The 473,302-nt window shown below is 57.6% G+C and overlaps 14 protein-coding genes, 1 long non-coding RNA gene and 1 other non-coding gene across 42 annotated transcripts in view; 9 read left to right on the top strand and 7 right to left on the bottom strand.

Moving 5' to 3' along the window:
• The first annotated feature begins 39,641 nt into the window (after nucleotides 1–39,641).
• MED9 (mediator complex subunit 9) lies at nucleotides 39,642–45,247 on the top strand. The gene is made up of 2 exons (XM_020914203.2): nucleotides 39,642–39,920; nucleotides 43,637–45,247. Exons 1-2 carry the CDS (start codon nucleotides 39,700–39,702, stop codon nucleotides 43,851–43,853), a joined length of 438 nt encoding a protein of 145 aa, XP_020769862.1. The 5' UTR covers nucleotides 39,642–39,699; the 3' UTR covers nucleotides 43,854–45,247.
• A 1,038-nt stretch (nucleotides 45,248–46,285) lies between these two features.
• Nucleotides 46,286–50,651, bottom strand: RASD1 (ras related dexamethasone induced 1). 2 transcript variants are annotated; one of them, XM_070479241.1, is made up of 2 exons: nucleotides 47,602–50,651; nucleotides 46,286–47,300 (listed from the first exon to the last, which is right to left on the bottom strand). In XM_070479241.1, exons 1-2 carry the CDS (start codon nucleotides 47,885–47,887, stop codon nucleotides 46,657–46,659), a joined length of 930 nt encoding a protein of 309 aa, XP_070335342.1. In that variant the 5' UTR covers nucleotides 47,888–50,651; the 3' UTR covers nucleotides 46,286–46,656. The 2 variants fall into 2 exon arrangements, with proteins under 2 accessions (XP_070335342.1, XP_070335341.1); XM_070479240.1 differs by having other exon boundaries at nucleotides 46,744–47,374; nucleotides 47,602–48,555.
• Nucleotides 50,652–51,299: 648 nt separating this feature from the next.
• On the bottom strand, nucleotides 51,300–87,400 carry PEMT (phosphatidylethanolamine N-methyltransferase). 8 transcript variants are annotated; one of them, XM_020914173.2, is made up of 7 exons: nucleotides 87,316–87,400; nucleotides 75,819–75,926; nucleotides 58,472–58,587; nucleotides 55,842–55,987; nucleotides 54,379–54,490; nucleotides 51,850–51,924; nucleotides 51,300–51,558 (listed from the first exon to the last, which is right to left on the bottom strand). In XM_020914173.2, exons 1-7 carry the CDS (start codon nucleotides 87,352–87,354, stop codon nucleotides 51,501–51,503), a joined length of 654 nt encoding a protein of 217 aa, XP_020769832.2. In that variant the 5' UTR covers nucleotides 87,355–87,400; the 3' UTR covers nucleotides 51,300–51,500. The 8 variants fall into 8 exon arrangements, with proteins under 8 accessions (XP_020769832.2, XP_020769838.2, XP_020769845.2 ...); XM_020914179.2 differs by lacking the exon at nucleotides 87,316–87,400 and adding an exon at nucleotides 86,268–86,286; XM_020914186.2 differs by lacking the exon at nucleotides 87,316–87,400 and adding an exon at nucleotides 86,108–86,191.
• A 26,833-nt stretch (nucleotides 87,401–114,233) lies between these two features.
• On the top strand, nucleotides 114,234–217,978 carry RAI1 (retinoic acid induced 1). Of its 6 annotated transcripts, none has more exons than XM_070479233.1 (6): nucleotides 114,234–114,694; nucleotides 148,980–149,113; nucleotides 204,346–209,872; nucleotides 213,596–213,689; nucleotides 215,111–215,160; nucleotides 215,463–217,978. In XM_070479233.1, the coding sequence occupies exons 3-6, from the start codon at nucleotides 204,362–204,364 to the stop codon at nucleotides 215,475–215,477; spliced, it is 5,670 nt and encodes a 1,889-aa protein (XP_070335334.1). In that variant the 5' UTR covers nucleotides 114,234–114,694; nucleotides 148,980–149,113; nucleotides 204,346–204,361; the 3' UTR covers nucleotides 215,478–217,978. The 6 variants fall into 6 exon arrangements, with proteins under 6 accessions (XP_070335334.1, XP_070335338.1, XP_070335337.1 ...); XM_070479237.1 differs by lacking the exon at nucleotides 114,234–114,694 and adding an exon at nucleotides 114,869–114,970; XM_070479236.1 differs by lacking the exon at nucleotides 114,234–114,694 and adding an exon at nucleotides 148,237–148,402.
• On the top strand, nucleotides 196,109–196,181 carry TRNAE-CUC (transfer RNA glutamic acid (anticodon CUC)). Its single transcript has one exon. It is a non-coding gene; the product is annotated as a tRNA-Glu (tRNA).
• SREBF1 (sterol regulatory element binding transcription factor 1) lies at nucleotides 217,277–233,458 on the bottom strand. Of its 3 annotated transcripts, XM_020914259.2 has the most exons (20): nucleotides 233,167–233,458; nucleotides 226,437–226,476; nucleotides 224,719–225,150; nucleotides 224,172–224,359; nucleotides 223,950–224,087; nucleotides 223,629–223,847; nucleotides 222,904–223,018; nucleotides 222,510–222,730; nucleotides 222,083–222,284; nucleotides 221,792–221,970; nucleotides 221,288–221,549; nucleotides 221,043–221,209; nucleotides 220,737–220,905; nucleotides 220,149–220,257; nucleotides 219,775–219,884; nucleotides 219,535–219,667; nucleotides 219,220–219,385; nucleotides 218,576–218,776; nucleotides 218,367–218,475; nucleotides 217,277–218,043 (listed from the first exon to the last, which is right to left on the bottom strand). In XM_020914259.2, exons 1-20 carry the CDS (start codon nucleotides 233,314–233,316, stop codon nucleotides 217,814–217,816), a joined length of 3,540 nt encoding a protein of 1,179 aa, XP_020769918.2. In that variant the 5' UTR covers nucleotides 233,317–233,458; the 3' UTR covers nucleotides 217,277–217,813. The 3 variants fall into 3 exon arrangements, with proteins under 3 accessions (XP_020769918.2, XP_020769915.2, XP_020769917.2); XM_020914256.2 differs by lacking the exon at nucleotides 226,437–226,476 and having other exon boundaries at nucleotides 233,226–233,457; XM_020914258.2 differs by lacking the exon at nucleotides 233,167–233,458 and having other exon boundaries at nucleotides 226,437–226,580.
• Nucleotides 233,459–238,239: 4,781 nt separating this feature from the next.
• Nucleotides 238,240–311,410, bottom strand: TOM1L2 (target of myb1 like 2 membrane trafficking protein). Of its 4 annotated transcripts, none has more exons than XM_020914055.2 (16): nucleotides 311,250–311,410; nucleotides 271,461–271,545; nucleotides 267,443–267,521; nucleotides 263,881–264,030; nucleotides 262,066–262,200; nucleotides 261,040–261,174; nucleotides 260,192–260,308; nucleotides 253,873–254,006; nucleotides 252,020–252,068; nucleotides 251,684–251,807; nucleotides 250,962–251,079; nucleotides 250,036–250,111; nucleotides 247,927–247,992; nucleotides 243,636–243,695; nucleotides 242,137–242,173; nucleotides 238,240–241,566 (listed from the first exon to the last, which is right to left on the bottom strand). In XM_020914055.2, exons 1-16 carry the CDS (start codon nucleotides 311,299–311,301, stop codon nucleotides 241,418–241,420), a joined length of 1,566 nt encoding a protein of 521 aa, XP_020769714.1. In that variant the 5' UTR covers nucleotides 311,302–311,410; the 3' UTR covers nucleotides 238,240–241,417. The 4 variants fall into 4 exon arrangements, with proteins under 4 accessions (XP_020769714.1, XP_070335339.1, XP_020769715.1 ...); XM_070479238.1 differs by having other exon boundaries at nucleotides 247,927–247,989; XM_020914056.2 differs by lacking the exon at nucleotides 247,927–247,992.
• Nucleotides 311,411–311,515: 105 nt separating this feature from the next.
• On the top strand, nucleotides 311,516–330,973 carry DRC3 (dynein regulatory complex subunit 3). Of its 3 annotated transcripts, XM_020913995.2 has the most exons (15): nucleotides 311,518–311,636; nucleotides 311,763–312,118; nucleotides 312,412–312,522; nucleotides 315,242–315,403; nucleotides 316,147–316,263; nucleotides 317,553–317,719; nucleotides 320,604–320,750; nucleotides 322,135–322,254; nucleotides 322,806–322,918; nucleotides 323,614–323,788; nucleotides 326,027–326,158; nucleotides 328,349–328,419; nucleotides 329,582–329,705; nucleotides 330,553–330,684; nucleotides 330,804–330,973. In XM_020913995.2, the coding sequence occupies exons 4-15, from the start codon at nucleotides 315,247–315,249 to the stop codon at nucleotides 330,915–330,917; spliced, it is 1,569 nt and encodes a 522-aa protein (XP_020769654.1). In that variant the 5' UTR covers nucleotides 311,518–311,636; nucleotides 311,763–312,118; nucleotides 312,412–312,522; nucleotides 315,242–315,246; the 3' UTR covers nucleotides 330,918–330,973. The 3 variants fall into 3 exon arrangements, with proteins under 3 accessions (XP_070335340.1, XP_020769654.1, XP_020769658.2); XM_070479239.1 differs by lacking the exons at nucleotides 329,582–329,705; nucleotides 330,553–330,684; nucleotides 330,804–330,973 and having other exon boundaries at nucleotides 311,516–311,636; nucleotides 312,412–312,526; nucleotides 315,246–315,403; nucleotides 328,349–328,585; XM_020913999.2 differs by lacking the exons at nucleotides 329,582–329,705; nucleotides 330,553–330,684; nucleotides 330,804–330,973 and having other exon boundaries at nucleotides 311,763–312,059; nucleotides 328,349–328,585.
• Nucleotides 330,974–331,375: 402 nt separating this feature from the next.
• On the bottom strand, nucleotides 331,376–342,263 carry ATPAF2 (ATP synthase mitochondrial F1 complex assembly factor 2). Its single transcript, XM_020914001.2, has 8 exons — nucleotides 341,965–342,263; nucleotides 337,392–337,436; nucleotides 337,004–337,149; nucleotides 336,194–336,291; nucleotides 334,813–334,893; nucleotides 333,096–333,208; nucleotides 332,602–332,717; nucleotides 331,376–331,881 (listed from the first exon to the last, which is right to left on the bottom strand). The coding sequence occupies exons 1-8, from the start codon at nucleotides 342,095–342,097 to the stop codon at nucleotides 331,744–331,746; spliced, it is 870 nt and encodes a 289-aa protein (XP_020769660.1). The 5' UTR covers nucleotides 342,098–342,263; the 3' UTR covers nucleotides 331,376–331,743.
• Nucleotides 342,264–342,464: 201 nt separating this feature from the next.
• Nucleotides 342,465–357,844, top strand: GID4 (GID complex subunit 4 homolog). The gene is made up of 6 exons (XM_020914003.2): nucleotides 342,465–342,882; nucleotides 347,380–347,439; nucleotides 351,135–351,242; nucleotides 351,318–351,419; nucleotides 353,085–353,215; nucleotides 355,139–357,844. The coding sequence occupies exons 1-6, from the start codon at nucleotides 342,694–342,696 to the stop codon at nucleotides 355,200–355,202; spliced, it is 654 nt and encodes a 217-aa protein (XP_020769662.1). The 5' UTR covers nucleotides 342,465–342,693; the 3' UTR covers nucleotides 355,203–357,844.
• Nucleotides 357,845–361,493: 3,649 nt separating this feature from the next.
• Nucleotides 361,494–370,306, top strand: DRG2 (developmentally regulated GTP binding protein 2). Its single transcript, XM_020914210.2, has 13 exons — nucleotides 361,494–361,678; nucleotides 362,400–362,560; nucleotides 364,120–364,209; nucleotides 364,716–364,776; nucleotides 365,054–365,144; nucleotides 365,654–365,726; nucleotides 365,840–365,930; nucleotides 366,065–366,162; nucleotides 366,414–366,490; nucleotides 367,410–367,498; nucleotides 368,085–368,143; nucleotides 369,194–369,247; nucleotides 369,546–370,306. Exons 1-13 carry the CDS (start codon nucleotides 361,615–361,617, stop codon nucleotides 369,630–369,632), a joined length of 1,095 nt encoding a protein of 364 aa, XP_020769869.1. The 5' UTR covers nucleotides 361,494–361,614; the 3' UTR covers nucleotides 369,633–370,306.
• A 1,828-nt stretch (nucleotides 370,307–372,134) lies between these two features.
• On the bottom strand, nucleotides 372,135–377,437 carry LOC110151009 (uncharacterized). The gene is made up of 5 exons (XR_002317923.2): nucleotides 377,336–377,437; nucleotides 375,635–375,862; nucleotides 375,137–375,280; nucleotides 373,751–373,858; nucleotides 372,135–372,657 (listed from the first exon to the last, which is right to left on the bottom strand). It is a non-coding gene; the product is annotated as an uncharacterized lncRNA (long non-coding RNA).
• Nucleotides 375,824–423,112, top strand: MYO15A (myosin XVA). The gene is made up of 65 exons (XM_020914190.2): nucleotides 375,824–379,744; nucleotides 381,665–381,747; nucleotides 382,283–382,346; nucleotides 382,946–383,055; nucleotides 383,376–383,450; nucleotides 383,582–383,672; nucleotides 385,815–385,820; nucleotides 385,991–386,094; nucleotides 386,181–386,244; nucleotides 387,143–387,256; nucleotides 387,753–387,914; nucleotides 388,891–389,004; nucleotides 389,542–389,600; nucleotides 389,675–389,798; nucleotides 390,707–390,802; nucleotides 391,227–391,358; nucleotides 391,868–391,993; nucleotides 392,688–392,765; nucleotides 393,242–393,390; nucleotides 393,488–393,533; nucleotides 393,701–393,825; nucleotides 394,300–394,417; nucleotides 394,716–394,891; nucleotides 395,352–395,436; nucleotides 396,268–396,321; nucleotides 396,419–396,500; nucleotides 396,576–396,706; nucleotides 397,128–397,223; nucleotides 398,326–398,561; nucleotides 399,834–399,997; nucleotides 400,237–400,309; nucleotides 400,499–400,687; nucleotides 400,853–400,965; nucleotides 401,123–401,217; nucleotides 401,402–401,522; nucleotides 401,712–401,779; nucleotides 401,866–401,943; nucleotides 402,099–402,279; nucleotides 402,364–402,496; nucleotides 402,800–402,905; nucleotides 403,007–403,079; nucleotides 404,116–404,237; nucleotides 404,349–404,408; nucleotides 404,837–404,912; nucleotides 405,193–405,308; nucleotides 405,409–405,527; nucleotides 406,900–407,041; nucleotides 407,504–407,615; nucleotides 407,704–407,778; nucleotides 408,180–408,358; nucleotides 408,880–408,995; nucleotides 409,231–409,303; nucleotides 409,598–409,670; nucleotides 409,891–409,964; nucleotides 410,168–410,250; nucleotides 411,927–412,057; nucleotides 413,037–413,131; nucleotides 413,273–413,350; nucleotides 413,661–413,757; nucleotides 415,372–415,532; nucleotides 416,519–416,652; nucleotides 418,647–418,780; nucleotides 419,065–419,198; nucleotides 420,343–420,483; nucleotides 422,538–423,112. Exons 1-65 carry the CDS (start codon nucleotides 376,199–376,201, stop codon nucleotides 422,637–422,639), a joined length of 10,467 nt encoding a protein of 3,488 aa, XP_020769849.2. The 5' UTR covers nucleotides 375,824–376,198; the 3' UTR covers nucleotides 422,640–423,112.
• Nucleotides 423,113–427,793: 4,681 nt separating this feature from the next.
• On the top strand, nucleotides 427,794–445,898 carry ALKBH5 (alkB homolog 5, RNA demethylase). Its single transcript, XM_020914100.2, has 4 exons — nucleotides 427,794–429,316; nucleotides 436,646–436,726; nucleotides 443,364–443,519; nucleotides 444,265–445,898. The coding sequence occupies exons 1-4, from the start codon at nucleotides 428,547–428,549 to the stop codon at nucleotides 444,440–444,442; spliced, it is 1,185 nt and encodes a 394-aa protein (XP_020769759.1). The 5' UTR covers nucleotides 427,794–428,546; the 3' UTR covers nucleotides 444,443–445,898.
• Nucleotides 445,899–454,365: 8,467 nt separating this feature from the next.
• LLGL1 (LLGL scribble cell polarity complex component 1) lies at nucleotides 454,366–469,297 on the top strand. Of its 6 annotated transcripts, none has more exons than XM_020914096.2 (22): nucleotides 454,366–454,525; nucleotides 457,683–457,780; nucleotides 459,589–459,670; nucleotides 459,762–459,892; nucleotides 460,926–461,084; nucleotides 461,180–461,342; nucleotides 461,420–461,555; nucleotides 461,845–461,899; nucleotides 461,990–462,144; nucleotides 462,226–462,449; nucleotides 462,609–462,676; nucleotides 463,623–463,776; nucleotides 463,859–463,963; nucleotides 464,339–464,631; nucleotides 464,769–464,913; nucleotides 464,989–465,142; nucleotides 466,476–466,771; nucleotides 467,175–467,439; nucleotides 467,521–467,635; nucleotides 467,845–467,948; nucleotides 468,140–468,260; nucleotides 468,406–469,297. In XM_020914096.2, the coding sequence occupies exons 1-22, from the start codon at nucleotides 454,445–454,447 to the stop codon at nucleotides 468,482–468,484; spliced, it is 3,183 nt and encodes a 1,060-aa protein (XP_020769755.2). In that variant the 5' UTR covers nucleotides 454,366–454,444; the 3' UTR covers nucleotides 468,485–469,297. The 6 variants fall into 6 exon arrangements, with proteins under 6 accessions (XP_020769755.2, XP_020769749.2, XP_070335331.1 ...); XM_020914090.2 differs by having other exon boundaries at nucleotides 467,175–467,635; nucleotides 467,839–467,948; nucleotides 468,406–468,492; nucleotides 468,728–469,297; XM_070479230.1 differs by having other exon boundaries at nucleotides 467,175–467,635; nucleotides 467,839–467,948; nucleotides 468,406–468,514; nucleotides 468,728–469,297.
• The window catches only part of FLII (FLII actin remodeling protein), an 11,930-nt gene continuing 7,885 nt past the window's right edge, over nucleotides 469,258–473,302 (bottom strand). For both annotated transcript variants that reach the window (XM_020914084.2, XM_070479229.1), the window contains exons 17-30: nucleotides 473,039–473,122; nucleotides 472,763–472,934; nucleotides 472,165–472,269; nucleotides 471,885–472,076; nucleotides 471,430–471,618; nucleotides 471,214–471,353; nucleotides 470,899–471,130; nucleotides 470,625–470,779; nucleotides 470,471–470,531; nucleotides 470,264–470,392; nucleotides 470,042–470,148; nucleotides 469,844–469,949; nucleotides 469,684–469,749; nucleotides 469,258–469,600 (exon numbers count right to left, since the gene is read on the bottom strand). In XM_020914084.2, the coding sequence (XP_020769743.1) occupies nucleotides 469,466–469,600; nucleotides 469,684–469,749; nucleotides 469,844–469,949; nucleotides 470,042–470,148; nucleotides 470,264–470,392; nucleotides 470,471–470,531; nucleotides 470,625–470,779; nucleotides 470,899–471,130; nucleotides 471,214–471,353; nucleotides 471,430–471,618; nucleotides 471,885–472,076; nucleotides 472,165–472,269; nucleotides 472,763–472,934; nucleotides 473,039–473,122 (1,873 nt within the window). In that variant the 3' untranslated portion in view covers nucleotides 469,258–469,465. The remainder of the gene's footprint in view (nucleotides 469,601–469,683; nucleotides 469,750–469,843; nucleotides 469,950–470,041; nucleotides 470,149–470,263; nucleotides 470,393–470,470; nucleotides 470,532–470,624; nucleotides 470,780–470,898; nucleotides 471,131–471,213; nucleotides 471,354–471,429; nucleotides 471,619–471,884; nucleotides 472,077–472,164; nucleotides 472,270–472,762; nucleotides 472,935–473,038; nucleotides 473,123–473,302) is intronic.

Genomic DNA, 473,302 nt, shown 5'->3' with positions numbered 1-473,302 from the left:
GTTGCAGAAAACAGGGACATTTATTCCACAACGTTGCTGCTTGATGGAAGAATGGACTTGCTTAGTGACACAAGGTGGGGGGAGGTTCGGTGACCAGAGCCCCAGTGGCTGGAGCCCTTGTGGCCAGAGCCCTGGCATCCAGAACAGTGGACTTGGAAGGCTCTGACAGGAACCCAGGGCACTGGTCCTGACTTGGCCACCTGGTGGCAGCACAGCCTGTTGAAATGGACGCAGGTGTGTGTGCGCTTGTGCGTGTGCACGTGATGATGGGAAGCCAGTGATGACTGGGGGCACAGGCAACCTCGGGGAAGAAAGAGAAGGAAGGACTCCTAAGCCCACTTCTGGGCTCCTGGAGTAGCGGCCCCCACCCGTCCCCCTGGCCACCGTGGACAAGCTTGGACCCTGGGTGTCCACTGAGCTGAGGGCTGTGTCCTGGCCAGCAGAAAACCTATCTCAGCCACAAGCCTCAAACACCCATCATGCTCATGACCCCCAAGTAGCTGAGACATCACCCTGCTTCTGCATCAGGCATGTGTGCAGGTCCCTGGCACCTTGGCCTGTGCCTGACACACACACCCCCGATGCCCTGCACCCCCCAGACGCTCCACACCCCCAGACTCCCCGCACCCCCAGACGCCCCTCACACCCCAGATGCCCTGCGCCCCCCAGTTCCTGGGGTGTATCACTCCTGTGTCTCATGTCCATTTTCCATTTAGAAGGTTTTCTGCACACAGCTGCCCCCTGACCTTGTGGGGAGTCAGGTCACTGTCTCCCCAGCGCTGTGCCCTAGGGAACAAGGGGCCCCAGCAGCCGCATTTGCAGACTTTTGTTCAAAGCTGCCTTGTCCTGGGGGCCGGGCCTCAGAGGGGAGGGGGCAGGCCTACAGGCTCACACACCTGCTTGCCTCAAAGGACTGGGCCATGCTGGGACGAATGATAGAAATGCTTAAGGATAGAAATTCGTAGAAATGGGAACCAGTCACCTCCCCAGCCAACACCTTGGCCTTGTTGGCAATTTTGGTGAAATAAAAAAATCATTGATTTGGTTGTGCAGTGCTGGGTTGGACCCACAGGTTGGGGCCTAAAGAGGCTGGAAGTGATGAAAGTTCTTATTGTGAGAGACGTGGGTCCAAAGGATCGCTGCTCGTGAGGCTGCCTCCCTACCCGACCCTCCTTCTGGAAGGACAGTTCGCAGGTGGTGTCCTCCGGTGCGGGAGCTGCAGTTCATACATATGGACACCGGATGCCGCCAGAGAACCAGCACTGGCTGCTCTCACCTCAGGCCGGAGGGAGCCAGGCGCTCAGATCAGACCTTCCTGGACCCATCGTCCTGGTTCTGAAAACTTCTGTGGGCAGGGCCTAGGCTGTGCACAGAGGGGACTCCGGCTGCTGACGGCTGAGTGGACAGTACCTGAAAGCAGAGGGCTTGGAGCGGTTTGAACCCCAGGGATAGACCAGGAGGTAGACTGAGGTCCAGGTGGGTCCAGCTGGGAGACCTCAAGTGTCCCTCCCTGTTCTCCTGGAGGCCTCTGTGGTAGCAGCCTCACCTCCTGGCTCCCCTCCTTCACGGGCTCCATGCGAACCAGAGGTGCAAGCAGGAGCCCTCAGATGCGTTTACAGGTGGACATATTCCTTCCAGGGTGAGGCACCCAGGGGTCTGGCCCAGGGGCCAAGTGGGGGGCATGACTGCTCTGATTGGAGCTGAGGGTTCTTCCCTGCCCCACGACCCAGGAGTCCTGGACCCTGGTGGCATCGGAGCCCCTGACCTCAGACTTAAACAAGGGCTGCTGGGCCATGGCTCTGTCCTCCTCGGACCTCCTCGGCACTAACTGCCTGGACTCAGATGCTGGGGGATGGGAGTACCCGCTAAGCGAGTGGAAAGAGTTGGGAGCAGGGGGAGGGCTGGGTGCAAACCAAGTTGTCCATCTTAACCACAAGGTTGAGTAAGATAAGTTCATTTTAATTTTGTGAAATGTGGAGCCTGAGTTTGGTCCAAATGCCAAAGGCTGTGCCCTTCCCACCACCCACAGCTGCTGCTTGAGGCCGGGATGGGAGAAAGGAGCCCCAAGTGTGGATGACTCGCACTGAAACCCCACCGCTTGCCATGGTTCCAGGCCCCAGCCATGTGGGACAAATTTCCCTTCCAGGAGGTGGACCTGAGACTGTGGGGAACACCTTAAATGTGGGCGGCAGTGGGGCCTGGGGAAGGAGGGAGCCTGGGGGGGCGGGGTCTGAGGCTCCAGGGGCCCGGCTTCTCACAGGACACCTGTTTAGGGCACCTTAGTGGGAGCCACCGGGTAAGCTGAGCCCTCTTCCTCATCACCCCCAACCCCCACACACACCTGGGCCAAGCAGAGAAGACAGGCATCTGTGTTTGGGGGGTTGAGTGTGGGAGCCAGGCTAAAGGGCTGGGCAGGGCCCCAGGGGGGTGGGGAGCCCCCAGCCCAGCACATTGGGCATTGTTTAGGGGTGACTGCTCTTGCACATGTGGGAGGGCTATGTGGCTGGGGTGAACCTCAGGTACCAACAGTTGTCGGACGCCTGAACAAGGGAACGATACCCAAGGAACAGGTATGATGAAAACTAGAACTTGGAGCAGGAATACTCAATAGCCTTAGACAGAGAGCCTTAGTCTTACACTGCGACCTCAAAAAGGCCAACTAGAGTGTTTGGAAAATTAAATCTGGTCATTGGAGAAACTTGATAAATGGGCTGGATGGGTTAGTGGACGCAGTTGAAGAGCAAGTAGATGCATTGGATGATTAAGCCGAGGACTCACAGCATGAAAGGACGAGGGACGAAGGTGTAGGTGCAAAGGACAGAGTTCATTTTTTGGTCCAAAAGGAGACAAAGATGCGGGAGGGAACTTCCCAAAGCTGAGAATGTCCTGGAACTCAGATTGAAAGAGGCCACAAGGGCCAGGCAGGATGAATCTACCACTGGACAGGGGTTGATGTTTTACTAGAGCCTAAATATTTCCAAACAGAAACCAGACAACTTGTAAGAGAATGTAACAAATACTAGAAACAAGAAAAAAAGGTAGTAATTATCTCCAAATCCTGAGGGAAAATAATTGCACACTCAGAGTTCTATACCCAGCTGAATTTAAGAATAAAAACACTTCCTAATGACATAGGAGGTCTCAGATCATATGGCATCAGAAACAATTCCTTTTTGAAAGAATACTAATTAATGTTCTCTGGCAAGAAGAAAAACTAATCCAGGAAATGGAATATAAGAAACAATGATGAGTCAAAAATGATAAAAATTTGCTAAGTCTAAAAACGTGTTGGCTGCTTAAGGATTAGTAACGATTTGGGACTAAAATTATAGATGTTATGAAAAAAGGAGGTAGTTTATGGGACAGAGGAAAGCATGCCAAAGCTCTTGTCGAGGTACAGATTCAGAATAAGTACAGTACTGGTACAGTAAGGTTAAATATGTGAGTGAAAGTGTTAAGGGAGATCTACATAAAATAGAGTGTATAACTTATAAACTATTAGAAGGAAACATTGAAATGGGAAAAATGAAATAAATCCAACAATACTAGAATGCATGAAAGACAAAGCACAGGAAATAGAAAACAAAAGTGACACCAGGAATAAGATCAAATATTTCAGCAATTGCAATAAATGTGTATGTGTCTTGTGTATGCTCAGTTGTGTCTGACTCTGTGCGACCCCATGGACTGGAGCCCGCCAGGCTCCTCTGTCCATGGAATTTTCCAGGCAAGAATACTGGGGTTGCCGTTTGCTTCTCCACGGGATCTTCCGGACTCAGGGATGAAACCCACATTTCATTATGTCTCCTGCATGCAGGTGGATTCTTTACCGATGGGTTAAATATGCCTATTCAGGAAAAAAATCTCCAGAGATAAAAAACAAAATCCCGTCTTCAAGAAACATGCATAAATGACAATGACCCAAGACAGTTTCATGGCAGAAGGGAAAATACCTTCTTTAAAAAGTCCTAACCAAAGGAAATAGATGAGTGCACATCAGAATCAGACAAAACAGAAACCAAAGGAAGAATACTTTAAAAGGGACGAAATTAGATTCATTCATTCAAGGCTGCAAGAAGCAATCTGCCAGCAAAATAAAGGTTATGGAATGTTGTTCCCCTAACAGCATAATTTCAATATGTTTAAAATAAAAACTCACAGAACTATAAAGAGAAATGGTCAGTTGCAGTTAGGGATAGGTTTTAGTACTTTTCCCACAGAAACTGACAGGTCAGAGAGGCATGACTAGGAATATACGTACACAAGCAGTCCAAAGAGATATTGCATTGTTTTCAAATGTACGTGGATGGACTGGTCATAAAAACAAAATGTTGCCAAAGGAAGGATGAAGCTGTGGAACCCTGTTATAAGGTCACATACCAAAAACCTCTGGCAAAAACCTCACTACCAAGCCCCATAGCAACTGTTGCCATGAGTCTCCGGATCTAAACCGGCCAGTTCCCATGTATTAGGTAAAATACCCACTGTGTTACCCACCCTATCAGTTGAGTTCACTCAGTCGTGTCCAACTCTTTGCGACCCCATGGACTGCAGCATGCCAGGCTTACCTGTCCATCACCAGTTCCTGGAGCTTGCTCAAACTCATGTCCATCGAATCAGTGATGTTATCCAACAATTTCATCCTCTGCCTTCCCCTTCTCTTCCTGCCTCAGCCTTTCCCAGCTTCAGGGACTTTTCCAATGAGTCAGTTCTTCGCATCAGGTGGACAAAGTATTGGACCTTCAGCTTCAACTTCAGTCCTTCCAATGAATATTCAGGACTGATTTCCTTTAGGATTGACTGGTTGGATCTCCTTATGGTCCAAGGGACCCACCCAATAGCATCCTAATAATCACCTAATGCCACCCCTCCAGCAGGAATTTACTCTGTCTTGAGGCTATAAAAATTGGCTGCTAGCCTGCAGAAGAGTTTGGCTCTCCCTTGAGCCAGACAGCTATTCTAACAGTGCCTCCCACCTGGGCTTCCAGGTGGCTCAGTGGTAAAGAATCTGCCTGCTGATACTAGAGACACAGGTCCAATCCCTGGCTCAGGAAGATCCCCTGGAGAAGGGAATGGCAATCCATTCCAATATTCTTGCCTGGAGAATGCCTGGTGGGCTACAGTGCATGGGGTCGCAGTGAGTCGGACACAACTGAGCGAACACACACACACATGCTCTCATTCTGGAAATTCTTTTCCAGCCCAGGCATGAACCACAGCAGGAGCTAGTTATTCTGGAGACAATAAACCATCTCCTTAGAAAAGGGAGAGAAACCTGTGGCCGAGCTCAGCAGACCAGTCAGATCGCATCCTCCTGTGCAGAAACCACAGCGGGGGCAGTGGGACCAGTAAGAGGGGACAAAGGGCAGAGGGAGGCAGCATCAGGGAGGGGAGGGAGCAGGGCTTGCCTGTGAGTCCAGACTTGCCAACCTCCGGCAAGCAACCCCTGAGCTTTCCGTGAGCCACTCCCTACACCCACTTTGCAGATGCGAAGTCTGAGGTGCACACAGGTCCAGAGGGTCACAGCAGGGCCAGGGTTGGGACCTGGACCCATCAGCTGCCCACACAGCCAGGAATTGCAAAGCCCCAGGGGGAGCATGAACCACCGTGAGAGCTGCTCTGACGCTGCTCCAGTCCCTCTGGGGAGAGAGCTGGCCGTCTCAGCTGACCCTCTAAGAAGTTTGTGACCTAGAAAACTTTAAGAACCCCTGACTCACACATTGGGATGCTTCCCAGAACTGGAAATGAGGGACTCCAAGAGCCAGGCATGGGGGTGGATGGGGGTGGGCCCAGATTCCCCAGGGCCAAGAGGCCCTGGATTGACTGCCCGGGCCCTTCTGGCACACCATAGGTCGGGACAGGACTTTCGGAGCGAAAAGATACTCTCCAGAGATCCTATCTCTAGTCTAACGCTGATGTTTCACAAATAAGTTCTGAGTCACCTGTGGTCCTTCAGCTGGTGGGCAGCTGCCCTCACCTCGGGAGTCCAACCTCTCCTATGTGACTTCCGGGTGGAAGATGGAGCTCAGTCCCCGCACGGAGCCTCCAAGGCAACAGAGCCACCAGAAGCTGTCAGCCAGGGGCCAGATGATATGGCTTGGGTTGTATTTCTTTTTTTAAGTTGTGTATGTGTTAATTGCTCAGCTGTGTCTGACCCGTTGCGACCCTATGGACTGTAGCCCACCAGGCTCCTCTCTCCATGGAAGAATACTAGAGTGGGTTGCCAGGCCCTCCTCCAGGGGATCTACCCCAGCTAAGGATGCAACCTGGGTCTCATTATGTCTCCTACATTGGAGGGGGTTCTTTACCACTAGTGCCACCAGGAAAGCCTGAAGACCCAGGGCAGGAGGGCTGAAAGAAGACCCGGGTGGCTGTGAGTGTAGACAGGGTTGCAAACAGGTGGGGCAGGAGACAGAGGTGAGCACAGACAGCCTCCACCTGCCCCAACCTCAGCTTATTACTGTCCTCAGACCACTAGCCCAAGGTCCTTCTATGACAGTGACCCCTGCACCTGGCTCCCCTGGGTGACTGTACACATCTCCTGGGTAACTGGCCGCCTTCCTCAGCCTCATCAGTGCCCTGTGCAGGTCCCGGTCAGTGCCTGGGGAAATCTGCCAGGAGGATGAATAGGTGTTCAGATCAAGCAACCGAGCTGTCAAGGATTAGGTAAGGCTGAAGGATCTGCGTTCCTGCTTTAACCCCGAACTCCTGGGATGGGTAGGGCAGCCCCCCAGGGGGTGCCTTCCAGATGGCAAGGGTTGTACTTTCAGGAGCCAAACACCAACAATAAGAAAATAGGTCTTCCAGGCTCTCCTGAGAGGTGAAGCAACTTCTTGAAAACTTGGAGGGCTTCCTGGAGGAGGCAAGCCCACTCTGCTTGGAACCCAGAAACCAAGTGTATTTCCTTTCCATCAGGGGCTCCCCTCCCCTGGCTCCCAGGCCATAGGAAGTGGAAACGGGCAGCCAGCCCAGCTTAGGGACACTGCTTAATTCATCAGGTTTCACTGCTTTCCTGAGCACTGCGCCCTCCAGCTGAATATTCAGGCTGGCTCCCAGCTTAGCTGCGTCTGCGTCTGTGCAGCTCTATTTTTACAGCCGTGGGGATGACTGACGAAAACATTTTAAAAGACACACAAAAAAATTAAAAATGTAAAAGCCGGGTGCCAGCTGTTTTGTTCAGAAAGCAGGATAACACCTGCATTCTGTCTCACTGAACGGCACCCTATATTTTGCCCCCCAGCTCCACCCAAGGGCCCAACCCACTTCACCCCTCACCCCTTTGTGTCCCCACCAAGCCCCTTCCCATCTGTGCCTTGGTTTCTGCCTTGTGAAAAAGAGATGTTTGGGTGAGAGGATTCCCACTCCACTTGGGTGATTCAAGAACTATTCCCTGCATGGGTGGAGGGAGGCAGGTCAAGACCCTGGTTCCAGTCCTGCAACCACTGATCCTGCTCCCTCACCGTGGCCCAGAGTCCATGTCTCCCCCCGTGGGGCCGACACCAGCCACTCTGGCTGACTGGCACTTCTGAGCATCCTTCCCAGGTCAGGGGACTTTCCCATGGGGAAGACGGAAGTGTGCTTCCCTGAGTCCCTGGCTGCTAGGCTCCTGCACCTGGTCTGAGTTTGGCCAGACAGACAACCCACAGGACATGCTGCGGGAGCTGTGGGCATGGCCACCAGGGTCCAGGGGGACCAGTGCTTATGTCAATTGTAAGCCTTCATGTCTTTTTTGTTTCTTCATTTCCAAAATGAGGTTAACAGTGTTTGTCCCTCTAGATTCAGCATCCACCTGGTCCACTGTTGAAATCCTGGACATGGGCCCTCCCTGGGCCTCTGGCTTCCGTGGGAGGATCTGTCAGAGAGCAAGGGAGGGAGGGAGCAGCTGGGGGTCTCTTCCTAGCCCCCTCCTCTCCTCAAGCCATGAGCCTCGCCGAGGGGCAGCCCTGGGGGCTCTGAGAGGCAGTGTAATAGCAACTGTCCTTGGAGCCCAGGAGAGCACTGTTTGTAAATCCTGGCTGCAGAGGATGAAACCAGAGCACTGCTGACGATGCCCTTGGCGCACTCTTGGCCGGCCTTGCTTTCACTCCCGTTGTTTTCCTCTGGTATCACACTGTCATCTTGTTCCTCAAGTGATGATTTTCTTGTCCACTTCTGCCAACAGAGTGGGTCTGAAATGTACAGGCCGTTCTCAGCTGTCTCCCCAGCACACAGTCAGCGAGAGCACTTGATGAGTTCATGGTCCCTAATGGGCCCCAGCCCTGCCAGGCGCCAGGAAGCGTGGCAGGAGTGCCTACAGGCCTCCTTGTGCAGTCGTTCAGGTTGCGCATTGCAAGACTTGCCTGGCCGGTGAAACAGGGGGAGCTGAGATCAGCCTGAGTGTTCCCACCAAGCTGCACTTGGGAGAAAGAGGTGTCTTCTCTGAAGCACCCAAAGGGGCTGCATGAATGAGTGTGTCTCTACCCCAAAGCCTGATTTTTATTTATTTACACAGAAGACTCCATCCTCCCGCCTGTGTTCCGCCTCCCAGGCCCAGGCACCTCCCTTTCCATTATGTCCTCTTTGCCTTCCAGGAAGCCAGCGGCTCCCCTACGGAGTGTTGTGGCCTGAGAGAGGCCTGCAGGGACCAGTGGGGATCTGAGCTCAGAGACGCTGACCTTCCAGATAAAGGCGGGGTCGGGCCACTGGGAGCAAGTGGTCAGGCCTGGAGAAACCAGTCATGGACGGCTGCAAGAATAATGACCTTGGCCACAAAGTGGACTCAGAGTGGCCTGAGAGGCAATTAGCACAGACCCCCTCCCCCACAGCCCATTAAACTTAGGGCGGCTTAAACCAAACCCCATCCTAAAGAGCTCTATTCAGAGTCTGCTTAATATAAATTGTTCTATAAAGAGGAAAAACTCCCAACAATCCAGGCAAGAGAGCAACTTCTGGTGGGAGCTGTTAACCGGTGGGCTGGAGAGGCGTCCTGAGGGTCATTGAGCTGCTGGGCAGGTGGAGCCCAGAGGTGTCAGGCCCAGCTCAGCCCATTCTGGCTCTCTCTGTCCCAGGGCCCCCGCTGCCCCCACTCCCTTAATGTCTGGAACCCAGAGGGGCTGCATGTGGGGGGAACTGCCTGTCCACCTCTGCCCAGGGCCATCAGACCTGGGCAGGACTGGACCCCGCAGTGTGAGGCCCTGGTGGTGTCCCAGCACGAGGGGCATTGCACTCGGCTCTCCCCCTCCCCGAGGAGGAGAAAGTCCTGAAGACAGGGCTCCCTCTGGGCAGCACCCAAGTGTCTCCTGGCTGCACGCAAAAAGCCCAGCTGGGACTCCAGGCAGCTGGTGGGGAGAGGGGCCCCGTGTGGGAAATGGTGAAGGTCCCACCTCCATATGTAGCCGGGCTGAGACCACTGGTGCCCAAGGCCTCAGGTGCTCAGCCTCCCCTTCCTGGGGCAGGGTCTCAGAGCCCAGAGCGGCAGCTGGGTCTGAGTGCTCCAGGTGGGGCCCCTGGAGCAGCAGCAGCAGCATCACCTGGAAAGGTGTCAGGAATGCTCACGCTTCCCTGATGGCTCAGCTGGTAAAGAATCCACCTGCGATGAGAGAGACCTGGGTTCAATCCCTGGGCTGGGAAGAGCCCCTGGAGAAGGGAGAGGCTACCCACTCCAGTATTCTGGCCTGGAGAATTCCATGGACTGTGTAGTCTATGGGGTCACAAAGAGTCAGACACGACTGAGCGACTTTCACTTTTCTTTTCGGGCTTAGCCGCAGACCCTGGAAACAGAAACTGTGGCATCAGACCTAGCCCTCCAGGGGTTTCTGGTGAGCTCTCACATTTGAGATTCCTGTAGAATTGTCGCTGCTGTCCATGATTTTCGAACTTGAACCTGACCAGGACTCACCTGTGGAGCCACTGAAATGTAGCTGCTGATGCAGCCCAGGGAGGCCCAAGACTCTGCATTTCCAGCGAGGCCCTGATGCCGCTGGCCGCTGACCTGCGCTGAGCAGTGGGGGTGCAGGCACGTTGATCAGGTGCTTGCTGTTTGCCGGCAAGGCTCTGTGTCAAGACTGTGCCCAGATCGCCTCACTTCATCTTCCTGGAAATGCTGAGAGACAGATATTATTCTTAGCATTTCCACTTTGTGACAGCTTTATAAAGAAATAGTTCACAAGCCATACAATTCACCCATTTAAAGTGTGCAGATCAACAGCTTTTGGTCCATTCATAGAGTCGCACAGTCATCAGCATGATCAATTTTAGAACATGTTCACTGCCCTCAAAGGGAACCAGCTCCTCTTCACCACCCCTCTCCTGGCCCTTGTCTGGAAGCACACTTACCTTTTCTGGACACTTCACGTAGATGGAATTGTACACGTGTGGCCCGTGGTGACTGGCTTCTTCCTGAGTATAATCCAGTCTCATCCACTTTGCAGCATGGTCAGTGCTCCATTCCTTCCGTGGTTGAGTAACATCCCATTGTTGTATGGACCATGGTTTGTTTGTCCATCACCTGCTGATGGACACATGGGTTGCTTCCATTTTTTGGATATTGTGACTAGCACTGCACTGAACATCCGTGAACAAGTGCTTCCATTTTACAGATGAGGACACTGAGGCTGAGGGCCAGGCAACCTGGGCGAGGTCACTGCCCCGTCCAGGGTGCCCTTCGTTTCCTGGCCACCCATCCCAGAGGCCAGCAGAGCTTGTTTCTGGAGGAGGAGCAGGGCCTTGAGATGGGAGCTCCTGAGTCTTCATCTTGACCCAGCTCCTCCCTGGGGAACCTTGGGCTCTCACTTAAGTCTGAGCCTTGGGAGACAGAAGATGAGTCTGTTAAGAGCTGTGTATCTGGGAAGGAAGCTGGGAAAGTATTCTCGGTGGGGACAGTGGATGAGGTCTCAGCAAGTGTCTGCTAGACAGAGTGCCCAGATCAGGGGTCAGAGGGGCCAAGGGCACTGACTGGGGCCCTTGTTGGTAGGGTATGGCGTGGGAAGTGGGGAGGGCAGGATGCTTCGGGCAGTGCACAATCCATACAGCTGTCCGTGGCAGCCCTGGGGGTGGGCGGCTCTAAGGAACACAGACTGAGATCAGCTCTGGTGTGACTGTGGGGCTGGGGGCATCGTGGAAAGGCCCAGAGACTGGCAGTGGCTCCTCGCCGCGTTCACGGGTGCCCGGCAAAACCACAGTCAACATCCCCGCCTCTGAGGGTGGAGCCCACATGCTCAGTCCGTGGGGCCACCGAGATGGGGAGCCTTTGGTCTGTGCCCTGGGCTAGGACCAGACACGGTGGAGGAGACCAAAGTCAGGAGCAAGCCCGGTCCTCGATGAACCAACATGGAACACGTGGGCTCTTTTTTAAATTGGAGGATAATTGCTTTACAGTGTTGTGCTGTCTTCTGCTGTACTGCAGCATGAATCAGCCATGAGCATACGTGTGTCCCCTCCCTCCTGAACCCCACACCTCCCACCCCATCCCACCCCTCTAGGTTGTCACAGAGCACCGAGTTGAGCTCCCTGACACACAGGCGTGAGAGCGACTGATGACCGGGTCTAGCTGGTCTGCCCACCTTTGACGACGCCTCTGAAGCAGCTGGGAAAGTGGCCCGAGTGGCCAGAATAGGAACAAACCATCCAAACCGAGGTTCTAAAAATATGCCGGGGAAAATGGACTTCCGGTGTCCACACACAGCCGCAGGTGGACAGGGCAGCCCGGGGGTTGTCTGCAGCCCCTGACCTGCTCTGCCTGCCGCTGAGTGGCTGGTACGAGCCTTCGTCAGCACACCCACCACCGCCTCCTCCCACTCTCTGTGCCCAGAGGGCAATGTGCCTGCTGCTGCCTTCCAGTTACCATCGCGCAGCCAGTGTAGGGGGGAGGTGGGTGGGCAGAGGAGAAGGTCAGCCAGCACGCTGACTGCGGGAGAAGCCACCTGCTCCGTGGGCAGGGAAGTTAAAGGACCCCCAGAGCCAGGAGGGGTGAGGGCAGGTGCCTCCCCCACTCACCCCTGCGGCCCAGGCTCTGCCCCTGCCCTGCCCTCTGCCTGCTCAGACGACCACCCTCCACCACCATGCTCCAGCTGCCTGTGGGTCAGACCAGCAGGAGGAAGGAGCATGGGGGCCCCTTGGCAGGCCAAGGTCTGATGGCTCTTTTCAGGCTCCAGGGTTTGCCCCCCTCCCTGCCCTGCAACCTTGGGTGGTGACAGCCTCCACTCTGCCAGCCCTGGGCACTGGTTTCCTCCGACAGTGCTCAGACCACATCATACCCCACCCCAGCAGTTAGTTACCTGCTGCTCATGAGCTCCATCTCCTGCCAGACCCCGGCCATGGTCCCAGATGAGTGCGAGGCTTTAAGGCCAGCTACCCAAGGAGAGTGGCCACCTCCGGGTGGCTGGGCTCTGTTAGGCCAGCCCGCATCAGGCCCATGGTCTTCCAGAGGGTGACCATGACCCCAGATGAGAGTACAACTCAGGCTGGGCTGCAGGGTGTCTGGCATAGCCCGTGCCTGGGACTGACTCTCCTGATGACCTGGGCAGTCGGCACCATCCTCGTTTTATAGACAAAGGGACTGATGGCCCAGGAGGTGTGAACTGGCTCAGGCCTGAACACCCAACAGGCTCGGAGCCCACCTCCCCTTCCTAGCCCTAAACACCCTGGCTGTAACCCCAGATGTTGCCCCTGGGAAGCCCAGGGTGAGAGGGAGCCCCTAGCACATGTCCATGAATGGTGTGGGGGTTTGGGGGCCTCAGTCTCCTGTCCAGAAAAGGGGCAGAACCCCTCCTGGGGTTGTGGCGAAGCTGAAATGGACATGACAGACATGGACATGACAGCCTTCATAGGACGCTTCCCGTCCTCCCACCTCCCTCCTGCTCCTGCTTGTGTTAAGGACGCCCAAGGCTGTGGAAAGGAGCCTGGTAACCACTATGTCCAAGTCACTCAGAGATGCTGGAAGCTACAATGCTGGAGGCCAGGCGGGTGTGGCCAGGTCACCCCTCTACCTGTATGACAGCCGAGGCAGCAGGACTGGGGTGTTTGTTATGTTCTGAACATTTCTCCAGCATGGGAGGGGGGGTGTGGATTAGAAACCAGGAGTCCTGGGTTCTGGAAAGACAAAAGAGGGCAATGCAGGGGACAGGTGGGGGCCCCTGAAGACACTAGACACCTGTCTGGCCCTCCCCCAACTGGGGTTCTCCCAGGAAGATGCTCCCGAGGCTTCCTGGAGTCAGACAGGAGGATGACCATGCAGGGTGCCCCCTCTTGGGTCTTCAAGGGACAACCCGCTTCCCAGTGACCTTGGACGATGCTGTCCCCTCTCTGGGCTGCTTTCTACCCTGTCTGGGGGGGTGAATGGGTGGAGACTGGATGGTGTACACCCTCCCCCCTCTGGACTGCCTCTTCACACAGAATTTTCCAGGGAACTTCACAGACAGGAGGGAAGTGGAGGGGCCGCTGGAGGCGCAGAAGGTGGTAGGAGCCACGACTGAGGAAATGTCCCCAGCCCCTCCCGGACTGGGCTGGTGTGGAGCACCTGCCCGTCCCAGTGATGTAACTCTGGCCATGTCAGGGGAGGTTTCGCGTCCAGCTGGCTCAGAGCTCGCCTCATCCCACGCTTGTCTGCTGATCTTTGGCGTCCATCCGCAGGGACAAGCTGTGCTGAGGTAGGGGCTGGAGGAGGGATGATGGGGCTCAGGCACTGTTGCCAAACGCATCTTGGGGAAGGAGAGAAGAAGCAAGACACTCAGACCTGAGTCCACTCCCCATGGTGGAGGGCTGTTACTGAGACCTACTGGGCTTGGGTTCTGATGGAAAAATGCCCCGGTGCAGGACACACCCACCTGCCCTCCCCCACCCATCTCTGCAGGCGTGAAGGGAAGTAACCATGCCAGGGAAACTAGGATCCTCTGAGGACCGGAGGGCCTGTGTGCAGAGGACACGGAGTTGAGTAATTCAGACACACTGTCAAGAAAGTGCAGGGATGTGGGAGAAGACAAGGGTGGGATGTTCTGAGAGAATAGCACTGAAACAAGTATACTATCAAGGGTGAAACAGATCACCAGCCCAGGTTGGATGCACGAGACAAGTGCTCAGGGCTGGTGCACTGGGAAGACCCAGAGGAATCTGATGGGGAGGGAGGCGGGAGGGGGGATCGGGATGGGGAACACATGTAAATCCATGGCTGATTCTTGTCAATGTATGGCAAAAACCACTACAATATTGTAAAGTAATTAGCTTCCAACTAATAAAAATAAATGAAAAAAAAAAAAAAAAGAAAGTGCAGGGACACTGACTCAGCTCCACCCCGACCCCCTGCCAAACTTTGTGCAAATCCACCTCCCAAGACTCAGTCTCCTCGTCTGTAAAATGGGCTCATTCACCTGACTCACAGGGTCCAGCAAGGCTGAAGAGTTGTCTGCGCATCTCCAGGTGCATGTCTGCCGCGTGAAAAGTGTACACAGGTCTCCTGGGGGTCATTTCATGACCAGGGCTGAGCAGGCCTTGGGTTCCCCATCCGTGCCCTGGAAGGCAGGCCTTCCTGACCCCAGCGTGAGCCCGTCAGAGTTTCTGGGACCAAGAATATGTGATTGAACCTGGCAAAGGGGATTTTGCAGGTGTGACCAAGGCGAGGCCCTTGGGATGGGATGAGTAGCCCGGCGATTCAGGAGGGCCCAGCGCCGTCACAAAGACCCCGTAACAGAGAGGCAGGAGGGTCAGGGTGGCAGGAGGGGTGAGGACAGGAGCAGAGGTCAGAGGGCTCTGAGGATGAAGGAGGGGCCGAGAGTCAAGGAATGCTGAGAAAAGGCAGGAAACAGATCCCCCCACTACCCAGGGCTGCGGTGGGCTCTGGCAAGAGCACAGATCTGCCCTCATGTTGGGCTCTGAGCCCCAGAACTGAGTGGAGACGCTTTGTTGTCTTAAGCCAGTTAAGCACCAGGTCCGCTGAGCCCTGTGTGTGTGTGTTCTGCCCCATCTTGGTGGCCTTGGCTGCATGTCTCCTCCGGCTCTTCCGACCTGGAAAGCCTCCTCAGTCCTTCTCTCTCATGAACTTTACTTTTCAAAGAGCACTCGCCAGGTGTTTTGTAAACCGTTGCTCAACTTGGGTTTGTCTGATGCTAAGGATTGGATGGGGACTGTGTATTATTGAAAAAATGGCAAAAAAATGTCAGGAGGGACAGGACACTGCATGCCATTGCTGGGGATCCCAACCTCGTCCACATAGACCCTGGTGTCCTCCAGGTCTCTGTTATAGCATTATTGTTTTTTCCTCTGTAACTAATAAATATTTGGGGAGAAATAACTTGCGACCATGCGGATCTTGCTTCTCCTTAAACATTCTCCCACTAATTTTAGCGTACAGGGTGGCCCTTGCCTGTAGCAGCAAAGTCTGCTGTTCTGTGACCTGCTGTCTCCCTCATGCCTCCATGTTTCTTTTTTTAATTTTATTTATTTGTTTTATTTACTTTGGGCTGTGCTGGGTCTTTGTTGCTGCAAGGACTTTTCTATAGTTGTAGCAAGTGGGGGCTACTCTCTATTTGTGTTGCTTGGGCTTCTCATTTCTGTGGCTGCTCTTGCCGCAGAGCACAGGCTCTGGGCTTTGGGCTCAGAGCCCAGACTGTGGGCTCAGTAATTGTAGGATGTGAGCTCGGTAGTTGTGGCTCCCGGGCTCTGTGGTGCAGGGGCTTAGTTGCTCCATAGCATGTGGGATCTTCCTGGACCAGGGATTGAACCCATGGCTCTTGCGTTGGCAGGTGGATTCTTTACCACTGAGCCACCAGGGAAGCCCCAAATCCAGTACTACTCTTCATCTTGATTTGTTCCTCAGATCTCAAAGCCAGTGTGGCTGGAGGCTCTGTGTTGATGTCTGTTTGCAAGAAGGTAGACCAATCAAGCCCCAGTCTGTCCGTTCATTCATTGGTTCATTCATTCATTGGTTCATTCCTTGGCTCACTCATTCAGTCATTCGTTCATTTGATAAGAATCACTGGGCCTCTGCCCTATGCCGGCACTGCTGGAGGCCCAGCAGCAAAGGAAACAGGGGAGATTGGGGCCTGTTCTAATGAGGGCTGGGAGAGTGAGGGCTTGCATTTATTCCAGGCAGCTGCTGAGGGTCTAGGGTTGTTTTGTTTTGTTTTTGAAACCAAAGTAGGCTAAGTGAGTCTTCCACACAAAAGCTCTCCATGGGGGCCATGGTTCAGGATAATTGAGGGCAGTCTTATTTAAAGCAAGATGACCCCTCACCTGTTTACATGACCCCTTCGTCCCTTTCAGCAGAAGCAGTATTGCTAGAACCCTGGCCTTCAGAGTCACCTCGCTGGGCAACTTGCAGGCTAGGGTCCTGGGATCCCCTGGGTGCTGGGGTGCCGTAGGGGCAGAGGTTCAAGAGCCAGAGGCTCTCAGCCTCACTTCTGCACAAGAGCGGCCCCTCTGCTACCCATTTTATGAACTGGGCTTCCAGCCAGCGTTTTATTGGAAGAACAGTTTCTGGTGCTAAAAACCAGAGTCGGTTGCCTCTTGTCTGAGGAAAGGAAGTGGCGTGGCTAAGAATCCAGACCTGGTGGATGCCAGCCCTGCACCTTGTGACTTAAGGGTCCTCTGTAGCTCAGTTCCATCATCTGTAAAATGGGTGACAGGTGCAACTTCCCCTTCAGTGGGGCTTTCGTGAGGACCAGATTGCAAATTCCATGACAAGCAGGAGCACACTCCTGATTTAAATTTCTAAGTTAAAAAAATGACAAGGGACCGATCTTCTTAAAAACACTCAAATACTACAAAAGGACCCAAACGTATCTAGAAAATTCCCAGTCTCACTTCCAAGGGGAACTACAGTTAACACAGCTTAGTGTATGTTCTTCCAGACTGTGTTCTATGCCATTGCAAACTTACACAGTCAGGCTTAGAAATGCTTTGTACAAGTGTGGAATTTCACTGTACTTCCTGCCTTGCAATTTGCCACCTACAAGGGGCGAGTTTCCTCGCCAGGAACTCTGCAGATTTCCCAGAGGAGGTGGCATTTGAGCAAAGGTGACGTGCACAGAGTAGGGGTGCCACCCATCTGGGGGAATGACATTCCAGGAAGGGGAATAGTAAGTGCGAAGGTCCTGAGGCAGCGAGCCTGGCTTGTTCTAGAAAAGAGCCAGGGGGCCAGTGTGGATTGCCACATAGCCCTTAGAAAGGTGCATCATCAAATGAGGAAACTGGCCCCGAGAGGGGACCCAGAGTGCCCCAAGGCTTGTGTGGCGGCTCAAATGTGACAGACAGCTAGTTCCTCCTCCTCCTGCCCTGTCCAGTGAAAGTCAGGGCTACTTGGAGGGGACATGCTGGGAGCCTGAGGACAGGTGTGGTCCCGGTCACAGTCCCTGCTCCAGAGCCTCGGTCTCCTAGAAACTCAGGGCTCCTGCTCTTCCCATCGCTCAGCCTGACGTGGCTGAAGCGTGACAAACATTTCCAAGGGCAAGCATGAAGCAGGCTCCTCCACTCCTGGGGCTGCAGGGGCACGGGGGTCTCACAGTCCGTTATGCAGAGACTTGCACCCCCTCCCCTCTGGGTGGGGCCAGGAGTGCCCCGCGTGGGATGTGAAGAAGCCTGTCAGACTAGTTGGGCTGCAGGGGGTGACCTGGGCCGAAGGGGTGGAGGCCTGAGGATGGGGTAGGGGCTCGTCTCAGATTTGTTCTCGCAGAGTTGGACACGGGCAGGGGGTGTCCTCATGCTGCCAGCACCCCTATACAGACATCAGCCCTCTCCCGTGGGCACCACCCTCTGACCTCTGACTCTGCAGGTCTGGACGTGTCAGTTCTTTCTCCATGCTCTTCCCCAGGCCCAAGCAGTAGAGAAGCACAGTCTTCTGCCCACCCCAGCAGCTGCTGTGGGCAGCGTCCCCCTGTGGGCCTGCTATGAACACAGTTGCCGGGCCCCTGGTGCCCTGGGCATGTTGGGCATGTCCTGCGGAGACTGAGGCCTGCTTCATTTCTGTGAGCGGTGGCATCGGGCCCAGGAAGGGTCTTCTCAGGTGCACGGTCAGAAAGCACAGGCCTCCTCATCCACATGACCCCATGAGCCCACCTCCCAGAGGTACTGGGGCATCGGACCAGGCGCAGACCCGTGCCCAGAGATCTGACTCCTGCAGCTCTGCTCAGGAGGTGCGGGGCTCCTGCTCCCTCTCTGGAGGTCAGCTTTGGCCAGTTGCCCCCTCACCCACATCTCCACTTCTCAGATTCCACGTGTCCAAAGCGAAACTCGCTGCCTGCCTCCCAGTCCACGTCCTCCTCTGTTTTCCATCTCAGTGACCTTGAGGAGGGGCTGATGTCAATTGCCTCCTTAACATGGCAAAGACGCCCCATGGCCACCCCCACCCCCAGTCCTGAGGATGAGGTCATACCTGAGTCTTCCACCCGCAGCCAGAGGGCTCCTTCCAAAACCCCAGTCTGTGTGCGCATGGTTCTCCTCTGCCTGAGATTCTGTGCTAAAGGCCTGGCTCACCTCAGCCTGTGAAAACAGACAGATGGCCATGTGCAGATGGGATGCAGGACCGGTGCCCCGTACCATCTCCAAAGTCGGCTGAAGAAAGAAGAGTGAACCTGGATGCAGCCACAGCACAGGACCCCAGTTTATGGAGAGCACAAGGGACCCAACACACGCATGGGCCTGGCAAAACTCAGGCCATGCCACCTGGCGGGCTATTTGCTCCATCTCCATCTGTGGGAGCTCCGTTAAGTGATGTACAATCTAATCACCATGGGAATCCCAGTAACTGATGTACAGTCTAATGTGATGGATATACAGTACAATGTAACTGATGTATAGTCCAATGTAGCTGATGTACAGTCCAATGTGGCTGATATATGGTCTAATGTGACTGATGTACAGTCTAATGTGACTGATGTACAGTCCAATGTATCTGATATACAGTTCAACATGACTGATATACAGTCTAATGTAATTGACGTACAGTCTAATCACCATGGGAGTCCCAATAACTGATGTACAGTCTAACATTAGACTGTACCATATAGACTATATATGGTCTAATGTGTCTGATGTACAGTCTAATGTAACTGATGTAGCTGATGTACAGTCCAATGTGACTGATGCACAGTCCAATGTGACTGATGCACAGACCAATGTAGCTGATGTACAGTCCACTGTGACTGATGCACAGTCCACTGTGACTGATGTACAGTCCACTGTGACTGATGTACAGTCCAATGTGACTGATGCACAGTCCAATATGACTGATATACAGTCTAATGTAACTGATGCACAGTCCAATCTGACTGATGCACAGTCCACTGTGACTGATGCACAGTCTAATGTAACTGATGCACAGACCAATGTAGCTGATGCACAGTCTAATCACCTCAAGCAGTGTTTGGCATACAGTGGTCATGCCTGTGCTCAGTTGCTCAGTCACGCCCAACTCTTTGGGACCCCATGGACTGTAGCCCACCAGGCTCTTCTGTCTACGGGGATTCTCCAAGCAAGAGTACTGGAGTGGGTTGCCTTGCCCTCCTCCAGGGAATATGACACAAAAATATAATTAGAAAAGAAGATTGATCTTGCTGACATTTAATTGGGCTCAAGGAGAAGCCTAGGTCCTCCTGCTGGCAAGAGGACTACCTAACACTGAGGTGGCCCTGATGGGACTTTGGCAGGAATGGGCAAGACCTCATGGCAGATGCCTGGCTCAGGGCTGCTGGTGCTTTGACTGGCATCACCACTCGGGCCTGAGAGGTGATGAATTCTTAGCTTTCGCCTCAAAGCCCTGCAGAAAGGGACTAGCCCGGCTTGCTCTGCCTCTGGAAGGACCAGGACAATCTGCTCCCAGCGCCCACTAGTAGCCATGTATACTCTCTGGCTTTCATCTGTAGAGGCAAAATAAACAAGTTTGGGGAAAACAAACAGGGAAGCCCGGGGCGGGGCTAGTGCTGACGCTTGATTCACTGCTTGGCAGGAGGCCACTTGGAACCAAAACCCTCACCCAGCACTTTCCTTGCCCGGCCCTGAAACCACAAACAACCCCTTGGCCAGAGTCCTACCAGGCTTCTGATGAGCACAGCCTGCTCTTCTGACACAGAATACACGATTAGACATGCACAGGTGCCTGGGAAGTGCCCGGCTGGGTGCTGGACACTTGGCTCCCCAAGAATCCCAACCAGGCTTTCTCAGGACAACGAGTCTTGGGCGGTGAGGGTGATGGTGGCCAAGAGCACCGAGAGAACACTGTGTTTCAGTGTCGAGCCCTTTGCCAGGGCCAGACCACCAGGCAGAGAGAGAGAAGAAGAATGTGCAAGGATGTTTCAGGCCAAGGAACTGAGGTGAAACACCACAGTGGTGGTGCTGAATCACTCCAGAAGCTGGTGACTTTGGGAAAGTGACTAACACTGGCGCTTGGGTCTGGTCACCTGTAACACTAGGCTAATAATAGAAACAGCCTCCCCTGGCTTGACGACTGAATGAGATATTGGAGGTAAAGCATTTGGCCTGATGCCCAGCGTGAAGTTCAGGACTCATTCAATTCTCATTGTCATTAAAAGAACAAGCTTTGCGTGTTTTAGACCATCTGAGGAGCCAATTTTAAATGTTGGTTGGTAACGTCTGTGTAGAAGCTGGCCATGAAAACAGGAAGCACAGGCTCTGAGGGCAGCTGGGACTGGAGACCTATTCCGGGCGGGACCAGCTTGCTGCAGAGCATTTGGCACAAACTGTAGTCTGTCCGCCCCTTCTCATTTCTGTCCGCTTCTTCCCTTGGGTAGTGGAGGAAGGGCTGTTTTAGAGGCTGCAGAGAGGAACGTGGGAATCCTTGGTCCTTGTCAGGCTGTAATAAAGACATGAAATCTGTTGCATTTGCTCGTTTTTGCTGAAAACCCCATTATTTTCTAATTGTGATGATGGAATATCACCTCATGTGAACTTAAGCAGAAGTAAACGTTGGAGATCCTCAGGTGGTGATGGTGGTAAAGAACCCCCCTGCCAGTGCAGGAGATGTAAGAGTTGCAAGAGATGTGGGTTTGAGCCTTGGGTTGGGAAGATCCCCTGGGGGAGGAACTGGTAACCCGCTCCAGTGTTTCTTGCCTGGGAAATGCCACGGACAGAGGAACCCGATGGGCTACAGTCCATAGGGTCACAGAGTCGGACACAACTCAAGTGACTTAGCACAAACAATCTTCTCAAAAAGGGATTTACTGCCCCACATCATAGGAGAGGACAAAGATGGACCTCAACAGCTTCAGGCACAGCTAGATCCAGGTGCTCAAGTCTCCATGTGCTCTGGCTCTCCAAGCCTCCTGGTCACAGCTCAACTTGCATTTTCTAATAAGTCTCCCTCACCCTCCTACACCCCTGCCATCACTGGGGAGCCCACACTGGCCTTGCAAAAAGCCCCAAGAGGACACATCCCCCATCCTGTGGCAGCACCTATGTGTCCTTCTCTTCCTGGATGGTCCAAATGTTCTCACCCACTACAAGCACTGCCGGGAAACTCTAAAGTGCTCCATCTCCCTTCTCTCTCATTGCTGAACCGCAATCTTCAAAAGAAATGCCACACAATTTAGTATTTGCTCAGGGTACTAGCCAGGACCCTGCAAGACAGAAACCTCAGCTCACACTGGTCTCGTGGCCGCTGGCTTTAGACTCCACAGTGTCCATAGGACTCCCTTCGTCTCTGGTTCCTTCCTGGAGCTTGGCTGTGAGCAGGGCAGCTCCCAAGCCTGGTAGGTGGTGGGCAAGGAGAGGAAACAGAGCTGTGAGGAGACTCATTTGAAAACAGTAATAGTCCATTTCCATCCCCACACTCGCATCCGTCTCTGCTTGCCTACCTTCTCTGATGGGGAGCTTACCACTTTCAGGCATGACTCCCTCTATGGACTTGGTCTCCTGTCGGTCTGTGTCCCCCACTGGGCCAGTCTGACTTCATACCAGGATAACTAACCACCACCCCCCGTCCTCTCCCCTCTTCCCTCCTTCTGCATGGAACTCACCGGAGGATGGGCTGGACGCATGGGACCATTGTCCAGGGAGCCACAAAATGCTGAGTTGATCTCAAAGGGACAGTCCTGCCATCTCACTTCCCAGCCCCAAATAGCTACTTCCTCGCTGGAGGAGACAGGGTACTGGGGAGCAGGAAAGGGCCGGGGTAAGCTATCCACAGATGCCTGGTTTCCAGGCCTTCCTGGAAGGTTGCTATTGACATCAGCCAAGCAGTAGGCAGGCCCTTCTGGGGCCCAATGTAAACAGAGAGACGGGGAAGGTCAATGCTGGGGCGGCGAACCATGAATAAGCATCTCGTCCACTGAGCATGACCTTCTCCCAGAGGAATTCGCCTTGTTTGCAGATCATATCGATGCCCAGCCCTCCCATCTCACGTCAGATTGAGGGGAGAGACAGCCACACACAGTGGGGGTCAAGTTAAAATGTGTCCAAGGTTTTTTAATTGTTTCCCTCTTGTGCTTGTGTGAGCGACTTTGAGCTCAAAAACACATGGGGCATCGTTATGAGGTGTCTCAGGGCCTGGTCAGTCCAGGAGGAACACATCTGCACTGGCTATGGGGCTGCCATTTGCTGAACGAGGGGAGAGTGGTGTCATCACTGAGCCTGGTTCAGCTCACCCTCCTCCTGGCTCCTCCTGGGCCCAGGGGGTGTATGGAAGCAGGAGCCTCCTTCCCGGGACCCCCGCACCACTGGCCCCCATGCCGCCCGCCGGGAAGGACACATGCACTGGCCACAGGCCAAGATGCTCACCTCGCACAGTGGAGGAAGCACGTGGTTTTCTGGGGCCACGTCCGATCTCCAGCCTCTTCCCGTTCTCCTTGCTGTCCCTGTGTCTGTCACCTTGCTGCACTCAGGCTGGCGGGAGGGAGGGGCACCCTGTGGGCCCCACAGGTGGGCGAGGGGGCAGTGGGCAGGGTGGGTCTGGCCTGAGTAGAGGACTGTGAACTCGTCAGAGGGCAGGAAAGGGGGGACGAGTGGGAAGAGCACAGATTTTCCGGGGGAGCTGTGGCTCCGCTGGAATTCCTGATGGTGGCACCATAGCCTTGCTCCTGGGCCTGGGGTGGGGGCTTCTGGACCAGGTTCTTGGAAGGTGACAGAGGCTGCCGGCATGCACCGTCCTGGATGAGGGCTAGGTGGGTGGTAGGGTGGAGGGACCTGCTGTTTCTCATGCTCACCAGAGGCTTGCTTCTCATTGTGGACCTTGGACCAGCAGAGGCCTGGGAGCTCCTTAGAAGTGCAGACGGGTCAGGCCCTACCCCAGGCCCACTAGTTGGAATCTGCATTTTACATAACTTTAAATGACCACTCCCCCACCCCAAACTGTTGTATTATATCTGTGGAGAAGGAGAAGCAGGGATTAAGAATCAGGTCCCCTGCTCAGCCGAGGCCATTTGGAGCTGATGTTTTTACCCAAATCTGGAATCCAGAGCTGGGTCAAAGCATGCTTTTGGGTTCAGAACACTGAAACAGTGCGGGCTCCACGTAGAAACACACTTTGAACAAATGTGGCAGCGGGTCCCCAAGGTGTGTCTCATCACCGAGCCTGGGATGGCAACTTTACTTGGAAATGAGGTTTTTGCAGATGACAAGGGATCTCGAGGTGTGAGCCCACGGATTCCCCGGGTGGCTCCTAAACACACTGATGTGTGCAGGTCAGAAACAGCAGAGGCACAGACGCACACACCAGGCCGAGGGCAGCGGCCACAGCTGCCAGGGGCTCTCAGAGGGCACGCTGCTCTGGGGCCACCTTGATTTCAGACGGGGAATAAATCTGGGTCCTTGGAAGCCCCCAGTGTGTAGTCATTTGTTGTGGCAACCGCAGGAAGCTGTGGCCACGCAAGCACCTTCCCAGACAGAGAAGGAAAAACAGCCAAGAGTGACCCAAGAAGAAGCAGTAACCTGGCTTGTCCCCAGTTTCAGTGATCTCAGCTCTGTTCCTCTCGTTTCCTTGTTTCCTTTCCTAAAATTTTTTTAATATTTATTTTTTATTTATTTATCCAGCTGTACCTGGTCTTGGTTGTGGCACGTGGGAACTAGTTCCCTGACCAGGGATAGAATCTGGACCCCCTGAACTGAGAACACAGAGTCCCAGCCACTGGACCACCAGGGCAGCCCCCTCCTTGTTTCTTTTTAATGCTCCTTGAAGCCAAAATACAGTCCAGACTGCAGGCACTGGTCCTGTGTGGTCGGCTGGTCACCAGACCGTCGGAACCAGCTGGGCATTCAAACGCACTATGTGGTTTGCTCCTCTCCATCTTGTTTGGAGATTGTTTACAGCGATCATGATGCAGTGGACTGAGTCAGATTTTAACTGCTTACATGCCCCTCAAAAGCGAACTGTTTAAACAAGGCCTTTGGCCGAGTCTGCTCAGCCTCAAGGACTGTATTTCAGTTGCTCTAAAGCCAGGGTGGTAGCCCTGAGTTTGGACAGAAACTTTGCAGGCTCTGGGGCTGTTAGAGCATTTCAACACTTCCCTCTAAAAAGTTTCCAGGATTCAAATACAAAGATTCAGAGAGCTCCAGTGGCACAATCAGTTAGCGCGGTACTTATACAAAGATTCAGGGCAGTAGTTTTCAACCTCGACTCACCTTGGAGACACTTGGGAAGCTTAAAAAGTAACAGCGGCAGTGTTTGGGCCTCCCACCAGATCAGACTCTCTAGAGGAACCTGGGCAACAACCTGCCTTGTAGAGAAGAGCACCTCACGGGGCTCCACGGAAGTCTCCTGTGTCGACATCCTTTCCATGTGTATTTATTTTACGGTGCAGCCATGTTGGCTGCACTGGGTCTTAGTTGTGGCATTCAGGATCAAGTTCCCTGACCAGGGGTTGAACCTGGGTCCCTGCATTGGGAGAGTAAAGTCTTAGCCACTGGACCATGAGAGAGTCCCTCAGTATCCTCTTTGGAAATGACTTTCTGCTTAAATTAGCAGCTAATCAACTCTCTGTTGCCCACAGTAAGCACCTGGATCTATGCAGGGTATAGACCATGGTAACCCCCATTTCATAGAGTAGGAACCTCAGGCTCAGAGAGGTGTGTCCCCTTGCCCAAGGTCATACCTCTTGGTAAGGCCTTTGGCAGTGAACACTCGCTCCCTTGATGATGCTGGAGCATCTGGGGAGGGAAGGGGTTCGTGGTGTCAGCTGGTGCCCAGAACCCCTCACACAACTGGCGGGCTCTGCCGGCTAGTGGAGAGGGGGCAACCTGACCTCAAAAGGACTCCTGGGCACGGGAGACTTTCCAAGTACAGGGGTGTGTGTCCAGAGTGCGCCTCTACCCTGCTCACTGTCGAGGAGCCCTGGGTCAGGGCCAGCCCTCCTTTGGCCATTGCAGGCAGTAGGACAACACATGTCAGCACTATTCACGTGGGTGGTCCCCACCCCCAGGTTGAGTTTTGGCTTTTGGGGCTTTTGGGGGGCTTTGGGGGCATGTTACATCCACATCTGTATTTGTGTCAGGCAGAAGGGGGGCCTGGAAGGTGGTGCTCACTGCCAAGCAACCTGAGCCACCCCATGACTCATCAGAGTGGGGACCACTTCCCCACAGGTGAGGAGTGGGCAGAGGTCACCCTAGGGATGGTCCTCAAGCCTCCCATTGCAGCCCTCTGCTGGGCATCTAAATTAGGCTCACTCCTCCAGAAATCAGGGGTTGGGGCCCCAGAGGCCCAGGAGAGGCACAGAGGTGAGAGGTCACAGGATGCTGCCCCTGGGGGTGCAGTCTGGACCTCTCTTGTGTCCCTTCTGGGAGGCTGCATGGCATTGGTGCTTTCATGGGCTATAGTTATAGCACAGTCTCTGACCAGCAGCAGTGTCTGAGGGTTTGGACAAATGAACATTTCTGAGTTCCTGCTGAATCAGAAGTTCTGCCTGCGGGGCTCCGTGCTCTGGGCTTTAATGACCTCCGGGTAACTCTGCTGCACCGCAGGCCACTGGCTGAGGTGAAAGCCACTGGCTTGTGCAGCCTTGTGAAGTAGGTACTACAATGTATTCTGCTTTATTGCTGAGGTAAAGGAACCTCAGAAGGCTTGAGCCAGTTGCTCAAAATTACAGTTATTAAGAGGGAATGAATTAGAAAAGGTGACTAAATTAGTTCAGATTAAGTTCAGCTGTGAATAACAGAAATAAAACCCCCAAAGACTCATAAATACTTTATCAAACTAGTTTATTTTTTTCTTCATGGTCCAAACCACATGCTGGAACTCCAACCACAATCCAGGAAGCCAAAAGGAGGAAAGGGAGGAAGGTCATGCCCTTTGCCTTTGCGTATGACTTCAGCTTACATCCCATTGGCCGCAAATCAGTCAGTTGCTTCACCAGCAGAAAGAGAGGCCCTGGGAAATGAAGTCTGTGTTTCAAGTTACCACGCACACAGGGGAAACCTGGGGTTCTACTGCTGTGGGAGAACATAGATGTTGGGGACAACCCAAGGGTGCAGATGGAAATCAAAGCTGATAGTTTCACCATCTGATGCTATTTTGTTACACGATGCCTCTCTCCTCCCCTTTCGGAAATCATGTAAAGACCAAGACTTCTTGAGCATCTTCCTGCTGCTTGCTGCACCCCTCGCACCTAGAACAATGCATGACTAGAAGCAGATTTGTCACTGAGTGTAGATTTTTTCAGGGGGTCGCCATGCCGGGTCTTAATTGTGGCATGTGAGATCTATTTCCCTGACTAGGGATCAGACCTGGGCCCCTTGCAATGGGAGCGTGGCGTCTTAGCCACTAGACCACCAGAGAAGTTCCCTGAATGTAAATTTTTACGAAGATTAAATTAAAGATCATGTATTTAGAAGATCTGTCTGCCTAGAGGTTTAGAATGTGGCTACTTGTTTAGCACAAGCATCTTGGTCAAGCCCAGAGGCCCTGCCAAGTGTTATCTCAGACCTGAGTTCTGGCTGTGTCCCCTCCCTCCACGCTAGGACTTGCAGCATCAGGGTTCCTGACTCCGCCATCAGTGCTGTTGATCAGGCCTGGAGAACGCTCCAGCCACAGCCTGGGGCGGGGGGTGAGGACTAGATAGGTGGAGACCCGCCCATGCCTGAAACCCTGGGAACGAAGGCTGTGGCGGGGGTGTGTCCCTGTGGGGGGGGGTGGGGGTGGCAGCGGGTCACCCGTCCCCTTTCCCATTTGGCTTTCCTTTGCAGGCGCAGGTTCCAGGGACCCCGGCAACCCTCCTTTGGCCCACGGGGTGCCCCAAGTTTCCTGTGGGGTCATTCCTGGTCCTGTGCTGCTAACTGGGTCAGGATGGGGCACCGAGGGCTGTCAGCATGGCCGCCTTCCCCATCGCACTCACGCAGCCTCGGAAACCCAATTTCCCCTGAATCCCGGGAGCCAAACGGACGGGCCTCATTCAAACGCAAGCTGGGAGCAGAGGGCAGGCAGTGCTGTGCTGTTCCATTGTGACTGCCCCAATTACAGAAAAACACTAATTTCATGGGGTTTTTCAGAGCAAAGCAAATCTTTAGAAGGAATTGTCCTCATTTTTTCTCCACAGACAGGAAGCCTACAAGGGCTCATTTTATTTATTAGTCATGTAGATTCAGGTCAATTCCTGAATCTCTTTTGTCCAGCTGCCTCCTCCCATATGTGCTGTGGGAGAGACAAAGGCGAGGTGTTTGTGGGGTGTCTGGAAGGTCCCCTGTGAGCAGAAAGTGACCCAGTTCCAAAGGGTCCCTGTGTGGCCTGCACTCACTCCCCAAAGAGTCACTGCTGCACACCCAAGCCTGGTGGAGGCGGGGAGGGTGGGCTCCAGGAGCCAGAACCCCATCTTTGCTCAGTGCCCTCCCCGCATCTACAGCCACGTTGGGCACTTAGTGCAGATAGTTATATGTTTGGGAGCTTGGGAGAAAGCGACTGCCTACCATATCAACTCATGCGTTCAGCATCTCTGAAGTGCCTGGAGCAGGTGTTGTGGAGGAGCCCCTGGAGCCCCTAGAGGGCCAGGGACCTTTGGCAAGAGGTGCCATAGCTCGGAAAGCTTGCAGGCCAGCAGGAGGAGTGGCCAGTTTGCAGCAGCCTGACAGTGGCCCTGACATGCGGGATCCAGCTGGAGTCACTGGTGTTAGAAACACAGGGGAGGGTCCGAGGGGTGAGCGTAGGTGGGCTGCCTGGGGACACAGCTCCACCCAGCTTTCTACCTCTGTCAGGTCCACTCTTGGGCCTTTAGCAGGGCCTCTGCCTGGGCCTCAGAGTGGACTGGGCCTGTCTCCCTGGCCAACTCCATGCTCTGCTCGGGTGGTGGCTTGACTGCCAGGACGATGCCTTCATTTCAGGAGCCTTAAAACACTCCTGACAGTTTCCCGGAGATTTTCTCTATCTCACCCTCAACAATGTAATTCTCATCACAGCTCCTCATGAAACTGGCTCCCAGGTGTCACCTAGCTCAAGAAGCCTTGGGTATTTGTCTCAAGGAAGCTCTGAAAAGCAAATGGGAAAACCTGCCCAGCTGAAGCCAACAGGTGCCTATTAAATCTATTTACATTGAGACTTTTTTTCCCCAAACCTCCTTTATTAGAAAAAAATATTTGGATTTAGAGAAGGAAGAAAATGTCTTGCAGGAGGGGTGCCAACTGCACTATGTCTACAATGTTCTGCTCATTCCTGGCAGGCAGACTCCAGCTCAGTCTGAGGAGGGTCCAAACAGGAATTGGGATGCTTTGGGGGGCTTTTAAAAACTCCCTCCAGAGACATCCCTGGTGGTCCAGTGAGACTCTGTGCTTCCAATACAGAGAGCGTGAGTTCCATCCCTGGTCAGGGAACTAAGATTCCACATTAAGGCATGGCCAAAAAATATAAATAAAACTAATAAAATGAGCAAATGGCTTAAAACTATTAAAAAGACACACACACACACACACACACACACACACACACAAACCTCTCTCCAAAAGCAGAAATCGACTCTCTCTCTCTCAGGGAAACACCCTGGGCCTGACCCCGTCATCAGGATGATCCCTGAGGAGCAGATGGAGAAGAAAAGGAATTTTTAAATGACAGCAGCAACAACCTCCCCATGAGTGTCCTCACAAGGCTGGACGTCAGAAGCCAGAGCACATTCCAATGTGGCCGGAAACGGAGAAAGAAGACTGAGGGACCGTAAGGGCCATCACGGGGCTGTGGCCATGGCCTCTGGCCCTTGGCCCCATCCTCAGCCAAGGTAACAAAACCACCCTAGTTTTGCAGAGTCCCCGTGAGAACCAAGGATAGAGAGCCGACCAGGGCCATCACCCAAGGTTCCAGGAGACACCTTGCTAGTGAGGAGGGAGGGTGCGGAAGGTCTGCCGTGTGACGGGAACCTGTGAAGTGCTTGGCCGTGAAGCAGATGGGGTGGGGCCTTCTGGGAGTCAGCCTGCTAGTTCACCAGGTGTCTGGGGAGTTGGTGCTTTGTCCACAAAGATAAAAACAAGGCGTGCTCTCCAGAGAGACGCGGGGGCCTGTGGGTCACTGTTCTGTATGTCCGTAGCCCAGAGTACAGGTGGCCAGGCCCAACCAGGACATCGCAGCTAAGTTTAACTTCTGCAAGGCCACAAGCCATCCCAGAAAGCAGGTCTGGCTGTCACTGTGTAGCCTGAGTGAGCCACAAAAGCTAACCTCGGGCTGGCAGAGGGGAGCCCAGAGCCCTGCTGACATGTGGTCCTGCTGCTGATACCCTGGGTTGATTCTATGGGTAATAAAAGATTTCACAGAAGACCCCCAGGAATAGGCCTTAGAGACTGATTAGAAATAGGCCCCCAGGTGTTAATAGCAGCCACCATCCTTGCTGTAAAGAGGGTGCCTGGACAATAAGCTTTTGATTGCCAATTCAGAGACATCCTTCTCGAATAAACATACTGCCAGCTGTGTGACACAGTTACCAGCTACACAAGCAGATGAAGAGCCAGGCCACCTCACCCATCAAGTTCTCCCGTCAGAAAGTCTTGAGTGACCCAGATAACTGCCTGTTTGAGGGACCCCGTTTTTCCTTTCTGACACACCAACTCTTTTTTTTTTTTGACACACCAACTCTTGTTCTTATGTTCTAAATTCATCAACAACCAATAAACCTACAAAATTCTAGGTACCCCACTCTTGACCCCAGTAAAGGTAGAACCCCAGATATGTGCCCTCTCTCTGTCTCTGTCCTATATTGCTGGGTGGCCCTGGGTGTGCCATGTATCTTCCAGGACTTTTTAGTAATAAACCTTGGTTTTACAAAGTTCCCTGATGGTTATTGCTGAGGTGTGTCTTATACTCATTATAAGAACCACTTGCCGGAGGAATAGCGAGATCGGGAGCCCCCAGGGCCTTCAGGTTGGGAGGGAATGAAGCATCAGGGTCTTTTCCAATAAGTTGGCTCTCACATCAGGTGGCCAAACTATTGGGGCTTCAGCTTCAGCATCAGTCCTTCAGTGAATATTTAGGACTGATTTCCTTTACGATTGACTGGTTTGATCTCCTTGCAGTCCAAGGGACTCTTAACAGTCTTTTCCAGCACCACAGTTTGAAAGCATCAATTCTTCAGCGCTCAGCTATCATTATGGTCCAACTCTCACATCCAAACATAAAAGTGAAAGTGAAGTCGCTCAGTCGTGTCTGACTCTTTGTGACCTCATAGACTGTAGCCTACCAGGCTCCTCAGTACATGAGATTTTCCAGACATGAATACTGGAGTGGGTTGCCATTTCCTTCTCCATACATGACTACTGGAAAAACCATAGCTTTGACTATACAGACTTTTGTTGGCTGAGTAATATCAACTGCTTTTTAATACAGCAATGTATACAATGTAATACAATGTATACAATGTAATATAATGCCTCTGCTTTTTAATATCGGAGAAGGCACTGGCAACCCACTCCAGTACTCTTGCCTGGAAAATCCCAAGGACGGAGGAGCCTGGTGGACTGCAGTCCATGGGGGTCGCTAAGAGTCGGATACAACTGACATGACTTAGCAGCAGCAGCTTTTTAATATGCTATTTAGGTTTGTCATAACTTTCCTTCCAAGGAGCTAGCTTCTCTTAATTTCATTGCTGCAGTCACCGTCTGCAGTGATTTTGGAGTCCAAGAAAATAGTCTGTCATGGTTTCCACTTTTTCCCCTTCTATTTGCCATGATGTGATAGGACCAGATGCCATGACCTTAGTTTTTTGAATGCTGAGTTTCTAGTTTTTTTTTCCCTAGGTTTTTTTTTTTTAAATAGTAGCTATCCTAGTGGGTGTTTTGATTTGATTTCTCTGATAATTACTGATGGTGAGCATCTTTTCATGTACTTGTTGGTCATTTGTATATCATTGCTATACAAATGTCTATTCAAGCCCTTTACCTATTTTTAAATCAGGTTATTTTATTTTTTTGTTGTTGTTGAGTTTACTGCTATGTCTCAGCACCTGGACACACGGGAACAGCTTGTCACTTCACACTGAACCATGTGCAAGTCAGCTCGCTGCTCACATGAACTCTGTCTGCCTGCTGGACCACATTCTCACACTTCAAAACTTAGTTTTATCTGGTAACCCTGGTAACTGACCTCTTGATGGCCTATTCGGGAATCCCAACGTCCTGTTCTCTAATTCCCAAATGAAAACAAAACAAAATAACTCTGTCCTTGAGCGTAATTTCTAATCTTTTCTTTCTGATGTGGGCGTGTGTTTAGATGATAAACTCACCTGGTAGAGCTGAGTTATGTTTCTGTTTTGTAAAACAAACGAAGGTGTGACGCGATGTCCTTCAAAGCCCTTCTAGGTCTCCCTGAGCCCATGGAGGGAGGCTGTGGGTTGCTGCTTAAAAGCCGGAGCTTCACAGGGGTGCCCTTTGGGGTGAAGTCGGAGCAGGTGTAGCTCTAGCCAGGCAGGGGATGGGGGGCCTGTGTCCCTCTCCAGTGACTTTTTAAGGCAACAGTGTGTTGCCTCCTGGTTGTTGAGACATTGATGAACCATGTATGGAGGGAAGAGCATTAAAGCAAGGACATGTCTACTCAGGACTCAGTTGAAACAGCCATCGTCAGGCAGAGGCCACAGGTCAGACCAGCACAGAGCACCCTTGCTGGGCACCTGCTCCCAGCTGTGAGCAGCATGGCTCTGATGGAAAGCCATAGGTGAGTGCACAGATACATGTCGCTTTTAAGATCCAGTGCCTAGGCCCTTTGGCAGAAAGAAATGACAGGAAACTGATAAAAACCAGTTTTCCTTTTAAAAATGTTTAAGAGACTGAAATTAGATTCCAAGATAACTTAAAGAAAAGGAATCTCAGAAGAAGTGAAAATTGCTTCATTTCAATAAAAATGGTCCCCAGAGCTTCCCTGCCATCGCTATGATTCCCCAAAACTCTGCAAGGCTTCTCAGGGAGCCCAGTTCCTCATATTGGCAATTATTGCCCCTTTTAAGGAATTCGTGTTTTTTTCTCCTTGGTTTAGTTTAGGGTTTTTTTTTTTTTTTTTTGCATGTATCCTTGTATTGAAAACCAAGTTGTAGGTAAATATTAGCTTCTATGGGAAGCCATTCACAGCAAATTGTTGAGGGACAAAACAGGTTATAAAACAACATGATGTCAAATTTTCTTTTAAAAAAATGTATATATTTAAAATGTAGGCGAAGACAGACAACAGAATGTTAAGCATGGATATCTAGGTGTTGAAAGACAGCATTTTTCTTCTTTTGTGTGCTTTTTTGCACTTCCCCAAAATTCTTTCATCGAATATTTTTTGTTACCAGACTTTAAAATAGGGAATATTATTTTTAGAATTAAAAAAAAAAATCCTTAAAAGTCCTCTTTTTCCCACCTAATAAGCCTGGAGGTTTGCCTGTGCAGCTGTGAAATGAGGCCACCAGAGACCCAAGAAGAGACCTCAACTACTCACCCTTCCCCTGCCACCCGGGAGCAGCGACCACATCTCATTCGCCCAGAGCACACCTGGCAGGTTCTGGGGGTGATTGCTGCACAGGAGCTGGGTGTGTGAAGGCCAGCCAGCCATGCCACCCCTCTCCCATCTTCCCACCAAGGCCACTTGAAGAGAGCTTGTCATTCCCGTCTCCCTGCCCCCTCCGAGCTGTTCAGACCAGACACAGTGGCATCTGCCCCTGGTACGTGGGGATGGAGGGTCAGCAAGTATTGCCTCTGGGGAACTCAATTATGGGTCAATGCCAGACGGCCCTGTGCCTTGGGTCATGCTCTGTGCCCCGCCCCCCCCCCCCCCCACAAGACAAATCACTTCCTGAGTCACACCCAGTGCTCTCAGGCTCCATCAGTGCTGACTAACCCCTCACCTCCCGCCCCCAGCGCCGCATCACACGATGATGAGATTGTGAGCCTGGCTGCACATGACGCTGAAACCAGAGCTGAAATGCAGAAAGAGCAGGAAAGAAGACGCAGTGACGATTCTATTTGCTCTGATGTCTGCCTTGCTTTTCCTGCACCGCTGGCTAATTGGACACCATGTGTGGATAGCTTCCCAGATGTGTAGTCACAGATCAGGAAGAACAAACAGGAAATTGTCTTTTAACCCCATTCCCTGGACCTGAGCCCCGGGCACTATGCCTCACCCTGGACGGGATGGTCTCTTACCGCCCCCATGCCTGGGTGGGCAGGGAAGGGTACCCGAGACACCCGTGTACTGGTGGTAGAATCACTCGCCTGAGGGCACAGAGCTGGTGGTACCTGGCACATGTGGGGTTGGAGCCTTTTCTCCGGGCCTGTCCCCAGGGTACACTGTCCCCTATAGCCTGAGGTCACATGAGGAGGGGCTCCTGTCACTGCCTCAGGTTAACTCTGTACCTTGGCTCCTTCCCCCCGCCCTGATTCTCACTGCACGAAAACCCAGCTGTCACCCAGGAAACCCGCTGGCATCCACCACGGTCCTCCTGGAGGGTAGCACTGGCCCCCGGAGCCCTCCATCCAAGCCTGGTTTTTGTGTAACTTGGCCGCCCAGGACTTTTCAAAAGTGGGCAGGGAGCTCCTGGGACCTCCAGTTAGGGGAAAAGTCTTCCACGCTGTCTCTTCTCCTTGCATCCACAGTGGCCGCTGGTCAGACTGTGACAAAAGCCAGCCCTCTGGTCAACTGTCACTGAGGCCACCAGAAAAATCACGACTCAGGTAAGCCAGCGATGCTCCCAGAGGTATAACACCCACTCCCCATTTGCTCTGGGCCCCTAAGCACTCTCCTCACCACCAGCCCTGAGTTCTTCCAACAACAGTGAGCACTTCCTGCGGGTTTCTACCGAGTGAAGATGCCGTGGAGGAAGTACATGTAGACCAGAAACGCCATCATCCCTGAATATCCCCTCCAGATTTTGATTTTGTCCTTGAGTCAGCGTTGCAGGCTTCTCCCAATTCCCCCACCAACAGGCGACTCCGTCCACCTCCCCGGATCCTGCTTCCTAGTCTACGAGATGAGGGTGCCACGGGGACAAGCTGGGACCCGCAGGCCTGTTCTCTGCAGCTGGGCCTGGGGTCTCCCTCCTCACTGTCCGGCAGGTCTTGGTACAGACCAGGGGCCAGGACATGGTGTGTGGACTGGAAGGCGGGCCTTCTGATGACTCTTCAGACCACACCTTGTGGCTGAGCCAAAGACTGGCAGGACATGTTCAGCACTCACAGGGCCACCTTTCCAGAGATGTGGTGAGCAGAGATGGACAGAGGCTGCTGGTCCATCTCGATGCCACTTCCAGGGTTCAGTTTGGAGCCTGTCGTCCTTATAGCCTGGGGACATTCTAAGTGTCTGCTGTTACAGGCACCTCTTCCCATCCCAAGAGGTCAGAAACCCAGCCATGGGACCAGGGCCACCGGACTAGCTCACAGGCAGCGTCCCTGGTCTCTAGCAGCACCGCCAGCTACATAATTTTTAACTGTAGTTTTGCAACTGCAGTTAGTAATCGAAAGTCAAAAGTCTTACAGTAAATCCGGTAAGAAAAACAAAGTAACTACCAGAAAAGGGAGGAATTCAAGTGAGGAAAAGGGTTAATAGGACTGGCTCAGGCTGAGCCCATTGAGACAGAAAAGCTTGGCTCACATATCCTCTGAGTGAAAATGACTGAGTGAGGAGGTCAGCCAGTGTAAGGCATTAGGACGTAACAAACCATTTTAGACCAAACCACTTCCTGGAAGGGATTGCCTCTCATTTTTATTACATCCAAAGTGGATGGAGGTCTGGCAAAAAAAAAAAAAAGAAGAAGAAGAAGGAATAAAGACTTAAGGTTTTATGGAGAAAATTCTGAGTCTGAAAGAAACTTAGTCAAATTTGTGTGCTGAAATGAGTGCTTCTGAGAAATGAAACACTAAGATAAGTAAATGGAGAAACTGGTCATCACAGAGGAGCTTAGAATAAGAAGAAGGTGCTTGAAAGGAATAAAAAGAAGATGAAATAGTATTTGGAGAGGAGAAAGACCATCCTCAGGGTGGGTTGAGGTAAGGCCTGATCGGTGAGTCGTGGCTGTGATTAGCTGATTCCAGGTATCTTTAGCACTGTGCTGGCCTGAACTGTGATCACTGCTTTTTTTTTTTTACTTGCAAAAATCAAAGTAACATGTAGTTTTCCAATTCGCCTGAGGCTCCAGTTAATGAAAGAAAAGGATGAATCAGATGTAAGATAGAGCTTTGAAGACAAAGCCCGATCATTCAACGACAAGATCAGTTTAACAGTCCCCACGATGTTTGTCTGACAGAGGAATTACTATTTTTGGACTTGACGTAGCAAAGATATATCACGAGCCTATTTACAGCTATTCGTGGTGTAGGTGTGCTGAGAGAATCAGAGAGCTCAGGGCTTTGATGTAGCCTGGTTCTCAAGTGTGTTCTTGTAGTAACAGTTTGTTTCAGGAGTAATCATGAGGGGTTTTTGAGACATTTATCAGAACAGTAGCAGTAGTAGCTAAAGCTTCAGTGGCGGCTCCTACGTGTCAGGGACAATTAGGGGTCCTCTCCACAGGGTAACTCCTGTAATCCATTCGGGAGTAACCGCCTGGGTAACCTCCCGTTAGGAGCCGTTATGATTCCATTTTTCAGATGAGGAATCTGAGGCACAGGAAGGCTTGTCCAAGGTTACACAGCCAGAAAGAGCAGAGTCTGGGTTCCTCAGTACCCACACTCCCACACTTGGCCCTTGTTCACAGTTTTCCTTATAATATATAAAAGCAATTTGACACCACACAGAAAGGTGCAGGGCCTGTTATACAACTTCACCTGCCCTGTGACCATGAGGTGCACCCTTCAGTTCTTTAAAAACATTTTGACATGTATGCTTTGTATCTATGGATCATACACATTGTTATTTTTCATGTTGCAAATGTATGTATAAGTAGCAATATACTCTATTTGCTTTGTATGACTTGCTAATTTTTTTCCTCTCACGGTTAGGATTGAGATCTGTCCAGACAGATATGTGTCACCCAGGTCAATGGACACTGGCCTCACCTGGCTCCTGGGCATCCAGCTGACATGTGCTATGCATGTAAAGTGCAGAGTAGATTTCAAAGAGTGCTTAGTCTCTCAGTTGTCCAACTCTGCGACTCCATGGACTGTAGCCCACCAGGCTCCTCTGTCCATGGGATTTTTCAGGCAAGAATACTGGAGTGGGTCGCTATTTCCTTCTTCAGGGGATCTTTCCAACCCATGGATAAAATCTGTGTCTCCTGCATTGGCAGGTGGATTCTTTACCTGATGAGCCAACGAGGAAGCCCAGATTTCAAATACCTCTTTGATAATTTTTAGTACTGATCACATGTGGAAATGATAATGTTTTGAATACATGAGTTAAGTAAAATACATTACCAAAATCAATTTTACCGTTTCTTTTGATTCTTTGTGTGTGGCTACCAGAAAACTGAAAACAACACAAGTGGCTTGCCTTCTGTCTCTGTTAAGGGCACTCCTCTTAAATGCCCTAAGTCTGGGAGAAAGTCTGAATAGTCAGAAGTGATTGTTACTGTTCCCAGGGACTTTTCTAGGTGATGGATGTGGAATAACCCATTCAGTCTTCCTGGGAGGTTATGCAGAGTCTGAAGCTATGAGCCTCAGATGGGCTGAGCAGGGCCTGGCCTGGCCACCAGCAGCCTACAGGGGCCTGAGAAGCAGGGAGAGCTTCCCAAAGACTCAGCAAGCTTTACTCCGGGCATCAATGCCCCATGGTTGTTTCTGTGGGGTTTCTGCCTTTATTTCTTTCTTTCTTTCTTTTTTTTTTTTTTTACTTTCAACAGAGAAGTTCTGAGCAGACACACACTTGTGTTAATTTCAGCTTTAATGAAGCCAGCACAGGCAGTGTTTCCCTGACATCTGCCTGAAATATTATGAGGTCAGCTCCACTCTTTGCTACTAATTATATTAACTATTTTTAGGGCAAACTGTCAAGGCACCTACTCCATTCCTGCTTTCTACGTTTTCAATTCATTTTCTTTACCCATATCTATTTATACCTGAAATTTTTTTTTTTTTAAAGAGATACCCTCATCATTCTACCAATGATAAAGTTGGGGCAGGTAATGAAGTTATAAACACGCCAGAAGGGAAAGATGACGTGTGATTTCTACAGGGAGATTATTGATGAATGTGGGATTCTTTTCTGATTCTGAATAAAAACCTCACATTAACATTTTGAACCACAAAGTCACAGGGCTGGTAGGGACCTGAGGTCTCCTCTGTGTTGGTTAAGACCAGAGTCTTGCTGTCTGACAGCTGTGTGACCTGGGTCAGATTCTTCATCATCTATAAAACAGAGATGCTAACATCTACCTTCCAGAGTTTTTTGTGGATTACGTGAGATTATTGTGCTCTGTCCCTTGTACCCACTTTCAATCCACAGTAGTTGTGGTAATTACTATTATTAATATCACACTGCTCTTATGTCCCCAGGCAAATTCCAAGGATGTACAGCCTCTTCAAGCCCGTCTGGTCCTGTCCCAGGAGGACCTTCTTCCTCCTTCTCCACCAGAACCCTAAACTTTCTCCCAGGGGGAGAGGCCCACAGTCAGCAGCGCCCCCCCCCACCGCCCCTGTGCTCACTTGTGGGGTGCAGTTTTTATAAGAAAACTGTGCTGAGGCTATTACCAAAGTGCCCTCTGACATACCGTCCACCCTCCCCACTTCCTTCCACAGTCTCCTCCCCTGGGACTTGCCTCCACAGACTCCTCAAAGATGCCTCTGAAATACCAGCGCTGATGCTTCCTTGTCACTGGCCACCTTGTTCTTCAGTGTTGCTGCTCATCTTGCCACTTACTGTGGACTCCTCAGCTCTCTAAAGCCTATGGGGGGGTTGGGGGGGACTTTTCAGCCAGGCTAGGATGCCAGTCCTCATCACACAGCCCCCACATAGTGGCTCGAGAGGGCTTGTTTTGAGTAACATACCCACAAACCCACCAGGAGTCCTCTACTTTGACCTAAGATCCCAGGGCTCATGCAAAGGGCACCTTCAAAGGTCAGCCATGTATCTAAAGTTGGAAAGTGGTTTGGGCTCTACCATGACCCTGAACTAAAGATTTCAGAGGTAAGCATACTGAGACCAGGGGCTTCAGGAGCTAGTCCACAGGTACAGAGAGTACCTGACATTGACTTCTCCCTCAGATATGGTATTTATTCCTGACATGATCCCCAGCACCTCATGGGGAATAGATGGGGAGACAGTGGAAACAGTGTCAGACTTTTATTTTGGGGGGCTCCAAAATCACTGCAGATGGTGACTGCAGCCATGAAATTAAAAGACACTTGCTCCTTGGAAGGAAAGTTATGACCAACCTAGATAGCATATTAAAAAGCAGAGACATTACTTTGCCAACAAAGATACATCTAGTCAAAGCTATGGTTTTTCCAGTGGTCATGTATGGATGTGAGAGTTGGACTGTGAAGAAAGCTGAGTGCCGAAAAATCGATGCTTTTGACCTGTGGTGTTGGAGAAGACTCTTGAGAGTCCCTTGGACTGCAAGGAGATCCAACCAGTCCATCCTAAAGGAGATCAGTCCTGGATGTTCATTGGAAGGACTGATGCTGAAGCTGAAACTCCAGTACTTTGGCCACCTCATGCGAAGAGTTGACTCATTGGAAAAGACCCTGATGCTGGGAGGGATTGGGGGCAGGAGGAGGAGGGGACGACAGAGGATGAGATGGCTGGATGGTATCACCGACTCGATGGGCATGAGTTTGAGTAAACTCCGGGAGTTGGTGATGGACGGGGAGGCCTAGCGTGCTGCGATTCATGGGGTCGCAAAGAGTCAGACACGACTGAGCGACTGAACTGAACTGAACTGAATCCCCTTCAGCCATCTCTGCTCGGAGGAAGTTGAGACAGCCTCCCCACCCTTTCCCAACAGTTAGCACAGCGTGTCACCCAGAAGATGCATATTAACTGTTCGGTTTTTTCTGGGTCCATAGGGTAGGCGCAAGGCCTCCTCCCTGGAGGCTTATGCGCGGGTGGGAGCCGTGGGTCCTTCCCCTCGGATCCTCCACGTTCGCGGGCCCAGGGCCTGACACCCGCAGGTGCGGGAGGTGCTGTCCACTCTTCCTGAGGCCTCATTTATCTTCCCGTACTGGTTGCTTTTGGACTCTCTTTGTAACGTGAATAGGAATAAGATGTTATTCCTGAAGTATACCTTCTATTTCTGACTATAGAAAAATTTAGCTGTCTGCGAACCACCAAATCCAGGCCACCCAGGACCAGCCGCCCGTTGCCTAGTAACGACCGCCAGGCCCGGCCCCGCCTCCGCGGCGCACGGTGGTGACATCATAATCCGCAACACTTCCGGCGCGCGCAGCCGCCTGTCTGGCTGATCGGCTGTTGGGGTCCCGGGCACCATGGCTTCTGTGGGTATTGCTGCCGGCCGGCAGGCTGAGGACACGCTGCCGCCGCCCGCCGAGCCTCCGCTGCCGGAGATGAAGCCGCTGCCGCCGCCGCAGCCGCCGCCGTCTGTCTCAGCGCAACAGCCGCAGCCCGCGCCGAAGCCTCCATCCCCTGCCAGTGTGAAGGCGGAGGAGAACTGCTCCTTCCTTCCCTTGGTTCACAGCATCATCAAATGGTAAGGGCCCGGGGGGATCAGCCCGCACGCCCCCCGCTGCCCGTCACGTGTCCGAACTCCAGGGGCGCCCCGCGGTACCAAGGTACATACCCGGAGGGGAGCGGCCACGCCGAGACCACCGCGAGCAGTCCCAAGTGTTCAACAGTCAATCCTGGGAGTTGCCAGGCCCCGTGCTGGCAGGCAGCGTTCTTAAAACGAAGCCAGGGTAGACAGCAAATGCACGGACCCTGCGGGCAGACTACTCGGATGCAGCCTGTGAGCCTGTTTTCCCACAGGTCCGACAGATTGTGTCATCTTTCATGTGTGGCACACTACTAAGTGCTGTGGCGTGTACACGTGGAGGGGCCAACTTTTCATCCCCACCTTGCTCACCAGTTAGAAGGGGAAACTCATGAGCGAAATAACCCATAATGCAAAGAGGTTATAGGGGTGATGATGGGAACTTTACAGGAGTAGGGCGCTGACCTCCAGAGAGCACTCGGGTGCCCTGTCATGGCAACACAGGGGTGATTGTCTTCTTTTGGCCAGTCTTCAGATCACCTGAGTTTTCAAACTGATCCTTAGAAGGAAAACACACACACACACACACACACAGACACACACACACAGCCAAAATCTCCCCAGTCCCCACATTTGCCCAAATTATTTTTTACTGTTATTTATGTCCACATGATAGCAAAGTTTAAACCCCTGGGCTTGAATTTTTTATTCAGCCATTAAAAAATCAAAGCAAAGTGGATTACAACAAAGTTACTTTTACAGTAATAGTCAAGTGAACATCAACATGCTCTTGGATGTTTTGCTGAAATGGAATCAATACTCACAACACGAAAGTATTGCTGATGGCCCAGCCGGTTTAGAGTTGAGGTGGATTAGATTCACTTGCCCTGGGATGACCTGACGCTTCCACTGCTTTTCAGATGACTGTGAAAACTTTGTTCTCACAGTAGTCACAGTAGACCTTGACTTCATCTGGCTTCACTTGGTGTGAACATAGTGTTTATCCGGCAAGGCAGACTGTTCTGTTCCCAGGAGCCTGTAATCAGGTAGCACTTCTAGGCAGAGTGACCAAGCAAACACAGAAGCAGACCTGAAGTCCCAGGCATTATCCAGGATCAACCCAAATATGCTTATTCAGGTTTTAGAAAAAATAAAGAAAAATGAAAACACAGAGTGTACACATTCTCAGAGTCTATTTTTGACCCTGATAGAACAGTTGGGTTGGGCTGGCCTTAAAGATGGAGCTGTATCGTCCACGAGAGAGAGCATTGGCTTTGAAGTCAGAGCTTCTTGAGTTCAGATCTGCATGTTGATACTTGCTTGTGTTGGAATCTTAGTTAAGTGTGTAGCCTTTCTAGGCCTCGATTGTCTTATCTCTAATATACGAGTAATAATTGTTGTTCGTTGTTCAGTCACTCAGTCGTATCTGACTCTTTTCAACCCCATGGACTGCAGCACACCAGACTTCCCTGTCCTTCACTATCTCCCAGAGTCTACTCAATCTCATGTCCATTGAATAGGTGTTGCCATCCAAAAATGAACCGCAAATGATAGCTCTATAAGGTACCGGCTGAATGACCTTGGTCAGACAGCTTAAAGGCTTGTACTTTCCCAAGATTTGTTTTTAGGAGTCGGCCACGGAGTGTCTGGACTGGGGAACACTAGGCACATTGTGGGAGCTGGGGGAGGGGAGCCGTGCTGAGAATAGGAGCTTGAGAGCAAGTCCACAGACTGGACATTGAGACCCAGCCCCACCCTTCACCCATACCTCTCCTTTCCTGTCCCCAACTTCTCAACCGGCAGCCAAAGAATATAGACTCTTGGGTGTCTGACCCCAGAGACACTGAACCTGGGAGTCGAGGAGTCGTCTTAAGTTTTTGAACTAGTGCTTGGGTTTTGTGAAAGTAGATGGGACAGAGTCTTTAGGAGGAGGAGAGGACTGGGGCCCACAGGGAGCTGGGGAGTAGGAGGAGGAGCAGGGATGAACCGAGGGTGGTGGCAGGCAGAGCCGCAGCCTGACTGAGGGGATGGTGGCTGCCCAGCACACACAGGTGCAGGTGTGGGATGGTCATCCCCATTCAGACTGCAGGTGATCAGTTAGAAACATCCACATACCCATAACAGCCAGGTCATCTAGCCGTCCGAGGTGCATTTCAGGTGAGAAAAGCAAGAATCAGAACCATGTGTGTAGTGTGGTTACATTTTTGTCAAAACAAAAACAAAAAGTGATTCAGTTACACATATATGGACATTCTTTTTTAAAAAATATTCTTTTCCATTATGGTTTATCATAGGCTATTAAGTATAGTTTTCTGTGCTATATGGTAAGACCTTATTGTTTAGAAATTTTTTGTTTGTTTGTTTTTACCTTGTCCTTTCAGACGTATGTGTTGTGAATCAGTTTTCTTAAAACTATAATTTAATTTCAAAATTGCCTTGGGACTTAAATTTGTAACAATGTGTTAGCACATATGCCATCCAAGTGGAATGATTTCAGAAGTCCAGATGGTGTCTGTCAAGAGTTGTAGATCAGAGCTGAGACATGAAGGAAACAGAATATAAAACGCTTTCTTGAAGCTGGGGTGAGGTGCACCAGAGTTGGTGTGTGTGAATCGAGGGCCTCAGAAGACAACAGGAAGTGTCTTTATTCATTTCCCAGAATATTGATTCTCCAGATCTTGCTTCTGAGTTTGAGTTATTGATAAATAGTGAGCAGGCCCCAGTGCATCTCATCTGTCAGAAATGAGCTTTAACTAGCGGATCACCAGGAAAGATGGCTATTCTGTCTGCGTAAGCAGAGAAATGATTAATAATAAACATGAATTAGCACCATCTGGGTTGAAATTGCCCAATAGGGATGAACGTTTATTGAAAGAAATAAATGATCCTTGACAGCTTTCCCCTCTTATGCCTCAGTGGGTGACTTTTAAAACAGCCTTTGCATCAGCTTTTAGATTTTAGTCTCAACCGCCTGTTTTCAAAGGCTCATCCATCCATTTCCTAACTTAAAAATTGTACAGGAGCAACTAGGCTGTTTCTTTGTTCTCAGGTGAAGAGTTTTGTTCTTGCTTCCTTTTAGTTATGCTGTGACAGGGAACATGGGTCTCTGGGCAGCCGACAGTAGCTACGAGTGAAGATATGATCCCACCTTTAAAGTGAGCGGGACCAGAAGGCCAAGTTTACCCGAGTTGTTGGGAGAGGTGGGAGATAGCGAGTACCTGCTGAAAGTTTTCCAGTAGCTGTGACTAATGTAAAATTTATGAATAGCTCTGTGGAAATCAGACTGTGTGTTAACAGGTTCAGGCATCAGAACATCAGCTAAAATTAGCTCTTGCTCATTGATCGTCTCCTGAATGGTCTTCAGTGTCTCACATAAGAAGGGATGTGGTGCTTCATTAGGTTTTACTTGCCACTTGTTGCCTGATGCTGGTGATGGTTTTTCATTCATTCAGCAGATACCTAGGAGCTTATCTATGTTCACTCTTTGAGCAAATGTTACTTTGGTGCATGCAGGCTGGGCTCAGGAGGCAGCCCTGGAGGAAGGCTCTGCTTCCCATGTGCACCTGCTCTGGGGAGGGGGGTGGGGGTGCCTGCCCATCCCCCAGTGCACAGCTCAATGGGGGACACAGGCGACACGCATTCTAATGCGGGGTTGGGGGTAGTAAGGAGGGAGCTCTCAGGTTGCTGGTGCTAACGCCTGCCCTCTGCCCCTGCAGCATGGACAAGGACAGTCCCGACGTCCACCAGGACCTGAACACCCTGAAGACCAAGTTCCAGGAGATGCGCAAGGTGGTCAGCACCATGCCTGGCATCCACCTGAGCCCCGAGCAGCAGCAGCAGCAGCTGCAGCGCCTCCGAGAGCAGGTCCGGACCAAGAACGAGCTGCTGCAGAAGTACAAGAGCCTGTGCATGTTTGAGATCCCCAAGGAGTGACGAGCCGACCCCAGGAGGAGTGCTGGGGCCCCGGCTTCCTGTCTCCAAGCCCTGTGGAACGGCTCTGGTACTGCCTGCTTAGCTGAACTTTACCCCTGACTGCAGAGCCAGTGCCTGAGCTGGTTCCCTGGGCATCCTCGTGCACTGTCCCCCCGTCCAGATGCGCAGTAACTGCCTACTGAAGGAGGAAGGCTTCCTGAGGCTGGGAGGTGGGGCCTCCTCTTCCTCTGGGGAGGGACACAGCAGGAAGGGAGGCAGCTTCCCTCTGCCCCTCCCCACCCACCACAGACGGTGGGGGTACCAGGAACCTAGTGTCCAGTAAGCAGCAGTGTGTGTGGACAGTTAGGCCTGCACACGCATGGAGAAAGGCCTTGAGAGAAATACATGGTTTCAGAGACTGTGGGGTGGCCTTTTGTGCTGGAATAGTTTTTTCTTTCTGTTTGAGGCATGGGTGTTACTGTTCATGAGGTATCAACCAGGAGCCCACCAGGTGCCCCCGCCCAGGTTCTCTGCTGCCCATGTCTTTGTTACTTGTCGCTCCTGCTCCTTTGTCCCCTGTCGCCTTCTGTCAGCTTAGCCATTTACTGCCCAAGAACGGCCAGACCACCTCAGACCATGTGGTCTCATCAGCCATGGTCTGATGAGATGAACAGACGCCCTCTTCAGCTTTCCCAAGTCCTGTCCCTGGTTCACTGATGACCTCCCCTCTGGCCTTCTTACTCCGTGCACTCGGGGATCACATGGAAAAGGACAGCTCTGGGCCATGATTCTGATGGCCCCTTGGAGTGGGGGAAGCTGGCCCTGGCAATCGTGCAGCCCAGGCGTGGTTCATAGATGTTTATAAACACCCTTGTTTCTCCAGACAGACATTGCATTTCTGTGACCTGCCTGAGGTAAAAGCCTCTGAAACATGTGGGGACAAGTGGCGAGTATCGCTCAGATCTAGAGTGGGCTCATCCCTGTGCCAGCCGCGTCAGGGCTGACGGGCGCCCGCCAGTTGGCAGGAATGTAGGCTAAGGGTGTTCTGAGCAGGGGTTCTGAGTCTGCTGGCAGCCACCTGTCAGGTGTCCAGGGGAAGGGTGAGGTTTCAGCAGCCTCACCCAGAGGAGCAGGCTCTGAATTTAAGTGGGTGTCACCTGAGGCCAGCTCTGCCGCGGGGCTGTTATAAACTGAATCAGTTATTTTTTTGAAGTTTCAAGAGTACATTACTGTGTGAGCCGATTTTAAGGCTCCAACCAAATAACCATGGAATGTGCAGCTCAGAAATACCCGGCGGCCGGGCCTTGCTGTGAGACTGCAGTGGACATGGGCTCCTCGTGGGTCTCCTTTGTGCTCCAGTGTTGTGACCTGTGACGCTTTTCAGGAGAGTGATTAAAGGAACCTGTGCTCTGCTATTAGGACATCTTGGGTCTGTACTGAGACATTTCATGTTAGGACATCCCCGTGATAGTTGAGAGATAGTCTCCCCTTTACGCAGAGGAGACTGAGCAACTGGGAGCACCTCCATTCTGTGCCCCGCCCCCAGCCCCAGGACATGGCCACACCAGCTACACCAGCATGAACGTGGGGTGACCCTTCGGGGAGTGGCATCCGACACCAGGGTACAGGTGGCCCGGAGGGTTGTCCTGCCTGTGGTCAGCTCCTGGGCCGTCATCCCTCCTTGTGGATGTAGGTTGCGTCCTGGCCGGGAGCAGTCCACCAAAGCAGAGTTACAGTCCTCCCCTGGGACACCTGGACTCCTCACTTGGATTCCTGGGCAGCGGGCGCCATGCAGAGACGTTGCCCATGGCCCTCAGAGCAGCCTGCAACAGAAGCACCTGCTCTCTGTTTCACAGGTGGAAAATCGGGCTTGCCAGAGGTCCCTTGCCCTGGGCTTCTGCAGTCTCATGTGGTGGAGCGAGCCGGGTCCCCTGGTGGGAGCCAGTGACCTCACCTGCAGAGGGGGTGCTGGACCCCCCTGAGGAGGGAGGGGGACCGGAGGAGCCAGGGCCACAAATCGTGAGTAGGCCCAGGTGGCTCGATGGCGGAGCCTGCGGCTGACTCAGGACTCAGGTCCTACACAAAGGAGGACTTGCGTGACCCCTCAAACCGTTGATGGTTCCAGGTTTGGTGGTGTTTTGTTGCCCTGGGCCTGTGCTGAGCATAGGACCTGGTCAGTCCCGGAGGCCCTTGGGGGGGGGGCCGGGGGTGGGGGGGCAAGTAGGTAGTGCATGGCTGAACCCTGAAGCCCTTTATTTGTGTCCTGACTTTCTCAGGAATGGCTCCCAAACAGAAGGGCTTCCAGCTGTTGGGAGCTTTTCTGGGGCCTTCTCTCCAGGGAGCCGTTTTCAGGCCAGGGTTAATCTCCAACTCTGGGAAAAGCGAGTCCAGTTCCACAGAAATAGAGACTTGCCCTCCCTCCTCCCCCATTTCTAAAGCCAGAGGAAGCATGGTTTTCCATTTTAAATTATTTTATAATAAAAAACCAGTAGCAATAACTTTAAAGACTCAACACGCAGTGCAAACACCTAGGTAAGATCTTGTTCATGTCCAGGGTGACACCAGAACTCTATTATAATAAAGTGCAAGTTTTATGTTTTGCTTTGTGCAATTGCACACACATGTAAACAAGTCACTCCTTATGATCTGACCCCACCCTCGGTTTCTGGCCAGCTGTCATGGCAACCCCCAATCACACAGATAACGCCCCTCTCCTCCTGCCGGCAGGACAAGCTTAACTTCCACCCCCGCCCCCATTTTTAGGGCTTTGTGAGAAGCGGAGTAGTGGGCGCCAATGGGCGTCGGAAGTAGGGGGAGTCGGGCCTCAGCCAGTTCTCGTTCCTTCCCGAGCAGACGACGGTCCCTTCTCTGCTCGCTGAGTCTCTCCGGTGCATGGGCTGGGGCGCCGGGAAGGAAGACGCCCGCGGTTTGGGGCACGTGGCCCCGACACTTGAACTACAGGGCCTCCTGAGGCTCTGCGGCCGCGTGGGGCGCGGGCTCCTAGCTGATGACGCAGCGCTCCTTGTCCTTGGCCTGGCCGCCGCTGGCCTTCTCCCGTATGTACATGAGGTCGCTGTGCACGCTCGGCCTGCGCGCCCAGGGCGCCAGGATGCCCAAGGCGTCGTCGCGGTCGCCGCCCGCTCGCCGCAGCCTCTTGCCCTGCAGCGCCTTCTGGTGCAGCGCCTCGCAGTGCTGCGCCGACACGCGGCGGTGCAGGTCCGGGCTCATCTCGCGCGGCAGGTTGGCCATGGTAAAGAGCGCGTGGAACATCTGGTCCAGGCTGCTGTTCCTCTTGGCCGAGATCTCGAAGTAGGCGCAGCGCAGGGGGTCGGCGCCCACCAGCTGATGGATCTCGCGCGGCTCGACCTGGCGGTGGAAGTCGCGGTCCCCCTTGTTGCCACAGATGACCAGGGGCACGTCCACGTCCTCCTTGGTCTTGTTCTTGAGGCACGACTTGGTGTCGAGAATCTGCCGCTTGAGCCTCCGCACCTCCTCGAAGGAGTCGCGGTTGTCCAGGCTGAACACCAGGATGAACACGTCTCCTGCGGGGGACAGAGCGGAAGAGGAGAGGGTGAGGGGGGCTAGCAGGGGACAGCTGAAGCGGGCTGACTTCTGGGCCTCCGGCCGCCGCGAGGGGCACGCTGACCTCTCCAGCGCCCATCGTGGCGCGCGGACCGCGCCTCCAGCCCGCGCGCCCCGGGACGAGGGGTCCCGGGCACCGCGGCGGCGCGCTCCCTCCCCACGCCCGCTGCTGGCCGCCCCGGCTTACCGGTAAGGATGGAGAGGCGCCGCATGGCGGGGAACGGGTGGTTGCCGGACGTATCGAGGATGTCCAGCTGGTAGATCTCGCCGCGGATGCAGTAGAACTTGCGGTGGAAGTCCTCGATGGTGGGCGTGTAGGCGTCCTCGAAGCGGCCCGTCAGGAAGCGAGACACGATGGCCGTCTTGCCCACCTTGGACGAGCCGAGGACCACCATGCGGTAGCAGTTCTTGGCCGGGATCCTCAGCTCCGAGTCACTCGGGCACATCTTCTTGATCATCGCGGACAGTTTCATTGAGCAGAGGGACCGAGGGGGCTGGGCGCGGGGCCGGGAGACGATCAGACGGTGGTTGGGGGCGCAGGGCAGAGCTCGGCTCGGCCGGCTCGGGCTTGGGCTCAGCGGGGTTCTGGATCTCGGACAAAAGCTCTGGCTCTGCGCGTCCAGCACCGCCCTTATATGCAGCCCGCGTTGCCGCCCCGCCCCGCCCCGCCTTGCGCGTCACCGTGCGCACGCCTGCGGGCCCACTGCGCCCTCCGTCCACCTCCGCTGGCCGCTGCCCTCTCCAGCTGGCGGGACTTGGGAAGGGCAGCCCAGGGTCTGCCTCCGGCTTGCGGGCGCACGGACCCTGCGCTTCTCCGCTGCTTCAGCGGCCGCAAGGGCATGGGGGACCCAGTTCGGGCTGGGCTTCCGACCCCATGCAAGGACCCCGCCCCTCCCCCACCCCTTCCCCACCGCAGGACTTACACGCGCACACTTTCTTTGGAACGCATTTTCCTCGGAGAATAAGAACATTGGGCAGCATGACGGCAGGTGTGTGCCAGGTGCCAGACACCGCGCCCGGGTCCTTGCGCACCCTCTCACCACCTCTGAGAACGGAGCCGGCCCAGCCCTCTGGTGTCCCGGGCGGCGGTGTCAGCGGGAGGTGGGCGCCGCCCGCTCCCGCCGCCAGAGGGCAGCTGAGGGCCCGCCGGCGGAGTCGGGATCCCGGAGCTCGGCGCTGGCTCTCGGGGCTGGAATCCGCGAAGCAGGAGCTTCCGGACCCCGCGCCCCACCGCAGGCTTCAGCTCCTTTCTCCAAACCAGAGAGGCGCTGGTTCCTGGCAGGAGTTTCAGCCAGAGGTTGCCCCTGCCGTCTTCCTGTTGGAGCCTGGAAGGACCAGAGGCTTGCCTTTCGGTAGTCAGGCCGACGTCCCCTCCCTCCTTCCCCCATAGCATCTTGTGCCTTTGGAGTCCCATGGGCCAGCATTCCCATTTTCTAGTTGGGGTAGATGGTCTGGAAGCCAGGATGAGCCTGAATGCTGCGTGGGCATCACAGCAGTCGCTGGCCTTCTCTGGACTTGGTATTCCTCTCCTGGAAGATGGAGCTTTGGCTCTGATTGATTGGGAACTTGCAAACAGTGTAGGGCCGTGGTAATAACAACAATAGTAAATGACCCACGAGGCCGCAGAACAAACCAGGGGGCAGCAGGTTGATCAGTAACCAGGAGTGGGCTGCTGCTGAGAGGCCTAGGAAGAGGCTGCCGGAGCTGGCCGGCTCCAGCCTGGAACTGGTGGAAAGGCCATTGCTCCCCATGGTGACAGGCGAGGCTGGACTGTGCTCAGCTTCTGATTTGGGAAAGAGCCAGGGCTATCACCTGGTGCCACCCACCCATCCACACAGGCCACGCTCTGGGCAGTGCCAGCGTACCAGTCTGAACACAGGTTTGCACAGGGCCTCTGGACTCTCATGGGCTTCTCAGGCAGCCCTGTGTGAACGGGATTCCAGCAGAATCTCCTGCCCTTTGCAGGGGAGCCAGGAAAATGTTGGTTCCCATTTATCCCATCCCAGGCACAGTCTTTGGGCTTCCCTAAATAGCTCAGTTGGTAAAGAATCCGCCGGCAATGCAGGAGACCCCGCTTTGATTCCTGGATCAGGAAGATCTACTAGAGAAGGGTTAGGCTACCCACCCCAGAGAATTCCATGGACTGTATAGTCCATGGGTTCGCAAAGAGTCAGACACGACTGAGTGACTTTCACTTTCAGGCACAGTCCTTAAGTCTTTCTTTGTGGCAGCCTTGAGGGGTGGAAACTATTACTATCTCCATTTTACAGACAGAGAAACTGAGGCAGGGGAATGACTTGCCCAGGGCCCACAGCTGCAGGGTCCAGCTCTCCCTGGGGAGGCCAGTGGGCCAGGACCCAGCCCAGAGTCAGAGCCTTCCTCTCCCCCGCCCCGACCCCAGGTCAGATGACAGGACTGGGATAACCTCACTCGCCTGGCACCTTCCAACTGGTGACAGTGGCAGGTACTGAGCCCAGCCTGGGTTCTCAACCTCAATTCCCGGCACCTGGGCATGACTCCACCCACAGATGTCAGGTTCTAGGACTTGTCCCTCAAGTCAGCTAAGTTCATTAGGCCCTGAGCCCACCTGCCATTCTTTCCCCTGAGTGTGCCCCCACCCTCCAGCCGTTGCATTAATTCTAGGTTGCCCAGGTTTATGATGATACCGATGGTCTTGCTTTCTGGGTCTGGGCACCTGCCTGTATGATTTCTTTGCAATGCAAGCAAATTTCAGGCTCAGAGTGGAATGGGAAACTTTTAAACCATTTGGTAAAATATTGGGGGTGGGCTGGAAGCAGACAGCTGGCCCCCAAGGCAGGAAGTGTTCACCATGGCCTGGTCTGCTGGTAAAGAGTGGTTTAGAAGGTTCCTGAAAGTTGTGTTGAGGCATGCTGAGTGCTGGCCTGCCGCCCAAGACTGCCCCCAGCAGCTCTTTGCACAGAGGGTCCTGTGTCACCCCAGCCCACAGCCATGGCCTGACAAAGAGAACATAGCTAATCAGAGCTGCTTTCCCCTCTGACCTTGCCTCCACAGCTGAGGTCACAGCTGTCCAGCAGTTTCCTCCTCAGCTGTGGGCTGTTCCCATCACAGCAGACCCTCCTTGCCCCAGGCCTGACTCCCACAGCTGCATGACCCAGGAGTCACACAGTCCTGCCTTGACAGACAGCTCAGGCCATGGGGGCCAGGACATCAGAGGTGCCCACAGGGGGTGAGCTTCCTGTCCTTGAAGGTATGCAAGCAGAGGCACTGCTAAGACCTGCCTCCGTGCCTCCTTCAGCTCCTCGAACCTGAGACCTCTGAATCCCAGACACCAGAGGGCAGCCTTGAGGAGCTCCATGGCAGGGCCAGCTGGCACTGCCCACAGCGCCCAGGGGCCCAGGGTGAGCATGGCTACAGGGGCTACTTCACAGGTGAGGATGCTGAGGCTAGGGGGCCAGGTGCACAGGTGGAGCCCCCCGTCTCCCATCCCAAAGGGATTAAAATAGGTTCTGTGCCCTTGGAGGGCTAGGGGCTGTGCAGGTGAGGCTGGGCCTGGACAAGGGCCCCACCCTGTGCCCACAGCTCTGCAGTCAGGCCTGACCACGGGCCCAGTGGCCCCATGGCTGCTCCTTGTGGCCACGTGAGGACCATGGGTCATTAGGAGAAAAATGTCAGGGTAACCAGAGATGCCGGGGGAGGGGCTCAGTGCTTCCCTCCCAGGAAGCTAAGGATGGGATGTCCCCCGGAAGGGCAGCAGTGGGGTCAGGTGGGGGGCAGAGGAGGCCCAAAGGCCTGGACAGTCCCCCCATGGCCCAGTGTGGATGATGGCACCCCTCCCAGCTTAGGGACCCTCTCCCAGACCCCAACCTGCCCCTCCCTGACCTGGACAGATGGAGACCAAAGGGGGATGGGTCAGGCGCCTTTTATTAGTCAGGACAAGGTGGGCAGCTGGGCAGGGGGCTCTGGGGCCACAAGGCGCCTGTCCAGAGCCCTCAAGCCGTGTTCTCAAGGCACTGGACAGTCCTCACCAAGCACCGCTCTCCCCCTCAAGGGGCCTGTGCTCGGGGCAGGCCTGAGGTGGGAACTCTCACGGAGTGGCCGCAGCCGTCAGCTCCTCTTACAGGCCTGGGAGGCTTTCTGCTGATAGATTTCAGCGGTGAAGGGCCTGCAGGGGTGAGAGAGGCTTGGTCAGTTGGTGTTAAGCTTGACACTGCCACCCATGCTTCCCACCCAGGGTGGACAGGGTTGGGGGTCCATGTGTGACCAGAAAAGGCCAGCACTGCCAGCCCGGCTCCCAGGCCTGTCCTGTACCCGCTCAGCTGCTCATCTGCCGCTCTGACAGCGACCTGGCCATGGCCAGCTGCCAGGGTCACAGGGAGGCCCTGGAGGGAGAGGAAGGCCCAGTGCGGGTCCCATGGGCACACGGCATCCCCAGCCCATGACAGCGCCTACTCACTCCTCATATAGGATGGCGACCATGTAGATGAGTGCCACCACCGCGGTCAGCAGCAGGCCGGTGGGGCTGGCGTGCCTGCGGGGAAACGCTGGGTCAGGGGCAGGCCCGGGGCCAGCCTTCTTTCAGACGAGGGTCCACCTCACCATTGCCCATCCAGGCCCGGGCTGACACAGGGAGAAACAAACGACTGGCCTCCCCAAATCACCCGAGCAGTCAGCGTGTTCTTTTCCGCACAGGAGGTCGTGGGGCCTCTGCCCACCAGAAGCCGTGTTCTCGGGCTGTTTTCTAGAAATCGGGCCAGGGCACCCAAAGCCAGGTGGTGTCCAGTGAGCCCCTTCACAGGCTCTCTGCTGGTGACTGCTGCCGGGGCTGGGCCCCCACATTCAGACAGTTGAGGAGGAGATGAAGGGAGCTGGCTCATGGAGCCCAGGAGCTGGAGGGGAGCCTGAGGCCCAGGCAGGGGGGCTTGAGGCAGATGGGTGCCCCCCCGGGGACCCTCTGCCTTCCCACCCCCACTCCCCAGAACCTCACACTGTCTCTCTGGGGGCTTCAGGGACAGTGAAGGCCAAGTGTCCCCTATGACACCCCCACCTTCCATTCTGTGGACTCCATTCAAATCGACCTTGAGGGTGAGTGGGGCCACCTGGTCCTCAGCACTGCCACGTGGACATGCCAAGAGCACAGATGCTTAGGGGCTGAAACAAGATCTGTCCTCCTGAGGCCCTGCTCACGGTCCTGGTGCTGCTTCCTGGAGTGGGCAGAGCCTCCCCCTGCCCCCACCCCCACCCGCTGGGGGACCTCAGGGCCAGGGCTCCATGGCCACAGTATCCCTAAGGCGGCCAGCTCCCGGCCTGGGAAGCCAGCCCCTTGTCAGCCGGGCACAGATGCTGAACGGGAGCCAAATGCCCTTCCCTGTTCTATGTGAACTTTCCCACTTGAAAGCACTGTCACCGAACAACCGTGTGCAGGTGGTCGTCCCACACTGCAGATGAGGAAACTGAGGCCCACAGGGACCCACCTGCCAGAGCCCGGAGCCTGGGGTGGGGTAGGGGGGGTTCCCAGGGACACAGCTGTGCACCTTGGGGAGGGGGCGTCTCACTCAGGCTGACAGGCTGGTGCCCCGGGAATCCCAGCACCTCGGACCTTCTGGGGCTCCCACACACCTGGTTGCTTGGGCCAACAGGAAGCCCTGTCTGTGGGGCCCCAGGCTGGGGACAGATGGGCTGGGAAGGCCTGGGAGCAGCCCTGCTGGGTCAGCGTCTGGCAGCCGCAGGTAATGGAGTATGTCTAATGAGCTCTCGGACGAAGGGCTCCCTCCCCTGCACATCGGAGGCCCCTCCTCATCACCAAATGGCTGGTGCCCTCCTGAGGGGTCTGTGGGAGTCTGGGCCCCTAGGGTTCCTCATATGTTCTTGAGAACCTTGGCCTAACAGCCCTGTAGAGGGGGCAACCTCTCACTCCTGGAGACAGAGAAGACCCACTCTGTGATTTTGCCCTGAGAGGCCCCATCTAAGCACAGAGGAAGAACCTGTGTGTGTGTGTATTGCGGGAGGTCAGGGAGGACTTCCTGGAGGAGGGGACACCTCAAGTTGGGTTTGGAAAGATTGACTGGGAGTGGAAGTGAGAGGGAACTGTGGGTGTGCTGGCAGGGAAGTTTGCAGGAGGATTTGTGTGGGGCTCCCCCTGCCAGTCTCAGGTCGGAGACACTATGGGGAGTGGGTAAGCCTGTGGGGGGAGCCTGCTTCCTTGGATCCCACTGCCCCAGTCCAGGAGAGAGGGGCCAGGCTGAAGGCAGGTGGATGGGGGGTTGCCTGAAGTGGGGCACAGGCAGGGGGTCCCAGCAGACCCACATGTGCCCCTCCAGCTCCTTGTCACTCAAAGCCCAGAGGTTGGATCCCACGTATCTGACCCCCCGAAGGTGGGGCTGGTTGGGGAACGTCCGTTCCAGACGGTCCACCATTGAGGTTTGTTCCTTTAGGTCCTGTCATCCTTCTGGACTGTGGGGGCACCTGTGACCTTCCTGGAAAGTTGTTTTATAGCATTCGGTAAAAGCAGAATTCTTTCTACAAAGAAAACCTTTCTATGGAAGAAGTCCTAATCGAGGAAATGGACAGACGGGAGCTGCCCTGGAGGGTGTGTGTGCCAGGCTCCTGGACTGCGGGTTGCTGGCCGGAGGGGCCCTAGTGTGTGGAATGCAGATCCTGCAGGCTGGCTGCGGGCAGGGGGCCTCCCTGCCCAGTTCCAGCACTAGGTTGGCAGCCTGTGGTCCCCAGGCAAAGAACAGCTTTTATATTTGTAATTGTTTAAGAAAATCAAAAGAATATTTTGTGACTTGTGAAAATGATGTGAAATTCAAATTTCGCAACCACGGCCACTCCGTCACCTGCTGCCCAGGAGCCTCCCGCTCTTTTATGAGGAAGTCTGCCAACCTCGTTCTAGGTTGTTCTCTACTCCCACTGGTGAGGGACTCCCCAGGAAAGGAGCCCTGACCAGTGCCCTGGGCTCCACGAGGCACAAGGGCTGACTCACACGATGGCCCAGCCCAGGTAGATGGCCGTGCTGCCCCAGTACATGGGGTTGTCCAGGACGCTGAACGGGAACATGGTCACTCTGGCCTCCTTGAGGATCCCGAAGTAGTCACCTGCAAACAGGGCGGGCAGGAAGGAGGGTCACAGTCTGGCTGCCCCGTCCAGAGGGAGGTGTGCAGGCACTGGGGGGGGGGTCCCCAGAGGCTGTACCCCCACCTGCTCTTGTCTCTGGGCCTTTGCATGTGTTGTCCCCTCTGCTTGGGGACTTTCCCCGCTCTCCAGACACCTCTCCTCCTTTGCTATCTCCTCGGCTCGTGGAGCTTCCTGTAGACCTTCCCTTCACCTGCCCCCCACTGTCTAAAGCAGGCCTACCCCTACTCACTATCTCTGCTCCACCTCCCCCTCCTCCCTCAGCTGGGCCACCCTGACCTGGGCTGCCAGCCTGGAGATCAGCTCTCCCACCGCAGCCAGCCCAGAGCTTTTCCCAGGGGAGGGTGTGGCGGTCCGAGAGGCAGGGGACAGAGGCCTGGTGTCCAGCGCGGTCCAGCCCGGCCCGGGCATGGCCCGCAGGGAGCAGCGCTGCTCACCAGGGCCTCCTGATTCCAGTGTCCCTTGCGCTCCAGGCACACGTGGGCCTGGAGGAGTAGCAGTGCATCTCCATCACCGCCGTCTGGGGACAGAGGACTCACAGCTGGGGAGCCTTTCTTCCCGGTGACACAGAAGTCTGCTTCAGGGTGGCTCACGGGTGGGGCGGGGCAGGGACTCAGCCACTCTGACCTACATCTCTGAGCCTGAGGGCCCCACGTTCCAGGCCATTTCTCCTGGGGGCCCCGAGGCAGCTGGTGTTCCAGGCCCTTCCCCCTCCCTCCTCCAGACTCTGGCTGCCCTCCCCCTACCCCTGCTGTGGGGCTGCTCACCCCTGGTCTCCTGAGGTTGGCTGGACAGGACCACCCCTCCCTCCCCTCCCTCACCCCACCCCTGTGAGGCCCACACCACGATCCCCAGCTGCTCCTAGGCCCCCAGAGGACCTCCCCTGCGGGACTCTCCTCCTGGGAGGATGCCCCAGTCCCCTGCATGGCCCTCAGGGACTCAGGCAATATGATCCCTGGCTGGCCTTCTGCTCTGGCCCCACTGCCCCCGGCACATCAGCTGCCCTGCTCCCGCCCCCCGGAGTCCCAACTGGGAGTTGGATGTCTAGGACATCCAGCCCTGCCAGCACTGGACTCTCAGCCCCAAAGTTCCGGAGCCACAGGCAAGCAGAGGGGTCAGCACCCCAAACTGTCACCAGCGCCAGACTTGCACCAGCCCTGATCGGACCTGAACACAGCAAAAGAAGCTCGGCCCATCCTGGAGGCCAAGCAGCTGGCTGGGGCTTGAGAGCCTGGCCCCCCATGCTGAGCAGGGCAGGCTGAAGCCTGGAGTTGTGGGGAGCAGGGCCCCAGCCCCCCACACTGAGGGTCTTACCTAGGAAGGTTCCGGTGAAGCCCAGCGCCAAGAAACTGGAAAAGACGAACACACCGCCCACTCCCAAGAGTGCCAGGCCCACGTGGTAGGCTGCGGGGTTGTCCAGGCTCTGCATCCGGGGCTGGCTCAGCATGGCCTGTGTGAAGCTGCGGGCAGGGCGGGGAGGTCACCGCCGTGCAGAGGGGCTGCCCACCCTGCCCCCAGGCCCCCAGAGTAGCCTGTCCAGGGGTCTTTGGCGGGTGCCGAGGATGAATCAAGTGGCCTGCTGAGGGGCCGCCACGGAAGAAGTGACTGGACTAGGGGGCTGGTGCCTGCTTCCAGAGAAGCCAGAAATCCTGACTTGTCTGTAACACATAGTGGTTTTTAGAAACAGATCATGAATGACAACATTTTAGACTCTGCAGGACAGCAGGGTGTTCAGTCTGAGGGTGACTGGCACTGCAGAGGGAAGGAGACTCCGAACTCACACCTCCACCCAACTCTCCCTTTGTCATGAGGAAGCCCACTGGCCCTCCATCCTCCCTTCCTCCCTCTCTTTCCTTCTTTTGGCCACACCCCACAGCTTGTGGGATCTTAGTTCCCTGACCATGGATTGAACTCGTGCCCTCGGCAGTGGAAGCAGGAGTCCTAATCGCTGGACCACCCTGCCAGGCTCTTTCTAGCAGAGCAAGTTCCATCCCCATTTGTCCACTCCATTAGCCAGATGTCGTCAAAGTCTCCTTAGGTTGGGCTAAAGCCCTGGCGCCGGCCCACACCAGGCAGAAGGGGTCACAGTCTGTGTTCATCAGCCAGGAAAAGCAGCCCCCTTCCCCTCCCCTCAACGTGAAGGAAGGGGAACAGGGAGGCAGGAGAAGCATCTGTTTGAACAGCAAACAGGACACCACGGGCAGAGGCCTGCACGGTGACCTGTCAAACGGCGGCACATGTGTCAGGGCACACCTGGCCCCCGGTCACACTGCCCACGCCCCCTGCTCTCCACCCACCTCTCCTGCTGCTGGGCTCAGGGTCACCCCGCAGCTCCAGGCTGAGCCGCTGGGATTGGCTCAGAGCCGCACACCCTGAGCGGTGCCAGGTGGCCACGCCCATGCCCCACCCCTGCACCCTCCCTGGGCTCTGATAAACCCGCAGTTCTGAGAGCTGGCAGCTCGGGTCACAGCTCAGCCCCCTCCCACCCCTCCACCTCTCCTGTCTATAGAGCAGGTGGGCTGGACGCAGCCCTGTGAGCTGACTGACAGACATCACTCCCAGGGAGAGGTCCTAAAGGTCACAAAACTATACCTCAAGGTGGCTGAAATGGTCAATTTTAGTAACGTGTCTTTTACCACCCACACCTGCACAAAGGCACAGAAAACCCACCTGCAGGAACCACATAAAGCAACAGGTAAAGGGTGCTGGGGAGCCGGAGAGCAGGACTCCCACAAGCCCTGCCCCTGACCACCCCCCCCCCCAGACCTGTCAGCAGGGGGCAAACAGGAGGAGGACCACAGAGGAGAGAAGGGAAAACAGCCTACTTGGGGTGGCGGGGTCCTTTCTCTGCCCCCAAACTCCCTGAGTGGTTAGTTCATCCGGGAGGAAAGCCATAGCCAAAAGGTAGACATAGGCTAGGCTGACAGTGACACTGGGAGAGGGGCTGGGCCTGGGGTCACCCCCCCGCCAGGCCTCTCAAGGGCCCAGGATGCGACACGTCCTGCCAGCGCCAGCCTTGCAGTAGGATGGGAGGGACAGCAGCTTGTCTATAGGCCCGCCTCCGCTGGCCAAAGGGGTTCGAGTCGGGGCCACATGGAGGACCCCGTCAGCCCCTCCGCTCCCCCCACACCCACCTGGCCGCTCACCTTGGTGCAGCCCACCTGCAGGGTAGGATGGACCACCAGGCTCCGCCCCATAGGAACAGTGGCGGGGCTGGGCCTGGGGTTTTTTTCCCCTACATGGTGGACTCAGGAGGCCAAGAATACACAAGAACTAGAAACAGCACATTATTGAAGGGAAACAGGCAGCATGTCCCATCTCCTGAGACGCTGATGTTTCAGGAGCTTTAAATGCCCCCTCGGTGACAGCCAGGGAGAAGGGGCCATGGGGGATGCTCTGTGCTCACTCATTCATTCATTCACTCGCTCACTCGTTCAGAAGGGCCAGAGTGCCTGCAAAGGCTCCTTAGGGAAGAATGCAGGAAAGCAGCCAGTCGAGTGGAAGGGTAGCTCTTGCACTGGGCAGCCCACCAGGTGGGGCTGTTTGGGTCTATCCCCCCCCCCCCCCCCGCCCCGCCACACCCCCCCTCACCCGCAAGCTGAGTTTTCAGGGTAACTGGGGGAGGAAGGGGGTGTGCAGCACTAACCCCATTGTGGAGGGGTTCCACCGAGCTGGCCTGGCTGCCCTCCCCCCCCACCCAGGTCACTGCTCGCTGTGTGGGGCCACCTCTCCAGGTGGAGCCCAAGTGGGGGTTTCTCTGAGCCAGCAGAGCCAGTGGGGGAGGTGGGCTCAGAGCAGCCCCAGCCTAGTCCCCCCGCCCCACCTCTCACCCCTCACCCCAGGCACCTCCCACCTCTTCCCTGGTGGGGATGGGGTGGAAGAGGGGGCTCCCCCAGGGGCCTGGGGTGAGGTGGGGGGTAGCGGGGGAGGGGAGGGGTCCTTACCAGTGGGAGCGCAGGATGTTCAGCAGCAGGATGGCCCCACCCAGGGTGTAGCAGGCCAGGCGGGGGGACCCAAAGGCCTTGCTCAGCTTTCGGGTCTTGTGTTCCCATCTCGCGACCTACAACGTGCAGAGAGAGCAGCTGAGACCCAAGGGGCCCTTGCCGGTGGGGGACAGGTCACATGGGGGGGTCATGCAGGGGCAGGTACGGGGAGGGGTCGCGGCCCACCTCCGCGGTGGGGGACGACCTGTGCAAACAGCACAAAGTCCTTCTGGAAGCAGCTGAACACTGAAGCAGGAGGAGGCCAGGAGACCAGGGGGCAGCTGAGCCACTCAGCCCTGAGCAGCTCGGCTCCCCCACCCAGGGTCCAGAACACACTCACAATTACACACTCCATGGACATGGGGTCAGGACCGTGAAGGGGAGGGAGACTGGGATGAACCCAGAGTCACCCTCTCCCACTGGACACGCCCACTGTCCCAGACCCTTGGCCCTACCCGCCCAGAGCTTTCACTTTTTAGCCACAGAAACCTTCTTTTATTTTTCCAAACTCATCAGGCCCAGACTCTCAACCTTCAGCAGCTAATGGTGGGGCAAAGTGGGAGGGGGCTCCCCAGGGCCCCTTCTGCCTCTGCTATCCCCAATCACCTTGCCTGTTGCTCTGGCATGAAAACCAGCTGGCCAACTCACTCTCAGTCGGGAGGGCATCTGAATGGTCAGTTTTCAGGACAGGAACCTGCACATGGTTCCTTCTGGGGGCCTGGGGGACCCTCCCCCTCCAGAGTAGCTGGATCAAGGCGGGGTCCACCGAGGGGTGAAGAGAGGTCTTCGCAGGGTAAACTGTCCTCGGTCAGAGGAAGCAGCCTGTGTTCACACATGGACCCCAGGCTCAAGCCACAAGGATGGATAGGACGTCCACACTGTTCCAAGAATCGAGGGATGTCAAGATTCCAACAGTAAAAATCACACCAACATCAACTCAGCACCTAACAATTTTAAGTGTTTTCACCTGAGCTCACTTAACACTCAAAACCAGCCTGGGCTGGGTGGGGTGAGATCCATTTATATGTGGGGAAGCCAGGGCTCCTCAGGAGTGACCAGAAGGGCCATCCAGCCGTAAGAGGGGAATCTGAGTGACTCCTCAGCTCCTATCCTAGACTAGCACCCTTTCTGTCTAAAGGGCTCAGCTGTTCTTCAAAAACGCTATCTTTGGCACAAAACCTTGTTTCTGGTGTGGGATGTCAAGACGCAGATTTAAAGGCCATTGATTTTTTTCCTCTCTGCTGATGAGGTAATGCTTTCAAAATCAGCCACGGAATCACGTCCTCACCCCTCCTGCAGGCCAGTGGGAGGAGCACAGACCCAGGCCACCACTTGTCCCCCACACTCGGGGACCACCAGGTGTGGTGGAGCAGGCATGTTCCTCACTCTGCTTCTCAGAGCTCTGCCTCCCACCACCACTGAACAGGACCCTTGGACAGAGTGGGGCACATCATCACAAAGATGTAATCACCCAAACCCAGACACCCTACTAGACAAGTGACTCACTCTCCTCCCAGAGTCGATGACATGGAAGAAAGTGAGGGGCTCAGGAGTCACGTCTACCAAGTGCAATGCCCACCGAGTGCAACGTGCAAACCTCATTTGGATCCTGATGCATACACACCAACTGGAACAAGATAGTTTTGACACAATCGACAAGAACTGAACACGGACTGAATACTGAATGACATTTATTACTGCTGTCCTTTCTACTCCTAGCCAAGAAGGATGGCATTTACCCACTCACCTGAAACACACACACACACACACACAAACAGACAAATATGCAAGGGCTTTCCAAACACTGGACATGAAGGAGTGAAGGATGCTGATTTAAGCCTCACCCCGTCAATAATAACATTAAATGCTTATGGCCAAACATCTCAATTAAAAGGCAGAGATTGTCAGACTGGATAAAAAATGATCCACTTGTATGCTGGCTACAAGAAATACACTTTACTTATAAAGATACAAACCAGCTAACCACAACAGGCTGGCACAACAGTCACTCTAACACTGGTGGAAAGGAGGATGAGTGGTTGTATAAATTTTAGACAAAGTAGATTTCAGAGCAAACATTATTACCAAGATAGAGAAGATTGTTTCACAATTAACCAAGAAGACATAACATCCTAAACATTCAAGCACTTGATGCCAGAGCTTACAGTCCATGAAGTAAAACCAATAAATCTGCAAAACAGAAATAGTTACTTCAATACTCCTCTCTCAGTACTGTTACAACAGGTAAGGATAAAGATTTGAATACTATCAACCAACTCAGTATACTGGTTTGTAAAAGACCTCACTCAACAACAACAGGAAAGAACTTAGTTTCAAGTGCACACAGGACATTTACCAAGACAGACCACATTCTGGGAAGTAAAACAAGTCATGGTAAGAGTTACACATCATACAATGTGTGTTTTCTGACCACAGTGGAGTTAATCGGAAATTAATAACAGAAAAAGCTCTCTGAAAACAATCCCTAAACATCTAGAAACTAAGTAACACATTTCCCAAAAAAACAACTCCTGGGGGAAAGAAAAAATGGAAAAGGAAACAAGAAGGATCTTGAATTGAGTGAAAATGAAAGCACAACATACCAACATCTGTGGGATGCTGCAGCTTGGGAGGGTTTATGGCACTGAACACCCACAGGAGAGAGAAGGAAGGTCTCATTCACTGGTCTCAGCTCCCACAAGAAACTAGAGAAAGGAGAGAAAATGAAACCCATGTAAGTAGGAGAAAGTGTGGAGTGGAAATCGATGATAGAAAATAGAAAAACACTAGAGAAAAATCAATGAAACCAAGAGGTGGTTCTCGAAAACCTCTACTCAGACTGAGCAAGAAAAAAAAAAGACACAGATTCTCAACATCAAGACTAGAGTCTACAGACATTAAAAGGGCAAAAAAGGATACGCGAAAAACTACACCAGTGAATTTGACCAAAACTTGTGCAGGAAAAGCAGCAGAGGGTTCGACCAGCATACACTACGTCCATCCATATATTTTGACACAGAGTCAAAAATCTTCACAAAAGAAAGTTCCAGGTCCAGAGGGCTTCACTGGTGAATCCTACCAAACATTTAAGGAAGAAATAATCCCAATTATGTACAAACTGTTCCCAAAAATTGAAAAGGAAGGAACACTCCCCGACTCACTCCGTGAAGCCAGCGTTACCTGATACCAAAACATCACAAGAAATCTAGAGAAAAAGACCCTTCCTGAGCAAAATGCAAAAATTCTAGACAAAACATTAACAAATCAGCCAATGGAATCAACAATATACTAAAAAAATAATACATCAGCACAATCAAGTGAGGTTTATACCAGGAGTGAAAAGTTGGTTTAACATTTGAAAACCAATCAATGTAATTCACCATATAAACAAACTACACAAGAAGAAAACACTATGATTGCCTTAAGAGACACAAAAGAACATTTGACAAAAATCCAACATACCTTCCTGACAGAAAGTCAGTGCAGGAGGTGTAACAGGGAACACCCTTGTCCTAACGCAAGGCACCTGTGAAGACCCTGCTGCTGACATCACCCCAGATGCTCCCATAGACCAGAAGAAGACCTCATGTCCACTAAAACACACATGACACGCAGTCACCTACACAAACTGATGAAATTGACAGTGCAGGATGCGCACCCCAAAAACTAAAGCTATAGAGAGGGACTTCACTGGTGGCCCAGCAGTTAAAACTTCTTTCAACGCAAGGGATGTGGGTTTGATCCCCAGTCAGGGAGCTAAGATCACACAAGCCTCGAGACCAAAAAAACAAAACGTAAAACAGAAGCAAGACTGTAACAAATTCAATAGACTTTATAAATGGTCCACATTAAAAAAAATAATAAACAGAGTGTCGGTGGGTCTGGAAGCTTAACATTAGTAAGAGGTCTATTCTCCTTGATTGGTCTATAGATTCAACTTGACCCCAGTCAAAATCCTAACAGACTTTTTTGCTGCAAATTGACAGGCTGGTTCTAAAATTCTCACAGAAATGCAAAGCACTCAGAATAGCCAAAACAAATGAGAAAGAAGAACAGAGAGGGGCCAACTCGGCAGATTTTGAGCCATGTTATAAAGGGACCAGGATCAGGACTGTGGTGCTGGTGCAAAGGCAGACACATGGACCATCTGAACAGAACAGGGAGTCCTGAAGTAGGACCACGTGTGTTGGGTTGCCTGATGTGTGACCAAGTGAGAGGGCGATTCGTTCAGAGGACAGAGGGTAACGGTGCTGGGTGTCACACGCAGAACCCGTAACTCAGACCACATACAAAAATGAACACAAGCAGGTTAAAAGTCTGAATATGAAACCTGAAACTACAAAACTTCCAGAGGAAAACGTACTAGAAAATCCGTAGACCCTGAGTTATGTAGTGATGTCTCAGACACACATGACTTGCAGAGGAGATGTGATGAACCAGCCGGAGGGAGGGAGGGGCCGGGGCTGTCATCACGCTATCCCTCCCCAGGGGGCAGTGAGCTGCCCTCCACCTCCTACTGCAGGGTCTGGGGTGGGGTGGTCTGGAGGCTCTCAACTGGCAAATTCCTCAGAGGACAACTCGGCTGTGAGGCCCCATCGGTAGCCCACCCTGTCTGACCCACCCTTCCTGGATCCACGACGGGGCCAGTGCTGGAGACACCCCACCTATGCCCACCTGGAGGCAGCAGGAAAGACCCCCAACACCTCTACAAGAAAGCTAGTCACACCCTCAAAAAAAAAAAAGAAAGCTAGTCACACCCTCAGTAGGCCACGTGGTGGCTGCATGGCCCAAGAGCCCCAGGCCTGGCAAGGCCAGGCATCCCAACAACATGGTCTTTGCTTAAGCAACCCAAGTGCCCGTTTTTAAGTTTCACATAGTCAATACACTAAACAGACAGGGAGACTTCTTACTGAGAGAGGTCCTTGGAGATTCACCTAAATGTGCAGGTTTTCCTCCTGCACTTACGGTGTTTGAATGACACAGCATTGTAGAATCTTGAAGGCCCACCGGTATGAAGCCATTGGGAAAACAGCCTAGGAGCGAGTGGCTCTTCAACTATTAACCAAGCACAGCAAAACCCAGGCTTCCTTCTCTGATCAATATTTACATGGACTTCAGCCCCGGCAAGGAAATTTGGCTGTGTTGGCGACAGCTGAGTGGCTGTGTGGGTACGTGGGTTCGATAAGCGGCTGGCTGGGCCTCCCTCGGCATCAACAGGCCGGGGGGGACACACCACGGACACCATCACTAACACCAACATCAATGTCAGCATGACCTAGCATGAGCACCTACGGCCAGGAGGCTTCTTTCTTCTTTTTTTTCTGAGATAAGAGTAGTTTATTTTAGAAGAAGAGACTCTTTCAGGGCAGATTTAGAGGTAAAGCAAAATTCACTGAGACAGAGAAACACTTCCATTGCCCTGGAAAATTCCCCTCAACCTCCCCCCGCCCCTGCCCACCAGCCTCTGCTCTGGTTTCTGCCCCGTCCAGCCTTCTCCAGAGCTTGTCCACATGGAAGCCCGCCTTCTGCAGCCACGCTCCCTCAGGCACCAGACCATCCAGGGTGCTGGGCGTGGATGGACCTCAGCTGGCTCCACACCCCCGCACATGTGGCTGTGGGGCTGGAGGGAAGCCAGTCTTCAGTGCCCTGGGCACCTGTGCCCACCCACCCCCTGCTGGGAGACCCCCAGGAGGGTGGGCAGGAGACCCTCGGGGGGCGCTTCCCACAGTCCACAGCCCAAGGCTCAGAGCAGGTGGGGGCAGGGCTCCTGCAGACAGACGGCGAGGAGCCGAGGCCTGGGGCATGGAGATCCCCTCCGAGACTGGACAGCGACACAGAAGGGAAAGGGGTGAGGGGTCCAGGGCAGAGGTGGCCAGTGAGGCCACAGGCAGGGTGCAGGAGGGTTCCGGGGAGGGTGCGGGGAAGCGGGGAGAAGGCCCCAGAGATCAACAGTTGCGTGTCCATGTTCCAGGGGAAACGTCAGTGTTCAGAGATAGGAGCGACAGAGTGGGGCTGTGCCCAGGGCTACAGAGAGGCCTGCTTGTGAGCCCCCTGCCCAGAGAGGATGGGCCTGGGCCCAGCACCACCTAGGAGAAGGTGCTGTGGGGCCAGCGAAGCCCCCCGGGGAATATCAGAACATCAGTGCTGAGCCCGAGGGTGCAGCTAATCCTCTTATCCCCCGGGGCGAGCGCTGCACTGAGCAAAGTGCTTTGCCTAATTGTGCTTCACAGTTAATCCAGGAGAGAGGCAGGTCTCCATGGACCGAGGTGACACAGCCTGAGGAGGCCCGGCTCGGAGGGAGGCGGCCAGTTCAGGCCACCAAGGGTGCTCACCCCGCCGGGGCCCTCATCCCGGCTCACTTCCAGGATGCACCTGGCCAGGCATCGGGTTGGGAGGGGCCTGTCTCTTGGCCACCACCAGCCTCCCTGAGTGAGCTGGCCAAGGCAGGGCCTCGCGCTTGATGGGACTGTCTTTCGAGGAAGACAGGCAGGAGCATGGCCTGAACCTTCCAGCTAGGATGGCACCCCCTCTGGCACTGGGTGTGAGTGGGATGAGCCCGGCCTGGAGCCCTCACTTCCCTGAGGTCATCGGGGGCACAGGTCGAGGCCTCTGGGCTGGACTGGTGGTGCTGTCCGTCAGGGACGCAGCCCCGTCTGGGGGTCCTGACGCCAGGAGGGCTTGGGGACAGGGTATTGCTCCTCCTGGCTGTCTCCCCTCTGAGGCTGACCTCCCACTGCCTCTAAGTGGTTCCTCAAACCCAGCGTGGTCCCCAGAACAAACAGGGTGGCCGCCGATGCACTTCCACCAGATGCCTGGGGTTGTGAAGGAGTGTTGTGCTGTTTCAGGACAGGTGGGGGCCCAGAAATTGTTGGCCCCTGCCTCAACTCCTCCATAGCCAGCCCTGGGCCCCTTGGGGCACACTCACTGCCTTGCTGACACTTGACTCCTTGGGACCTAGCTGGTGTGTGAGCTCTCTCCATCCACGGGATGACCCCAAAGGTTGCTGTCCTAGAAGCAGTCATGGCAGCGCACACCCCTGGGGCCGGCTGGGGTCAGAGAATGGCTGGAGGCAGACAGCAAAACCAAGCTCCTGCTTTCCTCGACCCCTGAGCTTGACCACGCACGGCAGTCTCCAGGAGACCCTAGTAGCGGTCAGGCACTTGTATCAACAAGCTCGCAGATGGAGCTCCCCCTTTGATGGGTCCCAGGAATGCCTTTCCGGGAGAAGTCAGCGCCTCTCACAGAACACAGCATCAGCTGTGACCAGCACCCGCTGGGGACCATCTCGGTCCCTGCCACCGCCCACCAGAAAAGCGCTTCAGTCAACATACAAGGGAGCAGAGGCACAGAGAGGTTAAGTGACCCACCCAAAGGCACACAGCTGGGATGTGGGAAAGCCCACCCTTGAACCCAGAGCCTGTTTCTAACCACTAAGCCCCTGGGCCTCCTGGCTATCCCTTCCCCAGGCATCCCCCACCCCTGATTTGCTGGTTCTGAGCCCCACTTCCTGGGGGGCAGGCTGGGGGCCCAACAGCCTTCTCCCATCAGACCAGGAATTTGCCCATATGAATCCAGGGAAGGGGGAGGGGTGGGGACGCAGGCTCTCTGTACCCCCCCACTCCACTGCTCCGCGGAAGCCTTCAGTGTTTCCATCATGGGAGCTAGAAATGCTGGTGGGAGCGAGGACAGGCGCACTGGTGGTGGAGGTGACAACCCTGAGCTCCTTCCTGAGCCATCCTGGCCCCAGGGCCTCAACCCCAACAGGCATTTCCCAGTCATGAGGGCCATGGCACCCCAGCTTCCCGAGGGCGGCGGGTCGCTGGGCCCCCAAACAGCCCCACCCTGCGGAGCTGGACTGGTCCTGGGTACTTCAAGCAGGCCGGCCAGAACCACCAAGAACAGAGCCCAGCCACGTGGGTCAACTCCAGGCTCCTCAGCCCATGCAAGAGGCCACAGGCCCTGTGTCCCTGATGTCCATCTGCCTAGACACCACGGCTTCCTGACCATTTCTGCCACCTGGAGGGGCTGCCCCAGCCCTTTGCATGCTGTCGGCCACAAGAGAGGCTCTCCTCGAGTGGCCTCTCTGCCTCGTCCTGCGACCTGGGTCCCGGCCTCGCCGTGTGCAGACTCCCCACTGCAGGGTCTGGACAGCCTCTCCTGTCCCCTGTCTCCGGGGTGAGCTGTGACTCAGCTACTCGTTCCAGAACACAGAACAAGCCCTGCTTTTGCTTCCAAACTTTGCTCACGATGTTCCCTCTCCTGATAATGAGGCCGTGCTGAGGCAGGAGACATCCTCAGCTTTGGAGACATGGGGACAGCAACTGTGCAAGGTGTCCTGGGACCCGGGTGACGTGCGCTGCTCTCTGTTCCGAGGATGTAAATTTTGCCAATTAAAAGCAATGTTCCTTCTGCCTTCCATCCTCAGGCATCTCTGCCCTGTCCCCTCTGTCCCTGGGCCCACATTCTGTACCTTGCCCACCCCCGTGGCATCTTCTGAACCCCGGAGTCTTTCCAGAGGCAACCCCCATCCCCCACAAGCAGCCTGGGAGCCACGAGGAGCCACTTTGGCTTCCCTGAGCCTCCTGGGCATCCTGGGTGTGGACTCAGGCTGAATCCCCAACCTGCTAAGAGCCCACATCCTTGGTCGCCTCTGCGTGTGCGGGCGCCCAGTCGGAGCCACGAGGGGGACAGAGGGCAGTGACAGTGTTGGTGAGAGTGTGTCACTCAGCCCGGTCACGGCAGGAGCCCAAGGGCCGGTGCCGCCCAGCAGTCTGGAACCCACCAACTCACAGAGCACTCATTCAAATGAGCTGGGGCCCTGGCAGGTGCAGCAGGACTTTTTGAGAAGCAGGTGAGGCTGTGTGCACATGGCCAGGCTGGAGATGGCCACCAGCCTCTGGCCGGGGACCAACACGAAGATGCTGGGAACCAAGTGAGCCCAGGGAGGGGGACCCCACTGTTCACCCTGGGCGGGGTGGGAATCAACGCCACCGTGGTCACCCCTGGGGTTCAGCTGGGTAACAGGGGAAGAGGGGCTGCCATCCCAGGGGAGGGCTGTAGCTCGTGGCTTATGACTCGGGGCCTCCGCCAAGTCCCAGAGCTCCCGAAAACTGCCAGGCTCCTGCACTGACAGGTGTGCCTGGGCTCTCACAGCCGCTGCAGCACTGAGCTGGGGTCGTGCCCTCTGCTGCATGCCTAACCCAGCCCTGACCACTGGGCGCCGTGTTCTCCTTTTAAAGGACAGAAATGAGGTGGCTGGGGGCTGGGACTCTGCACAAGTCTATGTGATCTTGAGGGCTGAGCCTGGTGACCCCCTGAAGGCTGGGGGAGCCCGTGGTTCCTCAAGGGCCGGAGCTGAGCACCCCTCCTGTTGCAGGTGCTGACAGTGGGGCCTGACCTCCTCGGGGCAGAGACTCAGGACAGTTAATCCAGCACCCAGGGGCACCAGAGAGAAGTGTTTACAGAGCAGCCCAGGTCAGGCCTGGCTCCCCTCACTGCAGCCCAGGCTCCCAGCAGCTGCTGGGCACTGAGGAGACCAGGGCAGTGTGGTCTCTGCCCTTGGGGCCTCCAGTGTGGGCAGGCATGCCAAGGATGTGATCACCAGAGAACAGGTGCTGTGAGGAAAAATAATTTGGCCTGGGGGGCAAGGGGAGGCCTCCCTGGCAGGTGACCCTCACTGGAGGCCTAAGGGCTGAAAAGGAGGCCCACACAGTGCAGAGAAAAGGGTCCTGCAGCAGGAGCAGGTAGCTGGCCACATTCCGGGGCGCTGTCCTGCCCAGACCAGCAAGCCCCATCCAGCTGGCCAGGCCGTGTGCCGGCCTCCGTGCAGGGTGGACAGAGTGGGCCGGGGTTCTGCTCTACACCTCGGACATGGTATTTGGCAGGTAAGGTGTCTTAATCAGGAAGAGCCAGAGGTGCTAGGAGGGCCAGGCAGTCTCAGCAACAAGGGACATCACACATCCAGGAGAGACAGCAGAGCAGAGAGCCAGAGACAGAGGGAAATTCCTACCCCAGACCCAGCAGGTCTGAAGGGCAAACACGGGGGCCAAGCTGGGGAACCCACGACGGCCAGGCTCATCGGCGCCACCCCACCAGCACCACCCGACCTCACAGGGACCGCAGCTAATCAGGACCTGCCGTCCGCAGACCAGACTTGGGAGCTGCCTGTGTCCAGTGGAGAGCAGGTACGAGGCCGGGAGCTTCAGCGGGAGGGGGACCCATGGTGGAAGATTCAAGAGGCATTGAGAAGGACAAGGAGTCATCATGCCCGTGGTCCACAGAGGCCCAGAGGCCCCACGGTCAGTGGCCAAAGGTGTGGACACAGGCCTCGAATACAAGCAGGAGGCCCATCAGGCAGTGGATGTAGAGGTGGCACTGGCCACCCACGTGCCCAGTCTATGACGTGTCCAGAGGTATCCCTGACCCAGCGCTGGGTCCAGCTCTGCAGGGACCGCAGCCTGGTCTTTTACTTTGGACCTGCGTAAGTTTCTGTTAGAGTGGCAGAGACAGAATGGGGGGTCCCTGTGTCCGGCTACTGTCCCCCTCCCCATGAGGCTGTCGCCCCCTGACCCCCTGCCCACTTGGTAAAACCACAGCTGAGAAAATCCACCCCTTCCTTGGGCAGAAGCTGTGCTTTCCCACTGGGTCTGAGCGCTGTGAGACGGCACGTCCTGGTCACGGCCATGGACCACCCGGGGCCTGAGTCCTCCCAGAGGCTGTGGAGATGCAGCAGTGGCTCCCGCCGCCCACCCCACCCCCAGCAGAGAAGCACAGAGAGGCTTCATCCTGACGGAAACCCGATCCCCTTCACAAAGCTGTGCGACTGGGGACAGTCTCTCCTCGCTGGGTACAGCCTGGGTCAAAATACCGTGTTCTGGGCTAATCTTCCCCCTCCAGCAGGGCAGAAACATGCCTGGGACCTGGGAAGGGGGCAGTGATCACGGCTCTGTGTCCCCAAGGATAGACAAGACAGAATACGGAACAGCGTGGTCCCACCCGCAGCGCGCTCTCTCCAGGAAGAGCCTGCATGGCCTTCCGAGGGGCTCAGGGACTCCTGCCGCACCTGGGGGTCAAGGATCAGGTATGAGCCACCTGGCCGGTCGGCCTCCACTCAGCCTCGGGACACAGGGCCTGGGCCTCCCAGCCATCTCCCCCGTCGCCGCCCCGGGACCTGGAGCTGCCAGGTCCCGAAGTGGATCTTGAACATAAGCAGATAAGCACGTTTGCTCTAGGGTTGTTTATGGGCCAAGTCTGAGACCAGGCACTCATCTGCTGGTAGACCCCAGTGAGCTGAGGACAGCACATCCCCACGAGGGGCTGAGAGAGCAAAGAGGCCTCTGGAGGTGAAAGTCCCCACCAAGGGGTCATTGGGAACAGGGCCCAACACTTAGGAAACCCCAACACAGTCCAGTTCCCACGACTGCTCTGAGGTCAGCGTCCCCTGATTTTCTGAAGGAAAGGATGCGGGGCCTACTGGGCCTGCCATGGGAGCAGGAGGTGTCTCTGCACCCAGTCTCAACGCAGAGCACACCCAGGGCTGGGGGCAGGGGACAGATGGCCATTCTCACCGTCCACCATCTGCAGACCATGGGCCGTGGGCCATGCACGTGCATGGCTAACATTTAAACTCTCAACATTTAAATTCACAGAGACCAAAAAAAGAGACCCTCCTCTCCCTGGGGGAAGGGCAGATAGCAGGGACCCCAGGGAGCCGGAGCTGATAGATCCTACACCTTCAAGGCAAAGGAGACGTGGGTCATGTGCTTTTCCAGGATGACCCCCCCACCCCACCCCAGGGAACGATGACTACAGCTTCCAGTGGACATGGCTGCACTTCACACACAATTCTAAGGAGCCCCAGACAGCAGGTGAGAGGCAGGCCAGGAGGGAGATGCGGGTAGCAGACATGTCAGCAGGTGAGGGATCAGAACCACTGGATGAACCCAGGGCCCGCTTCCCAGCCTGTCCCCCCACTCCCCTATGCCCCAGCCTCTTGAGCCCTTGCGCTCCCAAGAAGAGCAGGGCCAGAGAGACCTAAGTGCTTCTCTAACCAGTTCGGGCAAGTATTGCCCAAAGCAGGTTCCTCCCAGAAGGTGCTGGCCAAACCTGCCTCATCTACCTAGTAACTTGCCCTCCAGCAATGGAGGCCATGGCCCACCCGCTGGCCAGTCCCTCTCTGTGTCTCCATTGCGCTCCGCCCAGGAGGGGCCCCGAGAGAGAAGCTCTGCTCCTGTCCACTCCCCCACCACAGGGAACGTGCTGGCTTCACAGCTAACGGTGGGGGGGGGGGGGGGGGTGAGGCCAGGCTGTCCTTGTTCCCTCTCTAATTCTCCTGCTGTTCTGACACGCACACCCAAGGTCTAAAATTAGGCCATTGGATCTCACACCTGACTTTCCAAGCTCCTGGGGAAGGGGGGGTCAGCGGTGACCCACGAAGGTGTCAAATCTGCATCAGGAACAACGTCTTCTGGACACACTGCTCCACCCGCCAGGTGGTGGGCTGCTTGCCCGTGTGCCACAGCCTTCAGGGTCCCAGCCCCCCAATCACCACTTGCACAATTTCAGACATGAGGGTGCCTGGCAGGAAGGGGGATAAAAAGGCTTTGAGGTCCCTGCCATGTCCTCGAATCGAGTGCTGAGACGCCCTGCAGCCACACTCAGACCCGGGCCAGAAAACCAGGGTCAGAGCTCCAACTCCCTCCAGATGGGAAGAGCCAGCCAGTGCGCTCTGCCCGAAACCTGGCCTCCAGGCTGCTGTCAGGGCTCAGCTGCGGGAGGGCTGAGCCCTCGCTAGAATGCCCTCCCACTGCCATGGGGGGGTTCATTTTGGAGGGACCCCGAGGTGCTCCCAGCAAGGCCCTTCCCCTGCCTGTCGCATCCATGGGGCCGCCTCAGGGAGGTCACGGTCCTGCCAGCTGAGCAACCTGGTGCTTTCGACCACACCTCCCCTCTCCCCACGCCTGCTTCTCAGGAAGCAGTTCGTGCAGGTGTCTGGCTGTCGGTACAAGGAGACAGCTTCAGGCAGTCAGGACCCTTCACCTCCACCACCAGCTGACCTGTGAGACCTGGCCGCTCCCTTGGCAGCAGCCTCACAGTCAGGGCCGACCTTTTCATGCTTCCCACCCTGTCTCCAAGCCGCCTGCTACGGGCTCCAGAGGCACTGATGAGGCATCCAGGTGTGGCTGACAATGGAGAGAGCTGAGCCGCAAGTGGAGCCCTGTCACTGCAGGATGGCACCATCACCCGGGCAGCCCGGCCACAAAGAGTGACCAGGAGAGGCCAGGTGGCCAGACAGGAGGAGGGGTGGCAGCTGCCAGCCAGCTGCAAGCGAACTTCTAGTCCAACCTTGAGACCCTGATGATTGTGCCTGTTTTACAGATGAGAAAACCAAAATCTGGCTCAGAGAAGCCAAAATTCCCACCAGGTCCAGGCCAGGAGGCCTCAGCAGCAGGACAGGCCACTGTGCTCAGAGGCCCACGCCTCTCCCCGGGCAGGCGAGATAGGCAGGGAGGACTTAGGGGGCAGGGGCACAGCTGCACTTGGCTTCTGGGGCCAAGCAGCCAAGGATGGGCCCAAGGTCACCTGAGCCTTCCCCCCCCGGCACCCCTCCCAGGTGGCTGCCTCTCAAGGCCGCCCCACAGAGAGCCCACACACTGTCAGGGTGGGGTACACACCAGCCTGGCAGGCGCACCCTAGGCTGCAGGGGGTGGGGCTGCAAGGCTGGACCCCTGACAGGGACCAGGAGGGCCTTTCCTGCCAGCAGGGCCCCTGGTCCTGCCCCAGCTGGGCCAGCCAGCCTGCCACTCAGGGCTGTGTCTACACCAGGCAGGCCCTCCTGGAGGGGGGCCTGGGGAGGAGGGGGGCCCGGTGAGGAGGGGGCCCAGGGAGGAGGTGGCCAGGGAGGAGCGGGTAACGCACAGGGGCAGGAACCCCGGCTGTCAGGCTCGGCTCTGCTCTCACAGCTGTGTGACCTAGGCAGGTCAAGCGACCTCTCTGGTCCTTAGCTGCCACTTCTGAAAAAACCTGGGGTGGACCTGCCCATCGCCCCCCACCCGGAGTCTGCACATCAAATCCATCTGGGAGGTGGTGACAACAATGCTTAGTCCAGGATGGCCATCAGTGAGTACACCTGCCCCCAGCACCCCCAGTCTCTGTCCTGCCCCCCTCGCTGCAGTGCAGTCCCCTGGTCCCCCACCCAAAGCTGGTGGGGACATTGAGAGCAGCTGGCTGACCCCCACCCGCCACCTCGCCCAAGATCTGCAGGACAAGGCTGGACTCTACAGACCCGAGAGCAGAGGGACTGGGTAGGGGAACTCTGCCTGCACCCCTTCCTCCCATGCTCCCCAATGCTAAGCAGTGCTCATGCATGACACCCCAAGAGAGGGCAGGGAGAGCTGAGGGCGGGCAGATTCACCTCCGTCCCCACCGGGCACAGGGTGGGTCTGCCCCGAGCGGGGCGGGTCCCAGAGGCAGCGAGGACAGGCCCAGCCCCAAGGTGACCCCCCCAGCTCATCTCCCAAGGCATCTCCCTAACCCTAACCCTAACCCTTCCCTGAGGCGCCCTGGGCATCGAGTCCCAGGGTCTTCGGGCTGGTGTTTGACCGCCTCCCACCCTAGCCCCCCTGAGGCTCAGGGCCAGGAGGCAGGATCAGAGGAAACGCAGCAGGAACGGGCTCCCACAGCTGCTCCTCCTGGCCGAGTGTGGCCTGGGCTTCCAGACCCTTCACACCCATTCCGCTCACCACACTGCCTGGCGGCCACCCCTAGAGGCAAACTGGACAAAGGCCACCCCTTGCCCCAACACCCTCCAGACCTCAGATGAGACAGCTGAGGCCCAGGCAAGTGGCAGCAAGTGAGCAGTAAATAGAGACAAATTCCACCCCTTGGACATTTTTCCTGAATCTCAGATGGCCTCAGAGGAGGACCAGGGAATGGGACAAAGCCAACGACACAGCCAGGCTGGCGCTGTAGGTCAGTGGGAGGACCTACTACTCGCCCCCAATGGAGAAACTGCCTGGCCTCTGGCCCCCAGGCCACTCAGGGCTCACCCACAATAACTTACTGGGTCAGGCCCTGCCCTCAGCTCCCAGGAGCCCTCAGTCTAAGGGAGGGGGTGAAATACAGACTCACGAGGATCAGGGCCCACAGACGTCTGGCGGGGCCAGGGCTCAGGGAGGGCTGGTGGGAAAGGCGAGGCCCTTCTCGGAGGAAGCAGACCCTGCAAAGGCGGGGGGGTGGGGGCCACACGAGGAGACCCAGGGTGTGTGTGTCATCAAACCGCCCCTCCATGCAGCAAGGACTCCAGAGATAACCCACCAACCCACCACACCTGTCCTGCCAAATCAACACAAGCTCGAATGCAAATGCCGCCCACTGCCCGCCACCACCTCCAGTGGTGAAGCACCCCAGGGGAGGGGCTTCGTCTACCCCCACACCCCGGCAGGACTGAGAGGAGCTCGGGCTGCACCCCTGGAGTATAAGGACCCGGGAGGAAGAGCAGCCCAATCAGGTGGGGTCTCGCTGGGACTCCCTCCTCGCTCCCTTGCCCACCACACGGTCTGGGCTCCTGGCAAGCCAACTGGTACCATATGTACCAGTCACCATGTATGCTTTACCACCGCCCCACTCAGACCCCTAGACTCTAAAGTTAGCCCGGCCGCTGCCCGCAGCCCCACACAGCTCTCCCTTCAGGGCTTGGGCCATGGGGCAGGCAGGGCTGCTTGCATCTGAGGACACATGTCCACGTCCTAAGAAGCACATGCACATACATGCTATGGCACATCCAGGCCAGAGGAGCGAGCGCGGGTCCTGGTGACACTGGGCTGACCGTCCCCACTGGGAGCTGAGGCCAGACAACCCATAGCTCTGCAAAAATCCAGCTCGGCGTCGAGCCCAGTGGGTGCACAGCCATGCCCTCGGAGTCAGACTCCGAGCCAGACGGGAGCAAGGGTGTCAGACAGCCTGTCCACGTCCAGCCCAGCTCCCCGTGCTCACATGTGCACATGCGTGTACAGTCACGTGTGCACCTCTCACACACATCTCGCTGTTGCCTGAGACACAACTAGGGTGCAGGCCAGCACTAAGGGTTCTTCCTCGGGACCGCTGGCCTGTCCACCTCCGCACCCACCCCCGCCTGGCTCCTCCCAAAGCTCAGTCCAGCCAAGGAGCCCCGACCCCGCTGGCTGCCTGCCTCTGGGACAACTCCGGATGCCAGCTTCTGTGTAACTGCTCACTGGTTTCAGGCTTTTGGCCCCTAGAGCTGGGGGAGAGTGTCCCTGATGCTCTGGACTACCCAGCCAGTGGTCATGTGTCACGGAAACCAGCAGGGCCTGTGGAAAAGGACACAAGTCCTTCCCCTCAAGGAGACCAGTCTGTCAGGACGGAGGGACAGCACGTTGCTCAGGGCGCGTGTCCCTCCCCTCAAGGAGACCACTCTGTCTGTCGGGAGGGACGGCGCGTTGACTGTGGCCTCTTTGTGATGAGCAGCCCCACCCCCACCCTGCTCCCACCAGATGAAGAGAAGATCTAACTCGTCAACCAAATGCAAATATGTCCTGTTCTGCCCCAGGGACCGAGCGGCCACCTGAGATGAAGAAAGCTTGGAACAGTGTGTGCCGACGTCCTGGAGGTGAGCATAAGGTGTCCACAGCTCTGCCAGCCGACACCTCGGGGGTGGCCTCTCCCCCACCCCCAAGATGCTGCTGCAGACAGCAGACCAGAGGCCCCAGAAAGCTTCCCCTCATCCTGCCGGGGAGGGCTGTCTCCCAGAAGGGCTGGCAGAGGGAGGGCCCAGAGCCCACTGCCCTCCGTCCACCTCCCACCCAGCCCCTGCAAGGCCCCACACCCACAGATGACCTGGCACAGGTCTGCCACCAGGTTCACTTGCTGTGGGTTCCTTCCTGCTCCCCAGTGCCCTTCAGCCCAGGGGCTGCAGACCACTCTGAGGGAAACCTCATGTGGGAAAAGTGACCATGGCTACGGAGCACATCTGGTGCTGGGGTGGGAGATTCACAAGAAGATGGCTTTGTTGTGCAGGTAGCAGGAGGGGAGCAAACTCCAGCCAAGACCTTCCAACTCATCCACCGGAAGAGCAGGGCCCCACCAGGCACACAGGGCAGCCTTGGGCTGTCTGCTAAAGCCAAGATGTGGCAGGACCCCAAGGGGAGGGGTGTCTTCCCCAGGTGCCGACCTTGGCAGGGAAACAGAAGGATGCTCCCACGCTGACCAGAGACAGACGGGGAGGGAAGAGCCGCCAGTCTGTCCATCCATCCACCTGTCCATCCACGCAGCCCACCCTGGGTGCACTTACCACATTCCAGAAGAGAGGATTGAAGACAATGGCAAGGACGGCAGCCACAAAGTGGGGTTCCGAGAGGTCCACGTAGCCGAGCAGCCGGGTCATAATGCAGAGGTCTGCCTGAAGGGACAGAGTGGCGTCAGTGGGAGACGGGCCTGCCCCACCTGGCCCCGCCTGGCCAACACGAGAGAGAAGACAAGCCCAGAGCTCAGAAACAAAGTTACCCTCCGGGAACAGGCCGGCAGGCTCGGGTGCGTCCAAGTCCGGCAAAAGTTACTACAGTGCAATCTCATAAATCTGAAGATAAAAAGCAAAACCCAGCCAGCCGTGTTGTGCCTGGTGGAGGGCGGTCGAGCCACAGCGGAAGCCAAGGAGGAAATCAGTGACTCTGAAGGTGAGCGTCCAGCACCTGGTGGAGCAGCAACCCCACTGGGGTAACCAGGACCCTGTGGGGGTGTTTAGAGCCAACCCGAGGGGCCAACACCTATGTGAGGATGCTCAGCATCTGAGAACCAGATGAAAAGAGCAGCAGTGGCTTTTCCCACCTGCTGGACTGCGCTCCTAAGTGTTGGTGGGGGGGGGTCCCCAACTCCAGGCACCGGCCCGGGAACATACACTTGTGCGCATGGCTGCTCCTATTGGCACGAATGGAACATGTATGCATCACAGGAGTTTGGGGAAACCAGATGCACCATTCCCAAAGCAACTAGGGAATTTAAACAGACCAGGTCTGTGCCAACTTGCCTTGTTTTCAAACACACGTCAAATGGATAAGGAAGCTGCAGCACCCCAGAGCCCTTGTGCATTTTCAGGAACTACCACCACACAGCTGAGCACCCCTCCTGTGCCTGGGCCGGGTCTCCCCCACCTTCTCCCTGTCCACCCTCTGGCCACTCACTCTTTGTGGCCCCCACCCACTCCACGCTGGTAGCCCTCTGCAGCTATGACAACCAAAATCAGCTCCAGGCATGGCCCAGACATCCCTGGGGACAGAACTGAGATCCGCCCCCCACCCACCTCTGGGGACAAGCAGGAGACAGCCAGATGCTTCAAGCACTGAGTTCTTTCTTTAAAAAGGATGAGACACCACGACATTCTGAGTGCTAAGTCACTGCATCACTCTCTGTTTTTTCTTTTTAGAGATCCATGGTACCTCTCCACATGCAGTTCAGTTCAGTTCAGTTACTCAGTCATGTCTGACTCTTTGTGACCACATGGACTACAGCACACCAGGCTTCCCTGTCCATCACCAACTCCTGGAGCTTACTCAAACTCATGTCCATCACGTCAGTGATGCCACATCTCATCCTCTGTTGTCCCCTTCTCCTCCCGTCTTCAATCTTTCCCAGCATCAGGGTCTTTTCCAATGAGTCAGTTCTTTGCATCAGGTGGCCAAAGTATTGGAGTTTCAGCTTCAGCATCAGTCCTTGCAATGAATATTCAGGACTGATTTCCTTTAGGATGGACTGGTTGGATCTCCTTGCAGTCCAAGGGGCTCTCAAGAGTCTTCTCCAACACCACAGTTCAAAAGCATCAATTCTTTGGTACTCAGCTTTCTTTATAGTCCAACTCTCAGTCTGTACATGATTACTGGAAAAACAACAGCCTTGACGAGATGGATTTTTGTTGGCAAAGTAATGTCTGTGCTTTTTAATATGCTGTCTAGGTTGGTGATAGCTTTCCTTCAGGGAGCAAGTGTCTTTTAATATCATGGCTGCAGTCACCATCTGCAGCGATTTTGGAACCCAAGAAAATAAAGTCTCTCACTGTTTCCATTGTTTCACCATCTATTTGCCATGAAGCGATGGGACCAGATGCCATGATCTTAGTTTTTTGAATGTTGAGATTTAAGCCAACTTTTTCCCTCTCCTCTTTCACGCTCATCAAGAGGCTCTTTAGTTCACATGCAATTCACTATAAATATAAGCCTCAACTGGGAAGAAAGTCAGGACCATGGGGGTTCTGGTCTTTCCCATAATATCACCTGCAATGGTGTCTGCACTTCATTTCTCTCAGAGACACAGTTCATTCTTTCGGAAAGAGTTTGTCTCAGGCCACCCAGCCCTGCAGACACTCCACAGGTGACCACTCCCAGCACTGCTCAGCTCCCCATGCCGCTGAGCATGGCTGCGAGAGATTAGAGAACGTCTCGGAGCTCAGATGCTGGCATGTCCCTCCCATGTGGCCTCCTCTCTCTGTCAATTGGCAGGGCCCAGGGAAAAGCCAGACTCAGTTGACCACCCAAGACAGGAGAAAGGCTGAGCCAAGAACCAGAGGTGCAGAGTTATGGGACTGTTCGGCACACTGGCCCAGGCCAGGGCCATGGAAGCACAGGTGCAGGATAGACAGAGGATGGCCAAGACCCCTCAGCAACCATGGGGAGCAAGGCTGGACACAGGACCCTGCCTGGATGGGCCACAGCAGGGCACCCTGTAGGCTGCCACCCTTTTGGCTAGCTTCCCCCCAACCAGGTGGCACCTGCCAAGGTGTGGAAGCCCCTAGGAAGGACAGGCTGCAGCCTGAGGGAGACCCCACCAGTCCCAAAGCCTTGAGGAGTGGCTGGACCAGAGGACGTTTCTTAAGCACATCTGACTGTGAGGCTCTGTCCACTGAAATGCTGTCTGTGTATGTGTGGATTGGAGGGCAGGATGGACCAGAGTCCTGCTTGGGTCCTGCTCAGCAGCCAATGGAGTGGGCTGAGGTCCGGCACCAGCCCCCTCCATAAAAGCAGACCCTCACAGCTGGAGGGGCCTCACTGGCCCCAGTGCTCCTCCTGCTCACACTGCCTCACTTCCAGGTCCCTTCTCTCATAGCAAGTCCACTCTGGTGGTGCCCCTATCATCCCCCTGCTCAAAACTCTGCCAAGTGTCCCAGTGCCCCCAGGAAGGGGCTGGCTCCCAAGCCTCACTTCCTGCCACACCAGTACCCATGCCTCCCCACCCAGCCCAACATCCCTGATGGATTCCCCTCCACCAGTCTTACCTGCCATTCTTCCTGCCACCCCCACCCACAAATAGCGTGTTCTGAACCTTTTCAAATGCCTTTTGAAATACCCTCTGTCCCTCAAACTCCTATTCATCCCTCAAGATCTAGTGAGAGCATGTCCTCGCCATGGCCCCTGCCTGTGTCTTCAGTATGTACCCCATCACAAGCATTTGGCCATCTGTCCCTGTTTGGTGATGGTTCCTCCGGATGAGGGGCCATTTCTTCCCCATCTCTGTATCATCTGCCTGGCACAGAGTGTTTGTTGGGTGAATGGTGGCCCTTGTTTCACCATCAGTAAAACACAGGGTGGTTAAGGAACATCTCGGCTGCCTGTGCTCCTGGGACTTCAACCCCCTCCCTCTGACTTCAGAGCGAGACAGAAAGAAGCCCAGGTAGCATGAGTGGGCCCTGCAGGGAGCGGCCCTGAGCCTGCAGACCCCTCTGCTTCTGAGGCCAGAGATTCACCAGCTGCCCAGATGCTGTGCTTCCTAAGTACGTATTTTACTGGCAACTCTTAAGCTGAGAAATCAAGCAAGGTTCTTAAGCCTTGACCAGGGGTGTGGATGCAGTCCTCAGTTCCTTAGAAACCCAGGGGTGGAACCCACTCAAGGCGGGTCAGTGTCCCGTCCCCGGGGGCGGAGCTGGGGGGGGGGCAGCCATGTGCAATGAAGAGCCCAGGGACGTGCTGGGAGTTGAGCTCTGACCTGTGCCATATTCGATCACATTCATCAACTCCGTGAACTATACTTCCCGCTAATGGCCCCCAGCCCCAGCCTGTCCTCTGAATCACCACGTCCAGCTTAGGGCCAGCACACAAAACGTGCTTCTCAACATGTTTATGACAGCAACAACTCCCACGGGAGCTTCTGTGGCATTTCTGCAGATGATAAGAGTGTCACTGTCAGCAGATGCTGTTTTAAGGAGTTCCTCTGAACAGGAAGAAACCAAAGCCTCCAGCTTGGCGACTATGTCCATGGGGAGACCAACGCCCCTAACTGCCAGGGCCCAGAGGTGGCAGCGGACTGTTCCCACTCAGCAGAGGAGAGTCAAAAACCCTTCCTTGCAGCCATGCCAGCAACCCTGGGACTCAATGTGTCCACCCTGACACCCATCACATTTTATGGAGAAGCGCACAGAGGTTGCTGGTGGGTCAGATCCTCCAGGCCCCGCTGCTCACACAGTCCCATCCCCTGTCACTTTTCACTACCAGCCAGCAGACACCTGAACAAGGATGGGAAACCCCACAGTCCCACAGAAGCCCTGTGTCCTCAGGCTGTGCCTCCTGCCCCACAAGTGACCCTGGGCTGGCAAGGCCAGAAGGAGAGAGGGCAAAGGGTCAAGCGTGAGGCCTGCCCACGTGGAGAGCAGGTGCATATGGTGGCCAGGGGCTCGAGGTCACCCAGGCTCTGACCGGTGAGCAGGAGGGAGCAGGCACGCAGTCCAGTGGCTGCCTGGAGGGCGCAGAGGGGTCTTTTGGGGTGATGGAGCCTGGGTAATCTGGGGTACATGAGAACTCTCCATCTGGGCAGATATCACTACATGAATTACACCTCAGGAAAGAAAGTCAGCAGGGGAACTGGGAACTGTCTCCCTTTCCCCAAAGGGCCCAGGGAGAGATGAGGTCCTCCTGCCAGGCTTCAGGTATCTACATTCAGCAGACACGGAGCACCCCCAGGAGGCACCACTCTGGTGGGACTCTGCCAGCTAAGCCCCTGCAGCAAGATGGACATGCATCTACTGACGCGTAAGTGCCCACGCCTCACCTCGGGCAGGCACTCAGCAGCACCAGCCCTGTTGTCATGCCTGCTCGGAGACAAGCGAGCCAGAGGCTCGCGGAGGCCAGGTCAACCAGCCCTTCCAGATTCCAGATTCCAGATTCCAGGTTCAGGCACTGGGGCAAAGATAAGTCCTGAACATTCCCTAGGGGGCCAGACAAGTGAGCAGAAGAAAGACACTGGCTGAGGCCACTGGAAGCCGACATCCCGCCGGGTCCCCCCCAACCCCCAGTTAGGACCGTGGCCCCTACCCAGGTCCCAGGGCCCTTGTCACCCGGGAAGCAGCTGGTCACCTTGAAGGGGGATTTGCGTTGCCCAGAGAGGGGCGTGCAGAGCAGAGAAGAATGACGAACAGGCCAGGTGGCAGCAGAGGGGCCCCTCCCGGCTTCAGGCTCTGAGGCCGGCAGGTCCCTTTCGGGCTGCTGTCATCCCTGTGACCAAAGGAGGCCCTCCCTCCAAAACCCCATCAGAAAGGAGCAGAGCAGGCTGGTCCCCAGTGCCGCCCCCAGAACCCTGCACCCCACCCCCGGGCCACCTCAGCTATGGGAAGGGTCCCCCCACCTTATTAAAGCCGCAGAAGTCCTGGCCCTCTGCTCTTGGTAACTCTAACGATGCAGCCCCTGTGGCTCCAAGGTCATGGGCTGCAGGGTCCCGGCGCTGGAACGGAGAAGAGATGCTCTGCCTACTGCACCCCGGCACCACTCCGTGAGGGGCTCAGAGGCTGGACCATACCACTTGCCATGCGAGGGGTACACAGACGTGGCAAGTCAACAGCACCTGGGTCACATTGTGACATCCAAACAAACAGCAGGGGCCCAGGAGTCAAAGTCACATCGACCGCAGGTGGGACCCACATACCACTCAGCACAGAGGGCGGGGGATAGGCTGGGGGCAGTGTGTCGGCCTCCAGCAGGACCCTCCATTTCAGGGTCTCCCAGCAACCAAGGAGACATTTACCAGGAAACCAGTGCTGTGAGCCCCGCACCAGCACAGACACACGAAGGAGGGCCACGAAGTTCTGTACTAAGGCAGCCATGACCTCTATCGGGGCACCAGGCACAGAAGGTCTCCAGGCAGCAGACCTGGCTCCCTCCCACCCTCCAGAAGGACCACAGGGGATCCCTCCCCTCAGGGATAAGTGGGGGAAACAGGTGCAACATGTCTTTTCTAATGAGTCAGTTCTTCGCAACAGGTGGCCAAAGTATTGGAGCTTCAGCTTCAGCATCAGTCCTTGCAATGAATATTCAGGACTGATTTCCTTTACGATTGACTGGTTTGATCTCATTGCAGTCCAAGGGACTCTCAAGAGTCTTCTCCAACACCAGTTTAAAAGCATCAATTCTTTAGCACTCAGCTTTCTTTATGGTTCAACTCTCACATCCATGCATGTCTACTGGAAAAACCATAGCTTTGACTAGATGGACCTTTGTCGGCCAAGTGATGAATTTTACCAAACATTTAAGGAACAAAGAACCACAATTCCGCACAGTCTCTTCCAGAACACTTCCCAGCTCCTACTAAAAGGCCTGCATTCCTTTAATGCTATAACCAGACAAAGACACTACAAGAAACTAGAAACCAGAAACCATACTCCTCACGAACACAGCCCTCCAAAACCCTGAACAAAATGATGGAAACTCAAAGCCAGCAATGTATACAAGGAGAACAAATCAGGACCAAGTTGGGGGTCACCCCAGGAATGCGGGGCTGGTGCGACAACCAACATCTGCATGGACAGACAAAGGAGGAAAAGTCATATGGCCATCTCAACAGAGGCAGGAGAAACCAATGCTCTGTACATTGACATGACTTGCCAAAGGTCTGGACTCTTACCCCAAAATACTGAAGACAAAAATTACATCCTTGAGAACTTCACAGAATAAGTTGTCCAAAGAAATGGCCTGATGTTTATTCCGACCAATGTGATAATGCCAAGACAGTTTGAAAAACAACTCTTGTGTAGTAGGCAAACATCTCACCCTGGAAGACAGCTCCGACATGCCCCACACCCCCTGGGATTTGCCTCCCAAATGCACAGAGGAGTCACGTACAGGGACTGTGCAGCCCAAGGGGCTTGGCCCCCAAGCATGGCCTGGACGCAGCCTGAACCTTGCCTTTGGAAGACCACCCACCCTCAGTGTGGTCACCCAAACTTCACAGCTGACAGAGCTCTCATCTTACAGAGCAGGTAACTGAAGGGCCCCTTTGGACACCTACCTACACCACCCACGCTCACAAGGGACAAGGGCTGGGGAACCATCTGGAAATGGGCATGAGTGGAGTCCCCAACGGTGCCCTGGCAGCCCGGGCTCCCCAAGAAGCTGGCACCGTGAGGCCCCATCGGAGCTCTTCTGTCTGGTTCCATCGCCCACCAGCCAGCGAGCTTCAGGCGGCTGCTGAGCCAAGGAGGAGCCAAGCCAAGTTCAGGGTAGAGAGGGCCTTGTTCAATGAGGCTGCAGCAGGGACACTCCTCAGCCTGGGGGGCGGGTGTACTTTCTAAGCTAAAAACAAAGCCCTGATTCCAAACCCACTGGAGCAGGCCCAGGAGCTACTGGTCAAGGGCACTGCACCCACGCCAGCTGTGTGGTTGCTAGGGTCGTGCGGTGATGCATGACGGAATGACATTTTTTTATGTACTGGATCGAATATATTGTTAAAAGTAACTTCACCGATTTCTTCTTTGTTGTTAAACTGTGGCTACTAGAGGAGTTTGGATTTTCATCATGACTGTGTTACCCCCACCACCACCCCCGCCCCAGCCATCAGACAGGGCAGGGTCAGCTCGCTGCCAGCCTGCAGCTCAGATGTGTTGGATGCAAAGAAACCATCCCGGGGACAATATCTCTTCAAACCAGAGATTCTGACAATGGAGGGAGGAGGGCTGCCAAGCGGCACAAATAGACAACGTGGAATGTTGTTGGCAACAGGAAGCTTAACTGTACCACCAAGGGCAGCAGTGGAAAACGGAATGTTAACCAGTGAGGGTCACCCTGACCCATCTCCTGAAAGCTCCCAGGTCGGTCCCACTGCACAACCCCAGAGGGAAGGGAGAAATAGCAGAAGAGACCTGCCTGCACATACCCAGGAAGTCTCCCCCTCCCCCACTGCCAGGCCTTGCTCAGACATTAACCTTGCAGGGGCTCCACTGCCCAAAGCCCTGAAGGTCTCCCCACCTCTAGTCAACGGTGCCCATCCTTCCACAGTTCTCATCCATGAAGCAGCCACCCCAGGCTGGGCAATTCCAAGGGTCCCCTCTGGCATTCCAAGATCTCTGCCCTTCTCGTCTGAGATCTGCTAGGATAGAAAGCATAGCAAGCCATGGACCTCATGGGTTTCGAGACCTCTAACGCCATCAGCAACCTAGGATTCAAAGGATGCGTCAGATACATTCGTCCTCCCAGGGCAGCTGGTGACATTCACCTGGATCTGGATGCCCATTACACTGGAGAGCTCGCTCTGAACCGCCCAAGTCATGTGGAGTGAACTAGCACTTCACGGAAAGTTCTCTGAAATAATAAGTCTTCCTCCCCTCCTCTGCTTTCCTCCCATCCCCTTGGGCTGTCTGGCACTTCCTGGGGACAGACGTGAGGCTTCTCTTTGTTCCGGAACAAATCCACCTCCTCACGGCCTTGGCTCTGCCAGCCCTCCACCAGAGCACCTGACCCCCTGGCTTATCTCTCAGGGCTCAGATCAGAGGTCACCTTCGCAGTCCCCCTCCCCATCAGCCAGTCTCTAAAACATTGACCAATTTTATCTCCGGGAGAGAATTTTAGGTTTCCAGGTCACTAGAGTGAAAAGTCAGTGAGAACCAACAAAGAATGTCACCTGCCATTCCAGTAAGCAACAAAAGTTGCCCCCATCAGGCCATTGGCCACTGCTGCCAACCCAGGTGTGCCCTGAGGGGGGTTAGGATAGAGAAAAGCAGGAGATTGGCCCCAGACAGGATGAGATCTAAGGAATAATTTCAAGGAGCCCAGACTCTTGCATTTTCCCAGATCCAGAAATGCACTAAAATCATGATAGAGATGTCTGTTTCTTGTGTGTGTGTGTGTGTGTGTGTGTGTGATTAGCAGTTATCTTTTGATGTTCCACGACATGTTTTGAGGTTTTGTTTTTCCAGCAAAAACTTCTATATATCCTGGTTCCTCCCTAATCTTCCTGGAACAGTCTCTCAGAGCTACTGAGAGGCTCTTTCCTGGGCTCCAGTCCGCAGGAAGACCCTCAACAGAACATAACTCGAAACCCTCAAGTTGTGCGTTTTTCTTCGATGGACACCTGCTCTCAATCAGGACCAGAGGTACCACCGAATGGACCACACAAGGTGGCCTCGAGCAGAGACCTATTTGGGGCTCCACCAGGAGTGGCACACTCCGGAAACGTGCATGTCTTGTCTCAGAGGCGGCTCCGAGGGAGGGGGCCGGGGGCCGAAGGGTCTCCAGCACCGGGTCCGCCCGGTCCATCCCGGCCTGTCCCGCGCGGGGCTCGGCAGGCCGCGAACTCCCGGTTCATCCACCAGAGAGGAGGCCCGTCCTCTGGCCTCGGTTCAGGGCGCCGCCCTCCCGGAGCCTCGAGATCCCCGAGGTGCACAGGTGTACGCGCCCACGCGCGGTGCCCTAGACACCGCCCCGGCGCCCCGCCCCCGTTGCCTGGTAACGGCGGTCCCGCCCCCCCGGCGTAGGAAGAGGCCCCGCCCGCGACACCCCTCCTGCCCCGCGCCCTGTACCTTCCTGAAGTCTAGGTTGCCGAGGCCTCCGCAGCAGTCCGGCGCAGCCACCGAGCTGCGCACGGGCCCCGCCCGGCCTGGGCCCGCTGGCCGCGGGCTGCCTTGCAGGGATCGCGCTTGGGCCTCGAGGAAGCCCCCGACACCCAGAACCGGCCCCATTGGGCCCGAGAAGTGCCGCCGGCCGGGGGCCTTTCGCCGTGACCCTGCTTCCCCGGCCTTCTGGGAAATGTAGTCCCCGTCCCCGCGCAGCGCCGAGCGCCCGGGTTCGCGCTAGCCTCTCGCGGAGCCGAGAACTACAAGTCCCAGGGCCGTGCGCAGCAGCGCTGGCCGGTCCCTAGGCTGCCACGCAGCCGCGGGGCCCTTGCTTGTGGGCCCCCGGCCCCCAGCCCCCGGCTACCCACTCGGCCAGCCAACTGACCTGTTCCTGTTCTTGGCCGTCGTCTGGCTGGAGGCCGCCAGCGGCGGGTCGTAGGTTTAAGTAGCGTGCTGCCTAGCCCCTGAGGACCTGGACTTTGGCCGACTCAGCCCCTAGTCCCTCCTGGGGGCCGACTGTGGCGCGGAGGGGGAGTGTTGAGGGGTGGGAACGCCCCTCAAAAGTCGGCGACCCTCCTCCACTGGCCCTCGAGCACTCACCGGGGCTGCCCTCACTGTCCCCTGGGGTATGAGAGCCGAGCAGCAATAAATGGTTGCAAGCCGGGATGGCAAAACGGAGAGGTGAGGGGGCACTGCCCTGGAATGCTCAGGGAAGGACCCGAGGGAGGCCTGAGCGCTGGAGAAGGTGCCAGACATGCAGATTTCGGGGGCAGGAAGGGGCTCACCTTTGCAGGTGCTAGGCGACAGGAGGGGTCCTTCAGAAATCCCGGAGAGGCTGGAGTAGTGGTGAGGGGGACAGTGGGAGGGAACAGGCTTTGGAAAGTAGGTGGGTTACTGGCTGGTTGGGTCCCAAGAGAGCCCTCTTTGTAGCTAGTTGCTACATACCTGGGAGCCTGGCAAGCCATCTGATTCCAGCCCACGCCTCTCTCCCTTGCTTCCCCTCCACCCCACACCTGCCAGCCCAGGGCATTTGTGAGCTGCCACCGTGTGCCCAATCATGTGCAACCTCCACAACACCCCTGGGATGGGGCAGAGGCAGGCCCACCATGATACAGAAAGGACTCTGGCATTGATGCACACACCAGCTCCGTGGTTGTGGGCAGCTGTCAGTTCCTCAGAAGCACAAGTGAAGTACCTGTTGATAAAATCCACAGCATAGGACCTGACTCCTGGAAAGTGCTTGAGAACCACTGGCCATCACTGGGCTGGGTGCACAGCAGGTGATGAAGGGCTGGTTTGCCCACTGACCACCTCGTGCAGGGTGTCCAGGCAGGGCCTGCTGGAACCAGAGCCGATTCTGGGGAGCTCACCAAGGGGGAGGGCCCCCAGGGAGTGCTCCCTACCCACCACAGTCCATTTCACCCGAGCCCCAGTTTTCTCCCCACCTGGCCAATCCTCCACCCTCCCCACCTCCAACTCATTCTTTTATTAAGCCAGGAAAATTAGTTTTTGTGTGCTTGGTCTATTTGGAACAAAGAAAATGTCAGAGGTCACACCACAGCTGATGCAACTAGCAGAATCCACTCTTCCACCCCAACCCACCCCCACCTCTTTCCCTCCTAGAAAGGAGCACATCAAGACTCAGAAATCTGACTCAGCTTCCAGAGTGGTCGATAGATCGGAACTGTTCAGGTCAAGAACCTGCTGCTGAAGGTATCTGGGGTCAGAAGTCCAGCCTGGCTCTTTGAATTGCCCCGGTCTGAGCTTGCAGGGAAGCCACCCAGGCTGACTTGTCTCGGGGGCTATGCCTCCTCCTGCATCCCTGGCAAACAGAGAAGTCACTTCTGAGGCAGTGTGCTTCTCTGTTGGACAAAATGTTTGTTTCAGATTCTGTCCCAAAGTCCCTGTTTCTGGAGCTTTAACAAATAGCTCCTTTCTCCCCCCCACCCACCACCGCCCCCCGCCCCCCCATCCCGGGGTTATCTCTCTTTACCTCTAGATAGCTCTCCACATATCCGGAGCTGTTTATCATGAGCAGCTACCGTCACAGGCTCCAGGGCAAACGTCTCCAGATGACCTCTCTGGCCAGGAGTTTGACCTTTGCTGGGAGAGGATCAAAGCTAATGGCCATTTCTTCCAACTCTCCCCTCCCCCAGCGGCCCTGCATCTGAGCACCTGGCTCCTTTTATTACTAAAGCTAACATTTGCTTAACGGGTGGCCTTGGGTAAAGCCTAAACCGTTCCCTACTCTTGAGTCTCCTTTCTGTTCATGGAATCAGTCTGATTGAGAGCAAGAGGAGAAAAGGATGTCAGAGGATGAGATGGTTGAATGGCATCACCAACTTAATGGATGTTGTGCTTAACCACTCAGTCGTGTCTGTCTCTTTGTGACCCCAGGAACTGCAGCCCACCAGGCTCCTCTGTCCATGGGGATTCTCCAGGCTAGAATACTGGAGTGGGTTGCCATGTCCTCCTCCAGGGAATCTTCCCAACCCAGGGATCGAACTCAGGTGTCCCGCATTGCACGTGGGTTCTTCACTGTCTGAGCCACCAGGGAAGCCCAGTGGACATTAGTTGAGCAAACTCCAAGAGATGTTGGACGACAGGGAAGCCTAGTGCACTGCAGTCCATGAGGTCGCAAAGAGTTGGACTTAGTTTACTTATTTACTTGGTTTACTTATTTGTTCTGTGTAGTGTCAGTGCCGCCCCCCCCCCCCCCCCCCAGGAGAAGATGAGCTTCCGGAGGGCAGGGTTTTGTCTGTTCCTACACAACTCTCCCTGGCACCTGGCTCATTCCTATTTCCACGCACGAAGCAGGCACTCAGTAAACAATGAGTGAATGAGTCATTCAGCCACTCCCAAGTCTGGAGCGTCCTTGGAAACAATCTCTCTGGGCCTCTCAGACCCCATCTGTGGAATGGGGAGGGTGAAGGATCCTGTCTGTGTGGCCTCCGGCAAGTGACTAATCAAATTCTCTGACTCTCAGAAGGGGAAATCTAACTATAAAGACCAGAGCTAAGAAGTCTGAGCTCTTGCAAAGCTGCAGGCCCAGAGCCCAGTGCCATTTTCTCTGAGCTGCAGAATAGGAGGGAGGGGAAGAGAGAGGGAGGGGAAGTGGATTCACGTGGAAAGTGCCATGATCACACAGCTGAGTGAATGGCGGGCTTGAAACCTGCCAGCCTAGAGCAGGTGACACAGGAAGCCCAGTCTGGGACCCCGTGCTGGAGCCAGCACTGGTTCGGATACTCAGTGCTCAAACCCATCTTGTTTCTGCCTTCTTCTTGGTTCCTTTTCACACATGCCATCGCCCCCATCGTGGGCCAGTTAAAACTGTGGCTTCTCTGAGAAGCCTCACTGCTCCTGTAAGAATGAGGGCAGATCGTGATCCTCGCTCCGAGGTCCCGTGTGGCTCGGGCACAGCCATTCTGCAGCCCTTCTTGTTCCCTGTGCTCCATGCACACGCGTCCCCCTCTTCTTGGAGAGCAAGGGCATGTCCTGCACCTGCCCACACTCAGCACCAGCCAGCTCTCGTCAAAGACACAAGTGAATGACACTGTCAGAGCTGCATTTCAGTCCAGGGAAGTTATCCTTCAAAAATGGAGGCAAAGAAAAGGTGTTTTCAGACAAAAGAAGGAACAGGATCCCAGCTGGGAGCCTGGGGAACACAGGAAGGAGTGAAGAGCACAAGAAAGTAAATCTGATGTTAGATGTTTGTAACAATAATATCTTGTGGGGGTTAAAGTATTTATCTTGGTAACTGAGCATAAAGATCAGGGAAAGCCCCATAGGGTTTGGTCCCCACAGAGCTTCCTCCCATCAGCAGAACATGCGATCTTATCAAGGTCACTCAGAGCATTTCCCCAGATTGACCAAGCACTGGAACATAAAGCAAATCTCAGCAGAATTGGAAGGACTGTGATCACACGGTTTATTCTCCCAAACAGTGGGATTAAGCCAAGACAACTATCAGCTTCCCTGATAGCTCAGTGGATAGAGAATCCGCCTGCAGTGCTGGAGACCTGGGTTTCCCTGGTTTGGGAAGATCCCCTGGAGAATGGAACAGCTGCCCACTCCAGTGTTCTGGCCTGGAGAATTCCATGGAGTATACATATACAGTCCATGGGGTGGCAAAGAGTTGGACACAACTCAGTGACTTTCACATCCCAACATTTGGAAACTAACCAAAGCATTTTATTTAAACCCCAGTGATGAGTTCCAGTTGCTTCTACCTGGGCCAGGTGTCCAGGGACCAACAAGAACTTTACCTGGAGTGATTCGGGCTGGGGAGGGGGCAGCAAGGAGACTCTAGGAAAAGCGGCTTTTCCTGTTTAACTCCAGGTTCCAGGAGCGAGGAAGGGACTGATGAGGTGCAGGAACCCACAGTCCTGGCCCAGAGCTCGGGACAACTGGCACAGCAGCAGGTCTTCAGGCTGAAAACCCTGTGGCTCACCCCGAGGGCACATGAACAGGAAGGAGGCGGAGCAGGGGCTAGAAGCCCCTGGTCAGAGCCAAGGCTCGGCAGGGCCTGTGCGCAGGGTTGGCTCCAGGTGTGGGATCTGACTTAGGGCTGTTTCCTTAGCAAGGGACCCCAGGAGCTAAGAGGACTCAGTCAGTCCAGCTGCATCCACAGGCCTGTGCCTGGCTAGCTCATCAGCATGGACTCTTAGTATTCCAGACATACTTACGTTAATTTAATAGTTGAATAATTATATCTTATTTAACTTTTTCCCCCTATTATTTGTGATGCTGGCCACTTTCCCATGGGCTTTTCTTTTTGATCAAGAATAGTGTTTAATTTGCAGTATACCAGCACATCTTCTGGGCCTTCTTTCCAAAAGACCCATGAGCTTCAATGTCAGCAAGTACTTGAACTTTTTAATTAAATGAATTGGGCCTTTGTAATTCTTAAGTGATTAAAGTTTGTTTTTACCTTGCAAATTTTCCAACCCACAAAAAATTTGCAAAAGTTATGAAATAAACACCTCCATATCCTTCACCTGGATTGACCCCTTATCATTCCCCAGAATTTTTTTTTTGGCCGTGCTGCTCGGCATGTGAATCTCGACCAGGGATCACACCTGTGCCCCCTGCAGTGGAAGCATGGCATCTTAACCTCTGGACCACCAGGGAGGTCCCTTCATAAAGTTATTTTAAATGAACTATTTGAGCATATGTAGTCAGACACGACTGAGCAACTTCACTTTCACTTTTCACTTTCACGCATTGGACAAGGAAATGGCAACCCACTGCAGTGTTCTTGCCTGGAGAATCTCAGGGATGGGGGAGCCTGATGGGCTGCCATCTATGGGGTCGCACAGAGTCAGATACGACTGAAGTGACTTAGCAGTAGCAGCAGACTCTTCACCCCAAACCCTTCTCTGAATATCTCCTAAGAACAAAGACATTCTGCTAGGAAACCTCGATACAGTGATGTCAGAATCAGGAGGTTTATGGTTGATCCAGAGTGCGGCTAACACTGAAGTCCCGTCAGTATCCCACCCATCATCCTGCTGTGTAGACCAGCCCTCAAGTGGGTTTTGTCTGGTGGTGTCGGGGCCAGAGTGTCTTCTGAGTGCTGCATCCTCTGAGCCTACATCCAGCTGCCTTGCCCGTTGCTCAGGCTTGACCTCTGGGCACAGGCCTCTCCTCCACAGAGACGCGAGGGTTCAGAGCACTGCTGTCCAGAGGCCAGGAACTGACCCGACAGCAGCACCCTCCTGCCCCGCGGGGACCAGGCACACGAGGGGTCCCTCCCGGCTCTGCACTCACCTGCTGACTCATCCAGGAGGATGCCCCGGCCTCCCCAGGCCCCCAGGTCCTCATGAGCTTGTTATGAAGGTCAAAGGCAGGAGCCCTTTATCTGGCTCTAGGCAGATGACTTCTGCTGACCGTGGGGAGCTCGGGAAGAAGACAGGGTGAGCTAGGGCACTGGGGAGGCGCCTCCAGCCTTGATGACCCTGAGTGGACAGGCAGTGTCCTGGCACCCAGAGGCCTGCAGGTGGCACCGTGGGCCACAGAGCCACAGGAGTGCACCCTGCTTATGGCCACTTCATGTTCAGTTCTGCTTTTTTAAACAGACTTTATATTTCAGAGTCTTTTTAGGTTTGGAGAAGATTTGAGCAGAAGGTACAGACAGTTCCCATATACTCAAAAAATGGTTTTGTACTGATATAAAAGAAATCATTTCAGCCATGTTAAAATGTGCACGCAACTCTGAACTTCCAAACGTGCTTTTGATCTCTAGTCGGGAAATAGGATCCCACAAGCCAGGTGGCATGGCCAAAAACTTTAAAAAATGAATAAAATAAAATAACACTACTTCAAGATGCAAACTATTAACAGTATGTATAGGATGGATAAACAACAAGCTCCTACTATATAGCATAGGAACTATATTTGATATCCTGTGACAAACCATAATGGAATAGAAATATATATATAAAAAAACCAAAGTGTACAGTTAGGTGGCTCTAGCACCTTCATGGTGTTGTGTGACCGTCATCACCTCTCTTTCCAGAACATCCCTGGCATCCTCGTGGAAGCCAGAAGCCATTGGCAGTTACTCCCCATCCTGCTTCCACCCCTGCAACCTCTGATCTATACTCTGTCTCCAGGGGTTTGCCTGTCCTGGAACTTTCATACGAACAGCACCAGGCGACAGGTGACCTTTTATGTCTGGCTTCTTCCACCGAGTGCGACGTTTGTGAGGTTCACACACGTGGTGGAAGGTGTCTGTACTTCAGTCCTTTTCACAGCTGAATGACAGACATCCCACTGTGCGACTGGACACACATTTCTGATCACCTGCTGATGGACGCCGGGGCTGCTTCTACCTTCTGGGGGCTGTGAGCAGGGCTGCTGTGGACATTCACACACAGGTGTTTTCTAACGGACACTTTTTATTTCTCCTGGATGTGCTCCAGCAAGAAAATTGCTAAGTCACGTGGCAACTCTGTATTTAGCTCTTTGAGGGATGTCCAGACCATTTTCTGCAGCAGCTGAACCACTTCACGTTCCCAGCCGCAGCACTCAAGGGTTCCAGTTTCCCCACATCTTCCATGCCGACTCCCTGGTTTTGTGATGACTGCCATTCTCACAGGGGTGAGGCAGTGCTTCAGTGTGGTTTGGGTTTGCGTTTCCCTGATGTCTAAAGCTCTGAGCATCTCTTCCTGCCCTACTGACCGTCTGTACATCTCCTCTGCAGACACGTCTGTTCAGCTCCTTTGCCCATTTTCAACTGAGTTATTTGCCTTCCTATTATTGAGGGTAATCACACATCGGAATCTTTAAAACAGAAGACGGGACATCTCAGCTTCCATTGCCAGACACGAGTCCCTGCTGTGTGCAGGCTGCCCCTCTCCCCCATATCCAGGGAGGACAGAGCGCAGCTTCCCCTGGGAGGTTCAGTTCAGTTCAGTTCAGTTGCTCTGTTGTGTCCAACTCTTTGCGGCCCCATGGACTATGGCACACCAGGCTTTCCTGTCCATCACCAACTCTTGGAGCTTGCTCAAACTCATGTCCATCGAGTCTGTGATGTTATCCAACCATCTCATCCTCTCTCATCCCCTTCTCCTCCTGCCTGCAAACTTTCCCAGCATCAGAGTCTTTTCCAGTGAGTCAGTTCTTCGCATCAGGTGGCCAAAGTATTGGAGTTTCAGCTCCAGCATCAGTCCTTCCCCTGGGAGGATGCTTCCAGGAAAACCTAAGGTCTTCCACCTAATCCGGGGCTCTTGAAAGTGTTTCCCAGCCAAGAGCTGCCCTTCCTCTAAGCATCAGTGCCGCTGCCGCTTCCTATGAACACAGAAATAGCTACAGTGGCTTCTTAAAATAGAATTACATACATGCTTTTTTCTGCCCGTCACTACGCATGACTCCTGATTTTCCATTTCTCAGTAGATTTCTCTTCCAGACTCCTTCCACCCGCCGAACTCCTCACCTGGGGTAGAGTGGTATCTTCCAGCACCTTGCCCCCAGCCCTCTCTACTCCCTGGTCCCCCACCCAGTGATCCCCGCTCCTCCGTACCCCCCCCCCCCACCACAAGGAATCAGTCCTCACCTCCTGTAACTGTTCCTCTGGGGTTCAGGTCTCATCACCTCCCACCTGCACAATGGAGGCGGCTGGCCTCCCAGCCTCCCTCCCCCATTTCCAAAGCATCCTCCACCAACAGCAGGTGGCCCTTGTTCAGAGCCCTGCAGTGGCTCCTGACTGCTCAGATAGAAACCCAGGCCTTGCCGGGTGGCACAGGAGACCCACCATGAGTGGCCTCCTTCATTCACTGGTTCATTCACTCATTCATCCACTTTTCTGAGCACCTACTGTATTCGAGGGCCTGGGACACAGTGGACAAAGGACCAGGCTCTGAGGGTAAGTGGGCTTCACAGGGTGGACCTGGGGTAGACAGTGGGGACAGAGGAGACCAGACGCAGGGAGCAGGTGGCTTCCTGGAGGGGTGGCGCCCCAAGTATTCCACCCACAGCACATCACCTCCAGCTCCCAGAATGCACCTGCTGTCCCTGCAAACCCACGGAAGTCCCCCCTCCCTGCCAAACTCCCCAGCCTTCAGACCTAACTGAAGTCCCCAGGAGCTGAGCCCTTGGCCCTGCCTTTGAGACACCTCCAGCCCTTTGGAGACCCCCATCACAATGCTGATCTCATCCAGTTACTGTGTTCCCTATGACTTTCTGGGAAATCAACTGCCATCCTGGTGTTCCTTCTCCTGCTGTAGGCGCAGGGGGAGTACCCCAGCCCTGACCACCACCACCCCCACCCCCCGCCTCATACCCCCACCGGGGAGGAGGAGGCCGCTGCCTTCTCTCTCCAAAGTTCCACCCTCTGCAAGCCCAGGCTTCTCAGTCAGGGGACACTGGGCACCGTCTGGAGACACCCGTGGTTGCCACAGCTGGGAGGTGCCATGGACACCGGTGAGGCTGGGACACTGCTCAGCCTCTTACAACATGGGGTCCGGGCCTAGAGCCAGGGGGTCGAGGAAGTTTCCAACGTGGGCAGATGTCCATCCAGGTGTGGGTAGGGTGAGGGCAGTCCTGGGTCCTGTGGGTGCTCACTGGGAGACGCAGGTGCATCCAAGGCACAGGGCAGGGGCACGTGATCGCATCCCAGCAGAGAAGCAAGAGGAGGTGGTACCCCGCTTGCCTTCTGTCTGGCCCAGGCAGGCCCACCCAGGGCAACCCTGTGCGGCTTCCTGCCCTCCGCTCCCATCCACGCAGGGAGCTCCTGAGATGCTGGTGTAAACCAGGCCCCCACCCGGACCCACACGTTCTCTGGATCTGCACAGGCCTCACGTGTGCAGGGCCAGGTCCCTGGGCTTTTTCAGCTGAAGCTTTAGGGCCCCGCTTTGACCCTGAGAACCCGCCCCCCATCACACTCTTGTTCAGGTCTTCCAACCCTGGCACGTGAGCACGAAGGTACAGTTAAATCTGATTTCCAAAAGAAAAGGGATTCCCTGCCCCCTGAGAGCTGGGAACAGTTCAGATTGGTTACACAACTTGTTGCCTTTTTTAGTGGCCCATGACACCCTGAGGGGTGGGTTTGTGTGGGTCTGAATCACCCCACCTCAGCAAAGTCCAGCAGAGTCCTTAGCACAGGGCCATCCCAGGAGCTGTTTGTGGACCTCTGAGCACGGATGAGCCTCACAGCTGCCCACCTGGCCTTCATGTCTGTATCACTTAGGAGGAACACATTTAACTGCAAAACACCAAATTACAACCAACAGAGGCAAACAAGTGGATAGGAAGTCCTTTTATCCCCATAACACAACTAGAAACAGGCAGTTGCTAGCATAGGAATCTTGACTCCACCATCCCTAATACAACTGACCTCTCAGCCTTATGCTTTGACCTCACAGTCACAAGATGGCTGCCATAACTCTAGCCATCACACTTGGGTTCCAGGCAAGCCAAAGGTAAAGGAAAGGTCAAGGGCTGCAGTAGCTGCACCTCTTTTCATCAGGTAAGCAAATGCTTTCCCAGAAATGTCTCCAGCATACTGTCACTTTAGGACTGATGGGCCAGAACTGGGTCACACGACCAGCAGGAAAAACTGGGAAATTTGGTGACAAAATGATCATGACTGGCTTAGAGCATTGTATCAAAAACTAATCAAGGTTTTGTGAGCACAAAAGGAATAGGTGTTAGGAATGAGACCAATGGTGTCTGCCTCAATTTCCAGTCCTATAGTTGGGGTTGCTACTAAAAAGTCCGCTTCTCCCTCATGCTTGGTCCTTCCAGGCCTGAGGCTCTATGGGGGTAAATCAGGGGAGAGTCCTTGGCTCCTTTGCCTACCCTCCCCCATCCGCCTGCAGCTCCATCCTATGCATCTTCCCAGGAAGCCTTCAGTGTATTCTCGACACCTGTCCAGGAGGCCTCTCCCAGCAGAGATCATCCAGTCACTTGGCGAAGCTGCACTGTGTCCCCAGGAGAAGGAAGGATGGTCTGTGAGTCACTGCTCAGCAAAGGTTGGGTCATTGGATTCTGCAGAATAAACACAGCATTCCCAGTTACTCCATCTGAGCAGCTGTCACATCTCCCCACAAATAACTCCGGGGCTCACATGTAGAATCCAGAATTCTAAAGAAACGGACCTAAAAATAGCTAGAGGCAGGAGGACATGCTCCCAGGCAGACAACATTTAGACAAATATGGGAAGCAGAGACAAGGGTTGGGGACAAGGCCAGGGTAGCGACAGCGGCTAGGGGCAGGGTACCTACTGTGTGCCAGGTGCTGACCGAGGCTCATCCAGGCACCAGGGCCTCACTGGGTCCTCCAGCCCAGCTTGGGAAGCTTTGTCGTCTTCCTGACCCACAGACAGGACGCCAGAGCTGTTGGGGTGAGGATGTGAACTCTGTGGTCCCCCAGCTTGCCGTTCCCTGGCTGTACGTGAGCCCTGTGCCTCAGTATCCTCATCTATAAAATGGGATGATAGCACTACCTACCTCCTAGGCTCACTGGGAAAACTACATATTAATATCAGCACAGGTAAAGTGCTCAGAACAGGGCTGGCAGGAAGTGAGCCCTTGAGCTGTGTGACCGGAGCAAATCCCCCAAGCCTCGGTTTCCGTATCGATTCAATGGTGATAGGATCCCTCCTCGTGTGATTGTTGAGATAGTGATCCAGGTGACATGTGAGCACAACACACAGTGGCTGGTTTATGAGCCTGACCAGCTCGTTCCCACCCATCGCTGTGCTGTTATCACCCGCTCCACAGCTGACCCCTCCAAACCACCCTGATGATAAGCTCCAGCTTTGGGCTGACCTCACAGAAACAAAAGAAGTGTTTAAACACACCTCTACGGCTGGGAGGAGGACATCCACAGTGCTCACCGGGAGGTGGGCCGTCCACTTCTAGGTCCTTTCTGTGGGACGTGTATTGACTACAAGTTAAGCATATCTGCTCACTCACACCTGGGGGTGGCCCAGGTGAGGATCTGGGGGACAGGTTGGCAGGAGGCAGAGGGGCAGCCCTGGTTATCTCACAGGCAGGAGAACTGGGCAATGCCATGAGGTGCAGCTGAGCCCTCGGGCAGTGTCCACCTCTGTCCCCAGATCAACACCAGCTGCTTGTCCTGAAGTTGCTGCAGCCCCCCCCCCCAATTCCCTACCCCCCACCGGGCCACGTTGCAATTGCCCTGGCCCACATGGGGCTCAGGCTGGGTCTCCTTGGAAGCAGACTCCAAGGTGAGGGCTCCAGAGCAGTGACTTCTGTGAGAGGCGACTCCCGCCCCTAGAAGCGCGGGGAGCAAGCTGAGGCGGGCGGGTATGCTGACCAGGCGCACAGCATCGGAGCCTGAGCCCCAGGCGGCGCCAAAGCTCAGCGTCCAGGCCGGCGGTGGGCCCAGTTCCCGACTCTGCAGCCTTCTGGAGGCTCACCCTGGGCTGGTTGCCAAGCCTCCTCCGCTAGAAGGTGAGCTCGGCCTGGGAGGGCAGACGTGAGGGCTGCCGGTGGAACCCGGGCGTCAACAGCGCTTTGGAGTGAGGGAGGGAGTCATCGCCAGGGGAGCAGCGCCGCCTGGTGGACAGATGGAGAATGACCGGCGCGGGCCGCCGGTTGACGGTAGCGGGTCGGGGGACGGCCCCCAGAATCCTCGCCTCGCCCTGGTCACCAACACTGGTTGGTTCTTCTTTACCTTCTTCCTGACGAGGCTTCCTGGGGTTCCGCCCCTCGCGGGCACCACCCAAGGTCCCAGTCTGGGTAGGCCCTTCAGGTTCCGGGTGCCTCTGACCAGTGGGCCGCAGGCAGCCCTCTCCCCACCTCAGTGCTGACGACCAGCAGGCCTGTCACTGACGGATACGGAGGCAGCCTCGTGCCTTCCTTCCCTCGTCAGCCCAGCGATTCCTGGGGTCCTGCCTGCTTTCACTCCCGGAGGCCCGGTATGGAGAATCAGTCACAGGCAGGTCAGCAAACCTGTAAATAGCCAGCAAGTGGATTCAGCATCTCTGGGACTGCTGGGCTCGTGTCGTAGTCCTTAACCCTCAATCTGGACTTGGTTCTGTTCCCTTTCAGGAATCCCCAGGCCCAGGAAGCCAGGGTGCTGGAAGAAGCCTTCAGTATCCTCTGTCCTGTCATGCAGGCAGGTGGTCCCTATTCCCTGGGGTCGCTGACTGACTGTGACCGGGAATGATGGTGACCATGGCCTTCCAAGCGTCTCTGTGTCCCCTCTTCCCCTTCTGAGGACCCCAGTCATTGGATTCACGCCTAAATCCATGGTGATTTCACCTTGAGATCCTTACCTAATTACAGCTGCAAAGACCCTGTTTCCACAGGAGGTCACATCTGGGGGACCAGGGGAACGTGAATTTGGGGGAGTGGGCACTGCTCAACCTCCACAGCCAGGATCATCTCCCAACCCCCACCTCTTCCCAGTTTCCCTCCCTCTCCAAAGCCAACCCTTAGCCTGCCCTTCTTCTTGGCTCCCTCTTACTTTTGCCCCCTGCCCGCTCTGGCTTTTCTTCCCTCCTACCAGTCACCCCCAGCCTCATTCTCTGCCTCTTTTGTTGGCAGTGGTACCCTCCTCCCCACCCTCACAGTGGACCAGAGTCAAGGGGCCCTCGGCACCGTTCCCGCCTCCTTCTCCGCCTCCGTGGACAGAGGCAGGAAGCTGAGACCCTGCTCCTGATCCCATGCAGCTAGGCTCCAGATTAGAAATTGCCCCTACTGTACAATGCGCTGACCCCGGAGACCGGGAAGGATAGTAAGGAAGGGGGTCCTTCCTGCCTTAGGGTGGGGGTATTTGCTGCTGCTGCTGCTTCTGCCCAGTCTCCAGGGTCCAGGCTTGTGAGTGTTGCGGGGCTGCTGTAGTGGCAAGAGGGTTCCTGGTTTCCCACTGTCCGGATCACAGCAGAGCTGGACAGTTTATTCTGGAGTCTGACTCTGTAAGCCAGGTGACAATTTGACAATTCAGTTCTAATTGCTCTGTTAGTTAGGACAGGTGAGGATGTACTGTGATAGCAGGCAGCCCTGAGATCTCACTGACTTTTAAGCCTTAAAAGAATAAAGATTGTTGTTAGACCAGAAACTATAAAATTCCTAGAGGAGAACATAGGCAAAACACTCTCCGACATAAATCACAGCAAGATCCTCTATGACCCACCTCCCAGAATATTGGAAATAAAAGCAAAAATAAACAAATGGGACCTAATTAAACTTAAAACCTTTTGCACAACAAAGGAAACTATAAGCAAGGTGAAAAGACAGCCTTCAGAATGGGAGAAAATAATAGCAAATGAAGAAACAAAGGATTAATCTCAAAAATATACAAGCAACTCCTGCAGCTCAATTCCAGAAAAATAAATGACCCAATCAAAAAATGGGCCAAAGATCTAAACAGACATTTCTCCAAAGAAGACATACAGATGGCTAACAAACACAGGAAAAATGCTCAACATCACTCATTATCAGAGAAATGCAAATCAAAACCTCAATGAGGTACCATTACAAGCCAGTCAGGATGGCTGCTATCCAAAAGTCTACAAACAATAAATGCTGGAGAGGGTGTGGAGAAAAGGGAACCCTCTTACACTGTTGGTGGGAATGCAAACTAGTATAGCCACTATGGAGAACAGTGTGGAGGTTCCTTAAAAACTGGAAATAGAACTACCATATGACCCAGCAATCCTACTCCTGGGCATACACACCAAGGAAACCAGATCTGAAAGAGACACGTGCACCCCAATGTTCATTGAAGCACTGTTTATAATAGCCAGGACATGGAAGCAACCTAGATGTCCATCAGCAGACGAATGGATAAGGAAGCTGTGGTACATATACACCATGGAATATTACTCAGCCATTAAAAAGAATTCATTTGAATCAGTTTTAATGAGATGGATGAAACTGGAGCCCATTATACAGAGTGAAGTAAGCCAGAAAGATAAAGACCATTACAGTATACTAACACATATATATGGAATTTAAAAAGATGGTAACGATAACCCTATATGCAAAATAGAAAAAGAGACACAGATGTACAGAACAGACTTTTAGACTCTGTGGGAGAAGGCGAGGGTGGGATGTTCAGAGAGAACAGCATTGAAACAAGTATACTATCAAGGGTGAAACAGATCACCAGCCCAGGTTGGATGCATGAGACAAGTACTCAGGGCTGGTGCACTGGGAAGACCCAGAGGGATGGGATGGAAAGAGAGGTGGGAGGGGGATCAGGATCGGGAACACTTGTAAATTCATGGCTGATTCATGTCAATGTATGGCAAAAACCACTACAATATTGTAAAGTAATTAGCCTCCAACTAACAAAAATAAATGGAAAAATAAAGAAAGAAAGAATAAAGATTGAGCAATGACTTTTTTTTTTTTTTTTTTTTTTTTGCTGCACTGTGAGGCACGTAGGATCTTTGTTTCCCAACCAGGGATCAAACCCTCACCTCTTGCAATGAAAGCATGGAATCTTTACAACTGACTGCTTGGGAAGTCCTGAGCAATGACTTTTTAAATACATCACCAAGTCATGGTCAATCAGAGAAAGAATCGATGAGTTGGGCCTCACTGAAATTTAAAACCTCTGCTCTGTCAAAGGGACTGTCAAGAGGATGAGACAGGCAGAAAGTAGGAAAAGGAGATGACTTCTCACTCAGACTTCAGGTCTGACCTGAGGGGCTGGGAGACACCACTCATCAGAGTCACCCCGGGGCCCAGGCTAATGAGGCTCTGTCCTGGTGATGGTGGGCAGCTCTGGGCAGAGAGAGAAGGGAACTGCAATCCTGTTCTTGAAGCTGCTTCCTGAAGGTGGTGTCCTCACTTCTGTTCATGTTTCATTGACCAGAGCCAGTCTCCTGCCACCCTGACATCAAAGCAAGCAAGGCGTCCATGCCACCTCGTCTGGTGCTGGGAGTAAGCCGGAGCCCCTGTGATGGCCACACACCACAGTCTGCAAGTCCACATGGAACACTGCCTCATGCACACTCGTGCACTCACACACACACAGACAACACACACAACTCCTCGGCACACCCAACTTGTTTGATCGGTTGATCAGCTGATCCTCAGGTGTTGCGAGAAAGGACCCTCAGTTTGAGGAGGGAATCATTTCCTAAGCAGTTGATCAAACATTTACTGAGAAATGGCTCTGCTTGCAGAGCCAGATAGAGGCCCTGGCGGCCAAGCTTGTGTCTATGGACATCCTCCTGGCTCTAGCAAATGCTAGGAAGTGGTCAGCATCAGTCTTTGTGACCAGATCCACACAGTGTACTGACATAGTTAAATTCACCGGTTTTTAGTGTATGCGTCTATCTTGTGTGCTGTGTTTAGTTGCTCAGTTGTGTCTGACTCTGCAACCCCATGGACTGTAGCCCACCAGGCTCCTCTGACCATGGGGGTTCTTGCCATGCCCTCCTTTAGGGGATCTTCCCAACCCAGGGATTGAACCTGGGTCTCCTGCATTAGAGATTGGCCTTCCCCCATGCCCAGGCCCTGTCTCGTTCTCTGTCCCTGACATCTCCATGCTCCAAGAACATCATGTAAATAGAATCACACAGTCTCCAGCCTCGAGATCTGGCTCCTTCCACCTGGCATAGTACATTCCAGGCTCGTGGACAGCTCTGTCTGCACCGCAGTTCATTCCTTTTTATTGCTGAATAATATTTCATTGTATGGATGTGTCACGTTTGGCATATCCATTCACCAGTTGACGAACATTTGGGTTGTTTTCAGTTTGGGGCAATTATGAATAAAACTGCCACGAGCATATGTGCGGACATATGTTTTCATTTCTCTTGGGTAAACACCTAGGAGTGGAAAGGCTGGATCTTATGGGGAGTATATATTTAACTGTATAAGGAGCTGCCAGACTGTTCTCCAGAGTGACTGCACATTTCACGTTCCCACAGCCACGTGCGAGCGCCCCCGCCATCCAAGCCCTGGATCCTCACCGGAACTTGGTGTTACCCGTTTTCCCTCGTGGCCGTGTTGGAACCTGTGGTAGGCATGATTCCCACTGAACCTCTTCTTTGGGAAGCCATCTACTCGGACCTTTGCTCATCTCGGCTGGGTTATTTGTCTTCTCACCGAGTTGGGAGGGTTCTGACTTCGTCTAGGAGAGCAGGGTGTGCAGAGGGGTCAGAGCAGAGTCACTCTGGGCAGGAGGGGAGGAGAGCTGTCTGCAACCAACACCTTTTGTCACTCACCTCTTACCCAGCCCTCTTGCTGTTCGTCTTTCACACCAGTCCCCAGGCTCACTGGGCCTTTCCAATGTGAAGAGCTGTCCAGGCTTCTTTAGCCTTGGCTAAACCCCTTCTCTCGGCCCAGCATCCAAGCCCCAGCCTGCCCAGTCCTGGGGACAGCCCTGGTCGCTCTCCCCGCTCCCATCACCACCTGTGACCTGACAGCCCCTCGGGCTGGAGCCCATGATGCTCCAGCACAGCAGCCCTGCCGCAGGGCCTTTGCACTTGCTGTTCCCTCTGCTTGCCTGTCCCTCCTTCCTCGGGCCACTGCTGGCAGCCCTGCCCCCACCACCCCCATCATGCTGGGCCCTCATTAGCTGACTTGGTCTGTCCACCTCTCGTTGGACTGAAGATGCCCAGGAGAGGACCTGGGATCGCTGAGTCCCCAGGGCCTGATGCAGAGTCAGCCCTCAATACACACGTGCTGAATGAATATGTGAAATAGTGGGTGAGATTGCCTTTCACAATGTGCTATGTCCACAGAGGAAACTGTGGTTCAGAAGGGGAGGGGTGACCACGACGGCCGCAATCAGACACCTGGGCGGCTGCCTGTCCACACCGCCTCTGGTCAGGGACCCAGAGACACATGATGCACACCTGCTGCCCACATGTCACGACGGGTACACACTCACAGCCTCACGCAGACGTTCCATTCACCCACCCGTACACATGGGCACACAAACCACGCATGCCTGCCTCCCAAGCACAGGCCTGGGTGACTGACAGCCCAGGACTTCACGGCCTTCCGTCACCATGACAACGGACAGCGCCAGCTTGGGTGTGAACAGCAGCCAGGAAGGACTTGAGCAGTGCATGTCAGGGCTGTGGCAATGGTCCCAGGCTCCCCACAGACCCCTGGTGCCAGCCCTTCCTAGGGACAAGGTGGCGTCTCAGACGTGTGGAAACTGCACTTGTTCATCTACTTCCGGGGCAAGACGCCCACCCCCCAGGGTCTGTGCCAGGTACAGCGTGGACCCAGCACTTCACACGTGTGCTCTCCCTGACTCCTCACCGTCCTCCAGATGAGCACTGCCAGGGAGCCCATGCCACAGGTGATGAGCTGAGGCTCAGAGAGGGAAAGTCTCCGGCTCAGGGTCACACAGCAGCTAGCCAGCAGAGCTGAAAGCTGGACCACTGCCCTGGGCACCATCTCAGTCAGCACAAATTCTCCAGCAGTAAGTAGCTGGCCACCCTCTGCAAGGTAGTGAGACCCCCATTATGAGTGGTGTTCAAACAGAAGTTGTCAGAGCTGCTATGGAAAAGGATCAGGCACTGGGGGCAAGGGCCTCTCATTAGTCTTTGAGTTGCGAGATGACAAGTTATTTGGTGAGCATAACTGGAAAGAAACCAGCTTCAGGAATAGCTGGATCCAGCTCTCCAACTTCAAGGAGCCTTCTGGGTTTCTCTCTCTGCTGTTTACTTTATTCTCAGACCAGCTTTCCCTGCTCTGGGTGGTCCTAAAGCACGGACAGGGTAGGGGTTTGAGCCCCAGAGAGTCCCAGCCCGGCTTCTGGGAGAGAAGCCCAGGTACCCGTGCCCACTTGGACACAGCACAAAGCCTGTTTCTCTGTGTGGGAAGGACAGCGACTCTGAAATGTCAGGTGGTGGACTGGTGTTGACTGTGTCCCAGGCTCTGGCCCGAGCACTTCACACATATAAACCTATGGAAATCTCACAGCAGCCTTGGAAGGCTGTCACAGTCTCCATCACCTGGAAGGGAATCTGAGCCAATGAGAAGTGAGGTGCCGAGCCTGAGGCAAGGCTGGAGCCTCAGGGCCACTCAACCAGCCAGAGTCGGGTGTCCATCTCCCACAGGGGCAGGATCACTGTCCCAAAGCCCACATCCCTCCAGGGGTGCTCAGGGCCACTCTGCCAGGCCACCCTGGGGATACTTCGGATGGAGCCTTGGGGAGCTGAAGGTCCCAGTGGCTGGGAGCTGTGTCTGGTCTCAACTTTCCCATCTGTAGAATGGGCAGGTCACTCCATTCATGAGTGTGGCTCTCGTATTGTGCTGGATAGCAGTAGTGTAAACCTGAGCTGTGGCTGTTGTGACTGGGAACCACAGAAAACATTTTTTATCTCCTTTAATTAGTGGCTGCTGACACCGCTCTCAGCAGCAGCTTCCAGGGCTCCAGACTTCAGACTCAGGTTCTCCTCCTAGTTCTGTCTGCACTTTATCCACCCCCCCCCCCCCCCAGGCAGGCCGCTGGGCATCCTTCCCCAGGCAGTTTTGCTGGTGTCTCTGCCAGCCAGGAAGAGGTGGTCACCAGTGCTGGCCTGCAGCCCCACCAGGCAAGGTGGCCGCACTCAGAGTGGCCTCGACACCTCCTCCCTGGAGGGGACACCTGCTGAGTTCCAGTTTCCTGCCAGGCAGTTGGAGGCGAGCTCAGCACAAGACTGAAGTTGGTTTAAGGACAGGAAGGAAGCAGGCCATTTCTGGCACACCTGGGTTTCCCTCAAGGTCTGTACCAGGTGCATACACCTGCTCTGCACGGGAGTGCTACACACCTGTGCCCCACACCCCAGCATGTGCACACACACGCACACACCTGGATGGACTCCGCCCTGCACTGGGGGCTTCCCCCTCCTCCAGAGCCCCCAGCAAGCTTTGGGGTGTCGAGGTCCTGTGGCCTCTGGTCCGAGGCCAGGGGGCAGCCAGCTGCCTCCTCCAGGATGACCTCAGTGGAGCGCAAGAAGCCGCAGACACAGGTGGACAGTCCCGGAGATGGCACAGGTGGACAGCTCCACAGTCCATCACATGACGAGACCCTGGCCCCTCCCCTCCCACCACAGCCGGAGAAGTGAGGCAGGCCACCCAGGTGTGGGGGCTCCAACGGGCGGGAGGGGAGACTGGGTCCCAGCAGGTGGCTCTCCACCCAGCCTGCCCTGCTGGCTTGGTCACCTCCCCACCCAAGTATCCAGGCTGTGCCTCCGCCCTGCATGCTCCCAGCAGCTGGGCCTCCAGTCTCCACCGGAAGAGCTTATCACCGTTGACTTTCCAGACAGAAATCGATAGAAAACGTTTTATCTCCTTCCCCAGGGGCAGGCCGGCCTGAGAGCAGAGCCAGCTCCCGTTACTATGGCGACCCTCCTGCCCCCCCCCTCCACTTCCCACTCCCTTCCCCCCTCCCCGCCCCCTCTTCCACTTCCTCCCCTGGTGCCCCCAGTCCCCTGTCCCCTTCCCACAGAGCTGGCCCTGCTGCCTGGTGGCTGCACACAGCCTGGTGGCTGCAGAATTGCCATTCTGTGGGCCTGAGAGGGATGGCCTGAGGGCCCTCGGGTCCAGTCACCCTTGACTTTGGGGCCCTCTGCTTCCACGCCAAAGTGCAGCTCTTGAGGCCAGCTTGGCCCCATCCCCGTGCCAGGCACTGACCTCCATGTCTGTGACACTTCTCTAATCACTAAGCTTAGTTTTCCCTCTGCATGATCAGACGGGGGACAGTGTGTCCCTACAGGGTACTGTGGGCACCCCAGAGCCTGGACCTGTAAAGCAGGGAGCACAGACGTGGTCAAGAAACACCAGCCATGGCAGACAGGCCTCAATCTGCACACCCATAGAACGGGTACATGAGAGATCATATAGTTGTGAGGTCTAAGTGGGAGATGGGGGAAACCATTCGGCCCTCTGCCCGACATGTTCTAAACAGTGCATCCTCTGGAAGGACCATCGTCCAGGCCCTGCTGACCACCAGGTGTGGGGCGGGAGGAGGTGGGAGGAACAGATGTGCCCTGCCCTCCGTGAAGGCTCCCGGGTTGCCGCCTCCTTGTGGCCTGTGCTGGAGAGTGATGCCCCCCCCACCAGGTCCATGTAACTGGTGCCCTCCTTCCACCCACAGGGCCGCGTAGGTTTTCTTCCTACCTGCAGGCTGGAGGCTTACTCCCTGCTTCCTCCTGGACTGCCCAGCCCCGTGCGGTCAGCCATGCCCCAAAGCTTCAGGACGGGAGGCAATACATATAGACCAGAGACTGGAGCCAGACTGGGGGTGGGGGGTGTCTCAGCCCCGCTGCCCAGGGGCGCTCCTGTGGCTGCTGGATAATGGCCCCAAAGATACCCACACTCCAGCCCCGAACCTGTGCGTGTGATGGCAGAGGGCGGAAGGGACCCTGCACGTGTGACCAAGGGAAGGTCCTCAGATGCGGGAGGGTCCTTCCTTAGCTGGGTGTGCCTTGAATGTCATCACAAGTGTCTTTTCAGAAAGAAACTGGGGAAAACCAACATAGGCAGGAGGAGGGATGATGACGGAGGCAGGGAGGTGGGGGTGGGGGCATGGGCCGAGGGAGGCAGGCAGTCCCAGAACCTGATGGGAGACACGGCCATCCCCTGGAGCTTCGGAAGCTGGCACCCTGACGTCAGCCCGGCAGTGCTGAGCTGGACTGCTGACCTCCAGGACTGTGGGAGTCAATTACGCAGTCCTAGGGCGGCAGGTCAGTGGCCATGGGTCACGCCAGCCACGGGAGAGGCACACAGTCGCCCGGTGCCCCTGCATTTGCGTGAACCGACACACTCCTCCACCCTCCCTGCGCTCCTGAGAGGATTACATGAGTTAGTAGGTGCAAAGAGCTTAAAAAAGCAAGAAGTATTGTTTTTAAAAGGATTGTGCAAAAAATGGTCTGCCCAACCCTGAGTAGGACAGCAGTCCTGCCCTCAAGTAACTCACCACCCAGAGCCAGAGAGACTCGCAAAGCATAGTGATCACCAGGAAGGTCACAGGACAACTGAGGCGGCCAGCGGGGGTCTGGGAGGGCTTCCTGGAGGAGCCCACTCTTGATCTGAGCCTGGAAGGGTGTGGAGGGAGCAGCCAGACAGGACAAAGAAGTAAGGGCATCTCTGGCAGAGGTAACAGCAGGGGGGACACTCGGAAAATAGGGAGACGAGGCCATGGAGGGACCTGTAAGGCATCCAGGAGGGATGAGCAGGGAAGGATGTGAACAGGTCAGCCCTTGGGTGTGGGGGGCCTTGCAAGCCAGGGATGGACACAGCGGAAGGAAAAGGGCCACTGCAAGGAGGGTGGATGGGGTGTTGAAACAGGACACAAGTTACAGAGGCTGTGAGCCCGGGGTGAGCAGTGGGTGGAACTGACGGGATTTCATGACCACCTGGATGAGGCGGGTGAGCAGGGATGAGTTGGGGGAGCTTGGGGCAACTTGCCCGGATGACCGTCATTACCTCTAATGCCAGAGCCGAGCCCACCACGCACACACCCGGGGACGTGCCAAGGGGTGGGGGTGGGGGGCTCATCTCAGTCTCATTTCTCACAGCCCTGACACTGTGATTGTCCACACCGTGCAGTGGGGTGGGGAGGGGAGATGGAGCCCAGACATGGAGCAGGGGTGCAAGGGGGCCAGGGCCTGGGGGGGGTGGAATAGCTTTTATGTAAACTAGACAAAAAAGGGTTCGAGGACTGCTTTTGTAATAGTTTTTTATTATCAGAAAGAAAGAAGGGAGAGAGGGAAGGAGGAAGAAAGAAAGAAGGACTCCCTGGTGGTCCAGTAGTTAGCAGTCCACCTTCCAGCGCAGAGAAATGGGTTCGATCCCTGGTCGGGGAACGAAGATCCCACGTGCCACGGGGCAACTAAGCCCGAGCACTGCACCTACTGAGCCTGTGTACTCTATAGAGCCCAGGCTCTGCAATGAGAGATGCCCACACACCACAGCTAGAGAAGCCTGCATGCCTCAATGAACACCCAGTGCAGCCAAAATTAAATAAATAAATAAATAAAACCATCTTTTAAAAAAGAAGGAAGGAAGGGAGGGAGGGAGAGAAGGGGGAAGAAGGAAGGAAGAAAGGAAAAATACATGTTCTATTAGCAGCAAAGCACGAAGACCCTGATGCTGGGAAAGACTGAAGGGAAATGGAGAACAGGGCAGCAGGGGACAAGATGGTTGGATGGTATCACCAATTCAATGGACATGAATTGAGCAAACTCTGGGAGATGGTGAAGGACAAGGAAGCCTGGTGTGCTGCAGTCATGGGATCTCAAAGAGTTGGATAAGATTTAGCGACTGAATAACAACAACAAACACTTTTATTTTCACCACTGTTAATAAACAAAAAATCTGCAGAGCCTGAAAGTAGGACAATTCTGACTCTCTGTCTACGAAAGGCCTGTGGGCTCCATCACCCTTAGGATGGTGCACACACAGTGAGAGCTTCCAGCTGGAGGCGGCTCTGTGACCAGGAGCTCAGCTGCATTGGTGAGGTTTTATTTCTCCAGCTGACAATGGTGGATGCTGCAGTGATCACTGAACGCTTCTTGGACCTTCTTGATGATCCTAAACTTTTTACAGTTTAGCACGGGAGTCACTGATGCTCCCCAGCTGTCCACTAAAGTGGGTCTGAGGTCCCAGGCCGTACTCATCTGATGACAGGACCACAGTCCTTGCAGCCAACCTGAGTCCCTTTCACCACATGCTCCTTGTCTGCACAGCCCTGAGGAGGGGGGCTCCCTCCCTCCTGAGCCAGTGCACAGCCCTCACTGTGGGAAGGTCCTGCCTCATGAAGAGTCCTTCCACCCACTGGAAATCAGTGTGCACATGAGTACAGATGGCCAGGGAAGCCCTTCAGATCTTTGAGGACATCAGGCCCTGCCTTCCTCACCCCAATTTTTCTTTCTCCAGGCAAAGCAGCCTCAGTTCTCTCAGAGACAAGTGACAGAAGAGAAACTTAGGCTGTTTATGCAGACAGGTAAACTATATTGGCTTCAGGTGTATCACAAGCTTCAGGCATAGCTGGATCCAGGTGCCCAGCTGGTGTCTCTGTGTGTGTTTTGACACCATTCTCCTACATGTTGGCTTCATGCTCAGGCCCACAGCCAGCCAACTTCACATCCCCTGGAGGTTCTAGCGAGGCTCCTTGCTCCCTGCAAAACCGCCAGCAGGCTTGAGTCATGTGGCCATCCCTGAACCAGCCACTGTGGCCAGGGAAACAGAGCACTCTGATTGGTTAAACCCGCATCACAGGAACATCAGTGCATCCCAGAGGCAGTGTCAGCCCTGGCTGAACCACGTGGGCAGAAAGTGGGAAGGAATGCTCCCCCCGGGAAATCAAGGTGTTATTACCACCAAGAGACAAAGGTGTGTGAGTTAAGACTGAGGTTCTGTCACAGAGATCCACAGCGGCTGAGCCAAGGTGGAACTTTATCTTCCCTGATGTTCCTTAGATGCGATCAGTCCTGGGCTGATGCAAATCATTCTGACAGCAGGCCCCAGCAGCTGAGTATTATCCACATTGGATGTAAAAGCTGTGAAAACACGACCACATTTGCTGCTGCTGTCCTGGCCACTTATAAACTCAGTTCCCACTCAAACATCCGCCCTGCTCAGCAGGTCTCCTCTCCTCTGCCCTCAGGATCTTTTCTGTCCGAGTCACATATGCAAGCTGATGACAAAGGAAGTCTTCACATCTTGCTGAAGCTGTAGAATGTGCTGAACTTGCTGGGAGATGAAGCTGGAGAACTCAGGGATCCCACAGACAGTCGCTGACAAGCTGAGGCTCTTTCTGGCTCCACCAGCAACGTCTGAAGAATGAGAACACCCAGCATGAAGGACAACACGGTACTCCAGGGAGTGAATTGAATGTCACAGAACTCAGAGGCACGGGGTGCACAGGGCGCTTTGAGTAGTTAGTGCTTGAAGGGCCAAGGAAAGACCACTGGGCATTTCTGTGGGAAAATCATTTCTCCGCCAATGAACTTTTCCCTATTCTGAGAATTAGTACATTAATCTAAGAATTAGCAAATTAACCTAAATTTTGTTTGCTGGAAGATAAAATGTAGGTATTTTCATAGCTTCAACTTCATTTTTTTCAAAATAAAATCCCAACTGAACAGTTTTCTTCTGTTACTAAGAAATGCTCATTCTCAGTGGCAGGGGATTTGCGGTCCAAGTGGTTTTTTTTCTTGGGCTCATGAGGCCCCCAGCACGGGTCCAAATTCTGGGTACCGTGAGGGTGGGGCCCACATTGGGTCATTTCTGGAGAGGAGTCTGGAGTGGGCGTGGCTCCATGCCTGCGCATTAAGTGGGGGAGTGAATGGGCGGGTGATGGGGCCCAGAGAGTCCTGGGCACTGGCAGAGCCTCCCAACCCTGCAGAGCCCAGCAGAGCTGTCACCTCCTCCTCACCTCTCTGCTGGAGGAGGGAGGCCCAAGGGTCTCTCCTGCCCTGCTCGCCATCAGCGCCCCCAGGCAGAGGGCTGCCTCACCCCCGCCTTCCTCGTGGGGGTGGTGGAGCCTCATGGGCCTGACTCACCGGGTGGGGAGGAGTCCCAGAGCGAAGTCTCCCAAGGCCACGCCCCTTGAAGAAACGAGGGGCTCAGGAAGGCTGTGCTGTGGGTGCGGGGCAGCGCTGGGCCAGTCCCGTCTGCCTTCCACCTTGCTCCTCGGTGACTGAGGGTTTCCTGCCCTCTCCAGGCCTCTGGTTTCTCCTCTACAACACGGAGGTGAGCCTCGACCTCACAGACCCCAGAGCACAGGACCTGGCACGTAGACGCCGGCTCCGTCCTCACCGAGGGCGGCCCCGGCACGCCCCGCACAGGTGGAGACGATGCCAGTGTAGGCACGCCGCAGCCCTGGAGCGCGTCCTCCCTGGGGAGGTGGCCAGGCCCTCGGACACACCCGCAGCCGCTCCGCGCTGCACGCCCCGAGCCAGGTGCTGCCCCTCCCTGCTCTCGGTCTCCTGAACCATGGATGACCCGAACGGCGGAGGTGGAAATGGAGGTAGGCGGCTGACAGGCCAGTCCCTCGGGGTCTGGGCCTCTGTCCGAGGTGGATCCCCCTTCCCTGTCTCCCAGCCCTTGGGGACCTCTCTCTCCCCCGAGACAGGACTCACTGTCTGCTTCTGACCAAGGAGAAAACCCAGGGGAAATTGGAGGCCAAGGCCACAGCTGCAGAATTGAGTCTTAAGACCCCTGTGGAGAAGGGAGGGTTTCTCAAATCCAGTGCCTTGGGGGGCAGTTCGTGATTTAAATGTGGGTGTGGTGGTGGTTAGACTCCTTAAAGTTATTTCAATTCCAAATCTTTAGACACTGCTCTACCTACCAATTAAAACAAGCTGGCAGCCTGGATCCCACCTTGGAGCTGCAAGTTCAACACCTTAGTACTAACACTGTCTTTACTGTGTGTCCATGCTGGGTCCACTCCTGTCTTACCTCCTACTTGCATCCTATGAAGGATGATGAGCAGCTTCTCAGCAGAAATCTCCCTGGGGGCTGGCTCTGCTGACTGACCCCTAATGGTGCCCACAGCAGTCTGAGCACTCCCCTGCTCAGAAGCCTCCCCTCTCTAAATTAGGCTACCCAGCCTTCTGAAGAGACCTAATGAACACTCTCCAGATCTCAGCTGACCAGTCATGTCCTCCAGGAAGCCTTCCCTGATCCCTCAGTTCATGACACTTCGTACCTGGGCTCCAGAGTGCATGTTTCACAAGTGGCTTTTACGTGGCAACCCAGAACCTCACCTAGTGTCTGACCCACAGTGGGCACTCAATTAACATCCATGGGAGAGGTGAACAAACTCACCTGCTATTGACCTTGGATGAGGGATTTACCTTCTGAGCAATTCTTTGACCTGTAAAATGAGTTGTAATGAGGAAGCACTGAGAGGATGCATGGAGTGTGAGGCTGAGCACCGGCTCACAAAGATATCAGGGTCCCAATACCTGGAACCTGTGTGGCAAAAAGGTGGTGGTGGGGGAGGGTCCTTATGCGTGTATGCTAAAGCCGCTTCACTTGTGTCTGACCCTTTGCGACCCCAGGGATTGTAGGCTGCCAGGCTCCTCTGTCCATGGGATTCTCCAGACAAGAATACTGGGGTAGCTTGCCACACCCTCCTCCAGGGGATCTTCCTGACCCAGGGATTGAACCCGCACCTTCTGTGTCTCCTGCATTGCAGGCAGATTCTTTACCCACTGAGCCACCAGGGAAGCCCTGGAGGGTCCTTGTAGATGTGATTAAATTAAGGATGCATTAAATCCAGGATGGGAGAGTCTCCTGGATTTTCCAGACGGCCTCCTGGAATCACAAGTTTGAGTAAGAGGAGACGAGAAGGTCAGGAGAGGAAGCAGATGTGGCAACAGGAGCAATGACTTCCTGTGTGTTCTGGCTCCTGGAGGGCAGGCGCTGAGGGGGCGGGACAAGCAGGTGGCCTTCAGAAGCCAGAAGAGGCAAGGGAGAATAGCATTGAAACATGCATATTATCATATGTGAAATATATCGCCAGTCCAGGTTCGATGCAAAAGACAGGGTACTCAGGGCTGGTGCAGTAGGATGACCCCGAGGGATGAGATGGGGAGGGAGGTGGGAGGGGGGTTCAGGATGGGGAACACATGTACACCCATGGCTGATTCATGTCAATGTATGGCAAAAACCACTACAATATTGTAAAGTAATTAGCCTCCAATTAAAATAAATAAATTAATTTAAACAAAAAAGAAGAGGCAAGGGATGTTCCGCCTGGAGCCTCCAGGGCGCATCCCTTCTGACACCTTGCCTTCAGCCCACTGATGCTGATTCTGGATATCTGCCCTCCAGAGCTGTAAAGAATAAATGAGGGTTGTCTAAGCCACTATATGTGTGGTCATTTGTCACAGCAGCCCAAAGAAACAGCCGCAGAAGGCACCTGGTGCACGACGGGTACTCTCAGAATGGCAGTGGTTAGTGCCTGGACTTCGCCATCCCCTCCTCCCTCTGGGACACCCCTCTTCTCACCTTCATCCGAGGTCTCTACTGCCAGGCCTTCCCTGGGTTCTCCCTGGGCAGGTGAGGGCAGGGAGGGCAGGGGCCAGGAGCCCTTGGATGTATGGAAGCCCCATCCTCATGCCTCCCCACCCGTCCCCAGCTTGTGAAGGAAAACACTTCTAACAGAATTCACAGCCTCCAGGCTCCAGGCATGATGCTCCACACACCTACCTCCTTTAGTCCTCAGGAATCCCAGGAAGTAGACGCTACTATTGCCTCTATTTTACAGATGAGGAAACTGACACTCAGCAAGTTAACTTCTTTTTCCATACCTTCCCAGCTGGGGGCAGAGCAACCAGACTTAGAAATCGGGTCTGTCTCCCCCAGAACCTGTGCTAAAAACCTCAGTGTCCCTCGTCTGATCCTGATTCTGTCCGGCTCCTACCCTGGCCCTGGGCAGTGGGTGGCCGAGCTGGTGGGAAGGGCTCTGGGTGCAGGTCTTGCCTGTAACTTAGCTTGAAACCCTGGACAGAAGACCTCACCGCTCTGCCTCAGCTTCCTGTAAACAGAAGGGGTGGGTCTGCCCCCCCTTGGTGGGGGGGCGCTGCCAGGATCAGATGACAGGACATGCAGACAGGGGGACAGTCCACAGCATAAGGGCACCCTCCCCACCATGTGTTCTTAACTACAGGTGAGGAGGCTGAGTCCCCTGGCAGCCTGAGGCCTTGATGGCCCTCCTTCACCCACAAGGACCAACAGACCCCAGAGGCTGGATCGGGGCTGGAGATCTTCTGCCTGGCCTGGGTGAGTGGAGGCCTGGGGTGGGGACTGCCAGGGGGTCTGTAGGGTCACAATAGGTTCACTCACTCATTCATTCAACATCCCTCTGCCCTGGCTCTGCCAATGGTATTAGGATTGCATCCGAATTCCCCACTAGGCTCAGGTAGCCCTGAAGACACTGGTCCTCCGCAAGGCTCTGACTTCTGCTGCCCACCGCCTGTCCTCCCCCCCCCCCCCCGCCCCCCACGCCTCCTGCCTCAGGGCTTTTGCACTTGCTGCTTCTGCTCCACATGCGTGGCTCCTTCCGCTCACAGCCCCCTAAGCAGCCCCTGCCTCTCACTTCACCGAGTGAGTAGCCCTCACTGCTCCCGGTGGTAACGGTCTTTCTCACGTGTATTCTGTCTCTGCCCACCAGGCCGTCAGCCCCAGGACGGTAGGGATCACTTGTCTGCTGACTCTGAGCCCACCGAGGTGCCAGTGAGTGAAGAGAGCTCTGCTCGGCGGCCTCCTAGCTTAGAGGTCGGAACGTTTCCCAGACTGGGAAGAGGAGGTCACAGGGGGGCCGTGGTGGGTGAAGGCGGGGGCCTGGCCCCGGGACCCGGATGGAGCTCGGAGCACCCAAACGCCGGTGCCAGTCCACGTCTTCCGCCCGAGGTTCCGGCCCGGGCCCCCGCGTCCTTGAGGGCCCCTGGGGTCTCCCCAGCCAAACCCCCGCCCCAGGCCCGCAGCGGGCGCGGGCCGCCAGGGGGCGCTGTCGGGGCGCACGGCCCACCTGGCGCCCGGGCGGCGAGCGAGCGCGGCCAGGCGGCCGGGAACTTTTCTCCTCGCGCTCTCGCCGCCTTCTCCCCCCGCGCGCCGCCCGCCGCCCGCTCTTCCTGCGCGGAGGGGACCGCATTTCCCCGTGGCCCTGCGACGCCAGCAGGCCCGGAGGTGCGCGGCCAGGGCCTGGTCCCTGCGCCCCGGGCGCCGCCCCCGCCCGCGGCTGCGCTCGGAAGCCGAGGCGCGGAGCGAGGCGCGGAGCGAGGCGCGGCCGGGCGAGAGCGCGCCGAGCAGGCCGCCCAGTCCGCCGCCCGAGCGCCGGCTCGAGGAGGGGGCGCCGCGGCCCACCATCCTTCCTGCCTGGCCGCGGGCCGGCCGGGCCGCCGCGCCCCGACCCCTATGGCCTCCCGGGCCTCCGGGCCGCGAAGTCGCAGCGCCAGACCCCGGCCCCCCGAGTGAGCGCGCGCCGAGGTGAGCACCGGGCGCCGGGGCGGGGGCGCGGGGGCCGCGGGGAAGTCGCTTTGTGTGCGGGGGGCGCGAGGTCACCGGATGGCAGTCTGAGGAGCTGCGGCGGGGTGGGGGCGCCTCGCGCCGCGGGACAAGGGCCGGGGCCGGTGCGAGGCGGCGGCGCGAGGACCGAGGGTCGCGCGTGCAAGGGCTGTGCGCGTGCTTGTCGCCGGGGGTCCCCCCCGAGCGCAGGGTGGGGACCGGGGCATTCGCGCCGCGCCGGGGCCGGAGGCGAGCTTTGTGAGTGCGTCCGGGTGGGGGGTGGGGAGCCTACTTCTCCGGGGGACTCTGGGCCTATCGGGGCCCTGGCGTGGGAGCCGGACAGCGAGGTCCGTGATGGGGAGGGGCGGCGCGTGAGGCTCTCGGCAGACCCCCCCATCCGTGCTTCGACGCGGGCAGGGGCGCCCGGGCCTGTGCGCAGGCCGCGCGACCGGGCAGGAAGCGGCCCGGGAGGCCGGGGAGCTCTGTCGCGGCCAGGCCCGGGGCGCAGGGGCCTTTCGGGGTGACGTCACGGTGGGGGCTCCGGCCACGCGAGTCCCCGGACGGACGGCGGCGCACCACCGGCCAGGTCCTTGGGCCGGCGCCTGGGAGACCCGAGACCCGGAGGAGGACGCGAGGGCTGGGCGCAAGGCGGCGTCGCCAAGCGCGGCGGGGGCGAGGGGGTGGCAGGACGCGGGGGTGACTTTGGAGCCTTGGTTGCTGGGGGCCGCCCAGGAGGGGCGGAGGGGAAGCGAAACACCACGCAGGCCCGAGGCCGTGGCGGCCCCAGCTTCCTGGGGCGCCCTTTTTCCCAGCGAGCGATTTCCCCTCCTGGGCTCTGGGTCGTCCTCAAATCCACACCCGGAGCCGGAGCGCGGCCCGAGTCGTGCCCTGGTCCGGGGAGCCCCCGACGGGGGCGGCGCTGGGGCTCTGGCCCTGAATGAAGACGCTATCCGGAGTAACAATGCTCTTCTGGGGGGCTGGGGGAGGGGAGGCAGCACGCCTGAATGGCGACCCGGGCTTGGGCTTCCCAGGGTTTCCGCAGGCTCTGATCCGGGACCCACGCGGGACCCGCACGGTTCCCTCCACCCGCTCCCCCCCCCGCCCCCCCCCCCCCATTTGTCTTCCAACGCAGTGGCGTGTGGAGGATTCAAGGGCATTACATCTGGTTGCAATCCAGTTTCATGCCGCTGCTGGGCTGTTAAGACCTCGAGCTGACGTCAAAGCAGGGGAATTACTTCTTTTTATTTTATCTTTTTTTAGTTGTCTGCTGCCCTGGGAAGGGAGGCGGGGTGAGTTAGGCGAGCTCTGATGTGGAGGCGCCAGCGCCCTGGGAGCCTCGGGCTGGGGGCTCTGCTTCTCTGCCCGCACCAGATCCTCCATGCAAACCGACTCTGCCTGGGGTCAGACCCACCCTGGGTGGGAGCGGCCCTCACTGCAGACTCAGTAGAGGCCCCTCCCGACTGACCACACGGCTGCGTTTCCAGAGGCTTCCCTGGGACGTGGCCTCACATCTGGAAACTGGAAAGGAATCTTTTAGTTTCCCACCCCGCACCCCCACAGGAGCATCCAGGAGGGAGTCCTTAGGAGCCTTTTGGGTGACCCGGAAGGAGTGAACACAGACATTGTGGTTTGGGGGAGCCCCTCACAGTCAGAAGCCTTGGTTCCAGGATTGTGTGTCTGTGGGTGATCCAGAGCGGTCTGAGTGTGACCTTCCAACAGCCAGGCGCCCCAGTGGCTTCCTAAACACAGGGAGGTCATCCACTCTGCCACTTTGGACCAGGAGGCCAGTGCAGCAGGGCCCAGGCTGATTCCTCAGGCTCTTGGGTCTGGACTGTGGGTTCTAAGCCCTCATCTGTGACCTGCAGTAAGCAACACATTTCAGGTCCCAGCTTCATTCATACCCACTGTGTGTAACTGAAACGAAAGTTGAGTGAAATAGCTCTTTTCTCTGTTTCATGCCCTGGTCTGATATTTTCTATTCTAGTTTATTTGATTTTTTTTTTTTTAATTGCATTCTGTGACCCCTGAATTGATGTCACGATCCGCTAATGGGTCATACCCAGAGTTTGAAAAAACAGGCCTGGAAAATGAGTCTGCTTTCTAGTCATTCAACAAACATGAATTGAGGCCCTCACTGTCTCTGTTTTTGAATTACTCAGGTGACACATGGATTTGTTCTCATTGTGAAAAATGCAAATAACCCAGAGGTATATAGGGTAGAAGTGCCCCCAGTAACCCCAGTTAACACTTTGAATGCGGTTTGCTGTTCACTTGTGCATACGCGTCTCACACACACAAACACAGAGCTTCCTCTTACCCCGATCTGGACCACGCCTCCTGTTCTTCTTCTCAGCTCCCCTTTCCCTTCCTGGGGTCATGTGGGGGTCATGGAGGGGGTGCTCCAGGGCAAGGTGTTGGGTGATTCCTGGCTTTGCCACGTATTGAATGGGTTATTTATCTCTGTACCTCAGTGTCCCCATCTGTACAGTGAAGCTAATAACAGTTCCAGCCTCACTGGATTATGGTGAAGCTTTATTGAGTCCACGCAACCCCATGAATCTGAGAACAGTGTTTGTCCCAATAAATTCCAGCTGGCCCTGACACCGTTATTGTCACCACTGCCTTTCCGTGGCCATCTGTGTTTGTACCTCATGCTTTAATAGTCACATGTGGCTGTGCGTGGATGTCTCCCCCGCCCCCCAACATGTGGTTCAGCAGGCAGGACCTGGTAGAGCCCTGCAGACTGGCCACTGTTCCCATGGGAGAGGCACCTGGGCTCTCGGGCCCACCAGGTATTTCCCAGGGCCCACTATTTCGAAGTCCTGTGCTTAATACACCTGCCTGCAAGGTAACAGCCCAGGGGTGGGACCCACGTGGTACCCAAAGGGACAAGTGGGAGCTCGTGCCAGGTCTTGGCGGGAAGCAGGGCCTCCCATGGAAGAGCTGGCAGGTGTGCTGGGGACAATGAGGGAAGGAGCGTCTTTGGGGGACTTGTTCCTGCGAGGAGGGGCTGATGGGAACCATATGAGTCAGTTTCAGGATGGGGAACAGGTAGCCTGAGCATGAAGTCCAGAGGTGAGAGTGTCTTCACTTGGCCAGAGGTGGAGGGCTTTGTGGAGGTGAAGCTTCATAGCCAAGGGGACTTGGAGCTCAGGTAGGTGGGGAGGGGGGCGATCCTGGCAGTGGGAGCACACCAGTGGCTGCAGCAGATGGAGCCTGTGTCCTGTGGCCGAGAGGGAGGACTTGGTTCAGAAAGGCTGTGACGGGAGAGGCTGGCTTTTGCCCGGCCTCTTCATGGGCCTCCCTGCCTCCATCCTGCTCCCTCCAGTGTGGGCCCCACTACAGGGTGACCTTTCTCCACCACGGCAGTGTCTCCCTGGGGTTCCTGTTGCCTCTGAATAAAGGTCTGCTCAGGAGCCCTTCCCAGGTGGGGGCCTCTCCCGTCCTTTGCCTGCTCTGCCCCTACTCAAGCCCCTTCCCCTCCTGCTGCAGCAGACCCCCGCCCCCTGGAGTCAGCCCTGACGTTGCTGCCTCTATGCTGCGTTAGCCCGAGCTGTTCCTTCCACCTGGGCCGCCCTGCACCTTTCTCCCTGCCTCCCGAGACCAAAACAGACGTCCTGTCTCCTGCTCTGACCTCCGCGGCAGAACTGAGTCATCCCCCTTTGTCTACAGCTGAAGCATAGCGTTCATCACGGAATTAGCGGTAATTCTGTTGGTGTCTGTCCTCCCCAGGAGGCTGGGGCATTGAGGCCCAGGGCTTGGCCACCTCCTCTCTGCGGCCCCATCAGCTCCACGGGCAAGGTGGGGGAGCACAGAGCATTCAGAAGCCTTCCCAGCAGAAGGGGTGGGCGAGAAGGTGAGCTGGGGGGGCACAGTGTTGTTTTGGGGGTCCTATTGGGATCTTGGGGACTCTCAGGGTGCTGGTCAGAGGATTGTTTGTCAGACCATAGAGGAGATAAGTGAGGGGCCCCGCTGCTCCCCGGGAGGGGGGACAGGGCGGGTGGGAAGAACTGGCTCGTCCTGTTTCCCTGGGGACTGAGGCAGAGCGTGCCCTGTGCCTGGGTGGGTCACCGGGATCCGAGACTGGAATGTGACACGAGGGTGGGTGCCAGCGGCCGGAGGCGCAGACGGGCTTGGCTGCCAGCGGAGAGCTTTTGCTCTGCTGGTTCTCGAATCCCTGTGAAGAGTGTGTGTGTGTGTGTGTGGTGGGGGCGGGGGGGGGGGGGGAAGGAAAGCAACGTGGGAAAGGGCACTTGGTCAGGAGGGACAGGAGGATGGGCCAGGAGCACCAGGGCTCCCGTGGGACCAGCCGATCACCACTCATCCAGCAGACACCCCCCTCCCCACCAAATCCCCCCCCCTCTTGGCCCTGGGCTTGTAGGGCTCAGAGCTGAGAGGCTCCAGGCCGGTGGACAGCAGTCATCCAGTTTCCGCGTGGTGACTGGGCTCAGGAAGGGGGCCCAGGGAGCTGGGAGGGGAACAGATGCAGTGGGGCGGGGCAGAGCAGGGGTGGGGGGAGGCGGGGGGTCAGTGGGGGGCTGAGGCCGGGATGGGCCCCAGACAGGGGTCCCACATGAGGTGTACAGACTCTGTCATACTTGGTCCCCTCCCTGGAGACCATGCCTCGGTCTGGTCTGGTCTGGTCGGGGCAGCACGGCTGAGCAGTGGCACAGCCCTGGGTTTGGAGTCAGGACAGGGTTTGAGTTCCAGCTGCTACTGCAGGAAAGTCATCCCCGCCCCCAGCACATTTCCCCTCCTGTCAGAACTCTGCATGCAGCCTGTTCTGTCGTCTGGAAAGCCCAGGGTCATGTCCAGGCGCATCTGTCCCACCGGGGGCTCCGTCTCCCCACCTTCACATGGGCGCAGTCCCTGGCCCCGGGAGCCTGCTGTGCGGGCACTCAAGTCATTGTTCCTCCCACTGAAGGACTTTGTGGGAAGAGGTCGCTGTGACCGCTCCAGTCCTGCTGTGACGTGGGTTGAAACTGAGAGTTTGGTGCCTGTTTTCTTCCCCAGCCAGGTGGAGGTGGATGGATCGCGTGGGTCTTGGTCACCTGGTGGGGCAGGTGAGAATTAGTTTTCCGGCCAGAGTTTCTGCTTGCAGAGGGGCTTGGCCCTGGTGCTGTGGGGTGGACTCGGGTGGCAGCGTAACCACAGACTCATTCATTTCTTCGTGCATTTGTTCCTAAATCACATAGTGAGTACCTCACTCAGACCAGAGTGCGGGGAACACAACCGTCAACAGAAGACACTTGTAATACGGCAGTGCAGATAAGCAGCCGCCTTTCGGAGTTCAGCGTCCCGGGTTTCCATCATGGCTCTGCTGCTTACTATTTATTTGCTCGTTGGTGAAATGGGGCGGGGGGTTGTGGGGTATGCCAGCACTCGCCTCATGGGGTTGTTGGGAGAATTAGTGAGTTGATGCAGGTAAAATTCTTCAGACAGAGCCTGTTTTAATGCATAGAAAAACATAGAAGGTGCTAGAAGACGGTTGGTTTTTATTCTTGCCCTGAAGAATCTTGGCACCCACTCCCTGCTGAGGGAGGGCAGGCCAGCCAGGGCTTTCCTGAGAGGCCTGAGACCCAGGAAGCAGGTGGTGGCCCTCTGAGCTCCTGCCCCCAAGCCCCGACCCCGGCAAGCCACAGCCTCCGGGGTCGAACCTTCCAAGGAGCCCTGGGGACAGGCATCGGCTTCAGGAGCCCAGTGGGTGAGGCCTGTCCGCCTGGGAAGGTGTAACCCTGCCTGGCACCAGATGGGCTTCAGACTTCAAAAAGTAACTTCAGTATCAAGAATTAAAGCTGAGGGACTTCCCTGGTGGCCCAGTGGTGAAGAGCCGCCTTGCCGTGCAGGGAACTCGGGTTGGATCCCTGGTCAGGGAACTGAGCTCCCACATGCTTTGCAGTGACTAAGCCGCCTGCCACAATGAAAAATCCCACGTGACACAAGGGAGACCCCCACGAGCTGTAGACCCAACGCAGGCAAGTAAATTAACTTTAAAAAGAGAACTGAAGCTGAATGAATTTTCCGATTGACACCCTCAATTGCCGGAGGCCACCAGACCACCTCTGGCTGTTCTTAGGCAGGTTCCTCCAGCTCTTTGAACCTCTTTTTCCTCATTTATCAGGTAACAGAAATGACAGTACCAACTTCATAGTTTCTTTTCTAAGAGGACTGAATGAGAGGATGCCTGCAAAGCACTTGGCTGCGGTTGGCACATAGCAAAATGCTTAATAAATGTTGCCTATTAGTGATATAGTTCTCAGAATATGTCAATTAAAAAACCACCTGAGGGCCTTGCCTGGTGGTCCAGAGGCTGGGGCTCTGAACTTCCAATGCACCGGGCCTGGGTTCGATCCCTGGTCGGGGAGCTAGATCTCACATGCCACAAATGAAGATCCCGTATGTTGTCATAAAGAGCGGAGATTCCACATGCCACAGCCAAGACCCAGCACAGCCAAATAAATAAATATTTAAAAAAAAACCCAAACACTTGAAAGATTTCTTCTTGGGGGCCACAGCTCCTTAGAGATGTGAAGTTGTAAGCCTCTCACTAGGCATGGGACAAAGAATTGTTACAATGAGGCAGAGACTCTGAGGCCCAGACATGCTTAGCTGCTGAAGCACAGTCACAAAGGAGCCCAGGGCAGGGTGCCGAAGTGGGAACAGAGTTGGCTTTTACTCAGGTGCTCTTTGATGCTTTGAGAGTTACTCCTGCAGCAAGTGGTAACCAAAGATCAGCACTGATACACAGCTGAGGTCAAGTGGGCCTGTCTTCTGGAAGCTTCTGATATGATGGGAAATGAAATTTGCATTTGTGATGATGCTAAGAGGTTGGAGAAGGACATGGCAACCCACTCCAGTATTCCTGCCTGGAGAATCCCATAGACAGAGGAGCTGGTGGGCTACAGTCCATGGAATTGGAAAGAGTCGGACATGACTGAAGCGACTTAGTGTGCATGCGTGCATAATAAGAGGTAAAATAAAAATCACCTGTTGGTGGGGTAGGGAGAGTCATGTATTTGCTCATTTGGGGTGGGGGGCAGAGGTTGGGGCACAGGCCTCGGAGCAGTGGTTCTCAACTTGGAGTGATTTCGTCCCTGGGGGGCCTGTCTGTAGATGTTTTTGGTTGTCTCCACTGGGGGAGGGGGTGCTGACATCTAGTGGGTTGAGGCCCGGGACACTGCTCAACATCCTGGGATGCACAGGACACACACTCCCACAAATTACCTGGCCCCAAACATCAGCAGTGCTGAGGGGCTTGGGCAGCCTTGTCCTGGAGCCACATGACGACATGGCTGTGCCCCTGCCCTTGTGAAGCCCTCAGTCTGGTAGGTGAGCAGACTTCAAAGATGTGACTGTGTGGATGTGGATTCATTCACCTGTGACCCTAATGCAGCTGAGAAGGCGCCCCTTGCAGGGGAGGCCTTGGGGGAGGGCATCCAGGCGGAGGTGGGGGTGGAGGGGTGCAGCCCGAGAAAAGGCTCAGAAGCAGAAAGGCAGAGGTGTGTGGTAGAAGGGGCAGATGCCTGGTATGTGTCTGGGGCGACAGCAGACAATGACCCAGCCTCAAGGCCAGGGACCTCTCTGCTTTGCCTGGTTTGAGGCAGCTGCACCTCCCAGCATGCTGTGCTCCAGGGCACTGGGGTTGGGGGGTGCCCTGCGGAGGCTGGGTGGGTTGGTGGGAGGGAACTGCTGCCCTCCAGAGAGGTCCCAGCTCTGCCCCTTCCCTCATTTGCATCTGTCTGATAGATGGGAAAGAGAACTAGGAAAAAAAGAAGAGGAAGAACAATATTTTCATTTCAAACACAGGGATGAGGGAGGTGGGAAGGAATCTGGTTTAGGACACCTTTGAGAGGAGCACAGAAAATCCCCACCGTGGCCCAAAATAGCACGAAAAACAGACGTTTGGCCAGATCACACTTAATCGAGTGGCTCTCTTTTCTTGAGTCCAGCAGGATGTGGATGGTGCTGGCTTTGTTCCCTTGGGGTGACAGTGACCCTTGGGGTCCCCGCCTTGGCTTATTAAACAGAGGCCCTGGTCTCCCAGGCAGGACTGGGCTCCCAGGAGCCCGGGGAGCTCAGCCTGAGCATTGCAGAGGGCCAGAGGTGGTGACTGGGGGGATGCCTGGCAGCGGGGCCAGGTGGGTGAAAGCAGAGGTAGGAGAGACCTGGTTCCTCTAATAAGTGGATGCCTGGCTCTTTGGCTGCTGAGAGGGATCATGGAGAAAAGCCATCGTTTAATGAGTGACTGCTATTGTGCTCAGCACTGGGTGGTCCTCTCTAAGCCTTGTTAACGAACTCGTATGGATCAAGGAAACTGAAGCTCAGAGAGGCTAAGTGACCTGCGTGAGGTCACACAGTGACCAAGTGCAGACCTAAAATTGGAAACCACAAGATTTTGGGCTCCAAAGCCAGGCCCTGCCTGCTCCTCATTCATCTCCCGGTGGTCACTCATCCATTCAGCAGATAATCTCTGAAATAACACTGTGACATGGTGGGATTTTTTTTAGGCCTCAGAATCAGAAGTGGACTTGAATTCTGACTAGAACAGTTTCAGTCTCTGTAGCTTTCCCAATCAGAGCCTGCTTTCATCTGTCAAGTGGGCACAACCACACCTTTGTCCTGGAGTCGCTTTTAAGGGTTAAACTGCATGGAAGGGGACAGGAAAGGGAAGAGAGGCCCAGGGAGGTTAGGACCTGCCCTGGGCCACCCAGCGTGACAGGGTGCAGTGAAAAAACCCTGGGTAGAAGGAACCAGGAGAGATTGTGATATCTCTGTGCAGTATCAGTGTTGGGTTTCATTATTTGAATGGGGAGAGAGGGCAGCCCTCACTCTGCAGGTAGAGAAGGTGGTGTGGAATGCGGGTGTTTATTTTTCTGTGTCTGTGAAAGCCCTGTTTCAGCTCAGGCTGATAGGGTGTCCCAAGACACTGCAGAGAGTGCCTGCCATGCAGACAGATATGCCCAGGTGCTTGCCTAGCGTGGGCACTGAGCTAGGCTCCCAGTGCAGCCTGTAACCCTTCATCCTAGAGCCTGGTGAGCCTGGGTACCCTCAGAAAGAGCAAGGGTGGGTGACAGCCTTGAACCTGGGGTGTCCCTCCGTCTCTTTGAATTTGGCCGTCCTGGCCCCATTCATCTCCTTATCTTCTGGCAGCCCCTTTGAGTTGCTGGGAGGGAAGTCAGGGGCAGCCTTCCTGATTGACAAAACAAGCCTTGCTCACAAAAGAAGGGAGGTTGGCAGGACTGCTCTGGCTCCCCTCCCCCGTCCCAGCCCCTGGCTGCAGGCATCTCTCCTGCTTTGCCCAGGAGGCACCCAAAATTCAGAGAGGTAGTGAGGGGGCTGCAAAGCCATCAGACCGTCCTAGCTGGGGGCCCAAGAAGGTGGATTCGAGGGAGGATGACTGGCCCCTCCTTCCTCTCAGGAGTCTGGGAAGGCGTTCTGGAGAGGAAGCCAGGCCGGCAGGTAGCAGAGAAAGACATCGGATCCAGGGGGAGCAGCAGAGAAAGCAAACAAACAGGGCTTTGTGTGGTTGCAGATTGGCGGCTCAGAAGGGAAGCCGGCTGGTGGGAGGGGAAGGAGGAGGGGGGAGGAGGGGACTGCAGGCCAGGCCAGTGCTCTGGGCAGAGATAGGCGGCTGGACCAGCCCAGGCTGGGCGGCCAGGGAGCAGGGAGTGCCACTGTGTGTGGACAGGCTTCTGGAGTCAGCCTGGCTGTGTCCCAGCCCTGCCACTTCACTCTTTAACAGATCTGGGCTTGTTTGCCCACCTACTGGGGCAGAGTCACTCACACAGGACTGGGGAGATAGTCATCCGGCCCGACTGGCCTGGCCCGTCTTGTGAACCCCCACCCTACAGGGATACAGGCCAAGAAGGGATCAGGGTCCGCCTGGCGGGCTGCCCGCTTGGCTGGGTCTCCTAAGAGGGCACTGAGGGGGCCTAGAGGGCAGCGGAGCAAAGGGGTTCTCACTGCTCAGTAGCAGATGCCTGGCATGTGGGTGGACAGAGGCTGGCATCTCGGGTCCTGGGCCCTGGCGTCCAGCATCCCCTGCACTGGTGGAGGGGCCATCTCGGGGGCAAATCCTGGGTCCTAACAGGGCAGCCCGGGCTGGCCCGCCTGTCCAGGCGCGCGCAGCCCCACCTCGGGGAGGGCTTGGTAGGAGCCGGCAGGGCAGACAGAGGCAGCGGCATTACCACCTCGGGGGCCATTTCCTCTCCTCCCCGACCTCGGGAGGGCAAACGCCCGCGCTTCCTGGCTTCCCCTCGCTCCCAGCGGCGCCCTCAAAGCGGCCACGCTGGAGCCTCGGCGCATCGGGCCGGACGAGCCCAGCCAGGGCCGCGACCGCGACTCCGGAGGCCGGGGCGCGGGGAGGGGCGGGGTGGCCGCTGCGTCGCCATGGCAGCGCCCATCCCGGCGTGCCCTGCGCAGTCGCGGGGTGGGGATTCCAGGCCCCGCCCCTCGCCTCGCCAGACCGCGACTTCCGGGAACCGGGGCTGTGGGCGTGGCTCGGGGCCCGCCCCTCACGGCCCCTGGCTTCCGGGAACCGGGGCGCGGGGCGGGGCTTCCGGACGGGCTCGTGTCTCCCGGGTTCTCGTCCCGGCCCGGGTCGGTTTCCTTGCGTCCCGCACTGCCCTACCGGCCTGGCCCTGGCTCTGCCCTATCCTCGCCAGCCGCCTCCCTTGCTTGATGCCTTTTCGGGCCTCTCGCCTTCAGTGTCCCGCCGGTCACTCCCGGGCCTTCCCCCTGTCTTCCCCCGGGCACTCGGCTGACCTCTGCTCGCCCGCACATGGCCTGGGCAGGCCGCTGAATGGTGCAGCCTTGGGCCTTGGAAGAGGTGTCCTGGGCGGGGGCAGCTGTCCTTGGCCTTTCGAGAACTCGCACTGGGAGGGTGAGAGTGGGCTTCAGCGGCCGCGGGAGGGACTTGATGTGGAAAAGAACTTATCAGGCCTGAGCATTTTGTGGTGGTGTTTTGTGTTGTTGTTGTTTTAATAAAATCAAGTTCTAAAGGGCTTCCCTGGCGGCGCTCAGACTGTAAAGAATTTGCCTGCAATGTGGGAGACTCGGATTCGATCCCTGGGTTGGGACGATCCCCTGGAGAAGGAAATGGCAACCCATTCCAATATTTTTGCCTGAAGAATTCCGTGGACAGAGAAGCCTGGTGGGCTACAGTCCATGGGGGTCACAAAGAGTTGGAGAGGAATGAGCAACTAACACTTTCACCAGGTTATAACCATGATTTTAGAAAAACTTAAAAATGCCAGATGACAAGCGGAAACCTCTTATAATTCCACCCCCAGAACATAATCAGTCAGCATTTTTTCTCTAGACATATGGTAAACAACACAATAGATGTAATAAATATAAAATATGGAGTCATGCTGTATATTTGGTTTTGTAAGGCCTTTGTATTTTAATAGCTTTGTCCCCCACTACAGAAAGAGGACGGGCTGATTATAGACTTCTGGAAAATAAGGCAAATGTAAAGGAAAGCAGTTCACCCAAACTCCCAGGCCCCAAAAGCAGCCTCATTTGACTCTTCTCTGCCCTGTCCTGGGGTCTTTTGTTAAAGGGTGCCGCCTTCTTCCTCCATGAGCCATCTGATGTCCTGCTTCTCTCCCTTCCTGTGTGAAACCTGCTCCTTTCCCCTGAGTCTGTGAGTCTGGAGAGAACTGGAACCGGATCTTGGGAGCTTCAGAGAGGAGTCGGACTGGGTGGCTGCTTCCTGATTTGATTGGACCTCTCCCCGTCTGCCAACCCCAGGAACCCTTTCCCTGGCTCCTCAATCGGCAGTCTGGGCAGGGGCCGCTGAGCCCAGCCAGTGCCACCCAGCCTGTGCAGAGATGTTGAAGACTTGTTGCCCCTGAGGAGACCAGGCTCCAGCAGCAAGGCCGCACCGAGGTCCCAGACCTCAGTCACATCTGGGTCCCCCTTGCCCAGCCACGTGCAGACTTAGCCTATGGTTGGCCCTGTGGCCCCCTTCTGCTCCTGCTCTGTGTCCTAGGAGCAGGTTTCTGCTGCCCTGGGCTGCTTGGCCTCACCTTAGGGGCCTGTGGACCTGGCACCAGGCGCAGCCTCCCTCAGCTCAGCTGCCTCTCGAGCTCCAAGCTGCCCTGGCCCTACCCATCCCCGCTGCCAGGCCTTCTTTCTCCATTCCTAAGCGGTTCAGTTCTGACACATCCCAGCCCTGCGTGAAACAGACCTTGGAAAATCAGAGCTGCCAAGGATGGACCGGCATTTCAAAGGCATCCAAGGCTTGAGGGGATGGCGGAAGAGGGGAGAAAGCGCAGGGCCCTGTCCCTGGGCAGCAGTGGATGGAAAGTCACAGAACGCACCCTTCCCTGGGAAGAGCACCCTGGGAAGAGGGGAGCAGGTGGGGTACCAGGCAGCATGCCCCACTGGCCACCACCCGCAGTTACCACCACGTGCTCCCAAAGTGAAAAGATGGGTGAGGGCTGTTGGGAGCCTGCAGCTGGCAGCCTTGTAAATTGTCTTCTCTTAGCAGGTTTATTCGTTTATGAAATATTGAAGCCCCATTTCGCTTTACCTGTAGCAGGGAGACAGCCAGGTTGGGTCTGAGATTGATGCTCTGAACATGACTTATTTATTTGGAGCTGCTCTTCTGGGCTGGGCGCTGCCTGCCATGTGGAATGTAACCAAGCGCCAAGATGAGTGTGTGTGTGTGTTCCTGGACTTGGGGGGCTGTGTGTCTGTCCATCTTTGAGGGGGTTCCGTACTGGAGGGTGATGCTTTTCGCATTCTTGCTGTGTCCAGGTGTGTATATGAGTCTGTGTGTATAAGATTGCTAAGAGTGTGCCTGTGTGTACAGTGTGCTGTCTGTGTATGGGGGGAGGGGATGGGGAATGAGGGAGTGGGTTTTGCGAGCAGGTTTTGGGTTCTCATATCTGTGGTTGTGTCCACAACATGAGATTAGGGTTGGGGGAAAGATGCTCCTCTATATGTGTGTCTGCATTTGTGGTGGGGCCCCAGGTGTGCCAAGTGTGTGTCTGTTGTGTGTGAGCCCATTTCTGTGTGCACGTGGTGTGGTGCAGGACTTCTGTGTCAAAGGCAGAGTCAGTGGCACCAGCTGGGTTGTGGGCTGTCTGCTGCCCCAGCTGTGGCCTGGGAGGAATTGATGCCTGATGCACTTGTGTTCTGTGATCCTTGTGTGGCGGGGCCTCAGACTCCAGGAAGGACTGGGACTGAAAACGCACTGGCAGCCCCTGGCACTCTTCCAGCAGAACTGAGCCTTCCTTGCCCTGTGACTCAGACCAGAAGGAGCTCTGGGGTCAGGGTGGTCCGAGCCCACATCTCTTGGATGGGGACAGCCGAGGTTCAAGAGCACACAGCTTGTGATGGCCACGGCAGCCCTGATGCTGGGCGGGGCTCTGGCTGCAGTGCTCTACTCAGAGCACCCCCCGACATCCCCGTTGCCTCACCTTCCTCTTCTGTGCCCCGGGGGTGGGTTCCCAGCTGTCCTCCTCTGGCACAGGGCAGGCAGGGCTTGGTTGGTAGATACTCAGCAAGTTGAGTCCTGCCCGGAGGCAGGCAGCAAGGACAGCCAGGGATATTGGGGGCACTCGGTTTGGGGCCTGAGTCCCAAGAGAGAGTCCCAGCTCTGGGGGCAGCACAGCGCCGGGGCGTCAGCTCTGTCCTTTCCCGGCAGCAGCCCCTCGCCCAGATGCGGCCCAGACGTGGCCCCTGGCATTTGGTTTTCCTCAGCCCGTGACAGCCCTCGGCTCCCCCACCTCGGCAGCTAATGCGTCTGTCACTACTTTCCTAATGAGGATGCCCAGGGCCCCCCTGGGAGCCATACCTTTGCAGGCCAGCCAGCAGCTGCGGGGGTGGGCCGGCCTCAGGGTCAGGCTGGGGAGGGGGGTGAGCCCCTCTCCTGCTTGCAGCCCCCAGCCACAGGGGCCTTGAGGTCCATCCAGGCCCTGAGCCTGCTGTGTGGAGGTGGGAGGTCCTGGGGGGCTTGGGGAGTCAGGAGTCCACCCCGGCACACATTTTTTTCCTTTGGCCCTGCATCTGTTTGTAATCACAGAGCTTCATTTGGCCTATAGATGTGTTTGCAGGCCTACTGTGTGCGTGACCAGAATCCTCTGAGATCTGGGTGTTTCTGTGCCCCACCCTCGTGGAGCTGCCAAAAGCAGGAAAGACAGTAATGATATCAGCTGTTTGCGTCATTATGTGACCTGTACAGGAATGGGAATGCGTGTTCATCAGGAGCCGAGACAGACCTGGAGCAGTCTTGCAGAGTTCCTCAAACTGACCGAGGGCAGGGGTCCTATGTGAGGGGGGCTGCTTGCCTCACCTGAAGGGCTCAACCAGGACTTGAGGGGGTCAGGAGACCCCAGGCCACTGCCCACCTCCTCTGGGCTCCATCACCTCTGGAATTCAGACGGCAGGTCTCTCCTCTCCCAGTGTTCTTTGCCCTCCCCACCAGGGCCCTCAGGATATCTCAGCAGCAGCCTTGACTTTGGAATGCCAGAGGCACTGCCCCAGGGGGCCCGGGAGGCCCATCCCTCCTTTCTTTGCTCTCACAGAGGCCACTGGGGGGGTGGGGCGGGGTGGTGGTGGAGTGGACAGCAGGAGACTGGGAAGAGGTGAAGCCAGAGCATCAGGTCCCTCCCTGGCGGAGGAAGGCATTGGTTCACTCGTTCCCCTGCCAGTGACTGTGTCCTGGACACCTCTAATTGCCGGGCTCCCTGCTGTGCATTAGCCCAGGTGCCACGCTGCGTGTCATCCTGCCACATCTGGCCCCCAGGCCCACTTTGAAGGCTCACCAATGTTTAGGGGGGAGAAAAGCAAGTGAGTTGCCAGGGGGCAATCCTGGGAGATTTCACCCCAGTTCCAGTTTACAGCTCATCTGGACCATTGCCATCTGCCTCCCTCAAGGCCACACTTGGTGGTGTGGACCACAGCCCAAGGCCCAGGCCTCCTCCTGGCCACAGTCTGCACACCTCCCTGGCGGCCCAGCCATCTCACCCGTGGTGGTGTGGCTTCCTGCTTGTGAGCCCAGCTTCAGGAGCCAGAGCACCTGGTGAATCAAGTCCCTGTCCAGGCCTCAGTTTTCTCCTCTGTTAAATGTGGGTCACAGGGGACTTCCCTGGTATCCAGTGGCTAACTCCATGCTCTCAGTGCAGGGGGCCCAGGTTCAATCCCTGGTCAGGGAACTAGATCCCACATGTTACAACTGAAGATCCTGTGTGCCTCAACTAAGGCCTGGCACAGCCAAATACATAAATAAATACATATTTTGAACGGGGACCACAACAGGAAGTACCCATGAGCTCCTAAAGTCACAGGAGGAATTAAGTGAGAGAATTTTTAAGTGCTTAGAACTGGCTTCAGTGTCAGCTGCAGCTCTGGTGTTGAATCAATAAGGTGCCTGCCGGCTGAAGCCTGGGTTTGTCTCCACCGCCCGGGACCCTGTGTGTCACACGCACCTCCAGGCCCATTTACCCAGCTGTTTCTTTGAGAGAGAGACACCTGTTGGGCCTTGTCCTTCGCCTTCCAAAAACCTAGTTTCAGGACCTGGACTGGAGCCCCTGTGAATGAGGCTCCTTTGGGTGGGGTCCCCCCTCCAGGCTGACCTGACTTGGGTCCCGACAGCCCTGGGGGCCCACGGCCCTCAGAGTGTCCTCTCGTTCGTCTGCTAATGAGCTACGTGGATGCTTCATGGCCTTGAGCACGGGTTTAATTGCACTTACCAAGTGCCAACCCTTCAGCCTTCATTACCCGGAAAGGGCATCGGGTGGGGGGAGGCTGGATGGACTGAGGTAGGGCTGACCTGGAGGTTAGAATAATTGGTTTGTCGCCCGGCCGTCTCCAGCTTGGCGTTCAAGGCCCTGCTGCCCGTGATCCAGCCTCACCCTCTCGCACCCGCAGTAACAATGTGCCAGGCCCTCGGGGTCAGACTCCACGTCCCTCTCCGAGGCCCACCACCTCCCTCTTGGCCTCACCTTCCTTGTCTTTCAGAGGCCAGTCTGCTGCCTGAACAAAGGCTTTCTCCGTTGTCCCTGAGGTCTAGCCCTGCCCCTCTGAGGCGAGCCTCTGTGTCCGGGGCGGTGCAGTCTGGTCCCCGTGCTGGGGGTGGGGCAGCCCAGGCTGCCTGTTCAAACTGCCCTGCCCCCGCATGCCCCCCAGTGGGCACAAGGGTGGGGCGCTGTGGGGCTGTCCTGTGCTCTCTGCCCGGGCTAGGGGCCCTGAGGCCATAGGGAGCAATGGGGACCTTTGGGAGCATTGAGGCTCAAGATGCTCCCTGTGGGACCGGCTCTGCTCCTCCCCAGCCCCCTGTGACCTGCTGGGGGGACCCCAGGCCAGGGCAGCCCATGGCCCCTTCTGCTGGGTCTCTCCCTTCCACCCTGTCCTCTCTCTTGCGGAAGGGGAGAAGGGAAGGGGGCACAAGAGGACTGGTCAGTGGTTTCCTCAAGATGCTCTTCTTCACCCTGCCCTCTCCCCTTCCCCTGGCACCCCAGCCCCCTTCCCTCTGGTCTGCACCCCCTTGCCTCCCAAGTGGCTCCTGTTCCGTCCCACCTCTGAAGCGGACTCCAACTTGGGCCCTGTCTGCCGAAGACCCCTGCTGGATCCCTATGCTCCAGTGAGAGGAAAAATTCAGAGGAAGGAGGGAGCGTCTCTGAGCCCAGCCTGGGAAGGTCAAGAGAGGGCGTGAGCTCCTCAGAGTGGCTGGCATGGCCTTCCAGGCAGCGGGAAGTTGGAGCAAAGGCCTGGGAGGCGGAGGGGAGGGACAACTGCATGAACTCACAGACGGATGGAAGTAGGGGCAGAAGTCCATTGGCCAGCCCACACTGAAGTGGCTCCTTGCCTCCTGGAGGCTGGATTTGTCCCTCTGAACTCTGACCCAAGAGTGAAAATGCTGGTTTAAAACTCAGCATTCAAAAAACTAAGATCATGGCATCCGGTCCCATCACTTCATGGCAAATAGATGGGGAAACAATGGAAACAGTGACAGACTTTATTTTCTTGGGCTTCAAAATCATTGCAGATGGTGACTACAGCCATGAAATTAAAAAGGCGCTTGCTCCTTGGAAGAAAGGCTATGACCAACCTAGACAGCTTATTAAAAAGCAGAGACGTTACTTTGCCGACAAAGGTCTGTCTAGTAAAAACTATGGTTTTTCAGTAGTCATGTATGGATGTGAGAGTTGGACCATAAAAAAAGCTAAGCACTGAAGAATTGATGCTTTTGAACTGTGGTGTTGGAGAAGACTCTTGAGAGTCCCTTGGACTGCAAGGAAATCCAACCAGTCCATCCTAAAGGAAATCAGTTCTGAATATTCATTGGAAGGACTAATGCTGAAGCTGCAGTTCCAATACTTTGGCTACATGATGTGGAAAATGGACTCATTGGAAAAGACCCTCATGCTGAGAAAGATTGAAGGTGGGAGGAGAAAGGAACGATGGAGGATGAGATGGTTGAATAGCATCACTGACTTGATGGACATGAATTTGAGCAGACTCTGGGAGTCGGTGAGGGACAGGGAGTCCTGGTGTGCTGCAGGCCATGGGGTTGCGGAGTCGAACAGGACTGAGCGATTGAACTGAAGTGAACCGAGCCCTGACCATCTCATCTCAGGACACAGCCTGGCCTCAGCCTGCTTCCCTTCCAGCAGCACAGCCCTTGGTGTGTACTGTGGGCGGCCGTGTGCGGGCAGGTTGGAGGTGGGGAGTCGGCAGGGACCTGGTGGGGCTCAGTGGCAATTGGGCCTGCTGGGCGGGCCTCTGCTGGTTGCCTGGGGTCCCGGCACGCCTGGCCTGCAGCCCGCCCTGTCTGGCCCAGACGTCCTTGCAGACAGGACGGAGGTGAGCTGGAAGACTGCCAGGGGAGTCAGGTGGTAGCCCAGCTGGAAGGACAGTCCCCACTGGTTAATGAGGTGGCGGGAAGCTGGGGGACGGTCTCCAGGCTCTGCTCTGGCCTGTCTGGGGGCATGAGGCTCACGTGGTTGAGCACCTGCTGTGTGCCAGGCTCTGTGGGAAGCCCTTGGCGCCGCCCACAAGGGGGACCCTGTCCCATCTCACAGTGCAGATGGAGGCTCCAAGGCTTGCGGGGTGATGCAGCGGCTGGAGTCACTCACCTGGGGGTGGGTCGTGCCCCTTCAAGCCTGTGTATGTTCCCACGGGCCTGGGGAGGGGGCCATGCCATTTGCAGTTCTCTCTCAAGGTGGATGCACGTACCAGATGCTGCATGGATGCTGAGGCCTGGGACAGGGCAAGTGTGAGCTTCCCAGGCAGTAAAAGGTTCTGCCTCCCTCCCACCTCTCCCCCACCCCCACCCCAGCAACGAGGGGTGGGGGTGGTTAGTGGGTCAGGGTACTGGGAAACTCCAGTCTTTAGGAGGACAGCCACCCTTGGAGGCTGGGCTGAGGGGCATTGCTTGCTGTTCCTGGGCATGGAAACTTTGGGAGGGAGCAGGTGACAGGAGAGCATTCTCCTGGCAGACACAGTGAGAGTCTGTACCCGTAAGCTTCCTGGGGTGGGGTCCCAAGGCCCAGGAAGAGGATGAATTGTAATCTGGAGCTCAGGTTGGTGGGGGGAGAGGGCAAAACTAGTACAGTAATAACTGTAAGAGCCCAGAATTGGTGTCAGGTATCACTCACACCCCATTTACAGATGAGGAGACAGAGGCTCGGGGGTGGGGGGCACTCAGGTCAGAGTGAGGTGGGGTCTGGCTCCAGGTGGGTCTACTCTCAACCCCACTGCCCCCTTTTCTCCTGTTTTTCACTGCTCTGCACAGACCCCCCTGCAGTGTGGCTTCTCCAAAGGCCCCCCAACCTTGTTTTCAGAAGTCCTGGAAGGTGGCACCACTCTCCATCCCTTTCTGGCCTCCCCGATGGGACTGTCTCTGGGAGCAGGTGCCAGCCGCTCAGCCCAGCTCCTCAAGAGCGTGGCCCAGGCAGTCAGGGCCACAGGCTCGCCGGCCCGGGACTACAGACACTCCCTCAGTGGACCTGCCAGCAGGAAGGTGGAGTGTATGTCACCACCGTCACTTCTGGGGGTCCCTGGCTGAGACTGTGGGTGCTGAGGCATTGGGACAGTCAGGCTGTGGTGGACAGGGACTTGTGGCCTCGTCTCGGCCATATGGAGCCCCACAGGGTGACCTTGGCTTGCCCGCCCCTCTCTCACGGTCTCCATTCCTCATGAGATTTGGGGCCCACGTCAGGGGTGTCTGGGGCTGGGATGCGGCAGGGTGAGGAGGCTCTTTGTGCTGGGGACAGGGCATCAGAGCAGGGCAGTCCTTGCCCCTGACCGGCCTCGGCAGAGGAAGCTGAGGCCTGTGCCCAGCAGAGGGGCCTCAGTGGGGTTTTTGAGGGCCCAGAATCACTGAAGTGAGTTCTGACCTCAGGGTCTGATGTGACCCCTGCAGGGTCCATGCAGGGACCTCAGGGTCCAAGCCGTGTGATCTCAGAGGGTCATTTCACTCTCCGGGCTTCCGTCATCTCGTCTCATCTGGAAAAGGGGCTGTTTACCGCGCCCGCTTCGGAATAGCACTGTGAGCGTTAAGGGAACTTGCACTTCAGGCCTCAGCCCAGCACTCAGGGCACAGGAAGTCCTGGGTGAGTGGCCTCTGCTGTTCGTGTTGATAGTGGTGTCATCAGAGGTGTCATTCCAGTTTTTGGCCTTAAACCCTGCTTTCCCATCCTCTGGCGTCCACAGTAGGATGAGCTTGTGGCTAGACGTCTTGTGGTTGGGTTGGGGGTCACGTGACCAGTTCTGACTCGTGCGTCCTTCTGTGCCCAGGTATGTCGCTGCCAGGGCCACCTCCCAGGCCTCTTTCTTGGTCCAGAGGTGACGCCTTGGGGAGCAGGAGCCTCCCTGCCACCCCGCTGGACTTGTGGTGTGGACGAGAAATAAACCTTTGTTGTTTTGGACCCTTGAGGTCTGGGGGCTTTGTTACAGCAGCATAGCCTAGCCCACCCAGACTGCTGCATGGTGGGTGTTGTCAGCATCGTGTTCAGGTCTGATCCTCGCCAGGTCCATGTGGGAGACCGTGAGCCGTGGAGGAGATCTGGCAGAGAGAAGAACGTTGTCGCTGACCTGTTCCTGGAGTCTGTCCACTCACAGCCTCATCTGTTCACCTTCTCACTAGTCATTTCAGTCATTCATTCAGCAGTGTCCCTTGAGCACCTGTCCACTGGCTCAAGGGAGCCCACAGGACGCTGGGGAGCTGGAGATCATTGTGTGGAGCAACAGTGAGGGGTGGGTGGAGTAGGGGCCCTGAAAGGGTGGTGGGCACCAGACTCTCAGAGTCAGGCAGCGGGTTCTGCCCCAGAAAAGGCTGAGAGGTGGCAAGAGACCTGGGCAGTTGGGTGTGGCCAGCAGGGCTGGGGCCAGGTCACGGCCAGGCTGGAGGAGACTTTGGCCTTTGGCTGAAGGACGAGACTGAATCATGGGTGAAACAGAAGACCAGCTCTTGGAGAGGGAAACCAGGTAGGAGGCTTGATGGATGACCCAGGTGGGCAGGGGCCAGACGGGGTCTGAAGAAGAAAGTCAGGCAGAGCCAGGGGGGTGGCCAGTGGGTCCTGGGGATGCAGAGGGTGGGTGGGGACACCCTGCACAGGGACAGGGAAGGTTGGGGGACCGTTGTGGTCAGGGCCTGAGCAACGTTCAGGGGTGACATCCAGGATGCAGGTTCGTCAATGGACTGAAGGGAAAGGGCGACCACCCTCCCAGGCCCAGATCTGACCCCTGGTTTGGGGACGGGCCTGGGCTGGGAGGGCAGCACTTGTCTTCGCTGGGCTGTCTCAGGAGAAAACTGATTGGTCCTCTGGCAGGGGGAGCGTTATAAAGGTTTGGACAGAGGCTTTCCTCTCCCAGAGAGCAGGTGTTCTACCAGTTCCATGTATTTCCTGGGGCTTCCCTTGTGGCTCAGATAGTAAAGAATCCACCTGCAATGCGGGAGACCTGGGTTTGATCCCTGGGTTGGGAAGATCCCTTGGAGGAGGGAAAGGCAAGTCACTCCTGTATTCTTGGCTAGAGAATCCCCATGGACAGAGGAGTCTGGCGGGCCACAGTCCATGGGGTGGCAGAGTTGGACATGACTGAGCAACTGAGCCCTGCCCTGTGCCAGGTGCCACTCTGGGTGCATGCTGGGAAACAGAGTGGGGGTCCTGCCCTGCTGGAATGTCTGTTCTAGGGGGAGATGGTACCACGGAGGATGTCAGAAGGTGATAGATGCAGTGAGGAAAAAAAAAACAGTGCAGAGTAGGGGCTCAGGATTGGGAAGATGTTTACAGTTTTAAATTCAGGCATCAGGAAAGGTCTCACTGCTCAGGTCACTTGAGGGAGGTCGGTGGGCCTGGGGAGACGTCTGGGGAAACGGCCAAGCAAAGGCCCTGAGGCAGGAACATGTTTCATGTGTTGCGCAAACAAAGGGGCCAGTGTGACTGGGGTGGAGCATGGGGGCGGGGGGTCTGGACTTCGGAATGGCCCCCAGACTCTGGCTGGACTTTGGCTTTCACCCCAAGAGCTGCCCTGGGCTCACAGGCTCCCTGGGGACTGGAGGGGTCAGCAGAGCCCAGAGAGCAAGAGAAGGTTCCTCAAGCCCTCAGGCCCTGCAGCCACCCCATCCCCCAGCAGGGACCCTGCCCTCCCAGGCCTCACCCCCCTCACCTCACCCCCCTCCAGCTTCCCTACACCCTCCTCTCTGCTCCCTTTGACCCCAGGGCCCCTCAGCCTGTGGGTCTGCATCCTCTCCAAGCGTGCCTGACAGCGGGGAGGCAGGAGGGGTGGGTCCAGCCTCTCCAGGAGGAGACCCCCTGATGACTGTGAGTCTTCACAGCCCAGATCGCAGGGCTGGGCTCCTGCGTCCTCCTGCCTGCCCCTCCGGCCACTCTCCCTCCCCAGTGAGGCTGCAGATCAGGCAGAACCGAGATCTCAGTGCTCCTGGGTGGGTCTGTGGAGGAGGGGGCGGTCATGATCTCCCACGTCCTGCACACCTGCTGTGACGTCTCCAGCAGATCACTGTTTGTCACGCTTGAGACTCAGATTCTGTGTCCCCGTGTCCCTGTCTTTCAGGAGTGGCTGTCTCTACCACACTCCCTTTTAGGGACCAGGGATTCCAGACATGGTGAGGGACACAGGGCGATGGCCCAGAGCCTGGAAACTGGGCCCCTGCCCCGGGCTGGGTGCCAGCCCACTCACCCGAGCCTGTGCTGTCTCAAATCCTTCAGTCCTGGCAGAAGCGCCCACAGTGTCCCGACCTTGCAACTGCGGGGCATGGGGGTGAGCCCTGGGCCCCTGCCCCCAGCTCCAGGCACGGCGGGAGCACTCTGAGATGGGCTGGGCTGGGCTGCCCTTTTGGGAGGGGATACAGATCCAGGGAGAAGGGGCTTGCAGCAGGGATGGGGCTGCAACCTGGGGTTTCCCCTGTGCTCTGGCAGCAGCCTGGGGACTCCGCAGTGCCCGCCCTTGGCCTCCACCTGAGGACAGTCCTGTCCCAGCCTGGGTGGAGCAGAGCTGGGAGCACCCCCCCGCCCCTTTCAGCACCTCTGCTTCAGCCTCTCCCACTCCCTCAGAAATGCCCCTTCTCCACCTCCAGCCGCCGCGGCCCCCACTTCCTCCTGCGGACCTCTTGGCCTCCGGCTCCCGTTACCCCTGTTCCACTGCACCTGTAAGCTGACCCTCCGCCACTGCCCCCCTTCCCAGCCTCATTCTGTGCAGCCCTGGGTGTGCACCCACTCTCCGTGCCCTTGCAGACCCTGCCTTCCCCACTGTGGACCAGGCTGTGGCCTCCAGGCCTGACCGAGGACCAGCTGGACTTTGGGAAGGCAGGTCCCTGTTCTGGCTCCTTGAACCCTGGTACCAGGTCCAGAGTGGCGTGTCCGTGGGGTGCCCATGCACACAGCCTGCAGCTTTGCGCGGAGTCTCAGAGGCCCCTGGGTACCAGCCCTGGGCCTGGGGCACACGTGCGGCTGCAGCTCCTGGGGAGGGGATCTGCCTATCCTGGAGCCAGTGGGTGGTAGCCTGAAGAGGCAGTTCCAAGACTGGGTGTTTCAGGAGAAAGCCCTCCAGCCCTCACTCCCCTGGACGCCAGCTGCCCCCTGCCACTGGTCAAGCTCATGGGCACTCACACCCCTCCCACACCCTGCAGGGCCTTGTGTACAGACATGCAGCTGGCCTTGGCCTCACAATCACGCGCACACTCGCTGGGCTCTGTGGCCCCTAGAGCCCAGTCAGGCCTGGCGGCCGTGGTGAAAAGAACTCAAACAGGCTGGTCACTGAGAAGCAGCCCCTGGCTCCTGCGGGTGCTGCTCTGCCCACAGACACGTATGCGCACATAGCTACAGCCAGAGGCTTGCTCCCTGCCGCTGCTGTGGGTATTCTTCCTCCTAGCTTTGGCCGTGTCTCATCACCCCCTCCCCAGAGTTGGGCTCTGCCGGGAGACCCCCTCACGCCTGGCCCATGGGGAAGACCTGCCCAGCGCCCGCGGTGCAGGAGATGGGCCATTCACTGTAGGCCCCACTGGCCCCATGTCTGGCGCGACAGGCCTAGGCCCTGTGACTGGCACGGGCTGCTCCGCCCTCACCTTGGCACCTGCCCAGCAGCACCTGTGCCTACCGAGGACTTGCCCCCCCTCACCTTGGAGGTGGGGAGACAGACAAGGAAGTGGGGAGAGGCTGCTTCAGGGAGCTGGGCACACCTCCCCCACACCCCGCCTCCTTTGAGACAGCCCCCTGGGAAGCCTGTGCATTCTTAGATAGGACCTTCAGGGCCATTTTCTCCAACCACCCAGAGAAGGCAAGTGCCTTGCAGAAGGTCACAGAGCAAGTCCATGGCACAGCTGACCAGACTTACACCAGAGCTCTGGGGGCCCCATGTGTACATGGTAGGGGTGTGGAGGGGCAACAGGCATGAGGGAGGAGGTGGGGCTGGGTTCCCAACGAGCTGAGCCGAGCCTCCCCTTCCTCCCCTCCCCTCTGCTGCTCTCCCTTCTCTCCCTCGCACGGTTTGTTTGGAGAATGACTCACAGGAATGCAGCAAAATCCTGATGGATGAGGAGGCAGGGCTGCAGTACCGGAAACCTCTCCAGGATGGGGAGGCGGACTGAGCTGGGGGGCCAGGGAGGCTGGCAGTCAGGGGGGCCCTGTGTGCAGGTGGGGAGACCAAGGGCCTGGGAGAGCTCCAGGCGCTGCCCACCATGGAGCCTGCTGTCATGCGTGTGAACACGCGCATGTGTGCACACGCACACAGTGGCACGCACACACACACGCAGGCACACGCATGCACGCACACACACACGTGTGGGCCTAACAGCAGCAGCACCTCTGGGTTCCAGCCCTTCCACCTCTTCTCTAGATCTGACCCCTCCACCCCCCGGGCGCCAACCCCGAGTTTTCCATCGCTCTGCCTCTCGCCAGCGCACAGTAGGTGGTTGACAAGTGTGGGTGCTGAGCGTGACCCCAGCTGGACCCTTCTCGCCCACATGTCATAGCAGAACCCTCGGGGCAGGAAGCCTGCCTCCTAAGGAGCCCTACTTGTGCTAGGCGTGGCGGAGGCCAGATGGACAGGCTGTCCCCAGCTCTGTCAGAGGGGGGACCCGAGCAGGCAGGTCAGGTGGACCCTTTAGCAGGGCTGCAAGGGCAGGCACAGGGCACAGCAGCCACCAACGTGGCGGGGGCTCTGGGGGCCTGGGAAGGGACCAGGCTGCACATCCGGAGGCCCCGCGGCCCGGGTGACCAGATCCGGAGGTGTCAGGAGAACCCCCGGCAGGGTTAGGAGGGGCACTGCATGGTCTGTACTGGACATGCCCACCAGCAGAGACACTGCCAGTTCATCCGAGTGCCTTGTGGGCGTGTGGGCTTATCATGTGCCTGTTTTACTGGAAACAATCCAAATATTCACTGACCTCTGACTCCGTGCTAGGTGCAAGCTGCCATTTTAGTGGAAAAGGTGGGACAGAAGGAATGTCAGGCGATATGTCCTGGTCAAGGAGAGGAGGCAGAGGCAGAGATACTGGGAGAGGTGGGGAAAGCAGAGACCAGGAGATGCAGATTGTAGGTGGGACCTTGTTGACAGGCCAGTGTGGCTGAGGCAGAGGAAGCCAGATCTCACAGGACCCCTGATGGTTCTGAGGGAGGATGGGACGGGATCCGACTTGAGTCTCAGTGGATCCCTTGGCCAATGGAGGGCTGGAGGGGTCAGGGTGGGCACTGGGAGGCCGGAGGAGGGGACACCGTGGCCCCTAAAGACAGAGCAGATGAGTGGCTGTCGGGGACTGTGGTGCTGGGGAGAAGGGGATGACTGCTGCAGGGTGGGGGGCTGCTTTCCTTCTGATGAAAATGTCCTGGAAATGGTGGTGATGGTTGCAGGACTGTGTGCAGACACCAAAAACTGCTTTGACCAGGTGAATTTTACAGTATGTGGATTCTACCTCAAGTTTTAAAACTTTAGAACCCGTCAGGACTTCTAAGCAAAACTGACTTAGTGGTAATTGTCCCAGGGCGAGGGGAACCCTGGATTTTTTTCCTTTCTACTTTCATATACAACTTCTAAATTAAAACTAGGAATTTCCCTCTGAAAACTTAAGTGCTCGGTGATGGGGGTAGGGAATTGATGGAGGGCCTCCGGGTGCCTTTCTCCGGCCCATTGGGCGCCATCTATAGTTCTGCGGGCTTTCACATGGCTGCTCTGGGCTTCTGGAATTCCATGCCTGCTCACATGGCCTTGGTCGAGTCACAGGACTGGATATGCCCGCGGCCCTCCCCTGGCCTGCGTGGTGTCCCTGCCCGGAGACCCCCTTCTGCTTGCATGCTGTCAGCCACAGGCGGCTCCCCAACCTCCCGAGGCGGCCCGTTCCGTTCCTGGGCAGCTCTGCCTGTGAACAGACTCTTCCTTATATGGAGGGGATGCTGTCCTCCTGTTGCTTCTCCTCCCCCTCAGCTCCCTCTCTGAGCCCCTGTTTCTGGGTCTGCGGCGCAGGGGCCCCCAGCCCCTCCCTGCCCCCACTGGGCTGCTGGGGACCGTGAGGTTCTGGGGTGAAGCAGGGCTGAGGGGCCTCTGCCCCAGCAGGTAGCTAAGTAGGGTGTGCAAATGCAGCATTTGACTCTCGCTGTGAAAGTGGACTTTGATCCTCATCCCAGAGACTGAAAACTCAGCTCTCTCCATTGACCAGAAGGGGTAACCATCCCCAGAGATCAAGCAGGCAGATCCCCCGGCAACTTCCAGACGCTCATTTTCGTTAGCTGGCACAGCCGGGCCCTGCTGCTCTCCCTTTTGAGAGGTGAAAAAACTGAGGCTGAGGAACGCGAGGGGAAGCAGCCGGTGGTCTCTTGCCACATGTCCTGGGGGTGCATGGGACCATGTTGGAGGCTGAGCAGCACTCGGCCCTCCATGGTGGCTGCTTCCACTCTCTGAGCTCCGTCAGCCTGTGGGAGGGGCCGGCCTGTCCTCGCGTCTGCTGCAGCTGCTGCCTGGGCCCTGTGCGGAGTCGGGGACGATTGTCCGGGCCACAGACTATGAGCTTTGTGCTCAGTTTAGGGAGAGAGGTATTAGCAGCCTGCTGTCCAGCCCGTGTCCCCCACCCCCCATCCCTCCACTGCCACCTGCGAGAAGGAGCATCACCCCTCTTTCTCAGCTGTGGAAACCGGGCTCAGAGAGGGTGTGGGGCTGCCCAGGGACACACAGCCAGCATGCGGCAGAGCCAGTCTTGCTCCCGGGGGTCAGCAGGGGCGGTGCTCTTCCTGGTTCAGGGTATGTGGGAGGGTGCGACCTCAGCCCGCAGTAAGGACATGTCACCGCCAGCCTGGTGTAGGTGGGCACAGACAGGAGGGATTGAGAGGGAGAGCAGAGGCCCCAGGATCCCTGAGTTGAGCTAGGAAGGGGCTGGAGGGGTCACGTGAGCCACCAGAGGTGGAGACACCTGTGTGCGTGGGGTAGGGGATGGGTGAGTCAGGCGAGTGTAGGAGTGTGTGTGTGCGTTGCCTGCACAGAGGAGGCTCTGCGTGTCCTTGCTCTGGGCCCCTTGCACGAGTGTACATGCTTCGTGTGCGTCTCCTTGCCTGCATACAGTGCATGTGTGTGTCTGACTAGGGGAGTGTATGTGCGCAGGTCTCGATGGCCAAGTCTACTGTGTGATGTGGGCAGTCTCTCTCTTCGAAGTGGGGGGTCTGAGGGAGGTTGCGACGCTCTCCCTCTTGCTGGGCTCCCACCCCAGCAGGCAGAGGAAGCCGCTGGGGCCCAGGGAGGGGTCGTGAGAAAGTGGGGGCTGTCTGGGGAGCCCCCGGGCCTAGGCAGGAGGGCTATGTGGCCCAGTGAGAGGGGCGGGGGGCAGGGACAGTGTGTGTACACACGTCTGTGTGTTGGTACCCGTGTGTGTCTTTGCATGTCTGTTGGACTGTGTTGGGGCTGTGCCCCGGGCCTGGTTATATGCGTGTGTCCAGCCTGCACTCACTGGCCTGGGCAGAACTGGGGCCTTAGTGGGGGGGCCACTTGAGTTGATGGTGCTTCTTACCTGGGTGGTGAGTGGCCCTGAAGTGGGCCTTTGCCCTTCTTCCCACATAGTTCCTGGAGGAATCTGTCCACAGGATGGTCATTATGGTTTGCCTCTGCCAGCATCACAGCTCAGGCTGGAGTGGGGTCAGAGGTCAGTCTGTGGCTTGAGACTGTGGCTGGAGTCAGAAGTCCATCCATGGTCAGTCTGTGGCTGGGATTGGGTGGGGGTGCTGCTACTGTGACGGGGGTCAGGGGTCAGTCTGTCTGGGGCCAGGACTCCGTCTGCACTGGTGCAGAGGACTGGGAGGCCTCGGCCACACTGCTGCCCCTGCCTCTCGCTGAGCCCCGCTGGGCACCAGGCAGGCATGAGGCTGCAAGGAGCTGCTCCCAGGACCAAGTCAGGACCCCAGCTAGGCCAGAAGCACTGGGGGCAGGTGACCATGGTCATAGTCAGGAGCCAGGAGTGCCATCTCCAGAGAATGCAGAATGGGAGAGGGGCCTGGAGACCCCTGGCCGCCCTCTCCTCCAGCCTCCCTTCTCCCCATGCCCACTGCCCTCCACTCTGCCCCCGTCTCTCACCCTCACTCCTTCCCCCACTGTCTGTGCTTCATCCACGCTTCCTAAATGTCTGTCTGTCTTCCCTCTTTCCTGTTCATTCTCCCACTGAGCCCTGTCCGCAACCACCAGCCTCTGCCCTCAGAAGGCAGGGCCATGTGGTCTCCAAGCTCAGCGAGATGGTCCAGCATCTCAGGCACTCTAGATGCTGAGAGAGGACAGTGGGGGTGGGGTGCTTCAGGTGTGCTGGCTGGGACTCCCCAGCAGAGGGAGGTTGGGGGTCTACCAGTAGGGGTGTGTGTGTGAGAGAGAGGTCTGGGGCCTCCCGCTTGGGCCCCATGCCCAGGGAACAGATTCTGCAGCAGGTGAGCCTGCCCTGTCTGAGTCAGAAGCTATACGACCTCATCTGGCAGGCTCTAATCTAGAAAGGAAGGATGGACAGACAGACAGATGGCAGAGAAAGCCCCAGCCAGCAGAGATCAAAGGTTGTACAGAACGAAGTGAAAGTGAAAGTCACTCAGTAGTGTCTGATTCTTTGCAACCCCATGGGCTATACAGTCCTGGAATTCTCCAGGCCAGAATACTGGAGTGGGTAGCCTTTCTCTTCTCCAGGGGATCTTCCCAACCCAGGATCTAACCCAGGTCTCCTGCATTGTGGGTGGATTTTTTATCAGCTGAGCCACAAGGGAAGCCCAAGAATACTGGAGTGGGTAGCTTATCCCTTCTCCAGGGGATCTTCCCAACCCAGGAGTCGAACCAGGGTCATCCTGCATTGCAGGCAGATTCTTTACCAGCTGAGCTATGAGGGAAGCCCTTACAGATCAAAGTGGGGGCAGAAAAAACTGGTCTTTGGCCTGACATTCAGCAAACAAGGTGAGCAGACCCCCGCCCAGCCAGCCCCCAGGGCTGTGGGCCTGCCCACAGATACATGAAAAGGGGAAACTGAGGCTCAGCGTGGATGCCACTTGGCAGATCAGGCAGGCTTCCAGCACATCCACTAAAAGTGAGGCTGCCTAAGCTGACAGATGGGCAGGAGGGTCACTGACAGTCACAGGGGTAGGAGAATGGTCCGCCCATGGGAGAGCCCACTCCACGTGCCCACCTGGCTGCCCATAACAGCTAATGCTGTCAGCCCCTCCTCCAAAATAAAGCCAGAACTGGAGGATGCCCTGTCGGCTCTCTGAGCCCACACCCTGGCCAGGCCCCACGCTGTGAGGCGCCACCCCTGTGAGGCCTGTTCCAGAGATACTTCATCTGTCGCCTCGTGAGACCCGGGGGCCTCACAGATATGCACAAGGGCCTGTGGGTGGCTCCTGTCACTTCTGTGTCCCTGTCTCCTCCCACGTGCCCCTTGGCTCCTGTACTCCAACCTTGACGGCTGCATGAGGGTTCTCGTGTCTAGGCAGCTCTGCCCCCAGGTAGCTGCCTGCCTCCTGCCTTCGTCTTTCAGGTCTGTTCTCACCTGTTTCAAGTGCCTGTTCCTGGCCATCGACTGGAAAACAGCTCCCCCACCCCCATATTTCCAGCCCCATGCTCATGCTTAGTCGCTCAGTTGTGTCCGACTCTCTGCGATCCCATGGACTGTAGCCCACCAGACTCCTCTGTCCATGGGATTCTCCAGGCAGGAATACTGGAATGGGTTGCCACGCCCTCCTCCAGGGGATCTTCCTGACCCAGGGATCAAACCTGAATCTCTTATGTCTCCTGCACTGGCAGGCACATTCTTTACCACTGCGTGACCTGGGAAGCTCTCCTTTATTTATTTGTCGCAGCACACCTCACCTATGTGTCATGGACGACACTGTGTCCCGACAAGGAAGAAGGGGCAGCTCTGTCTTGCTCCTTGCTCTGACTCCTCACACGTAGAACGGTCCCTGGAACATAGGAGGTGCTCCATAAATACTGCCCAAGTGGTTGGGTGCCCGGGGCCAGTCCGCCATCTGGCCCTCAGAGACCCAACTCTGAAATGGGGAGGGTGGCCGAGCTGAGGACAGGATGGAAACTTGAAATTGCTGGCACACCTCTGACCCGAGGCCTGCGCACCTGCAGACCACGTGTCCGGTGCTGTGTCCTTTCCTCAGCGAGCCACAGCCCTCCAAGCCCAGTAGGCTTGGGTGCCACCCCACCAGGGCTGAGCTTGAACGAGATGTCTGGATCTTGGTAGCACCTGCCGGGCCTGATGGCTGGAGTCTGTGTCCCTTTTCTCTGCCTCTCTTGCCCACCAGGATGGTGGGCCCTGGCTAACCCCTTCCCTGGTGGCCTGTCAGTGAGCCCAGCATCTGGCAGCCCCCCTGACTGCATGGTCTGCCTGGGCATCCTTCCTTGGTCCCTATTTATTATTTCACCCTGAACACAGGGTCCTGGACACAGGGTCTGCAGGAAGGTGGCTCTTCAGACAGTGCTGGGCAAGTGTATGGGCACCATCCTGGCCCAGGCTCTCTGGCTGTGACCACATCCCACCCTCCCCAACCCCCAGCCCACCCAGGAAACAGCCTCCCCAAACTGAGACGATGAATGTTCACCCTGGCCCATGGGACTCTCCCGCCAGCCAAGTGCAGGGTTCTATCTCCCTACCAAGCCTGGAGCAGGACTCACCGGGGCATGGACTCAGACCCCTGGCTGGAGCAGGGAGCCAACCACCCAGGCAGCTTCCCCTCAGCATGAACGAACAGAAGACCCACCTTTTGGTGGGCCTGGTCGCCACCACCCTGCGAATCCCACTGGGTAGGGCCTGATAGAACAAGCAAGGGGTCCAGGGCCATGCACACCTCAGTCTGAATCTTGGTGCTGTTGCTTCGTTCATTGCTTTGCTAAGGGCATCCTGAGTGCCTGCTCTGGGCCTGGCACTGAGCCAGGGTCTGGAAATTTACAGTCAGGTGGGGATCAGTTGTCCTGCTGTGTGTTCTTGACAAGCCCTCTGATGGCTCTGAGCCTGGCTTCAATCAGAGACAGGCAGAGCCCTGCCGTGACAGCACTGGTGGAAGGGCCTTGGCCAGGTGGGGGCGTCTCTGCCCTCTGCCTGGGAAAGGGCTCCATTCTCCTTTGGGATAAGCTGCAGCTCCGCCATCTCCTTTCTCCCAACCCGTTGGACACGTGCTCAGAATCCAGAATCCATGAAGGGCCCTGGAGTGACCTTGGATGAGTCATACCACCTGTCCTTGCCCCACTGTTCTTCATCCTCTCCCATTGTTCTCCAGAGGGGCCCTGGGTTCAGAGAAGAGGAAGCGCCGTCTGGATCAGGCTCGCTCGTTCAGTCACCAGATACTTATTGAACGTGTGCCAGGCACCATCCCAGGGACGGAGGAGGCGCCAGTGAGCAGACAAACAAAAGTGCCTACAAAATACATACATTACATGCAGTTCATTAGAAGGTGGGGAAGAGCATTCCAGGCACAGGGATTGGCAAGTGCAAAGGCCCCGAGGTGAGAATGAGACAGTGGTGAAAGGCGCAGGGGAGTGAGTGTGTGTGGAGCCTGTGCTTGCTCCTAGGGAAAGGGGGCATTCACTACCACCCTTTCTCCCACCTGGCCTGTTGGGAGGCTGCCTGGAGGAGATGGCTGAGTCCGGGTGTGACAGAGACAGGCTGAGGGTCAGGTGGCGCTGAGATTGGGTCGGGGGTCCCAGGAGGAACTGGGACTTTTTGTTTCATGGTGCACACAGTGGCCTCAGGACTGAGTAACCCTGGTTCCCAGGCCAGATATTTGAAGACGGAGACTAAGCACCTGCATATTAGAGGTGGGTGGGGCTAGAGCCTGGATAGGAGGGATTCTCAGGGTCAGCTGGGGGATCTGGCACCCGCGGGTTTTGCTGCATCCAGGTGAGCCTGGAGTCAGCAGAGGGTCTGTCTCTGGGAGTGGTCTGCTCTTGGCACCAGGCAGCCACCCTTGGGACTGGGCAGGCTGGAAGCTGTTCCTGGCCAGTGCTTCCCATGCCTGACTGCTAGATGCTGATTCCCAGGCAGAAGGAACAGCGTAGAGGGGCTCTGCTCTGGCCACTTGGATGGATGAGGTCTGGGCTTGAGACCAGGAACTTATTTTCTTCGTCCTCAGTTGACAACCTACAAATGGCAGGTTTAGGGTGACTGTTCCAGCCACCGGGGTCCTAATGACCTGCATAGCCACAGCAGTCCTTCATAAAACCCCATCTGGATGCACCCCCGTCACTTTCGCCGCTCCCCCCACCCAGCCCAGAGGGGCCGGGCTGAGGAGGCGCTCAGCAGTGGTGTGATATGGTGTTGGCCCCTGCCCTCCAGGGAGTCACCAGGTCTCTGCGAAGGCCCGGCAGGGCGGGGAGAAGCCCTTATGTACAGAGCCCTTAGTGGAGGGGCGGTTAGTAGGTGGGGACAGGGGTCTGGCCATCACTAAAGAGCAAAGACCGAGTGACAGAGGTCGTGGGGTGCGCTCCTCCCTCCTGCCAGACAGACAGGGGCCTGGGGGGACGCGAGGTGGGGGCCGAGGAGAGTGGCACGGACAGGCTGGCGGGCAGGGAAAGTGGAGAGAGCAAGCGCTGACGCGTCAGTGTGATCCCTGGCGCGATAATCGGGTGGACGGACGACAGGCCGGACACGTGTTTGGGTAGAAGGTGGGTGGATGGAGAGAGGACGGATGAATGAATGAATGGCTGCGTGGGCGGTGAGCAGCCCAGCGAGGGGCGGGCCTCCAGGCGCTCAATCACAGCCCCGGGGCGCGGCGCCCGCCGGCTACGCGCAACCTCTCCCCCACCCCGCCCGTTCGTCCCGCACCTTGGCCCCGCCCGGGGCGCGTAATTCCGCGTCCCTGGGGCTCTGGGGCCGCTACGGCGGCGGCCCAGGACTGGGGCCAGGAGGGCCCGCCCCTCGGCCGTGGGGGAACCGGAGGTACGGTCCCGCCTCGAGGCCCCGGCCCCGCGCTTCTTTGTCTCGGCCTGGTCCTCCACCGTCTCCGGACCGCCACCCGCCTCGGCGGGCAGTCCTCGCCGCGCGCTTCTGGGCTGCCCGCGGATCTCCAAGCCTCGGTCCCCGCTGCCCCCAGCCCGTAGGCGTTTCCCCGGCCCGGTCGAATCCTCCAAACCCGGTGCCTCTAGGACCGCGGGGCCGGCCAGTGCCAGGATCTCTAAACTGCGTCTCTGGAGCGGGCTGCGGAGGGGGGGCGGGATGCGGGTCCCCGGGTCTTCGCCTTCTCTCCTCCGCTACCACTCGCCGCGCTGTGCTGGGACCCCTGAGCGGCCTGTTCGTGCCTCTGCAGCGGTGCAGTCCCCAACACCACGCGGACCCCCTCCTCCAGCCAGGCCTCGGCCCCGCACGCAGAACACTGCCCCGCTAGCCCCACACAAGACCGCGTGCGGGAGCACCCCAACCCGTCGCTGGTCCCCCGCCCCTACAACCGTCAGCTCCACGCAAACAAGCCCCCACGGAGACACGACACCCCTCAGACACACTCGGGCCCACGCAGACACAATCCCATACGCGCACAACCTCACGCAGACACGGCCCACACAGGCGCAGTCCCGCAGCCCTTGATAAACAATCGCACACAAACAACCCCACGCAGGCACCGCATCACTCCGTGCCCCCGAGACCCAGAAGCACATTCACAAGCTCGCAGCAGGCCCCCACGCTCCGTGACATTCACACGGAGGGCAGACCAGAAATACACAGCCACACTGATACACACACGGACCCGAGCGCGCAGCCAGGAGCTCACCCACGGGCTCGTAAGTCACTGGGAAAATATTAAAGCGTCCCCTCCCTCCCCTTCCATCTCTGACGCGCGCGGGCGCGCGCACGAAGACACTTACCACCCCCCAACCCCCGCCCGCCCTGGGTCCCTAAGCGCCTCGTAGCTTCCTAGCCAGTGACCCCGAGCCCCGCGGTGAGAGCCGCCGGAGCGTCTCCCCGGCGCCCCCTCCTCCCGCTCCCTTCACCAGGTCCTAGTCCTTCCCCGCCCCCTCCCTCCTGCCCCCTCAGCCTCCTCCCCTCCCCCGCGTCTGGGGCGCGGGCTGCGCGCAGCCAAGCCCCTCATCGCGCGCCCCTCCCCGCGCGCGCCCCGCGCCCGCATCGCGCTCGCCGAGTGGATGCGGCCATGGGGCGGTCTCTACCTCCTGTCCCCCGGTGGCCCGTGAATAATGGCTACTGAGGGCGCTCGCAGGGGCTGCTGAGAAGGAAACACGGGGCGCGAGAGGCGCGGCGCGCGCGGGAGCGCGAGGGAGAAAAAAGCGAGCCCCCGGCCGCCGCGAGCGGCGGGCGGAGAGAAAGGAATCGTGCGAGCGCTCACATTTTTTTCTCCCAAAGATCTCATCCGGCCGCCGCGTTCTGGAAGAGACGAGGGGACTGCGCGCGCGAGCAGAGGAGGAGAGGCGGCGCGGGGAAGGGAGGCGGCGAGACGCGCAGCGCCCGCGCCCCGGAGACCCAGGAGGAGCCCGCAGGTATTGTTGGCGGCGGAGCTTTGTGTCTTGGTGGGTGGGGGGACGATCCGGGCGCGAGGGCTCCCGAGGCTGCCGGCCGGGGTCTCCGCCCGCCCCCGGCACCCCTCCCGCCGCGCGGCGGTCTTGGCTGGAGTTGCAGACCTGCCTGTTTGGGGTTTTCCACACCCGTTGAGGGAATCGGTCTCAGAAGGAATTTCTTTTTTTTTCTTTTTGGCCGCAGTTTGGTTGTGCCGGGGATTTCCCCCTCCCCTTCTCTCCACCACACACTGGTGAGAGGTCTTGGCGACTGTGGCACCGGCCGAAGGCTGAGGGCTGAGATGGCGGGGCTGGTGGCCGCAGACTGGAGGGGAGGGACGCGGGGAGGAAGGAGTTTTGCTCAAGTTCGCAGTCTGCGCCCCGGAGCTGGTCAGGCGGGGAGGGTCGGCTGCGCGCCCCGTTCGCTCCGGGCCACCGGTGGGAAACTTCCCTAGAGCGCAGCCTCCCGGGGGACTCGGCGCCCCCGACGCCTTGGGCGCTCACTCCGGCCGCCTGGGCCCCGCCTTGCCGCCCGCGAGCACCCGAGGTCGTGCTCTCCCCGCCCCCTCCTTCCTCCTCCCCCGGCAGCTTCCGGATCTGGACCGGGCAGGAGGAGCGGCTCAGAACACTTCCCCCGGAGACCCCTCCCCACTGGCCACGATAGTCCCCTGCCCTGGCACCCCCGCCTCGCGCGCGCCCCAGTGGCCAGGCTGACAATGAAACCTCGCGCCTGTGCGGTTGTGGGGAGAGGTCGGAGCTTGGTCTCTCTGGGGGTTACTAACCCTAGGAAGCCGGAGGGGGGACTCCTTGGGGTTGGGGTTTGTTTGGATTAGAGACGTTGACATCGGGTGGGTCGGGCAGGGTGGGGTGCGTGGTGGCGCCCCGAGGCTCGGGTTCGGGGGCCGGGGTCCCGGGTTCCAGCCTCTCTTGGGCTTGTTGATTGGCTGGTGAGTGCAGGCACGTCGAGCCCCCCTCCCCCCATCAGCCACTTCCCACCCCCCACCCCCCTTCCCGTACAATGCGGGCTTCAGAGGTGATCCTGAGGGTGGTGTGTGTGTGTGTGTGTGTGTGTGTGTGTGTGTGTGTGACGGGGTGTTTGTCTCCTGCGGTCCACAGCAGGCGCTGCTCCTTGACCCGGAGATCCGACCCTCGCCCCTCCCCTAGGGGCTGGGGGCGGGGAGAAGGGGGTGGGAACTTCTTCTTTCCCGCCTGGGCACTGCGAAGCGAGTGCTACCCCAGAGAATTTCTGGGGACCGCAGGCCTGGGGGTGCGCTCAACGCAGAGTGGGGGCCGCGGGGTCAGCGGGGTCTCTGCACACAGAGCGCTCCATTCCTCTGCGCCTTGCGGGGAGGGGCAGGGTGGAAAGGGCCAAGGCTAGTTGGAGTGGGAGTGGGGGCAGAGAGCCCATGGAAATCTGTCTTCATTACGTTCCAGGGAGCGGCCCCCCCTTTTCTTCCTGGGGTAGGGAGCAGGCCCAGGGATGGGGCTGCCAGCCTGGGCAGGTGAAGGAAATCCTTCTATTCAGAGGGGCTCCTGGCGGGGTTGGGGAGGTGGGGGGAGGCTGGGGAAGGCTGTTCTGTGGCTCCATCCAGGCGTGGAGAGAGTTAATCCTCCCCGGACCCTGTCAGCCCCCACCCAGGAGGCTGCAGTGGGGACCCTTTGAGCTCACAACATGTTCCCACCCTGTATTCCCACCAGGTGGAGGGGTGCCTTCTCAGGACCCCCCTCTGAGCCCAGAGAAGGTGCTGCAGTGGGAGAGCCTGGGAAAGCTGGTGCAGCTGGAGCCTATGGCCTCGTGGGGGGACTCTCCCCACTCCGCAGCCCCAGCGTGAAGGTCGGTTTCTGACCGGAAGGCTAGACCCTGAGGTCCTCATAGCTGAGGGCCAGCCTGGGAGGCCACAGGGAGGCAGGATTGATTTCTGCTCACCAGAGCCCCTGTAGGGTCCAGGCCCGCGGGTGCATTCCTGGGGGTGGGGGGACGCGTCTTCCTCCTCCACTGGTTCCCTTTCCTGCAGGTGAGAGCCGGACCTGGCCACAATGGACCCTGGGCTTTGGCTGGACAGACACAGGGATGAATGAACCAGTAAAGAATGAATGAATAAATGAATGGAAAGGGAAAGTTTCTCAATTGGAGGTGTTCAGTCATTTTTTAAAAATAATTTTTCAATATATATGTTTTAAAATATATTAATGGGAAAATCTGAAAAACAGAGAAAAATAAAAAAGGTTATGGACAGTCTCGGTGGGCTGTGACAGTGTTAGTATTTTGATGTCGTTTTCCGCAGTCTTTTCGGCTTAGTGGCTGGGTTGTTTTTTAGCGACTTGTCGGCACTCTCTCTGTTCAGACGTATATCCTGCTCTCTTCGTTGGCGCTCATGGGAGCCTTTTCCTGTTTTGTAACCAACTCTTCATAAACACCGCGGTTAATGTCTTCAGGCTTTTCCAATTGGGTGGATGCGCCATTTACTTAATATTCCCCTTTTGTTCCATGTTCTGGTTGCCCCTGATGAACGAGGTAGTGGATTTCTTCGTGTGGAGAGCTTTTTTTTTTTTTTAATGTTTAAGACGATTTCCTCAAAATGACGCTGCTCACGCCTGCAGTGGGAGAAACAGGCTCCTCATTTTTCCCCTGATAAGTGGGACACTGTTACACTTCCTCCCCACAATCCAGAACCTTCTTTCAGAACTGAAAGAGCCTCGGCAGTGAATCACCTGTCTGAACCCCCTCCTTTGACGAGGAGGAACGGGAGCCCAGAGAGGGGAGTGAATTCCAAGGTCACACAGCAGCCAAGAACAGGCTGCTGACTCGCCTTTTGGTTTTCAAATTTAGGAAGAGGGGGTCCTGTAGGCTGGCCTTGCCCATTTCACAAACGGGGGCACTGAGCCCCAGGAGAGGAGGACCACCCACTCGCCTCTGATGCTGACGTCTGGAGCACCAGACAGGCTCCTTAGCCCTTGTGTCGCACACACGGTGCCTGGGGCCACCCAAGGTGCCAGTTGCGATTGGTCAGCAGTGGATTCCCTGCTGCCCTCCCCCACAGCTCACCCTTCCTCTCTGCCATCCCATTTTCCAGGAGGAAAAGCTGAGGAGCCAAAGCAGATGCAGAGAGAGTGGGACTGCAGATGTCAGAGGACCCCCTTGGTTGTGCCCCTGCCCTGGCCTTCAGTCCTAGTAGTTCTGGGTCTTTTCTGGGGTTGGGGCGGGTGTTGGCACAGACCCTGCAGTGGGGGAGAGGGGAAAGACCAGCGACATCTCAGCTGCTCCCTCTGGCTCGGCTTGACCCCCAGGAGGTCCTTGGGGAAGAAGGGAAAGGGAGGGTAGAAAGAGGAGAGGAAAGGAAGGTTGGGAACAGAGATACTTGGAGAGAAAGAAAAGAATTAGAACAGTGGGGGAGAAAATGGGGAAGGAAGGGATCTGGTTAAAGCAAAAGGAGAGAGGAGGCCCCCACCCTCCAGGCCCATTGGGCACCCAGGAGAGCAACTGGGGGCAGGGCTCCCAGTGAGGGAGCTAGGGCTGCTCAGAGCCACGTGGCCGGGTCAAGGTGGAGTGGAACAGCTCTTTAGGGGGCTCAGGAGGATCCAGACCAGGTGGGTGGCAGGGAGGTGGCAGCTCCTCTGGTCATGGGTTCCGGTGGGGCAGGTGGTGGGGCACCCCAGGTCAGAGGCCAGGGCCAGGGATGTGTGTGGGGTGAGGCGATTATAGCTCTGACTTCCCATCACCAGGACAAGGGCCTTGTGTCCCCCCTGGAAGCAGCCCTTCCGTGAATGTGGGTATTTGGGCCTTTCTGCGGTGTCTCGACTTGGACGCCTTCCCATGTGCCTGCGTGTGCATATGTCTGTGTGTCTGATCCTGTTTGTGTATTCTTGGGGGTCGGTATGCCTGCCAGCCTGTGTGTGTACGCCCGTGTGTTCTGTGTGCCTCAGGCCCTGTTTTTATATTCTCGGGCACGTATGCATGCATGCATATCTGTGTGTGTGTGAATCTGCGTGTGTCCCTGTGTGTACGTGTCTGTGGGTCTCTGATCTCGTGTGCATTTCCGGGGGACAGTGTGCCCTCGAGCTCGGGCATGTGTGTGTCTATCTATGTGCAGGCACACACTGCTCCTCCTAATGGCCCCGAGAGGGACGCAGGCACCAGGCTTCTATGCTGCTTTCAAGGTTGCAGCTGGGTGGGTAAAGCGGGGGGCGGCCTTCGACTGGGAGGGGGGTGGGGGGAGGCAAAGAAATTCTTAAAAGACTGTCTTCCCTCTGGTCTCCAAGGAGATCAGCCTGTGAAATGATCCGCACGTTAATTAAAAACGATTATATCCTGATTGAGCCATTCCTGCTCACGTCCCCCAGCCGGGGAGAGGCTGGGGCTGCGGCCAGAGAGGCAGGACGCGGCAGGGTCCCTGGGTCCCACTGCGACAGGGCCGGCTTGGGACCTGGCCCCTGGAGGGGAGCGGCCCTGGGGGGCAGGTGGCGAGGCATTGGGGGTACGTGCCCACAGCCAATTTGAGCTTCTGGTTTGAATTTTGAAGACACCCACCCCTGTATGTGTCCTCTAAGGTCCATGGAGCTTCTGCCAAGAGGTTGAGGTTAAGAGCTGTCCTCCCATGAGTGTGGACATTTGGGCATTTTTGTGCTGTGTCTTTGTGCTGTGTGTGTGCACATCTATTTGTGCCTCTGTGTGTGTCTGGGTGTCGGGATGGCACCACCAGCCCTGTGGATCCCTATTCCTCTGTGCTGGGCACTGGGCCTGTTTGCCCAGATCCTGCGAGTCAGCGTTTGTGGTTCCGGCTTTTTAGAGAAGTGGCATGCTTGAGGTCACGGAGCCAGAGGTTGGGGACCAAGTCCTCTGATCCCAAGACCCAGACTGCCTTCTAGCTCCCATCTGCCCCCAGACTCCCATGATGAGGGGTGTTCCCTCTGCATGACCCCTGGGAAGCTGGGGTGCCCAAGGGTAGGCCTTGTCATCCTCACAGCACTCCTGATGTTGTTCATTCTGAGGTTCGAGCTGCATGGGGTGCAGGGCTGTGATGTCCAGGCATGTGGCAAGCAGATGACTGACCAGCTGGAGTGGGCTGTGCTCCACTCCCTCCCACGGCCATTCACTCTGGCTGATGACCAGGGCAGACCAACTACAGGTGCCCCATGGGACTGCTGGCCGCCAGGTACCCACACTTCTGGGTCTATGCTGCCGAGACCTTTCTGGAAAGGTCTGGATCAGGTCCCACTGCCTGGCCTGGTTGGCCCCCAGTAAGCCCTGCAGTCATGGAACAAGTAGTCATAGGAAGAAGGCAGGAGACCCTCAGCCTGCACCCTAGAATCAGGTGATGTGGTTCCCAAGAGGGAGGCACTCGGGTGAACCAGGACGCCTGGTGTTTATGTCCAGAGGGTGGCCTGCCACCCTGCCCCTTCCACTCCACGCAGTGGGCACCAGCCTGTGTGCCCAGGAGCCGTGAGCACACGAGCCAAGGCCTCTCATGCTTCCTCGAGCCTCAGTTTCCCCTTGGTACAGTGGGAGCATAGCTCTTTCCTGACCAGACTGTCAGGAAGGTAAGAAAAACCAGGTCAAGTCTGTTCAAGACCCATCCCCCAGAGGGGAGTGGACTGGAGGGGACTTGGCTGCATCCAGACGCACAGAGAGGCACGTCTGTCCATCAAGGCACCGGTGTGTCACCTCGTCAGGCGCCCTGGGTCTGGTGGCCTCTGGGAGGGAGAGGCACTGTTACTCCCTCAGGGTTTCTGAGAGGCCGACTGGGGTTGAGGTGGCTGTCGTCTCAGTAGTGCCTCCAGGGGACTCAGACATTCGCTGGACTCACCCAAAGCACCATTACCAAAGGCAGAGAGTCTGGAAGGGGGGGTGGCATTCCTGCTGGATCAGGTCCCACAGTCTGAGGGAAGCCTGACTGAGGGAGGGTTCTGGGGCCAGAAACGGTGTCATGAGGAGTTAGAGGCACGGATGGGACCAGAAAGATTCTCTGTTCTTTCTCAAGGGCAGCACTCAGGGAGACAGAGAAAGGCAGATGTCGGCTCCTCCCAGGAAAAGCCTTTCGTCCCAAAGCTGGAGGAGACCCTGCCTGCCTAGGTGTCCCTGTGGGGTTCCATCCCCTAAGCACCTCGACCCACGTGGTATCAGCCTTCTCGCCTGTCCCAGGGCCAGAGGTGCGTCTGGTCCCCTCCATCACTTGCGCCGAGACCCTGCTTATCCGCAGGCATGTCACCCAGGGGGAGCGACCAAGGATGAGCTCGGGTCTGCACAGCTCCGGGGTCTCCACCCTCCAGGCCCCACAGGGCCAGTGGGCAGAGCTACTGAGGGTGGGGGCCTCAGCTCAGCTCTCCCAGGTGGCCTTTGGGGATGCAGCCCAGGAGCTGTCCCCCACCTTCTTAGGAACCAGAACTCAGATATTCACGTGATGTCTGACTTGGGTGTGCTGTCACCTATGCTGGCAACTCTCCTGTGGGCAGATTCAGAGCGCAGGCCCTGTTTGCAGCCTCCAGGTTTCATCGCTGTCACCCAGGGGTCACTGTCACCGCCCCTGTCCAGCCTTGGGCCTCGGTCTGCAGGCCCCCGAGAATGGTGCCAGCCTCATGCACGTGCTCCCCGCTCTCACGTAGAGTGAGGGTTTGCGAATGGAAGGCACACTGGGACCGGGCCACGCGCCCCCCTGCCCTGTTCTCCTGCACACACAGGTGGGGTCCCAGCTGCTCCCACAGCCAGGCTGGGCGGGCATCTGATGGGCGCTGGGGTCACAGGTCAGGCTCATTTCCTTCCTCTGGCCCCCAAGAAGTCAGGATGGTCTCCAGGAGGAAGAAGCACACCTTTCAGCCTGCCTGGAGGCGGGACAGGGCCTGGAGTGGAGCGCTCTGTATTCTCCGAGACCTGGGAGCAGGAGAGCTGGAGGCTGGGGTGGAGGCTGAAAGGAGTCTGGGCCCAGCTGGGGGCCCTGCTGGAGCAGAGTGAGGACCAGAGTGACCCGCCAGGGCCTGAGTGTGCTTTCTGAGAACGCCGCCTCCCCAGTCCTTGCTGGTGGCACATGGACCAGAGGGAACTTCCTTCTTCTGCGGCCTCCTGCCCCCGGAGCTGAGAGCTGCTGTGCAGACCTGGGGCGCCATTCCCCAGGGAGGCGGGGGCCTGCAGCTGAGCCTGTGCCCTAGCCAAAGGGATTACAGAGTCTCGGCTGGTGAGGGAGATGGTGGGCCTCCGGGACCAGTAATTAAAGCCCAGCAGATGATAATTCCCTAAAAGAAAGCTCAGCAGGAAGAGGGAGGAGGGGCCCAGAAAGGGCAGGAGGAGGGCGGCAGGGTGGGGCAGGAGGAGGCAGGGTGGTAGGCCAGGGGGAGTGGACAGAGGACTGGTACCTGGAGTCCAACTGTTCAGAGCATCCTCTCTGTGAGACCTCCCTCTGCTGGGCCCCAGCACTTAGCTGTTTCCTGTCTTCAAACTCCCTGTGAAGGAAGATTTCCTGTTGTCTACATCTTACAGAGGAAGAAACCGAGGCCCAGAGGAGGCCTCTGTGGGACAAGGTCCTCAAGGCCAGTAAGAGTCTTGGCAGGGATGACCAGGATGACGTCCAGGCCGGGCAGATCTTCCCATTCCTCTCTCTGTCTGGGGAGGGGCAGGGGTCCTGGCATCACGGCTCACAGTGTGGTAGCTGGAGGGGGTCGGCCACCTGGCATCACCTGCCATGCGACTCGGCAGGATCACCCCTCCATGGGGGTCTACACACCTGTCCGAGGCTCCGATTGTCCTGGGGTTTCCTGTAGCCTGGACAGTAGGGGTGGCCAACAGGGTAGACCCTGCGGTGAGGGGGGCTGTGACCTCAGGGACTTCCTTCCCCCCGCCCCCACTCATCCTGCAGGTCCCTCTGAGCCTCTCACGCTGCGGGGGGCTTGACTGTCACCCCATCTGAGAGAAGAGCATCCCGAGCCATCTCCTAGAAGTGCAAAGCTTTCTGCTGTCCTGCCCTCTCCGTCCCCCACTTCATACCCCCCCACACACTCCTGAGCAGACTGCCTGCCCCGGACGGGCCAGAGACTCAGGCTGAAGACCACAGACCAGACCAGAGCTTGTCCCCGGTGACACCTTCAGGTGGGCACTATGTGGCCTGCCTCAGGGCTTAAAAAAATAATACTGGGCTTCACATAAAAATCCCACTTTCTGCTCCTCTTACAATTGGAAATCATAGAGCTGCAGACAGAGTTGAGACAGGGCTGCCCACCTCTGCAGACCCCTCCCAATCTAGTTAAACTCTACCCACTCCCACCCCACCAGGTTTGCCCCTCACCCCATTTACATCTGGGGCTTCCCTGGTGGCTCAGTTGGTAAAGAGTCTGCCATGCAGGAGACCTGGGTTCCATCCCTGGGTTGGGAAGATCCCTGGAGAAGGAAATGGCAACCCACTCCAGTATTCTTGTCTGAAGAATCCCATGAATCGAGGAGCCTGGTGGGCTACAGTCCACAGGGGGTCACAAAAGAGTCAGACACGACTAAGTGACTAATACACACACACATCACTTAACACCTGGGCTCCCATCCCGGCACCCCAGCTTTCACGTATCTTGGGTAGATTACATTTTGAAACTCCTGTAAAATGGCCAGGGAAAGTGTCTCCAGAAATTCTCCAGGTGAAAGTAAGTACAATAAAAGGAAGGGGGTGCCAGGTGGAGGCTGCCAGAGAAGAGCAGAGGTGGGAGGGGGCCTGGGGAGCATCGCCGAGCTCTCCCTGCCCTCACGTGCCTACCAAGTAGCACCTGGACACCGCTCTGCCAGGCTCTGCTGGCTCCACACATGACCGTGACCCTCAGTCTAGCCTCGAATCTGCCCCCCGCCCCCACCCCAGGGCCTCTCTGATGGCGGGAGGAGGGCTGCAGAGAGGTGGGGGCGCTCCGATAGCACCCTATTCTTGACTTCCAATCCAGCGCCCGTTCTCATCTCAGATACTGTAATGTTGGCCGCTTGTTCATGTGCATTTAAAAAGAACACTCTTGTAGTTAATATGCGGGAAGGATTTTGATGTTCTCGCACATAACCTTTTGCTGAAGTGACATCGTGTGGTGAAAGGGTCCCGGGAGAGTCGGTGTAATTTGGGCTGTGAGGGGCAGAGAATACCAATGCAGAGGCCTCTCCAGAAAGCCCAGAACCAGGAGCCCCGGGGACCTCCACCTGTCATCCCACCCGAGGCCTTGTCCCCTACTCTCCATCCTGGCCCCAGGGACCACAGTTCTTTCAGATTCATTCATATTTGGGCTCGGCTGTTGGGCTTTTCCCTCTCGTGTCTCTGGTCTCTAAATGGGATGAATTCCAGTGGGGGGGTCCTCCGTGGAGAGAGAGGGATGGAGTTCGGGGAGGACAGATGGAGAAGCCCTGTTCTGAGCAGGAGCTGGCCAGTGGGAGTGGCAGACAACTGGGCCCTCGCTGTGGGAAATCAAAGGGCACGCTGAAGGTCTGTCGTGTCTGCCCTTGGCCCCAAAGGATCAGAACAGGGGGCTTGGGAGGTTCCAGTTAATTGAGGCTGAGTCTAAATCTGAAGGCTTAGTAAATGGTAATTATCTTCCCGTGGGAGCGGCCCGGAGCTCACTGATGCCATGGGCAGTGGAAACGGGGGTTGGTCCCCTTCCCCTCCTGCCCACCTAGAGGCCCTGAGAGCGGCCGTCCGAGGTCTCAGGGACAGACCTGGTATGGATGGGCCATCTCCCTCCCCGGGGCGGGCTCAGGGCCTGGAGGTATCTGGTGTGCCCGCCTTCCACCCAGCTGTCTCCAGTACCCTCCCATTGGCTGAGGATGGGTGTCTCCACATGGAGCCTCAGCAGGACACAGACTCTGGGATTCCGGAGAGTAGCACCCGACTATGTGGACAGAGGTGACTGTGAGGACTTTCAGTCACACCCCAAGAGGACTTTTTGTCATTTAAATTGGCCCAGAAGCGGCCAGGGCTGCTCCGGAGGGTCTGTGAGCAGATCCACTGTGTGCCTTCCTCTCTCGTGCGGTCCTTGCTGAGCTCGGAGGCCAGGGCTGTGGGCTTGCCTGGGTGACCACACACAGCAGTTAACTGAGGCCATGCTGTCTGGCTGGAGGACCCGGCTGTGGCCTCCTGCCTCTCAGGGTCCCCAGACCTGCCCAGAGAGGCAGGGAGTGTGGGTGAGTGTGGGAAGGTGTGTCTGTATGCCCAGCAGGTTGGGGCTGAGATGATGTGATGCTGTGTGCGTTTGTGGCTCCCAGGGCTGGGAGCGGGACAGCTGTGAATATGGGCACCTGGGCCAGTGGACACATTTGTGCCGAGGGGAGGGGTATGCCAAGGCCCTGCCCACCCTTCCTGGTTCAAACCTTTCAACCCCGGCTCCTCACTGCCCCTGCCTCCAGGTCAGACCCGGGAGGCTCTCTGTTTCCCCAAACACTGACCAGCCATTCTCCCCTCTCCCAGGGACCTCTACACCTGCCAGCCCGGTTCTTACTTTATCCTTGTTTCCAGGACAAGAGCAGAACCTGTGGGTGGCCGGGAGGTCCCAGGGAACTGTGGGGACAAGGAGGGGGAAGGAGGAGGCCTCCTGGTCACTGCTCAACTCGACCCCCCCAACCAGAAGAGCCTGAAGGAAGTGGTTCCTGGGTTTTCGCAGCATCTGGGCCAGATGGGGAGGCCTCTGTGGATGCACCGTGAGCGTTTGCAGACGCAGATGGAGCGTGTCCAGAGGTGGGGTGTTTTTAAAAATGAGACACGGCGTGTCTGGGCCAGGCTGAGGGTGTTTCTAGAGACGACGTGAAGGTTTTCTGGAGGAGGGGCATGCAGCTAGAAGGTGAGACAGGGGCACTTGGGAAATATAAGGCATTTTCTGGGGTGAGGATGAGGCCTTTCTAGATTCCAGACATTGTCTGGAAAGGGACTGTTTCTAGAGACAGACTGTAGTACTTCTAGAAGCGGGGTGTTTTGAGGGTGACGCTGGAGTATTTCTGGACGTAAAATAGGGCACTTCTGGATCTGAGGTATTTTGGGAGCTGAAGTGGAACGTCTCTGGAGAAGGGATGTGATATTTCTGGAAACGGAGCGTGTCTGGAGCTGAGAGGAGCCTTGATGGAGAGCACTGCCGTTTCTGGAGACAGAACATTCTGGATCAGACGAAGGGTTTCTGGAGAGGACGTGGGCCACCCTCAGAGTGGGGCCCGGGGCACTTCTAGAGACTGAGTTCCTGGAGGTGATGATGGCTCAGTTAGGGCGGCCATGGATACCTCTTGAGGAGCAGGTGGGGTGACCTCGGAGCCCAGAGGGCCCGGCCTGTGACCCTGGTATTGTGGGATGGGCTCCTGTCCAGGCCCGCCCTTCCCCAAGCCTCCAGCCCTGCTTGTAGGGCCCTGGCCCCGTCCTGTGGGCCCTGGCAGTGTCCAGGCTCACTGCAGGCACAGGCTGCGGCTGAATGGTTAATCTCACTTCACTCAGCTTCCTGGGAGCCACCTGGGCTCGCTTCCCAGCCCTCCACTGGGAACCCCATCCCCATCCCCTACTTTTGAGCAGCCCTGAGGTTGGCCTTGTTTCAGCAGAGGGTTCACGGGGTACGAGGCCTGAAGTGGGGGCAGGCCAAGTCCCTGCTGGCCCCAGGGTGACCTCGGAGTCCCAGCCACCTCTCCCCCACTCCAGGGGCCTGGATTTTGAGGACTGTCACCACTTGAGCTGGCCCGGAGCTCTGGAGTAATTATTTCTCTTCCTTAATTGAAATTTCAGCCTCAGTGATCCCGTCTCAGGAGCCCAGGGTGGGAAAGGGCAAGGAGCCCCTGCCCAGAAAGAGGGAACCAGTGCCGGCCCCCAAGCCCTGGAGGCCACCCCACACCTCGGATGCCAGCTGTGGGCATGGGTGGAGAAGCTGCAGTTTAGGGAGACTGGGGTCTCAGGTGGTTCTGGGAAAATGCAGTTAAGAGGCTGGGCCTTTACCCCTGACAGTCTGGGGAAGAGCTGCAGGGGGCCTGACCTAGGCAGGTGTGAGTCTGGGGTGGCCTGTGTTGGGGCCCTGATCCAGGGTAGCAGGAGGGGCCAGGCTACTGGGAGAACCATTTGTTGGGGTCCAGAGGTGGGCCAGGGGTCTGGCTCCTGCCGAGGCAAGGAAGGCAGGGGACCAGGTACTGCCTGCTTCAGGACTTGGTGAGGTGCTGGCCACGTGGGGTGGGCTGTGGCTGGGGGAGGGGAGCCAGGGAGCCTGTTTTCCCAGCTGCGGTCAGCTGGGCGGACACACACACACACACACACACACACACTCACTCACTCTCTCGCTCTCTCTACCTGGGTGGTCCCTGCCTCCTCATGGGGCCTGTGGGCCTATCTGCTGGAGGGGACAGCCAGCCCCAGGGCCAGCAGGAAATGGGAAGAAGGGTGGGCTCCCAGGGGGAGAGGGGGAGACGGCCTTCTGAGGTTCCAGGACACAGGCGGGCATGGCACAGTCTTGCGGGCTCTGGGGGTCTCAGTCTTCCCCATCTGGGAAGTGGGGTTTGTGGGCATTCTTGGGTGAGGTTGCCCTCCTCGTTCCTGGTGTTAACGTGCTGGGTCAGTGCTGGGGGTGTTTTCCTGGCACCCATTAATGCTTGAGCAAGGGCTCCCCCACCCCCACCCCCCCAGGCAGGCTATGACAAGGGACAGTGGGGCCACTTGGAGTGAGAACGGAGGAAAGACTGTTAGGATGAGAACCACGCTCAGCAGGGTTGCTTGAGCCCTGACTCTAGAAGCCGCCTTTGGTGGGAGACACCTGGGCTGGGCTGCCCTCCAAGGGTAGGGGCCAGAGATGGATGGGAAGGGACATGCCAGCCCTGGGAGCTGGGGAAGTGAAGAGGGGGTGCTTTCTGAGGGGGAAGAGGGTGCAGACGGGCAGCAGGGGCCCGGGGCTGTGGCCCCTCCACCTGCTGCCCTGTCTCAGCCCCAGATCATCCTGCTCCAGCGCCCTCCCCCTGACCCCCAGCTGCCCCCACTGGCCTCCCCTTGCTTTGGAATTTTGAGGCCTTACACCACCACCCACCCTGAGCGGAGTCCTGTCCTTCCTAGGTTGGGGGGCCTGGAGCCCCAGAGGCTGCCTGGGGTGGGTTCCTGGTGCCTGAGCCACCAGCCAGTTGGCTTCTGAGCTGGCCTCCTCACCTCCTCCCCCAGGCACAGAGAGCTCGGTCACCTCACCACCAAGGGGGTGGGGGGCCTCCTGATGCTGCAGTTCCGCAGGGATTCAGACGCCAGGCGAACGCCTTCCAGGTGGATGGCCAGGGGCCCAGGCATCCGTGCTCCAGAGGGCACGGGGACTGTTCATTGCAGGGCCTCGGACTTGATGTCCACCAGAGCCTTGGGAGACCCTCCGGGGCCTCCACCGGGTGGGGGGCACATGCACTCATGGGACGCTGACCTTTGGCACCTGGGCCAGGGCCCCTGCCCACCCCTCACCATTCCACGGCCTCCTTTGGGGAGGACCCTGGCAAGGGGTCCCAGCTCCTCCTCCACCCAGAGCAGCTCTGTGTCCCCAGCTCAGGGACCTGCCCTCTTCTTCTGAAACCTCCCAGAAGCTGTGGACCCTCCACAGTCGCCCCTGGGGAGCTGGTGTCACTGCCCCCCATGGAAAAGTGGCCCCTCCACTGTCAGCCCGGGAGGTGGCTGGGGGCCAGGGGCGGAGAAACCTGACACAGTGTGGGGGCTTCCTACAGGTGAGGCCAGCAAGTTGGGCAGAGAGCGAAAGAATTTGCCCCAGGCCACGGGGCCCTGGTGATCTCCAGGCAGGGATGCGACTGGACTGCAGACCGGTGCCCTTGTGGAGGTACCTCCCGGGCCCAGACGTCCCAGGAGAGAGGTCTAGGCAGCTCAGGCCTATGGGCCATGTTCTGTGTGTATCTCTGACCCCTAGGCTGTGGCTGGTCCGCAGGCTGGGGACAGGCCCCCATCTTGGCTTCCCCAGAACAAAGCGAGATGAGCCACAGCGGAGGCTGCATCTGAGCAGGTGGAAGGGGCTCCATCTGCCTTTTGTTATCCGAGGAAGGAGGGCCCGTTGGATGTGCCCTTGAACAGGGGGCGGAGGAGTGGGGAAAGCTGGGGCCATGGGGAGGGGGCCAAGGCAGACACACCTGAGACAGAAGCCGCCCCTGCCCCCATCCCCGTTAGCACATCGAGAGCGTGGTCACCATCTTAGCATTCAGCACACACACACACTCACACACATGGCCCTGTGCACACACACACATGCTCACACATGCCCCCCTGTGTGTGCGCATGCACACACACACACACACACACACACACACACACACACACACACACCCCTTCACGCACATCACTCCCAGCTTCCTACACCCTCCCCTGAGGTTCCCTGTAAACCAGGAAGGTAGCCTCTGACCAGCAGAGAAAAAGAAAGGAAAGAGGAAGGGGGCTTTGGAGGAGAACGTGGTCCTGGAGTTCCCTTAGTTCCAGCTCCAGTGACTCGTGGGGCGGGCTTGGCCACCTTCCTGCTCAAGAGGACCCTCCCCCCGGCCCCTCCATCACCCCATTAACAAGATGGGGCCCTTGTTCCTGAGTTCTGCGGCAGAAAGGGAAGAATCAAGGACTCTTCAATAAGAGAGAGCTCCCTGGGTGGCTCTGAATAGTTGCTTTTTGTGTGGCGGCGAGGGACGGTCCTCTGCTCGGCACGCTCTGCCCTGGCTGCCTCCTTCTGTCGGCAGCCGCCACTCCTGGGTCTCCAGGTGGCTGAGCTGGTTCCTCGGGAGCCCGGTCCTTCATTGTTCCTTCCTTTCCCTCCCGACACCCTCTAGCCTAGCCAAGGCCACGGGTGCCTCTGCATCTCAGGAAGGCAAGAGAAACACCAAGGTGATTGTCAGAAGTCTGAGACCTGGGGAGCGAGGCTCCTGCCTGTGCCACAGGCTCCCCGTGTCCGGGTGCTGGGCCACCCACCTCTGCCAAGCCCAGGGCCAGGCTCAGTGCCCGTGGAAGGGGCTGGACTGGAGGGAGGGCTGGCCCCGGCGGGGGTGACGGTGGGAAAGGAGGCAGACAAGCAAATCCGTTTCATCAAACGCTGCATATCTTAGGAAAGCACATTTCAGCTCTTTTGGCTTTTGGCAAGCTGGTCCCAGCCTTTAATTTTCTAATAAAAAGGAATTACATTTGCTGAAAAGACAGTAACCAGCTCATGCCAGTGTCTCTCCCAGAGATGGTAGTTCTATCTTGGGTGCCTGCTGGGTCTGTCGGATTGGGGGTAGATGGTGGGCTTTTGTGGCCACAGGGGTCGCTGGGGAACATTGTAGGGGCAGGCAGGACCAGTGCATCCCAGGCTGCAGCGCCAACCCTACCCAGAGGCCCAGAGACCCACGGCAGTTGTTCGGTCGACCAGTCATGTGCAACTCTTCGCAACCCCATGGACTTCAGCACGCCAGTCCTCTCTGTCCCTCACCAAGTCCCGAAGTTTGTCCAAGCTCATGTCCATTGCATCAGTGATGCCATCCAGCCATCTCGTCCTCTGACGCGCTCTTTTCCTTCTGCTCTCAGTCTTTCCCACGGCAGACAGGAATAAATACTTGTGAATGAACCCTCACTACTGAGGCCTGGGCTGCTGGGAAGGTCAGACCTTGGCCCCGTGAGTCACTGCACGTGTACACACACACTCCCCAGAGTCTGAGGTCACCTATCTGGAAGGACTTGCCAGCCCCACACCCCCCAGGCCCCTGGCACCGATTCATTGGAAGCTTTGCCAAAAATCATATCCTTAAAAAAAAAACAAAAAAAAAAAACTACCATGCATTCATTGTTTGGGAAAAAAAAATCAGAAGTGTGTGAACTTGGAAGTTTATGTTCCCACAGCTCCAGGCCCGAGCTCCCCAGGGGGATAGGGGTCCACCCTCCTGTCACTGGAAATTGTTTCTCAGTCCCCACTGGGGTTTCACTCCATGTGACCCTGAGGGCCCCTCCACTGTCCCCTGCCCACCATGTGGATGGCTTTTCTGCTGTTAAAAATACCTTCATTCCTGTCCCAGTTTGATTATTTAAAAAACCTTTTTTGGATTATTTATTTATTGGCTGCGCTGAATAGCTTGCGCGATCTTAGTTCCCAACCAGGGACTGAACCCAGGCCACTGCATTGAAAGAGCCGAGTACTAACCACTGGACCACCTGGGAGGCCCTCAAGTCCTGGTTTTAAAGGAGCCCGGGTAGGTGGAACACATGATAAGTGTAGCCTTTGTGATTCGGAAGGACTCTGTACTCAGTTTCATGCCCCAGACATTTCCTGTGCTCTTCTGTGTGCCAGGCCCCTGGCCTGGGACCCCATGGTTCCAGAGGGGTGGGAAGGTCCCTGAGCAGCGCCCAGGGGCCCAATGTCCCCGCCTCTAGTGTGGAGGTAGTCCCCTGCCTGCGCCCGCTCCGGGCACCAGGCCGCTGCTCTTCAGCCGGCCGACTTGGGAGCAGCCTTGGGCTCATCTGGTCGGGCCCTTGGGCTGAGAGGCACAGGAACGCCAGCACACCATCCCTGTCCTCAGCCTGCCTGAACCACAGTCCCCAGGGTGGCCCTCAGGTGCTGCTGCCAGCCAGGGCCCCATCTGCTCGGCAGCACCCTGGCGGGGCACTGGGGCACCCCATGGGCTTGGGGGGTGGAGGGGAGATGCAAGTGGGAATGGCAATGGGACCAGTCACCTGTGCCCCCTGCACAGTCCTGGCACATGGTACCTGAGAGGCGGCTCACTCATGTTGTGATGGCATGGGTGGTCCCACGTGCTGCCAGGACCCACCCCTGCCCCTCACTGCCACCAGCCTGATCAGGGGAGACCCAGGCTTGTTAGGGTCGCGGGGGGGTTGGGACCCGCCTGCCTACACCTGGCCTCTGAGCCAAGCTGCCCCATTCACCTAGGATGGCCTGAGGGCAGGGTGCAGTATGGTTTTCATTCACGATTTTTTTAATTTTCAAAGGAATGGTAGCTCTAACTAGAAAAGGAAAAAGCAGTAGAGGTGCATCAGATAATAGGTAAGGTCTGCCTCAGGTTTCCCCAGAAGTCATTCCTTTCAGTTTAACATGGCCCTTTGGAGTCTTTTTTTTTGGATTCTTTTTTTTTTTTGGTGGATTTGCGTGCACACACACACCCCTTCACTGAGCACCTACTGTGTGTGGAACCCTGAGATCTAGGGTTGACATGGGCCTAGGTCATGCCTTTTTGGGGTGCCCTTGTCCCGCTGGGAGTGATGGGGATAAGGGCCTCAAGGAAGGGGCTGCTGGGAGACCGGGCTGCAGGGGGGCATCAGGAAGGGCCTACCGGTCTTTGGGACGGGGGGAGGAACACCTGGCTCGGGAGCTGCTTTGGGACACTAAACCTGGGGGCAGCCCCTCTGCGCACAGCCTGGGGGGAGCTTGGCAGCAGGGCATGGGGAGGACAGGGGGTTGGCCTGGCCTTTGTCCTGGGTGGGATGCCCTCTGTCAACACCCATCCCCTGGTGGGCAGACCAGTGGGAGATGATGGAGCACCAGGTGTCTTGCTGGTGCCACAGCCCCCACCCGCCACCCTTTGCTGCTCCCCAGACAGCCAGCCCTTGGCACAAAGTTGGGAGGGGACGCGCCTCCACAACGCGGCCCATCTGGGAGCCAGCGTTATTTTCCGATTCAAGGAAACATCTGTTCTTGCCTCTCTGTTCAGAGTAGCGGGCAACAGACCCAGGGCCCAGAACCCCACCCGCCCGCACTGGGCAGGGAGTGGGGATTGGGGCCGAGCCCGGAGCCCCGTTCTCTGTTAGACTCCCACCCACCACTGCCACCTCCAGGGACTCTTGGCCAGGTGCAGCCAAGTCCTCCCCTCCGCCCCCACCAAGATGCCTGAGGCTGTCACTGCCTCCCCCCACCAGGTACAGGGGCTCCTGGGACAAACACGCAGCTGCCCCTGGAGTGCCACGTGTGTTTATTGAGGGACCCCCTCTGCTATTTCTCACACACAGGAGCCGTGTTTTTGAAAGATATGGCTGCCAAACAAGCTGCATTTATTACATAATGATTAATTCATTGCCCCCATTTCTTATTAATCAAAGACATCCATAACTGCCTCCTGAGCTTTGGGTGGGGCGAGATGGCCAGTGGGGCCTTGAGCTGACAGCCTTCTGGCCCAGAGCAGGGCCCTGATGGATTTCTGTCAGCCTGGCTGTGTTTGGGGTAAATGCACAGCACCCTTGAGGTTTCTAGAAGAAATGGAGACAGCTCACAGACCCCCACCCATTGCCTCCCTCGGCTCCTGGGGCCACCTGGGATATTTTATCGCTGCCTCTCCAGCCAGCCTGAGCTTGGGTTGGCTGCTTGGCACTTGGCCACCGCTGACCTGCAGGTTGGTGGAGGGTGAGGGGGTAGAGTGGACTGGCCCCCATCCATGGAAGCCACCATCAGTGCAGCTTAGTGGGGTGAGTGAGGGCCTGGGCCGAGGTGAGGGCTGCTCTGGGCAAGGGACTACCTGGCAGGCTGGTCCGAGCGTGGAGGCTGAGAATCCTGGGGTCCTGGGGCACTCGAGAGGCCTGTCCTCTCACCTTCCAGGGCAAGATAGAGGAGGCTGCTGTTGGGCCTGTGCCATTCAACGCTTCTTTCACCTCTGTCTGACACTGACTGAGGGACCTAGCACCCGCTGGGGAAGACACAGCCTACTGGGGCTGGGGCAGAAGCCAAATCATTGCCATCCTGTGGGGATGCCCACGGAGTGAAGGACCAGCAAAAAGGCTTAAGCCAATACAGGAGGTGTGGTCAGGGGAAGCTTTCCTGGAAGAGGTGCTACTGTAAGAAGTTGGTTGGGTGTTTTTTTGTTGTTGTTGTTTTGCGGGGGTGGGGGGGGTGGGGGGGAACTTTTAAAATAACAATTGCGTTGGCCAAAAAGTTTATTTGGGGTTGCCCAGGGAAACCGAATGAACTTTCTGGCCAACCCATTACTTGATGCTGTTTGCTGTCAGGTGCTTTTCACATACATTGTCGTGTTTAATTTGCACCAACACCAACAACCCTGTGAGGTAAGAAATAGCGTCCACATGTTCTCAGGAGTAAGCCATGGCTTGGAGGGGAAGTTGCTCGGCCAGCTCGCTCAGCCAGGTTTAGAACTCTGAGTGGCTCTTAGAAAGATGATAGGAAAGGTGGAAAGGGATGGAAGGTGAGTCTGGCAGAAGAAACAGTGAGTGCAGAAGCATGGCAGAGGAGCAGCTGTGGCGCAGAGGCAGGCTGGGGTCCTGGGAGCCTGGGTGCTAGCAGCAGAGAGCTGGGGAGCCCAGGCAGGTATGTGAGGGTGGGAGGCTCTGGTCGGACATCCCCGCCTGCCTGGCAGTAAGCACATCTCCCAGACCTGCCGCGTCCTTCCTGCCCCTGATCTCAGGAGACAGCAGCCAGGCTGACATGGGGCAGTGAGGACGTGCCCAAGACATCAGCCCCCCGGGACCTCCCAGACCTCCCCCTAGACTCTCTGCTGCCGATCCCCTGTCCAGAAGCAGGCTGAACGGCGGCCAGCATCTGCCCGTCAGCAGAGTTCCCGCTCTCAGCACCCGCTCCCTGAGCTGCCTCCAGGGACGGTCTCATGCCTCCCTAGAGAGCCAGCACTTCCGCTGCTGCCTGATAGCTCTAGTGGCTGGAGATGCTCCTTGACGTTTGGCCCGAATGGCAGGAGCCTTAATAGCACCAGCCCTGCCTACTTCCTGAGCCCATGTCCCTACACTGTGCAGCCACAGGCAGAGACCTTCCTCCCGCTCTGGGTGATGTCGGGATGAAAAGGTATCTGGGGACATTGCAACTGGCCTCTCCCCTGAGATTCAGAATTCCCTACAAGACCGTGTTATTAGCACCATGCCCATTTTAGAGATGAGAAAACTGAGGCTCAGAACCAGAAGGTGATGGGAGTCAAACCACTTTGGCTGCTTCTTTCACCACCTGGGTTCCTGGAAGTGGATCGTGTTCCTCAGGCGGAAGGGCTCCCACCCCTGCAGCCTCTCCCTTTCGCTCCCCTCTCCTTGAGACCCCATCTCAGGGAAGTCTTCCTGCCCCCAGCTCCCTGCCCTAAGTACTTGCTGAGGCAGCCTTTGTTGACTAGGGAGTTCCACAATGGTGTCCCCAAAGACCCTCGTGATACTTATTGAAGAGGAAATGGGTGAGTGGGTCCCCAAGCTAGTTAGCGTGAGACTGGCTGTAGTAACATACAAGCCCAAACATTTCCAGGAGTTCAAGAGTTTCTGGTCAGCAGGTGGTGACGTGGCGCCACCTTTCCCTGTGGCCTGGGCTTGGTCCCCCACCTGGATGGGCACCTCTCCAGCGCTCACAAGCCATTGGCTGGAACACTTTCCTGTGCCCATCCCTCATTGCAGGAGAGGCCAGGAGATGCAGTCCAGCTGTGGCTCCAGGGAGAGGACACAGGGTTTGTTGACTTCATCAGTGTGGTTTTCACAGTGTTACTGTCGACCCTGTTTACATGCTAGGAGGCTGAGGCTCACGTAACCTGTTAGGGCCAGAGCCTGCTCGAGGACCCATGTTGTCAAGTGCTGCCCTGCTGTGCTTCGTCCTAAAGGCCACCTGTCCAAAGGGTCTGGCTGACGCTCTCATCCCGAGTCTTGACACACCAGAGAGGTGGCCATTTAAGGAGGCAGCTGTGTGCAGCCTGGGCTGTAGGTGCTGGCTTCCCCTTTTCCTCATCGTGTGAGGGTTTGTCCACGCCTGGGGTGGCGGGGGTGGGGGCATTTTAGCTGCGCGTGTTTGGACGGCTTCTGTTTGTTCCTGAGTCACCAGCTCTGGGCCCGTGGGGGGGCTCCTGTGCGTAGAGGCTAAGGCAGAACCCACCCTTCCACACCGGGGAAGGGGCACACGTGCTGCTAACCATTGGCCATCGACTTCAAGGTTTGTCTGCCCCACCTGTTATGACTTCAAGTGCTTTCTGCTGGCCTTTCTGCCACTTGGCAGCCACCCCCTGCCTGCCACCCATGCAGAGAAAGGACAGAGGACCCACGGGAACGCTGAGGGAGGGTGTCGGTCAGGGTCCAAGAGGGTCTGTATGGGGGATAGTTTCTGGGCTTCCTGGAGAAGGTGACATTTGGTCAGGCCTTGAGGGCTAAGGCGGGAGTCCGTCAGATTGAGAGCTGGGAAGGGCGTTCCAGGCAGAGGGAACAGCTTATGCAAAGGCTGGCAGAACCCCAGAGTCTGGTCTGCTGCCCAGACCAGTGACCCAGGTCTTTCCAACCTGAGCTGAGGGAGTGTCTCCTGGTCCTGGAGGGAAGAGAAACAGAAGGACAGCAGGAAAGGAAGGAGTGGGCACTGGCTGACGGAACACCTTGTGCGGGCCTGTGCTGGCACCTCTTGGCTGGTCCCTCTCTTCCAGGTTCTCAGCTACACACGCGGGGCCTCCTTGACTTCTGGCCGGCTGGTGACGCTCAGGGCCTTCGGGCTGGCTGCCCCTCTCTCCACCGCCACAGGGCCGATTCCTCCCCCGAGCCTTCCGTCAAGTGTCACCCCGCGTAGGACTGCGGGCCCTGACAGTCCCCGCTTACTCCAATCTGTTTTCCCAAAGAGGCGCTTAGTCACCTGGTCTTGTAATTTACTTATGTCTTTGCTCATTGGCTGCCTCTCTTCCGCACTCTCTCCGGATTTTGAGTCTGGCCTGTTCAGTGGCGATCTTTAGCCTCTGAACATAGTAGGCGCTCAATAAATGTTGAATTAATGAGCGAATTCAGCCCTGGGTAAAACGTGAAGCTGTAACTCAGTCACAACGGCAGAGGGCTGAGCGGACCGCGGGCGGGACCCCTACTGGCCCCGGGATCGCGGGCGCGTCCCCGGCTGCGCGCGGGGCGGCGTGAGGGCGCCGGTAGTCATGGTTACAGCGCCCGGGCCTGTGTGGGTTTCTGGCCTTTTGTGTTCGTACAGGCCCCGCCCCCATCTGGTCGCCACCCCTGATTGGCCGGCATGATGCGGAGGGGCGGGAGTATCCCGGGCCCGGAAGTGGGCGGGGCGCTCTGCCCCTCTGGCGCGCGCGCGGCTAGGATGGGCGTGGCTTCCGGAAAGGCTGCCGGGGTTGGGGTGGCGGGGGCGTGTTGATGGAGGTAGTGAGCGTGGGCCGCGATCCGAACAAAGGCAGCCTTGGCCCGGCTCCGATTCAGGTCGTTTTTTCTCGTCCTGGGGGTCTGGCATTGAAAGGGCTGACTCCTTATCCTGGTCTGTGCACTTGATGGTCTGCTCCGCCGACCCGGCCCCTTTCCTGCCACAGGGCCTTTGCACATGCGCTGTCCTTTTTCCTGGCCACCCCTCACCCCTCCTGGGCAAGCTTTCCACATAGACCACGCGTCTGTTCTGCTTAGGCCATGTCTCCCGTGCGGTTGTACCTTTAATTGTGCATCTCCCTCCCGTACCCAGCTGCAATCCAGGCAGGGCCTACATGTGACCTGGCACACAGTAGGTGCTCAGTTTATACTTTTGAATGAATCCATTCATCTGGCTGCCCCCAGGGCCTCCTTGGCAGGCCAAGTGCTGGAGACTGGGACTCAAGAGGAGAGACAGATGCCCCTTGACTCTCAGACACAGGAGGGTTTATGTCCAAGGCCAGACTGCCGGGTGAGTGTCTGGCTGGACCCTGGGCTGGAGAAGCCTGGTTTGGTGTGTGTCCGCTGTCAATGGTCCCCTGTTCTGGCCACAGGGAGAGCCGTAGGGCTTCCCTGCCTCAAGAGGCAAGCATGGTACAGAAATGGGTTGGTGAGGGCTACTCAGGGGACACCTTGGGGACAGAGACACTGGGAGGCCTAGGGTCCACTCACTCTGCCCAGAGTGGGGGTGACAGAACTCTGTAGCCTCTGCCCCCGGCATTCCCACTGCTCTACACACTGCCATGAACACACTGCTCTGCACACATTGCTGTACACAGATCCACCTTTTGGGGTTTGGATGAGGTGTGGACATTGTTCCCCACCAGCACCAAAAGGAAAAGTACCATGCCCTGCAAAGCCAGTAGTAGCAGAGTATTAAACCAGGGCTTCTGGAGCATTGGTTTGATCCAAACCTTGGCGTTTGTACCACAATGAATTCCTGGGCTCAGGCCACCCCTAAACCACAGATCTTAAGGGAAGCAACCCAGAATCTGCTCCTTTTCAAGCCTGTGTGGTTTTGATATTCAGAATCTTAAGTCCAGTGTTTGTGAAACAGAATGTCAAATATTTGTGTCCCCAGGCTCTACTGAGACCCCTGTCTCACACTCCATCCCATACCCTGGGCCCAGTCCAGGTCTTGAGTATAGGGCCTCTGCCTGCTATAGGAATTGGAAAATTCCTCTTGTTCTCCTTAGAAAAATGTGCTTGTGCATGCACAGACACACACAGTTTGCATTTGATTTCAGGCAATTGTCACACCTGGGCTGAGTGGTCTGAAAGGCTGGAGAGACCTGTTTGGGAAAAGGTCTCCATGCTGACACTCACCTGAACCTAGGGCCTAAGTGTACAGTCGTATAGGTTGTATACTGCACAAGAGTGCCGGGCAGAAATCCAGCCTCCATTCCACTGGACAAGCTGTGTAGCCTGGCACCTAGAGTGTCTTATCTTGTGCATACGTAGCATATGACCTGCCCCCAACTCCTATCCTTGCCCTCCTGCCTCTCATGATAACTCAGGTTAGGAGCAACAACCAAGTAAAAGAAATTATGCTCATTATCACTGATTAGCTGGGCTTCGTAAATTCCATTGCAAAAGGCATGACAAATGACCTGGCAGCCCTCACATGCTGACGCTTGGTTCCTGGTGCTCCCAGAATCCTGAGCTTGTGTTGTGTAGTGGATGGGGCTGCCCACAGGTCTTGCGTGGGGTAGGAAGATGGTCCACGAAGTTGACCTCTCAGAGAGTAGGGGAGGAGATGAGTAAATATTTCTTCAGTTGACATGAGTGATTCATTGGATCCATTTTATGAGTCAGGAAAACTGAAGCTCAGGGAGCTAATCATTTGAAGTGGAGAAGGCCCACCTCTCTGGGGAAACTTGATGAGCAGAATCTCTGCAGTAGGACAGGGAGGTCAAAGGACAGGGAGAGGAAGTAGACAAAGCCACACCCCACAGCACCTCACATCATGCAGCTGACCAGTCTAAGTGACGCCACCTCCTGGAAGCCTCCCCTATCTTTGGGCTGGCCAGAGGCCTCTGGGCTCACACAGCCTGGGCTTTTCCATCACAGTGCTGTCACCCTGGTTTGGCAGCCTATTTATGCAGCATGTCCCTACAGCCTGGCAGCACCCAGTTCTGGGCCGTCAGCCCTACACATGGGGCAGGGCACACCGTGTGAATGATTATGAATGATCAATGGCCAGTTAAATGGGCTCTCGGCTCCTCACAGCTTTGCTCCTAGCCCACCATGGGCCCTAACCTGAAGTGGGGTCGGGGAGGCTGGAAGGCCTGGGTGTTGGCAGCTGGTGCAGAGAGGAGGGTTGCAGGCTTGGAGTGGACCAGGGGAGTCAGCACTTGAGCCCACTCAAGAGTGAGCTGGAATTTCCTGTTTGCCAAGGCCCAGCCTGCAGGCCACCTTTGCTGCCCTCCCCTCCGGCTCAGCCTGGCTGGAGGGCAGCTGGCCGAGCCCAGCAGTGAAGCTCCAGAGAACAGAGGCTGCTGGACACTGAAGCAGAGGTCCCCATTCAGGATCTCTCTCCACTGAAGATCCTTGGGCACTCAGAGGATCGATGCCCTTCCGAGCCACAGGCTGGACAGAGCCCCCTCAAGGGACACCTGCCTCTGGGGAGCGAGCATCCTGGAAACACTGGGAATCCATGACCCTTTAAAGCCCCCTCCCTAGGAAGCACTCTTAAGTCCTCATCATCCAGGGTTCCTCCACACCAGGGGTGTTTCTCTGAGCCAGAAGAGGGGGTATCCTCCGGGCCCCTGGACCTGCCTCTTGTCGGATCCCTGCACCCTCAAGTGTGACTGAGCCACTGTGGCCCTTGGAGCTCCGCAGACCTGTTCCCCACACTCTCGTGTAGATAATACTTAGTATGTCTCCTGGGCCCCCCAGGTGGGGACCAGGTCAGACTCCCGCATGTCCCCAGCATGTCACCGACAGGGTCTGCTCACAGGGGGGCCTTGGTGGGTATTGGGTGACTGAAGAGCTGAGTAAAGAAGGAGCTCCTGGGTCCTGCGGGGCTGACCTGGAAGAACACCTCCCCACCTCACCGTGGCAGGACTTGCCCCTACTGGGCAAACCCCCCAGAGACCTCCTTGTTGCTATAAGTGCCCTTCTTGATGCAAGTGCCCAGCAGGACAGGCAGGGGCTCTGCAGGATCCAGGGGAGCAGCCTTCCATCTGGGGTACTGGGGGTATTCAAACCCTGCAGCTGGGTCTGTGTGTCCCAGCCCTGGGGGTGCCCAGCTCCAGCCTGGCAGAGACCCGGTTGGTAGTGAACCAGGTGGGCGGCGGGCCGGTGGGGGCCCTCCCAAGGCCACGGTCTTCTTGCCTGCCCATGGGGTGATGTGCCCACCTGGTGAAGATGGTCTTCTGGTGGTGACTTTTGTGTCATCTCTTTTAGCAGGGTGCTCGCAGCCCCAAGGGGCATTGGTGACAGGGCGGTGCTGGGGGTCCTCCACACTTCACCTGATTCCCGAACCAGGAAATGGGGGCCAGAGAGGGCGGGGCTCTCCCATGTTCTTGGAGCAAGGGTCTGCCAGGACTTTGGGCCTGAGGAGGGAGGCAGGAGGACCCCCCATTTGAAAGTGGGAGATGATGTGACTTTGAGGGACAGCCGTTGAAGTGAAGGGGTCACAGTCTGGGTGTGGGGGTGCCTGACCCAGGGCCCCATTTCTTTGGCCCAAAGACTGGGGTCTTGGGAATCCAGGCAGGACAGGGCCTGTCTGAAGACCTCCTGGCCTGGACCCAGAGGCCGTGGAGGGTTGGAGGAGGCCAGGCGGGGAGGTTGGGGAAGCACCCTCCTGAAGACCAGCACCAAGTCGCCTCAGTGGGGGGCAGCCTGGCCCAGGGGAGGCCTCTCCCACTCCTCCTCCAGCCCCTCGGGTGGGGTGGTGGGCCCGGCCAGCAGGCCTGCTTCCTGCCCGCAAGGCCCACTCCCCTCGGAAGACTATCCGCCGCTGGCAGGAGAAGGGAAGTTGGGGCTTGGATTTGCCTCTGTGGAGCCGGTAACCGACAGCCCCCCGCCACGGGCACCATCAGCACAGCTTCCGGAGCCTACTCGAGACACACCTGCTGGCGCTAAAAGGAGAAGCAGAAATCCATCAAAACAACCCAGGGCGCGGGAGGGGCCCAGACCTCGGCTCCCCTCTCAAAGTCAGGGCTGCAGGCATCTGCAGGCCCCTGGCGTCCCCGCTGCTGGGCCTTGGTTTCCTTGTCTGGCCAGGGTGGCGGGGATACGCTCCCAGCTTGCGCCTCTGGGCCTCCTCCCTTGCCCCCACCCTCATCCCTCCCTTTCCAGAGACATTATAAATCAAACGGCTTAGAACGTAAGGCATCAAAAATTCTGAAACCTTCATCTATTATTAACGCTGACAGTAAATCCCCCCTCCGAGCGTTTTACATAGCAACTGTTACCAAGACTCGCTGGTGGGGCTGTGGCTCCAGCCTGCCGCATCCCACGGCTCTGGGTGGGATAGCGGCCGAGCCTGGACTGGCCAGGCCGCTGCCTGGGCACCCGCCTGCCCTCTCCAGGAGCCAGGGGAGGGCCACTCTGGCTGGGGAAACAGTTGGCTTCCTGCTGAAAACAAGGGGAGGGGTCCAAGCTGCTCCTGGTGAGCCTGCTGAAGGCTCCCAAGGAAGTTCAGCTCCTGCCCAGGCGGAGGGGAGGGGCCTAGGGCCCCTAGGAGGTGGTGCCCATGTTCAGGGCTGGGGTCTGGGGCCTTTGCTCCCTGCTGCCCTGGTGGAGGAGCCCAGGAAACACAGGACGGGAAAAGGCTTCGTAAACTGTTAAGGGCTGTGCAGATGTTGTTTACCGACCCACCCACCTGTCAGCTAGACATTCCTGAGTGCCTGTTTGTCTGCAGGCGGTATCTGGGCACCAGGGATTTAAAACAAAGACAAAAGGCCTGGGCCCTGTCGCGTCCAGTTTGGAAGGAGACAGACATGCCAGCCTCTAATTGCATTGAGTGCAATGATCAATGTGTGTACAAGATGGACTCAGGAGGGGCGGGGACAGGAGGCCTCTTCCAAGGGTTTTGATCAGAAGGATGAGCAGGGGCCAGTCTGCCTGCTCTGGACAGAGGGACTGGCATGTGCAAAGGCCCAGGGGCATGAGGCAGCCCGGGTGGCAGGTGTGCTCTAGGTTGACCTGTTTTGGTAGAGGAGGGGAACTGCAGGAGGGAACAGGTGTCAGAAGGTGCCAAGACTGTGGGTACAGAGCTGAGGGAGGTGATTCGGGGACACTGAGGGGCCGTGGAAGGTTTTAAACTGGGGAGGAACAGAGTTGGATTTGGTTTACTAGGAGCCACAGACATCGTCTCTGATCACAGTATTTCGGGGCCCCAGGCTGGGGGATGGCATTGCCTGTAAGTGCCAGAGAGGAGAGACCGCCTGCGTGGGTGGGAGGCAGGGGAGGCAGCCACTCTCTGCGAGCTGTCATTATGCACTTGCTGTATGCCCAGCCCCACATCATGCCCGTGGTCCCTGCCCTGGGGACTTTGCCATATAGTGGGGGCCTGACCAGCGCAGACCCCACAGGGAATAGCACGGACAGGTTAAGAGGCTTCTGCTCCTGGGGCTGTCGAGGGCCCGGGAGGGGGTCTGGAGAAGTGAGCGGGTCACAGGGCCCATAGGCAAGGAGTGGTGTCCCTGATTGTTTGCCACTGGAAAACAGGACACAGACCAGGACAGACCTGGGCCCGGCCAGTGGGGGCATCAGTGGGCAGACTGTCCCCCGCCGGTGACTAATAATATATGTTCATTGTGGGAAACAGGCAGCGATCCTGAGAAGATGAGGCACCCCCCCCAACCAGGATCTCACCACCCATGGACGCCCCGGCTGCATCGTGGGTCCGGTTACTCCGGAACCAGGCACGGTCACATGTTTTTTAAAAGCAAGCAGCATCCTTCCCTCCTGCACCCCTGGGTGACCAGCTGTTCCTGCTGGGTGCATTGGGAACAGCTCCTGTCTCCCCATGTGTCTGGGCGTTTGTCAAGGGCGCAGCTCCCCAGAGGGGCCCTACTGAACTAGGATGTCCAGCGCTTCTCTGGGGGCCAGAGGCCAGGGCTGTCTTGCTGCAGCATCAAGTGGCCAGCACAGAGGCTGACACCCAGAAGGTGCTCTCTCTTCTAGCTGTGGGGAGTGAGCCCTCTGTCTCCAAAAGTGACTGAGCAGAGGTTGGGTGGAGCCCACGGGGATGCTGTGAACTGGATCTGGCATTAAGTGGAGGTTTGGGGTGAGATCTGTGCTTTAAGGGTGTGCAGTGGCCAAGGTAGAGGGAGTAGAGTGTTCAGAGAGGGCTTCCTGGAAGAGGTGAGCCGTGGGATATTACAGAAGGTCAGACTTGCACAAGGGCCTCTCCTGTGTGGACAGGGCTGGGGACCCAGTCAGGGTTCTGGCTTCACGGGGCTGCCAGGCTTGGGAGAGACAGACAAGTGCCTGGAACGTGTGGTGTGGGTTCAGTGCTATGATGGTGGAGAGATGGACCGCAAGGGCCCAGTGATTCAGGGCAGTCTCAGCATATGAGCCAAAGGCACCCAGACTGTAACCAGAAGTGTGACTCAGTCCTGTGTCCCGTGGTCCAGGGGCTCCTGGATGCTGACAGCTGATGGCAGCTCAGTTGGTGCCTTGGCCCCAGGTTTGCTGCTTTGCAGAGTAGCCCCCAAACGCAGGGCCCACACCCAGAGTCCTATCCCAAGGTGGTCCCCCAGCCCTCAGCCGGCAGCCGCCAATGGAGCTTCTCAGAGCAGAGGTGGGAATTGCCTGGGGACGTCCCCCAGCCTGGCTGAGCCTGAGTTGCCTCAGCTGTCCACAGTGACACAGCCCACTGGGCCCACCCTGCATGGCCCAGGCCCCCTGAGCCAGGCTGGGAAAGGCTCCTGAGGGGCCCCCACTTCCCAGTCAAAGGATTTGGGGATGGACTGAGGGAGGAGCCTTCTGGCAACAAGGCAGGGCCGTAGAGAGCAGCATGGGGCAGTTTGGGAGGGACGCCTGGCAGACAGCCCCTCTCTGCAGCCTTCCAGAGCCTCCTGGAATGGCCAGCTTCAGGGCTCACAACTCCTCATGAGTGAAGAGCATGTGTTTGGAAGTCAAACAGACCTGGGTTCACGTCCCAGCTCTTCTGCTTCCTGGCTGTGTGACCTTAGGCTAGTTCTCTCTGTGCTCAGCATCCTTACCTCTATTTTGAGGATAATAACAGCACTGGTGTTGACTCAGGGCTGGCAGAGGTGATCCATGTGTGAACGCCTGGCGTACAGCGAGCGGATGAAAGTGGCTGCTGTCACCCTGGTGCCCAGGGGACCCATAACAGAGTCCTTGCTGGTCTCTTAGAGGCTCATGTTCATCTTCCAGCTCCGGCCTCTGGAATCACAAGGCCCTGGTCCACTCACCAGCTCATTTCAATCTTTCTCTGAGCACCTACTATGTGCCAGGTGCTGGGGCACTCTGGGAGGCAAACGGTTGTCAATCCTGGTGGACAGACTGCTGGCACAGTGGACAGCGGATCCAGGGAAGGAAGTCACACAGGAGTGGAGAGGAGGTGCCCCTGAGCATTTGTTAAGATGATTGAGCTCAGTGAGTGCAAAGTGGGGGTCGGGGATAAGAGAGCTGGTGGGTGCAGGTAGTGCCCTGTGGTTTAGTGCTGCTGGTGAGGCTTGGGGGTTGGGAAGGTGGGCAGGGGGCACCCCTGAGATCAGGCTGGAGAGGCAAGCCAGGAGGGGTCTGAGCATGGGACAGGGCTGGGAGTGAGGGAGTGGGCTCAGGAGGAGGGCAAGCAGGTGCAAGGGGAGGGGAGGGAGTGTTGTCAGCAGCCGGGAGCCTGTGGGCCGTGAGGGTGGCCTGGAAGCTAGAAGCAGCTGCAACCTGGCCTTTCAGCATGACAGGTGGGACTCTATGCTCATGGCTCACCATCCATGGGGACTCACCATCCACAGGGGCTCACCATCCATGAGACTCATCATCCATGGGGGGCTCACATCCATAGGACTCACCATCCATGAGGTGCTCACATCCAAGGACTCACCATCCATGAGACTCACCATCCACGGGGACTCACTATCCATGGGGGACTCACCATCCACGGGGACTCACTATCCACGGGGAACTCACCATCCACGGGGGACTCACCATGAGACTCACCATCCATGGGAGACTCACCGTCCACGAGACTCACCATCCATAGGGCCAACAGACAGAAGGGAGTCAACAGTACAGGAGGGAGGTGATTGCAGACAGCGGTGAGGGCCATGGGGACAGAGGCTCCTACAGCTAAGGGGCAATCACAGAGGGCCTCCAGGAGGAGGTGGCTTTGGGCAATGAGAAGATTCAGGGGACTGGTGATCCAGGCAGAGGGAACAGTGTGTGCAAAGTCCCAGAGATGCCTGCCGCCCCCACAGCCCCACGCCAGCCTGTGCAGGGAGGGCAGGGTGGGAAATCACACAGGAGAGCAGTGCCCCCACGTGGGCAGTGCAGGCCCAGGTCAGGGACTCAGTCTGAACAGAGGGGGTGGGTCTGCCTACTGGCAGTGAGGGGACCCGCCGACCAGGCAGGAGAGCAAGCCCCCAGCTGTTGCTTCCCTGTGTGACCTTGAGCATGTCGCCCACCCTCTCTGAGCTCCTGAGTTCTGTGCGGTGCTCCGAGGCAAGGAGAGACCTCCCTGCTGTGGCTGCTGCCATCAGCTTTATGCCCACTGACCCTGCTCTGGGTGGCGCACTTGGAGGGGCAAGTGGGACGACTTAATGGAACTGAGAGCCCCCTGGACAGGAGGTCCACGGGGTCTGTTCTTTTGGCAGTGGGTTCACTTCTTGACGCACTCAGAGTCCTGCCTACGCTGCCCTGCCTTGGTCCTCCTGTCACCATGACTGGAGACTCAGTTGAGGCCCAGGGTGGACCCCAGTGGTGGCCGCTCTGAAACCCTGCTGCTCCGGGCGGGTCCCCAGGCACTACTGGGTGTTTGCAGCTGGGAATCAGGCCGAGCTGAGCTGAAGTCATTTGTCTCATGGCCTCAGAGTCTTCTCTGGAAAAGATGTTCTCTCCCTAGAACTGTAACCTGCATCACCCAAAATAGGCTACTTGGTGGTGCCACCTCCCCTGAGTGCCTCCAGATCCTTCTTGCACCCTAACTTTCCCAATAAGAGGCCCTTGAAGTCGTGGCCACCCTTAGACACGAGAGGAGGGAGAGTGGGTTTAAGAGCATGCCCACTGGCTCTGCTGGTCTGGGAGGGGTCCCAGAGCTCGGCTGGGGCGTCCACAGCCTCCCAGGCCACCCTTGGCTTTGCGGTCAAGACAAAACCTGTGTGCCTTTACCCCCTGTTGCTCTTGGGGGAGACGATGGGTGCCGGACCGCATGCATCCCCATGACGGAGCCCCTGAGAGGAGCAGGAGAGGGTGATATGGGCTGGGGCCGTGGTGTCCAGAGGGAGCAGCTGACTCCGCTCAAGTGCTGGGGCCGCAGGTGGCAGTCCTCTCAGGCAGGGCAGTCCAGGGGGATGGGTGCTGGGTGGAGGCACAAAGGCCTAGGACAGGAAGGACCTGCTGCGTCTGAACTGCTGAGATCACAGTGTGCCTGGAGGAGAGGCCCCGTGGGGTTCACGGCCAGCGCGTTTCTGTTTCTCAGAGCCGAAGAACTTGTCAGGGACCAGACCACAGAGGGCCTGGGAAGCCTGGTGTATGAGTGAGGGCCAGAGGGCTCCTGCATAGGGAGCATCCCCAAAGGTCAGCCCCTGGAGACAGGGTTCCACTCTCTGGAGCTGTCTGTTGCCATTGGATGGCAGAGGGATGGTTCTCTGTGGTCACTAAGCAGCCCACCAACCACAGAAGCCTTGTGAAGGCTGCACGGCCCAGAGGGAGGGATACTTGGGCTCACGGAGCTTCTTACATTGACATGTCACTTTCAGTCCAGTTCCACAGACTAAGGCGGGCCTGTGGCCACCCTGCCTCCTTGGTGGGGGCGGGGAGGGGGGACATGCAGACTCCCACTGACCGAGGAGAGCAGGGAGTATTTGGAGGGGAGCTGACCTTGACCCCCGGGCTGAGGAGGGTCCCATACTTCATTCTGAGTAAAGCGAGGCACCTCTGGAGGCCTTGAATAGAGGCTGAGGTCTCACTGGTTTTATTTTTTAACTGTTTATTGATCCCATGCAGAGAAGGGCACGTATCCTGAGTGGCCAGCTAATAAATAGCTACAGACTGGACACACCAGTGTCTGACCAGTACGCACATCAGGAGAGGGCATTGCCAGCCCCGTGTCCCCCCAGCCTGGCCTACCTGGGATCCGACTGTCAGCTTGTGACTTTGTCCGTGTGGTCTCACGGGTCCAGTTGTCTGACATGCCTGGGCTGCATGCAGCCGGCGTGGTTATTTCCTCCTGTGTAGTGTTCAGGCACTCTGTGTGGCACCCCAGGAAAGTCCGGGCAGTTTACAGCCTACGACTAAGCCTGCCGGGAACGTCCGGGAACACTGGAAACGCAGGGTCTGGGGGCAGTGTGTGGCACTCGTGTTGCTGTGTTTCCGGAGGTGGGATTGCCGTGATCTCAGGGTTAAGAAGGTGCCCCCTGGACTCAGGAGGAGAGGAGACCAAGGGAGTGACCCAGACCAGGAGAGGGGGGGCTGGAGGGTGGGTCAGACCCTCAGCACACTTGGCCTCAGAATGGAGAGATGTCCCCAGTGCACTCATCTCCCGTGGGGTTGGAAGGTGAAGGTCACACGTGGTCAGTGCCCCCAGAGTCCCAAGAAGCAAGGCCTGGACATGGGCTGCACGTCCAGCCCCACCACCACCCATGGTGACGCACAGGCCTTCCAGTGAAAGTGCAGGCTCGTGGGTGGCAGGGAGGTCGCGTGTCACTGCCTGGGACTCTCCTGCACCAGTGCACATGTGGGGAGCACCCGAGCCCGTCTGACACTTGGGGAGACGGCGGCCGGCCAGGAGGTCAGGGTCCCATGCACTCCCCGACCCTGGGTGCATGGGACAAAGGTCTGGGGTCCTGGTTCACAGGGTCACCTCTCCAGATGGTATTTCTTAAAGGGGCCAAGAGAGGGTGATTCTTTGCCCAGATTGAAGCCAGGAGCACAGATGGTTGGGCCCTGGCCTGTCTGGGACCCTTACCTGGAGCCACCCCAGCCGTGAGAGCAGACACTGCAGCGGGGGCCAAGTAGTGAGCTGGGGGTGGTGGTGGGGAGCAGGGTCTGGCTCCCAGGCTGGGTCTGCAGCACAGGTAGGTGACTCACTCGGTGGGGCCACTGTGTTCTGCCAGCCCCCAGCCAGCCCCCTGTCCAGCCGTCTGAGGCCAAAGCAAGGCTTCGCTGAAACCCGCGCTCTCAGGGAAGCACGCCAGGCGCCGGGCAGGGCATCTGGGGAGGCTGGGGCCATGGCCAGTCTTGAGAAGAAGCGTCTTTGTCGCAGACGCACGTGGGGCTCTCTATGAAACCGTCTCAGTGCCACACAGGAAGAAGAAAAATGGGGCTTTGATGTGGGCTGCCTCTCGCCAGCCGCCGCGATGTCACTCAGGCGCGTCTGTGGCGGCGTTTATTAAGGAGCTGTCAGCTCTTCTCAGCCTGAGACCCAGGGGCTCTCAGGGCAGTAGGCGGCCCAGAGCTGTCTGCAGGAGGCCTGGCATCCACATGGGTGGGCGGGGCCCCGGTCCAGCCCCTCCTCCCAGGGACAGGCAGGGCCCAGCTGGATCCCTGGGCACCACCCTGGGCCAGGTGGGGTGGCGGGGGTGACCTGCTTTGGTGTGGTCCTGATCCCGCTCTGCAGCCACCGCGTGGCAGGGAACTGGGCGTGGCCCCTGCTCCGGGCTGTGGAGGGGCTTCAGAGGCCTGGAGGCAGCATCCACCACCAGACGATGAGGCCAGAAAGGGTAGCTAGGGGCTGGAGGGGAGCCTAGTCTTGTGGGTATTGGGGCGGCGAGGATCCACTGGGCTATGAGCAGGAGGGCAGGGTAGTGCATGTTCGGGGGGGCCTCAGGAATGTGGGACCAGCAAGGTCTGGAGTAGGGGTCCAGCAGGATAGTAGTCCAATGGACACCAGCCCTGCTTCCTGACCGGCCAAAGGGATGCCAAGACCTGCTGTGAGCCCCCTCCTTAGGGCCTACAGCTCTCAGGCGTCCCCAGAGAACCAGGCGGGGTCGTCTCAGGGGCAGCCCAGGCCCCCAAAGCTTTCATGAGCCCTCTAAACCCTCAGTGACGAAGGGAAGGAGACCCAGACACTAGGGGCCCGAAAGCTTTGGGCCTTAGGAAGCTGTGTTCTATATCCACAGCATCCCCATTAACAGGACTCGGTTCCACAAATCTCTGTTCCTCGTTCATTCCAAAAACTGTGAGCTATTGATTATTTCAAAAATCTCAGCTCGCTAGAGAAAATACAGAAAATAACCGAGAGTGCAGAGAGGAGAACAGACGTCACTGCCCGGCCCTCCGGCGTGGCATCTGGTGTGTCCCCCCTTGCTTTCATGTCCTGCCCGGTTCCTTATGTACCAGTCCACGAGTGTCTGCCTGGGTCTTTGGAATCAGGGCTGCTGAGGCTGGGATCTAGGGTCATGCCGTGCTGTGTGACCTTGCAGGAGTTGGACACCCTCTTAGAGCCTTCGCTTCCGCATCTCTGCATGTAGGGAGAGGTTACGGTGGTTTCTTGGGCTCGACTCAGAGCTGACATGGGGGGTTTTAGTGGTTCATCAATACAGGTTCAGTTGGGAGCCTCCGCCTCAGAGCAGGGTTCATCATGCCTCTGGAGAGGGGTCCTGGGCAGATCACACCCCCCTGAACCCTTGTGAGCCATGGAATCTGGTGGTCTGTTGACTTAACATGTTCATTGCTCTCAGCACAAAGCAAGTGCACAGTCGATAGGAGCCTTCCTTATAGGCGTGACTAGCGGGTCAGACCCTGGTCTTCCTGCTGCGGGAGAGGCGGCTGGCCAGCTCACCTCCTCAAGCTGGCCTTGTGGGCTTGCGCTCAAAGCACCCTGCACTTGGTCTTGTGTGGCTCTGTTACTTTTTGAGCTGGAACCGGATTTTTCATCTTGCACTGGGCCCCTCAAATTACGAAGCTTGCCCTGCTCTCAACAACAGGATTGCAGGGAGGGGAGCATAGGATGGCCTGGGCTCCAGGGCCGTGTGTGAGGGAGAGGCGGGCCAGGGGCTGCCTGCATGGCCGTGGAAACTGCCAAGGGCAGGAAATCTTGGTGGGAGGTGGGAGGTGGGAGGTGGGTGGGGTGGGGGGACCTGCCAGGCTGTGGCCAGACACCCCAGGAGACGCAGAACAACACGGTCAGACTGAAACCGAGCCGAGCGCCTGTGAAGAGGAGGACAGGCCACAACACCGGCACCCACGCCCCGGGGAAGCGACTCCCCGGCCTCGGGATGCAGGCTCAAATGTCCCATGGCACCCACACGGGGAGGGGCGGCGCCTCAGCCGCCCGCAGGTGCAGGGAAGGGGCAGGTGAGGCAGGAGGCCTCTGGTTGCAAAGGCCGTTCAGCTGAAAGGAAAGTGGAAGTTAGAGGGCTGAGGAGGAGTGGCTCTACCTCAGGAGGCGGGCAGGGCATCGGGCAGGGGGCTGGGGGGCCACCCCTTCCTCTCCGTCACTCCTGGAGGGCAGGAGAAGGGGGTCTGGAAGGCTCTGCTTTCTGGCATCTTTGGCCTCTTTGAGGAGACCTGGGCTTGTGTGGGCCCTGGGGCACTGCCCTCGCAGTGGTGGGGAAGTAGGCTCTTGAGTGGCACCTGCCTGCCCCGGGCACTCAGGGAGCCAGGCGTCCAAGCTGGGGCACCCAGGGACTCCCACGACCCACAGGGGCCACATGAGGGCATTGTGGGCACCCAGAGGCAAGGGAAGGGCTGCTTCCTGCTGAGGAAGTCCTTCCGCCTTGGGTCTGGCCTGTGGAAGTGGTGGTGGATGCCCTGGGAGGGGTGAGCGGGCCTGGTGAGGGGCAGCCCCTGCTGGCCTCTGTGCAGGCGGCCAGGGCAGTGGGAGCAGCACACTGAGGATGGAGACTAAATAATGGGGAGCCAGTGAAGGCTGTAGAGCAAGGGAGTGCCTTGGGCCGAGGCTGTGAGAGGCCATGTGGTGGGCAGGCTGGGAACTGGGAACACAGTCTGACCTGTGGCCAGACCTGGGCTGTGGTCGTGGGGACAGGAGGGCCCTGAGGACTCTGAGGGGCCTCCTCAGAGATGGGCCACGGGGAAACGGGGGCAGAGGACAAGGTGTGTACGGGGGGTGGGGGGGCCTCGGGGTGCCACGGGTGCGCTGAATCTGGGGATCTGGAGCTGCAGAGGGGGGTCGAGGCAGGGGGCTTTGCCCTCAGGAGTGGCCGAGGCTGGGGGAGGAGTAGAGCCCACCCAGGAAAAGAAGCCAGAGTCTGAGGCAGAGTGGGCCTCGTCTCGCACCCTGGTGTCCTGTGCCCCTGGGGACGGGCGGGACAAGCCCTGTGATGAGAAGCCACGGGACTGGGGCGGGGGTGTACAGAGTGAGGACTCGGCCCCCCGTCCACCCGCTGGGGGAGGGCAGCCCTTCTCCCACAGGGCGGTGGGGCGGCTAGGCCTCAAGGACAAAGGCAGGCGGGGGCAGGGGAAGGAGCTTGTGGCTGGGAGCTTAATGGCCCCGAAAAAAAAACATAAAACTGGAGAATTATGGGGAGACATAAACAGAGCTGTCAGGCATTAGCTGCAGGGCGACGGCTCAGCCCGGGAAGAGATGCCGGCGGCTGAGCCGGGTTCTTGCGTATGCACGGAAAGACAGAAGTTATCAAAGGAGAGAGATTAGGGACATGCTGCCTGCACGCTCAGCTCCCTAGCCCAGCTTTTCTCACGCTCTGGCTAAGGCCCCGGCCACCTGACCCTGGGGGCTGGGCCGGGGCGGGGGTTCGGGCAGGGGCGCGGGGGCTGGGGGTGGGGGGTGGGACTCAGGCCCAAGGACAGAGGCGGGCGCCGGCCCCACAATTTATGGTGTTCGCACACCCTGCCATCTTCATTCTCACTATCGCTGCTGATGTCATTAGCCAGGCACTAATGGGCTTAAATTTCACCTTAAACCGTCCCCGTGTCCCTGTGGATGACAAGCAACCTGCTCTCCCCAGCTCTGCAGAGCTGCTGGGCGGGCTCAGCAGGCATGCAGCCCTCCTCCTCACCTGCCCTCCGGGTCCCCAGCAAGAGCTCCCCAGGGACCCTGGGCACACTGGTGGGTTGGGGGATGCTGGGAGCCCCAAGCGCAGGGACGGGGCCTAGGAAAGGGGTCTTCTCAATGAGCTCTGGAGGCTCTCGGGTCCAGCACCCCTCCCCATGCCCCTCCATTTCTGAGCCCAGGTGTCATGACAGGGGTGGTTGCAGGGGGTCCCGGGGACCCTGGAAATTGCCCGCCATGTTCTTCTTTTTCTTCTTTGACTGCACCCGGTCTTAGTTGTGGCATGTGGGATCTTCCTAGATGAGGGATAGAACCCGTGTCCCCTGCAGTGGCAGGTGAATTCTTAACCACTGGACCACCAAGGAAGTCCCCGCCTGCCATGTTCTTTAAAGCCTTGAGGAAGTCTTATTTTGCTCAGGCTAAAAAAAAGGTAGCAATGGCATTGCTTGGGGTTGGAATTCCACCCACTGCCTGTCTGTCCACCTACCCATCCGTCCATTCATTCACTCACTCATTCATTCGGCAAACACAAAGCCCATGACCCCTGGCTTGCTCACGTCCACCAAAGGCCTAATTAGCTTCCCTTTTGCACCTGTAAGAGGGAACACACAGTGATCTTTAAATACAGGGTGTTTGGAAGACAAAACCTTCCTCACGCTGGCTCTGCAGGTGGAGGGAACTGCTGGGAGCTCTGGGGCTGTGGGGGTGTTGCGTGGACCTGCGGGCCTTTCCAGTTCACTAGGATCAAGTTTGCCTGAGGAGCCAGCTGGGGCTTATCCACCATCAAAGCCGGCCAGCAGGGGCCTCTGCAGGAGCCAAACCTTTCCCATGGGAATCTCAAGCCCTTCCACGTCTCCAGGGGCCTGTCCTCACTGTGCTGGAAGCTTCATCCATCCATACCGAGATAGCAGTGCCAAGGAGGTCTTGACCAGAAGGAGACCACACCCCCTCGGTGTCCCTGCAGTGGGACAGGGAGGGGGATGAGGCTGGTGCAGGCCTGTGGGCGTGAGGAAGGAGGCCAGAGATGGGGGGCGGGGGGAATGGTTCCGAGCCCCCGCGCTGTGTGGACCCATGCCCTTACTGGGCCTCAGACGTGCAATCTGTCATAGCAGGGTGTTGACCCTGCAGCCACTAGAGGTGAGCTGGTGGATGCGCTGGAGGCAGTGTCACCTGGTGGGTTGGGAGCATGGGCTCTGGGGAACCCCGAAGCTGTCCCTGCTTCTCCCCATCAGTGTTTGGAACCTGCTGCTGAGTTGGTGCTCCTGCCTTACACTTCCAGACCCTCACCATGATCCCCAAGGCCTCCTGCCACGCAGACCCAGGGAGGCCTCCGGGAAGCCTCCTCTGAGCCTGAGTTCCTGCTCAGGTGTGATTAGGGCCCTTCTGCCCCGCCCACCCTCCTGGACTGGCCAAAGCTGCCTTGGGAAGTGTGCAGCCTGGCCATCCTTGGCCCGACCCACAGCCTTGAACTATAACAAAATCAGGCCTCACAGCACTTTGCTATCATGGTGCTTCTGGTCCTCACAAGCTGTGCAACTCTGAACAAGTGTCCTAACCTCTCTGAGCCTCTGTTGCCTCATCAGTAAGAGGAGTTAAAATATGTAGACTGCTTCTTAGAGCAGGGCTCTGCACACGTAAGCATCGTGTGAGAAGCAGCGACGAGGGTGACGATGACAAAGCACTTTTCTGTCTGTGTTCTCATTGGCTCTTGCTCAACCCCGTGAGGTGGGCCCAGTCTCCTGGGTGAGGACATGGAGGCCCAGAGAGGTGGGGCGGGGGGGCTCACCCGAGGTCACATGGCAAGTCAGTAGGAGCCCTTGGGTACTCAATGCTGTTTCCAAAGACACAGGAGGCTCTGGTCTGGAAAAGAGCAGCCCAGAGCCAGGCGGACAGAGGGGCCTTTCTGAGTCCTCTTTCCACGGGCCCGGGCCTACAGAGGCCTCCAGCCAGCCAGCCAGCCAAGTCTCTTTCACCCAACGTGCCAGCTTGAGAACTCAGACGGCCAGGCCCCACTCTGGCCACTGCCTGCTGAGACAGCATGGCTGCCCACCCAGGCAGGCACCAGCTGCTCCTGAGGCCAGAGCCCGGTTCCTGTCACTCTAGACAGCTCCCAGCTTCCTGACCCCCCCTCCTCAGCCAGCACTAGGACTGGTCAAGGATTTTCCTGAACTTGCCCTCTATCATAAAAAATTATACAAATGTTTTCCTCTTAGAAATAACAACTTGCTTATTGGCCCTGCTCTGCCAGGCACTGTCCCTAGACACGCTGCCCTCCAGGGACTGACCCCCGCGCCTGCTCACGACTGAGGTGCCGAGGCCCAGCCCCAGGGCTCGTGGGCGGCCCAGCTGGGACTTAGCCCAGCATTCCCAGACGGTCAGCCACGCCCTCACAGCCCCTGGGAGCCAGAGACGCCTCTGCCCTTAAGTTATCACGAGTGTTGCCTTTGTTTTGACGATTGGAGGGGAGCAGAGTGGTGGTAGAAATGGAGTGAGAAGTTCGGTGTCCCACAGACTGGGAGCCGTCCCTGTGAGCCCCAGGCCCCGTTTATCAAGGGCCCTGGCTGTGGCAGCTGCCCCCAAGGCGGTGCACCCAGAAGCAAGGTCATGGCCTCTGTGAGGGTTCAGGCCTCAGTTTTCTCCTCTGTGAGGTGATGCATGATCTCCGTGCTGCCTGTTGCAGGACTCAGTGAGGCTGCTGGGCTTGTCCCTCCTGCTGATGGCCACGGCCTGCTGTAGCCTGGCAACTGGAAAACCGCCAGGCCAGACAGGAGCCTGGCACTGGGCGCACTCTCCAACCATCTTCAGAGACAGTCTGGAGAGTAGCTATTTATCCACAGTGTAAGTTTAAAATCTTAAGTGGGTATCACAGGCTCATGATAAAAAAGAAAAATTGAGTACCCCTCCTCTTTTATACAGGTGGGGCCTCTCTGCGCACTGTCTACACTGTGGTTTGCTCACCAACCTCAAGGCTGCACCCCATCCACACACGAAGCCCGTATCCACGGTATAGACCTCCACACATGTGTGTCCCTCAGCCCCTCATGGGGACACATACAGGACCTCCGGGCTTTGGCTTCTGCACACGACACTGCAGTTCATGTGGTGCAGACCACTCTGGGCCTGGCTGGGCCAGGTCAGAGGCACAGCTGGTTCCTATTTACCAAAGAGCTCTCTCAGTGACTACACCGGCTTACCCTCACCTCCGTAACTCTACCGGGGCCTGCTGCTGGCCAGGGAGAGACAGGCACCACATCCACACCAGCACTGGAGGGGCCAAAAGGAGTAGTTTCCCCAGAGGAATCCTCCGTGGTCAGGCACGCCTAGGGGCCGGGGTGGACCTCGGTTCACCCTCCTCCAGGGTGTGGCCTCGGGCATCAGGTCTCCGAGCTCAGCGCTGTCATCTTTGAAACAAGGGTGGTCATGGGACCCACCCCCGGGACTGGCATGAAGATGAAGTTTGTTGTGAAAGTGCTTCCTACGGCAGTGCCGGGCATGTGAAGTGGTGAGGATGGTCTGGGTGAGCCCTGTACCCACCCCAGGTCTGCAGCTCCTAGGGTCGGTGCTGGGGTCTGGATCTGTTGCCCCTTGGAAGGGGTCAGGGAAGGGGAGAGGGTTTGGAACCATCAATGGAAAGGGGGGATGAGTTTAGCCGTTTCCCACTGTCCTGGCAGGGACACTGAGGCCCAGGAGGCCTGGACTTGAAGTGACTGTGGGTTCAGCAGCATGAGCTGCCCTTCAGTGCTGCCAGGCAACAGGGCTGGGTGCAGACTCTGGGGGGCGGGGGGGCAGAGCTACAGGACCCCGGCTCTGAGACAGCTTGGGAACACAGAGCCACAGGCTAGCGCCAGGTCCTGGGCAGCTGTCCTTGGACAGGACAGGACTCAGAGCCCCTCGCCGAGCCCAGCCTTCTCCAGGGGCTGAGAGCTTGCTGCCCTCTGCAGCCCCCAGGCCAGTAGGCAGCCTCACCTGGGAGCTCGTTAAGAGTTGCAGAAACCCAGACTCTGCCCTCCACCCAGCTCACGCACAACAGCGGCACTCTAGCTGGGAGGACGGCTCATCTGCCGTGGGGGTCGGGACACATCTGAGCACAGACGTTAACCCTGGGTCCTGGCCCCTGACCCTGGCCCCTTCCTGAGGACATGCTCTGTCCCACCCTTAGCTCCCCGGGAGGCAGAGGCAGCGCAGGGTCCGGCTTTTGCCCTGTGGGCAGCGCTGGAACCCGCTGCCACTTGTGCTGCCTCCACCAGGCACCAAACACGGCATCTCCGCCAGTCTCACGAACCCGTGTCAGCGTGTCGGGGTTCGAGCAGGCTTCAGCTGGGGCGCGTGAGGCTCAGAGAGGTGAAGTGAGCAGCCCAAGGCCACCCAGCATGGTATGCAGAGCCGTGTGGCATCAGAACCCAGGTCTTTACAGGATGGGGACCGAGTTGGGCCAAGTGACAACTCCCAGTGCTCCAGAGCCACCAGCAAGCCCCCACAACTGGCGGGTGTGACTCTGACATCTCTGGAGCCCCCGTCTCAGGAGAAGACTGCCCTCTCCCTGTGGTCAGCGCAGAGCTGGCCGGCAAAGATTCGCCCGCAACTTTCTAGGCTCCCTGGGGTTGGGCTGAGTTCACTGCTAACATGTGATAGAGTCGCTTCCCCCAGACGCCTAGTGACCGGAAGCTGGGGTGGGCCGGGAGATCTGGTTTAGTTGGAGGGGAGGCCCAAGAGGGCTGGGCCTGGGGAGAAAAAACACGCTTTCAGCTACAAGCACAGAGAATGGGCAGAAAATATCCTGTCCATCTTGGGAGAGAAACAGAGTGCTGTTCAGAATAGCTGGACGCTGGACTCAGACAGCTGCCCTCCCCTTGGTTGTGCCCCCCAGCACCTCCACGTCTCATGGCTGCGTGGAGGAGAGGAAAGTCAGCCAGGACAAAGCAGCAGCCGAAAACCAAAGGCAAATATTTTCCATCCTGAAGACAGCGGTCCCAGGCTGCCTCTGGATTCGAGCTGGTGGTTTGCTTTCCCCAAAAGCCAGTGCTTCTGGTCACCAGGCAACATGTTTAGGGGAGCTGCCCAGAATCCACCTAGTTTTGGAGAGAGCCAGGAATGGGGGGCAAAGGGGGCAGAAGGGCATCCATCCAAGCCTTGCCCGGAAATGGAAGCTCCCTTCCCAGCAGAGGGGCAGCAGGGGAGCCCGGAGCACAGGGTGGCCCCAGCTGTTCATCTGGCAGAGTCCCCCCAATCCAGAATCCAGCCTTGAGATGGAGATTCCCTCTCATATCAAAATAGGAGCTGCCTGTTTGTTTGGGCGACACAAAGCTTCCAGGCCCTATGTGAAGTTGTGGTTTGTCCTAACACAGCCACACACGTGTGAAGAGCTTGTGACATTCATATCTGGGCTGCACATGAGGTTCTTCCTGGGACCCTCAGTAAGACCCCCATCCCCCGGGGTGGCTGGGTCTGAAGGGGCTGGGAGGGGCTTGGGGGAGGAGGAGATGGGGGGAGGGGAGAGAAGTTGGTGGATGGTGTGATTTCTCTCCAGGTCTTCACCACACCAGGCTCCTGCCCTTTTTATCTCCCAAGAAAAATAGTTTTCTGAAATTTCCAAAGGAGCGAACCAGGGCCTCCCTGTCATCCTTGGCCCTAGAATAGAAGGACTCCCCCTATAAGCTGGGGTAGGAGGAGCTAGGAGCCCTCTCCCCACCCCCTTCCCCCACTCCAGGGCTCAGTTTCCCCATCTGTGAAATGAGAGGTTACATCACCTTCCAGATGGCAGCTTGAGGGTCAGCAGTATGATCTACCAAGGCCCTAGGAGGGGACGGACATGCTGTCCTGCTATTATGCCTGCTTCTATGGTCTGAGGGTTACTGGAAATTTTCAAGACCTGGGGAAGGCCCCAGGCTGGTTGAGGGGAGAAGCCCTGTGACAGCCCCCCTTTGCCCTGCCAGGCTGTGTGTGCACCCAGGGGATCCCGGCTCTGTCCTCAAGCCTCCTCCTGTCCGGGCCAGGCTGGGCCTCCCAGATGGCCCAAGGGTGTCAGCAGACCAGCTGTTCTCACATCTGTATTCCACCCCAGCTCCAACCGGCCAGGCTTCTTACCTCTGCAGTAATTTTGGCCAGAGGCTGCTACCCTGGGAGCTGTGCCTGCTTGCTCCCCACTGCTAGTCCTGGGAGAGAAATCTGGCCCCAGTCCCCAAATATGCCCTGTTCTTTGCTGCTACTGGGCCAGCACTCCCGGCGGGAAGGCCCTTTTCCCTCTTCCCAGCAGGCCAGACCTCCAGTCTATCCCCCACCCCTGGCGGCTCTGCAGCGGTTTTCTCTCGGCACCCCGCCTCCCTTCAGGAGGGAGGTGGTCAGGGGGTCGATGCCTGAGCAGTCTGGAAAATGTCAAGTGACTGATCCAGTCGAAGCCCCCAGGGGTTTCTGGGTCCAGCCCTATTCTCAGCCGCCCCCTCCTTTGGGGCGAAGGACAGGCTAGGGTTTGGGTGGGTGGCCTTTTGGAGAGCAGGGTAATGGGAGTGGACGTGAACTTCCTGTGCCTCCGGCCTCTGAGGAAGGGGGGCGGGGGTCTGGGCTGCTAGGTCTGCTGGGGAAGGGACCAGGAGGAGGGGGCAGGCTGGGGGTTGAGCGCGCCCCCTCACCCCCGCGCCCCAGGCCCGGCCTGGCGGTTCGCCTTGAAGTCGCCGGTGTGCAAGGCCGCTGCTGTGTAAATGGTGTGTGTGTTTGGAGCGGCTTAGGGAGGAGGCTGGAGATGGGGGAGGCAGCGCCCCACTTGGCGCCGCCGCTGCCGGAGGGTCCGCGTGTTAGAAGCTCCAGCTTCGTCGATGATTGAAGAAGGGTGGGCGTTGAGGAGAGAAGGACGAAATCCAGAGGGGGTCTCGGCGCCCTGACTTGGCCGCCCCGCGTCTGTAGAGGGAGAGCTGAGCGAGCGCGGAGGGAGGCGAGGGGACGAGCGCGCCGGGCTCCCCGCCCCCAGCCCAGCCGGTTCCAATATTTCGCAGAAAGGCACGCGGCTCCTAATCGGTCCTTTCCAGGCTGAGATTTAGCCGCGCGATGCCCGTGCAGGGGCGGGGGCCGCGGGCCGGGGGAGGCGCTCGGAGTCCGGAGGCGCTGAGCGAGGTGAGGAGCCTGCGTCCTCGGCTGCTGGGGGGAGGCGGCCGGGCGCGCAAACCCGAGAGGCTGGGAAGGAAAGGGGGGCAGGTTAAAAATAACCCTCTCCGGCTGGGAAGCTCGCGCGCGCTCTCGCCTCGTTCGGTGCCAGAGGACTCCAGGGGAGGTGGCGTTGGGGAGGGCAGAGCGGGATTCCCCCTCCTCGGCGGGCGGGGTGCCCGCCTGCGCGCCGCGGCTGCACGTGTGCGGGGCCGTGCGCCCGGGCCCCCGCGCCCGGCCGGGGCGCCCCCTCCCCGGGACCGGGCGCAGCTGGCGGCGGAGGGAAGCTTCGCTCCATTATTCATTATTTACGAGCGTTAATAGGTTTGAGGCGCGGGCGAGGGCACGGTGGGGACTGAGGCACTAGGGCCCGGGATGCGGAGGGAGGGCCGTGCAATCGCGAGGAGGGGGTCTTCGCGTAGGCCCCGGTGTTGGGGGCGCTCCTTTGCCTGGCTCCTCTCCGCCCGCATCGAGGCGGCGCAGAGCGCCGAGAGGGGAGTGCGGGCCTTGGATTGCGCCCGTCGGCCTCTGTCCTTAGCGTCCTCGCCCTTCCCGGGGCGCTGGGAGGGGGTGCGGGCTGTACGCCCCGCCCTGCGCGCCCCTCGCGGCCGCCGCCGCCGCCGCGTTCCCGACGCAGCCCGGGCCTCATTTATCATCATCTTTGGTCAAGTGGAGTGTGCAAGGAACAGCTGCTTCACTCGGCTGACTTCCGAGGGCGGCTACAGCGGGAATCAGGGAGATGAATGATGGGGGCCGGGGGGGCGCAGCCCCCGGGGTCCCAGCGCGGGCCGGAGGGAGGCGCGCGGCGTCTCCGCCGCCTCCGCCTCGTGGCGAGAAAAGCGCCCCTTCCTCGCTCCCGGCGCCTGCGATCGCGGGACTGCGGCCGGGGGCGCCCCAGGAGGGGCCGGCGCGCGGCTGGCGGAGCCCGAGGTCGCCGCGACCTTGCTGGGGTCAGCGGGTTGGGCGGCGGAGACGGCGGCGCGGCGTCTTTGGTGGCGCTTTCCGGATTGGCGCAGAGGCCGGGAAATCGGGCGGGGGCGGGCGGGGGAACACAAATAGAAGGTGAAATTTTACCTGCCCCTGAGGGAGTCCTGCGGATTTTCTCCGGCAGCGGCAGGCGCTCTGCCTTTGTCTTACACGCCTGAAACATCTGTTGCGGGGGTGGGGGGGGCGGCGAGGCCACAAGCGCCCCCGCACGCCCCCCATCCTCGCCCCATCCCCCGCTCGGCCGGCGCCCGCGCCGCGTTAACCCTGCCGACGCTGGGGCGCTCGCCCGCCGCCCCCAGGGGTGCGTGGGAGCCGGGGGCGGGGGCGGAAGGGTTAACGGCCTAGTCGCAGACCCTAATTGTCAGACCCGGTCCCCGCTTCGTTTCAATTACCCTAAGTAGAGACTGAATGCGCAATTAACGAAGTCAGCTTGCCAACTGGAAAACCGGGCCGCGTTCACGTTGAGAATACTCCACCAGCTGACTCGGACTAAGCAATTTCCTCCTCTCGCTCCCTTTCTCTCTCTCTCTCTCTCCCCACCCCCTCCCTCTTTTTCTCTCTCCTTAATAATAAAATTATACCAAGCAGTTTGCGGTGTGGCAGGCGGCCAGAAAAGCGTTTCTTTAAACGCCGCCGTCTCACAATTAGGCAGCAAGAGGATTTGACACGCCGCGGCGGCCTGACAGGCGGCTTCCTCCCCTGGGGCTGGGGGAGGGAGGGGCGCCACTTCCCGGCTCCCCCAGGTGGAACCGCGTCGGGAGGGGCTGTCAGGATGCCTCGGAGAGGGGGTGTCAGGCAAGGAAGGGAGGGGAGGTTCCTGCCCAGGCCGGGGAAAGGAGGGGGCGTTCTCGGACCCCTGGGATGCTGGATGTCCAAAAGAAGAGTCTGGACCTCCACTTCTGGCCTCCAGCTCCAAGTTGGTTTTCTGGTGGCTGGGCATTCTGGAGCACAGATGCGTAGAGGGCTCTCAGCCCTTCGGGACCTCCTTGGACAAGTCACGACCCCTGTCTGGGCTTTCACTAACCCTCTGCAAAACGAGGAGGTGGCTTGACCTGGAAGGCTTCTGGTGGCTCCCTGCTCACAGCAGCTGGCCTTGCTGGGGGTGCGGTGGAGGGGGACTCTGGGAGACCCCGCTCCAGCTTTGGCTGTAGATCAGTGGGCCCCACAGAGTGGGCAGAGTGGCCCTTCCCCTGGGAGCAGTGAGCAGGCAGCAGCTACAAATGGCGGGTGACTGTGCAGGACTGCTGGGGGGCAGGGGAGGTGGTACCAGCTGGACAGTGGGCATCTGACTCCCCATCTGAGAGGGGTGGTAACTGGGACCACCCACCTGCTCAGTCCTGCCTCCTCTCAGTGGGCCCCCTCCTTCCAGTCAGCCCTGACCACCTCCGTTCCCCACCCCCAGAGCCCCTTGTGGGTGTCACACCCCCACAGTTATCTGTCTGATTGCCTCAGTAGGGCAGAAGTCACTGCTTTTTCTTCTGGCTCCTCGGCACCCAGCTCTGCCCCTGTGCAGATGAGTGAGTGGGTGTGGCACAGAGGGCTGTGACCCAGGGGCTGTGGAGGGCAGAGCAGCAGCTCTGTCGTCCCTTCCTGGTTGGCTGCTGCACAGGTCCTGGCCTCCAGGCCTGTCATCTTGTTAGGGCTGTGGTGAGAGTTAGATAACATACTCTTGCCCCTCTGTCCAGGCAGTATTTAATAGGCATCTACTGGGACTTCCTGGTGGTCCAGTGGCTAAGACTCTGCACTCTCAATGCAGAGGGCCCTGGTTCAATCCCTGGTCAGGGAGCTAGATCCTGCATGTCACAACTAAAGATGCCGCCTGTCGCAACGAAGACCTGGCGCAGTCAAATAAATAAAATAGTTTTTGAAAAAGGCACCTACTTGGAGTAGTTTCTAGGCTTAGAGCCTAGGACGCAACAGATGAAGCCCCTGCCCTCCTCAGGCTACTTTCCAGCAAGGCAGACACAGGTGAAGTGGCTCATTAGACTATTAATTATGTAATTACCACTGTGATGATGCCACCAGGGAGCCCTGCAGGGACCCAGCAATATTGTGGGGCGGGGGGAGACAGCAGGGCCTCCCTCATTGGTGCTGGGGCGGGGCTCCGAGGAGGGTTATGAGCACCTCTGTGGCCTTGGGGCTCCTGCCACCCGCCTTTGCAGCCCCCAGAGCTCTGGTCCCATGGGGTCCCCACGGCTCAGTGCTGCCCTCCACCCGGCCCCCAGTGCTCCACTGCACAGTTTAAGTGGATAGTGCTGGTCTCGGGGCTTCTCCTAGAGTCCAGGGAGTGTTCTGGGGGCTCCTGTTCCCACCTTTTCACATCAGGCACCCCCCAGGTGCCCAGCATTGCTCAGGCCAAGTGCTACCTTTGACACCAGGAAGCTTGTGAGCAAATACAGCTTGAAGACTGGTTCTCTTGGATCTCTGGGGTGTTAAACTTTTTTACTTGGTTGATAACATTTTATTAAATTTTATAAAAGTCTAGTTGATTTATAATGTGTTAATTTCTGTTTTACAGCAAAGTGATTCAGTTATACATATATCTATTTTTCAGATTCTTTTTCATTCTGGTTTATCACAAGATATTGAATACGGTTCCCTGTGTTCTACAGGAGAACCTTTGATTATCTATCCTATATGTGATAGTTTGCATCAGCTAATCCCAAACTCCCCATCCATTCCACCCTTACCTTTTGGCACCCACAAATCTGTTCTCTGTGAGTCTGTTTCTGTTCCATAGATATGTTCATTTTTGTCATATTTTAGATTCCACATATAAGTAATTTCATGTTGTATTTATCTTTCTCTTTCTGACTTACTTCACTTAGAATGATAATCTTGAGGTCCATCCATGTTGTTGCAGATGGCATTATTTCATTCTTTTTAATGACTGCATAGTATTCCATTGTGTATATGTATATATATATATATATATATATATATACATATACACATACCACACCACCTTTATCCTTCATCTGCCGATGGACATCTAGGTTGTTTCCATGTCTTGACTGTTGTGAATAGGCTGCTATGATCATAGATAGGGGTGCATGTATCTTTTTTAACTAGAGTTTCCGTCTTTTCCAGATATATGCCCAGGAGTGGGATTGCTGGATCGAATGGTAATTCTGTTTTTAGTTTCTTGAGCAGCCTCCATACAATTCTCCACAGTGGCTGCACCAATTTACATTCCCACCAACAGTGTAGGAGGGTTCCCTTTTCTCCACACCCTCTACGGCATTTGTTATTTGTAGACTTCTTAAATGATGGCCATTCTGATGAGTGTGAGGTGGTATTGTACCTCATTGTCATTTTGATTTGCATTTTTCTGATAATTAGCAATGATGAGCCTCTTTCCATGTGCCTGTCAACCATCTGTAGGTCTTCTTTGGAGAAATGTCTATTTAGCTCTTCTGCCCAGATGATATTTTTTTAAAATGAGAGATTCTTCTTTCTATGAAACACTCAAAGGCTCTGGCACCTTGGGTCCTGCATCCCACAGGCGGCAGTCAGCTGGAGCAGCTTCCCTCCCTCCTCACCTGCGCCCTTCACAGGTGCACTTTCTGCCACCCCCCAGGGAGATCTTTGTCAAATGAGTGAGGAGGTGCAGCCACAAGCCCCTCATCCCCACCCAAGTGTGCTCTGTACCTGTACTCAGCCTTGTTCTGGATATTTTCATACTGTGACACTTTATGTATTTATTTATTTTTAAACAATTAGATATTGGATTTTGTTTTATTAACTGGCAGCATCTGAGATCTTAGTTCCCCTACCAAGTATCGACCCTGTGCTCCCTGCAGTAGAATGGTGGAGTCTTAACCACTGGACCAGCAGGAAAGTCCCATGTGACATTTTTAAACAATATACATTCAACAATTATTATTCAGTCGTGTCTGACTCTTTGTAGCCCCATGGGCTGTAGTCCGCCAGGCTCCTCTGCGCATGGGATTCTTCAAGCAAGGATGCTAGAGTGGGTTGTCATTTCCTTCTCCAGGGGATCTTCCCGACCCAGGGATGGAAACCACATCTCTTGTGTCTCCTGCATTGGCAGGTGGGTTCTTCACCACTAATGCCATTCGCAAAGCCCTTACTTGGGATATGGGTGCAAACAAAACAGGCAAAATCGCTGCTCTCATGGAACTTCCTTTCTAAAGAGGAGAGGCAAAAGTGAAGCCAGCCAGCCGTGTGGCTAGTTACCTTAGAGAAGAGGGGGTGGTATAGGGGAGATGGAGTGTGAGTTTCAAACACAGTGGTGAGGGTCGGCCACCTGAGACGGTCACATGAGCAAAGGCTTGCAGCCCAGGAGCCAGAGGAGCCATGGAGATTCTTGAGCATGGTCTTCCCAGCAGAGGAAAGGCCGTGCAAAGGCCCCGAGGCCTGGGGAGATGCTGGACTGGCTGCCAGTTCAGTCCTTTGGTACTTGCTCTTCCTCAGGAGATCACAGTTGTTGGGGCACACAGAGTGAGGGGACAAGACTGGAGTGAGAGGTGAGGCTCTCTCCTTGCCTTCTTTGGCTCCCCTGAAAGCCAGTGGACAGACTCTTTGGCATCTGTAACATGCAGCCACCTGCAAGATCAGCAGTGCATGGGGCAGCTGGGGAGCCCCCGACACCAGCCTCTGGACCAGCCCCTTGTACTTGAGTGCATGGGTGACTGACCCTGGCCCTCATAGCTGTCTGCATCCCAGCACCACCCCGTTTCTTTTCCTCATTTTGACAGAGTTGGGGAAAAGGGGTCGCTTTTTGTTGAGTGGTGGATAAAATGATGCAAAAGCAGCCGCTATCTACAGGAGACCAATGGGTATGGAGCCCCCCTCGCCAACTGTCTCCTCCCCCCAGAGGGCTCCAGGAGGCCAGCAACACAGTGGCGCTGACCCCTTCCTGCTGCACCACACCTCACGGCGGGGAGGTGGCTGGGCCATCTGCCTGTCACCCCTGGACCATGGGCCCCTCCAGCCCAGCTGACCTAGGTCTCTGGACCTTCTGGCCCTCACATCCCAGAAGCTGCACCAGGGGCGGGGTCAGCAAGCATGGCTTTAGAAGTCGGAACGGAGCTGAGAGCTTAGCTTTGCGGCCTGTGGGCTGGCTGTGGGAATTCAGCAGGTTACTCCTGAAAGTGGGGTCATGGCTGCCTTCCTGGGCGGGGTGCCTTAGGGAACTAACAGAGCAGCAGGCCCACAGGCAGTGCCCCGAAGTGCCCAGGATAGTGGAGTGCTCAGATGGGGCACCACATCCTCCTGGTGGGTGGACCCCAAGGGGAGGCTCTGGTCTGGTGGCCTAGTATGTCTTAGCTGCTCCGCCGGGGGCGTCCTTGGAGGAGGCAGCTTGGTGGGCTTCAGGAAGCACTTTCCAAACATCTGCGGAGTCCAGAAGACCCACCCTCCCATTCCAACATCCTTCAAAGAGCCCACTTCCCGGGGACCCCAGCCTCAGCAAAGCAGCCTGGCTGTCTGCCTGCCTCTCGGGCCTATAGAGTGGCGTGTCGGACCTGAGGGGCTTTCCCTTGGGTGCTGGTGAGCAAGGAGGGCTGCACAGCATTTATGGGTGTGTTGCGCACACACAGGGGGCGGAGGGGCTGCCTTGTCTCTGTAATTCCTTTTGCCCCTGGATGGGCCCCTCTGCCCCAAGCAGACCTCCCCCAGTGGCTGACCCAAGGGCCCTCCCTGTCCCAGAGGCCTGGGGGCACTGGGCTCTCTTGTCTTGGGGCCTCCTTGGAAACTCATTCCGCCCCCGCCCCCCCCATTCAAGCCAAGCCCTTGGGACTCAAAATAGACCCCACAGAATAGCTGTAAGTTTGACTAGCAGCTGATGGTTTTAATCAAGGTGTCCTGTTCACAGTGTTCATCACCTACAATTCAGAGGGAGGCCCAAGGTGGTCCCACCAGCTCTGATCTTCTTGGGACACCCCCACCCCCAGCCTCCTGGTTCCCAGGTCTTGAGGGGGTTGGGTTTTAAAGCTTTTCCCCTGCAGCTACAGCTCAGAAAACCAGGTCACAAAACCACCCTGGGTCAGCAGGTGGGATGCGCCTGCAGCCCCAGAGCCCGCTGGGGTACAGAAGCTCCTTTCTCGCCCCCCCCCTCCCTCCCCAGCCCAGCGGAGCTGCAGTATGCTCCTGCCTACGCTGTCAGGCCCATCTCCCTAACCTGAAGCCTGCCCCTGGGGGCTGAAGAGGCCGTGCACCCAGTGAGTTCTCTCTGGGGCTGCACATGGCACAACAGGCAGCCAAGAGTGGACTCCCTATGGTGGGGCGGGCCTGAGCCGGCTTCTGGGGCCTCAGGTTGCAGAGGGGACGTTGGAACCCCTTTTCCTCGTCGTGCTCCAGGGGGCCTTCTTCTAAAGTGGGACTTCTCAGTGAGGGCCGTCCACACTGCTGCAGGGTCCATCTGAAAGAACTTCCTGTGGGTGGCTCAGTGGCAGGTCCTGGCTTTTCTGAGCCTCCCATTCTCTGTAACAGGGCAGGAGGGTCAAAGCAGTGAGTATGCAGAAGGGGGGAGCAGGCCCCATGGCCAAGGCTGCCCCTGCCCCCCTGGGCCCCAGAGTGCCTGCAGGGGGACCACAGAGACTTCTGCTCTTTGCCAGAAAGAAGGGCTGAGCCCTGGCTCACCTGCTACCAAACACCTTTGGGGGCTGCTGGTCTTGTGTCTGGGGTGGGCTCTGGGGCTCATCACATCCCTTTGCAGGGCAGGGAGACCCGTCGCTGAGGTAGAGAAGCCCTGGGGCATGGGGTGGGCAGGCCAGCTTGCAGGAGTCACCACGGGAGGTGATCTGGAGCTCAGGACTGACTTTCTCCCTCCCTCCTTTTCCCTCTTCCTTTGCTTCCCATTTGGCTAGAATTTCAGAGTTGTGCCTTGACCTAGTGTCTGGGAGAAGGGGGAGGGGAAGCAGGGATGGGGAGGCCGGGCTGGACTGGGAGTGGAGTGTTGGCGGGTGCTCCCCTGACCCCCAGCTGGTGCCCTCCTAACCCCCTCCTTCCCTCCCAGGTTCGGAGGTCACCATCTACCTCCTGATGCTGCCCACCCCAGCTCTCCGCCTGCCTCTTTCCCTCCTGTCCTTTGCTGGTGCTTTTGAAAAGTAATCATAATCACAATAATTAATAACAACAGAGCCCGTGTCGGCCCAAGACGGCTTTTAAAGAGGCCGAGCCCCACTTTCTCCCAGTGATGCTGGTGGGACAGGGCCTGGTGGCAGCCTTTGTTCCTACACGGATGGGGGGGCCCACCGGGGGGGCCCACCCCTGCCAGGCTGGGGGTTGGTGCTGCCCACCCCTGCCAGGCTGGGGGTTGGTGCTGGGGTGAGCGTTCTGCTGCCTTCTCCATCAGGCGTGGGGCTTCTCATATTTTAATTGAACTGTCTTTTTTTCGAGATAGATGCTCTCACCACATCCAGCTGCTCCTGTGTATCGGAAAACCCACTGTAACACAGCTCGACGACATTAAAAGATGCGGCAGCTGGACTGGTTAAACAGGGAGGGGGCGCTGGTCAGAGCACACTCTCTTTTTAAATAATGTTTCTGGTAATGCATTTTGGGGGAATGTGAAAAAAGTATATTAAAAAAAGCTGTAGAAATGTTAATGATATCCACAGGACACTCAGCGGGAAATGAGCGCGATCTGGGACTAATAAAAGCCGGGATGTAATTTGTGCAGATAGACGAGGCGAAGCCTCCTGAGCCAGCCTGAGTGTGCGAGTTCCGGGCTTGTAATGTGGCCGGGGAGGGCGGAGCAGGGCCCAGGGGCCCAGCTGACCCTGCCTGCCCGCGGGGGACACCTTGAGTAGCGGCACCTCCACCTGCCTCTGACAGCCTGGGCAGCGGGGGGCCGCCCGCGAGTGCTGCCCGAGGATGGCAGGGGGCACCTGCCTGGGAGGTCGGTGTGGGGGCCCTGGGGCTGCCCACCTGCAGGAGCTGCCCGTTAGAACCAGCACTGCCTCCAGCTCTGGGTCACAGCAGGCACTCCTGTCGTGTTTGATCCAAGCCGCGGGATGGACTGAAGTGGGTCAGAGGGGGGCTTCCACATCAGGGCGCCTGTGATGAGCCAGGGAGAGGCCATGGCCGTGGGGCTGGCCCTGGAGTGGGCTGTGGGGCCCTGCGGTGGGCTTGGGGCCCTGGGGCTGAACCAGCCAGCCGCCAAGGGCAGGGAGGGGCCTGGGCTGGGCTGATGGGGCTCCTTGGGGCCGTCCTGGACCTACCCTGGGCTGGACCTACTCAACTCGGGCCCCTCACAGGTCAGCCGCCCCCCGACCCCCACAACTGCATGAGGAGGTGGGAGCTGGGTGAAGAAGGGGTGACCGAGACCCCTAGGGGAATGCCTCTTCCCTTTCACATCTGCGTGTCTGCCCCCCTTCTCTGTGCCCCCTTATTTTCCATGCCTCACACAGCCCTGGAGGCTCGGAGCACACGCCAGGCCACCCCTTCCTCTTGGGTTTGGAACTGGCCCTGAAAAGTCCCCTGTGCCCTTCTGGGGGCCTGGGCCCTGCAGGTGAGCGAGGTGTGGATAAACCCAGCGGCCAGGACACAGGCTGCCACCAGCCCTCGCTCTGTCTCCCCGAGCCAGGGTGTCCTTGCTCCTTCCTCCCTCCTCGAAGGGTCTTGGGGGAGGGGAGGGGGCCACTAGCCTGGACGCTACAGCCGGCCTGTTATGTGACCCCATTGTTCTGCCCTGAAGGGCCTCCCCCAGCCCCACCCCCACCTGAGGTCATTTCCTGACCCAGGATCTTGCTTTGGTGCAGGTTGGACCCCTTGAGTGCCCGGCCCTGAAAATCAGAAACAGATGGGCTCTTGGCCTGGCCCTGACCTGGTGCAGGCGGGCGGGGCTGACCTGGAGGCCCAGGCGCCTCAGGCAGAGGGACTGCAGCTCTGCCCCATCGCTGCCTCATCAGGGCTGCGCAGCCTGTTTGTGTGCCTGTGACACTAACACAGGAGGCAGGGCCACCGCCCGCACTCCTGGGAGGGACAGCTTATGCCCACAGTGGCTTGGCGGCCCCTTGTCAGCGTCTGCCAGACGGAGCAGACAGCTTCCAGAGGGCATAGCATTGATGGAGAACGGCAGTGTGTGTGTGTGTGCAGTGATGGAGAAGGTGTGTGTGTCTGATGATAGACAAGGGGAATGTGTGTGTGCAGTGATGGAGAAGAGGTGTGTGTGTGTGTGTGATGGAGAAGGTATGTGTGTAACAAGCACGGGGAGTGTGTGTGTGCAGTGATGAAGGTGTGTATGTGTGTGTGCAGTGATGGAGGTGTGTGTGTCTGATGATAGACAAGGAGAATGTGTGTGTAGTGATGGAGAAGGGGTGTGTGGGTGTGTGTGTGTAAGGATAGACAAGGGGAATGTGTGTGTGATGGAGAAGGTGTGTGCGTGTGTGTGTAATAGACAAGGGGATTGTGTGTATGCAGTGATGAAGAAGGTGTGCAGTGATGGAGAAGGGGTGTGTGTGGGTGTGTGCGCGCGCGCACACGCACGTGTGCTCACATGTGCAGACTCCAGGCCTCTGAGTGGTTTCTGGGGCAGGGCAGGCCATCCCCCGTGCCATGCACACACACACACAGGCACACACATACACACACGCACGAGCTGGGTCACGCCTGAACACTGCTGCGCTGGGGCTAGATTACCGGATCCAGCAGCCCCAGGGGACAGGGGAGCGGGAATGGCTAAATGATTCTGAGCCGGCGGGGAGGGGGAGGGGGAACTGGTGGCAGGAGGGGGGGCAGCTCCCCAGTGGCCTGGCGCTGGGCAGCCAGGCTGCACCTCCCTGTCCCCATCAGAGCGGGAATTACAGAGCACGCGGCCCTGACACAGAAGTTGTCAATATGTGCACAGCTGGTGGGGCGGCTGCAGGAGGGGGCAGGGCGGGAGGGGGCTGGCTTTCCAAGGGAAGGAAATGGCCCGTCTGAACCCCACCCGCTCTGCCCTCCTCTCCCCGCCCTCCCTCTCACCCTTTCTCTTTTCACAGATAACCAGCCCAAGTCATGCAGTCTTTTCGAGAAAGGTGTGGTTTCCATGGCAAACAGCAGACCTACCAGCAGACCTCACAGGAGACGTCGCGCCTGGAGAACTATAGGCAGCCAAGTCAGGCTGGGCTGAGCTGCGACCGGCAGCGTCTGCTGACCAAGGACTACTACGGCCCGCAGCCCTTCCCTGGCTACGAGGGCGGCGCAGGCACGCCCGCCACCGCGCGTGCTGGCAAAGGCCTGTCCTCGCCGCAGGCCCCGCCAGGGAGGCCAGCCTTCGCAGGCTACACTGTCCAGGACGGCAGCCCCTACCCAGGCCGCTACTCAGGCGAGGAGGGCCTGCAGGCCTGGGGGGGCCCCCAGCCACCCCCTCCTCAGCCGCAGCCCCTGCCAGGCGGGGTGGGCAAATATGACGAGAACCTGATGAAAAAGACGGTGGTGCCCCCCAGTCGGCAGTACCCTGAGCAGGGTGCCCAGCTGCCCTTCCGGACTCACGCCCTCCACGTCCAGCAGCAGCTGCCGCAGCCCCCGCCATCCCTGGCATACCCTAAGCTCCAGAGGCAGAAACCCCAGAGTGACCTTGCCTCCCCCCTGCCCTTCCCCCAGGGCGGCCACTTCCCCCAGCAGTCCCAGTCCTTCCCCGCCTCCTCTACCTACTCCTCCAGTGGCCAGGCTGGCGGGCAGGGGGCCCACTCCTACAAGAGCTGCACGGCCCCCTCCGCCCAGCCCCATGACAGGCCGCTGACCGCCAACGCCAGCCTGGCCCCCAGCCAGCGGGTCCCGAACCTTCACGCCTACCAGTCCAGCCGCCTCAGCTATGACACACAGAAGCAGCAGCAGCAGCAGCAGGCCCTCCAGAGCCGTCACCATGCCCAGGAAAGCCTGCACTACCAAAACCTCGCCAAGTACCAACACTATGGGCAGCAAGGCCCAGGTTACTGTCAGCCGGATGCAACCGTCAGGACCCCAGAGCAGTACTACCAGACCTTCAGCCCCGGCTCTGGCCACTCACCTGCCCGCTCCGTGGGCCGCTCACCCTCCTACAGCTCCACCCCGTCGCCACTGATGCCCAACCTGGAGAACTTTCCCTACAACCAGCAGCCACTCGGCCCTGGGACCTTCCCCGCCGGCCTCACCGACCACAGCCACTTCATGCCCCTGCTCAACCCCTCCCCGACGGATGCTGCTGGCTCTGTGGATACCCAGGCCGCCAACTGCAAGGTCCTGCAGAAGGACAAGCTTCCTGAGAGCCTGCTGTCAGACCTCAGCCTGCATAGCCTCACGGCCCTGACCTCCCAGGTGGAGAACATCTCTAACACCGTGCAACAGCTGCTGCTGTCCAAGGCGGCCGGGCCTCAGAAGAAGAGCCTCAAGAGCCTGGTGGCCCGGACCCCGGAGCAGCACAAAAGCCAGCACTGCAGCCCTGAGGGCAGCGGCTACTCGGCCGAGCCAGCGGGCACACCGCTATCGGAGCCACTGAGCAGCACACCGCAGTCCACGCACGCTGAGCCACCTGAGGCTGATTACCTGAGCGGCTCTGAGGACCCGCTGGAGCGCAGCTTCCTCTACTGCAGCCAGGCCCGCGGCAGCCCCGCCAGGGTCCACGGCGGCTCCAAGGCCAAGCCCGAGTCCGTGTCCACCTGCTCCGTGACCTCGCCAGACGACATGTCCACCAAGTCTGATGACTCCTTCCAGAGCCTGCACGGCAGCCTGCCCCTCGATAGCTTCTCCAAGCTTGTGGCCGGTGAGCGGGACTGCCCGCGACTGCTGCTCAGTGCCCTGGCACAGGAGGACTTGGCCTCTGAGATCCTGGGACTGCAGGAGGCCATCAGCGAGAAGGCCGATAAGGCCTGGGCTGAGGCTCCGGGCCTGGCCAAAGATGCCAGCAAGCCGCCCTTCTCTCTGGAGAACCACAGCGCCTGCCTGGACCCTGTGGCCAAAGGTGCATGGTCACGGCCAGGGGAGCCAGAGGCCCTGCCTGAGGCCCTGCAGCTGGACAAGGGCAGCAGTGCCAAGGACTTCAGTCCAGGGCTATTTGAAGACCCCTCTGTGGGCTTTACCACCCCTGACCCCAAGAAGACAGCTGGTCCCCTCTCCTTCAGCGCCAAGCCCACCCTGGGGGCCACGGCCTCAGATCCCACCGTGGCTTTTGACTGCTTCCCAGACACGACCTCTGCCGGCTCCGCGGATGGTGCCCACCCCTTTGCCTGGCCCGAGGAGAACCTGGGGGATGCCTGTCCTCGGTGGGGGCTGCACCCCAGTGAGCTCACCAAGGGTCTAGAGCAGGGCGGAAAGGTCACGGACAGTGCCAGCCAGGAGGACGCCCGAGAGGCTTCGGCCTGCCTGGGCTTCCAGGAGGAGGCACCCCCTGGGGAGAAGGCTGCAGTGCCCCGGGACTCCCAGCAGGAGGCGGCGGGCGGGGTGAAGGAGGAGGCGGGCGGGCTGCTGCAGTGCCCCGAGGTGGGCAAGGCCGACCGCTGGCTGGAAGACAGCCGGCACTGCTGCTCGGCTGCCGACTTTGGGGACCTCCCACTGCTGCCGGCACCAGGCCGGAAGGAGGACCTGGAGGCCGAGGAGTACTCGTCCCTGTGCGAGCTCCTGGGCAGCCCCGAGCAGAGGCCAGGCCTGCAGGATGCGCTGTCGCCCAAGGCCACGCTGCTGTGTGGCAAGGAGGAAGTGGAGGAGGTGCTGGACCCCAAGGCCGGCTGGGGCTCCCCGTGCCCCCTCTCCGGGGACTCGGTCATCTTGCTGGGCCCCACCGTGGGTGCCGAGTCCAAGGTTCAGAGCTGGTTTGAGTCCTCCCTATCCCATATGAAGCCAGAGGAAGAGGGGCCCGAGGGGGTGCTGGCCCCAGGGGATTCTGCCGCCGTGACCCCAGAGGCCTCCCTGGCACAGAAGCCAAACAAGCCTGCTGTGCCCGAGGCCCCCATCGCCAAAAAAGAGCCCGTGCCTCGTGGCAAAAGCTTGCGGAGCCGACGGGTGCACCGGGGGCTGCCTGAGGCTGAGGACTCCCCGTGCAGGGCACCGGCGCTGCCCAAAGACCTGCTGCTCCCCGAATCATGCACGGGGCCCCCCCAGGGACAGATGGAGGGGGCGGGGGCCCCGGGCCGGGGGATCTCAGAAGGACTTCCCAGGATGTGCACCCGCTCCTTCACGGCCTTGAGCGAGCCCCGCACACCCGGACCCCCAGGCCTGCCCACCACTCCTGCCCCTCCAGACAAGCTGGGGGGCAAGCAGCGAGCCGCCTTCAAGTCAGGCAAGCGGGTGGGGAAGCCCTCCCCAAAGGCTGCATCCAGCCCCAGCAACCCGGCCGCCCTGCCTGTGGCCTCTGACAGCAGCCCCATGGGCTCCAAGACCAAGGAGACAGACTCACTGGATGCACCGGGCAAAGACCAACGGTCCATGATCCTGCGGTCCCGCAGCAGGGCCCAGGAGGCCTTCCACTCCAAGCGCAGACGGCCCTCGGAGAGCCGACTGCCAAACTGCCGCGCCACCAAGAAGCTCCTTGCCAACAACCACCTGCCCGCCACCTTCAAGGTCACTAGCAGCCCCCAGAAGGAGGGGAGGGCGGGCCAGCGGGCGAGAGTTCCCAAGCCTGGTGCCAGCGGCAAGCTCTCAGATCGACCCCTCCATGCCCTCAAAAGGAAGTCAGCCTTCATGGCTCCTGTCCCCACCAAGAAGCGCAACCTGGTCTTACGCAGTGGTGGCCTTGGGGGAGACGTGAAGGAGGAGGGGGCCGAGGGCTCCCCCACCCTCTTCAAGAGGATGACGTCTCCCAAGAAGGCGAAACCCACCAAGGGCAATGGTGAGCCCACAGCGAAGCCACCACCCCTGGAGACCCCAGACACCAGCCTGAAGCTGGCCTCACGGGCGTCCTTCCAGGGGGCCATGAAGACCAAGGTGCTGCCACCCCGGAAAGGCCGGGGCTTGAAGCTAGAGGCCATTGTGCAGAAGATCACCTCGCCCAGCCTGAAGAAGTTTGCATGCAGAGCCCCAGGGGCCCCTCCCGGGAATCCTGTGAGCCCATCTCTCCCCGAGAAGGAACGTGGGCTCAAGAGCACTGGGGGCAGCCTTCTGGGGACAGAGGAAGGTCTCTTAAATGTGAGTCCCGGGCAGAAGTTCCCGGCAGCTCTGGGGGCTGAGCCGTTGTGCAGAAATCCGACCAATAGATCCTTAAAAGGCAAACTCGTGAACAGTAAGAAACTGTCCTTGACCGATGGTTTCAAAACGGAGGCCTTCACGTCCCCAGAGGCCCTGCTGCCCGGGGGCACTGCCCTGGCGCCTAAGAAGAGAAGCCGGAAAGGCAGAGCTGGGGCTCTTGGACTCCCCAAAGGCTCCCTGGAGAAAAGGCCCCACCTCGGCCCAGCTCTGCTGCTGACTCCCCGAGACAGGGCCAATGGCACGCAGGGGGCCAGTGAGGACAGCTCTGGCGTAGGAGGCAAGAAGCCAAAGACGGAGGAGCTGGGCCTGGCTGCCCAGCCCCCAGAGGGCCGGCCCTGCCAGCCCCAGACAAGGGCACAGAAACAGCCAGGCCATGCCAACTACAGCAGCTATTCCAAGCGGAAGCGCCTCACACGGGGCCGGGCCAAGAGCACCACCTCCTCACCCTGTAAGGGGCGTGCTAAGCGGCGGCGGCAGCAGCAGGTGCTGCCCCTGGATCCCGCCGAGCCTGAAATCCGCCTCAAGTACATTTCCTCCTGCAAGCGGCTGCGGGCAGACAGCCGCACTCCTGCCTTCTCGCCCTTCGTGCGGGTAGAGAAGCGGGGTGCGTTCACCACTGTTTGCACTGTTGTCAACTCCCCCGGAGAGGAGCCCCAGCCCCAGAGGAAGCCTTCCTCTTCCTCCTCCTCCTCGTCCTGCTCCTTCTCCTTGGATGCGGCCGGGGCCTCCCTAGCCACGCTCCCTGGAGGCTCTGTCCCACAGCCTCGGCCCTCCCTGCCCCTCTCCTCCACCATGCACCTGGGGCCCGTGGTTTCCAAGGCCCTGAGTACCTCTTGCCTTGTTTGCTGCCTCTGCCAAAACCCGGCCAACTTCAAGGACCTTGGGGACCTCTGTGGGCCCTACTACCCTGAACACTGCCTCCCCAAAAAGAAGCCAAAACTCAAGGAGAAGGTGCGGCTGGAGGGCACCTGTGAGGAGGCCTCGCTGCCTCTTGAGAGGACACTCAAAGGCCTCGAGTGCCCAGCTGCTGCGTCTGCTGCTGCCACCACCACCACCGGGAAGCCCCCCAGGCCTGATGGCCCAGCTGATCCGGCCAAGCAGGGCTCTCTGCGCACTAGTGCCCGGGGCCTGTCCCGGCGGCTGCAGAGTTGCTACTGCTGTGACGGTCGGGGGGATGGCAGTGAGGAGGCAGCCCCAGCCGACAAGAGCCGTAAGCACGAGTGCAGCAAGGAGCCGCCGGCCGAGCCTGGCGGGGACACCCAGGAGCACTGGGTGCATGAGGCCTGCGCCGTGTGGACAGGCGGGGTCTACCTGGTGGCCGGGAAGCTCTTTGGGCTACAGGAGGCCATGAAGGTGGCCCTGGACATGGTAAGAGGCCAGTACCGCCGGGTGGGGTCCTCGGGTTCTGCAGGCAGCCAGGCAGGCCTTTCCAGTGCTGTGGTGTGAGCCAAACAGACCAAGTCACAGAGTCCGGGGGCTTAGCCAGAGAGTGGAGGCACCCCCGGGCCAAGGCAGGACACAATTGCCCACCCTGTCCTAGACCTCCCTGCTGCCCACTCAGCCCGTACCCACCACACACTCAACTGACCTCTTCCAGCTGCAGCCCTTGCACCCTCCTGACACCCGTCTCCAGTAATCAGCTGGACACTGAGTCCCCAGATGACAAGGGGCCTCAGAACTGCCTGCTTCTTATGATCTGAGGTGGATCAGGGCCTTGGAGACAGAGCCCCTCCAACAACAGGTGGCTGGATGGTCAGCCCTTGTCAGTAGGGTGGTTCAGGGGTCTTTCCTGCAAAGCCCTGAAATATCCCAGAGGAACTGCAGTTGCTGTATGCCTCTAGGCATGTAGCCTAACCTCTCTGTGCCTCCATTTCTTCATCTCTAAAGTGGGCATAACAGTCCCATGAAGCTGTCACAGCTGTGCCTGGCCTACCCACGAGCCCATGACGTATCTGCTGGGGCCGTGACAGTGGAAGCTGTCTGACGACACTAGCATGTCGCGTCCCAGCAGTGACTGTCACTCTGGTTACTACAGCTCTCTTCCTCCACGAGCTCCCTGCTGTGGACCATGCTCCTGCCCCCTTGCCACACTGCTGTCCAGTGTCTCCTGGGCAGGCTCCCACCATGCCACCCTCCAGCTCACTGCCCTGCACCCTCCCTGCCTGCTCCCTCTTGGTCCCCGCTCCCCCAGCCCTGACGAGCAGCCCTGTGCTGGCCATCACCAGGGAGACAACTTTGCTGTCCACATCTCCCCGTTTCCTAATCCTTTGCTACCAGGATGGGGTCCAGGAGCTCTCTGTGCCAGGGCAACCCTCCGCCAGCCTCCACCCTGATGGAGGAAGGCCATCCTGGCCTGACAGCCCAGGGCCCCTACGCTTCCCTGCTCAGTTCTTTCCTCCCCTCCTGTGTTTTTGCTTCTCTCTCATCACTGTCTCCTTCCCCGCTTCCTTGAAATAGGTTCAGGTGTTCCCCTCCATTGAACGATGACGTCCAGGCTCAGATCCCCTCCAGAAAGCGCCGGGTGGCCTACCCCCAAGGTGCACATCCTCTCAGCCCTGACCCGGCTGTGCTGCTTCTGCACCTTGTCTGAGCTTGGGTGGGGGCCGACCGTGGTCCTTCCTCAGTTGCCTGTTCCGGGCGCTTTGGTCTGACATCACTGACGTCACCGGCCTCCTGCTGGACTGAGGCAGACGCGGGGGGTCTGGGTGGCCTTGTGCTTTCCTGGTGTCACATGGCTATTAAGTACTGGAGCACTTGGCCTGGTGGTCCCATCTCTGCCCACTGTGCCATCCTCCATAACAGGTCCCGAGGCCTCCCACCTGGGGAGCGGCCCTGGAAGGTTGGAAGTCGGGGGGAGGGATGTTCACTGGTCACTGGCAGCAGTGTCCGCTCCAGTTACTCAAGGATCAGAAGAGCCTCCCTGCTAGCGAGGTGGTCCTGGGCTGGGCTGGGCTGGCTGGGACTAGCAGCCAGGCAAGCCTCCGAGTGGCTCATGGGAGCAGCACCCCACCCGGAGGACACCCTGGGAAGACAGGCAGTGTCTGGCGCTCCCCAGGTCGTGGTTCGTCCCCCTCCCCTCTGACGGCCCAGGCCTCCCAGGACCACCTGCCCCCCTGAAACCCTTTCTGCCTCGGAGCTTGGTGGCCTAAGGTGGTCTTGGAACTGTGTGGACCCCAGTTTCAGTCCCAGCTCTACAGGGAGCCAGTTCCATGACCCCAGCTAGTCACTGTCCACTGTGAGCCTCAGGGCACTGAGCCCATCAGCAGGGTGTGACCGTGTGGATGGCCACATACCCCCCGCACCCACACAGTAGGGGCCCTTGCTCCCACCTTCACACCCATCAGCTCTCTGCTGGATCAGAACTCCTGTGCAGGCCTCCAGGGGTGCGCCCTTCTGTGTCCCCTGCTGCAGCCCCCACACCATCTGTCAGCCCTGAGCCACACCATGCCCACCACCCGGGAGTCTGCTTCTCCCTTGAACGGCTGGGGCCCTTGGCCGCCCCGAGGGGGACAGATCAGAATGCGCGTGCTGGGTTTAGGAGAGCCTGAGGCCTTGCTCTGCTTCCACCTCTAGAGGCCTGTCTCCGGGGTTTGAGGGGCTTCTGTGCAGATGGGGTGCAAGAAGCCGTCAGCCAGAGGAGCCCACTGTCATTCTTCAGCCATCAGAACATCCAAGGGCCGCTGTGGGTGGGACACTTGGGCCGGGTCTGGGGGCCTGTTCCTGCTTCATCACCCCTTTGTGAGCCAAGAAATGGGAGGCCTGGAGACTTGACCCTGATCAGAAAGACACCACCATTCAGAAGGAGCATATGAACACTGGTGTTCCCCCAGTTTCCCACCCTGCCGCTCCCTACTCCAGCTGGGCACCAGGGAGCATTCTCAGGCATGAATTAGAGCCAGGAAGGGTAGAGACCATCCCTGGCCTCTCCCTCCTGCTGGGAGTGGGCTCCCCCCAGTCCTGGGAAGGAGCCCACCCACCCCAGCAGCACAGCACCATGATGGCCAGCCTGTGCCCCAGCTTCATTGCTGGGCTCGAAGTCCTGTCCAGCTCCTCCTGAGCTATGTGCTCTCAGGCAACTCACTGGGCTTCTCTGAGCTCTCATCACTCACCTGGGTAAAATGAACGATGACGCCAGCACCATCGGGTCGTTACAAGGAGGCAGCCTCCACACGGACCTGGTGCATCAAACTGCAGTTACTGGTTTCTGTGACTCAGCCTCCTGGCGTGGGCCTGCTCCCTTCTCTGCTCCCCTCCCCCATCTCAGGCCTCTGCTGCAGTGGAGGTCCGGGGTCTGCGGGATCTGGGGTCTGTCCCTCCCCAGGCCTCAGGTTTTGCTTTGCTCTTCCAAGGGTGGTCTTAGCATCACCATCCTCTCCCAGCTGGTCCCCCTGCAGGCAGCCCTCAAGCTCAGCAGACCCATTTCTGAGACCCAGAGTGGCCCAGCTGCCTTGCTGGCTGGCCTGGGGTTCACATGCACCCCGTATCCGGGCACCAGCTGTGTTACCCCCTCCCAAGTCCTGGCAGGGGGTGGTGAATGGCCCCTCAGGGTGGGGCCTCTGACTTGCTTCAGTGCTGCTTCTGCCACCAGAAAGGGCGAGAAACAATGCTCACCACCTTTCCTGGAGTGGGAGGGAGCCCCAACTTCACTGTAGAGTAGGCCCATGAGAGCAGCCCACTTGGAGGCTGTGGGGAAGAGTTGGCAGGCAAGGGCACGGCCAGGTGGTGACTGGCCTCGTAAGTTCCTGTCACCCACTGGGCCCCCAGGGTCACTCCTTCAGTCTTTGAGACCATCCCGTAAGGCAGGAGCCGTCCCCACTGTTCCCACAGCAGGTGGGAAGAGCCATGGTGCTCGGCTGACGTCACGCAGCACATGGTGGCCAAGCCATCACTCGCCCACATCTGCTGGACGCAGAGACCCCTATGGTTATGCACGAGGTCTCCCACCCACCCGGAGAGCTCCCCACCCAAGGTGCTGATAACCATCCTGAGCTGCCCCACAGCTGCCTTTCGAGGGCCTGTTCGGAGAAAGGGGTGGGGGCCTCCCGGGCCCCTCAGCGGCAGACTCACCTGTCTTCCCTCTCTCTTTGCCAGACTTGTTCCAGCTGCCAAGAAGCGGGGGCCACCATAGGGTGCTGCCACAAAGGATGCCTCCACACCTACCATTACCCGTGTGCCAGCGATGCGGGTAAGTCAGCCCTAGCAGACAGGAGGTTGGGGGATGCGGGCACAGCTCCTTGAACCAGCCCCACTCGACACCCCCCCCCCCCCCCCCCCGCCCCCCGCTTCCCTCTTCTGCCCCAGCAGTTCTTTATCTTCTGGTGTCTCTCAGCCAGGCCCTCTGCTGGGCAATGCTGGCGAGACACGTCATTCCTCAGCCACCTGCTGGAGAAGCACAGACTACAAGGTTGAAAGCTGTATGTGAGCTGCTGTCACCAAGGGGTACCTAGAGCTGGGGAGGATCTCAGGCCTCAAAGAGCAGGGCTACCGGGCTGGGCCTTTGAAGTCTGAATAGGGGTTCACTGAGTTGGGGAAAAAAAAGGAAGAGATACAGTTCAGTGACAAAAACTGAGTGGGATGGAAGGAGAAGAGATTCAAAACAGAAGCTGTGGAAGGGGGAAGCAGGGCCATGCCAGGCTCCCTGCACCTGCCCTGTTCTTTCTGCTCACTCATCTGTTCTGTGGGCATTTATTGAGTACCTACTGTTGCCAGGCACACACAGACTGCCTGGGCCAGAGAGCCTGGAGCCCCTGATCCTGGTGGCATCCTTCACGCGTGGCCTGGGTGCATCCCTCCACGCCTCTACAGTCAGGGCCCCATCTGTGAAGCAGAGGGGAGAGTCATTTCTTTCTGCAGCTCTCTGGGGCAGGCAGTGAGGCCATGCACACGACCCAGAGAGGGCAGCACTGGTTCAGTTCAGGGAGGGCCCGGGACCTCTGTCCCCCGCCCCCTGCTGCCCTGGAAGGGGGTGAGGGTATGAAAACCTTGCCACACGACAGAGCAGAGGCCTCCCCTGCCAGGACCCTCCCCACTCCCACCGCCCTGGGAGCCCCAGAGGCTTTGGCACAGAAAGCAGGGGCTGCCGTACTGGGTGAGGGAGGTGGCCAGTGTCCCCAGGCAGGGAGCAGGCCTGAGGCAGGGCAGGCTGTGCCGCGCTGTACTAGCTGCATTACTAAGTCTCAGGGAGGCACATAGGGGTTGGCGGGCAGAGCCCACCCAGGTGGCTGTGGTCAGCTAGCAGCTCAGCTGAGGCTGCTGGACCCAGACGAGGTCTGGAGCCTTCCCAGCTCTGCTCCCGCCCCATCTGCCTCCAGCAGGGCCACCCCCAGTGCCGGCCAGGGCGGGGCAGAAGGGATGTGCTGTTGGATTGGCTTGGCTGTTTGCAGGGGGACAGGCTGGAGAGTTAGGGGAGGCCTCCCTATGACGAGAGGGGGTTCCAGGGGGAGGAGAGAGTAAAGGACAGGCAAGCCAGCGGGGCTGGAGGGCAGGCAGAGTTTGACTTACTCTGAAAAAAAACCTGCAACCGGGGGCGTCCAGGGCGGTGGGCGCCCCCCCTCCCGGCCACACACGACGCCGATTCTTACCGCGCGAACTTCTGTTTGCTCATAGGTTGTATATTCATTGAAGAGAACTTTTCTTTGAAATGCCCCAAACATAAGGTGAGTGACCGCGAGCCCCCCTTGGAGGGGCCCAGGCAGGAGACCATACCCCGCCGCAGGCCCATCGGCTCCAGGCAGACCTGACAGTGGCGGGTGCGCACGCGAGGTCCCCGGGCCACCTAAACTGCCGCGCACGCCGGGGGCGGGCCCAGCCCGGGGGCGGGGCGCGGAGGCCAACCTCCAGGCCGAGCTGCAGGCGGGGCTTCTTCTCTCTCACTGCGGATCCGGGGCGGGTTCGGAGGGGTTGACCCCTTGGCACGTACACCGCCGTAGGCAGCGCGCCTCGTGTCTCTTTCCCTCAGAGGCTGCCGTTGTAATCCACTCCCGGCCGGAGGAGCCGCAGGAGCCAGCCCGCCCGCCGAGGAGAGGAGCCGCAGGCGTAGCCCCCGGGCCTTTGCGCTGCTTCCGGCGCGGGTCCTGAGCGGTCCTGAGCGGATCCCTGATCCGGAACCCAAACCTTGGATCTGGCCGCCTCGGGCGGAAGCTAGTGGTCCCCGGTTGGGTAGAAAACACGTTCTGGATCCGTCTGCTCCTGGCACCGGACGGCACAGGGCCTTCTCGCCCCCATCCCCCGGCCAGGCTTGGAGAGGGGTTAGCCCGCGGAGCGGCCAGACCCCATGGGACACCCGGACTCTGGCGGGGCTGGGAGGCCTGTAGCCTGGGGACACACTTCTCCCTGAAAGTTCCAGGATGACGTGGTACACATTCCACGTGGGTCGGTCGTGGCCCGCAGCCGGACACCCTGGGGGTGGGTAGGGATAGGGGGATTGGCAAGTCCTGCCCGGCAAAGGAGGGGCTGGAAGCTGTGCACCCTAACTGCCCAGCCTCGGCCAAAACCTGCGTGAAGGTCTGGAGGGCCGAGCATCTGGGGCCTGTGCTCGAGGGATCTGACCTTCCTGGGCGTGGGCAGACCTGCCCCCACTGGCTTCTGCCCGTCCCCCTTCCAGCCCACCCCATCCCTGGAGCCCAGCCTGGGAGCGCAGAAGGAGTCTCGATCCCCAGCAGACGCGTGACCAACCCTCCGCACGACCACCGTCTCCAGGGGCCACAGCGCCACTCGCACGGGAGCGGAGACAGCGCTAGATCCATGTACACACCTGTGTGCCCCTCTATATATATGTCACATAGAATGTATATATGTTGGGAACATGCTCGCTTCTCCGTTTGTCGCCACTGTGCGTCGTGCGCCCCTTAGCACGGGGCCCTTGCTGGGAAGGTGGCTCCAGCGCTGCCTCCTTCCCCATGCAGCCACCACCGCCCCGGGCCAGTGCCCACCAGTTCGTCTGCCTGTCTGTCCGTGTCCTCAGCTCTGTCCACGCTTCGATAGGCCTGACGCAGCCCCACCCTGGGGCCGCCCTAGCAACTTCTGTACATATGACTGTAAAATGGTGAACGTGTGTATTATATCCAGCCTCGTTATATAGTGTATATATATGTATACATATACATATATATAATATATATGAAGACTGTAAATGTTAAGACGACTAGTGTTCTTATTAGTATATTGCTTCACACTGAAGATTGTGTGTATCGAGCTGTTTCTAAAAGATGTTTATTTTCCTTAAGAGTAAAAAAAAAAAAAAACAGTCATTGCATTCAGAAAAAAAAAGTCAATAAAGATACAACGATTGTTTTGGAATTCTGCAGCCCGTGGATTCTGACCAGATTCTGCCGGGAGAGGGTCCAGGCTTTAGGGGAGGGCTCTGGGACAGTAATGAGCAGTCAGGGAGAGAAGCCCCTGCTGCCCTGCCACAGCTGCGTGGCCTCATATGAGGGGACAGGGGTCAGGCAGGTGACACACCCAGACACACAGGGAGATCTAGGTTGTAGTTCCTCCTGTCACCACAGATTCCCAAGGACATGTCATTCCGGGTACTGAAGAGGGCAGAAGCTGGGAGGGGAAGCAAGAAGGAAAAGCTGAGACCACAAGGGCCCTAAGGGTTAGGAGATGAGCGAGAATGCCAGGGCCCAGGTCAGTTGGAGGGAATAAAGCCAGGCTTCCCAAACACAGAAGGGCAGGTGGGACCAGGAAGCCTTTGCCTGGGTGCTAGGGGGATGGAAGGCCCAAAGAATCCACTCTGGTTAGCCTCTCCCGAAAGGAGCAAAAGCCAGATTATAAATAATTTCATTTTTTATTCTCTGTACAAAACTTCTCCACCTATGAAAATAAAGTCTGCAAAAGGCAAAGTAACGCTTGAGCCTTGGAGGCCAGGAGGCTGGTGCACTCCGATCTACACTATGCACAGGTCTCCCCAGATGGGAGGAAAGCACCGGGGGTAGGGTCCCTCGGCTCGGTGAAATGCACCCCTCTCTTCTCTCTGGAGGGAGGGGGAAAGCTGCGGACTGGGGTCCCTTGACACCCAGGAGCGGGTGTCACTGGGAGCACATGACATCCGGCGGTGGTGGCGGCGGCCGCAGGCCCCGGCAATCCCCCAACCGGCCACAAGGGGCCAGCACTATCCTGGCCACCGCGCGCCGAGTGCGGGAGCGGGCTGGGGAGGCCTGCAGGTCAAGAGCAGACCTCTCCGAGGGTCTCCAGCCCCCCAGGGGCCATGCAGTCCGTGGACTGGGCGTGAGCCCCGGATCTCCGGCGCTGCCCTCGGCCGCTGAGACGGAGACCCGGCTCTGGGGCAGGCCCGCCGGCAGAAGTCTAGCTGGAGGTCACAGTGGTCCCGCCGCCCAGGCGCATGAGCATCTGCTGACAGTCGTGCAGCAGCCGGCGGTCACCGAGCTTCTCGAGAGTGCGCGCCGCCTCGGCCAGCATGCCCACGCGCTGCCCGGGAGCCGACAGGAAGCCGGGAGGCAGGTAGCAGGAGGCCAGCAGCAAAACCTCCGCCTGCTCCCGCCTCGTGGGCCGCGACTCCAGCTCCGCCGCCGCGCCTGCGCACGGACGGAGCACGTCAGGGGCGGGGCCGCGCCGGGGGTGGGGCACGGACCCTGGCTCTGCCCCTGCCGCCCGGTCCTGCGTGCGCCCCCACGCCTTTGGTCTTGGACTGCCGGGCTGCCATGCAGCAGGTCCCTTCCGCACCTTCCCCTGGAGCACAGAGCAAGTGCTCCACAAAGGACAGTCGTCCCCCGAGTCTCAGGTTAGGGCTCCCGTCGGGGGCCACCTTGAAGTCCCGAGGCTCCTGTGTCTTACGGTCTCCCTCTGCAGCCTTCACCTGGACTGCGACCCTTCCCACCTGGGCCAGCCAGCTTCTCACCTCCTTTGCAGGGGCCGACCCTCCTCCTCAGGCTGCGATCCAGGAGCTGGTGTGTCCGCGCCGGGCTGGCCCCTGCCATCAGTCGGGCAGTGGCTTCATGTAGGAACACCTGGGCAGGAGGGGCCAGGAGAGGTTCAGGTCAGGCCCCCACTCCCTTCAGACACCTCATGTCTGCCCCTATTGCAAGTCAGGGCCCCGTGGGCACTCACCCTCCGCATGGCAGGCCGGACATTCTGTGCCAGACGCCTCAGGCCACTCAGGTCCCTCTGGAAACCACGAAGCTCAAGGGCAGAGGCCTGGGCCCCGCCTCCAGGGCCCTGAGAGGCCTGGGTGGGTGCCGGCAGCTTCTGCCGCTGCCAGAGGCTGGTGCGTGCCACAAGGAGCAGGTCACACAGGAGCAGCTGCATGGCCTAGGGGTGGTGGGTAGGGCAGGGCAGGGGTCAGGGCCTCTGGCTCTGGGAGAGGAGGCTGGGGGCCCACGGTGCCAGGGGCCGGCTCCGGGCTGCACTGCCGAGGCACTGCACCTGCCTCACACATGCAATGCAACAACAATGCACCGCGGGGCCGCCCGCTCTCCAGGCCCCCATGCCCCCTCCGGCCTGCACGGCAGCCTCCAAGGAGGGCTCTGCCACATGTTCACCCCACCCACCTCCTGGGGGGGGTGACACTGAGGCCAGAGGGATTAGCCACTCTCTCCTGGACCCAAGCCTTAGCCAGAAGGCAAGGCCGGCTGTGACCCCATCCTGTGCTGTTGGGCTGACCCTGCAGTCTTCTGCAGCCCAAGGGGGACCATGCAGGGAGTGGAAAGGCCAAGGCCCCTGAGACGGGCCAGGCCCCCGGCCCCAGCCCTTACCTTGTCAATGGAGCTGTCAGCTGGTGTGGTGGCCAAGCTATCCTGTAGGTACCCACTGGCCTTCTCACACATTGCCAGGCTGGCTGGGCCAGACTCAGCCTTCCCGCGGCCTAGGATGGCCCGGGCAGCCTTGAAGGAGTGCAGAGCTGCCCTGGGCAGGGGTTTCCTGTTGGGGCCAAGGCAGAGGTGTCATGGCCGGACCTCCCTCTGCCCTGGTTCTGGCTTCATGGGAAGAGCATGGCGGGACCCCAAGGACATAGAACAAAGCTGGGGGCAGGGTTGGGGGTGGGGCACGAGCATGCAGCCTGTGCTCACTCGGACTCCTGCAGGGCACGGGGCAGGTGCTCCACCAGCGGGTACAGCCTTTCGGCTGCCTCCTCATCCCGCCGAAGCCAGTGGGTCACCACAGCTGTCAAAGAGGCCCACCACTTGGCCACCGGGTCTGTGCCTGCAGAGGGGGCACAGGGGGCAGAAACTCAGTCACACTGTACCCGAGGCGGAGCTGCTTGGCGCTGGGACTGAGGGCATCACAGGTGGGAAGGCCGGGGGGCTCACCGGGGGTGGCAGCCATGCTGGAGCTGATGGAGAAGCTGCAGGCAGGAGCCCCGGCCACATCCGAACAGCTGTTCAGCAGCTGCAGGTACCCCAGGGCATCTGAGAACTCCCTGTGGCAGGAGAGGACAGGCGGTCAGGATGGCTGGCAGGGGTCCTCACCTCTGCACACAGCACAGCCTGGCATCCTGGCTCCTCCAAGAGCCTCCATCCCCTCCTGCTGGACTGGTGGGAAACTGAGGCCCAGAGAGGAACCGAAATGCACCTAAAGCCACAGTGGCCCGGCTCTGGCCACCCACAGGGTCCCTGGACACAGCCTCTCCCAGGCTCCACTGGGTAGGGCACTCTGGTCTGCTGAGGCGCACGGAGACACTCACTTGTCCCCCTCAGCTGATCCAGGGCTGGGGCTGGGCTGGGCCACACAATTCAGTGCTCGCTCCAAGAGATGTTCACGGAACAGTTGAGTCACCTGGGCCAGGGGATCCACTGTGGAGAAGAGTGGGCAAGTGGAAGGGTGAGAATGGCCCCACCCCTCCTGTGCACACGCACCTCCCTGCACTACGGATCTTTTTTGGGCACGGGTGGGCCTGGCTCTGAGACAAGTGAAAGCTGGTGGATAAACACTCCGCCCACCCGTGGACAGGATAACCCACCTGGGATGCACTCCCTTTCCTGACCTCCTCACTGCATGGTGATGTTGTCTGTAGCACCTCCCGATGATGCCCACCCCCTGGCCCCCCGCCCCGTCTTCCTGTTTGCCTCTGAAGAGCCCCAGCGGAGACAGAGCCAGGCTGGCCTCCCCGTCTGCACATCCCCATAGCCACACCAGATGGCGGGGCAGCAGGCCAGGGTGGGCAGGGACAGCAGAGAGGCAGGAGACAAGGGAATGGGAACAGGGGACGGAGGAGGCGGCCAGCTGTGGGGAAAGGGGTGGGCCCAGGGACGGGCCCAGGGTGAGAAGGCACCTGGGTTCCCAGCCACGCTGTACAAGCTGTCCCTCGGGGCGCTGCACAGGGCCCAGCTGCCATCCACGAAGAAACGGTGGCCCACAGGGTGGCAGAGCCACTGCATGGCAAGGGGCACTGAGCCGCTCTGTGCTAGGCAGGCCTGGCGGGCACTGCTCAGGAAGAAGCGCTGTTGAGGAGGGAACGGGCCATCACACTGAGCCCTGGCTGAGACCCCAGTGGGCCCACAGCCGCCCCCATAACCACATGCCTTTCTGTGCAGCCCTCAACCAACCAAAGAGCCCCCACTGGTTACCACCTACTCACTGTCAGAAAATGCAAGACCCGGGGCAGACTGGCCTTGACCCTGAGTGCAGCGGCCACATAGATCTCAGCCAGCGTGGCTACGGACACGGCGTCTCCTGCGCACTCAGCCAGGTTCAGGGCACTCAGCGCCAGGTTGGCAGCAGCGAGGTGCCCACCTGAGTACTTCCCTGGAAGATAAGAGGGCATGAGGCCAAGGGTGGTGCAGAGGCATCAGGACCCCAGGGGCCCAGCCCTCGCCTGCATACCCATAGTGTGCAGCTGGTGCAGCTTGTGGTAGACGAGGGCCGCGTCACGGGCGCTGGTGCGAGCGTCTGCCTGTAGGGCCCTGTCCCTTCGTAGGCCCCCTGCCCAGCCGGCCAGCCAGCGGCCCACCCAGAGACGCTGCAGTAGGTGGCGGATGAGGCTCCAGAGCAGGCTGCAGGCCAGGTCCAGGTGGGAGGTGGGCAGAGGCCGGCCCAAGGCCCGCAGGGCCAGCCACAGCTGCTGGGCAGCCTGGGCAAAGTCCCCCTGGGGGAGAGGGGTTTTCAGGTGAGAAATGTAGGGCTGCGCTACTCCCCCACCTTGGGCCCCCCACAAGGACCACACCATCCCCAGCAGCACAGGCTGGGCCCCCAGAGGTCCACAGGAGTCGGAGGGGTAGACAGAAGTGGGGAAAACAGGGGAGGTCCACGGTATGCCCAGCACCTTCCCAGGCACTGCTCAGCATCTTGGCCCTGCCTGCTCCCATCCCCCAGGGTCTGGCCGCTTACCCGGGCTAGGTCCAGGTCGGCCTGCTTGCGATGCCTCCAGAAGTGCACGGCAGGGCGTGAGTGGGGCCGAGTGACTGGTTCTCCGTAGACAAAGAGAAGCGCCAAGGAGAGAAGCACCAGCAGCCCATTCATCAGCCAGACCAATGGGGGCAGCAGCCATGGGGCCCAGCCAGGGCCATCTGGGGGCAGACAGAGGCTGGGGACACAGAGGCTGGGCACCCAGGAAATCCAGAGCCCCAAGCCCACAGGACAGGATCCACATCTGCGAGAGCTCCCCTCCTACCACCCTACCTCTGCCCTCAGCACCCAGCATGCTGCGCCCGGGATGGTGGTTGATGCTGGTGGTGTCGGAGGGGCCAGCAGGACCCCGGCTGCCCAGCAGGGAGGCCAAGGGGTTGCAGGAGAGACAGAGGAAGACGAGCGCACACAGGGCCAGGCGAGAGCGGTCCAGCATGCCCTGGCTGTGGGGGGCAGGCAGCGGCTCTGGCTTCACCTGGGGGGGCGGGCAGAGTGGTGAGAACAGGACGGCGTGACCCAGAGAGCATGGCTCTGGAAAGGAGGGGTCAACTCTGCCCCCTGCCTTACTGTGGGAAACTCTCAGCCCCATCTGTCGTCTGTCTATAAAAGGGGAGGTGGGATGTATGAGGGGCCTGACCCAATCCTGGGGCTCAGAGGAAGTTGCTAGATGACAAGAAGGGAACAACACTGCAGGCCCCACCTGGCCGTCCTCAAAGACCGGGCTGTCAGGCTCCGAGTCACTGCCACTTCCACCGCTGCTACTGCCCCTGCTGCCAAGGGACAAGGGGCTGCTCTGGGAGGGCGAGCCAGCGTCTGAGGGGGGCGGGCTCAGGGTGTCCACCACGTCTGGTTTCATGCCCTCCATGGGCACGTCTGTGCTACCTCCACTGCTGCAGGCCGACACCAGGTCCTTCAGTGATTCTGTGGGCCAGAGAGGAGCAGGCTGCAGTGACAGCTCCACACCCCACCTCACCCCAAATCAGAGCTCAGGACCTGGTGGAGCTGCAGGCCAGGGAGGGCCAGAGAGAGGTTGAAGGGCCCTTGCAGGGCAAGAACTTCAAGGGAGACCAGGCGTGGAGGGGGCCAGAACTCACTGCTTTTGTGGACAGCAGTGCGCAGACTCAGGTTCTCCTGCTTGAGCTTCCGGTTGCTGTGCTGAAGGAAGCGGATATAGTCGATGGCCTTGCGCAAGACGGCAGATTTATTCAGCTGCAGGGGTGGGGTGGAGGGAGATGGCACAAGGCGTCAGGCCAGAGAGCTGGGCACTGAAGCGAGGAGGCAGGGCTGCTTTGCAACACAACCACCTCAGGAGATCTGCATCTGCTATTCCTACTCCCTGGAACATTCCTCCCCTAGAACTTGCCGCCCAGGTAAGTAACATACAGACAACAGCACCTGGCTGACTGCTGTCAACATCATTGCACCTTTATGCCTCACCCTCTCATCTCCTCCAGGTCTCTGTTCACACATCGCATCATCTTTGTGAGGCCTTCCCTGACCACCCAATTCAGGTTTGCAACTTCCCCCAATCCCTCTTCTCTCCAGCACAGCAGTTATGCCACCTGGCACACCCCAACCCAGCGCCCCCACACCCTGCTAGAATGTCAGCTCCTCAACAGCAGGATCTCTGTCTGTTCTCTGCTGAATCCCCAGCACCTGGAAGAGCCTGTGCTATCCGGGGCTTCCCTGAAGCTCAGCTGAACAGAGCCGCCAGGCCCAAGGAGGCTGGGGCCCCAGAACTGTCTGCCGAGCCCCATCCTCCTCTTCCTCCCAGGTGCCTCCTTCCCCAGAGCCGCCCTGTTAGGGCCTCAGCCCACACCTTGGCCTCAGTGCCCACCACCAGGTCCTTGAGCTCAACAATCTTGTCGTTGATGGAAGAGCGGTAGCGTTTCTCGATGGCATTGTGGGCTGTACGCTTCTCACCACGGCTTTGTGCCGAGCCTGGAGCCTTACCACCGGCAAGTCGGTTGATGGGCAGCTTGTCAGTGTCCACTACCAGCGGCACTGTGGCCAGGATGGCTCCACCACTCACCAGGGTCTGCAGGGCCAGGCACAGTTAGCAGGTGGACATGCACTTGAGCCAACCCCACCCCCCCCACCCCGCCCAAGCCAACCTCCCCACCCCGCCTGAGCCCCCTACCTGCAAGGGCGCTGCTTGCATGGCAGTGCCAGGGCCCAGGGAGCGGATGCCCGGTGTTTTCAAGGGGGCTCCCACGTCTGTTTTCACAGTCGTCAGAAGCAACGAGTCTGCCTTGATGAAGTGGGGCTGCAGCAGGACCTAAGGACAGGAGGGGCCTCAGCCATGGGCTATGGGTCTAGGCCCTGGGCCGCCACCTCCCTGATGCCAGCCAGACCGCCTCACCGGGACCTGCTGTATCTGGGAGGTCACAGCGGTTGCTCCAGGGGCCACTGTGGGGGTGGCTGTGGCTGTCAACAGCTGCTGGGGGGCCGCACTCTGAACCTGGCTGTGCAAGGAGATGGGCGGGACCCCTGGCAGGGAAGCCAGTGGCAGGCCAGGCAGTGACTGCAAGCTGTTCCCCGGAGGGGTCCCTGCAGAGATGAAGGCTGGGGCTGAGGACATGGGCTGTCACAACCCACTTCCAACCTGTCCCCCAGATCCTCATCACCATGTGACCTGGGATGAGTCACTACCCCTGTGGCCGCGGTTCCTATCTGGATGGCTCTGCCCAGGGCTCTGATGCAAGTATGCCAGCCTCCCAGTCAAGAACCGCTCTGCAGAAAGGTAGCTGGTGTGGACCCTGGGCAGTGCAGGCAGTGCTTCATCCACAGGAGCCCAAGAACTGCTGGTGAGCAGGCGCCTCCAGCCACAGAGGAGGGGCCCGACTGCTAAAGCCTGCAAACTCCTCTACCAAGAGCACCTGATCCCCACCTCCACATGTCCTCCTTACCTGTGGAGAAGCCTCCCGGAGGGCTGGGGTAACCCACAAGCGGGGCAGAGCTGAACTGCGGTGGGGTGGTGGCCGCAACGCTCTGTGGCAGGAGAGCCCCGGGCAGGGGCTGGGAGGTGGTGGGCTGGAGGATGGTCAGGGGCACTGGCTCCTCTTTGATCCCAGGCCCCGGGGAGAAGGCAGGCACAGATGGGTACATCTTCAGGGGGGTGGGTGCAGGCTGGGGAGGGGACAAGGGTGGGGGTGTCGCCTTGGTCGCCCCCAGGAAGCCTTCAAGTGAGGAGCTCATCGTGGAAGGAGGTGGGGACAGGCTGCCTGGGGAGCTGGCATCGGGACTGGAGGGGTCTGTGGTCCCGGCTCCGCCCCCAGCATAGGGCGGGTCGAACAGGCCCGGGAAGTCGCTGTCTTGGTTGTTGATGAGCTGAAGCATGTCTGCGGGGAGGAGGAAAAGCTGTGAGCAGCAGTGGAGCAGGTGTTGTGTGTCTTCACGCCCTCCATGTACACACAGTGTACACGTGGGAGCAAAGCCACAGAAACAAAAAGCCACCCCCAGGAGCCCACACTCACAGACACCTGGGACATCTGGAGCTTTGCCCAGTGCATCAACAGCGACACTGGACAATGCCAGCGGCCCCTGAAGCAGAGGCCCACAACTGCTCAAGAACTGCCTTCGCCAACCCATTTCTCTGTGCAATAGACTGAGACTTGGGGCAGAGTCAACTGCCGGCCATATATGTGCCAACCATATGTGTGCCAACCAGTGTGTCCCTGAATGTTCTGGGCACAAACCCAGGCCCTGTTTGCAGCCAAGCAGCCTCGGGACCGGCCATTCAGGCTTCAGCCTACCCCCAATGAAAGCCAACGCTGCCTGTCCTGACTCTCCTCCTCGTACAGACTGGACACACGGCCCACGGCAGCCCAAACTGGCCGCAAGCCCTCTCCCCCAGCTGGCAACCAGCAGCCTGGCTGGGTCAGTCCAGGGCCCTCTAACCCACTGAGGGAGTCATCCACTGGGTCAGAGTGCTCTGCAGGACCCATGAGCAAACCCTGGGAGCCCCAGGTGTCCCCTAGACCCCCAGTCTGGACTTCCGGTGAAAGTGTCTTCTCACTGGGCCTTAGTCTCCCCATCTGTACAGGACAGACAAAACACTTTGTGACAGACAGCTGCACGGAGGGGGGCCTCAAGGTCACCTGAGTCCCTCCTACTGACAGGTGCCAGGCAGGAAAGTGACTGCAGGGGACGACCCAGGCTGCCAGGAGAGCACAACGGAGGATGGGGTTGGGGGGTGGGGGGTGCCAGGCTCAGCCCTCCTGTCCTCAAACACAAACACTTGGCAGGCCCTCCAGGTCTGCACAGGTCATAGTGCACAGAGAGAGTGCTTCCTCCCGCAGGTCCCCCTACCCCAGGCTTCACAAGCCCCTTTGATAGTTGGGGAAACTGAGGCTGAGAGAGGAAATTGGCTGAACCCAGGGCTCCCACTGTCTGTCAAGCCCAAGGTGCCCCCCAAAAGGGAGCCCCAGGAGACAGAAGGAAAAGCGGTCCTCCTCCCTGCGGAGCAGATGTGGGAAAGCCACCCCCTTACTCGGGACGTGGGTGTGGGGTGCCTACTCCTCTTAGAGCAGGGAGCGTGTACACCTCTCCTCAGAGCACCGAGGATGGAACCCCACTGAGGAGATGAAAGTTCTATAATAAAGGGGTGGAGACCTCAAAAAAATACCTTCGAAAGTGCAGTCCATGGTTTCGCGGCCCGGGCCCGTCTCCCCTCAGGGCGTCCAAGCGGCTGGCCTGCCGGTCTCTGAGCAGAGACCACTAGCGGGGCCGGAGCACTTTAAAGCCGCCGAGCGACAGAGCTACCCACCGGCCCCGCCCCCTCCCCGGGCACGCCCCCGCCCCTCCCCGCCCCGCCGGCCAGCCCCGCCCTATGTAGCCGCGGGCCGGGCATGGGGTGAGCGCGCGCGGCCAATCAGCAGCCGCGCCACCGCCTCCTGTGGCCCCGCCCTGGCCCCGCCCCACCCCCACGGCGCGAGGCTCGGGTTGCGCCCCGAGGCGCCGCATGGGGGCCGGGGTTACTAGCGGACGCCGGCCCTTAACCCACTAGGCGCCGACGTCTGCAGGGGTTACTGGCGGTCAAGTCAAAGAAGAGCGGCGGAACGAGGGGCTGGCTAGGGGTGCCCCAACTCCGCAGCTAAGTCTCTGGCTCTCTGACACCCTGAGCCGGTCTCGACCACGCTCAGCCTCAGTTCGCTCTTGGAAAATGGGACGAGCACGATTCCGGCTCTGACGGGGACAAGTAAAAGTGTTACTGGGTGCAGTGCTTAAGTGAGGCCAAGGGCCGCCAGGCAGTGGGTGTGGGGACCTCCCCTTCCTGGGCCGCCCCAGCATGGGCCACACCCCGCCACAGGGACCCCTGGCAATAGTCACTTCCCAGAGAAACTGAGGAAGGGAACCCATACCCCAGAGTGATGGCCAGTAACAGCTGAGCCCGAGCTGAAGCCCCACACAGGCATCCCTTTGCAGAGGGGCTTGGATCTGGGACGGAGTCAGTGACCCCCACCCCTAGCAGTCTCGGGGTGAACCTGACTCACTTACTCACTGCAGGGTCTGGGGAGGCCAACAGGCAGCCCAGTCCCTGGGACAGAAGGTGAGGAAGTCCTGGGGTGACAGGCTCTGGGGGTCTCTGGAGGGGTGCCCAGGCCCTCTCCCCTTCTGCGTAAGGTTCGAGTTCTACACAAATGAACAGAACCTGGCCAGCAGCCCAGGTTGCCAGCTCCAGCTTTTGTGGCCAAGTGGACCCCAGGCTTAGGCCAGCCTCCAACAGCGGCCAAGCCCACCCGCAACCCTTTCTTGGTGTCCTGCAGCCTCAGAGGGTGTTGGGGGCAGAGACGCCCTGGCCCAGATGGCTCTCACTCTCCAGGAGGCTCCTCTCCCTCACATATCCACCTTTCTTTGTCTGGGTCCTTCCATGGCCTTGCAGCGGGTGCCAGGGGCAACTGAATTCTCCACCTCCCTCCCTCCTCAGCTGGTGGGTGCTCACACCCTCCCTAAGCCCCCCAAATCAAGACATTGGTGTTGGCAAGGCTCCTACCTCACCTGAGTACCTTGAGACTGGGAGACACTGAGGCCTGGATTCCAGGGCTGACCCACACCTGAGCCCCTGCAGGGCCAGGGCCACCTAGCGTCAAGCCTACCTGCTCCTGACCGTCCCTCTCCCTGTCTCATGCACTCTTCCCCCTTTGTTTCCCATTTCACATGTCTTGGCTTTGTCCCATCCAGACCAAGGACCAAGAAGGGGGAGGCCCACGGCTGATAGGGTCAGGAACAGCTGCCAAGAGGAAGGCTGGCCTCAGGGACACGATCTAACAAAGATGCAGTGAGAAGCAGGCATTTGGTGGCGTGTCGAGGGGCCACCACCCCCTGAACTCATGGTCTGACGGGCCCCCTCTCACTCTCCTAAAGCCAGATCTGGGTGCCAGAACTTCCCTCCACCTTTCACTTGCTGTGCAGTCCCAGGCAAGTCACTCTCCTTCTCTGAGCCTTCACCTCTGGCCTTGGAGCAGGGGATTCTAGGAGGCAAGAAAGGGCCCCCCCAGGGTGCACAGTTTAAGGAAGCTCCTTCCACTCCAGTGGGTCTGAAAGGCTGGCCAGGGCTCCCACAGTGGGGCCCCTCCGCTGGTGAAGTAAGCACTCGCGTGACCTAAGACTCAAAGCCCGCGTGGCTCCTGCACCCACTCTATGGGGAGAGGGGAAGTGTGGGCTCAGTCTTAGGGCACCGATCTGCCCCTCCCCAAGCCTACCTTCATCTTTTCCCCTCCTGCCCTCATTCTATCAGGGCCTAACAGGAAACCTGAAACCCTCTCCCCCTTCCCTGGCTCAACCTTCAAACCTCCCTCTGAAGGCAGATATGGGCCTTTTATTCTCGGGCCTGTTTATCCTGTGAGGCCATGACAGAAATCCTCAGGGGACCCCCACAGTGCCCACCCACAGGAGCCCAGCTCTAACTATCACAGGAGCCTATGAACCATCCAGCTGACACAAGGCCTTGCACCCCAAACTCTTCTTACATGCCTCCTGGGACAGGGAGCTCACCACCTTTCCCATATGGCCTGGCCCACGAAGCTCAGATCTGTTTCTCTGACAATATCTACTGTCCTCTCCTAAATGTTAGGCCAGTTCCAGGTGCTGGGGGTGCAGGAACAGACCATGAAGACCCCCTAGTGGAGCTTCTGTTCCAGTGAGGGAGGCCAACCATCTACTAATCCGTGGAGGAAGGGGGTGCAGGTGATGAGCATCGTGAAGAAACAGAGGGGATCAGGGCAGGCCTCTCTGTGGAGGGGACATCTGAGTAGAGGCTTGAATGAAAGGAGGGAGTGGGCCAGGAGGAAGGAAGGATGTCATGGGCAGTAGGAACAGCAAGTGCAAAGGCCCTGAGGTGGGAGCAAGCTTGGTGCACTGTCAAGACAAAGAAGAGGCTGGTGTGACTGCAGAAGAGGGGGTCAAGAGTAAAGGGGGTCAAGGAGACAGCCCAAAGCTGGAATTCCAACCCACGTTCATCTGTCTCCTGAGCTAAGAACACCAATTCTCAGGGAATGGGCAGAAAAGGGATTTGTGAGCAGGTCACAAAGTCTGCAGCAGACAGCACAAAGCAACAGCACCGCTCCACCTCTAGCTGCGCAAGGGAGGGCACAGGGCAGCGGTGGGGAGCGGGCTTGCACCCTGCCAGCCAGCCCCGCTGCTCCCACCAGCATCTCCTGGAACCTCCCAAGAAGCACGGTTGGCAGGTTCGCATGTCCTCAGCCGATCATGTGTGCAGCGGGGGCACAGTCTGCCTTTGTGTGTGTGGGGCTGCCCAGGGACGTGGCGGGTGCCCGCTCTTCCTGGAATGGGATGGCCCGAGGGGAACCTGAATATGAGCCCTCTAACTAGATGAGGCCACTAAGGCTCAGAGGGTTATTAGGCCATGTGCCCCAGGTCCTCCAACTGCCAAGTGAAGAACCTCAGACCTACACCCAGGCCTGCCAACCCCCCAAGCCCACAGCCCCCAGCCCCACCTGCCAGGGGCAGGAGTGAGCCCTGAGGCCAGCCTGGCTCTGTCCCAACTTGTTGCTACCACTCATCCCAGGTCAGGATGTGAATGCAGAGTGCTACGTGGAGAGGAGGCAGCATGAAGCTCCAAGGCACTGCCCCCTCTGAAGTGTGTGTTTTGGTTCAAAGGCAGCACACTGCTGCCGAGCTGCCAGGCTGCTCTCTGGAAAAATAAGCCTCCTTACACTCTCCCTTGCAATATGTCACATTTAATCAGAGCATCAACAGCACTGGGTTTTATCATTTTCACCTACTTTGGGGTGCTTTCCTTAGTCCTCACAACTGTGTGACTGGAACCTTGAAGGTGCTTTAATTTGCATCTCTGAGGCTGCCCCGAGGTGGTTGTGCAGCAAACCATCAACTATGGCCAGAGACCCAGAAACACCTGCTGGGCTTGGGCCCTCCTCTGCCAGCTAGAGACAGATTTCCTGCAACATGTTCTTGGCCTGGGAGGCAATCCCCACTGGGCCTGGCCTTCCTGCTGCTCCCCACACCTCAGCTGGGCAGCTGGGGGCAGTGGACATGTCCGCCCCCAGTCTGTATACCAATGAGGAGATGACCGTGGCATTTCTGTGGCTCCCCCCTCCCCTATCACAGGTGCAGGTGTGCACGCCCAGTAGGTCCCAGGGTCAAAAGGCACATCCATGGGGCCTGTGGCTGGCAAGAAGGACAGAGGCACTTGCTCTGGCCAGGAGTCGCTGCCACCTGGCCTGCCCCTATCAGCTGGGCGAAGTCCAGACCCCAGCCTCTGCCCGGTGGTGACCCAGCCTGGGGCTGGGCAGGTCACCTAGGATGTTCACATCCAGCGAGGTGACCACCGGGCAGAAGCTAGCTCCCAACTGCCGGCCCACCCACCTCCCTGGACTGCCCCCAGCACTTTTCTCCCCATCCCCCTCACAGGTGTGAGGGCTGGAACTCACAAGGGCTCACAGGCAACCCACCTGTGGCCTCATCCCAGCTTTCCAGGGCAGCCACTACAGCCTGGAGAGAGCACACGGCCACACTGGGAGGGCCTCTGCTTCCTGCCACCCGGGGCAGGCGGGTCAGGCGCCCAAGGCAGGACAGGGATGAAGAGGGGCCGTGTCCAGGGGGAGAGGCCTCTCCCAGGCTCTGCCCTCAGGACCTCTGGATGTGAGGACAAGGCAGGGGCGCCCTGTGGGGGCAGAGTGTGTCCAGGGCATGGGGAGGGCCTGGAGGGAGGGACAGGACTCATCACGGGAGGGCCGGCCCGGCCCACCTGACATGTCTCAAACACCATGCTGAGACAAGGGACTGTATCTTGGGGCTCTGGGGAGCCATGGTGGTTAGGGAGCTGAGCAGGTATGTGCTGTGGCCAGAGCAGGGCTGTAATCTTGAGCTTGTTTTCTAAGGAGGGCCCATGCATGGCAGCACCAGGGAGAGAACTGGCATGACAGACTGTAGGGGGAGGCCTGGGGCGGGGCGGCAGGTTGGCCCCCATGTACCTCTTTCAGCAGGCTGGACTGAAGCCCAGGAAGCCAGGTCCCTGTGGTTGATTTAGGGACTGGGCCAAAGGCAGACACCTGGATTTCAAAGACAGAGTGAACTGGGGAGCCCAGGCAGAGGTGACTTCCAGCTATGCACCGGAGGCCCAGGCCACCCCTCGACCAGGCCAACCCGATTAGCAGCCTCCAATCGACTCTTCGTCACTGAGCAGCATAGTGCAGTGAATGAACCAGCAGGAAGTGAGGCCCTCCACGGCATCAACACAATCCCAGCACTCATGCAAGGCGGCTCCCACATACCCTCTCTCATGGCCACAAGGGACCCCAAAACAAGAACAGGAAAAGGAGGCTGGGAGCAGGCGGATCCACCCAGCATCGTGGTGTGCTGCAGCCAGGGCCCGGCCTGCAGCACAGGACCTGGGGCTCCTGGTGAGGGCGCTGGTCACATGACGGAGTCTGGCCAAGGCACATGCCCAGGCTGGGTGGGGCTCAGGGCCATGGGCGGACTCCCTGATGCCAGTCCTCAGTTTCATGAGTCAAAGGCTCTGGGCTAGGATGAGGAGGTGGCTGTGTGACCTATGACCCTGTTTCGACCCACTCCAGGGCCCCCAGCATACCTCCATATAGAGCAGCCTCCTGAGTCCCCTGCTCTACGGAGTCTTTCTCACACACACACACACTCACAATAGGAGGCTAGCATTTAAAAGTGTGGGCCCTGGAGGTCCCACCCTAGGTTTGAATTCTGGCTCTACCATGCTCTGCTGTGTGGCCTGGGACAAGTCACTTAACATCTCACTGCCTCTGGGATCCAGTTCAGCTCTCACCCCTGAGTCAACACTGCCCGGCCTTCCTCTCAACTCCCCTCCAGGGAAACTGGCAACTCGGGCCCTACCAGCTGGGTTCTCAGCATCCATCTGAAGAGTGATTGGCTCAAATGTGTCAGTTTTGCTAACCCTAGGGTGGCCATAGGCTCCATGGATGAGTCCATCCAGGCTGTGGGAGGTTTGGGTCCTGTTCTCAGGGCCTGTTTTCCCCAACAACCAAGTGCAAGGTAGCCAACGTGGCTGAAACTGCACAGGAACCTCGGAGGCAACTTGCGGAGGCTGGAATGTGCTCTGTGCACCGTGGGCAACAGCCTCCTGACTGGCCCCGCTGCAGCTTCGCCCCCAACATCTTCTTTGTAGAACAACCAGAGCAGTGTTTTCAGGTATGTAAGAGAGCCCACGCTGCTGCTCCCGCCTTTCCCTGCCGAGTCCTCTTCCACCCACCTGCCCAGTCTCACCTGTGCCCCTTCAACTCCTCGCCGTGCCCTCTGCGGGGAAGACATCCTCCTCAGGACTGAGCTCAGGTCCCACCCCACCGCCCTACCCGAAGCAGTCGCCCTGCCCCAGCTCCCCCACAAGGTGTAAATATCTGTTTATGGGTTTCCTTAGGGTGGGTTTGTGCTTCCAAGAAAAGGGGGAGCCCAGGTCTGTGAACCCCTGGTGCCTAGGGCCGGGCCTGGTATTCAGTAGACGCTCGATAAACGTGTGCCGAGCCGATACCGGGAGCCAGCTAGGAGAACCGGGACCAGGTCTGTCAGGGTCGGCGGGACCGCGGCGCGCGTGCGCAGGAGCGCGGGCGCCGAGCTGAACTCTCGGGCCGGAGGGAACGACCGAGAGTAACCTCCCGCTGACGTCAAGGCCGGGGCGGGGCGGGGCCTCGGCGATGCCGGCTCCCGGGCTGTCGTCAACGCCGCCTCGCGACTGAGGACTCGCTGGCCGCGGGGTGAGGGCCGGGGCGCCCAGAAGCGCACGTGCTCAGCGCCGACGGGCGACTCCGCCGGGACAGGACCGCGAGGCCCGCAGCGCTCGGCGCAGAGACCCGGGACGACCCGCACAGAGGCGAGGGCCGCGCCGTGACCCGCTCCGCGTCCCCCGCCCGGCTCCGCCTGCGCGCGGAGCCCAGTGCCCCTGACGCACCTTCTATGTCGGTCAGCAGCGCCGCGTCCAGCTCGCACGGCTCGGCCAGCGCCAGCTCCAAGGCTGCTTCGCTGAAGGGTGGTTCGTCCATGGCGCAGTCGCCTCCTCCCGGAGGTCCGCCGGGCCCGCCGCAGCCGCTCCGCGCGTTCGCGTCCCGCCCTGAACTCGGCGGTGCCCGGCGCCCGTGAAAAGTTCCTCGGAAACTGGGTTCCCGGCGGCCGTTCTGCGGGGCAGGCGGGGCGAGGCGGAGCCTTGCAGGAGCCCCGCCCCCGGGTGGACGGTCCCGCCCAACCTGAGGAGCGTCAGGCGGCTCCGGTCTGGCCTGCGCACCCGCCCCATGGCCGTTCCGTCCCCGCGCGGACTACTGCGGGGCTCCGGCAGGCCCCAGCTTCTCCCGCCCTGAGCAAGGGGGCTGAGTGGAAGCCCCGGGTTGGGTCCGCCCCAGATGTCTCTGAACTTGAGGCGGGAAGTGACCCGACAAACCTCATTCCGAGATTTGGTCTTTAGAAGACAGGCTAGTCCAAGACCTGCTGTGTGCCCTCTGGCCAGTTACCTCACCACACTGTTCCTCAGTTTCCTCAGCTGTAATGGGGCTTGATGGTGTCTCCAAATAGGCTGACCGGGACGTTACTGACGGTGGCCAGCTGGGCCTGTGAGATGAGCCTGCCCTTCCTTCTTTAGATCTGAAGAGCCTGGAAGAGGCTAGAATTTCCCACTCTTGAGTTACTCTGTTTTCCTCTCAGATCCACCTGTGGGACTGACAGAAGGGCTGGGGGGGGTTAGTGGGCCCAGTCCGGCTGCTGAAGGTGGGCTGGCCTCTGCACCCAGAGTTCAGGAGCTCACCAGCACAAGCTCACACAGCCACCTGGAGCTGTACCAGGACTGGGCCCCATCCCCAGGGCAGCTGGGATGAGGTAGGGGCTGTCTGTGCTTTGGTTCTGGGCCCCCTTGCCCTGGATCAGGACAGGCCTGGGCAGGTCAGACGAGACAGCTAGGCTGGGGAGAGGGCTGGACCAGGACCCTGGGTCCTGTGGATTGGGTGCAGAGCTAGGTACCAAGGGAGAGGCCTAATGAGGTGGACTGAGACACTAACATGCAGGTGCTGGAAGTGTGGAAGCAGTGAGCAGAGGCACCCTTGGTAGGGGGAAGCCAAGGAGCCTTATCAGAGGTCTGGACCCCCACCTCCACCCCCAACTCCTCAGTGAATCCAGCCATCCTGAGTACTGCTTTGCTAAGATTCCAGATATAGCCTGTCTGACCACACCCGCTGACGGAGTGACATTTGTGGCGCACTTTGGAAGGGGGGTGTTGCCCAGAGCAAGAGAGGCCTTGGAGGCCCAAGTCCCTGGGGCTCAGCCTGGACACGCAGGGCTCTTTGTTCCCCTCCCGGACGTGGCTGCGGTGGAAAATTACCCAGAACAAGGATGGCCAAGCCCCGGGGGACCTCCAAACCATATCTATTTCCCAAGTGGTCCTGCTCAGGGACCCTTGGGGCCTGGCCCCCCAGATGAACTTCTGTGGGGGAACAGCCCCCTGCATCCTGATGCCCAGGCCCCACCCCCCCAAGTAGGAGCCAAGCACCCAGAGGGCCTTGGGAATCTGGGGAGTTCCCTGAAATTTCCAACAGCCCTTCCCAGGGAGGGGAGGGGGTGCTGTGTGAAGACCAGTTTCTTAAGAGTCAGGAAACAGGTCTGGGTTTTCACCTGCTTGCTGTGAACATCTTACTTCACCTTTCTGGTGTCTGTAAAATGAGAACACTCCTTCCTGCTGTAACCCTGCAGAGTCTGTTGGAGTCAAGGTCAAGACAGACGTGCCTGCTTGTCTTGTAGCTGCCTATACCGCATATGTAAAGAGCAAGCTCAGTCAATATGTACGCGTAATTGCAGCAGTTCAGAAAAGAGGTGATGAAGCTGGGCCCATGGAGACCCGCAGCCAGCTGAAGTGAAGGCTGGCTGAAGCCCCCTGTAGGTCCCAGTCGTGGGGGCAAGGAGGAATCTGCCACCAAAGAGATCATTGCTTTACTGGGCAGCCTGAGACCAGCCGGGCAGAGCAGGCGTCCAGGGGAGTGGGGGGAAAGCCGGCTGGGCCTGCGGCTCTTCGGTGAACATGGTCCTCTGAGCGCCCCTCCCCTGGCCCTCCCGGGGGCTTTGCTGCCGGCCGCACCAGCACCGGGCGCCGCCGGAGCTGCGCGCGTCCGTGTTAACCCTTTTCTTCCCGGAGGACGGCATCCCATTTCACAGGTGAGCAGAGCGAGGCGGGGACGCGCGCCGGGAGCCGCGGGGGCGCCTGCTGGACGAGCCCCGCCCCGGCCCGAGGCGCAGCCAATGGGCGCGGGGCCCAGGGTGGGGTGACGCGGCGTCAAAGCCCGGCTCCCGGCGGCTGTGTCACGTGTGCCGCCCGACCGACCCGGAGCCCCGCCCGTGCCGCCCTGCCCAGAGCCGGCGTCCGGCCGGGTCCCACCTGAGAGGCCGGCCTCGTCTCTGCTCCTTGTTGCTGTGGGCGTCTGAGAGGCACAGGGGCATAGTCTGTGGGTTCAGAGCCGTTTGGGGCAGGTGTCCAGCGCAGGCAGGGCCAAGCCATGTCCTTGATGCCGGAACTCGGGCGGGTGGCGGGGCAAGCTCGGGAGCTGGCGGGGCAAGCTCGGGAGCTGTCAGGGCTGCCTGCCTTGGGCATTGCCTCAGGCTACACAGACCCCTCCCCACTCCTGGAGCCCACCTGCCCTTGGCCTGCCCGTTCGTGCTTCATTTTGCAGTAGCTGAGCTGGGACCTGCCCAGCTTGTGGCCTAGGCAGCAGAGAGCCTGCAGGGAACACTGGGTTCCTCCCAGCTCCCCATCTGGTCATTGTGGAACCAGATGGCCATTGACATGGCTGGTTCTAGTCTTGGATGACTGTGTGTTCTCATGCCAGTTTGGCTTCTGCTGTATACTGGACAAGTCATTTGAAGCCCTCTCTGAGCTGTTCTGGGGGTACACCAGCCAAGGAAGAGCCTCAGGAACTCAGTGAGGGCTGGGGCTTACAGGAAGAGTGAGGCATCAACTGACACCACTTCCAACTACACGCGCGTTCTGATTCTGAGTTCATTGTCAAGTGTACATTTCACTGCAAGCTGCATTCCTGGCTTTTCTTGAAAAAAGGGAGTTGAGCAACAGCAGGCTACAGCGGCCTGTGAGCTTCCCTGGTCCCCTCTGTCCCTGGAATCCACCCAGGCAGGGCCCTGGAGGCATCGGGTTAACTGCGTTTGACCGCATTTCTCACAGCACAGGATACCCTGCCTGCAGCTCTGGGCAGGGGTGGGGAGGGAATGGCCCATCCCATGGACGCCCTGGTGCTGAGGTCCTGGAGCCCCTGCACAGATCCTCTGAAGCCACCCAGCAAGAGCTGGCAGGGGTTCCACTACAGCAAATGGCACTTCTGGGTGAGTCCTGCATGTTCAAGGCCTCTTGTCTGCCCATGCCCAGCTCCTCAGGGCCCCAGAGACCTTTTCCTTGGAAGAGAGGGGGGCTGAGGAAGGACATCTCAGATGTCTCAGTGGGGGACTAGTGGGCAGTGGGCCATGAGTCATGAGTGGACTCACAGGGCTCCCCACACTGCCCCCTCTTCTGGCTGCTCCCCAAGACCTCCCCGCCCCGCAGGCCCTGGAAGAGGGCTCCAGGGCTTCCTGGCTGCAAAGTGTCCTTAATTCTGAGAACTGGACTGGAGCTGCCCCTCCCCTCCTGGCCAATCTGGCACCCCACAGGCTCGGCATGGGATCCTGGCACATCCACGGTGATGTCTCAGGGTCACCCCACTTTGCACCCCACTCAGGGACACAGGACAGTAATCTCAGATATGCAGATGACACCACCCTTATGGCAGAAAGTGAAGAACTAAAGAGCCTCTTGATGAAAGTGAAAGAGAGTGAAAAAGTTGGCTTAAAACTCAACATTCAGAAGACTAAGATCATCTCATTCGGTCCCATCACTTTATGGCAAATATATGGGGAAACTGTGGAAACAGTGACAGACTTTATTTTGGGGGGCTCCAAAATCACTGCAGATGGTGACTGCAGCCATGGAATTAAAAGATGTTTGCTCCTTGGAAGAAAAGCTATGACCAACCTAGACAGCATATTAAAAAGCAGAGACATGGAGAAGGAAATGGCAACCCACTCCCGTATTCTTGCCTGGAAAAGTCCATGGACAGAGGAGCCTGGCAGGCTGTAGTCCATGGGGTTACATGACTGAGCATGTGTGCACGAGGGAGATGGGTTGGTAGCAAAAAAGTGGTAGAACTAAAAAAAAAAAAAAAAAAAGCAGACACATTATTTTGCCGACAGAGGTCTGTCTAGTTAAAGCTATGGTTTTTCCAGTAGTCATGTATGGATGTGAGAGTTGGACAATAATGATTTTGAACTGTGGTGTTGAAGACTCGTGAGAGTCCCTTGGACTGTAAGGAGATCAAACCAGTCAATCCTAAAGGATATCAGTCCTGAATATTCATTGGAAGGACTGATGCTGAAGCTGAAGCTCCAATACTTCGGCCATCTGATGTGAAGAACTGACTCATTGGAAAAGACCATGATGCTGGGAAAAATTGAAGGCGGGAGGAGAAGGGGACGACAGAGGATGAGATGGTTGGATGGCATCACTGACTCGATGGACATGAGTTTGAGTAAGCTCTGGGAGTTGGTGATGGACAGGGAGGCCTGGGCGTGCTGCAGTCCATTGGGTCACAAAGCGTCAGACACAACTGAGTGACTGAACTACAGGGACACAGAGCAGGCCTCTTTTGGGCCCACAGCACCTTTCACAGGGGGACACACCTTCCAACCACAGAGCCTGGGGCCCTCACACTCTGGAGGCTGCTCCTAGACTCCCTCTGCATAGGGCCTTGGTCTCATTCCGACTGCTACCCCCGAGCAGAGGGAGTGGGGCGAGCTTACCTGGCAGCACGGAGGCTTACGCTGCCTCTACTTAGACAAAGCTGGAGGTCAGCTCTGGCAGACCCAACAGAACAGAGATTGCACAGCAGCAGTCTGTTTGTTTGTTTATTGTGGAGTATTTTACATGCAAGATCCCAAACTAGACAGACGTATCTAGGAGAGCTCGTGGGTAGACAGACGGACGTTCTGGTGTCACTGACCCACCCTCCAGTCCTGCTCTGCCGGCAGAGACAGACAGTGACAGACCGCTAGGCTGGGGGACGCCGACAACAAACCTGAGAACCCTCACAAATCAAGTGCAAACTCGAGGGAATAAATATTCACCCCCTTTCCTCCAGGAGCACCTGGAGAGATGCCATGAGCCTTCTGAGTTGACAGCTGTTCTCAGGGCGCCCCAGGGACAGGAAAGGCTGAAGTTGGGCATGAGAGAGGCGGGGGCCTCAGGGTGTCTTCTGAGTGGTGAAGCTGGCTATGCCCACGTCGGGGACAGGGGAGGGGGCCCGGGCCTGGGGGCTGCCAGTACAAAAGGCTCAACTGTCCTCCACAGGCTTTCTTCCTCACTGGGCCACAGCCCCTGAACCCTCCGGAAGGCTGGGTTGGACTGAGTTAGAAGTGTGCGGAGGCCAAGTGGGGCTGTGGTGGCAGGAAGGAACAGGAGGAGCTGGAGTCTGGGCACCTGCTGCCCCAGGTCCTCACCCGCCCCACCTCCCCAGGCTCCCTTCTCTGGACCCCAGTAAAGAGGGGAAGGGCAGGGCGCCGAGGCGGGATCCAGGGCAGACAGCACAGTTAATCACACTGAGGGGCTGACAGACAGACAGGAGGACAGACAGCAGACGGCCCCCTTGCCCTCTGGCCTGGCCAGTGAAGAGTCACTGCAGCTCTGAGGCCATTGTCCTTATGCACACAGATAAGCCAGTCGGTCACATTCCCCTGGGGGTCCTGGGCAGGGGCTGCTCTGGGGCAGGCTGGCCAAAGGCCCACCAGTGCCTGGTCACATGAACTCAGTGCTTTTTGCTGCTGCCCACTGGTCAGAGAGGCAAGAGGAAGGAGTTAGTTTTCACATCTCAGCACACAACACAGAAAAGGTTAAACACATCCCCAAGAAAATATTTTGACAAAATAAATATTTCAACCTATAATCAGTTATAATTAGTGCTTATAAGGAATCCCAGCAATAATTTAGTGTAAGTACATACTGGATCTGCGGTCTCTAACACTGGCCGAGGCTGGTGGCTCGGAGGGTCTCACTCTGCTGGGCAGAAGGCTCTGGCCAGGGTTCCCTCCTGGGAGAGCAGCCCGACAGCCGAGCCTCCCAGACAGAAGGGAACCAGTGAGATGGGCTTGGGGACCTGGGGCCTCAGGACGGGAAGGGCGAGCAGCACCCGTCCCAGGCACCTGCTTCCTGGGCGTGGTGGGGGCAGGTGGGGCAGGCTGCTGCGACCTGATGGGCAAACAGAGGGGCAGCTCCAGCCAGGACGGCTGGTGAGGCCCCTACCACTCACCACCCTAGCGGCTTGGCCTCTCTAGACCAGGCCTGGCTGAGCAGCTGGAGCTGGGGGACGGCTTTGTGGGGTCTCCCCGGGGGCAGGCACATGCCCCTGCCACACCGTCCACCCGGGGACTCCCGGAGGCCGGCTCCTCCCTCAGCAGATGCTGGGCCTGGCTGCTGTGACTCCCGAAGGACTGACTGACCCCCGGAGGCCCAGTGTCCCCCCTGGGCTGGCAAGGCAGGCTCCACCCACAGAGACACACCCCCAGGCTACACTAGAGGCCTGGGGATACCAGCTGGAGTGGCCAGGCACAAGCAGGCCACCTGCCCTGCAGCTCGTCAACTGGCTTTGGACGGTTCAGCATCCAAGGCTAACTGAGGGTGGGACCGGGCAAGGGGTAGGCGCAGTGTAGGGGCCCAGCCTGGCAGGGTGCAACAGGCTGACCCAGCTACACCGAGGGGCATCCTCCAAGGATCTGGGGTGTGAGGTGCCAGTAGGACCCCTGGCCTCCCCTGTGGAAGGAGCTGCGGGGGGCCAGGCCAGGTGTGGGTCCCCCAATGGCACCTCAGTCTCCACACCTGCTCCTGCTGGCACCCCCACCCCCGCCCTGAATGCTCCCAGGAGACCCCAGCTTTGCCCTGATGCCAGGGAGTGCCTGCTAGAGCTCTGAGTGGGGCTAGGGCTCCCGGGCCGGCGAGAAGCTGCGGGCATAGCCCGTGTGCCCTTCTGGGCACAGGGCAGCTCAGGCTAGACCAGGCTGGGGCCGAGTGAGAACCCAGGATGGAGTGGGGCTCACCAGCCGCCCCCCCTTCCGAGGTGGGCTGCGAGGTCAGGCTTCAGGACAGTCTGTGGGGGAGGCTGAGGCCCCGCCGAGGAGGAGCACAGGGGCCTTGAAGCTCTGCCGGCTGCTGGGTCACTGGGATCTCACTCAGGGTCAAAATCGCTTGCTGCTGTGGGCCCTGGAGGTGGAGGCAGAGGCTACCCTGGGCCGAGCCAAATGAAGCACATTCCGAAAGGTGCCTAGCTTTCCCAGGCCAGCCAGAGCCAGCCCTCACCGCGCAGGTCCCTCCACAGATGGAGTGGCGTGCAGAGTGGTGCGTGGGGGCAGCGAGACCACCGCCATGTTACCTCTACAGGCTCTGCCCACACTGGAGCCATGGGCCCGCGGCAGACCCCTTGGTCCCAGCTCGGCAGTGGGCCTGGGCTAGCAGTGGAGAGTGAAGAGGGTCAAGCAGGTGGTAGATGAGAGGTGCCACCTGCAGGCACCACAGAGCCTACTGAAGTGCTGACGCTCGTCAGGGAGTGGCAGTGGCGAGTGAGACCAAACCCGCGGCTGCAGACCTGCCCTTTCTGGGACCAAGGAGGGCACAGGAGGGCAGGAGAGGCCTGCTGAGCTGGGCATGGGGCTGGGGTCTGAGCCCCTTCTCTATGGGCAAGTGACCAGAGGAACTGCTCGGGAACAGCCCCAAAGGGCTGGCCCTGCCTGGGGCTGGGCCAGTCACCAGCTCTTCCTGGAGGAAACAGGCAGAGGGAGCAGGAGGGCAGAGGCTGAGGGGCTGCAGCTGCAGTGACACTGTCCCACCTCCCAAAGAGAAAGTGGCTAAAGCTGGGACCAACGAGTGGGAGGCCTGGGAGCAAACACAGTGGTGTTTCCATGGAGACACAGCAGCGCAGGACCAAGTGGGGGCGGGGGATGGGAGGAGTGGCCAGAGCCTGGTGTGGACCGGGGGCGAGAGGTGACCTGCCATGGGGGCGGGGGGGGGGGCAACCACAGGACAGCTCACAGGGCAAAGAGGGCATCCTCTGACCGCTCCGGCTTCTTCCGGCCTGAGGGATTCGAGGCTGGGGCCGGAGCGTCCGCTGGGGGAGACGGGAGGTTGGGAACCATTTCAGCAGCTTTGGCCCTTTCTTCAAGGAATTTATCGAACTCTGAAACAGAACAAGGCCCGGCAGGGATGGGTACGGGCTCAGCTGCCACGCGTAATCCCACAGGCGAGGGCCCCTTTCCTCCTCTGACATCACCAGGGCAGGCAGGAAGCTCAGCCACAACCCAGGGTGCGTGAGGGAAGCGGGCAGTCATGACTCCTGCCCCACCACTGACTGGAAAAGCCCCGTGGTGCTTTTCCATGGTCCAGATCGGCATTGGTGGCAAGGCAGGGAGAGCTGGAGGGGTAACTTCCTCCTTGACCTTGGCAGGGACCCCCACCCCGGCAGGGCTCAGGGCCTACAGAGGGCCCCAGACCGGCACCCCTTGTGCTGACTGCATGGCATGTGTTTTGTCTCGGTGGCAATGACCACTCGGGGGTGGGGGGCAGACCAGTCAGGAGTGCTGGTCTGGGGTCCCATGGACCTGGGATGGCCGATTGTGTCTACCGGCACCTCCCACGTCAGCAGGCGACCTGGATGGACACAGCCCAGGAACGGGGAGGCGCCAGGGTGGCAAGGAGGCTCTCAGAGCCTGGGAAGGGCACAGCCACAGTGGGTCAGAGGCAGGCCTACCTTCGCTTGTGACGCCCTCCTCCAAGTCATCGCCCTTCTGTGGGAGAGCGGAGAGAGGATGTTAGTGCTGTCCTGTGGCCGCTCCCACCTGCAGCCCACCCCCCAGGGCAACACCCAGTGACATTTCCTCCTTCCCATCCTGAGTTCTGCAAGAGCAGAATGCTGCTCTCATCTTATGGGAGAAAGAGAAACTTTTGTTCTTAAAAAGTAAAAACAAAAAGCTGAGGAGGCTCTAAATCCTCCAGAAAGGTCAGAAAGAAAAAACTGAACTGTGCAGCTCCTTCCCTGCTGAAACTCAGGGCAGGACCGCAGAAGAGCCGGGAGAGGCCAGGCTCTGGGCACCCCTCCACTCCGCGGACCTTCGCGGGCAGCTGCATGGCACTGGGTGGTCAAGGCCACGCCAGCAGCTGGAACCCCGTGAGGCCTGGAGACATAGGGGCTTGACCCCAAGGTGCCCCGGCAGGGTGTTGGCTGGGCTCCAGCCTCCTAGGAGCAGTGCCAGTCTCTTCCCATGCCCTGATTCGGATACTGAGCTCTGGGCGGTCAGTTCTGTTTCGGGGATGTGGGGGCCACTGGGCCCTGCACAGACAGTGATGGGCGGTGGACATGGCCCCATCCTCCTTCCTGCCTCCGCCCCTGATCTGCCCTCGAGTGCGGGTCCCCCTTGTAAGGTGAGGTGGGCCAGGTGTGCCCGCCTGCTCTGTGACAGCAGCTATTTCTCTCCAGGCGTTCTCTCAGGAAGGACCTAATGGGCGCCTCTTCCTCCCCTGGCATGGCCCAGGCAGCGGCTTGCGGGGCAGTGAGTGTCTCTGGAAAGCCTGTCTCTGGGGCTGGGTGGGCGGTGTGCTGGCCCGGAGCAGCAAGAGGTCCTCCTAAGATCTGCCGTCCTAGTGGGGGGCCTGACAGGAGGTGACAAGAAACAGGAGATGAGGTGTCCCCAGGTCAGGGCAACAGTTCCTTCAGCCATGACGTGGGCAAGCACCCCTTTCCAGGGTGCATTTTTTTAACATCCCCTCAGGGGGTGACAGTGCTTGGCGGGGGGCCGGGGGGGTGGGGACCGGCCAGCGCAGCCTCCCATCTCAGAACCTGCTGCCATGGGGAGATGCACGACATCCTAACCTCCCTGCCCATCTCTGGGGACAAAGACAGTGGCCTCTGGGGCCAGTAAAGCCAAGATGCCAGGCTACGCTGGGGAAGGGTGATGACAGTGATGGAAAAATAAACATCCACTCACAACTGTGAAAATTTCACAATTAAAAGAAAAAAATGAAAACCAAAAAAAATTAAAATTAAAAAACGCACAAAAACCAAAAGAATCCAAGAGCACACACCTGGAATCACAGAGTGACTGGGAAAAGTCAGGGTGCATCTTGGAGGCACCTGCCCAGCCTCCCTCCTCCACTCCCCAAGGAGCAGCCCCTGGGGCCCCCAGGCCAGCCCCAAGGGGCCCCGGCCTGGGCCTCGCCACTCCCCACCAAGACAGAAACGTGGAGTCTCACCAGGTCGGTCCTGAGCCACACCTCAATGTCGTCCATGACCGAGGGCTGCACCACAGGGATCTGCGGAGGCGGCAGGCAGCGGCCAGGCAGCCCCCAGCCAGGCAAGGAGACAGAACAGCGGACACGTCAGTGCAGGCAGCCCGAGGCAACCAAAGGCGCACAGAGCGGACACGTGGGGCAGGCGGGCAGCAGCCGAGGGAGGCGGCGGGGAGGGAGGCAGCGGCTCTAAGAAGCAGGGCGGCGGCCGGGTGGGCGCAGGAAGGAGGCACAGTACGCGTTCTTCAGTGGATAACTTTTTGACTAGTGTGTCCACCCTTGGTCCCGGGGCCCCGGCAGGACAGGGAGGCCGCACGGCAGCCCATGGCCCAGGGCAGCACAGGGCACGCGGTTGGCAGGGGTATAGGCTCTGCTCACTGAAAGGATCCTGAAATGCGTCCTGGGGCATTTCCACGTGGGGAGGGCACCCAGGCCTAGGGGTTGCCTGGCCCACAGCAGCCCAGCACATTCCTCCACCAGCAGACACAGGCAAAAGCAAGCATTCTGATGACCAGAGGGGCCGTGGGCTGTGGTCATCTGTGTCTCTTTAGTGGGAAACCCGCGAAGCAGCCGGAATGCAGCAGCCTTCTCTCGTTCCACCCTCCCCTCCCAGCCTTCAGCACTGCCTGTGGCCCCCCACCCCCCCATCAAAGGGAAAAGGGCACCTGAGAGCAGGGGAGGGGCGGGGGAGCAGGGGAAGGGGCCGGGGTCCTGAGAGAAGGAGGGCGCCCAACCATCGCCTGGGCCTTGTCCACGCCGGGGCTGCCTGTGCCAAGGGCCCGAAAATCTATTTGGCTGGAAATGATGAAGCTGCTGGCAGATGTCATAAGATAGTAATGTGATAAGAAGTAAGAGTAACCTTTAACCCCCCTGAAGTCACGCTAATGAAATGTTGGCTCCCTGCCTACAGAAACGGGTAGACAGCCCTTGATTGAAGTGACCTGTGTCCTCACCTAGGCTGGCCCACGAAGTACCTCTTGGGACTCACTCGCAAGCCCACTGTTTCTAGAAAACTCTCCAGTACTGTGTCCGCAGCTGGGTTCACCCCAGGGCCACACAGCCAGGCCGGCAGACCCCATATCTGGCCTCCACAGGCGTTTCAGAGAGGTGCAGGCCAACCTCCACCAGATTATTTGTATTTATTCGACCTGCTGGGGCCTTACGAATGCTGGAATGAAAAACCACCCTGAAATGACCATGGGGCTGAGGAACACGTGGCCTTGCTCTGCAGGGCGGGCCGCCGTGGGCACTGGCAGCACCTGAGGCCCCTTCCCTTCCAAGTGAGCGGAGCAGGGGCACCCGGGGCACGACCTGCCGGGTTCATGCTTGCCGGCAGGGTTTCCGCCCAACACGGTCTCATGACAGGAGATGCCAGTTTTTGTTACTGTGATTCTTCGAAGCTGGCATGCCAGCCTCGGGGAGGACGCCTGCCACCGGCCAAGTTCCCAGAACCCAGTATGGAGAGTCAGCACATCTCCAGAGAGAAACCGGCAACTCCAGCTGCCAGAGCAGGGGGTCCCTGAAGCCCACCAGCCTCAGCCTGCCCAGGTAGAGCAGAGAGACTCCTCAGGTTGCAAAGCTTGAAAAAAGCCGCTAAAGGGGCCAGGGGCTTTAAGCCTTCGTTACTGTTCAGAATTGATCCCCTGGGGTCAGGGAACATGCCCCTGTTTCCCCCTCTGGACCGATCTTGAGAGCCAGCACGCTCAGAAGATAAACACTGACCTGTGAGAGGCTCCTCACCCCTCGAGCTGGTGGAGGCAGCTCTCCCCTTCCCTGGGTGGACTTGCCCCTTTCCAGGAGCTCCCTGCCTCTGGGCCCCGGCCTCATCTGTGAAATGGGGCGACAGCTTCCACCACTCACCACCTGGAGCCCTTCACTTCAGGCTGTGAGTTCTAACTCAGAAACCCAGGGCCTGGAGCCCTGGGCCTGACCCCTGAGAGGTATGGAATAGGTCGGGTGTGGGTGGCAGGACAGCTCACATGACCTTGGGATGGGCTGTGCTGCTTGGCTGGATGCAGCGCCTGGGCTCACGAGCCACCCACCACGTGGTCGATGTGGGAGCACTGCGCCAGGGCAAAGTTTCTGTGACAACCAGGTGTGTCAGACACGCTGGACACTCAGCTGCCCTGTGAACAGCCCCAGCCATGGGCACATCCCCAGGCCCGAGGAATCTCAGTGTTGTCACCCTGAGCGACCTGGGCTCTGACGTGGTCTGCAGGGAGCACCTCCTGGGCAAGGGGGCTGTGGAGCATGAGGTGGAGGAAGGAGATGGAACGGAGAGAGAAATAAAGGCACCTCTCATGTGGGGACTCCGATGAGGATCTGCACCCGGACTCCCTCACCCAGGATAGCTAGATGGGTTGTCCTCAGCCCTGATCTGCACTGGCTGCTGGCTGGTGAGTGGCTCTCTCACTGGCTGGCTCACTCACCAGCCCAGGAGTGGGGGGGCTGTCACCAGCTCAGCCATTGCCAGGCACCCTCGGCTGCATCTGGGGGCTGCGGGTCTGCACAGGGAGCCCTGCCTCCACCCCAAACCTGGAGCAGACTCTCTGCTGACCTACTGTGGTTCCTGCTGTGCTTCCCTGGTTCCCCCCCCACCCCCGCCCCCCGCCATGTGCCCTCTGACCAAAGCTCGGAGAGGCAGGAGGACCCTGAAGCAGGATGGGGCACCTACACTGCCCCCCCACCCCGCTGGGCAAGCTGCACCAGAAGGTTCTCAGGGCCTCTCCTCCCCACAGGGAAACCTGCACTGTTTCCAATGAGGCCAGAGCCAGTGGTGTGCTCAAGGGTGATATCCAGGGGCTATGGACCCTCCTGATAGCCCGCCCTCCACCTCCTCACCACCATCTATAAGTCCTTGGTCTCACTCAATAGTACAAAAAGTTTCCAAGCAAAGAATTTGTACTCCAGCAGTTTGGAAAGACTTGGGTTTCTACACTATGGGAAATAAGGCAAAGCAATTAATATACATTGTTTAAAAAAAAAGAACAAACACACTGCAATCAGACAGGTGAGATGCGGGGTTAGTTGTTAGCTGGGCTTATTTCTGAAGTCAGAGCCTGGAGCTCTAGGTGGGGCCCGGCAGGGGCGGCGCCACCACTGGCTGCCGAGCCACACCATGTGTTGTGGGCAGTATCCTTTTTTGCAGGATTAACGGGTCCAAGGACACACGATGGATCCTCCCAATTTGGACATTGGAGGGAACATGCTCTAAGGAGTTCTGCTCTAAGGCCACTCACACGTGTCGGGTGGAGCCCCAGCCTGACCCAAAGAAGCAGAAGAGGGTCTGGCTAGCCTGTCTCTCTAAGGTTGGCCCTGGGCCTGGAGCAGCAAGCAGGGCTGTGGAAGAGTGGGTGATGAACCCGAGTGTGGCTGGGCCCAGTCACTGGCTCCAGGCTGGATGGGCAGACACTCTGGCCTGGGCTATGGTGGCCCTGCCACACCTGGCTCTGCCAGGAGACCTTGTGCCACTCACAGGCCCAGGCATGCTGGCCCAGCCTGAACAGCCCTCCACTGGCCCGTCCTGACCCAGGGTCCAGGGGTCAGTCCTGCTTCCTCCTGGAGTGTCCAGCGTCTCCCGCTCTGGCCCCATGACACACAGACCTCTGGTTTCTGCAGCAGAGGCAGGGAGCCAGGTGGTGGCTCCGTGAGAGGTGAGCTGCTCTCTGCCCGGCAGGCAGGTTGGAGTGGGCGACCCCTCTGTGCACAGACTCGGGCCACTTGATCACAAGGCAGGAAGGACCCTCCCAGGCTTTGGCCTCGAACGCCCTACTTCCCAGGACTGATTGCATGTGTGATCCCAGTGCCCCCGCCCCAGACTCCTCTCATTCTGTTCCTGTTGTGTCTGTGTATCTTCAGGGGCCGCAGACCCTTCTGGGGAACACAGTGGGCAGTGGGCACAGACCCCACCAGCCGAGGCCGGCCACATTCACAGCAGACCCCCCCCACACACACCCCCAGGCAGAGGCCACAGGACTCGTGCTCATCCTGCAAAGTGAATACTGCCCAGAGCTCCAGGGACAATGAAGGGGGAAGGGCCCTCCCCTCACTCCTGCAAACGCCCGAGCTCAGCAGAAAACCAGAGCTGTGTTTCTGGGGCTGGAAGTCTGTGGCTTAAGGAGACAGACAGGAGGGGGAGACTGGGCACCCACTGGGGTGGGGGGTGGCCCTGGACTGTCCGACTCACAGGGGCTCAGCAGGCGACAGAGGGAAGTGCTGGGGAGACAGGGGGTCAGCGCGGTTGGTGACCGCTCACCATTCCTTGGGCTATGAGCCAGCTGTCTATGGGCTCCAGGGCAGAGTCCCCACCTTTACCTCTCTTCTGGGTTGAGGACAGAAACGTCCCAGAAAGGAAAGTCACAGCGAGACCCGTGGTAAAGAAGGCAAGAGCCGGTGTCATGGAAACAGAGAAGCTAAGTCACCGAGGAGCTGGACCCAGCACCCCACCCCCTCCCAAACACCCCTGCATAAAAGAAGGAATTAAGTACGGGGATCCCAACAGGGCAGGGCACACTCAAGCCCTGTCCCCACCCTGGGAAATCTCTTGAGGCTAGCGGGGATGCCTTCCTGCCTGGGACTCTTGGGGTCACCAAGGGGCGACATCACAGAAGTAGCTGTGGCATAATCATTTCTATTTCTTCTCATTTATGCTTTTTTTCCTCTTTCAGTTACCTGTGTGTTCCTTTTCCAACTCTTAATGTGAATGCTGAATTTGGGGATATTGCCTTTTTACATAGTAAAAGAATTTAAAGCTAAGATTCCTGATTTGGATGTACTGTGGAGATGCGGTTACACACTTTTTCCCTTTTTATTGTGTTCTTAATTTCACCCTTGGCCCAGTTTTCATTTTCAGGTCAGCACTGTTTAGGATATGAACAACAAAACCTGAAGTACAGGCCTGAAGACACATATAAGTGTGTGTGTGCACAGACACACCCACGGACACAGACACACAGACACACACAGAGACAGGGATACGCACACAGAGACACACAAACTCACAGACACACAGACATGGACATGCACAGACAGGCATATGCCCCCCACAGCCGCACATACACACGCACATGCATATACACACTGCCCTGCCCACAGGACCCCTGCTCCCGCGTCCCCCATTGAGCAGGACACATGGGGAGCAGCCTGTCTTCCGCAGGTGGAGATGCTGACAAGAGGGAGGCGGCCAGGCCAGGCACCCGCCCGCCCAGGGTGACGGCTGAGAAGCTGGCCACGTTCCTGAGCTTGAGTCTCAGGCACTGGTATTGGGGCACACCTGGGCCAGGTGGGGCAGGCCTGAAGGTAGAGAGGGAAGTTGACCAGGCCAGCTTGGCTGGGGGGGCCAGGGGAGGGGCCTCAGTTAGGGGGAGGCGTCCTCAGCAATAGGAGGCGTCCTCAGTTAGGTGCCCTGAGTTAGGGGGAGGCGTCCTCAGCAATAGGAGACACTGGACCATGACCACCAGAGCACGGAGCAGAGCCTGCCGGCCTCAGGGGTCTGAGGGGGCGGGGCACCGAGAGCCACAGTCGAGCTGGCTCTCCGGTTCCCCCTAGTGGCCGGTGAGGAGACATGCACGACTCTCTCCAAGCTGCCTAAACCAGAAGGGACCAGGGGAGCAGCTTTCCGGCAGACAGCAGGCCACAGCACTGCCACCTGCTCGGGCCACCTGGACAGAGGCTGCGGGAGGCCAGGGGCTGATGCTGAGGAAGCACTGCCCCTTGCTAGCCCAGGACAGGGGTGGGTAGCTGTTCTAGAGCTACGGTCCGCCCCACATGCATTCATTCACTCACAGCCACACGTTTCTCAGGTAGGCAGAAAGAGCCATTGCGGCATCTGGGGCCCCAACAACCCGACCTCCACCCTCAGCGCTGCCCATCCCCCTGCAGCCCAGCTCCCCAGCCAGCCCAGAACACCAACCCCCTTCTGATGGAACAGGTGGGTGGGCCTGCGGTAACTTCTGTCCCTCCTGTGAGGGTCTTACCTATTGGGGTGCTGCCGAACCCAAGGCACTACAACCTCTGGGGACAGACCTTCCCTGACCACAGGAGCCCTGGAGACCAGAGCCACCTCGGGGGCACAGCGGGGCTCCTAGTCAGACCTCTTGGGGTGCAGCCCTGCCCATTGCCCACTCTCGGGCTGCCCTCGCAGTTCCCACCTCTCAGGGCCTGTCTCCTCCTGGAAAAGCTGACACTGGGGTCTCCCACAAGGTGGGGGGACTCAGCGAGCTGACGTGGCTCACCCAGGTCTGCCTTCTGGTCTGCCCCCACTGCCATCAGCTTTGCCTAACTCTCTAGCCACCTTCACTTCACCACCCACCCCATGCCACCCCCGGCCTTCCCTCCAGGCAAAAAAGCAGGGTTCCAGACCTACCACTTCGGAGCTCTGTTTATGACCATCAACTGCCGAAGCAGGTACTCCAACGGCCTGGGGGTCCTCATAGGCAGGCCTGGGGACAAACGAGCACAAACGGGGTAGTCATGGGGATGGACGCGGGGTAGACTGGTCATCCACTCTGGCCATAGTACCTTCCTCACGAGTGCTTGGCAGCCTTGATATTTAGGCTGGGGTCTGAAGGCAGCTGAAGCCAGGGGGTCCAGCTGCTTACTCCCTCTGCACTTCAGTGTCCCCTTTTCAAGTAACGATATGAGGCGTCTCCAAGTAACAATATGAGGTATCTCTAAGGCTCAAGGACAGGGTGCTGCAAGGGAGCAGCCATACAAAGCAGAGCAGCGGCCTTGGGGGCATCTGACAAGTGAGGGGGGTCTCCCGGTCTAGGGTCAGGGGCCCTGCTCAACCTGCTGAGCCCTGAGCACAGACCCAGAGATCTGGATGCATCAAGATGCTGGGCCCTGGAAGGTGGGTCAAGGCTGAACAGAAGGCTCCCAGCAGCAGATACAGGGGGCTGTGTGTTTTGGAATCAACTCCCACAATTCCACCTGGCTCATTGTGGCCAGAGTGGCTGTCAGGGAAGCCATTGCCCACACCCCCGGGGAGAGGAACAAACTTGCTGCCTGCCTGCCACACCCTCTTGCCCACGTTGCACACCCCCCCACCCCACAGGTGGTTCCTGCAACCACAGTGCTGAGTAGGGGTAGCAGCAGAGCCCAGACTTGGACAGACTGACACGGCCGAGATGCCGACCTCACGCAGCATCGGTGTTTCCAGCCAGGTTCCAGCAGCCAGAGTGTGAAGTCCTGGCCCCGGCGAATTAAAGGCCCTGCTGTGCTGGCCATTAGGGCCAGGCCAGGGTCAGCCCCCCCAGTGTCCCCAGAGCCACCAGAACGGCCCCCGCGTACAGGTTGCGCTGCTCAGCCGAGGCACTCCCTCTGGTCTGGGCGAACACATCGAAGCTATCCCGGGGCTGGCACTGCTGCAGCGAGCTCAGGGTGCCGCTGACACTCTCTGTACCCAGGTCTGCATACAGAACACAGCACAGGTGACCACAGATGTGGGCCTGACTTCGGGAAGGACCGCCCTCCTCCCCAGTGGACTGCCCCTGGTGGGTGGAAGTCCTGGAGGGCAGAAAGGCAGAGAACGGCCACAGCCCCCCACACTGCTCCAAGACAAGGGCAAGCAGTGAACAGGCAGGCCCTGCAGGGCACGCCAGAAGCCAGTCACAGCGGCCATGGACCAGGGTCCCTTATATGACAAATATCACATAGGTGCCCACAGGCCACCAGTCAGCCGCCAACCCTTCCAAGCCTGGAGGGGCCTCAGCAGCCTTTAGGGCTGCAGGTCCAGCACCTGAGGAGCTGACACCAGTATGCCGCCCTGGCCCAGCTGACACTGAGAGGAAAGATCACTTGGGCCACACAGGACGTCTGCGTGCAACACAGCAGCCACCTGTCCTCAGCCTCCAGTTCCTTGGACCGCCACCCCCCACTCCAGGTTTCCAAGAAGTTCAAACTCTAAGCTTAGGGAGAAGCCTTGAGCTGAAGCTGGCATAGCAGGACCCAGCCCACGCTGCCCCATGGACCCCCCTGAGGCCAGGAGGTGGGGGGAGGCCTGGGACACTCACCCAAGCCAGCGAGCTGGGAGGAGAGAGAAGATGGGGGTGCTGTGCTCCCCACAGTTGGGCTCACCACGGCTGGAGACCCTGGGCCCAGGTCTATGAGGTTGTCCTCTGTCACTTCGCTCAGCACCTGCCAGGCAGGAGACGTGCTGGTCCAGAGGGGAAAGCCCACAAGATCCCGGGGTTTCCCTGCAGCCACCCACCAGGGATGTGCCCCCAGCCTCCCCCTCAGAGCTTGCTCTTCCATCACCCTAACATTTCAACCACAGTTAAGAAAACCAGAGGTAAGGTCAAATCCAGGCCAGTCTCCTGGCCCCCAGGCAGTTGAGAAGGAACACTCACCCCATTAGTGGCATTTTGAGCCGATCGGCCTGACCTGTATCGTTCGAACCTAATGGAGAAGGGAAAGTGGAGTAAGGAGGGTGCGGGGAGGTGGAGCCATGGTGCTCACGGGCCCGCAGGCCAGTAGAAACCCAGGCTCATTTGGGGGTCGGAGAGCGGACACTCCATACACACACACCTTTGTCCTGCCTGCCTTTGCATGGGGTGACTGGGGTGGGGGTCAGCCTCCCCACAGGCACTGCAGCAGAGGGAGGAGGTGCTGGCTGGCACGTCCAGGAGGCATCAAAGCACACCCTGGGCTCCTCTGGCTCAACTGTCACTCACTGAGCTCCTGTGGCCTCCCAGACCACAGGCACCTCTGGACCCTGCAGGGGCACTGGGTCAGCCACCTTCCCTGGGGGCATCTCAGATCCAGGCAAGAACTGCCACCCTCCCTGTCCGACAGCTCTGCTGGGGAGTGAGGAGCCGAGGTGCTGGAGGAAAGGGTGGGGCCCACGGGCTGGCACCTGGAGGCGGAAGGCGGGCTCAGGCCCCAGCAGCTGCGCAGGGGTCAGTCAACAGAGAGAGGACCTAGCCTGGCCAAGGACAGACTCTCCTCTCCTGAACTCAAGGCATTCTGTCCCAGGCAGGGACCAGCATGGCAGCCCCAACACTGTAGACTAAGACCTCTTACAGCTGGCGCTCTGCTGGGGTTCCTGCCCCTCAGTGGTCCCCACCACGTGCTGCAGTCACTCCTGGTGAGCAGGAATCCCAAGGACAAGCTGGGATGTGGTTTGTACTCAGTCTACACGGACAGGAATTCTAACCCACCTGCAGTTCATGTGCTGGGGCACCTCCCCCGTGCCCTGTCCGTCCTGTCAGAGGCTCTCTGGCCAGAAGGTCTGCCAGCGCCAGGCTCTGCCTGTGTATCCCAGTACCCTATTCCTGAGATGGGTTTACTGGGTGAGAAGCTCAGTCCATCGAGACTGGAGACATGGGAGATGCAGGGCAGGGCCCAGGGCTCTGGGGCTGGGAGTTGAGCTCCCCCGACCCAGCTCTACTCCTGTGCCCCTTCGCACTCAGGGCCCCGGATGGCCCCACATTCCTACCGTGGTCGGCCTGTCACCCAACTGGCGGACACAGGGCCACCCACTGCTGCCGCCACAGCTGAAGCAGAAACAAGGCCCGGAGTTGTGGCACCCACAGCAAAACCAGCCTGAGGCCCAGATGCCCATTGGTCAGGTGGACCTTCTGCAATGCCAGGTCGTCAGGCCAGGGTCTGCAGCCCGGAGGCCACCTCATCCTGAGGGCAAAACGCTGGCCTGGCCAAGGTGCTTCTTAGGGCAGCCCCCTCCAGACCCGGGGTGGGAACCCGCTCACCACCACCTGCCTGCTTAACACTGCCTGGATCCCACACTTCTTCCCGAGGGAAGGCTCCGGGAAGGGAGAGAATATGCAGGTTTGCTACCTTGAACCCCAAACTGACTTGTCTGCAGGAGGAGAGAGAGAGAGTGCCCATGGCAGCAGCGACCGGTGCCACTCACACCCCTTGCCTCAGAGCCTCCAGACACTGACGTTGCAAAAGAGAGAATAGTCTCTCTTTTTAAATATGGGAAAGAGGAAATCTTCCCTGGTAGAGATTTCCCCCCTTAATCCTTTGCAGATTCAGGGGCTCCTCCAAGGAGCAGATGCAGGAGCGAGGGGTTCCTGGCTGTTCTCCTTCCTGGGCGGGAGGCATGGGACCAGCCTGAGGCTCACGGAGGGCAGCGCCTGCCTCCACGCCCCCGCCTCGCCCCCGCCCTGGATGGCCCGGCCCGGCCCCAGGCTCCACCCGCTGCCACAGACTTTGCCCCCCCCCCACCCACGCCCCCCACCTCTCGTAGCGCAGGAAGACGTTGTTGAGGTCGTCGTTGACGTGCAGCAGCTCCTCCGTGACCTCCTCGTTGCACACGCGGGAGATTAGCTCCACCACGCGCTGCTGCATGGCACGGCAGGTCCGGTGCAGCTCCTGCGGACACACGGCCCGGCTACCGCGGGCTCGCTTCGGAGCGGCGCGTGCCGACTCTAGAATCCACCCCAGAGCCTGTGCTCTAGAACCCACCACAAGGCCGGGCGTGTGTGCGAGGCCCAGAGGACACCCCTCCACCACCCCCAGTAGATGAACAAGCGTCCTAGTGTGCGCTCTGCTGTGTGCGGAGAACAACTTCACAAAGACTGCTTGTAAAACCTGAGAACACGATTCCCTGCAGTTGCTTCCTCTCTTCAACAGAACATACCAGACGCCACCCCATCACTTGGGACAGGCTGCACCATCCTCTGTATCCCCACGCATCTCAACGCTTTCTGGGCACCCGCCAAGACTGCTTGTGTGCTGTGAACACACCCGACTCACGCCTCCAGCACGCCCCCAGCCCCACCAACCCCCTCACCTCTAGTTAGCAAAGCCGGGCTCCCACCCACCCCAGCGGAAGCGCCACCAGCGCAAGGAGAACAAGCCCCTCCGCGGACTGCAGGCAGCGACTCCAGCACCGGGCACACCTGTCCGAAGAAGCGACAGCACCGGCCTGGAGAAGGCGGGACTGTAGTCAGCCTCCCCTGGAGCCCAGCCCCTGCGGGGTGTCAGGGCTAAAGCGAGCAGTCCTGACCCTCAGCTGTCGGGTACGGGGAGGGGGTGGGAGAAGAGGTGAAGCTCTGCCCAGAGCCCTCCCAAGCCCAAGGCGCTGCCCCCCCCCCACCCAGTCCCCCACCCAGGGTTCTGGCCCCTGCCACAACAGCCAGGGTGCCTCATCTGCTTTCACCTGTTTAATATGCCAGGGGTCTCTGTAGAGTTTTACTCCTGGAGGAAGGGTTCCCTGACCCTACAGAGCATTTGGGAAGCACTAGATGATTTCTGAAGGAGGAGACCCAAAGTTGTACACTAGTCCCTGGCTCCTGTGGCCTTCAGCTGAAGCGGAAGGGGCAAGACAGCCCCTGACCCACTGTCAGGGCCTTGGGTGTGCCACACCTGGGCCAGCACCTGGGGGCCCTTCATGGAGCTTCACCTACACATGGACCCAGATCATGGGCCTCCTGGGGTCTCTGCAGAGAGAAAGTTTTACCTTCTCCTTGCTTCAAACTTTTAAGTTATTATATTAAAAAGTTACAAAGGACAAAAAAAGAGAAAGAGATTGTATAAGTGAGAAAGACCACAGAGCATAAAGATTTGTGCCACCACGGACACCCACCGACCACCCTCAGGGCCTCCGAGCGATCATCCACAGCCAGACGCAGCAGCTCCAGGCAGACCTTCCTGCCTCCCTCCAGCTCCACGCCACCCAGACAGGCACCTTCTTCCGGTCCTGAGCTGAGACAAGGAAACCGGAGCCTGCCACCAGCCCCAGCTGAGACAGGAACGTCCTCACCGCGGACAGTCTCGGTCTGGCCTCCTGGGTCTGGGTCTCAACAGTGGGGTGAGCAGCTGGTCACGGCTCTTGGTGCAAATGCCCTCCATCCATCAGAGCACCTGGCAAAATATCCTTTTCCTGTCTAATTAATCCCCACACCTTCATCTTTTCTTCAGGGGACATTCTCATCCCCACCTTGCAGAACAACCTTTTAATCATCTTGCTGGGTTCCCAGGAGCAGGGAATGGGGTCCTGCAGATCTGTGCTCTGCAGCTACAGAGGAGACGGAGGAAGAGAAAGTCTTTGTTGACGACAAGAGGGGAATAATGAAGCTGAACACATAGTCAACTAGATTTCTCTGGAGAAAAGAGTCCTGGCCATCTCGGTTTCTATTGAAATGAGATGCAAGAAGCAAGAGGGGATAAACCGTCTGCTATTTGAAGAGACAATGTGGGGCAGGGCTTCTTCCAGGAGCCTTCCAGGCTTTGGGGGACAGCTGTGAAGGAATGCCTGTTCTGGGCGCCACTGGCTTAATTAAATGTTATCGCTAACTGCAGACAAAGCTGCAGAGGCTTGTCTGGGGGCAGCAGGGGCATGGCCGTCGGCACCGGCATCCCAACGATTCCAAAGCCTGGACTCCCGCCTGCGACTGAGGGCTGAGCTCCAGCAAACAGAGGCAGAGCCTCAGATTTCAGGCCCAGACCTGGAGCCCACACGCAGCAGGGAGACGTGGCTGGAGAGCTCTAGAGGGAGATGGAGGTTCCCCAGCACTGCCTCCTGCTGAGAAACACCAGCGAGGGAGGGTGGCCGATCACAGCAGTGAAGGACCTGCTGCACAGGAGATGAATTCATGTTGCTCAGCTGGTGGGGCCGCAGGCAGGGGGTGGACGTGGACGGACAAGCATGCACAGCCCCAGTGGCTCTGACAAGTTATGCCTGGCCCTATGCTGGTGACTCTTCAGCTGCTTCCCAGTCCTTTGCCAGGGCAGCGATTACTCCAGGCTCCGAGTCACCAGCTCCCGGGCACCCCTCAGCTGCGGCTCTTCGGCTCTGTCGAGTTGCTTCCCAAAGTCTATCCGAATCCTGTGTTTGGAGGAGGAGGTGCTTCCCAGGCCTGTCACTGAGGATGTTCAGGAATGAGGGTGCTGGGCAAGCTGCCGTCGGGGGGCCAGCATAGGGCAGGGCTGGACCAGCTGCCAGCAAGTCTCTCTGGCCCAGAGAGAGGCCTCTGTGCTACTCCAGGCCCTGGCCTCACCATCCCAGGGGCACTCGGTCTTGCCTCATCCACCTTGCTCCAGTCCCTGCCGCTCCACAGGTCCTTCATGAAATGCAGGAGGCCGTTGGTCACCCTCTCAGATGCTGGTCGCCACAGTGGTGTGCCTCGCTGACACCTTCTGCTTCCCTCTTCCCATGTCCTCCACCTCCTACCCAGCAATTTACACTCAAATCCGCAGCAGCTTCTGCTGGCGTGAACATTTGGGCTGATGACAAGCGCATTTATTCCCATCGTGAGCTCTGGACAGCTCTGCCCTGAGCAGTCTGGCTGCTCTCCAGCCCGACCCTTTGCCAGCAGACTGTGGCACTTTCCCACGTGGAGCCTTGCTGTCCAGTGCAGCCCTGACCCCCAGGAGACCCCGCCTGGCTGGCTTCCGGCTGTGGGGGAGGAGAGGAGGGGGGTGTCGGGGACAGCTTGAGGAGCACAGCCAGCAGCCAGCAGACCCTGTCTGCTCATAGCGCTGCCGGCTTGTGAGTCTTTCGTGCCAAAAGGACAGCCTCCCACTGGCACCCAGGGCCATCCTTACTGTTTGGTTCATAAGACAGCAGCGAGCGGGCAGGCTTGGAGTCAGAGCAGAACAGAGAGGAAGGAAACGTCATGGGAAGCAACCTATTTTTGAAAACTGTGAGCTGACGCCAAGTGATCAGGTTCTGTGTGTCTTGGCTGACAGGCTTGTTTGAACACACACACATACATGCACACACACACGCAGAGTGCATGCTGTCTGGTCGGCCCTGGCTCTCTTGTTTGAACACACACACACACACACACACACACGCAGAGTGCATGCTGTCTAGTTGGTCCTGGCTCTCTTGTTTGAACACACACACACACACACACACACATGCAGAGTGCATGCTGTCTGCTCAGCCTTATCTGTCTTGTTTGAACACACACACACACACACACACACACACGCAGAGTGCATGCTGTCTGGTCGGCCCTGGCTCTCTTGTTTGAACACACACATACACACACACACATACACACACGCAGAGTGCATGCTGTCTGGTCGGCCCTGGCTCTCTTGTTTGAACACACACACACACACACACACACACGCAGAGTGCATGCTGTCTAGTTGGCCCTGGCTCTCTTGTTTGAACACACACACACACACACATGCAGAGTGCATGCTGTCTGCTCAGCTTTATCTGTCTTGTTTGAACACACACACACACACACACACACACGCAGAGTGCATGCTGTCTGGTCGGCCCTGGCTCTCTTGTTTGAACACACACACACACACACACACGCAGAGTGCATGCTGTCTAGTTGGCCCTGGCTCTCTTGTTTGAACACACACACACACACACACACACATGCAGAGTGCATGCTGTCTGCTCAGCCTTATCTGTCTTGTTTGAACACACACACACACACACACACACACACGCAGAGTGCATGCTGTCTGGTCGGCCCTGGCTCTCTTGTTTGAACACACACACACACACACACACACACACGCAGAGTGCATGCTGTCTAGTTGGTCCTGGCTCTCTTGTTTGAACACACACACACACACTCACACACACGCAGAGTGCATGCTGTCTGGTCGGCCCTAGCTCTCTTGTTTGAACACACACACACACACACACACACACGCAGAGTGCATGCTGTCTGGTCGGCCCTGGCTCTCTTGTTTGAACACACACACACACACACACACACACACGCAGAGTGCATGCTGTCTGCTCAGCCTTATCTGTCTTGTTTGAACACACACACACACACACACACGCAGAGTGCATGCTGTCTGGTCGGCCCTGGCTCTCTTGTTTGAACACACACATACACACACACACACGCAGAGTGCATGCTGTCTAGTTGGTCCTGGCTCTCTTGTTTGAACACACACACACACACACACACGCAGAGTGCATGCTGTCTGGTCGGCCCTGGCTCTCTTGTTTGAACACACACACACACACACACACACACACACGCAGAGTGCATGCTGTCTGCTCAGCCTTATCTGTCTTGTTTGAACACACACACACACACTCACACACACGCAGAGTGCATGCTGTCTGGTCGGCCCTGGCTCTCTTGTTTGAACACACACATACACACACACACACACACACACACACACACATGCAGAGTACATGCTGTCTAGTTGGTCCTGGCTCTCTTGTTTGAACACACACACACACACACACGCAGAGTGCATGCTGTCTGGTCGGCCCTGGCTCTCTTGTTTGAACACACACACACACACGCAGAGTGCATGCTGTCTGCTCAGCCTTATCTGTCTTGTTTGAACACACACACACACACACACAGCGCGTGCATGCTCTCTGCTTGGGATTGGCTTTGTTCCACTATGCCCGCTGCCAGGACCTCCGTTCTGCCCACTGCAGACTGGTCAGCAGGAACTTGGTGCTGACATAGCACAACACTGCCTCAGGAGGCCGTCTCAGGTCCTAGGCCTCGGGTAACGCCTGGAAGATCCTCTCAGGCTGCGGGTGGAGGCCACCACGTGGCTGGCACATGGGCGAGCTGGGAGGCCCTCCACTCCGTGTCCAGAGCAGCTGGTGGGCCTGGGCCCAGATAGATGCCATGGTTGAGTGCCTCCAGGGCAGGGACCACAGCCCAAACATCTCTAGGCTGGCTTCCCCACCCCGTCCTCAGGGGCTGGAAGGGGCACGACCAGCACCACTCAGGCCCAGACCACTGGTGCGGGCTGTGTGCCCTCCTGAAAGACAGCAGCAGTGTGCCCACGGCAGGTGCGGTGTGGCCCTCAGGCACCAAGGCCAGCCCCCTGAGTGGAAGGTGTGGCAGGTGCTCCCGCGGGCCACGCCATCAGCTCTGCCCTGTCACCCAGGCATCTGCTCCTGCGGGAGACCCTCCCTCACACCACGTTCTCCCCACCCCCAGAGGGGCTGCCCCTGCAAGCTGAGCCGCTGCCACTTCCCAGACACCAGAGCCTCTGAGACAGTGTGGGGAGGGCCGGGTCCCAGCTCTGGGTTCAGTGGACATGGGGCAGGAGCCCTGTGGGCCAGCCATATTCCTAGACCCCTTTCTGCCAGGTTCCTGGACCTACAGGTAGCCAGTGGACAAGGATATGAGCCACCCTGGCCCAAGAACCTCAGTATCACCCAAGATGTCTCACAAGGAGCCCCTAGGAACAGGAAGAGTTGACAGTCCCTGCATGTTTGTGACACTGAGTAAACAAAACAAAACATAAAATTATACATATACTATCACCTCATATGGAATAAACACAGAAAAAATGTCTGAAAGAAAATTCACCAAAACCAACAGTGCTTATATGTGAACGCTGGGATTAAAGGAAATCGTTTTCTCCTTTGTACTTCCTTTCTTTTTTGATGGGTATATAGTCTACAACTGGCATTTTGTAACCAAGAAAACAGGTTTTTAAGAAGAATAGAGAAGAAAGCGCCAGGGACTGGCCTCTGATGGCCCCAGAATGCATGGGGCCGATACAGGTTTCCTTAACTCAGTCCCTCTTAAGGATGGGCCCAAACCCTGAGCTACCTCCTGTGACCGCGGCCCAAATGCCCTCACCTGCAGCAGCTCCAGATCTGATGAGTCCTCCTGCCCAGGGACCATCTCAGTTAGCATCTCGGACATGACCTTTGTGTTTCCTCGAACAACATCCAGTTCACTCCGCAGTCTGGCAATCTGTGGGGCCGGGGGGCAGGAGGGGAGCAGGCGGTGGTCAGTGAGCTGGATGTGGCCTCACTCGTCTGCCTGCGTGAGGGTGCCGGCAGCTGGGGCTCCCAGGGGCAGCACTTGGGTGGGGCGAGGGGGCCAAGCAGGGCCTGCAGGGAACATGAGCTTCTCAGGCCCGTTCATGCTCCTTCACATGCTAGTGAACATGGTGCCCAAGGTCCCTGCAGGGCTGGGGGCCTTGTCCAGGAAACTCACAGCTGTAGACTCTGGCCCGGGAATCAAGGTCTAACCACCGCAGCCAGCATGAGCCGCACCTTCCCCACCATCCCCCACCCAGGGAGGGGGCAGATCCCAATTGCCAGCCCCCCAGCACAGCCTGTCAGGGGAGGGTCTCGGTGGCCGTCCACCTGCAAACATGTCTACCATCCCTTTTCTCAGGGCAGGGAGGCCATGTGCCGGCCATGGTGGGGTCCCTCCCATCTCTGCCTCCACAGCGGGCAGCCTTCTCACTGGGTAGATCTGAGCCTCTGCGGGCCACGCATGGTCATGATGTTCACAGCTCAGCTCCTGCCTGATTCCTGGCCACCCTGCCCCAGCCCTGTGCTTCCACTCCCATCCCCCCTACCCCCTCCAACTTCCCCACCCCCACCTCCAGCTCCATCCAGGGAGGCCTGGTCTGTCTCCTGGGAGGGGACCGCAGACAGCTGGCAGGTCACCCGTGGCCCCAAGCGCACAAGTACCTGCTCAGAATTGGCAGTGATGGGGCCCGCAGTGCTCAGAGCCGGGGCCTGCGGGGCCGAATAGGGGCCACTGCTCGTCCTCGGCTGTGACTGGGACTTGGGTGTGGTCGCGGCGGGGTCCACCTCCGGGACGCTCTGGCAGGGCAACCACAAAGGCTTCTGTCAACCGGGCCACCCATGCAGCCGGCCTGGCACCAACACTGCTCCCACCCTGGGACTGCATGTCAGCCTGACCCCCTCGCCCCCCACCTCTCCTTCCCCCACTAACCTCACAGGCACCCCACGAACCGAGAGAGCCAGACCCCGCATCCTGAGGGCTCTGGCTGCCCTCACTCCGTCAGGACCACCACGGGGTCTGAGCAGAGGGCCCGCTGCTATGGAGGAGCCCGTCAGGAGACCTTACATGGTACCAGAAGATGACATTTTGGCCTTTGCAAGTAGACTAATGTAAATAGTAATCATGTAATTTACCGACTGTCCTCTGTAATCATATGAACAATACCGTTCTGTTATTACTAAAAAAATAAAACACGTCTGTTTACCCCACAAAGCACAGCCAAGGGCCTGGAGCATCCAAGCGAGAAACGCTGGAAAGTCCAGGTCCCCATGCTTTCCTCCGAGCCCCTGATGGCCTCTTAACATGAGTTGAGAAGCCTGAAAGCTGTTCTTTGCCCCACGAGCAGTGAGGCTATCAGCCCCTCAGCATCTGCAGTGTGGAAGTGGAGCTGGAGGGGCTTGGGGCCCCAGGGAGATGCAGTCCCCCAGATGCCCTGCTTGGAGAGCAGGCACCTGACCCTCCCAGGATGGAGCAGCCACCTCCTGACAGCATCCTCACTGGTCCCTGGGGTCACAGCCCCCATGATTGGGTGAAAACTGGGGGACACTGCTGCCACTGAGGCCCCACAGACAGCTGTCTCCCTCTGGCACTACTTTATTGTCAACAAGAGATGCCCTGGAGCCCTAAGGAAGCTGCTGACAAGCTGAACAACCCAGAGAGTATCTGCAATGGGCTCCTGGGAGGCTCACCCGCTGCGGTGTGTGGATCGGGGACAGCGCGTCCAGGTCAGCCATGGGGAACTCCACACCCTTCCTCTTCAGCTCCTCATAGGCATGCACAACCCCCGTGAGGTCAGGGCTGCTCCGGAAGGCATCGGCCCACGCCTGGAGGGGAGAAGGGACCTGTTAGTGGTGCCGGACACTCAGGGCCGTGGCCCAGCCACTCTGCTCCTCCTGCCAGCACTGCCAGGCTAAGTGCAGATGGAAACAAAGCACAAAACCAAATCCAACACGGGGCACCTCCTAGAGTAGTGACAAGAAACCCTGCCCAAGTCCTGGGGCTGAGCCCAGGGGACGCGCCTGCAAGCCGTGTGGGACAGGAGTGTGGCCTCCTCACTCTGCACGGGGAGGTCCAGGCTGACCCCAGGCTTCCTCAGTAGGTCAGGGAGCCCAGAGCCCATGCTGTCTGGCTGCCCATCCGACGGGTGGGTGCCTGCAGCCAGGGCAGGAAAGCAGGAGCTGCCCACAGCATCGGGGGACGTGTGCCCTCATGGGACAGTCCACAGGGAGACTCAGCCACCAGGTTCTGTTAGATCAGACGCAACCCGAAGAGGAAAGGACACACACTTCAATAGACTGCCGCTCATCCCTGGTTCATGGAACCGTTAATTTTTTTTTAAACAATTCTATTCTTCAGAAGTTACAGAATATATATATAAAAAAAGAAGTACCTCCAGAGGAAACCCCAAAAAAAGCAGGCCCAGAGGAGAAGGCACAGCTGCCTCCCTGACTCCAGAAGCGTTCCAGTCAACCCTAGGTCAGAGACCTGTCCCTCACCAGCTGACTACCAGAAGCCAAGAGGTCAGTTTTCAAAGAGACTCGCTCACTTCCACTGCTGCATCTCACGAACCACAGACCCTGCCAAGAGCCCGGCCTCCGAGGTCTACTTCTCCCATCTGCACCTGCGGGGACTTCACGCCCACGTCAGGACGGCCCAAAGTGGCCACAATGTGGTGTGGCCTGGACGCTGGTGGGCGGCAGGGCCGCAGCAGCAGCACCAGCAGGAGCACAGAAGCACCCAGAGCCCCTGCCTCCACCAGCTGTCCTGGTTGCGCCACCTGATTCAAACCCAGCTCAGTCCTGTGACTCCACCTTCAAAATGGGCCAGCTCTTAGTCTCAGACCTAAACTTTAGGATCTGAGAACGGCCCATAGCCTCAAGGGAGGTCGGGGAGAAACAGGGGTGTGGCGGCTACTTCCAGCACAGCCTCTGCCGTTACTTCCACAGGAGGGTGACAGCTCCAGGAGCTCCCCCCACAAAACTGACATTGAAGACCTCAACTGTCCCTTCCAGTCAGTGACACTCCTCAGGGCACCTGCCCAACAGCCATCAACAGGCCCCTGAAGGCACTGGAGGGCAATGTGTGCCCAGCTGCTGGGTCAGGTCCTCTCTACACAGAGCCTGGCCAGGCCCGGGGGGGGTTGGGCTGCTCTCTGGGGAGACGCGGGCCTTGGGAGATGGCCATGAGCCAGCGGGACCGGGAGGAAAGGCTGAGGACCCCGTTCATTCTCCATCTGTCCACCTGCTCTCCTCCATGCGGGCTGGCTGTGAGCATAGGACAAAGTTGTTCAGAGGGGACTGAGTCTGGAGGAGGTCAGACTTCCCAAACAAGCCACTAGGGCCACCTTCAAGTGCCTGCACCTAAGGCGCAGCCCAGGGCTGCACAGGTCACCCAACCAGCAGGGGCTTTCCAGGACATGGTGGGGGTCTCAGACTTGCAGTAGGGAGGCAGGGACCAGGCGCCTTTACAGAGGAGGTGGGAGAGGCCCAGGGCCACCGACCCACCTGGATGAGAGCGAGCACCTTGTCCTGCACAATGGTAGGGGGGCTGTTCTTGGGAGAGATGACCTTGACCAGGACGCTGTCAATGAAGTCCCGGTTGGCCACGAGCACGTGGAAGCGGTGGCCGCAGTTCTTCACACACGTCTCCAGCACCTGACGTGGGCAGGAAGAGAGGTCACCCCCGGGGCTGAGGGGCAGCAGATAGCCACCTCCTGCCTGGACTGTCCTGCCAACCAGTTCCTCCAGAGTCAAACTCGAGGCACAGGTGACCCCTTGCTGGCCAGGGTCCCTGGGCTGCACAGCAGTCAGAAGGCACCAGCTCTTGCACAAGAAGGATGCTGGGGTTTCAGTGGGGTCAACTACTGAGCATTCCCCAGAAACGAGCCTCTGAGAGGACATTGATGGTCAGTGGACATGGGCCCTCATGGGAGGAGGCCGCCAGGATGGCCTGCAGCCTCCTCTGAGCACCCATCTCCGCCCACCCTGAGGCATGGGCCACCCTCCTCCAAGATCAGTGAGCTCCTCAGATGACAGGCAACCTCTGCCAGGGTCTTGTCCCCTCATCTGGTCCTTAAAGTGCCCTGGACAGAGGCAGTGGAGCCCCAGAGCCTAGGAGAGCAGGAGCTGCAGAAGGAAGGGGTCCTGGCTGGCACAGCCCACTGCAGGCTGCTCTGCCAAAGAAGTGAACCCCTCCCCATGGCCCGAGGGCCCGAAAAATGTGGGAAGTTTCCAGAATGTGGCCAAGGCCCACGAGCAGGCAAAAAAAAAATTAGCAAAATAAAATCTGATAAGGTGTTAATATCCAGAAGTATATAAGGAACTCATGCCACTCAACAGCAAAAAAACAAACCATCCTATTTAAAAATGGGCAAAGGACTTAAGTATTTCTCCAAAGAAGCATACAGATGATCAACAGGCACCTGAAAAGAAGCTCCACATCACTGCTCATTAGGAAAACACAACTAAGAACCACAATGATGGAGAAGAAAATGACAACCTGCTCCAATATTCCTGCCTGGGACATCTGATGGACAGAGGAGCCTGGAGGGCCACAGTCCATGGGGTCGCAAAGAGTCAGACACGACTTAGTGACTGACAACAACAAATACACAATCAGACAGATGGTGATTTGGGGAAATATCTCTTCATGAAAAGATGGCATAAAATGGAGAGTGAAGTGACCGAGCAAGATGGAATGTAGAGTTTTGTAAGAAACTTGTGTATAGAATAATAGCTGCAAATATTCAAACAATAAAGTCCGTAGCTAAAGGGGAAAAAAACACAATGAGCTATCACCTCACAACTTACCTGTTGCCTATCTAATTAAAAAATATACTTATTTATTTGACTGCACTGGGTCTTAGTTGTGGCAGGAGGGATCTAGTTCCTTGGCCAGGGATCGAACCTGGGGCCCCCTGTATTGGGAGCGTGGAGTCTTAGCCACTGGGCCACCAGCGAAGTCCCTATCTAATTTTTCAAGTTGTGAGTTTATTAAGTGGTTCTTAACATTACATTTTTTGTTTGTTTTATTTGAAAAGAGTTTAAGAAAAATCTAAATTCTATTAAAACATCTGAGGAATGTTGAGGACAAAAGATGTAAGTGTTGGTGAGGGTGTGGAGAGAAGGGAACCTTTGTGCACTGCTAGCGGGAATGTAAACTGGTGCCACCACTACAGAGAGCAGAAAGGAGGTCCCTAGGAAAACTAAAAATAGAGCTACCGTGATCAGCAATCCTGCTCCTGGGTGAACATCCAAAGGAAATACTATCAGGTTTTTGGAGAGTCACACGCACCCTGATGCCCACAGCTGCCTTGTTCACAACAGCCAAGACATGGAGGCAACCTAAGTGTCTACTCATGGGTGAATGCACGAAGAAAATCAAATGGGACACACACATAGACAGGAATATTATTCAGCCATAAAAAGAAGGGAATCCTGCCCTTTGCAACAACAGGGATGATTTTCAAGGGTATTAGGTTAAGTGAAATAAATCAGACACAAATAATGTATGATATGACTTACATGTGGAATCTAAAAACTCCAAACTCAGAGACAGAGAGTTAGGACAGTGGATGCCAGGGGCTGGGGGTGGAGGAGACAGGGTAAGGCTGGTGAAGGGTACGTCTCAGTGGTGAGGTGGGTGAGTTCTCGGGTTCAGAGAACGTGGTGACTATAACCTACAGTACTGCGGTGCACACTCGGAAGCTATTTATGTATTTATTTTGGCTGCTCTGGGTCTCTGTTGCTGTGCACAGGCTCTCTCTAGTTGCAGGGAGCAGGCTTCTCTCGCTGAGGAGCACAGGTTCTCAGTGCTCGGGCTTCAGCAGTTGTGGCTCGTAGGCTCAGGAGTGGTGGCGCATGGGCTTAGCTGCCCCGTGGCACGTGGGATCTTCCAGGACCAGGGATTGAACCTGTGTTCCCTGCATTGCTGCTAAGTCGCTTCAGTTGTGTCCAGCTCTGTGCGACCCCACAGACGGCAGCCCACCAGGCTCCGCTGTCCCTGGGATTCTCCAGGTAAGAACACTGGAGTGGGTTGCCATTTCCTTCTCCAATGCATGAAAGTGAAAAGTGAAAGTGAAGTCGCTCAGTTGTGTCTGACTCTTCACGACCCCATGGACTGCAGCCTACCAGGCTCCTCTGTCCATGGGATTCTCCAGGTAAGAGTACTAGAGTGGGTTGCCATTGCCTTCTCCAGTTCCCTGCACTGGCAGGCAGGTTTTTAACCACATTTGAAAAAATGTTAGGTTTCAAGACAGAGAGAACACCAGAAGCCGTCCCTTTTAATTTTCTGACATCTTGTGTGCATGCTAAGTTGCTTCAGTGGTGTCTGACTCATTGTGACCCTATGGACTGTAGCTCACCAGGTTCCTCTGTGCTTGGGATTCTCCAGGCAAGAATACTGGAGATTCTTGGCAATACTGGGTTGCCACTTCCTTCTCCAGGGGATCTTCCCGACCCAGGAATCAAACCTGTGTCTCTTATGTCTCCTGCATTGGCAGTGGGGTTCTTTACCACTAGTGCCCCTGTGAAGCCCTCTGACATCTCAAGGACAGGCAAAAATCTGATCTGTTCTTTCCTGAAAGGAGTCACTTGCTGATTTTCCCAAGACCCTCTGCAGCGATGTTCAGTTTTTACCCCTTAATCCAGTTGGCACCTCACTAGCTCTGACATCTGGGCAAACCTTGGGCCTCTCCGAGCCCATTTCTTCATCCTTAAAAGCGGATGAGGAAACCTTCTTGGGAAGTTTTCTGGAAACAACATCTGGGCAGGTGCTCAGGGGAGCCGGCACTCTCACAGGGAGGGAGCTGACCCCAGAGGAGCAGCTGGCCTCAGAATCCCATGGCAGACTGGTGAACAACAGGGACCTGTGCCCAGGCCTGGGGCCTCTCTGCTGGGGGCTTCTACCGAACAGCACTATCCACACCTCGTCCCTGCTAGCACGTCGTCAGACTCGGGCTCACGTATCTCAGAGGGCAAGACTCTGGGGCAGCAGCAAGAGGCACTGCTGTCTGGGCCGAGGCTCCTGGCCATGCTCCCATCCTGGGAGAGGGGCAGGGGCACTCACAGTCAGCGCCAGCATCACCTCCCGGTAGTTCCGGTTCCCGTTGAGCCGCTTCTTCAGGGCCCGAATGGCATCCTTTGGCCTGGAGAAGAGACAAGTACAGACCCTGTCAATCCTGCCTGGGCACTGCCCAGAGTCAGGGCCACCCAGAGTCAGGGCCACAGTGTCAACAGCATGTACATGACCTTATTTGCCACTGCCCATTTGTAAATGAGAAAGACTGCAGACAAATGAAATGCCCATCAATGTGAATCAGGTTAAATTAAACCATGCTTCTCTACACAATGGAGTACCATGCAGCTGCACTGAAGAATGCAGAAGCTCCTCACACCAGTTCAAAGATATGGACCAGCATCATTTGCAGAGCCGGACATAGGGGACGCTGCCACATGAGCTCAGAAGGACAAGGAGCACCCGGCATACATGTCCAACGTCCGTAGGGAGGGGACCCTGGAGGGATCTGACCCTGGGAAGGGTGTAGGGCTGAGGAGCAGGGACTGTTCCTGGGGTCACATGCAGGCTCCGGCCCCCTTGAATTCTACATCATGTGCAAGCGTGGTTCTCCCAGAAGAATGACCAGTCGGCTGGCACGTGGGCTCAAGAAGGGAACCTGGCCAAGTCCCTGCACAGGCCTGGATGTCCAGCTTCTGGCTTCGGGGAGCACCTTTCTCCCTGAGAAAACTGAAGTAAGTCTGCTCAAAAGTCCAGGAGTTGTGGGTTTGAGACTCCAAATCTGACCAGGCTTCCTGGGGCAGAACTGCAGGGCCTCCAGCTGACACGACTGCATCACATGCCGACCATCCAGGACACACTCTTCCTGACATCTCGGACACGGCCGGGAGGTGGGTCCTCAGCCTGCCCAGGAGGGCATCTACTGGGCACAGCCCTGTGTCTAACACATTGTGTAATTTATTCTCAGCCAGGATTCAGCAAAGCCGTGGTGCCAGGAGTAACCTGGGCATGAAATCCCTGCCCCCAGCACCACATCACCTTCTCTCAGGAGCCCCTGCCCTCTGGGCTCCCACCCGCAGGTCAGCATAATTTAGGTCTAAACTGGGGCCCTCCTATTTTGATAGCTCAGAAATATTTGTTACCTACTTACCTACTAGCCAAACAAAAATGTCCTTTTAAAGTGTGTGAGAAAGCTGGGGGAGGGGAGGGAGCAGCTCTGCCGATTAGCCCAGTTAGACAGAAAGCAGAGGCTTCCAGAAGGAACAACAGACGCCAGCCTGCAGTCAGGCTGCCCACAGGAGTCCTCTGCTCCCGGGGAGGGGCCCTGTTGGAGGTGTGTGTGTGTTCTGTGTGTGCTCTTGTGTGCAGTGTGTGCGCACAGTGCATATGCCGTGTGTGTCTGTATCTGTGTGTGCTGTGTGTGTGTTCTTGTGTGTGTGCAGTGTATGTGTATGTGTGTAGTGTGCACACACTGAGTGTGCCCTGTGTGTTCTCTTGTGTATGTGTGTGCCCTGTGTGGTGTGCTCTTGTGTGTGTGTGTTGTGTGTGCATGTGTGGTCTTGTGTGTGTGTGCTCGTGTGTGTGTGTGCAGTGTGTGTGTGTGCCCTCTGAGTGCCCCTGTGTGTGTGTGCTGTGTGTGCAGTGTGTGTATGTGTGCAGTGTGTGCCATGTATGCTCATGTGTGTGTGCAGTGTGTGCCCTGCATGTGCAGTGTGTGCCCTGTGTGTGCTGTGTGTGTGCCCTGTGTGTGCTCATATGTATGTGCTCTGTGTGCTGTGTGCCCTGTGTGTGCTCGTATGTGTGCAGTGTGTGTCCTGTATGTGCTGTGTGTGTGCTCTTGTGTGTCTGTGTATTGTGTGTGTGTGCTGTGTCTGTGTGTGGCTGCAGCAGCACTGCCCTGGGGAGAGGCCCTGCTGGAGCTGTGTGCAATGTGGCAGCAGTTCCTACAAGGGGTGCTGATTTATGCAAAAAAGGACTTGACAAGCTCTTGCTTTTGAGGACTTTGTGGACCTGAGCTCGTGGAGCTCCAGGGGCTCCTGGAGCCACCGGCCAGGAGCGTGATTGATTTCTCCTGTCTCAAAGGCTCCATCAAGTAGGGTCTTATCCCCTCCCCTTGAACTTCCACAGAGCAGTAAGCAGGCAGAGCCACCCAGGGCTACACTCGCTTGTGGCTCAGGGAGCACAGCACCCAGGCTCCCAATGGGGAATGCATGGAGGGAAATCAGAGATGCTGTAGCTCTCAACTTAAGAGGGCAGGTGCTGCCTGAGAGGGAGCACAAAGACAAGTATTATTTACCCTTCTCCCAGGAAGAAGCCTGGAGATAGGATCCAAGTCCTATCGGGGGCCCCACACAGCTCCCTGCAGCAGCAGATCAGCCATGAGCCAGGAGCAGGGGAGCAGGGACCCAGAGACTGAGAGCAGGAAGGAGATACCACACCCAGCAGCTTCTGGGGGAGAAATCGGAGCTGCAGGAGCTGGCCTCCTCAGAGTCTCCACAGACCCCACACTCCTCCAGTCATCCTGAAGCCATCTGGTCCTTCGGCACCAGGACTGCCGCTTCTGAGCTGTTTCCTCCCTGTCCCCCAGGAGGGCGAGGCTGCACCCCCTTCATACCCTGGATGCCCCCACTCCCTTCCTGCCACCCCTCCTAGTTGTTCCCTTGCTCCACTGCAGTTATTGGGCTCCTCCAGCATAGAGGCTGGGCACAAGGACTCTGTGAGCTGGGGAAGGTCCAAGATGGTCATGAAAATGACTGTGATCCTCACCAGAGCCAACCTGAGACTCCCGGGAGCATTCATCAAACCCAGGTGCCTGCACCTGACTAGTAGTCCAGAGAGGCCTGGGAACAGGATCTAAGACATCCAGGTTGGGGGGTATTATTCTGCCAGGCACTGCTGCTTAGTGACCAAGGGCCCAGGGCACCAGGGACAGCCACACAAGGCCCCAGGCTGGAGGTTACCTTAGGCCGGGCATCAGGGCAAGCCCAGCAAGGGGCCTATGGAACAGCACATCAAACCTGTGCCCATCAGGACCCCAACCTGCCGGTAAGCTCTGAATAAACGAAGGAAGCATATCCAGAGTTTCCAGGCTGGAGCCGGTCAGCAGGCCTTGCGTCCTGCATCTACCCTTCTGAACTGTGCTAACCTTGGGCAAGGGCTAACCCGGGCAAGCTTCAGCTTCCTCAACATTCAAAGGGGCTGGCCCTATCGCACAGGCTGGCAGAACCAGGGCCGGATACAGGGTGGGGGCCCAGGGCAGGGGCAGCCGCTCGCTCCTGTTGCCTCCCGGCCTCCTTGGTGACTGTGCACAAGTGGTCACTGCCCTCTCCTCCCCAGCTCAGCTCTGCACAGTCGAGTCACCAGCTGACCAGGGTGTCTTGTTCACGGCCTGCCTCCCTGCTCTGGAATGTCAGCGCTGAGCGAGGGAGTCTGTTTGTCCCCTGGGGCTGAGTATGAGGTGGTCACTCAGGAAATACATGTTTAGTGAAATCAGGAGGCTGGTTCCCAGCCTCCACATGGCAAGGCCAGTAAGGACAGAGCTCAGGGCAAGGCCGGAGCTGCCCAGGTCTGGAGGTGGTTTACAAGGGTGCTACTACCATAAATTCCATTTTTATGGTACAGATAGAGAGTCAAATACCAACGAATTTGGAAAAAGTGCATGCAGAATGCAGCTGTGATGCAGAAGAGGATGTAAACACAGCAGCAGAGCAGACCCGGCGTTGCAGGGGCGGGGGGTCCTGGGCCCTGAAGGTCTTCCCTGCTCCACTGCCCACTACACATCCTGAGGGCTCTCTCCTTCACGGGGCTCTGTCCAGTCCAGCAAAGCAGGGCAGAGACAGCCCAGGGCTGCAGAGAGTGGGGGGAGGGGAAGATCAGCTGCAGGGGACTCGGTAACCAGGCAACTTCATTTTCACTTGTGATTAAAAGCAGGTTATTAAAGAGGGGGTCACTGTTCTGACTCTAGCAGTGCCTTTGGGGGCACTGGTGGGAGGGTGGAGCATCTGAGCATCACTCAGTCAGACACCATGGTTGACAGGCCACCTGACCAGTGGGCAGAGGGGACACGCACCCTTCCTCCGTCTCATTGATGATGTCGCAGATCTCCATGTTCAATGTCCAGTCCTCGCTCTGCAGGGAGCCATCTGTTGCCTTTTCTGCAAATTCAGAAAGAAAACTGCTTTACATTTCTGCTGGAATAAGGGGTCTGGCAGGAAAGACTGGGGACCGGATGCACCCCACTGCCCCCCCAAGCAGATGGGCTGAGCCAACAGCAGCTCTAGTGCTATTCCCGAGAGAACACCCAGGACAGGGGGTCAAGGGGTGACCCCCAATGCTGTCCTTCAGTCACTAAACTCACAGGAGTTGGAACTCTTAGAAGAAAATGCAGGGGGAGGGCTTCATGATGTTGGTGTGTGGGTGCTAAGTCGCTTCAGTAATCTCCGACTCTCTGCAATCCCATGGACTATAGCCTGCCAGGCTCCTCTGTCCGTGGGATTCTCCAGGCAAGAATACTGGAGTGGGTTGCCATGCCCTCTTCCAGGGGATCTTCCCGACCCAGAGCTCAAACCCTTATCTCTTACATCACCTGAATTGGCAGGTGGGTTCTTCACCACCTGGGAAGCCCTCATAATATTGTATGTGGCAATAAAATTCATTCATGGATATGACACCAAAAGCACAGGCAACAGAAAAAAAAAACAGATAAACTGGACTGCATAAAAAATGCAAACATTTCTGTGCATTAAAGGACACAATCAACAGAGTAAAAACAGAGTAACCTATGTTCAGAATGTTAGAAAATAGCTGCAAAGCTGATAAGGAGTTAGTATTTTTTAGGATAAACAAAGAACTTTTACAACTCAAACACAACAAAAACCCCAATTTAAAAATGGGCAAAGGCACCCAGTCCCATCACTTCATGACAAATAGAAGGGGGAAAAGTGGAAGCAGTGACAGATTTTATTTTCTTAGGCTCCAAAATCACTGAGAATGGTGACTACAGCCATGAAATTAAAAGACGCTTGCTCCTTGCAAGGAAAGCTATGACAAACCTAGACAGTGTCTTCAAAAGCAGAGACATCACTTTGCTGACAAAGGTCTGTATAGTAAAAGCTACGGTTTTCCTGCTAGTCATGTATGAATGTGAGAGTTGGACCATAAAAAAGGCTGACGGCCGAAGAAGTGATGCTTTTGAACTGTAGTGTTGGAGAAGACTCTTGAGAGTCCCTTGGACAGCAAGGAGATCAAACCAGTCTATCCTAAAGGAAATCAGTCCTCAATATTCATTGGAAGGACTGATGCTGAAGCTGAAGCTCCAGTACTTTGGTCAACTGATGCTAAGAGCCAACTCATCGGAAAAGACTCTGATGCTGGGAAAGATTGAAGGCAAAAGGAGAAGAGAGCAGCAGACAATGAGATGGTTGGATGGCATCACCGACTCAATGGACATTAATTTGAGCACATTCTGGGAGGTAGTGAAGGACAGAGAAGCCTGGTGGGCTGCAGTTCATGAGGTTGCCAAGAATTGGATACACCTTAGTGACTGAACAACAATAACAACAGAAGGACCTGAATAGACATTACCTAAAAAAAAAAAAAAAAAAAACCTATATACAGGGACTTCCCTGGTGTTCCAGAGGTTAAGAATCTGCCTTGCAATTTAAGGGATGCAGGCTGAATCCCTAGTCCGGGAGCTAAGATCCCACATGCGTCCGAGCAACTAAGCCCACATACCACAACAAAAGATTCCGAGTGTCACAACTAAGCCCCACCACAACAGCCAAGTTAATTAAATTTTTAAAAAGATACACAAATAGCCAACATGTCCCTGAAAAAAATTGCTAATTTTTTTCAATTGCTAATTGAATTGCTAATTCAATTTCAAAATTGCTAAAAAATATCGCTAATCATTAGGGAAATGCAAATCGAACCCACAATGAGATATCACTTCACACTCTCTAGGACGACTGCCATCAAAAAAAAAAAAGGAACATAGCAGTGCTGGTGAGAATGTGGAGAGACTGGAACCCTTGTGCACTGTTGGTATGGATGGAAAATGATGAGCTGTCCCTGTGGGAAACGTGGCAGGTTCTCAGAAAACTGAAAACAGAACTACCGTATGTATGATCCAGCAATCCCACTTCAGGTCCACACCCAGTAGAGCTGAGAGCAGGGCCTCAAAGAGATATTTTCACACTTGTGTTCACAACAGCATTATTCCTAATAGCCAGGGAGCAACCCAGGTGTCCAGACACAGATGACAGATAAAGAGAACGTGCAGATTCACACAGAGGAATATTACTCAGTCTTAAAAGGAGGGAAATTCTGACACCTGCTCCAAGATGAGTGGACCTCCAGGGTATTATGCTGAGTGAAATAAGTCAGACACAAAAAGACAAATACTGCATGATTCCCCTTAAGAGAGGTTCCTAAAGCAATCAAATTCATAGAGAGAAAGTAGAATGGTGGGTGCCAGGGGCTGGGGGAGGGAGTGGGGAGTTACTACTGAACTGGGGACAGAGCTGATGATAAAGGTCCAGAGAGGGGGTGCATGAACACGTGAATGCGTTTAATACTTAAGAGTGGTTAGAATGGCACATTTTGTTATATCTATTTTAACACATTTTTTAAAATCCTAAGGCAGGCAGTATTCTCTCCCACATCTAGAGGAAGCAAGGCTCAGAGAGGTTGGGACGCTGGCCAGGATCACACAGCTGGATAGGCACTGACATCTGGTCTTGGGTCTAACGGCTGGGCACTTGCTCATGTGGCCTCAGCAGTCAGCACCATGAGTTTGGAACCAGCGCTGCCCTGTCCAAACTGTTTAGTTCTCCAGAGAGACAGTCACCAGGCTCTTTAGTTAACAAAAGTTTCATACAACGTGCATGTCCACTGAGAGCGTGAACCCCATGACCTCTGTGCACACTGGAAGTAGCTGGTTCCACTGGACGCAGCTGCAGGGAAGGCATGCTCATTCTGCACATGCAGCCCAGAGCTCACGCTCCATCGACAGCGGTCCTTCCCAGCGGTCACCACTCCAGGAACCTGGCCGCAGCTCTGGACATCAGTGAGCTGGCCTGCAGTCTGCATGGACAACCCTCACTGCTTCAGTCTTTACCAAAAAGCAAGTATCCTCAACCTCTTCACCCTCTTTACTTGTCACCCTTGACACCCAAAGACTCTCCACCCCACAAAAGGAGCAAGCCTGCCCCAGGGGCGAGAGTGGCTGGATGAGCCCATGTCCGGGGCTCTGGGTGGGGGCCGGGGGCCCTTCACTAGGGCCCACGGTGTCACCCGGCTGCAGCAGAGGTGGCATTTGATGAATCCCCCTCCTCTGGGGGGCCTTCCCCGGTGGCTTAGCAGTAAAGAATCCGCCTGCAATGCAGGAGACACAGGAGATGTGGGTTCCAACCCTTAGTCAGGAAGATCCCTTGGAGGAAGGAAATGGCAACCCACCCCAGTATTCTTGCCTGGGAAATCCCACGGACAGAGGAACCTGGCGGGCTACAGTCTGTGGGGTCACAGAGAGTCAGACAAGATGAGCACGCACGCAGGCACCTCCTTGGGGGAGGAAAGTGTAGGGAGGGAGGAAGGGAGGAGGAGCCAGGGGCCTGTGCAGAGAGGCAAAGGTCAGGATGGAGGAGAGGCCACGCCACCCAGCCACAGGCAGCACCGCTGGGCCCTCAAGGGCCATCATCGTGGGGGTGGGGCTGGGGCAGGCACTCAGGGGGAATGGCCAGAAGCACCGTCCAGTCTCGAGCCAGGAAGACTGGACGCAGAGGCTGCGTGAGGCCAGGGCAGCGCAAGGCAGCGTCTGGAGGGGTCCGCGACGAGACCTTTGCCCCCTGCTCACTCTGCCACTCGGATCTCTGAGGGGCCACCCCCAGAGCAGGGGACCCCCCCCCCGACCTGGGGTCAGACACAGCAGGGCCTCTGTAGCCTCCTAGTAAGCCGCTCGCCTGCTACCCTTCGGAGCCAGTGAGGCCACAGGCCAGCTGGCCAAAGGGCCACAGTCCGCCTGTGGTCTGTCCCATCTCAGCATGGGTCACACACAGACTCGGGAAGAGAGAACAGGGGACACTGGCAAGGCCAGGGGACACTGTCTTGGAGGCCTGATAGAGGAAACTTCCATCAGTGAACCTCCCCACCCCTCCTCCCCACCACCGGGAAGAGGGTCAGAGGCGTGAGAACCTCTCCTCGGGGTCAGCACTCTCTATTCAATCACCGGGCTCTGAGTTTCCAGCAAAAGATAGAGGTTCCTTTTGATTATAAAGAACCGACCCCAGAAGAATGCCTCTTTATTTTCATTTTGCTGGAAATGCCAGAGACATACAACTGTGGGTATTTGGCTTAGCTGAGACAGAAGAAGGAGGGAAGGCTGACAAAGGAGCTCAAATCGCTTCTCAGTTTCCTTTCCTCATAAAAGAATTCCCGCCATGGGACCAAGCTGGATCTGACTGCCCTCCAATTGTGGCCACTCCCGTGGGCTCCCTCCCCAGGCCAAGTTCAGGCTCATTTCTGTTATCACGTAAATTGTCAAAACCCAAGATAAATAAATCTTGGTGCAAAGGCAGAAACACAATGCTCCAGAGGTCAGGGGGCAAGTCATTCCCGCCGGCCAGCCCTCAGGATGGAGACAGATCAAAGCACCAGTGACCCGGGCAGCAAAGGGCTGACCTTCCAGAGGTCTCCAGTGATATGCTAACGGCCAGGGGCAAGGCAGAGCTGGACAGGGCTGTGTGGGGCTGGGCAGAGCAGGGGCAGACACAGCGCCCATTAAACCTTCAGAGCCTGTCATCCTGATGCTGTTGCCATGGTGTTTTCTCCATTCAGAAAAGGCTGCCCCCTGCCTGGTGTGGGCTGGGGGCCAGGGTGTTTGAATGTCAACCCTGGGACTTCCCTGGTGGTGCAGTGGCTAAGGCTCTGAGCTTCCATCCTGGTTGGGATGTCCAGACCCTGACGGTAAGGTTCTTTTCCAGCAGCAGTCCACCCTACCCCGCCACAAGGTCCCTCCCACATGCTCTGAAGTTCAGGGCCGTGATGCTGGGAGGACACTCCAGTCCAGGGGCTTGGTTTCTTGGCTGCTGATTTCTACACTTTGATGTGAAATACAGCGACGTCAGAAGCAGCCAGCACCAGAGGCTAAAGAGGGCTGGGTTAGCATTTTTGCATTCAGCAGCAGCGTCTTTGTGAGCCTGGAGGAAAAACAGCCGAATCTTCCGCCTCCTCCACAATCAAGAGAGTAGGAAGGAGCCCAGAGGGGCTGGGCTGCTTCCTGTCGGGGGTGGAGAGGAGAAAAGGGGTCTGCATGGGCAGGACTCATCTGACAAGATGCTCCATTAACTTGAGATCAGCCTTCTGGGCTCTGGATGGGTTCAGGCCAGTGAGGCAGGTGGGGTGGACCAGCCAGGTGGAAAGGAACTCAGTCCCAACACTGCACTCAGAGCCGTGGATGCCTCTGCTCTGGGACCCTGACCTCCCCTCCTAGTGGATGTTAATTGCAGCTGCTCCCCTTTCACTAGAGACTCGCCCTGTTTCATGGGGTGTCCTTTTCTACAACAGGGGGCCCCACTCTTCCCTCACCGTCTTAAAAGGCAGATGAAGGGCCAGAAGAAGGTGCACAAAGTATAACCTGACCAGCCCACAGACTCCAGAGGCAGCTTCCTCTGTAACTTTGGGGCAACACACACACACACACACACACACACACACACACACACTGTGACAGGCCACAGCAGGCCCCTGCAAGCAGGGCACACAGGACCAGACAGGCAAGGAAGAACTAGCCAGAGCTGATGTGAAGTCCTCAGGGACTGAGGAAGCCCCTGTCCCCACCCCGCAGCTGGAGAGGGCAAGGGCAGGGGCCTGATGGAGATCGTGCTCCTGACCTTGGCTGCAGGTGAGGCCGCCCAGCCTGGTCCCACCGAGCCTTCCCATCGGAGCCTGGGGGCAGACGGCAGGTGCAGACTTGCTCCCGGGGGGTGGGGGTGGGGGGTCCCTGGACAGGGCCATCCAGCTGATGACTGTCGAGGGTGGGTCGGGCACTGGGAGGCAGTGGGAGGCAGGCAGACCTTGTCCCTGCTCCACCGCCTGTGGACTGGGCTCAGTCCTGCCCTGCCACGTCACCCCTGGGCCCTGGACCCGACCTCTGCCTCTTCCTCTGAGCGATGTTTCTGTCAAATGAGGTAGCGGGTCCGGTGATTTCTGACCCCCTCAGTCCCCCACTCTGCTCTGACAGCACACTGGCCTATGGACACTTTTTCTTCTTCTTTTCTTGGTGATTTTTTCTTTCTTTTTTTTTTTTACTGTGGTAAAATATATGTGGGCTTCTCTTATAACTCAGTTGGTAAAGAATCCGCCTGCAACTCAGGAAACCCTGCTTTAATTCCTGGGTCAGAAAGATCCACTGGAGAAGGGACAGGCTACCCACCCCAGTATTCTTGGGCTTCCCTTGCGGCTCAGCTGGTGAAGAATCCACCTGCAATGCCAGAGATCCGGGTTCGATCCCTGGGTTGGGAAGATCCCTTGGAGAAGGGAAAGGCTACCCGCTCCAGTATTCTGGCCTGGGGAATTCCATGGACTGTATAGTCCATGGGGTGGCAATGAGTTGAACAGAACTGAGCGGCTTTCACTTTCACAATATACATAACATATAATTTACCACCATGACTGCTTCTCAGTGCACAGCTCAGGGCCATTAAGTGCAAGTACATGTAACCATCCCCACCACCACCTCCAGAAAGGACACATCTTCCCAAACTGAAGCTCAGTCCCCTGAAACCCTCACTCCTCACCCCTCCCCCAGCTGCTGGCACCCACCCTTCTACCTTCTGTCTCTGAAGTTGACTGCTCTAGGAACCTCACAGAAGTGGGTATTAATCCTTTATCAGATACATGCTTTGCAAGTATCTTCTCCCACTCTGCACTGCTAAATCCAGTATCATGAAGTTTTCTGTTTCTCCTAAAACATTTATAGTTTTATTAATAGCTCATGTTTAGCTATTAACTGATTCATCATTGAGTTTTCTAGATGGTATAAGGTGAGGTTCCAACTCCAATCTCGTGCATGTGGACACCCAGTTTTCCCAGTTCCATCTGTTGGAAAGACTGTCTTTCTCCTACCGGCTGGTCTTGGCACGTGTGTCAGACATCAGCTGACCATCCATGGGAAGATTTGCCTCCGGGCTCCCTATTTCATCCCGTGGTCTCTGTCTCTCCCTGTGCCAGGGCCACACTGCTCTGACGATGGTGAGTTCTGAAATCAGGACGTGGCAGTCCTTCTACACTATCCCTCTTTCTTTTAGTATGTTTATTTTTTATTTATTTTTGAAAGAAATATTTATTCGGCTGTACATGGATCTTCAGTCTTTCAGTTGCAGCATTAGAGATCTAGTCTCCTGACCAGAGATGGAACCCAGGCATCCAGCATTGGGACTCAGGAGTCTTAGCCACTGGACCACCAGAGAAGTCCCAACTTTGTCCTTCTTTGTCAAGGTTGCTTTGGCTATTTGGAGTCCCTTGAAATGCTGTATGAATTTTAGGATGGAGTTTTCTACTTTTCCCCCCCCAAAAAAAAAATGCTGGTGGGATTTTGAGTGAGATTGCATTGAATCTGCAGATCACTTTGGGTTAGTACTGTCACCTTCGAAGTATGAAGTCTTCAGTCCATGAATATGGGATGTCCTTCCATTCATTTATCTTCTATCATTTCTTTTGGACTTCCCAGGTGGCTTAGTCAGCCTGCCAATGCAGGAGATGCAAGAAATGCAGGTTCAATCCCTGGGTCGGGAAGATCTCCTGGAGGAGGACATGGCAACCCACTCTGGTATTCCTGCCTGGAAAATCCTGAGGACAGAGGAGCCTAGTGGGTTATAGTCCATGAAGCCAGGAAGAGTCAAACATGATTGAGTACTGAGCAACAACAAAAACATTTCTCTCAGCAATGTTTTGCAGTTTTCAGTGTACAAGTCTTTTACCTCCTGGTTAATTCCTAGGGATTTTATTCATTTGGATGCTATCATAAATAAAATTGCTTTTTTAATTTCCTTTTCGGATTGTTCACTGTGTAGAGAAACAGCTGAGTGTTGACTCATATCCTGCAGCTTTGCTGAATCTATTTATTCATTCTAACAGGTTTTTTTTTTTTTCTTTTTTCATGAAACCTTTAGGGTTTCTTACATACAAGGTCACATCATCTGTGAATAGAGGTGGTTTTACTTCTTTCGTTCCCACTTGGATGCCCTTCATTTCTTTTTTCCTGTAGCGGGTTAGGACTCCCAAGACTATTTTAAACAGAAGTGGTGAAGTCAGTGTCTTGGGCCTGACGTATGGCTTTACCAAACCTGATCATCGCAGTGAGAGGAAACACAGGTGCGAGAAGACCTAGTGCAGCCGAGCTCTCACCTCAGGGAAAGGTAGATCATCTGCCTGAGTGTGAGCTCGGGAACCCCAGCTCCGAGGAGGTCACTGGGACTTCTCTGGCCTTTAAAGCCATGCCCCCCAAGCCTGCCCAAGGACAGCGCCACCCCAGAGCCTTCCCGTGCTTCCTGCTGTAGGATCTCGAGGGGCACTTCTGATGGGCACCCATACTTGATGGTATGGTCTACAGTCCACATGAGAGCGGAGATCTCAAGGCCTCCCGACGCTCTTCTGGTAGCTTCTTCCCATCTTACGGCCACTGGGGGGACCCTGGCTCTCCGTCTAAACTTGTGGCTGAGCAAAGGGCCTGTGCTACTGAGCAGTGGTGACTGGAGCCAGGCTCCAGCTCTCCCCAGCGTCTCCCTCTGGGCTCAGAAGCCAGAGAATCAGGCGTCATGGTGGAGTCTGAGCAGGGAGTTGAAACCCAGGCTTCGGTGGGTTCAAACTTCAGCCAATTACTGTGTGACCCCAGGAATGTGACCTCTTCAAGGCTTTCTGTTGTCTGTAAGATGTGATAATCACAGCAGTCTTCTCACAGGGCTGCTGGGAGGTGAACTCAACACAAAACAGGAAGCCCTGCGGAGCCCCCGACACAGCCACACAGAGACTGGAACCCCCAGCCCACCCCCGCCTCCCCAGGGCATCCTTCGCTTTCCCGTATCACCACTGCCACCTACAGGTAAACAGCAGTCCACAAGCCATCCTGGTCACTCGATGCCCTAGGAGCCTACAAACACCCAGCTTTCTGATTTGGGGCTTCTCCACAAGGGTCTCCCTCAGAGGGAAGCCCCACAATGGCCTGGCCCATGTGCAAGGCGGAGGGACCGCTTCCTCGGGGATCCAAACACTGAAGCTCCCAGGTCTCAGAGCCCAGCTATAAGGTTCCCCATGAGTCACTCACAGTGGGCATCATGTTTCCCAACTCTGGACATGGGCCCTGGGGCAGGGGGCCCAGAGCACTGCATGCGTCCCGCTGGCCACACCGCTGACCCCAAATCCCCCAGCCACTGAAGTCACTCCTCTCACATGGGGGTCGAGAGAGCACACCGTGGCCTCTTCACAGACATCATCTCATGCGCCACCCCGCTCTGAGACAGCCCTTGTCAGAGGGGAGAAAAGGGAAGCCGAGGGGTGAACAGCCCAACTACACACGGCCGGCAGGGGGCACCAACCAAGGTCATCCTGGCGCACAAGGCCTCAGACCCTGACACCCTGGGCAAGGCTGGGCCTTGAGTACACCTGGGTCCCCAGCCCCCGGACATAGCCGCGGCCCCCTCCCCAACCTGATCTCACAGGTGAGCTCAGGAGGGCTGGCTGAGAAGCGTGCAGAGAGCAGGGTGATAGGTCAAGTGCAATCAGCTGCTCCCCTTGTTGTTGTTTTCTTTTTTAATTAATAAACTGTCAATACTGGAATAATTTCAGATTTACTGAGAAGCTGCCAAGATAGTACAAGGATCCCCAAGGGCTTGTCTCCCGGTTTCTGCTCATGTTAACATCCTTCAGGGCCACCGTTCATGTGTCAAAACTGAGACGCTAACAGCAGTTCAGGACTACTAACTCCAGACTTTATTCAGAGTTTTCCAGTTTTCCCACTAAGATGCCCTCTTCTGTCCAGGATCCAGTCCAGACCAGCATGTTATATTTAGGTTTCTCCTCACTTTAAACATTTACTTTCTTTAAAGACTGGCACATTCATAAAATCCTGAACTCTCTCTCCCACCCGGGCAGCTCAGTTCCGAAGGGCAGTGCCCTGCCAGCCGATCCCACACCCCGTCCCGGCCGAATGAGGACACCATGTCCTCCCAGGCCCCGACAAAGAAGCCCTTCAGGCCAGCCCAGAAGCAGAGAACAGAGGCTGGTCATCCATGCGGGCCTGAGCTGCTGGTCCAAGTTCTTTCTAACTGGAATTCCCCTGGAAGGCAGGGCAGTGGTGGGGGGAATCCATAGCTTTAAATACATGTTCTCTAGATGCAGAGCCTGGAAAATCCCATGGAGAGAGGAGCCTGGCAGGCTACAGTCCATGGGGTCGCAGAGAGTCGTACATGACTGAGCGACTTCACTTTCTTTTCTAGACCCCACTGGGGTCTAGATGGGGAATTTCCCCAGGTCTTGTAAACAAAGGTGTCGAGAGGAGCTGGGGGAGACAAGGACCTAGGGCTGGGGGGCACCAGGGGACGCGGGAGGAAGGCTGGGCGGGGGAGGGGGCCTCAGGCTGTAATCCGCTGGGCCAGTTGACAGGAAAAGGTCTCTTAGGGGCCAGGGCTCAGATTAGGGCTGTGGGAAATGGAGCGGGCGTGCAGCCCAGTTGCACCCTGAGGGCAGGGGCCAGGGGAAAGGGCCAGGCACTGAGGGCTTCCAGTTCAACCTCAACCCCAACCTGACTGCAAGGACTCCCACGGCACATTGACGACAACCAAAACACACACACACACACACACACACACACACACACACACGGGAGAGGTCCTCCGGAGGGTCTCTCTTCTTAAATGTTTGGATTTTTCCAACACTAATAGTAAGTAAAACTTCAGTAGGAAAGGCACAGACTGCTTCTCCCTGTGGCCCAGCCAGATAAGCCCTGAGGAAATGTTGAGCAGGATGGGAGCTGATTCGACAAAGGTGCCTAACTGAGGAAACCTCTGCTGTTCCCGCAGACAAGAGGATGGCCGCTTGACGAGGTCCAATCACGAGGCACAAACGTACATGCCTTTTAAAAATGATAAACGCCTTGGCTCACCACCAAGTGGAAATCAGTGCAGGAATGCTAAGTGAACATCCAGAGCCAAAGTGCCCTGTGCAGACTGATCTCCGCCAGGCAGAAATGCGTGCTCGTGGATGAGAACACACAGCCAGTCCTCTGCGCTGAACTGACCCTGCTTCCCTCCCTCTCTGGTCCCCCCACAGCCCCAGGGTCACATGGGGGCCCCTCTCGGAACCCAGGGACTCCATGGCACAGATGTCCCCCAGTCCAAGGTTCAGTCGGGTTTGTTCTGTGGAGTCATTCCCACCTTCTGGGGCCATTTGGGAAAGGCATCCAGCTTGGGAGGAGTGCGGACAAAACCAAACTACACTGGGCCAGGCGAAGCCATGCTGTGCCCCTGCCAGCCGGCCCTGGGCATCTGTGCCCAGTTTCCAATGCTCACGCCCCAGGCACAGCCACCCCAGGTCAGGCTGGGGGACGAAGACCGCCCTCCATGCCTCGTCCCAGTGCCGACTCTGTGTCCCCCAAGGCCTGGGTGGCCCCCTCTGAGCAGCAGGCTTGGGGGACATGCTTTGATATGGATATTCAAGAGAGAAGAGAGTCAGAAAGAAACCCAGAAAAGGCCATTTTTCAGGGCAGTGGTTCTCAGCTCTTTCTGGATGGAATGTTAAAAGAAGAGTAATTCCCTATGAAAGATCTGGGAAGATCTTTCCAGAAAAGTGCACAGGTACTTAACTCAGCACACACTCTGGACGGGCTCCCCAAGAGCCCCACCCTGGTCGGAGAGCACCCTGACTGGGACTGTCTCAAGCGCCTCAGCTGCCCTGTTCATAAGAACACCTGCAAAGCTAAGCGGAACGTGAATGTCCAGGGCAGCCAGGTGGCCACAGCGCTCCCAGGAGGGCCCCTCAGGGCAGGTGGGCAGACTCTCCACTGGGGGTCTCAGCCGCTGGACCAGGAGCAGCGGGTCTGTGGGACTGGGGTGCTGACGCTCACTGTGCCGTCATCTCCCTGAGGGCTTCCTTAAGTGCCCCGGGAGCAGGGAGCTGCCCCCACACAGTCTTAGTCTGTTCTCCCAGGAAGAGCTGGTCCCGGGTTCCAGGGAATGAGTGAGTCACCAATGACTGTGACGATGCCTCCCCTACCCACCCCACATACTCGGAAACTCCAGGATTCCCAGAGACCTGCTCATCCACTCCTGGTACAGGACTCGTGGTCCCGGCAGCCTGTGGCCCGAAGCCCATCAGCGACAGAAGGCCCAACCATCACTGCCCTGTCCTCTTGGCCCTTTGCGGCCGCTCCCTGCGACTGTGCAAGGAAGTCACTCCAAGTTTCTTCTCACCAAGTGTTGGAACACACGTAAAGGCCTGCTTCCAAAAGGAACTTACAGTCATTTCTATAATAATTTATACTCAAGGTAAATGAAATGAAGACTGGAAACCACATGGAATAAAAGAGGAAACGAGTTATGACAACTCCTGGCACCCTAGGTAAAAGGTACAGACAAGGAGCCTTGGTCCTCACTGTCTGACTGAGGGCAGAGCAAGCCACACTCCACCAGGAGGGTGGCCATCTTTTCCTGATGTTGAGGGACTTGGAGGTGAACGTACTGCCATCACTCCTATATTAAGGAACAACGAGCAGGGTCATATGAACCATCTTGAAAACAGCATCATATAAAGCGCAAAACGTTCTCCCTCCACCTTCCTGGCGTCCATGCCCTCCCCGACTCACCCCCACCACCTCCCCAGCCTCCCCAGGCCTCCGGGCTCCTCCAGGTTCCCAGAACCACTGCGACCTTCCCCAGCTCACCTGCACTCACTCTAGATCCTGCCTCTTCAAAGATCTCCCCGACTCCCAGTCCAGAGGCCTCCCCCAGCACACCCCCGCGCTCCCACCGCTGCCTGGCACCCGCACCACTGAGGCAGGTCACACGGCCTCTCGTGTGACCGGGTCAGGCCGACCTGAGCCCCAGTCTAACTCTGGTGGTTATTGGCTGTGTGACCTTGAGCAAGTAACTAGATCTCTCTGAGCCTCAATGTCTACATCTACGGATTGGGAACAGTAACATCCACATCTTGCGAAGCTTCTGTGAGAGCTAAGGCTGGCCCAGAGCAGCATGCAGAAGTAGGGCAGGCACGGCTGCGACCGCAGCTGGTCTGTGCTCCAGTTACTCAGTCGTGTCGAACTCTTTGCGACTCCTTGGACTGCAGCCCACCAGGCTCCTCTGTCCATGGGATTCTCCAGGCAAGAATACTGGAGTGGGTTGCCATCCCGTCCTCCAGGGGATCTTCCCAACCCAGGGATAGAACCCAGGTCTTCTGCATTGCAGGCATATTCTTTACCACTGCCCACCTGGGAAGCCCAATACTGTGGAGATCCCCAGCAAAGGTGGTCCCTGAGGGCGACTAGGTGACTAGAGGAGCATCTCCAGGATGCCCTGCACCGTGGGAGCTCAGGAACAGGGTTGTCTGAAAAGCCTGACCGTGTGGAATCAGAGACCCGACACGTGGTGAACTCATGCTGGGCCCAGGTCTGGAACAAAGAGCTCCTGATCCCAGGCCACGGTTGGTCCATGGGACACTGTCAGAAATGCCCTCACCCCAGGGTCTCAAGGGCACTGACCTCCTGCTTCTCAAGGCAAACACCCTCGTCCCGGTGAAAAGATCACTTTCATCACACAGGTCTCAATCCTCATGCAGATCACGCTATTACAACCTGGGGCGACCACCTCGCCCTAAGAGCCCCTCTGGGGAACGGGTGTGCACTTAATTGTTACGAATGTGCACCGCTGACCAGAGCCTCAGTGAACTGCAGATACAATCTATCAGCTCTCGATGGCTAATTTGGTAGAACATGAATCCTGCGAGTTCTAATAACTCACAGGAGACTCCTGAAGCACTTACACGCTATATGTCTTCCACACTCATAAAACAACCGTAATTACCTTTCATGGGTGAGATGGTCTAGTAATTCTTAAGTGATTTAACCCGAGAAAGTCTACGGAAAAAACTAACTTCAAAGAATTTTTGTCTCAAAAGAGGAAGACGAAACCAAGAACTGACGGGTCTGTTTTTTAACCTACCTGGCTTCATACCCTGGGGACATGTGCATTGCAAGGACTCAGCCCCAGACAGCCATGCAAAATTGTGTCCAAAACAGTTCTGAATTTTCTGTTTTGGAAGTTCCTTTCAGAAGTCCTGTGACTGTGAGGGGAAGCCAGGACTTTCAGGGGGCAGGCAGGGGCAGGGGGTGGGCGCTCTTTGGAACCAGACAGTCAGGGATGTAAGTCTCACTTAAAAACCCTGGGGAAATAACCTAAACGGGAGAAGAATTTGAAAAAGAATAGATACATGTATATGCATAACTGAATCACTTTGCTGTACACTTGAAAGTAACACAACATTGTTAATCAACTATGTGTGCTTCGTCGCTCAGTCGAGTTTGACTCTTTGTGACGCCGTGAACTGTAGCTTGCCAGGCTCCTCTGTTCATGGAACCATCCAGGCATAAAAAGTGGGGAAAGCAAACAAACAAACAGGAGGGACTATCCCTGATGGTCCAGTGGCAAAGACTCCACTCTTGCAATGCAAGGGGTCTGGGTTCAGTCCCTGGTTGGGGAACTCGATCCACATGTTGCAATGAAGATCCTATGTGCCACAATTAAGACCTGGTGCAGTCAAATTAAAAGAAAACACTGGTGAAACCGATTGGTGTCGTTTTCAGGGCTCAGAAGAGCTCCGGGACCATAGTCCTTTATGTCTCAGTGCAGAGAATTCAGCAAGAGCAAAGTGGTAGATAAGAAGGGATTTATTAGGGGACTTCCCTGGTGGTCCAGTGGCTAAGACTCCATGCTCTCAGTGCAGGAGGCTGGAGTTCGATCCCTGGTCAGGGAACTAGATTCTACATGCTGCAACCAAGAAGTTGCACACAACTAAAGAACCTGCATGTCACAACGAAGATCTGCTGTAGCCAAATATATAAATTTAAAAAAAACTGTTAAGTAATCTATTAGAACAGGACGCTTGTGATGTTTACTAGCAGGCAGACAAGAAAGGATGAACTCTGAGAACTTAATGAGCTACAATTTTCTGCTGCTGCTAAGGCGCTTCAGTCGTATCCGACTCTGTGCAACCATAGACGGCAGCCCACCAGGCTCCCCCGTCCCTGGGATTCTCCAGGCAAGAACACTGGAATGGGTTGCCACTTCCTTCTCCAATGCATGAAAGTGAACAGTGAAAGTGAAGTCGCTCAGTCGTGTCCGACTCTTTGTGACCCCATGGACTGCAGCCTACCGGGCTCCTCCATCCGTGGGATTTTCCAGGCAAGAGTACTAATCAAAGGCAAAGTGGGGAAGGGAGAAGAACCTCTTTGTCTCTCTCGAGTAGACATCATGTTTCCATCATCAGTTCCTCCCCCAGTTAGGACAAGGAAGCTTAGCTGTTGGCCAAGCCAGGACTGTCATAACACTTTGGAAAAGTATTTTCAGGTCTCAGTACAAAATGAGGGTCTTTCATTTTGAAAAGTCACCTTCCTGTAAATGGTTGCTTTTTGTGTGCACAGAGCCTGTTTTGGGGGTCATTAACTTGATGACACCATGGGGCAGGTGTCAGAAATGACTCCTGGCATTTCTCGCCTGCTCTTATTTTCTACTATGGTTTTATTGTTTTGGGGGCATTGTGCAAAGAACATGTCTTAGGGGCCAGAGAACATGTTTTGGGGGTTACTACCTCACAGAGCTCACTGGGCAAGATATGGGCCTCATGCCACCATTCTTTTGTTCTTTGGGGGCATGTCTCCTGCTTCTGTTTATATTGTTTTGTTGCTAAGCAAACCTGCTTTCTCGAGTTATCATTAACTTACAAAGGTCTCCCATATTTTTCTATTTACAATCCCCTATGGGAATTAACCACTTAATCACCTATTTTGTCCCTTCATTCTGTCCCTACCCCTGGGGTGTTTTTTAACCTCCTTCCTCAGTGTTCTCCTATATAAAATGGGGACAATATTAATGAATATGGAAATGATTTACTGTACATCAGATCATTTGGGGAGTTTGTTAAAAATACAGATATGTGAGTCCCATCTCTAAAGATTCTGTTTCAGTGAGTCTGATGTGGGCCCAGAAATCTGTGGGGATTTAAATTATTTTTCATTTTTAATTACACAATATGTAAATACATTTCCCCCTTGTAAAATATTAAAACATTACCTTATCAGTTATGATTGCATTCAGCTGCAAGCAATTAAAAAACTTAACAGTTGCTTAAGCAGATGGGGGTTACTTTTCTCATGGAATAAGAACCCTGGAAGCAGGCAGTGCACGTGGGAGCAGCCCCGCCAGACCCCCAGGCAGGATGGGACCCATTTGTCTTCCTGCTCCGCCAGTGCTGACTGGTGGCTTCCATCCCTGAACCCAAGAGGCGGTCAAAGCCCAAGCAGATAGAGTTCTTGAATCAGGCAGGAAGAAGGCCCAAGGGCCAGAGGGCTTTGCCATTTACTGCTGAAGAGGTGCTGTTCCTCTCAGAGGCCAGAACTGTGCCCTATGCCATGCGTAGCCATAAAGGAAACCAGGTGAGAGAATGTTCCAGCCGGGCCCAGAGCCCCGCCCCAGTCAGGGGGAAACAGTGAGGGTCGCATCCTCTGACCCTCCTCCCCGGGCCTCGTCCATCCCGGCCTCATGGGTGTTTTTTTGCCAAGTCCCCTGGCGTCTGAGCATGGCCGCCACACTCACGAAGCTCTCGCCGGCTCAGAGCTGGGTGGCCAAGCGCCCTGGGGGCCTGGGGACCACGTCCTCTCGCCTCTCCCCTCATCTGCAGGTCAGCCAGGAAGCCTGCTCTCCTCCACTGCAGCCACATCTCAGGTTCAGTGATCTGAAGCATCTGAAGAATGTGATGGGGGCTCCAAACCTGGCTGAAGCCATGAGGCCCTGACTGAGGTGACAGAGTGTCCCCTGAGGGGACCGAGGCCTGGGGAGGCCTGCCTGCACTCCTGGACCCACGTGGCTGCTGGGCAAGTGGTGACCGTGCCCAGTGGGAGAAGGTCACGGTAAAAATTGTACACACAGTTTTATGTTAAACACTGTGCGCCCATGGAAGGAGAAAGGCCTGGAGCGCCAGCCCAGGTCATAACCAGGCGGACACCACAGGCTGTGAGCAGCCATGTCCAAGACTGCTTTGATTAAAAAAAAAAAAAATTATTGGTTTTTGGCTGTGCTGGGTCTTTGTTGCTGTGCAGGCTCTTCTCTGGTTGCGGTGATCTGGGGCTCTTCCGCAGCTGCAGTGCACAGGCTCTAGGGAGCACGGGCCCAGGCGCTCTGCAGCTTGTGGGATCTTCTCGGGTCAGGGATTGAACCTGTGTCTTCTGCACTGGCAGGCGTATTCTTCACCACTGAGCCACCAGGGAAGCCCCCGCTTTGTTTCTCAGGGAAGAATTTTTCTGTAAAAACATGCACTTCCCTTGTAACCAGGTTTAGGTCATCAGGAATCATCAGGAATCTGCAACAGTTTGGGGAGGGCTCTGGTAGGTCAGGTTTCCCAGGTGGCTCAGTGGTAAAGAACCCATCTGCCAATGCAGCAGACGCAAGAGACTGGGCTTCAGTCCCTGGGTCGGGAAGATCCCCTGAAGTAGGAAATGGCAACCCAATCCAATATTCTTGCCTGGGAAATTCCACGGACAGAGGACCTGGTGGGCGACAGTCCATGGAGCAGCAAGGAGTCTGACACGACTGAGCAGCTGAGCACTGGTGGGTCAGCTCACCCAGTTCTGTTCTTCGTGTAAAATTAAATGTCAAAGAGGGTGAAGGCACAACCTACACAGCCCAGCCATGATGGTGGCCTTGCAATACCCTGACACTGTTCAGATTTCACAAGGAAAGGGCTCAAGGCCCCTGTGGTTCCAACCCAGAAGCTGCAAAGACAGTGTGGGTCATTACTTGGCCACCACGCTGCCTGCACCCCGACTCAGCAATCCAGCTGGACACAGCCAGCCAGCTCCCTCCGAGGGGGGCCAGTGCAGGGGACCCTGTGCAAAGAGGCAGCCAGCTAGGAGGTAGCATTTTCCAAGAAGAGTGCATTCTTGACTAGCAGCCCCCATTTCCTCAGGAGACTTTCAGGGCATCAGAAAAGCCTGCAATAAACCCATTCATAGATGAGGTCTATGGGCTGGACGTTGCTCACCTGCAGAGGCAGGTGGACCATGAGTAGGGCTGAGAAGAAATCTCGTCCCCAAGGCCTGTTCTCACTCAGCTTCTCTGCTCCAGCCAATGTGCACGACCTGCAGGCAAGACCAGCCTGGACGGGCTTCTCCTCAACAAAGCTGCCCCCGGCCACTGGGGACCCCTGACCCAGCTGAGTCTGCTGCATCCTGAACCCCTTCCTCAAATGTGATGGCAGAGAAGTGACCTCCATGGTCACTCATCATGCTCTCTCGGTCAGCAGACCCTGAGTGTGCCCTGGTTACAGGGCAGCTCAAGACGCTCAGGCCCCACCTCCCTCGCTGGGTCTCCCATGACTCCTATGCAAAGCTGAGCCATGAGTCTGGCCTCGCCACCCACAATGTCTGCAGTGACAGGGCTCTGGGACCCACTAGGTCAAGTCACAAATAATGAAACACAGTTGGAAAATCAACATTAAAATATCCAACCTCAGCAGGAATTAAAGAAATGTGAATTTAAGTGAAAGGCACTATCTCCTGCCAACTTAGCCAAGTCTGTGAGGAACCCTCTTGTATAAGGGGCTTAACTGGCTCTGTCCTGTCCACCCTCTGGCTGGCAGCCAGGTGACCCAGCACACAGGCTCCTTAGTTACTGCCCTGCTCGGAGCTCCTCCCTGGTTTCCCCTTCCATTTCAGCCAAGTCTAGGCTCTGTCCCCAGGTCTTAGTTGCTCCCTTTACACTTGCCCCGTCCCCTCTCATCCCCCCACCCACCTCCTCTGGCCTCAGCTCCCCCAGGTCCACACCCACGGGCAGCTCTGGTCTCCCCCACCCTCCACATGCCTCCACCCTCGGTCATGATCAGAGTGTGCCCTGCGAGCCCTCTCCCAGGAAGCCTTCTCAGCCCCGTGCACACCTGAACCCACGCCAGGTCCCCAAAATGCTGAGAAAAGAAAAGGCAGTGAAGCTTCCAGGGAGCGAGACCCTCAGAAAGGAGCCACCTATCTCACAGGGTGATTCTGGGGAACAGGGGTTCACCATCACAACCTGAAATGCAGACAAAGACTGAAGCTCTCCCAGGGTTTGTTGCTGCATTAATTGTAACAGCCAGGAAAAGAAATAAAGGCAACAACCTGAATGCTCAGCACTAAGATACAGTAAATCACAATACAGCCACATGACGGCGGAACATGGCATGATCATTTAATGCCTGGCCAGGACCCCAAGGGAGGTCCCCTGCACCCCTGTCTGCACGCCAGGGGCGAGGCTCTGACCCGCAGGGCAGCAGGGGTCAGCTCTGGCCTCTGAGCTCAAGGGCAAGTGGCACAATGCAGCTCCCAGGGTGGGGTGACAGCGATGCCATGAAGGACCCTGACAGGCAGACTTCCTCTGAAGGACTTGTTTTCCCCCATAATCGAGGCTTTCCAACTGGTCTGACCTCTTCCAGGCTGCAGAGTGAAGCCAGCCTCTCCTCCCACACGCTGCCCATGGTGGGCTCTCAGAGCTGAAAGGAGCTGAAGCCCTCACCTGGAGCCACCCGGCCACCCCAGCGCTCTTCCCACCTGCCACCTAGCACCCTCCCATGCAGGGGGCTAAAGGAAAACACACAAGGGCCAAGTCCAGGCCAGGTCCTCCAAGTCAAACGGACCACGTCACTCTTCTCCCGGGGAGACCAGTCAGTGAGCAAGGACGTCAAGGAGAGGCCGGAGATGGAGAAGGAAATGGCAACCCACTCCAGTATTCTTGCCTGGAAAAGCCCATGGACAGAGGAGCCTGGCGGGCTACAGTCCATGGGATTACATGACTGAGCATGTGTGCACGAGGGAGGAGGGAGATGGGTTGGTAGCAATAAAGTAGTAGAACTTAAAAAAAAAAGAGAGAGAGAGAGAGGCCGGAGGGACATGAGACTGGCACCAAGTCTTACGAAGCCTTCTGTGTGATCCGCCCTGGGACAGGCCCTTGAGGGAATAGAACCCAGTTTGGAAACCATCTACAACCCGTAAAGAAGCAGGGGATCCAGGCCTTGATCAGTAGTGGTAATGAACATCTCAGAGAGACAGCAGAGGCCCCTGCCTCCTTGGGAAATTCAACCTGAACTTGGTCAGATGGAGGTTTACAGGAAACATAGGAACACGTGGCCACATTAGACGACACCATGAGATGCAATCAGCACAATCCAGGCCGTGGGAAACTCAATAGGGCCAGTGACCTGGTTTCTTCGACATACAAACTGTAGTGAACAGGGAGGAGGCGCCTACAGACTAAGAGACAGAAGAGACACACCACCCACCTGCAATGCGGAGCTTATCAGAGCCTGTTCAAACAGACTTTAACACAACGGGTAACACGACATCAGGAGACAACTAAAAACATGACTTCCCTGGTGGCTCAGATGGTAAAGAGCCCACCTGCAATGCAGGAGACCTGACTTCAATCCCTGGGTTGGGAAGATCCCCTGAGGAGGGCATGGCAACCCACTCCAGTATTCTTGCCTGGAGAATCCCCATGGACAGGGGAGCCTGGTGGGCTACAGTGCATGGGCTTGCAAGGAGTCAGACACAACTGAGCGACTAAGCACAGCACAGAAACATGAATGCCGACTGAATAAGCAATATTGAAGAATTATTGTTAATTCCTGAAGTACAACAATGGTATTATGGTTGTTTTTAAAAGAGTTCATTTTTAGAGATACACATTGAAATATATGGCTGAAATAATATGATTTGGGGGATTTACTTCAAAATAATACAGGCCAGGAGAGTGAGGAGATGGGCATGTTGACAAAACAGGCCATGAGTTGATCACTGCTGAAGTTACATGAAGGGTTGAACGGAGTTTCATTATACTATTCTCTCTCTTTTTAAAAATGTTTAAAATTCTCTGTAACTCAAAGTTTAAAAAGTAAACCCAGGTTTGAAGAAAAGACTGACATATTCAATGTTACTAGAGAAAAGTCAAAGTAAAAACTAGACGGCAGGGGGAACTCTCTAGCAGTCCAATGCTTAGGACTCTGGGCCTCCACTGCAGGGGGCACAGGTTCAATCCCTGGTTGGGGAATTTAAGATTGTGCAAGCTGTGCAGTGTGGCCAAAAAAACAAATACAAAGAAAACAATTAGAGGGCAGAGATGGTAAATGTAACAGACGTTTCGGTGCAAGAGATACTCAGACTCGATAAACATCCAATGAGTGCCTGCCTTATGCCGGCCTCTGCAGCGGGCACCTCACTAACTAGCCGTGTGATCCCGGCCCCTCAGCCTCCTCACTTGTGGAGCGGGATGTTAAGGACTTCGCCTCACCTGCCGATTACTAAGACGAGATGGAAGTGTGCTTACAGATATCGAACACTTAAGAGTAGCATGTGGCCTGCAGCAAAGGCGCTCAAGACCAGCTGTACCCAACTTCACACGACAAACACTCATAGCCTCATTTGGAGCCCAGGCTCCAGAAGCAGCCCCCAGCTCGAGAGGGCAGGGGACCAGGGCTGCTGGGAGTATGCGGATGGTCATCTGGGAAGAAGCTAGCTCTGACCCTGGATGGAGCCTGGGACTGAGACGAGGCTGGAAGAAGCCAGGAAGAAAAACACCAGAGGCCTCAGAAATGCCACTCTGATGACGTTCAGGGCAAATTCTTCTCCTAATTAAAGACTTGCCTCCACAGCTGTCACTAGGGTGACCTTGCTAATTCAAATAAACAACCACACAGTTTCAGAGGAACAATTTTAACCCTACTTTCCCATAATAAGCATTCTGGATTTCAGCCCAAAGCTTTAACTGGTTACGTGTGGGGGTCATTCTAACAAATTGTTTTCCTGGCTGGGTCCCAAGAGAGCCCGGCTGTCATTCCAGCAATGAGATGACCGGTTTTGCTTTCCTAACCAAAGCAGGGGCTTCTCCACGGGGCTTGTGAGTCTTACCTGTAAGGTCTATAACCGCTCGGGCTCTCCACCTTCCCCTAAAACCTGTTCTGGGGCTTGGTTTGGGGAAACTACAGTGGTGAAGGTGGCTATCCAGACATGACACACCAGGACACACACCCCCAAAGAAGAGAACACTTCTCCAGGGAAAAGCCATCCATGCCCATCGCCCCGGGTTGGCTGAGCACCCGGGACGAGCCCCCGGCCCTGGCAATCCTGCTGCTCAGTGACGGAGGTCCAGAGGCCTTGGTGGACGTGCAGGAAGAGGACTGGACATGGCCTAAACGTGCCCTTCAAGTACCTGCCTTGCCCTCCAAGGGCCACAGACAACTGGCTTGTCTGCTCAGCTTCCTCGTTTGGTAATGGAGAACCTCTCTGAACAGGGGCACAGAGCCAGACAGGAAGCTGGGTCCTGGTCTGGCGATGCTGGCTCCCATTAAGCTGGACCTTCCAGAAGAGGGTTCCGGGTCAGTGGGTCCCCTGCCCGCCGCACTCCTTGCCTGATCTGGGGTGTTTGCGTGTCCAGACCAAGGCACCAGGGAGCAGTGGGACTGGACGAGCCTGGGTCTGATGTCCAGTTCGGCAACATCAACCTCACACATTCCATTCCCAGCAACTTTACAGTTGGAACGTCCACCTCTCACTATCCTGACTGGAGGACAAGCCTCCACAGGTGACCAGGGACCCTGCTGAGCCTCAGAGCTTGCCTCTTCCCACTAGGACTGAGCAGAGAAGGGCTGTTGCGCCCGTGTTTGACCTGCCCGCGTAGTTTCTCTCCACTACAGAGCTGAGTAGCACTAACCGCAGGAGGAGTGGGAAGGAGGTGGGGGATGCAGGCAGGGGTCTGCGGAGACCCCGCACGTGGCTGTCAGCTTCCAGGAATCAGCACTGGCTGGAGCACCAGACAGAGGCAGGACCATGTGAACTTAGTCTGCTGACCCATAACCAGCTCCTTCTCTTCTCGAGGCCACAAAGCTCAGTTCAATGATTAGCCATCACAAAAGGTGGGGGCCGGGGGGTAGTCACATCTGGGCTCAGACCCCTGGCTCTGTAATTCATTTGCCCCAGGAGCTCAGACATGCTACCTAGTCTTGGTTTTAAACGTCTGTCATTTCATTTGTAAAATGGGGATAGTAGCTAATACCCTGCAGGATATATTATTGAAAGGATGTTCACGATAAAAGCTACCGAGTGCTGAGCGACTTACGTACAGACACACGGTCTCATCTAAATCTTAAAACCAGCCTATGAAGGAACTCTGCCCCCGTTTCTATTTTTGCTATTATTAAAAAAAAAAAAAAATTATTTGGCTGTGCTGGGTTCTAGTTGTGGCCCATGTGGGATCTAGATCCCTGACCAGGGATGGAACCTAAGCCCCCTGCTTTGAGAGCTCAGAGTCATAACCATTAGACCACCAGAGAAGTCCCTGCCCCTGGTTTTATTTTTTTCTAAGAAGAGATTTTATTGGTTTCAAGTCAGATTCAGTGGGGTCTGATCATTCAGTGATCTTCCATCCTCTTTTTAAAGTTGAGGGCCCCAAGTCCCAGCCTAAGCTGCTGCCTCAAGGATGGTGTTGAGTCTCCGGCCGAGAGAGCCCTGGGCTCACTTGTCCCAGGCCGTGTGGTCAGAGCCACCTCGGTGCCAGGTGTGCAAGCAGGCTGCAGAGGAGAGGGAGCTATGAGGTTCTGATAAAGGCCTCTCTAAGAGGCCTGCTCGCAGCAGCCCTGGGCAGAGAGCGTCCTCGCCCACCGGACTGGCAAGAGGGCTGGGGCTCATGGAGCCCAACCGGAAGCCCTGACCTTCAGAGACGCGCACGTCACAGTCACATGAGGCCTGGAACCGGCTTCCAAACCCTAAGGTGGGAAGCATCCAGGAGACAGGGTGGGACCAGCCAGCTGTTGAGAACTGCTGAAGCCCAGTCATGGAGCGTAGAAGCTCATTACACTGAGCTTCTATTTATATTTGAAATTCTTCACAGGAAAAACTAAAAAACACCGCCTCCTCTCCTGAAGAATGTGTAAAGGTGGAGGAGGGTCTCAAAGTGCGTCCCCTGGGATCTGCTGGATGGTGGCTCTGAAGACCGGCCCCTCTCCTGCTCCGCACAGGGCCCAGCCCCCAGGGGACCCACATGAAGTCTGGAGCAAGGTGATCTCCACCGAGGACCCTGTGGTGCCAAACAGCCCAGCCTGCTGTGGGGGCGGGGGAAGGGTGAGCCCCTGCCCCGGGGTGCCGGGAGGTGTCAGAAGGGGAGCAGACTCGGTGGGGTGCAGAGGCTCCAGGCATTGGGGAGGATGGAGGAATGGGGTGGGGTGGTGAGAGCTGGAGCAGGGCAGAGACCTCCCTCGGCCCCTCAGGATGGGATGCTGCTGCCCCTCTCTGGCAGGCACCTCACATGCTCCTCCCCTGAGATGCATAAGCACCACCCACACACACACATAAGACTGCCCAAGCTTCCCCCACTTTTTAAAAAATTTTATTGGATTTACAATGTTGTATTAGTTCCAGGGGTACTGCAAAATGAATGAGTTATACATACGCATATACCCGCTCTTTTTTAGCTTCTTTTCCCATAGAGGTCACTACAGAGTGTTGAGCAGAGTTCCCTGTGCTGTCCAGTAGCTCCTTGGCAGTTACCTAGATTGTATACAGTAATGTGTTTGTGTCAGTCCAAATCTCCCAGTTTATCCCTCTCCCACCTTGCCCCTGGTAACCATAAGTTTGCTTTCTACATCTGTGACTCTGCTTCTGTTTTGTAAATAAATTCATTTGCCAAGCTTCCCCCTTGACTCTAGACAAGGTTCAAGCCTGACTCTCAGGGTGACTGTCCTCGCTGCCCCCCACTCCAGATCCCCCCAAGACACCCAGAACTGTGTCCTCTCCCAGCCCGCCTCCTCCCTGTAGACCTCTGAGGGGTCCAGCTCCGAGCACCTCCTCACTGGGCCCCACACAGCCTGTGCTGCTCTGGTTTCCGGCTGGGGCAGGGAGAGGCCCCCATCAGTACAATGAGCGATGGAGACCAGATGACCATCAAGACCTTTAGTGACTTTTAAGAATGTGGGCCCTGGGGAAGCAGTGGGGGCTGGGGCGGGGGGGGGGGGCCTAAGTCATGGTGCCCGGCTGCTGGGGGGGGGGGGCTGCCTGGTGAGCAGAAAGGTGAGGACAACAGGACATAGAGCAGAAGGCTCCCCGACCTCTGCTGAGGCTGCTGGGCTGCAGTGCCCTTCACATGTCCGTAAAGCCCGGGGCCGCAGCAGGCATGCGCAGCACCTCAACTGCTGTAATGGTTTCCTTCCAAGGGTTCCAACAAATGGAAAATGATAGCGACAGCTTGCTGCTCCCATTACCTCCATGCCTGCAAACCTAAATAATATTTATGATCCGTGGGATCAGAGATTTGGTGTCTTAGCAGCAAAGAAAGGTCACGAAATGAACTGACGCAGGCCATCTGCTCTGAGTGGGGACAGAGACACGCCCAGCGCACAGCACCTGCTTCTCCCACACCAGGCACCAAAGGATGCTCTTTATTTAACTTAGAATAAAGCCGACGACCCCCACGAGGGGCAAACACTGCACAAAAACAAGCCGGTGCAAGGGCAGAGCAAGGCCCCTCAGGACGTGGCACTGGTGCCCTTGCCCCCAGCCCCTGTACTAGATGCCGGGTGACAAGGATTAACGGAGGAGAGCAAATGCTCTCGGAGATGTCCCTGTGGTTGCGAGGGAGAGGCACTTCCCTCCTCCTGCATTTTTCATGTGCCTGCTGCCCCTGCATCCCAGCGCCCGCTCCTGACATTACAGCAGATGCTGTGGCCGCCGCAGTCATCCTTCATCCTCAGGGGCCAATGGGAACATACGCTTCCCCGTCCATCAGGGCTGCGGACGCCAGAACAGCTCATCTGACCTTTGTAAATACCAAAGGGTGGGTTTAAGGCAGAAAAAGGGAATGCAAGAGTCTTTGGCTTTCCTTTCGAAGATGATTTTATGTCATTAGCCAAGAAACAGGGCCTACAGCAGGAACGCGGTTAAAAATTGGGTAGAAAGAGTCAGATGGGAAGTGAGGTGGCCGCCGACATTCCGGCACACACACGTTCTTTGATGAATTATTTAACATATATTAAAAATATATATGGCTCAGAAATCTCTGGGCCTGGGATTGAAAACAGCATCAAGCTGGGAATGAACAGCTCTCTGAAAGGACATACGCACACGCATGCACACACACACACACACACAAATGTGGATTCTGATGCCCAGCACCAGCTGGACTCCATCAGACAACAACAAGCTAATCCTGCTGCAAACCACGGATCTGTGTGGAGGTGGGACCAGGAGACAGCCCACGTCACAGTGGGCCAAGTTCATTATCAAGCTGCAGCACATACACACCCAGTTTCCTCTCTATTTTTAGCCTGCAAATCTTAGTCAATGTTGATATTTTAGGAGCGAAAGTGACCCCTTAATATTCCAGGGAGATTTTCTTTGCCTGGCTCTGACTCAGCACTGCACAAAGCTAGATTCCAAGTAATCTGCATGACTCTGGGTTTTTCCACTTAAAAAAAAAAGTAATTACAGAGAACCCCGAGGACAGAGGACAGAAGGAAAGCCACTCACATTAGCAAGCCACCACCCCAGTTCAATGTTTTTATAATGGTTTTACGGAGACAGAACTCAGGTGCCATAACGTTTACTCTTTGGAAGTATACAGTTCAGAGGACTTCTGTACATTCCCAGACCACTGTAGCCACCACCACCAAACCCCAGGATACTTCCACCACCCCAAAAGGACCCCTGACCCCTGGCCCCCACACCCACTAGCCTGCCCTCTCTGCCCACAGTCTATCCTGGACATGCATGGAAGTAGAATCACACCACACGTGGCCTTCAGAGTCTGGCTTGTTTGTCACAGCATCGTGTTTTCACCTAACTCTTTAAAATATTTTTAAAATTTTATTTTTATTATTTATTTGGCCACCCGGGGTCTTAGTTGAGACATGCAGGATCTTTGATCCTTGTTGTGGCGAACTCCTGGTGCAGCCTGTGGGATCTAGTTCCCCAATCAGGGATCAAACCTGGGCCCCCTGCAGTGGGAGTGCAGAGTCTTAGCCATTGGACCACCAGGAAAGTCCCCACCTAACTCAGTTTTCATTAGGGCTTTGCTAGTTTCCCTTCCCATCTGAATTCCTACATATTTAAAGTGTAATCCTTTGTTAACTTGGTAAAGTTGAGTAACAACATCTTACTGACCCTCAGTTGGAACCAGGGGTCCAGAAGCTGAAGGCTTCGGTCTGCTCCTCCGAGTGTGAGCCTATCATACTGGTTTAATTGTAACAGAAGGAACCTGGGGGTTAGGAAGACTGCACAGCCTGCCAGCCACAGGACAACCAGCACCACATGCAGTCTGCCCAAGAACAGAACCCAGAACCCCGAGCTGAACAGGAGGGCAAGCCACCACCCACGGAGCACTGTGCAAATGTCAGGGGTAAACTGTATGCCCCTAAATTCATATACTGAGTGTGGCTATGCCTGGGGGGGGGGGGGGTCTTTGCAGAAGCCAAGAAGGTACAAGGAGGCCCTGAGGGAGCAGGCCCTGGTGCAACCTGCCCAGTGTCCCCCTAAGAGGAAGTTGGACACACGGAAACACCAGGGAAACCTGCACACAGACAAGATCAGGAGAGGGCACAGCGAGAAGGCGGTTGTCTGCATGTCAAGAGGAGGCCTCAAGAGAAACCAACCCTGCTGACACCTGACCTTGGACATTCAGCCTCCAGCTTCTCCACACCCTTGCCTGCACTTGTTTTGCCCTGGGGTTTTGTCAGTAGCCATCCTCGAGGGTGTGAGGAGGCTGCACACTTTCGGATATGTCACTGAGCACCACAGAGACTCAGGGCAGGAGGCGCACGGGGAGGAAGGCGGAGCTCCATGAAGGGTCCCGGGCAGTGTGTACATTTCTCAGTGGCTCCTGTTTGCTGAGTGATGCTGCATGGTTGGTGCTGTCACAAAATTGCTTTCTGGAAGGGAGGATGGCCACCAGGCCTTAGGGATTTAGGGGCAGTAATGAAACACAGGGACTTGGGGTGGCTTGCAGCTGAGTGACAGAGCAGAAACCACAGCCCTCGTTGGGCAGCAGCATCCTGGGCCTTCATCAGCAGTACCCTCCGGGGTCGGAGGGCTCCCAAGAGGCACCAGAGACCTGGCTGTGGAGGATAGGTAGGAGCTGGCCAGAAAGAGAGAAGGGAGTTGGCAGAAGGAGACTTTCAGCTTGAACTTCATCAAATGCCCACATGAGGGACCATCCTGAGGGGTCTTCAGTTTCACACCTTCAGAAGCTGAGGGAGAGGGTGTGAATGGTACCCACCTCAGAGTCCCCAAGGATGGGACAGGGCAGGTCAAAAGGGGGCAGACTCTGGGGTCTGGCCTCCATGACGCCCTGGAAGCTCCACCTCGGTGGTCAGGGGCTGCCTCTGAGGGAGCAGCAGGGTCCTCCTGGTGCCCCAAGTGTGGGGAGGAGGGTCTACCCACAGCAGAGCCGCATCCACAGCCCTGCTCACGAGATAAGAGGTCTGTGTAAAGTGAAATAATATGTGTGCATCCTTGTTTAAAAATCAGACAACATGGACAGGACACAAATCACCTTGCGTAAAGTGTGAGGTCCCCTGCCCCGTGGCCCCATCTGCTGCTGAGTGTGGGTCTTGCTCCATGAAGCTCATGGTGTAATGGGATCCGACCCCGGGTCTCACTTTACAGCCACTTGTGCACCTGGCTGTGTGCCCGCCCCCGGGGGGCACAAACCATCCTCCTTGGGGAGCTGGGATTCTGTCCTCAGAAAACTGCTGTGGCTGCACGTGCGTCCACCTGACATTTCTGTGGATCAGGTCCCTAGAGGGCAAGCCTGGGTCAGGTCATACCGCATCTGAAATTTCACAGTGACGTCAGTTCCCCTCCAGAAAGGTATAGTACTGGACGCCCTCTCTGGCCACGCTCCCATGAGCCGGCCCCGCAGGACCAGGATGAAGGGCTGGGTGGTGTGGGCGAGGGGAATGGCCTGGCCCTCAGAGCTCCCAGTGGAGTCTGGATGAACAGCCCCTTCCCTCAGCTCAGAGGTCCCCTCCACACTCAGATCTGTGCCAGGACAGACACATGAAGACAGTTCCCACGGAGTGACTGGGGCACCTGAGATGTGCACACACCACCCAAGACCCTGGTGCTCCGCCTTCCTCCAGACACATGTCCTGCACTGAGTTCTGAACAGCACTGAGTCTCTGAGGGCTCAGTCACACCCCAGAAGTGTGCACCCTCCTCACACCCTTGAGGATGGCTCCATCAGAACACCAGGACATAATAAGTGCAGGCAAGAATGAGGAGAGACTGGAGCCCCTTGTGCACTGCTGGTGGGGGTGGAAGATGGTACAGACACTATGGGAACAGTATGGAGGTTCCTAAAAAAAAAAAAAAACAGAAACAGAACTACCACATGGCCACATTACACAGCAAGTCTACTGCTGAGTATGTACTCCAAAGAACTGAAAGCAGGGTCTCAAAGAGAAACCTGCACACCACGTTCACAGCAGCAGAAGGTGCAGGCAACCCATGTTCAAAAACAGATGGATGGATACACAACAAGGCCTATACATTTAATGGAGTGTTGTGTGTATTTAGTCGCTTGGTCATGTCTCACTCTTTGCGACCCCATGGACTGTGGCCTGCCAGGCTCCTCTGTCCATGGGATTCTCCAAGCAAGAACACTGGAGTAGGAAGCCATTCCCAGTCACAAAAAGACATACTGTTTGATTCCACTTATATGAGGTCCCTAGAGTCATCACATTCATAGAGACAAAAAGTAGAAGGGTGGGTGTCAGGGGCTTGGGGAGAGGGGGGAATAAGAGTTACTATTTAATGGGGACAGAGTTTCAGTTTTGCAAGAAGAAGGGTTCTGGACGTGGATGTTCTTAATGCCACTGAGATGTTCACTGAAAAACAATGCAGATAGTGAGTTTTGTGTCATGTAAATTTTGCCCAATTTTTAAAATATTTATTTTTGTTTATTTATTTGGCTGTGATGGGTCTTAGTTGTGGCTCACGGGATCTTCAATCTTCACTGCGGCGTGTGGGATCCAGCTCCCTGACCAGGGATAGAACCTGAACTTCTGCATTGGGCACACAGAGTCTTAGTCATTGGGCCACCAGGGGAAGTCCCAGCACAATTATTTTTTTTTTTAAGTTCGCAGAGCATTGTTCATTGCCCATGAAAGTGAATCATGGAGGCTAAAAGTCTTAAGAAAAACTAAAAGCTCCTTTGATTCAGGCCTTAAGTTTCAGATGTAGAAATGAACTTGTTCAACTTGCCCTTGTTACAGGAGTAAATGGGCTGGATGTGACCTTTCCAGAGTCACATGACATTCAGTGGAGGACTCCGGCCAGCCGGGACTGCCTGCGTCCTGCCTGGGAGCAGCCCCTCTGTTCTGGACAGGAGCCAGAAAAAGCAGGTAAAACATAAGAGCAAAGAGGAGTTTAAGAACTAACTTTTTCAACCAAACCTGGAACTAACCAGTCCCATGTAACTAGACTAAACATGATTAACTAAACATGATTTAGCCACGTCGATCAGAATGCAGAATCTTAGCTTCCCAACCAGGGATCAAACAAGTACACCCTGTAGTGGTGGAAGTGAGGAGCCTTAACCACTGGCCCACCAGGAAAGGCCCAGAAAGTTCATCTTCATGAGTCATAGTCCTTGATGACGTGATGGATGATGAGCTCCTGACCTCCCTCACCCCCCTGTGGACACAAACACCCAGGTGACTGGCAGGGCCCAAGGTCAGGAGAAGCCACCAGGCCCTTCCCCAGTGACACCAGGCCTCACCGGTCAAGGTCTCTCCTGGGACATAACGAGACATACTCATTTGACCTTTGGCCCGGTTACCGGCCCATGGCTCCTGACACCCTTGGACCCTCCAGTGCCGAGAGTACCCAGTGGTGGCCAGCCCGGGGCAGCTGCATGATGGAGCTGGATGCCAGAGAGACTGCCAGCAAAGGAAGGTGTTTCCTGCGTCTTGTGAGTCATGCTGGCAAATCCTCAAACCTGGGCAGGGGTTCACAGGAACCCCCATCCACAGCCAGTTGGTCATAAGTGCTGGTATCAAGTGGGAGTGGTCAGTGAAGCTGAGCCCTTACCTGGGGGCCTGTGACAACCATGGGCAGGCAGGTCAGAGTACATTGAACTGGACTGGATTGAGGATACCAGCTGGTGTCAGAATTGACCGGTGTCCGGAAAAACCCACGTGTCTGGAGTCAGAGGTGTTGTCTGTATAAGAACAGCACAGACCCACCTCTTTGGGCCTCCATTTCCTCCCCTGTAAGGGCGAGGTGTTTGAGCCAAAGGCCACGAAGGCCCTTCCAGAGAGTTGGGTGACCCTCAGAACTGCTGGTTAAAGGGTTTCCAGAGTTAGCAGGAAGGAAACTCCCTCTCTGGAGGCTGACACCAGGCTCTTCCCTCCCCAGGCTGCATCTCCTGCCTCGAGCTCGAGCTCAAGCATGTCTCTCTTGGGAGCAGCAGAGACCTCCACGGTGTTGACCCCAAGCCCAGGTGTGTCCCAGCTCCCAGAGGCGTGGGGCCCAATCCCCTGAGATGAGGAACCAGCCTCCCTCTTTACTCTCCACTCTAAACCAAAACCCCAGAAAAAATTCTGAACGCACCTTCCAGAAGACAAGGCCTGTGCTTCATTCCCAATTAAAGCAGCAGCTGGTGAGCCTGGAAAGAAAGCTGGCCACACGGAGAACTCGTGTGTGTCCACCCCTCTTCCTCCTCCCGACACTGCAGATCCAAAGTACATCCAAGGAGAATGGAACCCCAGGAAGACCTGGGTGTGCAGTGAGAAAGTACTGCTTCTCGCCAAACTCCCCAGAAACTGGGAGGACGAGGACGCGTTGCCCCGAGTCATCCTGGACCTGGGTGAACAGCAAGTGATGCTCAGATGGGTCAGAATTTGAGACGACCAGTTCCACACTTTGAGCTGCAAGCACATTCACTCGACTCCACAGACAACTCTGGTTTAGGGGTAGGGACTCACAGACTGGGCGCAAGTCCCTGGTCCTCCACTGGCAATCACAGGCCCCTGGGAAGGACTTGCCTCCTGAGCCTTGGCCTCCTCTTCCATCACACATGAGCAACAGTGCCGCCTCACGGGGTTGCTGCCTGTGGGGCTCTCAACCAGCACCTGGTGAGGAGTCAGGCCGACCAGCCCCACCAGTATCACCCTGCCTATCCTCAGGGCACATGCCAGACCCTCTGAGAACAAGGGCAGGAAACCAAAGGCACCGGCAGCCACAGAGAAACAGATACACCGCGCTTCACCAAGAGACCTAAACAGCAGAGTAAAAGGGCAAATCTAGTATCTAATAAGGGACTACTATCCAAAATATGGAGAGAACTCCTAGAACTCCTCAACAACAGAAGTAAGCTGCTTTCAAAAATGTGCAAAGGTTCCGAATAGCCCTTTCTCCAAAGATTTACAGATGGACAATCACCATGTGAAAAGGTGCTTAATATCAACTGAAAACTACGGTGAGGGACTTCCCTGGTGGTCCAGGGGCTTAGACTCCATGCTCCTATTGCAAGGGGCCCGGTGTGATCCCTGGCCACAAGGGAGATTCTGCATGCCACCCTGCATAGTGAAAAAAATAAATAAAAACAAAAAAATACAGCGAGATACCACTTCACACCCATTTATATATATATATAAAAAGACAGCTGTTGGCGAGAAAGTGGGGAAACTGGAACCCTACACATAGCTAGTAGGAAGGTAGAAAGGTACAGTCACGGTGAAGGGGCACAGGTCGCAGTCATCCCACTTCGGGTTTGTATCCAAAACAACTGAAAGCAGGGACACAAACACAAACACGGGATATCTGCTCACCCGTATTCGCAGCAGCACTATTCATAATGGCCCAAAAGTGGAAGCAACCCGAGTATCCACTGATGGACAAGTGAATGCACAAAATGAGTTCTATACACACAACGGAGGAGTATTTGGTCTTAAAAAGGAAGGAGATTCTGAGACAGGCTCCTCCAACATGAGTGAATCTTGAAGACACTCTGCGGAGTGAACAAGAGTGTCACAAGAGGACAGACGCTGCCGGATTCCTTCACAGGAGGTGCCTGGGGTGGTCAGGTTCACATAGAAAGTAGAAGGGTGGGGGCCAGGGCCTGGGGAGGAACAGCAAGTTAGGGGTGGGGGACAGAGTTCAGTCTGGGAAGACAAGAAAGTTCTGAGGATGACGGTAGGGATGGCCACAGGACAACGTGCATGTACTTAATGCCACTGAACATTATAAAATGGTCAGAATGGTAAATGTGTGCTATGCATGTTTTTCTACAATTTTTAAGAAGTAAATAAATAGGAACAAATAAAAAACGAGTGCCATCATGGAGCATGAGTCTGAATGATGCCTGGCAAGAATGGTAACGTGATGACATATTTCACTAAGAAGAAGTGGCAGGGCAGCCTGCTTGTCACATATATCCCTTCCCTGGATCCAGTCAGTGGATCCACATACAGGCAGTCGCACACAGAGCTGAGACAGGACTGACTCTGACCCCAAACACAAGGTGCCCATGTCAGAAGAGAACAAGCAGGCATAGGGCACCCAGGAGGCTCCGGAACGTACAACGGGTCAGCGAAGGCCCCTTCTATAGGGACCTGGCCAGGCTCACGCAGGCCACAGAGTTGCAGCACAGAGCTCTGGAGCCCCGCCCCTCCCTGAGGAGCCCCGCCCCTCCCTGAGGAGCCCCGCCCCTCCCTGAGGAGCCGCCGGGAGCAAGGCCCGCAGCTCCTCTAGGCCTCCAGGTGCTCGTCTGTAAAACGGACTTGACTCCACTGACTAACTGGAGTTTCGCCGAGAAAAAGTGTTACATGAGATACTGTGTGGATGGCACTTCACAAGGTGTCCTATTTTGCCGTGCAGGGCCAGAAAATGATGGCCATTATTTTTAGCTTTGATAGATGCTGAAAACAAGCCTGAGAGAGAGGAACCTTTAGAGTGAGGAATGTACAAAGCGGACTCTACTGCGTGCTGAGAAGATCATGGGGGAAACAGAAGGTATCCATCCTGCCCTGAGGAAGATAAGGCCATAAACAGGACGGGACTTGCAGCAAACAACAGGAAACGGCACGGCAGGAGGAAGCGGCAGCGTGTGAACTGTGCTGGGCACCAACTCACATTCCCTCCACTAATCTTCAGGAACCCTGGAGGGCAAGGCCAAGTGCACGAGCCAGACAACATACGCAGGTGTTCAGAGGAGACACGGCACCACAGGCAGGGTGGTCTCGGAAGGCTGCTTGGAGGAAGTGGTGAGTGCTGACAGCCAGAGGCTTGAGGGCTAAATCGAGATCAGAGACTCTTCTAGGTCAGGGGGGTTCAGGGGAGCACTGAAATAGGCACCAAGGCCAAGGCTGGTTTTTAACAGGCCTCTCCTCCGGCCACAACGAGCTGGATCAGCACGCTATTTTCTGTCTTTGCAGACCAGTAGGTTAACCTGAAAATTCTGAGTGACGTATCTCCTAGGTCAAGAGCAACAATGCTTAACCAATGCCCCTCTGGGCATTTATACCCCCTCCCTTACCTGACACCCACTGGCCCAAAAAGCAGGCATATTATACAGAAATTAATTCCCTGGTGGCTCAGATGGTAAAGAGTTCACCTGCAATGTGGGAGACCTGGGTTCAATCCCTGGGTTGGGAAGATCCCCTGGAGGAGGAAATGGCAACCCACTCCAGTATTCTTGCCTGGAGAATCCCAAGGATAGAGGAGCCTGGCAGGCTACGGTCCACGGGGTCGCAAAGAGTCGGACACAACTGAGCGACAGCACAGCACAGCACGTCATACAGAAATAGGCTAAGAGCAGTCACACAACATTGCCTCTCCAAGGCCTGAGAAAACGGAAGATGAAGCACACAGCACTCTACTTACTCCACTCACTCTGTGAGATGAGGAGAATCTCAAAGGATTTATAAGAAAGCACATTATGGTGATCTTTCCCCCTTTCCATAAGTGCATGTTCTCAAGCTTTCTGCAGAGGTCTGCACTGGGTCTTTAAAGCACCTGCTCATAGCCCCATCACACCCTCTAAGCAGGGCAGCCCCCTGGCCAGGTCCTGGGAGCCTCTCAGCTCGGGTCTGAGTATCCAAGCGTGGAAAGCAGGGGGACGTGAGCAGGCTGGTTACCCTACAACCGTCCAAGCAGTTAAGGACGAGTGCTCTCAGAATCCCAGACTTCCACTCGTGCTCTGCCCACCCACCTCAGCAGGTGCCCTCTCATCTCTGGGGGCTCCCTGGAAGGGCCCTACCCCAGACCTCAGGGAACTGGCACTACGTGCGCTGACTCCCTTGTCGGACCCCCACTCTGCACAGTGGAGGCTTTCACAGTAAGACAGAGGTGGCCTTTCGGCAGCTGCCAAGGGGACCCTCCCTGCCACTGTAATGACAGCAGGGCCACTCCCCTCCCTAGAAATCATCCATGGCTCCTCAGTGCCGCCAAGAGAAGGGTCCAAACCAGGCGGTGACACTGGAAGCCTCGTCAATCAGGCCTGACACCGTCTGCCTGGCCTATCCCTGCTCTCCCGGCTGGTCTTACCCCCACCCCTTCACAACCAGCCTTGGCTCAGAGTGCCCGCCAACCCTCCTTCTCCTCGACAGGAGCCAAATCCCACCCCCTGAGCGCCACGTTCCTCCAGCCCCCGGGGTGCCCCTCCTCATCACCGCCATCCCCCAGGACAGCAGCTGCAGAGTCAGGTCCCATCCGCGAAGCGGAAAGAGTAGACACTCACAGCGGTGTTGTAAGAACTAAAACAGCACAAGATCACAGCATACCTACTGTGGTCTCTGGCACATGGTAAGCCAGCACCCATCTCTAAAACAGCAAAACCGTTAACCACTATTACTGCTGCTGGAGATGATCCCTCCTGTCCTGTTTCCTTACTTCATTTATCTCTCCAATTTGCTGCCAACACTTGCCATCTTATCTGATTTAGGTCCCTGTCTCAGCTCCCTTACTAAACTGAACATCCTAGCAACTGTTTAGCGTGGTGCATACAGAGAGGTGATAGAACCACCAAATGCATGAATGATTCTAAATAATCAACCTTATAGTCTGTCCACAAGAAAACTCACATTTACTGTTTGAAGAAAGGTTAAGAAGTGATTAAAGGAGCAGAACTTTTCATCAAAAGCAACAGTTCTCAAAGTGTGGTCTCCAGACCCACAGTGTCAGCATCCTCAGACCTTAATAGCTCACCCCAACCGACCCCACCACCAGCTTCAAGCAGCTCTCCAGGGATTCTGAGGACTCTGACTCTCGGGGTCTGCAGAGCAAGAAGCAACATGGCAGCACAGAATGAAGCCCAGATCAGGACGGGATTTTCCGCCGGACTCTGGCCTTGACCTGGCAGAAGGCTTTTAACCTCTGGGAGCTCCAGTTTCTTAGAATCGATACAGGGATGATCGTCACACTCGGATTCAGGGAGATCCCATGTGCAGTTCACATCAAGTAGGTGCTTAAAAACTGTAAGTTCCTTCCCATTCTTGTCCTGTCTATCTCACAGGGTTGGGAAGACTAAATAAAACCCCAAAGCCGCCCCCTCATAGTGGGTAACTAACTCCTCTCGAAACAAGCACCTCGGCTCATCAAGCTCGCAGCCATCTCGGGAGACAGGGAGGCTCCCGCAGCAGTCAAGACCCCACACCACCCAGGCCCCAGACACTGACCCTGCAGTGAGCAGGAGGGAGCTGGTCCTCCAACACTCAGGTCAGGATTAACTAACTCCTCACTGATCTCATCTAAATGAATCCAAACTTTACTCCTGGAAACTGATGATCTGAAAACGTTTTTCAGCCACCACAGGAGAGCTGTGGACCTGCCAAGCACCCTGGATCTGGCTTGTGGTTCCCGGACACAACAACCGTTAACACAGGACCCTCTGAAACCCGATTCATAAGAGAGCATCAGGTGGCACAACAAAGCATTCAGTCTTTCTGGGTGCTTCTTGGCCGCTTACACCACAGTGCCTCTGGGCTCCAAGCTGTGGCCTCTACTCGAGAATCACCTCCCAGGATGATGGGCAGCACGGAGACCAGAAAGCCCTGGAAACCACGTCAGGTGTCAGCTGGGGCATGACTGCCAGTTCTCCATGTGTCTGACCCAACAGTGCCGGGAAGCATGTGGTAGGCCAGGCCCGCGGCAGGCTAAAGGCCAATCCACTGACCCCCAGACAGTGAGCCCAAGGTTCTGCAGCTCACGACACCTGGGCAGGTGCCTTACTGCTACAGAAGGCCCCTCAGAGCAGCTTTTTAACATCTATATCCCGGGGCCTGGCACCCAGCACCCTTTCAACATGCCTGCTGAATTAGACGGATGGGGTGAGTTAGGTACAAGCCCCAGCAGCTATTGAGGGAGGAAAACGAGGTCCAGAGAGACTGAGAGTTGAGGTCAGTAAAGAATGTGGCCTCGATGTCACCCACCCAGGACAGGGCTCCATCCCGGGCCCAAACCCAACTTGCCCCCGTCCCCCACAGCCACCTCTGCTCCACTTGGACAGGGGACCACAGAGGGGCCCACGCCGCCTCTCACCTCCTCCACCTGTCCCCAGCACAGGGGCCTCTTCTCTGTGAGTGAGGTTCCTTCCCCTTCCTCACCAACGGCCCAGGCCCAGCACCTCTCAGTGTGCTGGCCTCCTGACAGCTCTGCTGTCCCCACAAGGCGACTCGGCACTGGCTACGGTGGCCTTCCGTTGGTCACCACTGTCCCCCGAGTCTCTGTTCCCTCTGGTGACCCCATCAACCCTTTGAGCGCTGGGACAGCCCGGCAGGCTGTCCTTCCGCCCCACTAAGCCTGTTTCCTCATCCTAAAGTGAGAAGGATAATAACACCATGCAGAACAGCTTCAGGAGAAAGTCATGGTGGTCAAATTGCTTCATGTGAGGTAAACCAGCTGCTCCTACTAGCCAGCTTTGTTGCTGGGGTTTCATTCTTGCATCTCCCTCCCTTCTACCAACCCCTGGCATATATACTTCTCAAGAACACTAACAACAACAACAAAAAAAGAACACTACCAGCCCTAAATGTCATGAGGGTCACTTTTACACTTTGTCCCAAAAGCACAGAACACACGTTGGAGGAAGGGGGTGCAGGTGATGAGCACGTTAGAACCTATTCTGGCCTCTAATCACTTATCTGAACTGAGCTACGAAATTCCTGAGGCCTCACCTGCTGGCTCAGTGGCTGGTGACAAAGGGGCCCCATTCTCTTCATGGTCAAGTGTCCTAAGGGATGGTGGACTTGGGGCCTGGTCACAGATGGGCCTGCGGTCCCCCATCTCCTCTCCAAAGCAGAGATGAGTCAATCTCCCCACCCCCGACCACAGCAAAATGAAAAGTTCAGGAGGACTGCACCACTTTCCGGGGCCCCACAGCTGAAACGGGCAAAGCAACATTCACCCCAGGTCCTCCTGAGTGAAGTGTCATGCTCTTTTCATTGCCCACCCGTACATCCCTTATTTTGTATACTTTAAAATCTCCTTTAACTTATACCCCTCAACAGCTACCTTGGTGTTTCAAAGGTAGTAACAGAGCCTCCTATTATAAAGGAGACAGAAAAGGAAAAAAAAAATCCCCCCAAGTTTACTGGCTCCCTCCCACAACTGCTTGGAATTCAATATCAGAAATGAGTTTCTGGAATACAGATGCCGTGAAAGAGCACCTGAGGAAGAAGAAAGTGGGGGTAGGAACCTCCAGAAAGGCTGGAAAAGACCCTCCAGGGTCCAGTGTCCATCACCCCTATCAGAGACCCTATACCAGTGAGCAGTGGAAGGCTCCCAGGTGCCAGTCAGCCAACGGGAGAGGCTTCAATAGTTTCACAGGCCCACTAAAGGCTGAAAAGTAAGCTGGAAATTTACAAAGCAGGAAATAGGCAAATCACTCCAGCCTAATCTAGCCAGGCCCATAAGGACGCCAAAGGTCCCTGCTCATAGAAGGCGTTTTACCAGCCCTTCCACCAACCAGGAGGAATCCAGCTTTAAAAGAAACCAATCCACATTCTTGACAGATCACGCCTGGCGTGAGCTCCCGCCTTGGGTGAAAAGGCACGTTGCTCTCGTCAGTCAGGAAATTCCACTGGGCGGGCCTCTCTGGTGGTCCTTCACCTCCACCTCGGGCTTCCTCACCGGGATGCTGGTCATCCCGGTGCCCAGGGCCCCGAGGGTTTGCACTGCCGAGTACCCCCCTCTCCACCTGCCCCCAGAAGGCCGGCGTCTGCAGACTTGAGGACTGGGAAGCGACAGCCACCAGGGAGGCAGTGGCCCCAGGGACGTGAGGACCACCTCTGACAGACGGAACTTCAGACCTGACAGGGCAGCGACTCGCACAAGGTCACGGGGAGAGTCGGCGGCAAGGCTCCCAGGCCCGGGATCCGGTCTTCAGCCGGCACGGCCGCCCCCACCCCCGCCAGCCTTCCCAGGGGCGCGCCGCCCGCCCGCTCCCCGCCGCTGAGAGTGGCTTAGCCCGGCGGGCCCGGGGCAGGGAGCCCGCTGGGACCGGGGCGGCCGGGCTGGGGCGCGGGGCTGGGCCCCTCCGCGCACGAACGCGCGGAGCACCGCCCAGGCCTCGGGACGCCGCGGTGGGGGCCTTACCGAGGCACTGCCCCACCGGCGTGCTGAACGGGTTCCCCAGGAGGAACTCCATCTTGGGCGGACGGCTCGGCAGCGGCCCCCACGCGTCAGCCGCCGGGTCTCCGCGTCCGCTGCCGCGCTCCCGGCCTGACTGACACTTGCCCGGGCCCAACCCTCTGGAACGCCGGTGCCCGCCGCTGGCCCCGCCCCACCTGTCCCTACTGGGCGAGAAGTGTCTTGCCCTCTTCCGATTGGTAACCACACCACCCTACGCGAAGTCCCGCCCACCCCGCGGCGTCCGATTGGGCTGGGTGGCTAGCTAAGTCACAGGAATTTCCGTCACCTCCCCTGGTCCGCCTCCCGACGAGAGTCTGTGTATTTTGATTCATTTATGTACTGGTCAATCGAGTAAATCCTTAATGTTACTGGACAAGAATCAAATCATTCACTCAAAAAGCGGGCAGGGGAGGGCGGGGCTAGTAAGTTCCCCGCCCATAGAGAGTGCTGATTGGACAAACATTTGTTTTCTCTAAGGCTGGTTGGTGCTGAGTGACATTCCCCGCCCAGAAATATGATCACGTGGCAGTCAACTTTCACCCAGGATGTCTACTCCCTGACTTCCCCCTAGCAACGGAGTGCGGCGCTTGGTTCTCCTAGCAACCCAGCTCAGCTACCAGGAGCAGGTGGCGGACTGTGCCAGAGACGCTGAGAGCCCGGAGCCGAGAGGCTGCTGAAGGACTTGACGTTTTCACGGAGGAGCCTGCTGGCCGCCCCACACCAGTCAGGGCCTTCAGGCCTCGTGGGGAGAGAAACTCGGGAAGCGTTTCCTATGTGCGCAAGCCCCAACGAGAACTTTAAGGTCCCACCCCCGGCCTCCGGGCCGGAGAGAGGTACCCGGCCCACTGATCCCTCTTCAGGAGGACATCACTGACCTCTTCCTTAGAGCTACCCTTCCTCTTAGTGAAGGGTTTTGGCTTGGAACGTGGATGCCCCGTCAGCAGCTCCCTTCCCGGGCCTCAGTTTCCCCGTCTGGACAGTCAGGGCAATAGGGCTCCCTTCTCTGCTGGCTCCCAGACCAGACCTGTAATTTGATCATGAACGTTACTCCAGAGCGCGGTGAGCACTCAGAAGAGGGTGGGTTTTCTCTTATCAATTCACGGCCAATAGGGGCTCCATTTTCCAGGTCCTGTTGATGCCAAGTCCTTGTTTCGCTGGACGATTCAGGATCTGGTTCTCCGTGAGGAGGTGTAAGGCTCTTGGCTGTTCTCCCCGCCCACAACAACACTACTGTCAGGCAAGTCAACAGCAGCCCCGGCTGGGTGGGGAAGTACTGATAAACCACCCAGGGGAGAATTGTCCTGGTTTGGGGCCAAACCTGGAACAGTTATGAGAAATAGTGTGAACTGTGACAATGACCCACAGCGTGGGGGCGCAGTTGAGTCTGATTAAGAGCCTGAGCTCTGCATGCCTGACCTCCTGCCTCTGCATGCACAGGATGTGTCTGTCAGCATGGGTGTCACTTGATCTCCTTAACCAGCTTCCATTTTCTTATCTGAAAACTGCAGAGTCAGTCCCTCACATAAACTACGTTTCTAGATGTCTCTCAAAACCCACTTCTTACCTGCAACCCAGTCACCTCTCGACTCTTGACATTCTCAGTGCAACAAGCCAGAATGAGCTTCTTCAAATTAAACTCTGATCACGTCACTGTCCTCATCATGCCTCGGAGCTTCCTAGGGATCCTGGGATGGTCACACAAGAGGCCTTGCCACTCTGGGCATCCCGGGGGAACCTGCCTCCTCCTCTCCCAGCTCAGGACCCTCACCCCAAATACCCCTCCTCCTTCTCTCCTGCCCATCCTCCAGGTCTCAGCCCAGGTCCCCACAAGTATGTTGTCACAGTTCCCTACACCCACAGACTTGTCACCACTTATAATTAAGGTTTGTATGATCATCTGAGTTGGGTCTGAAACAGAGGTAAGGAGGTCTACAAATCACAATACTCCTAAACCCACTAACCAAGTCTTATCCACGCATGTGGTGGCTATTTGTTGCGCATTCGTGGACTAAATAAATGATCTTAAACAAATGTTGGAGGGAGGAGTTACCCTTCTTTTACAGATGGGAGGTTGAAGGCTTGGAAAGCAGTCAGTTGCCCAAGGGTGCGATCCAGCTGTGGTGTGTATAAGAAACACAGCTGTTCCACACTGTGTGATGATTGTTGGGCCTGACTGGAAGCAGGCTCGACCTGGCTCAGGGACCAGGGCCTTGTGTGACAGGAGTGATGAGAAGTCAGCCAAAGTTTTGAAATCAGAGTAGAATCATTTCCCAAAGCACAGCGCTTGTCTGTAAAGGAAAAAAAGGTAAAAATAAAGCACAAACACTTTCAAGTAGCATCTGCCAAATACAGCACATTAAAATTTCCCCAGAGACAAGCTGGTGTCAAGTTATGGGAAATTTTAGAAAAATTGTCTCCAAAGAATGGGGAGATAGAGAGAGGTAGAGGACTAGAAATGTCTTTCAGGGGTTGAGTCAATCACTTGAAGGAGATGAGATAGTGTGAAGGGACCTGTAAGAGGGGAGACTCAGAGGAGAAGTGAGTGCAGGAAGAGGGAGGCTGTGCCTGCTCTGGAGCCACTGGGACCAGGCTTGTGGATACTCCAGAAACAGAAGATGCACAACTGCATAAGCTGCATGGCGGAGTCGAGGAGAGGCAGCCAGGCAGGGGGTCTCTGAGACCAGGTTTAGGATTGCCAGGCCCGCCCTGCTTTGCCCAACACCAGGAGTCTCCCCAGCAATGCTCACCGGAATAAAAAGCCAAGTGCGGGGCTGCATCATCAGGGACCAGCAGGGCAGGGAGGCCTGGCGTGGGCACGCAAGGGCCAAGGTGGGCCGTGAAGCCAGCAGGCAGGTGAGAACGGGGTGGAGAGTAGGGGGAATACTGAATGTCCAGAGCATTCCGAGGCAGAATCAGGGCACTTCCAGTAGCACATACCTTCCCACGGGGTCCAGCCCTTCTGGGTGTGCTAGGACGGCTGGTAACGATGGACTGCGGTCAAGTTGCCCAGGACCATGGCTTTGTCCAACCAAAAACAGCAGTGCAGGTTCGTCCATGACCCACCCCACTGTGCCTCAACCAAATCCCTTTGGACCAGTAGCAATAGATACCTCCTGGGTTAGTTTAGGGAAATGAGGATTTAACTTGCAAAGTCAGTGCCCTGTCCAGGGGCCTAGGGTCAGAGGTCCAGGGGCCTGGGGTTGGGGCAGGAGGGGCCTGGAAGCCAGTGAGGGGGAGGCAGCCTCTGTCTGTCCTTTTGTCTTTTTTCCTGGATCAAGTTCCCATCTCGCTTCTGTCTGTCCGTCTTCTGCAGGCCCTGTTACTCTCTCACTCACCATGTCCCTGACCAGCCCTTAGCCCCCACTGCCTTCCTAACTCAAGTAACCAGCGCTGACGGGTGCTTTGTCCTGCGGCCACAGTTCACATCTCTCTGGGGAGGGTCACAAGCGGCCAGCTTGAGTCCGTGTGCACCAGTGGCTACACCCTGGGCACCTGTGGTTGGGGGTGCTTACAGACATGGCCACCTTCAGGGGGTGAGGCTCTCAGGGAAAGGGGGGCCGGACCTGGCAGGCCTGGCTGGGGCCACCAAGGACTGTGATCAGTGGTTGGTGTCGAGAAACCTGACAATGGTGGGCACAGAAAGCCAGAGGCCCAAGATGGTGATGGCTTTGCAGGCAGCTGAGCTCCAGAGGCTAAAGGGACCAGTATGGATATCAGGGCCGGGGTAGGGGTCACAGTCTGGTTGTGGAGCCAAGAGGTGCACCATTGTTGGTGGGCACCAGGCCAGTGGGGGTCTGGGGAGGCCCAGGTGCAGCAGCCAAGGGTGGGAGGTGCCTGCCTTCAGAGTGTCATGGCTGCCACACTACCCCACGATGCAGTGAAAGGATACTGGCCAGGCCCCGCCCCCAAAGGGAGGCAGGAGAGGCAGCCTCAGCGAGGGTGTTGGTGTTTTCCAGGAAGGATGAACCGGCTGTATGACATGGAGCCCAGAGTGATGGACGATGAGATGCTCAAGTTGGCTGTGGGGAAGCAGGGCCCACGGGAGGAGGCCGGGCAGCTGGCCAAGCAGGAGGGCATTCTCTTCAAAGACGTCCTGTCCCTGCAGTTGGACTTCCAGAGTGCGTGTCTCGGGTGGGCGCGGGCAGCCCCCAGTTCCACACACAGTCCACAGTCTATGGTCCTTGGTCACATTCAGGCCATCTGGGTTGAAAGGCACAAGACCAGCATGCGTAGTTTTTAGACTTTATACCGAGTGAGGGTGGCACTCTTGGTGGCTGTGACAGAGGCTCTGCCTGCCTCAGGAGCAAGGGGGCAGTTGGCCACATAACAGGACTGGTCTTCAGACGACTCAGGACCAGTGATGTGAGGAGCCCGCCTCTGTGTGGGCAGTTCTTCCCCTCATAGTATATGGACATTTGGGGGCCATTCCTCTGCCCGTTGTGGGCCCCCATCTTTGGGCAGACCCACAGCATGCAATTCCAGGTAGAGACATGCAGGGTCCTTGTGGCCAGAGCACTCCCCAAAATGCTCAACTGGCCGTCCCTGTATCCTTGATTCCCTTTGTCACCCCAGGGGGCCCTGCTGTGCCCTCTGACCGAGCCCAGGCATTTCAAGGGGGAGCCGTGGGAGTCCCTGCCCTGGAAGGCCCGCCTGCCTCCGCCTTGCGGTGTGGCCCCGGCACCAGGACTAACAGGGACTCTGAGTTCCGCGGAGCTGGGCCCATACCTCCAGAGTCCCCGGCACCCCAGGGAAGGCAACGGGGCTTCTGGGGCCCCTCCCACAGTCAGCATCCGTCATCCAGCCCCCATGACCCTGGTAATAAACCCTGACCCCCACCTGGGCGCACCCTCCATTGTTTCAGACATCCTCCGCATCGACAACCTCTGGCAGTTCGAGAGCCTGCGGAAGCTGCAGCTAGACAACAACATCATTGAGAAGATCGAGGGCCTGGAGAACCTCACGCACCTAGTCTGGCTGGGTGAGGCCCCGCATAGCCCCGCTTCCCTGCTGGCCCGGCGCTGGCCCCCTCCAGCAGGTGCTCCAACTGCTGGAAGCAAGAAAGCCTCTGTCCAGTGATGGTCACCCAGGGATGCAGCCACAACAGGGAGGAGCTGGGCCCTGGGATACAGGGGTGTGGGGTGAGGAGAGGATGTTTGATGGTTCAGTGCAACCACAGCCCCGCCGAACCCAGAGCCGCCCCCCACCTGCACCCACAGGCCCCTGCCTGCAACCATGGCCCCCACCTGTACCCATGGTCCCCCTGTACCCATGGTCCCCCTGTACCCACGGCCCCCTGCCTGCACCCATGGCCCCCACCTGTACCAACAGCCCCCCGTACCCACAGCCCGCCCCCCCCCACATGCATAGGCCCTGCTGGTGGTCAGTCAGCTGTCCCAGTGCTGAGGGTAAGCTTGAGCCAGTTAGTCCTACTGCCCACATCTTGTCCCAACTCTACACTCAGGGATGCCCTGTTGGTAGCCTGTCACTGGCAGGAGTACTTACACCACAGCAATCTGCAGATGCTACAAATCCAAACTGCCCCCCCACCCCTTTGTTCAACATCTACCAGCTTGTTTGCAAAGAACAGAGCCTGGCAGGTAAGGAAGTGGGGGAACCCAGTCAGGCCCTGCCCTGCCGAGCTGCTAACGAATTCTGGATACGTGAGCTCAGCTCCCGCACCTCACTTTCCTTACATGTTGTTGACCTTGGACACCTGGCACCCTTGAATCTCGGCTCCCTCATCCCTAAGGCATGGCGATGACACCTCTGCTGTGAGGGTGAAACAAGGAAAGGCATGGGGCGGTCCTGGCGGAGGGAAAGTGTCCCAGGACAGCATCCCCTGAGGGGCCAGGGAGGCTAAACGACTTCCAGAGCCCCTTAAACATGAGGGCTTTAGCTGAAAGCTCATGAAAAGTTCCCACTTTGGGCCTTGGGGCCATCCATGTTCAGGACAGTGTTGAAGCCCTGACCTCCCACAAACCCCAACCCCGCGGTGGGAAAAAGTAGTTTGATTCCCAAAGATGAGAAACCTGCGGTAGAGGGGGTCCTCAGGTCAGCTGGGGTTGGGCCTGGAGTGTGGGGCAGCCCGGGCCCCAAGTGTGTCCCCCTCCCCGAGATGCGCTGACCCACCCCCAGTGAGTTTCCATCCCAGATTGCGGGCCACACAGATGGGAGCCTTTGCCCGCCTCTGCGACCAGGAAGGAGACAGTAGAGCCAAGGTGGGGGTCAGTTCCAGGACAGTCCCCCTAAGCCAGGCCTGTCCTCCAGACCTGTCTTTCAACAACATCGAGGCCATCGAGGGGCTGGACACGCTGGTCAACCTGGAGGACCTAAGCCTGTTCAACAACCGCATCAGCAAGATCGACTCGCTGGACGCGCTGGTCAAGCTGCAGGTGTTGTCACTGGGCAACAACCATATTGGGAACATGATGAACGTGAGTGTGGGTGCCGGCAGGGGTGGGGGGGCTCCCCACTGCCCCGCAGCCCATCCTAGAAAAGCCAGAAATCCAGATTCAAGGACATTCAGGTACCAGCTTAGCCCGTGGGGGCCTGCATGTGGGTGCAACCGTGCCCCACCCCCACCACTCACTCAGCAGACATTGCTGACGGGGGCCTTCTTGCCTGTGGGGCGTCTGGCCTGTGCCCAGTGTGGACAGAGACCAACAGCAGCCCCACCTCGTTGGCAGGGCCAGCAGAGGGTACAGAGCAGTGCCCCAGGCGGAGTAGCGAGAGCAACGGGCGGGGTGGGGGAGGCCCTGGGCCAGGGACTCGGCATCCAGGGCTCGGTGCCTGTCTATTCCTGAGGATGGACAGCAGTCCACCCCACAGGCTGTTGTGAGGGTCAAGTCTGTCCATGTAGGGCAGCTGCAGCAGGGCAGGGCACAGAGGGGCTATAGAGGAAATGGTGCTTATTCAGGAATTTTCAATTAAGGGTAAACCCCAAATAGCCCCAAATCGTGCTTGTGGGAACCTTTCTGAGTATTTAGAGCTGCTGCTGCCTGGGTAGGTCCAGCACCTGGGAGCCTGTATGTAAGTGAACTGCCTCTGACTTGTCATCCTCAGACACTGGCCCTGACCCTGAGCAGGTTCAGGCCTGGGCAGGGAGGGGACACCGACTCAGGCAATGCCCAACCCTGCTGTGGGCGCCCCCCTCCCTCCCTGGCCTGGGCTGTTCTCTTGTCCCCATTTCCCCAGGGTGTGCTGGGTGCCAGGCACACACACCCCCACCCCCTAAAGACAGGAGAAGCAGGTGCAGCTGGTTCCCAGAAAGACAGGCAGGGGGCGCTGGCTTCACGGTCGACAAGCCCAGAGCATCTCTAGTTTCAGTCCTTACTTGCCGTGAGTTTCTGACATCTGATTATAGACTTTCCTGTTATGCATTTATTAGGCTTGTTTTCATTTTGTTCATTGCATTAAAAGCAAGTGGCTAACTCAGTAGAACTCAGGGCACGCACAGCAGAGCCCCTCGCTCCTGACCTCAGCCCCTGTGTCCCCTGCCAGAGGCCACAATTGCTCTTAAATCACACATGTCTTTCTGGACATCTTACTGTCTAAATGTTTCACACGTTTGTCACACCTGTCCAGCTACTCTCCAGAGCCTGCCTTGGGTCGTCCCCGCCCCCCGCCCCCCACCCCCAAGTCATCGGTGCCCTCCACACACCACTGGCCATTCCATTGCCTAGATCCTGCAGGGCAGAGTTCTCCAGCCCCCATGGGTGGACACTGAGGTGTTCTCCGACCTCATGCCGTCACAGGCCATGGGGATGTCTTTGATCGGGGCTGACTGGGTGAGCCCCTGTGGGAGATGAATTCCTCCAAGTGGAGTTGCTGGGTCCGAGGGCATTTTCTCATTGTGATGGGTCTTGCTGCGTGGCCATCTACAGAAGTGGAACCACTTACAGACCCAGCAGTGATGATGAGAAGTCCTGTCCCTCTAACCACCCACAGTAAACTTTGCTCCCAGACCTTTCTTGCTTTGGTGATCTCAAAGATGAACACTGGAATCCCACCGGGAGAGCTCTTAAAATGAAATCAGGTCCTGACCCCCCGCCCCACCCCACATACCCTGAAAACTCCAACAGCTCCCATTTCCCTAAGACAGCTTTCAAACTTCTGACCACCGCCCACCAGGTCTCAGGTGAATCAGCGCTGGCCTTGTTCTCAGTCTCATCTCAGACCTCCCAGCCCCTCCCTGCTTCCTGGACCGGCCACGCTCTTTCCCACAGCGTGGCCTTCGCTTGTGCCGGTTTTGCTCCTGGGAGTACACTCGCCACTGCTCTTCCCACTGCTTCCTCAGAGTTCAGAGGCTCGAATCCTAATGGAACCCCACCCCATCATCGTCTCTAAGGCTCCCTCCCTACCTCCCCGCCTCGAGTTCTTCGAGCACTTACGACCAACAGCGATGACTCTGACTTTTAAAAAACATTTATTTTTTGGCTGTTCTGGGTCTTTACTGCTTTCCTCAGGCTTCCTCCAGCTCTGGAGATGGGGGGGGCGGCGCGCTCTCCAGATGCGGCATGCTGGCTTCTTATTGCCGTGGCTTCTCTTGTTGCAGAGCACAGGCTCTAGGCGCGTGGGCCCACTGGCTGTGGTGCACGGGGCTCAGCTGCCCAGCAGGATCTCCCGGGGCCAGGGATGGAACCTGTGTCCCCTGCATCGGCCGGCGGATTCTTATCTGTGGTGTCACTAGGGAAGTCTCCCTACTGACTTTTGAAACATTCCTGTCCCCTGCCCTTAGAGTGTCAGCTCCTGCTCTGAGGGCTCTTTTCCCACTGTGTCCCCAAGGCTGGCAGGTGCTCAGTCATGTTTGTTGAACAAATAAACAACTGACAAGGGATTCCCTTCAGGAAGGAAGAGAAGCAGGTTTCTTTCACACAGGGCAGGAGATGCTGTCAGATGAGGGGCCAGTGGTCTTGCTGAATGTCCCCCGTTACTAACAACAGGAAAATTAAATGGTTGTTAGTGGTGGTCCCACCAGCTGCCACCCAGTAGATCCAGGTTCTGCTGAATTTCAGGGCGCAGGGCCTTTCAGAGCACTTGCCAGGTGGAAAGGGTGCCTGTGCTGAGAGCGGAGGACGGTGGGACAGCGGGTGCTTGGGGAGCGGGTGCCAGCCCTCTTCTTGGCACCCCTCGCAGCGTTGGGTCCTCTCAACACCTGCGTGTGACACCCCTGTGGCCCCTTCACAGATGAGAAGACTGGGCCCCCACTGAGCGTGGGACCCCATCCACTGGCCCTGGCAAAGACCGGGCTCCTCCTCCTCGTGGCTTCCCGGTGTGGGCAGAGGGCAGAGGAAGGACACAGGCCCACTCTCCCCTCAGATAATCTACCTGCGGCGGTTCAAGGCCCTGCGCACGCTCAGCCTGTCTGGGAACCCGGTGGCTGAGAACGAGGACTACAAGATGTTCATCTGCGCCTACCTCCCCGACCTCGTGTACCTGGACTTCCAGCGCCTCGACGACCACATGGTAGCATCTCCCTTGGATGTCGGCTCCATGGGTCAGAGTCCAGGCCCCAGGCATCTGGGGAGGGCCACGTCCACGGGAGGAGAGGAAAGCGGCCCCTCCTGGAGGCTCCTGACCCTAACGGCCCCTGTCACTGTGGTGCTCGCTTTCAGCCGGGCCTTGTCCTGGGCCTCCTCCCGCCTCCTCGCTGCCGTCCTGCTGTCTGCTTCTCTGTGAACAGTCTGGGAGACTCAATGAGAGTCAGCCCTCAATGGGCGCAGCAGCTCGGGGCAGTCAGGACTCACTCCCACGACAGGTGACCCCAGGAGCGACACTGACAGGTCATGGTAGCACCCCAAAGTGCCAACCTCGTTGTCTCCAGAGAGATGCCCCCAGGACCCCACGGCAGAGGTGGCCAGCGGAGAGCTGGGCCCAGCTGGTCTGCAGCAGAGCCAGGGTCTCGGGCCTGCGTGAGCCTCATCCCAGGAGGAAGGCCCCCCACCCCGTCCACTGCCTGGCCAGGCCACCCCCGCCTCTGTCCTACACCCCTGCTGGGAGCGTCTTACCCTTTGCCCTGTGACCAGTTTGTGGATGCTTTGCCCCCAGGGAAAAAGAACCCCACCGAACGGGAGGCCTCTGGCAGCAGGATGGGATGAAAGCAGGGTGTGAGGAGGTGGGGGACTTGGCACCCCCCCATGAGAAGCTGCTGCCTTTCCTGGGAGAAAGGAGCCTGTGTCTGGGGTGGGGGAGAGGCCCTGAGGCGACGTCCCTGGGTCTCTGTGCTGACCCTGCCGGCCTGGCTGCTGTGCCACCTTCAGTGTGGAGCCCTCCGCTCGCAGGAACCTTTCTGGGGGTGTCCACAGAGACCAGTGGGGATCCACAGAGACTGGGGGTCCACAGATACCAGGGGGGTCAGCTAGTTGCCCCTCCTTCCCCAACCATGCCCTTCCCTTGTCCAGGAACAGGACAGGACTGTGAAATTTTGAATTTCAAGACTCTCAAGTCTTAGTTTTTGCATTTAGGCAATACTAAATACTAATACTTTGAAGGGCAGCAGGGGCTCAAATGCTGAGACTAAGCCGAGAGCGTTGTGCCCAGGCCTGTGGCTCGCACCCCCCACTGCAGCTCTCCCCTTGTGCACCCCTAAAAGAGGGCAAGAGCCCAGCCGGGGAGGGTGGGGGAGCCAGCGGATCTGCAAGGGGGCCTTCACCCCAGGGACGGCCCACACCCTCACTCAGCCTGCTCATGGGGCTCCCACACTGATTTACCCGAGCTCAGAATACTTGGGAAGGGTGGGGGAGGGAAGACAAGCCACTCCTGTCCAGGCCCCGCCCATGCGGGAGAGGCCAGCGGCTCCGAGGGACCCCTGGTCCCGGGGTAACGATGCCCCTTCCTGCTCCTCCGACAGAAAGAGCTGGCGGAGATGAAGCACCAGTACAGCATTGACGAGCTGAAGCACCGGGAGAACCTGATGCAGGCGCAGCTAGAAGACGAGCAGGCCCGGCGGGAGGAGCTGGAGGAACACAAGGTGCCCGGGGCCCTTTGGGGACCCGCTGCCCTGCACCGCCCCACCCCTCTCCCATCTCCCCGCCCCACCCTGCCCCACCTCACCCCTGTCCCACCTCACCCCGCGCCAGTCGCGGCCCGGTTCCTGAAGGCCCAGGCCCCAAAAACCTGTCATTTGGTTGAAAACAGCCGGTATCCAGGGTCCCTGGGCCGCCGAAGCCTCAGTCAGGACAGTCACGCTGACCTGTGCCCCCGCCCCCGACTCTGTCCCATGACCCCCAGGCCCCTCTCTAGCCCGAGGGCTGGGGACGCTGTGCCCAGCCATTTCTCAGAGCAGTCCCTGGTCCTCAGGCCCACTGGTCAGTTCTCCTGGAATGCTCATTCCTCCCAGAGTGCCGCCGCTTAGCAAGATCAAGCTGACGGCACCCATCAGTTTTCTGCTTCTGTAGCTCTGGCCTCACCCAGCCCTTCACCTGCCCATCCCTGCCTGCCTTCCCAAGGGCCGGGCACCCACGGCCCCGGTGCCCAGCACAGGGTCCTGCCCCAGTGAGCCCGCTGTGTCTCTGGCCACAGGTGGCCTTCGTGGAGCAGCTGAACGGCACCTTCCTGTTCGACAGCATGTACGCTGAGGACGTGGAGGGCAGAAAGCTATCCAACCTGCCTGGCGTGGGCGAGCTCCTGGAGACATATCCTTCCGGGTCATGGCCACCCCACAGGGACTGGGCGTGGGAGTCCAGGGGGAGTCCCTTTCCCCTTTGGGCCCCAGGGCGATGCACCCAGGGTGGCGAGGACCAGGTCAGAACACATGGGGTGTCTGGTCAGCAGGGCCCAGGCTGCTGGGGATGGAGCCTAGCTGTTCATGGGTTCCTGCTGTGTGCTTCGTACCCAGTGTTTACAACTGTGTCACCACCCACGGGGTGGGTGCTGTCCCAGACCCTGGCTTGCAGTTGGGGAGGCCAGGCTTGCAGAGGGAGACCTGTTGCACGGTTAGGGGCTGTGGGCTGGGCTTGATCCCTTCCCCCAGAGGATGTGACTGATGGGCACTTGTCACCATAGCCACCCACACAGGACGTTCCCTGAATTCTCAGGCTGAGGGTGGAGACGCCCGATCACTATCTTATACTCCATCCCAACTGTGGCTCTGCCTCAGGCAGAGCCCCCCAGGCAGCCTGCCCCCCAGGCAGTCACCCCCAGGCAGCCCACCTCCCAGGCAGCCCACCCAAAGCAGCCCACCCCCCAGGCAGTCCACCCCAGGCAGCCCACCTCCCAGGCAGTCCACCCCAGGCAGCCCACCCCCCAGGCAGTCCACCCCCAGGCAGCCCACCCCCCAGGCAGTCCACCCTCCACGGCAGCTGCAGCCTTCCTTAACGGCTTCCTTCACCTACAAGGACAAGTTTGTCATCATCTGTCTGAACATCTTCGAGTACGGCCTGAAGCAGCAGGAGAAACGGAAGGCAGAGCTAGAAACCTTCATGGAGTGTGTGCAGGAGGCCATTCAGGAAAACCAGGAGCAGGGCAAGCTCAAGATTGCCAAGTTCGAGGAGAAGCACTTGCTGGTGGGTCCCACCCCCTCCCCGCCTCCTGCTGCAGGTGTCCCCCTGCCAGAGGCCCAGCCCCTCCCCTCTGACGATCCAAGCCCCTTGGTCATTGTCCCTGTTCACCAGTTCACCAGCTCAGGCTTCTACCTGCCCCACCCACTGCGGCTCCTCCACTGTCCCAAGCTCACAGTGGGGTCTCCACGACCTTTTGCCTCGGTGGTGTCATTACCCCGGTGGTCACAACAAAGAGGATGACCATTGTGCATGAGTGCCAGCCAGGCCCATTCCTCTCCTAGGGGTCAGTGCTGCTCCGGGCATCTCTCCTGGGGCTACAGTAGGGTGGGCCGCAGACTGGGCAGAGGGGCTGCACCGCGAGCAGGGCCGTGTGTACCCAGCAGAGCAGTTTCAGTTAACGTTGCTTTTGCAGACAGGATTACTGACCTGTTCCAAAGCTATGGACTTTCCTTTCCTCCAAAAACCACTGGCACAGCAAGCCCGTGAGTGCCCACAGCGTCCAGGTTAAAGGGGCGAGAAGCTGGTTGAGGACTTAGTTTAAAGCGGAGGAACCCCCCCCCCCCCAACCTCCGGTGACCTGGGTCAGGCTGACAGGGCTCCCAGGCTTCCCACCAATGAGAGCCACCTTCAGCCAGAGCTTCAGACCTCAGGGCAGGAGCTCATTTGTTCACATATGTGTTGCGTTTGGCCTGAAGAGGGTTTTAAACTGTTTTGCGCATTTTGTGTGTTCCATTCTGTGGAACGGGAGGATTCCACAGAAGTGTGGTTGCCGACATCCCTGGCGGCAGCTGCCCTTGGGCTGGCTGAGTCTCCCAGTCCCCGTCCCCATCACGTTGGGTCCCTGTAGCCACTGGGCTTGGGATGTCTGGACATCCTCCAACCAGTGCTCCTGGAGCCCCGGGCGGACTGGTTGACCTAGCTCCCAGGTCTGGGGCATGTCTTCAGAGAGGGCTGACACCCCCACCATGGAGATGCTCAAATGTCCCCTCAGACCAGGCAGCTGACCGGAGCCTTCTCTTCCTGGGCTCTTATAATATGCCCTCACCCATTTGGTTTTTGATCTCTTTATCTCTGTCTCTTTTTTTGTTTAAAGATTACTTTGTAGCAACTCTTTATAGATTGAGAAATTAGCCCTATGTCAGTGAATGGGTTGCAAATATTTTCCTGTTTCCTATTTGTCTTGCCATTATGTCTATGGCACTTCTGACATTCAGAATTTTTAAAAAATTAATATAGTAGAAATTATCAATCTTTTCTTCCAGTCACACCTAGAAAGGATTTCTCCACTCTGAGATTATTTATTAAAGGCCTCCCCATTTCTTTCTTTCTTTCTTTTTTTTTTGCCTCAAAAAGTGACATTTATTCAAAGAGTCAAAGGAAAAAAAAGAAAAAAATGACAAGATGTCCATCCCTTGGCTCCCTTCCCTCCCACCTCCTGCTGCTCCTCAGCCCCCTCCAAGGGTTCATCCCTGGCTGGTGCTAGGTAGCACAACAGCCCCCCTCAGATGAGGTCAGCAACACCCATTTATTTCTTGAGGTACTTTTATGACTTTATTTTTTACATGTCAGGATTTGCTTTCATGTCAGGCTTGAGCTAGGGAAGAAACCTGACCTTTCTCCAGAAGGGGCAGCCATGACCACAAGCACCCTTCACCCCAGTCTTGCTGGGTCTCTCCACTGACACTGCATCCAGCAGCCGAACCCCCAGGCCCTTCATTAGTGAACGGCTGGTATTGGGTGCGGCTCCAACTACCCATGCTGTCCAGCCCACTAGCACCTCTCTTCACAGATGGACCTGCGTCTGCTTACTGCTGGCAGCTACGTGCTAATGGGGCACTGTGGGGGTCCAACCTTGTCTTATAACCCTCTTCACCCTGATCAGAGCCCCACTGAGCCAAGACCTCAGAGATGCCACCCCATCCCCTGGCTTTGTGATGCTCAGGCTCTCTGCCCTGCACCCAAGGAGATGAGAGTCACTTGAGGTCACACAGTGACCCAGCTTGGTCCTGATTCAGGTCCAGGTGACTCTGAAGCCATTGTCCCCTCCACCCCCGATAACTCCCCGGCTGGTGGAGCCTCTGCTCTGACCGCTTTGTCCTGCATGGAGGGGACGGAACTGACACTTGAATGTGGGCCGACCCCAGAATCCAGGTTCCGACCCACAAAACCAAACCACCGCCTGTCATTTCAGGAATTACACTTCATCATAGATTTCTACCTAAAGCACGGTTTTGTTTGCAGAGTTTAAACGCCATCCGAGAGGAGAGTGAACTGAGTAACATCGAGACAAAGATAGTGGAGCACAGCGAGGATATCACGGCGCTGCTCAACGTGCTCATGACACTGGAGATGCAGCTGGTGGAGCAGCTGGAGGTGAGGCGGGCCTGGGTGCAATTCCAGTGCAGGAACCGGATGAGGGGCCCGGCGTGGCTGTGAGCATGAGCCACGGCTGCAGTGAAGGAACCCGCCAAGGCCACACCTCCGGGGGCCAGAACCCTCCGGTGTGAATCAGCAGCCCACACGAGAGCTTTCTGTCCTCCAGTACTTTCCAGCCACTGAGATGCCCAGTGGTTCTCTCTGGAGTGAGCGCCCGACCCAGGAAGAGCTTGGAGCCCCGGCAGGGAGAGTCTTTGATTAGACCCACGGAGCTGTCAAAAAACAAAGTGGAGCCTCACTTTCCACCCACCCCACCCCCGATCTGGAGATCTGGGATGGAGCCAAGGCTGCCGGCACCACCACTTGTAGTTACCATATCTCAGGGCAGAGCAAGGAGCCTAACTAAGTGCTGCTGCCTGATCTGGGGCAGTCAGACTGACCTGTGCATTCAGCAGGCAGCCAGCGGCCAAGGCTGGGCCCTGAGCACAGCGATGAATGGAACAGGCTGGGCAAAGACAGTGACCCACCAGACTGGGAGAGGTTCCCACTGGGTCTCAGAGAAGAACTTGTTCCCCGTGGGGACTCTGGCACTGCTAAAAACAGCCCGCTGGCATCAGGGCTCAGGTAGTAGCCCCCAACCTTCCCAAGCAGGGAGACCCCCTTTCTATCTGTTAGGTATAGTTCGGGCAAGGCAGAAAAGGAAAGATGACCTCAACAGAAGTAGGTTACCTTTATTCAGGCGGGGGGCGGGGGGGGGGGGGGCGACAGTCGGCCTAACGACCAGGCTGAGTGCTGAGAGGTGTCAGGGAGGCTTCATATTTATAGGGAGGTTTGTGGAAGTGATAAGGGAAACGTTAATTAGGCAGGATATTTTGAGTATTCTTTTGTTGAGATGACATTTGTAGTTGGGCAGGGGGTATTAAGTCTTCTGGGCAAGTGTAGGGGGTGGAAGGTTTCTGGATAGGGGGTGATAAGTCCCAGATAGATGCAACCAGCCTGGAGCATCAGGGCAAAACTAAAGTTCTGTTTTGTTTTCTCCAAAGTTAGAGGATTCAGTAAGGGCCTTTGAGACTGTTGTCTTCTTTTCTAGGCCCAAAAGACTCCTTCACTATCACCCCCCAGTCCTCCAGAACTTGTGCTTGCCTTACTAAAGGCCAAAAAACTATCAAGCAGAGCCCTGCTTTTCAGTGCTGTTGTTGTTAATTGCTAAGTTGTGTCGCTCGGCTTCCGCAATCCTCAGACTCAACCTGCACTCCCTGCGGCCCCTGGAGTCTAGGGTAGGTCAGGGGCGTGACCACCCTACGACTCCGGGGCAGCAGCTCTCCCCATGGCGCCTGGGTGAGGCTGGGTGCCTTGGCGAGCACTGGATGCAGCCCTGCAGGGCCACCCTCAGGGAGGAAGTTGGGAGTCTTGAAAGCAAGAGGCCTGGGGAGCAACTGGCACTCCCAAGGGTCTCCTCTCTGCCAGGCACCTCCCAAAGCATTTTGTGTGAAGAAACCCATTCCTGCTTCACCACAACCTATGTGGAAGAAATCCATTTCACAGAAGAGGAAGCTGAGGCCCAGGGAAGTTAATGACTTTCCCTGAGTTGCAGACACTGGTGGAGCTGGCAGGCAGCCTGGCTCCTAGCGACTCCCGCCTTTAGTTTTGGAGGAGGTGATGGAGGCTGGGGGCTTCCCTGGTGACTCAGACAGTAAAGAATTTGCCTACAATGCACGAAACTCCGGTTTGATCTCTGGGTGGGGAAGATTCCCCTGGAGAAAGAAATGACAACCCATTCTAGTATTCTTGCCTGGAGAGTTTCATGGACAGGGGCCTCCTGGGCTACAGTCCATGGGGCCAGATGCCACTGGGAAGCCCCAGGGAGGGGAAAAGCTCTGTGTGTGCATACTTGCGGGGGGGGGGGGGGGGGGGGGGGGGGGGGGGTGGGGGGGCAGCAGAGAGATAGCACAGGCTAAGGCCTGGGGAAGGCACCCACTGAAGCCCTGAGGCTGAGGGGTGAAGGAGAGAACAGGCTGGAGGGTGACAGCTGAGGGAAGGTGGTCACCACCCTCTGTGAGGCCAGGCGGTTGGTCTTTACCCTCAAGGTTTTGGGTCACCATCCGGTAAACGGTAAGCAGCACTGTGGCTCTGGCGTGAAGTCAGTGGAGTTCACGTCTAAACACACATGTTCTTGATCATTTCCAGGAGACTATAAACATGTTTGAAAGGAACATCATCGACCTGGTGGGACTCTTTGTGGAGAACGTCCAGAGCCTATATCCTTTCCTTGAGGACCCTCTGGGGATGCACTGTGGGCCAGGGGCTCCTGCCCACAACATGGTGCCTACCACCAGATCCACGGGGAGGCGCCCACATTCTAAACCAAAGACACAGAGGGTAGAGCTTCTGCACTGCTACGAAAGATGAAAATAAGTGGGGTGGTGGCCCCCTGTGGGTTCCCATGCCTGCCCCCTCCCACTGCCACCAAAGTCCTAGACACACTAGCAGAGAGTAAAAATCCGGCCCTTTATAATCAGACTTCACGTTTTACCAGAACTGCCTATGCCCCATTTGACTTACAGGAAGATCTGTGTCTCCACCAAGGTGAGATTAAACAGGACCCTGTTTAGTGGGCATCTCCACCTTTGAAACTGGGGTTGTAAAACCTCCCATTCTCACCAAGGAAGGAAGCCCACCTTCAAGAGGTGGAGGTTTGCCAACCCTCTGGAACATTAAAGGAGAGTTTCCTGACCCCCCAGCACAAAGGCACCTTGTTAGAGCAGAAGTCCAGATAGCGGGTTGCTCCACAGGCTGCTGCCTGCAGCAGGAGTCCTGGCCATCTGTTCCCTCACGAGTGACCACCTGGAGACCACACCCCAAAATCCTCCCCCTGGACCAGTCCATGCTGCAGATGCTGGGTCCAGGGGTAGGCGACCTCTATGCTGATGCCACTGACAAGTCACCCGTAAGCAGATCAATGTCAGGTTAGGGGCTGACATGTGGGGCATGCCCAGCCTTTTGTCACCCTGAACTCAGGGCCCTGAAGTTCTCCCCTGTCCTCCTGAGCCCAGTCCTGATATCAGAGCGATGGCGGCAGCCGAGCAGAGGCCGGGACCCTCCCTGAGGGAGAGTCCACTAAGTGAGGACGGGAGGGTGGGCCAGAGGGACCTGCTGGAGAGGTGGGGAGGATGTTTCCGGCTCAGGAGGCAGCAGAGGATGGGGAGAAGTGGTTCCAAGAGGAGGCCTTCAGGATACAACAGAGTGAGAGCTCAGAGCTGCGGGGACAAAGGGCTGTGCGGGAGGGGACCAGAAGGGACCCCAGGGGGTGTGGAGATAGCCAAGGACTCAGAGGGCCCGTAAGGGGAGGACAAGCTGGGCCAGCCCAGGGGAGGGTGCCCCAGCCTGCTTGGCCCAGCCTTGGCTTAACTCTGGCTGCACGATGGCGCAGTGCCGGGACCTGGAGAACCACCACCACGAGAAGCTCCTGGAGATTGCCATCAACATCCTGGAGAAGATAGTCAAGGGCGAGATGGACGAGGACCTGCCAGACGACCTGCGCTCGGTGATTGCGGGGGGGCGGAGCCCGATCCCGGTGGGCGGGGCTCATGGTGGGCGGTGAAGTTGTGGGGCCCGCCCTCCGGAAAGCTTGAAACCCTTTCAAGCCTTAATTTCGCACCTGCAGAAGGGCAGATAAGGTAGGTAACGGGCTAATAAGTAAAGCACTCAGAGCGGCCCCACTAAAGAGGAGCTCCTGACCACTAAGTGGTTTCAACTGACAGGTTGGTTGAAACCTTTTGGGTTTGGGACAGGCTGCCTTCCCTAAGTGGGGGTTCTGGCACTTTCTAAGATGCAGTGACTACAAAGGAGGTTAAGGTCTGAGATTCCCTCTGTCTACTGGAGAAGCATTGCAGGGGTCTGTCTGCCTGCAGACAGGGGGCCTCCAGCCAGGCCTGGGGTGAAGGTGGGGGCACCGACCCACAGTGTCATCCACAGTGGGGAGTGGGGTGGGAACATGAAGGCAGGAGCCCAGGCCGACTGGGTTGACATGAGAGAGGCAGAGACCCATCGGTGTATGGGGTCTTCTGTCCTCAGAGCAGCCCCGAGGCCCCCAGCTGGCCTCACACTTCTCACCTGATGGCAGGTTTCAGGCAAGTTGGACTTGAGAACCTTGGTGAAGTCACAGGGCTGGTCCTGTCTTCTTTGGGGGAAGGGCACATTCCCCAGGGGCACTGCCCTGCTGCCCAGGGACCCTTGCCCCTCACTGGCACTGCTGGGCCAACAGCAAGGAAGTGGGGGACACAGAGTGGGCACCGCCTCCGTCCCCAGGGACCTCAGCCCCTCTCCCCATTGGCTCAGCAGCTCTGTGCTCAGGGTGGATCCAGGCCCCTCACCCACTCTTTGCTTCCCAGCTCTTCATTGACAAAGACACGATAGTTAATGCAGTTGGGGCCTCGCATGACATCCACCTCCTGAAGATTGACAATCGCGAGGATGAGCTGGTGACCAGGGTCAACTCCTGGTGCACACACCTGCTGGACAAGGTGAGCAGGTGTGTGGGGAGGGCAGGTGGCAGGATCTCACCCTGGAGGCCAGGGTGGAGCCACATGTGGGTGGAGGTGGGGCACACTCAGGCACAGGCTCAAGATCGTCTTGCCCTCAGATTCACAAGGATGAGATCATGAGGAACCGCAAGCGTGTGAAGGAGATCAACCAGTACATCGACCACGTGCAGAGCGAGCTGGACAGCTTGGAGTACGGGGACCTCCTGGACTAGGGCTGCCCACCCCCCACAACCACCTTCACAGGTAGAGAAATAAAACACTTCTGTCAGCTTGCTCTATCCTCTGTATCTGCGTCTGAGCAGCTGGTGACTGCTTAGAGTGGCTCCTAGGCTCTTGGCTGTCCCTTCTTGTTGAGGGCAGGCCCTTCCCCAGGGGCTCAGCCGGCTTTCCAAGGTGGAGGCCGTGGGGACCCAAGGAAGGACCCTCCGGAGCCGAGAGCAGAGCTGGTGTTACCCGTGAGGTGGGGAGGTAACAAGCATCTCCTCCAAGCACAGTCAGGGTGTGGCGACGGTGCTGGGGAGGCAGCGCCCAAAGTGGGCGCGGGTGAGCAAGGCCGGGTGGCTCTGGAGCCTTTGTGCCCTATCTTGCGGACTCCTCCGGCCTCCCCCGCAGGAGCCCTGCGGTGGCTCCCTGAACAGGATGTGTGCACAGCAGGTGACCTTGCCCAGGATTTTAACCCAGAAACAACAAAGATTGTTTTCTATTTTCAAAAGTAAATCACTTTGCTAAAACAACAGGAGCAAACAGAAGCAGACAGTTTCACTTTAAAAGTTTGATTAAAAACCAGGGGAAAAAAAAGGTTGAGGGCCACCGAAACCTCCCAGACAAGGAAGTCCTGCTGGGCAGTGAGTGTCCTGCAGGTCAGCGGGGTGGCCTCTGGGACCCAGACATGACAGTAGGAACAAGATGAGTGGCAGCTCCTCTCACTTCCAGGCGGAGAAATGTTCAGTATGACCAATCACGGGTACCTGCGCCCTGGTTCAGCCCAAACTGGCCTCCACTGGCCACAGCATCTCCATCTCAGGCCGAGGGCCGGTGTCACCCCTGCAGCAGCTTGTGCTTGACGGCTGTGCTCTCGGAGCAGAGGTGCACGAAGAGGGTGCCAGCGGCCGTGCGCGCCCGCAGCTCCTGCAGCTCGTAGTCATGGGCCCACTCGATGTTGCCCCACTTCTGGATCTGAGGAGAGGACAGGACAGGCCGCAGGGTGACTGCCAGAGCCATAACCCCCAACAGCTGAGGGGAGGAGGCATCCAGGGGAATGGCAGGTGAGAACAGAGGCCTGGCCTGCCCACCCTGACACTCGGGATATGCCTGCATTCCGGGATGTCCAGAACATCTGAAAAGCGTTTTATACTCAGAGAACTTTTTGTCGGGGTGAAAGTGAGGTTTAAGGAATGACGGCCCCACTTGGGTCCTGCAGCCAAGGACAGAGCCCAGACCAGAAGCCAGGTTTCCTGCTCCTGCTGCTTGCCCCCACCCCCACCCAGCCAACTCTGACACCAGAGTCGCTGGCTCTCTCGTGACACAAACCAGCTTCTCCCCCTAGCATTTTTCCAAGCAGATAACTAGACCAACTTGGGAAAAACTGTCATAACAAAAGGCTTTTCATCATGCTAGGAGTCAATTTGTAAAAGCAATTAACCTTCTGAAGCTGGAGAAGTAACAAGGGGACTGCAGAAAACACGGTGATTCTGAGTTAAAAAAATGCCAACGACAGAGCAGCCAAGCCTTGTTCATTCTGAACCACTACATCAGACATGGACTCGCAGCAGCCTCGGTGACCAGGGTGCCTGTCTGTGTGTACAGGCTTAGCCTCCGTGAGCACACAGGTGGCCCCAGGGCATTTGGGAGACCACCCTGAACCTCCAACACAGTGGGGCTCCAGCTCCGCCTCACCTGATACTCCTCCTCCAGGCGCGACAGCAGTACAGCCTGCTCCACTGTCAGGTGCAGGTCCGTCAGGCCCAAGGTCAGCACCAGGGACTTGAGCTGGGTCACCACAAACTCAATCCCTACGGGGACACAGCCAGGTTGGCCCCAGGGTCCTGCTATGTGCAGGGAGCCGCCAGGTGGGGTGCCAGCCCCTCCACATTCTCAGGAGCCTCTGTTCTCCTCAGGGGTCCCTCCTCTGGCCCTGCCTGGGTAGGCCCCAGACCCAGCTCTGCCCGTCAGAGCGAGCACTCCACCCCCATGACTAGAGCCAGGCCAGGGGGACTGGAATGGAGGCTCCTGAAGAAGAGACAGCCACATCCTCCTGGGAGGGGTGAGCCTGCCAGTCCATGAACCAGATGGCAGTGTCTCCCCCACCAACCAAGTGCTCTGGTGATCCTGGGCTCTGCACACCATGCCCATCATGCCCACCCTCCAGGCCCACAGGAAACACCACGCACCCTGCAGAGCCCACATGTTGTAAGAGGCCAGGTGGCTGACCAGCACCTCCCGAGTCCGGGCGGGGATGCTGGGCCCCGTGATGCTGGATGAAGAGCCGATCTCCACACCGTATCTAGAAGGAAGAGGCCCTGCATGAGTCTGTCCGTCTGCACAGCCCCACTTCCTCCTAGAAGCAAAGCCCCAGCTTGCCCAGCACACACAGGCCCCATTGGGGGTCCTGGGAGCCACTGCTATCAGGTCTCCTGACCTATAACCTTCTGTCCCTTAGGAGCAGAGGACAGAGCAGCTATGCATGAAGCTAGGGCTGGCAAGTCAGGAAGCAGGAGCCCAGGCAGTTCCTGAAACTCGAACTCATTAGCATGAAGGTCCATCAGACCTGTGGGCTGCCTGCTTTTCAGAAGGAAGTCTTCACATGTGAACTATAAAAGGCTTCTTTCAAATATTGTTTTCCTTACAATGGTATTTGTATATATCCTGTGGTTTAGTAATTAAGTTGTGTCGGATTCTTGCAACCCCACGGACTGTACTCTGACAGATTTCTCTGTCCGTGTCCATGGGATTCTCCAGGCAAGAATACTGGAGTGGGTTGCCATCTTCTCCTCCAGGGGATCTTCCCCACCCAGGGATCGAACCTGCGTCTCTTGCACTGTAGGCAGATCCTTTACCGACTAAGCCACAATCCTGTATCAGTCAATCGCTTTTTCACACATTTATTAATAAGCCTCCATCACACACACAAGGCACTGTCCCAGTGGGCATGAGCTGGCTTCAAAAACAAAACATTTTCAAGAACAATCATAGCTATGTAAAATGCAGGAAAAACGTAATGAAATGAAAGCAATTTTTGTAATTTTCTTTCATATATCACTGATCTTTCTCATTGGTTTAGAAACATTCTTCCTGAAGTTTCTAACAGTACAAATGAAACACAGGAAGGGGCCACATGTTCCTGTAATCTATTAATATTATGGGTGAGAAATCTTAAGTGCCACCCAAAGCGGACAACTTCGTACCACAGCAAAAACCTGCAGGCACCCAGCTCCCATCTCACATCACTGAACTCCACAGTGAGACGGGATCACATCCTCACGGTGCTCTCGTGGCGTCCAGTTGTCAGGTTTTACCTGATCCTTCAGTGCACTGGCTCCGCCTCTTACTACAAAACCAGAGGATGCCGACACATCATGGGTGCTCAGGAAATGTGTACAGATGAAATAAACCTGAACTAACCCTGCTCACATCACTGGTCTATCCACTCTGCACAAGTGTCTTCCTGGGAGGAAACCACTGGGCATCACCAGTCCCTGGACTGTCCTTCCACAAGTCCCTGCCCAGACTGTCCTCCATGTGTGTCCAGGTCACACACCTGGCTCTGTGATTCAGCCACAGAGCAACTGTGACAACGAGCAGGATGGTAGCGGCCAGTGTGGGCACCACTGTGTGCCCAGCAGTGTGCAGCCCTCCATGTACTCCTCACGACACCCAGGGAGGCAGGGGTCACGAGCCCCACGCACAGAAAGGGAAGCCCAGAGGAATCAGGTCACCAGTCCAGAGTCACACAGTTAATGGGGCAGAAGCCCTTAACTGCATCTACCCACAAGGGGGCCTGTACTGTCTGAGGCCCCTTGGTGCCCTGAACTCAGAACGTCAACCAGCTCAGGGCCCTGGCTGTCCAGTGTGGCCCAGACCCCAGCTGCCAGGTGCGGGGCATCTCACCTCCTCTCGGCCCAGCTGATGACTGGGTCCCACTCATTCCTCTGCAGCTCCACCAGCGTCTCTGGTTCTTCCACCCTGTAGCTAATTAAGTGCAAAAGTTCCTCCATTAATAAAAAAGTACAATCCTCTCATCCAGTGATAGATACAGAAACACGAAAGGCAACAGCAGAAAACCTCTCTACCACCACCCCTCCGCCCTGCCTTCCTCCTAAATTAGTAGGGCTCTCAAAGAGCGGCCCAGGGCTCATCCAGGACCTGCTGGAAACCCACACCCTCACAGGGAGGAGACTAGGAGCCTGCAGCTTCATAAGCCCTCCAAGGGTTCCCTGGACCCTTGACTTTGAGTCCCACTGTTCCAAACGTCCCTGGTTATTGACTAGTCAGGGCCCACAGCGCTGCCCAGTGCTGCTCGTAACACTACACTGTCCTCAGACTTGCACCCCTGGTCCTAGGATTCTGTGCCAGCTCATCACTGCGTCTTGCCGTCCCCTCCTCTCCCAAGAGGTGGCGAGACCCAGCCGTCTGTGCAGCCCTTGTGAGCCCGCCTCCCTCCCAATTACAGATGCGGCTGCTGGTGGCCCTGCCTGATGCCACCTGAGACCAGGCCACTGTTCTGACCAAGAGACAGAGCTGGGGTCAGCTGAGTTCAAGGGTGCTGGGGACAGGAACCTGATGGGGGAGCTCAGGGAGGCCAGGCTGGTGTGAGCATAAGTGGCAGAGAGGCAGTGGGGGTGCAGGGGGATGGAGGGAGTGCTGCCCAGGGCAGAAGGAGGCTCCCATGGCTCTGCTCTCTGAGCCAGGATGCTCTCAAGAAGACTCCCTCCCTGAGCTGGACTGGAAGGGCACCCTCCCTGTAACCAAACTGTCCTCAACACAGTTTGGCATAGACATTCCAACAGCAGCACCACGACCTCTGCAGGGGCCCACCCTGCCCCTCACCCCAGAGCAGACCTCAAGTGCCACCTGGGCAGTAACCCCAGAGCATCTGGGGGGCTCAATTGTTCCTTCCATATACAATCAACACCCTAAAAACCTGGGTGCGAAAACGCAGCCAAAGAGACCAGCTTCTGGATGCCAAGGACAGACCATCTGCATCCCACCTGAGAAGCGATGACCATGCTTGTGAGAACATGCTAGTGGTCAGAAGTGACCCCCTGGGTTGTGCAGCCTGCAACAGCCACAGAGGCTAACAGCACCCTGCATGCCAGGCTGGGGGACAGCTGCTGGGCCGGACAGGAGGGCTGCTCCCGACACTAGTGCAGCTGGCACGTACTCTCTCCCGGGGTTAAAGGGCCCCCTGCCTCCTCACGGAGACCACCCTGAGCAAAAGGCCCAAGGGACTTGCTGGGGCCCTGGGAAAGGCCACCCACACATCCGTTACCAGACGGTGTCGGTGTCCAGGAACTTCACGGCCGCCCGGATGAGCTGGTCCTTGTCCCGCTGGGTGGGGTTGTCCAGAGACGTGTTGCACAGTGTGGTCTGGATCAAAAGCACAGACAGAAAGCCCATCAGCATCCTGAGGTCCCTGCCCAGGCTCCGGGAGGAATGAACTCCCCCAAGGTCTCAGGCTCTGTACCACAAGGCCCTGTGGTATTTTCCAGGAGGTGCTACCACTGTGACAGCAGTGACATCTCAGAGCCATGGACACCCAGGCCCAGGGAGACCAGAGTCAGGAGCCTTCACGCACTGCTGGATCTGGGCAAGTCGCTCACCACCCAGCTCCCTGAGCCTCAGACGGCGGGGGACAGAGCTGCCAGGCCAGGCCAGATTCTCTGGATCCTCCCTGTCGACTGCAGGCTGCAGAGTCACTCTAAGGCTCCGTCTGCAGCCGTCACCCCTGCTCCCCCACAGTCCAGGGGAAGCTGGTTCACCTGAGGCCGAGGAGCCTGCCTGGGACCTGGGTCCACGTGCCAGGACACATGGACTCTCCCCACATCGTCTCTTCCTGACCCAGACCACCAGAGAACACAAGAGCCAACCAAACAAAGTGTGGCTGCTGCAGTGGAAAAGTGGTCAGGGAAGGACTTGTGTCCCAAGATCCTGGAGAAGCCAGGCCCTGGGCTGGGGGGCTGGGGTGGGCTGTCTGTTGGGGGCCTCCCAGAGCCTTACTAGAATCAGGACAGGACTCCTAGTTCTGCCCAGGGCCCCAAGTAGCCTGTGGTGGCCACAGGGGTGGGCTGTGACCTGTTACCAGGTGCATGGTGTACATCTTGATGGTGTCTTGCTGGGAGTCCCACTCGGTGGCCACGGCAATGGCCAGGGCCTCGCTGGGGACAGTGAAGAGCTTGCCTTGGGGCGTCCTCAGCTTCCTGTGGTCCAGGTTGATCTCGAAGCCACCTTGAAAGATCGAACGGAAACCTCTCAGGTTGATAGGCAGAATGGAGTGATCACCCCTATATTTAGCTACTTGATTTGATGTAAGATGCCCCAAGTCCCTTCGTGGGGAGCGGCTTATAGAAACATACTCAACAAGAGCGCTGGGACAAGCTCACTAAGGAGCTGGCTGGAGGTGAAAAGTGTCCCTCACCTCCCATTCACAGAAATAAACAAAAACAAGAGGCGGTGAAAATTCCACTCACCTTCACCCTGTGAGATGTTGACATTCTGATAGAACCTCTTCCTTTCTGTGGGAAAGATTTTTCAAAAGGGGCAGTTAAAGGAGTGGAGGCGCTCATGACTTCACAACTGACACTGACTAACCATCCAGACTTCCCTGGCAGCGCCCAGTCTCCTCTCTCCACATGGTCAATAGCTACTGGGAAAAGCAGGGGAGGAGGAGCCACAGCCCCACCAGCTCCCAAGGACAGTGGCCGTGTCACAAAGCTGCAGCTTGCCTGACCCCAAGACTTCTCCAACACCCCTCCACCCCCGGGCACAACACACTAGAATCTACAGATGGTGTGACCACCAACATGATGAAGTATTACGATGGCAAAATTTACCACCTTTGTCTGAAATCACAATAGTAATTCTCTCATACCTTTGACCCAAAATAGGAAGCTCCCACTGACCACTGCTTTATGTGCCAGTCTGGTCTCACTCAGACAGCAGGTAAGACTGAGTCCAGCAGACCCCACATCTGTTGGGAGACCTGGGTCGAGGCATCCAGACTATATCCAGCATGTTTTCCAGGGCCTGGCGGGGCAGCAAGTTCAAGGCCAGATCTGGCAGGAAGCGGAGGGCTGGGGGGGGGGGGGGGGGGGGGGGGGCGCGGTTCCGAAGACTCTGACTCATCTCTGGGGGAGGGCTTGGGGGAAGGGCCCACCCACCAGCAGGAAGTACCAGCAGTGTTCTACACATGCCAAGGGCTGGAGATAGGTCAAGAGAAAGAGACCCGGGGGCTGAGGGGCAGCCGGGGAGGTTACAGGCAGAGATGGACAACAGAGCCTGAACTTCACAAAGCTGCCAGGATAGCAAGGTCTCCCTCAAGAGGGTGTTCGTCCTCTGCCCACCTCCTCTGCTCTGGCCAGGCCACTTCTGCACTGATCAGAGATGCCAGCCAGTGGGCTCAGGGCTCTGCTGGGGGGAGGAACAAACTTGCTGAGGACCAGCCCCCTCCCAGAGCAGAACTCAAAAGCCACCCTGCTCGTGAGGTGCATCCTGTCTCATGGGAAGACAGACACTAATCCAGCCGAACAATAAAGCAACCATGGATGCCAGAGGACCAGACAAGCTGCAAACGCGCACTGGGAAGGCTCGTCTCATCTAGGCTAGAGGAAGGCCTCTTCACAGCCAGATGGCACCCAAGATCCACAGGAGAGTGGGCAGGCCCACCTGAACTGGTGGCTTTCCAGGGCGTGGGGGTGGGGAGTTTCCAGGAGAAGGAACAGCTCACAGAAAGGTGCTGGGCCTCAGAGAGCAGTTTCGGAGCTAAAAAGCTGGTGGGCAGGGCAAGCCTGCAGTCACGGGGCAGAGGATGGCTGGAGAGGCCCAGATCTGGGGAGGAGCCTGGCAGCTCACCTCAAGGAGGGCTGGCGGAGTAGGGAGTCACGTTGGGGGTTCACACGGCGCTGAGAACAGGATCTGGAAAACTCAACTGGTGGAATCCACACTCACCAATTTCAAAAGATGGAGGTTTTTTTCCTGGACCCTCCCAGGTCCTGGGTCTCACGAGACAAGTCATGAGACCAGGAGCCCGTGAAGCACCCACATGTTCAGTGATGAGAGGGTGAGCTGACAGCAATGGAAATCCTATCCTTGGAGATGGGAGAGACAGGCTAATCACCTTGAACCCTTATTTTGAGCACAAATCACTCCCTTTACAGAATATCTGTTTCTTTGATAAAACCACACTCGGTGCCTTTTAAATGGCAATTTTAAGGACTATATAGATACAAAGAAATGCGAATGTGGAGAAGCACTTAATTTTAAAAGCCGGTCAACAGAAAACTGGCTGTATAGGCAGAGAACGCTAACAAGCAGCTCCTGTGAAGAGAGCGTAAGTGGAAATTGATGTCCACGCGGCCCCTTTTTCCTGTGAGGTTGCTCCAATCCATATAAAGAAACAGGCTATTTTCTGTGTCACCTCCCCCGACACTCCTCGTCCTGTCCCAGGCTCCCCGGGCCAGTTAATGCTTTTTCCATCAGCCTCAATTTCCGGGCAGGCCTTTACTCGGGACAGAACTGCAACCCCCACAATGTACCGCGAGCGGAGGCCGCGCCTCCTCCGAGCGGTCTCTTTCTAAACAGCGCCACCTCGCGGGCCTTATGCCTCACAGCTACATTTTGACTGCCCACAATCCTGGGGCGGCTCTGGGCCAACTGTGGGGGGACCAAGTATACAAAAAACCCTCTCAACTCAATAATAAACAGACAAGTAACCCAATTCAGAAATGGTTAAAGCATCTGAATGGACACTTCTCCAAAGAAAATGCACAAGTGTCCAAAAAGATGCACCTAAAAAGATGTTCTTCGACATCATTCATCCTCAGGGAAATACAAATCACAGTCCTTCACACCAGCTAGGAAGGCTATAGTCAGACGCACAGATGTCGGTAAGGGGGCAGAGAAACTGGGACCCTCACACACTGCTGGGGAAATGTAAAATGGCACGACCACCTTGGAAAGTGGTGTGGCCAATCCTCAGAAAGTTAGTTAGCTACCGGTTGATCCAGCAAGTCTACTCTTGCGTGCGTGCTAAGTTGCTTTAGTTGTGTCCAACTTTGTGACCCTATGGACTGCAGTCCACCAGGCTCTTCTGTCCATGGGATTCTCTAGCCAAGAATACTGGAGCGGGTTGCCATTCCCTTCTCCAGGGGATCTTCCTGACCCACAGATCAAAGCCGGGTCTCCTGCCTTGCAGGTGAATTCTTTAACAATGAGCCACTGGGGACGTCCTGTCTGTTGTTAGGTACCTCCTAAGAGAAATGAAAACACATTCTCACACAAAAACCTGTATTCAAGTGTTTACAAAGGCATTCAGAACAGTCAAATGATGGAAACCACTCAAATGTTCATCAATGAATGACTGGGTCAATAAGACCTGGTGTGTCCCCAAACTGAGTATTACCAGTTATGAAAAAGAATGAAGTACTGACACGTGCTAACCTTAGGAAGAACCTTGAAAATACGCTAAACGGAGAAAAGTCAGTCAAAAAAAGACCACATTCCATTCATATTAAATGTCCAAAATAGGGAAATCTACAGACACAGAGAGTGAAGTAGTGGTTGTCTAGGGATGGAGGGATGGGGCACGGGGGTACACAGAGTGTGGCAGCTAAAGGGTACAGGGGTCCTTTGGGGTCATAAGAAGGTTCTAGAACTGATGGCTGTAGAACTCTGAGCATACTGTGCTTAATCGCTCAGTATGTCCGACTCTGCAACCCCACGGACTGTAATCCGCCAGGCTCCTCTGTCCACGGGGATTTTCCAGGCAAGAATATTGGAGTGGGTAGCCATGCCTTTCTCCAGGGGATCTTCCCAACTCAGGGATTGAACCCAGGTCTTCTGCAAGGCAGGGGAATTCTTTACCATTTGAGCCAACAGGGACCATTAAACTGTACACTCTAAGCGAGTGAATTCTAAGTGCATCATCTCAATGAAGCTGTTTATAAATTCTTCAGAGCAAATGTATCTACTACAGCAATTACTATAAACAGGCTAGATGACTAAATACTTTTCCCCCAAACCGCTCCAGCATCTACAGCACGGTTGGCAAACATTTTCTGTAAAAAGCCAAAGTGTTTTAAGCGTTGCAGGCCACCCAGTGTCTGACACAACCAGCCAACTCTGCACCATAGTGAAAACAGCCTTAGGTGTGTGTCAATGAATGAGGGGGGATGGGTTCCAGGAAAACTATTTACAAAAACAGGTGGCAGGCTGGCCTCCCTATCTACAGCATCTCCCTCAACCCAGCACAAGCAGTCTCTGAAGACGAGGCAGACACTGAGAAGCTAAACCACTTGTGCAGACGACAGACAACTTGTAAGCAGAGACCCCCAGCTTTGACTTCACCGGTGTACTCCTCAGCTGGACAGGAACGCTCTCTGAAGACCTTTCTTCTTTATGCAGCTGACGGCTGGGACAGCTGGTAGGAAGCTGGAGGCCACACGGGCTTCCTCGGAACAGCTCCAACACCACAGTGACCTTCTTCTTACCCTCGCCTTCAGCACAGTACTAACTGGCTGGCAGGAAAGCGCTACTGTCTTCACTTACTTACAGTCCCACTCTTATCCCAAAATCTCTCCCTAGAAGTAATGAAAGATCCGCTACATAAAGTCTCATCCGAGTCGGAAGTGCAGGAAGAAGGCACGGGATGTCAACTCCTTAGAAGAGGTGGAAGGTGTTCTGGGAGGTCAGAGGAGGCAGGGACAGGACAGCTGCGGAGCAAGCGGCCGGGATGGAAGACTTAAAAGCCCGAGCTTTAGGCCCCTTCAGTACCGGTCGCGGGGACACAGAAAGCAGCCTAGCAGACTGGCCTTTGCCCCGCAAATCTCTCAGAGTATGCTTTGCGCCCCTGGCGCAATCCCGACCCAGAAGTCGAATTTCCCCGCCTGAAAACAAGGATGCTTCCCCAGTGAAAAATCGCACCTGCCAAAAGGAAACGACGCGCGTGTGCCCTGGAGCGATCCCTGCCCTCGCGGGGAACTTCCCTCCCGACGTGTGACCCTGCAAGGCCGATCCCTCAGCCTGCTCCGCCCTGGCCTCCCTCACCTGCCGGGGGCACATAGGCCCGGATGGGGGTAGGGGGCTTTGGCTCCAACCCCTCGGAGGCGGTGAGGCCACTTCGGGGCCGGTTCAGGAGGCGACGCCCCCCATCCCGCAGCCGAAGGCAGCTCCTCCACATCGCGCGGGGGCCTCAGAGAACGACCGCTCGAGACCAGAGCGCGGGGAACACGGAGCGGAGGGACCACACGCTGCGTGCTCCGACTCCACAAACCTTCTCACCGGTCGCCGGTACCCTCACCTTCTCTGGGCGCCGCCATGTTGCGCACGACACTCGCAGCGCGCCGTCGCCGCGCGCCTCAGCGCACGCCACAGCCAATCAGCATCACAAACGCCCCGACCCCGCCCCCGCGCCGCGCCTCGGGAAAGAGACTACAAGTCCCAGAGGGCATCGGCCCCCGCCACGTGCTGTCCCCGCCCGCCAATGGGCGGAAGCGCCGAGCCAGCCTGCTCCCGCCCCCCAGCGCGGCCAAGCCAATCGGAAGGGGCGTGTGTGCGAGCGCAGGCGGGGAGGGGGTTCGCTCAGGACCCGGAGGCCCTGCTCGCAGGTCCCGGGGTCCCGGTGGTGGCCGGAGCGCTCGGTCCGCTTGTGGCCGGCGGGTGGACCCCTACCGCCCTACGCGCGCGCCGGCCTCCCCTCCGTCTGCCCTCCTCGGCTTCCGCGCGGCGGCGGCGGTTCCTCCCCCTCCCCCAGCCCTGGCTCCGGGGGACCCCGCGATGCCGGTCCGCACCGAGTGTCCCCCGCCGGCCGGTGCCTCGGCCGCCTCCGCCGCCTCGCTCATCCCGCCGCCGCCTATCAACACGCAGCAGCCCGGCGTGGCCACCAGCCTGCTCTACAGCGGCTCCAAGTTCCGCGGCCACCAGAAGAGCAAGGGGAACTCGTACGACGTGGAGGTAGTGCTGCAGGTGAGCCGGCGGCCCGGCCTCTCTAGACGTCCACGGACCGGGCCGCGCCGCCGCCCCCTCGGGCCCGCGGCCACGGGCGGGCCTGCTGCCCAGGCCTGCCGGGGGCCCTCCGGCGCACCCCAACCCTGCGGGCCCGAGCTGGGGACCGGCCGCCTTTGATCCGGCCCTGCCTCCCCGTGGCCTGTCGCCCCAGCAACAGTCCTTCTTCCAGTCCGTCTCGGACCTCGTCCGGGAAACTCTCCAGGGATTCCCTCTGACTCTGGACTCTCCCAGGCCCGAGACGTGCCTGCTGCCTCCCACGTTTTTCTCGGTACCATGAAGCCCAGGCCCTGGGGCCCGCCTCCTCCTCTTGGGGTTTCCTCCTCGGCAGAGCTTCATCCGCCCTCTCCCTCCATCAGCCCGGGGACCTGAGGGCCCCCATCCCACCCCGACTCCTGCCCCACTCCCTAGCCTGGGCTCTCACATCCTAGGTGGGCTCCTCACAATCTGTTACAAGCTGGTGTCCTAGCCCCCCAACCCATAGTCTCTTCCTGGCCCAGCCTCCTGACACTCCCTACTCCCCACCCTCTAGCCACTTCCAGTCCACTCCTGTTCTCCTCATCTGTTTGCCCAGACCTCCCCATCACCCTGTTCTCCTTCCTGGCTCTAGGGGACCCTCTTACTGTATTTTTAACTTTGATCCACATGTGAGGACTTCCTCCTTAGTCTCTGATACTCCTGCTGGGAAATGTAACTCATCCACTTTTGTTTCTCATATGGTATTTCCTCCCCGTGTCCTCCCACCTCCCCCCATTTGACCTGGATTTCTGAGAACCTGCTGCCAGCTCCTAATGGCTTTGGAACTTTAGCTTTACCTGTCCCGGCCCCTTCCTGCACTTCACTCCTGTCATGAGGATGGGAGCACACTTGACATTTCCTCCCCGCCCAAGGAGATAGGCAGTGGTTAATCCTCTTTCTTCTCTGCCTTGCTGGAAAACTGTTCCTCCTGTCTAGCTGCCCAGGCCTGCAGTAAGACCCACTTCCTCCTCCCTTCGCCCCTTTGTCTTCAGTCTGATACCTCACCTCCTAAGCTGTGCCCAAAAACTCCTCCAAACATTGTCCCCTCAAAGGTCTTCCAGAAGCTTCGATATTCTGCGTGAGGACAGAATGTAGGATGTAGATGTAAAATGTAGGTCCTGTGTGAGGACAGAATTTTTCTTCTGCCCTTTGCTCTTTACTGATTTTAAATCTCAAACAGCCTCTCTTCTCAGCCTTTCTTTCTCCCACCTTAAAGACAACAGGGATATGTTTTGTCTCCACCAACTGCCGATCATTCATCTCCCTTTTTTTATCTTACTGCTTTGTGGGAGTAAATCGTTTACTTTAGATCAAGAGAACTCCACCTCTGTTAATTGTGTCTCTGGTCTACAAACTGAAATTTCTAATACGAGCTATGATATTTATCGTAATTGAAAAGATGGGCATTACCTGGTGGTCTCATGGTTAGGATTTGGCGCTTTCACTACTGTGGCCCAGGTCCAGTCCTTACTCGGGGAACTGAGATCCTGTGAGCTGTGAGACAAGGCCAGGAAGAGAAAAGGGTCGTAGCTGAGTTATTTCAGCTCTCACCATTAGACGACCACTGTGGCAGTCTCCCTTCTCTTCTGCTCCAAATGTGAGAATTTGAGTAGGAAGATACAGACTCTCTTACATTTTGCGGCTTATCATAAAATTCTAGAAATGAGGTGCCTGATGTGGGTCATGTTTGGGATGATCTTGAGTTGGGCCCCTTGTTGAGTTTGATGGTGTCTAATGGGGTTGGGAACTAGTGGCTGGGCAGCCTGGTGTCACAGACAAGTCTTGGTTCCTGCGGCAGTTCCCCTCCCTGTCCTGTGTGTTGTTTCTTAATTCCTGCTGGTGCCAATTCCCTTGTGAACCGGTGGGAGTAGGGATTGAGTTGGTGCACAACTGGCAGGTCCCAGGGTGGCCAGAGCGACCTGGCCAGTGGCTGGAGGCCACTTGGAGTCAGCCATCTGCTGGCGGGGGTGGTGGTCACACCCAGGAACACCGCCCTGCACCTGGATGGGTGAGCGTCTTACTGTTTTGGAGATAGTCTGGCCTGTGAGCTGGCCCATCAGCTGGTTTTTCAGCCACAACTGGGTTCTTGGGCTCTGTCGTCTTAGAAACTTCTGACTTTTGTAACTTCATCTCTTTCCTGCTTTCTTTCTATTTTTCATAGGGGCTTTATTGAGATATGATTCACCTGTCACACAAGTCACATATGTAAGGTATACAATTCAGTAGTTTTTAGTGTGGTTCCAAAGCTGTGTGACTGCCACTGCAGTCTAATTTTAGAACATCTTCATTATCCCCAGAAAGAATCCTTGACTGCCACACCCCTCCAACACTTCTGTTGTTATTCAGTTGCTAAGTCATATTCAACTCTCTGTGACCTCATGGACTGTAGCACGCCAGGCTCCTCTGTCCTTCACTATCTTTCGGAGGTTGCTCAAACTCATGTCCATTGAGTCAGTGATGTTATCTAACCATCTCATCCTCTGCCGCCCCTTTCTCCTCCTGCTCTCAATCTTTCACAGCATCAGGGTCTTTTCCAACGAGTTGGCTCTTCGCATCAGGTGGCCAAAGTATTGGAGCTTCAGCTTCAGCATCAGTCCTTCCAATGAATAGTCAGGGTTGATTTCCTTTAGGAGTGACTTATTTGATCTCCATGCAGTCCAAGGACTCCAGCCCTAGGCAGCCCCTAATTTTTCTTCCCCTAAGATTTGCTTATTGTGGACCTTTCACGTAAAGGGAATCATACAGTAACTTTTTGTGTCTACTTGTCCCACTGAGCACAGTATTTTGAGGTTCATCCACATCACAGCAGGTGCCAGTGCTCCCTCCCTTTGTATTGTTGTGTCATAGTCCCCTAGTGACTCTGTAGCATTCTGTTCCTCTGTTGATGCATAGATGGGTGTTCGTGGGTGTTTACCCTCTGGGGCTGTCATGAACATGCCACTGTGCGCATTCATGTGCAAGTTGTTATGTGGACATTGTCCGCATTTCTCCTGGGTGTCTCCCTACCAGTGGAATACTGGGTTGTATGGTGATTGTTTAACATTTAAGGAGCTGCCAGGCTGATTTCCAAAGTGGCTGCACCATTTTCCATCTCAACCAGTAGTGTTAGAGGCTCCAGTTTCTCCACGTCCCTGTCACACTTGTCACAGTCCCTCTTTTTGATTGTAGCCATCCCAGTGGGGGTGAGGTGGCATCTCTTGTGGTTTTGATTGAACTTCTCTGATGACTAACGATGGGCCTCTCTTCATGTGCTTCTGGAGTGCTTTCTTTTCCCCTAAAATTCCAATTTAAAGGGTTCCTCAAATCTTTGTAAGGTTCTGACCTGGCGTTTTTTTTTTTAAATGTTACTGTGACTACTCTCTTTCTCCTCTGCCATCCATGAAGCCAAGCGTGAAGTGAGGGCCGGGTCACTGTAGGAGGAATATTAGGAAGAGCAGCTGTTGGACACAGCTGTGCTTAGAGCATCTTCTTGCAGAGCCTTTACCTTGTACTCTCTCACTGAGATGCTGGCTGATTGCTAGGTCGACCCTCTCTTGGTTCAAAAAGATCAATTTGGGCAGAGAGGAAGAGACACATGGTTGGATGGAGGCCAAACTGAAATTCTGATTCTCAAGCATGTGATAATCCATGCAAAATGTTAGCCAATTTAGTTGAGTTTTTAATCTTATTAGCAAGTATCCTTGCCACCTGATACCCTTCCCGGCAGCTGTGAAACCCAAACTGTATTGAATTTGGTGAGAATCACACGCTTGAAACAGCTCCGGGGTCAAGCTGTGAGTCCTTGAACACAGCTCCCTTGCTGACCCCTGTAAGTTCAGGTTGGCTGCTCCATTTCGTCAGACGCCCATGTCAGCAGGTGAGGATGTTTGCAGGGCTGCCGTGGTTTTCAGGTGCGGACCTTTGTCCATTGCACCAGACGATGGGGCTGCTCCAGCTTTGTGAAGCCGAGTGCTTTGCTGCTGACCTTGTCGGGCTGGCCAAGCTCACTGCAGCTTTGAAGCACTACTTTGGTGTCTGACTCATAGTGCATTGGAAGTTATCGGGTCCTCAGATCTGAGGAATGCAACAAACGTTCCTAGTTTTTTTCTTTTTTTAATATGTATTTATGTGGCTATACCTGGTCTTCTTTGCTGGCATGCAGATCTTTAGTTGCAGCATGTGGGATCTAGTTCCCCGACAAGGGATCGAACCTGGGCCCCCTGAATGGGGAGTGTGGCGCCTTGGTCACTGGACCACCAGGGGAGTCCCCCTAGTTTCTTAACATGAGGCCTCACTCAGCATTAAACATTCAGCTTGCTGCAGGACTGGGGAGACCCAGCTGTACCACTCCCAGGCTCCCTCACTCCCCGGCCTCCAAGGGGCCTCTGCGTGCCAGACATGCTTTCACTGTCCCCGGTGGACCCTGCATTTGTAACAAGGCTGTGTGTCCTGTCCTTTCAGCACGTGGACACAGGGAACTCTTACCTTTGCGGGTATCTGAAGATCAAAGGCCTTACTGAGGTAAGTACTTTTCCCACAGGCGGGGGCCTGGTGAGGACAAGACGCTGGGACCCTGGGTGTGAAGGGCCAGTGAGCTCAACTCCGCAGGCCTGACTCAGGAGCCCCATATCTCGAATGCAGTTATTGTAAGGGAGCAGGAGCAGGCAGTGTGGACGTGTGCATTCACAGACGTTAAAGTTTACAAACAGGTCACCATGTGACCAACACTACTGATTTTACTTTAATCCTTTTTGAGGGAAACAAAAATATAATCAGAGCGTCGCTGCCGCCATCGTGGTCAGTTTCAGTTTCTGGAATGAGCAGCACCCCTCCGAGACCGTGGTCCTGGAGGTTCCTCCGGCAGAAGGAGTTGCTCCCTCCCTCGAGGCCAGCTTTTCAACCTTCAGAACTCAGGAATGTTACAGGCGAGAGAGAGCCCCCTCTGTGTTCCTACTGGTGAGCAGGAGGAGGGCCTGGCCACGCTGCTCACAGTGAGGGGCTGGCGGACACCCTCGCCTCCTCCTGCCCCACAACCTTCACCTGTTTGTGTCAGCTGGCTTACCTGTGAGGTGAGGGCTCCAGGTGCCCGCTTCAGGTCCCAAGGGAACGCAGTGTCAGTGAGCGGGAAGCTCTGGGAGCTGCTGACCCCCAGGCTGGGCCCCCCGCAGTCGGGAAGCACTGCTTTCCGTCTCCCTGTCCCCCTGGTTCTCCCACTTTCCTGTCAGCTGTCTGAGAGTCTCCTGAGAATTCGGTTGTTGAGACAGACCTCTGGAAACATGTCACGTCAAGTCGAGGCAGCAAAGGACAGCACAGGGAAGGACTCTCACCTGGGTCTGTGCTGTAGAAGACCCAGCAACAGAACATGCTCAACTCGCAGGCAGCCATACGTGTGTGTTGAGTGCAGAACAAAAACATTGAACTTCATAAAGAAACCAGCAGAGTTTGTAGTTTGGAATGGGGACCTGATTCCAAATGGTCACAGCGAGCTGCACACAGATGGTGGGCAGGACTAAAATCCCACAGACGGAAAGGCTATGGATGGCCCCTTGGGGGCAGGTGGCCCGAATGCAGGGTAGCGCCCCAAGCCACCCAACAGCCGTGTTCCCAAGGCGGGGGGGGGCGGGTTGCTGCCAGCTCTTCCCCACCAGAGCCACCTTCGTCAGAGGGGCTGTGCTTCTTGAGGGTCTGTCATCCTGCCCGAGTCTTCCAAGTCTTTGAATTCACCTTTTTTAAAACTCTTTTTAACTGAAATATAGTTCCCATAGCACAGAATTCACCCATTTAAGATGTACAACCTGAGACTTCTCTGGCAGTCCAGTAGTTAGGACATCACGCTTCCACTGCTGGGGCTTAGGTTCCGACCTTTATCAGGGAACTTAGATCCCATGTGCCACGTGGTGTGGCAAAAAAAAGCAAACAGCTGTTTTTGTTTGCTTTTCCATTTATAGTTGTGGAAATAGCAGATATCTGACTTATTTTAATGTGACTGATCAGTCATGGTCTTCCTCATGTGTACGGAAATAGGGAAAACTAACTTTATAATTGGAAATGACTGGCCTCCTACCTGCCTTGAGTCACAAACATACAGTTTGGGAAGTTTGTTTGCCTTGTGGAAACTGAATCCCAGAATTGTGAAGAATGGGTGTCAAGTGATACTCTCTTTGCAGTCCCAGTCAGCCACCCGTAGGGAGAGGCACGTCTTTGGGGAGCCCAATGTAGGTGGCTGGGAGCCCAGCTGGGGGGTGTCAGGACCACCACATGCTCCCCAGACAGTGCTGGGTACTCCTGAGGCTGTGCTGGGTTTACTTGGAACACAGGTGGTCACGCCACCAGACCCACAGACTGCCTTACTGGTCAGTCAATCGTTGATTTTCCAGAAGGTGGGTCTTCACGGAAAGCTGGACTTGCCTCCAGGCAGGTGAGCCTGGAGCCAGTGAGGGGAGGGGGTCCCAGCGCAGTGGGCCCACACCTGGGGATGCTAGCCATGCCTGCCCTCCCTTTGTGACCCCCTTCCTCCTGGCTGTAGTCAGAGCTTGAATGTCCTTGCTTGCCCTGCGAGGGGTTTTATCTTTTGGGTTCCTTCTGTTCCTTCCTTTCTTCATTCATTAGATATTTATTTTATTTTATTCTCAGAGTTTGTGCGTACCTAGTGGTCACTCTGGTAGACTGCCTGGAACATTTTAGAGAGAGGTCAGTGCAGAATCACTTGTTTAGGAAAACTCGTGACTTGAACATAAGCTTGTTCTTTGTTATTACATAGTAGGACCACTTGATCATTCATCCTTCTCTCTCTCTGTGGACATCTTGATAAAATACAAAGATTCAAAACTCAGGAAGTCAGTATACTGTATAGCCGTTAATTTAACGTCTCAAGTCAGCTGCCAGCTTACAAAGCATTTTTTCCCTTAGCAGGCCTTTCTCAAATGGATTGCTGTAATTTGGTTTATACCTTTAAAAATCAGGTTTCCACTTAGGCAGTTTTGTCCTCTTTAATTTTTCTGCTCTGTCTGTGTCAGTATGTGTTTGAGGAACGCAGCACCAGCATTGGGGTGAAGGTTTCAGTTTTAGGGGGATGGCAGATCTGTAGTATTTCAAGTTCACTACTATGAGGGCAGGCTACCTCGGTGTGTGCAGTAAAGTGGTCGTGGCCTTCCTGGAAGCCTCAGGCCAGTGAGGCTGCGGTACCTGGTGGGGGTGCCCAGCCACCTGGTAGGTAGGCCGGGAGAAGTGGCAAAGCCTTGGGAATGGATTTAAACAGGTAGATGTTTAATGCTGAGCGAGACGGGCCGATGGGTGTGAGGAAGAGAGCAGGTCTTCCGTGGCCCCAGGACCTCAGGATGGTGACCTGTGCTCTGCCAGGTGGGGGTCGTCACCGCACCCCCCGGGAATGACCCAGGCTGGTGGGCAGCGCTGAGGGGCTGCCTGGTGCCATTGAGGGGTTGCCTGGTGGGTGGGCGGGAGAGATGGTAAACTTTTTACAGTGGTTACTTGTTCTTCCATTAACTTTTTCTGAGTCTTCTGTGCCTTTGTATGAGCAGAGGGACAAACAGCAGGGTTACTGAGAGTGTTAACGTTTCAGGCGCCCGGTCAGGGTGACCACTCAGTTGCTTTTCTGGTGGTTCTGGTTTCCCAGGGCAGACATGGTCATCAGTGTTTCCCATCATTAAGTTGTCTTAGCTCATGTGATAGAACTACACAAGTGCCTCACACATCAGGGTATTCTCCAGCCCCTTCCCTGCCCCTCGAAACTGAAGAGCTGGCATCCCCGGGACAGACTGAGACAGTCTGAGAAGCGATGACCAGGCTGGGGCATGAAGACGGGGCTGTGATTTCATAGTCTCTCTGGGTGTTTTACTTGGAAAGTAAAACCTACCAAGTTACCATCTGCTCTGTATGCTAGAATATTCAGAAGTAACTTGTCCAAGTTCTTTCCTGAAGCATCAACACATCACAAGCGTGCCAAAGAAGGGTTCTCTGCTTCTGGCAAAGTCCCCAGAATCCAGGAGACACCCCACCTCCACCCCAGGCCCCTTAAGTCAGGCCCCCTCCTCGGCCGTGGGTGCTGCCGCACCTGGTTCTGGTCTGGGTGGTCGCCCTTCAGTGTGGTCCTCTTTTCAAAGTTCTGGGGAGAAATTAAAACGAAGTTGGTTCGTTTCTTTGTGAAAAGTTAGAACGCCTGTTGGACATCTTGTCTGATATTTGCGTTTTTGCCACAGGAGTACCCAACCCTCACGACCTTCTTCGAAGGAGAGATAATCAGCAGGAAGCACCCTTTCTTAACCCGAAAGTGGGACGCTGACGAGGACGTGGACCGGAAGCACTGGGTGAGTGCCTTGGCCCCGCCCCCGGGCCCGCAGCCCTGCCCAGCCCTCATCCTTTGCTCTGCTTTTGGCTTTCAGGGCAAGTTTCTGGCTTTTTATCAGTATGCAAAATCGTTTAACTCAGACGACTTTGATTATGAAGAGCTGAAGAGTGGGGACTATGTCTTCATGAGGTGGAAGGTAAGGGGGCCCGGCCTCACCCTGTCTGGTCTGTGACCTCTCCCCCCTCCCCGTGATCCCTCCCCCTGCTCTGTGACCCCCTCCCCCAGCTCTGTGATCCCTACCCCTGTTCTGTGACCCCTCCCCCTGCTGTGACCCCCCCAGCTCTGATTTCCCCCCCCATGATCCCTCCCCCTGCTCTGTGATTCCCCCCCATGATCCCTCCCCCTGTTCTGTGACCCCTCTCTGTGATCCCTCTCCCTGTTCTGTGACCCCTCCCCCTGCTGTGATTCCCCCCCCATGATCCCTCCCCCTGCTCTATGACCCCTCCCCCCGCTCTGTGATCCCCTCCCCCTGCTCTGTGTTCCCCCCCACCAAGAATCCTCCTCTGCTAGTGATCACTCCCCCCTGCTCATGTGATTCCCCCCCACCTGATCCACCTCCCTGTATCTGTGACACTACCCCTGTGTCTGTGATCCCCTCACTGTCTCAGTGATCCCCTCTCCTGTTTCTGTGACCACCTCCCCCTGCTGTTGACCACCCCCCCACCCGTTGATTCCCCCCCCCCCCCCCCGTGGATCCCTCCCCCCTGCTCTATGAATCCCTCCCCTGCTCTGTGATCCCCCCATGACCCCCTCCCCCTGCTTTGTGTTCCACACCACCCTGATCCCTCCCTGCTCTGTGATCCCCCCATGACCCCTCCCCCGCTCGTGATTCCCCCCCCCCCCTACCATGATCCTTCTCCTGTTCTCGTGACCACCCCATCCTCTTGTGATCCCCCTCCCGTCGATCCTCCCCCTGCTCAATTGACCCCCTCCCCCTGCTCTGTGATCACACCCCATTGACCCCCTACCCCCTGTAACTCCCCTCCCCCAGCTCTGTGTTCGCCCCTCCCACCATGATCGCACTCCCCTGCTCTCTGTGATCCCCTCTCCCTGTTCTGTGATCCTCCCTGCTCTATGACCCCTCACCCCGCTCTGTGATTCCTCCCCTGCTCTGTGTTTCCCCCCCCACCAATGATCCTTCCCTGTTCTGTGACCCCTCCCCATGTCTCTGTGACCCCTCCCCCTGCTCTTTGACCCCCACCCTCTGGCTTCATCTTCCACCCTGCAGGCTGGGTCATCCTGAGGGTCCCATGGACTTGGGAGACCCCTCTTCTCAGCCCCTAAGTGAAGTGGCCTGCCTGGCCACCCTCTTGCCTGGGCTGCAGGCCATCACAGTGCCCCTGGTCCCTCCAGCTTGGGATGGGGGTGGGTTTCCCTTCTGCCCCGAGGAGTCTGTTGGGTGGGCTCCCTCTGGTTCTTCCTGATCTAGAGCTGCAGGTACCAAGCTCAGGAGGTGAGTTTGTGAGCCTCCACCTACCTCCAACCCCAGGCCTGCAGCCTGTGGGAAAAAGCTGTTTATTGTGAAATCTCGCCAGTGTTTCTACTGACAAAGCCTGTAGCATCCTCTTTCTCAGGCTCTGTGCTGAGAGCCAGGGCCGGGGTTCGGCCCAGACCTGAGTACCACCCCGGAGCCTGCTCCCGGCTCTGACCCTAGCAACCTTGAGATGTGGGGGCCGTGCTTGGTCTAGAACACATAGGTGGCACGCAGTTCACGGTCGCCTAGTGAGCCTGAGAGCCAGCTGCAAGGGGCAGGCAGGCCTGGGGGCCGGAGCCGTGACACTGACCCTCTGTGCGCATGCAGGAGCAGTTCCTAGTCCCAGACCACACGATCAAGGACATCAGTGGTGCTTCCTTTGCCGGCTTCTACTACATCTGCTTCCAGAAGTCAGCAGCCTCCATAGAGGGCTACTACTACCACAGGAGCTCAGAGTGGTAAGGACTGAGAGCTTGGCCACACTTCCCGAAGTGCTCACACCGGGGCTCCTTTGCCTCCCCAGAGCGGCGTAAATGGGTGCAAAGGTGAAGTTCTGGGTACAGGGGTTCACTGTTGAATGCTTTCAAGCAGCCCTATTTTCAGCTACGTTTATCTAAGTCTTAGGGGTCCTGTCTTCATTCCTCCCAGACTCAGTGGTTAAGAGTGAGATCCCATGTGAATTCTGCTGTCAGCGGCCTTTCTGATTTTGTGCTCACCTTCCTGCTCGAAGTCAGTTGGTAACCAGGGCCCATGGGCCTTATGGGTCTGCCTTCTGCCAAGGTGGTGGCCACGTGCTCCCAGGTGTGGCCTTTGCTGCTGTTGTGGGGCCTCTCATGGCTTTTTGAGCTTCTGTAGGTGCCCTGTCCACCTGAAGGGTGGCTGTGTCCTCAAATACCTGATTTCTCTGCATGTTGAAGCTCTTTATTTCCTGTCAACTCTTGTATACTTTGAAGGTTCATGAAGGATGCTGCCCAGGGCTGACCAGGAGTGGCCAAGGGCCCAGGGGCTCCGTGCTACCCTGGCTTCTCTGAGAACAGACATTGTTGGGATTTCAATACCTGTTCAGTTTTCAAATGAGTTTTTAAAACTTTTCGTCTTCTTTTAAAATCACCAGCTTTATTGAGAAGCAGCTCATGTGCCATCTAATCCCCTCATTAAAAGTGTACAGTCCAGGGGGCCTTCATGTCAGCACGGTTTTGTCACTCGATTTCAGAATGTTTCCATTAGCAGAGAGGAAGCCTAGGAGCCCTAGGAGCCGTCACCCAGCTCCCCGCCCCCACCAGCTGCAGGCACCACTAATCTGCTCTGAGTATAGGTTTGCCTGTTCTGAGCGCTTTACGAATGTGGGCTCATGCACTGTTTGCCTTCTGGGTCTAGTCATTGTGTTTTGAAGACCCTGTATTGCGTGTTGAGTACATGTCATCCTTCGTCTTTATTGCTGAGTGATTTCCTGTCACGTGGATAAGCCACGTTATCTTCATCTGTTCATCAGTGGATGGACCTGTGGCTTAACCGCACCTTCTGGCTGCTGTGGACGTGGGTGTGCCCAAGCCTGTCTGGGTCCTGCTTTCAGTTCCTCGGGGCGTGCGGCTGGGGCAGGTTGCTGGGTCATGGGTGAGTCTGCGGTCACTTCTTAGGGAACCGGATCCCACGGCATTTGCAGCTTCCTGCTCCTGCCAGGGATACACACGGTTCTGCTTCTCCTGTGTCCCCACATGCCTGAGCACTCAGATGTCTTTGTGATGCTGGCTGGCCCGCCAGGAGAGGAGGGCTCTGCTCTGACGGCTAACACGACGTCCTTCCTTGAGGTGTTTGGGGGAGAGATGAGCCACTTTTCCTGTGCTGCACCTCACTCCTCTGTGGACAAGTGAGGGAGCTGACAACCACACCACTCATGCTGGGTGTCCCCAAATGGGGGCTGTCCCTGCCTGTTTCTCTTTCCCCTGTTTGGCTCCTGAGAGCACCCATTACGGGGTTGTACTCACCGCAGAGCCCCTGATGCTCTGGAGTCTCACAGCCATGTCCGGGGAGGAGGAAGATGGAGTTGCTGAGGTTGGGGGTGTGGCTGTGATGTCATCATTCCAAGCCCTCCAGATTCCGGGTAGATCAGGACGTGCCTGGGTCCCCTGGGAGCTCTGAGGGTCACACGACTTCAGAGGGAAGCAGGGTGGTGGAGCAGGCAGAGAGCCTGGTCTGCATCCTCCCCCAGAGGACCAGCCTCTCCTTACCTGAGATAGGCTATCACTGGTTCAGTTCCCCTGAGGAAGCAGAGATGAGCTTGCATTTCATCTGGGCATGAGGTCTGCTGGCACCTGCGGGGTGGGTTCCCCACTCTGTGTGATTTTTAGGATGCTCTAACGCCTCCACCTCTCCTCCCACAGGTATCAGTCGCTAAATCTCACTCACGTTCCAGAACACAGCGCCCCCATCTACGAGTTCCGGTGACAGCGGCTCGGAACAGTAACCAAACAAACTGAACTTGGCAAAAAAGAACTTTGCCAGGAAAACCGTGTACCTGCCAGAATCGGGAGAACGTGTGTTCCTGTTTCTTCACGAGCAGATTCGCATCGAAAGCATGAATGTCAGCCCGCAGCATCCGTGGAGCAGCCAGCCCGCAGGGCAGGTGGAGGGCGACCTCGGCTCCTCCTCCCTCCTTGTGAGGTTTGGTCGTGAGCTGTTTCTAGGCTGCCGTCAATGCACTTTTCCTTCCTGCACAGCTAACTTCTGTATCCCTGAGATGCACAGCCCTTGCTCCACCCCAGCCCCCCTGGGCCTCGGTGCTCAGTGGTCCCCACCCAGGCCCCCCACCCCCGGCTGCTTAGTCTGGTAAGTCAAGAGAAGGCAGAGCCCAGCTCCCACGTGCCTCTGGAGCTCTGTGCGGGGCGCAGGCCAAGTGGTCAGCGAGGGCGATCGAGCCAAGCTAGCCTGTGGCCAGTGGGTCCCCTGGGCCTGCCGTTGGGACCACAGGGTTTGAGGCTTCCGGGTCCCTGGCAGGAACAGACTTCAGTCCTGCTCACTCAGCATGTTTGCTCCAAACTTTTGAACTTGAGGGCAATACTAAACTTTAAAAAAAAGAAAAGTTTTTTTATTACAAAATTATTTTTATGGTTCCTTTAGCAAGGACCCTATGGCAAATGCACAATTATTCAGAATTACATTTTATCGTTTTCACATTGAAAACAGCAAATGTTGACTTAGTAATTTTTATATCTATATGTAAATGTATATTTAATTAGCCAGCAGTTTGAAACTGGTCACCTGGTGAGACGTTCTGCAGCATTGCATCCATTCTAGTGCTAAACATGAGGACCATTCTGGGGGCCAGTTTAGCACTTGTTCCTCCTCCTTTCTCTACTCAGAACAGCAGCGCTTCCCGGCAACCTCTCCCATCAGGCAGAAGGGGCCGCTGCAGCCCTAGACCCGCAGCTCAGCGGTGTCGGGGCACAGGAGAGGCTCAGCTTGAACACACTCAAGTAACCCGAGGCTCACGTGCCAAAGTATGTGTGTGTGCGTGCACAGGCGTGCGCGACTGTTTTGTTTTGTTTAAACGTTTAGAGAGCTTCATGTGGCATCTGCTACAGCCCCCATATGTGGCAAGGCCTGGGGGCGGGGTTGGTGACTTCTGGTGATCTATAGACTCACTCGAAACCCCGGGAGGGAAAGCTTTAACTGAGAGGTAGTGTTGTCATAACCCACAGGAGCGGAAGTGGTGCGAGGGACAGGTCCAGGGCGGAGGGAGAAGGCACCAAGCCCTCCGGTCTAGGTGAGCGGGGGGCGGGTCTCTTAGTCTCAGAAACCTTTATCGAAGTATGTGCTGTATGTTGCTGAGATTGCATGTCAGAAGCCTTAAGAAGTGTTGGGAAGGTGGCTGCAGCAGAAGGATGGCTCATGTCCGTCTCAAGAGATGAGTCAGAAACATCCTCTTAATTTTAGAGCCGGCTGGCAGCTCGGGGGCCGGGTAGCGCAGGCTCCCTTTCCCTGCCCCCAAGTTCTCAGCGAGTAACCAGCGCCTGCATTTTGCCAGCTCCTTGGAGGGCTCAGGTATCCCTGAGGGGGAGGCGGCCCCTCCCCGCCTCCCGGAACTGGTTGGGGCCCATGTGTGTGGCCGTGAGTGGGCAGCCGGTGGGCTAGACAGGGTGTCGGCATGCTGCTGCTGCTCGGCGGCCTGAGTGGGCCGGGCTCTGCTGTGGGCTGACTTCCTTGCTGAGCCAGGGGTCAAATGCAGTGGTTTTGGGGATGAAGATGTGGTACGTTTGCCAGCTCTTTGGGACACACCTGTGATGAAGGTTGGTTCTCGTAAAATCCCGACTGTCAGGGGTGCAGAAGCAGGGGTTTCCATATCCCCCGAGGAAGCCCCAGACCCTCCACCCTTAGTTCCCGGGGAGCTTGGACCGTCACCCCCAGCTGCGGTCACTCTTTCCCGAGCTGCCTCAGTAATCCACGCACCTCTGGTTTTACGTGCAATGCTTCTGGTGGACACTTTTGTTCATCACAGAGAAACCAGTGCGGGTGCAGGCTCCCCGCCACCTCCCCTCCCCACTCAGGACCCAGCTCCTGCTCCCCTGCTCTGCTCCGCACGCCCAGCCCGCCTCTGCCCGGAGCCACCCGTCCCACCCATCGCCCTCTCCAGCCCCACGTGTCTTCACCTGTGGACGGCCGGACTGAGTGGCGCCTCCCTCCCGTGCAGTGCTGGTTCCGTGGGTGATGTGCACAGCAGACTCCAGGGGGCAGAGGGGCTTTTCAATGTCTTTTGCTTTCAGAAACAGGGAGTTATATTCTAAGGCCTTGAAATGATTTTGTTTTTCCTCATAAAATAGTCAGATAAGCTAATTTTTAAAAAAGAAATGCCATTGAGTATGTGCATTGTGGTTTAAAATTACTAACGAGTTCTGGGAAAGAAAAGTAATATTTGATTTTGAATCTTACATGTTTTTAAAAATTAGATTTGAATGGGCAAAAGGATGAGTATTTTGTTTCTTTGGGGAGGATATGTGAAAAGGGTGTGAGGGTTTGGGATGGGAGAAGTATTTTGCAGAGCTATCAATGTCCAAATAATTTTTAAAAAGTAATAAAGGTATTTAAGCTTCGAGTCTGCCCTATTTCTAAATCAAGACAATTCTGGTGGATTTTCCACCTTCCAGTTCAGGAAAGTGCAGGTTCCATCTCTGGTCAGGAACCAAGATCCCACATGCCTCAGGGCAGCTAAGCCTGGGTGCCACAACTGCTGAGCCACAACAAGGAGCCTGGGCACTGAAACTAAGACTCAACACAGCCAAAAATAAAATTTTAAAAATAAAATTTTACCATTTTAAAAATTTACCATTTTAGCCAATTTGAAGTGTACAATTCAGTGATGTTAAGCACATTCATAGTGTACAAGCTTCACCATCGTCATCTCCAGAACCTTCCCTGCTTCCCAGAGTAGAGCTCAGTCCCCTTTAAACACCAGCTCCTCACCCCCAGCCATTGACACCCACCACTCTACTTTCTGTCTGTATGGATCTGACCACTCCAGGGACTTTATGTAAGTGGAATCACCAGTATCTTCCCTTTTGTGACTGGCCTGTTTCACTTAACGTGTCTGAGAACTTCCTTTTTAAAGCTGAAAAACAGACCACTGCAAGACCACTTTCGTTTATCTATTCATCTGTGAACGAACACTTGAGTTACTCCCACTTCGGGGGCATTGCAAATAATGAACATGGGTATACAAATTCCTCTTCAAGTCTCTGCTTTCACTTTTGGATATATACTCAGAAATGGAATTGCTAGATCAGATGGTAGGTCTATTTTTAATTTTTGAGGAACCTCCATACTGTTTTCCACAGTTGGCTGCACCATTTTACATTCCTACCAACTGTGCTGGAGAAGGAAATGGCAACCCGCTCTGGTATTCCTGCCTGGAGAATCCTATGCACAGAAGAGCCTGGTAGGCTACAATCCGTGGGGTTGCAAAGAGTCAGACATGACTGAGCGACTAACACACGCAGTGTACGAGAGTTCCAATTTCTCCACGTTCTCATCAGCACTTGTTACATGTACATACATTACACACATCCTAATGGATGTGTGGTGTTATCTCACTGGTTTTGACTTGCATTTCTCTAATGGCTAGTGGTGTAGGCTTCCCTGGTGGCTCAAACGGTAAAAGCCCCTGTTTGCAATGCAGGAGACCCAGGTTTGGTCCATGGGTTGGAAAGATCCCCTGGAGAAGGAAATGGCAACCCACTCCAGTACTCTTGCCTGGAAAATTCCATGGATGGAGGAACCTCATAGGTTACAGTCCATGGGTTCGCAAAGAGTCAGACATGACCGAGAGACTTCACTTTCACTTTCACAGTGGTGTGGAGCACCTTTTAACATGTTGGCCATATTAATAAATCTTCTTTGGAGAAATGTCTACTCAAGTGTTTTCTACGTTTTAAAAATCAGGTGGTTGTGTTGCTGTTGGTCAGTGACTTCTTTATATATTCTGGATATTAACCCCTTATCAGGTACCTGGCTGGCAGATATTTTCCCCCACTTCTTGGGTTTACTTTTCACTCTGTTGATACGGTATCCTTTGATGCACAAGTTGAATATTCTCAGAGATCCAGCAGCAGCCTCTCTAGAATTTTGTCAACTCACAAAGATTACTCAGGCGAGGGATTTCCCCTGGTGGTTCAGTGGTTAAGAACTCACTGCAATGCAGAGGATGCAGGTTTGATTCCTGGTTGGGGATCTAAGATCCCACATGCTGCACAGCAACTAAGTCCAAGAGGCACAATTAGAGAGTCCGTGTGCTGCAACAAAGGATCCCACATGACTCCGCTGAGACCCAGCACAGCCAAATAATAATAAAAAAGATTCCTCGGGTGATGTGAACACATGAGGTTCCTAGTTGGCTTCCCAAGCTTGGGAGGATGCAGACCTTCCAAGCAGGAAAGGCTGGTTTAATCTTCAGGTTCTCTCTCTTGATCCTGGGAGTGGCCTGATTCCACATTATTTATGAAGAAAGAGACCCTTTGGAGATTGTGAGTGAAGCAGACACAACAGCAGAGATCCTAGGGTTCTTGGAAGGTGAGTCACATTTAAGGACATTTCTGTGTCCTTAAGTGTAAATCGATAGCATACCTCCATGGGCACAAGTGTGGCAGTGGAAGCCAGGAGCTGCATCTGGGGTCAGAGACCCCCCTCTCCATGGGCCAGGGCTCCACACCTGCCTGTACCTCTCAGTTCCCAAAGGCTCTCCCCTCCCATCACCTGTGAACCTCATGGAGCCAAACATGTAGGTGTTCTCCCTGCAGTCTGTTACCCTGCAGTCACTGGACTTCACATCTCAGCCCCGCTGTTAACAGCTTGAGCTGCTGGGTCAGGCACTTTGCAGGGTTCATATCGTGGCTTTGTCAGCAGTGGAGTAGAAGAGCAAGCTGGGCTTACAACACCCCTCTTCAGCCCAGAGCCTTGTGCATAACGGCGTTGGCAAACATGGGCTGAATCTGGGGAAGATTCATGTGGGGAGTCTCCACCACGAAGGAGACTCGACTGACTGGCTCTGGCATTCAAGGAGGACTTACGAGCAAGCAAATTATTATTTCACTTTCACAACAACCATGTTACCCCTGTTTTTAGAGTGTAGAAGAAGTTAAGAAATTTAACCAAGCTCACATGAACCTTGAATTTGAACACAGCATGATTTCCAATATCCTGCCCCCACTCACAACCTTGTATTAAAAACACACAGAAGAAAAAATTTAAAAAAAACCACACAGAAGGGAATTTCCTGGTGGTTCAGTGGTTAAGACTCTGCACTTCCACTGCATTGAGCCCAGGTCCAATCCCTGGCTGTAGAACTAAGATCCTGCATGTCTCGTGGCCTGCAAAAAAAAAAAAAAAAAGCATCCTCAAAGAGCTGTATCTCTGTCTCCCTCCTTCGTCCTGGTGCAGACTCCCAGAAGAAAGGCCATGTAAGGACACGACAAGAAGGCAGCGGTCTGTAAGGCAGGAATAGGGCCCTCACCAGAACCCAGCCATGTTGGCACCCTGACCTTGGACTTCCAGCCACGGGGTCATAAAGAGCCAGACACAACCGAACGACAGAACAACAACCGTAATATCTAACATTCTATCCAAAGTCAAAATTTCCTCAATTGTCCTCAGAATGTCTTCTCATAACTCCTTTTAAAAATTTCAACCAGAATCCAGGCAAAGTTCACACATTATATTTAACATCTTTTATTCTGGTACAATCCTTCCCCCATCCCGTCCACCTATATCACTGACAATTTTGAAGACAGCCCACTTGTCCTATAAAACGTACCACTTTCTAGTTTGTTTGATGTTTCCTCAAGTCTAAACTCAGACACAGCATTTTTAGGTAAGGATTGCACTTAGGAGATGCTGTCTCGACTGCATCCTATGAGGAGGCATCTGATTGGCAGGTAGGAAGGCGAAGTTGGGGACACGCGTTTAACCTCAACGCAAAAGAAGCCACTAGGCTTTCAGCTCGGCGCCTTTTCTTTACACCAGCAAAGCCGGCTGAGCTGGGGACCCGCAATGCGGAGTCCATCATCGGAGGGTCTCTCTCTACCTTCCATGCCCCGTTCCTGCCCACCTTCGCCTGGCCCCGCCCCGCCGGCCGGGCCCCGCCCGGGTCTGGCCCATCTCGCTTCCTCAGCCCCCGCCAACCTAGCGGGCGGAACTAATATCGCTCCCCTCGACGTCTCACGCCCGGACTCTGAATCCCCGAGCACCAGGCGCACGGGGACGCCGTTCTCCGTGGGCTTCCGGCGCACGCTGGTCTGCCGTAGCAGACTGTGCCAGCTCTCGGGGGTCTGCTGCCGTCTCTCCGGCCGGTGCACCCGGTTCAGCTGTCGCCATGGGGATCCTGGAGAAGATCTCCGAGATCGAGAAGGAGATCGCCCGCACGCAGAAGAATAAGGGTGAGGGCCGGCCCTGCGGGGCCTCTCCGGTCAGGGCGGCGGGCGGGAGCCGTCGGGGCCGGGAGGGATCAGGCCCTAACCTCGGGGCCGAGTGGAGCACCTCAGCTCTCGGAGCAGCGTCAGACCTGGATAGGCAGGGTCGGGGTTCGAACCCGGGTCTCCTGGCGGCTGGGCCTGGGGAGTTGGCGCTCTGTCCATTAGTCGGGGCGGAGGGGGGGGGGGTGGGGCGCGTCCAGGAGGAGACCCAACAGGTACAGCCTCGCCAGCAGCCTGGAACCGCTAGGTGGAAGCGATCGGGACTTGAGTCTGGCGGACCTCGCTTTGGGCCCGGTCTCCAAGCTTGGGAAGTCACCTCACAGTTCTTGGCTCTGCTGTACTTAGACCTTGTAGGGCAGCTGGCTTCCTCGGCCGCTGCCTGATGAGTACTGAAGGACTTCATCCTCCCAGCGACAGCAGAAAACACACCCAGAATGCCCCCAGGAGTGGTACCGCCCGGACTGAGAACCCCTGACAGTGGGTCTCCAGGTTTCAGTAAGATTTTTGTCCTAAGTTAAGTGCAGAGCCAAGGGCATTGTAACTGAGCGGTGGTTTTCTTCTCCTCTGATCTCCTTGACAACGATTGCTGCCTGGTTCTGGGGCCTCCCGGCCAGCATTCAGAGCATATGGGTCCCTCCCAGCCCACCATGGACACTTACCTCCCGTCTTGTGCTCTGTCTTGTAGCCACCGAGTACCACCTTGGTCTGCTGAAGGCCAAACTTGCCAAGTATCGGGCCCAGCTCCTGGAACCATCCAAATCGTCCTCGTCCAAAGGAGAGGGCTTTGATGTCATGAAGTCAGGCGATGCCCGTGTGGCACTGATCGGATTTCCCTCTGTGGGTAAGGTCAGTGATGGGCAGCGTGGGCCTCAGGAGGAAGGTAGCTTGTCTCCGCTCCCACTCGGGTGCACCTCTTCCCTGCCTCTGAGTCGACTCCACAGACGGAGGAGAGCCAGCCTCTCCGGAGTCAGGCTGCACCCCTTTGTCAGCCCTGCGGGGATGTTGTCACCTCCCAGTCAGAGAGGCTCTGCTGGCCTTGGCCTCGGCCTCGTTTACTGAGTGTGCACCACATGCCAGGCACGCTCTGTCCCTGCTCCCTCAGAGCCCCCGAGCTGGGAAGTGGGGGGCAGGAGAGCGGGAAGGGCAGGTTTGGGAGCTGGGGTGACTGCTCTGTGAGCAGGTGTTTGAGCCCTGAGGAGTGGACCTTGAGGCGGAAGGAACAGTAAGCTCACAGGCCCAGGTGGGGCCCGGGGCGCAGCAACAGTGGCAGGAGGGGGAGGATGGGTGGCAATGAGGCCCTGAACTGGCCGGGTGCAACCTCGGTGCCCAGCTGCCCCCAGGCAGGCGGCCAGTGAGCACAGCCAGGCTCCGACTCCTTGAACATTGCTGGGGACTCATCCATCTTACTCTTTTCCCTCAATCTTATTTTCCAATCTGCAAGGCATTCTCTCCCAGATGAGAAGCCCAGGCTGGAAGGAGCCACTCTAGTGACCAGGGGCTATGCTTTTGGGGCCTGGGCCCTATTGGGAGTCAGAGCCCTGAGCACAGGAGAGCCCAGACCCCCCAGCCCCGCAGGGGTCAGGCGGGTTCAGGGATGTTCCCCAGGTTGGCCTCTGGCAACAGTGACTCTCACGGCTGCCTGCCTGCTCACACCTGTCTGCACAACCAGGTTTTTATCTTTCCTGAAGTTTCTAAGAGGCATCCTGTGTGGAGAGTGTGTGACTGTGATTCTTTCACAGGCCCCATTCTGGGGGCCTGAGGGTGTGAGTGAGCTGTTCCCGGCTTCCTGCTGACTAGGATGGAGTTGCCAGGCCAGGTTGCCTTCTTGGCACTTCCCACTGCTTTGCTGGCCTCTGGCACAGCGTCTATCACTGGGGTCATCGTGCTCCCCGTTTTATTACCTCCTTCATGAGGTTGGGATCAGGAGGAGGTCCAGGGTCCTCCAGCAGAGATGGACTGAAGGCCAGGTCTCTCAGTCCACACTCAGGGTCCATCCAGACCCTTTCCCACTCACCCTCCCCCACAGTCAGCTGTCTCAAGCTGGAGGATCCCTCTCTCTTTGCTCTCACTGGAGTAGCAGCTTTGTGCCATGGGGCTGTCACCCAGTTCAAGTCTGCCAGGCCCAGGAGGGTCTGGGGGTTCCGTGGAGCTGGGGACGGGCCCTGATATAGAGCGGGAACCCTCTTAGGAACCAGGTCCCTGTGTCCCTCACTTGAGACAGGCTTGAGGTCTTGGGCACAAAAGGGCCCTCTGATGTCCAACTCCCACTGGGCAGGGCCCGAGGTGACTTTTGCAGCTATTGTCATCACACCCCAGCCAGGGTGATGGGGGGGTGGTCCCCCAGTGCGTGGGCTTCTCCAGGAGGCAGGGCACGACTCCCGCTGGAATGGCCTCCTCTCTCCTAGTCCACCTTCTTAAGTCTGATGACCTCCACCGCCAGCGAGGCTGCATCCTATGAATTCACAACTCTGACCTGCATCCCTGGGGTCATTGAAGTAAGTTGGGGTTTGCTGGGTCCCGGAAGAGAGGATGAGCTTGTGTGTGGGAGGGGGAGGGGGTTGGGAGGGAGGCTCTTGGCTGAACTGCCCTGGCCTCAAGCATGGACACCTCTGGGAACTGGGCCTACCGGGACCCCAGAGACGCCTGGCCCATCCTGCAGTTCAGGCTGGTTCCAAGGGTCTGCCAGTGTGAAGCCCTCCCAGGTTCCCTGAGGCTGGCCAGCCAGGTCCTGTTCTCCGTGAAGCTTTGTAGCTCTGGGCACCCAGGGTCCTGTGGCCTTGGACCTCCCACCTACCCTGTGAGGTGGTTTCTTTGAAGCACTGTTACCACCAGCAGTGACTGCTGTGGGCCCCTCCCAGGAGGCCTCTCCACTCTCAGGACATGGTCTGCACTGGGCTGGCTGGGGTGGAACAAGGCTCACACCTGGCCCTGGGGCTGAGCCAAGTTCAGCTGGGCCTTTCCCAGCCCGCCGGCTCCCCCTCACTCCTCTCCTACTTCCTAGTACAAAGGCGCCAACATCCAGCTCCTGGACCTCCCTGGAATCATCGAAGGCGCAGCACAAGGTAGGGGCAGGAGTGGATGGTGGGGGTGGGGGTGGAGGCTCAGCCCTTGGTAGGGGCGCAGTGGAGAGCACTACTCCTCCCCAGGTGCTGATGTCGGCTTCCTCCTAAAACTCACATCTTCTATGAGTAGGACAGGGTTTAAGAGACATGCCTGCTCCAGGGTGACAGATGACAGAGTCTTTGTGGGTCTGTAAGGGAAGGAGTCTGGGCACCCTGGGCTGGGGGTCCCATAGCCCTGTGCTTGTCACTGTAACCAGTCCCCCCCACTCCTGACCAGGGAAAGGCCGTGGCCGGCAGGTGATCGCTGTGGCCCGCACAGCTGACGTCGTCATCATGATGCTGGACGCCACCAAGGGCGAGGTTCAGAGGTCTGTGGTGGGGCGAGGCAGGTTGGCACGCCCAGGGAAGCCCTGGGGTGCATGGTGGGACGCTGGCTGCAGCTCTTGTGTCCCTGAACTCCTGGTGGCTGGTCCAGGGGCACTTGGCCCTGTTACACATGAGAGCAGGGGCAGGGTGGTCCACAGCGGCCCCCAGTGTGGGTGGCCTCCTCCAGAGGCTTGTGTGTGGAGGCTGGGGTTGTGCCGTGCCGGCTAGGTGCGCCGAGTGCTGCCCAGAACCCACCAGGAGCCCAGCCCCAAGCAGCAGAGCCTTGCTCATGCCCTGACCGGCTGAGGGCACACCAGCCCATCTCCCCTTGGGCTGGCCAGCGTTTCCGAGGCTCTTCTCGTTATCTCTGGTGGCTGGAAGCAATGTTCGGGAGCTGGTGGTGTGGGGCGGAAGGCTGGTCTTTGTCCAGGTATGGGGTGGGAGGCTGACTGTGATGTGGAGGCAGTGCAGCCTGCCCAGGATCCCTGTGAAGGCCGTGGGGCTCCACCAGGTCTCTGCTGGAGAAGGAGCTGGAGTCGGTGGGCATCCGCCTCAACAAGCACAAGCCTAACATCTACTTCAAGGTGAGGCCCATCACCTGTCACCTGGGCGCGAGCTGGGGGCTAGGCTATCAGCACATGGGGTAGGGCGGGGCTGCAGCTGCCCCTCCGTCAGTGGTGCCTCCTCTCTCCTCCAGCCCAAGAAAGGAGGCGGCATCTCCTTCAACTCCACGGTCACGCTGACCCAGTGCTCAGAGAAGCTGGTGCAGTTGATCCTGCACGAGTACAGCATCCTCACCAGAAGGGCGGGGGCAGGGTGGGGGTGGGGCAGCTGATGCAGACCGCCTGTTTGGGGCCCTCCTGGTGGGGGTGGGGGCGAGGGGCTGCTGGTGGACAGGTCATCCTTAACCTGAGCCCCTCAGAGATCTTCAATGCCGAGGTGCTCTTCCGAGAAGACTGCTCCCCAGATGAGTTCATAGACGTGATTGTGGGCAACCGCGTGTACATGCCGTGCTTGTATGTAAGTGGCGCCAGGCCCTGTGGGAGGAGGAACCCCCACCCCGGGTGGCCTAGCAAGAGCCTCACCCTGGGGACCGCTGAGTCATGCAGGCACACCCAGCTTGACCCTGGCGTGCAGCCTGGTCTCTAGGGGCCAGACTTCAGGCCCCTTCTGCTGCACCCCCCTCCCCCTCCCTGAGGCAGCAGGTGGGGTCTGGTCCCACACAGCGTTGCTCCTCCCCTCCCCAGCACCCTTTGCCTTTCCAACCCTAGGTCTATAACAAGATTGACCAGATCTCGATGGAGGAAGTGGACCGCCTGGCCCGGAAACCCGACAGCGTGGTCATCAGGTGAGGCTGAGCAGAGCCAATGTGTCTGGCCTCTGTGTAGCCCAAGGCAGAAGGCCGTCCTAGGGCTGCTTGTGACCTGGGCTGGGTCCCACGCTGACCAGGTTGGGACGGGGTGATGTGGGGTGAGCTCTGGTTCAGGAAACAGGACTTCATCCAACGAGGTTCAGGGTGAGAGTGGTTAGGGCTTCATGGCTTAGTTAACCAGGGAGCCCCAGGCTGTAGCCCGCTGCTGCTGAGGCCCTGAGAGACATGGTTTCTGTCATCTCCACCAGAAGGGAGAGGTCCCAACATCCTCAGGTGGGGCTTCTCTGAGGAGTGAGTCCCGGGGGCCACTTGCGCCCTGGCTTAGCATGGCTGCAGGGGCCTTGTGGGGGCAGCCTGGCCTCATGCCCCACCCCCCGCCGCCCACTGACTCCACCCACGCTCTCTGTAGCACCACAGTGAGACTTGGCTTCTGAGGAGTTAAGACCTCGGGGACCAGGAAGGTGGTCTGGGCCCACGACCTGGGCATCCCCAGCATCCATAGAGAGCAGCAGGCACGGGGGTCACTCCTCAGGACACCTGCTCCCCTCCTGCTGCCACACCTGGGCCACCAGCCACCCTGATGTGCTCACTCTCACCTCAGGGGAGGGCAGGACCAAGCCAGGGCCCACCCTACTGCTGAAACCCCTGCTGGGCTGCCGGGGAGTAGGGCTCTGTGCAGTCATCCTCTGCCCCCAGCTGCCCTGGTGGTCACAAGTACCCTGGGCCCCTCCAACAGCGCCAGAGAGATGGCTGGGCTCTGTGGGCAGGAGCATGATGGTGACGGGAGGCATGGCGGCTGAAGAGCTGTCGGTGCCTTGAGCACCATCAGGGCCATACTAGCCTGGTACCAGGAGCCCCAGGGCCTCTCTCACCAACCCCTCCTTCCTCCCGGCAGCTGCGGCATGAAGCTGAACCTGGACTATCTGCTGGAGATGCTGTGGGAGTACCTGGCCCTGACCTGCATCTACACCAAGAAGAGAGGCCGTGAGTCCGGTGCAGCCGCCCTCCCCCTTTTGCTGACCCTGGCCTAGCAGGCTCCATGTGAGAGTGTCTCCTGTTTCCAAGCCAGCACCATCCTCTACGTGGGCCCTAGTGGCACAAGAAGCTGAGTTCCAGGGGGTGCTGAGGGGGAGGCTGCCCAGCAGTGACTTCCCCCGCGGTAACAGGCCCCATATCCAAGCTTTAGGGACCCAGTAGCACAGGAGCCTCCCCCAAGTCCCACCCCTGAGCACACACCTCACAGCTGAGTCTGGGCAGTTAGCGTCAGCAGAGGGAGACGAGCTGCCTGGCTGGAGCTGGTCCAGCCCAGGTTCTCCTGTGGGTCCCCTTGGCCAGGGCTCTCATGGCTGACAGTCTTGCAGGGGTCTGCACCGGGACGGGGGTGTGTTTTGCTTTTCCGTGTCGAGTCGAGGCTGTAGAGCCTGCCTGATTGGGACTCTTAGTGAGGGTGTGCTGGAGAGTAGGGGGGAAGTCGGTGGAGAGTAGAAGGGCCCTTGTTCCCTGTAAAGAGGAGCCTTGTGGCATCGCACCCTGATTCTGCTGACTCCCACCTACCCCCCGACCCGTGCAGAGAGGCCGGACTTCACGGACGCCATCATTCTCCGGAAGGGGGCCTCTGTGGAGCACGTGGTGAGTGAGACCTGCCTGGGCCAGGGGTGGGGAGCCCCTCCTGTCCCCTCGGGGTCCTGTCTGATGTCCTCCGGGCCCTCAGCCGACCCTCAGCCACGTGCAGTCAGGCACTGGGCGTGCATCCCACCACCCGGCTGTAGTCAGGGGCGTGGAGCAGCATCCACGGGTTGGGCACAGGCTTGCTGCCCGGCGCAGGGATGCCCAGGAAGCAGTGGTCGTCACCATCCTGTCACATCAGAGCTGCCAGGTCCTCGGGGCCCTCCAAATGTTCAGTCAGGAAAGCTGCCACCCTGGGCAATTCCAGGTGGTTCATTCCAAGTCGTGTACCCCAAATGCTGGCCCTTCCATGTGCCCACTACCCCAGGGGACTGAGTGTTGCCTGCACCCCCTCACCAGGGAGTCTGTGCTTAACAAAGGAGCACCACTGCCTGCCAGAATCGGGTACTTTGTGGTTGGCAGACTCCAGTCCCCCAACCCCAGAGCTAAACAGTCCCACACGGGGGGGACTGCAGTGACCAAGGGATGGGGCCGCAGCCTGTTGACCCAGGTGCCGTTGGGAGCTGGCCCTCCCTGTCGCTGCCCCCTGCATCTCCTGTGGGCACAAACCCCAACCCTCTCAGGCCCTTGGCCACCAGCTCCAGAGGTTGTGGGGCTTCAGCCATGCCAGAAAGGAAAGCAGAGAAGCTGGGAGCAGAAGGGTGTTCCAGGCAGTAGGTGGCAGGTACAGAGACCCAGAGGCAGGAGCAACCATGGGGTGTGGGCCGTGTGCTGCCAGCTGGCACGGAGGGTGCAGGGGCGAGGCTTGCTGCAGAGGGGCCTGGGTCTCGGCCCAGGGAGGCCTGCCCTGCAGGGCCTCGCTCCCTGGGATGCTTGCCCATCTGAGGGAGCAGCTGTCAGGGCTGCCACTCTGGCATGGGGGCAGAGGGCCTCTTCTAGGACCTGGGTCCTCCTGTGGCCCCACAGCCCGCGGGTGCCCTGGAAGCGGGAACATCCGAGTGGCTGTGAGCTGAGGCTTCATGAGGCTCACTGTCCCACTCTCCCTTCCCCCAGTGCCACCGCATCCACCGGTCACTCGCCAGCCAGTTCAAGTACGCGCTTGTGTGGGTGAGTTTCGGGCAGGGCGGCCCCGGAGTCAGACAGGTGCCCCTGTCCTCCCACGCGGGGACCAGGGTGTCCGTCAGTCCTGCTGTCCAGATGTACAGTACACATGCTGACCCAGACCAGACACGGGCCTCCTGCTTTGGGATCCAGGGTGGTCTGACTCCTGGGAGTCCTGCTGTTGAAGCTGCAGGGTTTGCCTGTGCTGGGACCCCCACTTTAGACCCCAGCACTGCCCCACCCTTCTCCCGTGCAGCCTCAGCCAGGTGCTTCAGAGGCTGACAAGCGCCCCCTCACCCCCCAGGGCACCAGCACCAAGTACAGCCCGCAGCGGGTGGGCCTGACACACACCATGGAGCACGAGGACGTCATCCAGATTGTCAAGAAGTAGCGCCCCCCACCCCCACCCGTGGGACTCACTGGAGCCCAAACCAGCAGAATACACACACCCTGGGAAGGGGGCTCATGTCTGCTGTTTCCGCATTTCTTCAGTGGGCAGATGATAAGGAACTCACTGGGTGGAGGATGAGGTTGGGTGGACTCGGCCGGGGTGCTTCCTGTGAGATGGGCCCCGAAGGGGTCCTGAATGTGGGTCCCTGGGCCTGTGCCCACCCCACTCCTGGTGCAGAGGGAGGTGGTTGCCCAGCTCCCCGCGCTGGGGCCCGTGCAGAAGCTGGCTCCGTGCGGGCGGGGACCCAGGCCTTCCTGTGTCCTGGGGGCCTCTCAGCTCCTGCTAGCTTCTCTGGTTCTTAGGGAGGGGGCTGCCCCAGACAAACACCCATCCCTACCGCAAACCCACCCAGGACTGCCCTGTGATAAAAACCAGAGATCTGGGGCTTTAAAGGCACAGTTCATGCCCTCCACGGCCTGACCAGTCCAGAAGGGTCACCCCTTCTCAGGGCAGCTCCTGCCCAGCACAAAACCCAGGACCCAGCCTGGTTGATACCCCTAAGGTGGGGAGTTCAGAGTCTGGACTCTTTTCTCTCTGAACCCCATTCCCTCCCCAAATCTTGGCTCTCCTTTCTGAAATAAAAAGGTAACCACGATTCCTGTTTACTAGGACAACGTGTTAAGTTTGCAGAACTCAGTTGCCAGCTGAGAGTCAGAGGCAGCAGTGAGTGGGTGGAGCCTGGGCTTGGGGGTGCGGGGTCGAGGGGGAGTGGGGGCTTCTGCAAGGCTCTGCGCCAGGAGGGTGGCCAACACCCCCAGGAAGCTCTGCAGTGAGAGCGGGTTGGCTCCTGCTGCTTCTGCAGGCAGGGTGGAGGGGCCCTCCCAGGGATCGGGGGGATGGTAACACACTTGGGGGACAGCCCAGTGCTGGCTGGCAGGTAGGGACAGAGCCCCAGGGGGTCTGGGGAGGGGCTGGAGCATGGAGCAGGCCCACTGCTCTGCTCTCCCTGCTGTTCTTGGCTCCTCTGTCAGCTGCTCAGGCTCCTTTCCAGTGACAAAACAGGAATAATGGACATTATTAAATATGCATGGGGCCCAGGCGGGCAGCGGGGTGGGCTGGGCTTCTCTCCCAGGACAGCTTTTCCACTGGCGGTCGCACTGTTGGGGCCTGGCCACAGGCCCCCCATCAGCCGGCATGTGGGCAGGGAGCGAGCCACAGGACCCAGGTAAGGTGACTTGGCTTGGGCCCTTGGGGTCTGCCCCCAGCCCCCTGGGTGCAGGGGTAGGGGGACGCAGTGGCTGAGCTGGGGCTTTGCCCTGACGCACTGTGAGGTCCATCTTGGCCTTGCTTTCTTCATTTGTGAGACATGCGTGATGCTCAAGGCCCAGTGCAGTTCTCTTGATGGTGGGCTGCTCACTTCAGCCCCCTCCCCTGCCACGAGGTCCCAAGGGAGGGGTTCTGCCCAGGTGATGGTTGCCTCACATGTGGGGAAGGGCCCTGGGCTCACAGGGGTCACCTCCAGGCCTGTCTGTTCCACAGTTGGGCTGGGGAAGGATGGGGATGAGGCCAGAAGTCCGGGTGTCCCTGGCCAGTGTCTGGTTGGGAGGCATGACTGGGGCTGTGGTCAGTGGCCCCCCACGTCCCTCCACATGGGGGGATTGTTTCTGGGGCAGTCTGAGTGTCCATGTTGGGTCCTGGGCCTTCTGGATCTGTGGTCAGCAGAGTTATGCTGTCTAGTCTGCGTGAGGCTAGGTCAGCATGACCTGGCCCCTCATAGAGCCTTGTGCTGGGGAGGTGTCCCTGGGGCTGGAGGAGCCCCAACACCCACCTAATCCTCCTCCCTGACTCTCCACCTGGACCCACGGTCACCCCCCACACCTCTTGCTTCCCAGACCAGACTTGTCATCTCCCCACACCTCCCACTTTGCCTCGGGCCCCAGGCCAGCTCACACGGCCATCTTTAGGGCTGCCCACTTGACCTGAGCATGTCCCCTACCAGAGCCAACCAAGGCCCAGCCACCGTCCCTGCACCCCGTCTCCACATAGTGGCCCCCAACACTCTGCAGCCAGGGGTCCAAAGCTCAGAGACCAAATCTCCCTGAGACCCATTACAGACCTGCATCTACGTGGGGGAGGTGTAAGATGTGGGGCCCAGCACGTAGTACAGCTCAGCACACTTGGTCACTTCCACTTTGAGAACACAGATACGCTTGCAGCACGCCAACAGCTCAGAGCCTGGCCGTGTCCCCCACTGCTGGAGGGCTCACAGTCCCGCCCCAGCCCCCAGCCTCACCCGGTTCCTCCACCTGCCATCCTGGCCACTTCTCACTTGCACTCCACTTCATTCCATCCCTCCTGCAACCTGGTCTCTGCGCATGCTATTCCATCTGCCTGAAAATTGTTCCTTCTTCCATCTGAACTCATCCCTCATCTCACAGATCTTGGTTCAGAGTTAGCAACTCAGGGGGCCCTCCAGGCTTCCCCTGCAGCATTCAACCCCCCCCCCCCCCCCCACGTCATAGCCTGGCCTTCGCAGCTCTTCCCAAGGCCACAGTCCCTCCTTATTGGTGTGGCTTTCTGCTTAATATCTGTATACCCCTGACGTTGGGAGCCGTGGGAGGGTGGAGGCTGTGCCTGGTTCTGCTCCACTTTGTGGCCCCTAGCCCCGCACGGTGCCTGGCAGGTGGCAGGTGACACATGAATGAACGAGACTTATTCCCTGACAGCCGCTCTTTGACTGTGGCCAAGGCTGGGGACCCTGAGAGAGAGGCAGGACCCTCAACAGCTAGAAAGCCCCCTTCAGAGGCTATAGGGTGCCACCCTGCCCCCAGTTCCACATGAAATTTGAGGAGACTGAGGTGGGGAAAGGGGCCCAGGGATCCCTCCTGGAGCCACACCTCTGCTTGCCCATGCTGGGTGTCCTTGGCAGCTTGGTGTTTGTCTGGGAGTCCGGCACTGGGCTGCGGCCATTGACTTGCCAGGCAGCAGGGAACCTCGGGTAGGCATCCTTGGGCTCCAAAGTCCACTGTCCAGATGAAGAGACTGTTGTTCAGAGAGGCCAGCTCAGCCATAGCAGAGCCCATGTTCTCAGAGAGGGACCCCAGGGGTTCTGGGGATGGCTCAGAGCTCTGGGTCGGTCCCATTCCCATCTTGGGTCTGACACAGCGAGTCATGTGGCCTCTTCCCTGGGCCCCTCGACTGTATGTAAGCATGGGCACTGGGGCACTGTCCGCTTCCAGAGCTGAGGGACCCTCTGATGAACACAGAGCCAGGCAGCCTACCATTAGTACCACAAATACAGTTGCTCCAGGCCATGGCTCCCGTCTGCTCTGAGGAGGTGGTCTGGGTGACACGCAGGGTCTCCCCACACCTCCCTCTGGTCTCTGCCACCGGCTCGGTCCCTAGCAGCGCAGCCCCAGGCTCATTGCTGGGGCCACTCCTCCGCACACCCCCACCCCAGTGCCGTCTTGCCAAGCTGCAACCTTGGCACCACCCAGACGCCACTGACTTGACGGCTGCTGTCAGCTCTGATCCATGCAATTCCTGCCAGCTCCCCAGACAGTGGATGGCCCAGACCTCCATGCGCAGGACTGATGTCCAGTCCCTGCCTGCTCTGCCCATAGCCTTGTCTGCTGGCCGCCTCCACTCTCCCGCCCGGTTCAGTGAGGGACCCTGGCAGGCACTCTTGGTTCCACCTGCAAACACACTGGCACCCCCCCACTCTGTCCTCTGCACCGCCCCAGCCTTGCCCACCTGGACCACTGTGGTGGCTCCCACAGCAGCTTCTGCAGTGGCTGGAGGGATTCTGTGAAGACCATGGAGGTCCGATTCCACCTCTTCTCTGCCACAGCTCTGGCCAAGTGCTCACCCATGACCTCCGAACCCACCCCCACCTCTGCTGCTCACTGTGCTCTGTCACCCTGGCCCTGCTGCTCCTCCAACATGTCAGGACCACCATGCTCCCCCCAGGCCTCCCTCCCTCCCTCCCCTCCTGCAATTCTTATCCTGGGTATCATTTCCGAGGTACCTCGCCCAGGCCCCTTTTGGTGCTGCCTCCCTGCATTATTTCAACACCAACACTCAAACCATCCGACTGCCTGTATCTTCCACTCACTCACCTTATTTGCTGCCCAGGATGTCAGCTCCATGAGGGTAGATTTCTGTTTTCTTAGCTGTGTCCCCAGTGCTTAAATGGCGCCTGGTGCGGGACAGGCTTCCAGCAAACACTTCTCAACCAGTGAATGAACAGACAAGCCAGTGTTCACTGTCCCGAGGGACTGGGGCCAGGCTTAGGAGGGGTCTGGGGGAGCAGGGACAGGGCCCGGGCAACTCCCACTGGCACTGGGCCCTCGGCCCCAGACCTGGAAGGCCAGCTGAGCCCCTGCTTCCACCCAGTGTCTGGAGCTTCCCCCCGCCACATGATAGCCTGAGCACCCAAGAGCCGTGAGGCAAGGGTCACCTATTAAGAAGGGTGATTCTGGACCACCAGACCTGGTCGGAGCCCAGTTCCGCCGTCCCTAGCTGGTTGACCTTGAACAAGTCACTTCACCTCTCTGTTTCCTCATCTGGAGAGGGGAGTGGATGGTCCCCCCACCACAGCCTGTTGTGAGACCCTCATGGGAAAACAGTGGCTAGGGTCTCAGTTGGAAACCACCTCCGGGAGAAGCAGTGGGGGGCAGGGTGTTGGCCTGTCTGGGTTCAAAGTGAACCCCTGCTCCATGTCCCCTCCAGTGGGCAGCAGCCACAGCCCAAAATGAGGTGGGGGGACAGCACCAGAGGAGGTGATGGGGGTGGATGCCCCCTTGAGATCCCACCCTGTGGGGGCCCAGTTCCCACATGCCCCCCAGGAAGCTGCCTGGCTGCTCTGGTTCCCACTCCCTGGGGGCACCAGGAGCCCCTGGCCCAGCCCCCCACACCATCCCCTGAACTGCTGGGCACCAAAGGGCTCTTGGTGAGTCTTGGGGGAGGAAAAGCAGAGGCAGAGAAGGAAGCGATGGGGCAGAGGGAGTCAGAGGAGGGGAGGAAGGGGGTGCATCTGCTCACACACCCACCTCTTGGCTCCTCTCCTGTCTGAGAAGGGCCTCTCTGCATTTCATAGCTGAGTAAACTGAGGCTCCGAAGGGTCGGCAAGTGGTAGGCCCAGGGCCAGAGCACCTCTGCCCCAGGGTCTCTAAGGAAAATCTTAAGTTGATCACAGAGTTGGCTGTGGGGTCCAAGGACTAAACTGAAGTCCAATGAGTGGAGAGCCTGACGTTAGCTGGAAACCTGTCCTCAGTTCCCCAGGCCCTGATCCTCGATTCCTGGGCAGAGGTGGGGGAGGGAAGAGACTACCCAGGTCTTGGGTCCCAGAGGTGTGGCCCCTAAGTTCTCCCCCGGCCCCCTTCATCTAACAAGCTTCAGCCCCTGACTCTCATAGTGCGGGTTTTTTAAGTGGACTGGTCACCGGCCAGACAATGGGCACATGGCTTTGGGTCAAGTGGCCACCCTGGAGGAATCAGCTATACCTGGAGGGGGGCCACAGGGCTGTCTCAGCAGCGGCAGGAACTGAGAGGAGTGGCAGGGCCAGGAAGGGGCCTGGGACACGGGCCACACACATGGTGCCCCCAGTCAGGGATGCTGCCCAGCAGCTCCATCACATCTTGTTTCCTCTGTGAAGAAGACAGGGTGGGGTCATCACTCACTCCAAAGGAGGAAACAGGCCCAGGGAAGACAGGGCTTTCCCGAAACCACACAGCCCATTGGCGACAGAGCTGGGGCCAGAGCCAGCCAGAGCCAGGCTCCACCCACCCTCTGCTTTTGCTCCTCTGCACCCCTTGCCCTGGCCAGGCATGTGGCCCCACCAAGCCCTGCTGGAACTGAGATGCCTCCTTCTTGCCCTGCCTTCTGAGCCAGCAGCCTGGTTCTCCCCCAATAAATTATTCACACTACTGAGAGCTGGCCAGCTCTGGTTACAATGACAGCAGTCCTGAGCACCTGCCTTGCCCACCATCCCTCTCCCTTACCTAGGACCTGGAGGGTCCCAGCTTCCCCTCCAGGGTTACTTGCTGGCCTTTAAACGTCTGGCTTTGGCTCAGGAGATGGGGCTCCATTTGTGGCCCAGAACAGAGTTGCTGTGTGGTTTAGGGCAGGAGGCTCCCCCTCTCTGGGGCCCAGTTGACCCAAGCGCTCACTTCTGTGGGTGGGTCAGCAGAGGCTTGGGGAGGGCTCAACTGGGGTCAGCATGGTTCTCCCTGTGGAGATTGTAAGGCCAAGTTGTCGCCCCCGCATGGGCCTGCCAGGCCTCCCCCGCTTCCAGTAAATAACACCCAGGCACTTTCCACCAGCCTTGAGGGTGAAACTCTAGGAGGAGCCCGGAGGAGATGAATTATGGATGTGCCCCCTTGAAATCCTGGTCCCGGCCAGAAGGAGCTTGGCTGAACCTTCCCAGGCCACAGGACCAGTCCCAGCTGCTCTGAGTCAAAGGAAGCTGCATGTCCAGCCACAGGCAGGACACTTGGCAGGTCCCCGTATCCCCAAGGTCCTGAGCTTTTGACACCAGACGATCTGGGAGGGAGCAGGTGACCACCATGGCAAAGGAAGACGAGGATGAGAAGAAAGCCAAGAAAGGGAAGAAGGGGAAGAAGGCACCGGAGCCGGAGAAGCCCAAGCGGAGCCTGAAGGGGACGTCGCGGCTGTTCATGGGATTCCGAGACCGCACGCCCAAGATCTCCAAGAAGGGCCAGTTCCGGAGCGCCTCAGCCTTCTTCTGGGGCCTCCACACAGGCCCCCAGAAGACCAAACGCAAGAAGAAGGCGCGCACCGTGCTCAAATCCACCTCGAAGCTCATGACGCAGATGCGCGTGGGCAAGAAGAAGCGCGCCATGAAGGGCAAGAAACCGTCTTTCATGGTGATCCGATTCCCCGGACGGCGAGGCTACGGCCGCCTGCGCCCGCGCGCCCAATCGCTCAGCAAGGCGTCCACGGCCATCAACTGGCTCACTAAGAAGTTCCTCATCAAGAAGGCCGAGGAGTCAGGCAGCACGCAGGCCACGCTTGACGCCTGGCTGGACCGCTCCGGCTCCCGCGTGGGCTCGCGCAAGCTGCCCTTCCCGTCGGGCGCTGAGATCTTGCGGCCGGGAGGCCGCCTGCGCCGGTTTCCGCGCGCCCACAGCATCTACGCGTCGGGCGAGCCCGTGGGCTTCCTGCCCTTTGAGGACGAGGCCCCGTTCCGGCACTCGGGCTCCCGCAGGTCGCTGTACGGGCTTGAGGGCTTCCAGGACCTGGGCGAATACTACGACTACCACCGCGAGGGCGATGACTACTACGACCAGCAATCGCTGTACCGGTACGAGGAGGAGCAGGAGCCCCTCCAGGGCGCCTATGGCCCCCACGGCCCAGCCTGGCCGCCCTATGACTACACGCACCGGTACGTGCCCGAGAACCCCTACGACTACTACAGCCCCGACTACTACGGCAGCTCCTTCTACCCCGACTACACCTTCGGCTACGGCTACGACGACTACGAGCCCCCCTACGCGCCCCCGTCGACGTTCGCGTCTCCCTACGGCTACTACGACGCCTATGCGGGCGAGGTGCACCCACACAGCTACTACCCGGAGACCTACGCCCCACCCGAGGCGCTCTACCCGCCGTACCCACCCTACGACCTGGCCTACGATCTCCCGTATGCTGCACCCCACCTGGATCCCTATGGGGTGCCCCACCTGGATCCCTACGCGCAGCCCTACCATGTCCCCATCGCGGAAGGCACCTACGGTGGGGCCCAGGCAATCTATCCCCCCGAAGAGCCCTATCTTCCGCCCCAGCAGTCGGCCTTCGCGTACCCGTGGGTGCCTCCACCCATTCTGTCACCTCACAACCCATACGCCCACCCGATGGATGACATAGCGGAGCTGGAGGAGCCCGAGGAGGCAGGCAGCGAACAGCCGGGCACCTCCTTCCGCCTGCCCAGCGCCGCCTTCTTCGAGCAGCAGGGCATGGACAAACCTGCCAGGTCCAAGCTATCCCTCATCCGCAGGTTCCGCCTCTTCCCGCGGCCCCAAGTGAAGCTGTTCGGGAAGGAGAAGTTGGAAGTGCCCCTGCCGCCCTCCCTGGACATCCCTCTGCCCCTGGGGGATGCAGATGAAGACGAGGAAGAGGACGAAATGCCGCCGCTGTCCCCGGTGCCCTACGGCCACCCCTTCTGGGGCTTCCTCACGTCGCGCCAGCGCCACCTCCAGCGCGCCCTTTCGGCCTTCGGCGGCCCCCGGGGCCTGGGCTTCAGCCCGGACTTCGGCCGTCCCGCACCACGCCCGGCCACCTCGCTGGCGCGGTTCCTCAAAAACACCCTGTCAGAAAAGGAGCCCATCCCGCGGCTCAGGGGCAGCCAGAAGGCCCGGGTGCGAGGCCCGGCGGTCAGGGAGGCAGCTTACAAGCGCTTCGGCTACAAGCTGGCGGGCATGGACTCCGAGCAGCCCAGCACGCCCATCGTGCTGCGTAGGGCGCAAGCACGCGCGCACAACAACAACAACTCTCACCGCCCTGCGACCCCGCCGCGCACCCCACGTCTGGGCCCCTGCCCCGGCCCCGGCCCAGCGCCCACTCCAACCCTCGCCCCGCCCCTCGGCCTGGCCCCGGGCCTGCCCCCGGCCGTCTCGCCTTACAGCTCCCTCCGCCTGCACCCGCCACCCTGGGCCGCCCCGGCTCACGTGCCCCTCCCACCCCAGGCCAGTTGGTGGGCCTTGGCAGAGCCCCCACCCCTGATCCCCGAGGGGCTCCCCGACCCACTGGCCTTCCCCGGACCACGGCCGTCCTTCAGGGGCTCGCGCCGCCGGGGGGCTGCCTTCGGCTTCCCTGGACCCTCGCCCCGACCCTCACTGAGGAGCCGGCCTGGCTTGGGCTACTGCTCACCCCTGGGGCCCCTGTCCCCACAGCCCTCCATCCGTGCCGTCCCCTTCCGGCCGCCCTTCTCACCACCACCCCGCCGTCCCCGCTCGCTGCGGGAGCCCCCATCCCCACACCGAGCCTCGCCAAGCCCTGGTGCACTCCGCTCACCTTTGCTGGCCCCCTCGACGCCGCCCTCGCCGCCCCCTCTGCTGGGTCCCCGCCTGCGGCACCGCTCGCTCAACCTACCCTCGCGCCTCCCGCGCACGTGGCGCCGCCTCAGTGAGCCGCCCACCAGGGCCGTAAAGCCCCGGCCCCGCCAGCCCTTCCTGCTGCAGCAGGGTCCTGGGTCTTGGCAGGCGGCTGCTGCTGCCCCTGAGCGCCCGGAGAGCCAGGGCGAGACTGAGGACTCAGAGACACCCTGGACGGTGCCCCCGCTGGCCCCGAGCTGGGATGTGGACATGCCTGCCATCCAGCGTCCACCCTCACCCTGGCCCGGAGGCCCTGGCAATCTCCGTGGCTTCTCCAGGCCACCCCCTGTGCCCTCAAGCTCCTTACTCCAGCGCGGGGGCCCAGTGCCCTCCGCTGCTCTCCAGGCTGAAGACCCAGCCTCTGACTCAACCTGCGTTTTCCTGGGGAGACACCAGGACCCAGGGCCTGGACAGCTGACCAAATCAGCCAGCCCCAGCCCCAAGAAGCCTGAAGAAGAGGCCTGCCCAGGGGACGCCCAGACACCAACAGAGCCTGAGCCCCCAGCCCCAACACCCTCCAAGGATGCTCCCTCAGATCGGAAAGCACTGAGGCTCAGTCTCTCCAACCCACTGGCTGCTTCTGACCAGATGAGAGCCACATGGCCACCATGGCGCCGGTGGGGGACGCTGCCCAGTGCCCCAGCCCCCTTGGTGCCCACAGTGGCCCTGGGACCCCTGCCCAAGGCAGGTGAACAGCTCCAGGCAAGTCCTGGGCGTTTTGCAGTGGTCATGCCTCGTGTACAGAAGCTGAGTTCCTTCCAGCGAGCTGGTCCTGCCCCTCTGCAGCCCCCTGTCCAGCTGACCCAGGAGCCAGAGCCCATCCCCAGGCCAAGAGCCTGGAGTCTGCTCTGGTGCCGCCTCTGGCTGCCTGTGGAGGCCCACCAACCCCAGCTGCAAGTACCCACCTGCTCCCTTTCCTGTCGCCTGGTCCCTGGAGCTGCCGGCCTGCCCCATGGGGGCCCCTCGGAAGAGGTTGGCACCAAAGGCTGGTGGAGCAAGGTATGGGGGCACAGGTGAGAGGGAGGGCTTGGGGTTCCTTCCTCGGAAACAGGGCAGGAGACATTCTCAGGACCTTGGAGAGCAGCTGCCTGCTTGGGCCTCAGTCTTCCTATCTGTAGCTTGGGGAGAACAGCCTCTTGGAGCTTCTGGAGGGTTGAATGAGGGGCTGGATGCCCGGCACAGGCAAGCAGAGGACAGAGACTCCAGAAACCCCTTGCAGGTCATGTGGAGGAAGGGATCTTGTCCATCCTAGGCTTCAAGCAGCCCTGTCCCTGTCCGACCTGGAATGCACATCCACCTTCAGCTCCCTGCAGAGATCTTGGCTGAGCATGAAACTACAGACCCTGCCTACCACCCTGTCCCACCCCCATTCACATACATGCTGCTCCTCTTGCCAAACTGGGGTCTTTCCTCTCTTGGGGGCTCCTGCTTAAGGGCAGTCTCCTGGGCTGCAGGGCTCTGGACTGTCTCAATGTGAGGGCTTAGGACACAGGTTTCCAGCCTCTTTACTGCACGGGGCAGGCAGGTACCAAGACCCAGGGATCACATAGTGTTTCACGCTGAGCCAGGAGTCTGTCTAGGCCCCTGTAGGATGTGGGGCAGGCAGTCTGTCTGAGGGGTGCCAAGTCCGTGCTTGGCTGCCACACTTGAGGCGGAACGCGAGCTCCGTGCTGGCAGGCTTCAGTGGAGGGGGGTGGTCACTGGAGCCTCCCCCGGGAACGCCTGGGGTGGGCGGGGCATGCAGGGGCCGCGTGTTTCTCAGCCTCCGCAGATGGGGCCTGGTGGAGTGGGCAGCCAGTGGCCCATCCATGGCGACTGGGGCGGCTTGGCTGCTGGGGGGACCCTGGCCCCGGCGGCGGGTGCCCCGTGCCGTGTGGGCTGCGGCATTGCGGGAGCGGGGCACGAGGCGCCCAGGGGTCAGGGGCAAAGATGCCTGGGCCCTCCTCACCCTGGAATATGTGAGTGGCTGGCGCACCTGGGCAGGTGGGTGGGCGGGAGGCCAGGGACTCTGGGGTGATACCTAGTGTGCCCTACTTAGCACGAGGGCCGCCTCCCGTGTCCCCTTTCCTCGCCTCTCGGGTGGAGGGGTGTGGGCTGGATTCAAGAGGCAGGAAAGGCAGGTGCCCAGCTGTGCTCTCAGTTACGCGGGTCACGTGCAGGCCTGGGACAAGTGCTCAGGCCCAGCACAGCCAAACATGGAGAGCACATGAGTGCATGTCCCATGGCCCAGGCAGACGTGGCATCCTCAGGCCCACTGTGCACCCTAGATGTGCACAGAGGAGGCCCTGCTGCCCAGAGCGGGCATTGGGACTTTTGTTTTGAGACCCCCAGATGTGGGGACATGGCACACAGAAGAAACTGTCAAATGGATGTTAAGAGTATATGCTGCACATGTGTGCCCCCATCTATGGACCAGAGGCCGGCGTGCATGTCCACAGGCACCCTGCAAGACTGCGGGGGCTGGGGGAGAGCCTGAGTGGCAGGCAGTACTGAGCCCGGGTCTGTGTGTGTGGATCTGAGTTTGCTCAGCGCTGGTCATGGGGTGCGGTGTCAAATGGGAAAGTCCTGGTCCTTCGAAGGGCCCCAGGCAGCAGACATGGATGTTTATCTAGTCATCACATAAGCCAACTTGGGCATCACCCTGGAGAAGAGGATCAGCCGCAGAAGCATTTGAGGCGGGAGGCCTTGCTCCTACAGGCATGTGCTCACCTCCTGGGCAGGACCCTTGGGAACATGTGGGAGCACTGACGCCGGACGTGGGTCCCTGGACTAAGGGTTGCATTCCGAGGCAGGGGTTCTGCAGGACCCACCCAACCTGGCCTCAGGGTTCCCTCTCCTGAAATGTGAGTGGGTCCTGGTTGTGTCCAGGCCATGGGGGCCGGGGGGGCATGCACAGCTGACCGCTGGTGTCTCCTCCAGATGCACTCCATCCGCAACCTCCCGTCCACACAGCTCCGCGAGCAGCAGCAGGAGGATGGTGTGGAGGACATGACACAGCTCGAGTGAGTGTTCCCCCTGGTCACCATGCTCCCAGCCAGACCACTGCCTCTTGCCCAGGCACCCCTCACCTCCTGGAACGTACCCTCCTCTGCAAAGCGAGGGTCAGGCAGTGTCACAAAAACCCGATAATTTGGAGGGGCTGTGTCCAGACCCCAGCCCTGGCCTTTACCAGCTGGGCCCAGGTGGTTACTCAGCCTTTCTGCCGTGGTTTCTCACCTGCAGGATGGGGGGAGGCTGTTGTGGGGTTCCGGCACAGTGGAGATGCCTGAGATGTGAAGGCTGTGCTGGTCAATATCATTATCCAACCATGGGGACAGTCCTTACGTCTGCTACTTGAGAGCATTCCCACCTCAGAGATGGGACAGTGATTGTCATGCCCATTGGACAGATGGAAAAACTGAGGCACAGAGAGGTTAAGTAACTTGCCCAAGGCATCATGGTTAGTGTCAGAGATGGGACTTGAACTCTAACCTCTCTGACGAAGGCCCTGCCCCAAGGGGAAGGTGGGCCCTGACTGCCCCCTCCATGCCTTTGCAGAGACCTCCAGGAGACCACCGTGCTGGCCAATCTCAAGACCAGATTTGAACGGAACCTCATCTATGTAAGGCCTGGGGCTGGCCCCTCCCTGGGCTGGGATCTGAGGGCCATGGCTCCCCTGCCTTCTGGGGCTGCAGTGGACAGATGGATTTCTCCTGCCCACCCCAGACTGGAGTTTCTACTATTTAGGCATAGCATGCAACAGCTGGGAGCACTAGCATCTAAAGTCCTAGAATACACAGTCTGAAAATAGTGGGTGCCAGGAGCAGAGACCTGGAGACAGGGAACCCCAAAGTGTGTGACCCCCCCTCCCCCAGACCAGGGGTCCGATGGATTAAAGCTTCCAGAGACCCAGGTCCCAGGAAAGGCAGTCAGGGGGGCAGCCCCAACTGTGAATGAATGAAGCAGGCAGCAGCTGTCATGGCCATCCTTGCAGCATCGTGGCTGTGGGGCTTTGCTTGCTCCAGCCTTCTCTGGCCTCAGTCTGGACAGTGCCCGACACTCCACCACCAGAGCAGATGACCCATCAGACTGTCAGGGGCCAAGGTGTAGGCACCAGAGCCAGGTAGCCAGGCGTCTGTCTCCACAAAACAGGGATCCCGACTCCAGGAGTAGGGGAGGGAGGGATGTGGACAGGTGCTGAGGCCACTCTCTGCCCAGCAGACATACATTGGCAGCATCCTGGTGTCGGTGAACCCGTACCGGATGTTTGGAATTTATGGGCCGGAGCAGGTGCAGCAGTACAGCGGGCGGGCCCTGGCCGAGAACCCCCCGTGAGTGTCTCTGGGGCTGGAAGAGGGGATAGCCTGGGGTCTCGGGCCCTGTCTGAGCTGGGGGTTGGGGCAGGTGGTCGTGGGCAGCCCAACAGCTTCTCCCCAACCCTGGCCATAGCCCCTACTGGGCTGCAGGCCACTGTTCGGCAGAACTGCAGGCTCAGTTCTGGACAGGGAGCCTTGCGGGAACATTCCCCTAGGGGTGGGTGTGAAGCAGGACTGGCCACTCGATTGGGCAGAAGTGCCCCTTGCCTGCCCACTGGGAGGTTTGGGAGCATGCGGCAAGGCCTGCCCAGGAACCCTCTGGCCTGTCTCTCCAGGCACCTCTTCGCAATTGCAAATCTTGCCTTTGCCAAAATGCTCGATGCCAAACAGAACCAATGCATAATTATCAGGTGAGCAGGGGTGGGGCTGGGAACCGGCCTCCTACCTGTGTCCTCCTGTGTCACGGCGGGGTCAGGGGAGCCCCGGGGGCGGGGGTGGCCATGAGTAGGTGGCAGCTCACTCTGCCCCTTTGCCCGGGCAGCGGAGAGAGCGGCTCGGGAAAAACCGAGGCCACGAAGCTGATTCTGCGCTACCTGGCGGCCATGAGTCAGAAGCGGGGCGTCACACGGCAGGTGCGTCCATCTCTCAGCTGTGTGGTCTATCCATCTCCCCCAGCCCAGCGCCCAGGGAGGGCTCGTATGACTGGGGACTCTTTCTGCCTGCCCTCCCTGGGAGTTACTTCCTGCTCATGTCCCCCTGCGTGAGCTCTATATTCCAGCTTCTTGGAGCGGCCCAAATAAAGGCTGCATGGGCCAGGGGCACCATCCACACCTCCCGCCAGGCCTCAGCTGCATGGTCGTGAAGGAGGCAGGACTGGCCCAAATGTGGGGATTGCAGGCAGAAGGTGCTGGGACACTGAGAAGGCCTGGCCAGGGTCTGCAGGATGGAAGGTCTGCTCAAAGCTAGGTTCCCTGAACTGAGAATGTTAGAACTTGGTAAAGGCTTCCTAAGGACCTACTATGTGCCAGGCACAGGCTAGGCTCTGGGAGCATGCCACAGCACCTGTTAAGCCTGCTCCTGCAGTAGGGCCATCAGTGTCTGTTTCGGGCATGGCTGGGGCTAGAGTCTTAAACACTGTCTCTTGTCTTGCCCACTCCTGCCATGCTTGACCGTCATCCTCATCTGATTCCTCATCTGCTGCAGCACCATGGCCCAGGGGCCAGCACGTCTCAGGGCTCCTTCTGTTGAACTGGTTTCGGTCATGAGTCCTTGTGGAACCCAGTTGTGCCTTGATCAGCCTATGTCTGGGCCACAGGCTGCATGTCTGGGCTGAGATGTGACAAGGGTCCCTGGGGCGGGGTCTTGGGAGGGCACTGAATGCTTCCCAGCCCAAACACAGCACCACCACACCTGTGGGCCAAGCTGGACGGCCCCAGGGCCCTGATGGCCCCACCCCGGGCTGCGTGCCTGCCTCATGGCAGGCACCAGGAGGAGATCTCACCCCAGTTGCCCTCAAGGGGCACCCAGACTAAGGGATAGTACAGATCAAAGCCCAGGTGTACCCTGACTCCTGGAGCATCCCCAGGCTGGCCCCCAGGCCTCTCTGGGCCTCAGTCCACTCCTCTGTGCAGTGGGCAATACTTCTGGGACCAAGCTAGACTGTGCATGACCAGATGCAGGGAACTGGTCTGGTCGCCGGGGTAACAGGTGTCACTTCTGTGTACCCTGGGCCCTCCTGCTACACCTGAGAGTTCATCCCGAGGAAACAGTGCAGCCAGAGAAAACACTGCCTACACCACTGAGCCTGGGCTGTGGGCCCTCGCTCTTCTGACTCTGGAGTACTGGGCACACAGCCATACCTCTCCTAGCCTCAGCTCCCTGATCTGTAAATGGCTGATACTGGCATCTACCTCGTAGGAACATTAGCGATGCTGTAATTGGGACGAAGGGTCTGGCATGCAGTAGGTGCTTACTAAGTGGGCACTGTAATTCACTATGCCTTGGTGGCTCTGCTGTTTAACCCCTATTTCATCCATTCAGCAGATTCTTTTTTTTTTGGCTGCAGTGTGTGGCACACGGGAATCTTAGTTCCCCAACCAGGGATTGAATCCGTGCCCTTTTCAGTGGAAGCCTAACCACTGGACCTCCAGGGAAGCCCCCTTGCAGATGTTTGTAGAGGGCCTCCTAAGGACCAGGTCTTGTGTGGATGCTGGGCACCAGGCACGTGCAGACAGATTTCTGCCTGTGGGGCTGATATTCCAGCAGGAGATAGGGGCCGAGTGAAGGGCTGAGGACTGCAGGGGAACAGAACTCTAACACCCAGAGGCAGGTGCGGGCACAGTCAGGGGGACTGCAGTGTTGGGCAGATCCAGGGAGGGGACAGGAGATGAGGCGGGGCTGTGCCAGACCTTCAAGCCCAAGGGGTGGGAGCTGTGGGGGGCGGGGGCAAGACCTCGCTCATGTTGCAGAGGACCCCAGGTGGGAGCTAGGCAGGGCAGGAAGGAGGCCCTTCCAGGACTCTGGAGCACAAGGACATCCTCAGGGCCCCCAGCCTGGAGCCACACCTTGGTTCCTGAGCCCAGACACCTGGGTCTCCGAGGCTCAGGGGTCTGCTCTCACCTGGCGACTCTCCTGCCCGCCAAGGGCTTGGAGGGCTTGGCCAGTCCCTCTGTGATTTGAGGCCCCCTGCATCCTGGGGGAGCTGGTCAGTCCTGTAGGTGACCGACTTCTGTTCTTGTTCCTCTCCTCCTCCTCGGTCCTGGTGGCTCCTGAAGATAAAGGTACTGGGTGTGTGTGCACACGCATGTATGGTGGAGTGGGGCAACAGGAGGCAGGGCAGGGGGCCTGGGCGGCCTCAGGGGTCTTCAGGGAACCCACCGCCCTCACGAAGTGGAACCTGGGCTGGCCCCACGTGCTCCCCACAATGCCCATGTTGTCCTCCGGTGCTCAGATCCTGGAGGCCACACCCCTCCTGGAGTCCTTTGGTAATGCCAAAACCGTCAGGAACGACAACTCCAGCCGCTTCGGGAAGTTTGTGGAGATCTTTCTGGAAGGGTGAGTGGGCTGGTGAAGGAACCTGCAGGGTCTGTGTGCACTGTGCCTGGCACAGCCCTGACCCCTAACTGTGCCCACCCACCCAGGGGCGTGATCTCTGGTGCCATAACCTCCCAGTACCTGCTCGAGAAATCCAGGATCGTGTTTCAGGTGGGCTGGCTCTCCAGGCCTTGTGTGACCAGGTGGGGGGCATGCAGACCCTCGGAGCCTGGCACCTGGCTGAGCAGTGTGTGTGTCTGTGTCTGTGTGAGCCTGTGGCCCATCTCCTTGCGTGTGTGTATGTATGTGTGTAGATGTCCATGTGTGTGCATGTATGTATCTCTGCGTGTGCATTTGTGCATTTGTGTATATGTGTGCATGTATGCATGTGTATGCATGAGTGTATCTCTGTGTATGTGTATATGTGTGTCTATCTGTGTGTGTGTATATCTCTCTGTGTATCTGTGTATGTATCTGTATCTGTGTGTGTGTGTGTGTGTGTTTGTGTGAGCCTGTGGCCCATCTCCTTGTCATGGAAGCACACCGGGCACCATCCTGCTGTAGGGCCTTTGCACAGCTGTTCTTTGTAACTGGAGCACTCACCCCCAGACACCTGCCAGGCCAAGCCCCTCACCTTCTCCGAGTCCTCCCCAATATGCCACCTGCTCGGGGAAGGTCCCCCAGTAAAGATGCAGCCTCTCCACCCACCAGACCTGCCCACCCACTGCTGCAGCATTTTCTTGCACAGCACTTCTCCCCACTCACAGTGGTCTGCCAGGAGTCTGTCTCCCCACCAGCAGGTGGCTCCACAAGGCTCCTGGGGCTCCTTCCACCTTGTGCTTATTTCTCCAAAGTTAAACCCTGCTCAGGGCTCCTTCCCACCAGCACGCCAGTTGCCCCTACCCCCGCCAGTGCCAGGCTGGGGTCACTCGACACAGAGGCGCCAGTCTCATCTGAGGCCCATGTGTGTGTGTGTGTGTATTTGTGGGTACACCTGGGCTTGTATGTGTGTCTGGGGGGTCACCCGGGTGGGTGGCTCCCCTCTGTGCACCCACCCACCACTCTGTAGGCCAGAAATGAGAGGAACTACCACATCTTCTATGAGCTCCTGGCTGGGCTGCCTGCCCAGCTCCGGCAGGCCTTCAGCCTTCAGGAGGCCGAGACCTACTACTACCTGAACCAGGTGAGAGCCAGCAGGTGTCTGAGGGCCCCTGGCCAGGTGCTCCCACCCCATCACGCTGTGTGGGCCCAGAGAGCCGTGTCCTGATGGACAGTGAAGGTGTTGGGGTTTTGGGGGGTGAGTTCCTTTGCAGTATCTCATCATGGCGAGGGGGACAGGTGTCACTGGGGTCCAAAACTAAGGTGGGGGTGGCCTATGTGATTGTTTCTCTGGAGCCTGGAACAGAACTCAGCGGCCTGGAGTGTCCACACTTCCCTCCAGAGCCTCACTTTCCTGTCTGTAAAATGGGAACAGAATAGTTCTGCATTGTAGGGCATGTCAGGGTTAGGTGAAGGAAATGTACTCAGAGCCTTCAGCACGGGACTTGGGCCACTCGGAGCCCCTTGCCCTCGAGAGTGGATTGAGAGCTGAGAGCCCAGGCCAGGCTGCAGGCCAGGGCAGAGCAGGGACCCCGAGGCCTCCACCCAGGGTCCTAGACCCCTACTCTGACCCTGCCCAGGGTGGGAACTGCGGGATCTCAGGGAAGAGCGACGCGGATGACTTCCGCCGGCTGTTGGCTGCCATGGAGGTACTGGGCTTCAGCGCGGAGGACCAGGACAGCATCTTCCGCATCCTGGCCTCCATCTTGCACCTGGGCAACGTCTACTTTGAGAAGGACGAGGTGAGGGCTCCGGGCCACAGGACAGCTTCCTCAGGACATGGGCTTCCCCTCAAGGCTGAGAGCTGCCAGCTCACAGCTGGAAGCGCTTGGTCCACAATTTGGGGTGGTTCATCTTTTTCTCATTGGTATATAGAGCTCTTTATATGTGTTAAGGAAATCTGTAGGATTTGCAGGTGTATTTTCTGATTTATCATTTATGTTTTGACTTTATTTACAGGTTTTTTGGTGTTTGGGATTTTTTTTCTTTTCTACAGAGATTTTAAGGATTATTTTCAGAAATTTCATTTATGAAGTTTTTTCTTATACAAATTTTAAGACTTCATTATTTTTAGAGACTAATCTCTCTAAAATTATAAAAGCCTTTCCCTGTAATTTTTTCAAGATCTCTTAGGGTTTCTGTTTGATTTAAAAAAAAAAAAAATTTAAATCTCTGGTTCATCAGAAACTTACCCTAGTAAGGTACAGGGTAGGGATCCCAGGTTGTTGTGTTTTTTTTGAAATGGTCACTCAGTCTCCCAACTTGAGAGATACATATTTATCATATGCTCAATTCCTGTGTCCTTTTGTATCTGATTCCACACTTTTTATTGTGCTTCATTGATTTGTTTATGAATTATGTATCTGATCCCACAGTGTTTTAATTATTCTGACTCTATGTCTTACTATCTCACAGAGTCCCTGGAATTCCTACTTGAGAATTTTCCTGGCTGTTCTCACTTGTTTCCAAATTTGTATGTTGTTCAGTCGCTTGTGTCTGACTCTTTGCTACCCCATGGACTGCAGCACACCAGGCTCCTCTGTCCTCCACAATCTCCTGGAGTTTGTACAAACTCATGTCCATTGAGTCAGTGATGCCATCCAACCATCTCGCCTTCTGTCATCCCCTTCTCCTGCCTTCAATTTTCCCCTTTTTTGGTATGAATTTTATATAAAGAGCTCATCTAGCTCAGCAGGCCCTCCTGTGGGTGTTTTGCAGACGGACGCGCAGGAGGTAGCCTCAGTGGTGAGCGCCCGGGAGATCCAGGCCGTGGCTGAGCTTCTGCAGGTCTCCCCCGAGGGCCTGCAGAAGGCCATCACCTTCAAAGTGACTGTGAGTCCCTGGTGGCTGGGGCTGCTTCACGCCCCATGCTGTATGGGCCCCCTGCCCCTCTCCCCCGCCTCCCACTCCTGTCCATCTCTGGGTTGGGCCCAGAGTTGGGTACCTCGGACCCCAAAGGCGTTATAGCCCCCAGACCTTTGCATAGCTGTTCCCGTTTTCACACCCAATCAACCTTCCGGACCCAACACAGACATCGCCCGCTCCAGAGAGCCACGCTTGAGCCCTGGCTGGGCCTGTCCCTCCCGCAGCCTCTGCCCTTCCTCCCTTCCCGAGGCTGACGTCACTGCTGTGTCTGCTTATACAAGCTCCTGTCTCCCTGACGGTGGGGGCAGCCCCCACTCCACCAGCAAGCCAGGCAGCAGAGGGGTGAGGGTATGCGTCCTGCCCCCTGACTGACTTTGTGCCTGAGACCAGTCACACCAGCTCCACAATCCCCGCCCCACGCCTCGCCTCCCAGTTCTCTGGGGACTGCCCTGAGGCGGTGGCCAGCACACTGTCCCTCAGAGCCCACCTCCCCCTGCACCCCAGGAGACCATGAGAGAGAAGATATTCACCCCCCTGACGGTGGAGAGCGCCGTGGACGCTAGGTGAGGCTGCAGCCCCACCTGAGGCCCCCGCACCTCCTCACTGTGCCTGCCCCCTCAACACCTCTCTGCTCCAGGGACGCCATCGCCAAGGTCCTGTACGCATTGCTGTTCAGCTGGCTCATCACCAGGGTCAACGCGCTGGTGTCCCCACAGAAGGACGCGCTGTCCATTGCTGTCCTGGACATCTATGGCTTCGAGGTGGGGCTCTGGGGGGGAGGTTCGAGTGCCATCAACTGTTCAGGGCCCTCCCCCGTTATTATCTCCCTCCATTCACCCACAAGCACTTCCTGGGGCTTCTGGGTGCCAGGCTCTGTGGGTGACACCAGGGATCCCAGAAAGGACCAGACCTGGGCGCTACCCTTGGGGTGCTTCCAGGAGGGACTGCGTGGGGTTTCAGTGGACAGACGCGGACAAACACATGTGGTCAGAACCTGAACAGAGGCAGCCTGGTGCTGGGGGAGCCTGGAGAAGATCCCTAACTGGGCAGGCATCAGGAAAGTCTTCCTGGAGATGTCCTGAGCTGATTCCTTAAGAGCCAATCAAGGCATTTGAGGTGGAAAGAACAGTCATGCAAAGGCTCAGGGGTGTGGGGAGCTGGGAGTCATTTGGGGGGTTAGAGTGGGGGATGTGGAGAAATACAGGCAAGATCAGAACAGCAGAAGTGGCCGCTGAGGTTCCCATGGTGCCTGTTACGTGCCAGCTGCTGTTTTGAGCTCTCGGCTTGTTACTCACTTAATCCTGACAGTTACCTGGGAAGTGGGCACTGTCATCCCCATTTTACAGATGGGGAGGCTGAGGCACTTGGGGTAGAAAGTGGCAGACCGAAGGTCGGAACCCAGGTAGAAGGTTCCAGGGCCTGGGCCTCAGCCACTACCTGGACCACCTCCCATGGTTCCCGAACCACTGGGCTCTCACCTGTGCCCAGAGGGAGGCCCCAAGCGGTCTGAGCAGAGGGTCTGTGTGCAGGGCTCCAGCTTGCTGAAGTTGTGATTGTGGAAGGCAGGGATAAACCTGCATGGGGAAGGGGGGTGGGCAGGCCCTGGGTGGGGACAGATGGGCTACTGGCCACAGAAGTGCAGGGCCCAGCCTCTCTGCCCATCTGACAGGACCTAAGCTTCAACAGCTTCGAGCAGCTGTGTATAAACTATGCGAACGAGAGCCTCCAGTACCTCTTCAATAAGATCGTCTTCCAGGAGGAGCAGGTGAGAAGCCTCTGTCCGCTTTTGGTCCTGTCCTGCCAGCCGCTAGGCCTTCTTGGAGGCAGACAGGCTGCGCTGGCTCTTTGAGGACAAACGAGAGGTCATCCATAGGCCCAGTGGAGGGCGAGGCGCTCTGAGCTAGGGATCAGCATGTGCATAGGCCCTGCTCTGGAGGGGCAGGTGCAAGGGTTCTGAGCCCAGAGAAGAGCCCTCCTGTGGTCCTCCTCACCCTCGCAGGGCCGTCCAGGCCGGGGACAAGCAGGACCCAGAGGTGGCTCATGTTGAGCTGCCCTGCTGGGAGTGAGCTCCCTGTGCTGGGAGGGGTGCAGGTGGAGGTACCCTGGCTGGGACCCTCTGGATTGTGTCCACCTTGGGGACAGGGTGGAGGCACTGGGCAGGGCTGGAGGCCAAGGACCGCTGTCCACAGGAGGAGTACATGCGCGAACAGATCGACTGGCAGGAGGTCACCTTCGCCGACAACCAGCCCTGCATCAACCTCCTTTCACTGAAGCCCTACGGCATCCTGCGCATCCTCGATGACCAGTGCTGCTTCCCCCAGGTGTGCGCTGAGTATGCTGCTTGGGGCACACGGCGCTCTGAGCCCGCGTCCCCACTGGGCCCAAGTCCTGCACTCCACTCTGCTCTGGCCTTGAGTCTGGGGCTCAGGACACCCAACCTGGGGTTTTAAACCTGGGGTGATTGAGGCTGGATGGGGGCTCTGGAGGAGGGGCTGCGCCAGTCCGTGAAGTCACAGAAGGCTTCCTGGAGGAGGTGATCTTGGGGTTGGGCCTCAGATTCTGATTGGAAAACACGAGAGTGGTATGGGTGCTCTGGTCAGTGGGACTAGAGAGAGCAGAGACAGGTGGGCTGGAGGGAAGGCAGCTGGCAGCCCACCCTTCCACAGGGTCCATTCAGGCCGTCCATACTAAGCAGCAGGCAGCCAGAGGAGCAGGGACCTTCTCCTCCTCCCTGCAGCTTGAGGGGGACCAGTCAGGGCTGGAGAATTTGCCACCAGGCAAGCTACTGGATGCCTGGGCCCTGCCCACGCTGACCCCTGCCTGCCCCCAGGCCACAGACCACACATTTCTGCAGAAGTGCCATTACCACCACGGCGCCAACCCACTCTACTCCAAGCCCAAGATGCCGCTGCCCGAGTTCACCATCAAGCACTATGCGGGCAAAGTCACCTACCAGGTGAGATCCTGAATGGCCCACACAGCCTTCAGTCCCAGTCTCCACGCCAGAGACACCCGGACCTGTTGCAATCTGGCCCTGCTGATCCTCAGCTGTGTGATCGCGGCCAAGTCCCTCTACCTCTCTGAGCCTCAGCTTTCTCATCGAAAAGTGTGGGAACAATAGTGCCCATCTCCCGGGGTGAGTGAAGAAGCCCAGCACTCGGCGGGCATGGTGAAGAGCAGCGCCCATCAGTAGTGATCGCTGTTACTGCTGTCATCTCGGCTCTTTCCTGCCCTGAGGTGTCTCAGACCAGGATTCTAACCCTCTGTCCCCACTGGGCCTCATTTTCCTCATCTCTAGAATGGGTACAGGACAGAGTTACTGAGGATGGGCCATGACGTGGATTGGGCATGTGGCTACTGCCCAGTCTCCCCCTCCCCAGGGGGTGGAGAGGACAGTGGGACAGGAAGGGGGGAACCATAGCAGGCGGAGGGGCCCATCCCTCTCAGGACAGACAGGGAGACCAAGGCCTAGGGGGGCAGGGCCAGGGTCACCTGGTGCCGTGAGCCCCTGACCCACTATAAGGAGGACGGAAGAGGAGGGGAGTGGGCAGTGCACACACGCTGGGATGGGTTAGCCTTCTACCCTGTCTCCCAGGCCGGTGGGGTAGAGTGGGGTCCACACTGAACTGCCCCTCCCCTCCCCGCTCCAGGTGCACAAGTTCCTGGACAAGAACCATGACCAGGTGCGCCAAGATGTGCTTGACCTGTTCGTGCGGAGCCGGACTCGGGTGAGTAAGCCTCGCCGCCCCGGCCCCCCGGAGCACCCAGTCCACCGTCAGACCCCTTTTCCAGCTTGATCCAGCCTCTGGCTCACCCCAACCCATCCCTCACTGAGTGGTTCTCCTACCCCCACCTCCTCTTGGCCTCCACATCCCCCCAGGTCGTTGCCAGAGTTCATGGCCAGGTGTGTCACAGGCCCCCTTGGGGCCAGGCACAGAGACAGTGCCCCATGTTCCCCAACAGGCGGGCCACTTGGAAGGTACTGAGCATGCTGACTTGAGAAGAATGCCAGCCAGGACGGCATGGCCTTCAGTCAGGGCAGGGGTCCAGCGGTCACTTTCTGATCCCCAGGTCCAGAGACCAATGGCTTTTGTTCTTCCCCTTTCTCTTTCTCTCTGTCCATTTCCCTCCTTGTTTCTGCCTCTGGGCCCTTCCCCCTTCTGTCTCCTGGCTCCTGGCACCTTGATATTGACCACTGGCCCAGGTGGTAGCACACCTCTTCTCCAGCCACGCCCCACAGGCTGCTCCTCAGCGCCTGGGCAAGAGTAGCTCCGTCTCCCGGCTCTACAAGGCGCACACGGTGGCTGCCAAGTTCCAGCAGTCACTTCTGGACCTGGTGGAAAAGATGGAGAGGTGGGTGTGGCAGGGTATGGGCACCCACCCTGTGACCCTGGGGGCAAGCACCCTCCTTCCCAGGGCTTCACACTGCCCTCCTCTCAACTCTGCCCAGGTGTAACCCCTTGTTCGTCCGGTGCCTGAAGCCGAACCACAAGAAGGTATGTGATGGCAGGGGCCCCTGGGGGAGCCAAGTCCTCTTCCCATGCTATGTGACCTTGGGCAAGTGGCCTTTCCTCTCTGGACCGCCCATCTGCCCAGCCCACCATTGAGACCATTGCACATGTTTGGGCCAATATTCAGGCTTCCTCTCTGGGCCCTCCCCCAGGAGCCAGGCCTCTTTGAGTGTGATGTGGTGACGGCCCAGTTACGCTATTCAGGGCTGCTGGAGACTGTGCGGATTCGGAAGGAGGGCTTTCCAGTGCGGCTGCCCTTCCAGGTGTTCATCGACAGGTACCTTGGTCTGATGCTTCCTGAGCTCTGCAGACCCCTACCCAACCCCCCATGGCCTCAGGAATTCACAACCCAGGCAGAATAGGTCTGGCCATGCACAGTTGCTCATGTTGTGCACTACACAAGACTACCACATACTAGCTGTTACATGGCAGACATATTTACTACTTTGCATTTTTTATAGTTTTATTATTATGTATGTGTTGATTCCAAAGAGGAGTGATTTTTTATTACTAATATGACAAGTTTCCAGCAGATGGCGTAAAAGCATTTTCTTCTATTGAAACCATTTACTACCATTTAATGCTCTTTTTAAGTAGCCTTGGGACAGAAAGCCCTTTTCTGGTTAGAAAAGACTGAGTAAATGATCTGCTGGATCCAGGCCTCCCGGAGACAGGGGTTGGGTGGTGACCCTGAGGTCTAACAGGCAGCCGGATGGGTCCAATAGCCCCATGCTGGGTTTGGGGCCTGCAGGTACCGCTGTCTAGTGGCCCTCCAGCACAACCTGCCAGCCAGTGGGGACATATGTGTGTCAGTGCTGAGCCGCCTATGCACAGTCACACCAAACATGTATTGTGTTGGTGTCAGCAAGGTGAGTCCTACCCACATTCAGCCCCTGGGTGCCCTGTGGCTAGAAACCTTGGGCTCAGAAGTGCCCAGGCCAGAGGCCATCCAGCTGAGCTGGGGCAAGGTTGCTGATCCCATCTCCAGACTCTGCCTGGTCGCTCTCCCTGTCCGATTCACCGTCCTGCCTTCCCCACTTCTCCAGACTTGGCCATCCTCCCTCCGATCTGGGGCTGGCCTGTCCTTTGTCTCCAGGGACTCCTCGGGAGGGTGGGCCCAGGCAGTGCCCGGGGCTCTCAGCCTCAGCGCTCGCCTGCTGCCCCCAGCTCTTCCTGAAGGAGCACTTGCACCAGCTGCTAGAGGGCATGCGGGACCACGTCCTGAGCCTGGCGGCCCTCACGCTACAGCGTTGCCTCCGCGGCTTCTTTGTCCAGCGCCGTTTCCGCTCCCTACGCCGCAAGATCATCCTGCTGCAGAGCCGGGCACGTGGATTCCTGGCCAGGTGCAGGTCCAGAGTGGGCAAGGCTCCCTGGGTTTCTGTGGCCAGGCCCCAGGAAGGCCAAGCCTGAACCTGGGTAGTGAGTTCCCCATTCCCAAAGGCATGCAAGCTGAGAGTAGGGGCCTTTGTGGGAAGGGTGATAAGATTCTGTGTGTCTTTCCCTCCCACCCCCTGGTCCTTGTGACTGGTGGTTAGAAATCCATCCAACCAAGAGGGGCCCCCCACCCTGCATCTCCCATACCCTGGGACAGCCAACAGGCCCTGCCACTCCATTTGCCATGTGACCTTGGCCAAGTCACTGCCCCTCTCTGAGTTTATTTCCCTTTTTGCATTGGGTCCCAGAGTGAAGTGTGGACACTGACACCCCAGCAAGGCGGGTGTGGGCATCTCTTCCCCTTGGCCACCCATGACCCCTGCCCTCTGGCCCTCCTACTCAAAACCCCTTCTCTTCTCTCCACCCCAGACAGCGGTATCAGCAGATGAGGAGGCGTCTGGTGAAGTTCCGGGCCCTGGTGCACACGTACACAAGCCACCGGCGTTACCTCAAGGTGCTGCAGGCTGGGCTCTTGTCCCTCCCCCCGGAATCAGGCCTGTCCCATCAGGGTCCATGGGGAGGCAGGGACGGGGAGGAGGCATTTGGCCTGGACAGGCTTGGGTTCTATCCCTGCTTGTCCCTCTCTAGCCCTGTTCTCTTCACCCACCCCTTGGGGTGTGCAGGGCTTGAATGAGAGGCTGCGGGGAGGGTGTGGCCCAGCACAGGGCTCACAGCAGGGCCCAGTAACTGGGCATGATTAGAATTAGGCGACCCCAGCAGCACTCGCTCTGGTTTTGCCCTTGTCTCCGTGACGGTATCGGCCTGTTGTCACATTTCCACAGCCGGACGGACAAATGTAGCCCCAAGGAGCTGTGAGCCCTTGCTGGAGTTTTGTGGGGCACCAGGGAGGTGCTTCCCTGGTAGCCCTGGGATGGTAGAGAATCCACCTGCAATGTGGGAGACCCGGGTTCCATCCCTGAGTCAGGAAGATCCCCTGGAGAAGGAATTGGCAACCCACTCCAGTATTCTTGCCTGGGGAATCCCCAGAGGGAGGACCCTGGTGGGCTACAGTCCATGGGGTGTCGCAAAGGGTTGGACACCACTTAAGGACTAACACTTTCCAGGGAGGGGCCCCAGAACGCACCTCTCTGCTGCTCTCTGACACACTGTGCGCCTCTCCTTCCCCAAAGCATCACTGCTCTGCCCTCTGCCTGAGTCTCTTGCTCTCTTCCTCCCACACCCATTTCTCTGGCCACACCAATGCCTCCCCCGTCTGTGAGGTGGGCCTGGGGCTGCCGTCCCCTCTGCCTGCCGCTGCCCGCCTTGACCGTCTGCTCTCCTGCAGCTGAGGGCGGAGCGGAGGCTCCGGGTGGAGGAGGCATGGCTGCGGGAGCAGGAGGTGGGTGTGGGGTCCAGGCAGCTGCGGGGAACAGGAAGGGAGGCCGGCAGGTGGGGGTGTGGCAGGCCTGTCCTCTCACCCTGTGCTGACCCCCCAGGAGCTGAGCAAGCGGCAGGTGGTGGCCGTGGGGCACCTGGAGGTCCCGGTGGAGCTGGCTGGGCTCTTGCGAGCTGTGGCGGGTACGTCAGCGCTGGGTGGTGTTGGAGGGTGGGCTGGCCAGGGAGCCAGGCCACTCAGGCCTCCTCTGTCCACAGGCCTCAGGACAGCCCAGGGGCCCCGGGTGGCCCTTGTGCGGACTCCACGGCTTCGGGCTGAGCCCCGGGTCACGCTGCCCCTGGACATCAACAACTACCCCATGGCCAAGTTTGTCCGGTGCCACTTCAAGGTAAGAGCTGGAAGAGACACAGTGACAGCTGGATTGTCCTCAGGTACAGCTGACTCCTGGCCACGCCCTTTGAGAGCAGGCCCGAACCCTCCAGTTGCTGGGTCATGAAGAGTCTGGGGGCTCTGGGGGCCTGTATGGTGGTGGCAGGCCCTCAGGGGCTCAGGCAGTGGCTGTTTGGAAACATTTCAGAAACCTGACAAGCAGTGAGTGGACCCACAGCATATCACCCCCGCTGCTCATCTCCTGCCCTCCAGGGGTGTCTCAGGGGGCCTCTGCCCTGATGCACTGCATCTCCATCTGCATGCTGGGGACCAGAACCCCGGGCGCCTCAGGCTCGTGTGCCCCCACCCGGCCTAGAGCAGCAGGTCCGGAGGTGCCCCTGCCTCCCGGCTCTGTGCCCAGGTGCCTGCTCTGTGCCCAGGAGCCTGCCTTCGGGATGCTGACCGTGCCCCTGAGGACACCCCTCACGCGGCTGCCGGCGGAGTACCATGTGGAGGCCTTGGGCATCTTCAAGTTGGTACGAGTCTGCACAGACCACCTTCCAAATCACAGCCCCAGCCCCAAGGCCAGACAGGAGACCCCTGTGCTGCTCCCCTGGACCCTCCACCAGCCCAGGCCCTGAGCCCTTAGAGGAGGGACTTCTGGGAGGCAGTGTCTGTCCTCCTCTCTGGGGTAGGGTCTGGGGACGGGGGCCTGTCTTCTCTCAATCATCTTGGCAACATGGCTGCCTCCCAGCCTCTCTGGAGCTTCCAGAGTAGAGCCTTGTCTGAAAGGGGAGGCAGAGCAGACCTAACGAGTGACCCACTTCTGTGGACAGAGTGGGGGATGGGGGTCGGAGAGCCCAGACGAGGCCCCTCATGCAGCCCTGGGCAGAGTCAGGGAAGGCTTCCTGGAGGAGGGGGCGTTTGGGCTGGAGAGGAAGGTGGCAGCAGTCTCCCAGCCAGGGCAAGTGGAGGGGTAGAGATGAGAAAAGTTGCCATGGTCAGAACAGAGACTCAGGAGAGTAAGGCCGGAGGGGTAGGAGGCCTTGACCAACAAGCCCAGAGCTGAGGTTGGGCCCCCAGGGGCCCAAGGGAGCCATGGACAGTTCTTCTATGGGTGGATGTGGTTGGGTACGCATGCTAGAAAGTGCCCTCTGGGGCCTGGATAGAGCCAGAGGTGAGGCCGGGGTGTGGGGAGGGGCTGGGGCTGCAGAAGGTTCATGAGCAGAATATTGACTTTCCCCAAGCCCTGGTCACTTGGCCCAGGGTAAACCAGGCTGGCTTCCCAGGTGGCGCTAGTGGTAAAGAACTTGCCTACCAGTGCAGGAGATGTAAGAGACGCGGGTTCGATCTCGGGGTTGGGAAGATCCCCTAGAGGAGGGCATGGCAACCCACTCAAGTATTTTTGCCTGGAGAATCCCATGGACAGAGAAGTCTGGCAGGCTACAGCCCATAGAGTCACAAGAGTCAGACACCATTGAAGCGACTTAGCATGCACAAGCCTGTTACAGTTTTACTGTGGGGAACTTTTATATGGGCAGGGGGACTTGGGAAGGACCTGTGAGGGATGCATATGAGGGGGTGGGGACTGGTGGGAACAGCCCTCCGAGAGACCCAGGAGAATCTGCTTGTGGCCAGATCCTACGTTTCATGGGCGACCCTCAGCTGCACGGCACCCAGGACCATGTCTTCGGGAGCTACATCGTGCAGAAGGGACTGGCAGTGCCCGAGCTGCGGGACGAGATCCTGGCGCAACTGGCCAACCAGGTGTGGCGCAACCCTAGCGCCCACAACGCTGAGCGGGGCTGGCTCCTGCTGGCTGCCTGCCTCAGCGGCTTTGCACCGTCCCCGCGCCTGGACAAGTACCTGCTCAAGTGAGTGGAGCTGGGGGGCCAGGGCCCGGGGCAGATGCCAGGCCAGGCAGGAGGGAGGCTTTGTGCCTGGAAGCTCAGGTTCAGGGGCTGGCCCAGGGCTTCACATCAGAGGGCAGGGGTCAGACAAGGCTCAATACAGGGCTTCCAGAACTCAGCGGTGGCCGGACCAGGGTGTAGGGAACCTGGAAGAAAGGTGCTGACTTCTCACATGATGAGCAGTGGGTTGCAGCAGGGTCGTTAGGCATGTAGATTCCAACAGTCTGTGTTCAAATCCCAGTTCAGCCACATAGCTGTGTGACCTTGGGCAATTTAAATAACCTCTCTGAGCCTGTTTCCTCACCTATATAATGAGGATGGGAAGAGTACCTTCATCAGGCTGTGTGAGGATTAACTGTGCAAACACATGTGAAACACCGAGAGGACAGGCTGGTGGTAAGCGCTGTGTAAGTGTGGCCGTCGTCAGTATCCTGATCATGTTAAGATGATGGTGATGTCCCCCTCCTTGGTGACAAGGTTGATTTGCATGGGAAAGAGCTCAAGCAGGCCCTTGGTGCAAAACCTAGCTCTGACTTTCCTGCTGTGTGACCTGAGGCAACTCACTGCCTCTCTCTGAGCTTCTTTCCTGACCTGGGAATTGGGGATGGTAACAGGACCCACCGGTGGCTGTGAGCTGCAGAGCGTGCAGAGCCTTCCCGAGCTCAGCGCAGTAGGGGCAGCTCCCTGGGACCCTGCTGGGGGCAGGGCCACTACCACCTGCTGGGCTTCCCGTGGGCATGACTCTAGCTTCCCTGTGGTGGCCACAGGCCACCAGCAACAGGGAGGGGCCGGGAGCTGGGCACGAGGAGTGTCCACCCCTGGCAGGGAGCAGGCTGATTGACCCTGGGTCAGCTGGAACCCCCATAGCATCTGTGAACTCGGTGGCAGGCTCAGAGAGGACTGATGACCACCCGGATGGCCTGGTAAAATGGACGAAGTCCCCGGAGGCCAGGTCTTTGCTCACACCTCCTGTAGGCCCCATCCTGGCAATGACATTTTGCTCCGTTGAGATTAGTTGGGCCTGCCTGGAACCTTTTTGGCGTCCTTGGACTCCTGCTGGCTTGAGGTGCCCCTGGCTGGCCTAGATGCTTTCAGCTTAGCCTGGGAGCTCCAAGCTGCCCTAATCATTGGCAGCCCAACCTCGGAGCTCTGGGCTGGCCTGGGCGTCCCTGACCAGTCTCAGGGTTTCCCCCGCATCTGGCTAGCCTCATCCTTGCTCCAATTCCTACCCGCCAGGTTTGTGTCTGATCACGGGCGGGGTGGCTTCCAGGCCGTGTGTCAGCATCGCCTCATGCAGGCCATGGTCTCTGGGGCTGCCCGCACCTTCCCTCCGACTCAGCTTGAGTGGACAGCCACCCAGGAGAAGGCCGGCATGGCACTGGATGTGGGCTGCTTCAATGGTGAGCTGCCCTCCCCTGCCTCCCATGGAGGGGCAGCAGAGCCTGGGGTTAGGAGAAGCTCGGTGGCCCTGCTGTGAGCAGCCTGGAGAGAGGTCAGTGTGGGGGGAGGGGGCAGGACCTGGACCGGGGCTGGGAGCAGGGCCGTGAGGATGCACAGTCAGGGCCCAGGATGAGAGTGGGGAGGTGGCAGGACCGGCCGCAGATGCTTGGGGCTGAGCCCCACACCCGCTGCTGCCTAGGTGACCAGTTCTCCTGCCCGGTGCACTCCTGGAGTACGGGGGAGGAGGTGGCCGGAGACATTCTGAGGCACAGGTTGGCTCCTGGGATGCCCCGCCCAGCACACCCTTGCACACCCAGGAGGGAGGAGGTGGGAGCAGGAGGCCAGGTCCCCCAGTCCCAGAGGGTCCGCTTCAGTCGTGTGTCTGGCTCCATCCAGGGTCTCCCCGGGCGGTACCTCTTGGCGCCGTCCCTCATTCCCATCCCTCCACATGCTATCACCAGGGGGCTGGTCGACGGCTGGCGAGGCTGGACGGTGGCCATGAAGAACGGGGTCCAGTGGGCAGAGCTGGCCGGCCATGACTACGTGCTGGACCTGGTGTCGGACCTCGAGCTGCTCAGGGAGTTCCCTCGACAGAAAGCCTACTTCCTTGTGGGTGCAGAGGGGCCTCCGGCCTGCAGGGGAGGCCTCAGGTAGAGGTGGTCTCTCCCAGCCTGAGGCTCCCCTCCTGCATGTGGCTGTGAGCTGAACTTGAACTTCGAGGTCTTCAGGGAGGGGGCCTACCTTCAAAGGGAGGACTGCGGGGCACAGAGGAGGGTCTGCCGGGGGTCTCAGCTACTGTGTGCCCCATCCCCCAGTGTGTTCGGGAACAGCTGGGACTCGGACGATGACACACCCTCCAGGCCCCAGCACCAGGGGCTCGTGCCTGTCGTGGCTGACTCCGATGGGTACTGCAGCCACAATGAGAACGGTACAAATGGGGAGACTGAGAGAGGGAGCCTCAGAGAGGGACAGTGACCCTCCAAGATCCACCAGCAGTGGCCGCTGTCTCTGGTGGGGAGGGAGCCTGGGGGCGGGAGGGGTGATCAGCAGGAGGAAAGAACTTGACTTTCTCCCAACCCCACCAGACTCGGACAGCCTTGGAGAGCCTGCTGTGCCCCACAAGGGGCTGGACTGCTACCTGGACAGCCTCTTCGACCCCGTGCTGTCCTACGGGGACGCGGTAGGGACGCAGGGGGCCTTTGAAGGCCACAGCAGGGTGCGTGCACAGGAGCCTCTTGCAGCCAGGCCCTGGGGTGGCTGGAGGGGGGCCCCTGGGAGGAGGTGGTGGTGGTGTCAGGTGCCCGTTGCCTTGGAGTCTGGGGAGCATGGCATTGGGGCGGTCACTTGAGCCATCTGCCCCCCAGGACCTGGAGAAGCCAACAGCCATTGCCTACCGCATGAAAGGGGGAGGCCAGCCTGGTAGAGATGGCAGCAGCAGCACTGAAGAACCCCCCAGGAGACCCCCAGAGCCAAAGCCAAAGCCAAGTCAGTGCCTACTCCAGGTCGGGTTCAGGGTTGGGCTTGGCGGGGCCCCGCGGTGCTCAGGGCAGCTTCAGCCCTAGAACAGAGGCAGCCTCAGGCTTGGGGGTGAGCTGGCAGGGCAGGCAGGGTAGGGAATTCCCACGCCTACCGCCCTCATCTCTGGATCTGTGCCCCCTGACCTGGTCACCCCAGTTCCAGGCCTGGACGCCTCCACACTGGCCCTGCAGCAAGCCTTCATCCACAAGCAGGCCGTGCTGCTGGTGAGTGCCAGGGGACTAGGGTGTCCTGCCGGGGTTCCCTGTGGGGCCCAAGCCTGGGCCTACCCACTCACCCCAACTCTCCGCAGGCCCGGGAGATGACCCTGCAGGCCATGGCACTCCAGCAGCAGCCCCTGAGTCCCACCCCAAGACCCTTTCCCCCAGAGGTGAGCCTGGGCCCCCATGAGTACTATGTTGCCCCAGGGCATTGCTGCACATCTCTGAACCAGGAGCCCCTTCCACCTCTCCTGGGCCAACATGGGGTTCCTGGGAGCAGACTGATGTGACCCAGGAAGCCCTCCTCACACTTTGCTCTCTACAGAAACCCATAGCACCAGAGGCCCGGCCAAAGTTCATAGGCACTGGACCCCCGGCCAAGCCCGTGCTCCTGCGCTCTGCTCCGAAGCCTGCGACCCCCGCCCCTCTGGCCAAGGCCCCGAGGCCCCCTACCAAGCCTGTGGCTGCCCCCATTCTGCCTCAGGGCTGGGCTTCTCCAGAAAGCAGTGAGTGTCCTGTTGCAACAGGAGCTTCCCAAGATGGGACAGGAGGGTGAATTCACCTGTCCCCTATACCATGCCCCGCCACAGCCTCGCCCTGCCTGGAGCCGGTCCGGTCCTCGACCCTGAACTCGGAACACTTCCCACAACCCACGCAGCAGATCAAGGACATCGTCAGGCAGCACCAGCAGCTGCCCCGGGGGAGCCGGCCCGAGGCCCTCAGGTCAGCCCACCCACCCAGCCCTCTGGCCCTCTTGTGTGGCCGACCCCCCCCACCATGTGCCCATCTGCTGGGCTTACAGCACCCTGCCCAGCAGCCTTTAGGGAGTATCTGTTCACCCAGGTGGTCCAGATGAGACCGCCCCCCAGGGCAGAGGGAGGCCAGGACCGCTCTCTAGGGGTTGTGTGTGACCCCCTGCCTGTCCCTGGTCCTCTTGGGGTTATCGTGTACAGTGATGGGGGGAGAGGAAGCTCCTGGGTGGGACTGTGTGGCTGTGAAGAGGAGGCTCAGCGTCCCACTCCCTAGGAAGGACGGCGGGAGGGTGTTCGTAAAGCGGCCCGATCCCCATGAGGAGGCCCTGATGATCCTGAGGGGGCAGATGGGCCCCCCAGCGGCAGCCCCCGGCACCCAGGTGAGGGGCTGGGGCTGGCGGGGCCCAGGTGGAACAGAAGACAAAGGGGGCCCTCTGGGGGAGCCTCTGTGTACTGTGGTGGGCCGTCTTTGTGGGGACAGGTCCCCAGAGAGGCCGTGGCCTTGGTGAAGCCAGTGACCAGCACACAGCGGCCATCCGTGGGACCTGCTCCAGGTGAGGGCCAGGAGGGAGGGAGAGGCCGAAGGGCAGGTGTCTCAATGCAGGAGTTAGTCAGTATGAGCACAGGTGAGTCTTGGTCTGCATGATGTGGTGGTGTGTGTGTCCATGTCCCTGGGCCTGTGTGGACACACTATGGATGTTTGTGCAATTGTATCAGCATTTGCATGACACTGATTTCAGGCCAGGCCCACTCTAAATCCTCACTCAGACTCTCCAACAGAGTACTGTCTGCCTGTAGACATTACAGATGAGAAGACAGACACAGAGAGGTTAAGTGACTCACTCAAGATCACACAGCTCTTATGTGTTAGACCAGGGACAGAATCCTAGGCCTCCTGACACACAGCTGGAGTCCTAACCTCTGCATCTCCTGCCTTATGGCAGCCACAGTGATCGTAACAGATCAGTCAGTTCCCATCCACCCAATGACATTCCAGCAGCCCCTGGGATGAACCCCAGGCTCTTCACTGTGGCCCACCCCCAGCCTCACCTCTTCCTCCTCCCTGCCCCGGGGCTCTCTGCTCCTCACTGTTTCTGGGTCTGCCAGAATTCAGTCCTGCCACAGGGCCTTCATCCTTGCTGTTCCCCCTGCTGAGAATGCTCTTCGCAGAAGATCCTTGCATGCCTGGCCCCTTCTCATCAAGAAGTCTCAGACCTCACCTCCTCAGGGAGGTCTGCCCGACCGCCAAGACCACTGGCCCCTCACAGACGAGCCCTCAGATTTTCCCAGGTCGCCATTTGATTTCTGCCCCAGCTTCCAGCACCAAGAGCTCTATCCTTTCCGAACTGTCTGTTTCACCCACCTTACCAGGGCCTTCCTCCGGGCAGCTCCTGGTCTCTGCTGCTCCGGGTTGCCCTGGCCCCTACCCCTACCCCCACTGCATTAGGACTGCAGGGCTGGGTCTCTGTGGGAGGAAGGCAGGGCTGAGAGAGTGTGCCCATGTGCCTGCGTGACCAGGTGTGTCTACCCACGAGGCAGGAGGAGGCCCCTCTGCTCCAACCTTGCCCTCCCTGGGCCCTGCTTCCCCAGTGCTGCCCTCGCGGTCACTGGAGCCTCCTGAGGATCCCGTGCAGACACAGCTGCACCGCCTCCCGAACCCCGACTTTTATGGCTACCGGGATGCCCCCTGGCAGATCTTCCTGCGCAAAGAGGTGCTGGGGCCCTACCAGGGCTGGAGGGGGCGCAGGGCCTGACGGGCAGGGGAGCGGGTCACAGCGCAGCTGGTGAGGAGTGCGGAGCCTAATGGCAGCCCCGCGCTGCAGGTGTTCTACCCCAAGGACGACCACAGCCACCCTGTGCAGCTGGACCTCCTGTTCCGCCAGGTGAGGGCCTGTCTCGCTTCCCAGCCTCGAGTGGCAGCATGGCAGCAGGCGTGTGGATCAGCCGTCTGCCAAGCCTCCTGCTCGGGTTTGGGGTCCTTGCCCGCAGTGAGGACAGGGAGCTGGTCTGCTGCACCCCCTGCTGTGGATGGGCTTGGAGAGCCCACATCCCATCTAAGCAGACTCACAGCTGGTCTGAGCTCGTGGGGCCCAGGGTCCACCCCAAGATCCCCTGTGTGGATCAGGAGACTAGGGCTTGGGGAGGGTGGAGATGAGAAGGGTGAGGGTCCTCAGAAGTGGGGTCTGATTTACAAGGTGCCCTCACTGCGTGGAAAGCCCCCCCCCCCCATCCCCAGTCATCCTGACACAGTCCAGCCTGGGCTCCAAGTTCAGGGTGCCCTACAGCATCCCACCTCACACCCCTCCTGCAGGTACTGCACGACACACTCTCCGAGGCCTGCCTGCGCATCTCCGCCGAGGAGCGGCTCCAGATGAAAGCCCTGTTTGGTACTGCAGGGTGTGGGGAGGGAGGGGCAGCCTGCTGGAGCCCCTGCCACCCTCTCTGCTCTGCTCCTGGCCTCTCCCCGGGGCCCGGCTGCAGGTCTGGGTTGGGCTATACTGGCCTGGCTGCAGTCCCCACTGTCCTGTCTGTGGATATCAGTTTCCCAGTGTGGACGCTAGGAATGCAGTGGTCTGACACCTCCTTGCTGAGGGTCAGCCTCCCCTCCATGCACTGCGGGTCAGCAGGGGAGGGGGCCCCAGTCCTGACCCGACCCGTGTCCCTTAGCCCAGAACCATCTGGACACGCAGCGGCCCTTGGTGACAGAGAGCGTGAAGCGGGCTGTGGTCAGCACTGCCCGGGACAGCTGGGAGGTCTACTTCTCCCGCCTCTTTCCTGCCACGGTAGGATCCCCCTGCTTGTTCCCCTGCCCACCCTCTGCCTGCCCAGGGGCTCTGGGAATGAGCCTGTAAGACCCTCACGTGCTCCTTGTCCCCTCCCCAGGGCAGCGTGGGCACCGGGGTGCAGATGCTGGCTGTGTCCCACACGGGCATCAAGCTCCTGCGTGTGGTCAAGGGCAGCCACGAGGCGAGTGGGCAGCTGCAGGTCCTGCGCACCTACAGGTGAGCAGCAGGCCAGGGGGAGGGTTGACGCAGGGTGTGGGCGGGCATGGGCTGGCAGGATTTGGGGCGTGGGCTGACACCAGCACTTCCTCCACATACCGACTTGCTCAATGGCCAGCGGCTGAGTACAGTCAGCTCTCTGTGTTCACAGGCTTCACATCTGTGGATTCAACCAACGGTGGATGGGAAATACTCAGAAAAAAAAAATTCCAGAAAGTTCCAAAAAGCAAAACAAATTTTTCACTCACTGGCAACTATTCCCATAACATCTATCTTGCTTTTATAACTATCTATACAGCATTTACATTGAATTCCCTGATAGCTCAGTTGGTAAAGAACCCACCTGCAATGCAGGAAACCGTGGTTTGATTTCTGGGTAGGGGAGATCCCCTGGAGAAGGATAGGCTAGCCACCCCAGTATTCTTGGGCTTCCCTTGTGGCTCAGCTGGTAAAGAATCTGCCTGCACTGTGGGAGATCTGGGTTTGATCCCTGAGCTGGGAAGATCCCCTGGAGAAGGGAACGGCTACCCGAACGGCTACCTACTCCAATACAATACTCCAGTATTCCGGCCTGGAGAATTCCATGGACTACAGTCCATGGGGTCACAAAGAGTCGTACACGAGTGAGTGACTTTCACTTCACTTCACTTCAAGTGTTAAGAGTAATCTAAATGGGATGTGTGTAGGTTATATGTAAATACCAGGTCATTTTATGGGAGAGACTTGAGCACCCATGGATTTGGTTGCCCTCCAAGGGTCCTGGAGCCAGTCCCCCACAGATACCAAGGGATGACTGTACCTACCAAGTTTCTGGTTCTATGCCAAACCCTTTAATCAAGGAAAAAAGCTCAGAGAGAGAGGTTGCTTGTCTTAGGTCACACAGCCAGGCAGTGGTGAGCTGGGAGCTAGTACCTCATCCCCAGCTTGGATACCCCTGAAGTCCCACCCCAGAGCCTACTGAGGGCAGGGCTACCGTATGTGAACAGCCAAGTGCAGATGCTTGAGTGTGAAACCTTCCTGCATCCTCTGACCCCTCCCTCCCAGCAGCCACAGTCCCTTATGCCACAGCACGGGGAGTCTCAGGCATCAGTGAGGTGCAGGCTCCTTCCTTCCAGAGACTGAGCATTTGCTTAGTGAAAGAGATTTGTGGGTAAAATCTTGGGGGGTTTTACCCAGGTCAAGAGGCAGAAAAATAAATAAAAGACAAAAGTGTGGGGGTGCTGGGAGGTTGTGGGTTCAGAGTGATGGGCAGAACGCTGGAGCCGCGGGCAGGAGGGGAGGGGAGGCAGGCAGGGGCCAGAGGTGCAGACTGTGGTGGGGGGTGTCCCTCTGGCTGTGGTGTCCTGCCTCATGCCATCTCCTCCTCCTCCAGCTTTGCGGACATCCTGTTTGTGACCATCCCCTCCCAGAACATGCTGGAGTTCAACTTGGCCAGTGAGAAGGTCATTCTCTTCTCAGCCCGAGCTCACCAGGTCAAGACCCTGGTGGATGACTTCATCCTGGAGCTGAAGAAGGTCAGGGCCCTCCTGCAGATGCCTGCAGCAGGCTGAGGGCCCAAATGTACCAGCCACGCCCACCTGGGAGGCGTGGATGCACCTGTGTGTCTGCAACTGTGTCTGCAGGCTCTTGCTCGAGCTCTGCCTTCCAACCTGGGGCCTGTGCCCCTGCTGCCGGCCTCTCCAGGGTCCTTCACTTAGGCCTCTGGGCTCCGCAGCAGCCGCATTCCTCCCCTCCTGCAGGGGCTGCACTGCCCATCACTGACCGCCCCGTGACCACATCCAGTCCCACGCTTCCTCCAGACTGGGCAGTCCCCAGGCCTGGCACCTGGCCTCAGCGCTGAGGCTATGGGAGGGGTAGGGGTGGGTCAGGCCTGTGACCGTGCTCTTATAGCCTGTGTGCGGGGCAGGGGAATGGGCCCTGGCCTCTGGGAGGAGGGCATGGGCCCACAGCTCTCACCCAGCCCCTGACTGACGCAGGACTCGGACTATGTGGTCGCTGTGAGGAACTTCCTGCCTGAGGACCCTGCGCTGCTGGCCTTCCACAAGGGTGACATCATCCACCTGCAGCCCCTGGAGCCACCTCGATTGGGTCAGTGCCAGGGTGGGACGGGGTGTGAGCACAGGGGTGGTGGGGCGGGGGCCTCCCCGGTGGGTACTGACATGGGCCTGACCCGCAGGCTACAGTGCAGGCTGTGTGGTTGGCAAGAAGGTGGTGTACCTGGAGGAGCTGCGGCGCCGGGGCCCTGACTTCGGTGGGTACCCTGGGACCCCCGTTCAGCTGCCCAAGCTGCCAGACCTGGAAACCCCAAACAGAGCAGATGCGCGATGCGGGTCCTGAGGTCCCCAAGGGTCTCACCAGGCTGTAGCTGCTAAGATGGCTATGCAGCCCAGCCCCTGTCCACACATCGGGCTGACGGGTTTCCGTGGACATTACTGCCTCTGTGTCGTGGCCCAAAGGTCCACAGGCGCTGCGTTTTCCTCTCTGCAGACCCCCACTCCAGCCCGCCGCTGAGGGGCCGCTTCCCCTTCCCTGAGCCAGTGTCCTTCTGTCCTCCTCCATAACTGGCCCCATGGCATACCTCCCTCCCTGGCTCCGTACCCCACTGTTTCCCAGATGAGACCCACTCACTGCTCAGACCCTATCCGCCCCTAGGCTGGCGGTTTGGGACCATCCACGGCCGCGTGGGCCGCTTCCCTTCTGACCTGGTGCAGCCCGCGGCTGCCCCTGACTTCCTACAGCTGCCTGCCGAGCCAGGCCGGGGCCGCGCTGCCGCCGTGGCCGCCGCTGTGGCCTCCACTGCTGCTGCACGGGAGGTGGGCCGCAGGAGGGAGGTGAGAACATGGCCTGGTCAGAGGAGCGGACACAGCAGTGGGGTTGGCCTGACTGTCGAGGTGGAGGGGAGTGGGGTCAACCAAGGGCAGGCCATCCTGGGACTGGGCAGCCTGGTAGGGCCAGCCAGACATGTGACCTGAGCGATGTGAGCCACCAGACGTGACCAGAGGCGGCTGGAGGTGTGGCCAGTCAGGTAGGGTGGATGGGGTCAGTGGAAGAGTTAAGTGACCAGGCCAATGGGGCAGGACCAGCCTGGGGCGGCCAGATGGTGAATCCACCTTCGACGAGGCAGGGCCTGGTGAGTGGGCCAGGATGGGTCCTGTGGTAGCACGGAGCTCGCTAGGGTGGAGGGAGATAAAGGGGGGAGGGATAAGGTCGGCTGGACCAGGCCATCGGGGAGGCAGTGGGGCCACATGGGGCAAGGCGGGTGGGGGCAGGCAGAGAGGGTCTGTGCACAGTCAGCCTGGGCTGGCGTTGGGCGGGCTCTGACCAGTGGGAGTAGCAGACGGCCTTCTTGCAGGGTCCCCCAGTCAGAGCTGGCTCCATGGACTGTGGGGAGGATGGCCTGGCTCTTCCACCGTACACAATGCTCGAGTTTGCCCAGAAATACTTCCGAGACCCTCAGAGGAGACCCCAGTGAGTGGTGGCCCGCCTTGAGGAGGGTCCTTCTGGGGTGGGGCTTTTCCCAGCCCCCCAAGCAGGAGGCCTCAGATCTGGGAGGGAATGAGAAACCCCAGGAGGGAGGCTTGTCTGCAGCCTCTGCCTCAGGGGCCTTGCTGCCAGGTGGGCTGACGCTGGGTCCAGCTCACTTCGTGTGGGAGAGGCTGTCTCAGAGGCAAGACTGATCAGTAGCATCCACTTCCCCTTGCAGGGATGGTCTCAGGCTGAAATCCAAGGAGGGTCGGGAATCCAGAACCTTGGAGGACATGCTTTGCTTTACGAAGGTGCCCAGCCCCAGGTCCCTCTGAAATGGCCATACAAGAGTGCATCCCAGGTCCATGGGCCAAACAGCCTTGTCCTCAATGGGACCCCCACCACTGGGTACCCCCTGAAGGCCTGGGTTCCTCCGAAAGGAAGTGTCTCATCTTCTCAAGGGTCCACCCGCCGCCTTCTGTGGTGTGGACCCTTCTGTTGTTAAGATAGGACCCTCCCCCTCCCCTTTCCTCCCCTCCCCTTTCCTCTCCTCCCCCTCCCCCCTCTCCTTTCCTCCCGCCATGACCCAATTCCTCTCCCCACAGACCCCGCTCCAGGACTCCCTCATTGAGCTCAGTGACAGCAGCCTCAACAAGATGGCCACAGACATGTTTCTAGGTGTGGGGATGGGACAGCAGCCAGGGCCCCGGGCAAGGAGGGACGCCGCACTGTGACCCCTGGTGACCACCACCCCTTCCCTCAGATGTGGGAGGAGAGGAGGAGCCCCCTTCCCCCTACCTGCCCTGGCCATAGCCTCTGGGGGAGGGGTCCAACCCGGGGTTCCTGGTGGGCGGGCAGCTGGGAGGCCGGTGGCTGAGTGGGACAGTGTTTCCTCCAGCTGTGATGCGATTCATGGGGGATGCCCCGCTGAAGGGCCAGAGTGAACTGGACGTTCTGTGCACCCTCCTGAAGGTCAGTCCAGCCCCTACAGGAGCTCCCTTGCCTGCCCATCTGTCAGCCAGGGCTGCAGCCTTTGGGGTGGGAGCCATGTGACCCAACGAGGAGTGCATCCCACTGGTGGGGAGGGTTCTGGGGAGGGGACGCAAGGCCTGTCTTCAGGAGCCCACTGTGTTCTTGTGGACATGTGACCTGTGACCTAGCCCGCCCTCCCACAGCTGTGCAGGGACCATGAGGTCATGCGGGACGAGTGTTACTGCCAGGTCATGAAGCAGATCACAGACAACACCAGCACCAAGCAGTGAGTGTCCTCCCCTCCCCACCATTTCCTGCTCCGGAGAGGCCAAGTCAGCCTCCCATCTCCCAGCCTCTGCCCTCCCGACTCTCTCCTCGCCTCGTCCTCTCCTCACGCCAGAGACAGAGCACATATGTTTGAAATTGCTTGGTTTGGGACAAGCCCTTTCTGGTCTCTGAGCTTCAGTCTCCTCATCTGTCAAATGCACTGATAATGGGTGAGTCCATGTTCTTGGTTGCAAGTGACAGAAACCCAGTTCAGTCGGGTTTAAGCAAAAGAGGGTTCAGGTAACTGAAAAGTCTAACAGAGGACTTTAGGTATAGCTGGATCTAGGTGTCATCAGGAAGCAGTCTTTCTCTGTACCCTGGACCTGCTTTTCTATGTGTTGATATTACTCCCAAGCAATATATCTTATAGACTGGCAAGATGATAGCTCTGGGGGGACATTCCCCAGCTCAGCAATCAATCCCAGGCAAAGAAAGACTGATTCAATATTTGTAGCAAAAATCCCCAAATCCAGCCTTATTGGCCTGTCTTTGTCCCATGGGCATCCCTGAGCCAACCACAGTGGCTGGAGGATACAGAGCTCTGATTGGCTAGACCTGGGTCATGTGCCTGTTCCCAGACCAATCACCATAGCCAGAGGGAGGATGAACTCTAATTGACCAAGCCTGGCTCCCATTTTTTATTGTTGTTCAGTCGCCAAGTCACGTCTGACTCTTTGCAACCCCATGGACTGCAGCATGTCAGGCTTCCCTGTCCTTCACCATCTCCCAGGGTTTGCCCAAGTTCATGTCCATTGACATGAACCAGTCACTTTAGCCAGGGGCTTCAGGGTTCTAACTGGCCAGTCCTGGCTCTCATGGGTACATATGTGCATACTAAAGTCATGTCAGTCGTGTCTGACTCTTTGTGACCCCATGGACTGTATAGCCCGCCAGGCTCCTCTGTCCATGGGATTTTCCAGGCAAGAATACTGGAGTGGGTTGCTATGCCCTCCTCCAGGGGATCTTCCGACCCAGGGATTGAACCTGTGACTCATGTCTACTGTACTGGCAGGCAGGTTCTTTACCACTAGAGCCGCCTGGGAAGTCCCCTGGCTCTCATACCTACAGGGACCTGGGGAGGGGTGGTTGGTTTCCCAAAGGAAGCCCAAGTGCTGCCCCCAGACACCAGAGGTTCCCACAAGTGAAACCCTGGAGCCAGGGCAGCATAAAGGTAAGCGTCCGTGTCTTGCACATGACTAGCACATGGTGGGGCCCAAAGCCTGTGCTGCTCTTGTTAGCACTGGGCCACCCTCCTATCCACCTGCTCGTGTCCCCCAGGAATTTCAGAACCACTCAGTGCGTCCTCCTGCCCCTCCCACCCAGTCTTACTTGCCACCAGCTCTGCACAGGGTCCCTGGCCCCCCTTCAGGGACCATCGCCCAGAGAGATGCCCCCCCCCCCAGGAAGACTTGTTCTCTGTGCACGTTGGGTATGTCAGGGGTTTCACCCCCTCCCTTCCCTCCCACCCAGAATTCCCAACAGAACGCACCTTTGGTGTGACTCTGTGCCCACCGGCCCTACTCTCACTGGGCAGGGGCAGGGGGCCTCCTCAGGATACGAGCCTGGCGGGTGGGGAGACTCCTGGTGTGGCTGCAGAGCAGTGGCCACTGCGATGGAGCCCGTGTGTGCTCGCAGGGACAGCTGCCAGCGAGGCTGGAGGCTGCTGTACATCGTGGCCGCCTACCACAGCTGCTCTGAGGTCCTCCAGCCGCACCTCACCCACTTCCTCCAAGATGTGAGCCGGACCCCGGGCCTGCCCTTCCAGGGTGAGGGGCGAGCAAGTGGGGACCCAGGGCCAGGGCCTTGTCTGCACCATACGACGACTGGGTGGGCAGCCAGCAGGAGGGCCTAGCCCTTCTTGCCCAGGCAGTGCTTATTAATATCAATCCTGTCCCCAAATGTTGGCAGAGGTCCCACAGGGGCTGATGCCATGGGTTGTCTGATATGACGGGGAGGATGGCATATCAGGGATGGCTCCCCAGAGGAAGTGTTGCTCTGGGTAGTGAGCACAGAGGAGGGATTTCTAGATGAGCTGAGTAACAGGCATAAAGACCGGAGATGATGTATGGCATGTGGAAGAGGAGGAGGAGGCGGCATGGCCCTTTCTCTGGTCTTTCAGAATCAATAAGGGTCTTGAGAGGGCGCCAAGGCTGGTGGCAGGGTCTTGGCCTTTTCTCCGTGGAATTTAGAGGAAAGGGGCTGCTCCTCAGCCTCACTCGAAGTCTAGCTTCCAGAGGAACCCCTGGGTCCCCCTAGGAGAGAGGTCAGGGCCCCTGTGGCTACCATGGCGCCATGGAGGAAATATGAGACCTCACCCTCTCTGCCTCTGAAGCCTCCTCTTTGAGTCAATCAACAAACACCCCTGCATCAGCTCCAGGGAAGGGGGTTGAATGTGCCCCCGAACTCTTGACTTGGCCCCTCCCCAGAGCAGGGCGAGGGCACTGCTTAACCAGAGAAATGGAGAAGCAGACGATGGGGTCTCTTGCATGGGACTCGGCACAGCCGCCCGGGATGAGCCCCCAGCACCAGCTGTCTCCGGGGGCTCATGGATAACCGAGGCGTGAGGGCCTCCGATGGGATGTGGGTTCGAATCCAGCTCTTGTACTCTGGCTCTTAACCTTGGGTCAGTCACTGCCCTCTGAATGGTCTCTGTGGCCTCTGGAGGGAGAGCAGCACCCCCCACAGGGGGCTTGGTGCTGGAGCCAGAGGAGCTTGCCCCGGCCCCTCTGACCCCTGTCTCTGCAGGGATCGCCAAGGCCTGTGAGCAGAACCTAAAAAAGACTCTGCGCTTCGGCGGCCGCCTGGAGCTCCCAGGCAGCATGGAGCTGCGGGCCATGTTGGTGAGCGTAGGTGGGACTTGGGGAGGGGGACGGCCTACCCAGAGACCCCTGTCCCGGCCCAGGCATGCCCACGGAGGGAACTGGGGCTAGGTGAGACCCTGGTGAGATCCCAGCCTCTCCTCTCTCCTCACCCTCCCCCAGGCTGGCCGCAGTTCCAAGAGGCAGCTCTTTCTTCTCCCCGGGGGCCTGGAGCGCCACCTTAAGATCAAGACATGCACTGTGAGTGAGGGGGTGTTTGGGGGGTGGGACCCCAAGGGTGCTGAGCCACCCACTACCTCCCCCATGGGGCAGGACTTAGCTTTCTGTTGCAGCCCAAGCCCGAGCCTAGGGGAGGTGGGTGGCCTTCAGCTCACAGTCAGGCTGCAAATGAGAGATGGGCCGACTCAGGACCCACAACTCCAGAAGCTGCGTCCTTCCCTGTGTGGGGCTGACCCAGGGCCCGGGGAGCCTTGCCTCTGCAGTGGTGCCAGGGCGGGCTCAGGGCAGAGGTCACCTGGCTGGCCCAGCCTCTCACTTCCCCCATCCACAGGTGGCCCTGGACGTAGTGGAAGAGCTTTGCGCTGAGATGGCTCTGACCCGCCCTGAGGCCTTTGACGAGTATGTCATCTTTGTTGTCACCAACCGAGGTGAGCAGCCAGAGGATGAGGCAGTCTGGGCCCACAACCCCCATCCCGACTGTGAGGCCCTGATTAGATGCTGCTTCCTCCAGGGAGCCCCCCGCCCGGGTAGAGGAGCCTCTGCATGGAGCACCCCCAGCCCTGCATCTCCCTCCCACCACCCCACTTCGATCTGTGTGAGCTCATCTGGTCGGTCTGTCAGGCCGCGAGATGGCAGAAGACAGGGCTCCCCCATGCCTCCATCTGCCCCCCAGGGTACTCAGTAGGCCCTGCCCTCTGGGAGGGCAGGACTTAACAGGATTGGCTCCTATAACCCACACGTGCAAATCCTGCCTCCACTGTCCTCATAGCGGCCAAGAGAGCCCCACCCTCGGCCTCACCTGGCCCTTCTCCATGAGGCCAAACCCTTTCCCCCTGCAGCCCACCTGCTCTAGGCCATGGCTGAGCTTCTGTCACCAGCCGGTCAGTCCCACCCAACTCCAGCTGGCTCTCCGGCTGCTCAGCTCTGAACCACACGTCCTCAGCCCTGCCTGAGTCCAGCACAACACAGGGGGTGGAGAAGGCAGTAACAAAATAATCTTAGTAAGGGAGTTCACGAAGCAGAGGTGACAGCTGAAAGCACTTAATCCTATCAACTATCCCATCAGGACCCCATGAAGTAAAATGTGTTGTCTTTCCCATTTACAGATGGGAAAACCAAGGCCCAGGGAGCCTGTGTTAGTCTCTTATTGCTGCCATAACAAATCTCTCAGTGACTTCAAATAGCACATGTGTATGACCTTATGGTTCTGAAAGTCAGAATGCGGAGTCCTTCTGAGACTCTAGGAGCCTGTTTCTTCCTTTTTCCAGCTTCTGGAGGCACCCAAGTCCCTTGGCTCACAGCCCCTTCCTCCGTCTTCAAAGCTCACAGCGTAGCCTCTTCCAATCTCTTCCTGTGATCCTCCTGCCTCCCCTTCTCATAGGCCCCTCAAGACTATGCTGGGTCCACTTGGGTCCCTGTGATTATCTCCCCTCTCAAGACCCTTAATCACACTCCACATCTCCTCTCCATGAAGATGTGTGTTCACGGCAGGTGGGGATTAGGAGGGGAGCATTTTGAGGTCAGGCTGTTTTTCAGCCTGCCACGGAGCCCAAGGGACTTGCCCAAGGTCAGAGCCAGAACTTTATCATCATGCCACACCCCTCTTTTCAGTGAAATTTTTCAAAGGTGTGGGACAGGGAACAGAAATGTCACTTCAAGAAATAAAAACTTAAAAAAAAAAAAAGAAATAAAAACTTGAGGCCAAGACCCACTCAGTGCCAGACCCCCATCCTCCCCTCACCCCTGGGAGCCCAGCAGGGATTTCCCCATAGGAGTCCTACAGAAAGGTGCCCACAGGACCTGAGGCCTCTTGTGCTCCTCCGGGTGCAGCTTCCTCTGCAGAGGGGAGAGAGGCTGGGTGTTCTCTGAGCAGCACCTGGGCGGGGCACCTCCCTAGGCCCAGGTGAGCTGAGCTTTGAGTTGGCGTTATTCCCACCTGGGGGCACAACTTCCACAAATCAGGGTCCCCCGTCCTGTTCACCAAGGATGCCGTGCCCCCAAGCAGAGAGGGAGCTCGCCACGTCTGCCCCCGCTCCCTGCAGGCCAGCACGTGTGTCCGCTCAGCCGGCGCTCCTACATCCTGGACGTGGCCTCAGAGATGGCGCAGGTGGATGGCGGCTACGCACTGTGGTTCCGACGTGTGCTCTGGGACCAGCCGCTCAAGTTCGACAACGAGCTCTACGTGACCATGCACTACAACCAGGTCTACACGTGTGGCTGCTCTGAGGCTCCAGAACCTCTGGGCTCCCCCAGGCTTGGCATCTGAGGCCTTTGTGATTCCAGCCCTGAGGCCTCTGGTCCCCATGTGGGCGTGTTGGCATCACCCTCACTTCCTAATTCGCAGGCCTCTGTCACCTGGGCCAGCCCGCTCTTCCTGTGTCGCTGCTGGTCCAGGCCCCTCCAGCCAGGCTGCCCAGACGACACGTTTTCAGGCCGTTCTGACCTCTTTCCTCCTGCTCTCCTCCAGCACTGAGCACCTCGCCTGTCCCGTGCTCAGTAGCATTGTTTTTTGTTTTTTAATATTTATTTATTTGACTATGTCGGATCTTAGTTTCAGCCTGCAGGCTTAGTTCTCATGAGGCATGTGGGATCTTAACTCCCCGACCAGGGATCGAACCTGTGTCCCCTGACTTGGAAGGCAGATTCTTAAACACTAGACCAGCAGGGAACTCCCCCGCTATGAGGCTTTGCCCGGCCTTTTCACATTGGGGTGCTGTCACTCCCTTTTTGGACTAGGTCATCTCAGTCAGGGTGGTGGTCCTGACAAAGTCAGGGTCTCCCTCATGTGCGGACCCTCGCAGAAGTGCTGGGTAGAGACAGCGTGCTTCTCAGAAGCTGGGGCCCGAAGCTGTGGCCATTCTGTGTCCAAGGCCTGTCACTGGGCTCTTGTGCCTGTGGGCCAGCCAGCAGCACCCCTGGGACTTGTGGAAACATGACCCCTGGGTCCTGCACTCTGCAGAGCAGGGGCCAGCGCTTCCCCAGTTCCTGTGGCTTCCAAGCCATGGTCCTCCCCGCTCACCATCCGGGTGCTTCTGTCACTGCTCCCCGAAGCCTAGGAAAGTGACTGCCACCCCCCGTCCAGAAGCGAGACCCTGGCACAGCTCAGCATCTGTGTCTAGACCTCCCCGGTTGTGTGCCTGGTGCCTGGCCTCCTGCAGCCCCTCACCTACATTCTTCCCGCCCCTGTAGGTGCTGCCTGACTACCTGAAGGGCCTTTTCAGCACTGTGCCGGCTGGCCAGCCCAGCGAGCAGCAGCTGCAGCAGGCGTCCAAGCTGGCTGCGCTGCAGCACCGGGCCAAGGACCACTTCTACCTGCCCAGCGCGTGAGCACGCACCCGCCCCTGCCCCACCCCTGAGCTGCCCACCCCCCCTCAGCCCAGCCCATCCAGCTAGGACCCTGCCTCCCAGCAGGACAGGTCACTTCCAACTGGTATTAATAGCTCAGAGCAAACGAATGATAAAATGCATTCAGGACACACACACCGTGGTCCAGGAAGTACACACGGCCCTGCGAGAGTGTTGGCCACAGGAATGTCCACTGTGATGTCATCGACAATCTCCAACAGCAGAGGATTCCTTAAATTGTGGGGTGTCAGGTGGCCTTTAAACTGATGTTCTCGAAGTGATGGGACCTCGGTTGTCCCCACACTCTCCATCTTTTTCCTTTTGAAACTCGGGCCCCAAAGAGCTTCTGTGTCTGTGGGTCGTATCTATTGATACATTTACACTATTCGAAATGAAAACAGAAAGAACTTAAAATACTGATTTATTAATGAAAAACAAGGACACTACATATTAATGTTAAGATAAATGTGGACATATGATAATTATAATACAAATAGTGTAAGGTAACATTACGTGTTAATATAAATAAGTCATGAAAACACAAGTGTATTTTCCCAAGAGCTCCAGTGAGAGCAGCTGTACTGCTTTACCCTTTGCAAATCTCTGTACCATCTGGCTTAATAGCTGACAGCTGGATACCCATCCCTGCTTCTCGGTCAGTCTGTTATGACCGCACAGGTCATGCGGCCTCTGCATCTGCACTTGTGAGAGAACGAGGGGGAGGCAGGTGACCGCTCAGATTGTTACGGAAGTGACTTTGCCCTCCCAGCCCCTCGACCACACTTTGAGAGCCCCTGCTGTGAATAACCGGAGAAGGCAATGGCACCCCACTCCAGTACTCTTGCCTGGAAAATCCCAGGGATGGAGGAGCCTGGTAGGCTGCAGTCCATGGGGTCGCTAAGAGTCGAGCACAACTGAGTGACTTCACTTTCATTTTTCACTTTCATGCATTGGAGGAGGAAATGGCAACCCACTCCAGTATTCTTGCCTGGAGAATCCCAGGGACAGAGGAGCCTGGTGGGCTGCCATCTATGGGGTCGCACAGAGTCGGACACGACTGAAGCGACTTAGCAGCAGCTGTGAATAACTGTAAGGCAGTGTGTGGACAGGGTTTGTCCCACTGTAAGGGTGCAACACTTACACCCTTCTGATGCTATGATGTAAGGGAAAGTGGAGGAAGCACATACAGGTGTCACCTAGGCTGGGATGGAGACAGCTGTGGCGCCCTTACTCTTTGTGTGGCACCTGCATGCGTCGCCTCGGCAGATGCCCCAAACTGCACTCTAATGTCCCCTCTTGCAGATGAGCAAACTGAGCCCCAGAGACAGGATATGGCTTCCCTAGGGGGCAACCAGGATTCAGACCTGGGGAGGCTGGGTCCAGAGGCCAGGCTCTTAGCCAGCAGTGCAGAGAAGGGAAGATGTAGCCCAGAGAGTCTTTTAGGGGTTCCCCTGACATCCCTCCCTTCCCCAGTGTGCAGCCCAGACTGGTACTTGTTGGTATTTTTCAGATGTCCTGAGGCCAGGGCTGCCTTAGGGCAGCCAGCATGTGGTCAGGGGAGGCCTGGACAGGTGGGAGTTGAGGGTCCTGGGGGCCATCTGGAGCCCACTGCTCTGCTCTGCTGACCACTGCTGGGGGTTGCTTTGCTGCCCTGACGTTTCCCCCACCCTGTGCTCCCTTCTCACCCCTCTGATCTGGGCTATTCCCCAGGGGGTGGGGGCTACAAAGGACGAACCCATGTGGGGTCACTCTATGACCTGGGATGAGCTGGTGAACTCCTCAGAGCCTGCGTTCCCTTGTCAGCAAACAAGGAGCCCGCTGGTGTTGGCCAGCGGTTACTGAGCGTGTGCTGTGTGCCCAGCCCCGCTTGTACCACCGTCTGTCCCCACCCTGTCCTTGTTCCCCCAGCGTTCAGCCGTCAGGAGGTTTGATGGAACCCCTGATGGTCAGCCGGCTTTTCCCTGCATGCCAGGCGGGAGGCCCAGGGGTACATTCCGGCCCAGCTGTACCGCATCGAGGCCAGCTCGACGTGGCTCCGCCTGCTTGGCCAGCACCGGCAGCAGGTGCAGGCGCTCAGCCCCCACCAGGCCCGTGCCCAGTTTCTGGGTGAGAAGGAGTCGGGCTGGGGAGGGAGTCGTGGGGGCCTGGCTGAGGGGGGTGGTGAGGAGGCCTTTTCCTTTGTACAAAAGCATCTTTGGTGTCAGGTTTCTAAAGGCCTTCCAAGGCCCCACCTAGGCTGGGGGGCCCAGCGGGGATGGAGGGAGGTCCAGGGTGGGCGGCAGCACTGGCAGGAGGAGCACCGGGCTGGGGGCTCCTGTGCTGGATGGGCTGTGGAGGGAGGGCTGTGCTAATGCACTGATGAGCCCTTGTCGCCTGACCACCACCCCCAGGCCTCCTCAGCGCCTCGCCCATGTTCGGCTCCTCCTTCTTCCTGGTCCAGAGCTGTAGCACCACGGCTGTGCCAGCCCCCTGCATCCTCGCTGTCAACCAGAATGGCCTCAACTTCCTCAGCACTGAGACCCACGTGAGTGGCTCAGCCCCTTCCCGCCCCGCCCTGCCCCCCAGGGAAGTCCAGCTCCACTGCTCACACCTGCGTGACCTTGGGCGAGGCTCCGCCTCCTTCTTCCTCACCTGGGACGATGACGCAGGCTGTTGTCCAGGCAAAACAGGTGAAGCACACCGACCCAAAAAGCCTGTGTGGCTCCACTGGAGCCTCAGCCAAGAAACTGTTTCCATGGGTCTGGAGGCCAGATGGCCAAGATCAAGGTGCCAGCAGGGTCGGCTTCCTTTGAGGCCTCCCTCCTTGCTTGTAGATGGCCATCCTGGCTGAGCCCTCATACGGCCCTTTCTCTGGGGTCCGTGAATCCCAAGGTCCTCTTCTCATAAGGACCTGTGGGATGGGAGCCCACCACAGCCTGACTCCTCTCTTCAAAGACCTGTCTCCAGATTCTGAGGGGGTGGGTCAGGATTTGGGGACACAATGCAGTCCAGACCAAAAGGGACCTGCTACCCCCATTCTTAGTTCTTCCTCAGGGATTGGACCTTGACATGAGGGCTCCAGGGCAAGTGGCTTGTGTGGAAACAGTGGAGTGAGGAAGGGAGACCAGGAGGAGGTCACAGCCGGGGGGATACAGCCGGGGTGGGGCCTGTGAGAGCATTTAGGTTCCCACTGTGGGCACGGGGACTCAGTCCAGCGGGAAGCACCAGCCTCAGAGGATGCCCCATTCTGTGGGTGGGAAAGCTGGGGTGTCTGTCTGCTGTGTCCATCTGTCACAAGGGGCCGCTGGCTCTCATCACTCTGGCTTCTCCTGGGGTGAGCCGGGGAAGCTCTGTGTTAGCTCCTGGGGCCAGAAAGAACACTCCTGGCCAGAGGGGTGGGTGTGAAGGGGTGGGAAGGTCAGGGTACACCGGCATTACCTGGAGCTCAAGCATTTAGAGTGGTGCCTGGCATGCTGCACACGTGTGCATCATTGTTGAAGTAATGTCACAGGTGAGACGCTGAGGTCCAGAGAGGTAAGGCTGCTTGCTCTGGGTCACACAGCCAGTCACTGGGGGATGAGTACTTGAATTGGGGTGTCGTGCCCCCTGCGTATCTGTCCTTTAGGGCAGGGGTACCGATAGGTGAGACTGTCCCACCCCCAAGCCCGTCTGCTCCCCATCCCTCCCAGGAGCTGATGGTGAAGTGCCCCCTGAAGGAGATCCAGTCGACGCGGACCCAGCGGCCCACAGCCGGCTCCAGCTGCCCTTATGTGGAGGTCGCACTTGGGGACGTCGCTGCCCAGCACACTGTGCAGCTGCAGCTGGAGCAGGTGGGCCCTCGGGGGGTTGCCCGGCCCCCCACCCCCGAATTCCGCATACTAGGCTCTTCTCGGCCCGGCCAAGTTCTGGGGAGCGTCCAGCCCAGTGCAGGGGACAGAGCTAAGCCCATACTACACAGACCTGCCGGTCTCAAGGTGGTCTTGGAGAGGCATCTTGATGGTGGGATCCTAGAAATGAGGGCCCAGGTTGTTTGCAGAAGAATAAGGTGTTCGATGGGAAACTGGGAAGGTCCTAACGGTCCTTGAATATAAAGCTGAGAACCTGGGGCCTCCTCCCGAGGGCACTTGGGAGCCATAGAAAGTTGCTAGGAGGGCAGGGACATGGGCAGTTCACCTGGGCTAAGGCTTGGAGGCTGGACTGTGGGGTTGGGGCTTGACAGATGGAGAGTGGGGTTTCCCTGTCCTGGGCCTTCTCCCTTTGTAGCATCCGTGGGTGTTCCTCAAAAGCCAAGTCCTCTATGTCAGCCAGGTCTACGTCTCACAGCCCCCAGGGTAGGGCCAGACCAGAGTTCTCACCTGCTGGAGAGGGGGCTGGTGTCCAGAGAAGGGGCTGAATGGGGCTGGGCCCACCTGTCTGTCCTTGCCAGCCCACTGCACCCCTCAAGATGTGGGCCCAGAACTCCCCCACCCCAAGCCAGGGCCTGCGTTAGTTGGGCTGCTTTCCAGGGCACGAGACAGGGGCTCCCACCACCCTAGCCCTGCCCCTGAGGGTCAAGGCCAGAGCATGATCCCTTGCCACCCCCCACCACCCCTGCAATGCTCCTTGGGGAGACTGTGACTGGGGATCAGCCTGCTTCCCACCACCCCCTAGTCCCATTCCTGCTGAGGTCACCCTGATCCTGGCGTCACCTGGACTCAGCCTGTTTCCTGGACTCCCCCAGAGACCCCACCTCTTCGGACCTGCCCGTCTGTTGCTTTCTGGGCCCTTTCTGGAGCCCACCCTCCCTTGGACGACCTCTTAACTGGTGCAAGGCCGGGCCCTCCCCCTAGCACCCCTCTGCCCTAAGGCTTCCACGGCTGCTCTGCGAGACAGCCTCCTATTTCTCTCTCCCTCAGTGTCATTCTTGGAGGCCAGTAGGCCTCTGCCCTCACTGCCAACCCTCACAGGCCCTTGGGCCCCAACCCAGCAGTCCTTCTTGTCCCTACCCCCTCCTCTTTTTACCTCTGTGATCTCAGCTCCCCTGCTCCCCTTTGCCCCCTCCCTGCCCCCGAACACCCTCCCATTGCACTTGCTGTCCCCTCTGCCTGGGACATGCTCCCCCTGTATCACAGGGCTTCTTCCCTCCCTTTATTCCAGTTTCAGCACAAACATCACCTCCTTCTAGAAGCCTCCCCTGATCCTCCTGATAATTCACTCTCTCTGCCTCAGTAGGTCTCATATGGCTTGGAAGTCACTTTATTATTGGTTCTCAGGCTGTCCATCTCCCCATTAGAACGTGAGCCCCAAGAGGGGCTGGGCTGTGTCCACATGGTGTCCATAGCACAGCTCCTGGTGTGTAGTGGATGCTTAGGAAGTGGCTGGATGGAGGAGGAGGAGGAAGAGGCAGCTTTTCTGGCTTCTCCACTTGGTTGCAGCATCCCCCTTCCCCTGCCCACGGGAGCCCTGAGGCTGGGGCCCAGTTCATTCTAGACCGTGGGTACCAGGTGGTAACCCTGGCAGCTCATTTATTGACAGGGCTAATAATTTTTAAATGTGAAGGATTTACATATCGTGAAGTCTCATGTCATCCTCACCACGGCCCTGTGAGGCAGGCCCTGGGAAACTGAGACCCCAGGGGCAAGGCCTCTGAGGGTGACGGAGGTGCAGTAAGTGGCCCAGGTTACCTGCGGCAGAGCTGGTGAATGCATGGGTCTCCACCTGGCTCACCCCTTCCCACCTGCAGCCCAGAATTCCTTTCCAGCTGCCAGAGCTTTTCCTGGGGCCCTGAGGAGGTGGGGATGAGGGTGGGGCCCCAGTCCTGGGAGAGTCTGGCCTCCACCTCTCTCCCAGCAACGTCTCTCCCCACAGGAGAGCTGGGGAGTGCTGACTCATGTCTCTCCTGCAGGGCCTGGAGCTGTGTCGAGTGGTGGCAGTACATGTGGAGAACCTGCTCAGTGCCCGCGAGAAGCGGCTCACGCTGCCCCCCAGCGAGATCACATTACTCTGACCCAGCCCCCAGGCCCCCTCTGGCAAGAGTCTGGCTGTGTGGTCCCAGGGGAGCTATTGGGCCAGAACCTTAGGGGAGACCAAGAGGCAGGAGGTGGAGAAGCCCAAGTCCCCAGGAACCTGAGAAGACCAACTGAGAGTTGGGATGGAGTTACAGCATGGAAACCTGGGGTCAGATAGCCGGAGGAACCTCCAAAGACTGACCAATGGGCTCTCCTGCCACCTACCACTGTGGCCCTGCCCTGACCCCTGCTGCAGCATGGTAGCCCCACACCAGAAGCCTAGGCAAACTGAACCTGCTTTCGCTTCTCCTGGGGTCTGATGTTTAAATCTGCTCCATCTCCCTGTCCTAGCCCCTCATTTGTCCTCCCGCCGCCCATCCCAGGTGCCCTCTGTACTGCTGCTGAGCTTGGACTCATGGCTCTTGGTCATTTCAGTGCAAATAAAAGGTTCATCTGGCAGCCTTTTCTCATACAGTTGTTGTTGTTCAGTCCCTCAGTCGTGTTTGACTCTTTGCGACCCCATGGACTGCAGCATGCCAGGCTTCCCTATCCATTACCAACACCCGGAGCTTGCTCAAACTCATGTCCATTGAGTCAGTGATACCATCCAACCATCTCATCCTCTGTCATCCCCTTCTCCTCCCTCCTTCAATCTTTCCCAGCATCAGGGTCTTTTCTAGTGAGTCAGTTCTTTGCATCAGGTGGCCAAAGGATTAGAGTTTCAGCTTCAGCATCAGTCCTCTCAATGAATATTCAGGACTGATTTCCTTTACGATTGACTGAATGGATCTCCTTGCTGTCCAAGGGACTCTCAAGAGTCTTCTCCAACACCACAGTTCAAAAGCATCAATTCTTTGGCGCTCAGCTTTCTTTATAGTCCAACTCTCACATCTATACATGACTACTGGAACAACCATACCTTTGACCAGACAGACCTTGTTGGCAAAGTAATGTCTCTGCTTTTTAATATGCTGTTTAGGTTGGGCTTCCCTTGTGGCTCAGCTGGTAAAGAATCCGCCTGCAACATGGGAGACCTGGGTTTGATCCCTGGGTTGGGAAGATCCCCTGGAGAAGGGAAAGGCTACCCATTCCAGTATTCTGGCCTGGAGAATTCTATGGACTATATAGTTCATGTGGTCACAAAGAGTCGGACACGACTGAGCAACTTTCACTTCACTTTCTAGGTTGGTCATAGCTTTTCTTCCAAGGAGCAAGCATCTTTTAATTTCATGGCTGCAGTGATATTGCAGCCCCCCAAAATAAAGTCTGTCACTGTTTCCATTGTTTTCCCATCTATTTGCCATGAAGTGATGGGACTGGATACCATGATCTTAGTTTTCTGAATGAGTTTTAAGCCAACTTTTTCACTCTCTTTCACTTTTATCAAGAGGCTCTTTAGTTCTTTGCTTTCTGCCATAAGGTTGGTGTCATCTGCGTATCTGAGGTTACTGATATTTCCCCTGGCAATCTTTTTTTGTTTTGAGGGCAGCTGTGCCCTGGGCACTAGGCTGAACCTGGGGGGCGCCAGGGCCCTGGGCCCTCATGCTGTTTGTGTGTAAGCAGCCCTGGGGCATCCAGCCTAAGGCAGAAATAAAGAAAAACACAGAGCACAGAAAAAGAGAAGACCCCTACGTCCCAGATTCAGCAGCCTCAGGCTCACTTGTGCCACAGGACAGGGAGGGTGGTCTACGTGCTGTTTAGTCAGGAGGATAAGCTTGTGACGTGTGCCTGGCCTGGCCAGGTGAACAACAGGCAGGAAGACTTCCTGGCAATCTTGATTCCAGCTTGTGCTTCATCCGGCCTGGCATTTCACATGATATACTCTGCATGTAAGTTAAATAAGCAGAGTGACAATATACAACCTTGACGTACTCCCTTCCCAATTTGGAACCAGTCTATTTTTCCACGTCTGGTTCTAACTGTTGCTTCTTGACCTGTGTACAGATTTCTCAGAGGCAGGTCAGGTGGTCTGGTATTCCCATCTCTTGAAGAATTTTCCACAGTTTGTTGTGATCCACACAGTCAGAGGCTTTGGCATAGTCAATAAAGCAGAAGTAGATGTTTTTCTGGAACTCTCTTGCTTTTTTGATGATCCAACAGATGTTGGCAAATTTGATCTCTGGTTCCTCTGCCTTTTCTAAATCCAGCTTGAACGTCTGGAAGTTCTTGGTTCACGTACTTTTGAAGAGTAGCTTGGAGAATTTTGACATTACTTTGCTAGTGTGTGAGATGAGTGTTTCCCCATCTATTTGCCATGAAGTGATGGGACTGATGCCATGATCTTAGTGTTCTGAATGTTGAGTTTTAAGCCAACTTTTTTACTTTCCTCTTTCACATTCATCAAGAGGCTCTTTGGTTCCTCTTTGCTTTCTGCCATAAGGTTGGTGTCATCTGCATATCTGAGGTTATTGATATTTCCCTCGGCAATCTTAATTCCAGTTTGTGCTTCATCCAGCCCAGCATTTTTTTTTTTTTTTTTAGTTCTACCAGTTTATTGCTACCAACCCATCTCCCTCCACCCTCGTGCACACATACTCAGTCATGTAACCCCATGGACTGCAGCCCGCCGGGCTCCTCTGTCCATGGACTTTTCCACGCAAGAATACTGGAGTGGGTTGCCATTTCCTTCTCCACCAGCCCAGCATTTTGCATGATGTACTCTGCACGTAAGTTAAACAAACAGGGTGACAAGCACTAGGCTTGGGAGAGGAAGACTGGAGGGGTGTGTGGGGTCATAATTGGCTGGAGCCATAGTGTCAAAGGAAGGATTTATTTATTCATTCAGTAGCTATTAAGCATCCACTGCATACTAGGCAAATGCCAGGCACTGGGAGTTGCTCACAGTCGCTCATAGTTAGTGGCTCTGCCCAGGTGAGAGGCCTCTTGGGTTGTAGAATGCAAGCAGGCCATGTGAGTGAGGCCCCAGCTGAAGTGCATGGAACAGGGAGGAGCCTCCAGGCCCATCCCAGGGCACACTGCAGATTCATGTGCTGGGTGGTGACAGGTCTGAGTTTTGAGAGGTTTGTCACACAGAATCAGATAACCAGAACATCAGAGCTTTGGAATTTCAGGATCTGGGCCTTAGGGGTGAGGCTCCTGTTTTTACAGCTCTTCTGGTGCTGTGCTGCAGCAGCAGGTCGAGCCCTCATCAGAGCTAACGACCCCAAGAGGTAGAGTGGGAAAACTCAGGAGTGGCAGGAGAGTCAGACCCCTCCGTGTCCCCCAGACCCAGGAAGACAGGAACTCCAGGTGGTTATGGGGAGAGCAAGAACTGAAGGAACCCAGCCCCAGGTGCCCGGCCTGGTGTGGGGTGAGAACAGGAGACACATCTGGAAGGCGTGGGAGCCTGATACACTCTTGTACTGTCTTCGTGGGGTAACTGAGACCCCAGAGGTAAAAGGGGCCACCAATTGGCCTGGCCTAGAGGCAAACACCAGAGAAAGCAATGGCAACCCACTCCAGTGTTCTTGCCTGGAGAACCCCAGGGACGGGGAAGCCTGGTGGGCTGCCGTCTATGGGGTCGTAGAGTCGGACACGACTGAAGCGACTTAGCAGTAGCAGCAGCAACAGAGGCAAACACAGGCAGTCTCGTTCCAGAGCTTCTCGCTTCCCACTGAGGCTTCCCACTGATGGGAGAGAGGAAGGCCCTGGCTGCAGAGCATGGGAAAGCCACCCAGAGGGGGTGTCTTGGAGCCCTGGAAGAGGAGGTGACTCCCACATTTGCCCAGGGGGTGGAGCACCGGGGGGCTCTGGCAGGACTTTCTGATGACTGAGGTAGTGAACTCCCTGCCACCAGGTGTGTGAGCAGAGTCCGATGCCCCCTCTTGGAGGGTGGTTGAGAGGTGGGTGCTGGGCTTCTGAAGGGCTGCCAGTATGTCAGTATGCCACACTGCCAGTATGCAGGTAAAGGGGCCCTACCCAAGCCTTCACCTAGAATGGCCCAGACAAGACTGGAGCCCAAGCCTAGCTCCCTGGCTCTTGCCTTGCCCACTGGCCACCTTCTCACCACGTGCAGCTACCTTCCTGCCACTACTACAAGCGATGCCCACCAGCTTGGGTCAGAAAAGGGCAGGAGCCATTCCCTACAGGCTCCGTGCCTGTCCTGTCTCCCTTACACCTGCTGCTGCTCACAAGGGGGTTAGGGCCACAGTCCCAGGTGTCCAGGCCTTCCCATCCCACTGGCCCTGCTGGCCTGGCCTTGCCAAGTTACCCCACGACAGGCCCCACTTCCCAGCAGAGACTGTTAGGCCCTCAGTTAGGACGTGAAAACAGGCCCAAAATGGAGGCCAGTAGTCCTCTCTGCTTAACGGACAGGATATGGGACTGCATCTCATCCGCGCACCCACCGCACGTGTGGGCACTGATGTCATTCCCGCCTCCAGAGCTTGTCGGGGTCCTAAGCCGGAGGTAATGGTTCAAAAACACTCCTGCCGGGTCGCAGGGTCCGGAGCTCAGGCCCTGACCAGCCGGGGACGGTGGGTGGAGAGGGCGCAGGGACAATGGGGCGGGCGCACAATGGTCAGAAAGGAGAGACTACGAAACCCAAGATGCATTTCATTCAAGAGAAAAATCTGGGGAGGTTGCTAGAGGAGTGAACCAAGCCTCCAAAAACCACAATGAAGGCGCGGGTGGGAGGGACGGGCCCAGGAGCGTGACCACGCGAGCAGGCCTGCGGGTCAGGCGGGGCCTGGAGGGTCTGAACAAAGGGCTAGGCGCCCGGTAGATCGGCGACTCCCGGGACCGAGGCCCGCGCTCCAGTACCGGCTCCCCGCCATCCCCAGGGCACCCTGCCCAGGAGAGCCGCGCACGCGCGGCCGCCTGGACGTGACTCGGGCAACGTCCACGCGGGGAGGGGGCGAGGGGGGGGTGGCATCTGCGGCGGCAGCCGTCGGACAGGGCGCTCGGCCGGGGCTCTCAACCCAGGAATCTGAGTGTTCCCTTGCGCGCAAAGGGCTTCACTTCGGTCGCTTCTCCACTCAGGCACTCGTTTAGCCACCCGGTCATCCTTTTAGGGGTCCTTACATCCCGCCCGCGGCGAATTAGGGGGACGGACGCAGTAGCCAAGGCGACCGTCGGATGGACAGGCACGCGCGCCAACCGGCTTCTGGAAGCTGGCGTCTGGTCCCGCCCGGCCCGTGGCAGGTGGCCCAATGACAGAATCGGAAGCGCCAAAGGGGCGGTGCCCGGGGAGCCTTGCTTGTGGCGGTTCCCCGGTGATTGCGCGCTGTGGGCTGAGGCGATTTTGGGCGTTCGGACGATGCTGTGACGCAGCGTGGCGACAACGTTGGTGGCGTGAGCGCATTCCCGTGGAGGGAGCCCTTCGGCCGCGTGGGTGGCGCGGCGAGGAGGCAGGCTGCTGTTTGGGGCGCTCGCGTACCCCTTCAGTGGGTGGGGGAGGGGCGGCGGACTGCGAGCGGTCTTCGTCTGCGCGTGCGCGTACTTCTCCGCTGACCCGGCCTCACGCACGCGCATGCTCTGTGCGCGCGGAGCCGCGGTGGCTGGCTGTACTGCGCGTGCGCTTGGAGCAGCCCGCTGAGGAGCGGCGCTGGCGGACGTCGGGCGGGCGGCCGTGACGTCGTGAGGAGCGCTTTAAAGTGAGGGCCGGGCCGGGCGTCTGAGGGTCCGGCCGGGAGTCGGGCCGAGCCTCCGCGGCCGCCCTGCGCGGCATGAGGCCCTGCCGGCGCTCCTGCCCCCCCGGACGCGGAGGAGGAGGGAGCCCCGTCGCCCCCGCCGCCGCATGACCCGCAGCCCCTGAGGCCGCCCCTCGACGCCCCAGCCGGGCCGCGCGGCCTCGCTCGCGGGCCTGGCGCTGAGGGCCCCTGCGGTCAGGGGCCCGGGCGCGTCCCCCAGAGCCATGCCCGGCCGCCCCGCCCGCAGCGGAGGGCCCTAGAGCTGCGGCGCGGGCCATGGCGGCCGCCAGCGGCTACACGGACCTGCGGGAGAAGCTCAAGTCCATGACGTCCCGGGACAACTACAAGGCGGGCAGCCGAGAGGCCGCGGCGGCCGCTGCCGCCGCCGTGGCTGCTGCCGCCGCCGCCGCCGCCGCGGCCGAGCCCTACACGGCGTCCGGGGCCAAGCGCAAGTACCCGGAGGACTCGGACCCCGAGCGCAGCGATTTCGAGGAGCAGCAGCTGCAGAAGGAGGAGGAGGCACGCAAGGTGAAGAGCGGCATCCGTCAGATGCGCCTGTTCAGCCAGGACGAGTGCGCCAAGATCGAGGCCCGCATCGACGAGGTGGTGTCCCGCGCAGAGAAGGGCCTGTACAACGAGCACACGGTGGACCGGGCTCCGCTGCGCAACAAGTACTTCTTCGGCGAGGGCTACACGTACGGCGCGCAGCTGCAGAAGCGCGGGCCCGGCCAGGAGCGCCTCTATCCGCCCGGAGACGTGGACGAGATCCCCGAGTGGGTGCACCAGCTGGTCATCCAGAAGCTGGTGGAGCACCGCGTCATCCCCGAGGGCTTCGTCAACAGCGCCGTCATCAACGACTACCAGCCCGGCGGCTGCATCGTGTCCCACGTGGACCCCATCCACATCTTTGAGCGCCCCATCGTGTCCGTGTCCTTCTTCAGCGACTCCGCGCTCTGCTTCGGCTGCAAGTTCCAGTTCAAGCCTATCCGGGTGTCGGAGCCCGTGCTTTCCCTACCGGTGCGCAGGGGGAGCGTGACTGTGCTCAGGTAACCGCCTGGGAGGAGGGGGCGGCCACGGGAGCCTGAGCTTTCTGTCTCTGACCCCGGCTTTTGTGTGGGGGGCGGGGGTGGAGGCGGGGAAACGGGGTCTGCGTATAAAATGTGTTCGGTAAGAGCAGCGGAGCTAGAAAACTATCCCCAGGGCACCTTTGTTGAGATCTAGGAGTTGACCCAAGAACTAGTCTAAAGGTATTTTTCCAGAAGGCTAATTTTAAGAGTCTCTTAACGTTCCTAATTTAAACAAGTCACTTTTCCATTTGGGGTCTCCAGCTCCAAGTGTGTGTGTTTTTAAGAAAATTAGTTGGAATTACTGCCTAACAGTCATCCCAAACCTGCAGTTTCTGGTCTGCTTAACCAGAGGATTCGTAACAGAGTAGATCCTCACAGAGGAAGGCCCCAGGAGAATTTAACTGATGGTGCTCTCCATTCCCAAGAGGGGGAGTGGCTGCCCTGGAGCTGAACACATCAGTGGTTGGGCCAGGAGAATAGACTTAAAATGCAGCCCCCTTTGGCTGCCGGAGAGCCCACTGCTGCTTTGTAAGATGTGCCTGTAATCAGGATCAGATGAAACACAATAAAGCTTGTCTTTTTACCTGGTGTTGCGCTGTGTAGTTGTGTCAGCACAACTTGGGCTCTTGGCCTGTTTTCAGTCCAGGATCCTGTTGAGAATTACCTCAGTTCCCCTGTCCCCTGGAGGAGATTGCCTTCTGGAACACCTTTGCTGTTTCTATGAAGCAAAAAATGTATTTGAAAGCTGCTTCTTTCCAGTACTGAAACAAGCACATCTAGCAATGTACTTAAGTAATCCCCAAAACCTCTTAGGAGATCTAGATTGCAGCTATTCACAGTGGCTTGGTTGACCACCAGATTCTAGCACAGGATCAGGACACACTGTGGTTTCGTTGTGAGCCGCTTTACCTCTGAAGTTCAGTCAGTGCCATAGGCCACGGTCATGGGTAGAAACAGGGTTGCTGGAGTCCTCTTAACATCATGAGGCAAGTCTTGTGTGTTCATTCAGGGGAGCAGCAGAGGCTGCTTCCCATTCTAGGAGTGGCGGCAGAGCTGGGTGATACCAAGGTCTTCCCAAAGGAAAGTTGGCTAAGTTAGTAGCAGCGGAAGCAGTGCTTTGGCTCCGTTGTACATCAAAAGATAAGAGGACCACTCACCTCTCAGGTGCCCATTTGTCACCTGGACCCTGAGCTTCTCTGTGTGGTGCTTGCAGATTGAAGTCTTAGTGGAACCCTGTAGGATGGGATTTCCAGAGCAGACTTTCCCAGGTGGCCCGCTGTGTGAGGCAGTTTGGTGTCTGACTTCACTGAAGGGCTCTCTGTCCTAAAAGGGTTTCACTCAAGGGCTATTTGGTCTCTTAATGGGATACTAGTGTCCCAAATAATCCCAGAATCTCTGGGTTGTCAGCTCAAGGTCTCACAGTGGTCTGATGTGTAAAATGTGGGGGCATAAGAGGCAGTTTGTGACTTTGAGAGTCTCCCTTCCTCCCACACACGCACTCCCTGTATTGAAGAAGTTTCAAGTTCTTAAAGTGCAGGTCTGTTAGTGATCAGCAGCAGGATTGCATCACCAGGAAAATTTTCTTCATCTTTTCCTTAGAAGAGTATACAGTCCTGAGGCTTTCCCAGTCCCTTCCTTCTGGGTTCTGACTTGGCTGAGGAATCAGTGTGGGAGGCTTAGCCCTGTCCTGAAAAGTGCTGCCCCAGGCCTTTGAACCCAGCTGTCCTTTCATTTGCTCTGGCATTTTGTGGGCGTTCTCCGAGCCGGCTTTTACGCCTGTAAGTGGGGCTGATGCCAACCTCAAGGCCTGTTAGAACTAAATCTGGTGATTTAGTGTCTCCAAGAGGGCCCGGCACCAGGTGGGCCCTTACCCGGGTGCTTTCATACACAGGATGACAAGTGTTCCCCTGCTTCTTTTGGGAGAACCTTAAACCCCTCTTGGCCCAGGGGAGGCCACAGACGGTTAGTGACAGCCCAGGAAGGTAACTGCAGGAATCCACTCTGGAGGGTGAAAGCTTTCAGGAGGAAGTCAGCAGCAGCTTGAACAGTGACTTGGAGGTGACTGAGAGTAAGCCAAGCAGAGAAGGTGTGGGCGGAGGGAGCGCTTGGGAAGTGGCTGTAGGTCAGGGGCTATGGCTTGAGGCTGACTAGGGGCAGATGGCGCTCATTATAGTCCTCAGAGCCAACCTGAACCTGAGGGTGAGGGCTCTGGTGCGGCTGCCTCGATGAAGCTCTAGGTCTGAGCTTCTCAGCAGCAGTGCTGTTGGCATCTGGGCCGGTTCATTACCTGTTGGTGGGGGCTGTCTTGTGTGGTGTGGAATGTTTAGCAGGATCCCTGCCTTCTGTCTACTGGTGCCGGAAGCATCTTCTGTGACAGTGAAGAACATCTCTAGGTGTTGCCCTATATCTCCCGCGGGTAGAATGTTCCCCAGTGGAGAGCCACTACTCTTGGGCTCTAGACACCCCCACTAATTTAAGTTCTCCAGCACCTGCTCGCTTAGCTTTCTCAGCTTGCTTGCTGTGCAGGTGGGTGAACACCTGCCTGTTGGTGGTGACTCTTCAAGTCCTGCTTGGGCTCTTCCCCAGGTTGGTGGGAGGGGAGCTTGCATGCACTTCCCAGTGTGTATCCCAGCCCAGAACTGTGAGCTGCCCATAGGAAGGGGCTGGTGAAGACAGTGGCTCTCTACAGATGTGGAGGGTTCTAGTCACTCTCATCTGACTCAGACTTGTGTTGTTCATGGCAGTGGGGGGGTGTACCCGTCCAAGGCAACATGGCAGGAGTGCAGTTTTGTATTTAACAGCTGTCAGAATGGATTTCAGTGTGTGGCAAACATTGATTCAGCAGTGTCCAAAAGTGGGCATTTAGAGCAAGGCCTCCCAGACCCTTCTGGAAGTGCTTTTGTAACCTTTCCATGTTGGGCCTCAATAGGTCCTCTCTTAATGTGGTTCTCTAGGGAAATAAATACCTTTTATCTCTTCTTTATGTATCAGTTCATCCCATATTCCTTCTCCTGTTCTCTGTACAGTAAATGAGAGATTAAGACAGATTTCATTTGGATTAACTGGAATAATTACAAGGCTAATTGCTTACTTGCGCTATTTTTAATCACTGCTTCTTGGGTTGTGGTTGTGGTGGCCGCATGCCGGAAGACCCAGGCCTGTCTGAGATGGCAGGGTCCCCCAGCCACAAGACATGCTGCGGTGAGCACAGCCTGTGACCTCCAGATAACAGTTGATGTTGGGTGGAGTGGCACCCTGTCAGTTCTGGGCAGAGGACTGATTTTGTTCAGCTGGTTGAAAGCAAAATTTAGCTTTCTGGCTTAAAATAGTCGGGAATGTAGGGCAGATAGGTCTGGGCCACATCTCTTGTGTGGAGTCTTCTGATTCCATGAGAGGGGGAGGGACCTCAGGAGGAAGTCAGGGCTGTTTATTCTCAGGAGGAGTTCTGGACCAGGGGTGTTGGCTGGTCTTGGTTCTCCCAGGCTTGACTAGAAGGCAGAGGGCAGCAAAGGGAAGGAAGCAGGCGGGCTGGTGACAGTCTCAGTCATGAAGCTCAGCGGAAACTCGAGAGAGCCGTTTTCAGCTGGGCAGTTGGTATGTGGCTGTTGCTGGGATCTGATGCTAGCTACTCAGAGGCAGAGGTTCACCTTTGCAGACTTCTTTTCTGGGAGTGGTGGGAACACCTGTATCCTTTGCTGAGGTCAGTGAGGCCCCCCAGACAGACTGGACCTTGTCACTGGGAAACACAGATGGCTTTTCTTCCTCTCCCTCCCCACCACGCTCCACCCAAAAAGCAAAAACCAGCATAGCAGTGACACTGAAACCAAGAGTTTGATTAGAGCTCCAGTGCCACCACTTTAGCTGTTTGCCTTTGGGCAGATTACTTAATCTCTCTGGCCCCTAGTTTGCCTCCTCATTGTAGGGCTCTTGACATCTAGAGTTGTTATGGAAGATTGACTCTCTTTCACACCACTGAAGCTTGAGGTTTTGGTGGAGTGTCTGAAGATGAGCTGCTTCTGTGCTCAGCCATGTTCTATTTATACCTTGATGTGTACAGAATTGGGACTTGGAGCGGGTTGACTGCCTTCATTCTGGGTTCAGAAAGCCCCAAGACTGCTTCATCGTACTGGCTATGTGTCTTCTAGGGAGTTCACATGTGGTTATAACTTGAGCCTGAGTTCACAGTTCTGCTCCTGTGCCCAGGAGGCTGGCCTGCTGCCCCTCCCCTCCCCCCGCCCCAAGCCTCAGGGGGGTCTTCTAGGCCTCTTACAGGTGAGGCAGGTTCATGAGGACTGCCAAAACAGCTCGCCCCCATTGGAGGGAGGCTGTCATCAGGTAGTCCCTCCATCTCTGGTTCTGTCTGCCCTGGGCAAAACACGTAGTAGATGGGGAATGGCAGCCTCCTTGGAACTGTGCCTTAATAATTCTGTGTGCAGGGCTGGCCCCTTGAGGAGAGGTGTGCAGTCCTGCACAGTCCCTTATAAAGAGTCTTCCAGACTCCTCCTTTGACCTGCACCTAATCCTCTGAGGAAGGACTGACTTACCGCAGTCTCTTGAGTCTTCAAAGCAGTGGAAACGTTGAGCTCAACACAGATGTCATTTAGTATCTGCTGCCTGTAGAGATGTGGAAGGCCTTTGCAGAGCTTTGTCTTGTAGGGAAGACAATTGCCACAGGCTGAACAGTAGTAGTCAAGAGATTTGGGTGAGTGGTTTGGGGAAGCCCAGCCTAGAGAGTTGAGCAGAGCTTCCCAAGGGAGGAGAGACTCTTGAAGAATCACTCTAAGGTGCAGCGTGGTGGGTGGCAGCCAGGCTCTGGCTCTGTGTGCTGGTGGTGCACTGGTCACTGCTGCGTAGAGAGGGCCGTGAGGGGCCCTGTCCAGGTGCATACCATCCCGAGGTGCTTTCTCCTCTCCCTTCCCTGTGAAAACAAAAGGGCGGGAGGTGCCAGCACTTTTCTTCATGTTCAACCCAGCCCTGGACTGGACCCAGGACATATTAAATTTCAAGTTGGCGGAATGGGACTTTCAAACAGTTTCTCTTGTAGCAGATAGGTTCCTTGGCAGTAAATAACCTTTTGTGGTCTCTGCTGAAATTCAGACTGAAGAGCTTCCATAGATCAGGACTTTGAGCCTCCCACTTCCAGTGCAGCCTGATACTGAGGAGGGGTCAGTACGTTGTGTCATAGCTGCCAGAAGTTCTGAAAAACCACTGCTAGTGAGCTGTTGTCTGTGCAGTCCCACCTCTGTCCTAGTTCTGAGGTTGGGCTGGGTGGCAGGAACCTGGCCTGGCTTGCTCTTCTTTCTGAAGCCTTTGGGAGGTAAAATTTGATCAGCTTCTGTGTTACGGGATGCAATTCCTTGTTGAAAATGAGAAGTCAGGGCCCTTGGCAGCTCCTGTAGCCAAGTCAGACAGGTTAGGTCATCCTGTTAGCACAAGGAAGGTTGCCTGCAGCCTATACTGCAGATCTTGGCCATAGAGATGTGCCTTGGATTGCTTTTGGGAAAGTCCTGGATTTACATGGGACTGTCTCACAGACCATACCTGTGCTTCCGCAAAGTGGAGTGACAAGAGAATACAGGATGAGGTCTAGAGCTCCCAGCTCTGGGAGTGGGCCCAGGAGGCCTCTGCTGCAGGCAGAGCCTGGATCTAGGTGGTCCAGGGCCCCTGGCTTGTGTCAGCTGTTTGGTAAATGTGGGTGCCAGGCACCCCACATTGTCTAACTGAATTCTCACAGTCATCCTGCAGGTGGGCCTCCCACTACTCCTCTCCAGGGTGCCAACCAGGAAGACCTGGGACATAATTCTACTGGATGAGAGGAGGCACTGACCTCTTTTTAAAATCTTATCATGAGTCACCACTAAGGAGTTGTAAGTCACATAACACAACCACACCAGCACCTGAGAACCTACTGCTGTCCCTGCACATGGAGGCACTGAGGGTTCAACCCAGCATGCAGATGCAGCTCAGCTGAGGTGACAGAGCTCAGGTTCTTCTTGGGTCTCTTCAGCTTCTCCATCCTGTGTGGCATTTCTCTCTGTGCCTCCAGATATTAATAGGTGTTATTTGAGAGAATGTTCTTTGGTCAGTGCTCAGCTAAACGAAGTCAGCAGATTCTTTTTGTGGTAGTAATTCTCAGATCCTTTAATGTACCAATGCTTTTTTAAACTCACCAGTGTTTTCAAATTGATTTGACTGTGGATACTTGTCTGTAGTTTCTTGTGGGACTGTTATTTACAGAGAAAATTGAAAAACTGGCTGAGGAGCAGCTCAGAGGGGAAAATTCCTAACATAAGGGTCCTTTCCTCTGCCTTCCACATTGCTTCATATCAGATCTTCGTCTCAGGCATGGTTCTTTCTTGGACTTCATTTGCTCTTGCATCCAGTTCTTGCCCAAGTGTGGGTAGCCTGGCCATTTTGAGAGGTCCTTCAGAGGCCTGCTGTATTTCTGACAGCTGAGAAGGAGCTGACTGGCTGCTGAACACAGGATGGTGGGGGGTGGCCAGGGGCCCCTGAGCAGGAGGAGGTGGCCTGGGGCTGGGTGTCTTTCTGGGTATGGTGCTCCCTGTGCTCAGTTGGGTAACTCGGGGTGGGGGTGCCTTTTGGCTGCTAGGCCCCCAGTGAGGGCATGTGCTCAGGGAGCCGAGTTTGCTTCCAGTGTTCCAAGTTGGAGAGACATTAGCTGTGAAGAGGACAGCCATCTACCCACACTCACTGGTCTGAGCAGTTTTAAAAATCATGTAGCTTGATGAAAATAAATAGATACTTGAGTGTGATGGAAATTCTTAAAACATTCCAAACACAGCTGTCATCAAGATTTTGGATCCCCTAAAAAGAAGGCTATGGAAAGCTTTTTTTCCAAGTAGACAAATTCTCTTTTTGCCGTAGTTCTCTCTGGTGACTCAGTGCTGTCAGCGTCTGTTTTGATCTCCTCTGCCAGCCCAGGGGTAGGGTGGGGGGAGGGGATGCGGTTCTTCTCCCCATGGTCTGGCCTGAGTCACTCTGCCTGCCTCCAAAGCCACTCAAGTTGTGCCCTCTTGGGGGCCCTTTGAAAGGGCTTCTTGCTTGTGCAAGGAGATTTCCTTCTGGGCTTCTGCTTCAAGACCTACCTTTACCTCATCCCAGGTTTTCCCTTAATGATTTCTGGGCAGAAATATCATGAAACTTAACACGTTATTTCCTTCCATGTAGGTCTTTGGACCTCTTAAGTAAGGGGGCGGAGGGTGGCCTTAAGACCAGGACCCTATTTCTGCCCCCTCACCCCTGGGATCTTTGGTTGTCCATTCATGCTCACGTGCTGTTTCTTTTCAGTGGATATGCTGCTGATGAAATCACCCACTGCATCCGGCCTCAGGACATCAAGGAGCGCAGAGCGGTCATCATCCTCAGGAAGTGAGTGCCCTGGTGTCTGGCTCCCTCTCTCATTAGCCTTTAGTGTGAGGGCTGAGCAAAAGCACACACTCCCAGGGTTTCTGACCTGGGTCTTGAGACAGGGTTTGGGAGTATTCCTCCAGACCCTGCCTCCCCCACCTCTTCCTTTCCCTTCCTCCTTGTTCCGATCTGTTGCGTGTGCATCTCACTGAATATTTTTAGGTGTGCCTCAGCAGCTTGCTGTAAAGTTGCCTGGGTTTTCACTTCTGTGAGGAGCAGGGAGTGAGGAGTGGGGATGAAGGTAAGTGGCTGGCCGTGTGTTCAGCAGGTGCGTGCCTTGTTGCTGTCCCTCCTCTTTGGCCGGGGTCAGGAAAGCAATGACCAACATGGCCAATCCTGGCATCTCCAGCACTTTTGTGTGTGTGTGCTCAAGCGGTGCTTGGACTGAGCCGTGCAGACACTGGGTCAAGACAATCCTCCCTGGATGGAGGCTGGTGTCTTGAGAGGCTTGCTGATTGCTCAGGTTGTGTGGAAATCAATGAGCAGGGCGGGGCCAGTGCCTAGACCCAGGCTGGAACAGAATGTCCTATAACTTGCCTTATTTTTTAGAACAGATTTAGATTTACAGAGCCATGCAGACAGCAGAACGCACCCTGTCCCCTCCTGGTAATGTCTCGCGTCAGTGTGGCACGTTTATCACAGTCGGGAAACCAGTAATGACCTGGACGATTAACTGAGGTTCATCCTTTATTCACATGTCCCGGTTCCTTCTCACGTCCTCTTCTGTCCCAGAAGGACATTTGGTGGTCATGTCACTTCTGTGTCACGCCTGCTGTGATACCTTTTCAGACTTGCCTTACTCGTAATAACACTGACCTTATTCGTGGTAACACTGACCGGCCAGGTATATGGCAGAAGGCCCTCAGCTGGGGAGTATGCGGTGTTGCCTCACGGTCACACTAGCTGTGGGTTTGGCGAGGAGGCCGCAGAGGGGCAGTGCCCTTCTTGTCACATCACATCCTGGGCACAGGGCCTTCCATTGTCCACACTGACCTCAAGCACCTGGCTAAGGTGGTGTTGTCGGGTTTCTGCCTTTAGAGTCACTGCTGCCCCCTGTCCATGCTGTCCTCTCAGCGAAAACGTTGCTATGGGTGGCCCACATGTGAGGAGTAGGGGGTGAGTGCCACCTCCTTGAAGGCCATTTGGGAACTTCTGTGGGAGATTTTTCTGTTCCCTTTGTTTACTTCTTTGTTCTCTTGTTTCCTGATGGTAGCACGGACTTGTGTGTATTCTATGCTCGACTTGTTTCTGCTTTGGCCTTTGGGAGCTCTGTCTTTTTTAAAGTACATCCTCACTTTCTGGCCTATCATCTTTCTGACTTCAGTTTATAACTTCACTGTCTTGGCCCTTTGGGTCCAGAACTCCAGAGTATTGTGATGGTGATGTCTTTTTGGCATGACTTTGCCAAATCAGAACATTGAGTCTATCATCTGTAGAATGAAGTTGTGGACAGTCTTGTGGTGCAGGCAGAGCACTGGGCACCAAGGGGAGCACCAGACAGCGGCCAGCCTGGCAGCCTCTCTCCTCTGGCCTAAGGATATTCCCAGGATCCATCGGAAGAAGGTTTTTCATCTGTCTTTATGCTTGTGTTTCCTGTGGTTCCCAGCATATTCCAGAATCCATGACCTGAAAGTGAGGCAGCTGAGTGTCGCTTCTCTCTGGCTTTCCTCCCCAGTGATTTCTTGTCAGATGTGCCTGGGACCTCCAAGAGCAGCTGGAGATAGGTTTGGCCTGGGAGCCGGCGGTGGAGGGGAGTAGAACCAACACGATGCCTCCTATTGTCCCTCCCAGCTCCACATGATAAGCCTGTCCAGGGAGATCTTCACTGGAGGTGCAGGTGAAAATGGCCAGAGTCCGAGTCATCCTTCCTTGTGTGGTGGCCCCCGTACCTGGCTGCCCAAGCTGTGTGCTCCTTGGTGGACTAGGAATCTGCACTCTTTGACCAGCTGAGCCCTTGCCAGTGTTCTGACCTTGGAGAATGGCTGTTGTGGGTTGACCTTCTGACCTGAGTGGGCCCAGGAGTCAGCCAGGGACTGGGCTGGAGGACAGAAGCACAGACCTTGGAAAGGGGGCGGAAAGGGGTGGTGGATGTGCGGGGCTGCTGAGGTGTGCAATGCCCAGCTGTAAGCAGCCACCCTGGGGAGCAGAGAAGAGGCAGGGCCACACTGTCACCTGCTGAGTGAGTCAGCTCCTCTCGGTGTCTTCCCTGTTGTCTGCTCGTCGCTGCCATTAGAGGACCCGCAGCTCCAAGGATGGCCTGTGAGCTGATGTCCCAGGCTCTTGGAGCAGTGGCCACTGTTGAGAATACTTTCTCTTCGAACATGTTCACCTTCTGATCCACAGCCACCCCACTCCCCACCCAAGTGACCCATGTCTACACACTGAAAGTTGGTTACTCTAGCTGTCCTTCAGGACTCAAAGGTCAGCCATTTTGATACAGGGAAAGCAAAGGAGGCTGGGAGAGCCCTGGTCATCTGGGCCCTGGCACTGAGGTGGTCCAGAGGAGGACTGCTCCAGAGGTGGTCCAGAGGAGGACTGAGGTGGCCAGTTAGGAGCAGCACCAGGTGGAAAAGTACAAGCTGGTGACCTGATGGAGAGGGGAGCATCCTGGCTTAGGCATTGCCAGGGGTCACAGCTGTGGCCTTGGTGGATGTCCTTGAGTGAGGCCCCCTCGGGTGGGCTCTGAGACCCACCCTGTTCCCTGTAGGTAGGTGGGGGAACCAGCCCTGCCTTCTCTTGGATTTGGATAAAGATCACATAGGCTGCTGAGAGTGGGCCTGGGGGCTCTTGTCACCACTTCAGGCTGGTCAGCACTGGGGTAGTCTTTCTAAAGGCCTCATGGGGGAGATGGGCAGGCGGTGGTCAGGTGCTTTTTAGTTCAGCAAAACACAGCTCCTTTGCAGGTGAGTGATGCTGAGTCTTCACACAGGACGTGGTGTCGTAGTTTCTTGCCTGGAGGCCGGAACTGACCTTAGGAGAGCCTCCTTGAGTGCGTTCCTCAGGCTGCAGTTCAGTGTTGTAATGTGTTGGGATCACAACCAGTAAATAGCTGAGTGCATCCTTGGACCCTGGTTTCCTGGTGCTGGCTCTTGTGGCTGGCGGTGGTTTGCATAGTGGAACACCCTGAGCCCCACCCTGGGGTGGGTGCTGTGAGTTGAGAGCCCCGAGCCTCACATACAGAAGGGCTTTCTTGCCTCTGTTGTACCAGTAGAGAACTGGGAGCTGAGGGTATTTTAAGTGGCAAGGGGGCTACCCTCCAGGATGTGGGGTGAGGTTGCAGCTGCAGGTCGGTCAGCCCCTCAGTGCCCCCAGCCTCCTGGCATGTTGCTGTCTTCTAGCCTGCCCAGTGCAGGTCTCCCAACTGATGGGTTGGGGTTGTGGTAAGGACGCTGTGCTCAACTCAGGTGCAGCGGGAGGAGGGAGAGCCCAGGTGTGGGGAGGCCTGTGTCTTGAGGGAGGGGGGCAGGAAGCCCTTACTAGGGCTTCAGCTGGGGGATCCCTGCACGCCTATCATCTGGGCCCTGTGGTGTGGCTGGGTTCTGTGGAGCCCTGCCTCCTGGGCCTCTGGCTTAAACTCGTGTGGTGTGGCGTGGTGGTAGCCAGGCTGCATGGCTGGAGGAAGCTGCCCTCAAGGCCTGGTGGTTCTGTAGGCTTGGGTCTGGGGGACAGTCTGCTGGAAGCCCAGGACCATGTATGTGCTTGGGCTGCCTCTCTCTTTGGGGAACTGCTCAGGTATTCTTCTGGCCCCCTGACCACAGCAGGCTGCTGCATCTGTCTGAGGACCGCTGGTGGTCCTGCTAGGGGAGGGACAGGGCATGGACTAAATCTGATGCTTAGAGCGGCCAGGGCACTTGAAGATGAGGAGTACTCAGACGCACCTGCCTTGCTACCCCAGTCTCCTTGCTCCCTTGAAAAGGCCAGGCTTTGTGGCACAGGGGCGCTTGGTGGGGGTGGGGCCAGAAGTCAGAGGTGGTTGGCAGTGGGGCCTGAAGAGCAGGCTGCTTCCCCGTCTCTAAGAAGTTGTGGTCCACCTCCAGGGACTGCTCTCAGCTCTGCCACAGTGAGGAGAGCCCAACTGGGCCTCAGGGGCACCAGGGATAGCAGCTGTGGACTGAGTCCACACTGGGTCTCTGATTTTGCGTTCTTCCCCAATCTGAGGGCAGTGCCTGGGACACTCAGCCCTCTCCCTTCCTCTCAGGTCATGTGTTAACATGTTCTATTAATGTTTGGCCATACTCTCTTGGTTGTGGCTTCCCCCATACCTACACCCAATCTATGCTTTGTCCTGGGAACTCTCCTGACATACCTGGGGTGCCTTGCTGTGACCCCGGACGTTGACTCAGATCTTTAAGGAGGGTCTTTGTTTCTGCTACCACTGAAGGAGACCAGACCCTAGACCAGACTGCTAGAACCAGGCTTCCTGCCTCCAAGCTTGTGGCTCTGTCCACTGGACCCTGGCCTGTGCCCTGACCTTGGCTGCCCTTTAAGGGGGTGGGCTCTGAAGGTGCACTGCTGGTGGGTTCTGGGCTGGGGGTCTGGCTCTCGCCTGGCTTCCTGAAGCTTGGTGGATGTTCCTCCATCGGTTGTGAGATGTATTTGTCATAGCCCCTAGGGAGTGTCAGGAGCCCTTCAGGGCCCCAAGCTTATAGATCCCCAGAGTGGGTAGGGAGACTGGCTCCTGGTAGAGCCGCCTCTGATCACCCCTCCCCGTGGGCTGATGTGACGGTGGTGGAGTGCGGTTGTGGGAAGCTGCCCTTTTCTCTTCTCCTTCTCTCAGGTAGCTAGAGAGAGACAGAGCTGGCCTGTGGCCCTGATTGGTGTCCACTCAGCTGGTCCCACCTATCTCCCCACAGCCCCAGTGGTCGTGGGCCCACGGTGAAGGCCCCTGTTCAGGCCACCGCTGTAGTCACAGCTGCTCAGGGAGGGTGGGGCCCACAGGCTCAGTTGAGCGCCAGCCCTGCCTGCATGGCGGGGTGTGCCTTCTAGCCCCAGAGGTGTGGGCCAGACTCTTCTCTGGCCGTCCGCGCTCACCTGACAAAACTTCCCTGTGGTCCTAGGCCCTCAGTCCTGCCCACACAGGCTTTCCTGCCCGCGTCTGTGCTCCCAGCTCCAGCGCGGCAGTATAGGGCACATGTCTTAAGAGTTAGCGGTGATTCTGGTTCCCACCCTCGGGTCAGGGGTGCCCAGCACCAGTTCTTCCCAGTGCCCCTGGCCTTGAAGGAGGTGGCTTGTCTTGGGTCTCTGGACCTTGAGAACTGAGAGAAGCCTTTGCTAAGAAGGGGCGGGATGTGCCTAGCTTGACTCTGAGGGCAGCCTCAGGGCTGCATCTTCCTCTTGCTACCAGGTCCTGTCGCCCAGCGGTCCCCAGAGGGGAGGCTGAGACTGGTGGGCCAGTCAGTGCAGCCAGGCCCCTCTAGCTTCTCCATCTAAGAGGCCAGAGCAAAGGGACAGGGAGATGGGCCCTGCCTGCCTTTCCACCAGTTTGGGTCTAATGACATCAGAATACTGGTGCCCTGCTGCAGAGGCATCCCCTGCTGGCCTCCAGAGAGTTACCCCAGCCCAGGTTTGGAGCCCTGTGGCTCCTGCTTGCCAGGCCTGTAGTCTCACCTAGACTAGCACTCTCTAAGGACTTCCAGGACACATGACTTCCCTCCTCACTGACCCAGTTTTCCTGTCTGTTGTGAGGACTGGATGCAGTTGTTCCCAAGAACCCAAGGCAGCTCTCAGGTTCCCCTCTGCTCTCTTCCCCCAGTGTTCTCGGGAGGCTGTCCTTTGAGCCCTGCCTGGCTACAGCACCTTCTTCTTCAGGACCCAGTTGTCTTTTGTGTCCAGCAGCCCATGGCAAAGGTGCCTTCAGGGCCTCCTGCCAGCTGCGCCCCTGGCTTCTCTTGCCACCTGACTTGCTGGCTGTCTCTCACGCAAAAGACCTTGGGCTTCTCGGAGGCCTCCCACACCAGCTTCCTCCTGGCCTGACATCATAAAGAACTTGGATCACTGTCCTGGGCTACCCCCTACCCACCTTCTCCATTCTTTCTTCCTGCCTCCTTGACTAGGCACTGTGTTCCAGTGCTTGGTGGGGGCTTTGCCTTCAGAAGCCCTCTGGCCTTGACTTGGCGAGTGTTCAGGAACCAGCAAAGGCTACCAGGTGGCTGTGGTGGGACCAGAGCCAAGCGTGAACGTGGAGGTGGGCCTGGGCCTCCTTGGGCTCTACTTCTGTTCCCCTCCAGCCCTTCCACACGCTGGACCTGGGGACCTTCCTGTCGGATCTCCAGGCAGGGGTAGGCATGTCTGGGAGTGTGGGGCCCACCAGTGGGGCCTTCAGTCCTCTGGCCGGTGCAGCTCACGTCCCCAGAGGGTCTCTAGGTCTGAGGGGGGGTGAGGTGGGGCCGCCCTGTCCAGCTGAGAGAGCCCTGGGGTCCTTCCCCTGGGGCAGCAGGGTCTTTGCAAGTCAGCCGGACCAGTCCCTAGTTGACACACGAGGAGACCAGAGCACAGAACAGAAGAGTGCTGACCTCACCTAGCCTGGCCAGAGTTGGTCTGATGGGGCCATGCCCTTCCCAGAGGCCCGCGGGTGACCGCATGTGCGTTTCCTTTGCAGGACAAGATTAGATGCACCCCGATTGGAAACCAAGTCCCTGAGCAGCTCCGTGCTGCCACCCAGCTATGCCTCAGATCGTCTGTCGGGAAACAGCAGGGACCCCGCTCTGAAACCTAAGCGATCCCACCGCAAGGCAGACCCTGATGCTGCCCACAGGTACTCAGCTGTGGTCCCTCAATGCAGGCCAGCAGAGTGGTGCCACCGCCTGACTGCAGAGTGAGATGGGTGGGCGGTCTGGGGTTGGTGGTTCGGAGCCTGCCATCTCCCACTTTTTCAGAGCCTTCTGTCTGCTTTGCTGCAGTTGGTGGCATTTTCAGCTAAGCCCTGACTACCTTCCTGTGGGGATGCTGCAGGCCTCCCCTTGCTCAGGACACGCTGAGGTGCTCCTGTGGGTTCTTTGGGAGTTCGAGGCGAAGTGAGGGACTTGGAAGTTTGCGGAGCAGGGTTTCCTCCCAGTAGGGTTCTGAGGAAGCTGTTCACGCCAAGACTGGAGGATGGGATAGTATGTGGTAAGGGCAGTATGGTCAGAAGGTGCCATGTAGGCTGAAATCCCAAGACAGGAAGAGCTTGGTAGCTCTTCGGGTAGTGGGGCTGGTGAGCAGAGAGGAAGAGTGGGCGTTGAGAAGGACTGAGAAGCCAGGGAGGCAGCAGGACCGGGCAGGGTCTCAAGGCTGCGATAGGAAGGCCACCTTGTGTCTGGCAACCTTGGCAATGTCCTGGGGTACAGACTCAGAGCCCAGCAGACCTCACAGGGTGATTGGGGAATGTCTTAGAAACCGAGTTTGGGGGCACTGGCACCTCGTGGGACCAGACATGGGGCAATGCTTCTGCCAGTGCCGCCCCCACAGAGGACCAGCCAGCTGGGGTGGCTGGGTAATGCCTCCCCCACACTTCCCCACAGGCCTCGGATTCTGGAGATGGACAAGGAGGAGAACCGGCGGTCTGTGCTGTTGCCCGCACATCGGCGGGGGGGCCGCTTCAGCTCTGAGAACTACCGGCGCAAGTCCTACGAGCCCGGGGAGGACTGCTCGGAGGCGGCGGGCAGCCCCGCCCGCAAGGTGAAGATGCGGCGGCACTAAAGCCAGCGCCTCCGGACTCCGTGACCCTCACTAGCTGCCCCTCCTTCTGTTCTGTTCTGAGGGTCCCCCCCACTTTTTTTTTTTTTTCCGATTCTGTTTTTTTTTCCCCTTGGTTTGTTGCCTGTTAAGGCTGAAGAATGGGATTGGCCAGGACCTGGTTCTCTTGTTCTGGGTTTCCTCCTGAATGGAAAGGCTGCTGGCATCTGTAGGCACAGAAGTGCACACCGGAGGGGCCAGTAGAGGTGTGGAGGGCTGTGTCATGCTGGGTTATTTAAAAGCAGCGAAATGTTTTGGTTAAGAAAATTCTTGTTTTGCTTTAAATGTAAATCTTCTCAGTGTTGTAAATGAAGTTCAGTCTCCTCCCTCTCCTCCCACCTGTGTCTGCACTGGGGTGAGGTCCTGCTGGTTCTGCAGGGGGCCTGCTACCCTCCCACCGCTCACCTACTCTCCAGGCCCAGCAGCTCAGGTGGATACACCTCCTGCAGCTGTTGGGGGGATGATGAGCAGAAGCCTGGACGGTGTCAGCCCCTGCTGCCCTAGAGCTGTTACTGGCTGAAACCTCTGGTTTCCTGCACACCCTCTGGCCTGCTCTGCCCAAGGGTCCCTGGCTGCCAAGGAACCGGCTGCAGTGGTCTTGACCTCTTGCTGGGAGCCCACCTCTTTGCTGGTTACTCCTTTCAGGCATATGCGTGCGACTGTACGGAATAGTTATAGACTTGCCATGTTGGGCAGTTTTAGGGGTTGTTTCTAGCTGGAGGGACTGATGTCCTTCCAGGTCTAGCATTTGGGGTATGGAAAATTGTTGTGGTGTGTGGTAGGGTTTTGTTTTCTTTTGTTCTGGGTTTTCATTTTTTTCCTTTGGCCTCCTGGCTTTTTCCTTTCCTTTTCTTTTCTCATCTGTCGACCAGCGTGGGCCTTCTCCCTGTGTCATCCCCGTAGGAAGGGCCCTCCTGCAGCATGCATCCAGGGCCAGAGGTTGGGCCTGCAGATGGAGCGGGAGCCTCCTTCACCTCGGGCATCAGACCTGGGGAAGGGGCTTTTAAAAAATAATAACAGAAGGGGAAACAAGTGAAGTTTTTGGCAGTTTCAACCCACTCATCTTTGAGGGCTTCAAGGTTTTGCTGATCACGGTTCCTTAGGAATGTCTCCTTGCCAGCAGGCCTAAGACCCAGGCCCACTGAGAGCAGAGCCCCTCCCGGTTCCCAGGCTGCCCCATCCAGGGGCTGGTCCAAGAGGAGGCTGCAGAGAGCTGGGCAGCCACCATCAAGATGCCCCTTTTGGGGCCAGAACTCCTTTGCCAGCGTGGATTCCTCAAGTTGGGACTTCGTAACTAAAGCAGTTGCAGTTTTATTTTTTTTACAGCTTTTTTCCCAAAAATGATTTGTAGTTGTGTGTGCAGCACTTTGCCCTGATATGTGTGCTCTACAATAAAAACCAAATCTAATATATTTTGAAACAGTTGTCTGATGCTGTTGTAAGAGAGGGTTTGCCTTTCTTCTTTAATCCCTTTGTTCTGCCCTGAAACCCTGAAGGGGGTGGGAGGGCAGAATCCCTTGCCCACCAGGGCTCCAGAGGAGGTGAGCGGTTGCTGACTCAGGGCTGAGGACCGGCTCACTCACTGTCTCTCAAATTGCAGTGAGGATGGACTTTGTAACCCATGTGTCCAGATGCCTGTCGTGGGCACCATAGGCCCACAGGAGCCAGCATCCTGCACTGCTGAGTTGCAGATGCCTGTCTTTTGGAGTGATCAGAGAGACTGCAGGCCAGTGGAGGAGGAATAGCATGAGCAAAGGCAGGGAGAGCCTGGCCTTTGTAGCAAATGCACCAGTAGTTTTGTTCATTGAACAAACTGTCGAGTTCCTGCTGCGTGCTGGCCAAGCGCTCACTGTGGCCCTATGGTGAGCACAGCCCTTCAAGCCCCTGCTTTCAGGGTGAGCGTGTAGAGCTGAGGATGCAGATGCTGGGGCCCAGGAACTAGTCCCTTCAGATCCTGGACCTGGTTTCCAGGTTCTGGCCAGGGCTTTGGTCTAGTCTCCCTCACTCACTCCCAGTGCCCAGAGTCACTCTGCTTGGCTGAATTCTTGCTGTGAAAACCTGGCAAGCCACTTAGTTCCTCATTTAACAGGGAGAGGAGAGTCTATAGGGAGTAAGTGAGTGGCCAGGGCTCAGGCCTGCAGATTGGTGACAGGATGTGAAGTGAAGGCGAGGTGAGCAGCGCTTCCTTGTGGTCTGTGGCCAGTTGAGCCTGCAGGGGTAGCCACTGGGCTGGGCAGATGGGCCCTGGCCGCCGCTGAAAGGAGCTCGGCAGCTGAGAGGAAGGTCATCCAGCCCACATGGCAGGGGCGGCTCCCCAACTCTGCCCAGGCCTGACTCTGGGGTCACAGGATGGGCGCTTGTGTGCAGGACTGCGAGGGACTCCCCACTGCCACTGCGACAGAGCCAGACGGGTCCTTCCCAGTCCCTGAGTAGGGACCAGAGGATGAGGCCAGAGGATGGGGTGTCCAGCCCTGCTGTGTCTCTGGCTCTGGTTTCTGTCCCGGTGCAGTGGTTCCATGGCATGCCGTCTCCGAGACTCCCCAGGCAGCTGTGGGGACGTACATCCGATTCCCTGAAGTGGGCTGTCCCCCACCCCCTGCTGGCGCACCAGTGTCTGGGCCACGTGCCAAGTCCCATCTCTGCCCCTGCCCAACCCTGCATACAGTAGGTGCTCTAACAACATCTGACTCCAGCCCCTCCCAATCTGGGCAGCCCATCCCATTCCCACAATCCTGTTGTGTGGTGGGGGAAACTGAGGCCCGAAGTCACATCCATTCACTCAGAAAACATCTGCGTGTCTGCTGAGGGTATGAGACGATCTGGTGTGTGTCACATACATGTGAGGTTTCTGTAGGTCATGCCGATAGGTGTGCAGCACCTACATTACCAATAATAGAGTACACAGCACTCGTAAGCTGTTGAGCCAGTTTTTCACAGGATGCTTGTATTTGTTGTTGCAGAATTCTTATATTTGGAGCTCACCCATGGTAATTCAGCCACAATATGGTGAATGGAGTTGTACCCCATCTGCCTGCATTGCTTTCCTGTGGCTGCAGGAACAAACAGCCACAAACCTGGTGGCTTAAAACAACAGACATCGATCTCACACTTTGGAGGTCAGAAACCCAAAATCACTACCCCTGGACTAGAATCTGCGCATTCAGATTCAGCTGTTTCTGCCTCCGTGGCCACATGGCCACCTCTTCTTCTGTGCCCCACATCTCTTCTGCCTCTGCCTCTCCCTCAGAGCCCATCTGAATAACCAAAAATAATCTCCCCATGTAAAGAGCTGTAATCACATCTGCAAGGTTAAAAGAAATGTAAAACAATTTGCATTCTGGGGATTAAGGTCTGATAACCTTATGGGGGCCATTGTTTAGCCTGCTACACCTCTCTTCCCAATAAGTATGTCACTAAATTTGATACATGACCTATGACCTCTCATCATTGAACAGACTTATTTGGGTTGAAATGTTTCAGTCTCAACACTACTTTCCAATTTAATCTGCATCATCAGTACCTTCTTCATTTAAATCTTAAGCTTAAACTTGTGCTTTAATCTTAAGCTTTAACATGGCAGCCGCTGGACAGCCCGGCTGAAATGTGGCTAGTTTGAACTGAGAGGAACTTGAAATGTCAAATATACACCAGAATCTGAAGAGTTGGTGCAAAAAAAGGATGTAAAAAAATATCATTAGTTACTTTCTACTGATTACATTGAAATGATAGTATTTTGGACTCACCTGGGTTAAATAAAATATGCTATTTAATTTTAACCTGTTACTGTTTTAAGTCTGGCTGCTAGGGAATTTAAAATTACGTATGTGGCTTGCATTGTGTTTCTGTTGAATGGCACTGGTCTAGACAAGGAAAACCAGCCTGACTGGTGGTGGTCTGTTTCCGTGGTGTAACAGTGAAAGTCGCTCAGCCATGTCCAACTCTTTGCAACCTCAAGGACTATACAGTCCACGGAATCCTCCAGGCCAGAATACTGGAGTGGGTAGCCTGTCCCTTCTCCAGGGGATCTTCCCAACCCAGGAATGGAACCAGGGTCTCCTGCATGGCAGGGGGAATCTGCCAGCTGAGCCACCAGTACTCCCTTGCAGCGGACTTCCAGCTGGCTGTGTGTATTACTACAGTGTTGCCATCACACAGATGCAGTTAGTGAAGGAAGGGCAGCAGAGGAGGAAAATTAAGAAAGAAAGGAAGCACTTAGTTCTGATCTTTACCTTTGTTTTTAACTTTTAAGTAACAGCTTTGTTTGACAACTGACTCACAAAAATTCCCAAAACCTAACAATAGGCTGTTGGGAGCAGCTTCCCATGGAGGATTTTGAGCAGAGGAGCACTTGGGCAGATATAGGGTCCTGCGGGCTGCAGGGCTGAGTGGTAAGTAGCAGGCGCGGATTAAAAATTTCACAGTCTGGGGCCCTCCAACTGGGTGCTCCTGGGCGCACTTCCCCTGGTGCCCACAGAGCGGCAGCAGAGCCCCAGTGTTGGTGCCTCGAGTGGTTGGGGGGGGGGGGGGCAGCCCTCCCTTGGTGTAGAAGGGGAGCTGAGGCCCCAAGGGAAAGACAAGGGCTCCCTGCTGCTGCTGCCTGGCTCAGCCAAGGTCCCAGGGGGTGGGTATGCAGGGCAGCCCAAGGGCTTGTGGGTCAGGGCTATCCCAGCTCCATGGACCTCCAGAGAGTTCTGTGTGACCCAGTGCTGCCACTCCAGGCTGGGACCCAGACCCAACTCCCTAACTCCCACCCTCTCTAGACTCATTGTGATTGAGGCCCTTTATGATCTACCTCATTTATTTCTCATCTCAACCTCTGATGTATCTCACTTGGGGCCCAGGCTCAAATTCTGACATTGCCATGTACTAGCTGTGTGACTCTGGGCAGATTACTTAACCTCTCTGATCTTGATTTCTTTCTATGTAAAACAGGCATAGGATGAAAGGAATGACTATGGTGCCTGACACAGATCAAGTGTTCAGTATTAATAAATGGTAGCAATTAACATTGGCCCCCATCTTGCGGATGAGTAAACTGAGGCCCAGAAAGATGAAGTGGCAGAGCAGGATTAGAACTTGGAGCCACAGAGACAAAGCACAGAACTCCACCTTCCAACTGGTCTGTGACAGGCCCCTGGAACCTCAAACCTAACACTCCTACAGGGGGAGGGCAGGTACACCCAATCCCCCAGGTCCTATGGCCCAGCTGAGCCGACAAAAGCACAGGGCAGACCTGGCTCAGGGCCAGTGTCAGGGCTGGAGGGAGCCCTGGGCTGGAGGTCCGAAGACCCTTGTGTGGCCCCCTATATGACGTTGGGGGGTCATTCCCCTGTAAAAGGAGGACAGGCCGGGTCTGCCCCCACCTCCCCTGCCAGGCCTTCCTTCCCTGGGCCCCCCGCACACTGCTCACCCTCTGTGGGCTGACAGGCCCGGAGCCGCTGTTCCTCGCCTATCCGGGCTCAAACCCACCATAAAGGATGAGGGCTACCCCAGCTTGGGCTCCCAGCACTCTCAGTCAGCCCCTCAACCCCGCTAGAACCCTCATCATCTACCTCCAACCCCGCCTGCCCGCCCCACCCCCAGCCCAGATTCCACTCCTGGAATCCTGGGGCCTGCCAGGCCCCTGGGGGAGCCGCCAGGAAGAAGCTGCTTGTGTGGTTTGGGCAGCGGAGGAGGGTCGCGGCCTCAGCTGGGATCTGGGCCAGCTCCTGGAAGGCGGCCCGCCTCCCGCAGCCAGGCTCTCCAGACCTTCCTCCCATCCTGGGCTGCCCCTGTTCGGCCTCCCTGGGGGGCTTTCTCACCACCCCTTCTCCCTGCCGTCTCTCAGCAGGTGGCCTTGGACCTTAGCTTCCATTTCCTGTCTGTAAAGAGGGTTGTCCTTGTGCCTACCTCCAGTGTCACCGCAAAGATCCGAGCAGATAAAACACAAATGCAGAATCTATTGGGGTGCCTGCCTCTGAGGACATCCTGGATGCACGCCAGCCTGGCTCTGGGACACCGCTACTCTCCCCACATCCATCAACCACCAAGTCCTATGACCTTTGACTCCCAGTGTGGGTTATTATTATTTGCATTTTATCTTTTTAATGCAACATTTCAACCACACTGAAAAATACTTGAGAAGCCACATTACCACCCACATGTGTTAACAGTTTGTCACACTTGCTTTTTGACATTCTAAGATTAATTCATATATTATTTTTTAAATGTGTTGAGTATCTGCTGCGTGCTAGGCACTGTTCTAGGCACTGGGGACACAGCTTCAAAATCAAGCCCTCAGGGAGCTCATCCTTAAACTAGGAGACAAATAATATATATAGACAGTGGGTAAGAAGAGGCAGGCAGAGAGGAACAGGCTGGGGAAGCATTGGAAATCTAGAGGCTTTGGTGGCGTGAGGCAGGGAGTGGGTTCCTTGAACAAGTGTCATCAAGTCAGGACTGAGAGGAGAAAAGTAAAGTGAAAGTCACTCAGTCATGTCCAACTCTTTGCAGCCCCATGGTCTGCCTGGTTTCTCTGTCCATGGAATTCTCCAGGCAAGAATACTGGAGTGAGTTGCCATTCCCTTCTCCTGGGGATCTTCCCAACCCAGGACTAGAACCCAAGTGTCTTACACTGCAGGCAGATTCTTTACCATCTGAGCCACCAGGGAAGACTCAAAGGAGGGGAGGGAGTTGGCAAAGCATCTCAAGCAAGGAAACAGCAAGTGCAGGGCCCCTGAGGAAGAAGCCTGCCTGGTACCTGTGAAGACTGGAGAGGCGGCCAGTTCTGAGCTGGCTCACCAGGGACAGATCCTGGCCAGCCTTGGGCTCCACTCCTGCTTAAATCATCTCATTGAGTCCTTAATGCATTTTACAGATGGGGAAACTGATGGCCAGGTAAGATGGCTTACTAGAGGGTACTCAGCTAGCAAGGGTATGTCTTGGGATCTGAAGCGAGACCTGGGTCCCACCTCAGAGCTGGGCGGGGCCCTGGGGTGGCCTAGGAGGAGGAGGAGGATGTAGGGAGAGGCCACCCCACCCAGGAAATGCCGGGAAGTCCCAGCCCGTCCCTGGCCTGAGGCTGACCTGAGGCTGGGAGGCTGCAGGACAGACCAGCTTTCCCTTCCGGTGCTGACTCAGGCGCCCTCCTGCTCCCCCATCTCCAGATCAGGTATGGGGGTCATCCGAGGTCAAGAAGACCCTGTGTACATGCCCTTGCCTGGGCTTCCCTGAGTCTGCTTCCTGCTCTGAGCAGGCTTGGCCCTGCTGCCCCAGGGCAACCGTGGTGATCACAGGCTGGGCCCAGGCTCTCGGAGTAGGGGAGGCACAAGCAGTCCCTGGTGCCCAGACCTGCCCTGCGCCATGTCTCAGTTTACCCATTTAACCTCTTTCAACCTGATCGGATGGGGCCAAGCTGAGGCCTCAGAGTCACCTGGTAAAGGGCTATTTTAAAGTCCAGACTCGGGCACCGCTCCACAGGCATTCACACAGGTGTCGGGGAGCTCTGGCACTCTGGGAACCCCTGCTTGCCTGGGGCCCTCCTCTCTCTCCCTCCCGCCTTCTCTACTGTTGAACTGCCCCTCTCCAGGACACCTACCTGGGGTCAGATGCCTCTTCTGGGCTCCCAACACCCCCAGGCATCCCCAGTATAGCACAGCAAACTCCAGGTTGCTGTGGTCTCCAGTCAGTTCTGTGTCCCTCTAGACTGTGTGGAGGGGGAGGCATGGCTGCCCTTTCAAAGACAGAAATGGAGACTGAGAAAGGGCAAGGACCAGGGTGACAGAGGGGCGGAGCTCAAACAGCAATTACCAAGAACTCTAATACAGCTGACTCCCACATGACACTTCCTGTCTGCTTGGCACAGCCTGGTCTCAGGGCTTTACAAATACTAATTCACTTCTTGTTCATAATGACCCTCTAAGGCAGGTAGAGGCTGAGCACCACAGAATTGATGCTTTTGAACTGTGGTGTTGGAGAAGACTCGACAGTCCCTTGGACTGCAAGGAGATCAAACCAGTCAATCCTAAAGGAAATCAACCCTGAATATTCATTGGAAGGACTGATGCTGAAGCTCCAATCCTTTGGCCACTTGATGTGAAAAGCCGTCTCATTAGAAAAGACCCTGATGCTAGGAAAGATTGAAGGCAGGAGAAGAAGAGGACGACAGAGTATGAGATGGTTGGATGACATTACCAACTCAATGGACATGAGTTTGGCAGGCTCCAGGAGATGGTGAAGGAGAGGGCAGCCTGGCATGCTGCAGTCCATGGGGTTGCCAAAAGTCGGACAAGACTGAGCCACTGAACAACAAAAACAAAGGCAGGTACTAGGATTACCCACGTTTTTTACAAATGAGGAAACCTGAGACACAGAGCTTAAATGTCTTTCTCTAGGTCGCACAGCTTCTAAAGGCAACTAAGGATGTGAATTAACAGCTTCCTAACACTTCCCTGTGTGAGGCCTTCACTTTGCAGAAGAGGCCACTTAGGGCTCAGGCAGTCAAAATCAGCCACGGTTGGGAGGGCAGGCGCCAGAACCCAGGCCTCAGAGCACCCGAGTTGAGTGCGGGCAGTGGCCGGAGAGGCCTGATGCTTCTCAGTGCAGCCAGCTTGCCCCTTTGCCTGTGACCATCTGTCTTAGCTTCCTCGTCTAGAACACTGGGCTTTCCTCCCTCCCAGGACTGTTGAGAGCACTTAATCAGCTGAAACCAGGAGAGGGTTGTGAACAGTGCTTGCCACACCTGCGGACACTCAAGCCTTGTTCTTATCATCTTCTCTCCTCTCACCTCCCTGCTCCCCAGCTCACCCTTTTTCCAGATCCAACCCCAAGGAAGGGCTGAGCAGGGCTGACATGGGTGGGGTGCGGGGGCTGGGCCTGTGGCTTGGCAGCTGCCTGGGGTCACAAGTCAGGCGTGCCTCCCTTGACACAGCTGGTGGGGTCTGGGCCAAGTCCGTCAGCCCCACCTAAGCTTCTGGGACCCTGAACCCAGAGCAGCCTATTCTCCGCCTTGGAAGGAAAGGTTCAGCCTTCAGGCCATTGTCCAGATGAGAAAAGGAAGCCTGGGAGGTGGGTGGGGATAGGTCATCCTCTCTCAGAGTGGAGGGGGTGCAGCTTTGTTTATACACAGTTCTCTGCGCAGGGAGGCCCTCCCTCCATCTCGGAGACGGCCGGATCCAATCTCAGGACCAAATGCCAGCTCCCGAGGAAAGGTCTCTTCTCCCAAATGGGTCTCCGTCCTTCTCTTCAGCTCGTGGCGCGCCTAAGAATCCCCCGTGAGGCCACCAGAGCTTCTTCTTTTTTTTTTTTTTCCATTTATTTTTTACCACCAGAGCTTCTTAATGTAGGATCCTGGAGGTGCAGGAGTTCCCCAGCAGCTGGGGGCGGAGGAGGCCATTCCCGACCAACCACCCAGCTGGGACAGGAGCGTGGCGTGGCCGGTACTCTGGCCCGCTGGAGTATGGTCCACGTGGGGTCCCGGGAAAGCCGTCAAACATAATAAAACTGAGCAATCACCGGGCCAATAGAGCAGATGGGGAAACTGAGGCTGGGAGCTAGGGAGTCGCCCGGGTCAGAGCTTTCCTGGCTTTCGGGACAGGGCTGCCTCATAACCTGGGTGTGCTCATCGTTAGTTCCTGGCAGGAAGGGAAAAACCTCCTCCGCGTTGGGGAACGCGCGCTGCTGCTCAAAAACCAGTCCCCAGCAGTCCACGCCGAAGTCCCGCTTTGCGGACTACAAGTCCCGGCAGGCCCCGCGCCGCGGCGCACGCGCAGCGGGGCGTGCTCGCGGGCGCCCACTGAGTGCCAGGCAGGGGCGGGGGCGGGCGGTGTGAGGGTCGTCCATTGGCCGAGCGGCGCGTCCGTCGGACAGCCCCGCCCCGTGAAGGCCCCGCCCCGCCGCGCCCGCGCCTGGCTCCCGCCCGCCCGCGCCTCAGGACCGGCGGGGCCGCGCGGCGCATCCTGCGGGCGGCGGCGGGCGGCCGGGCGCAAGATGATGAAGTTTCGGTTCCGCAGGCAGGGCGCAGACCCGCAGCGCGAGAAGCTCAAGCAGGAGCTCTTCGCCTTCCATAAGGTGCGGCGGCGGGCCGGGGGCAGCTGGCTGGGGACGGGGGCGGGGGCCTGGCCTGAGCCACGTCGGGCCGGGGGAGGGGGCGCACTCCGGGCCGGGCAGCCAAGCTCCGCTCTGCCGGAGCCGCGCGCCTGCATCCCTGCCCTCCGCTCCTCCGCTCCTGTCTCCGCGCCTCGGAGTTCGCTGCCCTCTCCCCGAGGGGCCTCTCCGCCTCCGTGCGGCTCTCAACTCTCGCTCTGGCTCCACTCGCTGCCTCTTTATCTCTTTCTTGGGGACCTCGCCTCCCCTGCGCAGCCCTAGGGCCCGATTTGTTTTGCTTTCGTACCCAGGCCGGTGGGGAGGAGTGCTGAGTGGGGGAAGATGTTGGGGGGTGGGGCTGGGAAATCCCTTCCCGGTTCCTCTCCTCCCTTCCCCCTCTGCCTGGGACTCCCGCCTGAGCTGTGCCCGGCCTGCCCGGGGCTCCAGGGGGGATGCCTGGCCGTGTAACCAACTGCACTTCGAATCCTGGGGTCTCAGTTTCCCTTGCGATGAAATGGGGCCACTGTCTTCCCTGCTGCGGACTCTGTCGCGGGGGGCAGCAGACCCACCTCTTCTGGAGCCTTGGCGGAGGTGGGGGTGGAGGGCTGCTCCTTCCTTTCTTTACTGGGTAGGGCCAGAGGGGCCACGGGAAAGGGGCTGCCTTCAGCCCCGCCTCCGTGCGCTGGTGTGTGTTTGAGAGAGGCCGGGCCTGGCCCTTGCTAACTACCCCCAGGGGTGTCACTTCTGGCCTCAGTTTTACACCCAAGCCCTCTGATCACATGCCCCCTTGCTGCTCTTGGGGCTTCGAGTCGTTAAGCTCACATGCGGGTGAGAAAACTGAGGTTCAGCTCTGCCGAGCTGGCCAGAGACAGAGTGAGCGGGCGCTTGGTCTCTGTGTACCCTTGTCAGTGGGATTTGACTTCAGCCTTGAGAAGCCAGGGCCCCTTGGACGGGCTGCTGTAGGTACCGAGTGGCAGCCAGGAGACCCTGGTCCAGGGAGACACTCTTTGGGCGCTGCTCCTGCACTGGCCGAGGCCGGGACGTTTCTCAGGGCAGGCAGGGTTTCCCAGGTGCCAATAGAGGGTGCCAGGATCCTCGGGTTTGGTGGCCAAGGGGCCCAGAGGGGAGGCTAGTGCCCAGGGGTTCCCAGGTGGCCCCTTCCTATGCTGAGTGACTGAGGGTGAGCCCCTCGAGGTGAGAGGACAGCGTTGTGGGGCAGGTGTCGTGCTAAGGTGTCACTTCCTCAGCCAGGGAGTCGAGGTGTGAAGCGGGGGCCCCAGAAAGGTGGAGGGGAGGTGCTCCCCCATCTGGCCTCTGGTGGCAGAAGCTGGGCTCCCTGCTAAGGCGGGCGAGGCCGCATTCTGAGTGGGCAGCAGTGGTGGGGGGGGGGTGGACTTAGGCAGAGGGTCACTAGAGGGACTGGCAGGTGATCACTAGAAAATAGGTCCCAGGGACTTCCCTGGTGGTCCAGTGGTGAAGACTGTGCTTCCACTTCCTGGGGTTCAGGTTCAATCCCTGGTCCAGGAACTAAGATCCCACACCAACAAGCAAAAACAAAAAGCCTCAGATTCCCAAGTGGCCAGGGTTGGAGGGTGGTCAGGGTGAGTGTGGACTTTGGGCTGTCTTGGGTCCAAATCCCAGCCCTGCCCCTGGTTCCTGTTGTGTGTCCACTCTGTGTCATCTTCACACGTACTGCCTTGGGGGGCCAGTGTCCTAGCTGGGGAGATAGAAGACAAAACAGGGAGTAGGGTTTGCAGCTGGCAGTAGCTGGGCTGGTGGTCAGTGCTGTGGAGGAAGTCAGGCAGGTGAGGGTGTAGAGGGGCAGCTGCTGAGCCAGCGGTTGTCTCCTGAGCTGGGGGAAGGCTTCACAGTGCAGAGGGCACATGCCAGGTAGAGGGACTGTGGTGGGTGTGCAGGTCCTGAGGCAGGAAGCTTCCATGGTGGACTGGAGGAGAGCGGAAGGCCAGCAGCCAGGGGTCCATGGAAGGGAGGTCGGAGAGGCCCAGGTGGTAAGGACTAGGCTTTGACTTGGAGTGAGCTGGGGGTCCTCGAGGGTCCTGAACAGAGGAGCAGGCCGCAGGACCTGGTCAGGTCCAGTGTGGGCACGGCGGTGCCAGTGTTTGCCATCCCCCCCAGTCCAGAGGTCCACTCTGTCCTCAGGTGGGCTCCCCGGTGCCTGGATGGGAAGCTGAGGCTCGGACAGTGCTGTGACTTGCCCAAGGCCGAGGCAGCTGCTCAGACGACTCAGTCCTTGCCTGGATGGGCTGGGGCTGGAGAAAGACACAGGCCTCAGGGGACTAGGGGTTCTTATAAAACCTGTGTGTTGATGATGCAGTGGTCAGAAGGAACTGGCAGCCACATGTGGTATCCCACCTTGGTATTGGGGGCTGGGGGCCCAGGGGTGCAGGCTTCTGGGGAGGGCTCCTAACCAGGCCTCGGGGTTGACTAGGGGCTCCTTGTGTCGGTGGGCAGATGGGGGAACTAAGGCTTTGCCAGGAGCAGGGGACTCGGTGGGAACTGTTCCACTGATACCCCCAGTGTGTAGCACTGCCTACTACCCTGACCAGGGATGGGTGGGAACCATGTCCCCCAGTTTCCAGGTCGGAAGCTGAGTCTGGGAGGTGCATGACAACTTCAGGGACTGGGCAGGAAGCACCCTCTGTCTGGGCCCCCCTCTTCCTGTCTCTGGGGCTGGGGTGGGGAGCAGCCCTAGTTCGGGGGAGTCAAGAGCCTCTGCCTAGCCAACCTTGGGCGTTGGTCTCTGACCGCCATGCAGAGCCTGTGTGTTGGGGGGGTACCACGAACTGCACCCTGCTTCAGTCTGCCTGGGTGAGTGGGGTGCGGAGCCCACTCCATGGGGCAGCTGGGGTTCGCATCTGTGCCCATGCATCCTCCCTTGTGAGCCCCGTTCTGTTTGTTGTCATGGACCCAAGTGTCAAGTGGGACGGGCCTTGGCTGGGAAGGCCTCTGGTGGGGCCAGGACTCAGGCCCTTCCTCACCCGCTGGAGGTGTGATCATCCATCTCGCAGCTGAGGACATTGAGGTCAGGGGGCTGGGCATGCAGCAGGGACAGAGCTGGAGACTGCCTTGGGTGGGCCTCGGGTGGGAGTTGTGCCTTGGAGATACCCCCGCCTCCCTGCAGACTGTGGAGCATGGCTTCCCCAACCAGCCCAGTGCGCTGGCCTTTGACCCTGAGCTTCGTATCATGGCCATTGGCACCCGATCTGGGGCCGTCAAGATGTATCCTTTGGGGTCGTGGCTAATGTGCGGGGCACCTGGGCTGGGCCCCTAGTGGCGGTTGTGCAGCTGCTGCCCTGAGGCAGCGCCTCAGAGACGAAGGGGTCCACAGCTGCCTATCGCTGCAGCCAGTTACCTTGGCAACCCTCCCGTTGTCCCAGCAGCTGTGACTGGGGAGGTGGGCCAGGACTGGCAGCACATGGTCCCTAGCAAAGGTGGCGGGAGGACCAGGGTCACAGCAGACCTTGCCCTGGGAACCGGGTGCACACACGTGTGCCGGCCTGAAGACGTGTGTCCAGCCGAGGGTTGGGGGCAGTGCCAGGCTCGGCGTGGCGAGCGCGGCGCGGCCCCCACCTGGATGCTGGCCCCGCACAATGGGCCTGTGAGCCGTACAAAGGGCCATTTTCCTGAGAGCTCTTGCTGGGGGGAGGGGGGTGACGGGGGTGGGTGGGGGGAGGCTGGCAGCTGGATGCCTCCTTCCTGCTGTGGAGCAGCCCACCCCCGCTGCATGAGGTGAGCCCCCAGGTGGGGCCCAGGTGCAGGGTCTAGCTGGCCACTACAGGGGCAGATGGGGTCTCCCCATCCGGGACTCAGGGCACTGGCCAGGCAATTTTGAGTTTGCCAGCTCCAGGGACCAGGTAGAGGGGCTGGGTCTAGGTGCCCCCTCCTCCTCCGTGGACCCTGAGGCATCGGTGAGACAGGGAGGGGACGGTGCCCTGGTCGTCTGCCTCAGGCCGCTGCCTGCCCAGGAGTCCCCTCCCTGCCTGCTGCTCCTGCCTCTGGCTGCCGTCATGCCTGTGGGAGCTGTGGTCCCATGGCCCCTTCTCCCCGGCACAGTGTCTCTGCCGGTGGCAGAGCCTTTCTTGTGCATCAGCCCCTCATGCTGACAAAGGATGGGTGGCCAGACGGCCTCAGAGGAGGACGAGCCCCCCCCAGACCACTCCTACCCATGCCCTGAGCTAGGAAGCTGAGGCTGGCCACAGGGGCCATCCCACCCCCCAGTCTGGCCTGTCTCCCTGGCGACCTGGTTCCCGCCCAGCACTCCTGCCCCTCTTTTGTCCCCTCGTCTGTGTTCTCCCGGCTCCAGCTCCAGGCAACGGCTCCTGCCTTGTCTCCCAGCAACGTTGCTGACCCCAGCCTAGTCCTCCCCCCCTGGGGCCCCTCAGCCTGCTGTCCACGGTGAAGCCTGAGGTTGCTGGGACACTGGCACTCACACCGGGCACTTGTAGCTAGGCATCCACCTCTCCAAGCCCCTAGGGCCTCTCCCCACTCAGTGGGGGCTGCCAGCCCCACAAGGACATGGGTTTCCTGGCCTTCAGCTGGCAGTGGCGTGTGGTTGTGGAGAGGCAGCCTGGACTCTGCTCTGCCCCGGGCTTCCTGAGCCTGGCCTGGCATCTCTGCCCATGATGCCGATGTGCCGGGCCAGCTCTTGTGCCCACAGATCCATGAGCCTGATATAGAGCTGTGAACTGGGCCTGGGCTGGGTGTGCCAGGACAGCTTGCGTTCTTGGTTGTCCTGCGTCTGCCCCAGGAGGCAGGCAAGCAAGTCACTGGCCGGTTTTACAGATGAGGAAGGGAAGGCCATACGGAGCACTGACTTGCAGGACCGAATGGGTCTGCATTCTGAGTACAGTGCTTCTTCTGAAGAGGAGTCCCCAGACCTGGGAGGGCCCCTGGACAGGGCTAGGTGACACCCCTCCCCGTGTCACCAGGGGCCCGTTACAGTGGTCCTGGGGAGGAGGGGCTAGGTGATCCCTGGTGTTGGTGTCTTGGCCTGTGCCTGCTTTCCACCCTTGACCCGTCACCCTCAGCTACGGTGCCCCTGGTGTGGAGTTCACGGGCCTGCACCGAGATGCAGCCACTGTCACCCAGATGCATTTCCTGCCTGGTCAGGTGAGCCTCGGCCCCGCTGCCGGCCCCCAGAAACCCCCCTGCCCCGCCCCCGACCCCAGTCAGCTCAGTCCTGGTCTTACTCACCCGCCAGGGTCGAGTCCTGACCCTGCTGGATGACGACAGCCTCCACCTGTGGGAAATCGTCCACCATGATGGCTGCGCCCACCTGGAGGAAGCCCTACGATTCCAGGCACCCAGTCGGCCTGGCTTTGACGGTGCCAGGTACCGAGGGGCTTGGCCGGCTGTGGCTGCCAGATGTAGTGGGGGGCCTGTGAAGGTGCAGTGGGGACAGGAAGCTGCCCCAGGGCTGGGACTTGGGGAGGGGTGGTGCACATCGGGCTGGGCCTGGGTCCAGAGAGCTGCTCTGTGGACTTTGTGGGCGTCAGACGAGAGTCCCAGGTGAGCCCAGGGTCAGCAGGGAGGGTCTGTGCCCTGGCACTGCTGGGGCCCAGGAGGCCCGGGGTGGGGAGGGTGTGTCCCAGAGCCTGGAGAGTGGCCTTGTGCCCCTGCAGCGAGGGGGGCATCTAGAGCAGGAACTGACAGCACCAGTCCTCCAGACCCTTGAACAGGGGCGGGACGATAAGCCCTACTGTGCGGGGAGGAGAGGGCAGGTCAGAACAAGGAGGGTCTCCCTGGGCTGTGAGGTGCTGGCAGGACGCCCCAGGCGGCAACAGCATGGGCTTCAGCCCTCAGTGGGAGAGTAAGGGGCCTTGCGGTTCCTGGCCCGCAAGCCTTTGTTGGAATGGCTGTGGCAAGTCTGACCAAGTCACAAGATGTCCATCCAGCTCAGAAACAGGCTTGTCCCGCTTGGGCTTGGACCCAGCGTGGATCCAGGGTGTTCGAGATCCTGTCGGGGAGTGATTGGGGGCCTCCTTCAGGGTCAGGGAGATGTCTTAAGGCATGGGGCTTCCTGGTGGGGCTCAGAGGCAGAGTCCTGGAGCTTGGGGTCCCTGCCCAGGCGGGGCCTGGTTCCTGCCGCCATCCCTTCTGGGTGGAGGGACGAGCTCCAGGGCCTGTCTCCAAGACCTGGGGACCTGTTTTTATCCCTCTCCCCACCGACATCTGGTGAATAATTGAGTGAGCTGGTTACGGTGTCTGCAGCCACCACCGTGGCCTTCCAGGGCGCCAGCCCCCTTCATGACCAGGGCCCAGCAAGACCAGAGGGGCTGCAGTGAGCTGACACTCTCGGGCCCCTGTGCCCTCCCCGGCAGGTGTGCGGGCTCCTCCCCTCACCTGCTTCCCCTTGGGCCCACAGCGGCCTGCCCAGCCTCGCCCACATCACAGTGGTCCTGCTGGTGGCTGCGGGTGACATGGCTGCCCTGGGCACGGAGGGCGGAAGCATCTTCTTCCTGGATGTTCCCACCCTGACGCTGCTTGAGGGGCAGACTCTGGGCCCGGACGAGGTTCTGCGAAGGTGAGAGGCCACCCGGCTTCCCTGTGCCCCCTCCACCAGCCCCCCCGCACCCCCCACCAGCTACCCCGCCCGCTTTCTCCTTCTGCTGTCCACAGCGTGCCTGATGACTACCGATGTGGGAAGGCACTGGGCCCCGTGGAGTCACTCCAGGGACACCTGCGGGACCCCACCAAGATCCTTATCGGCTACAGCCGGGGCCTGCTGGTCATCTGGAACCAGGCCGCTCGCTGTGCCGAGCGCATCTTCCTGGGGAACCAGGTGTGTGGGTGCGGCTGGTGGTCACCCGGGGCCTCTGCTCACAGCCGCCAAGCTCACGCCTGTCCCCCGCCCCACAGCAGCTGGAGAGCGTGTGCTGGGAGCGCAGTGGCCACACGGTGGTCAGCTCGCACAGTGACGGCAGCTACGCCATCTGGGCTGCGGACACCAGCGACTCCCCAACGGCGCAGCCCACGGTGGCCACCACGCCCTATGGTGAGTGTGGGGGACCTGTGTAAGGTTGGCTGTGACCCCAAACTCGGACTGGCCTCGGTGGGGGAACTTCAGGGGGGATGTGTGGAAGGTGGCAGGGCCAGGCCAAAGGTGAGACCACCCCCCTGCCCCATGTTGGGTAGCATGCCTTCCCCTTGGGATGCAGGCAACAGCCACCCGGTGGGGACGATGGAGGCAGGAGGGGGATGGGGAAGTGGCGAGAAATGCCATCCAGGGCCCTCAGGTCCCTGCCTGAGAGCCTGCAAGTGAGGCCAATGCTGTCCCCCCGCAGGACCCTTCCCCTGCAAAGCCATCAACAAGGTCCTGTGGCGAACCTGTGCGTCTGGGTAGGTGGGGCCTGCTCAGGGCCAGGGTTGTGGGAGGAGGCTCTTCTGGAGCCCCACCAGCTACTCACATGGCTTCCTCACCCTGAGCAGCGAGCACTTCGTCATCTTCAGCGGTGGCATGCCCCGCGCCAGCTATGGTGACCGCCACTGCGTGAGCGTGCTGCAGGCCGAAACCCTGGTGACACTGGACTTCACCTCCCGTGTCATTGACTTCTTCACCGTGCATAGCACGCGGCCCGAGGATGGTGCGTTCCCGCCGCCCCCCCATCGCCCCCCGACCTGGCCCCCGTGCGTCTCTGGCTGCGCTCACCCACCCCGTCCCGCAGAGTTCGACGAGCCGCAGGCCCTCGCAGTGCTGCTCGAAGAGGAGCTGGTGGTGCTGGACCTGCAGACGCCCGGCTGGCCGGCTGTGCCCGCCCCGTACCTGGCCCCCCTGCACTCGTCCGCCATCACCTGCTCAGCCCACGTCGCCAATGTCCCCGCCAAGCTGTGGGCCCGCATCATGAGCGCTGGCGAGCAGCAGAACCCCCAGCCAGCCTCTGGGGCCTCGGTGTGTGCCAGGGGTGGAGGGAGTGGTCCCCCAGGGGTGCACTACAGGCTGCGCCTAAGGAGGGGACGTGGCAGGTGTGGGTGGGACGCCTGCAGGGCCTTTGCATCCCACACATGACGCCTGGCGTGGCTTCTGCTTATACCCCTCTCCATCCCCCAGAGCTGGCCCATCACTGGGGGCCGGAACCTGGCTCAGGAGCCATCCCAGCGAGGCCTGCTGCTGACTGGGTAGGTGACACCTCTTCAGCTCAGTTGTGACGGGCGTGTGAGCATGTGTGTGTGTGGGCGAGCAGGGTCTGGTGCTACCTGCACAGGTGCGAGAAGGGCTGTCCTGGGCCTGGCGGGTGCTGACCTGCCCACTGACTCAGGCCTGGCCCCTGGTGGGACCAGGTCACCTTCTTCCATCGGGTGCACTAGGTGAAGCCTCCCTAGACTCTGCTTTAAGGCCCAGCCCTCCTTGATGAAACTGAGCTCCACCCACTCAGCCTGCCCCGGGACCGGAAAATCTGGGCCAGCCCACGCTGAGCTGCCCAGGGCAGGTGCCGGAGAGCCCGGCCTGGGCCTGGCGGGCGCCGACGTGCCCGGTGACTCAGGCCCCACCTTCTTGCCCAGCCCCTGCCGTCTGCCTGTGCCGGGACCCTCAGGCCTCTGGAGGTGTCCCAACCAGCCTGCAGACTCTCAGCTTCTCCCACCCTGGCTCTGGGCTGCTACCGCCGCCCAGGGGCCCTGACCTGTAGCTGTGTCCTGGGCTGCACCCCAGATTCATCTGCTCCCCCTCTCTGCTTCCTCCTGGCCTCCCCAGGTTTCCTGCTCCTGCCCCAGCACACTCCTCTGTTCTGGGGGCATCTCTGGTCACGTGTTCTGGAGGCCCCCGGGGGGTAGAATCCCTGTGGTCCTCTGTCCCCTGTCATTGTTTCACACCTTTTCTCATTTCTGGTGATATCCCTGCACCTTCTCATCCTCCGCAGGGAAGGGCCCGGGTCTGGTGCCCTGGCGTACAGTAAGGTGCTCAGTACTTGCTTGTCCTATATAGTTGATGCTTCCTATTTGCTGTATGCAGTAGGAGTCCAGTCAGTGTTTGGCCTAGGTGCTGGGTGCCCAGTGAGTGGTTGCTGGCTGAAAGGATGTGGAGGGGTTGGGTGGGGGCCTGGGGCCTGATGTTGCCTCTCCGCAGCCACGAGGACGGCACAGTGCGCTTCTGGGATGCCTCCGGCGTGGCCCTGCGACCGCTCTACAAGCTGAGCACCGCCGGCCTCTTCCAGACGGACTGTGAGCATGCCGACAGCCTGGCCCAGGCCGCCGAGGACGACTGGCCGCCCTTCCGCAAGGTGCGAGCCCCCCACCCCCTCCTGGCCCGGGGAGCCTGGTCTGGGCTCTGCTCTGTGACCAGTTCCCCTCCCACCCCCACAGGTGGGCTGCTTTGACCCCTACAGTGATGACCCGCGGCTCGGCGTGCAGAAGGTGGCGCTCTGCAAGTACACGGCCCAGATGGTGGTGGCAGGCACTGCGGGTCAGGTGGGGCTGAGGTGTTGCCAGGGCTGTGGGGCTCGAGGGCTTCTGGCGGGTCCAGTAGGGTGCTAGAGGGGTCGGCCCAGCAGAAACCCACAGGTGGGAATGGGGGAGGCCAGCTGGGGCCTTGGCCACCCTCACAGGGTTGGGGCCCCGGGCCGGAGCACCTGTGTTACATGGACCCTGGGAGGTCAGGGCCTGCGTGTCTTGGTCACCACGGTGTTGCTCAGTGAGGGCCCTGGTATACAGTGGGCACCAGTCAGTGCTTATTCAGAAGATGCTCTCCAGATGCTCCTAGAAGCACCCTGGCAGAGGTGTCACTGGCTCAGGTGGGGTGGGGGCGCCCTGTCCTCCAAGCTGACTGCCCACCCACTCCCCCAGGTGCTGGTGCTGGAGTTGAGTGATGCGCCGGCAGAGCAGGCGGTGGGCGTGGCCAGCCTGGACCTGCTGCAGGACCGGGAGGGCTTCACGTGGAAAGGCCACGAGCGGCTGAGCCCACGCCTGGGACCGCTGCCCTGGCCAGCTGGCTTCCAGCCCCGCGCGCTCATCCAGTGCCTGCCACCAGCCGCTGTCACGGCCGTCACACTCCACGCTGAGTGGGGCCTCGTGGCCTTTGGGACCAGTCACGGCTTTGGCCTCTTTGACTACCTGCGCAGGAGCCCCGTGCTGGCCAGGTGGGTGTGAGCAAGCCCCTCCCAAGGTTCATGGGGTGCAGTTGGGGGCACTGCCGGCCTCACAGGACCCTGCTGGGGGAGGTCTGCCCCTCGGCCGCTGGACCCATGCTTTCCTGATGGCTGGCCTGCGTCCCCAGGTGTACCCTGCACCCCAGCGACTCCCTGGCTATGGAGGGGCCACTGTCCCGCGTGAAGTCGCTCAAGAAGTCATTGCGCCAGTCCTTCCGGCGCATCCGCAAGAGCCGTGCGTCGGGCAAGAAGCGCATGGTCGCTGGCAGCAAGGTGGGGCAGCAGGCAAGGCGGGCAGGGTGATGGGGGCGGGGGGCAGGATGGTGGCCCAACCTTGCGCCCCTCCAGTTGCAGGAGGCCAACGCGCAGCTGGCGGAGCAGGCTGGTCCCCAGGATGTGGAGGTGACGCCCGTGCAGCGCCGCATTGAGCCCCGCTCGGCCGACGACTCCCTCTCGGGTGTTGTGCGCTGTCTCTACTTTGCAGACACCTTCCTTCGAGATGGTGAGACTGGGCGGGGTGGGCAGCCAGGGGCGGCGTGTCCTTGGTCTTCTGGGAAATGGGTGATAGGGTGGACCCATGCCTTCTGGAAGCCTGGAAAACACTGTGTGCCTACGGAGTGCCAGCCTGCGCTGGCACCAGGGTGCCCTGGCCCCCAGCAGCTTCTGGAGCAACCCGATGGTGAGGCTCAGTGAGTGGGTGGGGCGGGCCTTAGACCTGGGCAGAGAAGGAAGCCCAGGATCTTGGGGAAGTACAGACCACAGCGCCAAGGCCTAGACGGATGTGAGTTGCCCGGGCAGTGTGACTGGAGCAGAGGGCAGGCCTGGGAGGAGCCGGTTTTGACCCCAGGTGGGCAGAGCCCTGGCAGGTACTGCCCAGGGTAGTGGCGTGTTGGGGTTTATGGATGGAACCGCTGATCAATTTAACTTGGTAATGGGGCATTTCAGCCCTTCACCGACTCCCCAGCTGTTCTCCATACATTGTGTATTTTCTAAACACGATGTAAACACAATTTGAAACAAAGGTCACTGGGCAGCTCAGGGTGTGTCTGGTGGAGGTCACTTCTGGCACAGGGCCTGTGTCAAAACCCGGAATGTGGATACTGATGGCTGGGGTTCCCTGTCACCCTTGGCCCACAGGTGACCCCATTCATCTCAGAAATGCCTTCTTAGAGTTGGGGTGGGGTCAACGTCCAGCTCATGTGCACGTGGTATCTCTGCGTCTTTCCTTCTTTATCTGGGAGGGGAGCCCCCTACTTCTGATGTCATTTGTTGAGGGTCCCTTTGTCTGGGGGATCTTCCCACTGTCTGCATCTGGCAGCCTGGTGGGGCTGGGCATGACCTCGTTCCACTGTCTCTGTGAGAAGCATGGCTTCTTGTTGCTCACTTGTTTGTTGCTCGGGTATCCCCTCCCCCCCCAACTAAAATTGTTACTGAGGTCACCAGGCCATTGAGGGCGCACAGTATGACCGCCCGGTCCATCCGCACCCCAGTATTTTTTAGCTCACTGTCGACTCAAGGGCCTTCCCCTTCCTAAGGGAGTCGGACTGTGTGGTGTGCATCCCGGATGGGCCTGGGACTTGGTGCCTGGGTGCCCTGCGGGTGGGGCCTGAGTCCAAGTCTTTGTTGGGACTGGTGATGGGCCGAGTCACTGGGATGCTGGGAGAGGTCTGAGAGGTCAGGGTCCAGTTTGATGTACCTGTGGAGGGACCCTAGCGGTCACTCCTGTGCCTGCAGGGGTATCTAGGGGATGTAGGAGGAGAGACCCAGTCCAGGGTCCCAGGGCACCAGAGGGGAGGGATGGCACACACCTGCCTCACCATCCTGTCTCCCCGCAGCGGCCCACCACGGCCCCACCATGTGGGCAGGCACCAACTCGGGCTCTGTGTTTGCCTATGCACTGGAGGTGCCAGCGGCAGCAGTGGGCAGTGAGAAGCGGCCAGAGCGGGCGGTGGAGGCCGTGCTGGGCAAGGAGGTGCAGCTGATGCACCGTGCCCCCGTGGTGGCCATTGCAGTGCTGGATGGGCGTGGCCGTCCACTGCCAGAGCCCTACGAAGCCTCGCGGGACCTGGCGCAGGCGCCTGACATGCAGGGCGGCCACGCTGTGCTCATCGCATCTGAGGAGCAGTTCAAGGTGAGCAGTCTCTGAGACCCCTTGGAGCTCTCGCCTCCTGGATGCCATTGGACCCTTGGCTTGCATCCATCCCTGCTCACTGGGACCTCCTGAGTGCCTCCAGCCATCGCAGAGGCACCTTGGGGAACCCTGGTGCCCCTCAGGACCCTTGAGTGCTCCCTTGTGTGGTCTGCAGGAGCTTGTGGTGTGGGGTACTGGCTTCCAGCTTGACCACCCAGTGTAACTGGCTTTGCCATAGGTGGAGGGGCCTTGGAGGTTTCTGGGCTGTGGAGCTGTGGTCAGGGTGGTGGCTCAAGGTGGGTGGTGCTGGGTGGAGGAGGTGGTGGGGCCAGGCTAGACTGGAGGCACTAGGGCGTGGACTGGCCCAGGCTCCGCTTAGCACCCACTCCCAACCCACCTCTAGGTGTTCACGCTACCCAAAGTGAGCGCCAAGACCAAGTTCAAGCTGACAGCCCATGAGGGCTGCCGCGTGCGCAAGGTGGCCCTAGCTACCTTTGCCAGTGTTGCCTGCGAGGACTACGCGGAGACCTGCCTGGCCTGCCTCACTAACCTGGGTGACGTGCACGTGTTCTCGGTGCCGGGCCTGCGGCCCCAGGTGCACTATGCCTGCATCCGCAAGGAGGACATCAGCGGCATCGCCTCCTGCGTGTTCACGCGGCACGGCCAGGGTGAGGCGGGCCGGTGGCTGCAGTCAGGGCTTCTGGGAGGTGGGGACATGGCCCCTTACTGTGCTTCCCGCCCCCTCCTAGGGTTTTACCTGATTTCCCCCTCGGAGTTTGAGCGCTTCTCCTTGAGCGCCCGGAACATCACCGAGCCACTCTGCTGTCTGGACGTCCATTGGCCCCGAGATGCCACACGGGTCAGGTGCATAAAGGGGTAGCCCCTGGCCAGGGGTTGCAGCGCTGGGACCAAGGCTGGGCTCATTCCGTTCTCCAACTCAGGAAGGAGCAGGGTGGCCCTCTCTGGTCATCCCTCTGGCCCCAGGGCTCCGGAATGGGAGGGCAGGGGTCTGGCCCTCGAGCCATGAGATGCCTGCCCACCGTCTGCAGCACAGCCCATCTCTGCAGCCACAGGTCCCGAGAGTCGCCCAAGCTGAACCAGGCTAACGGGACCCCGGGCATCATCTTGGCCCCACAGAGTTGTGATGGAAGCCCTGATCCCATCTGCAAGGGGGCTGGTGAGGAGGCTGCGCATTAGCTGGGCAGCTCGTCTCGTGGTGGTGGGGGTGCTCTGCAGGAGGCAGCTGCCCAGAGGGTCTGGGGAGGGGTTGGTCTGTGCCATGGTCCACCGTGGGCTGGTGTGGGACCAGGTCAAGTGTGGATGGGGCCTCGGAGCCCTAGAAGGACCCTGTTCACTTCCTCCCTGCAGACACCCCAGAGCCAGCTGAGGCCATGCTCTCACCTATGTCCATTGACTCGGCCACCAGTGCTGACACCACGCTGGACACAACAGGGGACATGACGGTGGAGGATGTAAAGGATTTCCTGGGGTGAGGAGCCAGCTGGGTCCACAGGAGGGGCTGGTCGCTCCCAATTTCCCTCCCTGACCCTTCAGCCAACCTCATACCCCAGCTGGGCACGAAGGACCAAGGAGGGCCTGACCCCAGATCTGCTGACCACTGCCCCTCCCTGCAGCTCCTCAGAGGAATCTGAGAAGAACCTGCGGAACCTGTCAGAAGAGGAGGCTCGAGCCTGCGCCATCCTGATCAAATGAGGCTGCAGGTGCGCAGCCTGGTGCCCTTGAGTCAGTACCTCCTCCAACCTCTCCCAACACAGACGCTGTGGCTCCTTCTGTTGCTGGGGTCACTGCTGCCCCCTCCCTAGCCTCGGGGTTCAGGCTGTCACTGCAGGACCCTAGCCTCCCATCCTGGAGACTGAGTGGTGGCATGCATGTGGCCAGGCCGCCTGCCCCGTTGGACCTCCCTGGCCTTCTGCTGATCTTGTTTCTCTCTGCTAGGGAGGCCAGAACTGCCAGGTCACCCCCACCCTGCTCGGAGCTGGAGCCAGGGGCCCAGTCCACCAAGTAGACCTGCACCTGCTAACTTCAGGCTCCTGTGGGGCCTGCCAGCCTGGCCCTGAGCCTCAGGGACTCCACCAGGCCCAGCCTTCAGGCAGAGGCCACCCGGGAGGTCAGGCGCCACAGGGGAGGCCGCAGGGCCCACGGCTACCACCTCCCAGGCCATGTGCCGTCCTCCCCCTCTCCTTTTGCAAAGAGTATTTTTCTAACGCCTGTGCCGGGCACCACAGTCATTTCTAAAACTATTTTGGTACTTGCTCCTGGGCCAGCACCCCCTTAAACCCCCTGCTGTGTGCAAGTGTGTGTGTAAGAGCTCCACTCGGCAACCAGGACTGAGGCCTGGCTGTGTGTGCGTGTGTATGTGTGTGTGTGTGGGGGGGGTTAGGATGGGTTTCCTGTAGATTGTACTCTAGGGGACTTTTTTTCTGTCATTTTTGTTAAAATTAGTGTTTTAAAATTAAAAATACTGATTTTTAATATTGAAAATAAAAGCATTTAATATCTCTTAAAGGGCAGCCACACCTGCTTTATCCCTGGCAGAAGAGGGGGAGTCACACGTGAGCTCAGAGTGGAGGGAGACTGCTTTGCCAGACCTCTGGAGACACTGGTCAGGATCACCACACTGGTGGTGCAGAAGCACTTATCTTTCCATAGGGGTGGAGTGCAGTGGCAGTGGCCTTAGGCCAGGGCCTGGCGGAAGGTGCTCCAGGCGTGGAAGCAGCGGGTGAAGGCGTGCTGCTCGTTGCCCTTGCGCACGAGGCGCAGGCGGCGGGGCCGCTCGTGCTCCTTAGAGCGCATGTGCTGGATGTACACCTGGGGGACGGGCAGGGTGTTGGTGAGGGCGGCCCCAGCCTCGGCCCCTCCCCCAGGCCCAGCCTCGGCCCCTCCCTGCTCACCTGGCAGGCCTTCAGGCTCAGCTTGATCTCCACCTGGCTGGTCTGGGACCCCACCCACATGTAGACCTGTGGGGACAGCAGGGGACATGGTCTCCCAGCCTCAGAATGCCTCTTTAGGGACAGTTGGGCTCCCAGCGTGGGCAGGGTTGGGGGGTCTCACCTCTTGGCCGTTGTCTAAGAGCATGATGTCGTCATCTGCCAGGTCATCTTGGCAGAAGTCAGAGCACTTCTCAGTCACCGCGAAGTAACCCTTCTCGTTGGAGCATCTGGGGAGGTCAAGGGTCAGGGAGAGGCTGAGGGTCATGGCAGCAGAGCCAGGACAAAGGAGGGCCAGGGAGCGGTGGCGGGGCGACCTCACCGGAAGAGCCGCGTGTGCTTCATGTACTCGGCGTCGTCGTCATAGGGCTTTTGTGCACCGATGCCCACCCAGAAGAAGTTCTCGGGCTCCTCGCCCTCATTGATGACCTGGGGGTAGAAGGCTGGTCAGCTCAGGGCCCACTGCTTGCCCCCACCTGGTCACCACCCCCTGCCTGGCCCCCCGATCCCCCATCACCTGACCACCCGCCCCAACCCCAGTCACCTGCTTGCTGTAGGAGGCCTCGAACATGCTGTTCAGGATGTCCTCTGCCAGCTTGGCCTCGTCGGGGTCCGAAGCCCGGCCCACCCACGCATACACAATTCCCTGGTTGTCCTCACTCTCAAAGGGAACCTGGGTGTGTCAGGAGGTCAGGTCAGGCCCACCCTGCTCCCCACCCTGCCCCTCGGTCCCAGCCACTCGAGACCCAACCTTGAGAATGAAGCAGAACTCCGAGTTGAGGAGGCTGGAGTCGGTGTTGATTTGGATGCACCTGGGAGAGGGGAGGGGAAAGTGAGGGAGGGGTCAGCAAGGAGTAGCCAGGCCCATCCCCTGCGCACACGCGCCCCGCCCCGCAGCCAGGCACCGGGTGCAGAGGGCGCTGCCGTTGGTGCGGATCTGGTACAGGCTGGGCTGCAGGGCGCCCTGGGCAGCCTTCCTCTTGCCCCGGTGGATAATGAACTTCCTCTTAAAATGGGACAGGAACTTGGGGTTCTCCTGCTGCTGCGTCATGCGCACCACCTGCAGGTGTGGAAGCGTCAGGGGCAGCTCCCTGGACCCCCACCCTGCTCCCAGTGGGGCAAGCCTCCCCAGGAACGCCACCCCAACCCTGCTACGGCTCTGGGGCAGGGCCCCCACACCTCCAGCTTGCCAGGGAAGAGGCTCTCAAACTTCTTCTGCAGGCTGAAGGTGAAGGTCAGCCAGCCCATGTTGGAGGCCTCGCGTCCCTGCCAGAAGTACACGATGCACTGGAAGTCCTCCTCAGGCTGCTTCTCCTCCACCTCGGCTGCTGCCTCCTCACCCTCCTTGTCCTCGGCCCCCGCCTTCTCCTCCTTCTTCTCCTCCTCCTCGTACTCCACGGGGACCCAGTACCTGCAAGGTCATAAGGCGGTGGGCAGGGCTGAACCAAGGCCCCAGCACTGGGGGAGGGCCGGGTAAGGGGGGGTGCAGGGGACCTGCAGAGGAAGACATAGCAATCCTGCGTGTAGAAGTGGCCGAACTCCTCCTCGGGCAGCCGAGCGAACTTCTTGCCCTCGAGCACGAAGCCCTCCATGCCGTCCAGGTCCTCATTCCACTCCTCCATCAGCTGCTCGGCCTGCGTACGACCCCGCCCGTCACGGTGGGACCGCACAGCCGGCCCTCCCGCCCTGCGGCCCGGGGCTCGCGCCCACCTCGGCCAGAGCCATGGGTGGCTGCCGCGGCAGGAAGAGGGCTGTAAGGTCTGCCTTCATCTGGTCCTTCTTCTCGGCGTCGCGCTTCACCTTCCCCGCGAGCCCTGGCCCCTGCAGCATGGCCTCTGCGTTGCGCGTGTAGTCTACACTCAACACGTCGTCCCAGTTCTTGAACTTGGCCTTGAACACCTGAGAAATCACAGCCGGAGGAGGCGGGGTCTGCGAAGCAGGGCGGGGCCTGGGAACTGGAATGGGGCGGGACCGGGAGGGGCAGGCTGGAGGGGTGTGGCCTAGGAGTGGGAGGGGCGGGTAGGCACAGGGCTGGGCTGGCAGCAGTCCTGGAAGCTGTGCAGGGCTGTATGTAGTCTGTAACCCGTTCATGGGGCGTCAGGGCAAGAACACGGTTGCAGGACCTCGGGGAGGAAGCCTCCGAGGGTGGCTGCATTCATCCACACCTGTGCCTCGGTGCCCTCGAGGCTCCGGCTGACCATGGCGTGGCGTGGTCGGTGGAGCATCCCGCACAGCTCCTGGCCCAGCTTGAGGGCTGCGGCACGCACCAGGCGTGGGGACTTGCGGCCAAGCCAGATGAACACATCAGACCAACAGTCCAGGATGTACACGCAGCGAGTGTCCAGCAGGCTCTGCAGCTGCGGGGCCCCAGAGGCTGGAGGTCAAGGCCAGGGTCAGCCAGCAGGGAGGGATCTTGGCCCAGGGGCCCTCTTCCCTGTGTCTCACCAGTCGCATCCGAGGCATCAATTCCACTTTGGGCCGCTTCTTATGTTCCACGGAGAGCTTGTAGTTGATCTGTGGCAGCTCCAGGTAGCCCAGGCCCAGGCCCACCTGGAGCAAGAGGTGGGTTTAACTAGGGTGGGTCTGGGGAACAAAAGACCAACCCACAGCAGCCCCTGGTCAGGCTGGCCACTGTGTTCAAGTCCACAGCCTGCTCCTCTCCAGACTAGTCTCCCTGTACCCCAACCTCCTTTCCAGGAAATCCTACCGGCAGAAGGGTTGTTAAACCTGCCTTCCCTCTCTGGGTCCTTATGGATTTTCTAACTGGTCCTTTTCCCACCCACAACACCCCCATCTTCCTGTCACCCGCAGAGTCAAGACCAGGTCCTCAGGCCAGGCACCCATGTGCTTCTCGGCCTTCCTCTCCAGTCCCACCTTCCTGGAACCACAGAGCCTGATGCTACTTTCCAGGGCCCCACTCAGACCCTGGCATTTCCTGCCCAGGAGGTGGCACCCTCTCCCACCAAAGTCCAGAATGAGACCACAGCCACCACAGTGGTGCCAAGGCCCACCCATATCCTGACTGACCACTGGTGAAGCTCACCTTATACAGTTTGGGCTGGGGTGGCCAAAAGTCATCAGGGACGTGCTTCTTGATTTCAGAGGGCTCCCCACCCAGTGCTTCCCAGAACTCTGGGGGCTCCTGGCCGTGTACCAGCAGCAAGATCTCTGCCTTCCCTTTTCGCTCATTCTTGTTAATTTTCTCTGCAAAGAGCCTGAGAGCAGATGCAAAGCCTTAGTGAGGCCCATACCTCCTCAGGTGACCATGTTCCTTTGCACGAAGCACCCAGGATGTCTGGGCAGGGTGCAGTCCTCTTACCTGGCCTTGGTAGTGCTGCTCAGCGTGGCCTGGGCCCCTCGCCACACGTAGATGTTCAGCCCTCTGTCCAGCAGGAAAACAAACCTGGACAGAAGGGGTGGGAGGGGCTGCAATGGGCCACATGCAATAATTCCCCCAGTGCCTCTGACCTCACCCCAAATCCCTCCTTGCTGGTCTCCTGCCGAGCAATGTGGGACAAGGGCTGAGTGGCCTCTTGTCTAGAGCCCAGCTCTGTACCCCCACACTGGTGGGGAGAAGGTACAG

This window comes from Odocoileus virginianus, chromosome 17 (genome assembly GCF_023699985.2).
Source record: "Odocoileus virginianus isolate 20LAN1187 ecotype Illinois chromosome 17, Ovbor_1.2, whole genome shotgun sequence".
In the NCBI taxonomy this organism is placed as follows: domain Eukaryota; kingdom Metazoa; phylum Chordata; class Mammalia; order Artiodactyla; family Cervidae; genus Odocoileus; species Odocoileus virginianus.
This window is presented reverse-complemented; position numbering and strand designations above follow the sequence as displayed.

Excerpts from the sequence above, each read along its gene's own strand:
- SREBF1 (XM_020914259.2), bottom strand. The coding sequence starts at position 233,316 with ATGGACGAACCACCCTTCAGCGAAGCAGCCTTGGAGCTGGCGCTGGCC. Across the intron at positions 224,360-224,718 it reads TCCGGGAGGCTTCTCCACAG|GGACCCCTCCGGGGAACAGC; the intron begins GTAAGGAGGACA and ends TCATCTCTGCAG. Across the intron at positions 219,386-219,534 it reads CGTGCCCTGCAGGAGTCCGA|GAAACCCCTGCCCAGGGCAG; the intron begins GTGAGCACAGGC and ends TGGCCCCAACAG.
- ATPAF2 (XM_020914001.2), bottom strand. The coding sequence starts at position 342,097 with ATGTGGAGGAGCTGCCTTCGGCTGCGGGATGGGGGGCGTCGCCTCCTG. Across the intron at positions 334,894-336,193 it reads CTGGACACCGACACCGTCTG|CTACAGGGTGGAAGAACCAG; the intron begins GTAACGGATGTG and ends GCACTTAATTAG. Across the intron at positions 332,718-333,095 it reads CAACATGTGGGCTCTGCAGG|GGATTGAGTTTGTGGTGACC; the intron begins GTGCGTGGTGTT and ends GTGTCCCCGTAG.
- MED9 (XM_020914203.2), top strand. The coding sequence starts at position 39,700 with ATGGCTTCTGTGGGTATTGCTGCCGGCCGGCAGGCTGAGGACACGCTG. Across the intron at positions 39,921-43,636 it reads GTTCACAGCATCATCAAATG|CATGGACAAGGACAGTCCCG; the intron begins GTAAGGGCCCGG and ends CTGCCCCTGCAG.
- RAI1 (XM_070479233.1), top strand. The coding sequence starts at position 204,362 with ATGCAGTCTTTTCGAGAAAGGTGTGGTTTCCATGGCAAACAGCAGACC. Across the intron at positions 209,873-213,595 it reads TGAAGGTGGCCCTGGACATG|ACTTGTTCCAGCTGCCAAGA; the intron begins GTAAGAGGCCAG and ends TCTCTTTGCCAG. Across the intron at positions 213,690-215,110 it reads CCCGTGTGCCAGCGATGCGG|GTTGTATATTCATTGAAGAG; the intron begins GTAAGTCAGCCC and ends GTTTGCTCATAG.
- DRG2 (XM_020914210.2), top strand. The coding sequence starts at position 361,615 with ATGGGGATCCTGGAGAAGATCTCCGAGATCGAGAAGGAGATCGCCCGC. Across the intron at positions 364,210-364,715 it reads GCATCCCTGGGGTCATTGAA|TACAAAGGCGCCAACATCCA; the intron begins GTAAGTTGGGGT and ends CCTACTTCCTAG. Across the intron at positions 364,777-365,053 it reads CATCGAAGGCGCAGCACAAG|GGAAAGGCCGTGGCCGGCAG; the intron begins GTAGGGGCAGGA and ends ACTCCTGACCAG.
- RASD1 (XM_070479241.1), bottom strand. The coding sequence starts at position 47,887 with ATGAAACTGTCCGCGATGATCAAGAAGATGTGCCCGAGTGACTCGGAG. Across the intron at positions 47,301-47,601 it reads GCGCCTCTCCATCCTTACCG|ATTCTCGACACCAAGTCGTG; the intron begins GTAAGCCGGGGC and ends CTCAAGCGGCAG.
- PEMT (XM_020914177.2), bottom strand. The coding sequence starts at position 85,448 with ATGGGGCCGGTTCTGGGTGTCGGGGGCTTCCTCGAGGCCCAAGCGCGA. Across the intron at positions 58,588-75,818 it reads ATCCTCTCTTCTGGAATGTG|GTCGCGAGATGGGAACACAA; the intron begins GTAAGTGCACCC and ends TGCACGTTGTAG. Across the intron at positions 55,988-58,471 it reads AACATCCTGCGCTCCCACTG|CTTCACACAGGCCATGCTGA; the intron begins GTAAGGACCCCT and ends CCCTGCCCGCAG.
- LLGL1 (XM_020914090.2), top strand. The coding sequence starts at position 454,445 with ATGATGAAGTTTCGGTTCCGCAGGCAGGGCGCAGACCCGCAGCGCGAG. Across the intron at positions 461,343-461,419 it reads GCATCTTCCTGGGGAACCAG|CAGCTGGAGAGCGTGTGCTG; the intron begins GTGTGTGGGTGC and ends CCCGCCCCACAG. Across the intron at positions 464,632-464,768 it reads AGGAGCCCCGTGCTGGCCAG|GTGTACCCTGCACCCCAGCG; the intron begins GTGGGTGTGAGC and ends CTGCGTCCCCAG.
- TOM1L2 (XM_020914055.2), bottom strand. The coding sequence starts at position 311,301 with ATGGAGTTCCTCCTGGGGAACCCGTTCAGCACGCCGGTGGGGCAGTGC. Across the intron at positions 271,546-311,249 it reads GCCGGTGGGGCAGTGCCTCG|AAAAGGCAACAGATGGCTCC; the intron begins GTAAGGCCCCCA and ends CTGAATTTGCAG. Across the intron at positions 242,174-243,635 it reads TGTGGCTCAGGACCGACCTG|AAGGGCGATGACTTGGAGGA; the intron begins GTGAGACTCCAC and ends GCTCTCCCACAG.
- DRC3 (XM_020913995.2), top strand. The coding sequence starts at position 315,247 with ATGAACCGGCTGTATGACATGGAGCCCAGAGTGATGGACGATGAGATG. Across the intron at positions 322,919-323,613 it reads GTGGGCGAGCTCCTGGAGAC|CTACAAGGACAAGTTTGTCA; the intron begins ATATCCTTCCGG and ends GGCTTCCTTCAC. Across the intron at positions 328,420-329,581 it reads GTGGAGAACGTCCAGAGCCT|GATGGCGCAGTGCCGGGACC; the intron begins ATATCCTTTCCT and ends CTCTGGCTGCAC.
- ALKBH5 (XM_020914100.2), top strand. The coding sequence starts at position 428,547 with ATGGCGGCCGCCAGCGGCTACACGGACCTGCGGGAGAAGCTCAAGTCC. Across the intron at positions 429,317-436,645 it reads GGGAGCGTGACTGTGCTCAG|TGGATATGCTGCTGATGAAA; the intron begins GTAACCGCCTGG and ends GTTTCTTTTCAG. Across the intron at positions 436,727-443,363 it reads GCGGTCATCATCCTCAGGAA|GACAAGATTAGATGCACCCC; the intron begins GTGAGTGCCCTG and ends TTTCCTTTGCAG.
- GID4 (XM_020914003.2), top strand. The coding sequence starts at position 342,694 with ATGCCGGTCCGCACCGAGTGTCCCCCGCCGGCCGGTGCCTCGGCCGCC. Across the intron at positions 351,420-353,084 it reads ATGTCTTCATGAGGTGGAAG|GAGCAGTTCCTAGTCCCAGA; the intron begins GTAAGGGGGCCC and ends GTGCGCATGCAG. Across the intron at positions 353,216-355,138 it reads TACCACAGGAGCTCAGAGTG|GTATCAGTCGCTAAATCTCA; the intron begins GTAAGGACTGAG and ends CTCCTCCCACAG.
- MYO15A (XM_020914190.2), top strand. The coding sequence starts at position 376,199 with ATGGCAAAGGAAGACGAGGATGAGAAGAAAGCCAAGAAAGGGAAGAAG. Across the intron at positions 396,707-397,127 it reads TTGTCCGGTGCCACTTCAAG|GAGCCTGCCTTCGGGATGCT; the intron begins GTAAGAGCTGGA and ends CTCTGTGCCCAG. Across the intron at positions 413,758-415,371 it reads CTTTGTTGTCACCAACCGAG|GCCAGCACGTGTGTCCGCTC; the intron begins GTGAGCAGCCAG and ends CGCTCCCTGCAG.